The 557,584-nt window shown below is 41.2% G+C and overlaps 3 protein-coding genes across 3 annotated transcripts; all 3 read left to right on the forward strand.

Moving 5' to 3' along the window:
* Positions 1 to 79,870: 79,870 nt before the first annotated feature.
* Positions 79,871 to 340,136, forward strand: THSD7B (thrombospondin type 1 domain containing 7B; the record flags this gene model as incomplete). Its single annotated transcript, XM_080346865.1, has 27 exons — positions 79,871 to 80,009; positions 133,275 to 134,070; positions 143,015 to 143,266; positions 150,373 to 150,542; positions 162,727 to 162,882; positions 164,476 to 164,673; positions 192,847 to 193,038; positions 196,487 to 196,721; positions 199,025 to 199,140; positions 205,912 to 206,044; positions 207,680 to 207,783; positions 240,703 to 240,897; positions 245,054 to 245,317; positions 261,751 to 261,929; positions 307,357 to 307,490; positions 308,227 to 308,380; positions 317,199 to 317,340; positions 318,694 to 318,809; positions 319,636 to 319,753; positions 325,755 to 325,900; positions 330,965 to 331,124; positions 331,465 to 331,638; positions 331,728 to 331,823; positions 332,865 to 332,947; positions 334,505 to 334,697; positions 338,245 to 338,332; positions 340,055 to 340,136. The coding sequence occupies 27 exons, from the start codon at positions 79,871 to 79,873 to the stop codon at positions 340,134 to 340,136; spliced, it is 4,815 nt and encodes a 1,604-aa protein (XP_080202991.1).
* A 21,139-nt stretch (positions 340,137 to 361,275) lies between these two features.
* LOC308042013 (carnosine N-methyltransferase 2) lies at positions 361,276 to 372,429 on the forward strand (the record flags this gene model as incomplete). The annotated part of the gene is made up of 8 exons (XM_080347028.1): positions 361,276 to 361,301; positions 363,626 to 363,687; positions 365,126 to 365,264; positions 366,911 to 366,963; positions 369,835 to 369,942; positions 370,059 to 370,189; positions 371,018 to 371,111; positions 372,074 to 372,429. 8 exons carry the CDS (start codon positions 361,276 to 361,278, stop codon positions 372,427 to 372,429), a joined length of 969 nt encoding a protein of 322 aa, XP_080203154.1.
* Positions 372,430 to 403,649: 31,220 nt separating this feature from the next.
* LOC308042014 (histamine N-methyltransferase-like) lies at positions 403,650 to 415,583 on the forward strand (the record flags this gene model as incomplete). Its single annotated transcript, XM_080347029.1, has 6 exons — positions 403,650 to 403,820; positions 404,727 to 404,779; positions 407,613 to 407,720; positions 411,332 to 411,462; positions 412,023 to 412,116; positions 415,228 to 415,583. Exons 1-6 carry the CDS (start codon positions 403,684 to 403,686, stop codon positions 415,581 to 415,583), a joined length of 879 nt encoding a protein of 292 aa, XP_080203155.1. The 5' UTR covers positions 403,650 to 403,683.
* Between the last annotated feature and the right edge of the window lie 142,001 nt (positions 415,584 to 557,584).

Here is a 557,584-nt window from a genome sequence, read left to right on the forward strand (position 1 = left end):
CAACAAGGTATAGCAGAGTATATCAGCTCAAATACAGAGCTAAATCTTTAGATTTTCTCTCTCTAACCTGTTTTAATAGCCTGAGTGCTGGATCCTTAGTATTTGCCCTCTTTTCCTTGGACTCCAAAGATGGCAAATGTTCTTATAAACCTTCTATTTTTTCAACAAGGCAAAAAGTAGTGTAGTTTCACTCAGTATCCCTTTAGTGGCAGTGATGAATCCTCTGGCACTCTTAACTAAGCGTTTAATGTCAAGTTTACCTTTCACCCTTAACTCATCTAGACATTAACTGATCTATAAAACTCACTTGAGGATTCATTACCAATTATAAAACTCTTGTTCTGACTTGTGAATTTTTTTATATTAAAACATTTTTATCAGTAAAAGATCTTCACATCAAACGTATGCTAGATTAATGATTGACTGCTGATTTGTCCGGTTCATTCACTTCTGCATTTTATTACTTTGTGGAATAGGAAGATAATAGCCAAATTATTCTGTTGATGACACCAGTGAAAACCCTCACTAATTGTTGTGGTGAATGGTGCTGATCCTGTATTTTCACACATCATTGAACAAACCACGGTCCGGAGTGCGGAGAGCACGGCAGCGTGCAGGGGAGGCTGTGAAGGATGGAGCTGTCATAAAATTCAGAGCAACTGGGCTTAGTTAGCCCAGTTAGACCTTGGAGTCTTGCCTTGCTACACGCAGGACTAAAAGATGATCTCTACTCCATGGCAACACCATGTGTCTGGATCCTTTGCTGGATCTGATGCTATGGGGAGGAGGGAGCCACTACAGAGACAATTCTGATGCCACTGCTGGCGTCTTCATCGCGCTTGTGGGTATCTGGTTGATAAAGCTTTAACTTCACATGTAGCAGGAGCCAAAACTCGAGAGTCACAGCTTCAGCTTTGGGCCCTTCTGTGTGGCTTAGTCTGCTCATCACTACAGGAGCCAGCATTGCTGTCCAGGGACTTTCACCAGACCTCCTGGGAAGAAAGCCTTCAGCTTCAGGAGTCAGAGCAGAATCCCACTTATTCCCCTTATAGTTGTCCTGTTCCTCCACCAATACTCAAGAGTGCCATTTTCCCCTTCCCTTCTATCCTCATCTGAGCTGTCAAGTCACATCATTTCTCCTCCTCTCCCGCTGCAGCCTGAAGATTTGGATCTTGTCCCCACATCCTCTACAAAATTGACGCTCCCTGCTCCCATCCTTGATTCTTAAAAATCTTCTCCCTCTCAAAACCATTCCTCAGGGTAATGTTTTGGCAGAAGAGTGTCTGAAGATGGGGAGAGGGTTCCTGTTGTGCCGGCTCTGCCTGTGGGGAGCAGGTGCTGGGGCTGAACCGCAGGATGGAGGATCGTGTCTCTGGCCCTTCAGCGTTGCTGCCGTTGAGACATCTCTGGGAGATGCAGGACTGTCTGATTGCCACAGGATCCTTGTGTCTTCCTTGTGGCTACTTGCCCTCTTCACTCCTGTTTTTGTTTTCGCTTCTCTCATGAGTATTTGATTTTTCACCAAGTCTTCACAATATCTTTTTCACCAAGTCTAAACACCCTGTTGTCCCTCCCACCCGTTGGTGGGAAACATTGGATTTTTTTAGGGACAGACTAATGCCCAGTGCTTAAGGGGCAGTTCAGTGGAAGTGGGCTGGTACTGATGCTCTGGGAGAAAGCAGACTTACAAAGTTATCATGGAAGAGGAAGAAAATCAAATCCCCACCTCCAGCTAGAACGAGAGGAAAATATGGACGATTTTTGCTCTGCTTGCAGTGAAAAGCTCGCCGGATCTCTTCTGCACTCGGAGGCAGTCGTCACAGCAAGATTTAAAGATAAAAAAAGCGAATTGCCCAGATGTCTGGAGTCAGAGGAAAGCTGCTATTTGGGGACCCTCACTAGGACAGGAAGGTTTAATGAACCGCTGCCTGAGTGACAGTGAAGTCCCAGTATCTGTTCCTGCCCGACCTCCGGCGCAGTCAGGTGTTCGCTCATTACATTAGCTTTCATATGCATAACCATCCCCATCCTTGGAGCTCTAATATTATTTGGAAGGAACTGAAGTGAAAATACTGTCAAGACCCCTCTTTACCTTGAGGAAAGAGTAGGAAGAAATGATGTGAGAAGCTGTATCTGCAATGAATCACTCCCAGAAAACAGCTTATTGCAGAGAGAGATCTGTGAAAGCGAACCCAGGATGAAGAGCACACGTGTGAGATCCCCAGATCTATTAACTGAGGTTGTCGAGGAACCGAGGCACCAGTAAGAATCAGCAAGAGAAGATTTTGCACTTATTGCTGGAAAAAATGTCACTGTCCCCTGGGAAATTCTAACTGCCCTTTGCTAATAATTGCTAAAAGGCAGCGTTCTCAGGATTTGCAGGTGCTGTGCCAATCTAACTCATGTATTTTACTTACCTGTGATGTACATTTCAGTCCATCTTTTTTCCTCAAGTTTCCGTAAATGTGCTGCTAGAAAAAGACCCCACATTTAACCAGCAGACATCACTTACGTAGTTTTTCAATGTATCATTCATACAGAGTATTAAACATAAAACAGGTTTACTCCTGATCTGAAATGTTCTGATTAATACATTTTTAAATGCTTTTGTATTTTCTGGAAAATGAGGCCACAAAGGTAATTTAGATGTTTCTTTATGATGGTTTATCTCAGTATTTTGAAGGGTATTTTGAAGAGGGATATCGCTGTGTGAAGGCTTTAAAAAAACCAAAAAGAGATGAAAAGAAAAAAAGGAGAGTAAAGTATTGTAGCCTCTATTTGTAGTGGTTGGGGATGGTGACTTGGAAATGTTAAACAAGAAAAATAAAAGGGCTGCAGTGTTCTGTGATAGCTCTGTGTATTTTATGGACAAATGCTTTGATATTGAAAACTCCCATTGTGATATTTTTTCAGAATGGGGCACTTTATTTTTTTATTATCCAAACTGCTTTGAAAATATTTCATTGTTTCCATTTTTACAGTTTATGTAGTATAATAACAATGCTTAGGGAAGAAAAAGGTACACGCTTCTTGTAGGGGTTGGAGACATTTTTGAGTGAGGATGATTGCATTATTAACATTGCATTTTTCTTTGAAATGGGGAAGAAGAAACAGTCATTTTTGGGTGACTAAAATAGTGGTTGTACACTCGTGTATCAGTGAGATCGATTGGATAGCAGCTTTCCAGCTGTTGCACGCTCAGGCTATGCTAATACCACCCATTTCGGGAGCTGCAATGCTACACTTACACTGCTTCTTGATATTGCTAGGCTTAACATCACTGTGGGTACGTCCTCCGTGCTCGGAGTTGGCTTTGTTGGCTTTTTGGCTCCAGCTGGGAGTGTCTAAATGTTTCTAGAGGGAAACAGCAGCTTTGCTAGATGCTCCTCTTAGACCATCTTGGAGTTCCCCAAAGTCAGAAGGGATGTTCTTGCTTTATATTACTGTTCTTGTTCTGTTGTACTTAAGCTCTGTGTAGGTTTTGAGTGGCTGTAGATATAGAAGAAGGTTTTACCCCCCAAGATGTTTCTTTTCTTTGTCTGTAGAAGTCTCTCTCTTTCATAGAATATGAGTACACTAAATAACATGTCTTTGAGATTGGCTGAGAGTATACTGTGAGGCATGCACTGAAGACACTATAAATAGTGAATTATCTGTCGTGGACAAACCACCTTCTATAATAGAATCAGTTGGATAGGTACCATTTATCCTTATCATTTTTCTACATTAGGGGAAAAAGACATAAAGAAACGTTTTCTAGCTGCTTGCCCGTCATCCTTGAGCCAAGGTTTATACAGGGACTGATCTTTATATCTTTAACATTTATTGGCATTAACAATGTAGAAGTGTAACAAATAGTCAGACTCACTATTTTTTGCAAGATATCAAAGAATTCAGGAATATTTTTTTTCTTCTTGGAAGTCACAAGATGATCTAGGAAATAATATTTAGGAGAAATACTGCTGCCTTTCCTATTGAGCTATTTAGCACTCTTTACTAATGAGCTACAGTGAAAGAAGCCAGGCGAATGAGAACACAATTATTTACACTAGATTTGCAACACTAGATGTGTAAGAGCTCCACCAGCTTGAGCAGCACCCAGCTGCCTCCCCTCCTCTCGCTCGGTGAATTCCCGCCTGTGCTGTGGTTCGTTGTGCAATTGTTTGAGCTGGCAGCATAAATTAGAGCAATAAAATTACCTGGGTGAAGTAGGTTTTAGCCTGGATAATTTTATTGATCTGCACTGTGGCACCACAGGGGTGGCATCCCTGGGAAGTGGAAAATTGAGATAGAGATGGGAATGAACAGTTGAGAGCAGGGTGGAAGAGTAAGATTTTCATAGATTAATTTTGGCGTAGTCTTGGTATATCCAAGCCTGGCATAATAATAATTAATAATAATAATTAGTAGCACATGAACTAACTATGTAACTCATCTTTCATTGCCTCACCTAGTTTCCCATTTTATTGGTCCATGTATATCAGAGTGAAAAAAAAATAGCAGTTTGTCTCTAAATGGCATAATTGTTCACCACAGCGTTGCTCATGTATTAAACAGCTTTAACAGCCTGATGGAGAAGTGGTAGGAAAACCTGGGTGGGAGAGATACAAACCCAGCAACACCAACAGGAGAGAAGGGACTACCTAGAAAAAGAAGGTGCTGTAGAAAGCTAAATCTCAAAAGGAATCGAGACTGATTGTCTGGCAAGAAAAGGATGAGAAAAAAACAAAATGTGAGATGCAATAAAAACCCAGTGATCGTAAAAGTAAAACAAAATGGTTTTCTGACTTAAGATCAGTCATTTTATTGATTTTTAAAATAAAAGCTCTATTTTATTATGTGTGCCTGAATATACCAACCAAAACCTAAAGCCGCAAATGCTCATAACGCCTCAGGCAGCCCCCAGCCCCCCGGCCAATAACTCTTGCCTGGCTCATGCTGCAAGTGCAAGTGTGTGTGTACTCTCTTTGTGAGGTCGTTTATTAACAAAATCCCAGAGAAGTGCATGGAAAGGGTCAAGAATAAGCTCTTTTGGCTCTATTCTAGGCAAATTCGAGATTTTTTGATAAAAATCAAAACAATTGCAAAAAAAATCAGGGCAAAAGTTAAAAAAGATCCAGTCCAAAGATCACTCTGTGTCTAGAAACTGCTGCTTAAATTTAGTTCTGCAGCAGTTAAACACTAACCTACCTCTGCTGCTCAGATTTGTCTGATAGAGGAGATCCAGGGATAAAATCTTGTTTCAAACAAATCCTTGCCAAAGACCATGAGACAGATGGCTTCTCATTGGGGGTGCCTGGGAAAAAAAGATGAATCCCTTAATATGGTAGTTTCTTTATTTCTCTGAAACCAGAGATGTGATTCACTATCCCAGTGTGGCTGCGGTATCTGTAAACTGGTGTGAGCATGACCACGATTTGGCCTGTAACCAGTTATTGATTGAGAAAGGTGGAGTTATGGGACATCATGCTCATATGGAGCAACTTCTTACCAGTAACACGGTGGGTTGGGGTTGGGAAAGAATTTGGCCTGTAGCCACTTGATTGAGAGACATGGAGTTAATCCCACTAATTGTTCTAGTGCCCCAGGAGTGGCTCCTGTTTGCCGGCCATCATTTTCCTAGCAGTAGTCCTCTGTGGGAGCTCCAGGAATACCTACAAATCGCTTTGAGACAGTGAAACAACCCCCTTTCTGCATTTTGGAGGAAAAGAAATTCAATCCAATCCAGCCCTCTGCAGTTATTTTGTTGCCCACTGCGGCTCTGTAGGTTATAAATTGAAAACTTCTGCATTTGGTCACACGCTGTAGTCTTTTAGTTGTCTTTTCAATTTGTTTCTGGGGTTCATATTCCTTGTGCTTGTACATGAGTCTTATGTTAGTGCTGGACTGCGTACAGTATTAGAAGAGAATGACAGAAAAATCTGAGCACCTTAATATTTCGCTTCAGACTGAAATTTGTCTACATTCCATAAACAAATCCATTTGAAAGTTCAGCCTTATGCTGAATGAAAACTGGATGTGTTCTAAGAGAATGATCTAATGATTGGGTTTATCAGAAATTTACATATAATTAGTGCAAAAATAGGTATTTATTGGTTGTTTAGCTTATATAAAAAACCAAACCAAAACAAAAATCAACCACCACCAAGGCCAAAGAAGAAAATAAATAGGATTTTCAGAGATTGGAGATTTTTTCTTAATTTTAGGTGGTCCTCATACTAAGAACTTACTGGAATGTTCCTCAAATGTATAAAAATGATCAAAATAAAGCTAAATCTTGACTAGACTTAAGACATGACTGGATGACTGAGATTATTACTTGAAACCAGCTTTTTTCCCTGCTAAATAGTGAGGGTGATGTATGATGGCCCCAGTGAGAGCTCGTTGTGTTCAGTCTTCTTCCTGTCGCTGCCCATCTGTGCATTGAGTTGCAAAAAGGTCCGGAGATACAGTAATAAGTCATGATAGAAAATCCTACGTGAAATCCTTATAGAAAAAGAGATTGCATGCTTAAAAACCAAGCGTCTTACTCAACTCAGATCAAAGCTTTGACTTCACATGGAAACAGAGTAGAAATCTTTCCACGGGTTTCTGTTAGAACCGACACTTGACCAGAAGGGTCTGTACATAACTAAAAGTATCCAGGCATTGCTTTCTGGCTGGTGGCAAAGGGAACAAATAAGTAAAAAAGAGTCATGGATGAAAGAGGAAAAAAGCTTCTTTCCATTTCACAAGATAGTAGTATTTGTAGATGTAACTACAGGATCCTTGAGTAAGAAGAATGGAAATGTCTCCTAGATAGTGCCTTAGACCTAAATTAAACTATGCTTTACTCAGGGAACGAGTAAACAAACACTTCTTTCTTTACCATGGGCCATTTTGCTTGGCAGAGCTGCCTTGCTTTTTAAACAGCGAAACACGAGATAAAACTATTCTTTAGCCTGGTAGTGCTTCAATAAAATTAACCCATTATTCAGCCCAGCGCGGGCTGTCGGTCTCCTGTGCGGCGCTGTGGCTGGCGGCACCAGTTGACTGCACCAGGCTCAACGCTTCTTGTGCTCCTGCTCTTCCCTATTATGAGAGAAAGTTAGCGATTGCAATGTTATTTTTATGCGGCTGCAAAGGTAATATCTCACAAGGGATGCCTTTCCTGGTATTTATTTTGCTTATCTGAATCAAAATCTCCTACTGTGAAGCAGAGCAACCGCTAGCTGTGTTTCTGCAAACATGGGTGAATGTGTCAGTCAAGATAATGACTATTCCAACACAATCTGGTCTCTCCGTCTCGCTGTCCCCTTATTCCTTGACCTGCTGTCATACCCACACCTGGAAAATTTAGGTCAGCCGGGCTCCTTTCAGGCAAAACAAACGGAGCAGTGTGCTTCAGGAACAACCCCCACGCTGTTTGCAGGGAACGGGGCTCCGTTTCTCACCATGTCAGGAAGGTTCTCAAACTTTCCTGCCTTGTGAGTCATCCTGGAGAAGACCGGCGGGAAAGGTTGCACGGCTCCCACACCCCCGCACCTCCAGCCTCCCTTGCACGGACTCCCTGATCACGGAGAGACGGCATTAAAAGGACTAAACCTTCCCTCAGAGGATCAATTAGCAGCCTGAAAATAGAATAAAGGAAGACAGAAGCCCTTGCAGAGCCCTTCTGCTGGTCGTCCTCCTCAGAAGAAAACCCAGGAGTAAGCAAGTGCCTGACAGGTGACGGAGAGCTTTCCCTCCTCGTTCCCCTTTTAACACTTGCTGCACTGTAATTACGGGAGTATTACTGGTCACAGCAATCCGGTTAGAGTTGCAACAGTGCTTCTGTTAACAATTTCCATTTCCAGGGCTTTCAACTCAGCTGTAAATACTTGCTAACACACACAGTTTGGCTCACAAGGCCTTGCTCAAGGCATGGGGTTCAGAATGATTTTTATATGCAATTGTTCTAAATCCCCCGTGTTTCATGGGGGCACAACAGGTTTTGATGATCTGACACATCAGTTCCTACATCTACAACTTTGAGTGAAGAGTTCAGATATAAAATCCAGCCTAACCCTTGGGTCTGCCAGAAATACCTTATTATCCTTACCAATCAATTGGTGACATCTTGGGAAATGCTAGTGTTTTGATAATTAGAAGTTAACATGCAGCCATGAATGAATACTGAAACAATTTTGGTAAGTATAGCAAAGGCAGAAGGATTAAAGTACCCCTGAAAATGCTCAATGCAGAATTACTTTTTTAGGAATTCATCTGAATAGCTGAATCCGGGTCATCATTGGACAGCATTGCCCAAAATTTCCTGCTACATTATTTTTACCTTCTTATTCATATTATTGCCCTCCTTTGAGTGTTAACTTTCTCAAAAATGTTAAATGTATTTTTCAACACACTTTGCTATCTGTATTTTGACACAAAGGACACAATGCTAAGATGTCACGAAATACCTTTGACTTCATCGCATTTCATCATATAACATTTTGTGGAAGAGAAAAATGATAAAAGTGTCGCAGTCCAAAAAGTAGTTTGAATAAGTTGCAGGTTTGTGTATGTTAAGCTGCCCTTATACAGCTTTGATTTGTGTGACCAGCACTTACTCAGCAGTTCGGTATAACTCTTATTGACCTTGGCAGCTGTCACATCGCTTGCTGGATTTTATGTCGCTGGAGATGTCAATGTTCAGGGGGAAAGATGTGCAGAATATGCGTGGTTTTATTTGCAGGCGGGAATGAGGTAGAGCCAAAACTGCGTTTCCAACAGCATTATTTCACAGATGACAGTCACAGGAGACCTGTGACCAACTTTAACCTTTTAATAGTACGCATAAATTAAGGCTACAAGAGAATACTGAGCTGCCAATTATAGAAGCTGTAGTTCTAGGGTCTTTAATTAGCATATTTTTCCCTACCTGCCCCATGACAAAAATGAAAACCAAAGGCTTTATGAAGCATTTTCTGAGAGCAGAAATTCATAGACTGATTCTTTGTCTGCAGAATATTTTAACAATTGGGCAGATCTTATCGCCAAATACATATAATGTGCAAAGTAGATAACTAAAGCTTCCATTAGCTACTAAATGCCCAGAATGAGAAGGTGGAGCAGAACATAGACTAACATTCCAGTTTCCTTTCTTCCCTGAACAAATACCCGATAACTTTTTTTTGGCCTACAACCCCTTGTGCAGAACGCAAGGATCTGAGTCTGGGACTGACCTTCCCCAAGGCACTCAAGTTCAGCCTGAATCCTTATCTGCATAATGGTTCTGCAATAAACAGATGTGGCTTAACAGTACTTATAAAATATAATGCTTTCTGAAAGTCTTGGATGTCCTCTTGAGAACATCGCAGGGTGAGTTTGAGTTTCAGGTTCGAACGCTGTTGTACCTCAAGGCTTTCTTTGGGAACATACCTCTCGGTGGTAAGATACTCAGCGTCCACAGCCTGCTCTGAGTTTTGCGTGCTGACAAATCTTACTGCTCCCCAAACTGTGGTTTGTGTCCCCTTCTGATGCTGTGGGGGCTGCAGGGTGACATGAGCCAATGTCTTGACTCTGAACCCAGCCCTGGAAGAGCATGAGCAAGACCATTTATGCTCATAACAAGGCTTCATGGAACGAATATAAAAATGATGGTCCCCATGGCTTGGGGGGAAAAAAAATATCCACTGTGAACAGTTATACTAATCTCCATTTTTCTAGCAGTTTTATCTAGGAAGTGTATCGTGTGCTTCTTGTCTACTACAAGAGCACTTCATTTGTAGGTGAAGTTTTGTGTCAGAGTGTCTAGATTGTAAGTGAATGTTACCACATGAATAAACTACTTGAGAAGTGAGTCAGTACACAGCTGAAACCTCATCCTTATCCTGTCTCTGGTGTCAGTTATGGTGTCTGGAGTGAGGATGAGATGCTGGAGTAAATGAGCACAGAGTATCAAGGGGTTAAACTCCTTCACAAAACTCTCCGGCATTGCAGCCTCTGTTCCTTGCTCTGCTGATTTTTTTTCTCCTTTTTTTTTGAACATATTTTTCATTCTGTTGATCAATCTGACCTGCCAGTTCACGCAACCCACTACTGGGCATGAAATATGCCTGAGCAATGGCTTGTGGATGTTGCCTGCAGAACTTGCCCATGGAAAAGTCCTCAGTGTTAGTGGCTGGAGCATCGTGCCAGCTCCCGCAGTAACTCTTGGTGACAGATGTCACCTTTTTGGAATGGTCAGAGCCATCTGTGAGACTTTTGTTTTGACCTTGTATTGATTAGCCCTTTGTTTTTTTAAGGTTCTAGCAAATAACAATGCTAATCCAGATAAACCAAGTCACAAGCGAAGGTCAGCAATATCTAGATGCCGGCCTCCAGCCACGTCCCGAGGGGAGCTGAAATGGTACCTGAAAGATTGCTTATGATTTTAGCCTCCTTTTACAAGAGGCTTATTTATTGACATAATTAACTAAATGCTGATTTTGATCACTGCAGTTTAGTGTGCATGATTTCCCCAAAGACATAAAAATGCAACAATTCATTTAAATATGGATAAATTAAACAATGTAAAAGCTTCTAACTGATTTCAGTCTGTGTTACACCAAGCCATTTTTCTTGGATCTGGTGTTTAGGTAGTGCTTTTTAAGCATGTATAGAATAAAAAGCAAAATAGCCTAAAGTCACCAAATTGACAGCATAAGAAGCCATGTACAAGTAGGTGCATGTGAGCCACTGATTTCTACTAGATAGATAAAGCTTAATAGTTCCACCCTGCATTATACTGTTGGTATTTTTAATAGCAGATATTGACCTAGTTTTAGTGGCTGTGCTGTGAGAAGTGTCTAAACTCTGTCCCCGCAACCCTTAACGTTTCTGTCCATCATTTAAAGGTGAGAGAATTGGAGAGTGATAGGGGCTTTTTGAGCTGTTTCCTTGGAACTAAATTTTCATTGACCTTTGGCAGAAAAGTTTCTTTAACTACAGCCTGGTCTTTTGCTTCCTGGAGAGTGGGAAGTCAGAGTTAATGAGTGTATATGGAGGTGAGAAACCATGGTGCCCTTTTCCTGGAAACACGCCACCCTTTCTCCTTGCTGTTACAGGCTGGCTGTGAGGAGAAGCTCGCCCGCTACAGACACGAAGAGCAAAGCAATTGTTCTCTTCTGGGCAAGAAATTTTCAGTCTAATCCCAGTTTTAGGCTGAGGTTTTTTGCTTGATTTTGCTGTTTTTTTTCTTTTTTTAATTATGAAGAGAAGTTTTAGAGCACATTGCCTAAGACCAACAAAAACCAACTTATAAAAGGTGAATTCCTGGACTTCAGTTGCCTGGTTTTAATTACCACGTTTAAACATCATGTCTTGGGACATTTTTCTGCCCTTCTACTATACAAACTATGCCACTTCTACACTTTCTAAACTCTCATATGGATTCATTATATATTCAAGGCCATGAAATACTTTAAACCTTACAAGATTTGCCGTGTCTCATTCTAAGACAAGAGCTTTTCCATTTAATATCACCCATTGCTTTATGTTGAAGGTGTACACCGAACACTCCGTCAGCAACGTTCAACTACAGCTGCTGAGTCAACAAAGTAGAGAAGCAGAGGGCGGCCGTGTCATACTAAATAGTTTTCTTTGCAGATCCTTTCCTTCCCCAGTCTCTTTGTACCCCTGATCTTATCGATTTTATTGGCTCTGCTAATTTAGCAGTCCTTTGGGCTGATGATCATAATTATAACACAGAGCACAGCCTGAGTAAACAGGTCCATTGCGGACCTAACATTTTGGGCTGTTCAATGGTAAATAAACATACTTTTGGCAAGCTAAGCTGCTTAGATGCCTTTCACTGGTCACTGCAAATCCTGAAGAGCTATTGCAGGACTATGCAGAAAAAGAGAGTTATTCTGTATAAGTTCAGCTCCATGTATTTTTGCACGTAGCTCTAAAATTATTGCAAGATTGAGTTATTTGGAAGCAGACGGATGCTGACAGGATTCACGATAGTTTTTATTGTCCCTAGCTAACTACAATCTTTTTATTGTTACTAATGAGGTAAATATTTAGGCTTGAATTTTATTTGACAGCTGTCTTAGAGTAGCTAGAGTAGAGTTGGCAGAGTATATTTTAAATTAAGATGTGTGTTTTAAAGTTCAATGGTAAAATATAACTGCAGTGCAGAAAGTTGCATATATCATAGACAGTAATTGGAAATAATTATAAAATTCTGTGCTAGAAGATGGTGATGAAAGACCACTTAGATGAATGGCAAATGAGCTGCTCAAAGTTCAGGTGATGTCAAAAGTAAGGCAGTGTGGGCAAGGTTAATTCTCTTCCTTCGTGCACATGCACTGCAGGTATTCATGGTCACCTCTTGCACCTTGGAAGTTTTCCTGCTGCAATCAGCATGCAAACCCCATACTCATTATTACTTTATGTCTATCTATGAAGGAATAAACCCTGATATCATTAATTGCAGCTGGGGTTGCAGTGTGCCCTGCTGCAGGCACACAGACTCTTTTCACACCCCCGTACGGTGCCAGAAGCTGGACAACAACCACAAGCGCTTCTTTTCATCCTTAAATACTCTCGTCACAGTCGCTCTTTCCCCACATTAGCTGGAAGGTAGAATAAGCAATTCTGCTTTGCAGAATGAATGTTGTGCCTTCGGGGGATTTGTGTTTTCCCTCTCTGGCACGACCCTGCAGCCCCTTTTGCCGGCAAAGCTGCTGCCCTGGGGCAGCGGGTCCGTGACCGCCCGGGCCAGGGTGACGGTCACCAGCTGCTGATGAGTGATGGCAAAACCCACCCTGGGTCCAGGAATTCAAGCATTTAGCATTCCTGATGAAGCCCACAGGGACTTCACAGAACTAGACAAAATTCTTGCCTAAATTATCCTTTTATTTCATTTAAAAATAACATGCAGCTAGCTCTGAAGTAGGGAAGGTGCTTGAAGGCAAGTATTGAAGAGGAATTTAGTGGTCCGAGTTATGTCTTTAAGATGCAGTGAGGAGGAGTGATCACTGTTTGGAAACAACTGATGTGATCAGTTTTAGCAGCATATTTTTCTGTCAGTTTTATCCATGCAGCTCTTTGGATAAAATAGATTTAGTGGGAGTTCCGGGCATACCGTGATTCATCTGGCTAGAGCACTTAAACATGTCTCAACAATTTGTTTTTACTTTAAACAGTATTTAAGCTCAGTCTTTCAAGTAGGTGCAGACATTATTTATATGTCATTTAATCCTATGAAAAATTTTCTTTTGGTTTCTTTCTAGCTATGATACCAAAATCAGTTTGCTGCCAGAACATCAAGAACTGTTTGATCTAATACGTTTTTACGGGATGAAGACTATACTGCGTGGTAGGTCTGCTATGGTGGAAAGCCTTTCTTTCCTATAGACAAATATTTAGTGTCTGAACTCACTTGTAAAGCTCACTTTACAAGAGAGATGCTTCAGAGAAAAATGTTCTCATCCCCAGTGTGACTTCACATGCAAGTAAAGTGCTGAAGTGGAAACTCCCTTTAGGAAAGCATGAATAGAAGTAAATTATCATTATTTCTAATGTTTTCTGTTGGATGTGATCATAAGACAGGCTTCAAACTGGGATTTCTGGCCAGTGCTGCTTTTGTTTTATTAGGATGTGACTGCGGAGTTTTTGCCGCTGCAATCAGGTCAGAGTGATTTTCAGTCTCCTTGGCCTTCACTTGATTTGTGGACTGTCGTGGTACAGTCTGAAATGTAACAAACTGATTAACTATAAGGAATTTTTGGGCCACAGTATGCTCTGTATTTTCCAGTCAACCTTTTACTTAGTGTGAATGTACTTTTGGGATGATAGGCCTTGTTTAATTATTGGCTCTTGTTGGTCACTGTAGTTAGTTTTTTGCCGCCTAGCCTGTCTTTGTGAGGTAACACTTTGCAGCAGCGGAATCTGTGCAATCACAGGAGCAAAAAGAAGTCTCTCAAGAACATCCTGCTGTGGCATTATCTCCTCCTCCCTGTTCCACTGCGAAGGCAGCAGCTGAATTTGCACTCTGTCAGAGAGCTGAGAAGTCGAGCTCTTTCATATGACCCACAACCATTTCCAGAACTGTCTGAAGGGCAGGAGATGATTCTTTTTTCTCTCTTTATACCCGGAGTGCAGGGTGCAGGCAGCCTAGTGCAGATTTAGTCTTTTGTGGAGAGTTTCCCAGGCAGCAAGGTTTGCTGTGCATCTTTAGCCTTACCTTGTGTTTGCATCCCTACATATAACTATTGGACTCGATCTTAAAGGTCTTTTCCAACCAAAACAATTCTATGTTTCAAGTGAGCAATGCATGCCTAAGTTAGGAGTAGCAGAGAAGCCACCTGATCCAAAGGAAGTTTCCTCTCTCCTTTCTTTCCTGCCTGGAAAGATCTAAATGCAAAGGATCATCTTTGTTTTTATGGGACAAGATGTGCCTGGTTGTTCTGCAGGGTTATTTATGAAGTGAATGCCAAGAGGAGAGGTGGCTCTCTGAGGATCAGCGTACACATCTGAGCACCTTTGGCACAGTAATAATGTCACTGTCAAAACATGGAGATTTTTTTCCTTTCAACCTACACATTTCTAATAGCATATGTTTTCTATTAGTAACATTTTTGTACGCATATGACTCAGCCAGCACTATGCAATCTTCTGCTTTAGGTCCTTAAATGCTTGGCAGTCCAACTTTAAAATCTGGAGCAAGTGCATGCATCCAAACATTTTCACAGAGGGAAGGAAGGTTGCTGAATATAGCTGTGTTGAGCCTGTAGTAGCTATTACTTATTGTAGGGAAGTCCTCAGATGTTGAATACAATTCAAGGAAGAGTTCTCAGAATTACTACTATTCAGACCAATAAATGTCTGGCATTTACCATTTGAGAGGATGGTCACTCTTTACCTTCCATGTACATTACAACTAAAAGCCTTGGGCAACCACTGCTCACAGAGCAGATAACTGAGGCACCTTCACTTCCAAGGCATCACTCACACAGGGAAACGGGATTTACTGCAACGTTTATAAATATGCTATAATTAGACCATTAATCATCTCATCTTTTTTGGCACATTAGTTGAAATTGCCTGTTCCTATATGTATACATTATTTCACAGTTTCATGTTAACAATTGCTTTTGCCTCCAACTGAGGTCGTTTGACATATGCAGTGCTGATGAGCTAGAAATAAGGCCAGTCTAAGAAGACATGGATTGTGCATATTAGTTAATTGCCAGATGTCTCTTCCTTCTTTATTGCAAAGAAATATTTTTTACAAATATTAAAATAGTTTATTTCAACTGGCTAACAGATTTACTGGATGCCAAATGGATATTAGATCAATTTCCTATTAAATGAAGAAGAATGACTTTGAGCATACAATGAGACTAGTGAGCAGCAGTGCTTATTTTTAGATTATACTTTTACAGCTAAACACTATCTTTAAGTCCAAGAGGAATGTGCCGTTTCTTTCATTACATTTTTACACTTGATTTCTTTTGGCAGGTTAAGACAGCAACTTTACAGGAAATGGATGATTGGTTGGGAGATTGTGAATCCTGGTTTCCAGGTTATTTCGTTTCTAATAAATCATTTATAGAAAAAGTGGTCTTCTGAGGTTGTCTCATTAGTCTTCATTTTTTCCCTTCTTTTCTTGATTGGCTTTTAAAAAGACTCTGTGTTAAGTAACCATCATCCTATTCAAATTCATGGGTGCAACTAACCCCCCAAAATGAGCGAATGGCCACATTGCTATGGTTAAAAATTTAGCTTTCACTATGAATATCACTCTGAAATCCTTGTTTCTAAGTGGAGAGATCCATTCCTGCCCCATATTAAGGTTGCTTTCTCCCTCCCCAGGTACCCGTGGTGTTTGTTGCTGGGCGTGCAGAGGTGCCAGCAGCTGCAGGCTCCAGCGATCCCAGCCTGGGAAATGTTCTCTGGTGCTTGTCAGATGGGGAAATAATTGACTGTGCCCAGGTCGAATTGCCTTCTCGCCGCCACCGTGGTTGTGAGCGCAAATGAAACTTTAAAACTACTTCTGTTCTGCTTTGCTCAGCAAAGGCAGCGGACTTCCAGCTACCTCAGGACCTAACACAGTGGGCTTGCCATTTATATACCCATGTAGGGTTTTTTTTCTTTCCTTTTGCTTCTAGGAATCAAATATTTAATCATTTTTAAGGATTCTTTTCAGATTTCTAGATGGGTGAGAAGACATCAATCAAATTACGGGCACTTGCTGGCAGTCATATGGACTTGATCTGCCTGCCGAGAGGAGCATGAAAGAATTTAGATTAACATTCAATGACCCAGGAGAAAAATTCTCTTTTGGTGCTCTACAAATGAAACTCTTGCTAGTGTCTGGGGATTAAGTTAAACTGAATAGCTTGGGAGTTCCTCTTCCCATTCGCTTTCTCCTCATCGTGTTTTCTCTGGAGAATGACAGAATGAAATCTGCACGTGAGTCGCTAAGATTTCCTCTAAAACTTCAATCCATTCAAGCCAGGCTGTCTGTCCTTTTTAGGAGTCAGAGAAGCACTGAGTTTCCTCTGATTTATTTTCATTTTGGCTCATGTAATTCTAGATACAAAACCAACAAGAAGAAAGTTTTGAATTCATTAGATGCTCCTGTATTATATCCAGAAATAATGCAAAGTGGAAGAGAAGAGAAGTTGGTGGCTTGTTGTGATTCATTTGCCTGCTTCAAAGTACAATAATATAGTGTCTCGTTTGCTCTTGCTGTCAGACCCCCAGGATCCCACAGCTGGTTATGGGGCTTCAGAGATGATCAACAGGAGACACAGAAAGGGGGAGGCTGCCCTAGAACTTGTCTGGCAACTGGGAATGTTTGAAGGTACAAAACCAAGTTTGGAGCTTCCTGTGGCTGCCGGTAACCTGAAGTGTTGGATGGGAAATGTAGTTATCAAGGAACAAACACATTTTAAACTGAATCAATACCCCCAAACATACAAAGTTGGTTTTTGAAGGATTTCTGAAGGTCAGGCATAAGTCCAGGGGCATCATGGGGACATGAAGTCATCTACAGAAAATGCCTGACATGGTAAAGAAAGACATTGCTTCTCCCCAGCAGCTGGCAACAATCCACCGCATCATTTTTCCTTTGGTGACTTTTATGAGCAATTATTTTATCCCAGGTATGAAATTCCTCATCACTTGCTACTGAGATTTAATTCTATAGCAAAGTTTCTCTTGTTCATGTCTGAGTGAATGGTAGTATTGACCCCATTGTTCTCCCTCTATCCATAGATGAAACTTTTTACAGCTTTGGTGTGAGCATAGAAGGCAGGTTCTAGGTGCTCCTTCTTTAAAATGCTGGGAGAAACCCGAGTTGTAGGTAGGTTTATGTTATTTTTACTTGGCACAGGTTCAACTAGTGAATTACCATTAGTCGTCATTGCCTCACTGATGAATCCCTGTCCTTTTAAATTATTTTTGAATGTGTGCCTACAAGCTCTAACAGGCTCCTTGTAGTAATACAAATGAATAAATCAGCAGTAGGTATCCACGAAACTATTAAACCAGAGACTGTAAATGGTTTAGAAAGAAAGCACTTATTTAATATTAAATATTTGTCTTAAGCCTCTTACACCTTCTGTACATCTAACTCTTTAGCTGCTGTTAGAGACGCTTGTTTTTCTGTGTGGTAGACTAGGCACTAATATCTGTGTGAAAGCTGAGGGGTGTGTAGAGAAGAGCTTGTGAACTCTATGAGTTAAAAATAAAGTTTGGGGTAGGAAACAAATTGAGACATTTAATCATGGTTGCTGCTATGGTTTTTTGGCGGCCTTTTTTTAATACTGAGTGGCTGGGAGAAAAATGACATGATGACAGTTAATTATAACTAATCCTGCAGTGCTTCAACACAGACTAATATAAAGTTCAGAGAGTTCCACCAGCAGTCAGTTATGTCCTTAGGAAGCAATGTTACTTTGCCTAAAATAGTTGTATTGTTTCTTGGCATCTGAAAAAACCACCACATTGCTTAGAAAATACATCCGATACAGTGCTAAAACCAAGGCTATGGTGAAAGAAGGGGTATTTCAGTATATGTGCATATGTTCTAGGACTACAAAGCATCCTTTAAAAAATCTAGATATGTCACTCAAACATGAAACTTAGTAAGACCATGGTTCAAGTCAACTGTTTCAGCATGTTTTATATGCATCCAGAGTGGAAAATAAATCATTAAAGAGCAAAGAAATAACTAGATGAGGATTTCAGAGGGAGGAAAACATTTTTAAAGCCAGTAACCATTCCCTTAATCAGTCGGTAATATTAAGACACACTACAGCCCACAGTCGTTGCCTTTAGAAAGGTTTGGGTCTGTTGCTCCCCCATTACTCCTGGGTCTGCTGTGCGAGACGGTGTTGTGGATTATTAAAGGGGGAGGACCTGTCCATGACTTGCTTCATGAATTACTTAATTTGGGAAATGGCACCGACCTGGAGCCTTAACGAGGGAAACGTGGCAGAGAAGAGAGGAGCAGATACACCAAACTAATTCCTGCATGTTGTAAGGAGGCTGCAAATACAAGTGCATGGCTGGGATACATTTCTCTGGCAGGACAGATGTGACTTGAGGAGCCATGACCCTACACACCTGGCTTGGCTGGAACCTGAGACAGATTCACTATCACCCTTAAATACAACAGAAGAAAAACTAGGGGATGATTTTAAAATGCTGAAATCTTCTTTTAAAATGCAACAAAAACCATTTCAAACTTGTTTTGTTCCTGCTCTTGAATTTTAGTTTAGCTCTTTTCTACGTATATCCCATTTACATAGATAGGAATCATGTTTGAATTGAATCCTTACTATTGGAAATTGGTTAAATTTAGTATGTTATTTGATATTCAAAGATGCAGAAAAGTGCAATTTCAGGAAGTTATGAAAAGCTTGGTAAGGTGATGGAAAAATGTGTATAATGCGTTTATTTTGTTTGTGTGTATGGACAGACATACTCAGGAACTTGCAAAGGTACACAAGGTGCGTGCAAATTCTGAAGAGTGCTGTGATGTGTAGGCACTAAACAAGGAGCCCCTGGAGAAGGAGAGAGACCTGGTATGAAGGGAAGGCTCTTGGCTGGGTTGAACATCCCTCTCATCTTTGCTTCCTTAGGCAAAAAGTGATGACTGCTTTGTAGTGCAAGAGAAACCAGAGAAATATTCTGAAAAATGTGGCTGAATAATAAGCTGTTGACTGAATTTCTGCTCGTTCTTACATCCTGTTTCTGTTCTAGAACTGTACATTTTTTTGTCTTCAAAATTGCAGCCATCTATAGTGTGAACACTTTCCTGTTTCATGTTGACAGGGAATTTAATCACAGTTCATTTAAATAATAAATTGTAGCAAGGTATTCTGTAGTGTTATTAAGGTGGATTTTTTTCCTAGTGTTAGCAATGCTTAGTGGCTTTGTAAAATACTCACAGGATGAAAGTAAAGTGTGGTAGTAAGTGAAAGCTGTTCATTATGAGTGTGGCTGAGTCACGCCAGATTTCTGCAGAGTCTACATGCAAAAACTTCCTATCATCACTTATGTGTTTGGAGTTACCCTTTGTCTGTTGCTTGGATGCTCAGATGTATGTGAGAGGATTCAAGCTCCTTGAGGCAAAGCCCTTCTTGGGAATCTCCTGTGATGGTGCGTATCTGCAGAGCCCCAAGTTGTGACTGAGGATGATAGACAATAACTAAACAGCATGTTAAAAATAGCAAGTCAGTTTAACATCAGCATCAGAATGCTATTATTGATTGTGTTGAGCAAATCCCTTACATTGTATTCAACACTTAATTAAAGCAGTGGAAGAGAAGAACTAAAAAAGAGGGGGGAAAAAAAAAACCCAAAGCAAAACTGAAATTATAAGAAAATATATTGAATTTTAGTTTTCTGCCCCATAGTCATTGATAGATTTCAAATCTAGTAATCAGTCACTAGCACGAGCCTTCTTCATCTCTTATTATCACCTTTGTTACTAAACAAGTAGTGTCTCAGGGCGCAAAAACCTTAATACTTGACAGGTACCCCAGCTGCTAAATTATTGCAGTGACTATTTGCAGGAAAGCCCTTGTTCGAGCAGACACTTGCTGCTCTTTCTGTAAAGGAATCAGGGAAGGTTAAGAGCTTGTGAAGTGTCTCCACTGGAGCTTTCCTTGTCCCGTATGGCAGCTGGAATCCCTGCCCCGCTGTGGCTGGGGAATGGGTGGCAGATGTGCTGCTTCAGCCTGCACCCTACTCCTGGTTTTCTTTAACCAGCACTCCATTGTACTTACAAAAGGCTTTCTCTTACACGCTAATAAACATATCTTGTTTCCTTGAACATCAACAAGGGTATCACATTTTTAAACTCCAGGTGCTCAAGCCAATAAGATAATTGGCCTTTTGCAGTACGTCTGGTCTGTGCTATAGTTTGTAGTGGTTATGTATTTGGTAAATATTCCTCCATCTTCAAGCCATCATTCATCAGAAGCTCTGATCCTGCATTCTCAAAAATAACACTCAAGGTGATTTTGAGATTTGGACAGGGCAAATGATTCTGGGATTGGTGACAAGGGAAAAAGCCCTTATACAGATCAGGTCTGTATGAGAGTGGGTAGCGTTTTCTGATCTTCATGCACCAGTATGGATCTAGTTGTGTTAGCAGACATACAGACAGACGGTGCATCCCAAAAGGTTCTAGAGTACAAGTAGGTAATTCTCTCTTTTGGTGGAAGGAATGTGGGACATCGGATCTTAAGTCTAAATGACAATGTATTATAATTATTTTGTAACAACCAGTGATCTTCTACACAAACCCACTCTCTGGAATGTGAATAATGTAAATGTGCAGCTGTTTTTTGTAGAAGTTAACTCGCTCTCGGAAAGATTTTCCATGTGTAGAACGGTAAGGGACAGCTCTGGCCACATGGCTGTTGTTTGTCATAGAGCTTGCTGAGTACAGAAAGGGAACCTCAGTCCTCCTCAAACACTTGGGTTGCTGATGTGTCTGCAAAAGAAGCCGGACAAGACCATTCAGTCATGGCGGAAATGTTCTACTTTCGCTCCCATGATCAGAAAAGCTCTTTGATTGCTCTAGGTTAGTGCTTGGTTTACCGTTTTTTTCTTTCCCTGTGTAATATTCAACAGCCATAATCCCCTGTGGTACGGTGCACAGTGGGGAGTGAGAACAGGAGGGATGAGCAGGAGCGAGTCTCTGTGCAGTGAGTAGGGAGCCACTGGGTGATGCAATGGGGTTAAATCTCCACTGCTAATTAGCCCAGATGTGCAATTTACACCCTCTGCTACCTGTGCCTTGAACTGTGGTGTGTAATGAAGTCCTGGAGAGGAGTGGTTGTGCGTCCCTTAGGAAATGCTGCTGTTTGTGGGACACGAAGAGCAGAACTTGGGCGGAGAAGAAGAAGAAGGGACAGCTGGTGGGTGGAGAAGAGCGGGCTGCTGTGCTGATCTGCATGTCCAGCAAAGTCGGCACCACAGGGATTTCAAACCCTGGTTCAACAGCTGTGTCAGGTTCGGGCAGGGCTGCACGCTGGGATTTGGGGTATTGTATTCACTAATGGGTCATGGGCTTGGACTTAAAGCAACATTAAGACTGGCTGTAACTATTCTCAGATATATGCTCTAACCAGAATGTTAGTAAAGATAAATATCCTGCCTGTATGCATTTCTTCCATTATTAAAGAAGTCATCATCTAAGGATATGTTCACAACAGGACTGCCATCAATTACACTCGTGTCTTGATAACTCCATAATTAAAAATAAATTATGTTTGGTCCTTAATAGGACTAGTATTAAACTGAATGCCTGTTTAATCGCTGTTAAGTCTGCCACAAAGAAATGACACTGTGAGAAGTGTGAATGAATGATATTCTTTTCCCCCCCTCCCTGTTTCTAATTACACATGATGGCACTTGCAGCGTCCCTGGTGAATGCACAAAATTGGTGCAGCGGGGGAAATGCAAGCTTCCGTATGCTGCAGTCTGTTCATTAGCATCGATTGCTGAGGCGCTGCCCCTAAGGATGAGGGGATAATTTCTTTTTTCTCAGGTTCTTATAATCCCAGCTTTTAATAGACTATTAAAAATAACTCCTAAACCTTGGTGTAAATTCTGGAACAATGAGAGATTCAAGAAACTTGTAACCCACCTTTCCATGAAGCATTAAAGCCCAACTAACCACACACCTCCTCCTGCATGTACCACTTGTGTAGAGCCGTGTCTCTAGGCTGCAGATCTACTGGGCGGGCATTCATTAGCTGTTTGGCTTTCTGCTTCTTTTCTCTGGTGCCATTGGCTTCAACATGAAAGCTGATACTGCTACAGTAAAATGTCATACTTCATATATGGAAAAAGCTGTTATTTGTCTTGGTGAAGATGACATAGTTCACAAGTTTCTTTTCTCCTCTTCTTTTGTTCCTCTTGAGTTGTACCAGCTTTTGTGGTATGGTGTAAAAACATCACTATCACCACGCCTACAACGTCTTCATTGTAACAAAACCCGGAAACCTGATCAATTCACCTAATTGGCTTTGATCTGATTTGTAAAGTTTCTTTTATTAACTTTGGGCACAGGAATAAATGCTGATTGTTGGTGAAAAGCGTTCAGATTTCCCGAACATTCAAGATTAATTATTATTACAAAAATGGCACCTAAGTTATTTTCCTTGGTTTAGTTTCTTGGTATCTTCTTTTTAAAAAATGGCCACCTAAAGAAAGAATAAAATTTAAGCCCAACTATCTTAAGTAACAAATCATAGTATGTGCATATTAATGGTAGAGTGAGAAAAATCCCAGGTGAGCCCTAGTTTCAGCAGCTCTTCATCTGCATTATTCTATTAAATTCTTTTAGCCAACATAAAAGTTGATACAGAAGACTTCCTAACAAATGCGGAATATATCGATAGGGACATTTTGTAACACAGTTTGCTCACTTTCCATTAACGCAGTAGTGGGAGGCTTGTTATCTTGTACCATTCTGCTCTGAATTTTTGCTTCCTAAGAAACAGACAGTAAACTTGGTGATGTATTTTTATGTGAGCTTTCCTCTTTGTTTTGAAGCCTGGAATTCCGTGTTTTGAAACTGTTCTCTGTTCCTTTATAAGCTTTATTCCAGATGCCGTGCAGGCAGGTAGGTTCACATCCCCAAGGTACCGAGTACAGAAAAAGACAGCTTCTTTGCCCATCTTGCTGAAGATAGACCTGCCTGTAGTCGGTGGCTTTCTGCCCAGCTCTGCTGGAACTGGCTGTTGCATCGCAAAGCTTGCCAAAATTTTGCACAATAACAAGCTCCAATCTACATAACACCTGGCCTGTACAAACCAGGTCATTATGAACTTGATCCAAGCTGTCATTCAAGTGGCTTTGTTATTCCCTTCTTAGGCTGAGCTAGTCAACCATGAGCAAGAGCTGGATTAATGCTTCCAGTACTCACAGTACCTGGGTACCAGTTTTCTGTCTTTGAGCCCCACAAAGCAGGTGAGAGCCATGTAACAAGAGGATCACAAAGAGTAGAAACAAGGAGAAACAAGTGATCTGGGCTGAAAAACAGCCTAACAGGTTACATCGAGTTCCAAGCTTCTTCACGCTCGACATTTGCGCTTTTATTCCCCTGTTGCTGCTTCCTGGTCTCTTACTCCAGCTTTTCTACTCAAATTGAGAAAAGCAGTTTGTTTCATGTATTTCTTACATATTCACTCCATACTCATTTCTTACACATCTTTTAGGTCCTCCATCAAGATTTTGTGGAAAACAGAAGTCTCAAGGAAGAGAATTAAAGCCAAACTGCGCGCTGAATGGAGCCAGCGCTCAGCCGGCTGTAGGACAGCGAGCACTCTTCGTTGCTGCTCTTGGGGCTTCTGCAAACTCTACATTGGCAAATTAAGCCAAGAACTGCAGCGGTGCAGTTTCCCGGCTGCTTCAACTCCAGGTTAACCACGGGGTACAAAATGCAGCTATTCCAGCAGACAACGCGAGGGCTGTAGGAAGGGAGACAGAGTGTAACTGCCCATAGTCCAGGGCCAGTCAGGAAAAAGAGACGTGTCGCTTGCGAAAAACTCCTGACATTTCAAGAGGTGTTTTCTATTCTGTGACAGACAAAAATGAGACCTTTAAAAAGTTTCAATGGGAAAACGAAGCAGGGAGCAGAGAAGCGAAGCTGGGGCTGGTGCAGCCCTGGTGGGTGCCCTCTGCTCCTCATGTTGGGCATTTGCGGTGGGGCTCTCTGACCTGAGAAACACCCAAGAGAAAACCCTTTCAAAACATACTGTTTTGTGCAAATACAACTTTTCTCACACAACTTAGTTGGGAGCATTCCTCACTAGCTGGGATGCAATCTCTGGTGGACTTTCCTTCCCCAGTAAACTTCCAGGACAATGCCTAATAATTGATGAGAGAAACGGGCAGAACTGAACCTGGAGGCAGAAAACTTGTGTTTCAACTTCTGATCTGCTTTTTACAGCTTGTGATAAATATCACCACATCTCTGCCTTCATTTGAAGGTTGTTGAAGATGTCCCTGCTCACAGCAGGGGGGTTGGACTAGATGACCTTTGAAGGTCCCTTCCAACCTGAACTATTCTATGATTCTATAATTTTTTCTCTGCTGTTTCTTGCCTTTGTAAGATGTAAGCTCTCTGAGGCAGCAACACTTGTTTGTTATGCACAATGTAACACAACAAAGTTCTGTTTTCATTTGGAGCCTGTAGATGTTACAGTGATATGAACAATCCTTGCATGAGGATTTCCCAATATTAAATATTTCTGCAAAGAAAAATGAGAAACACTAGTGACACAACTATATCCATTAAAACATTATAGACATTGTTCTTGTTGAGTGGAAAACATCTGCTGAGCTAATTTTCGGAGCCTGAATAGGTTATCCCTGGGGTATAGTGTTAGCGCAAAGGTCATGTATTAAAGGGCCCTATTGTCACTCATTTATACCAGCTCATGTCAGTGGAGTTATTTTTCATTCTCAGTAGTCGTAATTAGTTTCACACACTGCACAGTGTGAGGATGAACCTGCTTTAACAATGCAGAAATAAGAACTGTGTGAAAGCTGGAGTAAATGTTGTAGTAATGTCATTGTCTGTACAGTCACCTAGTACTTGCAAAGCTGGGTATGTGCATTAATTTGTCCTGAATAACACCTAAACTTACTGACTGGTTGTATAAAAAGGTATTGGTTGCACTGAATAATGCCTAGTTGAATTTTTAAACAGCACAGATAAACTAAACTGAAATCATTCACTGCAGGTATTTAAAAAGTGATGGATTCAGTACCCACCCTGCCTCCTCTTCCTGCGATCGATAAATATTCCCTCCTTAATCAAGGGCTTCAGCCAGTTTGGTGATCTCTTACACTAATTAAATTCCTGAAAATATGACTTAGATGACTTTGAAAGTCAATGGGAGTAATGTTCCTCGGGCAAAGCTGGTAGAGAATGTATTAGTGATGATCTCAAGCTGCGCCAGGGAAGGTTTAGATTGGATATTAGGAAACATTTCTTCACAGAAAGGGTTGTGAAGCCTTAGAACAGGCTGCCCAAGGCAGTGGTGGAGTCACCGTCCCTGGAGAGATTTAAAAGGTGTTTAGATGAGGTTCTTAGGGACACGGTTTAATGCTAGAGTGGGGTTATGGCTGGACTCGATGATCCTGAGGGTGTCTTCCAACCGAAATGATTATATGAGTCTATGATTCTATCTCGTTATGGATCCGTGGAAGTATCCTCAACACTGCACAGCCAACGGGATGAGGGGGCTGAGTGAAAAACCCAATATTGGGAATTTAGGGTGGGTTAAACATAAAATTAAACCCCATATTGCCTAATTTTGTAGAGCTACTGTGTATTTAATAAGATAAGCGGAAAACTCCGTCTCTCTTTATCTAACAGCCGAAGAAACAACTTCCCGGGGTTGGTTAAAGCTCCACGAGGTTCGCAGCTGCAGATGGATGAGCTGCAGGCGCCAATGGTTCGCAGGTGCAGCCGGAGGGACCGTTACCGGGGCGGGGGCGGTGCCAGCACAGCGGCGGCAGTCGAGACCAGAGGAACACCCCGTGTTTCGGGGGAACTCCCTCCGCGTTCAGCCGCACCCCGAACCCGCACCCCGACTCTCCCGCCGGGCTCCCGGGGCGGGGCGGCCGGTCCCTCCGCCCCCTGGCGGCGCCGCCCGCTCAGCCCGGCAGAGGGCGCCAGGCGGCGCCGGTTCCGCCGCCGGAGCGGAGCCCTTGCGGAGCTGTCGGGAGCGCTGGCGGCCGTGCCGGGACGGGAGCGCGGCCGCCGCCGCCTCCTCATCTTCGCTCCGCCCGCGGCCCCGCCGCGCTGCGCGCTGAGCGAACCCCGCCCGCGGAGCCCCCGGCGCCGCCCCCGCCACCCGCCCGCCCGGGCTCGCCCGCGGCGCCGGCACCGCAGAGCTCCCGCCGCCGCTGCTGGATGTCGCGCCCCGGGCTGCGTGGAGGTGCGGCCGCCCCGGTGCCGGGGGAGCGGGTGGGTCAGGGGATCTGGGGGTGGGGGGACACACGGGTCCGGCGGGTCGCGACGCGCGGGTGAAGTTGCGGTGTGTTTTTGGGAGCGCTCCGGCTGGGATTCCTCGGCTCGCCCCGCAGCGGGGAGCCCCGGCCGCTCGCACCCGGCGCCTCCGGGACGCCCCGGATCCCGCGGAGGGTGCGGGCGGGTGGTCGTGCAGCGCCGTCCCCTCCGTGAAACAGGTGAAGTTTGAATAGATATTAACCGCTCCGGCTTGGTACGGAACTGCTGTGAACTCCCGGCTGCCCGAGAGCTTTGGAAAGTAGCGCAGCTTCTGCTGGCAGAGCTGCCTCTTCAGGGGTTTGTGCTTTTTTGTCATGCAGGATGGCTTATAGAATCATACTTTGTCACCCACCCACCCTCAGTCACAGTACCGAAATGTGGTCGAGTTGTCTTTTTCCCTCTATCGATTCTTCAATCAGCAATTTTAAGTAAGGCAACTCTAATACGCTTCTTCCTTAACCATTTGGTATTGTGAACGTTTCTGCTTAATTTGTAGTGCTTGGTGTTTTATTTATTTCGTGTGGTGTTATTCATTCAAGGTCAAAGCTTATGGAGTTTGCACTTTATTTTATGAAGGTATGAATGAGGACTGGCTGTGGACATGTTCCTTCCCTCCTCCCCACTCCCTCCCTCCCACTCATGTGCCTGTCTGAGTGTTTCTGGAGAAGCCTTTTAAAAGAATAGATGAGGGTCATAAAAAGTACTCGCTGACCGCTGCCTCCAGCTCTTTCCTATAATTGAAATACATTGTTTAATTCCTCTAATGAAAACAACAAAAAAAAATCAGCTTAAAGAATTGATTTCCTGAGAATGTAATTTCTGAAAGAAGCCGTGCGGGGGATGTCTGTTGTGTGAGTGGGATCACGTACCTGTTAGAACCAGGTGTCACTGAAAGTGCGTGAGAGGACGTGGTGACTGCAAGAGCTGCCGTTTCTTGTGCCTTGTGTCATGCAGGTGCCTTGTGTGGGTGTCAGCGTGCATCATAAGATCTTCAAACTTTCAGCGAACTGGTGAAAAAAGTGCTGAACTCTTTAGTTTCTGGAAAGATTTCAGTGGAGTTTAAGTAATGCCATGGTGAAGATGAGAGAGGTGGCATTGAAGTAACATGCTTGAGTACAGGGATGCTTCTCCAAGCAGGCAGGTGTGGATCCGTCGGGTGTGCAGTGCTGTGCCTTGGCAGGGCTGGTGTGTGGGGATGTGACCGGCTCACAATGCAAAATGTCACGTCGTTGAGGGAGTAGCTCCTGGTATCGAGGGCTATATTTTCCTAAGGATGGAAGCAGGGAGATTCTGTGCCTGCTGTACCTTCTGCATTTGTCGAGTCGGTTTTAGAGCATTGTGGAAGTTACTGCTTGAACTGATGTGAGCATCAACAAGAGGAGCATGATCCTGCTGTAAGTCATGGCAGTTTTGCTGCTTTCTTTGGAGGGACTGGGTAAAGTTTCATAGCTGATTATTACAAAAAGCAGGTAGACGCTGTTCTCAGCAAAGGCTTTTCTGCAAAATCAGGGCAGAGCAGGAGATTGTTCATTCTGCTTTTATATCTTGGTTCTGTGAGGGGAAGCTGCGTCTACTCATCTTCATGCATAAAAATAGAGATTTTTTTTCTCTGATTGCGGCATTTAAAGCCTTTTCTGAAGAATCAGAAATAAACACCACTCATTAGTAAGCTTCCCTTCTGCTTTGCCATGATGGTGTCTCAGAGATCCCATTTCACTCTGGTAATGGGAGAGCAGAAGAGCTGTTGAGCTCCATCTGTATGCATTAGGGTAGGTGGTTGATTTGTACCCTGGGGCCATATTATCTGCTATTTCATTACTTCTGGATCAGTAATGATATTCAGGAAAACTGTATTTATAGTGACTGCTTTCTAGGGACGTCTATTCACTCGAAAGCCTCACGGATAAGGATCGCACTGACGCGTGTTTGCTGACATGCTGCTCTGGTAGGAGACGCTCCTGCTGCTGCTTTTAGCTGCCTTTGATGGCAACAAAGTTCTGGGGATTGTGAGGAAGAAGTGGCGATTCCCACGGGTCTCCTTGCACTTCAACATATATATATTTTTTTTTCCCTAACCAGTATCTTGTTTTGCCCTCAGACAGGTGAGCAAAGTTCTTGTGCCTGTTTTAGTCACTTGCTCCTTTAGTATTTGGGCACAGCAGCAACTATCCCAGCGGCTGGTAACAGAGCAGAGCACGTGAGGAGCCCGAGCTGGAGCGGGTGAGACGTGCCAAGTGCTGCAGTACCCTGTGCCAAGCTCGCTGCTGAATAGCAGCACAAAGGTAGTGAAGCGCGAATGGTTTGGGGAAGCGGAAAAAACAGGTAGTGGTTGCGCTTTGGAAGGTTTTGATTCTCCGTTGCTGTTGGCAGGTGGGCAGGGGGGTCGTGGTGGAAGACGCGCTGTGATGTTCGTGGTCCTATCCAAGTGTCCAAGGCAACTAAGCTTGGGTGGCTGCACTGGTGAGCAAAGAATGGGATGAAAAAATGAAAAATAAAATCCCGAGTTGACAGTGCTGCACCGACAGCGTGAATACCTGTGTCTGTTCTGCTTCCCTGCCCTGCAATGCTGCTCGCGCCCCCGTACCTTAGCCCAAAGAGATTCTGAAAGCTGAGCAACGGGAGTGCTGTTGCAGATTGAAGAGGTGGTGGAAATGCCTCCAGGCTGCTGCTCGGGGAGGTGAGTTCTCCGTTCTCCCTTAGAGGTGTCCGCTGTGCTTTAATGGTGTGTGCTGCGCTGGGCTGGATGGGGGAAAGCAGAAACCCGTCTGCTGGAGCTGCCAGGTGTGAAGGTGGTTCTGGGGAACTTCTCGGGGCATTTTGTAGGTAAGGGGAAACCATCTTACGAGGCTGCCTCAAGGTGTAGTCAAAAGGACGTGTCCAGGTTGTCAACTGTTAGGAACTTTCTTGAATCTCAGGGGTTTATGTTTCAGTGTAGTGAGACAAAAGCATTGTTTTCACTAAACATAGCCGCTTTGTTTTTTATTAACACAATAGAAAATGAAACTTTGACTTGTCCTGACTGCACTTCACAGGATTGTTTGATGGTGAGAGCTCATGTGGTTTTCCTGCAAACCAGCGATGTTTAGGTGCTATGAATGGGCTGTTTTGCCTCATTATAACTGAGTTTTGTGATATGACAGAATCAGACTTCTGGCCAGAAAACTTTGTGCCACCATGGTGTGTTGCTCGGTGTGTTCTGGGTGCTCCTGTGCCATGAGGTTTTGCCCACGCTTCACTCCAGCTCCTTGCCTGAGCTTCGAAAAGCTTAGTTTATTACTGAGATAGCATTCCAGATGTTGGTAAAGGTGCCTTTTCTGTCTTTTTGCCCCAAGATCATGTAAAGTGAAGCAGGAGGGAGGGTGTGCTGTGCAATGGAGGTGTGACTGCCAGGTGAGACCGGGACGGTGCCAATGGATGCCGAACCCTGTGGTGCTACTGCTGCAAGCCGTGAATCCCACCACATCCCAAGCTGCTTCCAGAATGGGGATGAAGTGGGTACTTTGGTAGGGAAACCAGATGAAGCACCGCAGACGGTAAAAAAGTTGCGTGGGTCGTTTAAAACCAGGAACTCAGCAAGGAAGGCAGGCTTGTTTGTCTGCAGAGGTCCAGCCTCAGCCACTGATGAACCCTCCTGCCTCCCTTCTGTGTCTGAGCACGAGTGCTCTGTGGCTGCAGTCTTGTTTTGAACACAAGAACCAAGAAATACTGTGCTTTGGACCAGCAAGCTTACCATAAACGTGCTGGTAATGCTATTTCTGCTCCGAATACCTTCTTATTGACTCATCTTCAGGCATTCCTTTGTACTTCTGCTGCATTTAGATTGAACACTTGAGTATTAAGGACACACTGCATCATTTTTACTGGGAATGCTTTTAGTTGCGCTTCCTATTATAATTTTTATTTGTTAACTTTTATTCTGGCTGAAACAACATTTTCTGCTAATTTTTTTTTGGAAAAGCTTTTTGATTGCTTCTCTCTCTTTTCTGTTGAGTGCCATGTAGCTAATGCTTATAGTTTGGGTCTGACAATAATGTAGCTACTTTTAAAGGAGGTTGGTTTGCCCCCCTTTTTTTTTTACCTGCACTTACATAGCAAGCAGCTATTTTGAGAAAGTATATGAAATGGGTGAGGGAGGAGATTCAGGGACCACTGAGAAAGCAAACTAAAAACTGTATTAACTATGTAATACATTTTGCCTGCCTAACCTGTCTTCATCTTATCCGGTGGATTGTGCCTCCCTGTCCTTGCCTGGCTGTTCCAGCCCTGTCCCCTTTGCTTAGGGCTGGAAACCAGCTCTCTGTGGTGATGTGTTTGTGATGTATGGTATCCATACATGTGCTGGGATGATGCTGGCAGAGATGGAGAACAGGTGGGAGAATCTGCTGGTTCCTGCAGCGGCTCCGATGTCCCTGGGTGATGCAGGGCGCCCAGTGACAAAGGCGGTTCCAGTGCAGTAAAGTGTGAAAGGTGTTTTAGCTGAGGTGACGTGACCTGAAAGGGCAGAATGAATGAGGAGAGAAGGAAAACAAATGGTTTTATCAAAGAAACAAACATTTAAAACTACTTAAAAACTATTAGAAAACAGAGAAATAGTCACCCTCCTGCATCAGTTGCTGGAATAGAAAGCGTGAATGTTTTTACAGAAAAGGGATTTTCTGGTAATGGTTACTGGGTATTTTTGAAAGGTTGGTGATGGTGTAAAATTAATGTGGCCAGCTCCTGGTCTCAACCTTGCTTAGAGTGAGAGGGCACTCCTTGTCTGTCTTCAGGCTTTCCACAATGGACAGAACGGCGCTATGTGCCCCTTGGCTCCTTCACACTGGTTTAGCCTTCCAAAGGAGAGATCAGATTAAACCATCCCTTCAGCTGTTAGGTGTAATTATGGCCATTTCTGACCCATCTCCCACAATGGCTCGTAATTCATATTGGTGTGGTGAGAACAGCGTGGGTTTGTGTCTGCTGTGTTTCCAACAGGAGACTGCGGAGAGCAGAACTCGCCATAGTAGAGTTTGTAGGATATATAAATATATTAAAATAAATATATTGTATATTTTTTTTTACATACATAACAGTAAAGTGATATTCTGTCTCTAGATATAAGTTTTTTTCTTTGCTTAGGCACCTATTCTTACTGAGTTGCTGGGTTTTCGTTGCAGAATTGATGTCAGTAGGTAGTAGAGAGCAGAGCAGTGAGGCTGAGGCTGCTGCAGGACAGGGTAATGACTCCTGGGCGTTAACATTTGCCTTCCAAGATACTTAGAAAACTGTAGGCTGCAAATATTTTTAAGATTCTGTAATTAATGTCAACTATCTGTATTAAATATGCTATACAGCTTTAGTAGTGGTGAGAGCAGCGGACTCTGATTGCAACTATATCCAGTGATGATGTACAATTTACGTAGCATCAGTTTTTAGCGTGTGATATTCATTCATGAAAGAGAAAAGTTGAGTGGTGGGAGCCTTGACAATAGATGCTAACCTGTGTTTTGCAAAGCCATCCCAACAGAAACACAGTAGAATTTCTCGGTTTTTGCCTTGATTTGCTATTGAAAAATTCAGCTGTGCTCCATCTTGTGAAACGTTTTGAAACAGTCAGGAGAATAACCTGTCCTGTGTAGGGATGCATGTTCAATTATATTACAGTTGTTAATAAAAGAGAGGATACGCCCATAGCAAAAAATGTAATGGATGGAAGAGCGAGCTGAGGATGTATCCCAGTAAAGGTGAGCACAATTCAGCTGTTAATGAATGGGATTAAAACTCCTGTTTATGAGCAAGGGAGGCTTTCCGCTGGGATGGAGCCTGTTTTGTTGCCATCTTTTTGTCTCCGGTGGGTTGATCCAGAGCTTTTTTCCAGAGCCGTTCTGAAGCTCAGCACGGATGATTTGTATTCTCCTGGAGAGTAATTTGTCAGGAGATGAACCGCAATATGCTCCGCGTGTGCTGGAACAGCAAAGACAAGTCCAGTTAAAGACTTATTTTTTGGGGCAAAGTAATTTTTAAACTTCCCATCAAAAAAAAAAAGTCATAAATACCTGTGCTTGGCCTACATTTTTTCCACCTCAAGTACTTTAGTGGCAAGTTCAGGTGCTGCACAAAACAGAGCAGCTCAGGGCTTCTCTGTAGGGAGGACACATCTCGGTCCATGGGCAGTGTATTATTAGGGGAAGGTCACCCTTTTACAGGTCTAATGACTCGGGAACTTGCTAACTTTTGTCTAAACATTGCAGGATTTCATTATAATATTTTAAAGTAAAACTTCAAAATGGAAATTGGAAAAAAAAATAAGCAAATGGTTAAAATAATAATAGAACTTGGAGTGCAACTTGGCTGCCTCTCAGTGAAAGCTTTAGCATTGCTTTCTAGCAAGAGCAAGCAAGAAAATCACCATTCTGTTCTAGTTCAATTATTTTTTCTTTTGGGAAGGTGTTGTATATATTGTATGTATATTGTTGTATATATTGTATATATATTGTCATATATATGTATATATATTTTTCCATTGAACAGCAAAGTGTGTTAATCTCCAGGTCCAACTCTGAGTGCGTTGAGAATTCCCATCTTCTGGTTACTTTTGCTTTGCTGTTGAGCTGGGAATTATTCTTCTTCTCCAGTATCTAGGTTAGGAATTAGAAACACACATTTGAAAGAGTAGCTCTCAATTAAGTTATTTTCTGAGGCTTTTGTTAACACTTCTCAATTCTAGATGGTGCTCTGGTTTGTTTTTTGTATCTGTAGAACGTGAGGCTGGGGTTTGGTAGGGAGGGATTTATTTGCAGAGGTCGCTGCAGTATCTTATTAATTTGTCTTGTTTCGCTAAACGCAGTGGGATGTGAAATGAGTCTCGGGTGTTTAGTCCATGTACTGAAATCATCAAGAAAAATGCGATGGGGACAGTGCATGGCACTGTAGCTGACCTGGTGGAAGAGCTGGTAGATATAGAGAAGCTTAACAAGTTGTCAGGGAGCAGTGAGATAAATGTGTGGTTAGTGGGAAGGAAAACAGTAGAATGTATTTAAAATAATAGAAAATTGCTCATAGTAAGAAATTTGCAAAGATGGTGGAAGTGGGGTATTGGGACTGAGGAAAAGGAGATGGGTGAGTGACAGCCGGGAGCTGGTGGCACTTTGGAGGCACAATATGATGGGAAGGAGTTTCGGTGAGCGCAAGTGAGAAAGAGGCAAACAAGCGAGCTGGTGTCGAGAAACAGGTTCAGATGGCAAATGTGTTCAGAAAGCAAATAGATTGAAGCCTCTGAGTGACAAGGAGGGAAGAAAAGACATGAAAAAGAGACATGATGCAGCTTCGATTTTAGTGAGCTGCGACAAAAAGAGGATGTTTTGTGTCACTCTGACCGTGATGGAAATAGGAACTAGAAGGGACAGAAGAAACTTTAATGAACAAACAAGATGGAAACAGAAATGATGGAGACATGTCAAGATTTTTTTTTTGCCTTAAAAGATAAAACCCCCTATTTCTACCCTTCCAAAAGCCAAGCCTTCCCTCCCCCCCCCCCCCCCATTTTATATATTTAGGCACATCAGTGGTAATATATCATGTCAAATTTGTTTGAAATATCTGCTTATATCATGTCTAATTTTGGCAGGAAGTATAACACTAATTACATTTACTGTCAAATTGATTGCTTCTTCCCTGCGCAGCACTTAGCCGAGCCCCGCTCGCGCTCTCTTTAAATGGCTCTGACTTTTACCCTGACTGTTCGCAAGAGTTTTGGCACTGGAATACCCTTTCTCTGGGTCTAGAGGAATATTAGCTTGTCAGTCTTCCAGATGAGCTGTAATGACTTCCACATCAGGAAGGGTTTAACGCAGAAAGGTATTGATGGGCTAGAATGATCAGATTTGATTTTTTTTTTTGAGAGGCAGATTTGGAGGCATATGATGTATTTATATATATATATATTTTGTTTTTGGGGGTGTGCAAGGTATTTGGCACATTGTAAAAGATAGCATGCATTCATCATACTTTGAAAACAAAGTGCAAGATGCCCTTGTGTGTCAGTTCTGAAAATGCCCTGCTTTCTTGCCTTTCCAGAACTGTGTTTGGCAGTTCAAAAACATCAATTAGATGAAGAGAACAAATAATAAGTATATTGTTTTGATTCTGGGATGCTGCCTTAAGGAATATTCTGAAAGATGCAACAGAGGAGCTGAGTAAATAATTTTGTGGAGGAGGAAGAGGGGCAAGGAGGCTGAGCGGGGTTTGGTGTTAGAAGGAATAAAGAGAATGGAACTTATTGCTGAGGCTTCACTGAAAATAGTTATAGCAATAGTCACGGTCTTGCAGAGGAAGATGAGGGGGAATGCTGTATGGGATGCACAACTTTATGCAGCCATGAAGGCATTTTCAAAGTGATTTCCCAAAACACTTCTGGAGGGTAGAACATCTAAGCTGAAGTGATCTGGAAGGGCAGGCAGGATTTGGGAAGCATCTGATCCTGCAGAGAGCACATTTGGAGGTGAAAACGTTGGGAATGACTTTTCCAAAATTGACTCCAATTTGAGGTTAGGATTAATGCATGTCTGCCTTCGGGAAGGCACAAATAGTTGCTATTTTCTGCTAAGCTTGAAAGGAAAAATTTGAATAACACTACTGGGACTGAGAGGTAAAGGTCAGAAACTTTGAATAGCAGCATTAATTGCTCCCTTTAAAGGATATAAAGGATCAGAGTCTTTAAGGGCTCACCCAAGGATGAGAGCAATGTTAATGCTGGTAAGTGATGATACAGCAAGACTCAGAAAGGTGAGGGGCAGATACTGTTTTTCCCTTGTTACTCCAAAATCAGATCAACATACTAGTGACTTGGGTGTTAACTATCTGAAGAATGGTGGCATTACTTCTGTCGTGTGCTGTATTTAATACTTTCCATTGTGCAGGATCGAACTTCAAGATATATTAACAGCAGGATTAGATGTTGCGGGGTATACTGGGTTCCCTTGGACCATCCAGCATGGAGAAGATTTTTCTTTTAATTTTAAATCTTTAAAAAAGTCTCTGCTAGATCATTGTCACAGCCTTTCAGCAAATGATGCCACGCTTGATTTTCCATCTTTGTCATCTCCAGTTTGCATCTTTGTGTTTGCAAGTGATGCTCCGTTCTCTTGGGTGATGTTTTAATGTTACTGCCTCCTATTAAAAACATATGGTGGCTTAGAGTATGTGAATTATCTTATTCATTCTCCTCCTATGTTGTGAGCTCTTATCGTTAGTTCAGGCTATATTGGAAAAATGTAAATATTGAGGGAATCGGTGATATATGATAGAGCTCACTGTTGAAATGGATTATGGTTTTTCATTGTGGCAATAATTTTTAAGAAACTCTGATTTTCACAGCTGCTGGTAAGATTCTGTTTAATGATAATGAAGCTATTTCTACTTTCCTTCTCTCACTAGCGTATTCAGAAGATTACCTGCATGCTTATTCATGCACACAAGGCTTTTGGAAATCAGAAGTTTCCCAGTGTTGCAGAAACAAAAAGCTTTGTTGTGTGGTGGTTGCAAAAGAAGCCTCGCTGGGCCCTTTGGAAAAATTCCTCTTGTCTCTGGGGAATGAGGAGAGTTGTGGGGAAGTATCATAATTTGCAAACGAGAATGTTTTGTAAGTATTTTAATTGGTTTAACTTCATCGCCACAGGTTGCAGGTTTATTTTTCTTCTCTTTATTTCAGATGCACTCACTGATGATCTGTGGAGAATGATTTAGACTTGGCTTTTTCAGTTAAACAAAACAAGAAAGTACTTGCCTGCTGGCTGCTATTTAAGCTGGGTTCCTAGGAGCTTGCCTTCCCTGGGGTAGTTGTTTGTCAGCAAATCCTGTTGGACTATGTAGTGATGTATTTGCATTAAGTTTCCTCCCTATTGCAAATTCTACAGGAAAATGTGTTTTCTGTTAGTCTGGTAGATAGTTGTATAGCATAGATTGTGTTTGATTTTGAAGCAGTAGGCATCTCCTAAGCAATTCTCCGGAATTCCAGGTAATTTGAGGAAGGAAGGCAGGGAACACTCCTCCTCCCCTTGGGCTGGGCTCAGGTGAAATGTATGTGAAGCTGATAGATATAGGTAAGAACCTTTTGATGCTGATAATGGTGAGTAAAACATGAGGTTGCATACAAAAGAACGTTAAAAACCTGTTTCAAAAGAAAAATACTTGGAACTCTAGCAATACACTCTTAGACTACGTAAATAATCCTGATTTCTGCATTTTTATCTCTTAGTAGCTTCGTGAGTTCTGTAAGGACAGTGTGGGCTTGCCTATTGGACTGAGTAAGAATGAAGAAGGGAAACACTTAAGCTTGAACTCAACTTTAAACACTTGAGGTATTTCATGATAGCAACCATATTTTAAAAAGTTTAGCTGATGTTTGGCAGCATCAAGACTTACGTACTCAGGATGGACAGTGAAGACCCCATTAGGCAGGTGTTGAAGATTTGGTGTTCTCACTGTAACCTGCCTTTGGCATTAACAATATCCTCAGTTACACACTACAGAAAATATTTGCATTTTCTGTGGATTCAGATCCCCACAAATAAATCACTGCAGGTTGAAATAGTGGCAGACTGGTGGCGTATTGAAGTTTGCTCCATAAATTACTATTACATTTGTTTGTTATCTGGGGGTGCTGCTAGCAGAGCTGAAAAACCTCTGAGCTGATCGTCATCAAGCTTTTAAAAGGAGTAGCAAAGTACGAATGTCAAATTCTGCCTGAAATCTGAATATCTCTTGCGTGAGCTTACCTAGAACTTGTAAAAATAATACGACTAATGTAAAATACTTCACTACTTTTTCAGGTGTTAGTTTTGTCAAGATATTTTTTCAGTGTAATGCTCTCGGTGGCAGAGCTTTTTGTATTCTCCTCGACGGGTAAATGATTAATGGTCTCACCGCTGCCTTCTGGATCACCTTGTAAGAGGTCTCCTTCATCAGTCTGGCGAGGGGCTTGTATGGCAGTTTGCACCCTAATTACAGTCCCCAGCTGGGGATGTGCTGTGAACAGGTTACCGGGAGCTGGAGTACAGGCGGCGCAGATACAGCTGACCATGGAGTTGTTCGACACTCAAGTGCAACAATTGGATTTCCTCGCTGGAAAAAAAGAATCTGCTTCATATAACCAGTGCAACAGATAAAAATGTTTAGCTGGAATTAACTCTGTAACTTAAAGGTTTAATAATAACAGCGGTTCTGCGTTTCCCTGTTTTCATCTTTTCCCTTCTCTTGCAGTCTATAGACGACGGCGGTATTGCAAGCCAGAAATTTTATTACCAATAGAAACATTAAGGTATTCCACAGGGCAAAACAAAAGTGATTCAAAAGGTGCTTTTGCAGATAATAAGTTTTAGGATTGAACAGTTTACCCAGAAGACAACAGATTATTTCCAGCGGTCTGTCATTATTGTTGGCCTTTTTTCTGGCTCATTTGTGGTGTAATGCTGCTACTCAATTAAGATGTATTCCGGTAAAAACTATGAAAGACAACTGCGCTGCTTCCACCAAGTGTATTCCTAAGCATATACGTGTGTGCCTGTTGCTCAGTCTGTCAAATAGGAGCATGTTGCTGAGAAACAGCTTATTTAAGGACTTATTTAAAGCACGGCAGAAAACTTGCGTAGCATTCAGTCACACACAAAAGCAAAGTGCCCATTTTGGTGTTTGCCGATGACGATTTTGTGCTTTGGAAGGATGTAATTGCCAAATGGTTTTGCATATATGTATCAGTGTTGTAGCAGTCAATATTGCCAAATCAGATAACATTATTAATATATTGGCAATCTGGAAAAAATATAATTTAAAAAAATTATAATCAATTATTTTTCAGGACTTGGTTCTTTGTGGTGCTTTTTTCCTTAATTTTATTAAAAAGTTTGATGATCCTCAGGGTACTGATGTGATGTGTGCATGAAGGATAAAGGCAGTGAAAAGGGCTACTGGTAGACTGAGGCTGGAGGTAGAAAAATTGCACTATTTGTGCTTATATCCTGAAGAACTAGATTTGAATGATTGAGGGAATTAATATTTTTTAGGATGGTAGAACCCTTTAGTTTTGCAGTGGCTGCTGTGAAGGCATCGATGTCTATGTTTGCCTTTGTCTAACTGGAAAGAGGGGTGGGAGGAGGGATTTTTTACTGTTCAGTGAAAAAGTAGTCGAATATAGCTGACCTGTGTTTGAATGCTTTGGGATGGCAGCAAGTCCTGGGAGGCTTCTCTCTTTATCTGGGAGCTTGAACTGATGGATGTGTGTAAAGCAGAAATTCATCACTGTCTTGTCCTTGGTTTGGAAGAAACACTCCTCCAGAGGCTTTATTCCCAGAGAAGGTCAGTTAGTGGTTGGTTATGGTGCATTTACTCTTCCTGGATTTCCTTCTCAGAATCACAGAATCGACTGGGTAGGAAGAGACCTCAGAGATCATCAAGTCCAGCCCTTGGTCCAACTCCAGTCCATTGACTAGATCATGGCACTGAGTGCCATGTCCAATCTCAGTTTAAAAACCTCCGGGGATGGCGAGTCCAGCACCTCCCTGGGCAGCCATTCCAATGCCTGACCACTCTCTCTGCACAGAATTGCTTTCTAACATCCAGCCTAAATTTCCCCTGGCAGAGTTGAAGCCCATGCCCCCTTGTCCTATTGCTGACTGCCTGGGAGAAGAGCCCAATCCCCACCTGGCTACAACTGCCCTTCAGGTAGTTCTAGAGAGTGCTGAGCTCACCTCTAAGCCTCCTCTTCTCCAGACTAAACAAGCCCAGCTCCCTCAGCCTCTCCCCATAGGTCTTGTGTTCTCCATGAGAAGTGGAGGAATTGACCCTGAAGATGTCATATTATCTGGAAATCGCATGTCCTGGCTGGTGGAAACACTTGGGAGAGATCATTTGCAAGGCTTTGGCTTCTTTGACCCAGGTTTACGACCAGTTGAAACTCATGACTCCCATCCAAAACGAGCGGTACCTTGGCCTCTCTGATGAAAAGAAAAGGCTCTTTATCTTCTCCTTATTGTCTTGTTAAAAAGCAGATGCACCATTTCCTTCACGTCTGTGTGTCAGATGTGGTAGCAGCCAGGTTCGGTGTTCTGGGAGCGTTCATCATTCTTGTGTTTGCAGACGCAATGGGAAGCAAATGACCCAGGTTGTTGTTTTTACTCATATTTTGTGTGAGTTTTTTTTTTCCAGTTCTGTGGCTTCAGCTCCTCATTTGAGCTGCGTTGACACATCATGAAACACCACATCTCGGTCTGTCATCGCCCATATTAATTACCAGGTGATGCTTTGTCTCTTGCGGGTTTTGGTTTTCCCTTGGCAGTTCTCTCAGGTTTTGTTCCAGGACAAATGCATTGTAGGTGCTTGAGAGGAAAACATTTTCTCCTAAATTATTATAGCAAATAGAACCCCTTTTTCACTCCGGCTGAAGACTTTGTCTTGGCTGCAAGCCTGCAAGGTTTTAACATTTGCTGTTCCTTTTATTGTTCAAACCTGTGCAGCATATTTTAAGTGAACGAGCAGTCTGTCAAGTTATTAGAAATCATTACTTTGCCACAGAGTTATTGAATGGATGTGAAAACAGGTGTTTGTCGGATTTTACCTTCTGGACTGCATATTTTTGATGTTTCGGGAACTTTTATCTGCAGTCAACCATTGTGCTTTGGTACAGGAGAAGGCTTGATTGGGATTATCTGAGCAATCAGGGAGCAGAGATGTGGTTCTGTGATTCATAATTGAAATTTAGCCTTTAGATTAACTTCATTAGTATGCTGTTGCACAAGAACAGGGTGTTAATAAATGAAAAAATCCTTCTGGGTTTAAGCACCAAGGGCCACAATAGGTCTTTGCACTTCATAATGAATTTCTTATTTTTGCTGGGACAGCACTATTATTATTTGACCATGCTCTTTTTGTCTTTATAGGAAAATTGTGCAAATATTTCTGTACAGAGAGAAATAGAGAAAGGTTTTATCTAATGTGAGGTTAAACCCGAATTTCTTCTAATAAAGCCATGTTTGTGAGCCACTCTGAGGTCAAGAAAAGGCACTCTAGAAAATAAACTTCAGTTTCCCTTCCAAGTCATAATTTATAGTGATGAGTGAAACCGTAGTAGATTTAGAAATGTTTATAAAATATGTACTTGCTTATTCCACGGGAATGAAAAATACTCATTTCTGGCTTCTATATTTTGATTACTTTGTAAATTCGTGATCTTGATTTTTCATTGTGTTGTGGGTTTTTTTGTTTGTTTTTAATCTGGATTTGCTTTACATGATAGTTCAGCAAAGCTCTTGCACTTGAGCACGTGTTTTGAAGTCACTTGGACTCCAGGTAGCTTATTAAAGTCAACCTCTGATCCCAGAGAGATGTGCTGCAGTAATGCATTATACCAGGTGTATCTCCCCGTAGATGCCATCGGTGTAGAAGGGGATTATTCAGACTTCTCCAGGTGGAATTTTCTTGCATGAAGTAAAGGTTGATGTGGTTGAACTAAGAACGACTGTGAGAAGATGTTACTGTTTTTATTTTTTTAGGCTTTTCTTTTTCATTTTTATAGAATAATTTGTATGGGTTTATGGAAGACTTCAATTCTCATTTGTTAGTCATAGAGCAGTACTAAGAAAATACGTTTAAGACGCTGGAAAGTTTGGAAAAGAAAAATGAAGAGAAAAGCAGAAAGTGTTTGTAACATGGATGTTGTGTTAAAGAAATTAAGCAACAATAAAAAAGCTTGAGTAGAGTCTGCTCCCAGCTTTTAATATTATTATTTGCTATTCTGCGTTTGGATATTATTTTTTTCTTCAATAATTCATAGCATCACAGCCTCAGCTTTTTAAAGATCTGCTCGCTTGGTGGAAGTATCGGGTAGGCTGTTCCTGTTGAAACAGGGCTTAATCTTTGGCTTGGCTGATCCTCTCTCTTAGTCAGAGCTGTCACTTACTTCAGGTCAGTTCAGGCACACTATAAATCTGAACCTTCTTACTAGTCAATCAGTGATCGATTCAATTTTGCAGCACTTCAAGGCAGCCTTTTCTAGTTGTAAACTGAGTTAATGTGGCCTAAAAAGGTTGAGCACAGGAGCTCGCGAGTCCAGGAGCCAAGACTGGTATTATTGGTTTGCAGCATGGGCTTGGGCAAATAATTTTACATTTACAATGTAGAAATATTTGTTGTGCTGGAGTCTTTCTCCTCCGTCCCTCCCCTCCAACTCATTTTCTTCCTGTGGTAAACCTGAGTTCTTTAATGCCCTGGTATCCAACACCACGTTCGGAGTTGTTCAGCTTCCCTAGTATCTGGAAGTACTGAGAGATGGAAAATCGCGCACCCTGATGTCTCTTGGATGGAGATAAACGTGTTAATGGAGGTTTAAAAAAAATTGGTGTGTTTGCAAAGGCCTTTGACACCCCTGCAGAATAATTGAAAATAAGACCAAATGGACCTTTAAGATCTCTTCAGAAGTTTAATAGAAAATTGATTTTCTTTTGAAGGTATGGAAAGCCTTCATCCCATGCCATGTCCTGTCTACCCCACAGATTGGAAACACTCAAATTCTTTGCGGTACTGAATGGCGAATAACAAGTGCATCGTGATGGGAATGAACTCTGTGTGTTAGTATTAAAAAGCACTTGGGAGTGACTGAGTCCTCTGATGTGCGGTACTTATTTTTGTGCCTCATACTCCAGCAGATCTGCTTTCTCCTGTAATGGTGTTCCTGTGAACAGAAGACCTCTGTATGTATACCCTCCCTGCGTTTAAAATTAGCTCATATATATGTTATGTAACTGTTCAATAGTCTCAGTGAATAAGAAAGCACTGCTAGTTTGAAGGTGCAAAACATTACAGCTTATTAGTAAAAAACGAAAAAATCCCTTAAACATCCACTTTTAAAATGGGACAAAGTTCAGACTTTTATAATTGTTTCAAACTTAAGTATGCTTTATAAGTAATATCACATTAAATCTGTTTTCCTGAGGCAGATGAAACTACAAGGATCACTGGTAGCAAATCAAAAGAAAATAGGAATGGGCTTTTATGCTCTTTTTTTCCCCCCCTCTTGCTGTCTGTGGGTCTTCAACTGTGGTATTCTCCTGCTTACTTTGAAATTGCCCCAGTTAGGCTGGTCTGAAGTTTATTGTTGCTATGAGGGAAATGTTTGTACATTAGAAAGGTGTTTCATCTGGGTAGCCTTGAAAGGGTTTTTTCAGTAGTAGTTCCATTTTCAAAAATACAGCCAGCTTCACAGAGTGGGCAAGCAAGGAAATCAAAGAAATACATTTTCTGACAGTATGCTGTATTTTTTTGCTTATCAGAATGACTCTGAAATTCTGTTCTCTGGAAACAACAAGAAGGACATATTTCTGTTTTTCTGATTAGGGAAAAAAAAAGCGCAATATTCTGTCTGATGTGTGGAATACACTTGGAGCAATTCCAGCGCGGCGAGGGATGCTCTGGGTAGCCAACAGATCAGGATCCTGCAAGGCAGGCTGCCCTCGGTACGTGGTGTTCAACAGAGCGTCTCTCGCTTCCTTAGCTCTTTTGTGTCTCAATAGTCTGTATTTGCTGAAAGGTAATTATTAGTGTTCTGCGTTGGGTTTGCTGCCGGTGTGACAAGTGTCTGATGTGATGCATCGGTGCTCCCTGGAGGAGCTTTGCCCTTTGAACTGACCTGGCACAGGCAGCCACGGCCTCGGCTCTCGTAGATGAGCATAAGTGGCAACTGTGGCAAGCTGAAGATTAGCCCAAAAAGGTTGTTTCTATGCATCTTTAACATCTCAAAATACATGCCTGTATATATATATATATATATGACAAAAATTCTGACTAATTATTCCATTAAAACTTGAATATTTGAAGAAACTAAAGCAAATGAGCTGTGATAACATTATATACGACTGAATTTGCATATTGTGCTTAACAGATACAAATTGTTACCGTGTTTAGTTTAATTTGTCATCATTTGCCCTGTGTGACTGTTGTTTCGGATGCAAAAATTGGGGTCTGGTCTTGTAGATTCTTGTTCTTCTACAAAGACTTACTGCCCTCTGGGAGGAGTTGGCTGGCTGACTCAAGCACGTGTCTACTGAGGCTCCCACTCTGTCTCCTCCTTTCTGGTTGCTCCTTGGTACAGTTTAGAGCTTGACCACAGAAATGCTGGAACAGCAGCAGCTGGAAAGATGAGAATGAACTGAAGCCAGTGCTTGTAAAGCAGCGAGTTAATAATATATTTATAAGGATACTATATATAGGTACTTTGATATCAATATATACTATTAAATAATGTATAGCGTATTTACAGGAAAGAAATTTCAGCTCCACAGAAGCATTTACACGTACAAGTACTTGGCAACAAGAGTTGCAGGGTATGTTGTAGGAACAGATAATGTTAGTCTGTTTAAAGCTAAGTGGAAAATTGCTGTAAATGTCCAGAATGGGCTAAATGCCATCTGGATCCTTAACAGATTTTGAAGCTGGTTATGAAATTGTTTAGAGGAACCCTTTGAGGTAGTAAACAGCATTTAAAAATCCGTGTGACTTTGAACTTGAGAATTGGAGTATCTTCTGTAAGAGATTTATTGGTGTGGGCGACGCAGTGTTTTAGTGAGCTACCCCTCGAAGAGTTCCCTTGGGGAGCTCAGGATTATTGGAAACCTCTCCACCAAGTATTGGGAATATTTGTTCGGCCTTGCTTTCTTTAATAAGAAGCAACAATGGTTGTATGATAGGACTTTGGAGATTAAGTGATGTTCTTTGATTATATAGAAGAAAATGAGAGCTACTCAGCCGTGTAGAAGATTGGTCTTCAAATCCAGCAAGGCAGGTGGTCATAGGCAGAAGCCAGAAATCCCTGTGTAAATGTTAACACTTATTAAAGTCAATGTTTTTCTTGCTGTAGTTTCAGCATGTTAAGAGGGGAAAGGGGAAAAAAAGGTTAATCAAATACCAGTATAAACAATATATTGGCTTATAAGGCAATCATTTCTTATTTCTGTACAGTCATTAAGCTGTAATTATAAGCAAGTTTTCTAGTTTGTATGTGTAAACAAAACCAAATCAAACAACCCAACCAGCCAACCAAAAGCAAACCCCAAACCAAGCCCCCAAACAGAAAAATAACCCACCCAACCTGAAAACAAACGAACCAAACCCTACTTTGCTTATGAAGCAGTAACTAAGGACAGGTGAACCCACAGCTCTGACTTAGGAACTCTTGTCTCGTGTCCCATCACCCCGTGCCAACTGAGGGTAATACGGTCGACGTGTTTAGCACAGATCGTGTCGCTTGATCAGATTTAAGCTGTTTGCTTTTATTGACAATTATTTCAAGGTTGTTCTTGTTTGAAATAATGTAGTAAATAGTAGAAACAAAAACAGAAGTAGCATAGCCAAGAAGATCAGTTGAGCACAAGGAGTTGGGGCTCAATACTGGCGGTGGTGTCTTGGGTGACCACCATGCTGGACACCTGCAGGAGCACATATGGGAGCACATCCTTCTCCTGGGGCTTTGGAGGGGAGCTGCTGCCGCTGTGGTTTCTTCTGTCCGTGTCTGGCTGCTGTCACAACTGCTTTTCTTGCTCCTCAGGTGTTCATAAAATCATAAAAGGTCCTGAATTGGACCCACAAGGATCATTAAGTCCACCTCCAGTCCCTGCACGGGACAACCCCACAGTTCACACCATGTGTCTGAGGGTGTTGTCCAGTTTCTTCTTGAATACAGAGTTCATGCTGGGGAGAAGCAACCACAAAGAGCTGCTGGAGAGGACCTAGGGCTACCTTCAAGTGTTCCTTATTTAAATCCCTGATTAGTCTGTCACAGCTCCATCTCAGTAACCTCCAACAGGGTTCCTTACCTCAAAACAACCTGACATTGAGTGAGGGTAATACATTGCTTGATGATGATGGATTCACTAATGCTATTTGACGTTTCTTTCATGTTAAAATTAATGACGTCTTTGATGTTGTGAAGGTTGAATTCAGAGAAGATTCTTGAGCTGAAAAGATGTCTTCGAAGTTCTCGGCAGTGATTTGGTAGTTTGGGCTGTTATTGTGTCCTGGGTTCTGTTCTAGAGGCAGATCAGACCCTCAGCATGGTGGCTAAAGTACCAAAGTGGGAAATGTCACCTGAACAGGTGTAAACAGCAAAAACTGAGAGATTTGAGAGTTTTATCCTTTAAACGAAAAGGTCAAGGATTCCTTAAAGTTGCAAGTGTGTTTGTATCATCTTTGTTCATTTAGGCCTATGTCAATTATTAAAATATACGTGGGAAAAATAAATAATGTTGTTTTTTCTAATGTGCAGGATTATTGTTTTAGAATTTAAAAGTGTTGCTTCCAGGATTTATTCTTAAAATTTATTTTACAGAAGCCAGTGAAGGTTCAGGTGCTCATCCTCAGAAACGTGTTTCAGGGTGGTGGAGCAACCCCGAAATGGCTCCTCCGTCCTCTGATTCTGGGTACAAATATCATGGATTCTTGACTGCTTGTGTTAGTTGCATAAGCAACATTTTTGAAGTTAGTTTGCCCCTTGGCAAAGAATTCTGTCACTAACAGCTTCCATCTGTGACATTAAAGCTTACGTGGTGGAGATTACCTTGGTTATGGTGGAATTTGTCATCTGGTACAGTACTGGACACATAGGAATGCAGTTAGAAAGTCACTGATGAAATTCAGTGATATGTTGATTACTCTGGCAACTGCAAATTCAGTAGAAAAGGACTCTGGAAACTAAAATGGGATAACTCTTGAGAGTCCAGACGTGATGAAGAACTCTGAGCCAAGGTCCAGGCTCTAGACCGTCGCTTTTAGTTTTCTGCATCTGAAAGGAAAGTTGAACTTGATCAGAAATTGCTTGGTCTGTGTAGGCTCAGTGATGTATTAGGAGCATGATGAACAAATTGTGCTTCTGTGTTTCTCCAGGCTTTTTTGTTGTTGTTTTCTCTCTCCTCTGGAAGGTCTTTAATCTGAATATTTGACTATCCTCACCTTAGCTTGTAGAATGGTAGAGTCCAGTTTTCTAGAATACTGTCAGCAGTGGACGCTCATCAAAATCAGTAGGAATCTCAAAACAGTAATTACTAACCATGACATCACCAAATTTATATGAAAGTTTGATTATTAAATAAGTATTTAAAGTATTTTAGATGTTACGTTTGACTATAAATGTGCTATGATGATGAAGTTACTCCTTCCACATTTTGTTTCAAAGTTCTTCAAGATTTTCCTGAATAGTCAAGCGTATTTTCCTTATTACTTGATTAAGGCCAGCAGCATGATTATTTTAATCCATTTCTTGGATAGAGCAATAAGACTAATGCGCAGCAGTCACTGACAAGACATTAAATCATTGTGATATTGTTATTAATGAGCTCCAAATAACTTTAAATACATCTTTGTCATGTTAAATGTTAATGTATAGGTACGATGGGAAAGGTTCTTTTCAAATTCAAGGAAGGTGCCAAAGAATGCTATTTGTCCCTGAGTAAATATTGAGGGCTTTTGTATTAAATATTTAGTTGTCCAGCTGTACTGCAATCGAGTAGTGGAGAAGTGATGAAGCATTTGCACTTAAAGAGCATTTCTGGGGCAGCTGAGTGACCTGTTGGTGAAGGATTTGGAAGGAAGTGGCTTAAATAAACCTCTGGTGTGTTGCCAGCACCACTGATCCTGACGGGTGGCACAAATTGAAATGGTTCAGGTTAGGTACAATTTTTGTCAATTTTACAGAGTACTTTGGAGCAGATATTTACTCAGGTTTGTCACTGGATGTTTGAAGTTGGTGGCAGAATGGAGGTTTGATAGACTTGCAGATTAGAGTTCAGCTCCACCTTTCAGTGGCTGTGGGGGCTGAGCGGAGTGAGGCAGGGAGTTCTTCCCCTCCTATGTTCCTTGAATGTATTGGCGGAGCTGCTATTTATTACTTCTGTAGTCATTTTTGTGGCTGGATTAATGAAATGTAAAAAGAATTCCTGATTTCATTGGGATGTAACAAAGCTGCACCTTTTAAAAGGTGTGAATTAGTGTAAAAAGCAGCAAGGCTTACAAAAAATGGACATTACGCTGTGCAAGTATGCTAGTGTACTATAAATTAAGCCACTGCACCACATCCTGACATTTAATAGTTTTATTGTTCTGTTTGCTGGTGATTTCAGAGCAAAGAGTGTCAATGAGAGCTACATAAAATGCGGTGTCTTAAAGACAATGAGTTTCAGTGCACTTCATGTACTGGATTTGTACACTTTTTTTTTTTCCACCAGGCATCAAGTATTTTCTTTTCATGAACATTATCAGTGTGTGCATGTCATAATTGTTTTTATGTTTGACATTATATCCGTACATATAATGAACAAGCTGTATGGGGCCCATAGCATGGACTCAAAAGTAGTCAGTGAAGACTGTCATAGCCAGGATAGAAAGGGAAATACTTAAGACATTGAACTGAAACTCATTATGCTCAGTTGTCATATGGGAAACTGAAGTCCGCCAAGTGGGAAAGGTCACCCAAGACTTGTATTTATTTTCATAATACTGTGTTGAGAGATCTGTTGCTTTGTGAAGATAATTTGTATTGCAGAGTGAGCTGCATTTCTTGCTCTGAATTTACAACAGATGGCCCTTGTATCTTTCCTACAGGTTTCTGGATTGCATATAAACATCCATAGGGACAGATTCTATCGTTTGAATGTCTAAAACTTTTTCCAACGTGCTTACACAAAATACTTTTTACCAGAAAACTCCGATTGCACCAGAGACAGCTTAATGAAATATTCTGGGCTTGACTGAAGTTCTTAAAAGAGTTTTTTCATGTTCACAGTGGAATTTCTGGTAATTCACTAGAGTCCGTATCCAGTAGAATGGGGGCGGAGATTTGTGTAGGATGAGGGATGCCTGCGTTCAGATCAACTCCTCTTGCCTTCATTCAGATCTAGGACTTGGATTAATGTTCTGACATTCAGTGGAGTATTTTGAATACGGAACTGCAGTGACGTGTATCTCTCTTGATGTAAAATATATGTGAGAAAGATAAGCTTCGTAATTAGGCAGAATATTAAAAAGCTACAGGATGAAGTAAACCACTCCGGTTCGGTTTTAATGACAGTCATGGATCAACTTGCAACTCCCAAGAGCCTAAGACAAGACTATTCATAACTGGGAAAGCTGCTTTAATTTGGCTTGAAATGTGGTCTGTCAGGAAGCCTCATAAGCAACTGTATTATGCAATGGAAGGAGGCTATTACTTATCTAAATGGTTAGATTTTCATTAACAATGCTAAATTCCCTGCTTTTTTGTTCCTCCGGGTGATTAACCAAAGATTTTTCTCAGCAATCTTGCCTCTGTTTTGAGAGAGGTTCAATGAGCAGTCCAGCCGATCTTTCTCTTTGAAGTCATTAACCTTTAACGCAAAGCTACCATGACTGTTAATATCTTATGGAGTAGCCATGCTGAGCGAATGCTGAACTGTTGGGGAGAAGGTTAATGACTGGTCCTTGGGAGAGGGAAGAAATTGAAGTTCCACAATTTAAATATAGATCTGAGCATGAGACTGAGACTGTTGGAATTTCATTGCTTTTAACTTTCGCTCTGAAACTACAGTGAAACTTGTGTGACACAACCTGCTCTGGAATCATTAAAGTTGGATAAACAGGCAACTCAGGGTTACAGAGCTGTAATTTTAACAAGACAGGAGGGTAATACCATACACTGTGAGAGCAAAGCTTGAGTAGTTGGTGTAGTTAATGAAAGCTGGAAGGGGTGTTCTAACCTCATCATTTCAAATATGCTGGCTGTTCCTTAGACTTGACACAAAACAGTGTCCCTGGATGTGCACGGCTGCAATGGGTTTTGTGGGATCCTCTCCAGGAATTACCTTCCTCTCTCCAGATTAGTGCCCTTATCTTCACAAAGCCCGAAAACTGCTAATTGCTAAAGCTAACAGCTTACGTTTGTGTGTAGCTATCAAAGAAATGCTGTGTATAAACCCTGTGTGATATGGTGTGGCCTTAATTGGCTTTTATTGGTTTATCTTAAATGATGGCCCGTGTTTAATGTAATAGCAGGGATCCTTTTATCTGAGGAGCAGCAAGGCTGGGATCCAGGAGCAGGGTAAATATACTGTCACTTCTCTTCAAAACTATCACATAAAAGACAACATTTTCAAAAGTACTTTTTTTTAGAATATATTTTTTGTAGAGTTGTTTCTATGTTAGTTTTTGATTTCTTTGCAAATGACGTGGTAAAAATCGTATGGGTGAATGTTTCCTTAAGCTGAAGATGCTTAACAGGTAAATTGTGGCTGACATTAGAACAAAGCAATCAAACCCCACACTTTTTAATTAAATTATTAATAATTAAACATTAATTTAATTTGTGTGGTTGTATAGTCAATGCAGCTAATTTTAGAAATAATATTTTATTGAAAGCACTACTTTTTTTCCTATATTTTTCAATGCATGATCATTCAATGCACTGTTTTATTCCATAGCCACCTGTTCCTTGCTGCTTTGTGCAGTCAGCCTTGAATTAAAGGGGCAGCGAATTAGGTGGGATGCTCCGCTATTGTGGTATCTTGCTAAATATATTGTTAAATCCAGAAAGTTACACTTACCATGGTTGTGAGAATTGAAATAGCGTGTGGGTTCCCAAGTGAGCTACAGCTGGTTTTAACTTCTGTGATTGTGCTGCTTGTCTGTAAAAGAGAGAAAAACTTTACAGCAGGTCTGTGGGGAACAAAATTACCCATTTGGAAGATTAAAAAACAAACAAAACAACAAAAAAAGGTAAAAATTGGAGCTTAAACAGGATTGTTGCAGGCCATCCTAACGAGGATTCATTAATTGATGTACTTGCCCTGGTGTTTTTCTGGTGCGGGCACAGGGGTGATGGTTGGATTCCTCAGGAGAAGGTTTTGTGTCATTGTTCTTCTCTGCTGGCAGCACCTCCAGCCCAGTTTGCAGCTGAATAACCTTCTTTTCCAAGCAGGGAAACCACGGCTCTTGTCCCTGCTGCACAAACATCCCCGTGTCTTTAGAAAGCCACATGTAAGTAAGATGCTGTCTGGGTTTCTTTCTCAAATAACTTGAATACTCTGGGAAGCTCAGTGGAGAATTAGGTGTTTATGCATGGATGAGGAGAAGTTTAATGAAGAGGAAAACGACAGTCTTTACTCATTTTATCCCCTCTACTGTTTTTCAAATAAATCCACAGAGAAGTCGCAATATTAACAGCGTGCGCCTATTCTTATTGTGCCTCTCGGCAATTTAGTGTAGAAATTAAGAGACAAATAACCCCCCAAAACCAAACCCGGAGGCAAGCTTTGAAAAATGATAACGGGAAAAAAAAACCTCGGAGAGCTGTGTATTTCAGGCTTTACACAGCAAACTTGTCGAAAAATGGGGGGCTCCGGGGCTGTAAAGTGATCCACTGCTTTCATTTTAATTGTCCAGGTGTTGAGAAATGAGGACAAATTTGAGTGGAAAGCAGGGATTTTTCTGGATGCATTTAAAAGCAATGCATATATATGTATATACACACTCACACTGAATGCTAACTTCTGAAGGCAAGACTTAAACGGGATAAAACCAAACAGCATTTTATCCTGTTTGCTTCCCTGACCGCGTGTTAGGAGGGGCAATGTGAAGTAACCTATTTGGCAGCATTTCTATTCATAATTTATGCCTGCACTCCTGAAATAATCTCATTTGTCTTTGGCTATTACTGGAACAGCTTTTGCTAGCATTGAAGGCTGCTGGAAGCAGTGAGGAATTCTGTTGTTTCAGCTTTTCATTTGTCTTCTGCAAAGACTGGTTTTGAATAAAAAGATAAATCGGGGAGTGTTGTGTAATGCAATTGCCGGTACGTATCCAACCTGATTTCGAGGAGGCTCACAGGACTCCGGCTTGTCTGTTCAATAGATAACCAGGTTTATTGGGCAGGTAATACATTTCTCTTGGGCGCAGGAAAAGAATATGTCAAACAACCTCTCTTGTTTTTGCAGGCGATAGATGGAGTCGTGGGCAGTGGGACTGGAGGGGATCCTGCTTTGCTCAGGTGTTATGTGGAGGAGCCTCAAGGATGAAGGGAGGTGGTGGCTCCCCATGTGTTCCCTGTAGCAGCGTTTATCCATCCCAAGCAAAACACAGAAAGAGAGAAACGGGAGCCCTGATCTCCCTTGCAGCTGGGAATGGTTCCTAAGTGAGCTCAGATCAGGCAAGAACTGATTCATTGGATGCAGCCACAGCAGAGGATGCTCCTGCTCTGCACACTAGGAGGGGAGGCCAGGGACCAGCCTTGGTTTGCTGCACTCAAACAACTGCACAAACTTTAAACTAAGCCAAGTTTAAACCGTTAGCAGTACGGCACTCAGCATGGGTTAATTTTTCCCTCTTTTTGGGAGTTCTGTGATTGCAGAGCAGCAGCGCCTTGTACCTGCAGTTTTTCTAGGTTAAAGCAGCAGTTTGGAGACTGCACCACAAAGTGCCGAATCAGGAGTCTGTAGAGAAAAGTGATTTAAAACTTCTCTTTTGAAAGAAATTGGTGGAAGATTTTGGCAACTACATACAAGGGAAACAAAAATGTTTGTGTTAGGCATTTTGTGCAGCTTCTCACCTTGTTTACACTGGAGTAAATCTGAGCGAGTGCTGGTGGTTTAGGATTTATTTGGTGTAAATTAGACAAAAAGTCACCCTTGGGGCCTAATTAAGCAGTGATATAAATAGTGGAGCAAGTTAAACACCAGCAGTAGATTTTGCAGCTAACAGGTTATGAATGGATGCAAATATGCTTAAATCTTCATTGATGTAGGAATTTTAATTGCATTTGTTGCTTGTGACCTGGGTGACAGCCTGGAGCGCAGGACCCACAGCCTATTCCGTGTCTGCGTTCCCTCGGTGTCGTGCAGCATCTCCTGCGCGCTCGGGGCCGTCCTGCCTTCCACAGCTGTGCTTCGTGTCTGTTCTATTTGTGACTTCTCTGTCTTTGAGCCAAAAGTATGGATAAATGCGCACTTTTGGTTACACTAAGCAAGAGGGTACAACTTATGGAAATTTTCTTAAAGATTCTTCCTTGCTAGTTGGCAAAACATTGTACAGACAGGTCTGCCCATCACAAGGGAAGCGCTTTCTGAATGATTAAATAAGCGACCTGCAGAATAGTTCGTTAAGTTTGCAAACTCCGATGTACCGTCTCCTGTCTTGTTCCTGGTAGCTAAAGGTGGCTGTGGAAAGTTTTAAGACATTGTCCCTTCTGTTTCCCCGATAGATGTTTCTGCAAAAATGGGTGAGGTGACGAGATCGGCATCAACCACGTTTTGTATGCAGGAGCAGCGCTGCAGACACAGGCTGAGCCTTGGCAAAGCATCTCATTAACTTGCCACATACTTAGTGGCAAATATGTCATTACTGCGCTTAATGAAGGAAACTACCACTTGCTAAAGCACTGGCAAGGTGTGTGTATAGCTAGCTTAGCTAGTTTTATATTCTGTTAAATATTAAAGATAGCTTCTTTTAACTAAAGGGTCCATGGAAGTAATGAGGAACTTGCATTTTATTTTCTGTTTGAATCCTGAATTCAGTGCTTAAAGCAAGAGATAAGTTCATATTAAAAACTCCAGCTCTTTCCATCAAGGAAATTTGATAACTAAAACCCAAATATTTTCTTCTCTTAATATCTATCTGATTGACTTTTAATGTTAAAAAAATAATCAAAGTGTTTTTGAAGACTGGTGTAAAAAGAAAATTGTGAACTTTCAAAAGTATTTGTCTTGACTTTGACAATTTGATTACTGAGAAGTGCTTCGTGGAACTTCAATTAGGGGATGTCACCTTGTGGTTACCAATGTACCGGGGAGTTAACAACTGGTGGGATTGATCCTGCTGTTGTTGAAGACATCAGCAAAGCCTTTCCAGAATGCAGCAGGTTTTGTAGTTGGGGCAGGTGACACTTGCTTTGATTGCTGGTGTATTGAAACGGAGGTCTCCCTTCCCAAAAGCAGGGGAAAGCATTGTGAGAGGTGCTTTGGTCTATTGGAGACCAGAACTAGAGCAAGTCAGGCTTCTGCTTCTTACATTTTCATTGTAAAATGAAAATAACCGCAAAACTAACTTTCTCAAATCAGAGCACAGCCTTAAGTTTAACTTCTGCAGGTCTACTTGATTTTAAGGCACTCGCTCTGATTACCTGTTTTGGAGATCTTTATGACTTATCCATTCTCTTTATTGGGATTAAGAAAATAATTGAAGCAAATCCTTGCCATATAACCTATGGAAGTTCAAATGTAGGTCATATTTAAAAGGGTTTATAATGAACTTTGTTAAAAATGGCTCCTGATTGCCTCTGGTGTATTCAAGTGCCTATTTTAAAAGCTGCTGATTTAAAGCCCAACTTGTATAAGCTTATATATTGAGAACTTAAAAAGGTGTTGTTTTTTTTAATATGAATTTGGGCCAGGTCTAAAAGTGAGATTATGCTGTGGGTCTTAAGGAGGTAGAGATATGAAAAATGTGCCCACCTATGTCCTCTTGTCCTTGCAGATGTCATTGTAGGCAAGAAGTCCTGTGCCTTAAACAACCCCGAAGAAGCACATTGGTGTGATGTTACTACGTGGTGTAGACCCTTTGTCCATCCCAAGATATTAGGAGTTTTCACATAAAGTTTCCTTGGATGCTCGTTACTCAGAGAAACTCAACACTGTCTCCACTTTGAATGTGTTTTAAAATGTGGTTTAACTCAAAGGGGATGGGTAGATTCTGTTAGCTGGGCTTTATGGCTACTTTTGCATTCCTGCTCGGTGTAGCTGTTAGGAGCACAGACCTTGCTGACCAGTTGTGAGGCACTTGTCAGCAGTGACAGAGCAGAGCATCACCACAAACTCACCTCATGTCTCACTGTGCACATCTGAGGCTGCCCCTGTTCTGAAATAGTCATGTCTGCATTCAAGATTAAGAAATACCATACTGCGCTATGAGAAGTCTGTTGAAATAGAATCATGGACTGTTTGGGGGTTGAAGGGACCTCTGGAGATCATCCAGTCCAACCCACCTGCTAAAGGAGGGTCACCAGAGCAGATCACACAGGAAGGTGTCCAGGCAGGTTTGAATGTCTCCAGAGAAGGAGACTCCACAGTGTCTCTGGGCAGCCTGGTCCAGGGCTCTGCCACCCTATGTAGAGAAACTAAACCCCAAACAGACAACTTAAGAAGCTTGGAAGAGTTCATTGTGTAAAACTGTATGTGTTTAGGTTTTCTCTCCCCGTGAAGGTGTGTGGGGACTGTCAATGCCTTACGTGACGGTGTTGGCAGCTGTGAGCCCCGGTCCCCATGGGACGTCAGCGCAACGACAGGCAATTCATTGTGCTGTATTGCACAGCGTCTTGGGGCAATTTAGATTTGTCGAGGGAAAAGCTTTAAGGCCAATGGCTTTGGAGGATTGCGCTAACTGTACACTTATCCCATTTCCTTTTCATCTCGGTGATTTTTCATATTTTTTAGAATAAGCCTAATACTCGTGTACTTACTGAAAAATGGTTCACGATTATTTTACGGGTATCAAATGCTGCAGAAGGAATATGGTGGTTAGTATTGAAATACTGAAACAATTGGGTGCCTTGTACCTCATCTAGAAATAATTGACTCATTAATCTTAACCACATCAACCAATCACGTGAGGGTCAAACATAGTTTAATTCTAATAGGTGGGAACGTGTCAGTTTACAGTCCAGTTCTTACAGTCATTCCTCTTCCCAGAAAATTTGCCAATATTTTTACAAAGAAATTAAGAAAGAAGAGAGTAGAAGATACCAAAAAAGCTGTAATAGATATACTGAGATTAATAAAAAGAAGCTGTGCAGCAGAATTTAAGCCTTTATGAATGGGATTTTGAGGAACAGTAAATGACAGCCATCAAACAAGAATAAAAAAGGAAAAGGATGTGTCTTTTTCCTTATGTTTAGCTTATGCTTCTGGTTGTATGCTGGTCAGTTTATTCTCCTGTTGGAAGTGGTTGTTCACCTGCATTCTGAGCAGTGGCTACTACTTAAGTCAGGTGTTTGATGCTGTCTTAGTGCAAAATAGTTTCTAAGCTTGATTTGGTCCTACCAAATCTGCACATTACAAAATGCCACTTTGCAATGTTGCTGTGATGATGCTGTATTGTAATTTAAATAATGGGGTTCCTCTGTTCTAACCATCGGCAAGTCCTGTTTGGGATTTGGTAAATAATGGTTTAGAAAGTTTGGAGAAAGCATCTATGAGCCGTGCCAGGGAAACGAATGGTGACTGGTACAGATGTAGGTCGGAAGGAGATTCTGCCAAAAATAGGAGAACATAGGGGTACCAAGTTCTTGTTATCAGTGTACATATAATATGTGGCAGGATCATCAGTAAAGGGCCCAGAATGGCAAAAGGAAAATTTGTAAGTGTTTTATACTGCCTCAGATGCTCAGTGACACCGCAGAGCCTGTCAGTGCTTTTGCAGATGTGAGAAATACAGGTTGAGTAAGGGCAAGAGCGCTATTAATGATACTGGAGATGCTGGTCCCCTTAAGCAAACTAGTCATGAAAAGGCTGGGAAAGCTTTGTACTCAGTTCGTACTGTTCCGTTCCTTTCCCTGAGACAGCTTTGTTTGGTTCTACTGTAGCTGAACGGCGGATTGTCTGGGAAAAAAGGCATCTGATCTTTAGGTTGTGTTGCCAGCACAGTAACACCTCGAGGTAAGCCTCAGTTTTAGAGATGAGCTTAAGGACTTTGCAGAGAAGTGTAACTTTGGACATGTCATTGGTAGCCACCATTATTTTTAATCCAATAAACTGACGAAAAAGGTGGCAAAATGAAAAAGTGCCAGCTGAGAAAGCTTCAGAATCAGATCCTGCTTAGTAACATGAAATTGCAGAGAGATGCCAGCGTAGCAGGGGTTGTCAGCTGCTGGCGATTTCCCCCCGAGAAATCTGAAAGACAAATGCTTATGCTGTCTGATACTGCTGTTGGAGTCATTGGGGATCACATACATGGAAAGAGACAGACAGGGCAAAACAATAAGAAATCAATATGATTTGGGGTTCCAGAGTTCCTGCCACTTTGTCAAAGTGATGCTGTATGTCTCTCAGGAGAAGGAGGTAACTTCAAGGTCACAGGAGATTGCTGCTCCATGCTGGGGTGATATCACAGAAATGATAAGACATGTGGATTCTAGTAGTGCAGGTGGTGGCTCTTGATGTTTCATAAGCTCTCTGTGACTCCTGATAGCTTGAAAATGAGGGATGTTAAGGCTTCAGGACACAGCACAACCTAGACGAATTAATTTGTTTCCTGTGATGCTGATATTCGTACTGGACTTGCGTCCATCTCAGGAGCAGCCTGAGTCACTTCAAGGACTAACTGATTATTGGTGGCAAATTTAGTTTGGCTGTGTCTATTTGGGTGGTCTATATTGTTTAGTTACTGAAAAGAAGACAAGGTAAAGACTCTCAAGGACACTCTGCCCATCAGGGCTTCCTCAGACACAACATCTGAGATGTGTCACAGAGATTGGACACGGAATAAATCAGGACTTCTGCAAGAATATGAAGCACTGAGTAATCACTGAGAGCTTCTGAATCTTCCTTCAGATCTGTCTTGTGGTTCCTTGCTCTCAGTGCAGAAAATACATTGCCAGAAACGCTGATATCAAGTGAATCATTTGTATTGTTATATAGCAAATAATGGTTTTGAGTAGCTAAAACAAGCTGTATGCCGTGAGTCTAGTAAAACATATGTATGTTGAAGATGATACATGATTGCTGTTAAACTTTATAAATCTTTCATAGTGTGGTAAGTGGGCTCAAACCAGCTAGGCTGGAAGGAATATGCAAATTAAAAATAAAATGGAAATCGAGAAGGCTATAAGGGAAAGGAGAGATACCTGTATTTGCGAGAGTACATGAGAAGGGGATGTTCCTTGTATTACATTTACATTCTTGTAATCCAGCTCTGAGAACTGGGGAGAGGAGGAATTACTGATGAGGGCAGCGGGCTCAGGTGAGGAGGAGGAGGAGGAGGAGGAGAGAGGCAGCGGAGGTAACAGACACAACTGTTCTCAGCGGCTCTGTCTCTGTGAGAGACATTAGCTGTCCAGCCTCTGACACTGCCCGGCGTCCTGGTCTCCAGTTCAGACTTGGTGTGTGACAGGACGGTGATGGGAAGGGGTCGGTTTGGTAACAGCGCAGGGCAGAAGCGCCACTGAATTCATCTTCATGGCTGGTAGCTCAGAGATGCTCTGAAGGGAATCAGCAGCTAAAGACAGACTAATATTTCAGGTACGCTTTCATATTTTTCCTTTGTGATGTGTTTCCAATTTGGCTGTTAAACAGGTAACCTTTGCTGGTATCAGCCTGATGCTTCTGTCCCTGCTGGATGCTGCACATGGAGCGGCCATGGGCTGAGCTAGCGCCAAGGGACGTCTCATCGCTCAGGGAGCTGGGTGGCTGTCTCCTCACAGAGAATCCCACCTCACACCGTGGCTGTGGGCTCTCCTAAGTGGGAACACCTTTTCTACCAGCTTGGGGGGATAGATGAGACTGGAGGATGCCTGTTCTGCTGTGAGCCACTGCCCTTCCAACAGCTGGTTGGGGTGGCTGGTGGGACGGTGGCCAATGACTCAACCACCCGTGTCAAGAGTTACCACGGAAAGACATCTGAATTTTCTCTCTGCACGTTGTTTGCAAGTCGAACAAATCAAAGTGCTCAGTCTTTGAGGGGTGTGGAGATGCCCGTCAGCTGCTGGAGGCGCTCGGGAGGTTCATCGTAGCTCTCAGCCGATGTAGTTGAATTGTGAGATTTTGCATCCCCAGAGGAGCAGGATCTGCAGTGAGGGAAGGCAGATAAAGTGCAGTGAGCTCTGGCATGTTGCCTGCAAGCATGTGGCTGGTGGTTGTTCATAAGATGGGAACTCATCTAGGACTGTCAGTACTGGCATTTAACTGGGCAGGAACCCTAATCCAACATAAATTGTTATGAGGCTTTCAGTTCCCACAAATTAAGGCTTCAGCAGTAAGTTTCCTTCAAAAGACAGGAAGATTTCCTAGCAGCACAATCTGTGATGTATTATTTGTCTACCCTTATGATTCAATTTTCTGTGAGCTGCTTAACTGCTGTGAGGAGAAAGAAAAAGTGATTTTGCGAGGCCGCCCAGGAGAGCTGCTGCAGAGCGGGTCGTATGCTGGGCTGCTCCAGGAGTGCCGAGCTGGGCACGGCAGTGAGAAAACTGGGGCTTCACTCACACGTGGAGCAGCTTGGTGACAGCTAAGGGACATCTGTGCTCTGACAAGGACGGGGCGCTTGCTGCTGCCTCCCTGCACTGCCTGGTTTGTTTGACTGCTTCTCTGTTGCACTTCACCTGGAGCAAGAGGTAAAGAAGTGGACGTCACCTCAAACCATCGTGCTTGGACGGCTCTGTGGGGCTTGACCCTTGTTGAGGGACCCTCAGGTGCGGGGGTTCCCATTGCGAGAGTCACTTTGGTACTGACTATTTTTAATGTAAAAATGGCCAGTGGTTGCCCCCCAAGGATATTACTTACTTAAAGCAGTAAGATGTGTTAAGGTGCTTACAATTTTCTGTTGGGTTTCTGAGCATCCCTTAGGATGAATTCAAGATGATGTTTGCAGATTTTATGTTGTAACCATGAAAGACGGAAAACTTCCTCTTCTGAGATAAAGGAGGTTCTCATATGATATCATGATGTATAGATCTGGTCCTTAAGGAGAAGAAACAAAGTACTAGTGGACTGTGCGAGGAGTATTTGAGGCATTTTTTTCCCTGTTGTAGCAAGGGTGCCTGTTTTTAGTTGCAGATCTCGTACCATGCCAGTTACAGACAATCAATTTCATATCGAATAGTATAGAATGTGTGGTCATATTATGTATGCTAATTGATTATGAGCTCGTGTATAATGTATTATTAAATTTAATTTTTAGCCTGGATTGCGACTGCTCCTGTTAAGTCTGCTGCACAGTCTAAACCGAATTTCTTAGAGGGGTAGATGTCAATCATATTTCTGTATATGTAATGCCGAAATGTGTGTTCCTAGAGCAGGGAAGGCAGCAGCACATGTGGGGAGCATCCTGTCTGTTGGCGATACCCACGTGTGTGATTTGGAACGGGGTGCAGAAGATGTTGCCTCTCGCTTGGCTGGTTGAAGCTGCAGGTGCTGCAGGACCTACAGAAGGACGAGGAGAGCTGGGGGTATGAGATGGGACTGGGGACAACGGTGGGATGATGAGACAGCTGAGGTTGTGTAGGAAACTGGAGGGGAAACTGGGCTTCTAGGGGGCATCTGTACAAATCCAAGCATGGAACACCTTCTTAATTAGGTAAAACAGTAAAAGAAATAAGCAATTTCTTTTTATCCTGACTGAATTTTATTTGAATTAATTGCTTTAAAAATGAGGCCGTAACTTCTAGCAAGAAGAACGAGTGACCACTGTTTAGGTTACGTTGTGTTTTACGTTAGAAACCCAACTTCAGACATGTAAAAGGCCACTCTTGTGTTCAAGGCACTGAAACGATGAGGAGTCGTGCTGAGCAACCGAGTGGCTTGATTTGAGAAAAGGGCGTATGCGAGGACAAGGAGTTGCCATTTTCTGGTGTGGATGGGGCTTAATTTGTGTCTGATCCTGGGAATCTGCTGTGATTTGGAGCAGAGTCTAAAAAGGTAAACGCATCTTTATGGTCCGGGTTATACTTGTTCCTGAGAGGTGACTGCAGTTCCAGGATAGCCCCACATTTATTCCCTCTGTTGGTTTGTGCTGTCTGCACGTTGGTCTTTGCAGCTGCGGTTCTTGGAAAAAAGCTTTGATATCCCTAAGATTCTTAGATTATTTCAGAACTTGGAAAAAAAATGCACTTTTAAAAATCTATTCACTTTGGTTGAAGATACATGTGTTTTCTCTGCCATGGTGTTTTTAAGAGGCTACAGTAGATGGAATGCTATTAGTGAACACATTTAATAATTACATTAATTAGTGTATTTTATGTGTAGGGCTGCTCATCTGCATAAATTACATGTTCCAGGCCTTCATCCAGAAATGCAATTTTCTTTCTGGAAATAAAGTAAAAAGAATTTTAACCAAGGAGTTTGTTTTTGAAGTGGATTAAATTGCTGACAACTTCCATTTGAGTTCAGTCACAACCGAATCAGGTCCAGTATTGTAACGCTTCCATCAAATGGGGTAACTTCTTTTTATACGCGGTTTATCTAGCGCTCCTTGTAGTCTTTCAAATAAAGATTTAAGGAGAGCTTTTAATTCACACTGATCTTTCTTTTTGAAAGAAATTGAAATTTTCATCATGAAAAATTCATATATACTGCACCAATGAAGAAGCTGATGTGTTAGATTTATCTAGACATAATTTTTGTATGGTTTTTCTTTTGTTAATATTGCCTCCTCTTTTTCCTCTAGTACAATCTTTTCGAACTGGGTTCTTTCAGAATGGAGTCACTTCTTTACAGCAGCTTATGCCCTTGCACAAGCTGGGGTTTTAAAACATTCTTAATCTGTCTTAATATTTTTCATATCCTATAGCAATACATAATAGCTTTTATTAAGAGACTTACAATGTCTTTTTAAATCCTCAACTAACACTTGACACGTCAGGATTATATATAAGCACAACCTTTTTTTAAAGTGTGCCTGGAAATCACAACGAGCCTGATGGACACTTATTTTTCACAGGCTGCTGTTTTAACCCCCCTAAGGCAATCAGAAGGGAACTTGCAGTAGCGTATGTAATGTGAATAATTTTGGATACATTTCTGTTTCATTCCTCTGAGATGCCTGTAAAAGAGGCTGCTTTCTGGGGATTCTCATCACCCGCTTCCTGCAATCCCAGCCCATTTACTGTGTCCTGTAAGGGGCACCTGAAATCACTGCTCGCATTTGAGGGTATTATTTGAGAGGTTACAGTGATTTATTTTATTTTATTTTTTATTTTTAACAGTGATTTTTTTTCAGCAGTCAGACTTGTACGGTTGTATTGGAATGGAAAGGTAGAGAAGGGACAGCTTAGTACTTCAAGATTCAAATTTATAGCTTTAAATGGTGGTTAACTACAAGAACCTATATAAATATAAAACATTTTTTTTCAACTCTTGACACTTTGAAACAAAGGTCATACCCATATTTAAAGTACGTTATCATAGCTTAAGTAGAAGTTACAGCCTGGCTACAGGAGTTGTCTTTGGCCTGTGTAATGCAGGAAATTAGACAGGCTGTGACCGACTTCAATGATGTCAGTCTTTATTAAAGAAAATAAAATTGTGAAAGTTTGCAGGAAAACAGGTATCTGTTAATTTGTTCAGAAATCAATAAAACAGTAGTGAGCAATTTTGAACGGATAGTGAATTTGCAGACAATTTTCTGTGTTGAAACAGCTTCTGATGGGTTGGTCTGAAGACAAGTTAAGGTGCAGACTTGGATGAGGGTATAGGTGTATAGGTACAAAAGCAGAAAGAATGATACCGCTGTACTGTAACCTCATTCCTAATGAGCCTGTGGTCATAGAATACTATATTTATTTTTAGCTCTGCGAGCACCTCCTGGTTCTTCTCTGATGAGAAATGGTGTGTGAAAGCAAAAAGCTGGCAGTTCACGGGAGGAGAGAAAACAGCAAGTCAGTACTTTGGACTTATTTCCTTCTGCAGGTCATTTTGCATTAATATCAATGATATTAATACAACAAATATGTGAAGTGTGGAAAATGAACGGTGTTCTTCCTGTGTTCTAGTATGTCACTTTGAGCACGTACAGTATCTGCTCAAATATCACTCAAAGGGAAGCCTTTGTTCCTGATGAAGTCACTGATAAGGTTCACTAGTTTGTGGTGAAGTGTCTGTGGTATGTCTAGCATGTGCTGGAGTGCTAAGAAATTAAAAAATGATGCAGGTAAGTGTTGAATGGATTTACTGGAGCTGCTATATAGCTGTTTATCTGGCACTGAGAGGCCTCATGAGGTTTTGGGACTTCCTTAGTGGCTATTATAGGGTTTTACTGGAAAAAGTTTGTGGTTGGTTGGTTGGTTTTTTTTTCAGCCTGAGGTACCACTTCAACAATTTCTAATTACTCTTTCCTTTCTTATTTAACCAGATTCTTCTCTGTGCCTAATTGGGTGTGATTCCATATTACATAGGCTCTCCTCAGTGAGCTTCATGGGTACTTGTAGGCGCTTTCCTGAAATAATTGACTGTGTCTCCTTGTGGCAGGTCCCTGCTCGTATTTCATCTCGTATTCACCTTCTTTGTGACTACGCAGTAATTTGGGTCTCAGCCGCGGTTTGCGGGGGGAATTGTTTGGAAAAGTTGCTGCCTGAATGCAGTGCTGCTTTGATTACCTGGAAGACAAACTGGCAGTGGAATGAGATGATTTTGCTCCACCTGGTTCTGATGCCGGTACAAGTTTTGTTAGAGATGCAATCATTTCTGAGCATCATCATTCAAATACCTGATAGTAATTTGCCTAACCCAGAAATGGAGGAGGAGAAAAACTCCTTTCTCCTTTCTTTTCTTGGTCTAAAATAGTCAATCAGTGTCTGCATACCATTCCCTCATAGTTTTAAAGCTTTTTTTTTCCAGTTGATACCATAGGTAGCAAGCGAAAGACGCACTTCTGAGTTGGCCATCAGCTCCTTCCCTTCCGAGGTATTTGCTGTCATCTCTTCACTCTTGGGAGATGTCACATCTGTCACTTATTCCCATGGGGTCCAGGGACTATCAAGTGTTGAAGCTGTGGCAGCCTCTTCAGTGAGCACTGATGACATTGAGCTCAGTTTGGAGGGTCCTCGTGCCTTGGGCAAGATGACCTTCTCCCAAGGTGGTCTTGGCAAAGGATAGTATAGTTACAAACCTGCCTTTTTGACTCATTCTTCATCTCAAGGTAGGTTATGCATCGATATTTCAAAGCTGCTTTTCACCTGCTGAAGGTGTTTGCACATCACAGTGGTCTGGGGGATAAACTTTTGCCTGTAGAGGTGCCCATGGAGGCATCAGGACCAGCCAGATCAGCCGTATGCGTTCTGGACCCACTGTTAAAATAAAGCAATATTCTCAAAGCAGTTTTTCAAGCTCTTCTCAAATAAATTCCATAAGATTAAAAATATGCAGCTTAAAATAATATCTCTATATATTTTGTACGAGGCGATGCATGGCTGTATCTTCCTGCTAAGTGCTGCACATTGTCTAACTGTGCCTTGTGCTTTTTCTTATTGATTATTCTAAAATACAAATTTACAATTGATTCTCAACTCTTGGATGCCGCTGAAAATCTCTGCTAGGTATAGATTTATATAGATGATATTCACTGCTCCTTCCAGCGTATGGAAATATACTGAAACACTATTTTTAGATGTTTTATGTGGCAGTCAAGCTTTTTGCTCACCCTCTTGCCACTAGTTTTATTTCTTGCAATTTGGAGAGTTTTGGATTAAAATAGAGGGGAAAAGTAAGAACAACAATCAATTTACCCTTAGCATTCATGGTGTCTTATTAAAATTGCTAATTTATCAGTGGGTAGTTTTATCAGTGGGTAGGTGCCTTTCTTTTGTAATGGATATGGAGGATCATTTAAAAGGCAACTTTCAAGCTTAGCGAATTTGCATAGTACTTTGGGAGGTACAAAGAACTGTGTGTATTTGAAGGGTGTTCCTGTAGCCTCTTTATGTGGTTTTTTTCGCATGTTTGTCACAATAATAATTGAGTTCTTTAGCAAGGTGTTTACCCCTAAGTATTGCAGTTAGAAACAGGCAAACTTCTCAAAATTACTTGCAGCTCTTAGGCTAGAAATAAGCCTGGAGAGTCGAGCAATCTTTCTCAATTCAGAATTCATATTGTGGTTGTCGGAGTGTCTTGGGGTCCAGGAAAAACGGGGTTTTATGTTCTGCTGTAGGCTGTTTCCGTGCTTCTGGCTATTGTGTTCTTTGGTTTTGGGTTTTTTTTCCCCCTCATTAAATGATCCTCAATGAAACAGAAGCTGCATTTTCCTGTCTGTTGTCCTTCCCTTCTACCTCTGTGTTTTTACTGTGTTTAAAAAAGATTATATATATATATATTTTCTTTTAGACATTAACATCACTATTATCAGAACAGAAAACGTGAGAGGTACTAAACAGGATTACATTAAAATGATGATTTAATTGAGCTCCTACACATGATATGAAGATTGTCTTATTTTGCTGAATGGCAGTTTATGGGGGTCCTTGGCAAGAGAAGGCCAAGTTACTTTTAACGTTCATTAGCACTGACTCCAAATCACTGCTAATTTGGTCTAACAGGAAAAGTAACCAATAGAGAAAAGCAGAGCCTGTGATTTTAAGCGTATTCATATTTGCAAATGTACATTTTCCTGTAAGACAGGGGAGATTCTTCCCACAGGACAAGGAATTCTTTGGTTTTTTCCTTTATCTTAGAGATGGAATGATCCTACGAAACAATTGCTGGCGTGACAAAATCCCAATCGCAAAAGTAGGACAGGAGATATTTTCCACTTTGTACAGATCAATCTTTTTGTATAACTCAAAGCAATTGCCGTCCTTTAAAAAAAGACTCATGTACTGAAGAAAAATTACATAGTAAACGGAGTTCTAACTCTAGTAGTAACCCAATTCCCCACCAGTTTCACCACATAAGGGAAAAGAAATAATAAACGCGAAATTATGACCCAGGTCTCGTGCTGCCTCTGCCAAATATTGTCTGGTAGATCAATTTTTAAAGAAATGCCCAGGGCTTGCAATGTATTTACTTCTGCCATTTAAAATATAATTTTATTTTAGATTTGTTTGTGTAATCAGATATATCGTATTACTGCGACTATCAAATCCTATGTTTAATTCAGATTCTCATCTTTCTGAAGGAAGAAAACGCTGGAGGTGGGTAAAATAGTTCAAATAACGAGGAATACAAGCCTGGGAATGGATGCAGATTTTCATAATGAAATTGTTTATAGTAGCAGTCCCAAATACTTTCAGCAAGCGAGAAGGTATCAGATTCAGGTATCAGCAGAGATTTTATGTAGTTTAAAGTACAGCTGGTTTACTGCAGAAGCTGCTAATCTCTCGAAGTGTAAATCCACACAAAGAACTTCTGCCAGCACAGATTTTCCCCAAAGGTTGACTCAGTTTTTATTTAAATTCTGAAACACACAGAATCAGGCTAAAGTCTGGGAAACATCCATCTGTGTATGCTTTTACAAAAGCCTTTTTGCATTGGTTGACTTATTAATTCACTGAACTCGGAGAAGTGAAGCATGTGTGGGGGGGGAAATAGGCAGTAAAATATATCAACCTGCAAAAGTCTATTCAGTTTACCTTGACTAGTGTGAAAAGTGTGTTTTTCTGTGTCTTTTTTAAAAAATAAAGTTTTAGCATACTGTAATCATCACAAACTCCGGTGGACACAATGCAGGTCCATTATGGGCAATTGGAAATGGGAGCTGGGCAGCCTCCTGTTGACTTTCATGTTCTTAAAATCCTCCTGTTAACTCACAAAGTTCCAAGATGTGGCTGTTCTTGGTCCTTCCCCTGAAAAAAGTGCTTTATATTCCTTGCTTGCAGCTTACTGTTGTGCCCAGCATGATTAAATACATATATTTTACTTTACTATTAATAGTGAGACACAGCTTGAAAACCAAAGTAGCCGGTGAACATCACTAACTGATTTGGTAGCGTTTGTTGCATAGAGTCTATTCTTTAACCAAATGGAAACTAGTCCATAGTGTTTTTATAAAATTTTAAGTTATTTAACCGAATGAAGTTAAAGAATTTTTAATGATACATATAACTCTTAAGAGCGAAGTAAATAACGTTTTCTGCAATTGCAGTTGTTGGATATTTAGTGGCACTTTCTCCTTGTTGCGGAGAGGAGAATGAGTAAGGCTTGGAGAGGGTTGAAAGCAAGTGTGATGAATAGATAAAATCAAAAGAAGTCAAAGATAGATTTAAATTGCTTTTTTAATATAGACTTTAGTAATATGGTAAAAATAGATGTAATCATGAAACCTGACTACATTAATACATTCCTGCAAGGCAACCTTAATACTACCATTTCTTAAATGCTGAGTATTTGCACCTTTAAAATTAGTGTCCTGTTTTGGATATAATGTAGCATGTCTGTAGTGTTTCCTCCCTGTGGCAGGATGCAAACCCCCCGCCACGGCTGTGAGGAAAATTAACCCGCGCAGGATTGCGAGTGTATTTACTTTCTGTGCACATTTGCATGTGTAACTTTCCATGCTCAATATAAGCATGTGTAAAATTAATCCTCGCATAATCGCGGGTGTATTTTCCTCCCGTGCTTCCACATAAGAACACGTAACTTTCCGTGCACATTTGCACGCGTACTTTCTGTGCTTAATGCAAGCATGTGTACTTTCCATGCACATTTGCACATGTAACTTTCCGTGCTCAATATGAGCGCCTGTATAAATTATTTCCTTGCACAATCACGAGTGTATTTTCCTCCCGTGCTTCCACATAAGCACGTGTAATATTCTGTGCACATTTGCACGTGTAAGTAAATTAACCCTCGCAGGATTGCGAGTGTATTATAAATTTACCCTCGCAGAATCGCGAGTGTACACTTTCCGTGCTCACTACGAGTACGTGTATCTCTTTAAAATAACCCCACACCGTGTTCAGGCAAGTGTGTACTCTTCCCGGACACAGAGATGGCTCCAGCATTGTTTTGCTGAAGCCATGTGCATGCACTCTGTAGAACTCCTGTTGTATTAGTTGCTGCCCCTTAATAATTTACTCAACTGATACCCGAACCTGTATTTAAGTCACTTTTGGAGTGCTAAACCCCTGTTTCTCACCAGTTTAATAGAGGTTGTTTTGGACCCTGTTGTCCCTCAAACTAACCTCGGGATGCCTCCGTGACACTCCCTAAGTATTTTCGGGGCGGGGGGGAAAGGGGGTGGAATAAAAAGGGAGAAAACAATAGAGGAGAAAATGTGGGAGGCACGAAAGTGGCCTCAGGGAATGAGAAAATAGGAGTGGAGAGATGCAAGTGAACAAAGGGCCAGTTAGGAAAAGGAACAAAATATTGTAGGGTGAGAAAAGGGATAAGAAACCAAGCTGAGTAAAGGTGGTGAATGTAATAAGATTATATCTGTTATATTTTGAGAGAAATTGGCTAGTTTACTGTGGGAAAGACTTAGAGGCAGAGGATGGAAAGGGTTTGAGGATTGAGGAAAAGGTGACCGGGAGCAGATGTTCAGCACGTGATTAAACTGAAGAGCAGAAAGAGGTGGCAGAACTGAATAAAGAAATGAGAATTAAATTGAAATGGGGGAAAGCTCCCTGGCTGTAGGAGTTGCAGGAGGTGAACCACAATTTGCGACCTGATGTCAGGCGGTATGAGCTTGGTAGACTAAGCTTTCGGGTGGCAAGTAGAAGCAAAATAAAAACATGTTGGGGACTGCATCAAAAGGAGCGTGGCCAGCAGGTCAAGGGAGGTGATTCTGCCCCTCTGCTCCATTCTGGTGAGACTCCCCTGCAGTGCTGCATCCAGCTCTGAAACCCTCAGCACAGGACACACATGGACCTGGTGGAGAGGGGCCAGAGGAGGCCACCAAGATGCTCAGAGGAGTGGAATAACTCTCCTGTGAGGACAGGCTGAGAGAGAATTATGAGGTTGGACGTATTATTCAGAGAAGTGGTTGAAAAAGTCACTCCTGATTCCTTGGCTTTTCCTATGGTGATCACGGGCATGATTTCTGCAGGGTGTCAGTGACCCTCCTCTGCTCTGGTGAGACCCCACCTGGAGTCCTGCGTCCAGCTCTGGGGTCACCAGCACAGGACACACGTGGAACTGCTGGAGAGGGGCCAGAGGAGCCACAGAAATGATCCGAGGCTGGAACAGCTCTGCTGGGAGGACAGGCTGAGAGAGCTGGGGTGTTCAGCTGGAGAAGAGAAGCTCTGGGGAGACCTTATTGCGGCCTTTCTGTGCTTAAAAGAACGATGGGGACAGACTTGTTAGGAGGGCCTGTTGTGACAGGATCAGGGGTGATGGTTTTAAATGAAAAGAGGGGAGATTCAGGCTGGACATGAAGACGACATTTTTTACACTGAGGGTGGTGAGAGCCTGGCCCAGGTTGGCCAGAGAGGTGGTGGCTGAACCATCCCTGGAGACATCCCAGGCCAGGCTGGACGGGGCTCTGAGCAACCTGAGCTGGTGAAGATGTCCCTGCTCATGGCAGGGGGTGCACTGGGGGAGCTGGGAAGGGCCCTTCCAACACAAACAGTTCTATGATTATACGAGGCTATGATTCTATGATAATGTAGAATATCTTGTGAGATTCATAACTGTCCCATCCTACTTTGAGCAAAAGGTTGGACTAGAGACCTTCTGAGTGGACCGGCCAACCTGGATTATCCTATGAAGGGGGAATGAGCAGACCTGGTGATTGTACTCGCAGAAAAGAACCATCAGAGCAGGTAGGCAGTCCTCAGTGCAACGCAAATAATTGTGTGATGGGAAAGGAAGCGTCTCAAGCAAAGCTCATCTTGAGAGAAAATAAGCTGTGAATGTGGAGATATGGGACTGTAAATTCTCTGTGTTTCACTGACCATGTTACAGAAGCAGAGCTTAGGGAGCAAGTGTATCTTCTTTATTTTCTTTTCTCATGCCCGTCCTATTCTTTAGTAAATCTGCACTTTAATGATATTAAGAAGAATTGAAAATACCTGTTTCAGTGGATAAGATTATTGAAATAGGAATGCAAGTGGGCTGCAAAACTGGTGAGGACACTACAATCACAAAGTAAAATACATCCTACCCTGGTAGCTGTGGTTGGTGGGAATTAATGTGGGGCTTAGGAGGAGTCAGCCAAAGGAAACTGGGTGGCAGAGGAGTTGGTCAAAGTTTGAACATCCCGAGAAGCTGTGTAGAAAGCACAATGTAGTTGTCTTCAGTATTCGGAAGAGGAGATGTCGAAAATAGTGGAAGGAATTGGAAATCTTGAGAGCGGTGGCAGAGAAGTTCAGCATTTCCAGCGCTGTTTGATCCATAGCAGGGAGAGAAAGAGAGAGCTCTGCAGGAGACAGTGCAGAGCCACGTCTGTCAAACACTGTGACAGCCAGCAGTGGAGCAGGAGCTGAAGGGACCGGAGGTGGCTCCGGGCTTGTGGCAATGGAGTGGGTGTTCTAAAGCAACAGCAGAGCTAGAGAGGGAGGGTGGGAGTTACAGGGCGCTCTGCAGGAAATGTGCCAAAGGAAAGACCAGGGATTTGGGCACCAGTGAGGAGGAGAGCTGGTCGCTTCACTTTACATAGATAATTTTGATAACACAGATAACTCTGTTCTGTGGGGCAGGAAGAGAAAACTATCTGCAGCGTTGGAGGACCTAGGAGATTTTGGGTTTATGAAAGTGTTTCACCCAGGTGTGATGTGAGTGTGAATTTCATTCTGTCTGAGTTGCTTTGGTAGTAGTTTTGGCCTGTTTTCTGTGCTCAGGTGTTTAGTTTTGTAATTCAGACATACTACTGCTGAATGCCCGAGTAGAAACTGTTCCGTTGGTAGAACTGGCAAAGACAAAATGCTTTCAGGGCGATGGATCCTTTCAGGCTGGGAAGGGTAGTTAATCAGGGACCCACCAGGAAAAACGATTCTGGATCCTTGTGGGCGGCACCATCAGAGAAATGAGGGAACACTTTAAGTTACCAGTAGCGTGTTGAAGCTCTGAAATAGGAAATTAACTGATAATTTTTGTAGGTCACACTTTTTCCCATAAACCAAACTCACCTGCTCCCCCTGGGGGGAGACAGAACAACTGGGCTGACTTCTCATTATCTCTTCCTACGGCGTATCCTTATTGAATTACTGCCTGGTAGAGGCAGCAGATGCTCATCAAGCCACTGCGGGGCTCCTCTGTTAATTGAACTGTAATGGGGATGACAGCGGGGAAGGTCAGGATGATGGGAGCAGTGATGTAACGTGAACCCTGGTAAGAACCACCTGCACGGGCGATTGACCTTGCTTAAACAATATTATACTGAGGGCTTTTATCAGTTGATATCGTTACGATTATTTTTTCGTATCAATACTGCAATAGTGTCAGGGGCCCCTGTGTGAATCATATTACATTGTGTTCAGGGCAAATATATTTCTCACCTTAAAGAGATTAGACTTTCTAATGTGAAAAGATACAGTGAGTGACTGTAACCAGCTACAGGGGAAAAGAAATGGGAATGAAAAAGGTAACAATGACAAAATTTAAAAATAGATATATGGCTCTACTCAACTGGTTGTTCCAACTGCTTTGAGAGTGGTATCATTCTTTCTAACTGCCCTTACGGCAATTTGGTATTTTTGTTTTTGTCATGCATAGTTAATCTTGGAATGAAAGCAAGTCCATTTTTAACTAAATGTGCAGATGTTATTAATGGGTTTTGATATGAAAAACATTCCTACACCTGGTTCTGTGCCTCTTGCAAAGTGCCTGGGAATGCCTGAGTGTCAGATGCTGGGCTCTGAGCTGGAGCATGTGCCTGGTGTTTTTCCCACTCCGAAGGAAGCGATGTGATGCGCAGTGATGATGGGAGGTCTTGGCTGCAGAGTGCGTGCTGTGCAGACAGGTTTTCCTGGAGCCGCTGCTGCTGGGGGGCAAGGTCTGAACATTCCCTCAGGCCCATCCGGTGGCCTGGGGAAGTTTGGTGTAAGCAATAGCTTGCGCGTTTCTGAAAAGAAATTCAGTTTAAAAACCAAATGCTACTTTTTATAGTGTGAGCCGTGTGTCATTACACGGTGTTGCTCGTGGTATGTTGGAGTGCGTCTGCACGGCAATTAGTAAAAACTGGAGTCAGAGCACAGCGTGTGCACGTTGGCATCTCTCTGTGTGTGTGTGTGTGTGTGTGTGTGTGTTCAGGAACAGCTTTTAGAAGTTCTTTATCCCAGTGTCACTCCTGTTTTTTAGATGTGTGTTCAGCCTTTACTGTGTCTTTTCTTTTTTTTGAGTAATATCATATTTTCTTAACCCTTTCCTACACTGTCTGCCTGGGCCAATTGGCATCAATGACAGGGGCATCCATTCCAAAGTGAATGGAAGGAAGATGAATGAATCAACAGTAAGGCATCTCAAAATATATTTGATCAATTTATTTTGACAACTCCAGCTATAATAAAGCACATACTTTTGCACAGGACCTGACTTATACAGGGTTTTATTCTGTAGAAATAATGAAGCCGTGGTTGTAGGAGACTTCATCACAAGAATTCACTGGTGATGCTTGGTGGGAAATGAAGAACTACAGTGTCAGTGCTTGATGAACTGGGCTCCTCTGTAGAGCCTGTGTGTGTTTGGGGTGGTGGAGTGTTTGCATTGCATTGTGTTCCATATTTTCTCCTTTCCTATGAGTTTGTACTTTGGTGCACTGAAATAAACAGCTGATGACAGGGGATGCATTGGAATAAATGTTTATTTCAGCACTTCGGAAATGAGTTTTTTGAAATGGAATTTGTCTTGTAGATGTGTGTGTCTCTCTTTGTATTAGCTCATTTGGGTATAGACTAGAGCTGGGTGGTGCAAATGGCAAAATGGTAATGCCTACGTACAAACAGAGGCACGAATATTGTGGAAAAGAAATTATTCTTAATGTAAGTTTTACAACAGAAGGAAAAGTTCATACATTCAAGACACATTGAAGTTGGCCTCTGCATACTTGTGTGTGCAAGAGTGGGATTATTTTAGCCATAGTTGCCAATATTTAGAGGTTGAAAACCAAACCCCACATACAGTCCCCAGAACTGAACAACAAGTTAAAACTGTCACATTTTCCTGCCTGTTGTTAATTTATTCGGTCAGATGCTCGGTGCGTGCAGGCGCTTGGTTGCTCTGGTTATTCTAAAGAAGTGTAGAATATAACAATTTACATTGGAGATGAACTTCAGATATGGCAATCCTGTGGCAAGGAGGCAGACGGTCCTTCCCCTGCTAAGCAGAACCTGAGTCTTTGCTGAGCTTATATGCCTGGTGATACTTGATCATATTATTTTGACCTTGTGTTTAAGATTGATAAACTCTGCGTGGTGGCCACGTTCCAGCGAGGAGAAAAAACCCATGACCTCCAGCCTACAATGCTATATTAATGTCAAATAATATAAAGTAATATCGGAATGCAGAATAAAATCGCTACGGTAAAGCAATTTAATTTCTGTGAACTGAAAGCACTTTAATGGGCGTGCGAGGAAAATCTGCCGTTGTTCCTGCAGCAGAGGTTATGAGGTGGGTTTTTCTTGTCTCGAAACTCTGCTGCCTTGTAATTGGTGACTTTGAAGCTTTCTGTTGTTTTCAGTGGGAACGGTCATGCTGCTCAAGTAAGGAGTTTGCTTTCCACTGACTCTGGTTTCCAGGTTTGCCTCTTAAAGGGAAATAATTTCAAATACTAGTTTTTAAATGATACTATACTGCTGAATGTGCATTGTATGCAATGTTTTGCCAGTGAAGTGAGAGTAATCCTCTTTGAACAACAACTTGCAATAGCATTTACTGAAATGGCATTGGAAGCAGTGCCAGCTCCCATTCCCTTTGTCTGCTTAATTGCAATTTAACAGTAATCCAACGTCTATGCAACTGTGACAGCAATTCTTGGATGTAGCTGGGTTTGAAGGACCTTTGGTTCATCCAGTGCTAATGATAAAAGCTGCAGCAGAACAGTATATTGATAACAGATTCAAACTTTTCTGTATCCATTGAAAAATAAACAAAAAGCAACTTTTTTCCCCTCAAAGCTTTAAAGTTTTGTTCTTACAGAAAGGATGTGCTGTAGCGGGAAGGCGTCACTGAGTGTTTTCTGGGCTGTGTTCTACTGTGTTGGCTGACACGGAGGAGGCATCCAGGCGTAGGTGTAGATAGGTTATATGCATAACCTATATAAAAATACCTCCAAACTTATATAGGTTCAGAATGTGCCTCTGTAAGTTTATAAGAGGTCTGTCAGACACGAAGGTCTTCTGACTCAGGAGGTGTGGGAGCCGCATTTTGTTGGAGGCTGGAAAGTATAACAAGAAATGTTATTTATGAGCGCTTCGTTCTTATTCTGCACCCTGGGCATTTGGCATCAGTCTCCTGTCGGAGGCAGGATCCGGGACATTGCAGCTGTTTGGGGTGAATTGCTACAGCTCTTCTTGTATTTAATTAAATATTTGAAAGTGCACAAGCGGTGTGAAAAGGTGACTTAAAAGTTATTGGACACTTTCTATGTTCTGCTGCTCAGAAAAAAAAATCAATGCCTGAGTTCACAAGAGAAACCTATTGACAGTCTTGAGCATTTTGATCTTAATTGCTCTGTACTTGTTCCTGCTGCGAGGAGTATGATAATAGCTTGAAGAACATTTGTGAAGGTAAATTAGCCTACTTCAGGTGCTAAGATACAACAAGGAGGGCACCCAAAAGGTCCATGGCTGTTAAATACCGTCGAGAAGTCCACAGCTGGGATAACACTTGGGTACTTGCATACTGAGCCATACTGCATGATTTTTGTAGAAGGAAATGTTGGGGTGCTTTGTTCATCAGGGTGGTGCTTTTCATAGACTCCTGAATCCTTGACTTTGAGATCTCCCTGCTCTTCTGGCAGAGTGTGAACCGTACGTGTTTGGGTACAAATGAAGCAAGTGATCTTCTGTACTGGCTTCCTTGGAAAAGTCTGAAATCACATATACTTTTTATTATTGAAAGTCAAGTGTGTTCCCATGGAGTCCATTGAAGTACTCAGAGTGAAGCATCGTAACAGTAACAGCAGCATCGTTTTGCAGAACAGTTCTGTTCTATCACTGCTTTAATTAAAGTCGTTCCACTGATGGAAAGTCTATTCTCTGGTGTTTTCTTTAATGTAGTCATAATGCATCAGTCTGAGCTCCCATGCTGGAACATCTTTCATTATAATCCACTTAGCTAAATTTATAATTAAACTTCTAAATTCAAACTTGGTTTTGTTACGTTTTTCGGATGTATAAAAACTGAAGCAGGAAAACTTAGGATTCATTATTTTTACCCCAAACCAATCCATGTAAGTTAAGAAGCAATTCGTTGGCAGTACACTAAATTCACATTCTTGCTTTTAATCTGCAAGATCTTTCATAGCTTTGGGACAAGAAACAGATATGATGGAATAGAAGAAAAAAGATTAAATAATTAATAGGTTTTTAGTATTTGACTATAGACATCACCAAAATACCTGAACTTTCAAATAGAACTGGTAGAGGTCGCAATACCTCCTGAGCTTTCCAGTGACTGAGTAGTGAGGAAGGTTGTTTAAGGTTTATAAATGAAAATGGATCAGGAGGTGGTGCAGGCTCCCTCCCAGCCCAAAGCAGGCGGGTTTAGATCCTTGGCTAGTTGTTCGGATTTATCTTCCCCATGCAGATGTGCTAAACCAGGTGCTCTTTCAGGCATTATTTACTCTTATTGTAGCAAATTACCCAAGAATTCTGGAGCTTAATATTTTGATGCCTGGTGAGTGACCACTTAGGACAAAAATACTGTCAGGCAGTTGTCAACCTGATGTATAAATTTAGCTCATTGGTGCTATATGTATTTATCCACTATTTTTTTAAAACGCACGTGGAAGAAGAGTGAATATTCTTAACTGAGGTTTGGTGATGGAGAAGCAGAGGTACCGAAAATCAAGCTGCTGTTCTCGTATGTGCAAAGTCGCTCCAGTGAAATCAAGGGGAGCGCTTGCAGAATCCAGTATCAGTGTCAGAGCACGACCTCAAGTGACTTTTTGCACAGGAATTTTCTAAGTTGAAAGTGGAAAGACTTTAGGGTGCTCCTGCTTTACCCAGAAGACTGTCTCTCTCCAAATGTGTAAGTGGAAGAATGTATAGTGTTTGTTTTCCATATGGAAGTAAAGGCAATTTAGTGTAACTGTGTTAATTAAATACGAAATTGGGCAGTATGCACATACAGCTGTGTTGTGGGCACACATGCACTTAAGTCGTAAGGTCAGTTCCTAGTTCAACGTATGTGACTGTGCAAAAACTTTTATTTATAGAATTAGTTTTTTGGATAACAGCTTTGTGAGAAGGCAAGGCAGATTTTACTGGTGTCTGAGGATTAAGAGTGTGCTATAAACATCTAGATTATCTTGGAATATCACAGGCAATGGGTTTGTGTTGTGTGTAGTAGGCAAACAGTTGCATTATTACTGATTACGTTTGCATTAAGAAAATTTATTCATGATTAATGATGCTTATCTTTGTACTAGACACCTGCCAAACGATTTATAGCCACGCATATGATCTGCAATTGCCTATTTTTGGTTGCTATTTAAAGTGTTTGGGATTATTCTAATTGCATCACGTATTTTAAATGGAGAGTGCTACCCAGGTGTCCTTGTCAGCATTCCCTTCTCATACCAAAAAAAGTAGGTCACATTTCCCCATGATGAGGAAGGTCACAGCTCCCGGTGAACTCAGGGGGAATTTAATTCATGTATGACAAGGCTGAAATCATGTCTCAGGTTTAGATCCGTTTAAGCTGATCTTTTTCTGAGTTCATTAATAAATACTGTATAAATCCCTGTTTGAGCAGGGTCAGATGGAGCTTTACTAAGCCACAGAAATGGTGCAGAACGACTAAAGAAAACTCTTGTCCCGTGGAAACATGCAGAAGGAGCAACTGGTCCTTTCTCCACCAGTGTAGAGTGGAGAGTCAAAACTGGACCATCAGTCTTTTGTCTTTCAGCGTTGGATACTTTTAAGGGCTCTGATGTGTCTTGGACACAGTGCCTGTCACTTGGGAACATCTGCCTCTGGGTGCACATCTGTATCTCGTGGGTGTCCAAGCAGCAGCTGGAAAGTGGGAAAAGCTTCCCAGAGCCTTTTTCCCTTCCCTAGCCCAGCAGGGATTAAACCTGCATTTGGCTGCTGGATATTTCATTGACACTGAAAATGAAAATAAGTTTGGAACACTTCAGAAATAAGACATTTATTTGTCAGCTGGATGCATATTTATTTATTTACAACATTTTGACACTATTCTTGAATGCTGTGTTTTCAGCAGAAATAAGGGTTTCTAAATTAAGTCCGTTATTCCAGACTAGTTTTATTCAATCCTGTCATTAAGAGAATTAGCAGTGGATTAGATAATGTAAATGCATTGTTATGATCATTAGAAAACTTGCATGTGACTTTTTCAAGGCTGCCTGTGTATTCCCAGCCTTTACAGCTAGTGTATGATATCTTTGTTTTTCTGAACAAGATTCGATACGAAACAAACAAAACTAAAAGGATGCTTGTGCCTAATCCTTCAAATACACGAAACCAACACCTCGTTATTTAATTTCATGAGAATCTATTAGTGCAGACTATTAATTGGCCAGGCCAGTATTATGAAGAGTGTTGAATAAATCCAGATAATCTGTTTTGGGACAGTGAGATATTTTTCAGAGTAAAACACATCTCTTGAACGTATTTAAGCAATTGCACGAATTTAATGATAACTAGTCTTAGTGAAGTCAATTATTAAAATGTAATTATTTTTTCTTCATTTTTCTTCTCTATTTGCCAGTTTATAGCTAACCACGCTGACACATTTGGGAGCTGAGATATACTGTAGCTAAATTTGATGTGAAGTGTTGGTGGCCTTCATAATGTAATTTATTCATGTTTCTGTAGATAGCATATGTTGCCTGTGCAATAATTTTTTATCATATCAGGACAGAACAGCTACTGTTCTGAATTGCGTTACACAAATCTAGATATACAGACAAATTTGTATTGTGCTTTGGTGTGGTGTAAATCAGTGGACTCTACTGAGCTCGGCTGGGGTGGGTGAGATTAGAATCAGTCTCATGGTGTCTAATTTATTTCTGTTTTTTCTGATTTAATGTAATCTCTGTTCTTGCTCCGTGGGGAGCAACAGCCAGTTACCTTTGTAGTCCTGCCCAAGGAATGAATGTATGCGAAACCCCTTGTTTTGGGCAGGAGGTGGCTTCTCCCAAGGATTTATTGCTATTTACTGACCCTGTGAATGCTGAGATGAGGGCGATGTGTTGAGAAAGCAGCTGATGATCAGGGCTACTGTACTTCATTCAAAATCTCGGCATCTTTATCAGCTGTTTTCTGGGGTTTCCTTGGGTTTGCCCGTTCAAGACGTGTTGTTTTTAGGGCATTCTTCTGGGCTTGGATGAGCACTGTGTGTGGGGCTGGGCGTGCTGGCTCTAGTCCTTCAGTCTGAGCACCTGAGTGATTTCTTTCCTTGTTCTGCATTTTTGGGTGAGAACAGTGTTGGAGCCCATGTCACTAATACCTTCTGTTTCCCTTGACAGAAAGTTTTCTGACCGCGGTCAATGGTAACTGCAATGCTGGAGACACTGGGCAAGTCGCTCCTCCTCAGCTCTTCTGTGTGAGGTGAGCAACCATCTAGATAGGCAAAAATAATCAATTGCAGGAGACCTGAGGGACCCCCTTTTCTCCCCGAGAACTGTATTTGCATTGAGTTCCTCTCCATCTCATTTCCAAAGGATGCTCAAGGTTGCTGAGCTTCGCTTGGGATTTTCATCTAAGGCCGCTTGTGGTCTGTGTTACACTGGCCAGGTGTTGGGACTCAGCGGGTTGCATTCTGAATTAAATGTGAATTCTGAATTAAATTAACCCAGAAGACATGAGCAAAGCGATAAATCTGGTCCTTTGCCTGCATTACTGCATTTGGTCAGCTTGATGATTCTTTTCAGGTCTTACCTGAAATGTTTTTCATCTGAAACGCAAGAATGAACTAAACCAGAGAACAGATATTACATTGTATCTTCCACCCTAGTTAGTCAATATCTGATTAAATATAATTGCATGAATTTATCATGATAGAAACTGTTTCAAAGTAATTTAAATACAGCCTGAAATTAAAAGTTTTACTGTATATTCAATATGTACTATTTTCAGGTTTATCTTCAGTTTCTTATCAAGACCGATGCTGTGTATTATCTATTATGACAATGTTGCTTCTTGTAAGGTTGAGAATGTAATGGAATTTTCTGGACCAAACTGCTAATAACTGATAATTTTAATGAAAATCACCAAGATTATACCAATGAAAACAAATCCTGAAGACAGGTGTTATCACTCTCTTTGTTAATACAGATGTGACAGTTTTTACCTGTGAAAGTAGGATGAGTCACTAATAAGTATAAATATGTTGAGAATTTAAACATGGTATAAATACAAAAGCTATTACATAAGAAAAAATATAGCATGTACACTAATATGAGAAACCAGCTCTTTTCTGATGTGGCCCATACCATTAACACTTTTTGAGACTTCAGAACTCTTCCCACTTGAATGTGACCGAATCTAAAATGTCTTGAAACTCATGTAAAATCTGTGTAAATAAGTGGCTGCTTGGTCGTTTTTTGAGACAAGAGAAGAGAAATTTGAATTACTGGGCTGAATCATAAATGTTCAGATTTTGGGGTTTTTTCTATGTCTTAATCTCTCTTGTTCTGGAGCTTTTCCATGGTGTGTAACCAGTGTGGATGTTTGCTGCAGCAGGCATTTAGAAATTGGGCTCCTGCTTTGTATGGGAGACAGAGACGGACATTTCTCACTTCCAGCGCTGCACAGTGATAATTTTAATGAGTTGTATGGTGTAAAACTGCTCCGGTGACAGGTCCGTTCCTGTCTCGATGCCAATGTGGCTCTGGTATTCATCTGAAGTGTTGGAGAGCTTCATTAAAATCCCTTTGTCAGAGAGACCTCTCCGGAGCAACCAGAGAGCTCAAAGATCAGGGACTTTAACGAGAGTCCTGAATTCCAGAGAAACACCCGAGTAATGCCTGATTGTCCACTCTAAGCTGGTTCATCATGTACTGATAAGCAACCCCTGCTTCTCCTGTGGTATTTCTGATGTTCCTTTTGTGTATCCCATGTTTACACACGGTACAGAGCTGAAACAATTCCAGATCTGGTACTTCAGTTGTAAGGGGTCTTAAATGTAGGATGTGGGGTCTGTCTTCGGAACTGGATTTTCCACCTGTAATCTAGTCTCAGCTTAAGTTTAGCCTGCCTATAGCATGATGATATTCATGCTAAAGGTAAATTAGAGAAGAGACACATCATAGACTGTTATCAGATCTCTTGCCATTTATTTGCACTGGCAATTTTCTTAAGAATTTGCTAAAATCATTTACAATGTGTTTGTAAGATGGGGCTGCAGGTCCCCCGGGAGCTGGTTCTCTCCTCTTTTTGGCCTGTCCAATAAACCTCTACAACAGGTTTGCCCTCAATAAATCTGGCATGCAGGGACTATGAAATGCAATGACCACCAAGTTACCCTTAGGCTGAGCCTGCTCCCTTGGTGGTTCAAGTCTTTTAGCAAGCATTTTCTTGTTTTATTAATTCTAGGATCAAAGAAAACAAGACACCGAATTATCTGAATTATGCTTCTACAACAGAGCTGGGTTTTTCCTCATTGGGCATGGCAGAGCCTGGGGAAGTCCTTCCTTTTGTTTGGTTTCTTAATGCTACAAGCAGCTGACCTGGAAGCCAGGAGAGGTCACCAGTTTGTCTGGAAAACAGGTAGGAAAAAGATACGTTGGCTTTTCTAATAGGTAATTCCTGCATTCGAGGATGGAGGGATTGCCCTTTCTCCATTCTCTTTTAGCTCAATAATAAATTTAAAAAATCTGATAATGTCTTCTTTTTTTTCTTTTTTTTTTTTTTTTTTTTTTTTTTTTGTGAAATAGGGGTATTTAACCTCTATTTTAAATTAGTAATCTTCATGTCTGTTGCAGTTGTGCACCAGAGTGACTCTAGAGTTTCATTCTGGACTCTTCAGTACTTTTAATCCAACAGCAAAAATTTCCTGGATCCTGATATCATCATCCTCGTATTGATTCATTTGAAATATTTAATCGCTTTCTTTTCGTGTTTGAAGGCAAAGGGCACACCAGCATCTTTCAGGATGAACTGAGCCAGAAGTCCATGCTCTTGGTTGTTCTATTTATAATTAAGATTTCATTGGTACTTTTTGTGAAATATTTCTGTCAGTCGGCTTGGATACATGCGGTGTTTGAATGTTCAAAATCGGGCACACACCAGGTTTGGAAACTGTTGTGAATACACATTGATAGCAGAGTGATTCTTAGTGACAGGGAGGAGGTGGACGGGAGATGGTGTGATACAGACGCATCAAACTAAGCATGACACGTTGGATGTTTATTTTGTAGCACAACACAACAACAAAGCCTGCTCAATGAAGTGGAAAGATTGGCAAATTTGGGAGATGTTTACTCAAAGTACTTTATCAAAAATATGCAACTGAACCAGAGGTTTCATTGCCCACGATCCCTTTGAGGTTTCTTCTTTTATGACTGAGCAACAGAGCGTTTAAATTTGATGGAAAAATAATTCCCGCCCCCTCTCTTTTTGAAGAGGTTCTTTGCTGGTTTGGTTATTTGTTTATTAATTGTAGTTCTGTAGAGGGTAAGAGACTGAATTAGATGAATAGTGAAGCAATTATTCTGGGAGGACTCTTGTCCTTGTGGTGGAGCCAATGCAAGCTTCTCACCACACCCGCTGGGATGGGAGTGCTGGTTAAATACAATCTGATATTTCTAAAGAACTGCATTTTACAATGTCTTGCATGTAAAATGAAGAGGAAGTAAACAACAGCATAAACTGTTTTTCTCGAATTCGCTGTTATTTACATGATTCTTGAATAAGCTTTGGAAGGTAGTGTTTTTTTAAGACAAATTAGACCCCCTCAGTGCTGTCGTTCTCTTCAGTCCTACAGTGTGTTGTACCATCGATCTTTAGAGGTGTGCATTGGAAATCATAAAAATGTAATTTCACTTCATTATTCCAGCTGACAATAAAGAGATCCTGATGCTTCAAAGGCATCTGAGGTAGATGTATTTAGAAGAGAAACAAGGTGGTGCAGAGGTGTGCGTGGACGAGGGGTACCTGGTTCTGAAAGCCTCCTGATGAGCTCGTTGCAAAGGTCTGTCTTCCAGATGCAGAAAATTGTCAGTTTTTGTGACTCATACACTGAATTAGAAATATCTGAGCTCTCGAATCGTTCTAAAAGCCTTAAATCCCAGGAGGATTTTGATGCACTTTCTCTGTTTATGTAGTGATGAGAGGTAGAAAACAACTTTGAGTGAAATGTTTTCCAAATGAAAAGAACTGGTGAGCTTGAGCCAAATTCATTGTCCGTTTGACAAAAACAAAGATTTATTTTTTTCTCTCCAGTTAAATATTTTTTATATTTGTAGACAAAATTTTAATTTTTTCCTTAGAGTATTCTGTTGAAAATTAGGAAAAAGTTATATCAAAACCCAAACCGTTCAGTTTTAAGTGGAAATTAATATTAATGTTCACCCCAAACACCTTGTATTGCTAAGAAACAAAGTATAGTTTGTGAAGCCTCTCGTTTCTCTGCCGTGGTAGTGAAGCAGCAGCATTTCTAGATCCTGAATCTTGGTCTTTTGCAGTTGACCTAAGGAATGACAACAATGGGCTGAGCTTTTTCTCTTGAAGTGGTTTTCGGTACAATTAATCACAGAGGTGTATCTGTCTTTCAGAAGGCTACAGGAAATGTTTTGGGAAGAGGGGGTTGGTAACTTGAACAGAGCAAGTGGATCCAGACAGGTAGAGGGGTTAACATAACCTGTGGCAGCAGGATATTAATAGGAAGACAACTTTTCGGATGTAGATCATGAAGATCTTGACCTAATGGTTTGAATAATAATGATAATGATAATAATAATAATCAGAGTCACAGAATGTCAGGGATTGGAAGGGACCTGGAAAGCTCATCCAGTCCAATCCCCCACTGGAGCGGGAACACCCAGATGAGGTTACACAGGAAGGTGTCCAGGCGGGTTGGAATGTCTGCAGAGAAGGAGACTCCACAACCCCCCTGGGCAGCCTGTTCCAGGCTCTGCCACCCTCACTGAGAAGAAGTTTCTTCTCAAATTTAAGTGGAACCTCTGGCGTTCCAGTTTATACCCATTACTCCGATCCTATCATTGGTTGTCACCGAGAAGAGCCTGGCTCCATCCTCCTGACACTCACCCTTTATATATCTGTAAACATGAATGAGGTCACCCCTCAGTCTCCTCTTGTCCAGCTCCAGAGCCCCAGCTCCCTCAGCCTTTCCTCACACGGGAGATGCTCCACTCCCTTCAACATCTTTGTTGCCCTGCGCTGGACTCTCTCCAGCAGTTTCCTGTCATAATGATGATAATAATAAGAATAATGATGATGGTGATAATGATAATATCACGCCATAGTTTGACACTTCTGTGCCCAATACAAAAAGATAACAGAAATTAAATAAAAGCACTACACAGTGAACCTAAAATGAATTAGCTCTTAATGTCAGAACTGAGCAGATCCGTTCTGATAGAAAGAAAACCTGCAGCTGTTGTCTGTTTTGTAAGGAAACAGTCTAGTGAGAAATGAGCAATCCCTAACAGGAAAAGAGATGATGCGTTTTGTTTGTGAATTTTGAATTGTTTGTTGCAAGCATGTCAGGTTACTTACCTGCTGTAGAGAAATTCAACTTCTTATTGAAATGCCATGCTTTGTAATTAAATGAGATTATACTACGGAAAGCTCTGACTTTAAGAAAATGAATTTCTAAGTAGTAAAGTAAATTTTCCTGCACGTAGAAGTCCAGAGATGCATCCTTAATATGGATGGGGAAAAATAAGCGTATAAGCACTGAAGTTTCTAAAGTAGGCTTTTTCCCAGCTAAATCCTTGGCTTTATCTAATGCAGACTCGTACATTTGCATGCTGAGCTTGGTGGTCTTGGTACAGGTGAAAGCATATGTGTTAAAATCACTGCATCTCCGAAAAACCCAGGCTCTGTATTTCAAACACTTGAGAACTTGGCGGTGTGAGGTAGGTTATACGTACTCTTCCCTCAGCTATTCAAAAGCTGGCACTTGCATTTTGCTTATTTGTGGCCTGTTTAAAACCCATTTATTTTAGCTTTTGGTTTCTAGAGATGATATATTAATATCTAAGTATCTGTACACTTTATCTTCTGGCTTCAAGACATTTCTTGTCAGATACTTATTTCGTGGCCACCAGCCTAAACATGAAAGCCATAATTATACCAATTAAATTACTCAGCAACTTCAAATAGCTGAATAATTTTCTGACACTTGCTAAATAACAAAGCCGTTTTAGCGACACAGTCTTGAGAAAATTTAATTGGATCTAAATCCTTGTAAATGAATGGTGTTTAATGCAATAGCCAATTAGCAATTTGCATTGATTTTCTTCAACTCTTGAATGGTCCTGAAAGTGCCTGGAATTTCTGTAGTGCAAATGTGTTTTAATGATAGCCATCCAAGCTTTTAAAACTGTAAATAGGGTATGGATACACACGTGAATCCACAGCATGATGCTAGTTGGCCTATTTTTTGGCAAAACTCTAAAATTTAGTTCTGAAGTCTAAATTGAGTCTAAAATATGTGCCACACAGGAAATATCTCAGGTGATTTACAGGAGAGGGGCTGATAATTAGGATGACAAAGTGCTGAAAATCAGCCCTTCCCAGAGACACCCACAATCACCATATGGGCAGGTTGGAGTTTCAGCATCACTGCTGGTGCCTTCAGCTCCTCCATCCAGCACACCTCAATAACTGGGCACATGCTCTTCCCCCAAAATAAGGTATAAGAGCCATACCCTATAAAACCTGACTCTCAGAGCTAAAGCAGTGTTGTAGCTTTTTCTTAATAACCAGATTATCTTAATTTTTTTTTTTTTTTCAATGAAAATGTTCTGTTTTTAGGAAAATTGTTCTCTAATTTTGGTAGAACGCTATTTGACATGGAAATAATCTTCAGTGTACTACAGGAGGGAGGAGGAGGACTGTAAGAAACCCCGACGTGGTGTCCCAGTGAGTTCTCCATCTGTAATTCTCTCTAGAAAATGAACCAGGATGGGGATTTAGCCCAGCAGGGGTGAATGGAAGAGCACTAAAAGTGAGGTATCAGACCAGGAAATGGATTTGTAATACAGCTGATCACAGTCGAGAGATTTTTACCTGAGGAGGAAACCATTAATCTTCTGGTGTTTGTGGGCTCCTGGGAGCTTGGTGTGGTGAGCCAGAAGTTTTCTTGCCCCAGGTGAACACTAGAGAACTTTAATTCAGAGTTATTACCCATATTTGAAAGTCATTCTTAAAATAGGGTTAGCAAATGGATTTTGATCATTAGCCTTTCTTCAGAAACAGTCCGTAATGGAAAAGGGTACGAAATGAACTTTGCAGAGAACAGCTTCTAAGGTGGAGGAACCTTTGAACTACTCGTGAAGGTGGGTGAGCCAGTTACGGGTAAGATGAAAAAGATCTTTTGTTCTCTGTTCTCAGATAATACTGCCAGAAATGCCCTTTCTCAAGATCTTAATTTCAAGAAGGCCAAGTGCTGGTTTGGAAGTGCCTTTGACCTTACGTCTTAAAAGACAAACTTTTACCTACGTACACCAAATGTTAAAAGGCGTCCGGGTCTTCAAAGGACAGCAGAGCTCAAACCTACTGGCAATGAGGTTAAAAGAGAACTCTGCAGCAAGTGATGTTTCCCCTAAAGCTCTACACGATGAGGAATGATAATCTATCCTAGATTAAGTTTTTGTTCCATTAGATAGGAAATCAGTTCATGAATGAAGGGCAAGTGTCTCTTCAGTGATGTTTCTGTGGCATGTGGAAGATTTACAATATTTCTTGGACTGTCTGATGCTTCCAAACTTCTTACTTTGTTGCAAATATTCTAATGGTAGGTTATTCTTATGCTATCTTGGAGGGTAGAATTTTAAATATTTGAACACTAAACTAGAAGTTTATCCTTGATTTAATCAAATTTTAAACGACTCTAAGGTTCTTCACCGTACTGAGAGTTCAGGACTGCAGCGATTAGCTTGGGTTATAGGTCACAATCTTGTGATACTGACAGCAGCAACTATTAGTAAATAATTTTTAAAAGACCTATTAAGTTCCATTTTAAAACTACTCACATGGTTGCCATAAACTTGATGATTGAAAAGTTGTTCTAGAATGATAAACCTTCTTAGTAGCACCTTTCACTTTATTCATGATCAGCTTATATCATTGTATTTGAGCCAGATTATTTAATTTAAATAACTCTTTTGGTAGTTACTTCTGATGTGTTTGTGAATTAAGGATACCGAGCTATTCGCAATTCCTAGTAGTAGTAAACATATCCTCTTTGAACTGGTTTGTCAAACTAAATCTTTTCTAAACATTGCTCCTGGGAATTATATTAAATGCCAGATAAGATTTCACCCATTGATATTTTACAATTTTAATTTGAAGTGCCTGGATTAAAATATCTCAGACTAACATATGTGGTGCTCTTTTTCAATATTTTGTAATAAACAATTTGAAGTAGTTAAGTTTTTTTTTTAATTTGGTAGTATAGTTTCATTAAGTAGCCATTAAAAGTTATTATAAAAATAGTACTTTAAAATGAATTCTAAATTTGTCTAAAATAATTCTCTACAAAGATTATTTTATGGGACAATATAAATTATAATTTTACTTCTGCAAATATTAAAAAAACCCAATAACACTTGAAACTTTGTAAAGAAAGTTGTTTGGTGAAATTTTCTTAGCAGCAAAACTTAATGTGCTGGCTGATATCGGTCACTGATATTTTAGAAGAGCTTTGTGGCCACTCTTAAATTATCTTGTATTTCCGTAGACAGGAGTGCAGTTGTTTCACATTGCTAAATATTTATTTTTCTTTCCTCATTATTCCTTACCTTTCCTATCCACATTTTCACCTCTGTGCTCCGTACACCTTTAGATTTTATTACATGTGGTTCTGCTCTTTCACCCTCATCATCCCAGTTCTGATCAAGTCTCCTCATCTGGTATTGTTTCCTCAACAGTTGAATCCCAGCTTGTCTTGAAGTTGTGGAGATGCATCTGTTGCCTTAGTCCAGTGGTGGTTCAGATCATATGTAGGTGGGTGAGACATTCTGAAGTTGCTAGAGACCCTGTGTCCTCAGGCAGTAAATGCTGGTGAGTTTGTCTGAGAGCTGGACAAATGTATGTGAGAGGAGCTCCGTCCCTCTCCTGGAGAACCTTTCTTATGCTGGAAGCTCATCGTCTGGCCTGGCCTGGCCTCCAGGTGCTGGAGCTCTGCTGCTGTGTTGGATCGATGTGCCATCGTAGCCCATTGCAGACCCACCTGGGTTCTGTCCACCAGAGCTTCTGGATTTAATCTTAATCCACAGGGCGGAAAGCTCAGCCTATGGGTCATGGCTGAAGAACTTGCCCTGTTGGCCCAGGGAACATCAGTGCCGGAGACATCAGGATTGTTTCTGCAGGAGTTCTGGTTTGGAAGGCAAGCTCAGAGATGCAGAAATGCTTGAACTGGTGCCCTTTTTCCTTGTATGTAAAACCGGGGATGTTCTTATTAGGACAGGATGGGAGGAAATGGCCTCAATTTGCACCAGGGAGGCTTAGATTGGATATTAGGAAATATTTATTCACAGAGAGCAATGTGAAGCATTGGAACAGGCTGCCCACGACAGTGGTGGAGTCACCATCCCCGGAGGGGTTTAAAAGACATAAAGATGAGGTTCCTAGGAACATGATTTAGTGCTGGAGTTAATGGTTGGACTCAATCTTGAGCGTTTCTTCCAACCCAAATGATCCTGTGATGAGCTCTGCTTTCCTGTAGGGACTTAAAGACACCAGTGGAAGGTTCTTGGTGGCACCGCTTAAAGAAAGAATCGTTGGCTTCTGTAGTTTTTCCTAAAAAAGCGCACTGCGGCGAGCAACATGGGAACAACAGAGTATCAATCAAATTAAGAAGGCAAAGAAAGTGGGAACTGAATTGACACTGAAACATATATTAAAATTAACGCTTTGTGTGCTTGTAGATGACAGGGAGGTGCTGGTTCCTCAGCGCGGGCCGCGCACCGACAGCTCTGCTGGGTCCGGGTCGAAGCTGTTACAGCGTGTGCCTGGTAATTTTGTTATTGTTGGGCTTGCAAAACTATTTCAGTAGTTCTTTCACACAAAGACTACACGCTTTAACAAATATCTTTTTCTAACCGACATCAAATGTTCAGTAGGTGGTGGTTTAAACTAGATTACACAGGAGATTCACACTAATCTTTTAATGTCCCTCTTCCCTTCCTGAGAATAATAGTTTTTGAGAATAAGGTGCTTTTTTCTGGTTTTTGTTGGTATTGGGAAAAGTATAAGTTAGGCGTCTTATCCTTTTCTTTCCTCAATAGTTACTATGGGAACAGAGCTGTGGGTCACGGGGGAAAATCTGCAAAAGTGGTTCCTTTTAAATTGTTCATTTAGAAAAAAAAAATAAAGATAGCTTATTATTGGGATTGTGGTACTTTTCATTCAACTTTGTTGGATTGTATTGTTGTACATATTTCACTCACAAAAGCAGCACAGTGAGTGGCAAGAAAAACAGATGGGGATGTTTTTGTACTTTTTCCTTGGGGTTAATATTTTTTTAATTGAATGCAGCTGTTGGAAAGATTTGTGTTGTTACGTATAGGCGGAGCATTAAAAATGGATGATCACATTTTCAGCCTGTTTCAGTGGAGTAGTAGATTTAATTATTCTGCTGCCCTTGTTCAGAACCCCGCAGTGTTTTTTTTTATTATTATTATTATTATTATTAATTATATCGTAAGTTAGTTACAGAATCACAGAATGTTAGGGATTGGAAGGGACCTCGAAAGATCATCCAGTCCAATCCCCCTGGAGTAAGAGTTTCACTTTGCCACTTAATGGAACGATTTCAATATATAAGGGTAATCATTTCCTCATTCAGCTCCTGTGTAGAGAGGAATAACTGTGGGTGAAAATGCAGAAATTTGTATTAAAATCCCTAAGATGCATATTGTGGTTCTCAGTATGCAGAAAATGCAGCTGACTCTTTCTAGGGATGTGAGTTTTGGGTAGTGTGACCACTGATACCTGCATTTCCCTAGATATCTTTTTCTCCTGGTATGTTTGTGAATAGTTCTGCTGTAATCCACTTAATATTTTAATTTTTTTTAAAAAAAAGAACAGCAAAAACCAGGAACACAAGTTGGAAGGGTTGGGGGATATTTAGTGGTAATGCACATTATTGACATAATGTTATGGTTTATTTTGATCACCCTCAGCTGGGCATTTCATTCTGTCTAGTAGTTCTGAATAGATGAGCTGCAGTTTACATAGAGAATTCCTGCTAAGATCAGTAGGAGTCTGGAGTGTGAATCCAGAGACAGAATCTGGTCCTTACTATTGTCTGGTGTCTACCGCCTTGTAGACCTCTGCACTTCCATCTTCTAGAGACCTTTATGGTTAAATGTATCTCTGTGCCATATTGTGTGTAACAGTGATTTAGGATTATAGAGCTAAATTTGGAAAAGTATGTTAAAACCTCATTATAGCGGTTCTAAAAATATTGGTTCTGTATACAGGAGGATGAGTTGTAGGCAGCTGCTGAAGTACATCCAGCCTTTGTGTGGCATGTCCTGGAAGGCTGGCTGTGAAAAATCACTTTTCCAATGAAATCTTAATAAAAACTTTCCTGCTCCGACCGCTAAGCTCCGCTCCCTGTGCGGTTAGTGGTTTCATTTCTTTCTCAGCAGTTGGGTAATGATTATGGCTCCAGATGCTGCAGGAGTGATAAAGAGAGTGATTAATTCCAGTTGAAAGGACACATGTTCAAAGAGGAGCCAGCCCAACGCCTCGGCCGTGCAGCCCGCGTCGCGAGCTGGTACCCAGCTGTTCCCGGGGAAAACACCAGTAAACCACCATTATTTCTCTTAAGCTGATGTATTTGCTGCTTCGTTTTGCCCCCTCGTTGATGTACCATTTTTTTCCCTTCACTGTATTCCATGGGATCAGGTTTTAAAAGGTTTTTATGTCTCTTTATAAAGCGGTGCTGTCAGACTTTCAGAAGACATTGAGAAGGGGCTATTGCCACCAGTTCAGAGTGATGTTTATACCTCATACAGAACGAATTGATAATTAAGGGATTCATATTCTCCAGCATAGTTAACAGCAACTTTAATAGTGTTCCTACGCTTTATTTGCAATAATAGTTCCCACCGAACAACTTACTGAAAAATCCTGACATTTAAAGTATTAAATTTTCAATATGCTTAAAAAATTAAATGTGTAAGGTAGGTACTTTAATAAGCCTTTATTAGGACTTTATTGACCTATTGAATAGGTCAACAGAAGTATGAAACGTGGCTGGTGGTGCCAGCCACGTGATTTAATACAGGGCGAGGGGATATCTGGTGTTTATTGTGGTATCACCTGAACTTTTTCACTGATCGGTGTCCTCTGGGTTTTATTCCATCACCCCCGAGATCCAAAGACCTTCAAATATCAATAGTTTAAAAATACCCACCTATGTATGAGGCATGTTTTACTTCTCTGCAGCATGACATTTATAACCATAAATTTCACAAGTTTGAAGCTGCTGAAGACTAAAATAAATTCAGTGCTCATGACATCTTTAAGATCTTTTGACCCATTAGTTAAATTAATTTATATCACCCAGTTGCTTCTTAAGCAAAATAAGCACTGTCCTCATAGCTTTTGAAAATCTTCATAGTGGAGACACTGGATATAGAACAAATGTTTCTGTACATTTAAACAATTCTGATGTGTATTATGTGTGTAGTTTTGAAGCAGCTTCCTGGATGGAGTACGGAATTGGAGTTTTTACAAACAAGGATTAAGCGGAAACTGTGATGATAAAACCCTAGTAACTTTTCAGAAGTTCTTTCATTAAATGTGGTGCACGTAAGGGAGCACTTGTGTGGAAGCAAAATATGAACTTCAATAAGTTGTTGGCAGTTCTGTGTGTTAAACGCATACCCTAGATTACTAGCATAAGACAACTTATCTAAGCTTTCAATATTTCCAGTTAAACTAATTCAGGACCTCTGTTTTTCAACTGGCATTAAAGATTTCGTTACCCAAGTATAGTTGTATCTTGATTTCAGCCATTGCTCATGTGGAAATTCGTGACTCTGCAGATGTGTGTTGCCCAATTTAGCTTTATTTGCTGTCAGCGGTGAGCTCGTAACGTGTGAAGTTCTGTCTGTGCTTACCAGGCAGCTGACATGTATTTGTTTTGAAGTTGTAGAAATCCGATAATGAGGGTTTATCCAAACTTTTAACTGTTATTGATCATACTTTTCTCTTAAGGAAATATCAATCCTTTATGTTCTGCATTCCTCTGCAAAGTGCTAAGAAAACTGTACTTCTAGAATTGGCTCTAAACATGAAAAAGTGTGCAAAAAAAAGAGCCAAGTATATCCTTGTACGTGTAGCACTGAGATCAAAGTTATATGGTGAGTCTGCGTGTTCCAAATGTCACTTATATTTTAGTACCTGTATGTTTATACCTTGCTTTTTGTGTGTATTTATATGTCGACTGTGTATACTTGTGTTGCCATCTACCCAAGGACACTGGTGTAGCGGCAGAAATAGAAATGTAACTCAGTGTTTTGAAGATGTGGCGAAGGATCGAATGAGAGACAGGGAAGCTGGAGTAAATGATGACAGTAATGTTATTGTGCCCTCAGGGTCTTGCAAAGTACAGTACTTAAAACCCAATTTTTGCTTTGTAGATAAGTGAGCGTGTCTCAGTTAAGTCAATATACGTGTGCAGTAGATGATAAAGCTTGGTATTACACACCTGCTTTGATATTTTTCATACTTGCTTCTTTAAGGCTAACGTTATATTTATGTTTGGAACACTCTAAAGTACCTTATGCTTTTTGTTATGAACTTTCAAACATGTTTAGTAATGGGAGCTCAGGCAACCCAAAATGTTCACCCTCATGTTATGTAATTATTGATGGCTAATTGACCAGCGACCTGTGCTAGGACTCCATCCAAAAAAATAGGGAGTGACACGAGGGAATGGAAAATCAAATAAATAGAAAAGCAAGTGTGAAAGTGTAATTTTGTGCAGTTGCATTTAAGTATTGAAGGCTGTTTTTTTGAATGAAAACAAAGGTGATAAACCAATAAAATCCCTGCTTTGCCTACAGATATTTCAAAATTTTAATATACTTTGATATATTAAAAAGTTTTACTTATTCATATTCTTCACTATGATTTACTTGTCCTTGATTGATTTTTTTTTTTTTTTTTTTTAAATGGATGAGTCAGCTTTCAAGGTCCTCAAAATGATTTAATTATTACAGCACACAGGGCCCCAAATCACATTTAAGGTATTTTGATAGAGTTTATGGAATAAACTGGTGAACAGATGCAGAGAGTTGCTGGAACTTGCATCTACTTGATGACTGTGCAGGCAGAAGGTTCCCCATAGACCTTATTGAAAAGTCAGGAGCCAACCTTAGTATGTGCTGTTTAATACAATGTCATTGGGTTAAATATATTGTAACGATATGTCTGTGTGTCTTAGTGTGTCGGGCTACAGAAATGGTAAACTCAGTGTTCTGAATATATTACCAAATAAAACTATGCTGCAGTCAATAAAGCAATTACATAAAAAGCATTACAGTCAACTTCAATTCCAATATTAGCAGTAATAATCAATCATTTTCAATCCAAGGCATGGTCTAATCGCTTTTTGTTGCTGCTTTGAAAGGTTACATTACTCACTTATCTTGCAACTGAGCAACCTTTTCGTGTTTGCTTCATGTAGGATTTTATAAATGTTCTTTCTTTTAATCTCAGTATTTTGGTATTGGTGATTTTGTGGTGATTTTTTTTCTCATCCCAATATGATTTCTTACAGTTCTTATGCTTTTTTGGAGTAGAAGACCTGTCATTTTTGCTCCTTGTGCTGCCACTTCTTTGTGGTGGCACAAGCATCCTACATTAGTATTGTCATTCAGCTTCGTGCAGCGCTTGTTCTTGTGCAGGTCAGGACTGTCCTTGCTTTGACACACTCAGATGTGAGTCTGACCTGCTTGCACAGCCCGTTCTTCAGTCCCATCTCTGTGACCCACAGCGGTTTCCCTCCCCGCCTTTGTTTAATTCCTTCTTTAATCAGGTAGTTCGGCAAATGGTTGAGGGCAATTGTATGGTCACCATTAGGGTAGTACTAATAAGTTGATAGTTTAACAAGAAGACAGACAAATGGGAAAAAGATGATTTCCATCCAGCTTTCTTCCTGCTTCACCTCTCAAGGACAATAGGTAAATGAGTGGTTGACTGATAAAGCGACAGATTGCATTCAACGTCTCCTGTTTTTGTTTTCCTCTCCTCCTCCCCAGAAGCCGATTCTTTGTGAAACATCCTTGTTTTCAGCTTTTCTGACACAGAATCTTAGCCAATCCTTTGTACTTGTGTGCAGTGCCATTTAGACAATATTCATCACAATCCAAAATATTGACTTTTAAGCAAAAGAATGTCTCCTTTTTTTAGGTATGAACCTGGCTAACAGGTAGTGGAATTACTGTATCCTGGATGATGGCCAGTAAACTTCCTTCCTCCATTGGCTGGTAAAATCAGCATATTTTAATCAGCATATTTTGCATGAATGAGAGCTAAAAGGCTTTTTAAATTTTTTCCTACATAAATGGCATTTGAAGCAGCTGGGGAATTTTAGCTTAAGAATAAATTATCAGAGTTTTGTTTCTTTTTATGTCTTTGACAGTATTGGCAAAGCTCTATGTTAATGTAGTTCTGATTAATTTTTTTCTCATACCTCACCTGAATATGCATTTTGATGCCAGTACCTGCCCTGGTATCCTATGGACAAACACACACAGGTTCTGCTCTGCCTGTCTTTAGGTTGCTTTTAGCATGTGGAAGACACATACACCTGAAAGAATTTGTGTTGTGATGTTTTTATTTTCACTCTTTATCCACACAAATCTATTCAGTCTGATGTCTGTTGTCTTTATGCACTGACAGCTGCTCGGAGGATGTTACATTAAACTGGTGATTGTTAATGTCATGAATTATTCTAGGCTGACTTTTTTAAAGTAGGTTGGTAGATGCCATATGTAAAATTTCATAACTTTCTCATAAACCCCTTTTAGTATCTCTCTGGAGACTCTATTGATAAACTTTCCCTTAAGCATACATACAAATTAAATGTGAGAACCTGCGGCTGAAAGGAATTGCTCCAAGGCAACGATTCACAAGGATGAAAAATCAATGAGAGTTTCATTAAGGAAGGAAAGTTTAGACAGGCTCTTGGCTTTTCCTATGGAAAGTAGAGGGAGAAACCATTGATCATTTTATTCAGCCTTATTCTTAGAAATAGGAGTGATAATCTTGATGCGGGTGTTTTGAAGCGTGAATGCAGCTGGGTGAAAGAGCCTGGCGTCTGCGCTCTCTTTGGCTGCATCCCCAGTGTGTATTTCCAAATTCTCCTCTTCCTTTTCATTTGTATGAGCATCACCTGCTGTAAGTGGAATTATCCTCCGGAGAAGCTGCCTGGGCTGATAACTCGGGGCTCGTTTAAGCAGGTGTGTTTATGCAGGAGGTTACAACGTGGACTTGCAGAGCTGCCACCCAAGGCAGTTGTGTCCTCTCCTGGGCAGAGGTTTCAACCCACAACCCCACTGCTCAGTGGGTCAGGGTGGGTGACCCTGCCACGTGACTCGATTCCCTTGTCACATCAAGCTATACTTTTTTTTTTCCTTGACATTTTTAAGGGTTTTCTGTTGAATGAGCTGCCTGAGACGTGTCCCCTCCTGCAGGGGGTGCGCTGAGGATGCTGAGGGTGAGCGGTGGGAGGGCAGGGGGGCGGCTGCGTGGGGAGCGCGGACCCACACGCTGACACGGGCACCCGCTCGCTCTGTGCGTGGGAGCCGCTCGCTCCTCATAGCTCTCATTTTTTTTTAGTTTTGCTATTAAAACTTGGTGATGACACATGTTGACAGGCTTACGGTGACATTTGGTAGTTAGACATCTGCTTGTTTTCATTAAATACTGTTTTTTTGAAAAGTTTTCACGGCGATCCGATTAAAATGCACTTAGGATGGAAAACCTGGCAGAGATTCTCTCAGCCAAAAGCAAATTGATTTCTCCAAGCATGTTTCAAAAAATAAACCAAACAAAAAAAACCCAGGAGTGCTGCCAGGGTTGAATAGTAAATCTGAGCTGTACATCTTGAGCAGGGGGCTTTTTTTGGATGCCTTGCATGAACCGAACAAGTGAGGAAGTGGAAGGCACGTGGCTGAGGGCTCTGACAGAATCGTGGTGATGGATTAAAATCAGATGAGCGAAGCTGCTGCCACCCCTGACCATCTGCCCCGCTCTTTGTTGTGCATCCCAGAGCAGCAATATTTGGTCTGTTCGTGAATCAGCTTTTATAAAACAGTGTTTACCCTGGAATATTAAAGGAAGTTGAACTGGGACTGCTTTACTGTAATATGCCCCTCCTGAGTGGCAGCACAAATGCTGCTCTAAGCCCAAAGTTTCTTGTCAGTGTTTTAAAATTTGGGGTCTTATTTGTCACTCCAGTCCTGCAGAAGTGCTGTTACTGATTTGCAAATATTTGATCTTATTTTGAAGAGCAAGCTACTATTTGTTACTGAGATATTTGTATGGTAATGGGCATAGCGATTACCTGTATTTTATCCATCTGCAGATGATCTCCACTGCAATTTGGGGTGGTATTTTTCTTGGTTTTAGAGCAAAATTGGGTTAAAGTTGGTTAGCTGAAGGTACAGCACAAACCTACACTAAATTGTAGTAAATGTAATGAACAGTAATAAATGTTTGGGGCTGGAAGTCCCGTGCCTTTAAGGGTCGTGAGCTGCTGCATGACCTGTTCACCTTTCCCAATTTTTGAGCAGTGGCGAGTGAACAGATTGGATCAGATCTTTTTTCAGCATCATCTGTTCCTGCAGCTGAAGCTCCCATATGATCAGATGGTATGAATTATTTAAGATGCAGAAGCTGTGTAACCGGAGTCTCCAGTAAAGGTCAAGGCTCCATCTGTTCTGCCAACCTCGAGGACTGCGCATTTCGTGGCGTTGTCCCTCTTGCTGGGTGACATCATGAGAGTCAGAAACGTTCAAATGTGCCCCAAAATGTTGCTTCACGTTTTCTTCACAGCAGTGAAGACCTCACGGCGTCAGCACCATGTGCCTGGGATGCTCTTGGCCCAACGTTGTTCACAGTTGGTCTGTGCTGCTCAGTTGCACCTTCAGCACCAGCTTTACATCCTCTGACAAAAGCTGGACTGGACACGGCACTGAGAGGAAACGTCCATGATCTGAGACATTCTTGTGGAATAGACAAGACATAGATGTTAAATAGGAAAATATAAAAGAAATCTAGTCTCTTGAGTTCTCGTTGTACATACTCTGTCTTGTTTAAATCATGGTTTCAATGTAAAACATTAGGGCTAATCGTTATTTTAGTGATTCTGTTCAGAAATGAGGGTAGCAGCATTTTTTGTACAACAAAACCAAATGAAATTGTTCCGTGTTCAGGCGGTGAAGTGCAGAACAATGGAGTTTTGGAAGTTCAAACTCCTTTTCCAAGTTTTGATGCTACTGACTTCCCCCTCTCAAAGAGCAGGAGTCGAGTTTCTGAAATGCTCTCTGAGAGAGAACTTCACTTTGTGACAGTTAAATTAAACATTGACACTGTCTACTGATTTCTCCTCAAACCTAAGTAAAATATATATTCTCTATGTGCTTATATTCTACATATATAATAGAAACAGAGAAACCTGTTTTCTTAGAATGTGCATGGCTTCAGGTGTGTGTTTAAGTTGTTCCAAATATCACAGCTGCTTAGAATAAAATCATGGCAGTAAGGAAGGATGAAGTTTAGTCTTGTAGATTGAGGCGCGGAAAGACCTTACAACCCTTGAAGTTATAAGGAAGGAATGCATTTATTTACGATGCCGGATACACGGGGAATCATTTCACCTAATGCATGTGTAAAATTACAGTAGCTGTGAGTTTGGTTAAATGCAGTAAAGTGTTACATATTAATGAACGTTTTAGGAACGCCTATACATATTCATAACCTGTCCCCGAGAAGGCGGTTCGTATTACAATGAGTTCTGGGAGACCACTTTCATCGTCTCCACCTCTGGCTCCTCCTGGTTGTCCCTGCGCAGTGATTGTGACCCCGGGTCCTCTTTCTCTGTACACGGTCACCTTTGGGCCAGTGTGATGAGTTGGTTGGGTCTCAGACTGCTGAGTTGGTTAAAACTGGCGTATCTCCTGTCCTGTGCCCAAGTTTCTGTAATCTAGTTCACCCAAGGATGCACCCAAGCATTATTATTTTTGCAAGGTGTCAGTGAAGTCCTGTTTTTTTACAATAAGTTACACAGAGCTAAGCAAGGCTGGGCAATGGTGGGTTAAAGGGTTATCTCTCTAAGTGTCTTTAGTGATGTGGCGTAGGGTTAGTTCTTTAAGTGTTAGTTATTAAGTGTTAATAAATTAGTTGTCAATTCCCTATATCGAGATGAAACTTATAGATTTCTAAAGCTTAATTTTCAGAGCTTCATTTTGTCCTGTTCAGTTTATTGTAACCCTTCTGGAGCCTTTTCTTGAAGCTGATTTCCCTCAGTTAGGAACCAGGCGGGATGATAGAGAAAACATCTACTGTGAAACTCGTGTATCATTTTTCTAAATGCAGTAATTATGTTCTAGCCTCGCATTCTTCCCATACAAAAACAAAAACCCAGGTACTGTGTCCCTGCTTTTTTCCAAGAACAATATATAAAGCCTGAATAGGCGCAGTGGTGACAGCTGGCTGGTACCGCTGGTGTTACAGGTTGTTAGAGATTGCGTTAATGGGCTCCATTCTGGAGAGATTTATAGCTCGCAGCTTTTGGAGAGAAAGGGAACAACCAAAGCTAAATAAAGTAGAGGGTTTTTTGTAATTTGAGAAGATTTTTTTAGGCAGAGATTTTGTTTGGCAGACCTACCTGACCTCATCAAAAACTTTTTTTGTATGTGTGTGATAGCTTGAAAATGGAATAATTTTGTCGACCGTACTGTCATATATTAGGGCTCAGCATTTTGCAGCTATTGAGGACGGATCAAATGGAGCTGATGTGGTTTTGGTACCAATCTCACGTTGGCATTTGTGGATGGCAGAAGCTCCAGAGAAACCCTCTTTCTGTGGGGTGGGCAGGAAACAGACTCCGTTCCTATTTCTGAGCTCTGGATTTCCCTGCTCCCACCCAAGAAGAGTTGAGCCGTACAGCCCGAGCCAAGGATTTATCCCAAAGAGAAGAAAGAATGTAAGAGGAGACAGTTAAATCTCTTTTTACGCTTTTTGACTTTGTGGGATTTTTTTTTTTTGTTCTGTGCTATGACTGTGGTTTTCTGAGTTGAAAGCTGAAAATATAACAGAACATAAAAGCTCATAAATTTAATGCAAGGCAGAAAGGGTATACAATGAATAAATACATTTACCTTCCAGGGAATCTTTTGCCAGTCAACTTTCCTCCATTCAGGTCGGGTTCCACCATCTCAAGCGTACAAACTGCTCCGTGAATGTTGTTGCTAGAAACAAACGATTCCCAAATGGCTTTAGTGGCTCCTTCAAAGGATACCACTCACTATTAAGGGCTGGTGGCCATCCTAATTTTTCCTAATTTTAAAGAAACCACCTCATCTTGTGATACTTTTAAAGTATCCTTAGATTTCTCCCCCACTACCTTTTCTCTAAGTTCACAGCTTTGGTAACAAACGCTGTTCTGAGGAGTGGTCAGCAGAGAGTTAAACTCTGGTGCATGGTATATAGTTCACCTGAGCTTAATGCAATTGCAGAAAAGCAGAATTTGCAGCAGAAAAATAATAATAAAATCCAGTATAAGAAATGTGAGACACTGACTGCTCCATGGCCTGCTGGTTGTTTTGTGAGCTGTTGTAAGCGACTGTCTGCTTTGGGGGAAAAATAGCTGAGTGAACAGACCGAGACAGCAGAGAATGTCTGTGGTTTAATAGTTTTGTCAGGCCTCTCTTTATTCTAATGTAAGGTTTTTAACTGAAGAACTAATAAACTTTTTATTAAAACTCATTAGCTACCCAAAGCCATAATGGCCTCTTATGCATTTTTAGAGTGGCCAGGCTTGCTTAAAGTCAAAATGACTTTTTTTTCAAGCAAAGGTGTTTTACTCCCTCTAAAATCACGGGAGATCCTTTTCTCGCTGATCAGTTCTTGAAGCCGTCAGTAATTTCCTTCAAGTGGCTGAATTAGTGATAAAATATTTGAGATTAACATTTTATGGACTGTATGAAGTTTCTCAGTGTTTCAGCAAGGCGGGCGGGCAAAGCGATGACACCTGCTTGCTGCAGGGAGAACCTGCTCACGTCATCCCATATAAATCAAACCAGGATCGAAGCGCTTCATTGATTTAATAATAGGACATAATAAACCAGCAATCAGTGAACTATACATTCAAGACCAGTATCAGCAATGCACCCGATGAGCTACAGTACGAGATGCTTAGTATAAATTTATAAACAGCTTTCCGTAATTAATCACCCATCTGCCCTGTGAGATCTACCTCCCGGGGGTGAGATCCACGCTGCTGCTTGATTCCCGCTCCTGTAAGAAAAAAATCATGCTTTTCCTGCTTTTCAAGCTGATTTCTTTCTGTTTCCAAAGTCTCTGTGCTGGTTGCTGTTGAGTCTTGCTGGTGGGTTGTGCTCATCCTCTGTAGCATGGAGCACCATTGGGCCGGCACCACTGGGGCAGTTCTGGGTGTCCTCACTACCCTACAAAGCTCTGATAAACTACACCTAGGAGTGGTTCATGGAACTGCTGGAGATGCTCTTTAAATCCCAGCCGTGGGATTACATTGGGGTGACAGACTCTGTTTTTGCCCTCCCAAGCAGTGTGGTACAGCCATGGCTGTGCATGTCCCCACTTATCTCCATCCCCTTTGCAGCTGCTATTTCTGCTATGTGCTAAGTGGCCTTTCCATTTGAAAAGAGATGCAGGGATAGATGAGAAGACACTTGCAGTTTTTGCTTTATTACACCTCGCCTTAAGAGAGGATATGCTATTTTCATTTTAACAAAGAAGAAATATTAATTTGTGTTCATAGCTGGTTTCCTCTGGGCAAATAGTTATGTGCAGTAATTTTGGAGCGATATATCACACAGATAAATTTTTGGCATTTTGCAGCTGGTGTAATCTGACAGGCCCCATTCCAAATCTCTCAGTTTCAAGCCAAAATATTATTCTGGATATCAGTTTATATTTCTGACAAATTGAAGATATTTTCTTTGCAGGTAATGGATCTGTTGCCAATTTACATGTTTTTCTTCCTTTTATCCTCCACATTCAAGACGCAGGATGCTTCTGATGGGAAGGCAGCACTGCTACCTAAATTCTCAGAGTATGTTACCAATGCTGCACATTGATGAGACGGTGTGAAACGTGACCACAGAAATGAGGGTAGGGAAAAACATGCTGTAAGAAAGTATTTGGTGTGTAGGGCTGCCTGGGGTTTCCCAGCGAGAAATGTGTCTGGAACGTGGGCAGAAACCAGTGACCTGTGAGAAATGCTGATTTCTCCGTGGGTGCTGGTCCCACGGGTGTCCATTGGATGCTCGGTAAAACTAAAGTGTTAACTCAGGTCAAGGAATGGGTCATTCAGCCTCCAGGAGGGCTGGGATGAGGTTATCTAATGAGGACTTCAGTAGAACCCATGGGGCAGTTAATAATCTTTTTGGCGTGACTCCTTTTGCTTCTAATATTCTTGAAACCTCATATTATTCTTAGTGTTCATGCTAACTAGCTTTCATATCTTTTTTCTTTACATTTTAAATTGAATTCTAGAGGCAGATCTGTATTCAATCTGTATTCATTTTTATTACTTTGTATCATTTTATAAATTGCATTTTTGGGTTTATGTGATTGTTTTTGACAAGCTTGTACTTCTTTCTGGCTTTTTCTTTATGTACTTTGCAGCAATCATTTACGTCTCTTGTACCAATTTTCTTCAATTTGATTTGGGGTCAAAATTGTTTCAAGAGCATAGACATCACCCTTTTAACAGAAATATATTTGGAATTGGTAGGTACTTCAGTCCTTTTAATTATAATCTTGCAATTAAGTCAGAACTACTCTTAAAGCATAGGCTACTACTATGTTTTAGTTTTCGTTTATTCTTTCTGATGTGAATACCAGTAGCTGATACTCTTCCAGTAAATGTCCAACCCCAAGACATATGGAAGAGATATCTGAAATATTGACTCCAATTATTGAGTTTTTAAAGAAATATTTTACAGACAATTAAGTATGACTACCAGTAATTTTTTGAAGTGTTATGTTGTTTTGACTGCATACCTAATGATGTTTTAGTAGATGTCAACTCTTATGGAAATAGAAGAATGAAGAGACGAGGGTGGATTTTTCAACAGCACAAAGGATAATTGGGTGTCTGACTCATCTAAAAAGTTAATGCAAGTTGAGTGCCAGGCCCTGCTTGTACCTTCACGTATCTTGTTCAGAAGGATAATTAGTTACTGCTCCCACCATAAGACCCAGTAAAGTTATGTGTACATTTAATATTATTATTATTTAATTTTTTTTAGCATTTTTTCGCAGTTAAATGTACGTGAGTTGGCTGAAGTAAGTGACACTTTTGTGTGTGTGGAGTAAGATGTGTCTCTCGTGGGTGTTGGCTGGGGGTGTCAGGTACCATAAGTACCGCCTGGGTGCTTTAAAAATCATGATTGGGGATGTCAACTTGAAGAGATACTCATGGTAGGCTCCTCTCTCTAACTACAGGCTTTTCATAGAAGGCTGAACATCTTGATAGCCAGGTGTGTCAAAACCGATCAACTGCATAATTAGTATTTGCATATTTTTTTAAAATACTGTTATCTAACCTTTATTTTTTAAAAAATAGTGGTATAATTATTTAGCTGAAGGAATCCTCTGCTGACAATAAAAGGAAAAGCCAGACATCAAGCCTTAGCCATCAATCTATTATAGATGACATTGCCTGTTATGCTACAGGCTATTTTTTGAACGTTGTGATTTTCTTCCTGATACCTGTCAGGGTTTACTGTGTTGTTCTTCATTCTTCTTCAGTAATCAAGATGAGCACCTAAGCTGGAATCTCATTTTACCAAGCAGTTAAATAATTTTTCATCTCTTAAGCTGTATAACCACTTATTTTTGTGGAAGCTCTGGCTCCGATCCAGTGTTTGAGTCAGCAGGAATTTCCACCGACTTTGTGTGAGGTCTGCAGAAAAAAAATGATGAACACCACAGATCCAGACACAGCTTCTGACGAATGGTGTCCCAGCGGACGGGTTGATCGCTGGAAAACATTAATCAGATAAATGCTTCTTAGTTGTTTCTTCTTTGATGTGAGGCCAGAAGATGACGTGTGTGAGAATAAATGTATGTTTCTCAGTGACCTTCTGCAAACCTTGATTTCCACTTGCTTCAAATAAGACGATTAGAGCAGGTACAGTGAGCAACCCCAGGCCTTGCTGGGGAAATTGTGAAAGAAAAGGGCAAATATAGAGAGTTTCTTGCATCCCCTTCCACTTGTGGCAGCCTGGAGCTGGAGATGGTGCCTGCACCTTAGGGATAATAACCTTAATAGCCCCAAAACCCACCTTGACATGTTCCTGTGTGATCTCACCTAGGCATTCCTGCTCCAGCAGGGGGATTGGACTAGATGATCTTCTGAGTTCCCTTCCAATCCCAAACATACTGTGATACTGTGTGATACTGTGATGGATGTATCTCCAAGCATCTATCTGAATTACTTTTTGAAACAATTTGTACTTCTGGCATCCAAGCATCCTAGAGCAACAAGGTCCAAAATGTAGTTCTTCACAGACCTGCAATGGTGTAGGCTGAAAACGTGTTCACTTTTGTTAACTGCCTCCTTTGGTCTGATAAATTACATTCCTTTTCCTCAAAGTTCTTGTCTTCTAACTGAATTATGCCTTATATTTTTGTAAGGGTTTAAGATTGCTGCCCATCAACTAAAGGTATAAGGAATGGTGAATATTCTTATCCTTTTTTAATTTTGTCTTACTGATTTCCATATTGCATCCATTTCACATATAAATGTTAGTGTTGTTTTTCTTTCTTTTCAGTTTGATGAGTCAGGCTATATAATCCCCTTTTGAAAGAAAACCTTCACAATCTTTGTTACCCTTCTCTGGACTTTCCCTAATTTTACTATCCTGTTCTGCAATGAGGACTAACACTATGTGCAGTTTCCCAAATGGGACTGCACTGTCCCTTGTGCCATGTCCTGCCCAGGGATGCTTGGGGCTCCAGTGTTCCTTGATATTCTGGTGTCTCATTGGAACTGAACATTCTGTATTTTCTTAGCACTCTTCAAATGACTCCACAATCTTTTTCTGAAATGTTACTAGTTATGGAGCCCGTTACCAGTTATATATAATTTTATGTATAATTGAGGTGGTGTCTTCTCTGGTTAAAGGAATGAGACTGCTGCTGGAATTTGGTAACATCCTGCTTCATGTAGTCAATAGCTACATTTTTACCTATGGACTTTCTGGTTCCTCCAAAGAGCTCTATATTTGAAATGTGGATTTTTTTTTTTCATAAAATCTGTATTGACTCATTCCCATTGTAGTTATGTGTTTCTATCTATTCAATTGATCTTATAACTTCTACCAGTGTAAATATTTAAGTTATGGTCCTCTTGGCTTTGCAATGAACTGAAGATGCAAGTGGAAGGTTGTACATTGGTTAGATCATGGATTCACAGAATCACAGAATGTAAAGGATTGAAAGGGACCTCGAAAGCTCATCCAGTCCAATCCCCTGCCGGAGCAGGAACACCCAGATGAGGTTACACAGGAAGGTGTCCAGGTGGGTTTGAATGTCTGCAGAGAAGGAGACTCCACAACCCCCCTGGGCAGCCTGTTCCAGGCTCTGTCACCCTCACTAAGAAGAAGTTTCTTCTCAAATTTAAGTGGAACCTCCTGTGTTCCAGTTTGAACCCACTGCCCCTTATCCTGTCATTGTTTGTCACCGAGAAGAGCCTGGCTCCATCCTCCTGACACTCACCCTTTATATATCTGTAAACATGAACGAGGTCACCCCTCAGTGTCCTCTTGTCCAGCTCCAGAGCCCCAGCTCCCTCAGCCTTTCCTCACACGGGAGATGCTCCACTCCCTTCAGCATCTTTGTTGCCCTGTGCTGGACCCTCTCCAGCAGTTCCCTGTCCTGCTGGAACTGAGGGGCCACAACTGGACACAATATTCCAGATGTGGTCTCACCAGGGCAGAGTAACCACACCCCAGGATGCCATTGGCCTTCCTGGCCACAAGGGCACAGTGCTGGCTCATGGTCATCCTGTTGTCCACCAGGACCCCCAGGTCCCTTTCTCCCTCACTGCTGATTCCTCAAATCAAGGGACAGGGAGAGGAGCAGGTAGGCGAGTGTGTGTCTGTCTGCTTTTGGGCAGCACAAGCCTCTAATGCTCTTTATTCCCATACAGTGCACCCGGATAAAGCTTCTACAGGGAGCTGGCATTGCACGTCCATTCACTTTTGCTATGCCCACTGCTATCAAATATCTTTCTTTGTGATTTTGAAAGAAAACAACAGTTTTTGCAGACAGTTCTGCTTACTGTTTAATAAAAATAAGTAAGGTTTTTCCTGTACTTTTGTTAATGCCTGCTGGAGTTAACCTTGTTTTGCTGTTTCTATAGGGAGTAGTTCAAATGTTTCTTCCTGAAAACCTGAAGCATTCAGTGGCACTGAATGTGTCACCCAGAGAGGTTTATTTTTTTCCCTTTTTATTAGCTGGCATTGCAAACAAAAGCAGCAAAACCAGCTCTGAAGCTTCGTTTAATAAGTCTTCACCAGTGTTGCTCCAAATGCTCTGCCATTTTCGAAGCCAACCAGGCAGCCCTGGCATGGGAGAAACTCTGCTGCAAGACTGGGAGCTGGAAAATGAAGAGAGGAATTGTCTCCCCAGGGAAACAATGAACACGCTGGGAATGCTGCGTAAAGAGCTGGGAAAATGATGGTAAATAAGCTCCTTAATGTCTTGGTCACAGGCTGGGGGACCTGATGTGTCTCTTCAAATTTCTGATATCTACAGGGCTGTCTTCTCTTGATTAGAATTAGAATTTTAGGGAGTTTATGGCTATGAAAAGAAGAAACTGCTAGAAAAACAGGCAACCCTGTATCAAACTGGTTTTTGTGTTTCTCGAGGTGCCATAAGCTTTGCAAAGCGTTGACGACCTCGCTAGGAGCACACATGGGCAGCTGTGTACTCCAGGTAAATTACACCTGTTTCTGTAGTAGTAGTAAGAGGTGAAAGAGTAGCCGACGTTGTTGTTTCCACTTTTCTAGGAAGTTTACTCAAGAGCTATGAGGTTTTTTTCCCCCCTTCTGCTTTTGGCCATGTAAAGCTTGCTCTAATTAACTTTGGAATTGTACGCAAACTGAGTATGGACTGGTTTTGTTGTTATGTGCCACTAAAAAAAATGTTTGAAATAATCTCCACCAGTAAAAACTTAAGCCAAAATGTTGACCTGAAATAAAAGGCTCGTTTGGATGCTGCAAACTAAAGCTAGAGCCCTCCAAGACTGTTTAGGTAGTCTGAAGGCACAGCTTTGCTCTCCAATATTAATTAAAACAACTTGTAACTTGCAGCATCACAGTTTTCATCTCACCATTCTCTTATTTGGGGAATCTGCTGTTTTTTGTCCTACATCTCGCTCTGATTCTCTCTCTTAGATATGTACTTGGCTATTTACTGCCAAATTACGTTTAAGAGGTGAAAAGAAAACTCTTAATATCAGCTCCCTCATGGACCTTTTCCCAGCCTTGCTGTGTAATTCCCATCTGTTGACCAGCCTGATGGAGTGAAGGGTGAGAGATGTCCTGTAAGATGTGTAAAGCTATAGAAAAATAGTTTCTTCCTCTTTCTCTTTATCGTAATCATAAAAAATAGATCATTAGAACTGTTTTATAAACGTGAATGAGCTGGAAAATATTATGACAACGAAAGTTACTAAAGATACAGAAATGAAATTTTAAGATGAGATTTATCTTCTTACTCTAATTTGTACTCCTGCTGTACTGTAAATGTAATAACCATCAAAATGAAAAATGCAACAGATTGATAATACCATTGAGTTTTAATTAAACCACTGAATTGAAAAGGGCCCAGATGGATAACTGGAAAATGTAGTTATAAGCCTGGTATGAAAAATGCTGGATTGCTAGTGATATGTCTTATAAATAAATGCTATGCCAAAAATAACCTCATTTGTAGAACATCTTCCTAAAATTAATCATTTAAGTTTCTAAAACAGATGGTTTCTAGATTTTACTTAATTTGGCTGCCGAACACTTATTACCCAGGATCCGGGATTGGGTTTTTAACAAATCCCGGTCCGAGCGTCTCGTCCGCTCCTGCGGTGTCCCAGGAACAGCGTGATCTTGCCAAGGCGTGTGCAAGCTCCAATGTGGAAAATCACCGCTCAGCCTATTCAAATCTGGAAATTGCAATAATTTAGCACAAAATGCTTAATACACAAAATGATACTGAGATAATATTAAACATGACCGAAGCAAAATTGCGTCTTCTACTGTTGAGTTTTTTTGAATTACTCTTTAAGTGGAGACTCCTAATTGAAAGGTAGCTGCACACTGAGACCTTTCTTGCTTCTTTTCTTGTCTGATTATTCTAGGTAATATTTTGTCACTAAACAAGCTGGTGTGTGTGTATTCATGCATAAGTGTATGTGCACAAGTGAATACAAAACCACATAAGTTTTCCCAGTCTTATTTTCTGATGAAGTCTCCTGAACTTATTGTCTAAGGGAATCTTCAAGTTATTTTGTAGGTATCTAAAAGTATAAAAAGCACTAGTCAAATTAAATTAGCTCTGATCAGATCTTAAAATTAGCCTAGAAAGTTGCACAAATCAATATCTCGTTACCTTCAAAGCTTGTTATCTGTATCTTCTCATGAATTAATTCTAGAAACTTTATGCTAAATGATGTAAAAATTGATCTAAAGCATGAAAAAAATTGGTGATCAATAATTTTCTTCTAGTCAGAGAGATATTCATTAAATTCTATAGGTATTACATTGCCAAATATTCTTACCGAGCTCTGTTCTAATCACTATATTATTCTTGACTGAGAACACATTAGCTGTAAAAATTCATGAAATGAGAAACAGAACCTTATAAAGATTTTCTCATGGTATTGTCAGTAATGAGTTGTGCAGAAAAGTGGAACACACTCTCATTGCCGATGAAGATCTGTTTATGCCCGTGATTGCTTCAGACTTAAGCATGGATAACCATGGGGTTTTTTTATCACTATGTAAAAAAAATATTTCCTGATAAATTTTGAGAAACAGATATTTTTATTCTCTCTCCCAGAAGGATTTAACTTGTCTATGTGAAAATATATTTCTTATAAGAAGAAATTCAGGCAAGAATGATGAGGTTGAGCATATTATTCAGAGAAGTGGTTGAAAAAGTCACTCCTGATTCCTTGGCTTTTCCTATGGTGATCACTGGCGTGATTTCCGCAGGGTGTCAGTGACCCTCCTCTGCTCTGGTGAGACCCCACCTGGAGTCCTGCGTCCAGCTCTGGGGTCACCAGCACAGGACACACGTGGACCTGCTGGAGAGGGGCCAGAGGAGCCACAGAAATGATCCGAGGCTGGAACAGCTCTGCTGGGAGGACAGGCTGAGAGAGCTGGGCTGTTCAGCTGGAGAAGAGAAGCTCCGGGGAGACCTTATTGCGGCCTTTCTGTGCTTAAAAGGGGCCTACGGGGACAGACTTGTTAGGAGGGCCTGTTGCGACAGGACAAGGAGTGATGGTTCAGGCTAGACGTGAAGACGACATTTTTTACAGTGAGGGTGGTGAGAGCCTGGCCCAGGTTGGCCAGAGAGGTGGTGGCTGAACCATCCCTGGAGACATCCCAGACCAGGCTGGACGGGGCTCTGAGCAACCTGAGCTGGTGAAGATGTCCCTGCTCATGGCAGGGGGGGCACTGGGGCAGCTGGGAAGGGCCCTTCAACCCAATCCATTCTATGATGATTGAAGGGACTCCTCTTTGGGCTGAGTCATCTGTTTCAGCTACTGCACACCCAGCGCTTTGGCAAGCTGGTGTTTAAGCTTTTCTGGTACTGTGGCTACAACCATCTGTTCTTCATTACAGCTATTTAGACCTGGGATATCATTCCTTTGCTGATCAGCAGAGGTGCACTGTGGTCCAAATTGTCTTTACGAAACCCTCTGTCCGTGTACCCATGTGTTTGCTCCATGGGAAACCCCCCTTGTATTAGTTACTGTTTTCTTGTTGTGTTTTGCTGATGGCCGGATGTTTCTCCTATCACACTGGCTGCCCTTTTGCCTCTCTTTCCCTATCCTTTTTCATATTATTTTCCAACTCTTTGGGCATGCCTTGGCTTCATATGGATGTCACCCAGAGTGAAAAATAGGAGTCGTTGATATTCATGTAAGTCACTTCTCTACTACTTCAGCTTATTTTGATGACTCAGGAGAGCCTACACATTATGTAAATTGAATAGCAAATATGACTTCCTATTGACAATGCAGGAAAAATATGATCTCGGAAAAAAAATGAAAAGCATCTGAATAATAAATAATTGAAACTGACTGACTGAATTGTCAGAAAATACTAGTTAATAAATTTTGACTGATGTATAGCACTACTGTAATGAAGAAAATATTTTTGTTGTGTATTTATGTCACAGATTACACAGAAATGTCAAGTTACCATTTAAAGCATGTATATTTAAGAAACCAATATGATACTGTGCTCACACGTGTGTGCTGGTTAACTAAGCATGTTATACCCTTAGAGCAGTTCATATCCTCTTAAAGGAGAACAATATACAGTGATGTAATATAAACTTCCTGTTTTCCTGAATCTCCTAAGTTTTTATTTAAATGAGAGCACCAATGTAAGCTGAAGTATTGCTAATTCTTTGAGCAAATCTGATTGAGGTTAGAAGAAGCCCAGATAACACGTTATCTCTGTGTCAAATTTTGAGCAGTCACACTTAAATTGTTACAAGAAGTGTGCTGCTTTTTTCTGTTGGGTTTTCTAATGGATTTGCATCAACAGGAGTGAAGAGGCACAATTTGCATTCTTTATTACTGGGATCAATCTTCTAAAGTAAAGCATTGCCATCTGTTAGCAGTTTTATCCTCCAAACTTCCCTGGTCAGGCAGAGTGAGGTGCCCAGTGTGTTCTTAGCGTGTTGTTTTGGGGAAGCCTTCACTAGCATTTCCCAAAACTGCCTTTTATGACCCAAAGCGTTTCACTACCTAGAAGCTGAGAGCTGTGCAGTTATGCATTTCAGAATTTCTGTGCTACCTTTATTCCATAAAACAAATAAAAGTTATGCTTACAGCGCAGGGACTTTAAGAATTTTTTGTTAGAGTCCTAGTTTTGTAATAGTCCAGGCTCACAACTGTATTTTTAAGGGAGGCTCTCAGTTGTTTCATGCAGCTGTGTGAGTAGACTGCAGGCTCTAAAATCCAATCCGTGTTTCACCCCAGCAGACCTCAATAGCCCTCTCTGCAAAAGAAATGCTTTCTAAGGGTAGCCCCGAGGCGCCAGCCATAGTCTGCCTCGTATCATTCATTTTCAAACTTCAAATTAATCATATTTTCGTGGTTGAAGTGCTAAAATATTTATATATATGTGTGCAGTATACAAAAATTACAAATCAATTATAAGGCTGAAACTTTACAGGCTCCTCCTCATTTTAAACTACAGTCTATAGTGAATGTATTATTTTTACCAAGGTCACTTCTGTGTGTTAACCTGAACCTAAAGTTTGACAAAGTGTATTAAAAAACCACCCACAATCCTAATTACCCTGTAATTCAAACAGTGTTATGGAAAGTATTTTCTATTTTAAGCTCTTACCATGTTTACTCATCCCGGTGCAGGTTCACTGATGCATCATCGTGCCCTTGCCCTTGTTAATTTGCTCAAATGTGGCTTTGAAGTACATTTCTAGGGGATGAAAGGTGTTAGAGCTTGGCAATTTAAATAATGTTTTCTGATTTACTGCCGTTAGTGTTATATGTTCATATATTACAGTGAAAAAGTAGTTTCTGGCAGAGCGGTTGGGTGGGAATGCCCATCTCTTATGTGCCTTTGTGAGAGAGGAGCCTCTGGTCCTGGAGGAGCTCAATAAAATCCCCGTCTCACTGTATTCTCATACTTGCCCTGTGAAGCAGTCAGTGCAACTTGGCTGCTCCCTCCCGAGTGATGCTGATGTGGAAATAACTGCTCACTTTTTCACATCTTCAATGCTTCTGCTGAATCTCTGAATCTGCTCAGGCTGCGCTCTTTCAGTTGGCGGAATAATTTGGAGTTAATGGATAGTAAAATGTGGCCTTGAGTTTTTGACTTTTGAGAGAGTAATATGTGCTTTTGTGTAGTGGTGAGATGTTTTAATACAGATATTATTGCGTGACAAGCTCTTGTAAAACTGTTTTATCATGAGCGCGAGGAAGTGATGGAAATGGCTACAGCAGGATGCTGCCCGCTGGAGTGCAGTTTCTTTTGATATAACCTGCAGTTTAGAAATTTTGCAAGAATTTTGTAATGAAAGCACACACCATCATTTCTGTCTCTGTTCTCATGACATCTAAACCCAGGAAGTAAAGGCAAGCATTTAGTCCTCCATACTTCAAAGATGTATGAACAGTCTGTTGAACCGCTGCCTGAAGAGTATGAGTTGCCTTTAGGAGGAGTAAAATAACTGTGGACCTCTGAGTCTCATATTTTACTGTTTTACCTGTGATCTTCCAAAGCTATTGCTATTTGTTAATTCATTTATAAAGCAGGTGCCCCATCTGAAATTTCTTGACAGCCTATCTAGTCAAAGATAAAATCAAATACGAGATAAGTGTACAGTGAAGTACAGGAAACTTTTAAATACAGCAAAATTTACTGATAAAAGCGGTGATAGGCTTAATAGAAAGCACTTGATGAAAACCACCATGTAGTCTGTGATATACATGAGATTAAAAAAATAATAGCTTGTGAAATAGCCTAAAGAGGGTTTTTTCTACATTGTGAGGAACAAGTGGGCTTTGCACACTTCAGGCTTCCTAATTACCTTTCTCAGAGCTGAAGATGAAGGGAATAGTTTTTGGAGAACTCCAGCTCCATCACACAGATGTTCCCCCTTCTGAGATGCACTTACCCCACCAGGAGGACCTTGGTTCAGCCATGGGACTGGTGGTGAACCCTTCACAGATGTCACCAGCTCTCCACACCGCTACCACCGCCTGTGGAATACTGGTTGTAGGACCAGGAGAGTCCTCCAACAGGAGGAGATTAGTAGTGTTTATGCTCTAACAGCTGATTTAAGCCACCACAATCTATTGCTTTATGGGAGGGCTTGTGCTCCTACAGGTCAGGTATGTGATGTTATCCATCTGGACACAACAGGCAGAGTATGGAATGGAAGTTTCTGGAGGTTCTTCCCGTCATGGAAAGGGAACCTTTGAACAGAGGTGTGTATTTTTAGTATACGCAGGGCATTCCTTTAGGGAATTAAACTTCTCTGACACTGCAAAATGATTACAAAAATGTCTTTTTTAAAGAATGGAGCAATATAGCAATACAAAATTATTTGTATTTTATGCAGAGTTTTGATCGAAGTGTGATGTGGCAGAGAATTTGTACTAATTTTCCATCTGTAGCAAACTTTTATGAGCAGTGACCCATCTGTTTCAAATTGCTGCTTTGCTTGCACATTTATAAATCCAGTGTTTTGCATAATGCAGTTTGTTAAAGAAATGCACCTGACTCTTTGTTGTTGTTGTGTTCTCTGCACTGTAACGTTTCGTGGAGTGTGTTAATAAATGGCATTTGATTACTTTTTGCTGAACGTTCAGTTTTTGGGAACGAAAGCAACCACGTCTAAAAAGGAGCTGATTGTGCTTCAGCTTGAAGTCAGTGACAGAAGTGCCGAACTGCTTAAAGGGAAGCAATGTTGTGCCATGGGATTAGTGTGAAAAAGCCATAATTACATTTGTTGAATTTGGAGTTTGAAGCTGTTAACTCAAAATACACTTTTTTTTTCATCTAATTTACTAAAACTGTATGGAGAATCCTCCTTCCGCCCTCTTTTTGGTTCCCTCCCTTCAGCGTTATCACAGTTTTGCTCCATTTAGTTCCTGAGTTATTCTGGTCTCTGATGCTTTCCCGTATCTACGGTTAAGACATATAAAAGTTCTTTAGTACTGTTTTTATGGGCCCTATTTTTGCACTGTTGCAGTTTGGTTTTCAAAATATTCAAGAAATTGTGTCCACACCAGGCAACCTCTTACTCATTTTTATTTTGTCTTCCAGTCACTACAATAATGAGAGCTTTAGAAAGTGCCTCACCAGCAAGATAAGCCATCGAGTCCAAAGATGTGAACAGATTACAGTTTTACTTACTGTCAGCTTTGCCCACTCTACCACCGTGGTATTTTACACCAGACTTTGGAAATCATTTAGTTGATTGATACAGCAATAAAAGGACTTTTAATAGCAAGCAAGATAAAAAGCTTTGCCTAACGCTCTTCGTCATGTAATAATGATCCTCACGACATTCCAGACCTTCTTAAATGTTGAAAGTATAATATGTAATAATGCTGTTTGAGAAAACTCTCTGCAGTTTGAAAATTGCTTCTAGCATGAGAGGACCAATTAAAAAAAGAAAAGTTCTTATTTTCTGTTGTGACACCTGTCGTTGCAAGAGAATTTGGAATCAAGTGAAATCACAGGAAAGTGTACTTTAAAAAAGTGTTATTAACCTCCTTTGGGGATGGAGTTATTTCCTGCTGTGTACTTTTTTGGCTAAAAGGGGCTTTGGTCATCTCTTGCATTCAGAAAAGGCTGAGCAGCAATCTAAAGAATGTAGTCACTAAATATTGTGTGATCTCTTAGTATATTATAAATTTAGTTGAGCAATGCAACCATTACTTCACCATAAATATTTTCAAGGCATTTCTGTCTTGCGTTAGGTGACTGGCGTATGTTATGCATTCAGTCTGGGTTTGTTCTTTTAGGAATTACACCCCCATAACCTACAGCAAATTTTTTGTCCCTTAGGAATTCTTTTTCCCTTGGTAGGGAAAGGAGAGCCCCTCATACCTCTGTTCTTCACCTCGGTGGGAGAGACGACCTGTGCTCGTACCACCTTCCACCAAAGCCAGTGAGAAACTCAACGCAGTGTTATTGAGTTTACAGCAACCATTTACTCAGAGGAAACCAAGAGCATGCATGGTGTTGGCAGCGAGCAGGGGCTGGAAAGAATGTTATGTACTTTTATTTCAGCTAAGGGAAGTGGGTGTAGAAAAAGACGGGGAAGAGCAAGGAATGGACTAGGAGTTGCTGTGTATGTCGTATGAACACTTTACAGGGTGTGCAAAAATATTGAAAGTAGGGCTTAAGAGATTATATGTACAAAGGGGAAAAGAGTCAATTTAAGCCAGCGAGACAAGGATTTTGTTGTTCTGGTGCACCCAGTTGATTTCTCTTGTTATAATATTTCTTGCAAGATTGGAACAGTAATATTTAGAAACACTCGAATTTTAGTGTGCTTTTTGTGAGGGGCAAAGAGAGGCTGAGAATGGCACTGCCAAGGCGGGACTATGGATGAAATCTATGGTGGTCAATTAGAAACTTAATATTTGGTGTGGATGAATAGTGGAGAGATTGCAGAGGTGAAAATCGCATTTAAAACCTGGATTCAAGGTGATCTGGTAGTTGGATTTCTGCTGGGAAAAGTGTTCACAGTGGAAGGTATGTGCGTGCTTTTCCTTTTCCTTTACAACCTGATTTACTGTTTGTACTGAATTAAGTCTTTTCCCGTCTATCCCCATGAACCTTCCCGGTATTCAGCATTCTGTGGCTCAACAGAGCATTTCAACATTTGCCTCTCAGGGATGGCTAGAGTCTTAAAAAAGATAATTAATGGAATATACCTTCTTAAAAGCAAGGATTTATATGCTTAATGCCTACAGTGTTATTTTCTTAAAATTCTCGCCTAAATTATGACTAACTTAAATGTACAAATACTGGAACAGCTGGAAAATTCATGTGTATTCAGGAAGACTTGCTTTAACCTTGCCTGTGTCTGCATGGGTGAAAGGAGCTTCTCTGGGGAGAAGGTCCATGTGTGACCATGCCCTGGGTGCTCCCACTTTGCTGCTGGAGGAACCTTTTGCTCTTCGTTAATGGGAGGGGACTCGTCCCTTTAGGGCCCTGCATGGCTGGTCGGTGTATGTGAGTACTCGCCATGTCCTCTAGCAGCAGCGTTTTTGCTCTTGCAGACATATCACAAGTGTGTATTATAGATTTGTCTTTAGGTCCTGACATCCAGCCAATAAAAATTAGTTACGCGTGATTCTTCCTCCATATGTATCTGGGCTCTCCCATAAGCCAGTTCACAGAAAATATGTGAAATAAGTACTGTGAAATTGCAGGGTAATAGTAGGATGCAAATTCTTGAATATCTCTGTAGGACATTTAAATGTAATATTTTGCCTTTTGGAAGCACTAGTTAATTTTGGTTTCTGCACTAGCCATTAATACAAGGTGATCAAGTGATTTCCATTTCATAGGAAACACGTTGTATGCCCAAATGTGGGCTTGAAAAAACTCTTCCCTTTGAACTTACATTTGTGGAGCTGAGCATCAAACCAGAAGGAAAATGCCTGAGGTGTTAATGTTTAATTGACATTGAGTCATACTGCTGGCATAGAAGTTTCTTTTTTTTATCCTAAAAATACAGAACAAATAGATTTAAGCGTTCCAGTGACTTTCTCAGGCATTGACTCAGGCTGCATAGCGTTCCATTTGGGGATGAAATAGTATTCTGGTTTGGAAATGGCCCAAGTCATTAAAAAAACCCCAAAAACCTGCCATTGAAAAGTCTGTCATACAGAATTACTAGATGCATGAAGTTGGAAGCAAGTGTTTATCCTGTTCCTAGATCTCTTCATACATATATTTTGCTAATTTATTAGTGCTGAAATATTTTAATCGTTAAATAGCATTATAATTTGCTGCGGTTCATAATTGGCAAGTGTTGTAATTAACAGCACAACAGCGGTTGTTCCAGATGCCGTTGCGGATGCACAGGCTTGGTGGGCTGACTGGCTGTCACAAATAAATTGGCAGGCAATGCTGATTTATTAGTGGAAGTATTTTGTTTTTTGACAAACAGAAGTATTTGAATTTAATAGCTATTCTGTATATAGTAAACTGCTATTCTGTAAAATTAAGGTGCACAGTCTTGGGCGTCCAGCGGGGCTGGAGAGATTAAGCGTTACTGACTTGATCTAAGATGACTCTAATATTCTTTTCAAATAAGATAAATAACAGTCAGCAAATATACAATTTAAAGCGAAGTGGTTCCCCATCCTCTGTGCTGCCCCTCCAAGAGCCACCGGCCTCAACAGTTCCAACTCGTATTCCAGGAGGATCCTGAGCGCTGCTGAACAGGTAGAACAGCAGGGAGAAAAACTTGGCAATTTGTGAATTAGCACTGGAAACGGGAAATTATTGCCATTTCAGTTCTTAAGTTGTCACTGGAAAACAGGATTAGAGGAGGAAGGATTTCTCTAAGCCCCAGGAGAAAAGCTGTCGCAGTGGAATATTGACACAAGAAGAAATGAGTATATTCTGTGCTATTAAGTGTACTTAGGAAAATAGTTCACTGCCAGTCACGCTTTACTGTTATGATATTTCTCTCATGTAATTCATAGGAACAATCAGGGGAAGCAGATTTATCTCAAAGTCAACCTTTTTCCACGCTGCCTCTCCAATTATTCTCTTGCTCGGGTCCCTGGACCGATCTGAGCGGTTTGCTGCTTTCCCTGCTTGGTGGAGATGGCTGGAGATAAAGACATAGTGTTGGTTGGTGTTCTCCTCATCTACCTTTTCTTCCTGTGCAGACAATTTTCTTAAGTCTGTGTGTGTTAAGGAAATAGAAGATATCTTCATATCTTTAGAGCTGTTGGGTTTATGTTGGTTTTTTTTTGAGTTAGTTTCTCTCCAGGTATTGTCTGGCGTATCAGATCCTGGGTCTTAGTCCGTGGAGCTACAAAATGCTTGAATAGATGAGAAAATGGTGTAAGCAATAGTAGAACTTTGTGTGTGTTGTTCGGAAACAGCCGTCCGATGGAGATTGACTCGCCGAAGATTTATTTCTCAAAATTCAGTGTTTTCAGAACACGATAATATTATCTTGGTTAAATGCAAGATGTTGAATCAAGAGGGGGACTCTTAAGGGGGAGCAAATGGGACTAAAACAGTGGCAGTGATGAGATGTTCTCGCAGTGATTACTTGGGTTCTCAGGGGAAACTGTAGGGAAACTCTGAAATGGGAAATAAATCACATTCTGGCACCCATCTGCGTGCTATGTATTACTTTTCTTAAGCAGGTCTTGGGGTAAAGAGCACACTGAAACCTGAAAAGCTCTTGTCTGGCTAGAGAAAGAAAAGGAACAACTTTAGGATGACAATAGAGAGAGAGTGACAGAATGGGAAAGAGAATAATTTGTTTTACCAGCTCTGAGGTGGAGGTATTCTAAAAATGTATAAAAATCCAGCATAAGATATATGTACATCGAATCCTTTCCTAGAGACTTCTTATTGTTTTTACCCTCCAATCTTCATGTTAATACCGTTGGGTAAAAGAACAAATAATTATTTGTGTTGTAAAGAAATGGCTTTTAGACTCATTTTAATAGGAAGTGTCATAGTGTTGTGAAAGAGAAAGAATTAGAGGTGTTGTGTTAACAGGGTTGGGAAGCAGAGGCAACAGCCCGGAGAGCTGTTTTGGGAGTGGGTAATTTCATCCAGGAGGAGAAAAAGGCTGCAGAATCCCATTCCCCAAGGAGATGAATGCTGGAGGAGCTGGAAGGAGTCTAAAGATCAGCTCATGCTACAACTTCTGACACCTACTGATTGTTTTAACTCAGGTATTAATGAAAGTTTATTGAAAAATTCATGCAGTTTGTTTTAATTTTATATTTTGGAATAATTGCGGTAGATGAGTAGGCTCCCTTTCAGTTATAAGCTCTCATCATTTTAACCAGTAAAAATTACTTCATACTATTCCCTTGGGATTTTAATTTCATTAAGAAATGATTGGCCCTAATAAACTTCTACAGTCTGTGATAATTATAATCAAATAAGATATCCATATAAAAGCATAAAATTATGCTGAAGCAAATGCATTCTTGATCATTAATTAGTGAACTATCAAAGGCATTGCAGATGGTAGTCGTTTTGTGCTTTTTAGAATAAAGTCTGACCATCTCAGTCTTGACTATATGTAGTAAATTCATTTCTCTGTTATTCTTGGATCAGTAAATACCTCTGAACGTGTGTTTATATGCATATCCTATCTGCTACATACATATTTTCCATTGCTTTTCATATGTGGCAATATTAGTAAAGATATTTCATTGTTTTAATATGACACTAACACTGCACATTACTTTAGAAACCAGATAAATGGGTATGGCTGCAGTTCTTGAAAGGTAAAATACCAAGCGGGAGTTCACATAGAGTTGTGTGTAAGGGCAGTGGAAGAAGCTTGGCATAAACAGCACCTGTAGAAACCATTGACTTCTTGGAGAAGTTCTGTCAAGAGAAGTTGATGTTTAGTAGCAGGTTGTCCCATATTTGAGTGGCAACATAGAGAAATGTGTCTGTGAGGAAAGAAAAATTAGCTGGACTCTGTATTTGCGGACAGTAGGGAAATCAAAATGATTCTGTGACTCCGTGTTGGGCCCCTGTGTGTGATGCTATAGCTCGGGTTGCCTCCTCATGGACGAGGTGGAAGAATTGATGCTTTGCAGCTGTGGACACCTTGGTACCATCCCAAGTTGTGCCATGTGTGGGTTTTAGAAATGAAGTGCGAATTTAAAGGTGCATTATGCTCCCTGTTTCTGGAATCCTTAGAGAAACAGCGGACCCTACAAAAAGCAAATCCGGAGTGTTAACAAGGACAGGTGGGCTCACCTGTCAGAGTCTTGTGAGATGCTGCTGTCAAATCTGTCGCAAGCACAGCTTTATTTACAAAGAATGCCAACCAGAACTAAAGATCAGGAGCATTGTTACTACCATAGTTTGATCTAATGATAGATGAGACTCTTGTATGTGGTATCAAGACAGAATGTGACATTTTTGTCTTATGATAAGTTCCCCTCTAGTTAAATGGGCGTCACAGCTGTCTTTGAGTTGCAGGAAGACTTTGATTCCTAAATCCTATAAAGTGAATTTAGGTCCCAGTTTCCCTTATATTGATTAAAAAGTTAAAATTAATTGCTTACGCAGTGTCTCTTTCTATTTTACACATTTTATCAGTGAAATACAGGCCCGCATCTTTGACTTCAAACAGTTACATTTACATAATCAGCACATTCACCATTCTCCCTCACAGTTTACTCACTGGTTGAGCTCGCCCGCCTGCCATGGGATCCGACCACAACGGCTAGCCACTCCTGAGTGCTAATTTACATTATTATTGTAATATGGATTAAACATCAGTTGGAAGTGAGTCCGAGTCGATACTGGCTTCTTTCCTGTGACATCTTAAAAGAAATTATTTAACGGTCTGATATCCATTTGGAAATTCAAAGACATTGCTTAAAATGTTTCTTAACAAACGGAGGTTCATCAATGAAATTTAACAATTAGCCGGACACCCAGAATGTAGGACAGAGATAGATGGGGAACAAAGTAGGAATATGGACTCGGTCTGCTCACCTGGAATTGATGCTGGCGTGATGGATACTGGAGTTTGGCCCTCTGTCTGTCTGCTCCTTTGGACGGTGATGCTGTGTCCTCGCACTCGTAACCCCTGAGCAGAGAACATGGATGTACTAGGGGAAGGTGTTTGGTCTTCTTGTAAAAGCATTTTTCTCCTTGAGCTAGCAAACGCATACGTAATACTATAGATTAGAAAAAACTAATGAATTCTCCTGCCTGTCCAACCAATTCATTTATCTGGGGCTTGAATTCCCTAGGGAGAGGAAATAAGAAGGATTTTATGGGAAGTAGCAGCTGTTCTTCATCCCTGGGGCAAAGGATGTGCATCGTGATCAGTAAATTCCTTCGTCCTTTATCAATGTGATTGGCACACAGTGACTTGTTCTAATGGTCCAGCTGTTGAACCCTGAAATCCTTGTGGGTCAGATGACATTTGCTGTTGTTACTGCTCTGCACCATTTATGGATATACTTGATGCTGAATTAATATTTTAACGTAGCTTATATAAGCAGTTTCATTGTAATTGCATTACTTAGGAGTCTAAGGTGGCCATTAAAAGGTATTTCCGAGCCTTGCTGAAGTTTCAATGGGGAAAATCTGTTTGGCCATGAATTATGAATGTAAGAAACCCTACAGACTTGTTATGAATGGGTTTATTCACAGAGGAAACTTGAGAAGAGCTTTAGTACAGCCTTAATCTGAGAAGAGTTTATAAAATGCTTTGGATAGTTGATATTGAGAAAAATTAAAAGCAGCTCTTATCATAAGTGTCTTTGTCATGCATAATGTTCTTCAGTTATTACATTTGAAATGAAATTAATTATTTGAAAAAATTAAGGTCTGTTACAGTACCTGAGATTCGGAACTTTGCACTTAGAGAGCTGTAATGAATTTGTTTTTCTAAAACTTTGCAGCACCTAATAAGGGGGAAGGGTCTTTCTAAGAGGGCTCAAGCAAAGCTGTGGAGCTGGTCCATGGGGTGCTGGAGTTTCAGATGCTATGGGAAGAGAAGGTGGCACATAGTGGATTAAAGGTCCTTCCTTAATGTCTGGAGCATGGATTTTTAGCTTGTTTAGGAAACTAGGATCTTGTGGGCAGCTGTCCTGATACAAGATGTGATCCAGAAAAAAAGTCCCCTAGACCCATGCTGTTGGAGAAATGTACGTTATTGAAGTCCCTCACTTTGCTGCAGAGGTTGGTAAGAGGCCATCTGGACACATGGTGGGAAGGTTCTGCTTTCTTAGTCTGGTGGAAACCGATTGCATCTGGAAATAAATAAGGCTGTTGCGTGGATATGGTGTGTGATCGCACATCTGTCATTATCAGGGGGAAATTCTTTGGGCAGTGACTATTGTAACCAGACAACTTAGATGAATGGAAATGTTGGCTGAGTAATCATTATTAATGTGTATTTGCATGTGTAAAAATTAACGTAGGAAAGTATTTAGCTGCTTGGTTTACCTGCCAAGATTATTTTCTTGGTTTAAGTTAGGATACTTGGGAGAATGGGAAGGTGGTGCAGGGAAATGGTTAGAGTGACGGGACAATAAACCCAACTGGTGTAACTGATGGAGCTGCTTGGGACCTTTAAGCAGAAGAATCTATGACAAACCTGCCTGCATTACCTTCTTAGTGACTAAACTCAGCAGTAATGGAGATGTTTTAATCCCCTTTTTTCCTTAAGGGAGTAAAGTAGAAACAGTTCAAATTTAGCATACCCATTCTAGTGTAAGAAAGAATTTATCTATTTATTTTTTTTTAAACCCACATCCTGAGAACAGTAAATAGTCTTTAAATAAATTTTTGTTTGTTTGTTTTAAAAGCACCTGAAGATTATGCACATTATTAGCCATATACATATTGCTCATACTTTTTGGAACCCACTTTCTGTATTTGCAGTAATATCAAGATTTGATGTAAACTAAAAGTCTTTCTTTGTAACCTGAGGAAGAATTTGAGTCATTTAAGGTCAATTTGCAAAGACTATCGTGAATTTCTAAACCTCAAATAGGACAGACTGTAAATGTTTTTAACATTTAATTGTTATAGATTACATTTTCCTAGCTCCCTTTTCTTCATTGATTTTTGCCATTTGACCAGTCGTTTCTATTTGTATATATAAAATATATGGTTTACTGTTAAAAGGATCTCAAATCAAATTGGCTTTATTTACTTCAGAAAATTCTGAGTAATGTCTGTTATGGGAATCATAAGAAAGGAATAGACATTTCCAATAGAAAACTATTTCCGAGTGGCTTGATTGAATTAAAGAATGCCCACTGGAATGAAAACTCAATCAAGAGCAGTTGTTTCCGTATCCTTAGTGGATGAACTGATTCTTCTTATTTCATAGGAACTACCAGGCTGATTTATCTACAACTCAGTGTTGTCCATCAGTTGAGGATGTAGACAGACTTTTAATGCTGTAGTTCATGGATGGATACGCCAGCTTTGCTGTGAACTTTGTAATTCTTTAAACCTGCTTGGGGAGAAGAGTGAGAGGTGGATCTCCTGCTGGAAGAGGCCGGGTAGCCCACCCCGTTTCTCCAGAAAGCTCCTTTTGTAGCACTTCATTGTTTTGTTATGGTGATACTGAATCTTTATGTACCAGTTAATGATCCAGCTGGTTCATATGGAAAGAGTTTACTCATATCAAAGCAGCAAAACTAAAAGCCCTAATCCCTCCTCATTCTTTCTGTCCAGCTCACTGTCTGGAGATTTGGAGTAACTAGATGAGAAGATTTCAGTGTTTTGTCCATTGCATGTCATCTTCAAAATGATCCACAGCCTCCATCGTGACCTCCAAGGCACTGCAGGTGTCTCCTCAGAGAGGGATTGGGAGCTGGCTCCAGTATTTCAGAAGCCAAGACAGGGAAATCGCAACACTTTATAAATATATATATATACATATACTTCTGTTGCGTTGGGTACAGACTGAATTAAAAAAAAGTGAGTGAAACGGGATATTATAATTTGGATATAAACATCTCACAGCATGTATATATGTTTATCTATATGACAGCAAATTATGCACATTAACACAGATATTCTTTTCCTTTTATTAAATAGCGTATTTTTTTTAATTAATTGGTTGTACCTGAAAATACAGAGCAAAAAGAGGTATTTGGCCTATCTTTTGTCCCATGCAGACATTCCTGAGCATGAGCAGGCAGGTGTGCAAAGGTGACTTGGGTAACGTCTCCTTTCAATAACTCCTCAGCAGGACTTGGGACTCATCTGCTCCTTTGATGAAACACTTGGGGCAGCAGCATCTTCTGTCAATATTTAGTAAGTTGTGGGATTTCAGGCGCTATCATGATGCACCTCTATGTGACCTAAATTGAACTGAAAGCAGCTTGAGGCAGGAATGCCTTTGTGTCCTCTTGAATTGTGTTTGAAGTTGTGATTGTTCTTTGAAGCATATTTAAATTAATAAGTACTGCATTTTCTTGACAATACCGGTGAAGATAATGTGGGATTTCCATTATTCTAGGCTGTTGTTATAATTTCCTGGTTACAATGAGGATGAAGAATGAACATTGCCAAGAAATGGTATTTTAAAACATTAGGTGAGCTGTAGTGGTGACACAGTGGAGCACAGATGGTTACCAGTGCTGATGTTTGATTTAAAACTGTCTAAAAATGTGCATTTGACCCCTTTATATCAAGTTGAACTCAAGGCATCCTTTGTTTGTGCAGGTTTCACTGACAGTCACGACAATAGTGTAAGTGTTAATTCATTTTTCAGGCTAAATGATCATTTTATATATTCACTAGAACCACTCAGGGCTACAAAAGAGAACTGTTTCCAGTTGAATTTTTATGCAAATATCTTTATTTGTAGTTATACCATTAGAACAGCTAGGTACACTTGTGTAAATTAGTAGCTCTGTTTATAAATATCTCAGCAATTGAAAGCAGTAGAAGTACCAGATGTGTAATTACATTAGCACAGATATTCTACAGAAAGCTCCTTCTGTGAAACCGAAACAAGCTTAATGTGAAAATCTTTACTTTTGAGAGCAAGCACGCTACGCACATCATTAACCTGTTAATTAAATCTGTTAAGGGCTACGTTTTCTGAGGCCTTGTTAAACGATTACTTATGTGTAAGAATGCTTTTTTTCCGAAAGTCTTCAGTTGCAAAACATTGTAAAAGATGATGTGTAAGTTTGGATGTAAAATAAGTGTGCAATAGTTGTGCATCTATAATTAATATTTTTTCCAAGTTACCATTCTTTTACTTTAGAAAAACATAATAGCATGGTAACTTTGATGGCAACAATGGCCAGGTTTCCAAGTTAAAAATTGTTCATCCCTCCTCAGCAAACAGCCCCAAAAGGATACCTGGATGGTCCCTGCACTCTGCCACATCTCTTAGTGGTTTTCTAAAGAAATGTGGGTCTTTGCTAGCGAAGGCATCCTCAGGACATGTATTCTCAGCCCTTTAAATATCTTGAAGGACGTGGTTTTATCCCTTATGCTGAAGCTTGTGAAAATGTATGTAAAGGTGCCCGTCTGTTAGGATTTCAGTGACAGCTGAAGACTATTCAGAAAATCATAACCACTGGGAATTCAGAATAATACGTGAGCAAAACATCTGCTGAAAAGAGAGTGAAAATCCACCAGTATTGTATGGCTGACCTCTAAATAATTTTAGGGCACAGTTTGACGTTTGGATACTTCTAACTTTAAATTATTGGGACGAAAGTTCTATTTTCAGTTTTCTTCACTGCAGCAATGTAGGTATTGAAAAGAATAAGACAAAAACAACCCAAACAAACCCTGTCCCTTCCCTTACACCGCTTGTTCCCCCCAGGCCCATGGGCTGGCACTCTGCCCGCTGCAGGACTCGCAGCTCTTGGTCTCGTCTTAATGGACTGACACAGATTGATGGCCAAGGCTCCGGTACTCTCTTCTCTGTTTATCCTTAGAGCGTTACTGGCTTTTTGCTCCAAGGAATCTAACTCAGCTGGAAAAAGGAAAAACTAAATCAAAAAATAAAATGAGTAGAAATATGTTCTTTATGTTATATGGCTTTCTTGCCCTGGTTCTAGGTTTGTTTGCTGCCATTGGGGAGGTGGGTTTGCAGAGGGGCTGTTTCTCTAGGTGGGGTGTAAGTTGAGTGCCTCGTCCTGCTCTCCAGCAACTAAATGTGTCTAATATGCTAGTTTTAATACAACCTCTTCATCAGATCCCTGGGTCTCTGTCTGGCCTGATGCACATACCTTAATCTGACAATATTTTGATTTCACTCACTTGCACATATAGTAATTTGGAGCCATGCCTGGCAAAAGCTGCCTGCAGATAGGCTGGAGATACTTCTTGCTTCACATACCTGTCTAGATATGCTATGCTTACTTATATTTTATAATTCTTCTCACAAGATTCCCAACATTTTTCAAATCTTAACACCTGCAAGTCTGAATGAGGAAACACGAACATGTTCTCTGAGTGCAAACTCAACTATTTTACTTATTCCGTTCTTTTGGACTTTGCGATCAAGAAGCTGAATTTATGATGCGATGGGAGATTATTTCAATTTGGAAATTAATGTATTTGTCATTGCCTTCCTTTTTATATTAATTCAATCTACTTCATTGAATTATTGTGGATTTGATTTAGAGTTCGGTGGTTTGGTTTGGAATTTTATTTTTGGTTGTTGTAGTTAGTTTTAAATTATTTTTTTTGTTATTTGCTGTACGCCTGTCACTCTTCCTTGAAGTAAAAACCACTTACATCTTAAAGCCCTTCATCCTGATTTACACTGTCTGAAAACGTAAGCTCTTTGGCCCTCTTAGATCGATTAGCCACTGCTCAATGCTCAGCCGTCCCTCCTGTCAGCAGCCTGTGCTCACAGCATCCACTAGACGAGCAGATTGATTTACTGCTGGAGAACACTTATCATTCCAAACTTTGGCATAGCTGCTCGTCTTGTTTATTTCTGCACAGCTATTTCCAAGTATTGAAGGGAATTGTGCTTTTCCAAAATATTTTTCCTCTTGAATTTGGAGCGTTTAAGGAGTGTCTAGAGTAAATGGAAATTTAATTATAAATAATTAAAAGGGGATATTTAAATATGGACTGTAAATTAAAAAGAAAAAAGAAGAGAAAATGCCCAGTAAAAGCAGTTTGTATAGTTGTACAATAACCTCTGCCCAGTTTTTATGAAATTGATTGTGCACATATTTAGAAATAGCACTTTTCACATGAATTAATGATGCAGTCTGTTGCCAGGGAATAGTTATCATCGGTGTTCTCCATCTATACAGAAATACTCATCAGCAGTAGTTTGGACACTGTTGGAAATCCTCCCCATCCTATAGCTCATCTGTAATGCTTATGAAGAATAATGACTGCCCGGCCTATAGGACTGAGAAGGTTCTGTATCTGTACATGGTGTCTCTATTTTCCCATCTGCCTTTTCTGTTCCGAGAACTTGGGGCATCCCCAGTTCTGCTCTGGGGGGTACCCAGGGGCAGAGAATGTCCCCCCGGAATGAGACATCAGCTCTGCAGGGCACTGAGGAGTTCCTGCAGTTCAGCATTTACCCCCAGCCAATCTTGGGAACACCTCGATATTCCATTCTGGACTGCGATTCCTTTACCATGACTTATTGATGGCTGTAGTATCTGAAAATGTATGCTGGCTTCTGGGCTGTTGTGGGTTATAATGTATGTTAGCTGGGAATGGCATGAAGCTGAGCAGAAAAAATGTAGCTCTCTCTTAAAATGACGTCTGGAGAGGGATGCAGACATCTCTGTGATTGTGTGCATGTGAAGTAAATTCTGATACCTCAGAAAGGTTTTGCAGGTGTGCAGATTGCTGTACTATTACCCAACTTTCCCTGTGAAACAATCTTCTTTGTGGAAAAAAAGCATTATTTAAATTTTTCAAGTTTTGAAGAACGGAACATTGCTATTATTTCAATGAAGAAATATAATTTAAGCTTCATGAAAGAGTAAGAAAATTAGAAACCGCAGGTGTCACAATTTGGAAGAAGCGATGGCAGTATCTTTGGTGTTTGCCAGGTAACGAATTACTGCAGAACTCCAAAGAATTCTCTTTGTGCCTTGGAGCCTGAATACCAAGCAGATGTTGAACCGCTGCCAGTGCTTCCCCCCAGCTGTCCCACCAAGGTCCCGTCTCAGAGCAGCGAAGCTTTGACAGCACATTACCCGATGCGGTTCCTTCAGGAGTTCGTTAGTGCCGATCTTGACGTTGTTTGGTGAGGTTCATTGTGGATATAAGGACGAGGAGGTCTCTTCCATCATCTCTGCAGGGATCCTGCCCAGTGCTGGGCAGTTAGCAGGAACCTGGAGTGAAACCTGGGCTGGAAAAATGACTTGGAGTGATTTCTGATGTGAAGGGCGGTGAGGGGAACCAATGTATGGAAAAGCACAAAAAAGCCTTGTGCAAAGCTTGCTGGTGTTCAACTAGCAATGTAAGGACCTGTCTAAAACTGGAGTGGGCATTCTGAATCACCCCATACCTACAAATACAAAATAATCCCCTTCATAAGTATATCAAGGTCCCTTCTCCTTCTCTGCAAATAGCAGAATAGACCTCCTTGACCTCCTGATTTTTTGTACTTAAAGGGATCTGAGCTTTCTTATGGCTGGAGAGAAGATTTTTCAATATAAATAGGAGGTGGGGGATTGGGAGAAGGTATCGTGGAGGCGGCTGTTGAGGTATCGTGGAGGCGGCTGTTGAGGTATCGTGGAGGTGGCTGTTGAGGTATCGTGGAGGTGGCTGTTGAGGTATCGTGGAGGTGGCTGTTGAGGTATCATGGAGGTGGCTGTTGAGGTATCGTGGAGATGGTGTCCAGCAACGCCCATGTGTTTTCTCTGGTTCCCCACCCATCATCTGGGCAGTTTGTGTTGCAGGAGATGCTGCATAACTAATGTTGTATTGATTCTGGGTGTTTTTCATGGGGAAATGATGATTCCCGTTGCGGAATGTAAGCCCCAAGATCAAGGTGCAGTGACTGAGGAGACATTTTTCAGCTGCATTTTCTATTAAGGTTACATTTACAAACACCTTATAAAGGCTGTTATGTTTTAAAAGGAATCTGTTTTCATAGATGTTTGGAATTTTAAAAAGGTCAGGGTTTGATTATAACTATCTATAATCCAGTACTGATATGTTTTTAATCTCATATGCAGTAAACTACTTGTAGTTGTAATCTGCTGATAGCATCTATTTATACTTCTTGTTTTTATAGTATAAATAAATTTATATACATCATGACCTTCTCTCCTAATGGCTTCTATCAAGGTAAGAAACTCTCATGAAACCTCAATATATGGCAGATGAGTAATACAGAGATGTTTTGGAATTTGTGGGTTGGTTTTTTATTAATTTGATTTCTTTTTTTACCGAGAGTTGGCAGAATATTTGTTCCCTGGGCTGTCTCTGAGGTGTGGACACATGATTGAGTAGCTCAGCTAATGCAGTTTACATTAGTGCTTAATATTGACAAGTCCTGCCTTCAGGTGTCAAGGGGTTAGTAAATCACTGAATTTTCATAAATGGCAGTGTTGGTTACATTTTGCTGCAGAATGTCTTTCTTGCTGGAGTGTGTCTTGAGTGTTACCATGTGTGGATAATAAGGCGAAAACCTGAAATGTAGAATTGGAACAAACTGCTGCATGGCTGTAAGTCACTAAACTTCACTTTTATTCAGATCTAAAACAGGATGAATAACTAAGTTGCCAAATTGCTTGTTTGTGTAGGTCATGAAAGTTTAAAAATGTGCTGCAGGTATTTAAAATTAATCCCAGGAATCAGAGGAATTTCACAAGCCCTGTGTGTGACACGTTGCAAATAGCACAATAGTCTTTTATTTTGTATGGCATCTTTCATACAAATTATACTGGAAAGTGGTTTACTGAATTGCTGTTAATAATAAATAGCAAAATAATTGAGATGGCTAAGTACAGGCAAGGAAGAAAAGCTGTATTTTGGCTGAGAAGTGGCAGTAGGTGCAGTGAAAGTGCACAGGAGGGATCTTCCAGAAAGGAGAGGAGCAGACAGTTACACTAACAGCAGCTAAACTAATACTACATTGTGATATAAATAACTAAACGTATCAGCTCTGACATCCTAGACTCTGTACGGAGCTGGTCCTGAAGATTTTAGTCTGTTTAATCTGCAAGAAAAGATGTAACTGAGTACATTGACATGGAGAGAGCATGATACTCAATACGACTTTCATCAGCATAGTAAGATATTTGCCTGAATGATTAGAAATATTTATCTTGGCATTATATTGAATGTCCTTGCATCGTGCTGAAAAAGAGATTTAGTGGTGAGAAAATATGTGGTAGTGCAAATGATCTTCATCAATTTCGTTCATAATAAATATACATCCAAATCTCATAAAAAATTACATCATTCTCATAAAATTACATAAGAATTACATAAATCTCATAAAAATGTCTCATGATAGGTAGTGTTGCTGATAACTAATTCTGAGAATGCCTTTTCAGTGGAATTTTATTTTTTACCAGCATTATAGTTAAAATTAATTTGTTGTAATGCCATTAGGGATTAAGCTCCTGTGTTGTTTGAATCAGTTGTTATCTCAGAAGTCATGCAGTGGGTTGCAGCTTTCCATTTCATACCAGCTCGGTCTGGGGGAAGGATGCTGGAGTGACATCCAACGTGGTTATGTGACATTTTGAGCAGAAGGATTCAATGAAGTGGACGCTGCCGTGATCTGGTGTTATGGTCATGTCTTCTGGAGTTATTGCTCAGCCAGGCGCTAATGAAGTCATACGTCTCTGTTATATTTTGGGATCTTTGCCTAAAAATAAGTACATTCTGTTTAAAAACAAATTGTTAAAGTCTAGAACAATTGCCTCTAAATTTGGTACTTAAACTGAAAGAAGAAGTGGAGGGCCATTCCAGCAATTGTCCATTCATCTATTCAGTGTTCTTTCACTATTTTATAGATCAGATTTGCTTTGGACAGTATCTATTGCCTGTTTGGAGTAAATTGCAAACACAATGCTCTATTTAACTGATTGCTAATCTTGTCCTAAGTTTGCAAATTAATACATAGTTACAGGGACAGAATAATTGTGGAAGATGCTTATTGTTGAATGAATTTTCAGCTGGTGAAATGGTTGCAATTAAGCTAAATGTCACATTAACAGAGCATTATTATTGTAGCAATCCTTATTAAGCAATAACATACTTATTAAGCTGCCCTTACTGGGATTCCTATTTTAGGTTTGTTGTTTAGTGGTGTTTCGTTTTATCTGTAATATGTAATTATTATCTGAATAGCCTGGTTACCTTATGCTTGTGTGACCTCTGTGTCAAGGAGCAGATGTCACCGTATCCTCTCAGACATATAATAATTATTGCATAATTGTAAGTAGGTCTTACAGGCAGGAAAAGTAAATCAGTGCACACTACATCAAACTACAATTGCAGTGTTATTGCATGCTTTTTATGGGATTGGAGCAGCTGTATGGGATGGTAGCACGGTACTCTTTCTGTCTGATTGAAAACAGCAAATGAAACAATGTGTAGTTTTTCTTTATTAGATTGGCTTGATTTATTAATTACTTTAATGCCATTATTATCTGCAGTGTTATAGATGTCTTGTAAGAGACTGTAAGATGTCTTTATTTACAGTTTTCCATAAACAAAGACGTCCCACCATCTCACAATTTTAGCACAAGTCAAGCGAGTTTTACTCTACTCCTTATTTTGGAAATAGTGATTGGATTTAATTTCTCTTTGCTTGACTAATGGCTTTATTTGTGCTACTGCAGGTTCCTTAGTACTTTGCAGATCTCGGTGGTGGTGTTTCATGGCATGGTCATAAGTCCCAGTGGCCAAGGCCTTGCTTTCATTTAAATGCTCCTTTGGGTCGGAAGGGACCACGGGAGGTCATCTGGTTGACCCTCCTGCTCATAGCAGGGTCAGTGCTGCATTCACACCAGGGAACCCAAAGCTTTGTTCAGTCACATCTTAAAAAAACTTCCAAGGATGAAATTCTGCTGTCCCAAGGATTATCCTCACAGTGACAATGTTTTTCCTAACATCCAGCTGGGAACTCCCAGCTGTTTCAACGTATAATTTCTATAGACAGACCATCATGAAATACATTTCATTTTGTTTAGTCTTTTGCTTTAATTACCAATGGCTTCCCATTGCAGATTGGGAGTTGTAAAGCATCTTTCTGAAGTTCTGCTTTTGATGCCTGAATTCCAGTGGGTTTTTAATAAAATGCAGTTAATATTATTATTCACATTGTGCTGAGATGTTGCTTTTAATTGACTCAGATTTATTTCAAGGAAAGTGTAAATTTAACATGATTCTTCTAAAAATAATTAAATTCTAATTACAAAGCAGCCTATTGACTAGGAAGTATTTACATCCCTCTCCTCATTTAAGCTACTAAACGGAATATTTAACTAGGCAGTGAAACATTGTGGATAAGTTTACTGCCGCGTCCTGAAGAGAGCATCAGGAAGTGAAAAAAAAATCTATAGTAATGGGATTTGCATCTGATTTTTAACCTTGTTTTTCATGCTTCTTTTCTTGGTATGCCAAGAGCAGGCTACATTTTTAGCATGTGTGCCAGAGAATAATTGCAAATTGTGATGTGTCTAATGATAGTGTAATTACTTCTGAGTCCTTGCTTACTCTTTTTTGGCTAATTTTTCATTCTAAATCCACATCAGACATTAAATAATGGCCACTTCTTGCTAAGGTTTCTGCTGTATCTCTCTATTCTGTTAATGTAGAGATTAGTAAATCTGCAGCTATTATTTGGAGTAGTTCATGAGCACCACCTGGAAATGTATAAAAAGTACTACCAAGGCAAGTTCTGTGCAGCAGTGCGAGAGCAGTGGGAGGTTTGGTGAGTGGAATTTGGCCATTCCTCTGCTACAAGTGCTTTGGGTTTTTTTTTTTAATGGCATTCTTAATACTATTTACTATCCTAAGAAATAGATAGTAAATCCTTAATTGGTGTAATGTGTTTCAAACTCCCATTGATGAGTAAAATACTGTTATGCTATATGCTGAAGTGAAGGGAAAGTGGTAGAGTTTTGCATCTGGGTAGGAACAACCCCAGGTTCCAGTATAAGTTGGGGAATGACCTATTAGAGAGCAGCGTAGGGGAAAAGGGACCTGGGGGTGCTGGGGACGGCAGGATGACCATGAGCCAGCACTGGGCCCTTGTGGCCAGGAAGCCAATGGTACCTGGGGTGGGTTAGAAGGGGGGTGGTCAGTAGGTCAGAGAGGTTCTCCTGCCCCTCTACTCTGCCCCGGTGAGACCACACCTGGAATATTGTGTCCAGTTGTGGCCCCTGAGTTCCAGCAGGACAGGGAACTGCTGGAGAGATTCCAGCACAGGGCAACAAAGATGCTGCACGGAGTGGAGCATCTCCCGGGTGAGGAAAGGCTGAGGGAGCTGGGGCTCTGGAGCTGGAGAAGAGGAGACTGAGGGGTGACCTCATTCATGTTTACAGATATCTAAAGGGTGAGTGTCAGGAGGATGGAGCCAGGCTCTTCTCGGTGACAACCAATGACAGGACAAGGGGCAATGGGTACAAACTGGAACACAAGAGTTTCCACTTAAATTTGAGAAGAAACTTCTTCTTAGTGTGGGTGACAGAGCCTGGAACAGGCTGCCCAGGGGGGTTGTGGAGTCTCTTTCTCTGCAGACATTCCAACCTGCCTGGACACCTTCCTGTGTAACCTCATCTGGGTGTTCCTGCTCCAGTGGGGGATCGGACTGGATGAGTTTTTGAGGTCCCTTCCAGTCCCTGACATTCTGGGATTCTGTGAAAAATATTACTATTGAATTTTTGCTTTAAAAACAAACTAGTGAAAACCAAACTTCTGCTGTACTGAAACTTCCACATCTCAACAAACTGAACTTCCTTTGCTGAACCGTGTCAGAGGAATAAGTACTGAAATAAGCTCATGATACAGTTGTGTTGTGGTGCTTAGTCTTTGTGCTACTTACTGTCCTGTGTCAATAAAAAGCCACCTAGTACTCGAGGTTTGAATTTTGACTGTTAGTTTTAGTAAGATGACAGCATATTTGTAATCCTGTGTCTGGTTTTGAATCTTGCTGGCATTTGTATTCAGGTATTCTTTTGAGTGAAGGTGAAGTATCGAGGATGAACATTGAAATTGTCAATGAACTCTTCATGTAATCGACGTTTAAAAGCATACTTAAAGATTAATTTTTTTAATATTCAGTTTTTAAGCAGCCTGAATTCTGTTGAGAGCCTATAGTTAGTGCAGTGCAGCTTATAGAGCACAGTACAGTTTGTTGCTGCGTTTCCCCATCCATGTCTCACCGCTGAGTCCTTACTTGGTGCTGGTATCTTTTGGTTTGAAACGGAGGCAAAAAAGGGACAAAGATTTTTCACACAGCCTGAAAGGCTGGACAGAAGCTGGAACTGTGTCACCCTTGGCGGCGCTGGAAACCCTGGACCATGGGCAGGATCGCAGCCCTGGCCTGGAGGATGTGGGAGGAGAAGTGCCCGCCGAAGGGACATGGCAAGAGCGCAGGATGTGGTGGAGGAGATGCTCAGCTATATGCAATTCCTATTTACTTCTCCTCTTTTATTATCAATTAAAAAAGAACAGGCATTTTTATTTATTTATTTTTTATTATGCAATGTCAAGCCCTGGCTGCGGAGGATTAACTCCTCTATGCATGAAGGAAGACCAATGGGATTACCAACAAAACCCCCATCAGCTGGATGAAATACCTGGCATTATAATTGCAGCCATTATGGGGCTGTTTTTCGTTTTTATGTATGTGTTTGGCTTTGTAGTGTAAGCATGTAAGTGATTCCAGTAGGTTTAAAATCAATTTTAAAAACTTCACAGGAGTAGCATTTCTTAATATAAATCGACCTATTTATTATAAGTTCATTCTCTGCCTTGGAAAAATACAAAAGATTGGGTATTTGCAGTATATTTTCAGGTGAGAATTATATATGCAATGTTCTTATCGAATGAAATGGCTCTGTTATGAGGTAATCGAACGTTTTTAAACTTAGAAACTACATGAGACACTCTTGAGACATGATCATCAAAATCCTTTTAATATGTTAAGATTCGGCTCCAGTGTTTTTCTCTACCTTTCCGTTTCAGTTTGTAAGCAATTTTGTACTTTATAGCCCTCGGATTATTTTGTTTTGTCTTGGTGGGCTTTTCTGGACTAATCCTGTCACAGAAAAATCTTTCTATTTTGCCTTGACTGATTATCACAGCATGGCTGGGGTTGGAAGGGACCTCTGGAGATTGACTAGTCCATTTTCATACAATATCATATATATGTTTATGTGCTCCAGAACTCAAAATGTCACAACTGGATTTAATTTTGGTTGAACTCCCCTTCCCGCGTGACTGGCTCTACCACCTTGTGTAGCGACTTGCTGGAGGGACACCCCAGGGTAATTCAGAACCCGGTGCACGGGCGGTTCCTTCTCCGTGGTCGAGCTCTGCTCTCAGACCTGCGGCACCTCTCCTGCTGTAAATGCACCATCAGAGCCAGTCGGTTCCTCCATTTTGAACCTATTAAGAATATGTTCTTATTTTCATAGTATTTATCCTCACCATTTTATCACCGTGGATGATGATTCAGCTGCTTCCCAGTGCAGTTTATTCCATGGACTAATTACTCTATTAAGACTGTTTTCCTCTTATCTAACTTGACTTTCTTTTCCTACCAGATTATTGTTCCTTTATGATCATTTTTATATTCATTTGTACAAGCTAAATTAAGTATTCGTATTTCCTCAGGCTTTGGGATGCATTTTACTGCTACAGAAATGTGCCTGACCTGCCTTTAATTTGAGAATTTGTGGGGTGTTGGAAAGTACTGTTTTTTACCCCCAAGTTTCTCCAAGTGGTGATGGGAATACACTGGGAGGAGCAATGACCTGCAGCCTTTAGGAAGCTTTTAATCAATTTTACGGACCAGCTGGTAGTTATTTAACTTCTAACACATGGCGGGATATGGTTTGGATGCTACTGGGCATCAGGACAGATCGGTGGCAGGGGTATTATGTGATGTTTCTCAACACCCTCTCTTTTGCAGGTCACTGGGGCCGGTGCGTAGGTGACTGTGGCTCAGGGGGTGTTCGGAGTCGGGCCGTCTGGTGCACCCACGCTGAGGGCTGGACAACGTACCACGCCAACTGCGACCACAAGGACAAACCTGAGAGCCAGAGGAGGTGCTTTAAAGTCTGTGACTGGCACCTGGAGCTGTTTGAGTGGGAGGTTTCGGGATGGGACAGGTGTGGGCTCGTCCCCTCTGCTGGCGCTGAGGTGGCAGCCGGGGACTGTGTCACCGCGCAGCACGGGCTGCAGCGCCGGAGTGTCCGCTGCCTCCAGAAGCTGAACAGAACCATCGTCGCCAACGAAATATGTGAGTATTTCACGCCGCAGCCGCCTACTGAGCAAGCCTGCCTGGTGCCCTGCCCGCGGGACTGCGTCGTGTCCGAGTTCTCCAGCTGGTCCCAGTGCGGCGCGGGCTGCACCAAGAGCTTGCAGCACCGTACGCGGGCGGTCATCGCTCCTCCTCTCTACGGGGGTGCCCCGTGCCCGAATCTGACCGAATCCAGAGCCTGTGGCGCTGCCCTGTGTCCTCTCGGGGAGGAGGAGCACACCTACAGCCTCCGAGTCGGCGCTTGGGGCGAATGCCGGCTGCCCCATCCTAAAGACGTCGACCTGGCGGGGAGGACTATGCCGGATTTGGGTTCGGATTCTGGAGAGCGAAGCACATCTGGGCTTCAAGGCCAGAAACCCCACCAGCGTCCCGGGGAGGTGGAGATCGGGTACCAAACCAGGCAGGTCAGGTGTGTGAGGAGCGATGGAAAACACGCAGCGCTGAGGTAAGGGTGCTTCGACTTTTATTTCGTCTCCAGTGGGTTTGTTCGATGGAGCACTCGCTCTGTGTGGCAGCGCCACGGCAAATGCGCTCCCATTCTTGAGTTTTAAATGCAAATTTTTATATGTTTTCTTTATGGTCTTTTTTGTTTGTTTATTTGTTTTTTTGATTTAATTCCCTTTCTGTACAGCTAGCATATGCTGAATGTTTTGCATACTTCTACGATTTGTGACTGTTTAATTCATTTTATGTTTTTAATAATTCTCTTCTATTTTTTGTTGTTGTTGTTTTGGGGAAACATCGAGGGAATAGAATTCTATATCACTTTGCACTGGTGCTGGGCCCTGGCTGTGGGAGAGGGAGGTTTCATTCTCAGTCATGTACTGCATATATTTGTCAGAAGAGGCTAAAATTGCACCAGCTTAAACTCCTTCATTCTTACAAATCAACACTGAATAAAATAAGCCTGAAAAGCTGGGCTTTGTGAATTTACTAGGAGGTATTTATTGGAATGATAGATCAGTGATTGTCCTCTTGCTTATTGAGGAGCCTTCCCATCTGCGTGTAACTCTTGGATGCTGATACTAGATATGTGACTTGCTTTTCTTTCTTGTCCTCATGGGTTTTATGTAACAATTTCTCTTACTCTGTATAGATCATTTTGCTGTAATTCAAATGTGAAGGTTACGGTAATGTGCAGCAAATAGTGGAAAGATACGTTATCTCAGTTTCTTGCATTTAAATTTAAGCTATCTAGGCTGTGCCATTTGACTTCAAGTTGGATTTGGGCAGGTGCCAGGAGCTGTAGAAGACTGAGAAACTGATTGAGCTCTGAGAAAGTCAAGATTTCTGGAGAACTTCTTGTGTTCTGTTTTTCAAGGATATTAGAAGTTCTTGAAAAATCCTGCTCCTGAATTCTGCAGAAATCAATTTGTTTCTTGGTAATCTATAGCTCCTGGCACCTGCACAAACTCAAATGGCAGAGGGAAGGGGTTATTTTATGTCCAATTCTCTATCCCTGGTTATATCTGCAGTGGTTTTGCACACACACTGAGGTGAAAATATACATTCTGGCCTTTTTCTTACCCCCTCCTATTACACCTTTAACAATGTATGGGTTTTTTTAGTGGTTGGAAAGAAGTCAAGCTTTGTGAACTGTTGCAGCAGTTTCTAACATCTTGACTTTATTAGCTGTCTCTAAATATATGCTGATTCTAAATATACAGATTTTATGCTCATGTAGCTGCTCGACTTTAATGGAGTCACTTGTGATTTATGCTGCTGTGTGACCAGCAGCAGGTTTATGTCTGCTAACACTTGTTAGCTGTTCTGCCTCTTGTATCTCATTCCTTATCAGAGGCTCTGCGACGGGGATCCTGACTTTGTTAAAATTTCTCTCATTCGCTGCTATATTCGCTGTAAGAATGGGGAATGGAAGCCATCGTTTTTATAAATATTTTCTCTTGGTTGTGCTACTGTGTGAGTTATACATTGAAATTTTTGATGACAATGCAGAGGGTCCCAGGAGCTTTAGTTTTAGTAACTCTACCCCTGATCGAGCTGTCCTTTTCCTTGCTCTTTTCTGTGGTTTTGGTGCCCTTTTTTTTTTCCCCTGATCTAGCCCTATTTTTCAGACTGTACGACTCCATTAGCCACCTCCTGGCAGACTTTTTCTGCTGAGACTGTGTCTCAGATTTACTGCAAAGACCCGAGGCTGACCCATCCCTTCCTTTAACTCCAAATGCAAGAGGAAAGCCCATTGATTGCATAGAGGACAAAAGGTCATGTCATTTTACAGTGTCCCAATAGCCACATGCTGTTACTTTCTCCATTATTGTAAACCTTGTTATTAATTATAACAATTCAGCTTGAATTGGGAAACCCAAAATCCAAACCTAAAAACCCAGCCTAAAATCCAGCCCGTGTTTAATTCCAGGGCTGCAGCATCACTGGTACCAAACACCCCTGACAACAACTCCCTTTAAGCATCCCCTGGTCATGTCCTTCTCATTCTGTTGTGCAGCATATTTGCTGCCACTCTTTCAGAGAATTGACCTGATCTTGCAGATGTCACTTTACAAGACTGAAGATATTTTGGCTACTGATAAAGAAGAGTAAATGCATTTGCATAACCCTGTAGCTGACTTTGGCAGGCAGCCAGGCCTCTGCTGTAAAACTGGGAAGTAGCGCCCTATTTCTGATTTTTTCATTTTCCTGGCTGACGTTTCTTATTTTGGAGTAAATACCAATGTAAGATACAAATTAAATTTCTGGAAAAATGAGGCAAGAGAGAGGAATATCCCCAGATGGGCTTCAATGGCGGGGCCTTGCTGCCACGCTTCTCCCGCCACCGCCGCTCGAAGGCCACGTGAGAAGAGGAACCATGTGCTCATCTCGCCTCCTTGTTTATAATGTGATGGCAAGGACGCCTAATTCATTACCAGAGTTGTTTAATTTACTGGTGTCTAATCTCAGGGCTGTGGAGCAGCTGGTGAGCAGCAGGCATTGCTTGCGCTGATGGGAGGGGATGTTGGGCACCATCTTTTGCCAAAAATTGGATTTTGGTGCGCTTGGGTGCAGTCTGTTTTGTGAAGACTAAAAGATTGAATGCATTCACTTCTTACAGATGCTGGATTACTGGCAGGATGTTCATTTTGGCCTCTACGCTAACGAGTTTGCGATTGATGGGAATGGCAGGTGGGGCGTCCTTTCTCTTGTGAAATGGGGAGAAGCGGCGGGAAATGTGCCTGATATTTGTTTCCAGTTTTTCACTGGTGCTTGAGTTCTGCTGTGGAACTCTGACAAAAGGATCCTCTGGTTTTACAGTGACCCTGCAGAATTGTTTGCATTATAAGGGAAATATTTTTTCATGTAAATAATTGGTCCTATGAGGAACTGTGTGACTGTACCAGCCTTAAATGTGCAAGCGAAAATCCCAGCGATATTTGAAGGTGAAAATAGTAAATAGAAATTACTCGGAGAGGAGTTCAAGCATGTGGAAGATTGGATGTGTTCTCTCAGGGAGATTGAGCTGGGGAATCTTTTTGATGAAATATTTTTCGATTTGGAGGTTCTACATTTGTCAAAATGAAAGGAAAAGGGAGAAAGGAAGAGGAAAGGGAGGGACGGGCCTTTCTGAAAACACTTGAAGACAATTGTACAGCAGAACATCAATAGACCTTGAGACGGCTTCCTTTCTGCTCAGAAACAATTTTGGTGTAGAAACTTCATCATATTTGTGATAATAGAAGGAATAGCATCAATATAGAATGATTTTATGGATCTGATTTGAAGCTTTTAAAGACTTTTAAAAAGCTGGATTTTTTTTGTCATTCTGTTTCAGGTAATACTCAGATTTCACTCTATTTCATGAAAAGGTTTTGATTTTGCTTAAAATCCATATCCAGTAAGAAACCCAAACATAAGCATTTCTATACATTAAAAAGAAAGACAAACCTCTGAAGAAGTTGCCAGATCTCTGTCTGCTAGAACTTCTCCTTTTGTTTTTCTATCTTGTTATAGTTATTAAAAATCTATTGAATAGTGAGACAAAGGCACTCGTATTTCTTTTTTTTTTTAAACAAAAATTATTTAGGTTAGACATTAAATTGTAGTTTAGTGGCATGAGTGCCCATAGCTATGGATTGAAATCCTAAATAAATTTAACCTGATTTTCTAACCTGATGAGCGTGCTCACTAAGTATACTGAGAATTCAAAGTCAGGAGCAAACACTTTTAGGTTTTGGTTTTTTTAATTACTATTATTATTTGGATTAGGAGTCTTTTTAGGTACATAATTCTTAAACTCTTCATTCTACGTGTAAGATGACGACAGTGATCTGATAGAGTTGGATTTGGGTTTCTGTTTACTTTCCCTTTGTAAGTGAACATTCAGGTCAAGCTCAGTCAAGGGATAACCCATCCATCAAGGCTGAGGTAGAGCAGCATTCAGCTCTTTTGTTTGCCTCCGTAATTTGAATTTCCATTATCCATTTCCTAGTGGATTGCACTTGGCCACTGTGCTGGTGTATGTTGTATGAAAAATTATTTGCAGTTTCTAGTGTTGACATTCTCCGGTTTTCTGGATGAATATAAAAGTTTGCAGTAATGCTATGCTGTAATATGCTATTTGATGGCTATAACTGTGATCTGGAAGAGGAGATGTGTGTTCAGCAAATGTAGGAATCAAGCCTTGGTGCTCAGGCTTGAAAACGAATCCCTCAGCTGTTGGATAAGAAGGAGATTTTATTTTTGTGTGTGGGTTTTTTTAGTTTTGTCTCATTTCTTTTACTTTTATAGAAAATACAGATGAACAGTGATCACTTTTTGTTTTCCGTTTTCCATAAGAGTAACACTTTTAGAAAGAGAAGATCTGGTGCATTAAGTTTTGGAGACACCAAAATGTAGACATCTTTGGCATTAAATCCCTGTATTTAGTTTGCTCATAGGACTCCCAGCTCCCTTTCCCTTTGGTTGGCTGTATGGGAGGCAAATGTTCCTCATCTTCCTCTCCATCCTGGTGCAGAAGGGGCTGGTGTTCCTGCTGCCCAAGAAGCCTCCGCTGCAGAGGTTGAATATACGGTATTGCCAGTATCCAAAATAGCCCTGGCAGCCCTTGAGGGCTGTAAAATCCCTTATGAATCCTTGAAAATATGCCTGTTAGCACCGATTGCCAGTTTCCTAAGGGGAAAAAGTGTTTGGATGCTGTTAGAAACATGGCAAGACTGTATCCATCATTAGACTTTAATATTACTAGGTAGTGTTGATTCCAGCAGCCTGTAAGGTTGGGTCATTGATTACAGTGTAGGAGACGAATTTAGAAAAGGGGAAAAAGTGAAAATGTGTTGTTGCTGGTGTAGCTTAGCTCGCTTCAGGATTTTCTTGCATTGTACAGCGTGGATTCGAGCGTGTGTTCCCTGGGCAGCCTTGGCACTTCTCGGGCTGCTGGAGCGGTGCCGTGTCCTCCTGGTGATGCCGTTCGTACCAGCAGCCTACGCTTGGTCAGATCCTCGTCATGTGTCTGAAATTCTTTCGGAGATTCTTTCAGCGTAAGAGATTCAGCAATAACCACCTGTCCTCTAAGAAGAAAATGCATCCACCTTTTATTTTAAACCCTGAGAACTGGAAAAGGAAATCAGGGATCTTTTCTGTGCTGTGCCCAACCCACTCACAATGCACTGCTCCCGGATGGTATTGCTCCTTTTTCTTACCGATTAGACGTATTTCCACTCATTTCCTGGCAGTGGATGTGATGGCTATGTGACTGTACAGCATGTAGCACGGATGTAACTGAGCTGTTGGAAAATCTACTACTTTTTGGGTGAGTCCCTTTTTATCCAGAACAGAAAGGTGATGTGGTTCAGCTTGGAGCTCCACTATTCCTGTATCTCATCGGGGAGAGTGTGGCTGGCGATGGAGAAGAGCAGCTCTGCTCCGTTGGCAGCAGCCTGAAGTTGCCCTGTCACAGTAGGAGCTGTACGTGGGGCAGCTTTTCCTCCACTTCTTGTTTTTCTGCTTGTAGCTCTAGGACTATGTAAGTAAAAGAGGCATGAGTAGGTTTCTTTTGGTTTAGTGTGGGTTGTTGGGATTTTTTTGAGTCTGCTAGCTAACGGGCTGGTCCATCTTACACCGCAGGCAACGTAATATAGGTTGTGAAACAATTCCTGTAGTTTTACACTGTCAATCCAAGCATGTAACATAGGAAAAAAGCATCAATCACATAAATACCCTGCTAAGTCAAAGTGATGTGATTGACTCCTAAGAGGAGTATTTAAACTGATGCAAGAATATGTGGAAAGTCAGTTTAAAACCAGGGTTTCTGTAGTATCTCCCATCCCCAGACCTCTTTCCTCTCCCTGCTAGTTCACTTGCAGCCGCAGCAGCACAAACGCACGCCTGGTTTGCAGCCTCAGATCAGTGTGTGTCTCGCATGTCTGGCCTTTATCTGTATTAGATTGCCCTAAATACATCTGCAACATGAAAGACTGTGTCTGGATTTCATGCAAAAGCGTGTTTTTACATTTGTCTTTGTGTTGCTCGGTGTCACAATTAATTCGACTCTGATGCTCTGAATGAGTTAGGTACAAGTTAATTAGATTTGCTTTCTGTTAGGCAACTGCATGTAATTCTCCCTCAAAAACATCTATGCGAACAGAAGGGTGGAAATTGCCAGCTCTGCTTCTCATTCACCTTAAGGTCAACAAAGTTATCTCTTTTGCCTTATGCAGTAGGAACAGTGGAGGAATTTTCAGGGAAAGAAACAGCTATTCCGTCCTTGCATACTCGAAAGGCTTCTGCAAATAGCAAGGGAGATGGGTGGGCAGCGATGTCTGTTGTGGCCGGAGTGTCGGCATAGGTTTGAATCCATTAGGAGAGCTATGGTAGGTGTTGTCTCACTGGAACTGGGTCTAGCAATATTAATTTTAAAGATGACCGTAAACCAGATTTTTAAAGGCTTTGTTTTGTTTGGTATTTCGGTAAAGATCAGGCCAGACTTAAGCCTCCTTTCAGTGGTGCAAACCCAAAAATGGATTTGGGTTTTTGTACTGGGTATCTGAAGTTTTGCTCACTCTTCATCATGTGAGATTGGTTACTCTCTGTGCTGCATTCTTAGGCAAACTCTAGTTTTCTTGCAGAATCAGTTAGGATGGTGATTTGTATGTGCTGCTATTTTATCTACTAAAAATCAGCAATTCTTGTTAATATTGTGGCAAGGGCGGCTCATCTGATAACTGTTGAACAAGTATTAAAAGGGAAATAAAGTCACCATTCATGTGACCTAACCAAATGTTCCAAACAAGACTCAAAATACCGGGGTTAGTAAGTACAGATATGATGATTATTACTTTAGTTCAGTATTATTGATACATTGTACCAGACACAGCTTTGCAATCAGTTGCATTTGACATATAATAGAGAATGAGAAATCTTTTTGAGTTTTAAGCAAGAATAATTTTATTTCGAGGGCGCTATATCACAAGCTGTTTCTACTTTATAAAGCTGTTAAATTCAGTAAATTCATAGTCACGGCACCTGTGAGATTGAGTTTTATTCTAGGTGAAGAAGCTAAGGCAAAAAGTTGTTACACTTCTTTTAGTTTGAAGTATAAAATTAAGCCACTAAATGCTGTATTTTGCTGGTACTTGAGGGTCTAGTCAAACTTGATCAGGTGTCTGGGAATATTCCTATTGACCTTTGTGAAAACAGGACCAATTTCTAGACTGGAGGAGAAGTGAGTAAGTGTTCTTTATCTTCTCTGCTCCCCCTATGAGACTGTCCTGCAATCCTGAAATGATTGCCCCGATCTATTTTCTTTAGAGAAAGTCAGGTTAGTCAAACTGCGCTGTAAGTAACACCAGGTGAGGTAATGGCTGGTTCCCTGGCAGCAGCTCTGGATTTCACACCTTTTAAGTGTTACATGCATTTGCTCCTTACAGTTGGCAAAAGCCTGACCATGAGCAACTGGAGGCTGGAGAAGACAAATTTAGGGAGGGTTCACACTGAGTTCATGTATGGTCTTAATTTCAGAGGCCAATTTGCACAATCAGTATGACACCAGATGGAAATTCTTCATTCCTTTTCTCCTGGTGACCCCTTTTTTTTTTTCTGGGCTTCATCCTTTTTTTGTTTGCCCCGTCCCATCCTTTATGGTGCTCCAGTGATGTCTCTGCTCATATGTGCCTCAGTACCTTAGGGTATATCCTTTCCTGCGCTGCTACCTCAGCTCTCCAAGATTTTTGAGAGATGAGAAAGGTTTCTTCTCAGCATTCCACAGTCTCTGATGGTTTGTCAGGTTTGGAAACCCTCTGAATCTTGCTTGACAGCATTTGTTTATGACTGTGAGACTAGTTATTTTTTCAAAGAGCAGAGTTGCTCTGCAGGACATGCTGACACCTGGATGGATGGTGGGCAGCAAGTCCTGTGCACGGGGTAATGGGAATGGTTCCCGGTGGCAGCATTTCTCCTGGGTTTGACTTTTATTTTCCATCCTGGATAAACTGTAAAATTCTAACTTCACAGGGGCCTTTTGCATCTGCTTTAACTTGAAATAAATGACGTATATTATTTGCAAACTGCTTGGCATGGAAGATTGCACCCAAAATTCCCTGGAAATGCATTACGTGCGCTGCATTACAGCTCCTCTTCCTTTCATTGTGCTGGTGTTGATGCAGATCTGATTTACCCCAAGTGACTGTGGATTTCTTCTAGTCTGAGGCTAGACCCTGACTTAGGGTGACCATGAGCCAGCACTGTGCCCTTGTGGCCAGGAAGGCCAATGGTACCTGGGGTGGGTTAGAAGGGGGTGGTCAGTAGGTCAGAGTGGTTCTCCTGCCCCTCTACTCTGCCCTGGTGAGACCACACCTGGAATATTGTGCCCAGTTCTGGGCCCCTCAGTTCCAGCAGGACAGGGAACTGCTGGAGAGGGTCCAGCGTAGGGCAACAAAGATGATTAAGGGAGTGGAGCATCTCCCGTGTGAGGAAAGGCTGAGGGAGCTGGGGCTCTGGAGCTGGAGAAGAGGAGACTGAGGGGTGACCTCATTCATGTTTACAGATATCTAAAGGGTGAGTGTCACGAGGATGGAGCCAGGCTCTTCTCGGTGACAACCAATGGTAGGACAAGGGGTAATGGGTACAAACTGGAACACAAAAAGTTCCACTTAAATCTGAGAAGAAACTTCTTCATGGTGAGGGTGGCAGAGCCTGGAACAGGCTGCCCAGGAAGGTTGTGGAGTCTCCTTCTGTGCAGACGTTCAAACCCGCCTGGACACCTTCCTGTGTAACCTCATCTGGGTGTTCCTGCTCCATGGGGGGATTGCACTGGATGAGCTTTCGAGGTCCCTTCCAATCCCTGACATCCTGTGATTCTGTGATTTTGGGCCTTTGGTTTGAAAACAAAGAAGTTTCTTAAGCAAGACCTCCTCAGCTGTTTTCCTGTGTTCTTATCGCAGCCTCTGCGTGCAAGACCCCGTGCCGTTGACCTTCAGGTCCTGTGTCATCGCTGAAGACTGCAAGACGACGGAGTGGTCCTCATGGAGCCCCTGCTCGCGGACCTGCGGCTGGGGACACCTCTCCCCGGGGTTTCGGAGCCGGCGCCGTGGCGTGCGGAGCGTGGCCGTGGGGGCCGGGAAGCCGTGCCCGGAGCTGGAGGAGAGGGAAGCGTGCAGTGCCGGAGGGAAGGAGCTGCTGCAGCCTTGTCCCAGGTACAGCCGGTGCTTTTAGCCTGCTTTTGCCATGTGAAGAAGCCCCGGTTTGATGCCTGATGTGCAGAGTGAAGCTTCTCCTCACAGTGCCTGTGTGTGGACCGGGTCGCATGTTATACTTTCTCTCTGTGTCTAAAAGATCATTGATTTGATCATTATTAACTATGATTAGTGGTATTATTTATTGTTAGTAATACTCTTGTAATTGCTATTATTGTTATTGCTATTACAATAATTACACTGAAATAATTTTAAATTACACCCGTTACAGTTTATATTTTAAAAATCAAGAGCAGATATTCTTTTCCTCTGAGTGGGCTTTTGTACTGATTGCTGTTTTGGAGAATTTCCTCAGCTGCACAGAGACTGGGCAGGTCTCCATGCTTGTGCTTTTATTGGCTTAGAAACTGTAATTTTTACATAAGATTTACCAATTCCACTTCATCTCCCCATAAAAAAATTCCAGTTCTCCTTGAGGAAGATGGGAACTGATCAGAGGTGATTGCTTGGACTCAGCTTCCCTACAGGTATTTCCTGAGGTGGGAAACATTACAGTCCCTGAGTGCTCACTTGGTTTATGGGAAACTCTGTTCTGACGGAAGGTCAGGATCTTGCCTTTCTGGTCTGCAAATCCGTGCCGTTCTGCTTGGCCAGGCTGGCGCAGGGGGTTGCTAGTTTGCTTGGCAAAGAAAAAGAAAATACTGCTTAATTTTTCATGTGACATGTTCTGAGATTGACTGCAAAATGCTTCAAGATTGATAAAATTTTATATGCGTGCAGACAAATCTCCCCGTCTGTGAATACGTTTGTTAAATAGGAGGTCTGCTCAGTGCTCAAGTCATGAGTTTCTGGGGCTTTGCCAGATACTGCCAAAACCTTTGATAAAGTCTTTGCAAGATACATTTCTTAGGAAGGCGTAACCTGTAAAAGTGTCTCTATATCTCTGAGTTCATTCAAAATCAAATGCTGATCATTTTTATGCACCCTGCTAGCAGAAGAGAGAAAGGATATAAAAAAAATTCTATTGCTTGATTACATCCTACAAAAATGCTCTTACGGAGTGATTTTTTGCTCCTGCCCAAATGCACATCAATTTTAAAGACAATAGATTAACACATTGTCTCGCTGATTTTGTACGGGAGCGTGGGTGCAGGTGACGCCTGACGGGGGTTAGACCGGCTGGTGGTTAATCAGAGAGAGAACAGGCATGTGTCTGTCCCTAGTTTCTCACTTCTACTTTTTGACATTGCGCTGTATTAAAGTGCAAAGGATTGTAGGGGCTTGATGTAGAGCCAGGAGAGCCTGGAACGTGAGAACCTGCGTAATACTGATAATTTTCTGGAGGTGTCACTCTTGCAATAGAAGGAAACTTGTTGTCCTTTTGGTGTGTCACTGCTATACCCAGGTTTCATGAGCCTGTGAAATCTTAACCTTCCCCATTCTGCCATACCTGCACTCCTCCAGTGTGAGCTGGGATAAACTACCTAATAGACTGAGACAGAAAAATAACATTAGATTTACAGACTAACAGAGCCACTGAAAATACTGGGAAAAAATATGCAAACAAACACACCAGACCAAAACAAACCAACCAACAAAAAAAACCCAACACCAAAACTCTAGTACTTAGTTATTTTAGGGATGTAATAACTCAAAATGCAGGAGGTGGGCTATGACCTACTCACACTATGCAGTGTTGAGGAGAATTTTACAGTAGCACCTGGTTAATAGGTTTTGATTTGACCATTTAGTACTGCAGAAGTGAGCAGGAGCGAAAAGCTGTAGCGTTGCATTATGTGCTGTGGGTCTGCTGGGTGTAAGGCTGTGCGGACCAGAATTTTGTATTAATGTACAGAAGTCAGATATTGTTAAGTATATTATTTAAGCGTCAGCAGCTAGTAAAGGGTGTTATCAGTCCATGTTATCATTTACAGGATGGTGGTTTGGTGGTGGTGTTTGGGAATTGATGACCAAGATACTGGATGTACCTCAGACTGGAAAGCAGTAGCTCTTGACCGTAGAGGAATGTAGTGTTAATCTTTATGAAGCAATGTAAGAAGTCTTTGATGCTCCTCTTCTCCTTATTTGAGTTTGTTCTCTCTACAGTGTAATACCTAGAAAGATTATGTCTTTTTCCCGTTATATATGTGCTGCCTCATCTGTGGCTTTTCTGAGGCTTACCATACAGTTATCTTTTCTTTCTTCCCCTTACAAGAAGATGATGAATTTAATGAGATTTCACTATCAGCAGTAATCGTCTCTCTCCTTCATTTGTCAGGTCTCAACACAAACTGTTGGTTTGTTCTGACTTGTGTTTGCCTAATCAGATTAGTCTTAGCATATTTTAAGATGAGAGTCCTCTTTACTTTCCCAGTTCCTGGAAATATGCTCTTTGCTGTTTTTTTTGTTAATTTAAGACAAGTAGCCTTTCTTTTAGCTTTGTTCTTCAGGCAAGAATTTTCCAAAGCATGTTCCAGGTAGGGCAAAGAAAACGGGTGAGGACACAGACCAGAAAGAGAGCAAGTCTCTGAGCAGAGGAAGGAAGAGGGTTCCGTAGAGGTTGTTTTTTAATGCAGGGACAGCGAGCACCCCATAACTGAATGAAGGCACATCCACCGACACACAAAAGCAGTAGCTCAAGAGGCAGCACTTGCAGAGCTCTATGCAGCATGGCAAGATGGGTGAAGTTATATTCCAGCCTCCTAAAAGGATCCAGAGTGGGGAAAAAAATAGCATCAGCCTCAAAACGGCTCTGTTAAATATTACCTCTGTGTCCACGGTGAGGCTACAAGTTGGAGGTCCCATCATGCGTACATGGCATTTAGTGCAAATTTTCTGTTAAATGGGAAGTCTTTTTAATTTTATGGCTGAAGTTTACAATAACTTCTTTGATCAATATTTTAAATGCAAGAAAATAGAACAGTTTAACTGCATGTAGGACTCCAGAGCTTTGTGCTTTGTTTTACTTTTGGTTGGTTGTTCTGAAGGGATTAGATTAAGCTCTTAAAAAGCTTAAATACATAGGAGGTGATTCTACTTTATTGTGATATAAATTTGGTTTAGTTCAGTTAAAGTCAATGGGTATATACAGGTATAAAACTCGTGTAAGCACTAAGAGCCTAAGTCCTATAGACTAAAGAGACCAAGGGGTTACTATAAATTGGAAAGATATTGAGTGCTTATTTGCTGCATAGCTGTCACTGAGTCATCAGTTTTAAAACAATGTATTATATCATTTTTATCCTTGATGTGTAGCTTTCATGTTCACTGGGAATAGATAGATTTTCCAGAATTATGATTATGTCTTTAAATCTTTCATTTTGATTGTGGTTGCTATGTTACAAGACAGGGATTTAGAAGAAAAAACCCCTCTTTGCTTTGTTGGAAATTCAAAGCTTTTCAGAAGTTAAATGATGGAAAATGGGAAAGTTTTAAGACCTGATTTTTTCAAAAGGTTTGAGGTTACTGCTGAGATACGGGTGTGATGGTATCACTTTGTAAATGAGGCCCATTATGTGTCCCAATTAAAGATCAAGCATTAGCGCAAAGTAGAAGAGACTTGAAAGGAAATTCAGTGAGCCGTGCTGGTAGGTGGCTGGAGTGACGCTTTGGGAGTTGTAGCAACTCTACTCTTCAGCCCTTTGACCTTCACTGATCTTGAGCACACAACGATGGCCTTGGAACCGCTGGGCAGCTTTGTTGCCTCCCCTCAGCTCCATCCATGGCGAAGCTTTGGTTCTGCAGCTCCATGGTGGACACTTCTCCTGTGACTGCACTTGGGATACACCAAGCGCTTACTTTAATGTTTCTAACGTAGTAGTTTTTGCTTGCCCGTTTCCTTAAGCAGACTGATTTAACTCTCTGAATTCTGGAGGTCCCCATTTGGGACATTACCTAGCTAGCCCTCTAGCCATTGGCAATGGGTTCTGTCAACCTTTGGAAGTAACTAGACCTCCTCTTACACAAACATTATTATCAAAAAGGGTCACAAACCTATTGGGAAGCCAAAGGGAAAGGCTGAGATTTTTTTTAGCTATAGAAATATGTCAGTAGATAAGTATGGGTCACAGCTAGGACTGTAATTATGTTGAATTTGTGTCAATCTAACTAGATATTTGTAGGAGTTAAAATGAGATGCTAAATCTATTGGTGTTTGAAATTGTTGTCAGCAGCAGGTTTTGGCATAGGTATCTTAAGAGTACACTGGAGCTGACAAACTTTGATCCAAATGTATAATGTTCCTTTCAACTCCTGAATTATCGCACTCTCTACCTTTTGGGAACAGAGAACAAGGTGGCTGGGTGGCATGGACCCCTTTAACGCTGGTACGGTGAATCTCTGGTATGGTCTGCTCTAGCAACAGAATGTCCAAAGTGGCTTTGGTCATCTTTATTCAGCTGGAGAAATCACAATTGTGTGGTACAACCACTGTGGATATTGTTAATAATGCAAATATTGGCTTGAGGCTGCCAAAGCAACAAAAAACCCCTCAGGTGTTTGCCAGCCAGTTGTCTCTCTATGGCTATTAACAAGCTTCTGATTAAATTTAAGTAGAGATTATACAGTTAGTTTCTCTTCTTTAAGTAATGCTAATTCCCCTTGTCTTTAGTGTAGTCCATAGACAGGCAAACTAATACCCAGTATCGGCCACGCTGCTTAAAACCCCGCAGAGAGTCTGGCACGAAGCTGCCGGCGGTCACGGCGTCCGCTGGAAAGGTCTCGCGTGAGGTTTCCCGCTCGGTGGGACAGCAATCCCTTGGATACGCTCCTGCTGCAGCGGGCTTGTTAATGGCTGTGAAAATGCGCACCTTCAAACAACGAATGCTCAGGGGTCAGGGTTTGTTACCAGAAAACTCTGGACAGCTGAGAGCATGTCCAGCTGGGAAAGAGCAAAATGGGCTGATGGCTTTAAGCTGCTCACAGACGCTGGCCGGAGCCCCCGAGAGCTGCTCGTTAAAGACTGATCTGCCACATAGCACAGTATCCACTTTACATATCTAAAGTGATTTTTTTTTTTTTTCTTAAAGATTCAGGGACTGATGAAATTTAATTATCTCTGAGCTCAGATTTAGTTATTTTGCATAATTTTAATCACCGCTAGCCCAGTTTTCATAGGTGTTAACTCCCACAGCTCACGCTGAATAGGAGAGGCAGGTGCTCTCACACCTCTGCAAATGACTCTTTAGGATCCAGAGGTCACAGCTGACTACTTAAGCCAGATACTAACAATCACTTTTTCTTTAGCCAGTTATTCTTTTAAGAAACACTTCCCTAAACTGACTATTTCTGTGGCTGCGGAAAGGTGCGTGTGTTCTATATTTAAGCTTCTAGTTTTGAAAGTGTAGACCTGAAGAGCACAATGTCCTGAAGTGGTGAGGAGGAGGAATCCTCTTCACCTGATGTTTGATGAAGAGCAATTTTCATTGCCTTTATTATAAGAGCAAGGCTTCATTTAACACTGCAGGGCCAAGAAATGCAATTAGGAATTGCCAGAATTAACTACTAGAAGAAAAAATTCATGGCTGTGCTTTATATGTTGTGTGAGTACAGGTATTTCATGCTTGTAATGTGAAAAGTGTGTTCTTTATTGTTTTCTCTGTTGGTAATAAACCCTGTGAGTGAATCCGCATTTGCACATGATACTGTATATTATTTAAGCGAGCACGACAGCTCACCTGAAAAGTACCTGTAAATTAAAGGTAATTGGCAGTACTCACAAACGTTTCCCACGAGCACGTTACAAAATTCATAAGTGCTTTGTGGCTAGAAATCATTCTTATGCACATATTTGCAAGGTAAGAAGTTAAGAGGACATTGATGTGTGCTCAGGCCAGGTAACGTATTTATTTGCCATATAATTTTGAGATGCATATTTCTATGCCACAGCTGTAGTCAGGCGCAGGTACTTGCTATGGAGAATACGCAGGATTACAACATGAAAGGTTTTTTCTGCTGAGGTGCCCCATTGCTTTTGAGCAGACAGTGATCAGTTGGCAGGTTAACAAACATATGTAGCTTTAACAACCGTGGATCTGCCCTAAGAGGAGAGAGCATTTATCTTGAGGGTAAAAGAAGGAAATTACTTTACATCGTTTACATTACACAAAACCAACAAAAAATGTATGGAGAAAGTAAACTATGAAATTGAGAGGAGCAAAGGAATAAAGCAGCAGAAGTTCGAACAGATTGGTTATAAAAGCAGTGTTGCCTAAGGTTTGTGTTCGGGATGCTGGAGAAAGACTTTGGTTTCTTATTTACTCCACTGATACTATGACCTGTGAATCAAAATGAATCATGCCTGTGAAAACTGTTGAATTAGAAACATGCTCTGCGTTTTCAGACATTATGGCAAGTAATGCTTGCTTTGCGCTGATACACAATACCATTTTCCCTATAGTTTTAAGAACTTCCTGGCATTTAAGCTGGTTCATACCAATGACTATTGTCTGTGCAGCATTCCCATATCTGTGTTATCCTTCCCCGAAAACCATTAATGCTCCATAGGTGTGAATATACAATGAAAGTATTTGTATCTATAGCTTGCTGTGTATCACAGCTTCTGGAAACCAAAACGAGAGAACTCGGTTACTTCAGCCAGTCCCTTGTAGGAGTCGGTAGCACCCTGGGCGTTTATAAAGCTGTCACCTGGAGAAGAGCTGCCCAGTGCTTGGAGCTCTGGTGATGTATGTGGGGCTTTAGCTATTAAGTGCATTTCAGAGTGAGGTGTTCAGCTCTTGGCAGAGAGAAGCGGTTTAGTGGTTTGAGCCACATGTTTGAAAACTAGTTTTTGCACTTAATCGAACCTCTTAATCTTCATTCCCTCTTTGCACCCGGTACAAAGGGTTTGTCAGGATGATTTAGTGTTTCGGAATGCTTCGGAGATTAGTGCTGGGTGAAAAATTTTACACAAGTACTCCAGACAAATAACAAATACTTAACCTTTGTAAATTTAACATTCAAAACATTTCAGAACGTTCCCTGTTTTGAACTGGGAAGCGATGCTATAAAGATGAAACCAATTTTATTTTGTCATCTAATCAAGTACCACTCCCTCACTCATAGTCTTTTCAAAAACTTGTTTTACCTGGTCTCTTTTGTTTCCAAAGGTTTGCCTGGAGAACTTCTGAATGGAAAGCTTGCCAGGTGTCTCTCCTCCTTGACCAGCAGGACCCTCGCCATCACGCGCATGTTGGCCTTTGTGGAGGTGGCGTTCAAACCCGGGAGGTCTACTGCGCCCAAATCGCCGTAGAATTCGGGATGCACCGGCTGAAGGAAGGTTTGTGTAGGGTCTTTCTGAATTGCTTGGCCAAAGGAGATCTGCGTAAAAGAAGTGTAGGAGTCGTCAGTAGGCTTTGCTAGCAATGCCCTCAGGGTATCTGTGCTTACACAAGGAGGTGTTAGCATGGCAGGGGCAGGAGATCATGGTCCTCAGGGCCATGAGGACCTGCCAGGAGCCACAAGCTTGTGCAGTGAACTGCTGTCAGTTCTGTAGGTGTGTTTGTATGGGAGGATTTCAATGGATAAAGGAGATAAATTTTGCTTGGAGTTGAGTTTTCTTCTTTCATATGTAAGGTAGTCCAGCCCCTTGGTAGCTGAATCCATTTATCTGTGGTTTTGGTCCTGGTTTAGAGTATAAAAAAGATGTCACACTCCATTCCTGATATGGCTCTAGCCTCTGCTGCAGATTGATACACAATCTTTCTTGTGATTTGAAGGGGAAAGCAAAAATAATATTGTCACAACTTCTGAGCAGACAGACGGTTTTTGGACTCTGGAAGTGAGTTATTTTTCTTTTATAGGAATAATGAGTAGATACAGATATATGATGAATAATTCATCTTAGGCTGTTTTATTTACTCTGTGTAGTGCTCTTGCAGAATATGTTTTTGAGCAGAGATGTAAGATAATAAGAACACGATATCATATCTTAGATTTATTTACTTACAGAGGCAAAGCAAATGTTTCCTGGACACCCGGTGTGTCCTGGCATCCCACACAGACTGTGAGATTACAGAAAACTAGGCCCTTTTTAATTTTTACTGAGTCCATGCATAGTTTCTGCTTCACCTCTCCCAAACATCTGGCACTACCTTGCTCTCCCGACACAACCCCCATTCTGTTGTTCTGCACAAATATGTGATGCACATGACTTTCGAAGTAAGAAAAGTGCTGTTGAAGGGAGGTGTTTAGTATTTCTGGACAGTCTTAATCCTTCTGACTGCTTCTGTGGTCCATGCAGCCATTGTACAGCAAGTTGGGGAGCAGCAAGCTGTAGCTGACTTCATTCACACTTCTTTATTCTTTTTCAGTGTTGCGAATTACTCAAGAAGGTTAGAGGGGTGCATCCGAAACCCTTACGCTAGCAGAATTTGTAACAGAATTGGTGCTATACATTCACTGTGTGATCACTTGCAGGTTTTCCGTTGTTCAAAATTCTTAAAAATTACAAGCCCTTCCTCCCTCAACAAAAAGAAAACACTGGGATACCTCTTCCTTGTTTTCATGCTTCTAACTCTGCAATTTTTAAAACGAGGGGATTTTCATATAGGCAACTAAAACCCCAAATGTTCAGAGCAGTTGTGCAAGGTATAAATTATTAGTGCTGTTCCAAGGCAGTAATGCAGATTTGCAGTTGTACTTAGAAAGTGAGAACTCCGTCTACAGATGTCCATGTAGTCACATGCAGATATAAAGAGGGAAAGACTTCCCTGTTATCCCTCCTTATCCAGTAACATTCAGTGTGTCTCATTTACTAGCTCATCAATTTTTGTTCTTTGAATAAATAAGGAATGACATCTTTTCTGGCCTCACTTCTGGTGATCTGAACTGATAAAATACTTTTATTCATCACTAGGGCATCTGTTATTTTTTTCGACGATGGGGAGAAGGTAGGGAAGTTAATCCTTCTATGTATAAGCAAACATAGATCCTAATTGCTGCCATCAAAAGTACAGTAGTTTTTCTGTCTTCACCTCTCGAATGTCTTTAAAGGGATCATTCAGGAATGAAATAAGCGAGTCTAATAGGATATGACCATCCATCACAGTTGTTAGTCTTCTGGTTACTTCCAACGAGAATTTGGACCTAGGCCCAATGACATACGTGGAAGAAGATTTTGTCCTGTGGTCCCTCCAGCAGCATTCTTAGATGAAATATGTTGAATCCTAGTTGGAGACAGGTACCATCTGTGATGTATTTACACATATTGCTCAAATCTATTTTATCCCCCAAGGATATCTCTCCCATTTTTTATTTGCTCAGTCTTCCCATCTATTTCTTCTTTTATTAAAATGTGTATATTTAGAAAGGGAGCCCCTGTTTTCCTGAGTCCCTATATATCAGTTATTCAGAAGGTTAAGTCTGCTGAAATCTTTCTATATTTTGATTATAAAGTTCCAGCTTGAAGAAACAGAAAACTTTCACTCAGGTATTACTTTCCAAAACACATAGGTAAGATTTCATATCTTTCTCCCATAAGAGGTGACTTAGCTAAGAATCCCTGTCTTGATCCAAGTTGTATATATATTTTTTTAGACCTTAAGGAGGAAGTTCATACCTTTAACATGGGTGATGAGTATTTGGAAGCAGGTGGTATTCCGATCTCTGAAGTCCTTTGTAACGTTCTTGCATTCTGAGGCTCTTACATCTAGATGAAGCTGTCAGGGAACATTTGGTAAATGTGTAAAGTGTTGTGTCATTCAGGTATCTGTATTTCTATATATGTAGCCAAACCACTGTATAGACACCCAAGTTTAGAGACTGTGCTATTTTTAACATAAGCTATTCTGTCCTAGGAATCTACATCTCTACTCAATGGTGAGGCTTTTACTAATTTAGACTGAACTTTAACATAATTAGCATTAAATAGATCCTTGTGTTTTTCCTTTAAGTGTCTCATTGAATTTTAATACATTCAAATTTATAACGCTTAATTTTCACAGAGAGGTGGTCATCTAATACTTCAAGTTTGTCATTATTCTTTTGATATCCAGAGATGGAAGCAGCAAATCTACATGTTTGAAATTATGTGGCTTTTAAGGAGGAGACAAATTTTGCACAAGAAATAGCATAGAATGTGCAAGTGAGCTATTAATGCCCATCTGCCCTTTCTGCCCTTCATCTCTGAATGCTCCTTGATCCCTGTTCTGGACATCCCATGTCTGGAACAAACTGTAGACATGGTGGTGGTTACCTGTCTTCATACCTCTTTTTGTTGTAAATCTGTTCACTTATTTAGAAACTCTCTTAAATAAAGCAGAAATGCAGATCCTCAATTTATTTTCAAAGCCAGACACTGCTAACATGGGACACATATATTTTCCTCTCTTTTGGAAGTGGGTTTTTCTGGATTGAGAGAAGATTTTTGTGACTGTTGATTTTATAAAATGTTATTTGAAATGTGTTTTCCCACAATAAATTTTAATTAATCTGAGCAAACATCGCTCACTAACAACCCCCAGTGTACCAACAAAAAAGACATTTGGTAAAAGTATGGAAGAACATTGTGTGATGATCGGTTTATGAAATCTCTCTTCTTGTTTGGCAGTACAAGTGTCCTCTCAGTCACAATTAATAAGTCCAATAATATGGGAATTAAATTCCTTGTAGAGTCTAGGATTGGTATCTGTGTTTATGTTCAAACAATTAATAAATGATGTTTCTACATTTAATCTTCTTCCTTTTTACCTTCTCTCCTAAAGGCCAGTGAGTGTCCTTTTGTTTTCTAATTAACTTTTGCCTTTCGGATTTGTCTAGAGACTGTAACTCTTTATGTGTATTATGGGGATGGCATCCTTTATACAATTCTCCAGAAGCTTCTGCTCTCTTCTCTGAACCAGTTCCCTACTGTCCCCAGTGACTGGGAATTGCTGTTCTCTCCCTATTTTCTGTAGCTTTCTAACTAGGGATCTGCCTGCCCTGTCATTCTTCCGGAAAGTTTGTGCCTTATATATCTTGACGTTTGTTCTTTCTTACTCGTTTGAATGAGATCCAATTTACCTCTCGCTTTCAGAGTTTTCTTATAATGTTTTTTGGAGCCTGTCTGCTTAAGTTTTAATTATAGGACTGAAAAGACCTTTGTGAAATGCTGTTCTTCCTTGACTCTTTATTGTTTATCTGGCATAGTTAAACTTAGCTAATAAAATCTATCTCTTATTACCATCTCACCAGCAAGTCATTGCAGTTTCCTATCTTCTTAATCTTGGTTATTTTCCCTCTGAAAATCCATTAAATTCTCATACCTGCACAAGGTTCTAAAGTTTTGTTTACTTTTTTTCCTTAGCGAACGTCTCCATCATATTTGTCTCTATATGTTTATTTTTATTTGATCCTGTATTTCAGTAGCAGGTATGTGAAGCAGTTGTACCTTTGATATTCTTAGAGACCTTTTAGTGTTACCCTGCAAGACTATTTCTTACAGAAGTCTTCATTACTTTTAAACCCCTCTTTCCTTGGAGAGATATTCAACACTCACCTATTAGTAAACGTACTTTTTGTCTTACTTAATCCACTGTAGTTCACCAATCAATACCCATTTTTCTTTATTTTCAGGATGCAATTCCACCTGATTCACCTGACATCAGACTTCTTATAAACTTGTGTATCACCAGCTGTAGCAGCAAAAACTCTGTTAATCTGTTTACAATTCAAGACTCAGTAAATACTCAAGTATCTTTTCAGGTCTAATGGTTCTTTTCTGATCCATCCCTCTGTGTATTCCCCTATGTATTTTTGTTTCACAAGCCACTTTACTGACAGAATCCCCAAATGGTCTGAAGTGAGAGTTTTCCCCTACGCTTTCATCTATGTCCTATTTATACGGGTCTCAAAATGATATTTTTGTGGTCATTATCCTTTCTTGTTTTCCACAAAGTATTGAGCTGTCTCCTTACTTCTGATAGACAAAAATGTCTAATCCTTTCTTATCTGATGAGTGAACTTTTCAGACTGTTCTTAATTCCCATATGGGAGACGTTTTGGCACTGTATTTTATTTTCCAGAAATTAATGCCTCTTTGGAGTTTCATCGAGATGAATTTGAGGACTCCTTTAATTCATATCTTGTATTCTTCTCTATTTTTTCTCATCCCTTTCTTTCTGCCCTTTTGTCTTTTTTAGCTCTAAAATATGCAGGTTTGCTTTCTTTGCTCTGTACGCTCTGCTTCCTAATGAGGGTACCACATCTTTTCCCCTGCAAATTCTTTGTTCTGGTCTGAATCATGATCTTCCAGCGCGTGTCTTCTGGGGGATTAATGTTTCAAATTGGTACATGTGGCAGCTGTTCAATAAACTATGGAAGTATTTGCAGGAAGAGAAAAGCACCAACGAAGAGTCCTGTTGGAAGGTGTCACCGTCTCCTTGGTCTTGTGAGCCACTCGCTCTTTAGCAACAGTAAGTTGGTTGTGCAGGTTGTTGTTGTTTGTGGCTGTTCCCATCCTGCGTATTTATTGGGAAGAGACTGTGCTGATGGAGATAAGCTGCCTGTAGGAGTTAGTGTGGGATATGCACTGTTGGAATGGATATGAACCCAGTGTGGAGTACAAGCCCAATATTAAATGCGTGCTGTTTTTTTTCTTTTCAAATTTATGCCGGTGAAGCTGCAGAAATGAGAAGATTGATTTATTCTACGGAAATTAGAATTTAGGGACTTTGATGTTTAAATCCTGTTGTCCTGTTCTGGTTTATGAAATCAAAAAGGAATAGGGTAGAATATATTAGTAATGAGAAAACTCGACTAGGACCATAGAGGGGAGAGAACTGATGGTCAGCAGAGGTGTGAAAAAAGCTTTGTTCGACTGGCTTGTGGTGCAGCAACACGAGCATCCAGCCCGGGGCTCAGCTGACCGGAATCACAGAAACCATGTTCTCACATGGAAGAAATCCCCTCTAAGGATCCCTGTCATCCCAAACTAGTTATTTATCATTGGGATGACCCAACTGGCTCGAAAAGATGAGAAATACACCTCTGAAGTGTAAAATATATTCAGGCGAGTCTGCGTCAGATTTATATTGCTTGGATGCTGAGTTATTGATCTGTAAGCTCACCAAATGCTGGCCAGAATTTACGAGATACAACTCACATAATGGAAAAATAAATATGTAACAGCTGGCTTCTTTGGGGGGAAACCCTTTAGATGCAAGAGAGGAAATGATTTTGTTCAGATTGTTGCGGTGCTTGACAGTAGTGTTTAAATGTCTGCTTCAAAAATTCTAGTTTGAATCCATTAGAGAAAAAAAACATTTACCCTTATGTCTTCTAGAGGTGTAATATTAAGTTCTCTCATGTCTAGAAACTAATTAAAGTTAAATGAAGAGAATAATATATAAAAAGACTTTGACAGTGAAGGAAGCGTGCCTTCTGAAAGGTGCCTTATAAAGAATATGCCCTTTTTGTCAACAAGCTATCTGATATGACCATGAAATATTTATCGCTTTATAAATAATTTTGTTTATATATCTGGCTTTGGTATGCAGTAAATAATATGCTGCCCAGTCAGTTCACATGAGATGCTAGGATTTAGTTCAAGGTTTTATCTTTGAAAGTTAAGATTTTAATTGCATTTGTGTTTTTGTCATTATTTCCTGCCAGTGGAACTAAATTAATTTTATTCAAAACAGTGACGGTTTGCTCTGAGTAATTTTGTCCTGTTGTCCTGTTGTTATGGGACTGGGGAGCTGCATTGTGTTCAAACAATTATGTTGAGTCAGATGAAAACTAAAAGGATTTGTGTGTATGAGGCTACACCACAAACTGGGACACTGGGGAGAGATAACGAAGCCAGTGGTGGCTGGGCTGGTCCTGGAACAGGAGGCATTTGGGATAAGTTGAGCTTGTTAACTTGGGCCAGCTCTGCAAGGAGCAGCCCTGCTGCTTTCAGGATCTGAACTGGTGTCACCAAGCCATGAGGGGATGAGTTTAGCGTGTCACTGGCTTCACTTGGGGCCACCTGTGCCACGTCCCAGTATCACAGACACATCCATCGTGGTGCTTTTCTCTTGGTACCAGGATTCCTGCAGTGGTGTGGCATTCATTTCTGCTCCTTGGTGCACCTTCTGTTGAGTGAATGCTAAACTTAGCGACAGGCAAAGTTCAACCTCTTATGAGACATCCGTGAAGTATATCACAGAATCACAGACTGGTTGGGGTTGAAGGGACCTCTGGAGATCATCCAGTCCAACCCACCTGCTCAAGCAGGTTCACCAGAGCAGATCACACAGGAAGTTGTCCAGGCAGGTTTGAATGTCTCCAGAGAGGGAGACTCCACAGCCTCTCTGGGCAGCCTGGTCCAGGCTCTGGCACCTCACAGTAAAGAAGTTTCTGCTCATATTCAGATGGAACCTCCTGTGCTTTAGTCTGTGCCTGTTGCCCCTCATCCTGTCATTGGGCACCACTGACAGGAGTCTGGTCCATCCTCTTGACACCCACCCTCGAGATATTTATAAACATTGATGAGATCCCCTCTCAGCGTCTCTTCTCCAGGCTGGACAGACCCAGTGCTCTCAGTCTCTCCTAATAAGAAAGGTGCTCCAGGCCCCTCATCATCTTCGTATCTCACCGCTGGACTGCCTCCAGTAATCCCTTGTCCTTCTTAAACTGGGGAACCCAGAACTGGACACAGAACTCCAGATGTGGCCACCTATGGGGTTTCTTCCCTGTTTTCCTTGTGGCTTTTCTCAGCCTCTCTGGTGGTGTGTCCCAGTGATGTCCAATATCTGCTGACCTTTTCTGGACAACAGCCAGCAAAGTTCAAACATGCTGGAGAATCCTCTCTTTTTTTTCCCCCCATCATTGCGTTTGCTGGTGTCCCAACATCCCTGTTGCCTCTGTGTTTTTTTTCTGGATGCTCTTTATGACTTGTCACCTCTGGTCTGCTCAGTCGTGTGCCAGTGGGACACCCGTGCTCACTCTGTTTGTCAGATCATAGAATATCTCGATTTGAAGGGTCATCAAGTCCAACTCAATCTGCAGTTTCTATCGATAATCGTTACCAATTCTGCTGTGGTGTAACAACACAACATCCCAGTTGGGATCAGGATCCAGTTCCCCAGCACAGGATATGGACACAGGAAAACTTCCTATTCCATCAAGTGCTAATAGCCTGTGCCACTTTAATAAAATTGTGAGGTTCTTTATTGTCCTGGAATACATTAAACCATTGTTGCTCTTGGCAATCCGCTATTAACCCTCTTTCATGCTGTGATTAGCCTTCTATTCATACTTTGTTTCTTGTCTATTAAATAGATTTTAATTGAAAATAGGACTCCAACTTTGTGCCTTGTGGCTTCAAAGCTAATTGATTCTTCTTAGAAGCATAAAGACACCTTTTCCACCAGACATGGGGCGCTTGAAGCTTTTTAATGGAGAGAGGGACTGGACTATGGTCGGTGCTGTTTCCGGGCTGGTAAAATTACATTCATGACTTCTCCTTTGTCTAATCTTTTGTTTTTGCTACAAAAACAAGCCCTTCAGGTTAGAGAAATTACTTACAAATGTTGTGTTGGTTTATCCGTATTATGTTTTACACATGTAGGTGTTTTTAGATCACAACTCATTCCTTTGTGATTTTCTCAGGTAATTTCCCTTAGTATTGATCCAAGTGTCTTTGGTTTTTAAGTCCTGGCAAAGGCAAAAGTAACAACTTTTACAAAGATATACCATCCCTTTCTTTTACCTTGGCAATTATTAATTTGGCTTAGTTTTGCCAAAATGTATGGTAAACAACTGTATTTATCGCCCTGAGAATTAAATATTAGCTAAAATGTGGCTGCACCAGTATATAAGAGGCAGTCCTGATATTCTTTGTGTCTATTCCAGATTTGTTAGTGATATTTAGAAATGTCTTATTCAGGTATTAACATCAAAAATGTTCATTGTCAAAGGGAAGTGAAGTTAAGGTCCAGGAAAAAAAGTGTTATTTACCTCCCGAGGAGTGGAAAACTAAATTTGAAAGGAATTGCTGCAACCAAAATACCATCCTATACGTTTCTCCCTCTGTCTGGTCATCATTGCTTTTTAACATAGGGTTGGTATGTATGCCTGCAAGTATGTGTCTGTATGACTGCAGTCATAGACAATTTATTTATTGGCTTAAAATTGCCTTATGGAAATAATCATATGAGAGCCGATTTCCTCTTCCACTCTTCCGCCAAATCACTACCTCAGTCAAAATATATAAGGAAACAAGATACTTTAGAACCCAATTTATTATCTCCTGCTGGTAGCAATAATCTGAAAATAACAGCAAATAGTAAAATTCAAACTTGCGGCAGACACTGGTGCTGGGAACAGCTGTAGTCACATTTATAAAGGATAGATCCAATATAACAGCTATAGAAATGTGCAATGTTTCAGAGGCTCTCAGATTAGTACTTGATTGCTTTTTCTCATTTGTTCTATAGATTGGGAAGAACACAGGATTTTAAAAGGTATGAACAAGTGTAATAAATAAGCTGCTACTTGAATCAGAGATATTGCCTCCCCCCTCACTCTTCTCCGATGTCTGCCTTTCCCTTTCCCCCCAAAAAGTAGATAACATTTTTTTCCAAGGGAAATAATTACACAAAAAGCACTTTTTCTATATGAGTGTATGCAAATGCTATTACAAAGGCAATTATTGAGCAAAATGGGAAGGCTGTCCAGTACGTAAAGACGGTCCTAGCAGCTGTGTTTGTTTATCACACGCATAATGTGAGGATTTTTTCCTGAACAAGACGTCCCCAGCCAAGCTTTCTGCACCTTTTTGAATGCTGAAGTGTGTGAGAATTTTGACATTTAAAAGATTCACAGGAAAAACCCACCTTATTGTTCATGAAAACAACAAAAAAAAAGAGAGGTATTTATTAGAGTATGAAAGAATAGCAGTAGAAAATCACATCAAGCCTTCTAAATAAAACTGATGGAAATCAGAGCTGTCAATCAAATGTCTGAAGAAGGGATGAAACTCTTTTATAGAGGAACCTGCTGGTCCACCCAGTCCCTCTGGCGATTGTGCTGGGAGTTGTAACCCTTTATACCTGCCTGGGTTTGGAAAGGGATGCTATTACATTTTTATGTTCTTGTCTTATTCCTGAAGACTTTCACTGGCGGATCGTAGTCAATATAGAGAGAGTATAAAGTGACACAGACCTAGAATGTATTTTTCAGAGTATATAGAATTACTTAAGAAAGTGAGTAACCAAGCAGTCTTGTTCCAGAGACAAGTAGGAACTTGGTCCTGGGGAAAAAAGCTCCTAATGCTGGAATTAATTGGGGCATCAGCCCAAGGGAGGAAGAGGAGCAGGAAGGTGGTTGGCAGGGAGAGGAAGGCAGGGGTTCCCTCCAGAGTAGGAAGGAATCTTCTATGAGTCTGGGATGGCTGGTAAGCTCAGCCTACCAACAAAATCCTCCTCCTTTAATGCTTTGTAACACATTTTTCTTGTTTTTCTTTTATCCAAACTGAGCTTAAAGTACACTTGGCACCGCTGCTCATAGCTGGTTTGTTTCCAAGGCAGGAGAACCAACCTGCTTTATTGAGATTTATCCAGATTTAAATGGGTCAGTTGCAATATCAAAACAATCTACAAATCAGTGAGGAAGAAAGAGCCATTGCTAATGATGATGCCTTGAGTTAGAGCGGAGTAGGACTGGACTTTATTCCCTGAGTTGACCATATGGACCCAAGTTTATTCCCTTTCATTCCTTCAAGTGAAATCTCCAGAAATGATACAGTTCTGCAAAGCTTGATGCTGAAGGGCAGGGTAAGCCGTGCATGAGCCTTCTGGCTAAAATACATACTCTTATGCTTATAACTCAAATATTTATCTCGTTCTGTCATTTCACTTGCAAGGTCTCTAGAAAAGGTCTGTTTATTTTACCGTTCAGGTGAACTGGATTTATTCCACCCTGCTGTAATCTCTAAGTGAACATGTCGGAGGCCTTATGGTGCCTCAGAGTGGTCTTTGTTACTAACATATGATCTTTCAGGCTAGGATTAAATCACAGCTGTTGTTTAATCCTGTTATTCCAATGAGCTGGAACCATAAGCACTGATATTGGTCTCGAGTCTCAGTTTCAGGATGTGCAAATCAAAATTTACTGAGATTTTGAGCACTGAAGTCTTCTGCTTAAAAAGAAAAAGTGCTTTTCTTCAAATGATTCATTTTAAAGAAAACGGTGAAGTATCAGAAAAAGAAAAGATTACTCATATATTGGACATATTTTTATAAATTCTTTTCAAGTTGATTCCATGCATGGAAGCAAAGGAAAATAGACATTAAAAATAAAAATGAGCATAAAGCAAACTCAGTAGCTATGAAAATTAATGAATTCTTGGTAATACCATGGCAGAGTAAACTCAAACAGGCCTTTGCCTTTTGAAAGACTGCTTTGATATTGATTTATCTAAAGAGACAGCCAAATTCAGCCCATAGTGTAATTAAAATGCAATATCATATAATGACTCAGAAGACAGATTTAAGAGTCTTTCCCCTTCTTTTCCTTTCTCCCTCTGCCCCGAATAAAAAGGCGAGAGAAATTAATTGAAAGTAGAAATCTGTTATGATAAATGAAAATACAAAGGGAATCAGCTTTCTGAATTTATTGTCGGTATCAATTAAACTGGTACTTGGCAGGGTTTGAGCTCAGCTGGTCTTTTGGAAGAAGTTTGGAGATCCATGCCTGCCTCGGGTACAGCAAACTCAAGTACCTGTCTCGCCTCCCAGGCAGGAAAGGTGCTTTCTGCATGTGTCTCTGGAGAAAAAAACGAGAGCTCTGCTCAATTTTAGTGAAAGTAGAGGAAGAAATTTAAAAGGTCTGGACTCTGCATCTGTCATCTAGAGGTGGCAGCAGGTGTGGAACAGGAACCCTGGCCCAGGTTGGCCAGAGAGGTGGTGGATGAACCATCCCTGGAGACATCCCAGGCCAGGCTGGATGGGGCTCTGAGCACCCTGAGCTGGTGAAGATGTCCCTGCTCATGGCAGGGGGGGAACTGGGGGAGCTTGGAGGGGCCCTTCAACCCAAACCATTCTATGGGGCAATTGTCCTGTGCTCAGGCTTCTGTGACATCCCCTTCCTGGCTCCAAATTGCAGTGTGAGTCTTTTGGATATCCTTCTTATACATCTTCCTCTTCAGTACGGCATAAAGAGGTCTTCTTGGCCATAAATGCAGGGGATTAGATTCCAGTTTGTGGCTCCAGCATTGTAGAAAATCAGCACTGAATTTATTATTAAAGCACCCATTTACCATTAAGCATGCTCTTAATTGGCCCGCTGAATATGAATCATTTAGATAATACTTTACGTGGCTTGCTGAACAGAGGATTAACTTTTTGCTCGGGGAGATAAGACCCTAAAAAAGCGCTGGATTTTGGTGCATTCGGGAAATCTGAAGCCAGCAGTAAACTCCTGAGCTCTGTGCATCGCTCAGGGCAAAGTTACAGCCTTGCTTTTGTTTCCCCCCCACCACCTTTTCTTTTTCCTCTCAGTTCCTAGACCAGTTGATGGGAAGCTTTGCCTGGGTCCTGCTCCCTCCACCTCCCAGCTGTGTAACGTGCCGTGCCCGTCGCAGTGCGTGGTGTCTGCCTGGGCGGTGTGGGGTCCCTGCCTCCCCGAGAACTGCCAGGACCCCCACGGAAGAAGAGGTAATGGCTACTTGTATATAGCGCTTTTGCAGCATCAGGGGATCTCGAGCAGGTAATGGAGTATTATGAAAAGATTGCAAAAGTGGTGGTGTCAAATTCGACGTTGGGAGCTTAATGTATTTTTTTAAAAATTAATCTAACATAGGATGAGGCTCTTAGATGTGCGTACAGGAGTGGAATATGACCTTTAAAGGCTTTTCAGATCTTATCCTACACGGATCTTGTCAAAAAGGAAAAAGCCTGATCCCCTTGGCAGTCCCGCTGCACACCTGGATTTGGGACAAATCGTGGGTGAGGTTGGAGGGTGTCAGGACTGAGCTGTATCCCTCCTGCCTTCTTGGCGTTTAGATTCACCCGAGAGATTGTCTTCTTTGTTCTGGGTTTGGTTTAAATTCCTGGAAGAAGTGTGTGCAAATATATTTTAACCCCCTGGATCTGAATTGACTATTGTACATGTTTGTTGCTGTAACACTTGGAGATCCATTGCAGAGCCTTTCCTAAGGCTCAAAGTTGAAAAGGCGATTGCTGGAGTTTGTGTCGGGGAATTAATATTATCACTGGGATGTTGCTCTTTTCTGAAAACAACACAAGTTTTCAAAGTGATTGGAGCCAGTCGGAATTTTTCAAATTAAAAAGAAATAATAAAAATATATGGTTAAGTATAAAGATTTGCAGAACTGCTTCATTTTTAAATTGTGTTGAATCATTTCTTTTTGCTATTTTGAGAATGGTGGAGGTTTGGTGTGATACATTCCCTAAAATGTGTTGTTTTTCATTCTGTGTTTCATGGCCAAGGCATTTCTGTGTGGCCTCCACTAATGCTCTATATTTGCCCCTTGTCTGAGACTGTTGTGGGAAAGACCAACATGTATTTTACTTTTCCCTGGCTTTCTTCGAATTCTGTGTCATTTACATAACAAAACACGATGAAAGATACGTGCGTATTAGTTCTGCATTTTATACAGCAACATGACTTTTGGTTTTATTCAGAAGGAGGTAGATTATGTAATCAATTCTTTCATTATTTCTGTAACCTTTTTCTTCCACTTTACATTTGAATCTTCCAATTTAATAGGATGTCATTTCAAAGAGGTCTGATATGCATTATGTATCAGGGATCCTTACACCTTCATAAGGCAGAATACTAATTTCTTAGTAAACTGCTCTGCTGTATCTCAAAACAAGTCTTTTTATTAGTGGATTCCCAGACAGAATATAGATGTCCTTTGTATCTTCAGTTCCTTAACTCTTTCTCTCTTTTTATCTTAATCTTGTTGTTGCATTAATAAATGCATCAATGGCAAATTTCTATATTTGGACGTGTATATTTCTATCTAATTTTGATGAAAGGGAAAAACAAATGGGAAAAATATGGTTTGTTGGAATTCTTTACACACTATTAGATTTTGCTTACCCGGAATGTGGACACATCCAGCTGAGTGCCATCCCAATCAATTCAGTTTGTAAGTGTTGTACTCATGTTTGTCTTCATATCTCCCCATTCCAGATGCCCTATATAGTTCTCTTGCTATTAGATTATTTGTACAAATGTTTTTTGCTGTTGTCCAGTTAATTCAGTTTCTCTTTTTCCAGGCTTTAGAATGAGACACAGGCAAGTGATCGTAGATCCTGTAGGCACCCTGACAGGTTGTCCTCATTTAACTGAATCTATTCCTTGTGAAGACCCACTGTGTTACGAGTGGATCCTTTCAGAAGGAATATGTGTGACTCACCACGGAAAATGCGGACCTGGAAACCGCATCGTGAAAGCCATATGCAAGAACAAGAAAGGTACGTAACAGTATAGTCTTAAAAGACCCATGACATTCTTTTAAATGACATTCTGCTGCAAAGAAACCGTGATTAATTATGATTGTTTCTTTCTGACTTTTTGTGGAGCTTTCAGATTTTTGAGTTGCCCGTGGTGCTCACAAAAGCCTGGTGCTGATATGGCTTGGGATTTTGCTTGGAGCCTTCTGTTCTGTTTTATCCTCAGAGAGACCTCTCACCGGTCCAGGTCATGTGTTGTCACTGCTGGCCTTATCACTACCAAAGTGGGATACTAATGGCCTGGTTCTCTCTAAAATCCGTTTTTTGCACAACTTGTACTGAAATAGGGCTGTCACCAAGGCCAGCAGCACTACGGACATTCACAAAATTAATCCGGCCCCTAGCATGTCTTCTCTCCTCAGTTTTCATTGTGCGGTCCAAATGTTTATCTCGTTACAATAACCATCATGAGAAGGAATGCTCGGTTGTGCTGCCAAAATTAATACAAGAACTAGATGTAAATGAAATGATCATACTAAGTAATACTTTATTAGGCAGCAGTTTGAGACCTGCAGTGTGTTCAGTTTACAAGTTGTTAATAATGAATAAGTACATTTTTATATGACGTTTACAAACAACCAGCAAGAGCTTATTGCTTGTGCATGGTTTGAACCTCAGCCAAAAGTTTCATTTCTTGATAAGGTCACTGTTGTCAGGTCTTTAGATTCAATTACATGGAGCATGGTTTTGCAGTCCTTAGTCACAGTGAGACTGTGCTATCATCGCAAAAGTGGCAAAATTGTGGAACTCTAGAGCCTGAAATATATCTGAAACGGAGAATTCTTCTTTTCCATGGTGCTGAAACAACTGTTTTACCTGGAATAGTTGGTAGTGAGAAGCCAGCAGGGAGTCGTGTGAAACTGTGAGATGTATCAATTACGGGTAAAATAGCTTAAGGCATATGCTAATGCTTCACATTACATAGAAGTTGAAAATCCCGTGCAAGTAGCTATCCTGCTGAAAGCATTTAGGGTAGTTGCATTATGTGCTGTTTTTCTCATTTACTTAAGCATCTCTTGCAGAATTCAGCTCCATATACTAAGATCCACTCTTTCGTCCAGTTATTCTATCATCCATGCCTGGTGTTGTTGCTCACTATTACCACTGAGCACTTAAAGGGTTAAAAAAACAATTCTTATGGACAAAAATCCAATGTATCATCATCTGAACAGTTCATTTGGGCATGGAGTATGTTGATTGTGTATAATCCTTAATTACGCTGACTGCAGAGGAAGGGAACTGGCCATGTTTCTCAGTCTTCCATAGCAGAGAGGACTTCTTTCTCCAACTGAAACCTCACCTTTGGAGCCCCTTGTAATGCCCTTTCTTTGTGATTTAGAAAGCCATCCTTTCTGTTGAGAAGGTTTAGTGGTACTGACCCAGGTAACAAACTGCTACTGGCCTGAGCTAGAGCTTGAACAACTTGGGAGTAACTGGAATCTGTAGTTTGTGATTTGCTGCAGTTGGTGTAGATGAGGAGCAATGAGAAAACCACAATCATCTCATTACTTCGTCATTGTTAGCTGTTTGCTCCCACATAGCGGCATCTCTAATCTCTGTTAATAAGTTATTGAACATGCATATGATACTTCCGAGAAACTCTCGGTGTCTGGTCCATATCCTTTCAGTGTACCTCATTTGTAGCATCAGAGGACAGAAGTGTAATAAATCAATTGAAATTAGTGTGTAAAGATGCAATGAAGTAATCCATAGAATGGGAAAAGGCCTATCTTGCATCCTTCTTCCAAACAAGATTTTTCAGCAAAGTGTTTTTTATTTAGCTAGTGAAGGACAGCAGATATTTTTGGGGCTTTCTGTGAGGCCAGAAGAACAGTACAGGAAAATGGATGACGATGCTGAAAATTGGATTACATAACTGTATCATTATGTACATGGATCTATAATTCAGATCAAATAATTTATTTGAAATGTATATATAGGTATATAGATTTTTTTTAATATCCACAGACAGCCTAAGAATTGTGATTTTTCTCAGAGTCGTTGCTTTAGGTTGTTCAAGAAGGAATTGAATTACCTCCTGTTTGTAATCTGTCCTTGATCAGATAGTTGCAAGTAGTTGACATTTGAATTTGGGCAGTCTTGATTAGAACTGACAAACATTACTGTGCATTGACCAGATGAAAGTAATTCGCCAGTTCACTTGCTCTCCTTAAATGTTGCTGCTCAGCAGATACAAAACCGTGGACATGGTCAAAACTTGCTCATCTTTAATATGCAATTGGACACTAACCAAAATGTATTGCATTTCATTTTTTGAGTACGAGGACCTAAATCATCTTTTGTGTGCTCTGCCTCTTATGCCTTTGTGCAGACACTTCAGGTGTGGTTACACAAAGGGAAGTGAACGTTGTAGTAGCTACAGAAAACTGCTGATCCCCTCAGAGAGCAGCGCTTGGCTCGGGGTCCGTGCGTGAATTTCTGTCCAAACAGGAGCTCATGTGTCTTCATAGGTAGTTTCACAGTCTTTTGGTTTAGATGCTAAGACAGACAGCTGGAATTAACATATAAATGTTGTTACGTTCAGTCTGATGGAGGAATTTGGGAGCCCTTTTAAAAATCATTTTCCATCTCTCTTTTGGGCTGTATAAATAATAGGAAAATAGATTGAAACAAGACAAATGTTGAACCGAACTGTGGCTTTTAGAAATTACATACATTATAGCTTGTGAATGGAGCAGCGGTTATGATGGGGAGTGCAACTGGTTGCACTGAGAACATGTGTAAAAGGAACTACAACAACAAATTCATGAATTCACAAGGATGACTCATAGAAGTAGCAATTCATTTTTCAGGCCTTTTGTAAATGTTTCTGACAATACTGTAAAAACTAAATCTCACCTCTTAGCAATGCTCTTGAATAGACTGTAAAATGTTATTATTCAGAATCACACCCTCAAGTCCATCAGTCTATTTTGTTGTAATTCCCATGTCATCATTTATTAATTTGCTTCTGCTTGTTCTGATTCCTACCGGAAGAACTATTAGTAACAAAGATGATTTCTCTGTGATAGTGAACATCAGTGTCTAAATAATCAAAAGTATGAAATAATTGATACCTAAGGGCTTCATTGTTTTAATCAGAAATTATTAGACTGGCAACAAGGTTTAACGCAAAGGTAATGGGATTTTGCTGGAGTCAGTTGGTTTTACTAAGAAATGCGGGTAAAAAAATCCATTGTCATCATTTCTGCAGTGTTACACCAGATAATTAAACCTATGCTTTTCCTTTTCCCTTTTAGTTCCTGGTACTAACGTTAAAAAAGCCCACATGTTCCACCCCCCCAGACAAACAGACAACAACAGAAAAATAAACCCCAAACCCCACAGAAACAAAACCCACAAACCATCAAACAAATAGGGTGTAATTGCAGGGGGTGGTGACTAGAAGAAATCAACAAAATAAGGGTGTTCACCAAACTTTTAGGCCCATTGCTTCTTTTGCTTTTTAGCAGAACACCTTTATACTGTCCCTGCAGTTCTGTCAGGACTGGTAAGAGTCATTTCAGCACAACAGATTTGTTCTGTTTTCTGTGTCATCTCTGGTTCTGGACAGTCAGTATCTACAATGTGATGCTTGCCAAGAAGGATTTTGGTTTTAAGCGTTAATAAGTGTGGGGTGAAATACATCTATTTCCAAATTTCTGTTCCAATTGACGGTTTTATTTGTGAAACCAGAGTATGATACTTCAGACAATCAAAATGTTTTCTCTCAGCCTTTTTTTTTTGAGTTTAAATGTTTAATGTTTGCTTTTTTTGGTAAATGAACGAGATTAAGCCTAAAATGAAGTCTCTTTAGAGTAAACATTTTGGCTTATCCTGAAATTACTTTCTTCTTAAATCCTCTCCCAATCTCTCCTCATTCTACTTGAAACAGTTAGAGATTTTTTACCTTCCTTTTCTTTTTTGGTTCGGCGCCCAAACAGAAATCCATTATTCACACAGCTCTATTGACAGAGCAGACATTGCAATCCTGTTGGAATTCAAGTGAAGAGTAAAGGGAAGTAAGGTAATCAAAGCAGTGTTATTTTAAGATCCAATATTATGTTCTGCCAGCGCTTGACAGTGACGCTCTGCACTTACGGAAGCTGAAGACTCTTTGGGGGTAGAATATTAATAAGGGTGTGCTCCGTTACCTGACGGTGCTCCAGGTCCATCACGCCGCGTCCTGTGGTTGCCTGCAGGTGCAGCTGGTGGCAGGAGCGTCCCCAGCAGCTCTGGAAGGAAGGGGCTGCGAGGAGAGGGGATGTCTGCATCTATTCCTGCTCGAGGCCATGGAGCGAGCAGCTTTCTGACAAGTTCCTTTCTAACAGAAATCTCAGCAAAGTCTTTACCGGGGGATGATTTTTGATTTTTCATCTTGTAATGGATTAATGATACAGAATGAATTTGCAGGGGCTGTTTAATTTCTCGGAGAGAAGTTTTACTGCGTTCAATTTATTGAAAGTAAGTTTTAACTAAGTTATTTTTGACACATCAGAATAAGCTCTTAAATCTCCATCGATGCGTTGTGTCCGGTGACACAACACCATGTTGTGCTGGTTTGACTGACAATGGGTTAAACCACAACACACGTCTGATGGTACTTCTAGATTTTGTTTCTCCCATGAGAACAGCGTAAGCTTTGATGATGGTAATTCTTTGCAACTTTTAGAAACAGAAGCAGTTTTGTTTGTAAAATTAAAATGCTTGTTTTCAAGTTAGCATGAACATGCACCTATCTTTAATCTGACCTTAATGCAAGGAGTAATGAAAATCAGGTTTTCTCAGTGATGCTTTTTCCTGTGCACAGAGCATACCTGTGAGGGCTTGGGCTTGCTGAGAGGGGCAAGTGGAGCGTGTGCTTCTATGTATACAAAGTAAATGAGAGAATGAGGTATAGCTAGAAGTTGATAGCTCAGTCAGTGGATGAGGAACTGTTTTGTCTCAGCTTCTGTGAAATCATGGATGTTCAAAAAGACAGACCTGTACACTGCTGTGGTCACATTTGTGTGCTGTCAGCATCAGCAGGACAGAACTCACAACGGGAGTTTTGCCTTACGAGGCTGTGATTAATACATATACATTATGCACTGTTCATGTAAATGCAAACAGGAAGTGAGACAACTTTACAGCTGCAAGATTTGGAATTATTTTGTAGGGAACAGTAAAATTATCCAGTTGTTAGACACACTTGCAGATACAATCAATTAAATGAAACAGGTTCCAGCTCTTCTAAGCCTGCAGGTTCGATTACTGTCGTGGGGCTCAGGCTTCTGTACCACATTCCTCATTCTTCCTCTTAGTGCATGAGCGTACCCCACCGTACCCTGTCGTTGGAGCGGCTGATCCCAAACCAGTATGTTTTCCTCACTATTAGAACACAAATCCTAAAATGCAGCTTGCAGAACCTTCTAGCAGTGAGATAGGATCCATACATCTCACTTGGCGGAAGCATGTTGCACTGTAGTAGCAAGGCTGATGAGTATTATGAGTGTTTCAGGAATACTGAAGCATCGTGTATGGTTCATTCAATAGATTTGAGACCCTTTTTTTTGTAGTCATAAAGATAGGTGTGCTCTTTGAGCAGACTGGCTGCTTACAAGCCAGGTGGAGTGGATGTAGTTACCTCCATCAAACCTCTCCTCACAGCAGCTGGGACCATGCCAAATATTTGATGTCGCCTGCTGCAAACATTTAGAAAGACAAAATGCAGATTGTGAGCTGCTCTGGGAGTGGTGCAGTGACAGTGCAGTGACAGTCTGAGGACAGACACCATCATGAATTCAAGAGAATTTATTGTCATTGCATCCTCAACTGAAATTGAAGAAATAGAAAATCAGCTTTAGGTTAATGTTAGGGTTAGTGGCTGAAAAGTATGAGCTTTCTTTGCTTAGTCACGCTTTAACAGTTTTAATTCATTCAAGATCATAGCAAACATATGGCCCACAAGCCAAGGAGAATAGAAACTCAAAAGTCTATAAGCAACTCTTGTAGTAGCTACATTTGCATAAATATCTGTGTCTTAGAGTCAGGCATATTGTGCTAAAGTACAGGCTGAAATATCCAATGCTGGAAAGTTGTGGGTTTGAATCCAGAGGACAAACTCAAACGTCCTTTGATTCATTTTCTATATCTTTCAATGCAGATACGTTGCGTGATTTCCATCTCAAGTGTGGCTGTGCTTTTGCGAGAGCTGCTGACGTGATTTGTGCGCGTCATCCAGAAGGCAGCTCTAATCAGTATCCAGTGGAGCTGTTGGCTCTGTGTGGTTGGCACACAGGGATACCAGTGGAGCTGATGAGGGATGTAGCCAGCTTTCATCCTCCCTATGCTTGTCAATATAAGGTATTACAGCTACCTGTGAAAATAGTTTTCTGTGCCAGCTGAGCTAAGTGTGAGATTGTGGTTGATGCAGAATGCCCTCACGTAAGTTTCTATGCAAAACCATGATTATTTTCAGTATCTAGTGTTCCTTTTTGGTACCTAATGTCTCTGAAAGATGTTTTTCTAGACTTCAGAGCAGTGTTAAAACGCCGAGGGCAAAGGCCATTTCTTCCCTATGGCTCTTTGAGCAGAGAGGTGGATTTTCAAAGATCCAGTGCCCACTTGCACTAACGAGATGGAGCAGCAGGTGCTGATTTTGTTTTTAATGAACCTGAGCTTGAAACACCTGTAGATTTGGAATGAAGGTTCAAGGTAGCCCTTTCAGAAATGGGTATTATAACATTAAGAAAACTATAAACAACACTTATTACGGCAAGATCTGTATTGCCCTTTTATGTTTTGAGTGTTATAGAGTAAGTCTGACATAAGTTGATCTGAGTTCGTGGTAAAGGTTACCTAAAGAGCATGGTATGTGTGTGTGACCTGTAGCCTGTTACATTGGTGCAAGAGTTTTGAAGAAACTGTACAGAAGGATTAATACTTGTATAGTGGCTAGTGCAAGTGTATGCTTTTAAGCTATTTATAAACTAGTTTTTAATGTCTAGGGACTCTTTATTGAGTTTGATGCTTTTTAATGTTTCAGTAATGAGACTGAAATAAGGTTCCTGTGTTGTATTTTATAACTGCGAACGTATTTTTAGTCAATTTTTTAAGTCTGGAAAAGAAATCTTAAAATAGATTTATTTGGTTTTGCCCCTTACAGTATATTATAGACAAAAGTCCCAGACTGTTTCAGTAAGAAACAAGAAGAATACCTAGAAGTGCCAATGGCAATTCCTGTTTTCTCAGTGAAATGGAGCATGCAGCATAAAATACCTGTTTGGCTGTTTTCTTTAAGCATAACTTCACATACATGTGACTTCATACTCTTTTTAGAGAGTTATTTTATTTCTTAGGGAGCACTGATTCAACAAAGGGGAGAAGTGAGCAAAATAGGATCCTTCTTGAAGTGTGTTTGAAAGGTAAGTAGATGAAAAGTTCTAGAATTACTTTATGTGGATCGAAGAGGATGGAGGCCAAAAGGTTCGATTTGAAAATGACAGGATTCTGGATCTGTGACCCAAAGGTGACTGAAGTTACCAGGAGGAGCAGATGGAAGATGTTGTAGTGAGGGTTAATCTTGTTCATAAGGATTCTGCTTTTTGGGATTAAACGGGTTCCAAGAGCAGTTAACGATTTCACTGCTTTTCTATTAGCAAAGGAATCGTTTAACATACCTAGATATTTTCCTCACTCCTTGTACATGATTTGGTAACGTTTGTGTTAAGTCTCTCAAACACAGCACCGGGCACACAGTCTTGAGGAATAAAAGAAATGGGGATGCTCTGTGACATCTTTTTATCTTCCTCATCCCAAGCAGAGTCTCTAAGGCATTTTATGCTTTAGTGCCACCCTTGCTGGTTTTGATGTGTTCAGAGGGGCTCTCTGAAGGTAACCAGTGGCTACTCATACCATGCACATCAGTCATGTTTTGACATGATGTTTTTAGAGCCTTTTTACACAGTTGCGACCTCAAAACTTCCTTGGACTTCAGTTTCCTACTCATAATATCCCCTTGAAATACATGAATTCAAACCTTTTTGTATTAATACCATCCTTAAGTAATTTGTATTCAACCAGATATTCCAGCATGTGTATATGACACCATTCACACAACTTTTCGGAAGGATCCTGTAGCTAAACTGAAAGAAAGCTCAGCACGGATTGTGCAAGCATGAGCCCTTCATTTAAGCAGCCCTTATGAACTTGTCATATTGCAGAGACGGCTGATGGTTTGCAGAGATGTTCACAAAATACTTAATTAAGAAAAAAAAATTGAGTGAATGGGAAAAGATTCGTGTTGTACATACTTGAAGCATTTTTTGCCCCCTTCTGGGCATTGGTGTTTGACCAGCCCGTGTCCAGAGGGACAACTTCCCCTTGGTGGTGACAATGGTTTCTGACTTTCTCCAACACTCGGCTGGTTGTTCAAGTAGGCATTTAAATCTTTAAGGGACCAGCCCCTCTGTCAAATTTCATTTTCATTAATAAATTTTCTGGTGTTCAGCAGATGGATAAACAGCATAATGGCATCTCCTGATTTCCTTAGGATGGCAGGCTAAAACAAGCCAGAAGACAGTTTTTAATGCATTTGGTATTTTTCAGGTTCTTAATAGACAGAAAATTGCCCAATTCTCCATTCAAAATTGTTTTAGCCAAGACTTTTCTTCCAAGAGAAATAGACAAAACATTATAAAGGCTTCAAATTAAACAGAAGATCATTAGGGTAAGGAAATGACTGGCTGTATTTTATTGCACTCTGTGAGGTTTAGTGGGCTGGAATCCAACTCAGACGATATAACTCGTAGAAGAAAAAACTGTTTCAAAATAAGCCAATTAAGTTCTGTATCAGGTAGTACCTAGAAATTAATTTTCATCAGATGGTATGAAAAGAAATAAACTAAACCCGATCCTGCAGACAGGAGGCTGAGACCTGGCAGTGAGTATCTAACAACCCGCAGCGTGTGGGGCTGGGGGCTTCCCTGCCTTGGTCTGCAGAGGATTTGGGGTGCGGGGAGAGGAGAGATGGGGAGCAAAGGCTGGGAGCAGGCAGGAGCTCTCCTGTGCTCCCTGCTCCGCACACCGGGGGAAGGAGCTGCCCCAGGATCTGGGACAGCAGGTAGTTCCTCCCCAGGTTTATATAAGGGAATAATTTGAGTCTAACTTCAATAGGCAGCTTCTCACATTGATCTCTGACCACAGCCTTTTAGCGGAGGAAAAAAGAGGAGTGTTTTTTGTGTAATTTAATCCTTTCCTGCTGGGTGGCCCTGCAGGAGGCTTTTTCTGTAGCTAGAATTCCTTTGGTGCTGCATGTTATGTGTTGGACTGGAATGGTTGTGAGACCCACCTACATACAGTAGTTCTGAATGGTGTTGAGTGGAAATTAAAGATGTGTGTTGCACTTTCTTTGAATTTATTTTTATTAAGCTGTTATGAAGTAGAGCTGATTAAAAACAAATTTAGTCACTTGTTTTGAGGTTCGTGAATGCCGGAAGGGAAGGCTTCCCCCCTTAAAATAAGAAGTTTTGAGCAAACTTTTAATTAAGAATTCAGGACTTGGAAACTTGGGGCTAGTGCTGCACTACTGAGATTTGCTCTGAAGGACATTGGTTTGTCATTTTTAAAAGTAAATCTTCCTCTTAATTCTAATTGAGTATTGTAATGCCAGGACTCTTCATTAGGCAGCAATTTGTGATTAGTCAGGTGGTTGTAATGGAAAGAGAAGAACATGAGATGAAACGGTAGAGAAATTGCAGAGCGGGGAAAACGGCCATGGGATGCGGCTGCTAAATGCTCTTTAATGTCCTGCTGATGCTGGCAGATTCCCCAGGGAATCCAGCGCTCTCTGTGGGATGGGATTCCATCCTCATGCAGATCCTGGCATGTTTCAGTGGACCTCGCTTATGGGACTTGAGCTCTGAAGCTGTGACAAGAAATAATGGGCTAAGAGCAGCCACAAAAAGGGAGAACTCCTAATTCCCCCAAAACTTTGAAGCAAAGCTATTATTTTGAGTGTAGATTACATTATCGCATTTGTTTATCTGTGAATTGAATCTCTTATTTAATAAAAGGTCGCTTTTGTGAAGCGCCAGAGTAAATGTAAATTAGTGAATCGAGAAAAATCAGCTCTTCCAGGAGACTGAGAACAATTTAAAATTCCATTGTTCGGTGTTTTTCTTTCTGTCTGTGTGAAGCACATCTGTAATTGTCTCAAATTAGATACTGTCTTTGTTTAGAAGAGTTAAACAAATAACAGGACAAGATATTTCATAGTTCCTTTTCAAATAAACAGCCTGTTCTGTTTTTATCTCTAGGCAGTTTGCAAATGTCAGAGCAAAGCTATTGAAGAGAACGTGTAGATGAGATGGAGTTTTTTTAGAGACTGAGTCATCCAGTATTGTTGGGATGCATTTTCCAATTTTGAAGCGCAGTCCTTCCATACTGTATTATTTTAACATATCCTTTTGTCATGGTTCTTAAAACAAATGCATTATTTAAAAATTCCTGTTGGACTGTGCGAATTAGACTGTAAGCCTGAATTTGTTCGGTGCCTTTCTGGGACCTGTGGTCTATATTTTGCCATCAGTTGCATGATGGTGTTGCTACCAATGATCCCTGCCATTGGCCCGGTAATTACCAAGCCCAGAAAGAGAAAAAAGGAGAAACAAGGTGAATGAGTCAACACATCCATCTGCCCCCAGCAAGCAAATGGGGAGTTTGCTGGGACTGGATGAACCCAGGGTGCTTTGCTGGAGGGACAAAGTCACCTCTAGGCAGTGTGAGCTCCATTTCTGCTCCCTTTCCACATCTCCTGTGGCATTGCACCCGAGTCTGCCCCGACCTGGGGGTTGTTTCCATTTGTTACTGGCCAATGTGCGTGAGATATAAAATACCAAGCAGGACTGGGAAGTCCTCATGAACTTAGTGATCGACTGTTGGGCCGTTCTGTAGAAATGGCTCCATCAGTGCTTGAAGCAGGTGGGAGGTGGGTCTTGGCTGCTTGTGAGACATTGTAGAAACCAAGATGATTCCATAAGTTGAAGTTCATTTTTTTGTTGCCAGATGCAAAGTTTCCATTAAATAAAGCAATAATGGTGTCCCCCCCACGCCCCATTTCGCCATGTTTCCCAAGTTTCATACAAAGTCAGTGCTTTGTTCTGTGCTTGGTGCTGTGGCAAAGGAGACTGGAGCCAAGAGGGTGTTCTGTTGTTCTTTGTGGTGTTGACAAATAAAGCCAACTCATTTGATAACTCTCTTGGAAAGTGTCTGAGACTGTAAATTTAGCAAATTTCTCCCTGCAGAGATCTAGAGACAGCAGTTTCTTGCCTGTCAGTAAGACCTTTACTTTTAATGCTATATATGACTTGAATCCCAGGAAAATAGTTCCACTACTGCTGTTCATTTATATCATAAGAGTCTGCATTAATTCAGAGTAGGCTAGGTGTTCTAATACATTATTTATTTAGTTCTTCAAAATGTCTGTGGTGCTGCTTGTGGTTGACAGAGCTTGTTCGTGTTTCTTAATATTATATGGCAGCCTGTTTTCCCAAGGTGCTCAAATAAATGAATGCCTTCAAATACAGCTGTTATTTTAAAAGTCACTTTTCCCGCCCCCCCCCCACTTAATTTTTCCCTGGTGTAACTATAGCATCCCATAATCTTAGTTCTGATTTCTCTACAATCATCTATTTTAAATAGTGCTAGAAGGATTATTATTTTTTTCTTGTGTGAGATAAACACCTGTTTAGGTCTTGAATCGGAATATTTAGCCCAGCTAAAGGGCTGAAGGGTGACAGAATATCCTTAAATTCAATAACAAAGTCCCTTAATGTGAAAGGTGAAGCACTGATCTCATACTTTCTGACAGTCCACAAAGCTTACAAATCAAAATACACGAGAGCACTATGTGAGTGTGGGTGAAACAAATGGCGTACAGTCCTTGGAAATGAATGAGTCATGGGAATGAACATTGGCATGTACATCCCCAGCCCCATATTAAGATTAAAGTGAGTTGTCTGCTCCACAATTGCATAATTGCTTCTGTGACTGATTTGGTGCTGCTCTCTAATAAGTTGTGACTACTGTACGCTGACCTGGTTAATGGGATGTTTACTAAATGAATATATTTGTATAGTTTAATAGGAAGATGTTTGGAAAAATTAGCAGGATGAGAACGAATGGCTCGAGAGAGTAATTTTTCAGCAAGTGCTGGGGTTGCGAAGGGGAAGGCAGCAGCCTTGCTGTTGGCGTTAGAGGGCTTGGGGGGGTGAGGTTGCACAGAGCCGGGTCCCCTTCCCTCCCCACCACAAGGGTGTCTGTGCGCTGGGTACCCGCATCACTATGGAGCATCCTGGTCCTGACCCCTGGGCCAGCAGGACATGTGGGTGGCTGCTCTGGGTTTGGGGTACCCAGACCCTGCACCCCAGGGAAGATGGTGCCAATGTGGGGGGAGCAGCCTCCGTCCTGCAGCTGTACCAGCTTCATTTTTTTAAAAGATTTCTTTTCTTGAATGTAGCTATTTTAAGTAATATAGGCTAAGATAATTATTTCATGAAGTAATATTATCTGCAAATTAACCTTGGATCTTTGCGTAGGTTCAGAAAGAGAGAGATAAGGAATTTTATCGCAAATTGCAGACTTACTGGGTTTAACGTAAAGGCCGTGGCAAGTAATACATTTAAACTGCATTTAAGTAGTAAAGACCAGAATATCAAAGTCTAGAAGCAATAAACATTAATTTATTCAGAAAGTTTTTATATTTTCTTTCTAGTTTGTATGTTCTTTTCACACACTGTCATTTAATGAGGTTATATTCTGATTAAAGTAGAAAAATAAAAAAGTAAAATGTTTTATTTCAGTAGATAAAAATGTGGCTTTAATAGTATATCAGCTTGCCCTGCATCGTCTGAGCTAACGGCACAGTTTTCCCTTTGTTCAGCATGGCTACTAGACTAATGGATTTTGGGGGGAAAACACCCCCTTATATGGACTTTCAATTGAAATCCATATTTTCATTTTCAGTGACAACTAATACATTTCCCGTAATCCTTTTCAAATATTCACAGGCAGTGTTCCCAGACATACATTTTGAAGGTTAAATGGTTGAGGATTTATGTACTATACTATGTAGGTGGGTCTGAATAATCTAATAAGTCCATACGGCCCCTTCATTACCAGAGACCGGATTGTGGCTCAGAAACTAAAGCTGCGGTAGCACGAAGGTTTGGCTGGTTAATGAACTGTGGTTCTAACGAGCCCAGCGTGAGGTGCTGGGCTGGAAAACGGCTTTTCTGGTTGCAGAGCTCACTTGGGTATCGTCGTGTAGAGCTGCTTCATGTCATGGAGATACACCTTCCTGGCAGCTGGAGGCTTTGACTCTGTCCAGACACATACGTTTTTTTTAATATAGACTGCAATTGGCAAGAGTAAAGAGCAGTAATTAAAATAATATTCCATGAGGTCTGCATTTTAGTATGGCTGTTTGATTAAAATTGGATCTGCCTTCTCCTCTCCCTGGAGGACCATTGCTCACTTTGTGGCTAATGAAGTGGAACGAGCACCGTGATCAATATTTATGGTGTCACTCTGGGCACCTGCAGTTCTTTCAACCCGTCCTGTACGGTGGAACTGGAATGGAGCTTTTTAACTCTAAGCTAATTAATGGCAAACTATGCAACTTGATACGAAGTCTGGAAAGACCGTTCTTAGTACTGTTTCTTCTCAGGAGTACAGGCAACTTGCACAGATTAGCTGGTTCTCAGGCAAAAAATAAGAAGTCAGTTTTCTTCAGGGATGTACGTTTGGATCCCTCAGTCATCTTTGGTATTAATTTGGGCTCTCCCTGTACTTGGCACAACCACCATTGAACACACACAAAAAACCAAGGCGCTTTTCTTTCAGCTCAGTGTATAGACTTCTGCCCTACAGCTTGTCTTGTGTTTATACTCTAGTCTCTACTACAGGTTCCAGTAGCTGCAGGAGATACCATGTGTTTAAGTCCAATGTGAATACCATGGAGTTAATTCTATTCTGTGCTTTTGTGTTTCATCAGGTTGGGGGCTGTTCCCAGCTGTGCCAGGATATTTTTATACAGCTGCTCATGAAGTCCACAGACTATGGCAGTATTTTCTGTCCAAATCAGCCTCGCAGTACTCTGTTCCACAGTTCTGTTCTCTCTTGAGTCCTTCAAGGCTTTCTCAAAATAATCATACAATCTTTGAACCCTTGGTGGGTCAGTCCCTTGCAAACTTTGCCTGTTCTCTGTCAGTGACAGCAGCTGGAGGCAGTCTAATGTAATTAGTGAGTATTTTGGAGACTCTACTTTGGCAGCCTTGTTAAAGATGTGCACTGAAAGCAGGATTACTATGGGACCTCTTTTTTTTCCTCAATAGGTCATCTCTATGATCTGTAAGTTTACTTAATTGGAAATTAGCCATTCTTATTAACACAGGAGATAACCTTTGGTCCAAATTCTGACATGGGATAAATGTATATAGTTCCCACTAAAGAGAAAGAAAATGCATCCACATACTCCAGGGTGGAAATTTGCCCTTTTGTGTCCACTGCAGTTCTCCTGGAGGAGAATTTCATTTTCTAGTAAAGGCAATAAATTTTCGCTGCTCAGATAAGTGACTACAGAGGTTCATCATCAGGATTTGAAGAAATAAGCCTCCTGAGAAGATGGATGATGACAAGGGGAGTAAGAGTTGTTATCCAATCATTTGTCATGGTCCAGAACATTAAGATATATGGATAAGACCCCAAAGGTGTGTAAAAGTTCCTTTTTCCAGCAGTTTGGTACGTAATAACTTACCCGCTGCAGTCAGCCGGTATTACACGCTCTCTGAAATCTCATTTTGTTTGCATCTCTTTGTATACACAGCACATAAGCAGTAACATGTTAAATATTGCTGGGAAGTGTTTTACACATCATAGACACATAGCCTCGCGATTACAGAATCTAGAAGCAGACTTCCCCGGTGCTCACGTTAGCTCCCTTCTCTCCCCGCTCCATCCCAGTCCAGATGTTACGTTACCAGCCTCGCCTCTTGTGCTGAGCGTGTTCAGCTCCTGGCTTTCTCCAGAGACTTTTCCCTCTCGCTGCTTTCCTGTGGCTCCCTGTTCTACAGCTGTTTCCCTCTAGTTCTTCACCTGTCTCAAGGCTTCAGAACCACGTAGCAGCCATGGGGCTCAGTGTCGGCTAGTGAAAAACCAGATTAAACATTCATGGTTGTAGGAGTGCTCGTTAGCATATATGTTTTAATTCAACACTTCCTGCTGGTTTTCAATATGTTGGGAGGTTATGTTGCCAGTGAGGTGACTTTAAGGTCTGTAGCAGAATACATTTCAACTAACTGCTTGAGAGCCGGTAACAATCTTGCTCTCCTTACCAAGTTTCAAAGAAAAACGTTTCCTCTTGCTTTTTAACACCGGAGTATTCCTCTGCATACCAAATGTGGTTGAGACGAGATTTCAGAAGGAGTTGTGTTAAATTCTGGTTCTGCAGCTGGGATAGCTGATCTCTGAAGATCACCTTAATGTAGGAGACAACGTCATAGTTTGCTACAGGGAACTGCTCCCTGCCTTGCTGCTCGTGACTGGGAAGTCATGCTATTTGCCTTGTCCCATCTGCCCTGGCACAGAATAGCTGAGTAGCCTGAATATGATCAACTGAGCCTGTGAGAGCTTGGGATTGTCCTATTAAACTCTGGGAAATCCTCTAGTGTGGCAACTTCATTATGCCTGCGTGCTGGAGTTAAAATATAGCCCTTGTGTGTTCTGCAGCCTGGTGTGGTGACTTGTGGTCAAAAAACTTAATTGGCTCAATGTATTTATTCCTTTGCATTTCTCTCTTGCAGCTGGCTCAGGAGGCTGAACCTGACCACTGCTGACTCGCAGGCAGACGATTTTTACTGTAGTTTATTTGACAAGGTTTTAGATATGAAAGTGTCAGGCTTGATCCTCAGTGGTGTCCTGTGTAGGGACATGGATTTGGTGGGAACAGAGTAATGCTCTGCAAGAATGGCGATGTTGGTGAACCTCAGAGGTTGGTGAGTAGAGAAGCCCAAGTCAGGGGCTGACAATGGTCCTGGCTCTTGAGTTTTCAAAACTCCCCTGGTGTGATGGTATCGATGCCGGTGGAAGTCAAGCTGGCACAGTCTGCCTTCAGGAGGACGGGGTGACAGACCCTGTTTGGACCACGTCTGGCAGCATGTCTTAAAATGTTGAGGTGTTTGGTCCTGCGAGTGTTCTGCAAACTGGCTGTGATGGGGAGTTCTCTTTGTACGGCTTTAGGAGCCATCAAACATCACGTGGCCGTGTTTCCAGGGAAGCCAAATGCAATTCTTCAGAGTCCCAGCCATGTAATTACAGGAGTAATAATAGCTATCATTTTTAAAGCCTCAGTGCCAAATGTAAAGGTTGTTAGAGTGTTTTTGTTACATTTGCAGAGTAGTCTGTTCTGCTGCTTTTTCCCTTTTTGTGCCTTATCTACGACTGAACAATTACCAGGAGTGTGATGAGGACGTCGTACCCAGAAAGTCATCCCCTTGTCTCTTTTGCCGATGACTCTGAGGTGCGTGTAAGTGAGTGGCCCTTATCTCGGCTGCTGATCAATGAAGCTGGAGCTAATGTGCGAAGTGACCTTTGTGAAGAGAGGGGAGGTTGTGCCAATATTATACTTGCAGTTTGAGTCAACTTTTGCACTTTGTCATGTATTTCATTGCATTAGCTGCTCCCTTACTTACATTGCTGTATCATTTAGTATTATATCGGCCGAGATAAGAGATGCCCAAAATTTGTCTGGTTTTTCAGTCGTGATTGACCAGGTATTATAGAATCATAGAATCATTTTGCTTGGAAGAGACCCTCAGGATCATCGAGTCCAACCATAACCTAACTCTAGCACTAAACCACGTCCCTAAGAACCTCGTCTATCATTAGTGTTATGTGATGGCCCCCGATCTTCATGATCTAAATTCCTTCTGTGCTCTCACCTGTTTGTGCTTCATTTAGTTTGATGCTGTTCCTGCAGAGCTGTACACTTCCCTGTGAAGTCAATGGGATTTTTACCACCTGGAATCAGTTTAGCCTGTGGGTAAGCAAAGGTTATTCTGCAGCGCTTCCCTTCTCTATGATTTTACAGTGCTTAGGAATCTGAGGGATGGAGCATCAATTATTTAGCATCTATCAAGCTCTTGCTTACGACACCTAAACAAACACTACTATTACCCACTTTTTTCTGAATATATAAAATATAATTTAGCTACATTAATCCAAAAACTTAAAATAAGCATGTGCTATTGCTTAACCAGCCCTTGTAATGAAATGGGTTTTGAATCGAAATTTTAAGTATGCATGAAGACAGTAAGACACCACTTGCAGTGTTAGGTTTTCAATAATGTATGGAATTAGCAGAGCTTTATTGTATTTCTGTGCCTGCATGCCCTCCGTAGAGTAAAAGTTGCAATAAATACAAGTTCAAAGGTAAAATTTTATTGCTGCACATGAGAGGAGAAAAAATAAATTAAAGTAATGTAATCACACTCATATATGTTATGAATTTTGAACAGTGTCTATTAGAAAGTTTGTCAAAATGTGCTTAGCTTTGAAAATACAGATTAACGCTGAAGGTTTTAATATTGTTCTTCCTTATGTGCATATTCCTTGAGAATATAAGTGTAAAGTATCTCCTGCCGAAAGCAATTGTCATAAAATGACACTTTCCCATTTTAATAGCTGAATAATCAGAACAGAAATATTTTCTAAGTTGCGGAGAGGTTATTGCTTTTTTCACACAAAGAAATTTAGTGGTAGAAAACGAAGTTTTATCCAGATACTCTCCAGTTTTTCTGTTTCAGTTCTTATATTTGAAAAGCGTGTCTAAATGCCTCCTGACAGCCTTGACACTTCAGGATGTTTAAAAAGGGGGCGGGAGGAGGCGGGGAGGGGAACACATTCATTCGATTTCATTTTCTGATTCTGTGTTTTCCTTTAATCTACTTGCCAAGTTAAAATAGTAGCAAAGTTAAAACAGTAGTTGTCCAACAGGAGCTGAAAAACTTGGTAGGGAATGACCGGTTGGTGTCTATCTGGGCCCTTTACGATTCATACATCATGTTCTTTTCTGCTTTGGAGAGAAGCAGGAGGAGATAGGGGGCGGGCAGCTGCTGCTGCCTCTGAACCTGCAAACAACATTTGTCTGAACTGCAGGCTTAGCACATGATCTTCAGCATCTCCGAGAAAGCCCCGGCTTGATGAAATTTCGGTATCGAAGATAATCCCTTCTCCTGTGTTTTCTCCACTTACTTTGTCCTCTGTCATCTTCCTCTCTTGTGTTTTTGTTTCACGGCGTACCCAGAGGACGTTACCAGAGCATGGGCGATAAACTTTCTTAGTCTTTTTAATACAGTCTTCACGTTTTAGCTTCACCACTCCATTTGGAAAAAGACACGTGGAAGCTGTAGGTGTGTATGCACCTTATTTTCAGAGTCGTGTTTAATGACAACGATCCAGCTCAGCTTGTGCCAGAATTTGGATTCTGAACAACAGGGGTTTTTTTAACTCAAAGACCAACCGTCAGCTTTAAATCTGTGTAAACTTTCTGGATATGGAAAATAGCAGGAAACTTTTCTAAATAAACCTTCTACATTTTAGGTCATAATGGGCAATTTCTGCCTTTAAATTCTTGTGTTGATGCCATTGCAACTGAGTTGTGAGCAGGCTGAGGCTGCTGTTACAATATAATCAGTGAACCAGTTCCAGAGGGTGGAGCAGTTTAGAGACCAAATGCACTTTAAATGGCACTAGAGGAATGATGCACTAGCAGCTGAAAATGTAGGCATCGTTATTAATGATGTAATTAAACTTCTACCTCCTGGGCGAAGTGGAAACACACGGAAAATATTATTAATATTGTGTTTCCTACATTTGATTTATCCCCATTTTAAGTACTAAATGATCTATGCAAAATACAGTGGAAATTAAACACCCTTTCTAAAATTCACAACTTTATTATGCAAAAATGGTTCAAGCATAGGTCAAGGTACATTAGCCAGAAGTAACTTAACCCATCTGAAAAATGTCTTCTGCAGTTTCAATGCGTAGTTGTTATTTGGCCAAATCGATGTGCACACTAAGAGGTTTTACTCAATAACTGAAGATCGTGGCTTGCGATTCGTATTGCTTTTGTGAAGAACGGATTCCAGCCATTCATTTAGACCCTCGGCTGATGATCATGTGTGGTACTGGGAGATTTTTCATCTTTATTGCAATCTTTTAAAAGCTATTGAATAGGACATCTTAGTACCACTCTCTTCTGAGTTTTGTGGATCAATTAGAGACAAAATTGGAGAAGAAACTACTACTGTTAGTAGGAGTAATAAAAATAAAGATAGCCTAGTATTCAGTCCTGCAAATTCTGAACATTTCTTGATAGACTGTGGAAAGTCTCAGAGTTGCTTTATGGGATTAGGCCAGACTCTGCATCTGAACTAGAACGCATTTTTGTGTTAACTGCTTCTAAATGAGCACTTAGTTTTAAGTAGTTGGCATAAATCTAATTTTAATTTACTGTTTTCATTTTCTTTTGCATTGATCCTCTTTTTGTAGAGATTCAATTGCAGTCTTGGAGAAAGTTATTTTTCAAAGACTCCAGATGGTATTTGCAATTATTTATTATCATTAGCATTCACTGTATCTGAAAACAAGCCTTTTGCCAACTTAGATAAACCTCATCTGCTGTGCTATTGTTTACAGTTTTTCAGTGTCTTATGTTAATACAAACTCACTCTTGGAGTGATTTCTGGGGCTAGAAGAGAAAAAGAGGCTGTTATTCCCAATATATGGCAAATCACTAACTTATTTCGTGAGTATCGCTTGGCTAACAGTCATTCATAGCCTTTTGATGGCCATGAGCAAGCCAGCCAGGTACGGCATTCTTAAGAGTAGCGAAGTCAGAACAAAAGTCATAATAATCAAACCAGTAGGTGTAAAAGCATCACACTTTTCCATGCATGCACGCACAGCTTTTCCTTTTGGGGTCACTTAATGTGTGAGAACATGATTAATGTAGTTCTGCCCCATTACACAGATGTATGACTTGAAATGGCCTCTATACACTATTAGAATAAACAGGTTACTCATTATTTTTTTCTCTTAAAGTTTTGGAAAGATATGTATATTTTATGATATTTTAATACATTTGACTTAGTTGTATAATTGGTTTCTACAATATTTTGTGTTGATTAGCATTTGGAACAAAGCAGTACAGAGAAGAAAATAGAGGGACACCTGTTTCAATTATACTACAGCACCAATTTCAACAATAAATCTTAATTGCAATCAGTCTTGATCAACCCACCTGTGTAGATCCCCTCATTTACAATGAGGAGGGATAATGGGGAAAAAATAAAATAGTGCAAAGAGAGAGGGAAAAAACCCCGGAACACTAATATGGATTATGTTTAGTTCTTAGACTTTATGTTTTCAGATTGCTGTGCTATGTTAATTATTAGGAACAGCAGCCTGAGTTTCTGTGCTCTTCTCCAGGCATACAGTGAACCCATGTTTACTTTCAGCTGCCATGTGAGCAATTTCTCTTAATTCAGGAGGGATTGTGCAAAAAGCCACAAAGTAGAATTAATTGTGCTTTTATGCCCAAGCCCAGCAGGTGAATGTGCAGCAAATTCCTTTAAATGACTCCTTGTCTTTCTGCATGGGATAGGAAATACATCGGAGCTAATCTCTTAGGTAGGGAAACTCATGCATCTGTATTATTTGTATTAACCTTAGACTGGTAGCTGCTGTGTAATGCTCTGTTGTGGTATCCTGGGCTGCGCACTGACGTGCTGACCTGTGCTCACCTTCTTGGAGCTTCCGTAATGTGCATCTATATAAAAAGACATGGAAAAACAGTCATGGGTAAACAGTCCAAAGTCCACTAGAGGATGTATAGGCAAGAAGAACAAATATCACTTTTTCCATACTTGTCGTCATCTTTTTCTAATAACCTCTGTCATGTTCTCTTGGACAAAGGTAAGGGACAGGAAAATGGCCAGTGATGCAGGGATTTGGGTAAGACTGCTGATTTTATGGTGATTTGAGAACATGCTGGATTTTTTTCACATGTATGCTCATTCCCTCTGTTTTTCATGCTTTTTCATCTCACATTTTTTGTGGTTCTCCTGAGTTATTCTCTTTGTGCTTCATTGCGCATTATGTGATTGAAAATGTTTTTTCCTTCATCCAATGCATTGTTTTTCATAGTTGCATTTTAATGATATCTTCTGACTGAAACCCTTGATGATTATATCTTTTTTTTTTTTTTTGTTTGGTGCAAAAGATCCTGGTTGTATTTGTGTTTATTTCCTGTTTTCCACTGTGAACAGTTTGTTCTTCTTTGCCGCTTCATCTTTTGTACGTGATAGATCTTCACCTCCATTCATCTTCATTGCTACCACATTCCTCCTCTCTGCTGTGGGGCTCTGATAATAGTGATGGACCACTGCAATTAAATTTATTCCATACGCCACTGCTTTCCTTGACAAACTGACACCGCTCTTCTCCGATGTTCTTACCTGTTGACTGGCATTAAGCAAAGTCAACCAGGAGCTTTTGGTGAAGCGTGACATTGGTCTCTTGGTGACGATGAGCATGGCGAGCCCTGGATGCTTTAAGGTATCGCTAAAGCTGGTCGTGCATTATGGAAAAACAAACCACCCATGATGTTGTGATGGGATGAACACGTTTGAAATGATTATAAAAAATTTCTCCTATCGTTGTAGTTTGATTGTTATTGCTTTTAAATGTAACGTTGTCACTGGTTGATGGGATGCCTAGGCCGAGATATTGTCAGCAGACAGCTTTCTCTGAGCGTATTTGCCTTTAGCAAACTGGCATACAGTCAATACGGATTCTTCTGAATTTACTGCTGTCTGTTGACATCTTATTCTGTTACAGGCAAGTATTTAATCAAAGTTTATTGTCATTCTTTTTCTGAGATTTAAGTGGGACATAAAATTTTACGATACGTATAGTATTTTAGATGACAGCTTCATTATTCCCACTGAATAATTGGAGATGCTACAAGGAGAAATATTGATGTCAAACTGGTAATTGTCATTAAATATGCAGCATTTTTGCAGCAGTCACTTGTGCAAAAAAAATACCTTTTATGAACTTGTAGGCAGCAATGCGGCACCATGTGAAATGCAATTCCTTCATCTCGAGCCTTTCCCCACCATGCAGGTTGGTCAAGGCTCCACATGTGTAAACCTGAATTCTTCACATTAAACTGAAGATGGTATGGTGATGAATGGCAAAAGGAGGATACTCAGTTTCTTACTGGGTTGATCTTTTGATTCCTGCTGATGAGATTTGTATTTTTACTGCTTTAGTTGTATCCTGTCCAGGGGATGTTCCCTTTTTCGTGAGCTGGGGGGACGTCTGTGGCAGGAGTCATTAAACTGTGTCACTGGAGAGAATGACACTAATGCACCAGAGCTGCAAGGTCTTATTTAAAATAGATGCAGTTTCATATTGAACTGATTCAGAATGAAATGTTCTTGTTGATTCAGTCACTCACCATGTTATTCAGGACTGTGGGACTGGCATCTCCTAGGGTGAAAAAGACAAGGAAAATATTAAATTGCTGAAAAAACAAGCTCTTTAGTTCAAGTAGGGTCCTATGTCATCCTTTGTTTTGTTTCCCTTCTTGGGAAGAACTTAATTTGCTTTTAAGCTGAATCAAAAATTCCACTCAGAATTGTACAACCCATGTAGCTTCTTTGCTACCTGGTTAAAGAATTCAAATTAGGGACTGGTACATTAGATAAGGATCAACTTTATTAGCAAATACATTTACAAAAATGCCATGTTCATCTTCCCTTCTGTAATTGTTACCCCCTGACTTTGGGAGAAAGTGGATTCAATCTTTCCTATATTGAAAATATTATCTGTTGAGTATATTTTGTGTATTTATCTTCAATCACTATACTGTACGAGTACAGGGCAATCAGCTAAAAAAAGACATTGGAGGTGATCAGGATATTAGCAATGAAATGTTTAGAAAACTAACAGTTTTCTTACTGGAAACTTTTGGTTTTTGGTTAGGAAAGCACACATTCAGTAAGGCTGGGTACAAAAACTCTGCTTAAAACATGAAACAAAGAGCATGTGAGAAGGAACACTGTGCCTCTTGGGGTGCTGGAGATGTTGCTTTGATTCTTATACCTGTTGTAGATCAGAGCTTGAACCTTGTGTGTTGCGCCTCACAGGTGATGGCTTAAAACCAACCATACCTAGTTATGCTCTTGCTCTATTTTGCCTCCTCTCCTTTTAAATATGGTTTTTAAACATTTGGATATTGCCCTAATACAGAGTCTAAAATTTTGAAAGCTTTGAAACCTTTAACATTTGATAAAATGTTTAATAGGTGTAACTCTTTGTAAAATATAGGTGTAATTTCTGCTTTACAGCTAGTGCTTTCCATATGCAATTGTATTAGCAGTAGTTGTTTATGGTTCCCCTAAGGATACAAAGCATTTCCCAAGGTTCAACCCAATCTGAGCCCTGCTTAGTTTTCACCATGTGTCCTCAACATTAGGATGAAACTGTTCAATTGCTCAATCACCGTCCTTACCAGGTGTCCACCTACATCTCAGTAACAACTTGAGACTAATTCTGGGCAAGTGGACAGTGTCAAGGAAGAGAAAAAGAGATGAAGTGATCAAGTCACGTCTGAAGAGAGCCACAACACAGCGGTGGTAACCTCTGGGGTAGGTTGGATTGGATGGGCTGGATCTGGTCCAAACTAACTAGAGGATTCCACAAAACCTAAGACATTTTTTTGCTTTTCTTCTTTCTTTGAAAATGTCTTCTGTCCTTTTGCCTTGGATGGCTCAGTTTACTGATGAACGATGCTCTCAGTTTATTCCAGCGTCACAGCAAGTTGCAAATAGGACCCAGTTTCCCATCAAGAGAGAGCTGCTCTGGGCTCTGGCCAGGAGAGACTGGGTACCTGCTCTGCCATCTGGGTTTCATTCCTGGTTACCACAAGAATGACCTTCAGAGCAATTTCACAGTTTCTCATCAAGAAAGTTCAAATGGGGACCACAGTTGTAGCTGTCGTGGTCAGTGTTGTCCTTTTCCCTGTTTCTCCTGAAGGAAAAGTGACTTTCACCAAGGCTGGCATCCTTCTGTTGTGTTTCACCACCCTGCTGCTCTCCAGGGCTGATTTCAGATGTTGAGTCTTGACTTCTATACACATACTTGGAGAGAAATTCGTATTGCATTCAGATGCGTAATTTAGGTGCTTAAAGGCTTTAGTCTTATTTAGAGAGGGAGAAAACTTCATCTAGAAAGATTGTTCAGAACATCTGAGATGAGAATTACACCTTCAAGGTACTGGGTGGACAATTTGGAAGCTCTGGAGAATTTAATATTCCCTGTAAATCTGTGACAATGCATAAAGCACACTTTAGATGTATCTTGTACTAGTATTTTTCGTGGAAAATGAAAGATTATTACCTCCCTTTGTAATATATGGTAGTTTTCTGAGAATTCTCTGCCAGGCAGCTGGTACAGAAGAACGTTTCCCTTCTGCACTAGTACAAGCCAGTAATTAAACCTGAACACAGCGACTAGAGCTATAAAGTAAATCAAAGAAAGTGTTGAATTGTACCTTCATGCACCAGGTGGTAAACTCTTTATAACAAAACTCAGAGCTTCCTTTCTTTGCTGAGGAGCCATGAATTGCAGTATTACTGTTGCTGTAACCTGCTGTAAATCCAGTGTGAAAAGAAATAATGGAGGGAAGAAGTGGAAGAACATTTTGCTCCTTTACCTCCCTTCCACACAGGGTGGTCACTTGAAAATCTGTGGCACCTGGCTTGTGGGTGGAGGGAATAGAGTGTACTATCAGCAAGTTTGCTGCTGACACCAAGCTGGGAGGAGTGGCTGACACACCAGAGGCTGTGCTGCCATCCAGAGACCTGGACAGGCTGGAGAATTGGGCGGGGAAAAATTTAATGAAATATAACAAGGGCAAGTGTAGAGTTTTGCATCTGGGTAGGAACAACCCCAGGTTCCAGTGTAAGTTGGGGAATGACCTATTAGAGAGCAGCGTAGGGGAAAGGGACCTGGGGGTCCTGGGGACAGCAGGATGACCATGAGCCAGCACTGGGCCCTTGTGGCCAGGAAGGCCGATGGCATCCTGGGGTGTATCAGAAGGGGGGTGGTTAGTAGGTCCAGAGAGAGGTTCTCCTGCCCCTCTACTCTGCCCTGGGGAGACCACACCTGGAATATTGTGTCCAGTTGTGGCCCCTCAGTTCAAGAAGGACAGGGAACTGCTGGAGAGAGTCCAGTGCAGGGCAAGAAAGATGCTGAAGGGAGTGGAGCATCTCCCGTGTGAGGAAAGGCTGAGGGAGCTGGGGCTCTGGAGCCGGACAAGAGGACACTGAGGGGTGACCTCATTCATGTTTACAGATATATAAAGGGTGAGTGTCAGGAGGATGGAGCCAGGCTCTTCTCGGTGACAACCAATGGTAGGACAAGGGGCAGTGGGTACCAACTGGAACACAAGAGGTTCCACTTAAATTTGAGAAGAAACTTCTTCTCAGTGAGGGTGCCAGAGCCTGGCCCAGGCTGCCCAGGGGGGTTGTGGAGTCTCCTTCTCTGCAGACATTCCAACCCGCCTGGATACCTTCCTGTGTAACCTCATCTGGGTGTTCCTGCTCCAGTGGGGGATTGGACCGGATGAGCTTTCAAGGTCCCTTCCAATCCCTGACACTCTGTGATTCTGTGAAAAGGAGACCTGTCTTCTGGGTGGAGTGACTTGGACTTTGTAAAGTCAGATTAAATTAGTGGAAAGGCTCTCCTGTCTTTCAACAGTAGAGTTTTCTCTGATGCTTACACCTCTAGCACAATTTGATTGATGGAAAAATTGGGCTGAATCCCCAAATTCAGTGAACTTCATGGTGCTCTCATGCTTTAAATTCCATATATAATGAAGATAACCCCTAGCACGGATGGGAGGACAGGGGACATGCTTGGAGGGCCAGCGTCCCAACTCATCCCTTCTCGTTCAGAAGCCTGTTACTGACTGTTTGTGTGCTTCCCTGTGTCAGTGATGGAAGAGGAGGAGAGATGTTTTACCCTCCTTCACCAAAGCGTATAATCTCTTGATGCTACCATACCATTGACTCCTACAATCACGCCTGCCCAGGATGCCCTCACGTTATGTGCTGCAGCACAGACAAGCTGTCAAAATGTTAGCAGGGATTTTGACGCTAAAATGACTTGGGAAGACAGCTGGAGTAAGGCTTACAGATTTGTTTGGTGGGTTTACATTGTTTGTTATTTTTTTTTTTTTCTTAAATATAGTTCTCAGAATTACATGAGCATTCAAAGCAGCAATGGTCATAATGGGCTGTTTGAAGCGAATGATGGATGAGGGTTGGTTCGCAGGGGTGCCAAACATAGTACTGAAGGATGAGGGCTGTCTGTAGGGAGGGTGGTGATCTCTCTTTTCTTACCGAGTAGACTCCAAGTAGTAGCGCAAAAATTGTGCACATGGAGCCTTCCTCAATGATCCTAGGCACGTGCAAGGGAAAGGGAATATGAAAACAGAGTATTTTTAAACATACTTGCAGTCTGATTGCCTGCTAGATTCTCCGTTACTTCTCATAATATGCTTGGAAAGTTTTATTTGTGCCTGGAGGGCGACGAGCCTGTCTTCATTTAGGGATGCGGCTGCAGATGATACCACCGCGCTGTTGACAGCTTTATGTGCTCTCCCCGGCAGCCTCTCTTATTTACTCACTCATACATATGTTGCCTTGCGAAAGCCGTGCAGTTTTCTATCCTCCTCGTTATAATTGCAGCCTGGGCCTCCTTCTCATGGAGCCTGTTCCTGTAGCATGAGGTGAAAGAGCCAGTTGTTGCCGTTATAATTGTTTTTTCCTAGGTATAATTGAGCCTGGATAGTCATTATGTTTTTTTGCTAGGTTCATAATTAAAGAAACCTCAACAGTGAGCTTTGTAGCTTACTGTAAGGGGAAAAGAGGAGGTAACGTTCAGTGTGAGCTTTGTTGATTATGAACGGGTAGATTTGAGCTTCCAGAAATTTTGGATATGTGGCTGAAAATTCATGAGGGTCCAGAAACACTAAACAGTAGAACAGCGTAACAAAGTCACTCATGCTGTTCATTGCTTAGCTTATATTTGTAAGACATTAGGTTTAATTTGGTACTAAAAGACTTAAGTTTTATGAATTTTTATCGTGTCCTCATAAATTCTACGTAATTACTAAAATGACTGGACATTTCCTTTTTTATTTTAAAAATAAAATTATGTTTTATTTTGCTTTATAAAAACAATAGTTCCATGTGTTGGACTCCACATGACACCCTTCACGTGCTTTGTTTTGCTGCTCCTTCTGCCAGCAGTTCTATTGCTTGGTAGGTTTTTCCCCACCAGTCTGCAATGACCTTCTTGTTGAAAGAGGTTTTGGAAGATGCTTCTTATCAGGAGATACGTTTTGGTCCAGGTCTCTTGATTCATCTCCCACAGAAAGTATTTCTCCCTTGGATGGGGGTGGTCCAACAGTTTTGGATCTCCTGGTTTCTAGATGAGAATCAGAGTCAGATATAATAGCGGTTCATTCTGGTGAGGCTGCAGGAGAAGGGCCAAAACATCTGTTGGGCACTTCTCTAGCTTACAGGCAAAAGCAAACTGCCTTCTGTGGGGACCTGCACAATTTTTGTTGTGGAAAATAGCTTCTGTACGTTGAGATTGCTGGAAAATATGTGGCAATTATCGTCAATTCTGTTGATAATTGATCTTACAGCTTTCTGTTTACCGAATTATCTCATTACTCATGCTTGCCTGCTTTATAAAGTGGACTGACGCCAAGGTGTCACACACAAAAACTTCAAACACATAGTTTTCTTTTTTGCTGTTCTGAAGAAACATTTGGGTTACCTGTTCAAGTGTTACACTTTCAAGCCCGAAGCTGAACTGTGTGCTCTTTTGGAATATGTTCCTCCACAAGCCGGTGGACATTGGACATATGGTGAGCCTGTTTGACGCAGACTGTGGATGCTGAACTAAGCTGAGCCTTCCTCCCCATCTGTCTTGTTTTGTTTGCTCCAGGTGAGGAGGTAGCACATCACCTCTGCTCTGAGCTTCCCCGTCCTGAAGTTGTGGCTTGTGAAATCCCTTGTGCGACGGACTGTGTCATCAGCGACTGGTCCCCGTGGTCCCCGTGTTCCCATTCGTGCTCCAGTAAAAATGCTGAGGGCAGTCAAAGCAGGAGGAGATCCATCTTGGCCCTTCCAGCCGAGGGTGAGTGGTAAACATTTTGGATTAATCACTGGTTCTTTGTTTAATGAGTTGACTTGCATTCCTCAGCCAAACTGTGTTTAGATCAGAGCTAATATTAGTACTATAACAATAAGGACTAATATTTAATATTTGTCTGTACTTCATGCCTAGTGACTAAAAGATCTTTATGGGCTTGAGTTAATGCATGTGGCAGAGAAATTCTGTCACAGTTCCAAATTATGTACTACAGTCTATGAATTACTGTCTATTGAGGGCCAGTCTGTGTGTGAATTTACTTGAAGAGAGCTACATCCTAATGAAATTGCTGCATGACACAAACTCATCATGTGAGTGTCGTTATATAGGAACATATTAGTACCAATTTAGAAAAGAACAGTGAGCTGTGAAAAATGAGGAAATAGAAAAGGACCTGTTTATTTTATTAATGACCTAGAGTGTATTGACCTTCTTGTTTTTCTGTTGTCACAAGTAACTAGCTCTTGATGAATATACGTAATTTCCTCTGGATCTTCATGGACACATAATGTATCTGTATTTGTACATATCAACATCAGTGGTGCGATTATTTATACAAACTATTTCGTATTAGGAGTGCAGTCTTATAACTAGAGTTACAAATATGATAATTCATTTATGTGTTGGTTTATCACACAGGATTTGAGAGGTATCACAAGTGCATAAAAATTCATAAGATGTGAACAGGTCTAATAGACTGAAGCCTTGTTGACACAACAAAACCATCCACTATTGTCAGTGCTATGTGCAGCTAATGCAGCAGCAAAGCACTTTTAGATGCAAATCTAGTCTAGGACAAGCTCTGTTAAGTGCTATTTTGTAAATTATCATTAAAGCCACCCACTGTTTCTGGGGCAATGTAAGGACTTGATCTTGCAAACTCTTACTCATGTGAGTGGTCTGTATTCAAATAAACATCCTTATAAGCACTTGCAAAGAAAATTGGGATCCTGCAGGAGGAAAACTGCTATATAATTGTTGATTGAATGACAATAACTACTACTAAAAAAGTCTATGAGGTAGAGAAGAATTAAAATGAAAAATACAGTTGGTTTAATATTTTCCATGGAAGTAGCAAAATGCAAACAACAGATAAATGTGGAATTATGACAGTGAAATGTTGAAGAAGTGAATGCTGGAAGTACATAAGCTCAGTCATCTCAGCTTGAAACACACTAAACTAAAAATGCTGTGTTTTGAACTGAATACTTTAAGTTTCTCAGGAAGAAATAATTAACCATTAAAATCAAGTGCCTCAACTTTTTCTGTGCATCTTTAGTGATGAGTATAATGGTTTGCTTTGCAGAGTCGCACATCTGCATACAGATAAATAGTGATTGATTTGAATTTCTGGAGATTAGAAGTGGATTTAATACCATTATCACTACGATACTAAGGCAATGTTATATTACCTGCTTTCTCTGGCTTTTCCATGCTCACAGCCGAGCCACCAACTTCTGCAGAGCTCTGGTACCTTGGCAAGTGACATTTCATCTGTCCCCCATCAGCTGAGGCAACCCCAGCTGTGGCTCTGCTGTCTGAGGGCTTGTGGATGCCATCCCGCGGGCTGACTTCGCTTCAAACCCTTGGCTCCTTTTCTCCAAGCTGTTCACCAGATCCCAGAATATAATAACCTGATAAAACTAAAAGGGCTTGGTTTAAATCAGGCTTGAAAAGAGATTTCTTTACACAGCAAACTTCTGAAGCTTGGTCCAAGAGGAGATTGTGGAGGCAGGGAGTCTTGATTTAACACAGATTAGAGGAACTGATAAGCAACAGGTCTATGAAAGTCATAAATGCTGACTAAAAAGACTAGGCAGTGGTGTGTTGTCCTGCTTTCCTTGGACAAAAGTTGTCAGCGAACTTCAGAAAGTGGCCAGGCTCTTGTGCTTCTGCTAAACTGCATCTCCTGCTTTCAGTTCTGCAGATAGGATGGACCACATGGCATTTCTTATGTTCTTAAGTTAAAACTGCTTCATTATTACTCTCCTTTGTTTAGGAGAACTTCCTTACCATGGGTATTCTTGAAAAAAAGCCTTATTTTTTCACTGGGAAAGTTAGATATTTTTATATTTTTGTGATGGATGAGGCATTTTGCCTTTTGCTTGCTATGTTGTTTTTTTCACGTGTGCTCAAACACACAAGAGCAATAACTGGTCTGCATTTTTCCTACCAAGTAGAAATACTCAGGAAAGTATTATAAGTTACCTGGGATATTTTCTACTCCATCATCATACTAAACATGTCTGAGATGGGACACTACATGCAACAGTCCATTTTCATGAAAAGATAAACGGTAATGTGACATGATTATCCAAATCAGTGGGGTAAGAAATTTCTATCCCTCTCTCTCTTTTCTCAACGTTGTTGCTTGTGGCTGTTTGGGGTCCTACCTCATCTGGGAGGGCTCAGACCTGTGAGGCGGTAGCTGTCCCTTTAAGCTGCAATTTGCCTTTATCCTCTGGGGATTTTTAGTAGGGCGTAAAGATGCTCTGAACCTTGTGGTATCTGTCCCCAGCACTTCAGTTCTTTCAAAACCTGTAGCACTTTTGCCACATCACATGTTGCTAGATTCTCCCTCCTGGAAGAGATAGGCTTTGATTTTAGTCATTTTTACTTTTTTCTTCCTAAAATGGCAGTGCTTACCGTTACAATTTCACCGCATTACTCCTGAGCTTTTGAGCTGCAAACATCTGCTGCTTTTATGGGATAAATTCAGGCTTCTGGCTGGAGTGTTAAAGCTTCTGGGAGGCTGTTCAAAGTCCTCTCCTTTGTGGATTTATTGCAAGTTGTTGACAAAGTGCAGTAGCTTAGCAGAATCTTTGGACACCAATTTGAAGGATGCTGCTTCAGAAAAGTAAAGGCTTCGTATTCAAATCCTGACTTTCCAGTTTTCCCCCCTTGATTTGCAGGTATGGGTATGATTTGATACATCAGGACTGTTCAGCACCCTCTACAGGTCAACTCTTTAAGGCAACATGTGAATACAGTCCAGATATTAGAAAGAGATGTTCCTCCTTGTGAAATTAGCAAGGAGAATGAACATAAAAATAATGCTTAATTTGTCTTTAAACCTAATTGCATGTTTGCTGAGCGATACGGGCATTTAAATGGAATCAACTTGGCTGGGTGTAGGAGTATCAATAAGGTAACTCAGAAATATACTTTGCCTATTTCTATTTCCATTATGAGTTGGAATACAATTTTATGCAAGGCTAGTTTAATGGGGAAACAATATTTTAGAAGGTTGTTATTGCAGCCGTAAAGGTCAGCAGCTTTATTCGAGCTTAAGCTATTTATTTATTTATTTATTTAAAACTAGGAAAGAGACCCCAGACATTAAGCACACGTAACGATTTTATTTATATTTCTACGTCTTCCTTTTTGTCATGTGCTGTAAGATAAAATACAGTGTTGTCTTGACTCTTCCCAGGTGGAAAAGCGTGTCCTCCTGACCGAGCCCTGCAGGAGCACCGTGCTTGTAATGACCACCCGTGCGTGCATTTCTTCTGGGAAGCTTCTCCCTGGGGTTCCTGCTCTGGAGACGCGATGGGAACGGGGCTCAACGCGACCGTGAGCTGGAGCGGAGAAGCCACATGTGGAGTTGGTGTCCAGACAAGGAAGGTCTTGTGCATGAAGAGCAGTTCTGGGCAGGTCACACCTAAAAGGTATTAAATAAAGGTCATTGGTGATGATTTGTAGTTACAATATATGACATATGAAGGCGTTTTCAGCTGGTGTATGGAATCTGCAATGCTGAAAATAATTTCAGGACTAATTCCTCAGCTACTACTCTATCACTACTATGAAAGGGGTTCTAGTATGTAAGAAAAATAAATAGCCAGCTTGTTTTTAATTTTCTTTGTAAGTCCAAGGGAAATGCATGTTTTTAGTGGTGTAGATTTTTTTGCTGTATTTCTAATTTACAGTTTTCTGCAGATATTTTTCCTGAAGGATAGATGTGAGGAAAATATAAAGTACATCTGAATGTAACGTTCATCAGTACATTATTAATAATGCTCTAATAAAATAGAAAAAGTAAATAGAGTTTGCATTATATTTACACAGAACCATACATGTGATCTATAGCATTCACTTGATTTATATAGCTTCTGTAATGTCACACCAAAATGACTGAATTACGTATTCTGCAGCACAAATATTCTGAGTTTTGCTTTGCTTTCCTAAATGAGGAGAATATGTAGCACAGATGTTTTCCCTAATATCAAAAAATCAAGACATTGTTAATTATTTTTGCAGTGTTAATGAGTCTAGAGACTTGCAACTGAGTTTCATTTCTTATTGTAGCTCTCCAAACAATCCTGTTCATATAAGCAGACTATGTTGATTTCAGTAAAGTTAATTAAAATTCTTGAGGTTAATGAGATAAATTAAATAAAAGGAAAGAAATCTAGCATTCATTTATATCTAGAATCCATTGATATGCTGCAACTTTACCTAATTAACCATATTGTTATAGAGCTATATAATGTCTGAAACAGTTGTTTGCCCTCTCCAACTTTGAGATGGTGTAAAGGGAAATGGAGCTGAAGGAGGTAAATAAATATTTAAGTGAAGTATGTGAAGGGAAAACAGAGTTTCAGTGATGGAAAAATGCTGCCAAAAGAAGAGATTTATGTACTGAGGACTTCAGAATGTGTCTCTCCTTGACTTTGATGTGGTCGTTTCAGTGCCATGGTGATCTTCGTGTCATGGCTGGATCAAAAAGTCTGAGTCCATAAAAGAGCTTCTCAATGAAATGGTTTCTTTTGTTGCTTCACTGCATGTTGTTCTTATGGTGATAATCACACTAAAAATAAACAACTTAGACCTCTTAGAAGTCTTTAGGAAGGCAGTTCTAAGTGAAGGAATCAAACCTTTGTGTTTCAGAATTAAATATTATTAATACCTTGGTACTGCCCAGGAGCATCTGGACCAGTCTGGTGCTGGAGGGGAGGGAAGCCCTTCTGCCAAAGGCACCAACTGTGGCTATTTTACATTTTATACTTCATATATTACATATTATATATATGTTGAAGGTGATGAAAACTGACCCAAATTCCTGTTGGGTTTAGAACTGCTGTGGTGAAAGGCTACCATTAATATGGCTTCAGAAATGAGAGGTGTTATGTAAATAAATAACATTTGTGAGTTGGCATACCGTATTTTTTTGTATTCTGCATTTTTCCTCATTTCATGTAGGAAAATTACACCCTACCTGAGGAAGGTACAAGGCACGGATACTCAAATTTTTGCAGAAAAATATTTCAATGTTTTCTGTTAGACAACAGAAATCTGCCCTCTAAGATAAATCATACTTAATGAAAAGACAGGTCTCTTTAGTTTCTTTTAAATTATACCTCTAAGTGTCTTATTTCTATCTCGGTAACAGAATAATGACGTTAAGATTTATTTTTCTTTACTAGTAGGGTTTAGTGGCATGTTCCTCTTTCAAATGGAATCACTTTGTGTTGTGTATATTACTCAGTATTTTTGACTGATCTTTCTACTATAAATTAATAAAAATTAAAAAAGAGTAATTCCCTTTGTGGTCTCCCAATTGAAATGCAACAAGTGCTTGGTCCCAGAAAATCGTCCCTTTTCCACCCTTTAGGTTTTCATATATTTACTGTCAATGTCTGAAACTTTTATTAGAATATTTTTTCATTTAGGAGTTGAAAGTAAATTTTAAAAATTCACAGAGCTTTTTTTACTACAATAGGTTGTACAACTTCTCAGATAACAATTGAGGCCTCAGTCAAAGATTGGTGATCACATCGGTCCTTTCACACTGCCCCAAGTGTACTAAATTCAGTTGGGTTACATGAGTGCAAAGGAGAAGAAAAATAAAGCTTACTGAGAGCAACAGTCTTATCTTTGAGTCTTAGGAGTAAAATATTTCCCTGCAGTTTGAATTTCTGGTTATGCTTTTACATTTTGTTGTATTTTATCTTTGTGTTTGGATTGATAGATGTCCAGAGTCCATCAGACCTGAGACGGCGAGGCCGTGTCTCCTGCCCTGCAAGAAGGATTGCATCGTTACGCCCTTCAGCGAGTGGACTCACTGCCCAACAACGTGTCAGCCTGGTGAGCCTTCACGAGGAGGACGAAATTTGGGGCAAAAGTAGAGAACTGGCCTAGAAACACGTGGAAGTTGTAGTTCGTGTCAGTATAATAATTTTTAAGGCACTCATCTGAGTGAGTTTTGGATTTGGGAGTTTGTTGAAACTGATGTTTTTAAGGGGGATGGGACCCTCGTGAGCAGATTTGGAGATGTGAGGTCTGTTCACCTGGAATAAATTCCTTCTGGGCTTCTACATTCAAAGTCAAAAGTCCAAGGCCCCAGTGTTATATGGTTGGATGTGGAATTGCTCCATTATATGACATTTATTTATTTTGACCAACCTAGATGTATGTGAGGGTTGTGCAAATAACTCCTGTGCTTTGTGGTTTTTCAAGGACCATAATTTCTTTGATCTAGTTGGGTAGCTTTTGCACACTAGGTGTTTAGCAAAGTTTCTTTCTAATGATCTAGTGTTGGTTTTTGTGACAATTTGTGTGTCTCATAATTGTTCAGATGAAAGCCTTCTCAGTTATCAGAATATTTCATTTTTGTTGGTGGCTTCCTTGCCCTTCAAAGATTCTCAGTGGATGCTCTGGCATAGTCCTTGTTAGATTTTACAAGAAAATGAGTTGCTTTCTAAAACAGTGAATCCTGTTTTAATTAGTAATTTATTTTTAGACTTTAAATGAGCTGCCTATGAAGAAGTAGAATAAATTACCTGGTAAATTACTTTGTTTATTAAATAATAGTCTACAATTAAAATGAGAAGAAATTAATTATTTAAATTCCTTGGCAGCGTTATCATTTTAATATAATTCTAAATTAAAACTTCTTAGATGAGGGAGTTTGCTTTTTGCTAGATCTGTTATTGATATGGCTGCATTGCAAGGTTTTCTTTTTAATTTACATTGCACAATTAAAACCTCAGCGTGATAATGAAATTTCAAAACCGCTGTACATATGTGAGTAGTTTGGGGGTTTGGGTTTTTTTGTAGAAAAGTTGTATTTAATGAAAACAATATACAGATGGTGCATTACTAAGCAGATCAAGCAGGAACAGGTATTGCCTGGCAGATTTAAAATTAAATGTGTACTGGCATAAGATCAGAGCTTATGCAAACATTCAGTCACTAAATCAGGTTTACACAGAACTTTACCAGTTAAGCTTTTTGTAGTTTATCTGAGAAAACGCACCCAACTTTACCATCTAACAATAAAAAAGATGACATTTTCCCTACATTTAAATGTCATCAGACAACAGGCTGTCTTCTGGTGAAGGATTATCTCATACCTCAGAAGTGTAGACAGCGGTGAACTCAGGGCAAGAACAGATGGACAGACAACATAATTCACTAAAGAAGTGCAACTGAACCCAAACACCTGTTGGTGAGGCAGGAACAGGGAGGTTTTTGCACGTTATTGATTCTCTGCCATTTTAGATACTGAAAGGTGACAACTGTCTACTGCAGTCTCCTATAATATATCTGTTTTAATGGGTCTTTGAGGATGAAGACAAACAAGAATCAAAGAATCAATATGGAGGTTTCAGGGTATGAAATGGTTTGGATGAGCAGCATTTAGATTTTCGTCTGTCACCTCCATACCTGGTATTGAAGGTGTCCTGGGGAGGTACCTATTTTCAGCATGGCCGATGTGCTCCCTGCTCTGTCAGCATAGATTTAAAATGATGAGAGTAAAAAAAAACAAAACCAAACACCTGACAATAAAGAACATTTTTCATCTCTCTCCTGAAAGTGGATGGTACCTCTAAGTACCTCTTCACTTCTGGGCATTGGTTGTCTGGTGAGAAGGTTAGAAATTTCATTGTTGCTTACTTCTCTAGACAAGTTTACATGAAACATTAGGTAGTAACTGTCGTATTTATTTCCCCATGCCTTAAATCAGATTTGAAACGAGATGCAGTAAGTGGCTGATGAAATTCATGGCATGTCATGATAAGAAATTCTAGTGAACTCCACCTTGTGTCAGGCAGTTTCTGTCAAGGATCTGCCACTTTCATCTCTCATAAACGAACACCCAAGCAGAGCTGGTCAAAGCTGAAGACCTATCCCTTCAAAAGCTCTTATTTGTACAAAGATACTGAAGACAGCTCTGATTTTGGCAACAAACATTTTGGAGAGACCGTGCTTGTTATTTGTGTGCTCAGAGCCAGCATTGATCAGGCTCTGCCGTTCCTTCTGGTCATGAGTAAAGAGGATGAAGCCAAATGTCTCCTGTAAAAGCTGGACCAGATATTCCACACCTTACAGCAGTGAATGAGGATATCATCCCTCACCTGAGGATGGTGATGCACCTTTCCAAGCCCTGAGCAGGGTGTCAAGGAACCCATGGATGTCAAATGCAGTGGAAGGAAAGATACAAAAGCAAGAGAGGAATAAGAAGAGTGGATTGATAGGAGTCCAATGACTCTGTGCAAATGGAGAGGACATTGGAGGCTGGTGGGGCAACTGGAAGTTGAGATAAAGCACCCCTGAAAGTCTCAAACATTGTTTAAGTTCCAAAGACAAGGACATAGAATTTAAGATGGTCTTGAGATCCTGAGGCTTGATCTTTTCAGGACGGGGCAAGAATAGTCATGCTTGAAATCAGCCAAAGTTTGGCTTTAAAAAGAAAGTCCTACATAATGCTAATACTCTGGAAAATCAGGCTGTAGCAATTTAAAACTTATGTTCATTAACATTTGTAAGGAATACTGTAGAAAAGCCAATGTAGAAATTCAATTTTGAAAATGGGGTTTGAGTAATGTGCAATAAATGTTGAGGATAATTTAGTTTCTTGAGGTGGAGAAAATTACTGTGGGAAGCTCATTTAGATTTGGTACTGATGAATAGGAAGGAAATGGCTAAGATTCTAATGGTGGTAGATAATTTGAATGAAAATCATCACAAAGTGATAGAGTTCACGATTCTTAGGAGAAGTGAAGGATGGTGATATCAGCAAGACATTTAAAAAAAAGGCAGACTTCAACAAACTGGGAGAATTGGTAGCTACACCTCCTGGGAACGTGTTCTATGCAGACAGAAGACCTGGAAGCTACCAAGACTGCACGAAGGGCTGAAGCCCTGCTGAACTTTTTATCCTGAAACTATTCTAATAGCAATCTGGTAGCACAGGGGAGCACGGCATATGTGGGTCTGTATGTGATTACACGTTCAAGCTTCAGGCCATGAAGAGAAAATACCAAACAGAGCTAGAGAAGCCTTTTTTTGGTCTTTTCTCATCATCAGAGTTGTTCAGAATCTTGCTTCTTTTTGATTGCCAAATTGTTTCACAAAAATTAGAAGCGAGAAACTGAGAGTGCAAATTAAGCTATAGGAGGATATTAGGTAAGAAGAACTACATAAATGGATTAAAAGGAGATACTGAGTGAAATGTTATGTTCATTACTTACTGAGAAATGAGGGAAACACAACATGGGGACTGCCCAATTGCTGCCGTTGTTTCCTGTCTTCAGCCAGGAGAGGAATAGACATTTCCATAAATGAGATATTCCCATGTCAGTGAGGGGTGTGGATAGAGAAGGAAGTAATAAAGTAATGCCAGATCATCTAATAACTGCCTTCTGGAGTGAGGAATTGCTAAATCCTGAGGAACTAACTAAAACTCGCTAATACCAAAACAAACAAACCAACCAACACCCGGCCCCTCACCCCATCCCTCCCCCCCAAGAATGGTCAAGGAAATTGTACATTTCTTATCCTATCTTTGTTATGTAGAAAAGCACAAGAACAAGTTATTACTCAAGATATAAACTTTTCAAGAATCAGATTCTAATACATTGGCCAGTATGGATTTATTGCAAACAAATCACGCCCAATAAATTTAATATCTTTTTTCTGACAGCATAGCTGCTCTAATTAAGGGAAGTGGTAGATTTTTGACACATTAAACTTTTATCAGGAAGCTGAGGAACAGTGACTTGAATTAAATCGCTGTTAAATGAGTACTCAACTGCTTGAAAAATCACACAGTGGCTATCACTGTGAAAACAGTGCATCTCCTTTACTACCTACCATCAGGTATTGATGCACATTGATAAGATGCCATGAGCCTTCTCCTCTCCTGACTGAAGAGTTGCAGCTTTCCTGGTGTGTCAGATGTTAGAGCCACAAAGATGATTAAGGGTGTGGAGCATCTCCCTTATGAGGAAAGGCTGAGGGAGCTGGGGCTCTTGAGCTTGGAGAAGAGGAGACTGAGAGGTGACCTCATTAATGTTTATAAGTGTCAGGAGGATGGAGCCAGGCTCTTCTCGGTGACAACCAGTGATAGGACAAGGGGTAATGGGTTCAAACCAGAACACAAGAGGTTCCTCTTAAATTTGAGAAGAAACTTCTTCTCAGTGAGGGTGACAGAGCCTGGAACAGGCTGCCCAGGAAGGTTGTGGAGTCTCCTTCTCTGCAGACATTCCAACCCGCCTGGACACCTTCCTGTGTAACCTCATCTGGGTGTTCCTGCTCCAGTGGGGGATTGCACTGGATGAGCTTTCCAGGTCCCTTCCAGTCCCTGACATTCTGTGATTCTGTGATTCTCCAGTCCCTGAATAGTCTTTGTTCACTGTTCACTGGACTGACTCCAGTGTGCCTATGTCCTTCTTCTCCTGGGAAGTCCAGAACTGGACATGACATCCAGTTGTCTCACCAGTGCTGAGCAGAGGAAAGGATCATCTCCCTGGACCTGCTGGTGAGGCTCTTCCTAATGCAGCCCAGGATGCTGTGGCCCTTCTTTGCTGCAGGAGCACATTGATGCCTTGTGGTCAGCTTGTCCATCAGGACACCCATATCCTTCTCTGCAATGCTGCTCCCAGTCAGTTGGGTGACACATGTCCGTTATTCACAATCAAACAGGGACGTGAGACAAAGGGAGCCCTACAGAAAACTCCTTGCCGCAGTTCTGTGTGCTATTTGTCTGAACAGCTTGCGTGCTTGAATAATAACATTAGTGGGTGGTGCAGAGCGGAAAGAGGCAGCGAACACAATGGGCAATATATTAAATGATATTGAAATAATTGAAAAAATACTCCAAATGTGACTCAGGAAGAAAGAATCAATTGCATGAAGACAGAATGGGATATAAAGAACTCAGTACTGTCACAGGCACCTCTGAAGATACAATGGACTACAAACAGAATGGAAGTCAGCAGTTTGAAATGCCAAAATTCATATTGGGCTTGTCAAACTCACGGGCACGTTGTGTGTAAAAGACCAAAGGTGTTACCGTCCTGTGCAGGTTGGGATTCCTTGGGCAGAGCATTGTAAGAAAATGGGCAGCAAGAGGCAATGGAGCAGGACCTATGAAGAACTGCATTTGCTTAGTTTAGAGAGGGGAAGGCTTAGAATGGATACAAGCACTTGAAATTTCATAAAGGTTATGCACCAGGTGATAGGGATTTTTTTTAAATATCTAGTGGACGAAGATTAAAAAAGGTTTAGTTTAATTTACAGCAGCAATGACGTGGGCTAGATTGTAAGAAAGGGCTCTCTGTGAGGCTTTACAGGGGCTGGATCAGGTGTTTGAAAGGAGACAATGGGAAGCTGTGGAGCTGCCTCAGGTGGGAGCAGAAGTGGGATCGCCCTGGACACCCCTGTCCTGCCTCGGGGTCACACGTGGGGTGAGCAGCCTCCCTTTGCGGGGATCTCAGTGGTAGCACATGTACAACTGAAGGCTTATAGAAGTTGATATTTTTAGAACCAACCATTTTTACTGGATCTGTACTTGTACTTTGTGTTAACAGTGTGACTTGTCCTGATTTTTTCCTTCTACTCTAATGCACTGTAATCTTGATACTGCAGCTTTATCTTGAGCTGGAAAAATAATACTCGTAAGTGGGCAAATTTACACACCGCTTTTCTCTCTTGGACAGATTTGCTGAAGCCCACTGTTATAAGATGTTTGCCTGGTCTGGAATCATTTATGGAGTTCTCCCTTTTCCATTTTCTGTCATGTCTTTCTGAAGTGTGAATACAGTACTTGGAGAAGTACTAATGCCATACACAGCAGTTAAACCAGCTCTCAGTTTGTACTTACCACTTACCCAGCCAAGAATTGTGTTTGCTTTGGCTATAGAGATATATAGATAAATCTTACCCTTGTCTTTCATGCTGCATTCTGTACTGTAGATTTCGTGACCCGTGTTTCTAGATGGATTGATCTTGCATTGACTCGGGTTAAGTAGAGAGCTAGCCTCTCTTGTTGCAGTGGTTTTGCTGTCAGCAGGTTATCATCTGTAATTTCTAGACCCATAAGGTGGGTTACTGGTAGCAGCCTGAGACCATCAAAATGTGTCTTCAGAAACAAAACTTTCCATTATGGCAGTTTGGTGGGGGCTTTTTTGGTTTGGTTGGTTTGGTTGGGTTTTTTGTGTGTTGTTGTTGTTGTTGTTGTTGATGTTTTTGTTTTTTTTTTTGGTTTTGTTTGTTTGTTTTTCCTTCATTTTTTGTCCTCCTGTTCAGGTGTTTGAGTATTTGCTTATAGATATTTTCTTGTCAGATTTGATGTTCTATTAAATAGACATTTTTGGATGCATCTCTTAGGCTTTGATTTATCAACCTTCCAGGTGCTGTTCTGCTGAACTACTGGTCATTTTAAAGCAAGTAATGGTAGCTTTCGATCCAACATACCATTCCTTCCCTTCTTTGTGTAGTGCCAGAGTGCTCATAATTTCAAAATATAAATGAAAGACAAAGCATGTTTTTAACCAAGACAGCTAGGTCACGTAACTCAGGGTATGGAATGTGTATGTGTATGGAATGCAGATATTCTTCTTTATTTTACAGGCAATGCTACTGCAGTTAAGCAGTCCCGCTACAGGATTATCGTTCAGGATGCTGCCAATGGGGGACAGGCATGCCCAGACACCTTATATGAGGAAAGAGAATGTGAAGATATTCCCATCTGTCCAGTTTATAGGTAAAAAGTGTTAGCCTGGACTTAGTCTTTTGCTAGTGGGTATCCACTTGGCCAGAAATGGCTCTTGTGTGATTATCCTGCACAGTTTTCACCAGAAAACAACATAATATTGGAAAATGCAGTGTTATAAAGAAATAATGTACCTTGCAAAATGTGTAAAAGTAGAGTTCAGATTGGAAATTTCAGTAGATCTGGCATTATCCTAAAAAACACCAGTAGACACAGCTCCTAGAAATAGTAACCTCAGGGTTCGGTGTGTTTAAGGAAGCTATTACTGGGAACTCCCCCCTCACTGTCTCTCAAAATCAATGTAAGCTATTTTGGGACCACAAGCACTCAACTGCCTTCATCATAATTGTATGCTTATTGCAGAAACTCTTGTCTTTTCCCCTGATGCTCTCACTCCAGTGAATAATATGCACTTAAAAAAATTCTGATTAGACAAATAGTACAGCAGGGTGATTACTCACTGCTCTTCATTAAAATTCTGTGACCCATCTGTTATACAATATTAGTAAACAGAAAAGCATTATATCTTTGCATATAAATCTCCAGCCTGTGCATTCTGTAGGATGCGGTAATGCCAAAGCAGGAGTCGCACCGCTCGGCTCTGCCAGGCTCCGTCCCACATGGTGCCATGGAAAGCTGCGTTCTCCTGTTCAAAGCCCACTGAAGATGTTTCTTGTGTATTTTCGGTGACTTTGAGCCATGCCCTACAAAAATGAGAAAGGGAGACTTCATTGGAGGGTGGTGTGGCTTTCTAGAAGGTGAACCTTGCATCTGCATTTCAGTTCACAATGGTTAGTTCAGGAATAATTAAAACCTTTTCCCTCTATTTCTCCTTAAGTCTCCACATTATATAAAGCAGAGTAGAGCAGAGTAGAGTAGAGTAGAATAGAATAGAATAGAATAGAATCGAATCATTTCAGTTGGAAGAGACCCTCAGGATTGTCAAGTCCAATCATAACCTAACTCTAGCACTAAACTATGTCCCTAAGAACCTCGCCTAAACGCCTTTTAAACCCCTCCAGGGATGGTGACTCCATCACTGCCCTGGGCAGCCTGTTCCAAAACCTGACGACCCTTTCTGTGAAGAATTTTTCCTAATATCCAATCTAAAACTCCCCTGACACAACTTGAGGCCATTTCTTCTTGTCCTATCACTTGTTACTTGGGAGAAGAGACCAACACCTCCCATGGTCCAGCCTCCTTTCAGGTAGTTGTAGACAATGATCAAGTCTGCCCTCAGCTCCTGTTCTCCAGGCTGAACAGCCCCAGTTCCCTCAACCGCTCCTCATCACACTTGTGCTCCAGGCCCCTCACCAGCTTTGTTGCCTCCTCTGCACTCTCTCTAGTATTTCAATGTCCTCCTTAGATGTGGGGCCCAAAACTGAACACAAGATTCAAGGAGGGGCCTCACCAGTGCCGAGTACACTGGCACAATCACTTCTCTACTCATGCTGGCCACACTATTCCTGATACAAGCCAGGATGCTGGTGACCTTTTTGGCCACCTAGGTACACTGCTGGCTCATGTTCAACCAGCTGTCAAATCATAATTTGTAACTAAAGGTTTTGCCTCTGTTGACTGTTTTCCAGTTTTAACCACTGAATTGTTAACCTTTTCCTCTGGCAGGTGGAGGACCCACCGCTGGGGTCACTGTGTGCTGGTGCCGGATTCGGTGAGACAGGGTGTGCCGGGACAGAATGAGGCGTGTGGACACGGGCTGCAGTCGAGGGGTAAGCCTTCTCCATACATCCCCCGAATATTTAAGATGTTGGAATGTGGCATTTAAGTAGGATCTTCACTCTTTTACAGTAGCTAGTTTGGAAATCAAGTGACTGAAGCACTTAAAGTGTTTGGGAAGTGGACCCACTGTACAGTTTTGCGCCTGTGCTGGAGGTTAAACTACTAGTAGCATGATAGTATGCTCAGAGTATAGGAGAGGATTTATGCTTGGTATTCAAGTGTCTTTACAATAACCTGCTGTTCTGCCTAAAGATGAAGCACGTGGGCTTTAAAAGTATCTATCTATAGGCCTCTGTGAAGGAACCCTTTCTTGCTGCTAAAAATGGAATTTTAAATTTTAGTAATAATTTGCCTGAAGCCAAATTTTCACTAAGACTATTGGCGAAATTCAGTGTGGGTAAAGGCTTTGGGCTCCTGCGCTTGGAAATTACAGCGAATGTCACTGTTTAGAGTATGTGATCAGCGTCTGTAGTGGCTCCTGTAGATGGCTGGAGATTTGGCTGTTATCAGTCTCCTGGGAAATCTAATGAAACCTTATTGAAAAAAGAATTACTATACAGGTATGTTAACCGAAGGAACTTGACATAATAATTTATTCCTTCACAAAGGTAGAAACTATTCTTTAAAGATGAAGTGCATTTCTTATATAACCTGGAAACAAAGGAAAAGAAAGAAGAATCCTGACAGTATGTGGGCTGTATCTGAAAGAAGAAATGTTTTTTAAACTAAAGCTCAAAGGAATAAATATCTTTAACTAGGTTTTGACCACAAGCCTTTCCATGAGGTTTTCAAAGAGAATTCTGTAAATTGAGATGTCCTAAAATGTATTCCTCAGTCTCTGTGTGGAAGGATGGTAATCTTTATGCTCCAGTAGGTGCATGAACTTTCTATTAATCTTACTCTGACAGAATTCAAAGTATAATAGAAGAGTACCACGCTTATTTTTACTCTGTGGAGAGTCCTCCAACAATTACATAGGGTATGTGCTGTTCTGGAGTAATCATGGAAAAGGAATCTGTTAGTCTGATGTGTTCAAGCAAAATCTATTTCAGTGCCATGTTCACTTTTTGTAATTAGCTGCGGGTTTTGTAACAGCTTTGGTTTTCTTAATTACATATAGTTGATAGAAGCAGTCTGCTACCTATTATTGGGGATGAGAGGGGTTTCAGGAAAATGAGTTCTTAGATGAAACCCACAGAAGATGATTTTCAAGGTATTTCCAATGAACAAGTTGGAGTGACCTGCACGGAAAGGGCAGCTGAAACTGAGCTGCTACCTGACCGCTGCTGGATTTTCAGTGAGTCTGTGTCTTACCTATAGAAGTGTTTAGTAAGGGAAGCTTTCAAAAAGCTGCTGTTGATACCTCACCTTGCTCTACTTGAGCTCTTCAAGAGCAGCAGCAGCAAGTGTGAAAAGGTGCTGGGTATTGTCAGGGACCAGCCGTTCAGCCAAGGGTGGTGTTTGCTCAAAGACCTTGCAGGGTCTCTTCACCTTGTAAACCTCGACAACTCCTCTTGTTCTTCACCATGGAGGGGGTCTTGGGAGATATTTTTGAGATAATAGGTAAGGTGGGGCTGGGAATTTGGGCTTCTTCAGCCTAGAGAAGCGTCTAATGGGAGTGGGGTTCACAGAAAAGATGAGCCACACTCTTCTCAGAGGTGCACAGTGAAATAACAGAAGATAACAGTCATAGGCTGTGGTGAGGGAAGTTCCCAGATCACCCAGACAGACTGTAGATTCCTTGGAGATACTGAAAACTCAATGGAATAAGGTCTTGAGCAGTTTCTAACTTGTGGTCAATCCCACTTAGAGCAGGCATTGGAACTTCGGAGATCCCTTCTGTTCTAAGTTGTATTGTACGACTCTGTGAGTCCGTGCATCTTTTCAGGGGAATCCGTGCCATCAGTGGAAGAGCACCAGATGTTATAGATGGATGTTTTCCTACGATGTTCAGGCATCTTACAAATGGGTTTGCATTCGAGGTATCACCACCCTCCACGCAGTGATTGGCTTGCGTAATGTGTGAGTGTCTTTAGCCAGTAAGTGTTTATTTTCCAAAGAGTATTTATATGTATTTGCCTGATTTCTATTTTACTGTGTAACAGCAATTACCCTTTTACCGCTGAAGATAATCAGTCTTGTCTTCCTTAGAACATCTGGGTTTAGTGTTTTTTGTCTTTTGCTCTCCATATCCTGACAGTCATGTAAATAAGAGAACTTCAGTTTTCAGTGACTGGCGTATCTAGCCAATTATATAAGAACACTGAATTCATATAAATTATTTCTAAAGAAAGCAAGCACATGTTTGTGTGTACCTATAAGAATGATGACTGTGTTGAGGGAGGAAAATTGGGTCTGAAATTACTTTCAAGCTTTATTCTTTCTCTAGATTTGATTCTGAGACACTTACAGATCTTGTTCCATGAGCGTTTTCACTGAAGTTGCACGTAAACGTACTATGTGATGTGCAGTAGATATCAGAATTTGCATGTGAATAACAAGCAGAATAGCCAAAGATATGACAGCTGCCCGAAACTTCAGTTTTCATGGCTTTATCCTGGAATGATATTACACTAATTACAGTAGCCTTTCATTTTGGATATCAGCTTTAGTGGGCTGACTTAGAAAACAGTCAGTAAGAGAAAAGTAGCATTTAGACCTAAGAAATATGGTTGTTACTCAAACTTCATTAAGATGTGATTTGCAAAAAGCTCTGAGATAGGACACTCAAGTAAAACAGGATGGGGATGTTACTGTTGCTTGACAGTGACACAGACAACATTTCTAACAGTAAATGAAGAGCTTTACAAGCTTTTCTATTGCTATATAGCTGTCATTTTCCTCGACAAGTGACTAATTTACTAGAAGGTGTCAAGACTGTGAGAAAATTGCTTCTGCTTTGGATGCCCTTCAGTGGCTTTACTGTTCTCTGATGTTTGTGATGGAGCATCCTTCAGAAATGACCTCTCCCTTCAGTGCTGACATGAGCAGCCACCTTAGACATTTACATTTTGGGGGAAAAAATGTGTTGCTCATTACAAGGGATTATTAAGGTTTAATTAGTGGATGGAAAGCCTGTTTTAAGCAAGTGTCTTTGAAGGCTGCTTCAAAAGCCACTGATAAAGTAAATAGATGTGTATTAAAGACCAGGGTGATGTAATGACAGTCCGCTTTAAAAACTAGTCTTGGAAATACACTGACAACATAGTTATGAAAAAAGTAGTTACTTTCCAAAAGCAAGGAGAAGCTGCAGCAATGGAACGTGTCATGTCTTATTTTTCCTGCTCCTGACACTTCGTAACTGTGATTTGACCCTATCTCCCCCCAGCAAGTCCATCTCAGAGCTGTAGCTCCCCATTGCAAGCATACAGAAATGCTGTGACACAGATCATCAAATATTCTTAGAGAATAATTTATTGGTTTATGTACAGGAAAACAACAAACCCACCAATGTAGTAATGAGAAACCACTGCTCTGCTTTGAAGAAGTGCATCCTCCCTGGCACACCTGCGGTCATGGGGTGGATCGATACTCGATATCCTCATTGAGCATCTCAGTAGGATATTTCTTTTGGTATGCTCTACTATCAGACCACATATGATGTATTCCTTTCCTTCTGCAACTGTGTTGTAAATTCACACCACGAGGGCTTTGCGAAGATGGTTGGTGTTAAATATAATCCGTTTCAGTTGAAAAGTTGATGTATGAATTGACATTGAAAAAGTAGAAGGCAGGCAGCACCAGACTCGAGCAGTTTAAGATTCCTGTCTCCTCCGTTGCAGGTTTCTGGCTTTTGCTGTGGAGCTTCTGTGAAAGCTATAGGAGTATTGCAGACAAGATTGGTTTTAGACTGAGATGCAGATGAAAAACTTATCGTTATGGGAACAAAAATTGTAATGATCTGCTACCTAGGCTTTCTGAGTGTGTCTAAATGCAGTGATAGTTCCAGTAAAGTCTCTTCTAAAATATAGGCAGAACTATGATTACTAACAATTTGCAATAAGTTAATGACTAAGTTAACATTTTACATATGAAGATGAAAGGATGAATTTTGGTATTATCTGTTAACATTGCATCTACACAAATTTTTCAAACAGGCATCCTTTAGCTGTGTTATCTAGTGTATTATCAATCTATAACACAGCAATGACAATATAACAATATACATTACTGTTGTTTCTGCTGGAATTATTTTATGGTAACCTTTTTATGATGAGCCTTGCCATCAAAAAAGCATCAGCGTTACCTTTTTTTTTTTGCTCATAACATAGTCACGCAACAGTTCTTATCCTCTGTTTTGTAAGTAGTTAATATAACTGCTGATTAGCTAAATTAACAGATGCATTTGTCGTAATTTGAGTTGCAGAATGCTTTTGCCCTGAAGTACCAATTTCAGGATGTACGTATTAGGATCTTGTTATAATTTACAGGCTAGAGGCAATGTGCTAGCCTAAAGTTTACAATGAATACATTTATGAGAGTAAACATGGTGAAGGCACGGACTGCTTCAGTTCGATGTTGATGTTTTATGAGCATTGCTCTGCAGCACAGTCCAGTGTATAAATCTGTGCAGCTGATAGCAGCTTACCTGTCATCAGGAGCTCCCTCCAAGATTAACTTTGCCTGGTAGGACACTGGCACCCTTGAGCCGTATTCTGAGTGATGCTGGGGCTCCATTAGGTTTGTCAGTGTTTTTTTCTGATTATATTCATCTAGGGAAATGGGTTGTTGCAGGGACACAAATGGGAGCACAGGGAGCTGAACTTGAGTGGTCCCAGCCGGCATCGTGGTCTGGAAGACACTTACCTGGCAGCTGGTGGCATTGATAGCAAATAAATGAGGGAAAAATAATTACCAGAGTGAGGACAGGAGCTGAGTCTTGTTTGTGATACCTTTGAAAGGAAAGTTTGCGAAGCAAATTCTGTCTAGAATGAGAATTGAGGTGCTGGGGTTTGGCTTTCCAGGATGGAGAGCTTGAGTCTGTTATCAGCCATGTCTGCCTGGGGCTTCGCCAACACTTTACGCGTGTAACCATTCTGCATCCTATTGCAAATTCATAAAGTACCTGTTATTTGTGTTGTTATTTTCTTGTCACTGATAATGTGAATTTTAGCTCATAAACACATGGAGAGTAATATGGTGATAAGAAACAACCGAACCAGAATTGATTTACTATTATTTGTTCTTGGTAATCTGATTTCTTTGCTTGACGAGGCAGTGGGCGGGAGGTTAGGCAATAAGGTGAGCAGAAAGCAGCACAGATAATATTCCCTTGACTTTAGGAGGACATCGAGTCCAGTCCAACGTGACATTCTCCCATGTGCAATAAGGAAGTGTGACCCAGAGAAATGCAGAATGAGGTGATTGTGTAACTTGTTGAAAAAACCTCAAAGCTCTCCTCTTGGTTGTTTGCTGTCAAGGAAGGCTGTTTCAGATTGCTGCCCGTGGGGCACACGTACTCTTAACTGTCTTCTGTATTTTCACGGACAGTGGGTATAATGAACTGGAGAGTACATCTGTAACACCTCTAGGTAATTGCGAGTACTTTGAAGAGTGGGCCAAAACCACAATACGGATAGATTCAAGCATTCTCTGAAATCAGAAACGTGAAATTTTTGTTAAAGACAAAAATGTGCAGCACTCACATATGTGGAAAGATGGGCAGCGGTATTGAAGAGGTAACTCTGGGGTGAAGAGTTACGGACTACACGTTTAGCAGCATTACACTGTTGTAAAAAAACATGCATTGTAAAATAATATATTTTACGTATTTCTTCTGATCTCTGAGTTCCTGATATTTGCTTCCTCAAATATATTTTTAACAGGTAATCCTCCCTTTTTTTTTGTTCCATAATACTCTCTGCCACTGTAAATTATTATAGACAATTAAGGTCAAACAAAAATGTCAAAACTTTCTTGTAATTCCAATTCCTGGTTTGCCTACAAATTCAGAATTGATTAGGAATCTTGTCTCAAAATACCCAGATTTATTAACAGAAACAAATTAAGTATTTAGGAATATAAGCTCCTAAATGAAAATTTCTTTAACTTCATGGAAATTTACCTCTGATTTTACATATGAAACTTATCTTCAGTCTTGGTGAGCTATGTATATCTGCACATGGGAGTTTTTGATTTGAGAGATTTATTGTCACAGTATGGATGTTTTATTACCCGAGTCTCTATTGTTTGTATCTGATTTCCAGCAGTTTACCTATAGGCTTTGATCTTTAAATTAGTTCCCAAAGCCTGGGTTTAATTGTGGATTGGATTTGCTAGTAGATTAGCTTCATGCAAAAATGTGTCACAATATTTCACAAAGGGGAAAACAAAGAAAAATTAAGGAGGAGGAGACAATAATACAAAACTCATCTCCTTTTGAGAAAGCTGCGTTCTTACCCTTTCCTGCTTTAGTGGCATGAGGAAGATATCTTCTCCCAGAAAGACTTTCCATGGGATTTATTTCAGTTTTGGAACATTACAATTGACTGGGAGCAGGAGGAGAAGGGAAAGGATAGATGGAGGCTATGTGAGAAGTGATGGATCAATCTTTCTGAGCATTTCATGTGTGCCTGAGAGATTTCTGCAGTTTAATTTATGAGAAATAAAATCACCAGCTCGCATAGAAATAATCCTGGGCCAATTTCTTAAAACCTGAGTTGTCTATGTAAATATGTGCGTGGCTGTACTGGAGTCTGCTGCTGGGTGCTGTTTCGGGGAATGGAAATTCGTCCTCATATTGTATTACATCCCGCTGATCTCCAGGTAATGTGTTCCTATAGACCCATTTTTCTTTCCTTGGGTCTTAGTTGATAGGACAAGGGGAAGAAAGATTGATACCGATTTTGCTGTGACAGGTTGTTCGGAAAAGAGTGATGTTGGGCTGCCCTCCTTTTTTCACAGGAGATGTCAGCAGGCATCACAAGATGCTTCGAACAGTGCTACCATATTTCAGACCGGGTCTGGCCCGGCTTCCACCTCAGGTATAGCTGCTGTAAGAGTATTTCACAGGTGATAGGAGAATTGGCGTGACGTTACTTTATAGACACTAACTAATGGCAAGAGAGACTCCAACTCATTTCTGTCACTGTAGCCTTATGCCAGCAACATAAAAATTGAAGGGACTCTTAGAGAATTTGTCCTGACAGCAATCTACAGCACAACATTTTGTCCAAAGGCAACTCAGTAATCTGTAGACTTCTCGTAAAATAAAGATGATGAAGACTGCATCAGATAAATTCCATATATTTGATTTCCTTCAAAAACACGACAGTATATTCCACCCTGTATAAGGAAATAAACAGTTTTTCTAGCTTAACTAAATACTGTTCCTATCTGATAAATAAAACAAATATCAGCATCATAGTACTACACACAGCATTTGTTTTGTGGGAAAAATAAAGCCTTGATCAAGTAGAAAAGTCTTTTGAAGCCAGAAGGCATAAACACTGAAAATGTATACTACAAGCATGTACCAATAGAGGGATTGTTAAAAGATCAAAATAATGAAAAGTAAAGCAGAGGAACATCAAAGCTTTCCAGGCTATGTATTTCTGCCTTGATTAGAAGGAAGGAGGGAAGAAGTGGGGAAAGGAGGTTTTAGATCAATAGGAAATGGCCTGATCACCTCAAAGTCAAAGACAGCACCATCCAAATGTGTACAATTTACAGGAGTTGCTAGAGCATCTCAATCATAAAAGTCCCAAGTGATCTGACGGTACTCACACTATATTTAACAGGTACAGAGGGAGAGTCGAGATCATCTTATCTGAAGGAAATTCCTTTTTAAATGTAAGGGTAGATAGATTTTCATTTTGTCTTTCATCCCTCTGATTAAGTTCGGCTCTCTTTGGTCCTCCTAAGATTTCTTTCATCTAGTGTGTAGTCTGTATGATCTAAGCAACTCTCGTTGGTGAAAGTCGTTTTTGGGGTCTTTTTTTTTAAATGATGGATTGTCATTAAACAGAGTATAGTAGATGAAAGAAGTCCAAGAAGAACCAAACTGTGCTGAGACTTACTCAAGAGGATGAAAGACATAATGAGGGACATAATGAAGAGCAATCTCTCCCTCAAACTGGAGACAGGCCCTTCCAATTATGACTTGTTTTTAGCACCAGCTTCCTGTGATTTAAAATCCTAGTTATGAACAGTTGATTCAGGCTTTTTGTACAAATCTTGGGAAATGTTTATTATGTGAACAGCAGGCCTGGGTGGTCATGCTTCATGGTTTGTGCAGAGGATGTTATAAACTATAACAAGAAATCTCTTCTGTGGCCACGGATGGGTTGTAAGCAGAACTGATCACACGGCCTCTTGTGCTCCTTATCAGAAATAGAGGAGCCATTTAATCCTAAAACTCTGTGTTTCGTTGACTTAGAACCTTGAAACATGAGGGTTTATAATCCTTAATATTTTATATGAGCTCATGTAACTGTCACTGTAACTAGCTATAAAAATATCTGATTTTTTCATGTTCCTTCCAATCTTTTGGTCTCTGTCTGTGTCTACCATACCTTTAGTTTGATGGGTTAACCCTGCAGTGAGCAAACTATTTTAGTTTCTCGATGATTTTCAATTTAATTGAATCATCCTTTGTTCTCGAGACATTTGAGGCCCGTTTGCTCTCCTTTTTTGTTTGCCACTTTATATAACGCTTTCATGTCCCATGTTGCAGGCAGTCCCATTCAGTACTGATTTAGATCTACTTTTGCTTTCATAAAATTTTAATTTCCTCCTTGCCACGGTTGTGCTGTTTACAAATCCAAAGACAATTCATGCCAAAGCTGCTGTGCTTCACAGGGAAATCGTTAAAAATTCATCTGTGCTGAGCAGGATAAGATCCAGGTTCTCTGGAAAATGGCCTTAAGGAGAACTTCGCTTCAAATAGACACTGCAAAAAGGAAACCTTGAAGCAGGACTAAAAATAAGTATATTAAAAAGCTTTTATACTATTAGTTATCAGGAAAACACGGGAGACGTTTTTCTTTACCAGAATAACCTCTGCCTTGGTCATAATGATCGGAGTTAAGCAGAATACCACATTATGAGAAATTCCAGAGTCATTAACTGAAAGTTGTTTGTTCTTACAGTACAGTAGTACCAAAGGGTCTTAGCTTGGTATTTATTTTACCTACCTGAAGAAATGGACAGTTCCGTGTTGAAATGCCGATCCTGCTTAAATCAATGAAATATTAAAGGACTTCATCAGTTTTTTGGACCACAGCTCCCAGCCCTCACCCAGCAAAGGTAAAAGGGAGATGTTGAAAGGAATGTGAGTCTGATTTATAGTAGGTATTGTTCATGGTCAGACTGCCGAGGTTTGGATTGCCTGGGGAATTTCCACCGGAAGAGCTTGGTAAATGTTGCAGTTTGAATTTTCCCTTATTTTGCGCTAGTTAGAAAGCACTTCTTGCTGGAAATTATGAACCAGGTTTCTTTGAATAATTAAGTGCTAATACTCAACATGAATATTTGCATCCTAAATGGCAGAGCTCATCAGGGTGGCTTACCAGAAATCTTCAGGCACAAGATTTGTTAAATGTGACAAACCACAAAGGTGCAGAAGGAATCCTGATGTCATGTTCATTGAATCTGAATTTGTATATTTATGTTACTCAAATAGCTTTATGTTTGCAGTAGAGGTTTTAGACATGAGTTTTCAATTTCAGAATAAATGAATAACCTTGACTCACACCACCTTTCAAAATTCCCAGCATCTTTCTTTCAAATGGGTGCAGTAAAATGACAGTAAAGTAACTGGAAGTGACGGGGATACTTATGAAGTGCTTGCACTTGAGAGAATACATCAGGTAACTGTGAAATGGTCAATATTACATTTGCTTTACTGTCCAGTGCTGCTCTTTTCTGTTGGCACCGTTTCTAAATATGTTCAGAAGTACTGAGCAGTGTGTTTGGAGCTTTCTAAACCGGTCTGATGATTGCAGCAGTAATACTTCCGAGCATTTTTCCTGTTGGAAACACCCCTTCTCCCCTTTCATTAGCAATATTGTCATTGATTTGCTTCTCAAAAGACTCAGGAGAAGATTCTGTCTTCTTTATATTATAATAAATCAAGAGAAACTTCATCCAAAAAATTGGAATTCCACTGGAATAAAATTACTACACAAGAAAAAGCCATCTCTGTGCTTTGATGGCAATAGATAGAAATGAAAAAAATGTCACCTTCTAACAAAGATTTTTCTAAAGTCAATTTTTTTCCTGACAGCCGCTGGTTTTGCCTGGTGCATGCATCATTTATTAAAGGATTGCTGATATTGGCTTTGTGAAATAAGGAGAGTTTCGAATAATATATTCTGATATTTGACAGAGTTTTCCCGAAGTAGGATATTTTGTAATGTCAAATTTGGATCTTGGATGTGAAGCCTTGTGGGTAATGTTACTTTTTACCACTTTTTTCTGGTCAGTACTATTGTTCCTACTTGTCAGTTCACTGTAGTTTCAGTTCTGCAATCGTTTATGTTTTATTTGGTATGTGCCTCAGGGTAAGTGAAATTTTTTCAAGTTATCTCTTTTCTACTGTCTTTTGGATATTATCTTGTTTTTATCGTGGTCTTTGTGTGGGCAAGGGAAACACCTGACCTAGAGGTACGCAGTATGAGGGGATCTAACCGACCTATTTAAATGTAATAGGCTCATCGAGGGCCATTGACTTCAGCATTTGTTTAATTCAAGCTGAAGTAGATCAGCAGGTCCTCAGGGGATGTGTGGTGGGAGAGGGCAGGACTCCCCACCACTGCTGTGTGGTAGGAATCCATGGGCTTCCACAGCCTCTGCCCTTGCTGCCCACCAGCCTTCACTGCTGCCTTATTGCATCCCTTGTGCTCTGGGAGGGCATCTTAATAAGCACAGTATCACAGTATGTTTGGGAATGAAAGGGACCTCAGAAGATCATCTAGTCCAATTCCCCTGCTGGAGCAGGAACGCCCAGGTGAGGTCGCATAGGAACATGTCCAGGTGGGTCTTGAATGTCTCCAGAGAAGGAGACTCCACAGCCCCCTGGGCAGCCTGTTCCAGTGTCTGTCACCCTTACTGAGAAGAAGTTTCTTCTCAAATTTAAGTGGAACCTCTTGTGTTCCACCTTGGTCCCATTACCCCTTGTCCTATCATTGTTTGCCACCGAGAAGAGTCTGGCTCCATCCTCATGGCACTCATATTTTATATATTTATAGACATTAATAAGGTCCCCCCTTAGCCTCCTCTTCTCCAAGCTAAAAAGCCCCAGCTCCCTCAGCCTTTCCTCACACAGGAGATGCTCCACTCCCTTCAGCATCTTTGTTGCCCTGCACTGGAATCTCTCAGCAGTTCCCTGTCCTGCTGGAACTGAGGGGCCACAACTGAACACAATATTCCAGGTGTGGTCTCACCAGGGTGGAGTAGAGGGGCAGGAGAACCTCTCTGACCTACTGACCACCCCCCTTCTGATACACCCCAGGTACCATTGGCTTCCTGGCCACAAGGGCACAGTGCTGGCTCATGGTCATCCTGCTGTACCCCAGGGCCCCCAAGTCCCTTTCCCCTACACTGCTTTCTAATAGGTCATTAATGGTATTGGAGAAAATCAAGTGGAAATTGGTCTGTTAGAACTGAGCTACATGCAGGTGTGAAGTCTTGAGGAAAGACTCAGAGAGCTTAAGGCTGGGTGTCGAGAGGATGGACCAGACTCCTGTCAGTGGTGCCCAATGACAAGATGAGGGGCAACAGGCACAGACTGAAGCTCAGGAGGTTCCATCTGAATATAAGGAGAAACTTCTTTACTGTGAGGTGCCAGAGCCCGGAACAGGCTGCCCAGAGAGGCTGTGAAGTCTCCTTCTCTGCAGCGATGAGGAACGACACATACAGATGCAGGCAGATACACAGACATGAAGTTCTTGTTAGCGGCGAGAGCAGAGCCAGGCAGACCTGAGCTGACTTTTATTCACAGTTCTCAATTTATAGGTTTCCAGATGCAGGCCTGGGCCAAGAGGTTAGACAGGATGTTTTTTGAATAATTGTTATTCCAAACACACCACACTCGTGTCTATTTTCAGTCGTGTTCCCATGCATATCTTGTGGGCTGTGTTCTTACCCACTCATTCACATGCCCAGGCCCAACATTCACACATCATACATGTGACAGTGATTTTCTAGCCCAAGATATCATTCTCACCGGCCTGTGCTATCACTCCTTACACTCACAAAAAACATACTTCTGTGTAACCCGTCCAAGGCCGTGTAGCTGGAACCACACATCCTGCCATTCCCACACATCTCTGGAGACATTCAAACCCGCCTTGACGCCTTCCTGTGTGATCTGCTCTGGTGAACCTGCTTTAGCAGGTGGGTTGGACGGGATGATCTCCAGAGGTCCCTTCAACCCCAACCATCCTGTGATTCTGATTTAGTTGCTCTGTTTTATTCTAACCCCCAGAGCATGTGATCTGGCCATGGCAGATGTTGTGTGCAGCACATGGGGGAATTTGTAGGGCAAATCAGACACAGTGTTTGTGACAAGTTACTTTGACCAGCATGTGCTTTTTCAGGACCACTATAAAATGACTTGTTAGTAGAACCCATAAAAATCCCTGCCTGCGAGATGGACGGGTTTTGCGCGGGTGACATTGCTGGTGAAGTTGCATGTGAGCAAATCTCCAGACAAACAGGGAATACATTTGTGCTTTGAAATAAATAAGTATCTTCAGTGCCTAGTTTCATGGAGTATAAATTTTCATGTAATCTAAGCACATCTGCTCATAATAATTAACTTCTGTGGTGTATGAAAGGAAGAGCTACATCAGCTCTATGGTATGATAAGATGGATTGCTTTCTATCTGTTCATCATAATGATTAATTGTAGTATTTGTAGGAAAATGGCTGCTTTTTATTCATTTTTGTTTTTAGATCATGTATCTTGCCTTTTTTTAAGCTTATTTAAATGTAAATACTCTGCAAATCCCCTATGAAAGCATAAACTTTCCAATTTTAAGTGCTTTGATGAAGAACAGGGCAAAATATGTCTCTGCTTAAACTGTCTTATCTCCAGACTTTGAAAGATGCCTGTCTTTCTTTCCTAGTGAGATGAATTTCACAGGTAAATGTAAATATTGCAAGTAGCCATGAAAGAACTTTAGAAGGATTATGAAATTTCATTTGACCCTGAGGGCCGGTGTTTCCAAGGGGCAAACTTAATAATAATGAAACATGTTATCAATTTGCACTTGGTTTTGCAAGTATTAAATATTTACTATGAGTGAAATAATCATCCGATGTGTTTCCAGAAGTTAAATACGCATAGTTCTCAGGCTTTAGTCCTGTAAAATTTGAGTACGTGCTTTGTGGAATGTGAGCTTTCAGGTTTGCAGTAGAAGTGATGGATATACAAATACAGCTGTCAGTTAGCACTAACCTGTCAAGTAGGTTGATCAGAGGAGCCTAATGATCCAGTTGTATTTTCTCCCAGTGCAGTAATTATCTTCTTGCATTACTTGAAAACAAGTTAATATTCATTGTATAGGTGAAGGTCAGCCACAGGTTTTTATTGGTGTTGAGTTCGCACACTAAGAATGGTGGAAGCAAAAGAAACGATGCGTGGAGGGCGTTTATTGAGCAAAAGTCTGAAACTCGGCTAAAGTTGCAGGAAGTGTGTACAGAATTTAGCCTAGTATTTAAAAATCTTTTCTGGGTTGCTCAAATCATATTGATTAAATGCTAAACAAAGTACTTTTCTTGAAATCTCACAGTGACTGGCATGAACTCCCTGATTGAATTATACTGCAAACAGGGCACTGTAAGGGAAAATGTCTTTACCAGTTACAGTTATATATTTTTTTAAGTGTTTCTTATTAAAAAATCCATCCCAGGATTTTCTCAGAAGATAAACTAGACTCAACAAAGAAGTTAATGCAAAAATAAGCTATTGCAGTGGCATCAATGAACAGATAAAATAAGCAAATAAGCAATTTGCAGATAGAGAGTCAACATCCCATGAAATGTTTATAAAGGTAATATTTAAGAGCTCATAAAATCAAATTGTATTCAGATACAATAACAGAAGTCAGTAATAAAACAGTGGTGAATCAGGTCCAGAGAGAATCATAAAGCAAAAGGCTCTATTCCATTTCAGAGGTTCTCTTCAGTGCTAAGCATACTATATGTTTTATGGCAGCTCCAGCTAATCTTTGCTTACCCAGTTACTCATAGTTAGAGTGTGCACATACGAATCAAACTGCTAAAGGCATGTGCTTTTTGATGCAATATAATTTAATTATTAAGAAAGTCATTTGAATGTCATTTTGGATGCACGGTGCTGAGCATTTTTAGGATTTCTGTCCTCAAGGAAACAAGTTATTCTAAAATGAAGCTACTGTTCTTTGTTTTCTTGCCCAGAGTCCATCAATCTATTACACAAAGAAAGATCATGCATTTCAAGTTTTTATTTTGTTATCTGTGGCAGTTGTTATCTGCTGGATAATTATTTGTTCCAATATTTTTATGCAAATCAAAAATAAGCTGATGGGCCTACGTTTCCATAAGCACCATCTTAAATAAATAATAACAATAAATAGAGCCGTTATGAGGATAGGCAGAGTGTTTGCTGGTAAGTTGCATCTCCTCCATGAAGTCTCAAAAATGCTCATTCTAGGCACATCAAGATCAGTTTCTGTAAGTTTGCTGGAGACAGAATTCATTAGGACAGACAATTAATTTCAAAATAGCTGCCTTATCTGTGGCAACAGTTTCTCCAAAGAGGACCGTGAGGCCTGAGATTCTTGCCTTTTTCTTTAACTGCTAATTGTCACCCTCCTGGGACTGCAGCTGATCCGCTCAGGGACCCAGTGCTGCAAACTTGGGCCAGTTTTCAGTGCACTGGGGTGAGAGTGTCTGGTTTTTATCACATTCGCAGAAGGATCTTTTTGTTACCTTTAATGCCCGTTGCTAATTCTGATTTTTCCATGCTTGTGCTGCAATCTTCTGCTAATCCTCAGGAACCTGACCTAGTTCACACTTTTGTTTGTTTGAGGGCAGTGAATAGCTTCTGACCGAGCTCAGCTGATCCCTGCCATGGCTGTGCCTGTTCCCTCGCAGCGGAGCTTTCACATTGGCCGTTGTCTTTTTCTGACCAGCAACTTCATTTTTCTTTACCAGACCAGCTTTCCAGGACACCTCACTTTAACGCATTTATATGAATGTATAAGTCCACTTGCTCATTCCAGCTGTGTAATGTAATCACAGAATCATTTCAGTTGAAAGAAACCCTCAGGATCATCAAGTCCAACCATAGCATAACTCTGGCACTAAACCATGTCCCTAAGAACCTCGTCTAAATGCCTTTTAAAATGGTCATTCTCTTTCAGTGTGCCCTCCACCCTGACGTTCTCCATTGGTTCCTCCTCATGGCTTAGGGTCTAGCTGAGTAGAGTTTACTGTGTCCCCACCCCGACACACCAAATTTTACCCAGTTCACCAAAACAGCCTATGAACTGGCTGTATTTCCTGAGCTGTTCTGCATTCCTGTAGCACCAGGTGAAGTGGTGTGGATGATGTCCTCAGACTTTTTCCACAAGTTCACCTCATTTGAGGTCCTTTTTCCAGCTTAGCACATTTCCTTTCCCTTTTAAGCATCAGCTGGGCATACAGTAGGTCAGTGTTCTCTACAGACTAACCCAGAGAGTGAAAAGGTCTGTAATTTGTAGATGAAATAAAACTTATCACCTTTATTCGCATGTCCTTCCAGAAGAACCGTACCCCTTTATGTTACTGTTCCAATCACGTGAATTCACCTCTTAAATACAGGCTACAACAGGATTTTATTCAAAAATAGATATAACTATGTAAAGTCTGGCTTTTAATGCTTTGTTGACTAAATATAGCTTCATTGTGCAACCTAAGTTGTCTTAGCTGAAGGATAATGTAGAGATGATGGAGCAGCAGTCACAGCTGGGGAGAGAGATGTGGGTGCATCCCTGGGCATCGCCTCCGGCAGCGCTGGGACAAGGGACATTGGGAAGCCATCCTGGTTCTTTATTTCCTTATGTAAGTTACTCTGAAAAGAACAGAATATTGGTAAGAGGTGACTACTGTTTGCTATTTATTCAGTGTTTTTGTAGATGTAGCAGATTTCTTGTTGATAAAGGATAATTTGATTTTTGGAAGGTGATTATGTATAACACGTTTGTTTGGGATTGTTACTGAAGAGTCCCCCTGTAATCATAATGGAAAGTATATTAAATGTAGTTTTAAACATATATGATAGAAAGGTAGATAATAATTTGAAACTTTAAAGAGTTAAGCATTTTTTCACTTCTTCACAATCTCTGTTCATTCTTTGGAGAGAGGACTGGCAATCTTGTGTCTTTTAACTTAAAAGCGACCTGTGTCCCTACCTCCAGCATACACTTCTTTTTTCTAGAATAATCTTATGTAGCAGCATGAAATGGGGTCCTGATATATTGGACAATGTAGAATACAAGAATCTATGGAAAACATCGTATGAATCTCAGCTTGTTTTTGCATATTTACTGTACTGGAAAACCTTGTAGTCCCATCAAGACTTCTCATTTATTGATAGCAGACACATCAGGTTGGCAGCTCATCTTTTCTTCTTCTTCTTAGAAAAATCTTGCTGCATTTACTGAGTAGAGAAAAAAATATATGTGTTTATAGTTTGGATGGTTACACAATTCTCGTCACAACCAGGAGATAATCTTGTAATTTGGGGTGTTTTTTTAAAGCTTTCACTGTATTTTTACAGTTGTATGAGTAATTAAGATAGTGAGTTAATAGTTCAAATCACCATTTGGTACATTCCTTTATTATTTTCAACAAGTGGAGAACAACTTTTTTTTCTTAAATCTTGGTGTAATCAGTAATGTTACCAATATTATTTTTCAATACTTATTTCTTTACCTTTTGACAAATTCCAATTGTGTGTACATTGTTAATCATACACCTTCAATATGTGGCATTTAATGTAGTATTATTCAAAGTGTTACTTTTGATCCCTGCGTGGAAGGCTGTGGGGATGTCTTTGGTTCGTGCACCTAATGCTTTATGAGATAAACAAATAAGCAATTCAAGCTTTGTAGTCAGTGTGCTACATAATGACCTAGTCATAATTCTTGAATCGGCTGTCAACACGTATTAAATCAGAGCGTCTATTTGAAACAGTAGTATTTCATGAGATGCATTTGACAGTTCATTATCTTATCTGTGAGAACTCCTTTCTTCCTTCATCTTGCCTCCAAACCAATATCCCTGCTGTTGAACTTTTGGTAGAAGTCAAGGTCACAGCTTTGGAATCAAGTTATATATGGGAATTGCCTGTCTTCGCTTTGAAAATGTGAGTAAATCAAACGTACTGATATGGTAATCTAAATCTACAGTGTGTTCTCTTGCATTTTATTGAAACTAAAAGATTAGAAGTTTTATTGACTTTTAAAAACTGTTCATAGTGAAACTTCTTTGGCAAAGTTTCTTAATAAACCGATACAGATTTAACCCTGCACTTAAAAAATCCCAAATAACCAAACAAAAAATCCCCAAACAAACAAACACCACACAGGAATGGCAGTAAATTATAACAGATATATATATATGCATATAAACCTACAAGGAATGGATTGTGTTTTGTATATTTAGGTAGAAGTGTGATGTCTATGTAAAATAACCAAGTAAATTATCTTCAAGTTTTCTGAAAGCCGGCACAAATACCTTTTGTTTGTTGCATGGTCTGTTCCTTGGAGAGGTCTGGGGAAGAAGGGCTTAGTTCAGTCAGAAAACCACCTTTTTTTCTCCTCCAGATTTATAGTTTTATTGTAGAACAAATGCTGGGAAGGGGACTGTCTTAATGTGGAAGACTGATGCCATTTGGTTTCATTCAATTAAAGGGGGCTGGAATACATCTTTGCTTTTGATTATACAAACTGCAGCTAATGTATAATGTAATGAGAGAAATTTCCCAGAAATCCGTTTCAATTTGTGAACTAATTTTGGTTTGATATTCTTGTGTATCATATTACTAGTATATAAAAAAAAATCTTTAGAATATATGAGGTTTTAATTGTTTTATTGAGTGTTGCCAAAATTTACAGTCTTTGTAACCTCTTAATATTTCCAGTAACTTCAGGTTCTGCTTGTAATTTTCCATGATGCAGTTGAAGAATATAGTTATTTTTTTCATGCTTCTGAAGAGAAGTCTTTATTTGACTTTTGACCTGCTGTGAGAAAACATTCAGTGCTTCCTAAAGTTTATATTTCAGACTTTGAAGTTTATTTTCCTGACCTTGCCTCACAGACAAGCTCAGGAGATGCGGGCTGGATAAATGCACAGTGAGATGGGTCATGAACTGGCTGGATGGCCGAGCTCAGAGGGTTGTGATCAATGGTGCCGAATCTGGCTGCACGCCTGTGGTTAGTGGGGTTCCCCAGCGGTCAGTGTTAGGTCTAGTCCTGTTCAACCGGTTCATCAGTGACCTGGATGAAGAGGCTGAGTGCACCCTCAGCGAGTTTGCTGATGATCCCAAACTGGGAGGAAGGGCTGACACACCAGAAGGCTGCGCTGCCATTCAGTGAGACCTGGAAAGGCTGGAGGACTGGGCAGGGAAGAACCTGATTAAGTTTAACAAGGGCAAGTGTAGTGTCCTGCACTTGGAGAGGAACAACCCCAGGCACCAGTACAGGTCAGGGTTGGACCTGCTGGAAAGCAGCTCTGCAAAGAAGGACTTGGGAGTTCTGGTTGACAAGAGGTTGACCATGAGCCAGCAATGTGCCCTTGTGACCAAGAAATCCAACAGTACCTGGAGTGCATTAGGAGGAGTGTGACGAGCAGGTTGAGGGAGGTTGTTCCTCTGCCTCTACTGTGCCCTGGTGAGGCCACATCTGGAGTTGCGTGTCCATTTCTGGGCTTTCCAGTTTAAGAAGGACAAGGAATTACTGGAGAGAGTCCAACAGTGAGCTGTGAAGATGATCACGGGCCTGGAGCACCTTTCTTATGAAGAGAGACTTGAGAGCGCTGGGTCTGTTCAGCCTGGAGAAGAGACGCTGAGAGGGGATCTCATCGGTGTTTATAAATATCTCAAGGGTGAGTGTCAAGAGGATGGACCAGACTCCTTTCAGTGGTGCCCAATGACAGGATGAGGGGCAATGGGCACAGACTGAAGCACAGGAGGTTCCATCTGAATATGAGGAGAAACTTCTTTACTGTGAGGTGCCAGAGCCTGGAATAGGCTGCCCAGAGAGGCTGTGGAGTCTCCTTCTCTGGAGACATTCAAACCCACCTGGACACCTTCCTGTGTGATCTGCTCTGGTGAACCTGCTTTAGCAGGTGGGTTGGACTGGATGATCTCCAGAGGTCCCTTCAACCCCAACCAGTCGGTGACTCTGTGATTTTTAGTGCAGATTATTAAGGCTTTCTTAGTATTTCTGTGTTGCCAAGAGAATCACAGACCATTTGTTCCTGGAGGAGATTAATTTTTTAGAAAATTTGTACATGGGTGGTTAAGAATGGGGCTTTGCGTGTATTTTTTTTTATAGAACATCTGCCTGTGAAAATGAGCATTGTTTTTTAACACTGTATTGAATAGTTGTGTGACACGCAGAGTGGTGCAGAGAATAACTTTGGCTTGGTGGTGCACCTGATGGACTCAAAAAGATTCAACCCTCACTCCCCCCAAAACCTAACAAGCAAATGCTTCTCATGCCTAGCAATAAATAATCTGCCCTGTTCGCTATTGGGTATAAAAAAATGTGAATATAGCAGGATTATAATGATATTTAGACCATTGTTTGAAGAAGAGCCAGCACTGAGCCCTTTTTCTATGAACTGAAGGTGACCTGGCCTCAGTAGAAATAGGTGAGACTGTGGGCTGTGTCGTGGAGCTGGAGAAAAAGTCCCAAATGGGGTTGGCATTCCCTTCAGGGGAATTTCCTTAAGTTTACATCCTCCTTTACATCCTTTGGCGCTGTGCACACATCTTGAGGGGACCTGGGAGGGACCTTCACAGGCCGTGGGGACAGGGAGCTGTTCACAACGTCATCTGCAGGAGCTGTGGTTGTGGTACGAGTTTTCTGTCTTAATTCCTGACATGGCTTAAAGTTCTGCTTCCTTGTCATCTGATAAGATTGGTACACTCAGCAACCGAAATCCTTTGTGGAGTGTTTCAGCTACAGGACACATTACTTTTTATTGAACTTTTTAATAGGGATGACTGGTGTTGCACTTGGCTGCTGGGTATAGATTTTTCTCTGTCTGTTACTAAAAACACTGCTATCCTATTTTTCAGAGATAAATACAAACTAAAATTCATACTTGACCTTGGTTCCTTTAGTGCAGTTCCTTTCAAGGACTGCTTGTGGCTTTTCCGAAATGACAGGATGTTGAATGAAGAACCAGAAAAATAAAACCCAAAGTTGCTTCTGAGGATCCTCCTTGTCTGTTGATGCGAATTCTCCAGCTTAATTGGTGGCTTAATTTGTTCCTCCTTGTCTGTGACCTTACAGACCCTGAATGAAAGTGATGGTTTTTGTTGCTTCTAGTATGTTGTTGTTAAATTGTTCATTAATGTACAGCAAAGGACTGATATATTGCATACACATACGCCATATGTCCACGTTAGTGTTACCTTGATCTACTGAAGAGGAGTGTTACTTTCAAGGGTTTTTTTTTTGGGGGGGTGTGGTGAAATAACTTAATATTTTTAATTAATTTTTTTTTCCAAAATGAGTTTTGCATTAGTCTGAGTAAGTGAAAACCGTGGATGAAATCTTAGTGTTTAAAACTGTAATGCCAGAACCTCATGGCATAAAGTTTAGTAGCTAGACCAGTCTTTAAATTGTTGAGCAACATTATTGCTCTACTAAACCTCCCTGCAAGACCTACTTTTGCCTCAGGCTTCGAATGGAAGATGAGATTTTATTATAGGTCTCCTGGATTAGGTACACAGGAACCACATTGGTTGACATTGGCTTTGATATATATGAGCAAAAGTTTATGTAGTCATTTTTGCTATATTTCCATTCTAAAAGTTAATTAACTGATAAGATATAACCCTGGAGCGTGAGTCTTCAAATAGGACAAGACAAAGGTTTAAAGAGAAATTGAGAAAAAGGTCTGACACGATGAATGATTTATAAAAGGCAAAATACCAATGTGATATTTTAGAGAATCTCTCAGTTCTGTGTAGCCGTACAATCTTAATTTATTTGGCCGTGCCATGTCAAACTTGCTCACAGAAACAAATTACTACGAATTCGTGGTGTGCTGTATTTATACTTTCATTGTAGCAACAACAAGAGTTAGTTTCTCAAATACAGCACATTTGTATGGAAAGTTTCTTTTCCTTTGGGTTTCTGATGAATTAAAAAGCTGCTATTTACCGTTTCTTTGAAATACACACTTAAAATTCCAAATATCGGTTCTCCCTTCTGAAAAGGATGTGATGTGAATCTTGATGGGTTTTCAAAGTATTGAGTTGGTTTTGCATTGAATTTTATTTCCTAAAGAACTTATTCGAAAATGGAAGAAGTAATTACCACTTTGGGAAATTTTGGAAGTCCCTCTGATTATGTTTATGTGGTTTTAAGGGAATTGGTACTGCTGGGCATAATTGGCCGTAGTCTTTGTTCCCTCTCCAGGGGATAAAGGTTCAGATGTTCCTCTGAGTCTCATGTCCCTGAGGCAGCCTGAGGTCTGAGTCCTTGATGTGCTCCTTGCTGCTGCCCTCCATGGCTGGCATGGACCTGCCTCTCCAGATGTGACCATAGGTCCTCATGCTCTGCCAGGACACCAAGAACTTCTCAAGGGTGTGGAGGACATTTCTGCTCTTAGAGGAGTAGGAAGCTGACAATAGGTACTTGTGACTCAACCACTTGGAAATGAGGGGCCTTTCTTATTAGGAGCTCTTTCTAATTAGGAGAGACTGAGAGAACTGGGTCTCTTCAGCCTGGAGAAGCTGAGAGGGGGATCTCATCCATGTTTATAAATATCTCAAGGGTGGGTGTCAAGAGGATGGACCAGACTCCTGTCAGTGGTGCCCAATGACAGGATGAGGGGCAACGGGCACAGACTGAAGCACAGGAGGTTCCGTCTGAATATGAGGAGAAGCATCTTTACTGTGAGGTGCCAGAGCCTGGCCCAGGCTGCCCAGAGAGGCTGTGGAGTCTCCTTCTCTGGAGACATTCAAACCCACCTGGACACCTTCCTGTGTGATCTGCTCTGGTGAACCTGCTTGAGCAGGTGGGTTGGACTGGATGATCTCCAGGGGTCTCTTCCAACCCCAACCAGTCTGTGAGTCTGTGGTTGTTGTTCGTTTGTAAAGAACGTTTTTTAAGAAGTCAGAAAAAATAAACATAAACCATTTCTGTAAAATTGTATTGCAAGTTACTTTCCAAAGGTGACCCTGCCCCGCTTTAAGTGCTCTTACTTTTAGCATGATGTTGTCTGATCTTGTGATGGCAGTTGGCAGGAACCTTCTGTATCAAGAAAGATTCGCACACAGAGCAATTTTGTGGGAGAAACTGCTCGGAGCTCCAGCAAAGATGAACAAAACTTCACAGGTGAAAAGAGGGAATAAGATGAGAATCAACCCTGGGATTTATTATAACCAAGATTAAAATAGTTTGTACTGGAAAGACTGTAATATAAGAAAATGTAGCATAGTGTCCCAGTCAGCTCTACCCCGGGGTTATAGAATGAAGCATGTGAAGAATAGCTAAAAGTACTAATAATCTTCCAGCAGGGTGGAAAATATTTCCAGTTCTGACGCAATTTACTTTCTCTTGTATTAATTTGTTTTTATTGCATTTGATTGTGGTTTTTTTTTTTTGTTAAACAAACTATAATTTATATTATCTGAACCGATGGTAAAGAAATCACAACAGGGAACTTTTTGTGTCCAAATATTGTATCTGTTATACATGAACGATCTTATAGTGATCAATCAGTGTTTGGATTGTGTAATTGCTTTTGAAACAAATGCTTGCAAACAAATGCTTCATTCATAGATATTAAAAAGAAAGTGTAATAGGTTCTATTCTTTTCCTGTTGAAATAAATGTGAGTTTTCCCATTGATGTGGCAGGAATACAATCTGCTCTATAATCCCCACTCAATTATAACAATTTAGTGCAAATTTAACAAGAGGAGCAGCAGCTAAATAAGAAATGTTGTTTCTTCTTTTTTTCTGCCTTCAAGAAAGAAAGAGAAGATCATCATTTGAAAAATATAACATACTGTAAGATATCCCCGTTTACATCCTCTCTGATCTTTTACCTTGTTTTTAAGAGACTAGAAGAGGAAAACAAATAGTCCCTTTAGATCTGTTAGCTTCAAAAAAAGAGTAAAAAGGCATGTACTAGCAGTGAGAATGGTCTGAACAACAAACAAAAGCGAAGATGAGTGTAATTATTTTTATTATTCTTAAGAGGCAAACCTGTTGGGATGCCTTCCCTCACACAAAATGTTCATTTAACATGACCCAGGGGGAATACCAGTTCTTATGGGAATCAGGGTCTTTTATATACACTATATAGAAATATATCCTTCAGTATCTTGAACTGTTAGTCTCTTCTGGAGAGGTTTTTTCCCTGCTCTAAGAAAGGATGCCCTGAGGTAGCATTTCTGTAAAACATTTCTTCCCCACACACTAGCAATGTTTAGGAAGAAGTATAAAAAGCCTTTCTGTGTGTATAATTTATACATTATGTATATATGTATGGAACTCCCACACATCAGAGTGTGACTTTGCTCTTACTGGGATTCCAATCTGCGTACTTAGGTTTCCCACTGGGCAAATCTCCTGAAAGGCCCCAAACATTTGATTTCTCAAGCTCATGCATGGGAAATTTATCACAATCTCTTTCTGTCTCTCTCACCTTCAGTCTAAGTCCAGGGTCTGTACTGTAGATGGACTGTGCTGACCCTTCAATATCAAGGAAAGGATCTTTATTTCGTCTCCTGAGGTAGACAATATTGGATGATGGCTGGAAGACAGTTAATTTAGACCAGATTAATTATTTGAGTTTACATTTTTATTAGCTTCGGTCAGAGCAGACTTAGTTGTTTCACCAGTTTCAGGCTGGAGATGAGTGGCCAGACTTCAGACCTCAAAGCATTTCGTATTCTTATAATTTCTTTACTGTTGAAAAGTGATAGTTGGAGTGGAAAGTTTTATGCAGGGCCATATCTGCAAAAGCCATTGGTGCTTTAGAAAAATTTAACAGCAGTTTCTATGCGTAGAGTATTAAAAGTGATGAGGAGGTTTCCAAATTTCCCTGTTAGTACTTTCAGACCTGCGGTTTTGAACTTTGCTAAAGATGACAAGTCTGTGTCCTGTGAAACACCAGGATTGTCTGAATTCTGGAAAAGCGTGGTTAATTAAAAATAAATAGAGGAGGCCCTGTTCTGATCTTATTTTACATCAGTCCAAATCCATGTGTCTTCACTTGTGTTCAGTGGTATAAACAGCACTATACAGGCAGTACTGTCAGGGAGGAACTGGTAATTTCAGATAGTCATTAAGCATTAGCTCTGTGGCCAGGCAGTGACAAAATAGGATGGATCCACTCCAATGGACAACCGGCTGCCACACAACCCCTTTTGTAATGAGGAGATCTATGCAACAGCAGGGTAATTTGTGCTGTCATACTTGGGGCTTGGAGCATCCCTCAGAGGGTGGGACGTGGACACTGACAACAGAATTAACTTGAGAGGGGGGAGATTGGGCAGATGGGAGCGGGAGGCATCAGGATGAGTTGAAAAGTTGTTGAAGGGCCCATATGTGTCCACAGGGGTTTAGTTGCTGATCCCTGAGCGGCCAAGAGCAGCAAGGAGATTTGAATGCTAAAACAAGAAGAGCCAATGCTGGAGTGGAGCTGGGGAGTGGGGAGCTGAGGGGGAAGGATAGATTAAAATCTTCAGGTTTTACCTTGGACCATAGTATTTTAAATATAATGCTGGGAGAGCTGTAAAGTATGTCACTGTGTTACTGTTGTGTTCTGGATTTTAGTGTCTGCTCTTCACCATAAGGGGAGAGATGAAGTGGAAATGGCAGAGTACCTGCCTTCCAGAGCAAGAGTTTCAGATGCATTTTCCTAAACCAACATAATGCAATGTTTTCTTATGTCCAGTTATCTGAAAGAGGATAAAAGTGGATAATTTTATCCAACCCAACACCAAAAACATCCAGCCTGAAATGGGCATGTGGCTGGGCAGGTTTACAGGGCTGTCTTCTGGGCCGTTCCTAAGGCTGGGTTTGCCATGTGGGTTGGCTTAGCGTTGAGCTCTCTCCTGCTGTTGTGAAAGATGACCACGGGATGCTACCAAAAGTTGGACCTGGCTGGAATAGAACAGGTGGCATTAGATTTTAAGTTCACCCAGCTATCACTAACACTGGCCAGCGAATATATAACTGAGGCAGAGCTTTCAAAAGAAAGTCAATGCTTTCCTAGTCAGCTAGATGATTTTTCAACTTGAGTTACTAGAAATAATGTAAATGTTGTGCTTGTTTTCCATTTTCTCTCTCTCGTGTTATTTGGCATGTTTGATTCGCTTTATTTACTGTGGTCTCAATGTGTGTATATATAACAGGATGTCTTAGTTTTATTTTCAAGTTGTGCAATAAACAATTCATCTTAAATATAACTTGATGATGGGTGCTACAAATGGATTGAACTCAAGTAATTTTAGTAATTGTGGGCCACAGAAAGAGGAAATAAAGGAAGCATATTTTTGTATTTTGTTATGTTCTCTGAAAGCAGCAGAAGCAAAATTTCTATCATTAATCATCTAATGCACTTCCATTGATTTTCTTTTTAATAGAAAATGAAAGTAAAAGCAATTCAAAACCTATAATAAAGTTAGAAAAAAAAGGGAAAAATTGTGAAAGGTTCCTTAGACTGATTGCATAATGTAGAAGCACTCAGATTGCTGTTGTTCTCTGGCCAAAGTAAATTTGGAACATTAAAAAATCATATTATTTTGTTTTTCTAGCTAGGCAGAGTGTGAACCACTTGCAATAAGAAACACTTGTATTAAAATGAAAATGGTGCTGGATAGCAATGTATCATTCCCATGTTCTGGATTCAGTGTGTGAGTGGGAGGAGGAATGGGCTTTATAGCAATATTATTTCTCTCCCACTTCTCTTTAAACACTGGGCAGTCTTGGTTCACAGCTGAGGAAGAATTAAACCACGAAGTCACACAGTTTGGGAAAATTGACATGTACAGCTCAATTCTTTCAATGATCTGAGCCGTATATTCCCAACCAAATTATCGATCCATAACTATCCAAGAAAAATTGTACTCTTACTTTAAGATGGGACAGAGGGGAGTCCAGTTTAAGGCATTAAATGCAGAGAAGCCAGCTGCATTTCTTTTTCTCCTTTTAATATGCAGCCCTGGACATATTTAATCCCTTTCAGAGAGACTGATGAGACTGATCTGTTCTCATGCTTGCACTGTGGTGTTGGCTGAGAGACTCTGAGCCATGAGGAGTGAGTGATGTGGGAGACACATGGACCTCTGGGACACAGACCTCGTGTACCGACCCCTTGATCCCTTCCCGTCTGGTGGATACCAATGATGTGTAGCCACAGGGGAGCTCTGCGGTTGGGTCAGACACGAGCACATGGGGATGGCTGTCCCGGTGGGGACACGGCTGTGGCTGTGCTGAAGGTGACTTCCCACCACGCTGGCCCCCAGGAGCTGCAGCTGAGACTCCTCCTGAGGCTCCTGTACCTGGATTAACCTGTCATTTTCCCCACACACATCCCATTGTGGGAGGGCTGCAGAGAGAAACTAACCCACAGAGCAGGTGAAACCTGGACCTTTAAGTTTGAGGAGAATCTTCAGAGTTCTGTATGTTTTCTTTTTCCCCTTCTAAGTTCTATCCCAAAGTTCTCCCTTTGCCTCCTGTTACAATCTCTCCTCCATGCTAATGCTCCGAATGCAGCTTTTCTATCCAATTTTTCCCTGACCCCTTTTCATGCAAATAATTTCAGTTGCTTTCCTTTATCTTTTCAGTTGATATTTACCATCTTTATTGCTTCCCAGCCCAATCTCAGCCTCCACTTGTTTGTTTACAGCCCACATTTGTTGGGGTCTGTGTTTATTCAGCACTCGGTTTCCTGGTGGCATTTGTTAGCCCTTTAGCTCTACTGTCAATATCATTCATAATTACAAAAAGGGAAACCGACAATCTCAGGACTAGTTGTTCCAGCTCTTCCTTGGTTATATTTCCTAGATTTGTGTCTGCGATGTCCCTCCTGGAGTCATTTGTTCTTTTCCTCAGACGTATTTTTAATTATTATCTTATGGTTTGTTTCTGTAAGTCCATAGCAGGGAGTGCTGCTGCACCCAAGGGAGAGGTCACAGTGGTGAACTTAAGCGCATACATTTGTCCTTGTAGAAACAGAGCCTTAGAATTAAACCTGAGTCTCAGTGAAGACTTATGTCTTCTCTTATGTCTGCTTCTGATCTGCTATAATTAGGGGTTACGTTAATGTACCAAGAATAACATAAATGTTCCACCTGGGATTTTGGAGAAACTTGTTCTAAGTATGACGGAGCATCAATATAGAAAATATATGAGGTCATCGTGAGTTATGAGATGGTGCTTATGAGCAGCAAGTCTGAATCCTTAAAATTATTTTCTTATTTTTTTCTAATGTGTTATCCCTAAACTCCTTTTTCATTTATCATCAGTGATACATGTAAGAAATGATTTGTTATCTTGTTACATTGAAGGGTTGTGAGAATAATTATGTAACACCAAATGAGAATTTTTCTGAAGAGTGAGAAGGTAAACAGATACATTGAAATAATTCCATTGACTTTACATGCTGGCTTGGATTTTTCACACATTCTTAGAATTTGAAGCCAGAGGAGATTATTACATTATCGTATCTACATCTTTTCTAGCCTCATAGGTCATCCCGTTGTTCATGTACGAACTCCAGCCATTTAATTTACATTACTGTATAGCTTTAGTTTTAATGTTCGGCTTGTATGTACCCTCCTAGAATTATCAGTCATTGTTTTCAGATGTTGTAATGACATTTAATTCCAGAGTTTTGAAGCCACTAATTTAGGTTTCCCAAATTGAAGTGCCATGGTACAATATAATTTTACTGTTGGTAGTTGATATTCTCACCCTTCAGCTTTTTACCCTTTGGAAACTATTGAAATGAATTTTTAAAGGAGAATTGATTATAACTTCGGTAAATGAAGAGACTGTCTATAATTGGATTTTTACTTAAGTGGAACTGTAGTTCTGTTATCTTTCCTTATTGGATGCAATGCTATGCCTATGATATTTCTTTCTCGATACAGTCCCTTTGTTGGGACCATCCGTAGTGCTCTAAAGTCAGGCACGTTCCTACCGAGAGCACCTGAGTTCGCACAGTTTGATGCTGACGTGCCACTTTGGTGGCGATGTAAAGTCATCTGAGGACGCAATTTGACAGCAAACAGACATTTAATTTGACTATGTAAAAGTTTATAGAAGTGTCTGCTATTTACTTTTAATTTAAGATAAACGTAGTTAAAGAATATATCTTCCATCTGTTTCTGTGTGCCATATGCTGAGAGGATGGCATATGAACCTGTTCTTATGGGTGCAAATATAAACCCAGAAGACAGAGACAGTCCTATGGAGTATCCCGTTAGCAGTCCTTGTGCAGTATCCCGGCAGGACCCCATACCAGCAAAAAGGGAGATTTCCTACCCAAGCCGTACATTTAACACTGGACTCGTGCCTTGAAGCAAAGTGGTTGCATCTGCGGCTATTTTAATTGCTCGTATTAATCCCTAACTTTTGTGGACACTTTAATGGGTGTATCCACACTGTTAAACAACTCCAGCCCTGCACTGAAAAAAAGATACTTTCCTTTAGGATTTTAAAGCTTTCAGTTTATTTCATGATCTTGTTTTTATCATTACAATAGAAGGTGTACCTTTTTTTTGTTCTTTTGTGCTAGCCATTTTTTTGTATCAACAAAACTGCATTAAATTGTCATCCTGCAGCTTGGCTCCAAGTATTTAATTCCAGTTTGGTGGTAATAAGAAAGAATAGCAGGAGTTCAAAAGGAAATCCTGCATTTCCCCTCTTTGTGGGAATCAATATTATAATTTTAAGCCCTTTATCTGGCAGTGTCCTGTTATTAGCTGTTTCTATTCGTGTTTGTGGACGTTTTAAATGCTGCAGAGATGATAGAAATCACACATTATGTCTGGGAGGGATTTATCATTACTATGTGATTTTATATTTTTCGCAGTGCATATGGCTATAAATGGACTGCATTTCTGCATTTCCCTCTGGTGGTATCCCACTTAAAAAACAAAAAGAGAAGAGATGTTGACATAGCAGAAATGGCTTTGTGGTCTGAGTTTATTTAAAGCCGTTGTGACAGAACTAAGGATTACAGGGAAATAATTTTTATGCAACATAAACCACACATGAGCCAAACCAATCAGTAGTTTGAAACCACTGAGGATAAATAATTTCACTAAATTTCCTGAAGGTCCACTGGAAACAAATTTGTCTCATTCTGTTTGCAGAAGTGCCTGTATCTGAAAATGTTTTTCTCTTCTGAGTTAAAGCTAACTTAACGGGGAAATCAGTTTGCAGCAGGCAGGAATGGGGTGACTAGTTCCTGGCCAAACCACAGAAGTGGATCTGGCAGCTTTGATGCTTCCTTTCTGGCCCTTTTCAATCCATTAATATGCCCTAATGGACAATCAGTTTACTATTTAATTTATTTTAGCATTCCCCTCAAGCATGTAGCAGAAATCTGCCATTTCTTATGACTGACGTGCTGTGAAGATCAGGCCCATTAAGCTCAGGATCTTGAAGATAATTCAGCTCAAACTGAAGAAGTCAGGCATTGACATCGTCTTGGAAGATGCTTGTGGACTCTTCAATGGAAATGAGTTGTCTCCTAACGTGACTGAAGTTCATAATCCTGCTCAGGGCCGTCCGAGGAGGTGTGGGGTTTTGGTGCGTGCGGGTACCAGGTGTTCGGGGCCGGCATTTTATTTTGTGTGTGTACAGCGAGACGTGCCCGCTCTCCCAGCAAAGTGACGCAGCTCACAGTTGAGTCACCATGGAGATGCTCATCTGGGCCCACCAGCTTAGTAATGACACTGTTGGCCTTGGTAAGTGCAAAAGTCTGGGAGAGTGGGAAGCAAGCAGGATGTTTGCTCTTTAGGTAGCATTTTAGGCATCAGAAAAAGCTTTTTGGATTCCTTGCTCTTGGCTGCTGTCTTCTCTCCTTGCTGACACTGAGGTTTGTTATTCTGTCAGGAATGACCTGATGGAATTACCAGGATCTGCACTTAAAAAATTCCTGAAGTAGAAAAGAGAAGCAATTCTATATCTTCAACTACCTGCCTGTCCCTGAACACCTCAGAGGAGATCATCTTCCTCTCCTTCTTTAGGTCTTGTATCTCTTACTAGACTATCCACTGTATTTTCTTCTTTTCAGCTCTGTGTCTCTGTGCTTATATACAAGCATAATCCCCTATATTATTTGTTGGTTTAATTTAACTTTCCTCTACCCATGTTTACTATTCTACTAATTTCTTTAAGCTCCATGATCTCTGTCAAATATTTGCTCTGATCTCTGTCTCCTTATATATCCATTACTTTTAGCATCTAAATAGCCTCAGTGAACTTGGTGAATCATTCGTGTGCTTAAAATTAAGGACATTTGTGCAGGAGATCGGACCGTTAGATAATAACTCATTGCAGTATGGAGCGTCTGGTTTAACATCTTTGTTTAGAAGTTCCATGACCTGCTTTACTATTAATAAACGTCAGGAATGAACTGTGGTCTTCTCTCAGGTAGCAGTAAACATTGCGGCATGCTGGTTTATTATGCGATCGCAAATATTGCTTCGTGGGTCTGGCAGCGTAGGATGTTGTTCTCTTCCCTGCAGACACCAGCGGTTGTAGCGATGCTGAGAAGATGGTTTGCACACACTTGGCCGTACTTCGTGTGGCCACGTTGGCATTGCCAAATCTTTGGTGACCTTACTGAAGGTGATGAGGCTACAGAGCCCTCAGGCAGCAGAGTCTGTTACTCGTTTAACCTTCCTGAAGAGGGCAATTACCCCGTGTTCCCGTACAGAGAGGTGACCTCGGTCCTTGTGCCCTCGTAATTGAGGAGGGGAATGTCTCCCAGTCTCTGATTGCCAGAGCTGAGAGATAGGAAAGGTCACAGGGATTGAAAGTGAAAGGCAAGGATCAGCAATTTAGAGATAGCTATTAATATGCTGATTTACTGTCACTTGGGTCTAAAGAGACTTCTAACAATTGCTCACCTTTTGCACACTCTTTAAAATGCTGATTTTTTTTTTCCTTAGAAATCTAATTACATTTTCATAAGATTTCTTTTTCTGTTTCCAGGTGGTTGCCAACCCATCCCTTGCTCTTATACAGTACTGTAGTTAAAACCCAAAAATCATGTGTATTCATTGCAAAGTTACACCCCAATCAATCCTTTAACTGTAAGAAAACAGAGAATTATTTTTCCTTTTCTCTTCATGCACTCCTGGTTAAATTAAGTGCTGGTAATAAGGAAAAATATATGCTGCCTCAAAAACCTGAATTATTTACGAATCTCCATAAAATAATATCACAGGTCGTTAAATAACAAAATCTCGATTAAATCATTTCATCTTGTTCAGCTTTATGATACAATGTGTGGACTTGCCTGAAATCAGAGAGCCTGGCATGACTAAACTCCTGGGGCCAAATTCAATTCCTAACTCTGCCCCTGACTTTATTACTTTAATCGAGTCATGACCTATCTTTGCTTTGGTTGACCTACAATGTAGGTTATAAATAGCCTATAATCTTGGAGATTTTGTGAGAATTAATTGTTATTAATGAATTGAAAGTCTCCATGATATGCAGGCTATTTTTATTTGTGATAATTACTCATTATTAATTCACTGAAACTTTAGCAAGTTTTATTATAGGCTTCTGGTGACTCAGATATATACATTATTACTTTTGTCCTCCATCATGCCATACAGTGCTATTATCCACCCTGAAAAATTAAACATTACAGCCCCAAAAATGATAGAGGTGTTGAAGGAAAAGAGCATTGACCTAAAATAAAACTGAGGGTGAAATCAGTGCATCTGAATCCTGGGCTGTGCTCTTGTAAGCTCCGTTTGACTCTTGCCTGGCCATGAAGGCATCTGCCTCCAAATTGAGAGACCTCAGCCCCAGCCAGGCCCTGTTCCTGCTGGTTCCTATTGCCATGGCCTGGTCTTAGAGACCCGGTCATGCTTTGGGAACCAGAGAAATGCATAACGTCTGAATTTGGGCTACTGCCTGTGAAGGTGAAGCTCAGTATGTGCCGGGGCTTTGCTACGCTGCATGGGAAAGCTGCTCAGACAGTCGTTTCCTTCATCTGAAATACGGAAAATATGACCGTTTCAGAGAAGGAAGCTTTCTTTTATATTTTTTAGTTATTTTTTTTCCGCTTTGGAGCAGTTTAAGTCCCATGGGTAGTGCGTGCATCGCAGCTTGGGAATCCTAGCCTTGATCAAATATGTTTTATGGCACATAGCCACAGTATATTATATATTTTCTTGTTTGGTCATACAGGGTATCATTGGTTAAACTGTTGCCCCAAACCCTTACAATGGCTGCCTCCTTGAGAATATTGAATTATATCACCATTTAGATATGTCCTTATGGTTTTGTGTCTTTATAATTTTGTGTCTTTATGATTTTGTGAAGCTTCTAGCACATCTTTGAGTGATGCATGAATAATGACTTAAAACTAAATCAGCTCTATCCCATTAACCCAGAAGAGCGAATCTCGCACAGAACACAAGTCCTGACTGCACAGAGTATAATACAATATACATAAGAAGATAAAGATTTCTGTGCCTTTCCTTTCCAGCTGTTACGTGCGTGTCAGAGCAGGAGGAGGCTGCCGATGCGGGTGAATGCATGCGGTGGGCAGGAACCATGCCGTCCCTCATACAGGAGTGCCACGTTCCCTGCAAAGACGACTGCACGTTTACCCCCTGGTCTAAATTTACAGCCTGCTCCTTCGACTGTGAATCAACTAGAAGCAGGAGACGGTCCCTCACAGGTATAATCTTTTATATTATTTATCCAATGGTGACACTTGTGAATAATGCCTCTCAGATGGTGGACTGATGTTCAGGGTTTGGGAAGATCCGGATAGAATAGTGATTGTCCTTAATTGATTTTTGATCTGATACTGCTTATTGCCCGCTTAACGCTCGGTTTGAGAATAGTGTAGAAAAACTCGGTGGTGGAAAGCCACTTTTAGTCATAAACGAAATAAAACAGGGACTATGCATTGTGCAAGTTTATGTGACCCATTAATCTGGGAAGCGTGCAGCAAATGTATATACCAGAGTAAAAGTCAGTGCGTTTTTCTATTCAAGGCTGTTGAAATCCAGATGAAGTTTAAAGCTGGGAGTTTTGTGCTCACCAGTATCCAGTAGTTCAACAGTGCAAATTAATACCATGAATAAAGAAAAATCAGTATCATTAAAACAGTTTTGTTTGGTCTTTTATATATGTTCATTAAACAATCTAGTTCAAACTATTTCATGGAGCAGTTTCCCATACTTGCTGTTGCGGTTTGTTATTATGTTATTTGAATGCTGACCGAAAAAGCTTTAAAACTCTATAACATGAATAGTTTGGAGCCGCTTTTTTTGTTGGAAGTTGTCTTCCCCCACTCCCCACACACACGGCTAAATTAAATCAAAAAGAATTATACTGTTTTCAGAAGGTTTACAAGAAATTTACTGTTATTGTTATCCTGAACACTCACATCTTTTCATATTGTTGTGTTTGAGAGCTATGCTCTAGCTGGCTTGAGTTTGCTCCGTTAATAGAGGTGAAAACTCAAAGACTTCTATTATGGAGTAAAATACTAACATTGCTGTGAAAATATCTGCTGTGATAATGGCTGGGAACTGCATGGCAGCAAAATGTGGCGGCGACCACTGCTCCTTTCTTCTAGACTCCCTTGTACCTGGCTGCAGGGCTGTCTCGTTATTCAGTTTGTTACTGCTGGAGCGATCCGAGTTTTTAGTAACTACCAATTACAATATAGAGACATAATGGCTTCAAGCTGCCATTTATGAGTACGGCTCATTAAAGGATAAAGATTTCTCTTTTACGTACAAATCATTATTATACAGTGCTCTGTTGTTTCTGCCAAAAAGAGTATTCTAAAATGTTCTCTCTATCAATGCCTGTATGTTTATAATAGTAGAAATCCTCTAAAGCCTATCAGATTAATAGGTACCTGATCTTACAGAAAATATGTAAGAATTAAGTGAATACTTATTTCTAGGTCGCTTTAAATCTGGATTTTCTTTATGAACATCAGTGCAAGTTACAAAACAGTATGGTCTAGTATGGTCTTCTCTATCCCCTTTCTTACTCTCTTACTTTCTTACTTTCTTACTTATTCTACATCTGACATAGATCTGTCCAAGTAAGTGGCCCAAAATGGTTTCTGATGTTCAGGTTTTGATGGCCCAGCTCCTCCCCCACACTGCATTTGTGACCAAACGTCACCAGGCTCTCTCATGAGACCTTCCTGGGTTCCCTTCCTCCCGCTGGGAAGGAGCTCGTGGTCTCAGCCTGTTCCCAGTGAAGGCATCCTGAAAAGCAATTGTTGAACATGTCGGGGTGTCCCAGGTGGTGCTGGGCGGGAAGGGCCAAATGAGACATTGGGTTTGGTTTGACCACAGTTCAAAAGGAGAATTCGATGAGATTGGTGTTGCCTTGTCTTTGCATAAAACTTCATCAAAATTGGAGCTTGACGAAGGTCTTGAAGAAACCTCATCCGTGTGAACTCAGTCCAAAGATGTCAGGAAAGTGCTGTTTTGGAAGTCCTTCATGCTGTTAAAACTTTATCCGTTTCTATTTCACCTTTCTGTAAGCGTGCGTGAATTGTACCGCCTTGTTCATCACCGTGTGTGTCTGTGCTCCAGTGAATGCTTCAGCTTCATTATAAGAGTTCATTAACAATGTCATTTAGTGGGAATCTGCTAATTGTTTGCTAAGTTTGCTTGCCTCCCACTCAGTTTCTAATAGTATTATTCATTTCACTTTGTAAGTAATCATAGGCTCTGCGTATAAAATTAGTCATTACTTAAGAAGTGAAAGACTTATTGCAGAACATACCAAAATTCAAAGTCATTATAATGAAAACACAGTTTTTAGGTGAGTCTTCAGTTAATTAACACAGTCAGTTAATTCACAGTACTATGGATACAAAGCATTTTCTATAGGAAGGTGTATTTTCAATGTTTCATTTAATTTTTATGTACAGTATATACTACCTGATAATATTTATTGTATATAGTATTTGTTAGTGTTAAGAAATCTAATTTAAAAAGAAGAAAATACTACTTAATTGAAGCATTTATGTCCTTGAAAAGTCTGGCAGTGGTGTTTTTAATAGTAATTTCTGAAGCAGTCTGTGAAGATGATAAAAATATCACCATCACTAATTCTAAAACTATGTCTTTGTGAAGAGTATGGGAAGAATGTCACTTTTACCCTCAAATTAGGACTTTCATAGCAACTTCATTAGGGGGAAGATTCCTACAAAACAGATGGTAAGGCAAGGTGGAAAAAGGTGGTGTAAAAGTCTGAGACTATTAGCATCCTTACCTGTGTCTGATGTGCTTCATGTAATAATGGCAAAACACGGGCAAGTCCCAAATTCCCATGTTTACTAATACACTGCAGAGCATACAGCTGTACGTATACACTGAGTTTGTGCCTTCTGTCAGCTCGTCAAACATAAAATGCTGGAAATGCCACTAGAGAGCTCCCCATCTATTTAAAGCCTTTTAAAATACTTCCCTTGAAGTGTGCGGAGTTGTACCTCTTATACCTTGCTTGAATTTGCTTATAAATATATAAATATACAGATGCCAGCAGTGTTTGATTTCTTTGTGTTTGTTTTATCTTTGTGCTGGCAAACTTTGCATTCTCCAGAACTCTGGAAATACAATTTCGACAGAGCTGGGGCTTGAGGGACAGTGATATTAAGGGTCTGCAATCAGTGCCCTTGTCTTTGGAAGTGCACATTTCTATGCAAACAGGTATTGATGACAGCCAGCTTGTGACTCTTGGTTCCAGAAAAAGGGTCGTGGGGTTATATATAACTTATTTTATGTTTTTAGTATCTTATTTGTGTGCGATACCAAAGCGAGAACATTTCTCTTGGGATCAAAGCTTTCAAAACTTTTTGCAGAAGTATTTTTAGTGCGGCCAAGATCCCTAAGAAACATTTCTGAGGACGGGATGCAGATGTGGTTTGCTAGTGAAGATGAATTCTCCCCTTCTGTGCAGATACCAAATGCAAAGACATTCCTGAGCTCAGCCTGCATAAAGATTGCTCCGCGTCACGTTGGCTAACCCATGCCAAGAAAAGAATTGATTTTATCTTTAGAGGCTGTTTACCTTTGTTCCCTTTGTAAACCTTTGTTCCCCGGAGCAGCCGCAGGGATGCAGGGAGCATGAATTCTTTTCTTTACATTATCCTTGTACCGGGAACCTCTTCTTTTGCCTAGAAGTTGCAGAGAGCTGTGCTACGGCTTTATTTGAGTGCCTCTGCTTCCTGAAGCTGCTGAGAGATGCGTGAAGAGCCTTCTTTTAAAACCTGTTGAAGGAATAGAGCAAAAGAAAACATTAAACCAAATGTAACTATTGAAGTACTTTCCTGCCCTGATAATTTAGTGAGAATCATCTTTTCTGTTTCCTTCAAAGTACGGTTTGTGTGCAGAGTGCATCTTTAACTAATTTATAAAGTAGCCTCAAAGAAGTTGTGGCTAATTTATAGTCCTCTGGAAGTTGTCCTGGCAACCATTGATTGCGAGCACATAGAGACAAAACAATCAATTTATTTTCATCAGATAATTAGAGAAAGATGATATTATATAAAATTACAAAGCATTTTCTGGGCAGATCGTTACTAGACGAAGAGTTTGCATTTAGCTCCTTGCCCTACCCATCAAAACAAGTATTTCCAAGTTCTCCGGTTGCCCCTGGAGATAAATACCTTGTCCTTGCACTCCAGAGCACTGGCAGCAGCTAATAGATGCTTCGGAAACGTCCCTGGATATTAACATTCAGATTGTCTTGGTTCTAATGTGTTGAGTTCATGCAAGTATAAATAATATGACGTGTTGTTATCAAAAGTAGCAGATGTTAAGCTAACAAACAGATTTCTGTGGTTGGAACAGGGCGAAGCAGAAAGCGAGACAAATGCCAGAACACAGAAGTTTATCCTCAAGTTGAAACAGAGCCGTGCCCCTGCGAGGTGTTCACCTCCCAGCCCCATGGAAACTGGTCCGACTGCATTATCGGAGGGGGTACATCCGAGGGGCAGCTGGGAACGCGATCCCACAGGGATGCCAAGGAGTGTGGCGAGGGCGTGCGGCTGCGGGCTATTGCCTGTTATGACAAGACCGGCAGACTCGTGGAACCATCTCGCTGCAGCAGTTCGGGTAAGGAGATTTTTAAAAGTGTATGATGCGTGTAAATAGTCCAGGTCCTGAGCACAGTCATCCACTGAACTGTTCATTTTGGAGCCTGTCATGGGTGTGAAACTGTTTAATTGCTGCAGCAGCTTTCACAAGGTTGCCATGAGTGTTGAACACTCTACTTCTAATATCTTCTTATTGCTCTTAATGCTAAGGTTTTCCTCAGTATGAGGGTCTACTGGCATTTCTACAATGGAAATGAAGAAGAGTGCTAAAGTTTGCTATGGCATCACAATACCGGAGGCATTTATTTGTCTTAAAGTCTTAGAAGCTTAGAAGAAAAGCTTACAAGAAAAAACTTAGAAGAAGGAGGAGCTGCATTTCAATTAGCATTTTATTTGAAGATATTTCCTACTTGTTTATAATTTTTTTTCACTGAATTTGCAAGTTCATATGGTTGTTTTCAGTGAAGAAGTCAGGAATTTTCTTGAGATAATCATACCTAATTACAAAAACCCTGTGATGTCACCTGCCGTCACTCATGCCAAGTTCATGACTTCAGCAGCTAGTGATCCTCTCCTTGCGATTTTGTGCCAGTCTAAAGCTCAAATTGATATACAGCATACATTGCAATGTCACTGTTTGCTGGGGCTCTGGTCTGTGGTTCTGTCCTAGCAGCAGTTTGACTTCACACAACCTAAAGTAGCCTGTATCAAACAGAAACAGGGCAGAAGTAGAAATAGAACAAGCAGGAAATGTCATTCCCTATGGATATCTTCTCCCAGTTCCCACAATTTGGATTTCATTGCAATTGTTGCCCTAAACAGATTTATAGAAAAAAAGCTCTTATCTTAGGGGCAAATTCTGTACCCATGTTGCCTCCAAACCACTGATGCTTTCTGACTTACACTCAAAAAGCTTAGGACACCAAACAATGTGATGTAGTATGTTTGAAGACGGCTGGTGAGCTGTGTGATGAGAGAGGGAGAAATGATGTCTCAGGAGGAGATTGAGTAATACAGTGGGAACCATTAATGTTCCAGGGTGTATAAGGGAGCAGAGAAAGAAGCGGGGCTGCTCTGTTGAGGGTCTTCTGGACAAGGATCAGCAGTCGGAGCCACATGTCATAAAAGGAAAAAAAAATCCCACCTTAATGAAGTGATTCAGTCCTGGAGTGAATTCCTCTCGCAGCTGTTGATGGCTGTTCCAGCTGGCTGCACGGATTCATAAAGCAGCTTGCCGTGGTTTGTGTTTCAACAATGTGCTGTTGTACCAATTGATTATGCCTCTGTGGCCCATGAAGGAGGAACGTTATACCTTTCCCTCACAATATTACCTTTTTCTTCTGCAAAAAGGGAGCTGTTGGGTTTTGAAAGGTGGGTTCGCCTGTGCCATGACTTGCTCTTTTGGAAAACTCAGGGGTTTTATCACTTATTAAAAAGAGGAGGTTATCTGTGCGTGGGGCTTTTCTGAATCACCTTGAAGCCTGTTTTCTGTCAGTGATATTTATGTGGCATTTTTAATGCTCCAGCTTCTTTTAGGGAGGTAGCAGGGAGTGGTAGCTCAAGGGGATTAATGTTGGCTTTCTTGTCTTCTACTTTTTATCAGAGCAGAAATGATTGCAATACAGCCTGGCACCAGACCCATGTCACAGGCTGGAGGCACAGTCAGTGCTGAATGGAGAGCCCTGATGTCTGCCTTTCCTCCTAAACTCTGTTTACAGAGTGCTCAGAAGACCCTTAGGAGTGGAAGTGGGAGTGAAAGTGGGGTGAGATGTAACCACCTTCTGCGTACCCCGTGAGAGTTCCCCTATGGGTGAATTATTAATCTCCAACCAGAAATTGGTGGTTTGGGGTGCAGAGTGCGCAAAAGTGGGCAGAAAGCTCCATAGGCTCCACTTCTATCACTTGGGACCTGCCTTCCAACCAGAGCAGCTAAGTGAAGATAAGCCTGATATTTATGGTCTCTAGAGCTGGGAGCTTTCAAAATGCACTTCTGAACACATTATTGAATTAGTGATAGAAACAAATCATTATCCAATTAATAATTAGCAGAATGTTATTCAACCATAACAGAGAAGAGCAAATTACAGAAGCATGCAGAATTGCTAAACCCCGAGAGATTATTCATGACAGATATTTTTTAAGCAGATCAGTTTGTCTTTTTCACAGTCAGTATCAAGTGACCTTTTAACATTTGCTAGCTGACCATATTTATGGCTAATTAAGCCATTGCCTTACATATTGAAAGCCAATCACTGTGATGTCTGGCCATTGTTCTTGCTTTATGAGCTGCGGAGGGTAAGCATGTTCCTCTTCTCTATCTTTTAGGTCTTCTGGCTTCTCTTTGTTCCCTGCTCTTTCCCCATTGCAGGACAGTGCTTCTCTTTTCCCTTGAACCAGGTTGAAATTCAGAAGTTGTAAGATTCAGACCTTGTTGTTTTGCTGTGTCCTTTTTAAGAGCTTTTACGAAGTATAGAAAGACAGATGTAAGGATGCAAACTTGCCTTGGAGTAGGTTTCAGTTTCTCCCAGACTTGATAATACCTTGAGTAGAAGGTATAAGACATTAAAAATTGTATATAATAGGTCAGTTGGTAGCTTTTCTAGGGAGCAAACTTTGGGTTCTTGCCTCTTTGCAGTGATTTTCACCTTCCCTGACTGAAACCTGGCTGTTGAACTCACCACTTCAGTGGGATTTAGTTCACCTGTGTCAATGGGACTTGTTATGTGAATGTATCTTAGTTGTCAAGTGAATGTACTGTGAGCTCGAGCCTAATGTAGAAATTAATCACTGCTCAGAGGAGTTCAGGATCTGAGACTCTGATTTTACACTGAATTTCGTGAGAAATTCTGCATTAGCAACTTGGGCAGGGAGAAACCAAACAAAAAAAAACATTGAAGTCTGTTCATCTGTGTTTGTCAGCAGTCTAGACTCCAACTCTCCTAAGCCTGCAAATATAATAATCCTTTTAGTGTACCTTCTCAACAGGAAATGGTTTTTCTCACCATTGCTGTAGTTATCATGTACAGAGTATCCCAAGGTTGAAAACCAGTAAAGACAAAAGTATTCCAGCTTCTTCTGTCAGGAGCCGAGTGCTGGGCTGGAGGAACCTCCGCCCGAGCTTGTGCGAACACTTCAGGTCAGCTGTGGTGGCCACACATGTCACACCTTGACTAATTTACCCATCCTCGCTGCAGTTTAATTGTGCGTTGCTCATGATCGTTGGATATGACAGACTCAGTAAGGGTGACAGAGCCTGGAACAGGCTGTCCAGGGGAGTTGTGGAGTCTCCTACTCTGGAGACATTCAAACCCGCCTGGACACCTTCCTGTGTAACCTCATCTGGGTGTTCCTGCTCCAGTGGGGGATTGGACTGGATGAGCTTTCGAGGTCCCTTCCAACGCCTGACATTCTGTGATTCTGCGATTCTGTGACTCAAAAGTACAAATCTTGGACTTTTCAGAATTGTATCCATTGCTGAACCAAACCATTTCTATGATGTCCAAAAAAACCACACCGTAGCTTTTTTTTTTTTATATGACTAGCTTTTGTGAATAGTGTACTGCTTTGTTTTAGTGATACCGTCATTTTGATGGCCCGTTCAATAAGCATAAGAAATTAGTGACCTGCAGTTCCCAGATTGAGCTAATTATTTTTTCCCCAAGTTGGTTCATTCTTCCTTTCCTTACCTTAATTTGGAAAAGCAATTATGAAGTTATGGATAGAGGTGACTAACTACATTACAAAAATATAATTGATAATTTGCCTCAATTTGTCTTCCCATCAGAAGACTGACTTATATTGCAGTCAGCTCACTGCTAGTCCAGAGGGTCTCCGTTCTGTGGCTGATGTTTGGAGCGTCCTCTTTGGACATGGAATTATCCTCTTAGTTATAGTTCATCCATTTCTCAATCTATCATCGGAGTTGCTCGTGCTGTTTTTGAATTTCCACCTCCTTTGTTTTGTATTATTTCATGTAGCTTCTTCGCCTCTTTTTTTTGTGTGTGTGTGCTGTGCCAACAGGGTTTTGGTTTTTTCTTAATCTTAGAAGAACATAGGGTGCCTCATCTGGTCCAAATCAAAGGCTGGAGATTTCTGTGCTATTGCACAGGGTTTCTGCTTTTGATCCGGCAGGCAATTTATGGAAAGCAAGAATTTATGAAGAGTGCTTATACTATTCAAATTGTGCTGTGCTCGCAACAACAGGAACCTGGAAGAAAGACACAACAGACAAATAGATCCTGGCTTTAAATCACAGAGTGGGTAGTTTCAACCTACAGTCACCTTAAAAAGCTTTGATTATCTCTAAATTTATGAAGGGCATGGTAGGGATGCTCATAAACCTCCTTGTTCTCAACAGCGCAGTATTTTGTTGTATGTGGTTTAGTTGTGGGTGGACAAATCAAAGAGAAGTGGGGTTGCTCAGAGGGCTCCCCAGTCGCTCTGTTCCTCCCAGTCAGACCAGTATAACACTGCTGGTGGGATTGCTGCTGGCAAGGTCACTCCTTGAGAATGTCAGCTTTAGTCCCAAATGGGTGGGATCAGCAAAGAGATGCACCAGGAGGAGTTAAAAAAACTTGGTGATGTGACAACTCATAGCGTTTGTGGTTCCCTGCTCCGAGGCACATCAGGGCAGCGTGTGGCAGCAGTGACAGTCATGGATCAGGAATTTCAACTCCTCCTGCTGAAAACCACGTAGTATCAAGCCTCACGAAATCTGATTTTCTAAAAGGTCAGCCCAGAGCAGTGCTGTATCTGTACCTGGGGCAGGCGTCTGGGGTCTGCGGGCCCTTAGGTGAAAATCCCAGCCACCAGCTTGATAGACACTGCGTGACCTACCTGTGAGTTAACACAGGGACCTGCTCTGAACCTCTGCAGTGTGTGAAACCCCTCACTGTCATTTTGGGAGAAAATGAACTATTTTCAGGTAGCTTTCAGTCACTAAATTTTAATAATTGTTCCCCCAAATGGTATTTGTGTGGCTGAAAAAACTATAAACAGAGCTCAATAGGTTAAAGAAATGTGACCCAAGTCTATCCTGGACTGATAGCAAAACTACCTTTCCTACAAGGTAGCAATTTTGGGGAAAAAAAAAAGTTGGAAAAGCTATATTGAATAAATGCCTGTTCATTTGTGCAAGTGCATCTATTCTGACATTTACTGCGGTATACATTTTTCCATATCTGGAAGAATGAAATTGTTGCAGAAATCCCTGGTTCTGTTTTTAAAGTCTTCAGAAATTGAAACTTTTCTGAACAGAAGTTTCACCTCTGGTTTTGAAACTATTCCTAACCATTTAATTTCATTCTTAGTCTAAATGAAATTGTATAATGAAATTTCATTTTTTAGCACAAACCATTCATTCCAGAATCCAACAACTTTTTGTTTTAATTGGTGTCTGTGCTTCCATAGACAGTGTCCTACAAACATCTTATGGGTGGGACCTCATATCTGGAGGCCTCATTCTTCACAGCCCCATGTCTTTCTCAAGGGAGACGGGAACCCTGCTGAGGTTGTGGTCATCCCAGCTCCAGACCCCGCATATGACAACCTTGGGGTGCCTCCTCCTCCCTAAAAGTGTGGGAGTAGTAGGTGGTCGTGGCACCCCACGTTCAGGCCATCCTACCCTTCTTTTGACATTTGGGTATAATTAGATATTACAATACTCCCGTTTCTGTGGTTTCCCCTGTGTGTCTCTGCGGTATATCTCTCTGTGGCCTTTGTATTACAGAAAAATGACTGTTTAACTTGCCAGGACAAAGCTTTTCAAAGACTGCCAGAGGAAAAGGTTTCGGCTAAAAGTTCACCTTCCACCCATTCCATCCCCTGGCACGGGAATTAATGCTGGGTTTGATCACAGGTGGCCAAAAGGTGTTGCCGGCTGCAGATGGGGCTGTTCAACCCGCGTATTCCCTCTTCAGGACTCTTCAAAGCCACTGTTACCCTTGGCTGTTTTTCTGCTATCTCAAGGCTAAATAGCTCCTAAATTCAACCCTGCGATCCCGGCTGTGTTCTCCTCTGGACCCCTCTCCAACATTTCCACAAATCTCCTCGGAGATGTGCGCAGTGACACTTAATTACAGCGGTGGCTGCCAGGGGAGCTGTAAGCGCAGGAACAGAGCCCATCAAGGAGCTGCCCTCCATTTCTTGTTTGACTACAGGATTTTTACATATTGCTCTCGTAACAGTTCTCAAAGAACGTTGATTTATTCCCTATCTTTTCCTTTCCTTTTTTTCCTAAATCTGTTCACTGTAAGAAAATTTGGCCACAGTTCTTCCTTCCTGGATGTTAAAAGAATTATCAAATGAAGACAACTGTTCAGACATTGCTGTTCTCTGTGTTGTTTTCTGGCAACAAAATCAAAGGTAAAAACCAATCAAAAAATGTTATTTCTGAATGGGTCAAACTGGCTATCTAAGAAGCTTATTTAAAGTAAGGTAAGACTTCCCCTGAGGCATTAGTATGTAGAAATACACATTCTTCGAGATCTTTATCTTCTTACAGAATGCAAGCCTTCATCTTACGAGGAAATATTTGGAGGATTAGCTATTTGAGCAGCATCCTCTGTAGATGCGGCATTCAGTCAGCGATGTCTGTTGTTACTTCTCGGCTCTAAATATAAATCTCTGTAGCGTGTCTTTTTGCCCAGATATTTTTTTTTCTGCTTTTTGCTACATTCTGTAAAATGACCCTTGTGAAGAGGCAGCAATACCACACTATGTGAAGGAACGGTTTTTTTGCTAACCTCAAGCAGACTTTCTTGTGTTTGATGATCACTGTCATTCTCCACTTGCCCAACCACCTCTGCCCACCCTGGCTTCTGTCCGTTTCTTCGCTTCTATTATTAGGCTCAGTGAATTTTTCTCTGTTTTTGACAGGTTGATTAAAGCTCTTCCATGGGAGTTGGGAATATTTTTAGTGCAGAAGTAGTAACTCGGTGTGGAAATAGTCTATTGGAGGTTTAGGAGAGCTTTGATAGCAAGTTAATGCGCCGGGCGATCTACTGCCCTGATTTCTGCAGAGGGCCACAGTGAGAGCATCTCTTTGAAATGTGGCCCATCTCTTTGGCCTTAATAATGCATTTGTCACAAATACACCCTGTTATGAAGCCAAGGCTCTAATAAAATGGTACTGTACAAAGATAGCTTTAGAATTAACATTTGCTCTCCCAGCGTGTCATTCCATTTACTATGTTATATGGGGATTATGAAGAAATACCATTGTAGCCTATCCCTTTTCATGAGTTATGTACTCTGGTGTTAAGACATCAACACTTTTCTGCTCATGGGGAGCTTCATGATCCCATTGAGACACATGTACCTGTACAGGGAAGCGACATGCACTGGTGGGAGTGCACAGGATTCCTCTCATATCTTACATGGAGTTTTTTCAATGTTTTTTAACCTGATTGCCTTTTATACAACTCCGATGAGCAGGCAAATAAATAGATGACAAATCATTTTTAAGTGGAAAGTGACAATTTCATATCTTTACTGCTGGTGGGGAGCCCTGTGGCGACTGGACATAGTAGGTGTTTTAGTGGATTTTAGTGAGTGTTAAGGTATTTCATGTCTGACATATTCCGAAGGTCTTCAGATGCAACATCATGTATTTCTGCTTGTATGGAGCAGGAGTCCTAGAAAAAGAAGAATTGCACTTTTTGCACATAGGCCAATGTCTGAATAAAAGGAGGTGACTGCCAGAGCAGCAGTGAGTCTGCTGGGGCACCGCACACAGCAACAAAGTTAGCGTGGTAAGCGGAGATGGGTACATAGTGGGTTTCTTTTAAGGTGCCTGGTGTAATCTGCTTGATCAAAGAGTTTGGGAGACCAACATAAAAACGTTGCAACAGCTGAATTTGGGAAATGATTTGAGGAAATGAGCCTGAATTAGGAAATGCGGGTGTAAAATTAAACTTCAGCTCAGTCTGCTCTGAGGATTATCATAATGATATTATGAGTAAATGAGAATTTATCCTACCTTAGTCTGTTCCTGGGTCTGAGATATACTTTGAAATCTCTCTGTCCTCCAAAGTTTGCAAATGAGGATGGTGTAAATTAAATCACTGAGAGCTTGGTTTGCAAAACCTCTAATATCCCTCACGACAGACAGAGGCTCCCTCTGTGAAATCTTGGATCTCATTTGTATTTGGTAACATGGAGGAGTGACCATTAAAAATCGTATTATTCAACAAGATTGCATCGCTTTCTGCTTCTGTCTGAATTCATTGAAGTCCTCCAGCGGAGGAGATTGAACTACACAACCGGAGTGCTCAAAGTCACGCTGCAAAATTGAAACAAAAGTCTATCAGGAATTCAGTACATCAGTCCTCTGTGCTGGGGCCTGCTGACGTCACCAAAATGTCTTATTTCCATCTCAAGGTTTTCCATCATCTAAATGAGTTGTACTGTTCTCCCCGTGCTTGGGCTGTGGAAAATCAGGACCGTTCCCTTTCTTAAAATCCCGTTGCCGTCAGATGTTTTTATAATAAAGCTTTATTTAAGGAGGTCACATGCCTTTGTATCCCTGCTTCTGTAGCAAGGTGACCTCTAATAGCGGGAGTGAAACTCCTCATCTGAGCAGGCTGGACCTCACAGCAGCTCCCTGGTGTTTGGAAAAGCGCCCGCGGATCTTCCGAATGCTGGTAATGGTTAGTGGCATCTTTAAAGCAGCACCGGTATAATTAAAGCCTGTAGTTAGGTTTCTCATTTAGTGCCGATGAGATGAGGAGGAATTAAGGCAGTGTATTGATGTGAACGTATTGATCTGAGGGGTCACCGTGTCACTCGCCTCCCGTGATGGCTGTGGAGGTCTCTGCGGGCTCAGAAGCTTCTCCCTGGCTTTTCAGTACCTGTGTGACCTGCTCGTGAACAGAGGCACTGGCACTCTTTCATACCTCTTGAGGTTCTAAATTAAAGTACTACGAATGTTCATTTAAAGAAAAAAATAAAATAAAATAAAATAGAAAGTAAAGTTTTTTTCATGTTCTTGTGAACCTTCTTGATAATATTAATTGCACGTGAATCTAATTGCTTTATGTTCCTTTCTTCTGCAGAGTCATCTGGTGGTTTATTTTGTCTGAAATAAGAGCAGTATTATAATCATGGAATCATAGAACGGTTTGGGTTGGAAGGGCCCTTCCCAGCCCCCCCATGCCATGAGCAGGGACATCTTCACCAGCTCAGGTTGCTCAGAGCCCCGTCCAGCCTGGCCTGGGATGTCTCCAGGGATGGTTCATCCACCACCTCTCTGGCCAACCTGGGCCAGGCTCTCACCACCCTCAGGGGCACAAATTTATTCCCTACCTCTAGACTTAGTCTCCCCTATTTTAGTTATGCACGGTGCTTGCTAATTACCAGGAGTCAAGGGACTGCATTAGCGTTTCCCCTTCTGTAAAATGGAAACCATCATGTTGCTGTCTGAGGGAAGTTGTCTAAATGAGGCTTGTCTGTGTCTTGGGGTGGCAGCTTGGCAGCCGAAATGAGGTGACATATTGTGTTGACAGTGCCTGATGTCATGGTTGGAAACTGGCAGGAAGATGCTCTCCGCAGAGGGCCCCGCACTCTGAAATTGAGTTTCTTAGTGTGCTCCAGCAGAGCCCGAAGCCATTGACCTTCAGGCTATATATGATTTACTAATGGGGGCAGATATTTTTGATGACATTTTCCGGCAACATTTCTCCCAGTGATGGACCCTTGGCTCTGGAAGACGCTTCCCGCCTGGTCCAAATAGCCCAAGTCTGTATTGATCTTCAGAGCACTCTGCAATATACATCTATTTTCAGAGATACTGTGCAATTGGGCCTCTGAGAGGAGTCAGATGTTGGAGAAATAGGGGAATTTGACGGTCTGTGGACAATTTAATTTTGTCTTCATGATGTATTGCAGAAATGTGATCACTCTTTAAAAAAAACCCTTGCTTTATTATATAAATCTCATAATAATAATGAAAAATAAACACGATCTCAGGTTTATTTTAAAAATCTGCTTTTACTGTGAGCTGAGTAGCCTGAAGTGCATGTATATGCTAAACAATTCAAAAACGTACAGTGGGATGAGTTTCTTTCCTTATATATGGAAGATGACGACACTGATAGAGGAAGAAAATAACTACTCAGGTTTGTTTGGACAAAGCAGATGATTTTCCCAGTGGCAGGGTGACGGGCAAAGTATATAGAAAACCATAGCTGAGCTACTACTCTAACTGCTCTCCATCCCAGTGGATGAGTGTTTATTTGAGTAAGGACTTTCATAAGACGTCAGCACTCCCAAGCAGCCGGCAGTAGCCCCAGGAGGATGGGGAATCGTTTCCACAGCTGGTTTTGGAGCCCAGACAGATTTGTGCAGTGGATTTCTGCCTGTCTGCATCGAAAGTTCCCTGCAAGATGAATGTGCACTGTGAGGTCCTATTTATTTGCACTATTTATTTGCACTCAGAAGGCAGCAGACGAGTCTCTCTTCTCCGGAAGAGTTCTCAGCTTGTTCTGCAATCTGTTAAAAGGAATGTGCTAATTAATGGAGATTGCCTTATTTAGTTAAAAGATTAAATACATCAACTATTGCGGTTTGTATGTAACTCGAAGTGTAAGCTTGCAAGTTCTTTAAGGAAGAAAACTAATGCAAAATCAAAGGAAATTAGGAATCACGATGCAAAGTCAGCATCAACCCAACTGCCTCATGAGGATTTATAGAGACTGTGAAATTGAGCAATAAAACCAACCTTTGAATGAATTTCAATAACAATAATGTTGAGCTAAACTTACCAGAGTTTTTTACAAGTCCTCTCTGGTCTATTTAGAATCTATAATCAGTCTGATACGAAATAACGAGAGCATGTGCCTCTTTGTTGAGAAGAGCAAGTGGGAATAAATTAGCTAAGGGTCCATTATCTGAGCTTTGCAAAATATTTGATGTGAAAGTTATTTTTGCTGAGTTTTTTTGGTTGTGCATTTACTGAATACATTCATTAGATTATCTCTTAAATTTCCCAGCTAGCAAACTAATAATGCATAAAATATCTCAAATCCTTGCGTATTAAAAAAGAAAAAATGTTAAACATTTGTTCCATGGCAATATTACATTCTTTTCAGATGCAACTAAAGTTATTAGCAAGTTTAAGACTCCCAAACTTATTCTGCTTTGTTTCCTTCAGTTAATAATATTCTCTGTTGAAGCAGGATTTAAGTGTTTGGACCTGGATTGCTTAGGACGATGTGCTCCCCTTGTAGCTCACAAGCCTTATCCGCCACATGCTGGGAAAGCCGAACCATGGAGCTGTGATCAGCTGGTGGAGCTGGTCTCTCCACTACAGTCTGTGCTCAATGCTGGGCTTTAACCCGAGTTAAAACATGAGGTTTGTTTTGTGGGAGATCCCAAAGCTTTCAGCTGAGCAGAATCTGTCCCACCGAGTGCCATGATCCACCAGGTTTCCTTTACAAAGCCTTTCGCTATTAGACTTTTCGCACCACATGGATTTACTGGTTTATTCTCCATATTTCACAGTCTGTAACCAAATGAATGTAAATATTAATTGCAAAATGAATCAGTTTTTTCCCCCTACCTTTGGTCTGTGTAATTAGAAACATTTCTTCTGTGTTGCTGTCCACTCTACTGCTGCCTTGTTTGTTAAAGGGCTTTTATCCTATGGACTCCAAGGGAAATTAGTGGTCTTATTACCAGTGGCAGTTGTGGTGATGCACAGAATTGTCCCTGTCATAGGAACGACCTTGAGTTTTATGAAGCACCTCAAGGTTTACTAACAAGGGTAGAATGGCTAGAAGTTTGTTAATTGAAATGATGAAATATGTTAGAGAGGATACAAATGAGTTCAAAGCCAATTCAATTAGAAGTGCATCTGTTTCCAGAGCTGCTGGAGAAATGTTTATTTTCAAATCGCTTTTAAGTCAGCCTTTTGGAATTCTCTTGGCACTTTTGTTTAACGCTGTGTACAGACCTTACACCTGCAGCAAATTTATCATTTGGAAGTGCAACAATCAGGTGGATGCCATTGTCTTATGTTAGCTTGTAAACCTCCTAATCGCTTGCTTCTCCCTCCACAATCATTTTGTGAATATAAAGAGGGACACAGAAGGACGCTCCGGCCCCTCACTGGCTGTCCCTGGTGTGGTACGTATAGAATATTGTGTGGGTGGGAAAGAAATTGGGCTACTGCAAAACTCCCCGTGACACTGCGGTACCATCCACAGCCTCTTGGTGCTTCCGTGCTGCTGACACCACCAGCCCGTCATCCTGCTGCCTCCTACTGCCTTGGCTCTTTCAAGTCGCATAGCAAAAATGAGACAAGAATAACAGTTTTCACACTATGTATTCAAGCCCTCACCTCCAACACTCATCAAACCATCCTACTCACTTTATTCATCTACCTGCTATTGCTTCGTCTCTTGGGCTTCCCAGTGCATCCCATGTAATCATAGATCATTTAGGTTGGGAAAGACCTTTAGGATCGTTGAGTCCAACCATAAAATTGTGGGTGCTTTGTTTATTATAGACACTTTAGAGAAGAGACTCCATTTGTGGCTTGTAGAGCAACAAGCACATTGTTCTTAATGAATAAATAATAGTAAAATGAGCTGTGCAGCCTAGGTAAATGCATTTGTTCATCCCATTACGTTGGCAGTGTCTCAGTAGTAAAACAACAGCAATTTAACATAGGAAAGGCTTATTTGATCATCCAGCTGAATTTTTCCTGCCAATTCAGAACTATTCCCAGCAGTATGTTTCAAAGTGCCTATTTAAATATCCCATGCACCAGTGTTTCAGTCGCTACCTCCTGCGAAATCTGTGGCACACAGGAGCCTGCTCTTGGTTCAGGTAGGACAGAGGCTCTCATCTGTTGTTTCTAAATTAAATCTGCTTTAGTTTAGTGGTTTGAGGATTTTTGAGGAATTTAAAAAAAAAATAAAAAGAGGTTAAAGAAGCTTCAAGAATTATTATAAGAACATGTGGAAAGCAGACCGAGCAGGGCTGAGGAGAAGGAAACTCAGCATTGAGGAACCTCCATGAATTTTTGGTACTAGGTTCTGCAGATGAAAGGAAAAATGGGGAATGTGATGGCTGAGTGATACGTTTAAGGATGACACTGATAAAACCAGCTGTGTAAACTCAAACTTGAGTTAGTGTCCCTAAGCTGAGTGACAATAACTCGGAAATGTGGTTATGTCATTTCCTTTATTCATTTTTTTTTAATGGTAAGATGTATTTCTCTGGATAATAGACTGAGTGTAGAATTCTTTATTACTAGCTGATTTTAATAGCATATCTCCCTCTTTTTTTTGTTTGTTTGGTATTATGCACTATGCCAATGCTATCAATTTCATAGGAATGCCAATACTTAGCATTATTGTGGATGTCCAAACTGAAGTATTTTCAACCCCCTGACAGTGGCAAGATGGAAAAACAAATACCCTATTCTCATAGGCAATGGATGAGCTGAGCACAACATTATTTACTACTTTCTCATAAAAAGATAGCCATAAAAGCATTCTCCGAGCAAAGGGGATACATCACATTAAGATTTTTGGAGGAAATCTTTTGTTGAATGAAATCTGTGATCCACGGGTATCTTGGCACAGAATTAACCTCCAGTGATTGATAGAAGAAATAATGGCAGGCTGTGAGGAGAGCTTGAGAGAAAGTTATGTTCCCATTTTGCTTCTGTAGCGTTGTTCAGTATGGAGAATTGGCTTCCTCTGGGCAGTATGGTAATTTAATGCTCTATTAGCTCGCCATTATTTGTTTCTACTTAATGTGGTTTAGAAACCTGAGTGAAGAAACTCAGAAGGTCATGAGCTCACCTCTTGGCACCAGGATGCCTTTAGAAATCCTGTGGTTCACTGAGGATCCCCACAGCACTTCCTGAGGATTGAATATAATAGATTTATTTAGTTTTGTTTGTTATAACTTTTCCCTCCTCTTCCTTATATTTCTTTTATTTTTTTTTGCCTTATATTTCTTTTTTTGTCTTATATTTCTTATAGAGGTAGTTCTTGAACTGCCAAAAGGCTTAGCCCGTTTTGCCTTCACTGATACATTGATAACCCCTCTGTCTAATCCTACTTTGAAACACAGCACATTCTTTGTTTCTATTGAGAGTTAATTACCTAGGCTGTCACACAGCCCAAGGAAAAATGATATTTCATACAGTGGTGGAACAGAACTCTTTGGAGAACTGCCTGAGAAATGCTTCTCATAAATCTATCCCGAGAAAATTTCTTCTACTTATCATAATGTGTTATGAATTGCTTGAGTGGCAACCTAAGCAGGTGGAATAGAATATTAGTGGGATGCTTGAGAGTTTCATTTGTGGGGGGGGAAAGCAAGGCTATTTTGAAAATATTTGTATTAGCGTGTGCATAGGTGTAATCTCAAATGAGAATTCAAAACATGCAAAGTTGAAGTATCTCAAACATGTGGACACCGCTGTAATGGATTGGGTAGGAAATAATTAAGATACATAATTCCAGTGGCCCTGGAACTGCAAATAAAAAGGCAACGCAATGTAAGATAAGAGACGAGAGGTAGCAGAGTGAGGAGAGCACAATGTATAGGGACAGGTTGCGGCTGTAGGGAAGAGTTACAGCAGGAGGTGCTGGGGAGAAATGATCACAGCTGTCAGGCTTCGGGGTGGCCGCTGTGAGGACGAGGGAACAGCAGCATCACGAAGGAAGAAGAAGAAATAGATGATCACTGAGATGAAGAAGAGAACTGCTGGCTTTTCTAGCATTTTTTTAAGGCACTGTTTACAACAACATCATCGGTATTTCTTGTACTTCTAGAAGGTGGATATTTTCCAGTAGGGGATTCCTAAATAATTCTGACACTTGTCTTGATATTGACTTCAGCATGAAGACCAGGAGGGAGGCAGCGTATTGCTGCTGTGGGTCAATGCTCAGGATGTAACACGGTCCTGGTTTGGAGTCAGCAGCAGGTTCAGGCACCACCGAGCCAGTAAATCCAGCCCCAGAGCAGAATATTCTCTGTGCCTCAGCCTCGCTGTTTCCTGGTTGTTGGGGGCCATTGTCTGGGGGTTTTGCAGGGAAGCTGCTTCTAGGTTTTTGGAGGTCTGTTTCCCCTCTGCTGCAGTGACTGTCGCCTTTCTATAAAGTGGGGAAGCCCTTCTTAAAAGTGCAATCAAATGAGCTAATTTGGTATTCTGTACATAAGAAATACAGAGGGAATTGTAGTGCAATGAAAACCAAACAGAAGGAAAGGGCATAAAAATGCGAAACATCAGAAATACGGTAGGGATGAAATTCAGTTATTTCCGTGACCATCATTACCAGCGCTGTCAGAGGGCCAAAGCTGCCCGGAATAAAGGCTGATCTTAGCAGCCACTGACTTTCATGGTCTAATACGAAATCTCTTTTTTGTTTAAATTAAAATAGGACATACAAACATGACAAGCAGGTAGTAGGAACTGGAGGAGAATGAATGCAGCAGGGTAAGCAGGAAGGTGCAGGAGCTATTCCACACTGCCAGCCCGAGACCGGTGCCAGTAATGCCCTGGAGACCCCGAGGTTTTTGCCACTCTCCACTGCCTTTCTGCACCCCAGGAGCCCCATAGCCAGTGCTGGGCTCTGCAAAGTCTCTCTTCCCACATGCCAGTTCCGAAACTGGCTGTGAGGTTGTGCCTGTATGTAGAAATGTTGGTTTTACCCTGAGAAAACCCTCTTGGCTTTTAATTCAGCAATACGTTGATCCTGTAATTGTCTGGTATTTTGATGTTAAGAGGTGATGATCTTGGGAGGACTTTTATGTCAAGCCAAGTTAAAGTGAAAGCAAAGCTTCAAAATACTCTTTACGAAACCCAGAATAGGCAAAATATTTGGAACGATGTATAAAGAGAACAACCAAACAGAAGGGGGAAGCAGGTTTTACCTGATTCTCCCAAAAGCAAGTCCCACACTGCTCCAGCTGGTAAATCCCACCCTGGCTGCCCACAGGTCCCTTGTGTGAGCTCTGGTGCCTCCACCATCCTTGGGTTCTGGCTGCTGGGAAGGGAACCCACAGCTCCCTGCCCATGCCAGCTCTGGGGATGGCTGGCATAATGCTAAAGAAGTGCAAAATTGAGCTTTACATTTAGTTCTCCAGAAAATATCATGGCCAGATTCTCATAGAGAAGATAGTCACCACCTCTTGGTGACCAGCAGCTTCACTACAAATAGTTTTGTCTATGTGTGTCCTTTACGTCAGTCAGATTAGTCACAGCCTTCCAAGTGGTCATTGGACTAAACCAAGTAGAAATTATCTTTACTCAGGCCTGTTCTTTACAAATAGTATCATAATCTCACGTTGGGAGAGCATTGTCAGTCTGCCAAATATCTTCTCTTTAAGAAGTTCTCATTTTGTGTTGATTACACAGATTGCAGTGAGACGTCAGAGGATCAGAACTGATTAGGCGCGGCGATTAAAACCTTTCTTAAATTTTTGGTTTAGGTTACATTGAAGAATCTTGCACGGTCCCTTGCCCGTTTGATTGCGAATTAAGCGATTGGTCCAGTTGGTCCCCTTGCAGCTCTTCTTGTGGACCGGGGGTGAAAGTCCGATCCAAGTGGCTTAAGGAGAAGCCTTACAATGGAGGTCGTCCCTGCCCCAAGCTGGATCTCAGGAACCAGGTGAGCAGCGTTAAATAGCCAACAGAAATTTCTCTGTGCTTACTGTATTTTTGATTGTGACGAAAAGCTAATGTTCTGGTGAAGAAATTAAAAATAGAAGTTATCTCTGGGCCCATGCTTCGTGTCAGATTTTGTAGGCAATCCTTGAATTCCTTGAGGATAGAGAGGGGGAGATGCTCATGTAACAGCGACCTGAAACACCATATTTCTGATATAAAGAAATGTTTATCTCCCAGAGCACAGGGAGCCTTAGATAAATAATCCCACCTGGATAGTGTATAAGCATGAGTGAGCTCAGATGTCATGGATGTTTTAAAAGTCTTTAATTCTCTCTGAGACTATGGTTGCTGCAAAAACATTCGTTAAATATATATTGCTATTTTTAGCAATATTTCCCTTGAACACAACACAAGTTCCCTTGAATATTACTCTCTGTATATTCAATATTGAAGTATCCCATCAGAGGAAAGTAATCTCTATATTGCTACTCTCTAAAAAAGATCAGCATGTATATAAATGCTCTTTACTGCTGTATGCATTTCTGCAAAACTAATAGTGATTTCCTACATTTGCTGATTAATTCTCAGCACTAATTAACGCTGATGAAGTACTATTAGGTTTTGCCTGTCCTTTATTTCAGATTCAATTATGAAAATTAATAGGAAAGAAGCAGTCATGCTGAAGGGCTTAATATATATCTATCTTATGAATATATATATAAAAATATGTTGCATAGTATGCGTAGCAGGTCTTTAATAGTATTCATACAAATATTTGCTTGTGTAGTGGCTTGTGGGTGCTAGAGCTGGTGCATCCCGTTGTTTTTCTGTGCAACCATTGGTTCAGCAGTCGTGTCCTGGGATGCAGCATCGTTCTAACACCTGATTATGACATTGCTTCATTTTCTTCACAGGTTTTTTTTGGTTTTGTGTTGTTGGCTGTTTTTTTTTTTTACTGTGGGAAACTTGGTAAATACTTTGGTGTTTTTCCTTTTACTTTTTCCTTATTACTATTTTAAATTCATAGGCAGTATCCTAACAGAAGCAGCAGGGCCTATGGAAGTATAAAACTGCAATAAAGTGCATGTTGTCCATACCTCAGTGCTTTTCTTAATAGATCAGACAGATCACCGAGGAGGCAAAATGTAATCCCATCGTAAGTCGTATGGTTACAATAAGTTCCTTTGTAATGAAAAGATACTGTGGCTTGTTACCCATAGACACAGCAGACTACTTCCATTAAAAGTAAAGTTATTGCTATAAAGTGTTGCCTATTCCCACCCACATTAGCTTTGCTAATTTCAAAAGCCTTTCAGAAGATATTAAAGGAAAGAAGTTGTTTAAACTTGGAAATCACGTCTTTGTACCGTTTTTCGGTGCTTGCAAAGTGCCATGGCTGGGATTAATAGAAATGCGGTTGGTGCTTTTTACGTCTTCACCGGGAACCACACATCTTGATCTAAAACCCATTGAATTCATCAGAGGGCTTTCTATTGTGGGCTCTAGTAGTGACACCTCAGAATGGGATTAAGGTCTGTTCCTTTAGGTTTGTGACTTTTTGGTTTTTAGGGTTTGGGGTTTTTTTTGTCTGGTTGGTTTTTGTTTATTTTTGTTTCTTTGCCTGTTTTAGGGTTTTTTTAAGATAGAAACAGAATCTATTTATAGCTGTTTTGGCACACAAATAAATTGCTTTTTTCCAGTTTAGATTTATAAGATTGGATCAGATCCTATATATTTCAGACCTTTTAGGATAAAAAGAAATTGTCGTGCTAATAAGTAAAATATATATATATGTATATATATGTACAGTTAGATATGCACTCATATACACATATTGTGCTTGTGTGTACTTATTGCCTCCCCAAGCACTTCTCAGCCTTTTGCACAGTTTGGAAAGGGTTTTGCTTTACACCCACTGGACTTGGGCTTCCAGCACAGATTTACACCCACCGAGGTCCTTTGGCACCTTCCAGCCTGCACAAGTCACCCACCCAGATGGTAAACTCAATTAGCTGCTCATGCTGTGGTTTAGCTCTAAGCTGGACACATACCATGAATCCACCGCAAGGCAAATCGTCTTCTATTTCCTCTGGTCTGCACAGTGTTTAAATCCTAGAGAAAAGCCCTATAGATTCTTTGTATGTAAATATTTGACATGCTAATTATTTTTGTATAATTTAGGTTAAATACCTGAAGTAAAATAGTTGCTTTTCTTTGGTATCAGACATGAGGAAGCCAAATCACCTCGGTGCTGAGATTTGCTCTATCTTTCACTGACTACTATGTTATATTGTGTTTTATGCAGTTGATAAAGACATTAGATAACGCAGAAGCAATAATAAAACTCCTCTAGGTGCCAGTGGATTTCCTTTATTATATCCTCCAGTATTTTCTTTTATTATTCTTTAATTATTGCTTCTGAGCTTGTGTCTTGTTATTGCTTAATCAATTACTATGGAGAACCCTCCATTTTCCAGTGTCTTATAATTAAAGCCCTCAGTCAGTCTGGGTCTTTTTCTCGTTAAGTCAAATAATCTTTTCAACCTCATCTTGTGAAGGGTGTTTTCTAGGCTTTTTGGCAGACCCCCCGTGTCTTTTTTTTCCAATACCTTTCAGTTATTTGACATAAATTTAGCTACAGAGAATGTTATTTGCAACACTATTTCAGCAATTCTCTCTTACCATTCCCACCATGTGCGGGGCCCTGCCAATACAGGTACTTTAGCAAAGCTACTGCCTTGGAGAGAGGGGCAATTTTAATGATCAGAACAATTTATTTGATGAATATGAGTAATTATTTGAGTCACATAAACTGTTTCATAAAAGACTTTCGTCCTAGAGTCAGTTCAATCAGCACAGTGCAGCTTGCTTCTCTATTTAGGACAGAACCTTTTAGCAGAAGTTTGATTTTATACAGAGATAATGACACATCCTGTTACTCCATGATAGTCTCTGGGTTTTATGCTCTTAATTCCACAGAGGATTTGGCTCTTCTGGAGTATCTCAAAGCCATTCTTTTGGATGTCTTCATCCCCCCAGGCCTGCAGAGCTTCTCAAGGAGTCCACTCCTTTTGCAGTAGACATGAGAAGTACACTCAGGAGAATTAAATCAACTTTTATGTATTTCTTCTTCTCATTGTAGTCGAAGGACTAGGTTGGACCCTTCCAGATTTTATTCCAGGTTGTTATTTTCTAATAGAAGTGAAAAACAGTTTACATGTGCTGTAAGCACTTGGTATTTTGATATAATCACTTGATTTGATACAGTCTTAAATTTCCTCTGCGTTATTGCCCTGTGAAATTAAAAGATTAATTACAGTATTTGGGGGAAGAGATGACAGTATTTTAATGCAGATCCGTGTAATGTGGTTGAATTACATTCTTCTTGTACCTCTAAGTGTTTGGAAATTGTTGAAGAGTTGGCTAACTACATTTTGCTCCATCTTTTAAAGAAATTGGGCATTGCATGGAGAAGCTGTGCAGCTCTTATCTAAGGATATGATTGCTTCTGAGCAGCAGATTGGATTATGGGGTCAGCTGGCAGATGTTCTTGGCAGTGCAATGCATGTTAAAAGAGGTGTAGCATTTACATTTTTCTATTTCTGCTCTTATTTGAATGCACTTACACAGCATGCCGTTGCTAAGCTATTTAATATGTAGTTCTACATGATGAAAGGTTAAATATGAGTTATGGGGTGTTTATTGCTTGAATATTCTTTTATAGGTTTTTCAGGATCACTACAAGAAAATGCATCTTATTTTAAAGACTCACGAATTCCAAGGATTATCTTTTTATTGATTGCTCTAATATATATTCTTGTCAAGATTTTCCCTCCTTCTCTTTCCTCCCCCTCTCTCTCTCTTACTCGGTCCTGCTAAAGGACAAATATCATAGCAAGTAGTTTATTCCCTTTATATATACTGTATGCATTTCAGCAAACATTTCTAAAGGGTTGGGAGCATTTGTAAAAGCAGGCATAGCAGAAAAAACATGTAATATATTTGGAATTTAAACTTACTGCTCTCTTTAAAATGAATATTTTATTCTTAATGACGTTTTCCAATGTTCACTCTAGAATATGAGAAATGTGGACACCTTGCACATTACAATTACTTTTCCTGAAATTGCATACGAAAATGTAACGAGAGGGAAACAGAGGACAGTGGAACATTTACAGATCCCATTTCTGAGAAGCGGGTGTGAAGATGTATGAATTTCTGGTAACCTTTCCATAGAAGGTGACTGGTTTAGTCCTACTTGTGCTTGAGCCACAACAAATTTTTTTGGTCAGCTAAAAATGCATTAAATTTCTTTTCGAAAGTGAAAATCTTAGAAAATTATAGGCTTTAAAAACTCACTATTAGAATGTAGAAGACTGGATGGTCTCAGAGACTACTGTTAATTGTAGAAGCCACAGTCTCTTTGCAAGGCAAAGCTGGGCTTGGGCTACAGGATGGCGTGTGTGTATGTATGTGTGATATCTTTCCTAATTTGTAATGTTAGGAAAGGTCTGTTCTGGAAAAGCTTTTTGGTGAGATGTTTCCAGGGCTTTTCACACTTTAAATTCCCCCCCAAACAATGAAAGGAAAACCAACACAGGTTTGCAGAATAAAGTTGGACTTGCCCACATTCAGTAGCCATTTCTGAAGGCAATTTTTGGTTCACATTTACTAAGCTAAAATTTCCACGATCCAAAAATTCCTTTAGATTGTATCAGAGAAACTCTGCCTAAGGAAGTGCAAGGGAGCATGGCTTATCACAGGACTCTCTAGTGAAACAAAGTCAATTCTTATTTAGGTAGGTGACTGCTCTCAGAGCAATCATTTTGCGTACAATAAAGTTTCTGAATAAGCGATGTATAACGCTACAGTATTTCTCCTGTTTTCCTTCGAGTTATATTCCTGTCCTTACCTGCTGACACAAAATATTTGCAACCTCTTTCATTTCTCATTGTTCCCTCTCTGACTGTGAGTTGTTAAAATAGTATTTATTCTCTTGAGTGTGTCTGGTTAGAAAAGATTTTATTTTCATGCTTCGTTTCGGTGCAATACTCAATTGTTCTCTTCTTTTGCATAAATACGTCTTTTACACATACATAGCTTGGACAAGAGGAGACTGAGGGGTGACCTCATTCATGTTTACAGATATATAAAGGGTGAGTGTCAGGAGGATGGAGCCAGGCTCTTCTCGGTGACAACCAATGGTAGGACAAGGGGTAATGGGTTCAACCTGGAACACAAGAGGTTCCACTTAAATTTGAGAAGAATCTTCTTCTCAGTGAGGGTGGCAGAGCCTGGCCCAGGCTGCCCAGGGAGGTTGTGGAGTCTCCTTCTCTGCAGACATTCCAACCCGCCTGGACACCTTCCTGTGTAACCTCATCTGGGTGTTCCTGCTCCATGGGGGGATTGGACTGGATGAGCTTTCGAGGTCCCTTCCAATCCCTGACATTCTGTGATTCTGTGTGTGAGTGTATGTGCATGGGTATGAAGCATTTTCAAAAGTGTTTGGCTCCTACGTTAGAAGCTGAGCTTGAACCCAACATTGTTCATTGCTATCGCTGAATTAGCTCACATCCAATTCCTGGGTGGTGAATTGCATGTGTAACCCGCACCTTTCAGTATCAGAAATTGGTCTTCAAGAATATCAGTAATTATGTATTAGCTATAAATAGCTCCTGTTTAAATCACTTCTTTTACAATATAGATTTCTAGTTGTCAGGAAAGTCGCTGAAGTTTTTCGAGGCACTCATAAAATCTCTTCCTCTCGCACATTTGAGCTGCCAGGAGTTCATTCCTGAGCCCAGCCCTGTGCTGCTGTCCCCGCAGCATCGGCTGTGGAAGATCCGATTCTTTGGCATGCCAGGAGACGGCTGACCTATATTTTCCTCTGGCTCTGTCTATCAACGCTCATTTGCTTCATGTGCAACTTAACTTCTAGAAACAAAAATCCTATCCTTAATCTCGGTTTTACCTTCAGAAGGTCTGATTTGCTCCTACTCAGCCTTAAAGTAAGGAATTACAGCGAGGAAAGCATTTGTCCTCTGATTCTAGTGCGGTTTTACAGTATCATAAAAAATGACAAGTTTTTATGCCTGCTACACTAATGCGGGAGAATTTTCAGTGTCAGAAATAGCAAAACCCACCTGGTTTCCTTGCACTTTTCTTGCTGTGACTGGTGGTTTTGATATGAAACAGTAATTTAGTTCAGTAAATGAGCTGGATCTGTGTACCCTGAGCCCTATCTCATCTTCCCAAAGCGAGTGTCTGGAGAGTCTGTCCCGTATGTGGGTCTGGCTTTGCTTCCTAAGGAAAACACAAACATTTCCCATCTTGTCCTTCAGGATAATAACCCGGTAGCACCTACTGTGGTTCCCAGCATATTTTATATTTGTGTGCAGCTTCAGCTTCAATCCACAATTGATTTTCATTTCTCCTGCAGGTTTTCTGTTGAATAAAGAGTCATATAAACGTATTTCCACAATTGCCACCCATGAAAATCTTTAGCCTTGCAAAAATGGAAGAGTTTTAACAACTTCCTCCAAAAGTATTTTTTCACTTGGCTTTTTTTCCTATATAGCTCCTTTAAACGTCTCTTTAATTATAATACATGTTGATATATGGTGTAATGCTATTTTCTGTAATTGTGAGAGTACATTTGCACTTTGTGAAATTAAATATTGTACAATGCCAGTCTCCCTATGACTCTGAATCCACAGAAATTAGCAGCCTCGTGCTAATTGATTAAACTGCATCTTTCCGCCTAATGCAGTCCCTACTCAGTTCTTCATAAAATATGTATCAAAGGAGGACTTTTTACACTAAAAGCAAGTGAAACATTTGCGTCTCTTGAACTGAAAATTTATCCGTAATTTCATCTGATCTAAATACAGAGCTCCTGTGTTTGTTGCTGAAGAAAGTATTTATTGTTTGATATGATAGCACACTGCAAAGTATAGTGAATAACAGGAGTTATACCAAAAGTGCTTTGTCCTGTTTATTTCTCTGCAGAGGAGATAGAATTAAATGGAAAAACCAGCCGTAGAAGGCTGGGTGGCCCAGTGGAGAAAGTATTAGTATTTCACCTAAGGAACTGAGGTTAAATTGATTTGGGCAATATATTTTAAGGAAAGAAGTTTGGTTTGTGCTGAATCTCTCGTGGACAATATGTCATGTTGAAGGACCAGCACACGCTACGTGTCATAAATCAGTGTGACAGCGTCTAACACCGAGACTGAACTTACTCTTGCTTGTCTCTGTCTTAGGAGCAGCAGAACACAAAGAATTGATGCCTTGGCTATTCCTTGGCAGCAGATTTAATCTTGGGCGTTGTTTTTCCCCCTCCTCCCTCTTTTTAGAAAGTTTTCTGTTTCTGCATCGTTTTACACCATAATTGGTTCTAAATTTTGGGTTCGCAGTCTTTAAGGAAGGGGAAATCCTGCATAACCCTTAAAATAGGGACCTAGCTTCTGTTCTAATTGGAACAAACCCAGGAATATTCAGAATAAAAAATGTTGGTACGTCTTCACCTTTTCATGTGGTAGAAGATGTGAAAAAGAGCTATTTGGCATGATGCATTTTGTCACATGTGACTTAATCTTCAGAAAGAGTGAATTACACAGAAGTATCTCTTTTCTTGCTTTTGGCAAGTTAAAAGCAGATTTTGACATGTTTTCTTTCTCTTTACACCCTCTTGTAATTCCCTTCTGTACAAAATTCGTTTCCAAAATATTATCTTGTTGATTACAATGTGGAAATTTCTTTTGAAACAGATTCTAAGTCAAGTAATGAAGTCAATGACAGTAATTTATAGTTCTACAGAGCCTGCCACGTAATAACTCCAAAACCTTTTTGAAGTGTGAATGCAAGTAGATATTGGTAAGATGTTGAACGGGGGTGCACTGAACAGATCTCTCCAATCTGGGATGTTTGTGTGTGCAACGCGAATCACAGTGCAGAGCATCCAACCTGAGCAAAGGTTGGGTTGGACTGAGTTGGGTTGGGTTGAGTTGGTAAATAAGGTCGCGGCATTGGCCTGATTTAGCATCGACTACTGTCAGAAACCAGGGTGAGGCTATTCTGGCAACAAGCTTTAAGAAAGGACATCATGGCAGTCTGCCTGATGTTGAGCAACTGCAGTAAAGAAATGAGTTTACAGGGCAGAATATCTCATACATCCTTTGGCCATCCAAATATCTCTGTCTCTTATCCAGACCTTTACACTGAGCTCTTCTGCATTGGCTCTGTTAGGATGTAGCTCCAGATGGGTTATAAAGTTTTGGTCACTTTTTAAATTTTGCGAGTGGACAGCAGTGTCTTTTAGAAGGACTGAATTTTCTCCTAAATATATATCATATTCCGTGTGTCCGCAGTTTAAAGTTGACCACATTCATGTGGTGCCTTTATGGTTAGAGGAGCAGAGTTTGCTGAAGGTGGGCTGACTCACCTGCATGCTGTGGACGTATCCTGAGCATTCGTAGTGGAAAATTCCTACTTTCTGACTTTCCTTTTTGAATAAGAGAGAATAATTGGAAATGAAGCTGCTGTTCAAACAGGAGAATGGACACAGAGACATATGTATGCTATGTGAATTCATCCGTCAGAGCTACTGAGAAGCCCAGGGACACTCAGGCACCTCTTGTGTGATGGTCCTTGAAATAACCCTGGTCTTGCCTTTTTTAAGTATTTAATATCACTGTGTTGTTCCATCTACAGCAGTTAGTATTGATTAATACTTAACAAGTATTAATATTTTTTCTGCTGCAGACGTTTCTTGTTCAGTTCGCTTTATTTTATGCGCCGTACGTGATTGATGGAATCAGGAATGGATTTTATTTTCTTTTTATGTTGTATAATTGGTTTCCTCCTCCAAAACAGCAGAAAAAAAAGCGCACATGACCTTCTGTATTCCTCTTGATCTCTCCTCTGGAACCCTTTCCTCTGGATGGATTACACCAGGCTTCCCATCAGCTAAATGTGTGCATTTGAACTGCAAGTTGAATACATGAATGTTGCATCTTTTTTAGGTGACAGCGTCAGGATAGTCAGCATTACCAGATTTCTAGCTGGAATATAAACCACTTGGAGATTTTTGGCTTCAAGGCCCAATTACAGCTCCAAAGACAACTCCTGTGTCAGGGAGGTCTGTCATTTGCAAGGGCTGTTTTCCAGAGGTTGAAATTCATTCTAGTCACATGCAAATGGGTTTGGGGAAAGAAAGGAGAAATCACAGCTGTCCCCACTGTAGAGCTGTCTGGGGCCCTCCCTGCCATCCCTGTTTTAGCTTGGACACTAAGAAAAGAGTTGCAAATACAAGTTTGCATGAATTCATCTAATCCTACCTTGGTGCCTATAGATCATGACACATCTTTGTGTTATAAATGTGTTACAGACTATAGCCACCAGTAGAAAAAACTAAAGGCAAGTGGATTTTTGTGTATGAATGAAATGCCAAAGGGTAGATTCTTCTTCTTCAATAAGATGTGTATTATGTCCTGTCTAGTTTTATTTACCGCTTCTCACTTGAGAAGTGCATAAATCAGCACTCCTATGTAGTCTGTTGTGATTTATTGCCTAATTAAAAGTTATGAGGGCTTTTAATCTGTCTATAATTTGTATTATTTTTGAGTCAACTGTTTCCCATATTGTAACTTAAGTAGGGAACATGCATTATTTTATGAAGGGAGCGTTTTGTGAGCCCTCATATGCACTGACAGATGCCACACACAACGGTGTCTCAGGTGTTCCAGATCGACTTTGGAGTTCAAACTCAGAACCAAAGGTAATTACATATTAGTGCACTCAATAAAGTTTATCCTGCATTGATTATAGTTTGATGGCAAATATAGTTTATGTGTTTGTTAGAGTTACAGATTAATTTTAAGAGGGATGAGGCTCATTTGTGGTTTGACAATAAACAGATGTTAGCTACACTTTAATAATTTAAAAAACAGGCTTAAAATGGTTATTTACATTTTAATGGAGAATTAATTTCACTCTAGTACTCAACCACATGCTGTTATAAAAACAACAGAACAACCAGTTTTAATGTTTTGGTTTCGTTTGGTTGTTGTGTGATTGTTTTTTTTGGTTAGTAGGCTACTGTTGTGGTTTTTCCTTGATTGACGCTCTAACCAGCATGAATTGTAAAACCGGATGTTTCTCCACATGACTTTCTGTTGAAGAATAAGTATAGTGTGCAAACTTCAGCTTTTGTCTTGGAATAGCAGAGATGGCTTGAGAATTTCTGCAAAATTCGAAAAATGTTAACTGAGCAGTTTTGAGTTGCATGTTTCAGAGCATTTGTCCAACTTGAACTTTGGGTTTATCTCCTTGCTCAAAATTATCTTTATTATTTGAAAACATGAGTTAGTTCCACTAGCAAAGCTTTGTTCAATCCTGGCATTAGAGATTCCAGATAAAAAGATGTGATGTCAGTTTGCAAGTCATTGGTGGCGAGGGCTCTTTGCCGTGGCTTTTGGCCGGAATAAGAATTTTGTATAGCTGAGAGTCAGCTGCCCTCTGTTGGTTAGTTCGGCTGTGCTGTGATTTCATTTGTGTTTCATGTGACTTGTGGTGGGATGGATGGGAAGAGCCTTCAATGAATGAGTCTGGTCATGTGTTTGAAATCAGAGGGGTCCTTCTACTATTCCACCCCTGCTCGATGCAGGTGTAACCGTGCGAAATGCTCAGCTTCTCTTAACTTGTTAGGTTTTGGATTTCTTACAGAACTTTGTATGTAATTGTCACCGTCTTAAGTGTTTCTGAAGCAAAAATTGGTTCCTGGATTTTTTTTATACCCTTTTCTTTAAAATATTATTCCAGAGTCATTAGTAGAAATAATGAAATTCATTTTTACTTTATTAAAATTGTTTGCTATAAAATCATATAGAAAATGTTCCATGCCACGTTGGATAAAACCTGTAGCTGTCTTTTCGATATTAAGAAAGACTTTTATTCTGCAGGAGTTTGAGACTTGGACAATTATTATTAATTAGTATGAACTTTGGCAATTAGAAATGTTAAACCAAGGAATATCTATCAGCTCTGCTGGTGGGTCTACATTAAACTATTTATTCCAACATCTGTTATGTTTAAGTGTCCTTTATGCTCTTATAATTCAGTCTTAAATTATGACTTTCAGCTTCAAATTATGAATTTACTAAAAAAAAAAGATAATTTTTCCTTTTTTGAGTAACTGACATTATGTGGTTCATGAACTTTCTAATTAACTACCAAGCATAAGGACATTTTCCAGCTTGTTCTGAAGAGTCTGAGTAAAAAGAGTCGTGTTGAAAAATAGTAAAATTCAGCAGTCTCTTCTAAGCAAGACTTTGAAAAGTAATGAAGTCGTAGGCCACTTTTATAATGTCTTATTATATATGTATTTCACTGGTGAAAATAATGAATATGCATTTGTTAATGCTGTTACACAGTGCTCTATTTAATACATGGAGGTTGGGTTTTCGCTCAGTTCTCAGTGGATGAGATGTGTGCTCCTCGGTCTGTGCTTTCAGGTAACACAGCTGCAGTGGCTGGACTTTCCTGGGGCACCTCGGCTGGTTTGGGGTTTGGTGGCAATGCTTAGTGGTCACTGAGTCCCACAATCTGGCCCTTTATGAGTGTGCAAGTTTTCAACATTTCTTAAACCCAATCTGTTGCCTTCATTTAAATTCAGCGTACTCTCAAGTGACCATCTGGAACATATATTTGTATATGTAAATCTTTCTTTTGACAGCTAAGTGGTACTATCTTTGCTGCTGTTAATCCCGTTATTAAGGAATTATTCCTCTGTAACTAGGAGCCAGACCTGGGTCAAAAGGTGCATTCTTCATCGTGAGGGTGCTGAGGCCCTGGCACAGGCTGCCCAGAGCAGCTGTGGACGCCCCATCCCTGGAAGTGTCCAAGGCCGGTTGGACGGGGCTTTGGGTGACCTGGGCTAGTGGAAGGTGTCCCTGCCCTTGGCAGGGCATGTAACTCGATCTTTAAGGTCCCTTCAATCCCAAACCATTCTACGATTCTATTCTATGATTGTTTGCATGCTAAATTTTTACCCGCTTTCAATTCTTCTTTGGTTCAGCACGCAGTTTAGTTAGATTTTGATTTACAGAATATAACCACGTTGCTTTTTAATAAGGCTCAGATCTTACTAATGCTACAGGATGGAGGATTTCGCTCTTCGGGGTGGTCACAGCGAGGGCTGCAAGCGGCGCACCCGGTTTGGAGCCTAAAGTTTCTAAATGCGTGGGCATTGATGTTTTTCTTTCACATTGCTTTTCCCCAGCTAGTAGCTGGTTCTAAAGTTGGATGGTAAATAAACAGATTTATATTTGTTGGAACACAAACATCAGTGAGTACTTCAGCAACTAGAGTAGCAATAGATATTCATTAGAAAATCCGTCGGAGAAATCAATTATACTTTGAGTTTGTCTTGTTGAGAGAATGAAAGTACTCGGCCCATGTAAACCAGATATTACTCGAGTGATCAGCAGGTGGGCAGACAAAATAGGCTTTATGGATAGTCTCACAGGTGAGTAAAATAATAAGAAGAGATTAATTTTCTATTCTGTGCGTTCCCAGAGCAGCCATTGACAAAACAACTGGGTTTTTTTGAGAATGAGACACGGAAGATTGTATCTTACACTGCACAGTATGTACACAACTCATCAGTCCTGACAAAGAGAAGTGATGATTAAACTCAATCAGATTAAACATTTGCATATAAAAGAGGGTTTTCTTAATATTCATTTCAGGTCAGTGTTTGATAAATGACTCGCAGATTTTCATCAGCATTCTCATGTCTTCATTTTTGCATAATAAGTGTCCTCTCAGGAGCTGTATGCGAACAGCAGCATCTTAACCATAGTTACTTACCACATAGGAGATTCAAAGTACAAGTTGTATTTGGGTCATATCTGCACGCTAACCTCAGGAATTAACCCCAGCCAGAGGAAGAATACATATTTTTAAAAATTCATGTCCGTGTTTTCACCCTGTGATAGTAATGTGTAGCGTACCCGGGTACCCGAGAGCTTAGCAAGGGGAAGCAACACAAATGGTTTCTTAAGTCTTTCAGATAACACGAAAATGTTTGCTTTATTTGAAGTAAAATGTTCATTTTAAACAGATTTCTTTTTGTCTCTATACTATAGCTTAGAAAAAAAACAAACCTTTCTATCAGGCCACACCACCTGTTAGACCGTGCAGAGCTCTCCCAGCGCTAATTCCGTACACCTGATTTCTATACAAAGGGATGAAAATTCATTTGCAATCAGAGCTAGAGAATAATCAGGGCCTGACAGGTGTTGATTTTTGTGATGTCCCTGTGTTTAACACCAAGGATGGGACTCTCCTCTTTCAGTTCCTAATGATGCTCAGGGAGTTACTTCATCTTAATGTCCGGCTGCTGTGCCAAACAACATCAGACAGTCACTCTTCTCACAACACCCCCTATCAAAAGCCTGCACTTAATTGTGAGGAATCTGAGTACATATCCAGGCTCTACATGGCTTATTTCTTCTTTCCCCTCTGTAATTCACAGCAAATAGGCTGTGCCCGAGCTAGTGATGGGCACTTTGTGAGGGCCAGAACATGCACTGCCTGACCAGGAGGGGTTTGTGGCAGCTTTTTGCTTCTGGAACATGCCCATAAATCCAAGGCATATTATGTGACAGCAGATGCAAACACCGATTTTATGTCCTGTCTTCCAGCTAGCGTTTTTCTAACTACTGTGTTATTCTAAACAAATGTTATCTCTGTAGTCTCTGGCTTAACTCTCATCATTTAATTAAATAAAGGCAAATTCCAGTGAACTTTTAAGAGACATAGTACTGGATCTGCTTTTTTAGAGTAGTATTAATTTACACAACATTTCTTTTCTGTCTGTTCGGTGAAGGTGAGAACTTTGATCCAAGTCATACATAAAGCCCTACAAAGTGGTCTCCCTGTAGAATCGTCAATTGTTTCGTATACCAGAAGTTTGTGTATTTATGCTGGATTCTAATCTCATTTGCAGACTGGGTAACAGATGAAGTTTGACTCTAAAAGCAAAAAGATAATTTGTTGGCTTGAACCAATGTTTATCAATGGAGTTAATAATGAAAGGAACAGTCAGTCTCCTCCACATGCTTCCCTGAAATGTGTCCAATAGCATTTGCCACGCTATTGGAGCATCTTTTAAATGGTAAAATAGGGAACATTTGTTACTTAAAAAAGGTTTTGTGTACTGCGAAGGGAAAAATACAGAAGTTTGGAGTATGTCTCAAAGTCACACGAATGTAAAGTGCTCTCTGGATTGTATTGCAAGCATCCAAGGGAAAGGAATATGCGTCCCAGTAAGGAATTACAGCAGAACCAGGTAAGGTCAGAATAACCTGAGATAATGTAATTTTATTTAAAGTAAAATGAAAGTATTGTCAGACATCTGTACTTCATGTTCCATCAGTTTAAGTTGTAGCTTCATTTATGGTACTGCCCCACCATTAAGTTCTGTGAGAGGGGGAAAAAATGTTTAAGTATGGTGTATAACTTGCAGTGTATAAATAGGTGTTTGTTAGGGAAGACCTCCACTTTTGAGTTTTACCGTGTTAAATTGTTGCTGGCTTTTGTTGTTGTATTTGATGAGTATAAGGGTAACTAAATTATTAAAAGTAATCTGTCTTTCCTCTTTTGGTAGCTGGTCATTTTAATAGTTTTTAAATCCTTGTAAGGAAACTGAACGGAGAGTCTTCAGTTAAATAATAAGCTTCTTCCTATTTCCATTAAATTCAATTGGTTAAAACTCCTGTGGAAATCAAAATGGGACACTTTTTGATGCTTCCACACCAGCCTTGCCTGCTTCCTAAACCAAAGCTGTTGGCACTCAGTGTTGCAAACAGCACTGACTGGAATAAAAGAAGCATTTGACATCTAGAGGTAGTTACTAAGAACAAGGTTGTTGTGGTTGGTTTACTTATTTATTTATAATTACATTTTGTAACAATCTGTAAAAACCAATATTTTATCTTAATGGCATTAAATTAGTCGTTGCTTGAGTCAATTTCTCTTTTCTTTGATATCTCAGAACTACCTAAACCCTGTTAATAAATGCTAAAGATAAAATCCAATTCATTACCTCCTTCAAGTCAAAGATCACTTTTTCAGTGGTCTTGAATTTAATTTGCCTTTAATTCCTGGTTTCATCAAGATAAGTCTCTGTTTGGTTCCCTCCTCCAGTTGAAGGTTTGCAAGAAAAGGAATGTGTGATCAGCCAGGAGGAGGTACAGCAGGTATTACGCCACCTTCTTCCAGTTTCACCCGTGAAACACTTGTGGTATTCTTAGAGAACATAGGATTAATTTCTCCAACATAGTCACCGAAATTGCAGGTAACTGTATTGGCCAGTTGAAAACAATATTAAACTCTGCCTTGGCACCAGGCAGGTGATTGGCATTACTCCGGTGGAAAGGCTGGTCCATGCTCTCCTGTTTACAAACCTCGTCATTCCCAGACTGAGTGGATGGGTGTTTTCTTCTTTGTCATGTCTTTGCTGAAGTTTCCATTAGTACTAAAAACTCTGCTCCCTGGTATTTTCTTGCATTGCAGACTTTATAGGGAGAAAACATCTATAATGATAAGAGAGCCATCCCTCGCAGCTCTCTGTTTCCAGACATATCAAGCCCTTTTAGCCTCTCCTCGCGAAACAGGAGCTTCAGTCTCACAACCACCCTGATGTTTTTCTGCTGCATTTGTTGCTGTTTGAGTTTGCGAACTAAGCGCCCACATTTTTACACACTACACCAAAGAGGGTCTTAGCGAGGCTTTGTGAAACGCTGCTAATTGCATCCTATCTTGTAGGGAAATTCTAACATAATACCATCCTGGACCGTATTTTCCTCTGTTTTATTTCACAGCCGCATCACATAGTGTTTCATCTTGCGATTCCCCCCTGTAGTTTCCCAAGGCTGTTTTTTTCTTTTTAGTCTCCAAATCTGTGATCTGCTCTCTGTACTGCTGAACTACCGCCTCTTTCTGGTGCTTTGGTCCACATGCCACGTGGTTCTTGCTCCACACCGTTCCACTTCTCTCTGTATAAAGACGTAATTTGGCTTCTGGTCTTCAGCAGAATTTTTAACCGGACTGTAGCTATTTGTGTGCCAGTGTAATTGGTGAAATATTAAAGACGACTGGCTCTAAGTCCAGTGACACTAATAACTTCCCCCCAGCGTGACGTTCCCCATTTAACATTGCTGTTACTGTCCTACCTCTAGCAGTTTCAGGCCAATTCAAAACTTCTGTACTAATCCCCCATCTTCTTCAATTTAACTAATAACTTCTCAGGTGACATGGCATTAGAGCTTTACCAAAATCAGAGAGCTGAGGTCAGTTTAATTTCCTTTCTCCAGAAAGTGTGTTGTCTGCTCTAAAGAAGATGTCAGATTAGTTTTCTGTGCCTTACCCGTGCTAAACCCATGTGGTATTTCCCCAAATTATCTTAGCTTCCCTAGCTTTGATTGTTCTTTCCTTAAAAATTGTTCTCAAGTTCTGCTGCTGCTGAGCTTAGAGGAAAGGGCTTTTAGTTGCTGTGCTAATTATTTTTCCTCTTTAAATATAGATATGACATTTATTATTATAAATCAAGGTGTTGTTCTAGTCTTGCTTGATTTATGTAAGCTTGCTACCCCATGTGGAATTTCCTATGCCTGTTCTTTCACTAGTCTGGGTGGAAATTACTTAATTCCTCATTTTCACACATTTGGTTTCTTGAGATACACGTTCATCCCAGCCGTTACCATCATTGACTTCAATGACATTTGAAGCACTTATCTATGTAATTTGGAGTTACCTCCTGTCTTTAATCTGTACTCCAGCCTCACTGTGCAGTAGCTGCAGTTTGCAGGTTATCTCTTTATGTAGCCAACAAATCTTTCGTTGCTTGTTTTAGTATCTTCCGAAGCAGCTCCCTGGGCTGGGCTTTGGTACCTGTGTCCTCCACTCTGCTCCTTGGCCATTCCTGAGCTCCAAGGTGGAGCTTTGCTTTGGTCCTTCCTTAGCTCCAGGTGAACTCAGTTATCCCCAGGGGACATGCTCTATCTATTGGTCTATTTGACGAGGGAGGACTTGGCACACTGCCTTCGAGTTTTTTTCTTCTTGGGAAATGGATCCCTGTGAGTGGTGGCATCTGACTTGGAAACACTCCGGTCTCCATCACCAAGCAGATCTTTCAACCTCATGATCAGTGACTTTCCTGCCTGGTTCCCTTGCTGTGCAGAAGTTGCCCTTTTGATGCCAAGAACTGTGACTGAAAATGCCAGCTTGCCTTTTCTAAGGGTTCTGCTAATGTCAGTTAATACTTCAATTTAGAATTGGCATATAATTGGATACTCCCAATTTATTTTTATAACCAGTTCTTTTATTCCTTTTACATATCAAAAAGAAATCTAGAATAGTATCGCATTCTTGTTTCAATGGCTGAATTAACCTGTCACCGTCTGCTTTTGGGAATATCTGGTTCTAGTATTATTATTAGCAGCATTTGTTCTCCCATAAATGAGAAGTCTTATTAAAAAATAGCTCTCTAATAATGCTGCTTTTATATTGAAATCCAGCTCTGAAGTTCTGTAGTGTGTTGCCCTCCAGCATCGTCACAATGGAACCGTCACAGTGTTCCTGTCTGCTCCCCAGATAATTCAGCCTGGTTTTGATAAACTTCTTCAATAATTTAATTCACCTCACTGAGTCTCATTTACCTCTCACTCTGGTGAATCTCCATGACTTGAGGTAAGTCCCTCCTGATTTATGTGTCTGTAAGAAGAAACTTAAGCTAGCTAAGTGTCATCTTTATTTAAAGCCTTGCAGAGCTGTGCTCTGCTCCTTTTCAGCAGGTAATGCAAATGTTTGTATTTCTTTCCCGATGCATGAATTGTAATTTGCTGAGGGAGTTTAGACTTTTCAGTAATACAACTAAAGCGATATTTCAATACAAGTTTTGACTTAATATGTGTGTGGGTATTAGGGTGAACATGGATATGCACAGAAAAAAAAATCAGAGAAAAAAATGAAGGCATAAGCTATGTTGAAAGTACACTGTATGCTTACTTATTTTGACTGTTCTAAATACCCTCATTAAAAAAAAAAAAACATAAATAAATTCAGAAAGAACTCCTGATAATCAGTTCAAAGGAAACCCACACATGAGATACTGAGATGACTTAAATCCTGTTCAAATGTGTAGAAACCAGTTGAGCAGTTCAGTTTGATTTCAGCTTTGTGGAAGCTGAAGGTCCTTTCCTCCTCTGGCTGTTTGGTGTTACCCTTTGGCTGAGGATTTGGTCATTCACTCACTGACACACAGTGTTCAACCTTGCCACTCTTTAGCCTTAAATTAATCATAAATTTAAGAATTCAGGTGCACTTATCATCCTGGGAAATGCAGGATGTTAGTTAATGATGTTAGTAATTGGTGTTTGATGAGGAATGTTTTTCACCTTGTGATGAAATAAAATCTGTGAATGTTTGTTCACATGAAAAATAAATAAGAATGTGGGATGCTGGCCAGGAGGTCAGAGAGAAGATTAATTAAGAGAAAAATTTTCTAAGAGGTTCTATGGAAAAATGAACTGTACAAGTTCATGGCCTCGGTGCTATTACTGTATATGTTTTATAGCTTGCAAATTAAAAATATACAGATTTGTAACAGCATAGAAAAGTTTAAGAAGAACTTTCAGCCTTTAGTTTGTCCTGTTTGTTCTCTGAAAATGTTCACTTTGCAGATGCTAGCTGTGAGTTTGAAAATAATTAAGACAAAGACCCACACAAACAGTTTTCAAAAAGTTCATCATTTATAAATGGTGCAAAGCTAGGAAGAAGCTCTCTTTTTTTCTGTTGTAAAATATCTTCGCCCTTTTTTCCCATTTATCCTCCAATTTGGTTTGAGAGTATGTGGCCACAGAGTAGTACAAAAATGGACAACGTCAGTGGAAGTGTCTCGGTTCTGTCTCACCCGTCTGTCTCCAATATACTAAAATGGCAAATTATCCACAGCTGGAGTGGTGTCCTGTCTGCATATTCATTTCACCTCTGGTTTTCTACCCCAGCTTCTGGTTAGACAGCCCCCCAGCCATTTGGTGTGGGATAGGTTTCAGTGGGGACACCCGGAGCTACAACCAGACAGGGCTGCCCTGCTCAAGAGCCATGACGTGCCAGGAGTGAGTGCTCCAGATCGGGTAACAAGTTTGAAATAGGAGAGACCATGGTTGTGAAGGCACTTTCTAAACTATAGATGTTCTACCTAACAGTTACGCTGCTTTTATTCCTCATCTTCAAGGTGTTTCATAGGACTTATTTCTCCTTTAAGTGTCAGTAACCAGGTAAAAGCCAATTTTGGACAAATAGGCGCATTATTTACCAGAGAGGTTCTATGTATTGTAATGCTGCATATACTAAGTATGACAGAGACATTAAACTATTTTGCAAAGCTAACAGATATACCCTGATGAAAGGCATTCAGATCCTTACCTAAACAAGAGATGAGAAAATCTGATCAGATCCGACTCTTTAGATAAAAAACTAATGAGCGTGAAGACTAAGTAATGACTGCCAGATTGGGTTCATTGTTTGTATGGTGCTTTGGGCTGAAAAGTGGCCATTTATATGATATGTGATGATGACAGCTTTATTAAAAGAAGCATTGTTTTGGTCCCAGTACAGATATCACAAGTATCCAAATCCCCTGAACAACTGCATTCTCTTTTTCATTTAATTTGCAATTCCTTTTATTCTTTGTGACTCTTCTAAATTAGTGAAGCATTCTTCTGTTTGTCACATAAAATGCATTTTTTTTTCTGTGCATCAACTATTAGCAATAGCCCAGACCCATCACTGTAACACAGAAGGGGATAATAGGCTCAATTATCCTTAAGCAGTTGCACTTGTAACTATTTCATGTCTTATTGTGGTATGTAAATTTGATTCTTTGCTGAGTCCCATGGACACATCTTCATTTTGACTACTGGAAGGCACAGTAGGATAAATGGATTAAAGAAGGGGAACTAGCTCGTAGCACTATTTCTTATCAGTTTTATGGTAATGCCTTCACTGATGTTGTTGCTGTATATACACAGAAGACAGGTTTCTTCAGAAGTGGTTGCCTATCAGTATTGAACCAAATGCAGAAAATAATAAATCGCAAAACAATGGGGAAGGATCAAAGAGCAGTGAAAAGAGTGGTAGTGCTGAGATTATTTGGTCATGCTGGTTGACAGTAGACGTAATGGGATGGTGATGCTATTTTTGCAATGTTATTTTTTGAAAGAACAAGTACAATAAATAGCATCCAGTATTACAGAGAGCCATTCAACATAGATGTCCCGTCTGGCTGATTTTAGGAAGAAGTGCGGCTTACAGCAGGAGCGGATCTTCAGAACGTACTGAAAGCTGGGGAAGGGGATGATATTTCATATTAATTCCAGTTAAGTATTCCAGAGGGCTGCATAAAGAGAGGTATAACACAAGTTCAGATGTGAGCGCTCCTCGCTGGTGTCATTGACAGAGCGAGATGGGGACAACTGGAGTGAGATGGGCTAAAATAATGTGTTGGCTGGAGAGGAGCACTTCAGATATGACAGTGTAAGTGCTAGTTGAAAATGGAACTTGAAGCCATGGGGGAGATAAAATTAGCCACGGACAAGATAGGAAGAAAGAAAAGCAGGCGAGCTGAGGGATAGCTCTCCTGTGCCCCGTAAAAAGGAGGATAAGTGGAGAGAGCAAACTTATGAAAGGCATAGCAAAGAGACAGCTAACTCCTCTTCTCCATATAATTATTCCTTGATGCAGCAGATATATATAAAATAGTATGTATTATTCCTTGATGCAGCAGATATACAGAAAATAGTATGTAACAACTTTGGATTAGAGACCAGCTTTTTTGTTCTTGTCTGAACCTCAGGCTTTTAACAAACACACACCAGCAGCGATGCGCTCTGGCAGGAGCACTGCACCGAGATGCTATGGAGTACACGTGCTCTTGCCTGTCTGGCCAGCCTGGGACAGCAATTTGGGATGGCAGCTTGTGCCTGCTGCTGATGTCCCCGTGTGCCACAGCAGGCAGGGACACACGGCTTCTGCCTCTGCAGATGGAGGTACCTCTGCAGGGAACATTTCCAGCTGGGAGGAGGAGGAGACGGTGAAGTTCATCATCACCAGCAGGTGGGAAAATTTGCTACCGGCACTTAGTTCATAACTTGAGAGGGTCTGACCCCACCTGGCACAGCCGTATGCTCTCCCTCGTAGCGTTGCACCCTCTGAGTCTCAATGAAGCTTTTCTTATTAGAATGGTTAGATTACTAATTTTTTATTAAGTGTTTTCTTGCCAGGTTATTCATTGGTATGGAGGGAAGTGAAAACATGAGGCTGATGGGCAAAGCTGCAGCTGTAGGAGGTGCATGGAGGAATGCATAACTCCCTCTAGCTGCCCAAAATTGGTAGCCTCTCAAATACAGTCGTTCTCCTCCTTCCACCTTTGCCTCCTGAAACTCCCACTGGCTGCTGTCGGTCCCCTGGGTCCTCTCTTGGATCCAGCTCTGCCACTGCCACCAAATTCAATTTGCAGCCTGTAGAATTAGGACAAAATAACTCATCCAATTTTGCCTACGTTACTAGAGCAGCCTTGGGCTGACTTGGAAGGCAGATGGGTATTTAATTTGACATTTGTGCCTCTGTAAGCTGGAGGAGAAGTTCTGCAGTGTTGCGGGGGCCAGCTAATGCAGGTGAACAATTGCCAATGGTGAACTAATCTCTTGAAGAACAGTAATATGTCAGGTTATACTCCAGACTTCTCTCTGTGGGATGATACTGCTCAAAGAAATTAAGCCTAAGAGATAATTTGGCAACAGTCTTATTTTAAATACTGATTAATGACTATTGCTTTAGTACTCTGCTCATGTGATGTTTTAATATGGCAAAGGAATTATGATTAGTGCTTTTAGGTTTTTAATGTTCAGATAGTTAAAATGCCCTGTAATAATTGCTCCCTTTAATATTCAGTATAGCTATTACAGAGATACAATTGTGCTTTGGTGTTGAAAAGAAGAAACCAGGATCCCAACATGATCGTGAATGCCTTTTCTGGTAGCTTAAATCAAATCCTTAAATTTCAAAGTCCTTGGCAGCAAGTTTTAAGAACTTTAATTAAAAAATAAGTCTTCCATATAAATAAATCAAAGCTGAAAGACTAAAAATTGTTAAAGGAAGTTACTGCAATAATTGCAGTGAAAAGTACAGCGGAATATGTACCAGAAAGCACAAGTAAAAGCATCAAAATCAGAAAACAAATTCAGATTCAGGAAGCCTGTAATCCAGGAGGTACCTGTGCAGCATACAAAGTACCTCCACGATTTGTAATCGTTATTCTCATGACATTAACATATTTTAGATCTGATTCTGAAATATCTCACACTATTGGAAGTCGGGAGTGATTTTCTAATAGAATTACAAAAAAACCCAACCAAACAAAAAAAAATCCCACACAATAACACCAAAAAAGCCACCAATAAAAATGAGAGCAGGCTCCAGCACTAGAAATTTGGCTGATCCTTGGCAGAAGCAAGAAATGTTTGCATATATTTCCCCTCTCCTGCCTCAGAGGTGGTATCTTGCATGCAGTAGTTAGCTTTTATCTTGCCCAGCTTGTAATTCTCTTGCTTTCTGTTCTCCATATCAGGGAAAAAATACTCCATTGAGGTTTTGTAAACCCTGTCAGGAGTCAAAGGATTGTGAACTCAAACCTTGCCTTGAAAAGCAGGATCCCCCCAGCTCCCGTGCGGGACCACCGTAAGGTGCAGAATGGCCTCTCTGCCTTCGGAATCACAGAAAGTGCTGTGAGGGTTTGGCAATTTGTCTAAGAGAATTTTTTATGTACTATGGCCTCTCACACGAATTACAGCTCTCCCTCGCAGCCTCACAAGTTCGGCTACACCAGCTCCTTGAACTTGTTCTTGTCTCCACCTCCTTCCCATGGGAAGCCCGGTTGTCGCTCTGGATGTGCCCTGGGGCTGTGCAATCTCTTCCCCCTGCGTCTCGTCCAGTGTCCCAGCCTGCCTCCATGCATGGACAAAACTTCCCTTCTAGTTCCCTAAAGCATTCCCTTAACTTCTCTTAAATACTATTTAAGATGATATTTCTGCTGATGTTATGCTGACAAATCACGAGTCATTGTTTTGGTCAGCTCCTTTCATTACATTCTCTTCTATATGTTCCTTGCTTGCCTCTGCCTGTGTTCTGCTTGGCAAAGGCTGTTGTGATCTTGTGATTCTTCCAATTCTGCAAAAGTGTTAACAATTCCTTATTTCGTTGTTGTTTTTTTCTGATGGTTTAGCTGATCTTGTCCATGCGTTGCCGTACCACAAGTAATATAGGTCCTTCCCCTGAATATATAGGTGGTTCTTCAGCTACCAGCCCCTCTTTCTGCTCCCTTTTCTCTTTCATTTACTGTAAAGCTAAATACGAATGATCGATGACCCTCATCAGCTTCCTCGTGTGGCATTTCCCGCTTTTTCAGGATGAATCCGGGGATGCCGTGTCTAGTTAAACAAGAGTTAAACAAAAACTAAGCATCCAATTTACCACTGGCATACGGCTGGCTGCGTGTTCCTGTAGGAGACACCAAGGAGAGGATGGAAAGGGCAGGCAGCAATATTGTTTATTCAAGTGGGTAATTACCTGTGGTGAAGCTGTGTAGCAGCTTCTGACTTTCCCTGATGTGTTGCTCAGGTAAGAATGAGATGGAGAAAAGTGAGATAGCTGAATAGTTTGTTTCCCGTGTGATTTTCTTTGTGCATCTTCCAATGTTGATAGAAGTAACCTCACTGAACTCATCGCTGACAGCAGTAATGTACAGAACTAGCTAAAGTATGGGGCTGGAGTGCTGAGCATGACAAAGGAAGAAGAAATAGGAATGGCTTAGCTTCTAGGGTAGGGTAAGTTGGAGGTTAAAGGGAATTTGGGGGGAAAAAAAAGACACTGTTGAGATACTCCCATTAATCTTTGAAGCTGGGAGGCCAACATCCTTCCATAGTCAATGGAAGGAGGTGAATGCCTGTAGCACGCCTTAACTAGAAACCTAAATTAGAGGGGTTTAATACCACCTGTTTTATTGTTATGATCCATGATTTTATTAATGTACTTTAAAATGAAAGAAGGTGTCAAGAAGAATAAAGGGTAGGTGAAGAGCTTGAACATCTGGTAAATGTTCTTTTCTGTTCACTTCAATAATAATTTTGGGTGGGTTTTCCCTTTCTGATTCATTATTTTTAGGTAAATGAGATTGCAGCTTAGCGTTAAACTGATTTTGGAAAGAAATTTGACTGCATGTTCCTTCTCTTGCAGAGGTGGTTTTGTCTCTGTAATGCAATTTCTTGCATTAATGTATGAACCTTTTTATGCGTATTTAGTACTTGTTTGCAGTGCAGTGAGCTCTTCCATGAAGATGTGTCCTCAAGTGTGGATTACTATATTAAAGTGTTTGGTCATGTTTGTGGCCAAAACCCCCTTTTTCTTCTTTTTTTTTCTTGTATTTTTGACAGGGAGATATTCATGACAGAAAAATTTGCACACCCAAACACAGCTCTTAGTTATTGGCAACTTACAAAACTTTGCAACGGTAGTAAGTGTTTGAATATGTCTGAATTAGTTTTTCATAGAAAGTCTGTAGGAAACAGAAAAATCCTCATAGAGGTATCCAAATATAGCTCGGCCATTTTCTTCTGTGTTAAAATATGTCAGACCAATGTCTAGGAAATCAGTGTCTTCCATTAGTGCAATGCTACACCTCAGACAGGTGCCTTGCCAGTGGCTGACCCCAATCTAATTATACTGGATCTGCAGCCATCACGTCCCTTAACTTTTACAGTAAAATCCTGTCAAACTCATAAATGCTTTTCCCGTTTCCTTTTTGGTCTCTGAGGACTAAACTTCTAGCTGACATTCTGATAGATTTTTTAAGAAAGTGCCTACCAAGCACCTTTTTGACAGCAATTCTTGCACCTGACCAATTAGCAGAGCTTACGGTGGGTGTCTCTTGGAGGGCTGCACACACTGAAGTCCGCTCAAGGTGACAAGTTAGCAGTTGCAAAACAAATGATGTCTTATACGAGTTGGTAATTACCGGCTATTCCATAATAAGTGTTCCCACAGTGAAAATTGAGATGAAAATGCTTTTTAGCCCCTGCGCCAGTTTTGAAATCGCTCCCTTTTCTTCTGCCTCTGAAGCTACAGCACTCAGAACATAATAATTACGTGCTGTATGTGACTATCTAGAGAGGGTTTATGGACCCACCACCCTTCAGCTTTTAGCTCTGTTCTCCTGGGGATGCATTGTGGGTGGTATGTCCACCTCTGGTTGCAGTGTGGAATAAGAAAGGGTTTTCATAAAGTGTCTGTAGCACCATGGCTTGGAGCAAAGTATTGCCTCCAAGAGAGCAGCATCCAGTAGCTTACTGATGGCCGGTTCTTCACCTGTTCCATCAGGAACTCAGGTAATCGTGGGTGGCCACTCAAATTCAAAGCTGCATATATTGTAACTTGGGGTTGAAAATTTTTGTCCTCAAAGGATATCTTCAAACTCATTATGCATGAACGCTGAGGTGTGAGTTGGAGCGATTCTTTCAACCTCTGTAATTCTTGTCGTTTCTGGAAATTGTACTGACACTTGAAACATCAGATTAACCAGGAGGTTTTTCAACTCTGATTTCAGAGGTGGTTTAGGCTGAATATTAAGGAGAAAAGAGCTACGCAGAACGGAATGATATCCCAGGTAACCTGATGAAAGCCCTATAAATAACTGTACGAAAATGAGACTTTATTATATTGAAACTAATACTGTATTGAGCTAGTTGGAAAGTTATATCGATGTTATTCAGGAATGTTTTATCTCTAGTATTTGTGATTATAAGTTGTGAATTTAATAGATGTTGCTATTGGGAAAATGGACACTCATATATTCTTCTAAGAAAGGTCAGCCATCCAGGATTCAGCATATGGCTGAACAAAAAAGAAGAGAGAAAGTTAAGTTTCACTGGGCAAGAGGGTCAAAAGATGAAGAAAAGAAACAATTATATGTTCTGGGAGGTAGCTGAGTGGAATCAGATAATCTAAAACCAAAAGATCACTTGTTGAACCAAATAAATAATTCAGGGAAACCCTTGGTCACCAGGGATCCTGGGCTGAATTGGCCACAGCGCCAGCCGTTGCCTGCTGATGTGGATTGACACCTGCCAGCTCTGCTGCCGCCGTGCTGGATCCCCCTGGCTGGTCTTGGCACCTCCATCGCTGGCTCTCGGTGTCCTGGGACAGCTGTAATGTCCCTGCCTGGCATCGTGGTGTCTGCTCTCAGCAGTCACCTCCTGCTGAACTGAAGGCCAGCTCATTGCCCTGCTTCTCCTGCAGGAGTAAACATTTATCACAAATAACATGCCCAGGAGCCAGCCGACCTTCCTGATGTGGACAAGAAAGCGAGAGCCAAGGCAGGGTGACAGTGTTTTGGGCACAAAGATGTCCTCAAGGTGAAGTCTCATTAACACTTACATTTCTGCTGCTTGGTTGCATCTGAAAGTGTGATTAAAGTTTCCGAGGTGCCTTGGGGCACTTGCATTTTAGCCTCACATTTTTCTTAATGTACATATTAAATAATCATAACCTCTACAGAGAAACGTTCTGCAGCCTAAGGAGAGCTAGCTCAGGCAGTACAGTCTAGTTCTTGTATTTCTTCTGACTTCCAGGAAACACTGGCCGTTTCTTTGCCTCCAGGTTTCTGAAATCCAGTGCTGCGATGCATCTCGACCGTTACAGACCAAGCAATTCTGGAAAAGCAGTCATATATATCAAACGTCAACGGCAATAGATGTTTTCGGATTATTGTCCCAAACGGTGTATTGAAGAAGGAATGGGTAAAGTAAAGAATGAGAAAATGAGTGAGTTTTTAGAAAGAGGAAAACACAGAGGGAGACCCTGGTGATTTTTCAGGCCCTATCGTATAATCAGAACCATTCAAAACTGGTACATGTTGGAGGGAGATAGGGGACGCGTATACAGGCGTGGTGACATTGTGGGTGATAATCTGCAGGAACCTGAGAGAAAATGACCAATCTAATCTTTTTAGGGCTATCTCGGAGAATGGTAAAAACAGTTATGCAATATAGAGATACATTATTCCAGTTTGTGGGAAACTGTAGATAAAAGCAACATGGAGCATCCTATAGGAGCCAGTGCAGTGCAATTAAGGGAAATATTGAATTTAATCCTATAAGACTCAGCTCAGTGGTTCTTTGCTAAGGCAGCGGAGTTCAGTGTAAACAAATTAAATATGCTGATATAAAACTGAATGGTGTAATAAACATAGATAGAGAGCTTGCCTGCCCCTTTAATGTGTGAGAAGAGCACAGTCAATGGTCAGAGGAGCCAGGGGAGAGAAAGTAATGTGATCTTTGAATGGTATGTTCCCATTTTCTGTCAAAGGCTGGATAAACCTGAATGTCCTTTACATTAGGGGCTTCAAGGGTGTGTGTGGGGGGTGTTGCCCAGGCTGTTTCTGAATGGGAATTTGTGCTGTATTTAACACCAGCCATATCATCTGGCTGCCGGGGCAGTGGGAGGAGTGAAGTACTGGTGTGAAAAGGCTTCTGGAGCTGAGCGGTGTCTATTGGGGTTCATAACAGTTCCTGAACACATAAAGGGCATAAATATAAAAGAAAGACGGCAGTTATACAGGATGGGGCCCAGGGGTGTAACTAGGGTAATGGGGTGGAATTAAGAGTGAAGATAGAGGAGGACTATAAGGAAAAATCTTCCTAGCTAATCAACCTACACAACAATGCCCTTTTCAGACAGAAAGAGCAATTGAAATGGGAGCAAGCTAATTCTTCTTTCAAGAGTTTCTCAAGTTCGTTAGGTGCTATCAGAGGCCCGGGTTTGGATTACTACTGTGTGTAATTCTGCTGATGGAGCAGGGCTATGGAGAAGAACCATGTGCATGATGTAAAGTGTGTGTGAGAATAGCCCCGTTATCTCTGCCATGTCAGACAAGCGCTCGCCTCTCCATTGCCGTGCCAGACGGATGGAGAATGCAGCCTCGCTGGAGACGTTCTTATTCCTGTCTGCTGTTGCTCTGTCTGCACTTTGCAGCATGATGTCCTGCAGAGTTGCATGAACACGTTGACACATTTGGGCTGCAATGCAACAGCGTCTGTAGACATAAAATAGGGTTGCATGGATGAAGCCCTCTGCCTCTTGGCAGCAGCGGCTGCATTCAGTGCCATGCCACGTGGGTACTGCTATGCTGTGGTCGCTTGCCTGCACCGTATCCCGGGGTACATTTGTTCCTGCTGGACCCAGAGCAAATGTAAATAGAATTTCGCAAAGAAAACAATCCAAAAGAGACAACGTGGCAAAGTGTGAATGCTTAGTATCACATTGCTTTAGGAAAAACAAGAAAGGTAGACTTCTATAGGTATTCAGTCCAAGGGGGCTGATTCCCAGCAAAAATAAGCATTCTTATCATTAGAATTATTCAAAATGTCAGTTGTTATAAACAGATATCGTGTAAAGAAATCTGACTGCATGTATTACTGCACCCAGCTAAGATAAGCTTATCTTACTGTATCCTGGTTTGTTCTCTGTGTTCTGGAGCTGCCATTACACCTGTGCTGGAGACCACTGGAGTCTCCCTTCAGTACTTAACCTAATTTTCTTTAAGCCTTCCATAATTTTTCCCCAAGGAAAGGGGTATTTTAGCTGCTGTGGCACCTAACCTCATCCCCAGAAGCTCTTAAAAGCACAGCCATTAAAACAGTGTCAGTTATCAGTGTTTTCTCTGCCTCAGTGTCAGTTATCAGTATTTTCCCTGCCTTGGTCCTCCCCACTGGTGATGTGTTGTGTTGATGCCAGGAGCACAAAAAACTCAAAGACCGTAATTTTTGGAAAGCATTAAAGCATCTTTTCCAGTGGGCACGAAGGAGAATCGAGGCCCCTTTGTCTCAGGATGACCATGTGAACACCGTGATTCCTCACGCTCTTTTGTACGTGCCAACAGCTTCCAATTGCTGCTGCTTTTGTGCCTGGTCCAGCGGGCTGCAGTGACAGTAACAGGGGACTCTGATGGCTTTCCATGAGGGACAGATGACATTTCTGAGTACACGTTCCCATTTTTGGGTGGAAATCTGAAGTGCCAGCAGTGGGGCCATGTCTGACGTCTTTTGTGTTTTGTGTAAAACCGTGCAGCTCCTGCCGAGTTTGCAATAAGGCTTTTTCCTTAGTTGCTTTGTTTTCACGCTGCAGCGTTCAGGTGCAGCCGCAATTGTTTTCTTTGGATGAGTGAGGAAGGGAGGGAAATCCCTTTTCCCTTTGTATGGGAAGCCTTGCCTTGGAGATGCTCGTGGAGACCCAGCTGCCCACTCATGTTCATTGTGTTTAACAACCATCCCGTTCCAGAGCCATCCATCCAACACATGGGGAAGCCAGGCAGGAACAGAGAGGCATAAATTTTGTGGTTTGTTTTTGTTTTATTTTCAATATCCTGAGTTTTGCTGGTCAGCATCAAGCATTGGAACAGGCTGCCCAGGGAAGTGGTTGGGCCACCGTCCCTGGAGGTGTTTAAAAGCTGTGTAGATGAGGTTCTTAGGGACATGGTTTAGCGGTGGACTTGGCAGTGTTAGGATTAATGGTTGGACTTGATGATCTTAAATGTCTTTTCCAGCCAAAATGATTCTATGACTCTATGCTGGTGATGAATCTGGTTTGGTTTCATTTGTGTCCAGCATTTGCCTGAGTTAGAAAGTCAGGCGTTGTCCTTGAGAAGCATCATGCACCGTAATTAAAAGGGAAACACGTTACCTCAGGCTTCTGTTTTCCTCCAAATTGTAATGTCTGTTGTTTTTATTAAGAAAAATGTTTCCATGTCTAAATATACACAAGTACAAATACCAGTGTTACTCAGTTGATTGGGTTTTTTTTTCATCTCCATGGTGCACAAAAGGGAATTTGTTTAGCACTTTTTCTCTGATAATTTCGGTTGATATAATAGAAGGTAACAGAAGGCAGCTGGAAAACAAAACAAAACACAACAACCCTAACTATTATTTATACCAAATGCAGTGGATTTTTCAGTGATCTCTACCCAGGGTGTATTTCTCTATACTCATCTGAAACAATGTTCTGCATGTGAGTCCTTCACAGTCTAGCCCTGTCAACATTTGGCAATTAAAAATGTTAGTTGCAAACTGTCTGATATCTATATGATAAACACCGAGAGGAATTTAATGCCGTGCTTAAGTATTTTTAAATGCAGCTTTGACTGAGCAATTACTTTCTTTGCTGTCTAGTGTTCGTCTCTAAGTTATTCATCATTCTAAATGAAAAGGCAAAGAAATGTGGATTGTTTCTCAGTTCAGCATAGACAGGCAAGGAGGATTCGCTGTGTACAAAAGCCACCACAGAAATGTGTGTCCCTGGACCTACATGCTGGTGTGCGGCTGCATGGTGGGAGAGGCTTTGATACAAAGCAGACAGAGCTTGACTCTTAATGCCTGCAAAGGAAAGATTTCCAAAAGTGATGGTGTAAAATAAGCTGAAAATAACAGGACCGTTGACAGTTGTTCGTATGTAGCGCAAGTGATGGCACTAATGTCAATACTAAACTGTCAGTTGATAGGTATAAAAGCATTAGCCTTTTAAACGTTGCTTCTTTTCCAAGTATTCATGCAAACAGAAGCTGTTGCAGGACTCGGCAAACCACAAAGGGGTTGAGATGGGGCAGAGCTCAGCTGGCCTCCGTGTATTTCCCATTGCAAAGTAACTTTGGCGTTGCCTCTGTCCTGCCTCAGCCACCCTTTGCTATGTGTTGCACTTTGTCAAGTGTTTGTAAAACACATTGAGCCTCTTCCTCCAGTATTTTCCTTTGTCTTTTCCTTGCCTTTACCCCTTTCTGTGTCACTGCCAGTGTTCCTTGTTACCAGATTTCTCCTCTTTTTCTTGTTTTCACTGAAATGCATTTCTGTACGGTGAATATTTGCCCTTCTTTGCACACATACAGTTAGAGTTGTTCCCTCTATTTTCTCCTTTTCACTTCCCTGTCATTCCACCCATATTTATTCTTACGGATGTCCATGCGTATATGCATATATTTGTCTGTGTGCCAGGTACCACATGCTGATCCACAGGAGGGACACCGAGGCATTGCTAGACAAGGGGTCTTAGTAATAAAAACCAGCAGGAGGAGTTGGCTGAGAAGCAAACTAAAGACCTGGAAGCCTCTATCCAGAGGCAGGAGAATCCAACTTGCATTTCCAAGTATGCTGTCTATTTTACCCACGCCAGAGTTACAGCTGAGAAATGGCAGAAGTCATTGATGAACAGATGCAGCCAAGAGAGTGTTTGCTTTATTTAAATAATTGCTTATTTTGTTTTCCTCCTCCATCCTGCATGCTACTGGCAACGTCATGACCCAGCTAAAAAGGTTATTCTCTACTCAATTCCAGCCCCTCTCTTGGTTGCAGCTTAGTAGCTAGAGCTAATACAGTAAAGAAAATACTGTCTTCTGTGTGAGATTATTGTTTATGGGATGATACATGGTCTGGCTGAACTCCAGGGAGTTTCTGATCTGTAATGTAGACTTGGGGTTTTTTTAACAACTTCTCAAAATGCATGTAAAATCCATGCAGGCACACTGCCTCCCTTCATCTTCAACATACAGTTTATATTTTAAGTATGTAGTGTGAGTTGATAAATGCGGTACTCACTTCATGATTACTCCGTGATGTAGAAGTCTGTCGTGCTGTTCCTCATTCAGAGCTCCCAAAGCCAGACACAGACCATGATGATGATGATGATGATGATGATGATGATGGTCTGTTTTGACCTCTTGTATGGCATAAGTACTGGACTTTGCAGGCAAATCCCTGCCTACCTGTGGAGTCGGAGCCAGTTTGTAGAATGGCACCCCGCCTTGGCACGCACTTCATCTGAAGGATTTACCCTGGATAAACTGATACAATAATTAATTTCCTTCATGCTTAGAAAGTTCTCTTTTTTCGTAACTTGAATATGAATTTGTCTAACTGCAACTCTCAGCCTTGGGAATGTATGTCTTTATCTGCTAGCTTAAAAATAGCTTTTCTAAAATAAATCCTCTATCTACATTCCCAAACTGATTGAGCCTCTTTTTCCCACCTCTCAGCAGAAACTAAGAGGTAAGTTCCTTCCATTTGTTACTGTAAGACAAGTTTTTCAGACCTCTAATGCTATTTCTGGGTTTCCTTTAACCACTCTGTCATTAACCGTGTTACTTTTACAATGAGGAACTAGGACTGTAGGCAGTGTTTTAACAGTGCAGTTAATATTTAATATGATAGTATTTCCACTGCCCTATTTCTGAATGAGGTAGAAGAGAGTCCTTGGTTTCCAAAATGCAGTCTGTGATTTATTCAAGATAACAGAGCTCAGTGATGCTACAGATAGGTAGTTTCAAGCTGCTGGAGGATCTCTTTAAAGCTCTCTCAGGTGTCTTTCTGCTGCTCTGCATTTGGTATGATACAGTAGAGTTATTTCTTTTTATGACTCAGTATTGCTATTTTATCTGACAATGATACCATGGTCCATTGACAGACCTGCCATCGTATAGATTGTCACTAATTATACTGGTGTTTTAAATATTTACCTGTAATGCAGCAGTGGAAATGGCACCACTCACCTTGACAATTTGATTCTAGTTTTATTAATCCTATTGTCATCTGTTGGCTTGCAGTTGGTTCAAATCCTTCAACTTTCCCCTAAAGTCGAGTGCACACGTCTGGACGTGGTTCCCTGAGCCAAAGCTGTGTCATAGCTGAAGTGGTGCTTCGGTGTTTTACAGACTCTACATTTGTCTTTTCTTTTAACGACATCATAGAATCACATTCTCTTTATAGTTGTGTACGATTTCAGGGCAGTGGTACCACTAAGGGGCTGGTTGTCTCCCGTCTTGTGTTGGCACTGTTGACTGGTTGGTCTCTCATCGCTGTAGTTCTGTATTTCTCTTTCAGCCTATTTTGTCAGTCCATTTTTCCAATTCATAAAGCCCATTTTGAATTCTTTTCCTGTCCTCCCGTTGCCTCACCATCCCTCTCACCTTGACAGCATCCGCAGAATCGATAAGAATCACTGTCAGTCAGTCAGCCCCAAATCAACGAAAACTAGGAATACGACTGGATACAGGACATAAAGCTCTGCAGAGCCGTGAGTGAGATTTCTGGCCCGTTTTACACTGTTAACTATTCAGGGTATGATGTTTCAACATTGTACTCACAGAGTATTAGGTTCATCCAGACCATATTTCCATAGCTAGTGTGAAAGGCTTACCAAAGTCAACATAATACCTGCCTTTTCATCTCTATCCACAGCATCTGTTATCCTGTTACCGAAGAACATCAGTATAATTTCACACAGTTTGTTCTTGACAAACCCATGCTGCCTGCTGCTCATCTCCTGGTTATTTTCTGCTGCTTATACATGACATCTGTAGAAAATATTTTTCCAGGACTAAAGATTTATCTGGCTGTTATGTGGTTCTCTGTTTCCCCTCGCCCCCCTTTTCCTTGTCCAGCTCTCTCATATTGCATCTTCTGAAGGATGCTGTGCAGTCTTCTCCATTATTCCTAACTAATCCAGCTGACCCAGGAGTTATTTCAGGCGTCTCTTCCAGTTTTCCGTCCTTGTTGGCCAGACATTCTGAGCCAGTGCCCATCATAAAAGGTTTGTCTTACCTTTATTTCCCTTCACCCTGATGGGGATCTTTCATTTCCTACCATTCCCCCGATTGTAAATGGACTATTTTTAGTGTTGGGCTTTCTCTGCATGGTTCCTGCAGTGAGTAGCAGTGTTTCCCTTCTTTTATTTCTTTGACTCTGCAGTTCCTCTCGGATCTACCATCCAGCTTCAGTTTCTTCTCCCTGCCTTTTAGTTTTCCCCTCCTCTTGGCTATGGGCTGTCTGAGTGAACACTTTCAGACCATTTGCGTGAGCTTTAAGTCCTCTAATTTGTACCACATGCTATTTGCTCTGTTGCATTATTTAATTCTCTAAAAGGTTTCAGGTGGAGTGGTTTGTGTGTAGGACACCCTGCAAAGCGCAGCTGCATTGTGTAGCCTCCATATGCACTTACCTTCCACTTTTTGCTTTTGCTTGCTGGTTTGAGAAGCAGCCTTTTTCACTCCATTATTTCCAGAACCGTGGAGGCGTGAAGGCGGGTGCTCCGGGGAATGGCAGAGGTGTGAGAACTGCTGAATCACCCGTGCCCTGACATCCCCTTCCTGAACACCACAGCATTTCAGAGCAGGACTTGGCGCTCTGGTGCTGGCAATTATGGAGTATGTGAACCAAGAGGGAGTTCAGTTTTTTGGTGGGGTCCCAGTAGTCAGACACTCGCAAACTCCTTAAAAGAAGGGCATGTAGAAGACAGAAATATGTGCTAAATGCATATTTTGTGGAACATGGGCAAATGTGTGTGTAGAGTGATGTGGTCATTTCGTGTCAGATTTATTCCACAAATATCTATTTGTGTTTATTAACCAGCAGTATATATATATATGTATATATATAGTCACTGTTGATGTACATTTTAAATAAATAGGCACTTCAGCAAAAATTCACCATGATCAATACTTCTTTTTTTCCTAAATTTTACTGATATGCCTATAAATGTTCAGGCATTCCTTGCTTGCTACAGCGTGACCAAACAGTGCAAATCAGGAGAAGGCTTCCCATTGATTCACATGGATTTGTACAGCTCCATGTAAAGCATTTAACCTCAAAATAGGGGCCAGTGGTAGAAATGCAGGAATCTGAAAAATATATATATTCCCTGCTCTGATAGAAAGGAATGGAAATGCAGAAGGTACCCAGAACTACTGAGGCAGCAGCCACCCCGCAGGGCAGTGGCTCACAAGCGCTTCTCTCTTATCTTTTGGCTCAGGGACAGTTCATGTGCACTCTGATGTTTGAAGTAGGTTGGGCAGAATTTAGCTTTTGGCTCAAGGGAGCTTTTAGTTGATTAAATATGGATGTTCTTGCTGGGGAGCAGTTGCAGGTAGAAGCACGGCTTCTCTCTGCAGCGCAACGTTTTCTTGAACAGATGCATTTGGGGAAGAAAACTTGTCTGTTCTGTGCCTAAGTCTTTTCTGCCTGGTTCCGCCTATAAGAAATACCAACAAAAACTGTCATTTCATAACAATTTCAGGATTGTGGCTGCCTTCAAATCTGTGAATTCAGCTGGCTTGTCACAAGGCTGGCCTCTCAGCAGCACTTCTCGGAGGTCTGCGTTACCTGTAATTATACGGAGAAAATTGCTCAAGTTAATGCCACGTCTAAACGCAGTACTAACATCTGCCTGTCTTGGCAGTAAGACAGCTACCATAAATACGCGATGCAACAGGCTGTCAAATATCCGGGCTTCTGCAGTAACTTGCTCTTCTAAGGAGCTTTTCCCCAGCTCTAGTTACTAATCAGGCTATGGGTGATCTTTCTGAGCTCCGAAGCTCTGGGATCTGTCATGCGTCCATCAGCGTCCGTCCTGCTCTCCCTACGAGCATCCTGGTCTGCCCAGATGCTGCTGAGGAGGAATCAGACCTGCTGCTGAGCGGACTGCGGGGAGACTGACAGTCTTATCCTAATGAAACAATCAGTTTACGAGCTGTTTGCATTTTTATTCCTGCTTTTGCAGGAAGCTAAAACCCGGCTGTTTATTGCTGTAACTGCGGGAAGCCCCAGGAGCAGTTTGCAGTTCTCTCTGCTTCAAGCCTTTGGTGTAGGCTCATCGAAGTGTCTTTCAGAAAACATAACTTCCAACAGCCTGGCACTTCCCAATCTCTTCTGTTTCTTGTCTATCATGCCATCAGTCAGATTGTTCTTGTTGGTTTTAACTGGTTTTAAATCTCGCTTGGAAAAATCGCGAAGCCAAGATCATAGTCTGTAAGGGCAAACGTGTGACTGCTCTGCCACGCTAATTCATTCTTGCTCAAGTCATGAAAATAAACTGATAGAATATCAGTTTGAGATTTTCAGACCTCAAAATGATTTAAAATCTCTTAAAAGAAGGACTAGGGCTGAAACTTTGTCTCTGAGGCGTCATTTTTAACTTATCAGTAAGCTGTGATGGTCTTTTCTTTAAATTGCCTTTTGTACAGATGCCTACAAAGAAAGTGCTTCTTTGGGACTGTCTGTGTTTAGTACTGGCATTTATTTCATTTCGTGAGACAGATGGTTTGGCTTCTGGATCTAGTAATCACTGGCTAATATCCCACCGGGGCAGGTATTTGACCTCCCGAAACGCTGTGATTTGGTGTGGGGCAGAGGATGATGTGAGATGGACCCAGCCAGTGCAGCTCCTGCCTTGGCACCAGAACCCTGGAGATCTGGGTGTCAGCCACCCCCGCATGGCCTTCCCTATAGGATGTACAAGTGCTGTATGCCCATGCCATTGAATTTTTATCCTTTTTTTTTTTTTAATAATGAAATCTACTTTGAGTTACCGATGGTGATCATGGAGTTTGGGTCCCACCTGATAAAGGCCAGCTGGCTGCATGCCGCCTGGCATGTCACCCACATGTCATCTGCAGGCACCGCCACCCAATTAAGATTTAAGTGTCTCAAAGCCTTTCATATCCTTTGTGATTGATATTCCATAATTGTGGGGTTTCTTACCAGATTTCAGGTTAAGCTTCATAGATTTTTTTATTTTTATTTTATTATTCTATTAAGGCTTTAATCGTGAGACACACTGATGAGATCCAGAGGGTTGCTGGATGAAGCTGAATGAACTCTGCTTTATTCTTCAGCATAGTCGTGCTTTTCATTCACTCACAAATAAATGCCTGATTTCTGCTTGAGGGATTTTGATTTTTTTCTAAAAGATGGGGAAATTGAAGAATTGAATACAATTTTATTTTAAGCAGATTTTCTGCCTTTTTTTTTTCTTTGCAATATTATCATACAGCAGCTAAACTAATGAATATATAATTTTCTTTCCTTTCTGCTTGTCATGCCCTGCTAACATGGACATCTACAAAGGCTCAGGTTGGTGTTGCAATCTGTCTTCATCTTATCTTATTGTTCTCATTTAGTAAAAAGGGGCTTCGATGTTGTTCTTCATCAATCAGCTTTTTTTCCCTTCCTCTCTCTAAAACAGAATCCAACATTATTACTGCATAACAGATTCATCCAGAGAGGTGCCACATTTGTTTGTTACCCCTGAAACTATCCTTCAGCTGCAGCAAAATGTGCTGTTTCAAAGACACGGGACATTGATTTATTTAGATCTCCTTAAACTTGCTATGCTTGCCTGGCTTTGTGACAGGGAGACAGCAGAAGCTACAGCACCTACACCTTCTGGAATCAGCAAAAATACACTCAAATTCTCACTAACGAGTTTCTGCCTTGTTTTAGACCCCCCCATATTTGACAACATAATAAAATGGCGTTTCGTAATATCTCATCTAGATTCATTATTTTCTTGATAGTGAAGAAACATAATTAAAAAATAAAAAGCAGAGCCACAGGAACATTCCCCATTCACACTTTAACATCTCAAATTTTTGTGTAAGTCTGACACTAAATTGTCTTGCCTGAGTATTTCAGGTAGAAATAAATACCCCTATCTGTGTGATGACTGCAGGTTTGTACTCCGAACTGTGTTCTGTTCCTCAAAGGCTGTAGTGACAGTAAAACCAGGGAGGCAGGTTCAGGGCTGTAGGACCTGCACATTCTCCCTTATTTTTTCATGCCAACTTTGTATTTTGATCTCCAGGAAGGGGCACTCATGCTTTACCATATTACAGCTTCGTGTTTTTAATGCCCGCACCAATCTTACAGAAAATAAAACCACTTACTACTAGTAAATATGAATTAATAAACCTTGCTAAGCAACATGTTAGTTCTAGAAATGTGAGCTGTAATGACGAGTTCAGCAGAGTTTGCTTCAATTAACTTTTTAAACAAGTCATTTTCTATTCATTGCACTTAAGAATTTGAAATACAGCGCTGTCTTTGCATATGTAATCATCCATTAGAATAAAATAAGGGATTTATTGCGAGTGTTTTTTAAAGTCCAGTGAAAGGGTAGATACAGTAAAGCATCTAAAGGCCATGGGGAGGGCATGTGAAGCATCCAGGTGTCTCTAGGGCAGCATATTCTGCTACTTTCTGAATTTTTCCTCTTTTCCTTTTCGTCACTTTACAGAATTTTACATGGCTGCTTTGTTTTGATGGATTCATCCTGAAAGGTCTCTATCTGAATTTTTCAGTATCTGATTTTAAGCTGAGATATCATCCAGTTAGTGCAAGAAATAGGACATTTCCAGATTCGTCCCCTGCTCCCTGAGGGCTCCCTCTCCAGCCTCTAATAAATCACTTAATTCTCCATCCTCAGTTTTCTCATGTGTAAATTAGGATTAAAGTTGAGCGCTCGGGCTATAAATAGATAATCAAGAGCTGGGGAAACTTCAGAGGATTGGTAATTGTTTCCTGCTCGGTGAGAATCATTTTTCAGCAGTGTTTCACAAGGCTGTCACCATGGCCAGTCCCTTAGGGTGCTGGTGAAGGGTCTGTTTCTGTAGGAGCTTCCACACTGTCCGCAGGGCAGGGGATGGAAATCGGGACGTCTTTCTGTCTGTGTTACAGTAATCATTGCCCTGACTCTCAATGCATATTTTGTACTTAGGATAAAATTGATCCCCATCCTTTTGCCAGCTGGGAAGTTTTAGGCAGGTCTAGGTTCGCTAGAAACTTGGTTCAATGCCAGTGAAGGCTTTTCATAACTTTATAGAAGTTCTAATTGATTTCCTTTTTTCCACACCACAAAGGAAGTAAAAAATACTAACGCCTTTGATTTGGATATAAATGAAAACTAAAAGTGCTGAATTTGCTTCGTGAAGATTTGTGCAGGTATCTGCTAGAAGCATAAAGAATTCAGGAAATTCAGTAAATTCAGAAGTCTTACCGCATGCTGATCTATTCAAACTTTTGTGCTGTATGTTATTCTTGAACACTGTTTTTTAATTTTGGTGGCATCCACATACCTAAAGACAAGTATTCATCGCTGGAACAGCTGCTTTGCCAAATCCAAAATGCTTAAAAATTAATTGTACAATCAGTTTTAATACTAGGAGCGGTTAGCATATTTCTGGCGATCGGGATCAATACATAAACTAGCATGAAATAAAATCAATTTTATTTTAAAGAGAAATATTTAATGCTGAAATTTTAATGAGGTCATTTCTGTGATGTAGTGCTTATTAATGTGTGAGTACTCGTCCTTCAGATATACAGTTAATTTGGTAAAGCTTTTAAATGCGTGCTTAGATCTGCCAAATCAAACATGCACTTAAGTAATTAACAAAGTAAGCACTCCATTTTGAGTTCAGTTTCAAAGAATTAAATAGAAGAAACTCATTATTAGAAATTATCTGGTTTGGATTAAATGGAACGTGAAGGCAGTGTTAGAGCATTGCAAAAATTATTCAGTTAACGTATGGACACCTTACGGCCAGCAAAGAGATTTGGATGGACTAGGTGGAGTCAACGTAGCAGTCGGATTTGCAGGTGATGGCAATGGGTGAATGTCTGTGCAGCTCTCTGGATCTGTGTGTTGCAAGAGAAGCGCTGGCTGTGGTCCCACTGCTGCCTCTTGCAGCCTAGGTGTGCCGGGAACAGAAACGTGCATACGCAAGAAGTATTAAAAGTGAGCAAATTGCTGGGCAGTCTCATTGGGAGTGGTTTTAATATCTATGCTTGAATTTCCTTACCAGCAAGTGTCTTTGCAAACTGGAGCAAATCAGCTCTATTTCCTACGTAAGGTCATTTCTAGCTTTAATGTTATTCACGGTGCTCTTAGTAGTTTAAAAGTAGGTTGTTATTTCTTCAGTTCTGGCTCTTTCAATGTATTAGGTCTAATGTAACCTTGGTATAAGGGTAGTGATGTGAAATGAACTTACATTAGCAATGAATTTAGCCCATTTTTATTAGAAATGAATAGCACAGAGGTTGTCCTCGGGGTCTCAGGCAACTGCTACAGTGATCAGTTTGGTTGTTCTAACATAATAAGCAGATATTGACTTTAGTTGAGGTGAACACCAAGATTTACTGTCATGAAAGCTAAAATATTGACTGAGGCAAGACCAGAGTCAATATTTACCTTGAGGGACAATAAATCTTGATGTTTACTGAAATATGAAGTCACTATGATTTTCAGAAGCGTTGAACCTTGTTCCAGTTTACTCTGCAGGTGCTCATCAGAAGAGCTACCTGAAATATAGGTATGAATTTCTGTTAATGAATCACATCAGTTGAGCAAGCGCAGTCATCCCTGTATGTCCTTTCCAAGGTCAGTATTATTCCTGACCTACATGTAAGTAAATAAGTTACAGAACATTATAAATCACACTAAAGCTCTCTGATGGTTAGATATTTGGACTTCTCATTAAAATGCAAGTTTCAGCTTTTGAAAGACAAAATAAATGTATTAACATTTATTTATCTTGTTGAAGTAACAATTGACTTCAAAATACTTTATCAAGGACTCAGGGTTTGCACTGGAGTGAGTCGGAGCTGGCTTATTTTATTAGGGCAAAGCTATAGCAGTTTATCTCTCAAAAAGTAGCTTTTGTCCTTCTTCCCTTTAATTTATTTGGGATTGTGCCTATCACCTTGATTTAGGATTGAGGTGACCATGTATTCCAGATTAATCATTGCTACAAAGAGTAATACTTAATACTTAATACTTAATACTTAATACTTAATAATTACAAAGAGTAATAATGAAAGTCAGCAGCAAAACTCCTATTTGAGGTATCATTTCACCTCTTGGCTCATTTGAGCCCTAAACCCAGCATGTGAATATGAATAAAAACTGAGGAAAGCAGTTAATTTCCTAAAATGCCAAATGTATTTTGTGTTTATTTCTTGGAAGGGTTAAAGGCAAGGTGCTAAGGGATGGAGCCAGGCTGGTCCCTTGGGCGCTGAGCTCTGCGTGGGTCAGGTATCTGCAGCTTCCAGCAGAACAGCAGGTCCTGGTGCCCATTGCATGGACTTCAGTTAGTTTCTGTCCTTCAGGAGATGGATTGTGGTAGTACATACCTATACAGGCATTGGGTGGCTCAGTCAGAAGTTTTCTGTAAATGCATTGTCATAGTGGGTTTGCGTAAGTTTGGGGAAGAGTCAGCATTAAGCAGATTATTTTCAAAGGAACTGTTTTCTTTGGGAAGAGAAGTGGTGTAGCTGGACAAGAGACTTCTGTATCTGCAGCAGAAGTAGCAGATGTGACGTGGGCCAGAATACTGAGACTGTGTCTAATTTGAAGCTTGGACTACTCTGTGTTGCAACCAGGAATCCATGGGGGCACATCCCAACCTTCTCCCTTCACTTTGGGTCCCTGGGTTGGGTGAAGAGTGAAGACACCGCATCCCATCCCAGCGTCAGTTCAGGGTGCTCCCATGGAGCCAGGAGGTCAGAAGTGCTCCCAGGTCCCCTGGTTATTGGAATCAAAGAACAGCTAAGGCTTAGCCAAAATCCTTTGAAAATGCAAAATCAAGAGCATCATCTGTTTGACCTTGTTAAGTACCACAGCTGTTAGCAAAAGATAGGAGCAAAAGGCTTTAAAACTTTTTCTTTTTTAGTACAAAAAACGAGGAATTGGTAGTGATTGAAAGCCAATGATGGCAAGCCAGGGGGGAGAAACAGGACGAAAACATAGTACTCTGGAGGAAAGGCACACATGCCACATCATCGAGGTTTTTTAAATGCAGAGGGTCACAAATTATCTTCACAGCTTCTGAAATGCCAGCCCCCAGAGCTTCACCCGTGGAAATCTTGCATCTCATTGAGACTCCTATTTAAAAGCATAACAGAGTCTACCCGATACATGTTGTGACTTGCTCAGAAGACATCTGTCCCTCCCAATGGTTATTTACACCTTCCCGGTGTCTCAGAGGTGCTACTGGAGACGGAATTGCTCGGCACGGATGCAGGGCAGAGCAGAGAGGTTGTTCACAGAGGGGACATGCACTGGTGCCAGCACAATAACTGAAAAAAATGGGTTATTTGTAACAATGATATTTTTGAGTTTCGGTGACAGGTGTCACCTGGAATCCTGACTGAATGGGAAGTACCAAATGGGTCAGCAGCAGATTGCCCAGGTATTAGGGTATGGCCAATGTTGTGTGCCTTCCCTCCTCCAGCACAGAGGGGATGTCTGTCTGTCTGTCTGTCTGTTCATCCGTCTGTCAGAAAGCTGATGGGGCTTCACGTGTTTTCGTACTGGCCTGACACGACTAGGCAGCGTATACAAATGTTCTGTTAATGGCTTCATTATTGCAATCGTGCCTGCTCTTGAAAGAGCACATTTGAAGTATCACTTCACATCACACGTGTTTGTGTCACTGTGTCTGGAGTCTCTGTTTTGTCCTCACACGTTTCCTTGGGTAATTTTAGTTCACGTGGCATCCCAGCCCTGCCCAAATCCCGATGGTTTTCTTAAACACAAATCACACCAGGTAAACGCCGCGGAAGGTTTTGACCACCAAAACACAATTTTAAGTTCCTGATGTTAGGCCTCTACTGCTAGAGGCTTTGCGGATTCAGAGAGGTCTGAGGTTTAACAGAGTTTAATGTGGAGTGATGAGGGTCACTGAGACACCGGCCCAGGATGCCCAAGCTCATGGTGTCACCCAGATGAGGAGCAGGGCCTGCTGGCATGAGATGAGCGCTGAAAGGCTGGCAGCGCTCACGTCGTGACCTGGGGGATACACAGACGTACCCTCTAACCCTGAGGAATTGCTATTAATTAGAGCAAGGAAACAAATCTTAAACCCCTAAAGCCACAGCTTGTGCTGGGGCCCTGTGCTTGTGGAGGGGCACAGGCAGCACCCGCTCTGTCACCTCCTGGGCTCTCCCAGCCTCATCTTCCCCTCCAAAAGTCCGAAGAGCAGGAACAGGCACCCACCCAGCTCTTAATAAACTTATTAGTAAGTTCTACCTCCCTTAACACTGCCTATTGATACATCTCCCAGGCTGCAGGTTCCCTGCACACTGGCAGCCGGTTCTTGGAAAGTTTGCGCTTTGCCTTCTCTTGGTTTTGCCTCCCATGTGCAACAAGAGAAACTCTGATCATGCCTAAAGCACACATTTCCCTCTTCAGCCGATCGTCTCCTGCAGACAGCAGTATGTTTTGTCAGACAACATAGGCAGGGTGTAGTTCTTCCTTCCCCCCATGGAGCAAGGAAGCTAATAAATACTCTCTGTCTCAACATCCATCTCCTGCCTGTGTTTGGGGAATTTGAAGGCTTCACAGTGCCGAAAGAAGGATTGTTATTCTCCCTGGTAAACGGCTGCAGGAGCCAGTAGCTCTCTCTGGGTGACAGGCTGGCCAGGGCACAACAGTGACTTCACACTGGGTCTGTTCATGCCGTGTCCCCCTCACCATCAGGTTCCCTCCGTGTTGGTGCTGAGCACAGGTCCTGCTCAGCGGGGACTTTCTCTCTTAGCTCTTGTGCACACCAGTTTATGTTAGTGAGCACGGCTGCGCAGCTAATTAGGACCACTTTTAACAATTCTAATGGTTGCACTTGATGATCTTGAGGGTCTCTTCCAAACCAAATCATTCTATGGTGGCACTTGCTCAACCTAGGAAACCTACCCTCTATATGCACTTTATACGATACGTAGATACCCATGTATCATATAGTTAGGGCAAATACCACCACATGCAGAAATCAGTAGCCCGTATCAAGTGACTGCAGTGCACTGCGATCTTTTACAGACCTTCGCGCAGGCCCAGCAAAAGCTGGAAATGTCTCACACCTCCTGCACCCCACTCGCTTGTGCAAGGAGGTTGTTGTACCAAACGTTACCGCTCTGTGTGTTTGAGCCCTGCCGTAGTAGTCCTAATAAATTTTGCACATTCTTTCATGTTATTTGTACACAGACTGCAAAAAATGATTTGTGCTTAATAATACGTGGGAAAAATCATACTAATCTTTGCCCCCTTTGTCCTCCTCCTTTCCCCTTCACCTGCATGAAACGTGATGCTCTTACCAGTTCATGCTGTTTGCCCCCACCAGTCCCAGCTTATATGGTCCTCTCTTCCTTCTTCTTCATCTATTTTGCACTTTTTAGCCTATCTTACTCTCTCCTCTCTGCTAAACCTATGTACTGCTTTTCTAAAGACCCACAGTTAAAATTAGTGTCTGACATTTGCTGTTCCTGGGGGGGTTTCTTTGGCAAGTTATCTTCCTTTCGTTCGGTGTGAAGGTAATTTTCTGATGGGGCACCAGTTTTGTTTTGCCAGGTTCCCTGGCCCCCACCTCAAAAATGTTGCAAATAAGTTTTCTTTATTGTTGTGGCCACAACTTGCACAGTCATAATGTTCTATTTTAAAATGAAGCTATAAATAATTAAACCTGTGGCTGAATTACTTGTTTTTGTTGTGGGTTTTTTTGGGAGTGGGGGAGAGATGGATGAAGGCTGTTGGTTTACAGTTATTTTAATAGTGAGAACTGGATGGCTCCACAGCAGCAAGGCGAAGAAGATTTTGGTGTGTGGAAGAAGACATTTTAGGTACACTGTGTTTTTCCAGGGCAGCGCATTGTGTTTCATACAAAACAACAGAGAACACTGTATCCTCAAATCGGCTTTTGCAGACAAACAGAATTCAAAATAAATATCTTTTATTTATTACTGTAATAGAACTGTTGATGCATTAATTTGTTTAAAATTAAAACTCTGCTGAAGTGTACTATATCTCAATGTGCTACTTCTAACAACCTGAATATCCAGCATCTTTTAAAAATGTTTATCAAGCTTTTGGCTATATTTTTTCTCTCTACAGAGATGTCATAGTACAGGTGAATACACAGTCGTGTTTGATTAGGAGATGTGTTAGATATAAGTCACTTGCAGGGGAAAAAAAGCATTTATAGCTTTTGTGTATAAAATAATATTTATAGAACACATGAAATTTCATTCTTTTATGGTAAATTACTTACAAAGATATGTTAGAAGCAGAAGTAAATGAGTGCTGGTTTTAAGTTTGTATCTTCTGAAACGCGAAAGGATTCAGTACATACGGTCCTGATAAATGATGTGTGATAGATTATAGGGAGAGCAATCTGAGCAAATGAAATGTTTACAGAGTTCCTCTTCTGGCTGCAGAAAATAGCTGTTATTTATCCTGTTTTCTAAGATGCTTCATGCATACTACTCTTTATTATATACTTAAAAATCCCTTGGCAAGTCAATAATGAATAAATGAACTTAAAGCTATTACAACCCCGTTAGCAGAAGGAGAGTAAGCCAGGATAATTTTCAGTGTGCTCTTTCCTGGCTTTGGCAGAGACGCTAACCTGGGTGGTTCAAGTGAACAGTTGTGATTCTTTCTCCTGGCAGGTGCACGAGGCAGTCCCATGCTACAGCGAGTGCCATCAGTATTCTTGGGTAGTAGAACCGTGGTCTCCGTGCAAAATCAACAGCGCACAAAACTCCCTCCACTGTGGAGAAGGAATACAAACGAGGAAAGTCAGGTGCGTGAAGACAAAAGCACAGGTACTCCACATTAAAAAGAGCTGATACGTACTTGCATAAATCTACACTATCTGGCCATCTGACAGTGAGTACATTGCTGAGTCCAGTGTATTTCAGTTGAAAAGAAACATGCATTTATGTGCAGTGGTTTACAGGAAAATTATCCCGGAGATGCAGCCTTGTGTTATGATCAAGATGTCTTTCAGGAAGAAGGCATGATGTTTAAATTAGAATTCTTCAACCTAAATGCCAGGTATGCATAAAGCCCCCTGAGGTGCAAAGCCTCCATATTCTGATTTTCTAACATATTCCCCAAGTAATGGCACTGCACACGCCAGAGTGATGTTCATTATTAGCAAGTATTCATTCCCCTGGCATGTGGAGATGCTGAGTTATTTCCAAATGTTTGGATGTTACTAGCAGGAGCACAAAGGTTTGTTCTTGCTGGTTGTTATTCTCTCTTGGCTCATCTGTCAGCCGATCAAAGTTAAAATCCCTCTGTATGAAGTTTGAAATGTTTATTTAAAGTACTTATTGAAATCTGTGACTAACAAAAGCACGTCGTGCGTGTAGCTGGTTTTGATTTGTATTAACCCTGTTAATTCCCCATTTTGACCAGCATATAGCTATTGTGTTACATGTAGTGTCCTATTTAGGTCGAGCAGACCTGTTGATATCCGTCGCTTGTGTGCTGTTCTGATGACCCTTTGATGAAGATTTCTGTTTTCTGTGTAGGTGTGTGAGTGCTGCTGAGGAGCACGGAGGGGATACGGTGCCCAACGCTCTGTGTAGCCAGGCTGAAATCCCGGATGCGATGCAGAAGTGTAGCCTGTACTGTCCCAGTGAGTGCGCAGTGTCTGACTGGGGACAGTGGAGCAAGTGTCCGCAGGTAGGCTCTGCTGCTTGTGTTCCCGCGGCACCGTTCCTCACACATCCATCTTCTCTGTCCTTCAAACATTTCATGAGGTCGTTGCTTTCTAGCGACGTAAATTATTTTCTGAGGGAAATGAGGCTTAATGGGTCCTGCCAGAATGGTTGAATCTGGAGATATTTATATTTCTATAAAGACTGAGCTATAGAAACTTAGTAAAACGCATAGATATTACTGTGAAAGTTGCTTCAACCCATCTTTCCACTTGGTCTGTGGGAGAGGACCCACACTAATACAGCAGGTGAAGGGACCAGAATTCTAGCTGCAGAAAGGAATTGCTGTCCAAGGAAGTATTTGCAGGGTAGGGCCCTGTGAGCGATGCACAACTGCCCTAATAACCTGCTGGTAAACCGGGGTGGTGGCACCTCCTCTGGACAGGCCTTAGATGTGAGGGAATGGCAGCTCTCCCTTCTCAACAGACACTATTTCTGTCCTCCTCAAAACCTCAAGGGAAGATTTCAGGCAACAGCTACAGAAGGCATAGCAGCAAGATGCCTGAATAATTTGGCATGTCACAAAATACTCAAAACTTTGTGAATTATGCCAGGATTCAAGCCTCTGTGTTTTCATAAGTGTGCAAGATGGAAAGAAGCTGCAAATTCTGTCTTGCAAAAACTCTCTGGTCTCAAAACATGTCATTTCAAACCCATTGTGTCCCCCTGATCAGTGTAGAAGTAGGTGCCAGGTTTAATCTTGGGGGTTTTGTAATAGACTTGCATGATGTATTTAAGTGACAAACATATATTCATTGCCCCTGTGTTAACAGGGCCATTATCAAAACTCTGAGTGGTTATTGGACAGGCATTTATACTACTGCTGACACAGGTAATTTCCTTCCATAATATTTTGTGTAGCATATCAATATACTCGGTAAGAACATGTCAAATAAAATCTTGTGTTTCATTTCCTGCATTCACCTCCTCCTGAGCAGCACAGCTTTGATGAAGTATAACACTCTTGCAACCAATACACATGCTTGGATACAGTTCAAAGTCCCACTGTGGTTGGGCTGTTTCTTTGCCATTGACATTTTTGTTTCAGAGAGCGCTTTTCTTCATTTTAGCATGCAGTAATCTATTTTTCAGGTGCCTTGGTGGCACATACCTGGTCACCAAGGACTGCTTGAAGCTTTAAGCACCCTCATATCCTTAAGACACTTTGGGTTTTTTGCCTTTTTGGCAATGGTGAAGCCTCTGTAGCCCATGGAAGCAGGAACGGGATGCCCGGAGCTTGTGGGCTCTGCTCCATCAGGCAGCGGAGCTCTTGGCAGTCGCAGGGCCGAGTGCCACAGTCCCTGTGCCTCCTTGTACACCCTTTTGCCATGGTGGATGTTAATTCATAAATGTGAGGGCATCTGTATGCCAATGCAATTAACCGAACAATATGTTTCCACAAGCTGTTCTGCAACGCTTTGTTGTGAAACTGAGATGGCTGTGTGTGGATGGAGCATGTGTTTAAATAGTTCTGTCCAGATACGAGGCAATAAACAGCTTGAGGTTTTATGGACAGATAAAACCCTCCCTTTGACGAATTTACAGCAGCGCTGTCTCACTTTTATAGCTACTCTGGTTATTTGTGTTTGGTTTTGAGAGAGGACCACACAGCACAGTCCCTCCCAGTCTGCACATGCTTAGCACCTCCAAGACGAGCTCTGGGCTTGCTATAGGTGCAGAACGGCTGTACGTCATGGTGGTACATCTTTAGTATGTGTAGGGGTACCAGTGTGATGGGGCAGGGATTAAGGGAAACGTGGTGGCCAGGAGTGAGGCATTGCCAGCAGCAGGGTGATTAATGCAACCCTCTATCTCCTGAGTCACCACTAGGAAAGGTGGTCGCTGAGGGTGGCCACAAGGTGGTGGACATGGTCAGTGAAGTTACAATGGAGTCTACAGAGGATCCTGTTTCATCTGTAAGGGAAGAGCTTCCTGTGGTCAGTTGAATAGCTCCACTGGGTGCAAATGAATGCTTGGGTCTGGACCCATGGAGACCCCACATATAGACACCCAGATATATGAGTCTGCTTCTGGAGCTGAATCTCACATTTCGTCTTTTGGTCAGACCCGTTGTACCTCCAGCCTGCATCAAATGTCTTCCCACACAGCCCAAAAAACACATCAGTAAGTTGGCCTCTGTAGAACCTCTTGCTCTGTTTAATTGTGTTTGAGGGAATTTTGCTCAGTAGCTGGTGTAGTCGTGCTTCATTTCTGATTCATGTCAAACTGGAAGTAAATGCCTGTGTTCCGAGGGTATATTCAGTGCTTTTTGAATATTCACCGAAAATGTGTTTTTTAAGCATGGCTCCTTTCTCTTCCCTAAGGAATCAAAAAGATTTGAAGGATTACATCATACTGAAATGAAAAAGCAAAACTGTACATCCTGGCTGCTCTTTTCCAAGCACATTTATGTTTCATATAAAAATACTTGGCACTCTTTTAGTCTTTAACACCCTTGTGATGCAGCTGCCAAAGAGCATTCTGGGAAATCTTCCTGCAACTCTGGTCATATTTGGCTTGCTGGAGATAAAGAGGATTTATGAAACTTCACAAATTCTGGCTCATAGGAAATGAACAACCACAATTTCAGCCTCATCTTTTCCTAAGTAGCTCTTTGATTTGAGATATTTAGCTAAGATTTTGGTCAGGTGAGAATTCTTTTACAGTCGCTTTGGTGTTCTGCTCATGTTTTATAGTGTTGATAATAAATTCATCCTGATAGCAGAATAACTAACTCTTATCAGGTGAATATAAAAAGGCCTTTTAGATTATCCAGTTTACCTTTTGTCAATATGCCATTGTACTCTAGATACTTTCTGGGGTATTACTTGGTTTTATCTTGTAGCAATACTCTTCCCATGTGAATTTACCACTTTCAGGTTAGCAAATCATCTTGAATCATGTTGAAATCAATGACTCGTAAAGGTGGCAACTGCTTTGCCAATAGGACGTATTTTCTTCAATACTTCTTTCTGCTAAAAAGTTGAGTTTGTTCTACTTTTTTGGCTGCATTTCCCTTTTGCTTTTAAATAGTTGTGCTTCTAGGGTGGTCTTTTGTAATTCCAAATGCCCCTACAATTCTTTTAGATGCATTTTCCAGCTGAATTGCATTTTCTGCATCTCAATTATAGTGCTGCTTAACACCACTGCACAAAGCTAAATTTTAATATTTCTTTTAATGGCACTTTGCATGACCCAGAAATGCAACTGTCTGAGATTTAATACTTGGAGGTTACTTCGTCAAGTATCTCCAACTTGGCTTTTTACTGGATTGGAGAAACTCATAATTACTAATTTAAAGCTTCCCTATTATTCTCACATTCTCTATTGTGAGAAGTAAATTCAAAGTGGTTTTCCCTCTGACTGAAGACTGTTTTTTGGCTTATAAAGTTTTGTCTTTGTCGCTAAGTAACATCCATGTAACTCAAATATCGAGGCTTTAAAGCCATTTAAAAGAGCAGTTTGAAGCTTGCTAGTCAGGAAAAAAATCGTGAGCAAATTAGATTGACTTGCATTTTGCTTCAGAGATTTCGTATTCGTTCCAGCTACAATAGCATGTTCAGTCAGACATCATCACTTGATTGCTCAAAGAACCAGTTTAACAATCTGGAAACTGAAATCCTATCATCTCTGTTACATATTCAGCGGTCGAATAACACGCGCTACCTGCAGTGTCTCAACTTTGTATTCATCTGACTTGGAAATGTAATTAATTGACTTCAGTTGAATTCATCAAAGTGTTCTTGAAAAGAGTTAATATGCGAGTTGTGCTACCAGTCCCTGAAATAATTACCTCAAATTAATTTGGTTAGCTCTCGGCTGCTGTGTGATAGCTGTCGCAGCCCCCATAACCCATCCAAGTGGCCTCCTTGTTTGCCTCAGCTGTTGGCGTTTCTAGCAGCTAATTCTGAGAGGCCTGAAGTTGGTTAATTATAGGAGGTTACATGTCTGGCGAGTGAGAACAGCTGTCTCTGTTCCAGCGAGCATTTTCCGCATGGATCAATAGCGATGCGCAGCGCTCAGGACTTGTGACAATTGAGTCATTATTCTCTTGAGTCTGCAGGGGGGAGTGTCATTTTGCAATATTAAAAGTGTCACCAAAGTGTCACCAGGCCATAGAGCCGACTCTCAGGTTTCGTAGTGGCTTTCATCATGGGTGCGAGTCAGAGTCATTAGGGTTTGGAAACGCCAAGTGGAAAGAGAAATTGTGGACTCGTGTCTTCATCACAACCGGTACTTTCAGACCCAGGTTTGGCAGAGGACCTGCAGGATGGAGGCTGAGCTGCAGCATGAAGCTCTCACAGAGTTGTATTTCTAGCCCAAGAGATAATTTATTGAGGTCAAGCAGGAGAATTACACTGGTCCAAGGCTTTTTGGAAGAACACATACTGCTCCTTACGCATAGCCGGGACTTGATTTATTTTATATGGCTTTATCAAAAAGTTAGTAACCGCTCTATTTTTTAGAATCATCGTTTTATTTTTATTCGTCTTTATTAACAATCATTTTTACAAAAGTAGTGGTTATATATGGATGCAGATAAGGTTTCAGAAAGTAGATGCATCTCAGGAAAATGCATGCAAATGCATTTTCATTTCAAAAAACTGCTCACGTTATTGTAAATGGCGTACTAAATTATTACAAAACATCCACATCCGCATTAACAATATAACAGTTTCTTGCACTGTTAAAAATAGTCAAACCCTGTTGCTGCCGAGGCATTTACCTCACTTTGAGATTGTACATTTCCTTGTGAATAGCCAGTTAAATATAACGTGGCTGGCTATTTATAGTGCAATATGCGTTATACAAGCTGTTTGATAAATTAAACAGCTTAAAGGGCTCTCTAATGGGTTACAACCTTTGTGCTGTACAATTATGAGGCATGTGGATGCCTAGATCAATGGATGGCTTTTAAAATCCATCACAAAGAAGGTCTAATAGTGTATATTAATGTGTGATATGTTAACAGCTCTTACTCTGCAACTTGGCATTCATAACCTCTCAGGTTTTTTTATGTAACATCCTTCTCGTCCAGAACAAACTTTCTGTGCTTTCTCTGTTCAGTTATTGTCTGGAGCAAAGGCTGGGTACATCCTTTGTGGATGTTTGTGTCCCTCACTTTTTACATTAGCTTAGAATAGCGACAAGTGGTCACGGTTGAAAATGTGGTTGGCTGAAAGAAATATTAAAAAGTGCAGTAGGCAATAGTGCCAAGAATTCCTCCATAGAATCAAGATGATAGCTTTTATAATTTCTAAATGGTCCTTTGGGAAAATCTCCGATTCATTCCTACCTTAACATTTTATGTAGCTCTTGTTGCTTCAGAGTGTTTTGTTTTTTCTAGTCGTTTATCCAATCTAGCCTATAGATCCTTGGCTTTAGCTCAACTTTTTCACACTTCATAGAAAAGGATAATGGAAATGGTGAGATTTAATACAATGAAGTAGACTGGGACAGTATATAGTTACGTAAAGAAACTTACTGTGTCTGTGTATGAGGTCCTGTTGCTGTAGGCTGTCAATGTGTGACCTCACTTAGGTACCTATTAGTATTTCCATCCAGAAATTAATTCTGCTCCTGTCACTGATAGCGGAGGAAGCACATGCCTGAATTACACATGCTGTCACTTACAGTCAGCAAGGAGGAATCTGGGCTAAATCCAACAAACGATGTAGTCTGTAAAACTTCAGAGCCAAGTTGAGTTGGCACCTAACCTGGAAGGTACATAGAGCGCCTTCTGGTTTCTGCTGTTTCTCTCCTACCTCCTAAAAATGTAGTTTGCCATGGATGGTGATTGGTTTTCTTTCAGTATTTTTTAAGATCCAAATTCAGTACTAGATAACATACCATCGGTGGTGGCAGTGGTGACAATGGTGACGTAATATCTTCCTTCTGCTGTGCAGCTGACACGCTTGTCTTTGTTATTGCCTGTTAATACCCTCAACATCTCCCCACTGGAAACAACCCTTCTGCTTTAACTGTCACGGTTCACATCCCCTAATGACTTTGAGTCTGCCAAGCCTCAACCTTTACCACTTAAATATCTACTTTTTCCAGCCTGGGATTTTGAAGCGGTCCTGCTGGAGTTGTGCACCCAAGCCCATTGAGATTCCAGGGTAGCTGGATACTCAGCTCCATCTCGCTCCTTTGAAAGTCCCAGCTTTCATCTTTTTCTTTGCAAGTCATTCCCTCCTGCCGCTTATTCAGTTCCATATGTATTTGACTCAATTTTTTACATAGTTAACTTGAAAGAGTGAGGCCAGAAAATCAATTATAAAACTAAATTGACTTCTCAATTGACGTAAAGAGAAATCCAACAAATAACATTACAGGATATTAGTTACAGTTTGCCGACTTTGAATTTTTGCATGTTTCCTGTGTACTCGGCTTGATTAAATGAACACTTTTCCTACAGAGATTCTTTATTATTCAAAACTAGTGGAAGTGGGGAGCTTATCACATCAGCCCTGGCTCCTGAACAACACGGCTCATCAGCGCAGTGAGAACACCGGCCTCAGAGCTGTGCTAAACCCCTTGTTCATTTGGGTCCTGCCAAACACAAGATAGACTTTGACCTGTTTGAGTTATGGCCATTCAACTGCTCTATTAAACTGTTTTACTGCTGTTATTTTTAAAAAGTCACTTATCTAAAATGATGCGTATTTTCTGGCTGCAGGTTCTTATTTTGAAGGGAGCAAAAGCAGGTATTTCTGAGACAGCGCAGGCTTAACTTCTTTCACAGCATTCATTGATTTGTTTTCCCTTTGGTAACGTAATGCAGAGAAACATTAATTAGGAGTAGCTGCTGAGATACCTTCTTTGATCTTTTCAATTTGTTTTGTTTTATTGGCACATCATTTAAGTTATTGTTGTTAGTTGCGAGGATGAACAATTGGATTAGTTGTGGAAAAGGCAGTAAAGTATTGGTAAACACTTAGCATAGGTTTAATTTTCAGATAATTAAGAACAATTGGTTATTTTAGATGACCATGGATATTCGAGTAAGATTACCATTTAAACTGATTTGATGAGGTGTGTGTCAGCAATAAGAAAATAATAGAATTTACTTCACATAGTGTAAGCGTAAGGAAAATAGGCCCTGACATAGTATTTTAAGACTGGGCCAGACTGGTTTTTTTATTTCCCCTGATATTTATTCTGTTTAGTTATGCTGTCATCTGTGCAACTAATCCAGTTTACAGCAGCCTGAGATCTAGATTTATGCTGCAGTGCCATGACATTGCTCTTTAATATTCACAATACAGAAATTATCCATACTTTCACCCGTGCAGGGTTCAGTGTTTGCAGGCAGTTTGTTGCATTATAATAAGCTGGTGGTTTAAAACTGTTGGTGTGGGGTTTTTTTTTTTAATTAAAGTGCTCTATAGAAAAATAACGTTTTAAATGCCCAAGCGTTTATAAAAATGTATTTCTACATGCATTACTCTTTTTTGTTTTCTTTGCTGTTCCTGAGCAATCTTTGGTCCTAATGAGAGATTGTTAGGAATTAAATAGGTCATCTTGTTCAGTAAATGTCTCTAAATATCTTTAATAAGGATTTATTTCCATTAGGCTTGCTGAGACCACTTGAACTCGCCTGTTCCTGCTGTACTGGATTGCGGTAAAACTCTGCTGAGTCTCAGCGGATCAGCGCCCCGACCCTTGGGGCTGCTTTTCTATCCCAGCCTTGCAGCCAAAGTGGCTATTACATATTCCCGTAATCACCCTGGCTTCAGAATAAGCTTATTTAGACATTTTTGTGATTTTGTTTAATGAGACAAAGCAGCAATCCTTAGTGCTCTCCAGCACCGATCAGCCTTTCCCGGTGTCACAGGCGCGTAATCTTTGGTGCTGCGACTCCTTCCTCGCCCTTTGGCACGAGAGGTGGATGTGACAGCCGGGGTTGGGGCACCGTCTACCCATGACCCAGCCCCAAATTGGGTAAACCAAGGGAAAAAACTTAAGAAATGCGTAGGCAGAGCCAGGTGGCACCTCCTTGTGACATCTCAAGTGGAGGGGTACACAAGAGGCTGCAGGAGAGGGTTCATGGGGGCGACCAAACACTTTGCGTAAAGGGGACGTTTCTTGCAAGGCTGAAAGTGTTCGGTCATTATTGCAACAGGAAGGAAAACAGGCCCATGGCACAGTGCTAAGTGAGAATGGGAGGGCTGCTAAAAGCAAACTATTTTTGTGCAAACACAAATGAAAACTGACCTACTCATGTGAAAATGTAAACAAGCAGATCCTGGTTTATAGGCAATCGAACATCAGTATTTGTATCACATACTTTCACTCCATCTTGTTGTCAGTATCATAACTGATATGCAATTACAAGCGTCCTTCTCAGAAATGAAGGCTTTGCTGTAGCATCAGTTTTTACTTCAAAACGCATTAATTGTGCCAGAAATCCTGTCCCGTTATTTAGTACAATGGCGTTTTACTAGGCATTTTGGAATGAGGTGGAAAGCAGAGCGCAGTAAAATGGCACAGTTTTTATTCCTGTGTCCTCAAGGATCCTTCAAAAAAGTTATGGAAATAAGTAGTATAGGAATTCCTAAAACAGCCATATCAGGGTGGACAAAATATGACTTTTAGTCATATTGGATTCTTACCTTTGAATCACGTTTATCTTCCTTCATACACTTTTAAGTATCTTTAGAACAGAAGTGTGGTTATTTCTTACCTTGGTACGGCCGTGGATGTGCATGAAACAACCCAGGCAGTTGATGCGTGTACGATTTATCAGGGTCTCCTGTGCTGTCCATCACTTTTGTATGTAGGTGTGCGATCCGAATATTATGCAAACCCGAACTCGCCAAGTGCTAAGGTCTTCTATCAGTACAAAGCCCTGCCCTGAAGAGTCACAAATGAAGCCATGTATTCTTAACCAAAATTGCTTCCAATACCAGTACAATCTAACAGGTAAGTGGAGCTTTCCAATATACTCTTAGGAGGAGGCTAATATATCTATTATGTATTCTCTATTCTCTATTATCTATTATATAATAGATATAATATATATAAAAATATAATTATATATATATAATATATATAATAGATAATAGATAATTATATATAATTAAAATATATAAAAATATAATTATATATATTATATATAATAGATAATAGTATATATAATAGATAATAGACAATAGATGATAGATAATTAATATATATAATTAATATATAATATAGAGGATATGATACATAATTTGGTGTTGTGCTTTTCCAAATACCCTTGCATTTAAAGATTCAGCTCCTTAAAGGCTTTATCCAGTTGTGGTTTTAGTTACATTTGCTTGTAGTGTTGGTTGAAGCCTTGATATTAAAAGAGTTATGTGTAGACAGCACTGGTTTCAACAGAAGTTAATTACAGGCCGGCATTTATTTTGTCCGCAGGTTAGTGGACAAATGCACAATTTTTACTTTGTCATTGCAGGTACTTTGGAAATAAAACATGTTAAATGGGTCTCTTTTTTTCCCTGGGTTATCCACACAATTAATTACAAAATTCCAGTTAGAAGAGTATCTATCATCTTTGTGACTCCAGTGAAGCCAGTAATACCAAAAGAAGTGTGGTTTGAAGACAAATACGGGTTATATGGCTGGGCATAGGATATTGAGAACAAAATGCATTATTTAGGACCTTAGAACCAATTAGATCCATTGCAAACAAACAAACAAAAAAGGAAAAATTACTTTTGTTTTAACTAGCCTGGATAAATGAGAAAGGCAGAGAGATTTTAAATGGTATTTTAAGGTTTATTTTAATTTAGTTGTATACTGACCATCATAAATTCAGACAAGTAATAAGATATTAATTTTCTTCTACTAGAAATACTGTTTTTATTTCACAAGCATTAGAGCTTAGTTTTAAATAATGGAAAGCTTTGCCTTGAGACGAGAAATAAGTTAAACGAGAGTTACCCTTCAGGAACTTCCCCAGCTACTTTATCAAAGTGAAATTTTACTTCAGACAATTCACTCTTGTAAATGCGCCAACTGGGTTTAACTGATACACTTTATCAGTGTTTAATAGTTTTCTGTGCACCCTGAGGTACTGGTTTCGTTCAGGGGATGTCTGAGTGCAATGTCGGGAGTTTGTCCTCCCAGACTTGCTTGTTTTTAAGAGCATATTTATTATATAAGGCTTGTTGTTGTGTTTGGGATGTGCTGCGTTAGGGGGAGGGGAACCCACACGTTGGGTTAAAAATATGTGAGAGCAGAGTGACAGCCATGACCCGCAGCCCTGCGTCCTTCGCTTTGTGTCCGCAGGCTGGAGCGGGTGCCAGCTGGGTGCCAATGCCACCTGCGGGCACGGAGAGCGGCGACGGCTCCTCAGCTGCCGGCGCAGCGACGGGGCCACCGTGAGCACACAGCTCTGCCAGCGGGTGAGGATGGACACGCGTGGGCACGGCCGGGGAAACTGCCGGGGCTTCATTTTGTATCTAGAAAGCCAATACTTTCTGAACCACACCAAGACATCAGCAATAAATGGTGGAGAAGTTTGGTGCTGGGAGCGCAGCAATTGGGCGCTTTGGGGAATAAAAGGATCCCCGGGGTGTTAGTGGGTGCTATCACTCCTTAACTCATATGGGAGGTTTGGGGGTTGGAGAAGCACGCATGGGGCACAGCTGTAGACCCTGCACCATGGCTTCAACAAAGCTGGCCACAGGGAGATGATACACTGCTAGAAGTTTGGGACTGTCCTCTCCAAATTGGACCCAAACACTGAAGGCCTCTTAGACATTAAATGCTTCAACACCAGACTCTTTTCAGTGGTGCCCAATGACAGGGTGAGGGACAACGGGTGCAGACTGAAGCACAGGAGGTTCTGTCTGAATATGAGGAGAAACTTCTTTACTTTGAGGTGCCAGAGCCTGGCCCAGGCTGCCCAGAGAGGCTCTGGAGTCTCCTTCTCTGGAGACATTCAAACCCGCCTGGACACCTTCCTGTGTGATCTGCTCTGGTGAACCTGCTTTAGCAGGTGGGTTGGACTGGATGATCTCCAGAGGTCCCTTCAACCCCAACCAGCCTGTGATTGCTGAAGTTGCTTTCACCAATTGCACATTCGGGAAAACTCCCTGTAAGCACCAACGTTGCCATCCCACTGGAGTCGCTGCCAGTTTTTGGTTTCGTGCCTCGATGCCCGGCCGCGGCAGGAGGTGGCGGGGGCCCTGGGGACGCTGACGCTTGTGTTTCCTTGTCACCTTGCAGCTTCGCCTGGAGCAGCCCCTGGAGACGAGCAGCCAGTGCGTGGTGGGGTGCGCGGTGGACTGCCGGCTCTCGCCGTGGTCGGCCTGGTCGCAGTGCTCCCAGACGTGTGGTGCCGGCGGTGAGTCCCCTCCTGCCCCCCAAACCTCAGCAGTGCAGCACAGATGGGACCCAGGACGGGACCCCCAGCCCCACGAGGGTTCACACAGCTTCACTTCACACACACTTCAGAGGTGGTTTTTTAGGGCACTCTCAAGGTCATGAAGTGCTGGGGGTTTTTGAACGAAGCAGGTGGTTTTCAAACTACTCCAAAGTGAAAAATGAAACTTAGGAAGCAAATAGACAGATGGCTGGAGGATTATTTTAGTAATTAATTCAAATTCAGTCAGAGGAAACATTAACCCCTGAGACAGGGGGAGTACATAGAGCTAGCAAAGAGCTGGGGAGAGTTACAGGATTCTTAAGAAAGAGTTAAGTAACTAAATACAAATCTTCTTGTAAAGTTACTTGTAGCAACATAATTACATCCCATTGAAGAAAAAAAAGACTATTCTTCATCATATAGTATATGCCTCTGTCTTCATCTTGTATCCACGAATCCCTTAATAATTGTATGATTCCAATAACTTCAACAAGGTTTTGTATAGCCACTAATGCTCACCAGCATGCAAAAAGTGAAAGGATTAGGACATTTTTTTAACTTTATGTGATTTAAAAAACCCTTAAGAGTGTTAAGATGAGGAAATGCATTGAAGCTTTTATTCAAAATAAGTTCATGACATTATTTCCCAGGCTTCTGATGTGCATTAGATGTACAGCTAATGGTCTTTAAGACTTGAGAGCCATAATGTATATTTGAATCAAATTCACTTAAGGTCAAAAAGAAAAAAGCCCCTAACTTCCATGAAGTGATTCCTTCAGATGGATTTCAGAGATCAAAGCATGTTACAGAAAAAGCTTAATATTTGGATTAGTGGTGTTCTTTCTTTGCTGAGCTTTTAGCCCTTTTGTGAAGTAATGCTTTCTTAACAGAAATGAATAATTCATGGACAGTGTTTTAACAACAACACACTAGGAATGCTATTAATTCCAAATTTTATTTTTTCTTCAAAACCCATTTTGGAGTGTTAATGCTCATGTTGCTGAATGGACTTAATATTTTTTTTGAGTGTTCAGTCACTTACTAAAATAAACAAAGCTCTGTGTGCCAAAGCAGGATGTAACACCTTTATGAAGCTTTTAGCATGCTAAAGGAGCTGCTCACCCTATATAATGCGTGAAGGTTTTTTCCTCCTGAGCTCTTATATCGCATAGTTTGCAAGATGTACTGGAGTAAAGGTACATCTCATATTCTGCTCCTGATCCTGAAGTGCTCATGCAAATCCTAAAGAGCTGATGGTTTCCAGAGCATGCAAGGAGCAACTTCATGTCCTAAATCAGAGCTGGGCTCTTGCAGAGGAAAACTGGAAACACCCATGCCCCGCTGAAGCAGAGCTCAGCTCTTCTAGGAGCGTCCTGCATGTAGATGCCGAACCTCACTAGGGGTCCTTGAACCGCAAAGTCAAGCCCAAGCTCAGCTCAGTCTACGGGTCACTTTCTGGTCCTTGAAGGTCATAATTCCATTATACTCCTAACTAGGGAGCTGGCTTCTACAGCTCAGGACATAGGCACTGGAGATACTGTGTTGTGAACCTGTGGCAGCTAAGTAGCTGGGAAAGCTCTCCTAAAAGTCGTATCATGAGGAAGCCAAGTTTTGCTCAGTCCTTCTCAGTCATTGGAACAGCTTTCCAGGGACCCAAGATCCTTCTGAATCCCACCCCAAAGCAGGAGCATCAATGAAGCAAGTACTTTGCCTCCAAGTTATTCCCAGCGCATGGTTTATTTTACTGCAGCCCCAGTCCTGATCCGAGTTCTGCTGCAGCAGCCGTCAAGCGTGGAGCTACACTGATAACAAACGTCTGTGATGGAGGGACCTCAGCACCAGTCCTGCGGCCACAGCCTTTGTGTGGTCCCAACAGCAGAAACACCATCATGTCAGCTTCTTCACTGAGTTCCACTTGGTTATAAATACTACTTGATGATAGTATTAACAGAGAAGATATTAATTATGTTCTCAGCTCCAGGTGGTGCTTCACAGATTAATATAGTGAGGGTTTCCTACCCAGAGGTTCATAGGCTGCAATACCTTTGAAATCATCACGAGTTTCTTACAGATATTTGTGAAAATAAGGTGAAGCCTCAAATTAGACATCGAAAAGTGAAGGATGACAATAAACGAGCTGTAGGAATCACCTGTAGTAAACACTGATTCAGCTTCCCTTTGCCAAATAAGTAATTGCCTGCTATTTGATAAAGCTAAGTAAGTAGTAATAAGTGAGTAATAACTCACAGAAAATGAGTTGTGCACACTGTTACTGGCTCTGCTCACAATAATTTTCTGGCTTTTCTTGGAGAGTGTGTTAAGGCCCTGCTGAAGTACCATAAACGACTTCAAAGAGAAACATAATATAAATATAATTCAGATCAAAATTTAGTGTTGCTGGATTTACGTTTTCATGTGTTTCTTAACGCAAGCATTGTTGCTAACATTTTTATTCTGTCCATCTCTTCCAGTAACTTGATTTGCTATGATACATTTTAATAGATAGTACCTTTCTCTTGCTCAGGTTTTATTTTATGGAACAATGCATTTAAACATGAAGTGCTGCTGCTGTGTATGTGGCACTGACAGCTAATATGGTTCTGGTACACAGCAGCCAGAGGCAGATATATTGATTTTTATAAATGATGATGAGTGAAGTAGATCTCTCTTTCCAGCCTACGGAGATGTGTAACTGATATTTGCCTGTTGCAGCCGTAGTTCTGGGCAGCAGCTGTTCAGCCTTTAGGCTGATGTTGGTTATATATTAGGGCTCCTCATATCATTTGCTGTACTGCTATGAAAAGATGTATAGGACTGCATTAATGGATGATGCTCCCACAGCCTGAATCAAAGTTACTGGAAAGTTGTTCGGTACAGATAATCCCCAGCTAATTGTGTTTCCTTTGTTAAGGCAAATGAATACGCGAGGAAGCTGATTTGTTCTATGTAAACATCTTCTAATCCCGTATGATTTCTCCCAAGTTGTCTAACAGGAGTGATAAATAGTATAAAAACACCTAAACCCAAGCTTTGTCACTTTTAAAGCTGACTTTATCCGATAAATTAGGGGACTTTACCTGAGCTCCCCAGTGTCCTCGGAGCCCAGTAGCAGGTTGCAGAGAAGTGCAGCCCACACCAGCCTGACCCGTGGGACGGGGATGTGCAGACACCTGGAAAACTTGGCAGTTACTTTTTTACTGATTCTTCACCAATTTGGGAAGGCATTTTTGCTTTTGCCTCCTGAAGAACAATCTTTTGTGACTTTTTTGCGCTTGCTCGTCCAAGTGGAAGAAGAGCCACCAGAACCTCTCCCGCAGCCATGGACGCCCCAGTGCCCGCTGGTGGGACTGGCACTGCAAAGCAGATTAAAAGCCCCATTTATCACCAGTCCCGTTTGCATGTGACTTGATCCAGCCTGACCTGTGTTTAAGGAACTTCATCCCCGCTCTAGTCTTGCGGTTGTTTGACAGGGCTTTGTTTTATATGCTCTGCTCACTCTCATCAAACAGATTGCAACGTGTCCGTAATTTTGACTGGGCTGAACTCTAGCAGGAATTTTAATCATTTTGGTCTCAGCCATGACACATCACTGTGCGAGCATTAAATGCAAGGAACGGCGAGATTTTTTTAGGGGTAAAATAATCTTATTCTTCTGATTTGAAAATATGATCCTGTATTTCTGAGATGAAATTTTCGCTGCTGGTGCAGAACAGGATTTTAAGTGACCAGCATTAACAAGACTGGTCTCTTTTTTTCTCCCTTTCAAAACTAGCGACAGATTTGAGGATATGAACAAATACTCATTTTATATTTTCAGCACACTTTCTGCCTTAATTTTTATAACATTCAACACTGCAGAACAGAGGAAGCAGATGTGGCAAATTGATTGGGAAATTAAAGAAACAATTAGGATTGCTTTGACTTTTCCAGGGTTTGTATTGGAAGAAAATTAATTTCAGATGCAGTGAGATTCTATTCTCCGTAGGCAGCAAAAGATAAGGTATTTAAAAAGTAAAGACAGGGAGGTCTTCTGCTGCTTGAGTGGTAACCAAGCACCTACATAATGTTTATGGGGAAAGAAAAAAATCAGAGCTTTAAGAAACTCACTGCAGTGATTGTGCAAAGACAGATTTCAACAACATTTATTTCTTCAATGATTTATTCACAGAATAAAAAGAAAGTGATAGACTAAATGAGGCAAGCACCAGCTGACCATTGTGAATGTAGTGAGTTTAAATGGTTTGGGTAAGCAACTGTAGGAAAATAAAATGTAAATAAATTCAGAATTCCTCTTAAAAGGCAAATCGCGTTTTCTGTTCAGTGATCTTCCCATTTACATTTTGCTAGAAAAATGTTAAACAGGGTGTATGAAAGGAAATTATTTCTTTAATTAAAATAGTGTGATGAATGCTTCAGACTTTCAAGCCCCTTCTAATGAAATCAGATCTTTTCAGCTTAGGAGATCTCCTTTTCCGTAGCTGGAATTAAGAAGAATCTGGGAGATTTGGTCCACTGCCAAAGAGGAAGAAAGAGGGATTGTGGGGTTTGCGGTGGGCTTTGCTGGCGGTGGGCTGGGGGTTCTCCTCCCTTTCTCTGACTCCTGGTGAACCGCAGGAGTTTCTCGCCTTTCCTTTCCTCTCAGCCGGTAGGATTTCTTTTCCGCCTCCTAATGAATCTGATTCCGTGATGGCTGAATGCACAGTCATGTGGATAAGAGCTTTTATCATCACTTCTGTTACAAACTCCCCAGGTCCAGGGGATTAGAATTGGAAAAGGAAGAAGTTTTAAAATTGGTTGAAATGGGTTTATAAATGGAGTTCAATGGGTCAGAGCAATGGAATAGCATTGTAAAGGTAATAGAGCTTGCCAAGGTATCTCTCAGTAGCTTTTCCAGGTGTGTCTGCTTTTATTTTTCACTTGCTAAAATGTTTTTGGAACCCCTGCTCTGTAGACAGCCAGGGTGGCAGTTATTAAAATGTACCTTAAACCCAGCTGCAGTACCGTTAATTAAAAAGTGGGTGTAGAAATAGCTGGGAGACAGATCTGGCTGGATATCCTGGGCTCCCCACCTTGTGTTCGATCCTCCCAACTCCCCTCTGCTCACCATTGCAGCTGAACAACCGTGATACAAACGGGAGATCCCACCGCAACTCGTTATTGCTTTCCAGTGACTTTGCAATTACCTCTTGCATCTCTCCTGTTACATGTGTGCGCCCTCATTACCCACACCTTTTGTTTTGCTTTTTACTGCCTCTCAAATCCACACCTATCGGAAGTCAAGGCAGAAGTTTTGTCCCCAGCACAATCTTCTGCATCCCGTTGCATAAGGGCTTTATTTTTCTTCCACTTTTCTTTTTAATTGGAGCCAGGACTCTAATTGAAACATTTTGAGTGAAAACATTCCTGGACGTAAACGGGCAGCAAAGGAGACAGAAATGGAATTGCTGTAACTTTAATGAATATATTCAGTTTTATTATTTCAAAAGTAGAAACATAATTGCTTTTTCCATTCTGAAGAAGTTTTCACCAATAATAAATAGGATTTTAATGGAAATGGCAGAAGCGGTTATAGACAGTAATAGCCACTAGAATGTTTGCGGTTTTCAAATTAGATGCACATAATTGGTAATAAAAAGAAAGTTTCATTTGTTAAAAATCTCTGGAAGCATATTGAATGTGTAACATTAGAAACAATGCTGCCATAGGAATGATTTTCTTGTCATATTTAATAATCAGGGTTTAGTCAAGTTTTTAAATGTGCTGCATAAACAAATAGTCTATTTGGGAAACTGTGTTTAAAAACAGCGTGTAAAACTATCAGAGTATCCCTTAGAATTAATAATTGCATCTGTATTATACGAATAGTCTTCCCAATGAATTGTTTGGTTTGGGTTTTTTTTTTAACCCAGTTTTAGTGGTGGAAAGTGAACTAGGAATAAGGATAAATCAGGAACTTTGCTTTTCTCTCTTCCTTGCCTAGGCCAGATGGTGCGTGTGCGCTCGGTGGTCCTGCAGGCAGCGGGCGAGGGCAGAGCCTGCCCGCAGCAGCTCAGCCAGCACCGCAGCTGCCCGGTGAAGCCCTGCTACAGCTGGCTGCTGGGCCCATGGAGCCCCTGCACCGTCCAGGTACGGCTCCTGCGCTCCCCGGGGGTCCCTGCCGCCGGGTCATCAACAAAACAAATCAGTATTTTATGGCAGGATCGATTGTTCGCGGCTCACAGGTGTCTCTGTGGCAGGTGCTGGTACGATCTGTAGAACGCAGGGCGGGTTCGGGAGTGGTAAACCTCTGCACCTCCTCTGCCAGGCATGGGCAGTGATTTATAACGATACAGGTGCAAGTACCATGAGCTTATAGAGGTGTTAAAGGAGATTTACAGAATAAATGTTCTTGAGTGGGCATAGTCATTGTGACCTATAATTTAATTATATAAAATAACAGGAAAACAGACATACTAGATTTCAAGAATGCTTAATCTTTTTTATCTTTTTTTTTTCTTTTCCTTTTTTTTTTAAATTTAAAGTACTGTATAACAGGTCTTTCCCCACAAAGTCTCCGGTACAATAGTGTGAGTTATTGTGTGAAGTGCTGGTTTCTACTTTCTCCTTAGCCCAGTTATCTTTCTAATGATCTAAGAATGGCTGGATTCAGTTGTGTTGTGCTGTGCCCACTCTCAGCACCTCCGCCTTGCTGCCACCGGAGCCGTCATTTTCTCCCTGCCAGTGACTTGCAGGCTTCAATTGATTGTTTTTTCTCCCCTCCTATACTTCTTCTTTTCTTATCTGTTAGATCCTATTTCCAATATTAAAACGTATTAGTCGGTAACCCAGCTTAAGCAGAGATGACTCTCACACTGAGCTTTCTCAGGCGGAGTGGAGGCCACTCGTGCTGCTCAAGGCCGGATTTGCAGAGATAGAGGTGGGAGAAGTGTGGCTGGGTGGAAACGTGCCCTGTGTGCTCCCAGGGCACAGGACCTGTGCTCAATCTGTGGCTGCTTCTCCACATTGTACCATCTAGGAAACTGAAGCCAATGATGTGCGTGAAGGCACATCCCTTGTGTTTTCTGCTCTGCCCTCTACTGCGCTGCAAATGCCTTGAATACCTACTCGGTTTCTAGCTGAGGTAGATGGATGTGTAGTGAATGCTGCACGTGGCAGGATAAATACCCAGAATTTCCCCAGGTTTTCACAAAGGAAATCTGGAATGTGATAGTCTTTGGACAGTCCAAGATCAGAGAAACATAAAAAAATATTATATAATGAACAATGACTCTTAGCAATGAGGAATATAGTCCTTGTATGTACTGTGCTCAGTATTTATATACATGTAAGATAAACGTAACAAAACAATAACATCAGCTGGTATTTTGTGGAGCTAACATAAGCAGGTTCTGTTTAACATTAGGGAAGAGACCTTCAACAGTAGGAGCTAACAGAGCTGATAAAAGAATTAGTAGGGAAGCTGAATTAATGCCCTGGCAAACTCCAGATAAATAACACATCGTGCAGATTAAAAGTGTGTGCATCCAGCAACCAGCTAAATTTCAGCTCAGAGCAAGTAATCATGCCTTCCCTAGCCCAGATATCATCCGGTGCTTCAGTGAGATAGAGCCCGCTTCTCTCTGTAAATTACTGTGATGTAGTTTCTCTACCCTTTGCTTTGTTTTGGAGAGGAGCCATTTTATTTGTGGTTGCTTCTCTTTAATGAGGTGCTTAGGAATTAAATGTAGTTCATAAATACAGGGTGATTTATTCCTGTGCTTTACTGGAAAAGAAGGTTAAGCTTACTTTCTAAAGAAAGCTTGGAGAAGTCCTGTTTTACAGGATGCTTTGTGAAATAAGGTAAATGCATGCTATGGTGTGACCAAAATGCATTTTGTGGAAGTGTCTTCCTGTATTAATATAAACAGGACAATTAATTATAAGGCTGAAATATTTTGCCTTGTATTATGAGATAACTGAGGCTGAATTTTTTAATTGTAGAAGGACTATGTTATGCTAAATTGACTTCATGTGAATAATTAGAAGTGTCTGCATGTTTAGGAATAAAGCCCACTACGTGTTCTGTGCTGCTGATTTTCACGGTACAGAAATCTGTGCGTTGCTCTCCAGGTAATTACACATGTCACAGGCACACCTCCGGCAGACGTGGGGATGCAGAACTTGGAAAATGGTCAATACACCTCATCTTAAAGGGTTTCATTACATTAATCATTTTCCTACTGGAGTTGAAGTGTTTTACCCTGATTAGAAAAAAAAAAATATAATAAAAATTAACAGTGGCTGACACTGTTCATAATTTTTCCATTAAAGGAATATAAGTGAAGAAGCTAGCTATTATCAGGTGCTAGCTGCCTAATGTTCTTAAGAAGACTAAGGACCCATCCTTAGTAAAGTGTTTTAAAATACCTCCCTTAAATGTGATCACACAACACTTCCTCATTAAAGAAAACTTTACCTGATTAAGTGCTCATCAGCTCCTGAAAGCTTTGCCCAATCAACTCTTCACCTAAAATCGTTGTGAACACACATGAACCCCAGTAAAAGCTGAAAGGGGAAGACTTTTGAAAGCACGTCTGGGCAAAGCATCTCATTAGGACTGTTTTCTTTTGTATCGTTAGTGTGTTATACGTGGAAAATATCAGAGGGTGACGTGAGAGAAGGTTTGTGCAGGTACTGTTGGCATGTTGGTCAATTCAAAGCATTCCTGGCTGGCAAAACAAAGTCCTGGTGTAAACCTGCTGCTTATTTTACAAGTGGTGGGTTGGGGTGAGAGGCTCTTTGCTGGTGCTCCTGGAGGGGCCTGGACCTCCAGGCTCTGTTTAGGGAACCCATGGTGGGTTCTGAATCCTCTAGAGGGTCCGAGTAGAGATTTTTGCAGCCAAATGGAGGGAATCCCCTCTGGAAGTCAAATCCCTGCATTATTTCTGCCGGGAGCTCGTGACTCGAGAGGCAAATCCTGGTTCTGGGCAAACCTCAGATGATCACATCTTCCAGGGAAGAGCATTTACAATACAGATTTGATCCCCTGAGCTCTGAATATGTGATCATCTCCTTGGCAGTTCTCTGATTAGCAGCTATTCCCTGCATCCTCAGTGTGCCATTCCTGCAGCGAACTTCCACTGATTCCGCACCTATTAATTACATCTTCAAATGTATAATTTTGGGGATATGAATAATTTTTAAGATGATAAGGAAGTTAATGCGGTGCTCCTGCATTGCTTATGACCTTGCCAAATATACCAAAAACTATTGCACTCCGTAAATGACAGGATGACATTTTATGTATGAAATGTGTTCAATTGGTTGTAAAAAAGCACTGCTGGTCTTGAAAGAAAACATGCGAAGGGAAGGCACTGTTAAAAAGTGAACCTTTATCTTTGGAATTGTTTGAAAGTCCACAGTTTCTGTCTATTTTTTATTCTAAACATTGAAAAATATTAATGTATTTCCAGTATTACATGAGAGAAGAATTAAGAAATTGCTTTGAAGTGTGTGGACCTTTATAGTGGCGACTGCTGTACCAAAAAATGTTTTCACCTGTGATTTATATCTCTGTATTCATATAAATATTTCTCTAGTGATATGCGTATAAATACTAACATTTATGCAAGAATAAGTATCTTTTTAAAAACTTCTTTTTGTCCTTTCAGTATTCTTTAGTGGTTCCTTGAGCCGCTTTGAGCTGGAAATACACCGCAGTTTGATTAGTGGCCATTTCCCCCGAGAATTTTCTCCACATCGTCTTCTGTTTCCACCAGCCATCTCTAAGAGCTCTAACCCAGTTGACAGCCACATGAGTTATTCACACACCATTAATCTCACACCACAATAGAGGTTTCAGCGGTGAAACAGTAATTTAGAACAGTAAGTTACATACTGGCTAAAGCGAAACACCCTGTTAAAAATTTGAAATCTGGCTGCATATATTAAATCTGCACTAATACTTCTCTCAGACACTTTCGATTAGCAGCTGGTGTAAATCCAGCTAGTTATGCTTTTAATTCCATTTCATTGTGCATCTGCAACAGAAGGGATGGAGGGAATGAAAAAGCTCCCGGGTGTGTGCAGGAGCTGTTCCTGCAGCAAACACACCGCAGAATGGATGCACCCGGTAGGGGCTGTTCTGTTCTGTGGATGAAGTCCATTATTTTAAGAGAATCCACTGCCAAGTGATCCGAAGGGGCACTTCCCTTGGTTATATGAAAGCAATGTTTCAGCCTTCTTCTTGAGTTTTATTTCCTGAATTTTTGTAAAGTGCCATTTCCACCAGGCTTCGAGCGCGCATTCGTAAAGCATCACGCAGGTTCCAGGTGTGCACCTCAGACATCGTTGCAGCTCTGTTTGGCAGATGAGAATGAAACAATTCCAGCCTCCAAGAAACAATAGCCTCAATAGCCTCAGTGTTTCAACTCTTAGAGCATTCTGAGCCCTCGATTGTTGCTTTAGCCAAACAATATTGATTTTTCGGTAAAGGAAGTCTTCTTCAGCAAGTAGTTTGGTGTATGGCTGTTTCAGAACTGGGCTGACAAGCATGGAGTGGCTCAGGTGATGCCTCTTGTTGTTTATTCACATGGGATTCAGTGCTAATAGGCTGTGCCTGACTTGGGATGACGTTTCGGTAGAGTATGTGACACAAGTTGGTGACCTCTGTCCACTGCAGAACCAATAGTTCCCTTTAAGAAACTGCACAAACACCCTTGTGCACAATAACTCTTGCAGCCCAATTGAGTGTGCTGGAGGATTTTTGCTGTTGCAGGGTTTAACCCATGGAAGTGGTCCTGTTGGGCTGTGTCCTCAAAGGAGGTGAGTGGAAGTGTCTGTTCCGTAGGGGCAGGCTCTGCCCTTGGCTTCTTTAGAGAAACCAAACATTTCTGTATTCATGTAACTGGGAACTAATGAGGAATCAGTAAATTCACTGGCTCTAGTAAAAGACATGAAGGACTGACCCAAATGGTACCCAACTCTTCCACAGATTTGGATACAGTATGCTTTTCTGTGTGGCTCTGCCTCTGCCTGTGAGCTTGTGAGATGTTTACAGAGAAGATCTCCTGTGTTCCCATAACTGTGGATAGTATTGCAGTCCAAAGGATGAATTTGTATCTTTCAAGTCTTTTTAGGTGGAATTGACTGTGTTCTGTCATCTGCTAACACCAGCAATGTGTGTCTCTCTTCCTTTCTATCATTTTGTAGGGTGGACAGTGTGGAGAAGGATTGCAAGTCCGCAGCCTCACGTGTGTAGTACATGATGCATCTGTTTCTGCTACATCCAAACCAGTAGAAAATGCGTTATGTGGTGAGCTGCCATTGAAAGAGAGTGTGCTGCAGTTACCATGCTCTGTGCCTTGCCCAGGTAATGTCTTTGGAAAGTCACGGTGCGTTTCTGCTTGTGATAGGTGTCTGGGATGGAGATGCATCTGTAGCTCTGAGCACTGTCAGCCGTTGTAGTAAGAATTTGTACTTCAGCAGATCAGGAAAAAGCTCAGTCTGCTGTTTGTACATCACCTGAAAAAGACTTTGTCTGCTTTTTGAGAAAACAAGATTCCCCATGAAGCAGAAAGTCTGAATGTTACATACCACTGGGTGGTAAACTGAGGATATTGCACTATTAAAGCTGCTGTATGCTTAGATTGTCCTTATCCTTTAGGGCTGATTCCTTTCAAAAACCTGTGATTTGTTCTTTCAACGTGCAGGTGACTGCCACCTGACAGAGTGGTCAGAGTGGAGCTCCTGCGAGCTCACCTGCATCAATGGCAGGAGCTTCGAGACAACGGGGCGTCAGTCCCGATCCAGGGCCTTTATCGTTCAGTCTCCCGAGAACCAGGAGAGCTGCTCTGGACAAGCGATGCAAACACGGCCTTGCTCAGGTAGTGTGGCCAGAGCGCCGCTTCCTCCCATTCAAGAGTTTATTCTGGTTTTGTTGCAAGGTGAAGACTAATGAGTATTGATATTGCAGGAGGGAAGTGTTATGACTACCTGTGGAAAACAAGCCTTTGGCGAGACAACATACGCACCGTGTGGTGTCAGCGCTCGGATGGAATAAATGTCACAGGTATGTCCACAAATTGCCATGCATGATTATGAATGAAAAGTCTCATCTGGGTTTTTCTTCTTCTGCATCAGTTGCTCAGGGGGAAGGTGGAAATCCTTCCTAGCTCCTCCAGGATTTCAGTTCAGATGGGAGCTCCCCAGCCTTGCTGTCAGCTCAGCATCACACATGTATTATGTGAGACTATTGGGGCGAGTTACCCCTACTGTTGGGTTGGTCATGGGAAGAAATGAGTGTACATGCACTAAAAAGGCCTCCTGGGCTGGCTTGCACAGCTGTTAGTGCAGCCTTCCTGTGACCGTGGAGAACAGAAGAGAACATCACACACGTGGTAGAGAGCCCAGCTTCTGTACCTTTTCTTCTGTTCGACACACAGGAGTCTCAAATCGCTCCAACTGTGAGGTTCCTGCTGCTGCCGTGACCTACAAATTCTGCCTGCACAGGATGAAAAGGGAAATTCATGGTCAGCACTTTGAAGCAAAGGCTTACGCATTCATAGGATCTCTCTCCATAGGCACAGGGCGAATGAGGAGAGAGTAGAAATGAAAATGCAGATGTCCTTATCTAGTTCTATTTATAATGACTAGATAAGATAATAACAAAAGTTGTATGTGCAAAGGTTACTGAGTAGTTAAGAACTCGTTAACATGTTTTTATTCCTATAGAAGCACAGACTTCCCCAAGTGAGAATGGGCAAAGGCGTTATGTGGATTATGTCTTCTTATGTAGATAAGACATTAATGAGGACACAGAAGATCTGCATCTAATTCCCGATTCTGTCCCCAACTTTCTATGTGGCCTGTGGCAAATTGCTTAAATCTGTATATCTCTGTTCTCCATTAACAAGATGGCTATCATAATAATTCCCTGCCTTGTTAAGTTAAATTAATTAATGCAATGCCTACAGATATTATGCTAATGTACTCAATAGACTAGTATTTAACTATATAAAATAAGCAAGCAAACATTTCTTACACTATGGTGATGCAAGTAAAAAATATTTGAAAACATGCCCTTGAAGGCAGCAAGTATTTTCTCTTACAGGAGGGTGCGCTCTTCGGACGAAACCCGCACAAGTTCGGCACTGCAGCCCGCCGTGCAGCAAACCGTTCTCCTACTGCACACAGGTAGCTGGTCGCTGCAGAATATGGTTGAGAGATTAACACTGCAAAATCTGTTCAATTAGCTTCTGTGACTTAAACGAATTCCAGGACCCAGAAAACAGTTTAATGTGTCCATGGTACCACCTTGAGGACGTTGTGGGAATTTCGCTCTGAAAGGAAACCATAAACCTGCATGAACGAGTGGTGGAGTGTTTATGTGGTGTTACAGGTTTGGGTTTGTTCTGTGGAGGGGTTTTGGAACCTCTTGGGTTACTTTTCATTGAGTGCTATTGTGCTGTCCTTACAAAATGGACTGTTTAAAACTTCCGTAAAAGCGGAGATAAAAGAGTATGTCTTCTCCTCCATGGGCACAGGAAGCCCCTGTGAGCATGGGGAAGCTGTAGCACATGATCCCACCATCCCCATACTGCCGTCTGAAGCAAAACCTGGAACTGAGCTGTTTTGCTGACATGTTAAGCATCTGCAACACGTGCTGAATCCTGGAGCCACTGCCACTTCTTTGCCTCTGAGAAGACATGAGCCCAGAGGTTACAAATGTCCCTTCCTGCAGTACCCAACTCCAGAGCTAGAGCTTCCCAAAATGCCTTATCCATGTCAGTACTGTGATGGACTATGAAACCCAGAACCCTTAAAGCAGCCAGGAGCAGGTGGGGTTTAGATATTTATACTTCGAAAATAGCCTCTACAGCTCTCAGCTTCAGCTGAGGAATTACCATTGTAAATTAGCTCATGGGCAGCTGAGTGTGGATGAAAGGACAGTTGTGAGAGTGCTCAGAGCCTACAGGAACATAAAAATGATTGGTAATCATGAATTTATTAGCTATAAAATCTCTCAAGACTTCACCTTTTGTCAAAAAAAGCTCAGGATCACGTCTGTCAACAAGTGGGGGATGTCGTAGCAACAAAATCAATGTCAAAAGTCAAATTCTTATCGCAGAGATTGTAAATCAGTTGCCTGTTTGGATGGTAACTGAGGGTATCAGACCCTCAGACAGGCATTGTAATTATAATTAGCAACGAAAAGCAATCTAAAAAAGCTGTTTTAAAGTAGAAATCCAGAAAATGAAGTATCTGTTTAGCAAACCACAGGCTTCTAAGAAACCTGAAGAAACTGCTTAAACTGATCCAGGACAGTGGATGTTTGGTTGTGAGAGAGAAAGCTTCATTTCAGAGAGCCCTGTGCAATACCGGAGTAGAAACAGGAGGGGAGGGTTTGGGTCTGAAGTGAGATTGTTTCGTGTTCCTCTCTTCCAATGGCCTACAGGGTCAGCGGGAAAACTGTTATTGACAAGAGGAGTTTGGATCAAGCCACAGATGCCTGTTAGGATTAAAATGTTGCCATGTTGGGCTTCTCTGTCATTACTGACTCTTTTTTTCAACCAATTCCCCAAATATATGTTGGCTTTTTGAGCTGAAATGGGTTTGCAGGCACCAGTCCCTAGTTTGTTTGGTTTGGTGGTGAACTTACATGTGCAGTTTTTTCATGGTTTGCCTACATTTTGCACTGTTCTACGAGAGCATACTGTTTGATTTAATACCGAATTCCCTTTTATCACCTAGAGAGGAGTCTGCGGTTGTGAGCGAGGATATACAGAAATAATGAGATCAAATGGTTTCCTGGATTACTGCATGAAGGTACCAGGTTTAGAAGATAAGAAAGCTGATGTTAAGACCATTGCTGGAAAAAATAAACCTGTCAACTCAAAAATGCATGACATTTTCAAAGGATGGTCTATTCAACCTTTTAATCCAGGTGAAAAACTTAAATATGAATGGAATAAATTGTCTTTACAACGTTTCTGTAGAAGAAAGGTACAAGCTTTGTAGATCATAACATCAGAGATTGTGTCTGGGAGCTGCAGAGCAGCCTTCCAGTTTCTAACTCATGTGCCGTCCTTCATTCCATTGTGCCTGTGCAGACTAATCACAAGCTCTCATGTTGAGAGATAGCAAAGGCGGAACAAAGCAATATTATTTTGCAAAAGTATACTCATGTGTGATTTGGGGGGGAGGCGGTGCTCAGAACTATTATCTGATGATGTTTCTAGAAGTAATATATTTGGGCCGGGAAAGATATTGATCACTAGCGCTTCAGAAGATTCGGAGCAGAAAGTACTTAAGATTTCATTACAGAAAACGTTGGTTGTTTCTGGCCAGATTTCAAAAGTATATGAAAAAAAAAACCCCAACAGGGTAGAAAGTGTAGAGTTTAAACTGTTGAAGTTAAGACATTTAAAAAAAAACCCAGAACACAAAAAGCAGGCGAGCTGCTGTGCCCATGCAGAGCATCGTAAGTGGATCTTTGACTTCCACACCATAAGTGCTTCCCAGTTGGAACTGCATAGTGGATGAGTCCAGACTGGTCCACAGGACTGGTGCTGTAGCTGTGGTAGCTGATTACTGTTTTGACTGTTACTTTGCAAGATTAATTTATTCCAAATAAATTTCTGAAGTGCAAATAGGACTTTAAAATGGAAGGCAAAGGTGTCAGGCACATCAAGTTTTACTGAAATGCAGTAGTTCTCCCCGTATTTTAAAATCATGGCGGTGCAGTCTTCCCCCTCTTCTCTTACCTAAATGTTGCATTTGTTTTCCATTAGTTTGTAATGAACACGAGACTTTAGAAAACATATAACAAAAGGTTCTGTTACGGGATTCAGGGAGCCATAATTCTGTCTGATATATGTGATCACACTTTGAATGTTACATTTCCATATTTGATTTGCATACAGTAGTTAACCTTTGCGTTGACAGTCTCCAAGCTAATAGAGCTTGGCCTGAAGCCTTTGAAATTTGGCTGGTTTTTGATCAAACCCATCATCCAGAAGCCCACGCAGTTCACCAGCAGTTTGAGCCACAGGTTTGGGGTTAATTGCGTTTTTGTTAGCATCCATGGCCCTCTGTAGACTGTCTTACTTAGGTGTCATCTCTTCAGCTGGCACCTTTACAGGGTTAGAAAAAGGGAGAGAGGTGTAGGTGGATGCTGCAATCCTCTCTTTTTAAATCAGTTTTCGAGGCTGCAGCCCTGCAAGATTCTGGTGGGCTTGACCTCAGTGCAGCATCTGTGAGCCAGTTCTCCCCCAGGGACTCCGAGACAGAAATAGGGACTAAGGAGCTTTTACAGAACATAACGTTATTTAATTTTAGGGCAGGAATGTTATGGAAACAATATATGGGAAAGGAATAAACGTGTTCCCGTGTGTGCTAAGTGTGTCACCAACCCCATGGCATCCTGCAGGTAACTCTTCAGTCTGAACGTGCCCTTCAGGCCCCAGCTCGAGCTGGTGCTCTTCAAATCACTCCCCTTTGTCTGACTTCTTGACAAAATATGTAATTACTCCCCTAGAACAGGCTCCCAGGCTTACTAGTCTGGGGGTTTGCAATAATTACTGCTTGCTGAGCCAGAAAACCGCAGTTACCTACTAGTTATACTCTTGATAGCAGGTCTGTGGTGAACGCTGCATGTATGGACGGCATTTACCACCCTTCAATACCACAGTCCTTGACATTTGTGTATGTCTAAGGACTTACATATGTCAGTAAAAGTATATGTGCCTTTCTCCAGTTAATTTGTGGTTTCCCTTCCCGGTTACAGTTTAGAACACAAATTTTATTACAGTTTAATGAGGCTGATGGGTTTTGTTCTTTCAAATGCTCTGCAGGAGTGAACAGAACTGATTTTGAATCAGGCTGTGTTTCTCCTTTCTTTACCACACTTTGGGAGGCCAGAGTTCACATACAGAAACTTTTTTCAAGTTGAGAGGCAATTTAAATAGTGTTCTTTAAATTGCAGGATGACATGGTCCAATGCCTTTATGTTGGGGATGGAAAGCTTAGCTGCCTTCATAGCAGACAAGGCGAGATGCCTTTTTGTGGCTATGACAGTCCCTTTGCAGGACTGCTAAATGTTTCGTAGCCATCTCCAGTTGAGAGGGCAACAAATTTCATACCCAGACTTCAGTAAAAAACACAACAAAACAGTCACAAATCTGACAAACGGAGCTGTTCTCACATGAGAGATAGAAAGAATGGGATCTGATTAAATGTCTCCCTTTGAAAAGAAATCGTCATTCAAACATGAAATGTAAAATAGGCTCAGTGATTGTCCCGTGAAGTAACTCCCCACTCGCATGACTGAGTTTGAAATGGCTTCTGTCAAACCGTGTCTGTGGGCACGGCGTGGGTTTGTGTGCCTGCCTCCAGCAGGTGTTAACAGCTCTGGTGGTGTGAATCAGCTCAGACCACTGCTACATGGAAAATATACTATTGCTGCTCTTCACGAGGAAAGCTGTACCGCCAGAACAGAGCAAGAAATGGAAATATTGATATTTTTAAACTTACTATTTTTAATGCAAAACTTAAAGACATCTGAATTCCATGTTTCGTCGCTTTCTGTCAGATGGAAATGTTTCAACACCCCCAAGCTCACGTGTGCACAGAGGGGTTCCTGCGAGGGTGACAGGGTGAGCCCCTGGCCTTGCCACCCAAACAGCCCTGTCTAGAGCTTTGCTGTGACCTAAACTCTCCTGCTCCCGGGGCACAACTCAAAAGCTCTTGCACAACTTTATCCCTCTTACTGTTACAAGGCACATTCTTGGTTTTATTCTAAGCCGAATTTATTCCCATTTGTTGCACAAGCATTTTTCAGCTCTAAGTAGCTTGTTTGCTCCTGCTCGCCGGTGGTTACCTCAATAGACCCCAAGTATTTACGGAGAACAATCCCATCCCTCCTCAGTCCTCTTTTCTCTGGGCTAAACACATCAGGTGTTACATGTCTTTCTGGCCGGCTCCGCATTGAGCTGCCTTTGCCAGAGCAGGCACGGGGGCTCCTGAGCAACTGTGCTGCAATTATCTCCTGCCCCTGCTCCTTTCCCCAGGCCCTTTCCCCAGCCCGGGTTGTTGTTTCTTGTGCTGCACCAAAATCCTGAGCTGCCCGTAATGAACTGTGGGAGCTGAGCCGGGGGGAGGTTATGAATTAGCGGTGCTTTGGAAAACCAAAGCAAAGAGTTCATTTTCAGTTTTCATTGAGGAAAATCTACACTCTTACCAAAGTTAAGATTTTGTCTTTAAAGTGATTGATTTTACAGAAATCTTTTGTTTTCTTTTGCTGTCAAAAATGTGGGGTATAAGGTTTATTCCCAGCCAGTCTTTGCTTTGTTTCCCATCAGTGATGCTACTGTTAATAATTTTGCTTGTGTTTTTTCTCCTTACTTAATCTCTTAAGTATTTGTGTATTTTAAAATAAAGGTTTTTATTCTTTCCTTTTCTAACTCTGCCGTTTTTTCTTTGTCTTCCAACAGATGGTAAACTGAAGGTGTGGGTATATGGAGTATCGGCTGGCGGGTTCCTCATCATAGTTTGCCTGATTTTTACATCCTACCTGATGTGGTGAGTATAGCAAGTACTTTGTCCTTAAATAAAAGCTACTTTGCTTTTATTTAAACAATGCGAAATATATCACAGCACTGTGTTTCAGAGATTTAATCCTCAGGGCTTTAGGAAAGGATGGAGCTTGGTTTACTTAGCTGCCTTCATTTGGCCACAACCTCAGAGTAGTTTAAAACTCTCCAGATTGTAAATGCTATCCGGCGTAATCATGAAGAAGTATGGTGGCCATGCAGGGAAAGAATTATTCTTTATTATCAATAGGCCCTTATATTTATTCAGACTGCTGAGATTAGAAAGGGCTTTTTATTGTATTCTTTAAAAAAAGAACAAGCTGAAAAAAGGCAAGGAGGATGATTGGATCGAAGAACTGGCTTCTGCTCAAGGAGGGAATAAATAGAATAGGGGCGTTCAGTTGGAAAATTGTGTTTCACATGGGAATAAAATAGATATCTGTGAAATCATGAATGGAGTAGAAAAGGGCACTAGGGAATTTTTATTTCCCACAATATAAGTGGTAGGAGGCATCTGATGAAATGATCACTTAAAATAAACAAAAGATTTTATTTTTCACACAGTGCATTATTACCTTGTGAGGTTTCCACTGGCGAGAACTGTGCATGCCAGGAAGATAAATGGATTCAGAGATGGTGTAACAGTTCATGGGAGATTGGGTCTCTTGGTGTTAATTGTGGTTTTCTGGATATGTGCTCCAGCTCAGGAAATCCCTAAATAGGTTTTTGCAGTTGATACATCGAGTGAAAACACATCCTGTGTCTAAAGCTGCTGTTACCACTGTGAAAAACAGGGTGCTGGGTGTACCGGAGCCCTGGTCTACACCAGTGTCACTGGTGGGGAGATGTCCGCTCTCCTCCGGAGCCGATGGGGTGGTGGAGCTGGTGTGACAGAGCTCGTGTCGCGCTCTCTGGTTTGATTACCTGGAAAAGCGCTGCCATTGATGCATCTGGGAGGATCCGAAGGGAGCAGTGACCAGTGTCCGTGTGTCCTGCAACGCCCAGGCTGTCCCTGGGGACCACAGAGCTGGCCTGGCCTTCCCACCACTGGCGCTGCAGCTGCCTGAGCCCTGTTGGGTCAGACAGCCACAGCCATGGCCTGGCAACATCTTCACCCTCTTTCATCCAAAGTCACTTTATTCTCTCTCAGTCCCCCAATTAAAAGCTTAAACAACAGCGTTTGGACACTGCTTAGGAGTTTAGCTTCCTTATTTTCCACACCATGTAGTGACCATTTCTCTGTGGCTTCACAGGGGAGCATACGGAGGATTTTGTAAACAACATCATGTAGTTCTCCATCACTCAAAGGCTGCTGAGGAAGCGTATTTCTCAATAATAATTATTGTTGCTTCGATACCATGCCAAAGAAAAAATGAGAATATCCCACTCCTAGACAGTTCATATTTCATTTTTTCTGTGAGGAATTCCTTGTTTTGTCAGCTGTGAGAAGACATGGGAGACAAATGCGCTTTATTTCCTCTCCAGATGAAGAGCACAGTTGGCCGCCTGTTGGGCAGGCTGTGTGTCCCTACCACACACGCCATAGCGCTCGGGCAGGTCCAGCTGGTTTCTCTTGGAATCAGTCGCCGTACCGCAGTGTCACCTGGTTGCAAAATGATTTTTTGGTTGATGTTGGGTTTTTTTGATGATGTTTCTGAGCTTATTACAGCTTAGAATTCTGTCCCCTGAAATATCTTTATTTTTCTTGCAGCAAAAAAACAAAGCAGCATCAAAGCACTCCTCCACAGCAGAAGCCTCTAACCTTAGCCTACGATGGAGACATTGATATGTAACATAAAAAAGAAATCCAAATGTAGACATCGACTGCCTTAACTGCTTTATTTTTTGGAACTCTCAGACTTCTCAGTTTTTTGAGGAATCTCCTGATGTGTTATATACCAGGCAGAAGTATTGCAAGCTTAACATTTTGCCACCTCTTTATTAAACAAAAAAAAAAAAGGGATTAAAGACTTGGATCTTATGAAATTTTCCTGAAGAGACCAGGAGGTTCATCTCTTCCTGTTGAGCAATGGGAATTAAAAAAAAAACAACAAAAGAATCTTCAAACGTCAAAAGGAATTAGAGGAAAAAAAGGCATGACAATCCCGAGGAAAATGTGACATTTATTGTAAATGACAAATTTGACACAGCATCATTATGCACTATATTAGTGCAGCGTTCTTTATTCTTCACATATTTCAGCAATGAGTTTTCTAGTGTTTACATTTCGTTCAAAGACTTTAAAACTGGATCATGTATTTTGAGAAATGCAAGGAAGAATGAGTTAAGTGTCTGAAGTTACCAGGTTTTTTAAAGTTTCTTCCTTCTTATCCTGTTTTCTAGTCTGGAATATGATTTTCCTTCATTTCCACCTACAGGACAGGAGGATTGTTTTGAAAAAGCATAGGTGGTTTCTTAACTGAGAATATTTTTTAAAGAGTTGAGTCGATAGGTGTTTTGATGAATGGCTGGAGGATTTGATTGTTTTAAAAGTATTTTAAATTAAATTAAACCATGTAGATACATTATGACCAGTTTAAATTGTTATTCAGTTTAATTAATACAAACTCTGCTTTTGTATTTCAATTTTCTTATCTGAAATATTTATAAATTCTTTTTTTGAATTTAATTACCTGACCTCATTTAATATACATCCAACACAAATGCAGTTTGTAGAAGGTCTTGCTTTTTTAAATGTTTCAGAACCACTGAAAAGTTACATGTCGTAAACATCTGGGAACATTGGAAGAGGGTGTTTATAATAGTGTGTGTCGCAAGTAAGAAAGTGCCATCTTGTGGTATTGACTTGTATTTATAAGCAAAATGCTAAAGAGAGAGAAAAATTGCTTCTGGTGTGTTGAATTAAATGTGTGTAAACAACATTCGTTATTAGTCTTTTCTGTGTCTGAGATCGGGCTCAGATTTCAAACAATTCTGGCATGTTTTGCGCAGCAGTGATTAGCGAAAGAAATGTTGTAGACAAGTACAAGTCACGAGAATAATTGCAGACCTGGAGAACGCTTAGTTTTATGTTTAGCTCAGTGGTGCTGCTTATTCCAATTATTAGAAAGAAGAGGAAAAAAAGGAATTGTTACCAGTCCAGCGCCCGTGCAGTCCTTCTCGATCCACGTTTGCTTCGGTGCAGATCATCACAAGAGGAGGGTGGAACGAGGGCAGGAGGCAGCGCTCGTCTTGCTGGGTTGCTATTCACAGCTTCATGAAGTGATTTGAATGTTACGGTTTCATTACAAAGACAATGGTGTTGCAGGTAGATTTCCTTCCCCAGGTCAGGATCCCACCCGTGCAGCGTTTCTCCCACAGCATCAAATTGAGATGATTTCGTGTCATCAAAGCAAGGTTGGAAATGCACTTTCATCTTCCCACATTTAAAAAAAAGGCTGGTGGATTTGCCAGGGGAAATTGTCTCACTTATTTGCTGGCCCTGAAGATGTTCGGCTGGTCCCACTTTCTGCCTTAGAGCCATACCTGTTTATGGTATAAAAAGCAGTAACATTGCGGGCTTAAATCTTGTTTTAACTGAACCTTTGAGTAACACGTATAGAATAAGGGTTACACATGTATAGAGCAAAGGTTACATGGGGAAAAATTATCAGAAATAAAACTACCGGGTCTTAATATATTTTGTCTGTAAGATACAATAAGAGGAGAATGGTACACTCTGAATAAGGAAAGAATAAACTCAAGCACGCTGTTCAAAAAAGGCATTGGAGTGGGAAAGTTGGTGGAATAATAACAAATGCGGTTATTGCCTTCAACATCAGGGGAAATTACAGTCCAAACTGTGATGTCCAGCACGGGAGATGCGGGACATCATTCCAGGGGGTGAGGAGCTTCAGGATCTGGGGTTGTGCTCCTGTTTGGTGGCCTTCATGCAGCCCGTGTCCCCACTCACGCTATAGCAACTTGTAAAATAAAACAGAGGGGAAGGCTCATGGGCTGCTGTGGGAGACAGCGCCGCCCGCCACGTGCCATGGCCGCTGGCACGCACGTGAAACCCGTGTCCACCTGTGGTCCAGCTCGGACAGTGCGGTGATTCAGATGTTACGATGTAATTGCATGTATTTGATAATTTCGGATCGAATTAAGCTGTGAAATTGACTGGGAGGCATGACACAGAGGAGGGATTACTCCCAGTTCTTGCCTATTTGAGGTTTCTAAACTGAATGGTGAAGTAGCTGGCGCTGACCCCTGCCAAAGACAGGCAAGAGGTCTCGGTCCAGGTCAGGAAGGTGATTCCCATGCCCTCAGCTAGGGCATCCCATTGAGACACGTATGTGATTGTGAGGAAAAGCATCTGGGGGTGGAGAGTTCGCCAAATGCCCTGGTAATCTGTCCTGGTAGTTATTATAGAAACCAGATGATGAGTCTGTGTTCTGTCATCTTTTGTTTCAACGCTATTGATTCGAGTGTCCGCTGCCAGGTGTTTCCTACTTTGGTATTACAGATGTAAAACGTGCAAATTGGGTTTTTTTCTGAGATCTGTCTTCTGTGGTATTTTCTCTCCTCCATTCAAACACTCTCTAACGCAAAACAGTCAAACAAAATAGCAGCAACTGCAGGGAGACTCCACAAAAACCTGTTACTGAGAAATCCATCATTCCTACAGTCATTCTCTTTGTGCTCAGAAATGGGATGTCTTCATTCACCGGTACCACATCTGTGGATATATAACTTTGAACATGTGGGCTTTTGCATGTAAAATGAAACTACATTTTTCCTGCAGAAATATCCTCAAGTCTTGTGGAGCTTCCACGCTGGTGGGGCTGGATCCCAGCTGAACTCCCCCCAGGTAGCGCTGAACACTCAAACTTTGGGTGCTGCAGTCAAGAGCAAATACTCGTTTTCCTGGCTCTTGAAGCAGAGTAGTGTAAAAATTCCTACAAGACTACATAGCTGAAGACTTGTAAATTAGCTTGTGCTTGTATTCATATGTGTTGAAGAAGAGCCTAATTGCGTAGTTTTCTTTGCTTAAGTGCACTTACATTCATGGCCAGTTTCATCAGGAAATGAAGAAAATATCTTGGGAAGAAATCAGTTGAGCATTTCCAGTTTGGATTAGTCCTGATAAGTATGAAGTTATCATTAGAGATAGGTCATTTGCTGCTAACGTGGCATAGCTGGTTTCTTGAAAGACTTATTTTTTCTAAATATGCAACTTAATTTGCACTTATGAATGGAAGGAGAGATGTAGTTTAAATATCATTTCAAGATTTGTTTTCAATTGGGCGGTAGTAATGTGGAAAAAAAATTATCCAACTCAGGACCTTTTGAAAGATGGATCAGGATACTTGATGTATTAATGTGCCTCGGGACAGATTACAGTTCTGTCTGGTTCAAAACGTAATTTAAATGAATTAACTTCCACATCTTACAGCTGTGACATGCGCCTGTCCTGGACAGGAGCTTGATTTATATTATCTTTATGAAGATGTATCTATGCGCAGACTATTACTTGCCATCAATATGCATGTGTTACTCGATTCCCGGAGCCACGACCCGACAGGTGACTCTGTTCCTGTCAATTAACTACTGACATGACTTGTGCCGCTGGCCATGCCGTTAAGCCGCTGTGATGTGACATGACCCGACTCGTAAGGCTTATGATGGGTCGTGCCTCCTGCTCCTGTCAGACATGGAAGATGAAGTAAGTCGCCTGTAATTCCACCTGGTCCGAGTGTTTCTACAGGGAAGGGCATCTCCCCCCTACCTCCCACAGCTGCGCGGATGGGGAGGTGATGTGTGAAGGGCTTCTGACCAGTCAAGAGATCTATACAGTTGCCTTAAAGATGTTGGTCTGACCCCTCGGGATAGAAACACAAGTGTGGAAAACAAGGAATTCACCTGAACTGCCATTCAGTGAATGGAATTGTGCGCAGTCGTTTCTTGTTCCTACCTAGCAGAGAGAAATAAGGAGATTCTCGCAATGAAGTCTGATAGCACGGGACCCCGCTGCCCCTTGAAATGAGTTATTATTTGTGGTTTGGTTACATTTACATTTGGGGAGAAAAGACCAGATTTGAGTGAATAGTTGTAATCATGGCTACAGGAGGCTTTCTGCATGAATTTTAATGCATATCCTTTTATCTTCCAATCTAGTACAGCTTTTTCTTATTTTTCTGTGTAAACATATGGTAAAATGGTCACATATGAAATGTCTGAGAAAAAGAATCCAGAAACCCCATATTTGCACTCGTCGGTAATTATGCTCATTTACTTTGATTACATGTTTTTTTACAATACCGTAGAGAATGGGCTCTAGATGGATACATGGGTTAAAGCAATTTATGGGATTTATCCTGTCTGTGAAGAGATGTTTTGATGGAATGAAAAACCAGATTCCATTTCCTCTGATAGGGAAGAACGTTAATTTTCTCCCGTGCTTTATGAAAGTTCACCTGAGTGTTATGAATATTGTGGTTGTTACATGCCAATATGACACTTGGAAAAAAAAACCTCTTCAAACATAATAACAGTGAAGCATCTTTCAATGGTGTGCAGATGAAGTGGAGCACCAGGCATTAATTTTGCAGATAAGGAAGATGGCAGTTGTAATTCTTCTTTTTGGAGGGGGTGCAAGCTGGCTCCTACCCCTGTGTGAGTGAGCTTCGAGTAGCTTTGCTGCAGAAGTGTCTGAGCAGATGGATGAAGCCCAGAAATGGTGTTTCCAGGCTGCTGCCGGTGCCTGGTAATCACAGCACTGCACAGCAGCAGGATCGGGCCAAGGGACAATGTGATGTTTCCTCTCCGTTGCAACTGGCCTTTGGTAGCTGCCTTCTGAAACTCATGTTTGGTAGGAATTAACGTGTGGGTCGTGGCAGTCCTCGGACACTGTGGTGGCACCAGACAAAACCGCGTTTGGAGAGATGGATCTGATCCAGGGTCAGTAAGTATTGCCTGTTGACTTCACTTAGAGATTATCAGACCATTTTTAGGTTATTATCTGTTGCTTCCTTAGATTTTTCCACCTTCAGCGCCCTTCACAAATACAAATTTGTCGATCCTGAAACACCTCATGTGGCAAATTAAGTGATTTAATTGCACAATTTGGTTTTGTCTTCTACATTGTTAGTCACTTAGGTCAGTGGCTGGATCAGAGAAGAGCATCCCATGAGCTGATGGGTCAGAGCAGTGAAATATCCAAGTGTACCATGAGAAACATGCTCTGGGGCTGCTTTTCTGCAGCAGAAGAGTTGAGTTTCTTGGCTTGTGTGCATTGGGTAGACCCGGTGTGTCCATATTTATTTAAGTGGAGGAGCTGGGGTAGACCTGAGGATGGACTTACAGGATGATTTCAATGACAGAATGCAACAGAGATTTAATGTATTATCTCCCATGCTTTGAGAAAAAAACATACAAAAAGGCTACAGTGGCAGTCAGCATCAGTGTTTTAGCTATTTGTAGTGAATTTTTTAAGTCTTCTCTGATGAAATAAAAGCCTTGTCCTCAGATAAGCAATGGGAAGCTGGACTTTTGAGAAGAGATCTCTCTATGGCAGAGAGGTTTTTTTCTTCCAACATAACACTACGTGGACCTTGTGGAGGTTGTAGCCCCGCTGAAGCGCCAGTGACTGTGTTGCAGCTGCTATGGGTGAACTGGTTGTCTCGAGAGGTGTAAGAACCATATTCTCTGAACCCCAGAGAGCGTGTCTGAGCCACCTCTCCAGTGACAGACGGGCTGAGGGACAGCCAGGAAACGTCACAGCAGAGACAGGTCATGCCAGAGCAATTTACAGCGATCTCTTGTTTTATATAGCAGCCCCAAAACGCTTTTTAAACTGGGCAAAACACTTAATCTTCCAGTGTCTGACAGTTCTGATGCAGAGAAAATGGGGTTTTTTATCTCAGCCCTAGTCCTAGCTCTGGTTTCTATTGCGATGGCATCTGTCTGATGGGTAGAGGAGCATCAGAGACAAACATCTGTACCAGCTGTGCCCAGTGACCAACTGCTGCACTCTGTGGTGGCAGCAATGACATTCAGGCAGGTTTCTTGTTGATGGGAACCACCTTGAGATTGCTGCTTCTCCAGTACAGACTGGTGGAAAATATCCCTTCATATATTTAATGCAATCAGCTGATGCAGCCTGTTAGGGGCTAAATTGAGATGAAAAGCTGTAATATAGATGTGTCACATGGCGGTTGCATTGCCACTCTATTCCTTTGGATGATATGGCTGATCCACAGCAATGATTTTGAAATGCAGTCTCTATTACTGCAAACCGGTAACTTGAAATATTTACTATTTTATTTGCTTCATGCCAGGTGAGATGTCACTCAATTTGTCAATAAAGCCACTGTCCTCTTCTGAGGAAAGAGCATATTTACATAAACTGCTCTCAGTAATTCTGTGTTTTCTATTAATAGAGGAGCGGGGGCTGGCATAATTTCCCAATCTCATCAAGCTTTTTCCACAAATATCTGTACTGATGAGCCCATGGGACCAAATGCAGATGTAAGGGAAAGGAGCGCGAATCTGCGTCTCACTCAGCGGGCTGTAGAAAGGCCGAAGGGATCCAACTCGCGTTCCTTTGTCACTCCTGTACATGCCACATGGATCATCTTTGACCAGGAAAAAAACCTATAGAACTAACAACAGCTCCTCCCCAGGTCTTGCCATGGGATACGAGACTTGCTGGAAACTTGTTTGCCCTGTTGTCTTACAGAGAAAAACATGTTTATTTACCAAGGCTGTAGGAATGCAGAATATAGAGGTGCACACACACGCATTGAGGCACCCACCCCCATTTAGTCACTAGTCCTCCCTTAGATTTCTGCACGAGCCTCTTTTTAACCTGGGAAATAGTCTGGCTTTGTTTTGCGAGCATGACAGGTCCATGGGCGCAACTGTTGAGGAACTGCCGCCAGGACTGTGTTAAACCCTAATTCAAACAGCAAAGACAAATCTGTTGTGTGTTTGGAGAGTGGCCCCGCTGCCGATGAGGGGCCGGTGGCCGCGGGCCAGGGCCAGTGCTGGGAGCTTTGGGAATGAAATCTCCCTCTTAAGATGCTGTTGGTGCCTGGAGCTGCTGCTTGGTGCACTCAAGCATGTTCTGCATTTTGTTTAATATTAGACACTTTGTCTGGGCTCTTCTGCTGCTTGCTTTGTTTCTATTAATTATCTTTGATTTTCTTTTGCTTCCTTATTAGCTTGGCTTACTTTGTTTTTCGGTAAAACTTCAGATTAGCTTTCTGAAGAAAAAAAAATAAGCTTTTTTTTTTCCCCCTTGGTGACACTGAAACAATGAATATGGATCAGAATTTTCATTTCCTTTTTTTTACCACATCCATTTGCTTGATAGAACAAGCTTGCCAGCCTAGCTTTACTTTGATAAACCTAATAAAGAAAAAGCACTTTCCAGCTGCATGTTATTTTATGCCTTGTTTGTGACTTCAGCATTCTTATACAGGTTTAAAGACAATTTATTCTTTATTGCCCTTGAGTCATTTCGGGAGAGCACTTGTGTTTTTCCTGACATAAAAACGTCCCCCTATAGCATAATGAATATTAAATAGGTGCTTGAATGAAAATGAAACGGTGCACTCTGACCTGACAGCTCCATTTATTGCAGCGCAGCCGGGAGAGAACCGAAATGTCAGCGTTGTCCGGCCGTGGGTGCGGGGCCCCGCTCCCAAATTACTTCATCAAACGACCAATTTCTGTGAATGGACCTGGACACTGGTGTGAAATCTCTTCTGCGGAGAGAGCACATCCTGCTTTCCTAAGGAGTTCATTTGCTTCCCACCTGAAACCTGATCTTAGCTGTGAAATTTCAGCTCCTCTGCCACCCCATGAACAGCGCGGTGCTGGCACAGGGCGGCCCTTCCAGCAGGCGTAAGGTGAAAAAATGTGGGTTAATTTATAAGGGTGATGTGCTGCTTTTACTGCGACTGGCAGTTTTGCTGTTTTGATCTCGGCGGGGAACAAGGATCAGAGCCTTGCTGTGCCAGCAGCTCCCCAAAGCACACAGCCTGCGCTGGGCATGACGAAGACATTTTTTACACTGAGGGTGGTGAGAGCCTGGCCCAGGTTGGCCAGAGAGGTGGTGGATGAACCATCCCTGGAGACATCCCAGGCCAGGCTGGACGGGGCTCTGAGCAACCTCAGCTGGTGAAGATGTCCCTGCTCATGGCAGGGGGGGCACTGGATTAGCTGGGAAGGGCCCTTCCAACCCAAACTGTTCTGTGATTCTATGATAAGGTCTGAGCATCAGTAAAGAGAGCTGCCCTGGAGCATGAAATACCCCGGAGAGATCCAGAGGCCGATGCACAGTGATGCCGGTGCCCACCAGCCCTTTCTGGGGAAGGAGAAAGCTGCAGATGAGCTGAGGAGGAACCGGCGGGTTCTTTGCAGGGCTGTGCTGGAAACTTCAGCCCTTTCTGTGGGGATCCGAGCAGGGCGGGCTGTGGGTGCTGGAGGGAGCTGGGCGGTGAGGTGGCTGCAGCAGAGCTGGAGACTGTCACCTGCGCTGTCCCCCCGCTGCAGGAGAGCTCAGCTGTCCTGCTGCCCGCGGCCCCCCATCCATTAGCACTTACAGAAAGCAAAGGGCTGGCTGGGATTGTTTCTTCTGCTACCAAGATGACAAACAGGCACCTTCTTACAATAAAGGAGCATTAGGGCAAGGTAAAATCAATTCCTTTCTCATTCCTGTGTTTGGAGGACAGTCCTGGAAGTGTTGCCTTCCCTAACCCGTAATGTGTTCAATCACTCTTCCCACCCAGAGCTGCCACTGAGACAAAGGACTTTCCCATTCCTCGTGGATGTGTTCGGCTCCTCACCATGCCGGGAGTGAAGGACAGGAACCCGTCGTGCTCATGAGGCAGCACATCACATTAGTGCTGGCTGGAGTGCTGGTGTTCACATTCACAAGGTCTACCAACAACTTACTTCTTTTTTTTAACATTTTTAACACAACAGTTTTGTCTTCAAGGTTACACTGGAGCAAAATAAATTCATCTGGAGGCTCAGCAGCACGGCATGGGCTGAAAACCAGGCGCTAATCCATGCCTGCAGTGCAGAACTGGTGTCGGTTCAGCACGGGTATTGGCATCACTTATTGATGCCCATTTCATGTCTGGCCGCGTCTCCGCAGTCTCTGCAGGGTCTGCTGTGCACGGGCTGAGATCGTATATGGGTGGGTCTTCACTGGCAAGTTTCTCTAACTCTTTCGTCCTCCAACACTTTGCTAGTCAATAATTAGTGTAGAGATTTTGCATGTGTAACTGTGAACATTTTTGAAGCGTTTGCAGGCTCGGAAGGGAAATGCAACTCGTTTTTCAGCTCTTTGCTTCCTCATTTAGCTCACGGATAGATTTTTCTGCTCGCCTCCCAGACGTACCAACTCCCTCCAGTTGCTTTTCCTTCCCTGGGTTACGCTTTTTCCAAAGACAAATGCAGGTCCAGTCCAAGCGGTGGTACAATTATCAAATGACTGAAGATGATGGTGTCATTTCAAGGGAGTGGCAGGTGTCTATAGTGGCCTTTCTGTGCTGCAGCTGGTAATGAAGGCGATGGGGTTACTTGAGCGGTGTGGTGCAGACTGGATTTATTATTCTTTTCTCTCTGGGTATTTCTACAACCAGTGTATTGCATGAATTCATACTGCATTGGCTTCTGTTCCATTTGGGAACTGATGGAAAGATGGCTGGGCTAATAGGTTGCAATCCAAGTACCCTTACTGAGTCAAGCACGCTTAAATTATGGTAACTGCTTTTCCACATGGGAAGTATTTATTTGTAGGGAATAGAAAAACGACTATATTTGCACTATCTATAAATATAAGGGGGACAACCAGATTAACTATCACTTGCTTTAGCAAAAATGGCTGTGTAATGGCACAGAACAAATAGCATAAATCTACCTGAGATTATTTTAACTAACACATTCTTTCAATTGAAACAAAAAACCATGCCGTGCCTATATCAGGCAGGAAAGCTCCCCAGCCACCACCATAGCAGTTCTGCATGTCGTTTCATGGGAAAGAGAGAATTGGCAGTAGTCTTACTATTCCGCATTAGTGAACACCTGAACTCTGTAAAAGTATTAAGCAATAATATATCAGATTGAACTAATATGAGTATTGTGATCTATATGAACATTAGCCAAAATAGTGTATATTTGATATTTTAAAAATTTGTGTATATTTGGTATTAAAAAATGCCAGCTGCTTCTGGTAGGTGCTGGTTGCCTTATCCTGGCGCTGTTGAAAAGATGGCATCTGCCCTCTCAACTCGAGATGTGTTTCACCTCTAAACTCTGGCTTTGGGCTACATGGAAAAGTCCAAAAAGCAGCATTAATTTTGTTTGCATCTGTACAGCTTATCACAAAACTTAAGGACAGTAGTTAAACAGCTCCCTCCTCTTATTTTCCCACCCATAAGCACTCGAAGAGGTGTTTTGCAACCTTGCTGTGATGGCAATAAGCCCTTATCTGAGCAAATTGATCCTGAGATACTGGAGTTTGTACCTTGTTTGCTGCCACCTTGCCTGCTGTTTCTATCCTGGCTCCGAGCAGGTACAAATAATGAATTAACTGCTGGATAAGCCCCGTGCTCCCCTGAGCAATTATTCTGGCTTCTGCCATAGCAGACTCAATTTGTCCTGCAATAAGTACAATTTTCTGAGAAGTTAGTTCTGGTTCAGGCACTAATCATCCGCATCTGCGTGTCATGGGTATTTTTTGTGGGGGGAGCCAGTTGTGAGTCAAGCTGTCGTATTGGCACGTGAAAAAGCACATCTTCAGAGTGCCACGGTCCTTTCGGGGATGCAAATACTCTCCCAGCTGTGTGTGGCATTAAGTTAATTAGCAGAGAGAGGAACAGTATAAAATACGCAACGATCTTGTGCACTTGGGTACTGTGTTAGCAACCTTTGCTTCCTCGTCTCTGGAAGATCAGCACTAATGATTTAACACGAATTGAAATCTGAAAACACGTAAAATTTGTTTGCAAAAGGTGCTGCAAGCTAGAAATGGAGGTGCTGGTTAGAAAGGTTATTTCGTACATCTGCTAATTCATTCTGGGCAAGAAGTGTCATGAGCTAGTCTAAAAGAAAATGGTGCCAAATGGTTGTGTTTGAGCAGCGGCCGGCACAGGCATCTGTGAGCCTTACACACCTACCCACCAGCTGGAAGACCAAATCACAGTGGTGACTGGGAGAGCCCAGTCTGGAGATGCTCACCCGCTCAAGGCTCTTCTTGCAATGTGCTCAAACGCTGTGAAGCAGGGCAGGGTCACATACAAGTTCTTTATTTTGCTGTTCATGTTTATGGGACCAGGTTTCTATAGGTTACTGAGGGGGCTTTGCCTGTTTTCCCTGTTGCAAAGAAATGAGTGGGATGAAATTTCCAGGTTCTAATAGCTGGAAGCAGCGAGGCCGGGGTGGCAGGAGAGGGGTCTGCAGAGCAACTGGGAAGGGCTTTAGGGCTTGGGGGATCTTCCAGATAATTCAAAGTAACCTTCCAAGACAGAAAGTAATGAGATATGCCAAAGGAGTTTAAGATCGTGTATAAAGAAAATAGTGACCCTCACCCCAGTGTCCTGGTGAGCTGCTGCTGGCTGGTTTTGCTCCTGGGTGATACCTGGAAGAGTGGCAGGGCCTGCTGTGTGTGCATCTTGCGGTCCTGTTTGCTCGCCCACATCATCGCATCAATTAACTGTTTGACTTGCATGACGTTGGTGGGACCTGTGTGTGCAGCCCAGGGATGCCCATGGTCCTCTTGGGCAGGTGCATCAGCCAGAGCTGTGGGCCTGGCTGGGGTGAAGGGCAGGTGGGGATGGGTGTGAAGTGACATTTGGCCATCAGTCTGTCCATCAGACATCACCTGTGGGTCAGAGACAAAGTACCTCCTGGCTGGTAACAGCCTTCTAGGGGAAGAAAGGAGACAATAGCTTTTGTGTATCTGCCCTCAGATATGCAGGGTTATTGAGTGCACACTCCTCCAGTGATGGGGATCAGCAGCAGGTATGATAATCACATCCTGCAGGTAATATAATCCTACCCTTTTCCTGCCCTGGATTTGGCAAGAAACTTGGCAAATTGCCTCTTTGCTGCCTCTGGTGAGGTTTGTTAGCGTTTCTGCACCAGCTCCATCATTGTAACCAGGGTTTCCGTCTTTGCATGAGGTTTTGCTGAGCTGCAATCGCCTGGTGTGTGAAAACAAACGTTCTCTTATAAACAAAGTTAAATAGCTGCATAATTGGTGTTAATCACCTGAGAAACCTCTGTGCATCTCTGGAATACTACCCATGTTTTGTTTGGAGGTACCTTGTATATAAATAACTTTCCCAGTGTCATGCCATTTGCTGAAATACAGAGTCCACCACTGGGAGGCTTTGGCACTGAGATTTTGTGGTCTTGTGCCCAGTCTTCGAATAGATGCAGAGGCACAGACACTGTTACACCCTGTTTACTCATTTTGAACATATTATTAAGTGTTTATTGGTACCAAAAGAGCATAGTTAAATAGCATGCCAACTGCAAATGAACACTATCTTGATGATGGCTGGTGGCACAGGAGATGAGGGAATTTTATTAACATTGTCATTTCCAGTCCCCAGCATCATAAAGGACTTGGACGTGTTCTATTACAGTTGCAGATCTACCTTAACATCACTAAAGCAATCATAGTGTGGGAAATTAGATATAAACCGAAAAATAATTAAAGGCCTTGTGACAACTTGATAACACTGAATAATTAAAGTGTTGGTAACAAATCCTGAATTTCAATTTTCTCCCTCCAGCTGATACTAGTAATTGGGATCAAAACTTCGCTGCTTTAGAAAAGCTCACTCACATATATATTATTTAAGCAGAGGAAGGAAAAAAAGCTGAAGACCATGGCTCTGGGTTAGGTGTGCTAACAGCTCGGGAATTACATTAAATTTGCAGATGGGAATGTGCCAGAGCTGACGGAACCGCTTCCCTCCAGTGCTCTTCGAAAAGCATTAAACTGCAGGAGGTACCTTCAGCAGACCCTGCAATGTTATTTATTTTTAGAATACACTCCTTAGGCAATACATGAGTAAAAGTGATCAAGGGCTTTCATTTTAAAACACCAGGCCACTATACCTGGGAACACAGGAGATCTGCAGCGTGGACATGGGCTATACAAAGACAAGCCCAATGGCACCATCTCCAGACCAAGAAGTGTCCAAGTTATGCTGGAGCTGCTTCGTTTGCTTTTCCTCCCTGGGATCTTTGAAGCAGTTATGGTCTTGCTGCATTGAGTTTACCGAGATGTTTGGTGCTGGTCTTTTGGTGACTCCTCACATCTACCTGGAGCTGTGGGTCACCTCCCAGCTCAGCAATCGGACCCTTTCTGAGGTAAGTAGTTAAATCTGATGGGAGGGGAAGGAAATGAGATTTTTGTGGCCACATGGGAGAGCAAGGACAGAAGGAGGGAGCCAGGGCCATCAGGGCCTGTCATCACCTTGGCGGCCAGGTAGGACTTACCTACAACAATAGTTAGAGCTGCTGTAAGGATGTCTTAAATAGCATCATTGTCTGGAAAGATATAAGTACGTAGTGTTGCTCCGAGTTCATGCTGCACATTTTTACCTATGCAGGCACCTCAGGCTGCCTCCAGGGGGTGCTGGGCTGGATCCTGCACCCCTCTCTTGGCCAGGGTCACTCCACAAGGGCGGCACGGGGTTTGCAGGGGTGGCTCTGCTCTGTGCTGCATTATGGGGTGTCGATCCCAGCTGGATCTGGCTGGGGTACAGGACTCGGTGAGGAGCCCAGCAGAAATTGTTCAGAGCTGGCAATGGCAATGGCAGGGAACAGCAGGGGTGCAAAGAGCTCCTAGAACATCCTTTTGGTTTTGTATATATTCAGGTAAAAATAAACTACTGAGGTGTTACAATGGCATACAGCTTACAAACTGGAAAACTTCCAGCATTTTGCAAGGCAATAGAAGATTGTCTGTGCTTGATGTTTGCAGTAAAATATTTTTTTCCTTGAATATCCTGTATATCTATCCACATGCACATATAAAATTTTAACATTAACTCTCTTTGCTCCCTGTGCTGAAACTAGTCATTCTTTATGTTTGGGTTTTTTTTTTTTTGTCTAATTAAATCATATGATAATATTTTGACATAATTTCAAAGCCATGTTGAAATAATGCTGTTGGAGGCTATAAGATGTATCATGACTCCAAAGAGCTGAGAAGCCGAGCATCTCCATCACTGTCCTTTTGCCACTGGCGGTGCGTGACTTGAAGGCAGCACAAAGGGACTTGTGCGAGCGATGCCTTTCCATGGCAGCGCTTCTTCCCCTGTGTGCGTATCATGTCACTGCATTCATCTGTGGATGTTTATTGATCAGCTTTATTGAACTGGATTTGACAGCAAGCACTCTCATACAAGAGTGGGCACAGCTTAATGTGTGGCAAAGAGTATTTTGGCGCTGGTTGTGTGTTTAGGACTGGAAGCAAGTGTCTTATCTCTTCCATTATCTCATCTGTTGCTGATGCCTTGTTGATTATTTTAATATCCTTCATATCCTGACCTCTCACTTGGAAACTCTTTGAATCAGGTATTGGCTTTGCTATTCAGTCCTCATTTGGGATTCCAGCAAAAATCAAGCTGTAAATAATAAACGGAAGCAGGAGGTGTTTCTGTAGAGCTGGGACACTAGAGGATGCTTGGGGAGAGACTACACGCTCGACACCCGGTTGCCTTCCCAAGGACTAGGAGGTCTTGGGATGAAATAAAGCACAGGCACTGCTCCAAGAGACTGTCTGTGAGCAAAAGCAAGAGATGTTGGGAGGCAGAGAAGAACAAAAGACTCTGCTGAGGTCCTGCGGTAGACCAGCAGCTCCTCTGCTGCGTGACATCCCATCTTCTCCAGCAAACTCATGTCCACATTTAATGAGCTTGTTCGAATTTCCTGTAATTTAAGCATTCTTTCTTAAGGACTGCTGCTGGAGGAGGGGGGATGGGGAACGTATGGCCGCAGCGAGGGTGCAGGAGGCACCCGAGGCCATGGCCGCGTCGGGGCGAGGATGTTCCAGCCCTGAGGGTGTCACCACCAGTGTCACAGCCCCATGGGAAGGCAGGGCCCTGCAGACACTCCCTGATATGTTTTGGGGATTCCTGCAGATACCAGGGCGAGCTTGGTCCCTGGAGGAACAGACGGAGGGGCATGTCCTGCACATCATCTGCTTTGGGCAAAGGCAAGGGCAGGATGAAGGGGTATTTTCCAGGCAAGAGTTTTCACTGGGTTTGACTCTGCTGCCTCTGTAAGAGCCGAGCAGCACAACAGCAGATTGTAAAGGGACTCAGGGCCCTGTAACTCTTATCAGTTTTGATCAATTTTTCAGTCGAGTTAGTAATACACCGGAGAGCGTGTCAACGTGCTTTATGGAGGTCTGCGAGTGCCTACCGTGGCTAATCCATAAAGCTCAAATGGTTTCCTGGAAAACAGACATTTCGTTGTCACCATGAGGAGACTACTAAGCAGTGGGGGGAAAATAATACAAAGGAAAAACAGAAGGAGTCTGCAGGACGTGCTTGAGCTGCTGGAAACACCTCGGCAGGAGCCAGGGCAGCAGCTGAAGGCCCAAAGCAGTGGCCGGTGGTGTCCACAGCCTGACCGAGTGGGGCAACAGCCACCAAAGCTGTCCCAATGCCCCTCCAGCCCTGCAACCCTTCTGCCCTCTGGCCCAGGAAAAGCAATGGCCCTTCTGTTTATTTTAAACGAAACATAACAATTTATATTTAGCAATTCATAGAGGTGTAACTTAAGACACAAAACCAGCCCCCTGGCCTTTGTCCCTCAATCCTGAAAACATGGTTTGCTGTGATCTGATAGCATTAGCTCCATATGTTAACCGTGATGAAAGGCATTTTGGCACTGAAATATCTGAATGGTTCTCCCAGTTTTCTGAATTTGTCGCTACAATATAAGATTATTTTGCTTTCAGAGTATTTACCAAAATCTTTTCTCCCAGACACCCTGACTCCCTCACCCCCCTCCCCACGAACCGCTGAAAGCTTTCATGAAATTGCTTTTCACTGAACCCATTTTTGGACCTTTTTCAAAGCATCTTCTGTGTTTTGAACACTGGAGTGCACCTCAGGTGCCCCATCATACCCCAGAAGCTGGAATTTTACTGTTGGAAGTTTGCTAGGAACTTTTTTTTTCACATTCACCTGACTCCAGGAGCTGAGAATTAATAAAAGCAACAAATATCCTGACATTTAAGATAGTGAGAGTGGGTGCTCAATGCAGAAGCCCAAGGTGAATGCAGGTCAGAGCTGAAAAATCACTGTACAGCTGGAGCCCTCCTCACCCCATACCCCGCACAGCATCGCTTATGCATTGCATGGGTTCCTGCAGCCCATATGTGCTCATGATACACATCTATGGAGTGGTTCTGCCCTAGAGAGCAGGGTTGATCCTGCCTACAGCTTTTCCGAACTAACCTTTCTGATTTTACCTCTCTTATATGGATTTCAATGGAGAAGAAAAAAAAATTGCCCAGAGATTTGACTACTGAGCCTGAGGAGAATCTCCTGGCGTTTTTCCCACAGTAACCATTCCAAAATATGGCCATTTTCAGAGATTACCAGTTTGCTGAATGCATTTTTTTCCCCACTGTGTTCAATGTAAAGTACTTTTCCCTTCCACAGCCTATGAAAGAAGACTAATCTGCAAACTGAAAGCCAAGTCCTTCACTCTTCCCTGTGCTGAGTCTTGATGCAGAGAATAATATTCGGCAAGCAGTAACCACATCGTAACCGCCGCCTAAGGCCTGATTCGTACGGGATGGAAAGTCAGCGAGTGATAAGTGTTCAAATGACCTCTGTCAGCTCCTAAAAAGAAAAAGCAAAGACAACAGCCCATGTTAGCAGGAAAGGCCAGATCAAGCGCGCTAAGTGGGGATCCAAGTGTAAGAGAAAGAGCAGAAAAGTGTCCTTGCATCCCCACCTAGTGGCTTTTCGTAAAATAAATCTGTAGTTTGGACATTTTCTCCTCTACCTGTTAGTGCAATCTACCGAATGATTGAGAAGAACACTGCTAAACTTGCATCAGAAATGCTGGGCTGAGTCAAACCTGCTGATTGGATGTATTTATTCAGATTCAATTATTTAGGAATTTTTAAGAAATATTCCTTAATGATTTTACAGGCTTTCAAAGTGGTTTTCTTCCTCTGCTCTCTTTGGAGCTGAAGTCCCTGCAGCACACAGTGCCACTCTCCAGGGGTCCAATGGGCATGTTTGCTGCCTGGGACTAATACCAGGTTTAAGAGATGGCAGAACTTACCACAAATGGGAAAGAAATATTAACCCAACTTTCATAGCAATTCTTTTTAAGAGCATGACAAACCAGAAGGATTCACAGAATATCAGCCAAAGCTTCTGTGAAAGGTGAGCATCCTCCTTTGGACTTGTACCCGCTTTCCCACTCTTTGCTCACTCTGTTTATCCAGAAAAGGGCAATTTGTCATCTTATTTCCATCAATGGAATAAAAATAAATATTCCAGGTTTTTCTAACAGATTTTTGTCTGGCAGAGTGGCTTCTCTTGGGGTACTTTGGGTGCTTGGGGTGTTCAGGTGTCTTCCCTCCAGAGGTGGTGCAGTTCCACAGGTGCCGTGACAGCTGAGCTCAGCCTTGCTTTAAGAGGAGGAAAGCAAACAGATTTTCAATCTTATCCTTTGTTCCAGGTGCAATTGAAATGTAATACTTTAATATTAATAATTCAATGCTACTTTCGTGTTACCTGCTCTCTGAGCTCTTTATGGCCCCTATGGCAGCTCAGCACCCATGGGTGTCAGGGTCTGGCAGCAGTTTGCATCCCTTTGCAATGTGGTTAATCCAAACCATGCAGCTTCAGCTCCAGCTCTAAGGAAAAGGCAGGAAGGGCTGTGTTAAAAAAAAAATTACATATATATATATATATATATATATATATTGATCTCCAGACTCAGATGCTTCATTTTTTTGAGAGGTTGAATCAAAACATTGCCAGAGCGGCCGGGCCCAGCAGCAGCGAGTGCTGTTGCCTCCAGGGAGGGATGAAGGGATGGGTTCTGCTTCTCCAATGTTCTCTTTTTCAGTACTTATCAGAAGTCATAATCTTTTTTTCCTAAAGCAAAAAAAAATCTGTACACACACATAAAACCAAATACTGTTGCTTAAACCCCAAGATCTACTGCTGCCCAGGAGCTGTTAAATATTTAATAGGATTAATGCAAACCAAAATTGCTTTCTTTAATGAGAAATCTTGTCTTTAACTATATGGAAAATGGGTCATACAAAATTGCTGGTTATTTTCCTGTCTACCAGAACCTGCCCAATGCAGAAAAACATGGTTGCACCAAGTATTTCACTTTGGAGAGTATTGAAACTGTTGGTTATACCTTAGAAGATTTATCCAAGAAACTGAAAAACCTGATGAGAACACTTTCATTAAGAAGGAAACACTGCTGCAGAAGAGCTCTGCTCACAATAAAATCACAGTTATGTTACATGGACCTTAATCAGTTGTTCTAAGGAAACTGGGAGGGTCTCAAAAATGAACTAGTAATGCCATGAAATAATATAGAAATCTATATAGAATAATAATATGGAAATAATATAGAATAATAATATAGAAATAATATAGAAATCTATAAAAGTGCCAAGGGCCTTCTTGACATTAATCTGTCTAAAAGCTGACCACTATTTAGAAGAAAAAGTCATTGAAATTTGATTTCCAAGTAGCCAGACTATCCAAGGCTTGCCTTGGTGGGCTGATGAAGATGGAGCATGGAGGGGTTCGGTGCCATGGGTGATACCAGCTCTGACAGACTCACCCTGGGGAAAGCAAATGACCTATTTCTGCAGGATCAGCCCCAAACTGACCACCACAGCACGTGGGTAAAACACTGTCGCTTTGTTTTTCTCGCACTGCTGCCAAGCTGTAGCTTTAGCCAGCATCTCACCTCGGAGATCAAAACACCCCAGTTTGCACAAAAAAACCCCACAGTTTAGAGTGGATTGAATCACGAGCTTGCCCGGACGCCCAAGAGCACGGCGTGCAGGGGGTACATCCGCCAAAGCCGCCATGCCGCCAAGTCCTGTGGGCACAGGCAGCTGCCCACAATGTGCTGTTGTGTCCCGCACCGGGGGAACAAAGGCTGTTGTTGTAGGCTAATGCCAGGGCTCAGCTGTGGCATGTGCCTACGTGGGCTGTGGGAGCCAGGGGGAGGACACGGGGGGGGCCGGGGAGGGCTGTCAGTCCCCAGTGCATGTACAAGGTCTCCAAGGGCTGTGCAGCTCCTGGATGCTGGAGGTTTCTCTACAGCTCACGTTGGTCCGGGGAGGTACGATTTTCTGCTGGGATTCACGGGGTGTCCATCCCTGATAGTGGCAGGCAGGGGGTGGAGGGTGCCTGGGGCAGAGCGGGCGGTGTGGCTTAGCTGGGACAAGGTGGAGGTGGCTGGGGGACACAAGAGAGATGTGGCTGCAGCGTGTGGGGCTTGGCTGAGGAGCGCCAGCTGCCGTCCACCCCTGCACGGACGGTGTCTGGGGGCTGGCACCTCTGATGGAAATACATAGGGATTGAAATGGCTGGTGTAAAAATCACTGCCTGGGTAGTCAAGCAGCATTGGGAGCCAAATCTGCCTTTTAGAGCTGGCAAAGAGATTCTGGTCTTTCCTCACCTTTGATTTGAATATTTTGGTGAAGAGCAGTGATGTGACCATTTCTAGCTTAACATGCTGCTGCAGACCTGCCTTGGGGTGGGGACAACTTAAATCCATTTGGAACCACATCTGGTATAAACAAAGACAGGGCACTTGATGGTGAAGCATCCCCACCTGGGAGTGTGATCCCTGGCCTTGAGAGCCACATGAGAGCCATGTTTTGGGGGGGTGATCTCAGCAAGGGAGGAGGTTTTATTTGTCATCTGCTAAATCTGTTCTGCTCATTGCCTTCAGTGAAAGGGAGTGGAGAGGATTCTAATGCTGTACTTCCCACCACCAGACCTCACTTGGAAATACATAGTCTCTAAAAACCTTTCCTTTTTACCATTATGATATTAGATTTTAGTCAAAAGGAGCACGGTCTTGTGGGTGTTAGCAGGAGAAAAGGCTGAATCCAGGTGCAGGGAGCACCCAGGATTTTCTGTATTTGTAATGGTGATCACTGCACCTCCAGCCTTGCCATCCCATCCTGGGTGATTTCCAGCCACCTCCAGCTTGGACAATTGTCTCCCAAAAATGTTTCTTTGCTGTGGTTTGGCAAGCAGAGCAAGAGCAGGCTGGGCTCGCTGCTCTCCACTCCAGCTGCCCGAGCCCCTCTCACCTTTATGGGGCAGGGACGTGTCAGGCTGCCCGCAGGTCTGCAGTGCCCGCTAGCATGTACTGCTCTTATGCCACGTTTCCCCCTGAATCAGAGATGCAAAAATCACTTTTATGGGTCTCTGGGCAGCCAGCGAGTCCCTCCTCTCTGGAGAAAGCAAGGATGATGGCAAGGATGTGGGAAAGCATCTCCTACCACCCAAGGCAGCAAACACATATGAGAGGCAGCATTCAAAGCAAATTAAAAAGCAGATGGAAATGGCCCCAGGTCTGCCGGGTGCTGGCTGACACCCCCCTGCCACTTCCACTTAGGTTTTAAAGATTTTTGAAGTCTCAATCTGTCCCTTTTTCTCTTTTGTCCCCCTGCAAACAGCGCAGCTCCGGTGCGATGAGGACAGCCCCGCAGACGTCAGGCCTCGCACCCCTCGCTCCTTCCCCGCGGGGCTCGGGTTTCCCCTCCTCGCCCCAGTGACGCTGCCTGTCCCGACAGGTGCCGCAGAGCTGCAGAGCCGCACGCCGGGTCACCGCCAGCGCCGCGGTGGACATGCTAACATAGGGGCCAGGAGCCCGGTGAACCCCCAATCCCTTGCCCAGCCACCGTGCCCCTACACGGCACCCACCCTGACCATGGACCCGGCCCCGGAGATGAAGAGGTATGTGGATTTTTGGAAGGGAGTGAGGGTGTGTGTTTCCCCACCGACTGGCTGGGTGGCAGAGCCAGCCCCTGCTGTCCCTTTGTCACAGGTGGACGTGTGTAAGGTGGGCAAAAGAGCAGATGTGCCCATGTCCTGGGAGGGATGGGGGCTAAGCCAGCCTTTGTGAGGAGACCTTTAGCCCCTCAGCAGCCTAAGTTGAGATGTAATGAAATTATGAGGTACAAAGCTGTTCTGCAATTTATGCTGCTAGAAACATCTTGAATTCAGTGACTTTCTCACTTAAAGATGCTGCATCACTTAGAGTGATGCTGTGAATTCTCTCCGTGCTCTGAGCCTTCAGTCTGTAATGCAACCTGCTCAGCTCATGGAGGGGAAAGGTTTAACCTTGCTAAGGGCAAGCTCCGGCTTAACCAGGAGCCGCAGCAGAATGAGCTGTGCCCATGAGCATCCTACTCCCTGCATCCCACTGCTTCAGTCCTCCTGTTGGGCATCGGGTCTTGGGATGGGCAGCATCAGCCCAAAGTACTGCACTCAATTTTTAGATGTAGGCTAGATTTTAGGTGAGATTTTAGAGGCAGTCCGTTCGGTCCCACAGATAAGTAAGCCCGTTTCACCGTCCCAGCAACAGCATTAATCAATATTAGAAACCCTGCCTGGGGAGAAATGGCAAGCGTCTTGGTGGAAAAGTTAACTTGGCGTCGTCCATCCTGGTGAATACTTGTGCTGCAGTCTGTCCAGGTCACCTGGCAAGTCTCCAGGGATGGCTAGAAACGTTTGACCGGTCAGAAATGGAGTTCATGTCCCTGGACCCTGAGAGATGTTCCTCTCTGTGCAGGGAAAGCCATGCTACCCCTTGGAATTTTGGTGGGAGATTTATCCTGAAAACTATCTAGCTCAGTTCAGCCAGCTGAGAGGACAAAATAGTCTTCTGGTTTGACAGGCAGAGATGGGAGAGGTCAAAGGGTTGAGTGGAAATTGGAGGGACTGGCCTGTAGCCAAGCTGGAGCTTGTGGAGGTGGGCTGAGTTCAAGCTGGATTTCTTTTCTGGTAGGGGGCTGAAGTTAAGGCGGTGGAACCAAGACGTTTGATGTACCTTGTGGGAGCCAGGTACATGACTTTGGCTGTGAACTCAGGTGGAATCAACTGGTCTTGCAGGACTCTGGCAGTGCCCCAGCATCTCTGAGACTTCTGGCTCACCTTAGTCTTGTCGTGCCTTCATCAACCAAAGCTGTGGGCTATTTGCACTTGTAGCCACTTCCTTGCTACCTGTCAGCACAGTCATCACCTGTTTGTATCTCAAAGTGCTACTACAAGACTCCCATTTTTCTTTTATACCTTCTGGCTCATTTCTTATTTGTGCAGGAGATTTCTCCCTGGCAGAGGGGGCTCGGGCACTGCTTACTGCTATTGCAGGCTGCTTGTCATGAAGCATTTTCTAATGGCAAAGCTTTGAGAGCAGTAACATGTCTAAGCCCAGATTATAGAGGAATAGCACCCCCAATCTTGCTGAGCATCTCAATATTGAAACGTGGTTACCCAGAAGATGACTATTCCCCTTGCATAGATAGCCTTATCCCAACACTTTGCAGAAGTGAGGTCCTTGCTCCAGCTTAATTTCACACCTTCCTTTTGCTAGTGGAACCTCACTCCTATTTTATAGATGAGACACATTGTCAAAAGAAAATGAAGATGTGACTTCATTGCTGGAATTCTTCACAAAACCCCCTAAACTAAGAATTAAAACTTAGGACTGAATGAAAACATTTATGGTCAAATGACCTCTTTGACTTTTGCTCTTTGAGTCCTGTGCCTTCTACAAGTTACCCTATGTTATATTTGCAGCTGGGAAGAACTGAAGTTAAAAATAAAAGGAAGGCAAAAAGGTCCCGGAAACATTAGGCCAAGTAGATCTAAGAGATCACTTCAGATGCTGAAGCTCACCATAGACTTTTCCTAATTTCACTGCTATTTCTTCTACTCCATTAATGATGAAAGCTTTCACAAAGTGTGTAATATCAGTTAGTCTAATAGCTTCTGCTGTATTGACTGGTTAACGATTCTTCAGAGGGAGGAAAAGCTTCTACAATGCACCTCAGACAAGCAGGGGTGCAGGCGCTCAGTCCCTTGCTGATGCTTATGGGTGATCAGCTAACCAAGAAGTTTTGACTTTCTTTATTCTAGTAAAGAGAACAGACAGTATTGCTTACCAGGTGAGGAAAATTTGTCCTGGAGCATCTTCCTCTTGTTCTGCATTTTCAATGCAGCTTCAAAAAAAGCATACAGGTTCTTCAAATAACTGAAGTGCTATACTTTCCTTACAGGAATAGGTTCCCCAGCATGAACTTTGAAGCAGAGATTCTGACAGCTCCACACGATAATTCAGGTATTTGGGAGAACATTTTTTTTAAAAAAAAGGCAATTAAAATCAAATGCCCACTCAGTTTGCTACCATTGCAAACATGGTTTAATTATTTTGAAGTTAGGGATTATTTAAAAATAAAGAAAAGAAAGAAAGACGATGCTAAACTGACTGCAATTTAGGTGATTTCAGGTTTATGTTAGGGTCTAGTTCAAAGTGTTGAGGACAGATGTTGATAACTTTACCTCCAACAGGCTGGACATAGGGTCTCCGTACATACGTAATAGAAACACAGCTGCTGATGACATGTGGTTTTGGAAACAGTACAGACATCCAGTTTAAGATTGCACAGTCCTGTGTGAGACATACACATTTTCTTATTAGTGGGAACTACAAACAGATGATAAATAAGCAGCTCCTCAAAAGGCAAAAATGAGGATAAAGGTGTTCTGCTGAGTTCTGTCCTTCACCCTCATTTCTTTAAGGAGGAAAAGGCAATTTTTTTGTATGGAATACCCCCTTTCCAATGCTGATCTCATACGCTGAGGCTGGCACTGCAGCTCTCTGCCTGAGATAGACCAACAGAGCCAGTACTCGGCTGAATGGCATCTTCTCATGAGCCTCAAGTCTTACTCTTAAGCTGCTCCTCAGACCTGGGCAGCTGACCCGAGCTTATGCCCTGGCCAGAGCACTGTCATTAGACAGCAGGAGAGTGAGTTTTTGCAATAATTGTTTCCAGCCCCTTGAGTAGCCCAGGCCATTGGTTCAGAGCAAGAAATCCTGGTCTCAGCCACCCACATTCGAGCACGAGCCCATTCAGATGAGATTCTTTTGTTAACAGTTGCCATCCTGGCCACAAGCTGCAGTTTCTGGTGGGGAATTCACCTCCTCAACAGAACACCATCGTCCCACGCCGGCGAGAGTTGGGAATGAGGTGCACAAGGTTGACTATTTTTGCTTCAGGTGCAGGTAGCAGTTTTTGTGTTGCGTCAGCCCCAATAGCAAGTGTGCCAAGAGCTGGGGATTGCAGTTACACTATCCAACGTGTGCGAGAGCGATGACCCCTCCAGCTTTGGACCTGCTGTGGGAAACCCTTCTCCTTCTTGCCTTGAGTCTTCCAGAAAAACGCTTCACTTACCTCCCTTTCTGCAAACTGAGTACCCTGTATGTGGCTAAGCATTTTGGAGACATTTTCCTCAGGATGACCTGCAGTAACAAGGCATTTAACAAATACGCTGGTGTCAAAGATCACCTAAGAATAATTTTCAAACGCTGAGTGTGAACTGGTTGGAAAGTGTTCACATGAGATCACTTCCATGGATGGCTCCTGGGCCATGCATCCTCTGTACCATCTTCCTGAATCTCTGGCTTCTGTCGGGTTGGGTTTCTTCCACGAGGTAGGTGTTTTGATCCTTCATTTGCCTTGAGTCTGCTAACACACAGCTTGTATTTGTTTCTCAAGAGCTATATGTGATCCCTTCCATGAGAAGTCTCACAGCTGAGGAGTATGTAGAGGCCTTCAAGTCATTTTTGGATCATTCAACAGAGCACCAGTGCATGGACGAGTTCAACAAGGAAGAAATGCCCAAAATCATGGCTAGGTAAGGACCACTGCCACCAAGGTGGGAAACCCATCTGTTATCTTGGGAGGGCGACCTGTGCATGAGGGTCAGCAAACACGTTTAAGGATATTCTGGGGCATGAATGAACTTTTAATGCTTTTCTATTTTAAGTCCCTTAATGGTGGTCTTTAGGATATTCTGTTCAATGACTCCAGAATACATACTATTTCGATTAATGCACTGTGCTGCCTCGCAGCTTATGTTAAGGAAAGAATCAAGACCTGATTTTCACTTCCATCTCTTTTCATTAGCTGATTTTCTGAGGATTAATGTATTTCTTGTTGTTTGGTTGGTTTTGTTTCAAATGCTTTCTCGTGCTCTCTCCCTGCTATTGGAACTTCATGACGCATCAGCCCAAACAGAAACACATCTCTAATTCTCTCCTAGTGACTAATTCTTGGTTTTCTCAATCCCCTAAGACCTCCTTATTTCTATCCTAAGTCGATTTGCATTGCTTAAGTACCAAATGATAATCAGTTTTGTGAAGTATTGATGTAATATATTAAGCCTGGGTGACTGTAGAGAAGTTTTAGAGCAACCTAGATCCAAACCACAAGATCTTTCAAGTTTGGGCAATTTTTGAATGTTACAGAAACTGTATTCTCCACTGAGAAAAAAATTTAGGCAGGCAACTTCAGACCATATATTTATATATAAGCAATAGAAATAATAATTAAAAGTAATTTGTATTGGGACATTCTAAATAAAAAATTTACTTACGTGGATTTTAAACAGTGTGAAATATTGGTTGGTTGTGGGTCTGTCTAAGGGTCTTGACCCTCATTAGGACTAGGGCTCCTTGACTAGCTCACGCTGTCCAGGATTTACTACTCGCTCCCCTCTTGTTGAATCATTGCTGCAGTGTCTCCTGAGGTTTTGCATGGGAAACTCAATCCCTCTGCACAGTCCATGCCCCACAGCAAAATAAGGCCATAAAGCACATCAGAGCAGCGAGGTGCCTCGAGCCCGGGCTCCTCATCCTTGAGCTAGGCTGTTATTAAATATTCTGCTAGGAACCGCAAGGTTGGGCTGGGGTTTTTCTAATCTTTTCAGAAGTAATTTTTCTAAGGTAAAAATTATTGAAGGTTTTGACCTTTCCTTCCAATTTCAAACCCAGATGAATATTGGAGAGGATTTCCAGTCATCTGGTTAGCCTGAGGTTTTAATTTTGCTGGGCACTTATACCCAATATTGGAAACCCAGACTTGTTCCTGAGGGTGCAGAGTTTTCTCCCTGCTCACCTTGTCCCTGCATACGCGGCTGGGGAGCGGTTCCCATCCCATACAGGCACAGCCCTGCGACCCCCAAAGGGAATCCTTCACCCTGGGCTTCCCCAAGCTCTTTTTGCACGGTGCCAGCTACAGCTTGAAGAAAACTCTCTGGCAAAGGATGAGAAACACTATACCCTGATGCCTACTGTACTTTGAAATATGAGCTTGCTAATATGGGGCTGGCTACCACCATGCAGCTGGTTTTAGCTGGGCTCCAAAGGGATGCTCGAATTTCTATCCCAATTCATGTGTCCAAACTCAGTTAAATTTCCAGGCCAATGTGGCATCTAAGATATTAGAATTAAAACATGAAGTTGTGTAGTGTGGTTAAGTGACGTGTACTTATCTTTTCAGTCTCGGCAATGGAAAATCAACCATAAATGTTCTGGGAGTTGGAAGCGGCACAGGTGAGGGTGCTGGGGGTTGGGGGTCCCTATGGGGAACAGAAAGCTGAAATTTTGGGCAATGGGGATAACTACTCAGCCGTCTGCCTATTGATGACTCCCAACTGACTTTAGATGTCTCAAAGCAAGGTGTCCTGCTCCAAGTTAGATACGAGAGCATCTCCAAGCCTCATTGGATAGAATGAGAGACATCCAAGAGGTTGGTTCGACCCAAAGTTTTGTCTTACAATATCCCATCTGAAGAGATTTCTCTTTTTGCTTTGCTTTTTGGGATCTCAGAGGCCAAAGCCGGGCAATGCTTTGCTTGAGGTGATGCAAAACCAGATGGGCACAATGAGGCCTTCTCAGCTTTTTTGAGACGTGTTTCTTTGTTACCACTGTGTTTTTACCCAGAGATAAGTAAGGTACAAATGCAAACGTTATTTCCCCCAAAGAGAGAAACAATCTTTCAGAAATAATAACTTTAAATGTGTTCTAAATGCATTTGTGTTAAAAGAAAAGAAAAAAAGTGGTGAAGCATCCAACTTTGCTCCTAGGGAAGCTGGGAGAAAATAAAAGGTAAAGAAGTGGCAGTTTGATTTGTCAGAGTTTGCTTTTGCTTTTAAAGTATTTTCAGCTGAATTTTAAGTGTTAATACTTTCAAATTAAAGTTGTCTTTTTTTTCCCTTGTTTTCCTGAGTAAGAGAAAAATAGTGTTGTATTACTTTCCCCAACTGGGAATATGTTGGAGCACATGAGAAAGCAAGGAGGAAGAAATGATTCAGTTCTCAATTACATTCCCTTTTCATTAAGTAGTATAAAACCAAAATTCTGTCTCCAGGAAAACACAAGGGAAAAATGAACTTTTTGCACTGTTCTCATTTTTCCTCATTTCTTCTTCAGAAGATACTTTAATGGAAAAATAAAAACCTTCAAATTTCCTGGGTTTCCTGGGTATCTGCCCCTCGCAGGCTCGCACCCCCCCAGCTTGCCCAGGGCTGTAAGAGCTGTGTCCGGGCAGGGAGTGAGCTGGGATGGCACTGAGCAAAAGGTTATATCTGATCCCTGACCTTTGCAGGCTTGGACTCTGATTTCACAGAGCCCCCAGAATTAGTTTAGTTGGCGAAAATATTAATGGGGATTAGTGACCTACTCCACATCCTAAAAGACTGCTGGCCGGTCCAGATCACATTTTCTCATTCACCCCCGTCCCGTGTAAACATCCTGTGGCTGGTTTAACTATCTCGGCTGTAACCTCCCAGTTAGTGCCACAGGGGATGCTATTTGCAGGGGTTTCAAGGTGGAGCAGAGAAGTTCCTGTGTTTTTCTGGGCTTTTGCAGACACCCTGGTTGAGGACATTTTTACCCATTCTTGCAGAGACTGCACTACAGCATTTTACAGTGGTGGAATTAAAAACCAAACAGATAAACCCAAAGCAACAACAAAAATCCAAACCAAATGAACCAACCAACCAAAATAAACTCCAAACAAAAACAAACCAAAAACCCACAAACAAATGAATTTAAAAAAATAAAAAACCCACACCTTTTAAAATTCCCATTTGCCGTTGATTTACCCATTTGCCGCTGCCAGTGGCTCCAGGCATGGGGCAGTGATGCTCTGCCCACCTCAGCAGGTCATTGCTGGTGATCCTCACCCCAGGCAAATACGAACTGGCATCCAGGCTGCCTAAAGAGATTCAGCTTCTTCCTATAGGGATCTTCCTTGAAATGCCAGTGTCAACAACACTGACCCATGCACCCGCCTTTCAACAGATGAAGCTGCAGCCTCTTTCCTTCCGCCTCCGGCCAACCCTGCGCTGCTGCCGCTGCATTCCTCAGGGGTCTTGGGTATTTTTCTCCAATTTCAAAAGATCCGTCCTTCCTCGGATGTCCCTGTAGTGCTGGCATGGCTGATATTTCCCTCCTTGAATTCTATTTACTGCAGCACCTGCCAAAGATGACGACTTTCCTCACAGCTGGTACATCAGCTGAAAGGCTGGGGATGATGCAGTATCTCGTATCTAGCCCTCCGTGTGTGACATTTGTGAGGACAAGACTATTTTTAGGTCACACCGTGAGCTACAGACAGGATTCTCGCAAAGGTCCACGCGAGGTGGACACCTCTGCTGTTTATTTCCATAGTCCCAGATGAACCAGATGGACTTTGTACACTTGGTGTATTGTGGACTTTCTGAGAGAAAACAAGGGGGGCCTACACCACCTTGAAAGAGGCTAGGAATTTTCTCGGACAGAAGGACAGACTGCCACTTGCTTCTCCAGAGCTCAGACAACAACAGAGGAACACAAATAGCTAAGTCTGCAGGGCACCTGCACACCAATATGAGTGTCTATTTGCAACTCCAAGATAACAACTAGTTAGTAGATACCCAGAGCTGAGACCATGTGGCCGGTCCCCAAAGAGCAGAGACCCAAGGTACCACACATCAATGGGTCTTTCCTCTTGCCATGCAGCTCCTGGGGTGTCTGAGCTGTGTCCCACCAGCAGCAGAGCAGCCACCACCTCCCCAGGGCAGTGCCAGGATCACCCTGTGCCACGCTGAAGTTGCACAACTCTGCTGGCTCCTTCCATCTCCCCATGGAAACTTCGCCTTTTTGTTAAAAACTAATGCTTCCTGTTTTTTTTTTTCAAATATTGAACTTTGATTATTGTGACCTAGAGTATCGCCATCAGCGGGTTTCTGTGCCACTGCTTATCTCTTCCATGTTCTTACTCTTATCTGTAAATATATCTTAGCTTGAGCAGCAAGATATGGTGGTAAGACTGTCACCGGATTAGGTGCCACAAGGCAGAAAGTGCCTCACTGCTACTTGGGGGATTTTAATCCCATTTTACACACTTTTTAAGGTAATGAATTTGTGTTTATTGAACAGGTGAACAGGATTTGAAAATGATCAGGATACTGCAGGCTGCACACCCGGGGGTCCTTATTGACAATGAAATCGTAGAGCCCAACCCACAGCACGTGGCAGCTTACAAAGGTGAGGTGCCCAGGCCATGTCCGCCTGCCTGGGGCGGACTGAGTACTCACAATTTGAGTGATGAGTTTGTCTGTTGGTCTGTGAAATTAATGTTTTAATTCCACTGTCTAAAACAGAGTTGGTGAACCAAGCTCCAGACCTGCAGAATGTCTCCTTTATTTGGCACCAGCTCACTTCCTCCGAGTATGAACAACAGGTTAAAGAGAAAGGCACACACAAGAAATTCGACTTCATCCATATGATCCAGGTAATGAAGTATGGTTTTAATATGGGAGTATTAGCTACTCCCTTCAGTTCTGCTGTATGTGTGAAGTCAGGGGGACCAGAGCTGAGCACAGTTCTCCCATGAGCAATAACTTCCGCGGTAGGTCCACAAACACCAAACCTCATTCCCTATCCACCCTGGTTTTGGTCTCTGTTTTTCACTAGTTTTACTATGTATGGTGGGTAATAAAACAGGATGAATCTCAGATCATCACACATCATTCAGAGACTGACAATTTTGCTTTGCTTCAGCAAAAAAACCCACACTTTAATTTTTTGGCTTAATCAGAGTAGTTTAAATGACACTGAAGGGAAAAGTTAGTGAATGAGCACTTATGTCAGGTTTTGGGTCAGAAATTATGCTGCTGTGTCTCTGATCCTGGTGACACTGATGTTGTATGTGCCAATTATATTTTGTAAAAATATGTATTATTCTCTTGCTTTGATGGCTTTTATTTATTTTTTCTTTTATTTCATTTTGCTTTCATTTCCTAAGAGCTGATTTCACAACTGAAAAGTGTTCCAGGGGTTTGGTGGCCGGGTCAAGCACTAAGTTATGAGTTTCAAGGGCAGCCTTTTAAAGGAGCCCTGCTTTGTCCTAGTGACCCCAGGCTGTTGGTGCTGGGGGAGAGCTGGTGATGCTTGGTCCTGTGGGGCATCCCAAAAATGTATGTGATGAGCCAGGACAGGCTGGGAAACACCTAGGAAGTTATTTAAAACAACAACTCCATAGAGAAAGGCTTTAAGCCTTTGATGGGCCATTGCACTGCGGAGGAGGAATAACGACTGTGTTTAACTCTGTCACTTCTAGATGCTATACCGTGTGGAAGATATTCACAATACTATCAAGTTTTTCCACAGCTGCCTCAACCATCATGGTAAACTCCTGATAATAATTTTATCAGGTAAGAGGGATCTTTTAGTTTTTTTGCTTCATTGCTGGTGTTTTGAAGAGCTTTGAAGCATGCAAGCCACAAATATTAATCTCAGTATTACAGCAGCATTTATTCTATAGGGATTAAATCAAACAAAAACTGCATCTCATAGGGAGCATGAAGTCTTGGACTTGGCCTCTTGGACCACCGTGTCTGATGGGACCATTCAGCTGTAGCCTTCATGCTTTTGCTTCCCTGTTTATGAAGTAGATTAATTGCTTCATACCTCAAAGAAACCTCCTGATGTGAAATTACTGCCTAGAGAGAAGTGTGGCTGCACATGAATGAGGGTCAGTCCGTCATGGTGAAATCAGCACTGTACACCCTCATCTCTGGGAGGACTCATCTTCGGGGCTGTTCCCCATTCATCAGTCTCTAGCTCGTGGTGCATTGGGTAAAGTGCACTTCCCCATATTCACCATGTGAACTTCTCTAGCTTGTGGTGCACTGGGTAAAGTGCACTTCATCATATTCAGCATTGCTGGTAGGCTGTTACCCTCCTTTGCTGGGACTGGATTTTACAGGGATATATTGTATGTTGTGTGCTTGAAATTGAGGTTCAATGTATAAAAACATCTGCACTTATTCTGTCAAATGGATGGTTGACAGGTAGCATGCATGTGCAGGCTCAGGGCACTGATAAGTCTGTGTGTGCTCTTCATTCTGAGCAAATCCAGTGCCAGACACCATCTCCTCAGAGTGTTCTTTAAACAGCAGAGTTTTGTAAGGAGACCTGAGGAACATGACAGTTTTACCCCTCTCCAGGCACAGACATTTGTAAGTGGTCTCAAGTAAGGGGAAAGCTTTGCTATCGCTCCTGGCAAAGTCTGGGCCAGCAGTAAAGAAGCATTTCACAGCCATTTATAAGTCACATTACCTGGTGTTTGGCTGCCTTGGCTTTGCAAAAATAACCTTCCCTCCTGCTCTGGCAGACAGCAGCGGATGGGCCAGCTTATGGAAGAAGTACAGACACTGCTTGCCTCCCACCGACAGCGGCCACTACGTCACCTCCAACGGCATCACGGATGTTCTGAAGAGACTGGGTGTTGTGTACCGCGTCCATGAGTTCCCGTCGGGCTGGGACATCACCGAGTGCTTTATCGAGGGTGACCCGGTTGGAGCCCTCATGATGGATTTCCTGACGGGGACAAAAGACTTTCTGGGCACGGCCCCCCCGGCTCTGCGGCGGCGGCTGCACGAGGCTCTGTGCCAGCCCGAGTGCAGCAGCAGAAAGGATGGGAGGATCATCTTCAGCAACAACTTGAGTATGATTGTGGTTGAATCCTAGAGCCCAGACCAACTGTAGAAGTTGAGTTAGGGGCGATGTGGTCGCAGAAGGGTGTAGTGTAGAAAGAGGCAATTTGCAGGTATGAAAGCAAGAAAGTGGGGTTCGGCTGCAGCCTCCCATTCCCAGCCAGGGGTGGTGGAGCTGCCTGAGGCACCTGGGATGAGCTCTTTGTCTCACTGAGGTCATCAGGGCCAAGATTTCACCTTGGCTGTTTAGTCCAACCCTAGGAGAACGTTTTCCAGAAATTAAAGAGCTCCATCTCACTAAAAGCCTAAATGGACTTGCTTTTTTAACATCCTGTCTGTGCTTTTGACGCTAGGATTCCCACTTTTCTATAGAACCAGCATGTTTACATACTGAATCACAGAGTGGTTGGGGTTGGAAGGGACCTCTGAAGACCATCCAGTCCAACCCACCTGCTAAAGCAGGTTCACCAGAGCAGATCACACAGGAAGGTGTCCAGGTGGGTTTGAATGTCTCCAGAGAAGGAGACTCCACAGCCTCTCTGGGCAGCCTGTTCCAGGCTCTGGCACCTCACAGTAAAGAAGTTTCTCCTCATGTTTAGATGTGTCTATATGACCAGAAGCTGCTTTAGAGCCAGGAGGAGGCTGCAGCCCCCCTGCTGGCTGCGTACAGACCCTACACTTCCAGCTGCACCAGGACAAAACCAGCAAGGTGTCCCTACTGCTTTGCACCCAAGTAATGGGCTCACTGCACCCAGACCTGAGCAAGTGGCTCTGTGCTTGGCTATTTCAGGTGGTTTTGTCAGTGTAGGTATTTACTGCCCCAAGTGTCTCAGCATCTCACAATATAGACATCTTAAAAGTCAGTCAGCCTTTTCGTTTGGAGGATTTTTTGGATCCCAGAATGATACTTGCCCTATGCTCTTTCAGCCAGATATTAATTTTGTTACTTTCTTACTACTGTTTTTTCTCCATATAAAATAAAAGCAACTTTAAACCAAAAAAAGTCACATCTTGTTCTGTATGTGTGGGCTTACAGAAAATGAAGAACAAAGAGTTTTTTCTCTGTTTCATGGAAGCATTAAAGGTTTCTTGTAAGTGAGAAAGATGAACCTGAGGCTGTGGCAGAGCTTGCAGTGAGCTGCAGCTCGTCCTTGTGCTGCAGCATCACCACAGCACCTATGCTGCTTAAATATATTGTGTGTGGTTAAGATGTTGTTAATATAGGTAAGTTAAGACTATTTCTACAGGATCCTGAGTCATTCAGAGGGCTGTTGCCCTCCAAAGGCAGATCCTGGATGGAGACCGGTGGGATTTTGTGCTGCACTGAGGACCATGGTGCTGTGCAGACCTTAGGCTGGGCACATGGGGGCAGAGGGCTCTGCAGTCCCAGCAGCCTCATTGCAAACAGCTCTCAGGGCAGGAAGCACTGGCTCAGATGGAAAATACCTGCAGAGGCAGAGCCTAGCTCTACAAGCTGATTTTTCCATGCTTAAGCTGGAAAGCATGTGCCCCCATGCACGTGAAGGGGCTGCAGATGCCACTGCCTTTGATGGCTTGATGAAAAGGCTTGTTGCAGCATCATGAACACACAGGTTGGCACACTGGCTTGCGAAATATTAGATGCCATTGTCACCCAGAGTCCTGCTGATCCCACCAAACCTACCCCACCTCAAACACCATCTATTTTCTGCCCGAATGTGGCTAATGCGCTCCCGTCTGAAAGGGGAATGTCAACTCAGGGAGCCTTGGCAGCTCCACTTTGTTCTTTGTTGCTGTGGGTTTGTTTGTTTGTTTGGGTTTTCTTTTTTGTTTGTTTGTTTGGAATTTTTGTGTACTAGTCTTTTATTATTATTATTTACTTTGGTTTGGGTTTTTTAAACAACTTTTTGAAATACAGACATTTCTCCTGCAGATGATTCCTCTGAAATGACTGTAATGGAAAAAAGAGGAAAGCAATGGGAAAACGATAGCGTAACATCATCCCTCTGGCAGGATGCTGGCACTCTGGCCTGTAAGCACTATCGCTGTCAGTCTCAGAAACACCAATCAAAACTGGACAGCCTCCTGCAGAGCACTCCATACCTGTGCACAAGCTTTTCTCTTTGATCCATTTTCTGTTTTTATTCTGCAGGTGGTTCCTTAGTGGTTGCTGACAGCACATGGGTTCCACCAGATCTTCCTCAACACAAGCAGCACTTCGGCTTCCACCCCTCCTTGGAGTTCCTGAGCAGACAGGCAAGTTTCCAGTAAGCAGATACTCAGCAAACCTGTGAGCACAAAATTTACCCACATCATTGTAAATCAATGTGCAAATGCTCAAAAGAAAGGAGCACTTCAAAGCAGACGGTTTAGTGACAGCCAAGGGAGATGAAACACAGCACCCCATTAAAAACGTGACAGCTTAATGCTTTAGCTGTAATTTTTCTTTTGATTCTTGAAAAGCAAGTCATTTAACAACGACTCTGCTTGCACACCTGGAACAAATACTATCCTAAGTGTCTGTTCTGTATATTTATATCTTTATTCTTGGATGAATATGCTATTTAATAACTATTTGTTGTGCTTTTCAAAATACACTCTCCTCCCACGCAGAATCTGTGTCTGTGTGGCCACGAGAGGGCTGCAGCAGCCAGCGGATCAAATCTGCCTCCCAAAACACTTGAGATGCTGAGCTGCGGAAACAGAGGCAAGCAGCAGAGCAGGAGAATGATGCACCAGCTCTGCTCCACTTGTTTTTGCCAATATCTGCTCTTGGGGATCATGTTTTTCCCTACCCCAGAGTCATGTTCCTGGTGCCGGGATTGCACAGCATGGGCGACAACAAGGGCTGCAGAAGATCTGCTCTTTTTTTTCCCCTCACTCACTGGCTGAAGTGCTGCAGCTTAGTTATCTCCCAAGCACAGGTCTACAGACAATTAACCAGCCACAGCCGCCGTCTCGGGGAGAAAAACATAAGGACGGGGATGTCAGGAGCATCAGGTTGCTTCTGCTTTAGCTTTCAGCTGAATTAACCTCGTTGATCTCAGTCCAGGATGAGCCCTGCTCAGCAAAGAGCTCCGTGGCAGATCCCCGGCTCCCGAGGGATCTGTGTGCTCCGGCACGGCCACAGCTTGTTCCAGCCCAAAGCGAACACTTTGGAGACATGGATAACCACGTAGGAAGCTGCTGTGTGTATTCTGGAGCAGAAGTAATGCCTAGAAACCCCAAACTGCATTATTTTTAAATGGAGCGGCTGCAGGTTTTATCCTGATTTCAAGTTAGCAATATGTCCATTTCCATGGTGTGGCGTTGCTCTGATCGTGTATCACAGCCTCCTCAAAAGGAGTTACAGAAAGCAGGTCTGTATGATATCCAGGAAGGATAATTTGCTTTTTACTGGGCCTATTTTCAGGGGCTGAATGGTTTGCCTTCGTAAAGAATGTCAAGGCTTCTCTATCCATGAACATTACCAGGAGAAAGAAGGTAGCCTAGGAACTGGAAAATCTAATAGCTTATTTCTGAATAATCCCATTAAAAGACAAGCTCACTAAAATACTGGAGTGTATATTGAGAAGATTAAAACTAACCTCAACCAGGGAGCAAAACATAAGACAGATGCTGAATTTATTTTTTCTCCCTTTCAATATTTTCCCCTAGAAATCCATTGAGGCTTATATCAGGGATGTAGAAAATCTTTGGGTACCCCATGCATTCTTCATAAGTAAATACATCCAATAAATGTGTGGTGAGATCTTTGACGGTCACGAGCAGAGCAGTTCCCACAAGGCTGTACTTTGGAAATCCCAGGAAAACCCAGGGCATGGTTCTGCCCACCAAACAGACCTCCAGCTGCCCTGAAACCAAGCATGGTTTAGAGTTACTTCCTCGGAAATATCGTCAGGGTCCTTGCTAGGCACATAATTCAAGTTTCTTGAGGGAATGACCTTTCTAAATGCCTTTACGATGGGAAGGACAGGAGTAGCTGTGAGTTCAACATGCAGAGCCTTTTCATGGAGTAAGTCCTGCTGACCCAAAACATGAACCATCTCTGTATCCAGCAGAGAAGGCAGCAAAGGCCAGGCAAATCTCCCTCCAGCTGCTGGTTGTATCACTGTGTACTTGTGGTGGGATCACCTTAACCTTCCTGGAGCTTAAAAAGACCTACATGGGGTTATTAACCTTCTGGCTCAGGTCATAACTCTAATATGGTGGTTTTCACCCTGTCTTTGAAAGTATGATATATTTCTGAAGGTCAGATCCTCCAGAATGAGAACAAAAATCTAAAAAAAAGTCTAAAATATCTTAATTATTAACTATCGTTCCTAGGATTTGCTCAACTCCGGTGCTTAAGTATCAACAGAAACTTAAATCTTACTAGATGGTGAGAGTTGTGGTTGGGTTTCCAAAGGCATCGATGGCCCAGTGCATGGTCACTCTGCCATGTGCCAAGCTTCGGTGACACCAGACAGCAAGAACCTGGAAATATCCTTATTTTGGTATGGACACAGCGGGGTTGTACCAGTAAACACGCTGGCAGGGCCATGAATGCCCTTGTCCTGTCCCAGCAGAGTAGCTCCAGGCTGGCTGGGGACAGACAGCCACCTTGGGGCCTTTGGGCTTCTTCTCACCCAGGGACAGTCACCCGAACTTCAGGCTGGGGGATAAGTGCCTTGGGGTCCAGAAAGACACCCCTAATAACACAGATCCCCCCACCTCTGCTCCCTTGGTCAGCCAGCCCAGCTCTGCTGGGAAATGCTGAAATATAGATGCACAGCCCTTCAGAAATCACAAAGCAAATAAAGAACTCTTTCTGCCACCAGTTTGCTGTCTCTAAGAGCAGCCTTATCGATGCAAATGTTCCTTGCAATCAGTTCTAAACCAGGAAAGTAAATAAACTGACCTGACAGCTTATACCTCTAATACAAATATATTCATGTGATCAGCCGGGCATGGGAGCTGGGGCTACAAAATGCAGGAAATGTGTTGTCCATCCTCCATTCTCCTTCAATTTCTTGTTAAGAAATAAATCTCTCCAAGATAAATGTTTGAAGGGTACAAGCTGCAGCTGGAAAGATCTCGGGTCTGAAGAGGGTCCTTTGTAGAACACGTGAGGTGGCTGGACCCCAGCCGGGCTTTTCTTCTCATTGCTGAGAAGGAGCAGGGAAGAGCAGAACAGGAGCTTCATTTCCACCAGTCCCTCCCCGATAGTCTGAAGGCACTGTCGATTAGACCTGCCAGCAAGTTTCTAGAGAAAACATACGTTTTGTCGTACGCTGTAATGATGGTACCTCTGGTGAATTTAGAAACGTGATAAAGAAATTTTCAGAACAGTTTCCAAGTCCCCATTGCATTGTTAACATTTTTTAGCGTCCTATTAATCACTCTGTATGTATCTGTCAACAGCTGATATTATGGATTAAGGAAGATTACAGCTCATTGCTTCAGTGGCTGTTTTCTTTAGGTTTTAACCCTGTGGGCACTTTGCCATTGACAAGACCAAGCCCCTTGCTTTTGTGAAGGCTTTACAATGCTTTCCTGACTCAGAGCGGTTTTACTTTATAAGGTACATACACAATTATTCAGAGGGTAAATGTTTTGATTTTATTATCTCTGTAAGAAGGGCTAATATACTTCCAGCGTTGAACAAACAGCCCAAGAGATCTTGATTTGTAGATGTTTTCACATAGATAAATGTTGACTTTGATTTGTCGTGCTTGTGCAGATCGTGTTACTTGTTATTTAGGAAAACAGGATGGTATTTGAGGAAATAAAGATAAAAGTTCTACAGATTTAATACATTTAACTTATAGACCTTCTCCATTATTTACTATCAACTACAGGTTATTCTTCAGTTTCAGATATTTTTTATCCATTTTGGGATGCAAAGAAATCCCTGTGACTCAAAGCAGAAGTAATTAACACTGGAGAATCAAACAATCCAACTGTGAATAACCTTCAGTCTAAAAATTATTCACCCAAACTTATCCACTCATGCTGGGACTTGTTTTTCTATGAACTTCAAAATAACAATGATAGGAAATACAAATTTCAGCCTAGATGGCCTTCCTGTGCCTGTTTAAATTTACATCTTGCCTGCAAGGTCTCACCCTTCCCAGCTCCCTTCCCCACAGAGCATCCCCCCCATCACCTTATCTCAAAGCAGCCAAATTAAGGAAAATCTGGGGGACGTGGAGTCATGACCAACCTCAATTGTGACTCACTCGCAATTCCTGCCAAACATTAATGCAGATTTTTTGCTTCAGAGCCTAAGGTGACACGAAACAAATGACCTGCACTCGTCTGGGTGTTTTACTAGGAGAGTCTCACCCGATTACAAATGCCATAAAACAACCAGCGCTGCCAGAGCATTCTTCCATTGTACTTCGTATAAATTATTCCTGAGCCACCGCTTAATGTTTATTAATATTTCTGATGCTTTTTAGATTTTAAACTAATGACATTAATAAAACCTATAATACAAAGCCAGGTAAAGGTATAAATGGGAGGGTAAACTTCTTGCTTTCTCCTCTATATGGGTGAACTCTATTTAGGGCCCCTGTATGTGTAGAGGAGCAGCACTCCCAGCAACTATGGTCCCCAAATTCATTCTGGTTCTGGTGGGAATTTAAATAAATTTTCCAATTCTATCACTCAGCAACAAATTGCTTTTGAACGTAATTAGCATTTATACTGGTACTGGAGTCTTGTTTATTTATGTGTCACAACAGTCCCTGGAAAATGTGAGAATATATGAAATTTCACTCCGGCTCAGACAAAAACTCCACTTTGACGAGATTCATGACCTGCCTAGGGAGGGAAGGAAAGAAGTAGGGAATAGAGAAAATAGACTTTCTTCTATGACACTTCAGTTCTCCTTCCCTCATCTTCTCCTGCCTTTTGGTCACCTGTTGGTCAGGGGCCTCCTGCACCAAAGGCTGCATCCAGCTAATCATATCTCCTCCTTGCCTTTCCTCATTCATTTGCTTAATTTCTTTCCTGACATTTTGCAAATAATGGCAACAAATAAATCCATTTCAAGTGCCTCTTCAAAGTTGCTTTTTAATCTTGGTTGTAAGACACCTCTTTTTAAATTTTTTTTATTTATTTATTCATTTAATTTCCTCTAACATGAGGACCATCTGGCCCCTGCAAATATGACAGCTCAGCTTTTCATTTCAGGGTTGCTATGCACTGGATGGCACTGGCTTCTCCAGAGTCACCACCTCCTTGGTGTCATGAGGTGGTAAGTGCAGGGAAAGGAACCAGCAAGGAGGAGAACTGGCCCTTACCAGCCCCAGCGTTGACAGCCCAGGGGACGAGAGCCTGGCACTAGGAGATGCTCCTTAACGTTGCAAGGGGAAGAGATGGAGGAAAAACTTTTCCATCCCACGTTTCAGTCCTCTGGGGAGAAAAACATGAGCTCATCATGGTGACACGGAGTGTGTTTCCAGCTGACAGGTAACAGTTGGCAAAGCAGAACCTGGGGGTTGTCCATCAGCTGTCAGTGGCTGCTAATGATGGTTTTCCAGCAGGTATCGTAATTTTATGATTAGACGGAAGTTGCTCTGCAGGCAGAGTGCCAGCATTGTGGTGCAGGATGCTGCTTTTTGGTGGGCTGGGTTTGGGTAGGACTTTGATCTCTGCCTCCAAAACCCCTCCCTGTGGGTTTGTCAGGGCTGCTGTGCCTCCTGCCGTGCCACTCTGCTCCTGGACCTGCCTTTAACATTAGTGTGCACCCTGACTGCAAAACTGTCTGTCATCTTCTGCTTCCAAAATCAGTCTGGAAATCATATCAGAGAGTACCTGCTGTTAAAAACTTCTCACTTGGATATTCAACAGAGGAACATTTAAGTCCAAACATGCAAAGGGAAGTTCATTTTTGTAATTAAGGGCCGTCCCTGTTCCTAGGAGAGCTGAGGCTTGCACAGGGCTCTGCCACAGGCCTCCCCAGTGTGACCATAATCACTTCATCTTGCTGCACCCTGATTTTCCATCTTTAAAATCTTCCTTTCCTTGAAGGCAGGTCATTGAGGCTAGATCCATTACAGTAAGTGAGACACTTTATTATTGAGGTGATAAGTGTCATGACAATACAAAAGTAATAATAAATAGCTTCTCTAAAAGTGTAAAAGGGTCTGACATTATTAATTGCATTTCAAGCACTCGCAGTGTATGTGGACTGATATTGAATACAGAACAGACTGAAGGTTTTCCTTTTGCTCACATTCATGCACTTCAGAAAGGAACCGCCTTTCTTCAGCTGAAATGTCCTCAGTGCATCGACCCAATGAGAAACCTCTCACCTGTGCAAGTCCCCAGCACTCCCATCGGGGCTCACATGACCCTACTGGGGTGCAAAGGTGGAGGAGAACCTCTCCAAGAGGCAGGACAAGTCTTGCTTTGTCCCAAAAGCTTTTGTATGTGTTTGTTTTCAGCATGGCTTCCTATTTTTCAACAACATTTCTTTCAGCCCCCTTTGGCTGTGGGTCAGTGAAGTGAAAGGCTTCCCCAGAGCCAAGGGGATGTGGACATAGGGGGCTTTCTGCATCAATACCCCCAGGCGCCCTTCTGAAACACCTGCCCATAACAGCACCCTGGGACTTCAGCACTGAAGCCCTGAGGTTGTCCCAAAGCACCTTTGATTTGCCCTCACCTGCTCACCTGCTGCATCATCCCTCTGACCATGAGGTTCCTGTGTCTCTTTCAGCCCTGTCTGCTGATGGAAATGTGCCCTCTAGCTAACATGTACCTGAAAAGAAACACTTTAAATATTGAAATGCTGTATAGAAAGAAGATACAATATTAGAAGAAGAAGATTGGATATTAAGAAAAAATTCTTCCTGGAAAGGGTTGTCAGATATCAGAACAGGCTGCCCAGGAAAGCAGTGGAGTCACCATCCCTGGAAGAATTTAAAAGGTGTTTAGACAAGGTTCTTAGGGACACAGTTTAGTGCCAGAGTTAGGTTATGTTTGGACTCAATGATCCTGAGCATCTCTTCCAACTGAAATGATTCTATGATTCTAAAATCTCCAAAAGCAAACCCTGCAGGACCAGGGCACACATTCTCTTATTTTGTACAAGGGACACAACTTGTCCTCAAATGCCCCATGGACCAGCTTACCGTTATCTCTTCTCCTAAGGGCTCCTGCACCATCACTCCTCTTCAGCTGGGCCCTCAGGCTTCTTCTTCTTCCACACATGGTGATCTCCTGGTGGCACCTTGCAAAGGGAATGTCTTCCCCAACTGGGGTGAAAATACTACCACTTCCCCCAACCAGTTTGTCTTTGCTTCATCTGCAAGGGTTCCTATAACCGCACCACTTAACATCAGTCTCCTGCAGAACAAGCATTGCAGTTGCACTTCCCCTATCCCTCTTCCCCCCTAAAAAGGCACTAGCTGATGGACCACTATGGTTATGTACCTGCCCCTTGGTTGACAGACAGGGCTCTTGACCAATGAAAAGCCTTAATTGAGAGAAGTTTCTGGACCACCCCCATTAATGGCCACAGCTCAGATTCAGTGAAGGTATAAATGGAGATGCTGGAGGCTCCTTTGAGCTGGTCTATGTGGTGCAGGGGGTGTGCAATGTGGTATCCTTCCTGCCTAGACTGGAATGTTGCTCAAGGACTGAAACTCTTCACCCAGCTGGTAAGCCATCTAGGCTCCCTTGGGAGTCTTCACTTGTTAGGAGTGGGAAGATTCACATTTTGAATCACGACTCTAGAGTGTTGGGATCCCTTGAGTCTGGATCTGCTGTGTAGTAATTAGCTCCTAAGCGCTACCCAAACCTGTGTTGTATAATGTTGTTGGAGTGCCGAATAATTCTGAATAAACCCCATTTCTAGTTGGTTTTCCACTAAACAGTTCTGGTCAGAATAAAGTCTGTTTGGAGATTATGGCTTGCCCAAATTGATTTTTTGGGGTGCCTCTGACAACAAGGAAAAGCTCTTTTCCTCAGTGACAACCATTACTTCTTGTGCTTTTTTTGCCATGTGATTAAAAATTCTGGGAGTGTTTGTGTGGGGTCTTTTTTCTCGTAAAAGATTAAGTGTAAAGACATTCTTATGCTTTTTGTTTCCATGCATTCTAGAGACTTTTCTGTCAGAATGAAACCAAGCTTGAGAAATGAGAATTTGGGGAAAGCTCTTAAACACAGAAAGCCAAGATTTAGAATAGGAACAGCCAGAAGACCTTGAAAGGGATGTGTTTCTGTTGTTGTAATCATGTAACTTAAAAGACTTACAAAATGCAGCCTGCTAAATAGCAATAGGAATTCTGGAGTTCGTTAAAACTATGATCTGTTCTTCCCGCAATATTTTGTGTGTCAGTTAAATCTTACTTGAAAGAGAAGGACATTGCAATATCTACAAAGCGTAAGCTGATGCTGCCATTGTGGACAGGATAACCATTGTGCTTGAAGTGCTTAGACAAATACAAAACAAGCCCTTTGCAAGGTCTTTCCTCTTAAAAATTGTAAGACCCAACCCTCAGCATGTTCTGATTTTATAGGACTGGTTGTACAACAAGCAGGAACACAGCACCAGCCTCCAACCCTTCCTTTTCTAAAGAGTTGGAAACTGTATTTTCTTTTGTTCCTTTAACAACAAATGCAAGTGCTCTAAATCTTCTCAGTCCTAAGTGGAGATGGTACCAGATGACTTCAACAGGAGGCAATGCTTTTAGATGCTCATTAAAAAAGTGGTTTAATGCATCTCTCCTGCAGGCTATTATTCAGTGACGAATGTGCGGAGGGCCTTCACAATGCCCAAAAAAGTGAATAAAGCTCTTTGTTAAAGGCAGAAGTTGGTCTCAGCTGCTGCGGAGCTCCATCACAAAGCATTGCACAAGGCTGGAGCCTACCCTCCATGTCTGAGTCGAGATGCTCTTAGATAAGTTCACTGAGCAAAAGCAGGTCACATCAGCAGATATAATGTGTCCTTTGAACCTCCGGTACCTTATTTTCTGCCCTCTACTGTGGCATCTATCTTCTTTTGATCGTTGAGTAAAGGGCATTTGTTTCATTACAATGGAAATAAAAATACTTGACATGAGACAGTAGTGTTGTGCCTATTCAGAATGACAGTGGAAAGTTGCACTCCTGAGTTAGCTTGAATAGAGTGAACATTATTAAGTGCTAACATGAAAAAGATCTCTCAAAGGAGATAATCCCTTCACCCAATTAATCCTTCCTAATGAACTTACCCTTTGGAGGTGGGTAGAGCACTTTCAGAGTGAAGTTTGCTTCCTGTGATCATTTGTGCCAATAAAAGTCATGCGAGAAAGCTGATGAAAACTGACGTGAATGTGCCTGAAGTGAATTTATTTTGATATTTGACTTTTCAGGAATTAAAAAAAAAATGATTTGTACTTTTCAACCTGATCTGCTAGTGTGCTCTCTCTTGATGTTTCCTGTTCTTTAATAACTCCTCGAAACATAATAAGGCTCCCAGGCATCAGCTTCCCTTTGAATTTGCAGCTGAGAAAATTCCATGTTTGAAATACTTGGAAACAGAGTTTTATTTGATAACCTGTATTTTTGAGGTGGATAACTACTTTCCTGAACACCTTGATGGTTATTTCAGTAACAGTAGTCTCAAAATCCTCTTCTGGCCCTGAGAAACGTTGGCTGAGGAAAGAGGCCTTTTTCCACCCAAGTGATGTTATAATGATACTTCGCACTTAGGCGGATTCCTTTATCAAAGCATGTTTTATTCATCAATTCATCAGGCCCTCAACTGGTTTTGTCTAATTGTGACTTTCTTTAAACAACACAAGCTTGGAAATCCAACCGCAACAGGTTTTTAATGCTTTTTGCTGTGCTTTGGAGATCACAAGAAAGAAAGGGTCAGAGGAAAAAAGTTGTCCGAAATACTCAAACAAAGCAGAAGTTGTCAGACTGAAACAAACCCGGGGGACAAGAAAGGTCAAAAGGACTGATGAGAAGCATTTTTTGTTTTAATCCTATATTCATATTGTGTTAGTTCTTTATATGAAACTGGGAGCTGCTGTTGAACTTTAGTTAGAACTGGTTCTAGGCCACCAAAAGTGTGAGACTGTCTCCCAATGAGAGTACTCAAAATCAACTTCCTAATTCCTATCTCTATTTTAGGAACTCATACTAGTGATACGGTTTTCACAGATGCTGGTGAGCGTTTTTACAACCTTGGAAAAAGAAAACATGCCTAAAAAATTAGGACTTAAGTTGATAAACTGAAATACCCGAATTTTAAATGTTGTCCACTGCAACTTGTCCACTGCTATAAAGTGGTTCAGTAATATGATCATGAATAGGTATTCTCCATCTCTGGTCTAACTAGAAGAAGAAAAGATATTTAATGAGGACAATGGAGCTAATAGCTGGGGAGAAATTACTTTCCAACTGCTACACATTTTTGGGGTCATGATAAAATGAGCCACTTTGAATTTGTGCAGCCTGGTTTCATACCTTAAACGAAGAACTGGGATCATTTTTGAGCGCTGCAAGCAGCTAATACTTCTCAGCCCCTGAAGGAACAGTTTTTAAATTGTACTTCGTTAAATACGGTTGCAGAAGAGCCAGTATATCCAGGTGATGGGCACTGAACTGATACTTCTTTCCATGTTCTGGAAGAGTCTTTCAATCAAAGTGAGACCTTATGACCTGTTTTTAATTTCACAGTTATAAAGATGAATGTGCAACTCTTTCAAATAAATAATTTGGTATCTACAGAATGAGACACTTCCCTACCAAACAATAACACAGTTATTATAATAAGCGGCAAACTATACTAGCTATGACAGATCTTAGTGTCTGTAATTTATTTCTAGATTAATTGGTATTTTATAGTCCATCCTACTTAATGTATGATTATGCTTTTTTGATCAGCATTTCTGCTCTGTCCTGTGTAGGTTAGCAACTATTACATACGTTCTTTTCAATGAACATTTTAATATAGTTTCCTTCTAATAAAAATACTTTTCCTTGCTCATTTTTGCCCGACATTGTATGTCTGCACCTGTTCTATATGCTGGGGTAGAACAGCACACCTGCATTGATTTTCCTGACAGCCCCATTGATGAGCTTGGGTGAGAGTGGGTGCTCCATTGCTGCTGCTGCAATGAATTGTTGGTGGATCCCGTTACCAAAGTCTTCAAAATCAGCTGTTTGGGTTTTTCTTTTTTTACGGCATTCCTATTGATGTTGGTACCAGTATAGCTGGAGCTTTTTCTCATTAAAAAATGTCACGTTTCTGTTGTATTTGCTAAGACTTATAATGGAATTACTATCTGTGTTTAGTCCATGGACGTTCTGCAGTAGGTCTTCTCTTGTCTCACAGTTACCTTTTTAAAACACCACGCAGTGTTGTGTTTTTAGCCATTTCCTCACCCACTCTGTCATCTCCAGATGGCTCTCCTGTTGACATAACTATGCCTCATGTGGCACCTTATTTAAAGACAGGAGGGATTGGAACAGTGGCATTTTTTTTCAGCCTAAGTAGGTAAATATGTAAATAATCTTCCCAAAGAAGAGCTCATCTGACATGACCTGTGCTGTGCCTGAGGACCCCGTGGTGTATCACACCCTGTTTTCCATTTCTGCCTCTTCAATGACTTGACAGGTTCATTACAGATCCTTCCTCTTAGACCTGTGATGTCACATTCTTGCATCTAAAAAGTAAATATAATAATGTATAATTGCTTTAAAACTCTGTAATTAGGGCAGACTATGGCTCTGAGCTGGCTGTGCAAGTTGTGTAGTGCCTGTAAAACCTGAAACTAAGGAATCATGAGGTTTGAGAGAGCAGAGGACATTTCTGCTGCCCTGGTCTTCAAGCTTCTCTGTGGTTGATACGATCTTCCCTCAGGAGCGCTTCGAGCTTGTGCCCGGGAGCAGGAGGAGGGTGCTGCTGTTGTCCTGCAGAGCATGAGCAGGTCAGAGAAGACATGTTTCCCAAGCTTGGTTTTAAAAGCTTAGACATGCTTTTTGGCTTTCGCTGAGTTGATGCCTGAGTAATTCCACTGATCATAAAAGACACTGATGCATCAGCATCAGCCAACACCAAAGCCATCTATTTACCCAGGGAAGTGCTGCAATAGATCAATGTTAAATGCTTATTTGCGCTTCACTGCTCCAAGGCACAGAAACTAATTACCAGAGATAAATTAGCAGTTGTGACAGTGACTAAGAAATACACGTCCCAGGATAGACCACCTTGACCACAAACAGACATAATTCTCCCTCTGATTAGGAGCAGCAGAAGGTTGTGTGGTGGATCCTCCAGCCAGAACTCGCTCGGGGTGCAGTGCTGTTGGGTTTGCTCATGTGCCGAGGGGTTGGCAAACACTTGCTGACCCTGACTCTTTCTTTTCCCTCTGAGTCCATCACTTGACTCCTCTGTGTCTCTGTTTGCCCACCTGCAGATTAGCAGCAGTAATAAAGCACCTTATGCAGATACCAAGAGACACAGCTGGTGGCAAAAACCTCCACAAGGGTGTTGTGTGTGCACTTCAGCTTTCCCTTTACATGCTGCCTGCTCAGGAACAATGTGTGCTGTGCTCCTCTTCTGTATCACCTGCACACCAGCAGGTAGCAATGTGAAAGTTTTCTGTGTGAATGCAAAGAGTTTTTCTAGCAAAAAGCCCTCAGTGGTTCTCATTGCAGCTGTGATCAGAGTGTGGTGGTCACAGAAGAGCTCGGCAGGATCGCAGTTGGTTTGTAATGCAGTTGCTCCAGTTTTACCACCCCTGAACCATTTTGCTTCTCTCCTCCTCCAAGATAAGGACTGAAAACTTGAAGTTGGTGGAAGCGGCTGAGCTGTGTGCCCGCTGGCTGGGGCTCTCGTAGAACCCACCTTGCTGGATGGGGTGGGCATGTTGGCAGCAGCTGCCAGGCATGGGGACACCAGCCCCGGCCCTTCCTGCCATGGGAGGCAGCCAAGCTCCCAGCATCGCTATTGGGAAAGGGTTTGGCCCTGACTTGTAACCTGGTTGGCTTCTGTAACATCTCCTCAGGATCTGGCTTGCCACTCTACAAACCTGTGCGCACCTGGGTGAGGTGATATGGAAGTGATGTTACATCTGGGTGGTGTTACAGCTGCTCTGTCAAGAGCTGGTGCTGTTGCAGGTGGTTTTCCATAATTTTGGTTTCAGGCAGCAGAGGTCAGCATTGCCCTGCTGATGGGCAACCACACGTCCCACCTGCAGAGACCAGCAAAACATCGCAGAGATGCTTTTTGTTAGACGTTGTTCTTTTATTGTGATGAAACGTGAATCATGCCTTCGAGGTACAGCAGCTCCTCGAGGGGCAAGTGACCAAGCCACCAGCTGCACTTGCAATGGAGGTGGCAAGGGAGGCTGCGAGGTGGCCTTGCACATGTCATAGGTTGTTCAAGTTGCCCAGGGGAAAGCTGAGAGGTCCTCAGTGTGCTGCCATGAGATACATGGAACACCTGTGTCCATCTAGAGTAGCAGCAGCAGAGAGGCTGATACCCAGGCACTGCTAACATCCCCAGACAAGGGCAGGTGATGGGGGCTGGAGGTCTTGGCCACACTGGGGCCCAGTCCTGTTTGTATCAGTGTTTTTTGCTTGACAGGTTTACATCTTGTTAAATGGCTAAGAGATATTATAAGCATGTGACTGACCCATGTCATTGCAGATGGACACTTCTAAGCAACCCATTTGACAGTCTAGTTAGTCCATGAAATAATTGTTTGTTCTTTATAGAGGTACTTTTGACATATGGCGGGACTACAAGAAGAAACAGAGATAAGAGCAGACCCTCAGTGGAACTTTTTAAGGCCTTGAAACTCTCCACAGGATGGGTCACCTGTGGGGAAGGGCATTACCTGCACGGGGAGTCAGGCATGGAGGGACAGTCTCTGGTCTTGCCTGGGGAGAAGGGCACGAGTCCTGCTTGGGGCTGAGCTGTTGGGTGGACAAGCCCTGGTCTGCACTGTGGGGGAGAGGTGGCAGTAAATCTGCGTGTCCCTAAATATGTCCCTTGGTGCACTCCTGCACCACACGGTTTGTTCACATTTCCAGTCCTAAAAAATAGCTTTGTGCATTGAATTAAAATTTGGTAGGTAAGCAATGGAGCCTTTTGCTGTTTGGATGTGTTCTTTCTATAAGAGCTTTGAAATATGAGTAATTTGGGGGTTTTAACACAGAAATTTTGTGTTTCTCCTTGCTGGTCATCGAAGTTTTGTTTGGTCAAGAATGCACAAAGATCCATAACATTTGCAAAAACCTACGTGAGACGACAGATGAGATACCAGTGGGACAAAGATTAACATAGCGACCTGGGCTCAAGAGATTTGGAGGTGAAGAACCCAATCCTGGCACCTCAATACTGTGTCTGGAGCAGCCTGGACCTGGGTGCTCATGGTCCACCCACCGCTCCACCCTGCAGTTTGAGAGATGTTTTCTATTGAGTTGATAAAAGAAACACATCACAGAATCCCCTGGCTGTGGAATAGATTCAATCAGTCTCAGTCCATTAGTTTAAATAATCAATAGCTGTAAGTGCCATAATGCTGTCTCCTACCTCATCACGAAAGCTGAGAAGTTACAGAAGGCCACGTGTAATTACAGGCACTCTCTCTATTAAGTTTAGGAAAATTAAACGGTCACCATTCGGCCATCTTGACAGGTTACTGCTCTCAGTAAACCTGGTGCATCCAGCTTAAATAGAGCTGATCAAAGGAAGAATAAGGCATATTTTTATCAAGGCTTTTTGTGGCATTAGCATGTTACTAGAGCACCCAGGAGCTTAGTGTGTGCTTTGGATGGCACAGCCGCATCTCCCTGGCTGCTGCAGGGTCCTCTTTGTGGTACTGACGTGAGCTGCACAGGCCTGAGACAGAGATATCTGCCTGGTTTTGAGGATTGCCGAAGATCACCCTCCCTTGCTTGCCCTGGATTGAGAAAATCCATGAGGCAAAGTGCACTAAATTACACCAGGGTCAAAGAATGAAAAAAAAATCTTATTCCCAACTTTTCTGTCTTGTTCCCGTGCAATGCAATCTCTCTCTGGAAACAGGTGACTGCAAAGCTTTATATCAAACTACTTGTAAAGCTGCTGTGTAGGGTAGATAAAACTTTTAAGAGTGCTGGGGAAGTTCTAGATGTCTGAGTTTTGGAGGGTCCCAACTAAGGGCAAGTTGGCTCTTCACACTGTGCTGAGTCTCTCCCAAATCCTGACCAGGATGTCAGAAGCAAGAGTGGGGACTGCAGTGCAACAATTCATTAAACACCTGTGATACCCGCAGCTGAAACCCTCTCCTTGCCTTACCAGTGCAGCCACAGTCCCCTTGTCTTGCTTAAATCATGACTAGGCCTGGCTCTTCCCCAGCTCAGCCCAGGTGTCCCAGCACTAGCAAAGCCATCCCCTGTTCTGTCCAAACCACGGGGTGCCTCCATCACCAGCGTGGGACAACCCGGTATCAACGCACTAGACCAGGACCACAGACCCCCTGGGTGTGATGGAAGGTTATAAACCACCTCCATCTGTAGGAGGATGAGCACAAAACCAAGAGCAAAGCACTGGCTACCTAAAACACTGTTTACACGGTAACTGTGATGACTCACAAAATCATTTATAAATATTTCAAGCATGAAAATTTGCATTGCATCTCCACATTCTGTAAATGTTCTAGGGTTTTTGAGCGAATTATTTTTCAACCTTAATTATAGCATCATTTATTTCTTTTCAGCGGCTACAAGCATCCTCCAAATTAACGGTACGTTCCTATTAATGTTCCATTTCTGATGTGACAAAATGGTACATTCATCCCAAAATACAACTAGGCCAATGAACCAAAAAATAGGTGATTAACAGAAGCCCAATTCCTGGAATAAATCAAAGATTTGATGTAGAGGTTCTCGTCTCCCCAGTGAGTGTCTTAATCCCTGGTTTATACGCTTATCTGCAGTGCATTGCTTTCTGCCGAATGCTTTCATTTTTGCACAAAAGGAAAACAAAAGTCAATTATGTCCATGTGGAACAAACCCAGATGTTTTTCAAAATGAAGTTCTTGTTTTCTGGCCTTAAGGTCGGTTACCTTGTGAGGAGGCTGCCGTACTTTGGTCTGCGGTGAGACTGCACCCCAGGTGCTGCTGCACCACTGAGAGAAGGATGCTTGGTGGTCTCTGACTATCCCCATCCCCAAAAATCTGTCTTTTCTAAGCCACCAACAAAAACAGGGTGAAAGGATAACAATGATGGGACCATGTTACTGGCTCAGGCACCAAGTCAAAACTGGTGCTTTCATCTCATGGGTGACCAAACCCAGCAATTCCACCTTGTCTCTTGTTGCATGACTGGATGGATTCCTTCCATCAGGAGACATAAATACAAAATTTTCCTTAATTTTTTCCTTTATGCTGCAGCTGTGCACCATGCAGCACAGCCTGTGGGTGATGCAAAGCCACGGTGCAAACACCACAGGGCTTCATCCCCTGCCTAAACACCCCCAGCCTTTTCTCCTAATTACTAAGAAACAGCAATGAGAAGCCTGTGAGAAGCTCCTGCTAGCTGAAGTGTGTGAAAACAGGGCCAGTGCTCGGGGTTTATTTCCTATATCCACCCAGCTATTGGTCATTTAGGTGTTTCTCCAAGCCCCAGCTTGCACTGACAGGCATCAGTGGATTTCCAGCCCTCATGGACCTTGACCTACGGACTTACCTACTCACTTAGCACCGTGTCTATGCCAACAGCTCTGCCCTTACACTTTTCTCCTATTTTATTCTTCTTGAATCACTGTTCTCAGACTGCTTTTTTCAGTTCCCTCCATAGTACAAGCACAACTCATTTTGCCTGGAGATGGCCATGGTAACTGGGACGGTCAGTTAGAGACAATAAGAGTATTTTACACATATATGCTGAAGACAGAAGCTGAAGAAATATCACCTCTAGGAGTTTTAAGCTCTACAGATAGTCCAGTCTTAATCTGGAGCCCCGCAAACCTGTGCAACAAGGTGGAGGGACTGAAGGAAGGTTGTCCCCACTGTACAGAAACACAGACAAAGTGGTGGCCGTGTACAATGCTGAGGTGAGGCTGGATGTACTTTGGGTTTGCCTTAGTCTTTATCTGCTGTTACCCTTTCTGTGGTGTGTGCTTTCATTTTCACTTCTTCCCGGGAATTTTGAGTTTTGACTCATTGTTAGCCAGATTTGGTTGGGTTTTTTTTCCTCAGGGGGATTTGATTTGGTTTGGTTTGGTTTTTTGTTATCGTGTCACAGCTGGGAGGGGACAGTGGTGGCTGTTCTCATGACTTTTACAAAACATATCTCTGACTTGTCCCTGCTTCCCATCTACTACACCAGACGTGGCCACACTCTATCCTGCAGTGCTCAGTCTGCTGTGTGCATTCTTCAGGAAAAATTAGGTAAGGGAGGCATCAACTCTTGTACTCAGCTGGATCAGAGGGTTCCTGTGAAATCTGCTGCCCTACATCTAGGCAGAAGTGAAGAGACCCACAACAACTGCTCCTGCCCCATTTTCCTGAGGGTGGGTCATGCCTTGGGGAAAAACCTGTAGAGTGTTGGGGAAAAAAGCTGCGTTTTCTGTGCGTGCTGGGATGAGTCTGATGGACACGTCACGGTCTGCTTGAATTTTTAATTGGCAGATGGTGTTGGACTAGCAGGCACCCCCAAAATAGCAGTGCCCTTTGCGGAGGTCGTGCCCAGGTGCTCGTGAAGCTCTAGTCAGGGTGAGACATTGTGCGTAACAGAAGGTGGCTGGAACAGGGCATAAGATCAGGGTGTGTTGTTTGTAGGCTGAAATAGTGGGGAAAAAGCGTAAAAAAACCCCATCCCCAGCTGCCCTGATGATTTTGGCGTGTTTCCATGTTTTATTCGCTATGGCTGTGCAGATGTTTGCCTCTGGAAAGCCAGAGCTGGACCACTTTTGCCTTTTCCTGCCTGGAGGTGGGACGCTGCAGCTTTAACCTCGTGTTACCAGGAACCGTCCCACAGCCTGAGGATACAACCACAGGTTTCCCTCCTCTGCACTCCGAAGGGCACAGTGAGTAAAGTCCATCCACTACAGCAAGATGGTGCATTTTTTTCAACTCTATCTTTGACATAACTGCTACGATTTGATGAATTTCAGTTTGCTTTGCATTTTTGTGTACCCTCCCCATCCTTGCATATCCTAACCCAAAAGAAATTCCCCACTGCCCTCCCCTTCCCGGTTCCCCCAGAATCTGGATGTGGCTGCAACAGGGAAACAAGCATCTGTACCAGGAGGTGAACTCCTGTCACTGAAATCAGGGCCAAATCCTGAAGTCCTTTACTTACTTGCCCTTTTGTCACCATTAACTTCACCAGGGGTTTGACAAAGCAGAGATAAATTGAAACCCAAGTAAAACACTGACTATAAGCCACAGAGCAGCCTCATTTCAGGACAGAGATTGCAAAGAGGATTCCTGCTCAATAAAAACATGAATACACACATATATATAAGGAAACTCAGAGGCTTTTGTCTGTGAGAAGATGAGAGGTGAATAGGGATCAAAATAACAAGATGGCAATGTAGCTTTCTAATAAAACCCTGATACCTTTTAGAGTAACTGGTCCTGGGCTTATTTATTCAGGAAAATAGCTGGGAGTTTAAATAACTTGCAATATAAAGCCTGCACAAAGGAGAGAGTGGGCAGGCTGAGTCGGATGTTGTTGGTATCTTGCAGGAGGATATGATGCTTGAAAGAAGCGGTGACACATGGAAACTGCCTACAATGGCACCGGCTGGATTGATACGAGAGATAGAAATGGTATTAAAATAAAACTTATTACAAGCAACAGTTGTAGGGCTGCAGGGCAGAAAGGGAAGGGAGAGCATTGCCATAGATAAGAGGGGTGAGTGAAAAGGCAAGGGCACCGCTCTGGGAATGGCAATTACTTGGGCTGCGACAGGAGAAGGAGCTCAAAGGATGCGATCGGGAATCACGGGTGGCTGTGGCAGCACCAAGCCACCTCCTTCCACGTCCAGTCCATACCAGCTGCCTGCAGGCACCCCTCGCAGCCCCTTCTCCTACTCCTCACATTCCAGAAACTTCTTTTTTAGACTGAATTCTTCACGTCTGGCTTCAGTGCAAATGAAGACATCTTCACTTTAAAGGTTGAGGAAACCACAAGCATTTCTTTGGGAATGACTTTTCGCTTTTAAGGAGGTTTCAGGATGGGCTTTTTGGCATCCCTTGCTAAAACATGAGTGCACTCTGCAGGGAGGAGCTTACCAGTCAAGGCTCCCCTTGGCTCCAAATTAAGTTGTAATTAAAAAAAATATGACAGCACTATCCATTAAAATCTCTTGTAGATTTTCACTTGAGCGATATAGTCTATGTCGTGGGCTTTCGCACGATCCATGTACCTAGTGCTAGCAAGGAAGCAGTGGTTTTGTACTGATATTTCACCGTGAAATTCCACATTTGCAACTCTTTTTTGGCAGCAGGTGGTAAGCTCAGCTCTGAAACTAATATACTAGTTCAAACTGCAGTACAGAATGTAGTACAAATTAAAGCACGGCTGTGCTCAAAGCCAAGCTACAGCGTGGCCATACGAGGCCCTGGCGGGTCACAGACCATCTCGCTTTTGAGCCTGAGTAGCAGCGTCCAAGGGTCCAGTTGCATGTGACAGTAGTTGGCCATAACATCTGGAATTAAAAAAAATACTGAGATCAGTTTTGCAAAAGTTTCAGCCTGTTTCTGTGGTCCTTGATGCAGTTTGTGTTGTGGTTATGAGTTACACGGTACCATTAAAACTTACCCTGCTGTGTGTGCTTGCCGAAAGTCGAGGGCTCATGCAGCAAGCCGCCCTCCATGTCCATCCATCCAGCTTGCAGGAGTATTTGATCTTTATTTTCCTTATTCTTCCACCTTTGACCCATTGTTAGGCCTGGGAGAGCGCAACTGAAATAGAAACGATGTGGCCAAGCATCTCCTCCCATGTGTGTCCAAAGCTGGGGCAAGTCTGGGGCCGCGCGGTTTCCCTGAGAAAGTGGATTTTGCTGAGCTGGGTTCCCACGCGGGCGGTCTGGATGTTCGCTGGCCCTCTGTTACCAATGAATGTATTTTCTCACCTGTGAGAACATAACATCATCGTAATGAAGTTGAAAGGACAAAGACTCGGGTGTTGGAAGAAAAAAAAGGCAAAGAAAAAAAGACAAAGGCAGTTGGCTGGTATGGAGGGGTTGAGTGCAAATCCTCATGTTCAGGACACCCTTCTCTGTCCCAGGAAGCAGAAGCTCTCCAGAAAGACTTATGGATCATTTTAGATGCTCAGTATAGATAGGTTACTACAGTGATTCAGTGCCCACAATGGTGCGTAGGCTCAGGGCTGTACAGACACCAGGTACTGACAGCTGCCATCAGGCCCAGGATCCCAGAGACTTAAAGATAACAAAACGGATTTTGTCAAAAGGATATTCTTGGCAGGTCAGAATAATTTAAGAGCTGGGGTTTGGTGTGAATGCCGGCTTACAAATATCTGAAGTGTTCCTAATACATGGTTCTACAGTGATCTTAACGTGAGCATTTTGACTATGCGAGCCGTCCACGGCTGCTGCCATCAGAGGGGAGCAAGTGTATCTAAGCCGTTTCCAGAGCTTATCATAAGTTCCCACAGGAAGAGATATGAATGGCACGAAAATATTACACTTGAAGCAGAGAGATTTAGGAGGCAGACGAAGCACGCCGAGGAGCTGCGGGCGGAATATGCAGTTGTCAGAGGACGCTGCGGCGCTGCCGTCAAAGCAAGGCGGCTGCCGCGCTCCCGCGTTGACGTGTCGAGCCCGAGTGACAGGCACATCAGTGCCATGTGCTCGGGGGGGTGACGGCTTCCCGAAGAAGAAAGCCCTTCTAATTTCAGTTGATTGCTTTTCAAACGCGGCTCGTTCAGATCCTCTTTGTCGCAGAAGCTCATTAGGGAACAGCTAGAGGGGGAGGTGAGGGGAAATTAATAACACGGAAGGTGCCGGTTGCAAGTGGATGTTCTGCAGATATCAGAAAGACAGTGATCTTCTGAGCCAGGAGTATTTGTTTCGGAATAAATAACAGACTGTTGCTGTTACAAGTGGAAATGATTTAAAACACGAGCAGGCGCTAAGAGCTGCATGTCTTCTGTATCGCTTCGTGCCTTTATTATCAAGCTGCAGCCTAATAAGGTGGGTTTGAAGCTCCACCGAGTACCAGGGGTGGCCCCATGTGGCACACGCTGAAAAAAAAAATGTTCAAAATGGTATTTTTCATTTATAGGTAGTTGGGTATTTTGTCAGTTCTGTCCTTGTATGACTGCAACTTGAAAAGAGAAAATACTTATTTCTATAAATGGGTAAAATGCCCTAAAATTGGGGTATTTTTAATAATGAGTGAATGGTTGTTGCTTGTTACAACCCATACCTGCCTAGAAAACTTATCAGCAGCAACAGTGGCAAAGAAGTGGCAGCTTCTCTTCCCTGGCATAATTCTGCTTTCCCCTGACATCAATAACCTGAGCCAGGTCTTTGCCGAGCCCTTCACGCTTCTCCAGCACAGGAACTAGTTTCTTGGCAGAGATTGAAGTCCCAAGGGAAAAATGAGCTGGATGCTGCTCAGGGGCTCTCGTGTCTGCTCCGTCGCTGCCTCGTGGCTTTGCAGGACGAGAGCTGTTCACTCCGGGTCATTTCTGGCAGCATCACGTTCTACCAGCCCTTTCTGGTAAGGGGTGCAAGTTGGTGAAGTTGTTCACCATCCTTTACCATCTCCAAACCCAATAATGAAACCTCAAACACAATAATGAAATCCCTTGCCAACATTTTTAAAATTTCTTTCTGAGATAAATGGCATTAAGAATTTCAGTTTCAGATTACTTACTGAAATACTCTAAAAATTATTCTTTTTTTCAGTCTGGGAATAGAGCACTGATTTGTGTCACTAATTACAACCCAGAAGTTTGCAGTGGTGCATAATGAGATATTTCAAAAACAATCTTTGATTCAATTAACTTCAGGAGGAGGGAAAAAGCAAAATTATTTTAACAAATGCAAATATTTGTAAAAATTATAGTCTGGTCCTCAGAAGTACTTGGGAAGATAAAGCAACATGCTTGTTGAATGAGTCCTCAGCAGCAGGTTCGGGTTCAGCCTGTTGTAGTCGTCAGTGTATTACAATGACAAAAACGAAAGTACAGTCAGGTGTTAGTTAATTTTTGCTGGTTTAAAGGAGGGAAGTGCCTGCGGGGATGAACCAGTTGTGGTGTTTTGAGGGTGGCCATGGAGAGGGGCTGGGGAGCTGCACCCCTGTTGCGAAGAGCTGTGGCAGCCTGGAATGTGAAAGGCTCAATGTTAAGGTGATGATGCTTATGCTGGGTCTGAGAAGGAAGAGCAAAACCTCACCCGAATCGGATGGGGAGTTCTTGGGGTGCAGCCCTGGGGAGCGCATCCCACCCGAGGCTGCTGAACCTGCCAACCCCCCAAAAGCTGTGTAGAGGATGGGGGCTGTGCAGACATGGACCCCTCCAGGTGAGGCAGAGACACGCTGTGCTGCAGCCCCCAGACACCCCGCTTTGAGCTGCAGGAGGGAGGCGGCAGCCGTGGCCTTGTGTCCGTCCCCTCTCCCCCTCCAAGGGACGTCTGCACCCGGCGCTGTGTGTGTGTGCATGCAAAGCTTTGGAAATTTCCATTTTAATAAAAGCAACCTTGGAGGAGCATGAGCAATAACCTGTCTGCTCTTTGGCACTGACGGTTCGGTTGTCCTGTAAAATGAGATTTTGCTACCCCAGCGCAGCGATCTTGTTATCAACTCCAGCTTACGTTGGCGTGCTTTATTAGAAGACAGGAGAAATAATTCTTTAGACATTAAGCGACGTCTAGCTTCTGCTTTTATCGGGCTGGCTGAGTGTGATTAAATCAGATCCAGAGGTGAGCCAAGTAAACTCCTGGGTCTCTGGACTCAGATATTGGGTCCATCTACACATGCTTTGAATTCTGGTGACAGGATAGAGATTGGGTCTTTCCTCGCCAGCCTTTCCAAATCCTGCTGCCTCTTGAAAATCCAGTTTACTATATCTGACCTATGTATTTTTGGCTCTCGGGTTTTGTTAAGGCAGGGGGGACATTACACACGGATCCATGCTCTGTCTGTTCCCAAGCTCAGTTTGCTCAGCTGTGACTCCAGGCTTTGGTCCCTGCTCCAGAAGTGACAGATCTTCACCCAAGCGACAGGCGCTGCAGCCACGCACAAAACCGATGGGCTATTTCGCCGCTCCTGTCCCTTCCAAGGTAAAATCAGCATAACACAGCTTCATGCCTTGTAATCATCTGTCTTCACGTGTAACCACCACTGGTCTGTGCCCATCTGTTTGGTTAATTTAGGTAGCACTTTTCATCTCTGGAGGTATCAATTGATGAAGCAGTTATCACAGCTCCTCTAAACCTTCAGTGGATATTTGTGCTGCTGTTCCATTCCCACTTCTGCTGTGGGACAAATGAGGCTGTTAGAACTTGTGGATCAGCACCACATATGGGAAATAGAATCATAGAATCATTTTGGTTGGAAGAGACCCTGAAGATCTTTGAGTCCAACCATAACCTAACTCTGGCACTAAACTGTGTCCCTACTAAGAGCCTCATCTATGTGTCTTTTAAACCCCTCCAGGGATGGTGACTCCACCACTGCCCTGGGCAGCCTGTTCCAGTGTTTTCACAACCCTGTCTGTGAAAATCCTGCTGCTTGGCCACCCCAGGAGCATGTGGCAGGACATGTCCCCTGCACCTCCTCCTTCAGCGAGGGCTGGCTCCCAGCATCGCTCCCAGCACTGCTGGGAGAAGAAATTATAATGATTCCTTTGGACTTGGACTGTAACTTCTAACTTCTTTCTCCTCCCTCCCAGAGTACGAATTTTCAGCCCAAACCCACAGAGATGTATTCCAGAGAAGGAAATAATCTGCAGACGCGGACTGTTCCCAGCTCGTGCCTTGCTTAAGGGTCCAGTCACAACTAGTCAGATCTTTGCAAGGTTTCTGTGTGGACTTGTTTTACTCACAATTTGTATTTTAATATTATACCACATCACTGTTGACCAAGTAGCTACAGAATTGTGAATTGTCCCCTGAGTTGTCATGACAGGCATATAGATGAGGTTCTTCAGGACATGGTTTAGTGCCAGAGTTAGGTTACGGTTTGACTTGATGATCTTAGCAGTCTCTTCCAACCAAAATGATTCTACGATTCTATGGCAGAGATGTTCAGTGCACAATAGCTATTATTTCCCAAATATTGATGCTGTCAAGGCTCGTGGGATTTCCTTTCAACAGCTCAGCCTCTTGCCATCCCGGACAGTCATGTACATAGGAGGACACGTGGCAAAATGGCACAGCGAGGTGATTTTTCTTTTCTTAATATTGATGTTAAGCAGCGTAAAACCACAGTAATGAACAAAACCATAGGTCTGCCGGAGGGCTCCATGACCAGCTTCCCTGCAGGATTTCATGTTGCAGAGTGATGCCAGCCCCGTCCTGACTCCTGCCCTTCTCTGCTGGGCTCAGCACAGCCCTGCCCTGGGCACGGGGCTGCAGCACATCATGCAGACACCCTTGGGAAGGGAGGGTGCTGGGGCAAGGAAAGGAAGGTCTAGGCAATGGTGCAGCACCCTTCCTCCCAAATTACCCCGTGCCACATCAAACTGAAATGGCTGAAATTTGGCGTAAAGCTCACAGAATGTGTCACTGGGGGAAATTAAAGAAGGAAATTAACAGCAACATCTTTTATTTTCATAAAGCACTTAAAAGCACCAGATGCATGTAATTTTTATTTTTGGCTCTCTAAACTTAGACTTCCCTATTAAATGGCAACTGGCACTTGGAAAACTCATTTTTAGTGGATTGCGGAGGGAGAAAACCACGGGCCAGATGCGCCGAGTTTATTTTCTTTCAACCAACTTGCATAGCTCTAGTGCTGCCAATTAATGCAGATTTCCAGGACTGCAAAGGAGACCAGGAAAACTCCACTGACCTTGCCGTTCAGCTGTGTTTGAACAGTGCTGCTTGTCACCGGTATGGAGCCAGCGCAGGGCTTTGCACGGCTGCTGCTGCAGCAGGGTTTGCACCCACAGCCAGTGCTGCCAAATGAGCATTAGCTGGGACTCTGCAAGCGGAGAGAATGTGGCTCGGTTTGTGGCTGGCTGACAGAGTAGCTGCCGTTTCATTTTCCTTAAAATGCCACTTGCAAATAAAGTCATGATCGCCGATTTGAAACGGCAAAACACTTGTGGGGCTGCTGGTCCCTCCTGCGTGGCTTTGGCACCTCTCTTTGCCGAGGGACCAGCAGAAGGTACTGAAACACTGTGGCCCCACAGCTCTTGGCTCAGTCCTTCACTCCGAGAGGTTTGGAAATGGTGCTGTGTTTGGAGAGAAAAAAATGCAGTGGGTGTTTCCTTCCCACGCAGTCATCGTTCTAGCTGAACTGTTTTAACTGTTGATAGGAAATCTTTATGTCAGTGAACTTTCAGCTACATGTTGAACTACAGTTGTTCTTCCTGTAACCGTGCCTCTGAAAGCATGATTATTAATATTACTAGTGTTATTTTATATGAATTTTGCAATGTGAACTGTTAATTTCTCCATTAATTGTTCGTTTGTCCAACTAAGTCCAGAAGGAAAACTTCTCATTTAAATTCAAAATATTCCTTCTCACTTAACATAATGGAACAATAACTAATTTAAGGCACACAGAGGGCAAATATTTTACTAGTGCTCTGAACACCAGAACTCAGCGTGATAGCAGACATGGGTCAGTGCTTGCGTTCCCTGGGATAAAACTGCTTCTAGCAGGGCTGTGAAGGGTGCATACAACTTGGAAAATGCTTCCGATTGCTTAAGCCCTGGAAAGTAAGGGATAAGCAAAATCTCAGCTGCTGGTGAGAAAACAAAGTAAAAAGCAAAGTAATCTATACCACTATAGGGAAACTAAATGATACTGTACATCGCCATATGCCACACACTGAGATAATTATTTCCAATTTGTCAAGAGCTGCATTTATTACATACCAGTGGCAGGGCTTTGTTTTTCACCCAGGCTCTAATTAACACCTGAGCAGAGCTCTGTGTCTAAACGCTCCCAGGGGGTTGGTGACCGTGCCAGGTGTGTCCTTGGGGACAGCAGGTAGGACCACACAGAGGCTGGACATGGTGGGCAGGGTGTAAGCTGTCCCCTCAGCCTCTGCAGGCAGCTGCTTGTGATCTCTCCTGCTCCGTTCCCAGGCAGCAAAACCTCCTTGGTGCTGCCACGTCGCAGCCCCGGGGGTGGGACGGCAGCAGAAGGTGTCTGGCCGGGATCGCATCCCGAGCATCGTCAGCCGTGGGAGCCCGGGAGGCACAGAGTGCTCGCACGTAAGTACGGCCGCCTGCGAGAGAAGCGGGGTGACAAACTGCATTGAACTCCTCCAGGAGGGATCCCGGCTTTGCTGGCGTTCAGCGACAAGACGTAATCCTGTGCTAACAAGCTCCTGCCTCAAACAGCTTACAGCTGGGGGCACGCTCACTTTGTTTTCTGGCTTCACGGGGAAGGTTTAAAGGGTTTTATGGGGAGTTTAAAGCAGGTTTAAGTCTGCTGGCGCAGGCGCAAACCAGGGGTGGATCAAGCAACTGCAGAGTAAACACAGAGTACGTTTTCAAGACTCCTCAATCTTTTTAGAGAGCTATGTATGAATTTGGATCATCACTGAAGGAAACATGCCCAAGTGAACATTATTATCCAAAAGTTTCTATCAATCAGCCTGAATCAGAAAAAAATCCTTCTCTTTACTCTTTTTTTAAAATTAACTGGCCGCAATTCAAGCTGCAAAACACATAATGGAATAAATGGGGCAAATTCAAACAGCCAAAAGCGTAATGAAATAAATGAGACAAATTCCTTGAACTGCACCTAACACAAAGATGAATCTGAGCTGCTCATTAGAGACTGACGAGCAGAGGATGTCAGCAAATTAAATCACGGGAAGTAGAGGGAGGCATAGAAAAAAGGTCAATTATTTGAATCTCCTCTTATTAACTGCAAAATAGTTTTTTCAAGATTGAAGGTAGCAAACTATGTTAGTGGGAAATGGCTCTTTATGCACTTGAAGTAAAAAGGGAGGAGTAGGGTAGAGCACAGGAATGGGTAAACAAGGAATGTATCACTTTATTTTTGGGGCAGGTTAGCAGTAATTCTCACCTGATGCACATCCAGGTGTTTGCTTTCTTACATTCTCTGCAAAAATTTATACTTGTTTTCCCCAGGTTAATACTTATTTTTCTGGGGATGTGAGTGTCCCCATGCCACTCTGACCAGCTCTCATGGGCATCAAAGAACCCAGCAAAGTTTTTAAAGCTCTCCCATATACTTGTTACCAGGCCCTTTTCATCATCATTGTCGTTTAACATACTTGGTTTAGGTCATTTTTCCCCGAAAGCGTCCTTTCTGTCTGTGGCGCTAAGGCACAAACAGTGTTCTGAAAGCCAGGTCTGCCTGACAGTGGTGTGGGTGGAAAATCACACCTTGGGTCCTGCTCCGGAGGTTGCTGCTGGACTTTGGGACTGCCTCAAGGACAGCAATTAACAGGTGTTGCTAATTGGCCCAACAACTCCGGTATCAGCACATGCTGGAAGAGGTGCATCACCACCAACCTTCACCATCCATTCTTCTGTGGGAACCTTTGGGATGTGTGGAGGTGTGGCCCAGGGGATGCAAAACCAAAACATGTCACAACCTGGATGCTTTCTTTGGCATGAACAGCAAAGGAAGGTGGGCAAAGCCAAGTAGCTCACGTTATCATTGCAAAAAGGAGCAGGAGAAGAAGGAGGAGCTGGGGAACTGCAGCTGCTCAGCATGATGCTGTCCCTAGAAATCATCCTTTGAAAAAGAGTGCGCACCAGAAAGAGAATTAGGGGATGGCAACGTGGAGATGTCAGGGAGAAATCGTACCAAGCCCATCTTTGTGCTGGTGCTGCAACTGTTCCAGTGTACAGGGGAGAAGGAGGCTTCAGGGTTGGCACCATCTTGTGTGACATAAGCAAGCGAGGAAGATGTGGCCTTGATGAGACAGCTGTTGGGTGGCTGGAAAACTGCATAGTTAGTCAGAAAAGTTATCAGCAGTTCACTGCCAGAAAGGGAGGTCATGACAAGCAAGAACCTGAGGCTAATACTCTTTCAGGCTTCCGTTCATGATTTGAGGAAGGGACGAGACTGTTGTTATTCCACGTGCAGCTGGGAGGGACTGGGAGCACTGCAGAGGACAGAATGAGAATTTAAAGGGACAAGAGAAGTGTGGAAAAGCCCATGGTTTGTATTTCAGTGGTCACACTGGTGAGTGAAGGGAAAGTACGTGAGGCCTCAGTGGGGTGAGGGAAGCCGTCCCAGATGTGCTGGCAGCTGGGGGACAGCAGTGGGTGGGAAGTTTCATCCTCAGCTGCTGCACTTCAACAAAAGGTCTTGGCTGGAGACAGTCCAAAGGGAGCAATAAAAATAACGAGAGGTGGCTGGGACATAACGCCTGAGAGAAAGACTGAATGTAAGAAATGTCCCTTGAGCCCAGGGACCCACGAGAAGGAAGGGGAGCTCTTTCGCCTTGTTAGAACAAGACAAGACAGACTTAAACTGCAGTTTAGGAGGGGATGAAAGCATCTTTGTGCACTTCTCAAGGTACAGCACAACATTTCCCAGCAGCACGCTTTGCCACCCCACTCCCAACTGTGTAAGCTGAGTTTAGCACAACATCCATTCCAGTAACTCATGTGGCTTTTGCAAATTAACTACTTAGCCCATGGGAATCATACCATTATCTTCAGAGGAACTAGAAAAATAAAGAGTGCGTTTATACGGTTTTTATTGTTTTCACCCCACCATCAGCATTCTCTTAAAGAACATCAAAAGCTTAAGAAAACAGAGACATCTGCCAGCATCTCTGGAGATGTGTGTTGTACTTTTTTCTAATCCAGACCAAGTCTTCAGAGCCTCTCCACGCCATCAAGAAATAGGAAATTTTTCTTCTATTTAAGAACCATCTAAAGACCCTTTTACTGGGTTTTAACAGAGCCCTGTGTCAGCAGAGTTAAGAAACGCTCGCATTTTCTCTGCGCAAATTAAGGATGATATGTTACCCTTCACTGCTCAAACCTGATTTGCAGCTTCTATCGCCAAATTGCATAATACTTTTTAAAGTGCTCTAAGGTGCAGTAGCAGGGTCAAGGGCAAGGAGCAAAGTCCATGTACATGCTTGCTTTTCCCTCTCTGCTGTTTGTTACTCATTCTCTAGGTCTGAAATAAGAGCCTCGGGGAGCAACCTGTCCCTTCCTGCAGCCTTCTGACCACCAGCATGGCCTCACCCATGAGGAGCTTGCTCACCAACCCCACCAGATACCTCCAGGCTTTCCGCCTCTTCCTTGCAAATTCGACGGAGCACCAGTGCATGCGGGAGTTCATGGAGCGGCAGCTGCCGGCGGTGATCGCCAGGTGACGGGGAGGTGGCCACATGGAGCTGAAGGACAGCCTGGTGGCACCATCCTGCGGTGGGGATGGGCTCAGGGGGCTGCCTGCCAGAGGAAGGTTGCCGTTCCCTGCCGGCAGCCCCGTCTGTAGGTGTCCGATAGGGCTTGGCTGCAGATTTCATTTATATACGCCGCTGAACGGCCTTGGGACAGAGCCTGCCTCGCAAGGACCAGATAAGGCTGAGTTGTTTCCTGGCGTGCTCACCCCACATCAGCTCTAAAATGCAGTAACAGATAGTACGTTTCAACATGCAGGTTGATTGAAAGCATCTTTTTAAATGCAATCTGTTCAGGTAATATTGAGGCTGTCTCTAGTTTGTGTAAATAATGCTCCTGTTTTGCCTGCCGGTGCATGTTTTGTGCTGGCCTCTTGGCTTCGCAGGCTGGCTCGGGCAGCTGGGGACAAATGCTGGTTCTAGGGAAACCCTTCTCCCAGCCCAGGGCTTTATGACTGTGCCAAAGCCTCACTAAGGGGTTTTAATCACATGACAGTCTCTCTTCTTCCTCCCCATTTTGCAAAATGTAAAACTTCTGCAAATAATATTTAAGCTGCTGGTCTAGACTCAGGAAAGTCTCTAGTCCTTGAAGCACAGACGTGGAGAAGGCGTGTACTTGCTGCTGCTTGTATGCACTTGTAATAAAAACAGAAGTCCTCTCCAAATTGCCAGAATGCCTGGAATAGGAATCCCCAACAAGCAGAGTTCTCAATCTGATCCCTCCTGCCAGTTGCAGGCGTGCCTGTACACGTACACATTGCATTTGATTTCGTCCTACAGATTTTAGTCCTCATGGGGTCTCAGGTGCTTAGCAAAGTGGATGTAACCCTCTCTACTAGGCAGCTTTCCCAAAATGTATCAATAATGTTTTTCAGTATTGGAAACGAGAAGCCTACAATCAATATTCTAAGTGTTGGTGGTGGAGCAGGTATGCTATAGACTTCAGTACTGCTTTTACCTTTCTTTTTGATGAATAGATTACATTTACAAAAGGGAGCAGAGCAGGAAATAAGACTTTTCTTGAAAGCTCAGCTCCAGGGCCAGATGGCATTAGCTGGTGTGTGGCCACACACCTAAAAACAACTCGTGCCTCCCCACCCCGATTCTTGCATGTCCTCCTTGAAAAACCTCCTTGTGCAACCTTGCTCCTTGAGGCCAGAGAAAGGCTTGAACTGCTCCATAGTGTTTCTATGCAAAAAAGAAGTGTCACGATGCCTGTATTCCTCAGATTATTTGATTTTTGCTTGCATTGCAATTATTTTACTCTGTAGCTATTTACTGATGTGGTAACTTCCTGTTAGTGCTGCCTCCTGCCTGGCGGCCTCGGCTGATCTCTGTCCTGTCTGTATGTCCTCGCTGACCATCCTCAGTGCACAAGCGCCTCCTGGAGCTCCTGCCCCCCGAAACATTGGAGCTGAACAGAAAGTCCAGAGAAATCACAAGAAATAAGTCTCTTATCTGAAGTTCACTGGGTAGAAAAACAAGACCAGTAACAAGTGGCACCTCATTAAATCCTTGCTTAAGTTCTTGCTTAATTAAAGCCTACGTTTTCTAATTCTGCTCTGCCCATTAAGTCATCAAACTTGAATTTCATAAGAATGGTTAATTTAGTGCAAATGCTTTAGTCATACCATCTCCAAAGACTAATCTCAGCTTTGTCAGTCTCTCCTAATAAGTAAAAATAATTGTATGTAAATGATGGGTGTTAGTTATGAAACAGTATGACAGAGTAGGAACATTGCCCTCCAAACAAGGGAAACCAGTCTTCTACCCCAAAAAATGTTTTTAACAGGAAGACTCTGCTTAGTGAGGTGCTTAGCTCCCTAACCAGGGACTTAGCATGATGGATATTCAGTTTCATGATGTAAAAAAACCCCTACGTCACCAAAACCCTGCGCCTCGTGGGCCCTTAGGAGGTCCCCGCATCCCACAGCTGACCCTGCTGATGTGGGAGGGCAGGGATGGAGCTGCTGCCCCAGCCCTCTCAGGGAAGGAAAACATTCCATTTCCACTTTTCCACCTCGAGAGACAAGCAAACCATTTAACGTAGCATCATTTCCCATTACACCCACCCATCGACAGCGCCTGCCTTCGCCCGCAGCCTCTGCCTTATTAAGTTCACACTCCAGCGCGCAGCACTCTGTACCTTTAAAAACCATAAAAGCCATCAATGCTGCTATAAAGTAGCAACTGTGCTATAAACTATCCCGTTACGTAAAATGTTTAATTAGAAACTTAATGGCGAACATAGTGGTAGCCTTTAAAAGGTAATTGTGTTGGAGAGTTTAAATAATTTGGATAGCCTAATTGCCAAATTGTTGATAATGCAAGCTGCCACAGATCTGACTGTAAAATGCCTCAGGACACTTGTTTGCATATAAAAGAGCTAAACGAAGTCAATTAAGGCTGTGGATTAAATTATGAATCAAAAGGGTGGTTTTTTTAATGGTTAAAAACAATACAAGGGTGGTTTGGCCGTAGTAGGGTGGAAGGGAATATATTAACTTATCTGCATATGGAAACACAAAATCCAAGGTGTTTTTTAATCAGGACACGCACAGCCTTTTCAAAGGGCCAATCCGTTTTACAGAAAGTTGGTAACACAACCAAAAATCAAAAATATTGCAGTAGTTCATTCAAAATTCTGTGTTCACAGATTTTGCCACATCAGTCTACAGATGACTGACTTTGCTCTGATTTTTCACTGAAATACAGCGTTTGCAGTGATAGCAAAGATACAGCTATTTCTGCTCCTTCAGAAATTCAGTTTTCCTCCCTCTAAGAATATGCTTGCACAGATGCCATGTAAATGTTGGTGTTATTAGTTGTTTTAAGAAAGACACGTAAGTCTGAAAATGTTGTACTCTGCCTCACTTAATTTACTCTTCTATTATTTTTTCTACCTAAAATTCATTCAAGCACAACAAGCAGAAGTGAGCCCTAAGAAACCTAAGCAAAGCAGAGTGATGTTGTCCTTGTCCTCATGCCTCTGTCAGGAGCATCTTCTCCCTGAGCTTTCTATACTGTGGATGAGGAAAAGTGGCCAAGAGCAATGGCAGCTCTTTCTAAATTTTGAAATGTTGGATCTATTGGTACTACCATTGATAGAATAATTGCATCTAGCCTGAACAATATCCAGAGAGAGCTGTTTCTCACAAAGTACAGTCAGCTCTGGAGTGTTCTGTAAACAGATGAACATTGGTGGTATGTGCATTACTCATCCCGCTTGTGGAAAAAGTCACAGTAAAGACAAACAGACAGGAATGCTGTTTCTGATTCCAGCATAAACACACATTCTCTTCTCCCTCACCCGCGTGACCTGGTGACGAGTGAGACACTTGGCTGAAAATGCTCTTACTGACTCCAAAGAAATTCTGCCGAGTCGGCTGGTGGCTTGAGACCATCAGACCTGATACCATTGGGTTCATTTAGGGTCTTCCCTGGGAGATTTGATCATGTTCAGAAAATACGAGGTCAAGCCACAGGCGTGACTGTGTCTGGTTTTCCCTTGGCACTGGTGGTGGCAGAGAGGAGCAATGAAGATAGCTGGGACTGATATTTAATGTTTTCTCAAATCCTAGAGCTAAACCCTCAGTGGCAATCTGCTGAGAATACAAAGAAGCGACGTGTACCTGTGTGGTACATTTTCTATATGTGAATGGCAGGCATCAGTCTTCAAAACTGGGGATATGATGGTGGTGGAGATAAGTTTTACCTGAGCTTTGTTTTCATCTTGAGTTTTATGTTGTCTGCTTCCCTAGGTGAGATTGACCTGCTGATCCTCTCAAAAGTACAAGCCAGTTATCCAGGTGTCACCATCAACAATGATGTGATAGAGCCAAGTGCTGACCAAATCTCCAAGTACAAAGGTATTTTTACATTAAATAAATTAAATTTACATTAAGTACGCTAAATGCATGAAAGAGTTGAATGCTGGACGACACCATATTCAAATGCTTTCTTGTCAAAATTGGTTCTTTAAAAAAGTCATGATTTTATGCTTTTTTCCCATCATTGCTTTTCAACAATGTTCCATCTTTCATTGAAATCTTGGTCTCTCACACTGCAAAGAACTCTGTGTGGCAAACACCTTGGACTAGATGGACTTTAAAACGTGAGAACTAGAGGGTGATTGTATGGGAATAGAGTAAAAGCTCCACATTTGAGAAAGCTTTTCTCCCTCGGCTTGCACTGAATCAGGATCCTTCCTCAACATCAAAGGGAAAATTTCAGTGTCTCATGGTAATTTTCACATCTCTTAAAAATCGTTTCCAAATAACAAATGGCTAAACCTCACAGTATTGCTCTAAATTAGTTACCATACTTTGAATTGGAAAACATGTAAAGGAAAACAAGATGGATAGGAAAGATTTTTGCTGCGTGCTTCACAGCTTAGAGCTTTGTTTCCTTCCACCAGCCCAAAGATCTGAGCGATATTCATGAAAGCAAGCCAAGTATTGAGTGTTAGCAGGGGTGCTTTGGTCAAACTGCTCTATAAAGGGAGTATTAAATATCAATCCACAGTTTTATTATCACTGGATTAACACCTACCAGGCTTTACCTTAGCAGGTAATTATGGTCTCGTATGGAGGTGCCACCAGCTCCACCATTCGGGCTGTGAGCTGAGCGGAGGTGGCAGTAATGAATGAACCTCGTCAGCAGTCTGCCTTGTTGGAAATGCTCCAAACCATAGTAAATACCAGCCTGCAAAACCACACTGTAAATCTCCAGCTTCTACTCTTGCTTAAGTCCTTAAAAATGGAGCATTCCCAGTATGAAGCAACTTGTGGAAGTCGAAGGGAAAAAAGAAATAGTAACAATCCCTCTCTCCCTGCAGTGAGGGAGTTCAGAGTCACTGAGAACACCAAAGTCTCCCAGGAAAGACATTTTTTTTGATATCTATCTCTGTATTACATGGACTTGATCTTTGAAAAGATGGTTAGTGCAGAATCGCAGAAGCTTTTACATTGTTCAAGGCTAAGTTGGTGAAGGATGGGCAAAAGAGCATCTGCTTTGTTTATAGCTGCTTTGTTTACAAGACAGTTTAGGCACTTGTACATTGCATTTCTGTCCTGTCTGGGCCATGGATCATGGGCTATGTGGGACTGGATTTTCTCTGGATCCTCCTAGTGGTCTCACAACCTACCACCAATTAACTGGCAGCTCTATCCTACTACTGTGAGTTTCTTTCCAAGAAAAGTTAAGGAAAATATAAGACATTGTCCTTATTTTCAGTTTTATGCTAAACTATAAATGAAATATTCATCTGAATTTCTTTCTTTAAACTTTCTTGTTTAGTAATTAATCATGTCCCCAGTAGGTATCATTAATTAGGTTTCTGAGCCTTAAGATTTTCCAAGGAGAATTGGGAACATTATCTGCGCCTCTGAGGATTCAGTCGTTATGTTTTCTGCTTAACCAGATACTTTCTCCTTGGGAAGGAGAAGCCAAGAGAAACTTCATCCTGGGAAGTGCAGTGATGACAAACTGAGGTTTCTCTTAGGCCACGTTGTACGACGGAGGCTCATCTCAAAGCCCCATGGCCAGGCTGGGGCTTTCCTTCATTCCTGGTCCATGTCCAGGTGGTGTCTCTTGGTGACCACGTTTGGAGTGTTAGTGGCCCCATATCTGAGCTGTGTTGCCGTTGCCTGCACGGCACGACTCCAGCTTTGGTGGCATGCACCAAGGGCACACGACTAGCTTCTGACCCAGACAACCATCTGGGTTGAAATCAGGAGAAAATGGAGGAAGACTTTTCAAGGTGGTTAAGGTGATGCATTTTGACTTCAGATGAATCTTTGGGCAGAAACTTCCCATAATCAGAATGAGTTTGCCCTGTCTGAAATTTTGACTTTAAAAGCCTACCCTGGCAAGCAATTCAGTTTTCTTCCCAACACCAGCTCACAGCTTGTCTAGCAATTGAATTGAACCAGATTGCACAAGATTATTAGTGATGGTGGTATGAACTGCTGCTGAATAAAGCCGGAGTTTAAAACAGCAAATTAAATCTGAACTGTAAGTGCTGGGGCCAGTGGTTGATAAATGGAAGCAAACAGAGCAGCATCCAGAAGGGGTGGAACCATTTCCAGTCATAAAAGAGAGCAGATAAGCATTGATGGAGCATTTCTCATTTGTCTGAGAGGGACATGTCCTGATCAGAGCCCAAAAGGAGTAACATTGTGATGAGTGGTGTAAAGGCACTGGTCCTAGCAATTCATGTTGTTTTGAACATGTGTTCTGTAGCTAAGGCTCAGCCTGCCTTTGGGCCATTTAAGTTTTAAATTTATGTTAACTCCAGTGAAGCACAGGAATGGCATCGGGGTAGCTTTGCCCTGGAGCCATCCCAAGCACCAGGCAGGAGCACAGTGAGAAGAGCTCCATATGCCAGCAGATGGACATTAGTATTCCGGCGTCCCCTAAATGATGAAATTGTCTCTCAGTTTTGCTCCCATAAAAAAGCAGAGAAATGCAGTGGTGAGCCAGGCCCTTGGTATTACTTATTCCTTGAATCCACTTCTTCAGCTTTCTGCTTTCTTCAGTTGCTGAACATGCATTGTATCAAGGTCTGAATACATGCCACGTGTCACTCTTTGTACTAGTCTTTGCTTTAAAACACTATTATCCCTTTTACCTGAAGCAGTGGGCCGAAACTGTGGGCTCTTGAAAAAATCATTTGAACGTAACAGAAGACAAATGTCAAGAGATGTGTCCTTGCTCACGGAGCAAAGCTCCTTCCCTCTCCCACCATCCCATGACACAGTCCCAGAGTGAGCCATTTGCTTTCTCTGCCCTTGAGCTTTTAATTATGCTTCTCTCCAAAATAAAACCCACTTTGATCCATCCTTGAGTTCCTGTGTGTATTTGTTCACTCTCTGTAAAACCCTTTGCCATGGCCTGGCTTTGGCTCAGCCACATGGGTGTTGTGTGGAATCTGAGTGAAGGGACCATCAGCTCTTCTCCCATTCAGCATGAACGTGCTGCTCATAGCCTCGAGACTCTGTATCCCAGCCAACACAATCACAGAATAGTTTGGGTTGGAAGGGACCTTCAGAGGTCATCTAGTTCATCCCCCCTGCAATGAGCAGGGACATCTTCACCCAGATCAGGTTGCTCGTGTTTTAGTTCAGCTTAAGCCAGTCATGGGGAAGAGTTCCTTTTTTGTTGTTGTTTTGTTGGGTTTTTTGTTTGTTTGTTTGTTTTTGTTGTTGTTGTTTGTCTTAATCAGGTAAAGATTAGAGGAGCACAAATGAGGGTGCAAAGAGAAAAGCATCAGAACAGCTTAAGACTTCATCCTGCAAAGACCTTTACAGTCCCCTTCCCACATACAGGCTTGAGGTATTAAATATTCCACTGCTGTGTTAGACTGGTACCAAAACCTCTAGACCTAAACACGACTTTTGGATGTATTAAAGCTCTGAATGGAAATCAGTCCTATATTTGTGATTGAGATAACTCTGTCCTACCTTCTTCTGTATTCCAGAGCATGTGGCAGAGACATCAGGCCTCGAGAACGTAAAGTTTACCTGGCATGAGGAGACATCTTATGAATATGAAAGTCGAATGAATGCAGAAAAGAAGTCTAAAAAATGGGACTTCATTCACATGATCCAGGTAAAAGTCTCTGCAAAGTAAGTGTTGTCAAAGACTTGGCTGTTAAAAGTATGCATGAAGTATGTGACCTCATTATCCACTCTAAGGGGAAGAAAGGCGAGTTTATTTCCCTGTAATTTAAAGTACTTAAGCATAAGTGAACTGCAAAAAAAAGAAAGATGAGTTACAGCAAAGCAGCTTTGAGCACAGTAGTCCTATTAACCAGGCTGTGGGTGGCAGTCAACTAAAAATACATTTTAACTCGAGTTTTCAAAGCTGCTTGTCCTCTCTGTGAAATTGCCTTTGTATTTCCAAGTTTACTGAAGCCATTACAAGCCATCTTCACTGCTAAGAAAGGCAAATCTCTTCATCTCAGGTTAATGAATGAACATGAGCTTGGTCCTGGGAGAGCTGGAGAGCAGACGAGGCAGCGACAGCCCTGAGCTTGCCCAGCATTGCACTAACGTGTCTTGTCATCCTCTTGCTCTTCTCTCAAGCTTGGTTTCTTTTACCTAGTGGTAACAGTTATAATATGCACCAGGAGTGCACAGTATCTCTGTAAGCATCTCTGCTCTCTCCAGATGCTGTATTATGTGAAAGACGTCCCAGCGACTATCCGGTATTTCCACAGCCTCCTGGAAGCACAGGGGAAGCTCCTCATCATCCTGGTGTCAGGTGAGAGCTGCTCCTCCAGCACTGCTCGGTTGGGCAAGAGCCTTGAGCATTCAGATTGGATATTAGGAAACATTTCTCCATGGAGAGGGTTGTGAAGCATTGGAACAGGCTGCCCAGGGAGGTGGTGGAGTCACCATCCCTGGAAGTGTTTAAAAGACATAGAGATGAGGTTCTTAAGGACATGGTTTAGTGCCAGGCTTAGGTTATGGTTTGACTCGAAGATCTTAAGGGTCTCTTCCAACCAAAATGATGTTATGATTGTATGACCTTTTGGGTTCCCGTGAGCTCAACACAAGCCAGCTAAAAACCAGTGTATATCTTTGTTTGCAACATCCTATATCATCAATAGAGGCAAACTGGAGGACTAATAAATGGTGTCCACTCATCCATGTCCATTGAAATCTGCACGTTATCTACATCTGTGGAGATCTGTGCTGCAGGCTGTAAAACTGAAGGCTTTGTGAGCCAGCGAACCCATGCCATGGGCATAAAACATCCTTCTCTCACCCTCTGCCCTTGCCCATCCTTACAGCCCGGCCAGTGATGGCCCAAAGCGGCCAAAAGGGTCTGGCCGATGGCTCTCACTCGCAAAAGCTCCTTCAGCCTCTGCTATTTTGTGTAAAAGGCTTTTCAGGCTGGGCACTGCATTGTCTCCCTCCTGGAGACCTGCGGCATTAAGCAAACAGCTACGACAGGGCCCGGCTGTGCTGTACAGCAGGTGTTAGAGCACATATGGTTTATTTTCTTCTCAAACTGCCCATTTCCTTAGTATCATCATTTTGGGTGGAAAATAGCATTCTTCAGGCTGCTTCAGATCTCCAAGAGATTCTCTGTGGTCAATCCAGCAGGAAAATGAGGGAGCAGAGTAAATGACAACCTTCTCATACTATGAGCAAGGTATTCTAGAGATACTGCAATCCTGGGGTCTAATTTGATTCTAAAAGCCTGTAATTTGCCTCACAAGCTATGGAAACATCTCATAGTTTTGCCAGGGTTTTTAGATTTTTAGGTGTTCAGAAGTTTCAGCTTAATTTTATTGATTTTGGCCATGTCTGTGAACTGTATTGTGTTTGATGTGTTTGTGTTCATGAAATGTCTGCAACAAAGTAGCACTGCTCTGACCCAAATTTATTCAAACTATTTTTATCCAAAGTGTTTTTAGTTTAGAGTGTTTCAGTTCACTACAAGAAAACAGTATTTATAATAACCTGACTTCCGTTCTTCTTCGACTGAACAAGAACAGATGATAATATCAAACTATTTATGAATACCTGCACATAGTTAACTGGAACTCTTCTCAGATTTTGCTTAATATGCCCCTTTTGATAGTCAAGAAAAATGAATACAGGGAGCAATGTGTGTCTATTCAGAATTAGTTTGGTTGAAAATCTGAATTCATGAGATGGCCTTTCTGGGCCAGGCTACTGTGTATTTTCTGCTGGAGCAGAATAGAGAAGAAATTGCTGGGGCCAGCAAGAAAATGGGAGAGAGGAATAGGGCTCAGATAAATGGGAAGGGAAAACCTTGGGGGAAAGAAGATATAGAGAGGGGAAGGAAGAAGTGCAATGAAAATGAACACTGAAGCAAAAAGAGGCACTGGAAGAGAAGCAGAACAAAGCTCATTTCAGAAAATGGAGGTAAAGTCATCTCCAACACAAACACATTAGGATGTGTTTATTAAAAACCAGTGTGGGAATAGGATTGATAGGAGAGGGCTTGGTCAGTTGGTGAAGGTTGCAATCCCTCCTGCTCCATCCCTGCCGGGAGAGCAGGCGAGTTGCAAGAGCTATGCGCTGTTATTTTTAACACATTTTTAAAAAATCTGTTTACATCGCCTTGAAAACAAAAGTAGTGCCATATGCTGAGCCTATTGAGAGCTATTATAATAATGCTGCGTTCAGGTAGTGTATAATTGCTCAGCTCAGAGATGGCACTGAGTCACACAACACTGACACCAGCAAATTTTCTGCAATTAGTGCTCCGCATTCAATTTCCACCAGGTGAAAGAAAATATTGTAGCCTCTCTTCTAAACACCAAACTGTTTGACTATAAATAACTGTTTGCAGATAAAGCATTTGCAAAACCACCAAGCAACTGGTTTTAGTAGTTATGGAGATTTATAGTTGTAACTCTCAAGAGCTGCTCATTAGGCTCCAAGTTATTTTCTTCCCGTCCAGTCATTCTGGGTAATCCTTTTATACATGATTTATAGAAGAAATGTGAAATCACAGATCCAGGGTGAGGAAAAATAAAGATGTGAAGACATATCTGGGGAGTTTTCAGCTTACCCAGCTGATTTTCTTTGTAAAACATCCCTTGATAAGAGCTGCGTGCACAAGCCTGGGCTTGGCATGGACTCAGTTCTGGAGGTGATTGCAGTGCTACAGGAGCCTGTGCCTTCCTCATCCTTCATCTTTACACACCCAAAACACCCTTCTGGGTACCACTGGGGAAGTCTGCTTGGGGCAAGGGACAGCCCTCTTGTCACCCATGCCCAACAGCACATGAGCACAGTGGCAGCAAAGGCTGGAGTCCAGGAGGGTGGTGCAGCTACATCCTGGGCTCTCTCCATCCCACCCTCTTCTCCACCACACATCCAGCTACACAACAACATGACTGTGGTTTTGCACCCCACATATATCACACAGCAGAGAGATAGTTTCCTGGTAATAAGTGTTTCAATGAAACTTATATGTAGCTTGACCATGAAATAGAATAATTAGGTGAAGCAATACAAGGGGATTTGATCTTCCCTGAAAGATATTGCCTATGTACAGAAAGGAGAGGGGTGCCACATGTTGGGAGTAGAAGGGAGGAGGACTGAGTGCCCTGAGCTGTTCTGACCTCAGCTAGGGGCTCAGTGGGAGCTGCTGGAGCTCCAGTTTAGGTAACACATCCATCCCCTCCCGCAGCCCCCAGCCCTGAGGCACAGAAGCAGGGATGCAGCTGTCTACACCATAGCCCAGGACATACATCCCAGCTCTGGATAAACCCCACTCACAACAAGGACAACTGCTAAACTCCCTCCTCCCCCACCCAGAGGATCAATAATTTCTTCAAATAGTATTTTACCTTATTTCCAAGCATTTTTCTGGTGGTTTATCTCACAGAAACAAGTGCCTGGGACTCACTGTGGAAGAAGTATGGGAGTTCCCTCCCTTTAAATGATCTCTGCTCTTATGTTTCCTCTGCTGACATCAAAAGGATACTGGATTCAGCTGGGCTGAAGTACCAGGTGTATGAGCTCCCATCCCACATGGACATAACAAGCTGCTTTATTGAAGGGAACGAGGATGGGGAGCTGTTGCTGGATTTCCTGACAGAAACTTCTGAGTTTTCTAAAACTGCTCCTCCTGAATTAAAGCATCAAGTAATGGAGGAGTTAAAGAAGCCTGGATGCAGTGAAAAAAGAGATGGGAAGGTGCTTTTTAATAACAATCTGAGTGTAATAGTGATTGAGCCATGAGTTAACTGCTTCTTGATCCAAAGCAAATAGTCAGATACAAGTTAACAGCTGAAACATGTTTTTATACTTTATAAATGGCTTCGTTTACTTCTGTATTGATATATAATTTTTGGAGCCTGCTAAGAAATCAATATTAGTATCTTTTTATAAGTGAGCCTTAATACCCAATTAATTCTGCATTAATCTATGAATGTGTAACTCATTAAGCAGTTAACTGTGCTTTATCATATGGATGTTGTATAATCAGATGTAACTTGGACTGTCAATGCAAACACTGCAAAAACCTGACCATTTCCTAAGAAATAATCAAGAACTATATGTGGTTTCATCGTCTTCGTTTAAAAACTCTCTACAGACCAAATAAGCAAATCACAGCTTCTCAGTGCAGCTGGCAAGAGCGGAGGCTCAGAGTGACTGAGTGGCTGCTCAGTGGGATTTCCTGAGCTTGCTGTGACTTCAAGATTCCATATTTCCAGTTATTGTGAGAGTGGCCTCACACCTCCTGCATGTGCAATGGTCCTGCCTCTGCAGTCATCTCCATTTAACCGCACTGCTCCCCTTTTCGTGTGTTTTTACTTGATTTTTATGATATCGCATCTGCAGAGCGATTTGTGGAGCAGGTCCATACTAGCATTGCAAGAGCAAAGTGATTGAAGATGGTTGGGGCACAGCAGTGGTAACAACCACCCTGCAGAGGTGGAATTCCCTAGTGAGCCCTGGTGCAAAGCCTGTGTGAGGAACCAGCTCCTGCTTTCTGATGTTGTTAGTTAACTTTTTGATGTTGTTATGATTAGGTAACTGCAGAAACCTCCTGGCTGCACCATTTCACTAGCCTGGCAGTAAGTGCTATGCATGGCTTGTGAGCTTTGTAATGGCAAAGATGGAAAAATAAACTCTGATGCCAAACTGACAGGTTTCAGTGAGATTTGTTTCATTTTCAATGGAGTCATGTCCGGTAAATCTGTCCAAAATACAGTATAGGATGTTCAGCAAGAAGGTGTGGGGCTGTCTCCACTCCGGTAGCTGATACATTTGTTTTGCTAAATGATTTTATGGGTTTAAGAAGTGCTATTCTCTCTACAAGTCACAATGCATGGTGGAATACAATGTAGTCACTTGAATGAATTTAATAGTCTGGATACCCAGTTTACCCAGTGAGACAGGTGTGATTTCTGCCATTGAAATAATTTGATTCACTGTTGAAATCGTTTGCTTTAGGTAATGCTTTGGCTGCAAGAAATTATGTTCTATTTTTGCATATACATTTCTGATACAATATAGATTATTAATGATTTGAAATGATTTACAGAAGACCATATTGGGCATTAATAGCTATTTATATTAATTTTAGGGTGAATTATTTGAAACATACATTTCTCCTAATGTTCAAATATTAATTCCAGTGTATTTTAGAATATTTCCATGATATTTCTCAGTTGTTGAACAGACCAAAATCTATTACCGCTGTCACGCAGTGCTACATGCAGATTCCTGCATTAGAAGATCTCAGTATATCTGTGAGCTGCTATGGTGACATGCCAAAGGAAAAGAAAATCTCTCATTAGGACAGACTGCTGCATGCATTTCTAATGGGAAATGAATTAAACTTACAATTATTTTTGTACCTCTTTTGTGCTGTCATTGACCTCTTCTAAATGGTGCATGTGAAGGAGGTGACCACTGAATATTGTCACATGAACCCTGTCAGAATTAACCGGTCTTCTGGAGCAACAGAAATGCCAGAACAAAAAACAAAACAAAACAACACCCCAAATCCAACAAAACCCAGCAGCAAGGTGCACATGCATCTCCTGTTATTTTCTGGTTTAGCAGACGTAAGAAATAGAAGGAGAAAAAGCCTGTTAGAGTTTTGGAAGGAGGTTTGTTCTGAAAATTGGGGAGAGAGCAGGAAAGATGAAGAACAGCAGAGATGGTCTGGGGAGATGAAGGGGGGATCTGCACACACACACCAAGGGGATTCAGGGTGAACGCAGAAAGGGAGAGGCTGGGCAGAGGCAGCGCTTGCTGGGTGTGTGGAGTTGCACAGGGGCCTGTTTAAAAGCAGAATTCACCAGTGGAAAAGGCACTTTCACCCCAGGCTGGAGAAGAAAACTCTAAAAGAAGGCCCACCAGGGCAGTCCTCCGGCATTGCTTTTGCTTCTGAGGAGAGTTTCATTAAAAACTGGTGGAAAAAAAATGCAGTAAACTCCATTCTGTATATACAGCTGCTTCCATGAAGAAGCTTGAGGGAAACTGAGTCAAGAGAGCATCCTCAAGGGGTAAAGTATTTTTGATTTTGAATTTGTGACGCGCATTTCTAAGAAGAACGGTAAGTATTATTTAGTAGGAAATGAGTGTGGGGAAGCACAATTTTATACTCATTTGACCATAAAAACGGAAGGAGTTATTGTAAATCTCTCAAACAACTTCCTAATAGCCTGAAAAGTCACATTTTCATGTGAGAATTGTCCTTAATTGTATAGTGAGATACTGCTATACCACAGAGTGTTTGGGGAGTGCAGCCTGTCCACGGACTGTTATTTATATGGCAACTTTGAGCCTACGTGTCTTCTTTCCACACTGAATTAATTGTTCTCCTCTCATAAAGTCTGCCTTATCTCAACCAGCAGAGTTTTAGCCCAAAAGCAGGTGTCCAGACCAGCCTTGCTATTTGCAAACCCCCAGGTTGATGTGTGAGCCAAGAGGACGGGTCCCCCTGACTTGCACCCCTAGAAAGTGAGTTTATAGGCTTTATACAGAGATCTGCTGAGGGCAATGGTCTTAAACCAGTATAACTTCGATTGATTGAAACAAGATGGATGTCAGGCTACCTGTATTAAAAATACACCAGAAACAATTCTGCAGGCTCTTCATGCATGGATGCCCCTTTCTGGCTAACTATGTTACTGATACGTAGTGTAAGCATTTTACAGAAATGTGAGTGGGTAAATGCAATCCTTAATATTGCATCTATATGTTCATCAGAGATGGTTCTGAACAATATTTTATTTTAAATTGGGAAGTGTCCTTTTTTTTCATTTTGTTGGCACATAAAGCCAGAATATACAGATTATATTACAGGTAGAGGAGAAAAAAGCTGGAGGGAGGCAGGGAGGAGGAAGAGCAACTCTCCTTTGAAACAGCAGGCAAACACCCGGGCCTGTGTCCCTCTGATAAGTACGAATGAGCTCGTGGTTCTGATGCTGCATCTAGTGATTATTTCCCTAAGTAATTCCCACGGGAAGTTTGCAGTGCAGGGAAGGGAACAGTCTATGGATCAGGCATGGCTTGGGAGCAATGCCACACGGGAAGGCTGGGGGACAGCAAAGATGGGGGAGGAAAAGGCTGACCCCCTCCAAATAAGCTTCATCTTCACGTATATACCCCCCCATGCATCAAATATATCTGCCTGAGCAGCTTCAGAGCTGTTACTTTAAATCATACGTATAAAAATATTCTCACTGCTCAGTTAATTACAACAGCAAATTGAACAAATGCACTTACGGCTCGGTTGCTGTCGCCATTTCTACGTCGGTGTAATTCATGCTTGCAGCCCATGATAGGATTTTTTAATGTCATTACACAGTAGGGCAAAGTCTTCGTTTTTAATAAAAATACAAATGTTAAAATGAAATGGATTAATATCTAATTTTACATCTTCATTTACATGATGTGCAAAATTATCTTAAATATTTGTTATGGATGGAGTGGCTTTCCACCAATTTAGGTTTTTTTTCATACTGGAGAATGTTAGCATAAATTGTAGCATAAATCATTGCCTTGTAGAGTACCAGAAGGCGCATATAAAAACCCATATCTTTACTGCACATATTTCCCATTAACCATAATCTATTAGTAATTGAAGTTCATTACAAATTCTTGTAGACTTTATTGCTATCATGCTGCATGACATAGTGAACCTGGCTTGCATAACAAGAAGTCCTTGCTGGGAAATATCCTATTAACAATGACAGTGCATTTGTCATTGTGATAATAAATCCAAAGCTGCCTGTAGATTATAAATTATTGCGGAGCCATTTCCACTGTTGTAGTTTAAAAGTTTTGTCAGCACTTCCATTTTAAACCCCTGCTTTACAGGCAGTTATAACTTGACCATAAAAATCTGCAGGGATCTGAATCTCGGCTGACAAGGTCTCAGTCCGAGAGCGCGTTTCTTGCCCCAGTAAGATTCGTATCTCATCCATATGAAAATCTTACAAGAAAAAGGTGTGTTTATGGCAGATTTTTTTTCTTCTGCATTTGCATAGATTCTAATTGGAAAAATCAAGCCATTTGACAAGCAATTTGTCCATAATCTTTCTAAATATTATGGTAAAATTTAGAAGTATATCAAGACTAAAAGATTGAAGCCAGGCTGAGCTGTGTTCACTGGTTTAGCAGCTGAAAAAGCCTCAGTCCTTATCTCCCGGTGCCATGGACTTTGGGGAGGCATTGGTCAAATCCTGCTTCTCTTCAAAGGAGAAACTAAAGAGAGATGCTGCTACCCACATGCCTTGCAAGGGTGTTTTGAGGCTTAATGACTAATGCTGAAATTCTGGCATCCACTCAAGTCATCCTTCATCGTGTCTATGCAATTCTTTGAGCTCGATATAGGTTTTAAGTGTTATTAAAAGAAATTGCCATAGAGTTGAACTTTAAGTGTTAATTATGACTTGAGATATAAATGACATCAGGTCAAATCTTTCTCAATTTAACTCCGTAATTGACTTCAGCTCATTACACCAAGGGATATCTATCTAGCTGAATGCATCTGTCTATCATATTTCTCCAGTGCCTATAGCAATCCATCCAATTAGCTGCACGGAACCATTACGCCTCAACTGCTCCTAAATAGTGTAGGATGAAACCTTCACCCCCCTGAAATCACCAGCAAAACTTTCCCTCCCACCAGCAAGGTCAAGTTTTCACAGCATCCTGCAGTACATGCTCTGTCTTGAAGTTCTGCTTATGTTTTCATGGGGTGGATTATGGATTTTGCAGTAAATATAATAACCATCTTTACACATCAGTAGTGTCTTCCATCTCAAAATGTCCCAAATCACTTTAAAATCTTGATATGCAAAACGACTTCACTTACTGCTGAGGTGTAGCGATCTCCAGGGTGAAATTCAGCAGCTGCTGGATGGTTCACAGCACCATTTCATGGTGATTTACGGCAGGACAAGGAGGAGGAGGCGGCTGTCGTCAGTGTAAGTGGCAACGCTGAGAAGCAGAAAGCAATTACCCAGGCTGGCATTGAGCCCGGGGCATGGACGCCAAAATGGCCACCAGCTCACTGCCTCCCCTCTCCCTCGGCAGCAGAGTGGTGGGACGTTGGGCTGGGACGTGGCGCTGGCTCAGGATGGAGCTCAGTGCCCACCACCACCCTGGCACATCCAGCAGCTCATGCTGGTGCTGATACAAAGGGTGTTAACTATCAATCCAACACCAGCTTTTGTGTCGCGGTGTTCCAGTGCTCCTTCCTGCTAGTGGCAATGGGGAGCGCTCCTACAACTCACAAACTCAGCCTTCTTAGCTCGTACCTCCCAACCCCTTGCATTCACATCTTCCCAATTTGCACAAAGAGGCACTTCACTACCAGCCTTTGCTACCCAGCAGAGTTCATGGGGAAGGCAGAGATGGATCCAGTGTGTGTAAAGGGAAAGAAGATACCTTCCCTCTTTGCTGTAAAGGGGTATTTCTCTTTCCATTCGCAGGTGGATATGAATGGTACCTAAAAGAGACGCATGAAGGTGTGGGTCCAAGGCGGTACTGGTGTGATTCAGGATGGTGCTTTTATTCAAGAGTGGTGATCTGTTCTAAATAAGCACTGGGAAAAGATACTACGGCATATTGCTGGTTTCTTACTCAGTTTTGTGTACACTATCTATATTATGAAGTCTCTAGCCAAAAAAACCAACACAAAAATAACCAAAGTAATGACTCTCTGAAATCCCTAAACCTAAGCCATATCATCCTTTCCCACTTTGACATCCCTAAACATAAACCATGTGATAGTTTCCCACTCAACAGACTAGAAGGACCTAATATCTTTGAGACTCTTCATGCTGTAAATACATTTTGATATTTTTATACCAGTGATTTTGCAGAGGTGTCGATGAGGTATTTATTTTGATGAAGGTAAACAGGATATTTGCCAGCAGATAAAATTTCTTTGTTTTCTTAAAGAAAATGAAATGACATTATTTGGATGCTGTTTCAAGGATCTGGTGTGTTACAATGGTTCCTGGCGGAGATGAATTGGTGGCCAGAGTATAGGTCATCTTGCCAAAAATGGATAGCAACGCAATTTATCATGCGCTTCTGTAATTTATCTCATGACCATGTATTAGATTAGATAAAGACAGAAAGACATGTGAATTGGATGGACTGGACTAATTCTGAAAACTTACACCTGCTTTTATTGAGGCTGACAGGAGGATTTCTGTTGCCTGCATTGCAATCAGAATTTGGCTTCACATTTTTAATTTGCTTTGAAGTATGATCTTGTCCAGCAATGAGAAAAAAGCTAACTCAACATTAAAGAGTTTGTTGATCCTGTCTGCTATTTGGTATTCAATACAAATTTGTTCCAGCATATTTTTCATATTAAACCATTTAAAATTTTTAAGTGTAAAAAACACGTAGAAGCTTTAAAATAACGGTAATAAGCAGCTGTGAAACCACTGCAAACAGTCATTATGTGCTACACTGTTTTCAAAGCAACAATCCAATAGTTTATTTTTTCCCCTTTCAACAAAATCCATACTTCAAACCCCACTTTTCATACCAAATCGGTCTGTCTGTAAGACAAACAGTCTGCAGCTCAGAGCGTTTACCTACACACGGCAAAAAGATGTGCTACACTGCCTTCCAATTCGGGAATATCACCAGCTACCTTCTTTAGGCTTGTTGCGAACCAGTGATTGATATCTGCTCTTCTGCGTTGCTTTCCTCTCATATCTCTTTGTCCTGCTGCTATAATCGATCACAGATTTTTCCATCAGGCTTCATGTCAGATTAGGATAGTGAATATGACTTGCTTAGAACAAACTGCTTCAGAGCTCACTGAGTCAAGTTCAGGAGTCAAACCACTCTAAAAATGAGTGTTTTGAGCATGTCCATGAATGCGACACAATAGCAGGGATTCAGAAGATGCTTTTATGGTAAGGATCTGGGATTGCTCCTCTCTATGAAGCCTGTCGCAATCAAATCTGCATCTGCAGGGCTGATATTTTAAGTGAGGAGCAAAGCCCAAGTTGTCATTTTGCTGATTCAGGAAGAAATTTCTGCTCAGATGTCAATGGATGTGTCTGGTAGGATTTGCACACACATTCTGTCTGGGATTCAAGTTGCAGTCACACTTGGCTTTTGCGTTTGGTGCTTTATGTGTGCTATCAGGAATGGGAAGGAATGAAAGCCCAGCCACCTTCTCTGCTCTGCATAGAAATACATTTTAAAGCTTCACAGTGACTAGTCTTCCTAGGAGAAATACTAGGAGAAATAAACTATCAATTTCTTACTTTAAAAGCTCTTTTGGGGATTACTGCTTGTTTTTATAGTGGCTGGCACAATGGAGTCTTCATCTTGGTTGGTGGTTTTTAGGTGCATCTGTTGTATGAATAACAAATTATTTTTCTTGTTTCTTTTATTTTTCATGTGAGGGAAGGAGCATTATTTATGGCACAGGACTGCAAGGATTTGATCAAAATTCAGATCAGTGATTGCAGATGAGTTTGCTGACAGCAGTTGCCTCCCCCATGGCTGCTGTTGCTCAGGTCTGTAAAGCCCAAAGAGGGAGGTGGCTCTTCCCATGGCAGCTGAGTGACCTCTGGGACCCCTACTCAGCTTTTTCATGCGTTCAAGACAAGACAACAACGTCGTGGACAAGAAGAGTTTTGAGGGGGAACATCCAGTGTCCAGTGCAGGAGGTCCCTGAGCTGAAATAGGTTGAAAAATATTGAGGAAAACTATCATGTGTTTGCCTTCTATATGTAAGATGTATAGGATACTCTTCCCTAGGTCTCCACCTGCAACCACAGCCAGAAAAACACAAATAAACAATCATGCTAGTCCAACCATTTAGAGCTTGTTATAGCCCAAGATGGAAGGATCATCACTGCAGATACTATACAAGAAATCATGGCACAGAAGTATTCGTACCCATTTTACACATTAAATCTATTTTCCTGAATTTATTACTTTTTTTTTAATAATGACTGACATTGAAGCCCAGGGCAGGCATCAGGTTGTTGAAAGCCGTGCTTGCACAGCCCACGGGAGCATGAACCCTGACATTCTGCATTTAATCCCAGGGAAGACACAGGCGGTGGTGTGTTACTGTAATATTTCCAAGCAAATTCTGAGTAAAAGGCTTTTTACGATACATGTACATAAAACAGGTTCTCTCAGGTTTTGCAGTGTGAGCGTAGATGCTAAAGCTTACTGAAATTACAGCTTTCTGGAAAACAAAACCCAAGAAAACTTGAGAGTCAGCAGTGACAGAATATTTCCATCAGAGGCTATTACTGGGAGTGGGATCTTATTTTGAGATAAGTGAGTTGAACTGCTGCTCAGCTGGACATACTGCAAGGGCAGAAGGCACATTATGAAACAAATAGTCAAGTACCTATGGGCTGCTGTAACACTGCACGCTCGGCAGCAGATAATAGAATGGGGGATAAAAAAATACATTTGGAAAAAAACAAAACAAAACAAAAAAATCGCAAAAGCTTTTACTGTGCTGAGGGCAGGGGCTCTGCAGCACGAACTTCGCAGTATTTCTGGTTCCTCAGATCTGGTCCTGTCTACTCCCCCTCTTGCTTTGCAGAGGCTTTGAGGCTGTGCCCTAAGGCAGAAACCAGGGTCTGCTGGAAGGCAAAGGACCACAGCACAGAAATTTGGGGTTTCTTACCTTACAGGTGAACCTCAGGCCACCCAGCTGAACAGTTGATTTAAACCCACACGGCAGGAAATGTTAACCCAGATCACTAAGGGAAACCTCATTCTGGCATGATTTATAGAGAGGGTACAACTGCCCTGTAACCAAGCAAGGGACACAGATGCCGTGGTTTACTGTTCAAATGGCTTATCGATGTGTAAGGTCATTCATCACACATTGCTTTAGACTCCCAGGCCAATACGTATAAAAGCCTGTCGCACAAGCGCAGCCTTTTCGGCTCCCATCTGCCCACAGCAGCCCTTCCAATGTTGCTAATTATGTCCCTGCACATTACTGTATTGGCTACAACTTGCCTCCAAACTACAGCTGTACTGATGTGCCCTGAGGGTGGATTGTGTTAACGAACAAAAAAGACACAAGGTCTCTGTTTAAGAGCCTGTTTCAAAGCCCAGAAGTTATAAGCTCGACCTCTGGACAACCACACTTCCATTTTGAAGGCAGAGCTGCTCCAAGACTGGAGCACTTTGTTTGTTATAATTCAGTTTCTCATGTCTTACATGGCAGCACGCTCGCATTAGCAATGCATGGAAGGGCTCAATTTCTTTTACAATCGAAAAAGAAAGATAAAAAGTAGACACACTGAGAAGACGAGATAAGCTACAGAGGGACCCCAAGAGAAGCAGAGCTGCTCTGTGCAGGAGAGGCTGAGATCTCCCGCTCTTCCCAGAAAAGGTGTGAGCGGGGAAGTGGCACTTCCTGGAAAAGCTTCCTCTCAAATGTTATGAAAAGCATGGAAATCAATTAAAACAACTTTAAAATAGGAAGGTCTTTTCCTTCTTTTTTATTTTTTTTTGTTCTTCCCAGAGCACACTTGTGCACTCCCAAGGCTCTCACTGACCTACATAGAAGAACATGTCTGGCCTAATGTGCAGACAAAAGCTATTCTGTTTATTAATCAAGGACATGTGCTATGGCAGCACTCGGCAGCCCAAGCCCTTGGAGGAGCCCAGGGGCTCAGGCTGTAGCTCCTGGCACTAAGGTGCCCCGGGGCCATGCCAGGAGTCCTGAGGGCAGCAGGCAGAGCCGCCGGCACCTATTCGGGGCAAGGCTGAGCAGAAGAGTTAAGCCCCACCATTTTTAAGACTTAGACTTTTCTTCCAGTCGTTAGGCATCTTCATACCTAGGAGTCAAACTGGAGGGAGATGATGCAGCCTCACCTTGAGTGTATCTACTTCACAGAGGAGAAACCCCTTCCTTGTGTTCTCCACGTGATGTCCTCCCCACTGACATGGATTATTTACATGCAATGCAGTGGTGCTCAGGGAATGCATACTGGGGATACACAGCACTGGTCCCACCAGCATCTACCATGCCAAACAGCCTGATTTTAAGATACTTTATTAGAAGAAACAGATCACTCCAGTTTAGATACAAGATCTCAATCACCTAATGCTTTTCAGTCATGAACCTCATGCTGTGAGCTGCTGCTCTGAGGCTCTAGCAGTGCATGTTCACTTGCACGCAGAGAAAACAGATGCGGTGTCCTTGTGAGGATTTGAAGCTTGAGCTGGACCTTGTCACTGTTTTAACCTTCTAACAGGTAAATCAACAGGCAAGGAGGGTGTATAGATAGGAAGCGGGGAGAGAGAGGGCTGTGACACTCAGCCAGTGCCAGGTAGTGATGCACACCCAACCCCTTATCCCTCTTCCAAACAATGGGCAAGACTACCAAAAGCAATCCTAACCTCAGGGCAGTCGGTAGCTACAGGAGTACAATGAGATGGCTGTAATCCATGTAAAAAGAAGCAGTTTTTGCCCTCTGAGTGCCACACCACTGCTGAAGGTGTTGTAGGCTCACAGCCATGGTGAATTTTAAAGATGGGGTTGGAGAAGGACGCAGGTGCGGCAGACCTTCAGAAAACAGCTTAAGATGCCTGGAAAGGAAATTTGGTAAGTGCTCTTCTTAAAAAATCCAATTGTACTGAGACTGTTAACAGAAATGGAGTAGGGAATAGGATATTGTGTAATGGAGTTTTTAATTACAATTCCTTTTGCTTTTGTAAAAAACATTAAAAAGTCATGATGTGACCAACGACTCAAGACTACAAAGCACTTCCAATATTATTTTTATGCTCACTTTTGCTCTTTGTTAATTTATAGCTAGTGAAAAAAAATAAACAAAGCCCATCTTTTCCTTTACATCTGACCCTATAAAAGCAGTAATTTTTGAAAGGTTACCTAGAGTCAGAGCCAGGCTTTGATTTCTGTCATTAGCATATTTAAGTCTAGCTTAGGAAAGGTTTCTTCCCTGAAACATACATTTTGTTAAAAGCTGTTTAGTGCCCATAACCATTCTGCTGATCTTCTCAAAATATGTTCTCCTCGCAGGCCAGAGCTTACCTGCGCATATGAAATGAGCTCAGCTTAATGTTGTGTTAAAAGAGTTTGGTCTCTGGAGCAGTCACTCTTCTCAATAACATGTAATCATATGCCATTTATTTAGTTTTCCTTTAACTTGCCCCATACAAGCAATGAATCCAGTTTAATTAAATGCTCTTTTAAACAGCGAAATGATGCTGGTTTGTATTTTAAAAAGTCTATATGCCACAGGGCACCCTCAAGACACAGAATCCTAATAAAGAGGATGTAAGATGTACAGCTAATAATACAGAGCAAGTTTGACATTTGCAGGGTAATTTAGTAAACCAAGTGCTTCTTTGCAGGCTTCACGTGGGAGCGCAGTGGCTGCAGTACCATTTAATAGGAGATGAAGAGCCATGTTTGCAATAACGCTAATAAACAGCTAAGCTGAAAATTAGACTAGCATGTGGCAAAGGGATGATGTGCCTGTACAACAAACGCTGCTCAGCGGCGGGATGAAGGTTGTCAGCTGGTGCTGGAAGCTGGCACAGCCTGGGGTGGCCAGGCAGGGCTTGGTCCCCTGTACCCCATGAGTAGTGCAGGGCGAGGGGTGGAAAAACCCACATTAACGCTAAGGGATGGTAACGGGGTTTAGGAAATGGGCACTGCAGGTACCCCTGACAGAGCTTACAATAGCCCCAAGGTCCTGGTGACCGGGGGAATGGCTTTAAGTTCCACAAGTGCTTACTTGACATCCCCATAAGGGGTGAGAACAGACATTGGCCAAGCATCCCTTTTTAGTTTTACTTTTGTCTGATAATCCAAATCTGGGCTAACCCTGGCCAGTAAGTAATTTAACTCTTCTATTTTCAAGGGCTTCATAAGGCAGGAGAGGAAAATGAGGCAGAAATCAGCAGCAAATGTGCATTTTTCTCCTTTAGAAGAATCAAGACCTTTAATAAAGTAAGTATTAGGGCAATGAAGAAATAAACACCGAAAGTGTCTCACATTACTAAAATAAAAGTGCTTGCTAATATATGCAGTGCACCTGGAAATGCCCATTCAAGTAATTACAAAAGGGAAAAACACCAGCGAAACAGGCAAGCATGAAGACAATAGCTATTAGAAACAATATTAAATTAAGCACACCTTTTAAGATGTACAAATTCACTGATTAAATTGTGCATTACAAACCCTGCCTTGACTTCACTTAGCTGGAGCCCTGGAGCGAACCTGCAAAGTTTGAAAACAGCTTCTTGATTTGTATTGAGCTGCAGCCAGGGCTGTTCCTAACATTGCTCAGTCGTGGGATTTTTAAAAGATGCAAAAAATAACCTCTTTTTCTTTTTTATTCAGATTCCAGCTGGCAGAAGGCATCACACTCCCCCAGTCTGAGCAAGACAAGGGCAGAAAAAGGGCACTGCATGCAGCATTAAGCTTGGCAAATGACAATAAAGCCCATCAAACCAGCAGGCACCTTCTCATTGACCAAACAGTTCTTCAGTGTGGCCACCCACTAGCTTTTGGGTGAATTTGGCCACGCTACCCTCTCTTTGCACCCAGGACGAGGAGTCCTGTGCTCCCCTGGGGTGCTCCTTCCCACATAGCTATAGGGCAGGATGGTTTCTTACTCTATATTTTGGTTAAGGTGCCTTTTGCCATGGGGCAGAGCCCATAGGGATGAGCCCCCTGTGATTCCTGCCCCTCGGGTTCTCCCAGCCCAGGGGCAGCTTATGGTTCAGAGCTCGCTCTGTTAAGGTGCTCAAAACCATGTGGATGTTTGTGTGTCTCTAAAGAACGGGTGGATTTGAGACCAAGATACGACCTTACTGATGACAAATCTGTATCTTCTTACAGAGACATGAGAAATGAGCGAGGACAGGGTTACTAATACATTTATTGGAGTGCACGGTTGTTTATAACGATTTTCCAACCATTGATGAGATTTCCAGGGCTAATGGAAACTCTCCCACTTGCTCCTGTTCTCCGAGTGATGTCCTAAATTGAGTGTGGAAGCCAGCACCCACTTCCAATTGATTTTGTGTCCTTAAACATTAAAAACTGTGTGCAGCTTCCATAGAGTTCTTTCTACTGGGAAGTGGGCTATTGCCCACCAGAGATCCTGGGTTGCTGCTAAAACTGTGGATTGGCTGGAAGAGGGGTAAAATTGTTAGAAAACTGTTTTCTAGCTAAGACTTCCTCATAACAACACATGCACATACCTGTGTTCCTTCCTCTTCCAAAGCTTAGGAGATAGGCAGCTTTGTTTATTTTTTCAGCTTTCAGCTTTATTTAGCGGGAAGAGCTGAATGGAGATCACTCATTTCTGCTTCTATCCACTTGCTTCTCCCTGGGCAATGAGGTGCTTCTGCTTTATTTGCTTTTAGGGAATCTCCTAATATCCTTCCTTCCATCGTTCCCTCAAGGATTTCAAGTGAGCCAGAAGAAAATAGGACCTTTGAGAAGTCTTTGCTCCCAGGAAAGCAGAAGGTGAGGGCTCCTTCCCTGTTTCTCAGTTCATTCCCTCCACACGAACAATCTGGATGCAATCTGCATGGTGCAGATGGAAATTCTCGTTCTGGCTGTTGAAGGGCAGTGGGGAGGCAGCAGGCTCCTATGCAGTTGCAGACTGAAGGGCTCATACCTGATGCTGATCACAGTGTGGGCTCTCCGGAGACATCTTTTGGGACTATGTATATGTAAATGAGGCTTTCCCAAACACCAAGGGAGGTCTGTGACAAGTGAACTCCTGATGGCTCCATCCCTGTCATACCTAATTAGCAGGTCTCTGTGGCCTGAAGCTGTCAGGAGACCAGGAGACAACTGGTGTCACACAGATCCTTTCCCCTCCATAAGCCCATTGAGGCCCCCTAGACCTCTCACACGCCTTTGAGAGTCACATTTCCATTAGCTGTACCAAAAAATGAGAGCACTGATGGGCTGCTGAGTAGATAACAGCTAGACAACAAATGGTGGGACCAACCACCTTGAATGGTGAAGAGTGTCAGCTGCTTTGCTCAAATGTCCTGGATACAAACAGAAAAACTGTCGGATTGAGGGACAAAGCCTCCTGTTCCTGCAGAGAGCACATTCAAGAGGACAGCTTTTGTGCAACAATTCAGACTTTGTAATTAAGGCTGGAATAACCCATAAAGAGACACATAACATATTAAACACCTTCTGCATATCAGGAAGCACAAACTAGGTGTTGCAAATGGAGTCTCATGCCTCAGACCATGTGGTCACTCTGCTCCTCGCTGTGCCACCGTGCATTTGATGTGGTCACTCTGCTCCTTGCTGAGCCACCGTACATTCGATGTGGTCACTCTGCTCCTCGCTGTGTCACCATGCATTCGGGAATGCAGCAGGACAGCGGTCGGGATGCTGGCGTGGGCAGGGAACAGCAGCACATGTGAGGGTGAAAATGATGCTGGTCAGAGAGAGCCCTGCTCAACATGCTTTCTCAGTCAGCATTTGTGAACTTGGTTGAGCTACTCAATTTGTGAGACACAGAGCAGCCAAAATAACCCTGTGAAAAATAAACAGCTGAGAACAGATGAAAATAGAGCTAATAATACAGTCATTAGGAAGAAAGCCAAAGCACAAATTGCAGTGTCTAGTATGAAAGGAGAAGCCAGAGAAGGGAAATGTCTGTACGTACCCTACGCTGCACAGGGGCACAAATCTGGCCCCAAATAGCAGCTGTCTGTAGCAAAGGGACAGTTTGTCACTGGATGTCACCAGGGCAGGATGGTGCTTGAGTGCTGGGCAGATTGTTCATGGCCCTGCTGGGTGGGTAACAGCTCGGCAAGGTACAGTGGCAGGCAGAGCAGGACCATGTCACACCATAGATTTGTGTCACATGGGAAGAAGGGAGCACCACCTTGCTTTTACAGATGTGCAAGACACATCTGCATGGAGGTAATTTGCTGGCACCAAGGTGGGTCATGATTAAGATAGCCACAACCCAACATTTCAAACCAACAAACTGATAGTCCAGGATGGTCCAGCAATGGAAAACCATTTCCAGTCCTTGGATGGGCATCAATAACTGCAGCACAGGGTGTGTGGCTGCCTTGTCCTGTCCTGTGAAGGCCGCGCTCCCGCAAGCGGAGATTAACCTTGGTGCGTCTTGTGAGGCAGGCAGGATACCAGAAGTGGTTAACATCAGCAGAGTAGTTTGGGATATTTTACTGCCATTTGCTTGATAGCCAGTGTTTCTGATCCATCTAAGGTCAGACAGTGTTATTTCATTTTACCCTCAGGTGGAAGCTAATGAAAATGCAGCTTCTCGACTTGCCATTCACAGCACCTCTCAGAAGTTGCTCGAAGAGGCAGTGCAACTCTATGTCCTTAGACAGAGAACTTCAAGGGCCTTTTTGTGCTGAGTGCTCTTGAGTTTAGACCCACCTCCACTTAGAAACGGGAGGAAAGTCCTTCCAGAGAGCAAAAAGATGGCAATTAAATATATACTTGTTTATATGATAGCCTTCTGCACAAGATGATCCAGGCTATTCTTCTTCATATGAGTATTTTTGCTATGATAAAAATGCTGTAGAGCAAACGATGCAAGCCCACGCTTCAGAAGTATTGGCTGGGATGATTTCTCCCCACTCTTCTCGCCATCAGCTTTCTCAGGTGGTTCCTGTCCAGCCTGTTACATTCTTAAAATGAGAAAAAAAGAGCATATCCTGATTTCTTCATCACATGTTACGTAATGGTTGTTATTTCCATCAATATCTCTCTGTGTCTCTAGGGAAATATAGTCTAGGCCAATTTTTGGCATCTCTCTTTCCTCATCCCCCATGTACACCAAGGCAAAGGGTTTATTTAGTGGTGTGGGAATGTCCACTTCTTCAGTGGTTTCAGCCTGCTTTGTTCTCCTGTTGCTGGAGGAAGAACGTTAAAGAATTTTTTGGTTTCTTTTTTCTTTTTTTTTTTTTTTTTTTAAGGAACATCATGAACCTCAAAAATTAAACTTTTCGCTGAATAATTTTTATTCCCAACTAACACCTAAAATTGCACAGGAAGAAACATAAGATATATTCACACCCACTTATTTTCTTTGTTCCCTTAACGTTGTCAGAATTTCAACATATATAATGAATTTTCCTCTTTAGCTGAGGCATTTATATGGCCTCTGCCAGAAATTTCTTAGTTTCTCACAAAAGTTCAGGCTAGAGAAATAATTTTCGCTGAGTAATATAGGTGGGAGATCAAGATGCAGAGACTTGAACCAGACTTTAAAATTCATTGTGGTGTCTAAAGCTGAGGGTTAAAACTAAACGGCGGGTTCAGCAGCTCTCATTTTGTGAAAACAAGAGGAGTCAGTAACTATTTTGGCATCTTTCGGTGCCTGAATGTCTTCAAACTCTGTCCCTCACTGGTGTGCCCACGTTCACCCATGAAGTCTGTGCAGTTTGAGCCTGCACTCCCAGCTCTGGCCCAAAGTGCAACCCCTGCCCACATCCAATGGTGATGCAAACTTCACTAAGCATCGAGAAATATGTCCAGAAAAGCACAAAAGAGTGATGAGGGTAATTAAATAGATGTTGTGAGGATGGTGTCATGTCACGGTGTTGCCCATGCAGGCATGGTCCATCTTTCCCAAGGTGGTAGAAGTGGCTCTTCCAAACAGATGCTCCAGATGAGGTGAATCAAGGAAGAAAGATTTCCCTCTTTCCTCTTCATTTCTTGCACAATGCAGAGCAGAAGATAACTATGCTAAACCATTTTTCTTGCAGCTTTATTGCCAGCCTTCGGGGTGCCTCATTCTGGACCTGCTGCAATCCAATCTGCTCTTGCTAATACTTCTAATATAATATTTATAACCGCCCAGGTTGAACCAAAGGCTACTTGCACTGACAGATGCCAGAAGCTATATCTCTTCTTTCCATTTTATTGTTTGGTAGCTTCTGGCAAAGAGGGAGAGGATCTGGTAATGAGATGTTCCTTCTCTGCTTTACACGCATAGGAACACTTTGCTGTGATGCCTATTTTTCATGTGGGAGTAATCAAGTTGTGGCCAGTTGGTTATCAGTGGGTTATGGAAGGATATGTGATTGTGGTGGATATGTTTCTGATTTAATTACTGAGCTGCAAATGTATATCAGCTTCCACACTTGTAGTTTTGGGGATTTGCACATGACCAAACTCAGCTGCAACTCTGCGGACAGAGGGATCTTATTCTGTAACCAGGGTGTAAAGTCATGTCTCTGTAACTAAAGATAATGGTTCTGCAAGACTATAAAAAGGTGTGGAGCTATTCTGCAGATAAAGTATCTCTTTGCTACAGCAGAGGACTGGGGAAGATTCTGCAGGGAACAATCTTCTCCTGGCAGATGGTTGGACAAGGAGACCTGCTCAGCATTTGCCATGTCTAGTTTTTATGATTTATACAGCATCACCCCTTGGAAAAGCAATTCTGAGAGACATTATAATTTTATGATAATCCACTGTGCTTGAAAAAGAAAATATATATATATATATATATATATATGTATGCTTATCACCTATGGTTGGAGATAATCAACTTCAACTCTAGTTTTGTTTCAGCTTTTCAACTTTCTTGGCTAGAACAACATGGAGGTTTTGGTTCGATGGCTGATTAAGCAAATTTCCGTGGGAGTAACAGTGATTTTGGAGGAGAGGTGAGAATGGTTGGAGGGAAGAAAGGAGGGGAGATGAAGACGATCAGGCAGACGGGGCCATGCACTGCACAAGAGCTAAGCTCAGTCTCTGGTGAGGACCAGACTGAAATGTGAATATGTGTTGACCAAAGAGCCCATGATGGAGACAGATAACTTTGAAATTAGCAATTAGTTTTAAATCAAACTAGCAATTCATTTAAAACCACAGTCTAAACAGAAGAAAGCAATTAAGTCAGTAAAGGCAAAAAAGCTGTGGAAAAAAATAATATACCAACTTCATTTATGTTTACAGCTGCACTCCGTCCCCTACCCTTGATCTCTCTGTATAAACAGAGTGTGGAAAAAAGGCTCAGAGATTTCCAAGTGCTGTGTAGAAGCAGAGTGTAGAAACCTTTTTGTTGTTTTTAGTCTCTCTTGATAAATGTCCATGGCTGTGATATAGTGTACACTGATAACTCCTACTTCATACTATTGCTCTTTCCTGGAAAGGAGCTGTGCTCCTCTAAACACACAATTTTATTTAAGGCAAATAACATCCAGAGAGCTGGATGCCTGCATCTTGTGCAGATTTAATCTAAAACCACAGGGGAAAAAAAAAAAAGTATTCTGAATGCAAAGCAAACAGCAATTACCCTGACACTTCCTTCTCTCAGCAATGAACTGCAGCTGTATTTGCTCTTGGGCAGGGGAACTGTTTTCCCTTAAGCCATTGGGAGAGGAGGCTTCAAATCCCAGAATTTCATTGCCTGGAGGAATCCCCATAGCACATAAATCTGGGTGTAAATTGCTCGAGTCCTCTGCTGGAAAAAAGCACTCAACTTATTCTTGCTGGTCTTGGCCACAGCTGTCCAGGATAATTTACATTGCCTGGAAAACACAAAAAAAGAGCTTATGTCCAACTGATTTTGCTCAACGGTTATTTCCAAAGGCCCCAGCCTCAGCAGTCCTCCAGAGGTCTCTCCCACTCTAATTTCTTAATACATGTAAAACAAAACAGAAGAAAAACAGGGCAGAAGGTTCATGCAGTTAAGCTCTAGATTGACTTCATCCATCTTAACGCTTTTTAATCACTCCTTGAACAAAAGATTTAGTCTTCATAATCCTCCTTTTGCTCAATTTGCTGTTCCTTGCTTTATGAAATCTACTATTTATTTGGTTTCCCTGATTCCCACCCCCTGGATGAGTTTGCAGGAGAAAATGGTTACTATCACAGGGAAAATTACTTTCAAGAATGAAATAAACTACAAATTACAATGCCAGCTTTTCTTTTAAGGCTCTTCATTGGAAAGATGCAACCAAAACCACATGGAGCCCTTTCCACTGCGTAATCATCTGGGCTACTAACGTACCAATCTGAGCTGCTCACAAAAACTTCCCACCCATCTCCAGGAGCAAGAACGCTGATTTCAAGGCTAATGGAAATCCTGGAAGACTGAGATTTGTCTTCAGTGATCAAGATACTTGCAAATAAATTCCTATCAGAGACTCTGCTTCTAGCAACACTGCCATCCCTCCCTTTTTCCAAACATTTGTACCTATTTTTGTCTACATATACTTTAACTTGATGGAAACTGCGGAATGCAGTGGGTGCAGCGGGCTGGGCTGTCCCAGCGGCCGTGCCTCTCCAGGGCACCGAGATCTGCTGCAGGAGCCCCTGGCTGCTGGGGGCAATGGGTTTTCAGCGTCTCCTCCTCACAGCTCCATCAGACAGGGGAGAATTACTCTGCCCTGACAAACAAGCTTTTCTTTCCTTTCCAAACATTTATCTCTGATTCATTGGGCCTTCAGGTCTGTTTAGGAGGAAGTAATTCAACCTCAGTATCTCAGCGGCAAAGAAATACACTGATGTGGGCAGCAGTGCGTTAGGCGGGAAAGCCAGACCCGCAAATCAGTTTCCCATCACCCAAATCGTGCTCGACCCTGGATTTCAACTGGTCTGTTTTGAACAAAACCCTCCAGACCTTTTTGCAAAGCCCAGAGGTATCTGCGCTCACACCTTTCCTCATTTCCACAATATCTATCATCTCAGATGTGCTGTAGAACTTGTTATGGCAGAACATTTGCAAAATAAAAGATTAAATGAACTTTATCCTTCTTACAGTCTGTAAAGCTAAAAATGTATCTCATCTTCCATTAGCTCCTCTTTAAAAATAAGTCAAATCAATTAAATATCACTTTTAAGACATTACAAACTATTATATACTTGAAAACATATTTATTCTCCAAGTTGATCATAAATAAATGTAAGTGCAAATTAATCTAAAGTACTCTGTGCAATTTTATCTTTGAATTAAATAAATTCTGTGAAGCTCCTTAAGAAAACTTATTGCTGCGTTTCCTACTGTTCCATAAGGTCAGACAGATGTGATCAAACATACATAATGTGTCAGATATATGCAAAATTCTCTTGCCATTGTTTTTCTTTATGAGAAACAAAGAATATGCCTTAAACCATGTGAAGGAGAAGAGACCATACACCCAGATTCAAACTGTATCTGTATTATTTTGGAAAACTGGAACATGATTTCCTCTGAATAACAGACACAGAGCCCCAGGCACTTTATATGTTCAAAAATTAAACTTACAACTGGCATACATCTGGCAGTGATCCTGTACACTAAATCCATTTGGTTGGCCAGATGGCCTGAGACTTGCAGCTTTTTAATCTCACACACAAAGCACTTTAGGCTGGAAAAAACAATAAATACAACATAATACAGCATCATGACAAAAAGCCTCATCTTTTGGTTTTGGAGCTATAGGTGTGGAAAAATATGGCTAAAGAAGTATTGTTTTCACGATTTACTTCCTAAAATGTGTCATATTCTGTGACTGCATCCTCTTTTCCTCCATGTTTTATACCTAACTGATCCTCAGCGAAGGGTGAGTGATTCCTTGGGTACAAGGTTGGATGCTGGAGGCAGAGGATGGCACGATCTGCCACAACTCCTGTCTGATGAGGAAGAGCAGGACTGCAAGATCTTAATATCTCTTTTATTCCTGCCCTCTTTGGGACAATCATCTCACGTGGTCTTTATGCATTAAGAGCAGAGGCAGTTTTAAAAAGTGAATTTTTCTACTGTCAGTATCTTCAAACAGCCAAGTCTTAGAACAAACGCTTCGTTTGCTTTGCTCTGAATGCGCGTTTCTTTTTCTCAAATACTTTTCTGTATGTTATTAGTGAAATCTCTCGCTCCCATTGACTTCAGCAGGAGCTGCAGTCTTTTTCGTCTATGCTAGAGGTCAGTTCCTGTGCAAATTCTTGTGAGCCTCACTCCATTAACACCAATATAAAAACTCCCATGTGGCTACGTGAATAGTCGTCTACTAAGTCACCACAATATCACTGTAAGTTTCACCTGCCCTGCACCATCGTTCCATGAGTGCCTTCAGTCCTTTGGTGTTTTCTGCAGCGAAAGCAGAAATATTAAAGCGGAAGCATTGCACAGCTGTGTGAATGAAGCAGAAATTCACCCTTCCAGCTTTAAGTCCCTGTTCTTGCACTAACAGAGGCTGCATGTTACTGTCAGCTCATCGCTTGCCACAGATATCTCTTTCTTAGCCTCTCTTTGAAAAAGCTAATGGAGCATCTTTGGCTTAGACTTCTGTTACTCACTGTGCAACTAATTCACTCAGAATAGTGGGGTTTAGGACAAACAGATGACTTCACTCACTAGCTCGTTTCATCTTTACAGTGATGCCTCTTTTGCTGGCAGCTTCAAAGGCATCTTAGTGGATAAACTGTCTGACCTACTAAAAGAAGTACAAAGAGAATCCCCTTCTCAATTAATTCTTGTGCTCCAAATTCATACTCAGATTTGTTTCTGAGCAGCTTTCATTTCTGTTAATCAGCTACGACAGTTTTAGCTCCCTTGAGTTGCTGCTTGGCTGCAGATCTCCTGTACAGTACTTTTCCCAGTCATTTTAGCAAACGTTGCTACTGAAAAGGCAGAGGCCCAGACCTCTGCTGAACTGAATCAATACCACTACCAAAGGAAGGTTTTGAAAATTCACTAAAGAAACCAGATTTATGTTGCCCAAGGATTCTGTCCCTAAATGTTACAGAGATAGCACGCATGTATCTGATTGCCTAAAGACCCAATCCAAATGCTGTTTCACACTCTTAATTTCCATAAGTACAACTAGCTTGGGGGAAGAATATTGTTCTATATTTCCATTCCAGAGATCATACAGGAAATTTGTGCTGTAGGGAAAGTATCTGAATATAATGAGAGATGTTCACAGCATACATGGAAAATAAGCATTATCATTGCTGTCTTATGGACAAGTAAGCAGAGGATGGGAGAAGTCTCACTCAAGGCCATGAGGGGAGTTGGAAGGGTGTTTTCGAAAGATGAAAAGAAAGACATGTTATTCATAGTCAAGATCTGTGAACTTGTTTTAAAAAAATAATAAACGCACAAAACTATAGTGGTTACGTTACTACCTAGGGTTGTTACATACAGCATCTGAGGCTTCTAGATGAAGACTTGAGCTGAGAAGCAAATCCATTAAAAGAATTCTTCCCCTCATCCCCAGTATCCCCAGTGCCCCCATGTGTCGCTTGCTGCAATCTCTTCAGCTGGACCAACAGACACACAGCACATCTGGAAGCAGAAGACTTTAATTTGGGTGCCCAACTACTAATTTATGAGCCCAAATTTAGCCAAGCAACTTTGACAGCCCTGGCCTCTGTCTTTAATGCTATTAGTATTCTGGAGGGTCTATTGATGATTTCATGCCAAATCAATTTTGGCACATTAAAGTGATTTGTCTGAAATCCAGCAAAAGAGCTTTCCTAATAATTCAGCTCTCAGAGTCTGCAATGCTGGCGGGAAGGTAATATGTGCCTGTATAGGTGTCCTCAGTTTGCTATAAAAATTTCAGAAAGTTTCAACTGGAATTTAAAGCCTTTTAACACATATACTTTATTTTAAACCTTTGCCATTCCTCTTAATACTGAATAATTTGTAGTTCACTTCAAGGTAATTTTAAAACAAAAAAATATCAAAATTGTCTTTAAGGAAAAGGTGTTTCATCTTGAACTTAAACTCCTCCAGGTATGTATTTTAGATATATGTATATTTGCACCTACAAAAATGCACATTAGCCAGTCAAAATATATACTAGCGAAGTAGCCTTGAACTACTTTATGTTAATCAGGCAATGCATTTGTCTTTCTGTCAGTGCAATGATAGTGCACAAGTAAGCAAAAGTCAATGTAAAACTTATCAGTGTCCTTTGTGGAGTATGTATCAGGGCCTTCCAAAGTATTCTAAATTTTCAGCCTATATGTGGATTCATATAAATATGAGAACCCATCATTTTTACATTTGTAAATTATATGTGTCTAAGGTTAAGGATCATGTTAGCTGACTTTATGGCAAAAGTTACTTACACCATACTCAAAGCTGTGAAAAGAAGAAATATGAAATAAAACATTCCTTCTGACTTTGTGCACTTGGTGAGGCAGGTTCAGAGGTGTAGTAAATATTGACAATTGGGAATGTTAATGAACATAAAAGTTTACTTGCTGTCTGGGTTTGATTTGTATATTTTTAGCAGTCACTGTTTTTTTGTTGAAGGATATGATATATTTCAGTTAGCAAAGAAACAGCCAACGATGCTAAATAGCTTGAAACGGGAATCAGCCATCACCTGAGCTGCGAGCTCATTTAAATGAGTGTTTGAGTGAATAGATTGAAACACAGAGACAGAGTTGCCCAGGGTCCATCCAAAATAGTGCCACCCAAATCCATAATGGCAAACCGTAAAGGAAAATAAACATTTTTGCCTCTTTGCATTTTCCCTCCCTATTATGGAGTTTACTCTCTATTCCCTATTATGGAGTTTACTCTCTATTCCTCTTTATAGGTCTTGGATAGTGCCCTGGCAGCAGCTGATGGCTTTAGGTCCATGAGTGTGACAGGCAGCTGCCCACCATGGCCGGGGTTTGGCTCTGGCATCCCAGCCTGGTGCAGGAGGCACCACCTGGCACCGCTGCCTGGCTGGGTATGGGCCCTGCAGAACTCACCAGAAACCCTGCGCTGTGCTCTGGGCTGCCAGCACCTCCTCCCCCAGAGAACTGCCTACCACAAACTGCCTTTGGGGTGGCTAAAACCTCATTAAGGAACATAAAAATGAACCCTCAGAGACTCTAATATGGTGCAAGAGTCTTCTGGTAACAGATCTTGAATGCAAATATGTATTATAGAAATATATGTCATATATGGGAAAACAAGAAGTATCTTTTTCCTGACTTTATGCTATTCAGGATGGTCAAGGAGACCTTTGCAAGGGGACTAAAGATAATGTCCCAGAAATAAAAAGCACATTTTTCTTGCTCTAGGTAAATATACTGATATGCATGGATGACTTTTCCAGTTCTGGCACATTGCTTCAATCTTTTCTTTCCCACCATGTGAACAAATGTTTGTTTGCTTCAAGTTCAGGACAGGCTTTCCAAAGCAAAATCCATCCAGATGGTCACCAGACAAAGGGAGGAGTCTCAGATTTCTCTAAACAGTTTTTTAAACCAGAGAAATTGTTTTCTGCAGTGTTCTTCACTGATGATGCCTTTTCTGCTATTGCTCATGACATTGATGAAATAAGCTGCTTTTGTTGATTAAAGCTCTTGAATCCCATAGGCAGTTTAAATCCTATCAAAAGGTTCATCTTCTCAGATGTTCTTTTTAAGTTCTTTAACTACGGTTTCTGAGTTCTCCCTCCTATTCCAATCCCCATAGCTAAGCCCTTCATGCTGCCTTCATGTGCTTCCTGGAAATCACACAAGCCCTGTATTCAGAACACATTTAATTCAAATTAATATCTATGTTGTTGTTATACACGTATCACACACAATGACCCAAAATTGCATGCTTCATGTACTGCACATGTAGCAAATGTGTAGACACATTTGATGAATGTTCACATATTATTCCTGGCTTTATTTCTTCAAAAACAAAACAATCACCCAAACCTTTAACCTCAAAATCTCATTTTATATCCTGTGTTGTTTAAAATACCACATCTCTTTTCAGACCCAATATTCTTGCCTCCTGTTTCACAAGAATCACTTTTGTGGACGCTGGTGACACCCTATTTGTTGCAAGCTCGCTTGTCACAAAAACTATTACACTGCTTTCATCCAGAACAAAATATAACAGGTGAGATCTACCACTTAGTGCACGAATGAAGTACTGATTTCTCCCTCTAGCAGAGTAAAACCTTTGGCTGTGATTGGCCCAAACCTGTTTTTTAAAGCAGGAGGGTCTTCCTCACAATGAAGGCCTCCGTATCCCAAATTGTTGTGCACAATCCCCTGTACAAGGGAACTTTATAACAACACCAGGGTGTTGCAGAGCACTGTGTCAGCTGGCGATGCTGGAGTTTCGTGGCTGCTCGATGCTACAGGGATGCGGCGGCGCATGTGCCCAGGAGGGCAAGCCACAAGCACGGTGACCCACCAGTGTAGAACATCATGGATGGGACTGGTGGGATGAAGGCATCAGGACGTCAAGGCATAAGTGTGCCAAAAGATGCTGAATGGGAAACTCTGCCCCTGGAAATGTCCCGTGAGAAAGCAGGAGGGAGGTACAACTGCAATGTGGCAGGTGGATCAAGGGAGATAACACATGTGGTAGGATCAGGTGCCCAGGGCAGTGAAACGTGGGCAAGAAACAGTGAGATGTTCTGACTGGTTTTGCTCCTGATTATCAGAAAGGTCATGTTATTTATGCTTAGCAGGACTCCTTTGTCAGTGATTTTCTGTTCACACCCTGTTCAGTTAATAACATGCATATCATCTGAGAGGGACAAGACCATTTTAGCAAACAGTAGAAAAATGACATGGATTTTGGTATGATTCATAATGCCTTTATAATTTCTTGAGATTCACTTCACTAGAACTAGCTTTTGATGTGCTTCGGCATGTGAGATGGTTAAACAGCTGTTATAGTCCACTTGGTCATCACACTTGGTACTGTAGTCCACATATGGCTTTAAGTGCTTGGGATTAAAGATGACAAATGCCTGTCAGGCTGAGCTGGACCCAGAACCCACCCTGAACACAGGCCACGCGGGATCTGGTTACATCGAAACATCCAGCTTCAAATTCCTGCTCCATCAGTGTCTATGACATTGGGAAGCACAAGTCTTTCTCTGCCTCAATGAAATGAGGAAAAATATGCTCCTCCACCTCAAGTAGTCCTGAGAATAAATTTCGCAAAGCTGCTGAGGTGCTCAGATCCTACAGTAATGAAGGCAATATAAGTACAATAGATTGATAGTCTTTGCATTAACTTTGGATGAGACCTTATAGTCATTGTGCATTTCCTGCAATGTTCAAAGTAAGCAATTATTATTATTTCCATCTGTTCTTTCTCTGTCTGTGTCCTTTAAAAGTTATAGCAAAGGCTGATGAAGTAGAAAGACTGTATGCCTCAGAAATTAGTAAAGGGAAACAAAGTCCCTCACCAAAGTGTATCTGGAAAAACATAACACATTATCAGAACTGTGTTACCCATTGAGCCAAAAAAAATATACACAGTATTAAGTCTAAATTTTCGCAAATTATTTGTGAACCATCATGAAGAATGTTTTTGGGGTTTGCGTGAATGGTAGCTCCCCACCAGCATGTGCAGGCCAATGACACAGCTGGGTTTTAAAGTGACTAATTTCTGAGTATTGGCATGTTTTAGTTTTCAAAACACTAATTTTACAATCTTTGTAAAACTGGCTCAGAAATGGAAAGTGTCATTGATTTCTTCAAGACAAATAAGACCAAAAACTTGCTACAGGTAAAGAAAGTCAATCCCACAGAGTGATCACTTCTTCTTAACAAAGTAATGCTCACCCACAGCAATTGCATCTTTTGCCAGATGTGTTAAAAGACCTATAAAGTCCCATGAAAGTGGACAACTAACTATTGGCTTCATCTAAACCTAGCTGAGGCAAAAACTGGAGTAGGCTCTCTCTGAGAAGAGGAAAGGCAGATTTGTGGTGAGGTACCGGCATGACATTTGAGGAGATAAAAGAGAATTGCTGTCTTCTTAAAACTCATATATACATTGGCCCTCTCTTAAATTCCGTTTAGCTGGTGCCAAGTATCCTGCTAAACCTTCTTCCTGAATTTGAATTCCCAGCTCCTGAGGAAAATACAGGTTGTTACCTCTATTACAGTTTCTCAGTTCCTCTGCCTGTATGAAGGTTTATGAACTCATGTTGCAGCTCCTTTTAAACACTGCTCTATTGATATCACCATAGTCAGAGACTGAAAAATATGATCAATGCTTAGGAATAAATTCACATTTATTGCATTGGAGCCTAGATGATGTGTTAGATTATTTTTTATATTGCCTTCTCAGCAAGCTTTAGCATCTTTGATGTATCAGAGAAACACACCAGCTCCAGCAAGTGCTCTGGCAAAGCCCTTCAGAGCAGCGCTCACCTCAGCCCACCCGCAGCAAGTTCAAAGGATGTGGTGAAAAGATGACCAGGGAGTTGCTTGTTCTTTCTTGCAGGTGCCATGGCTCTTTTGGGAAGCAGAGAACTGCTTTTCCAGCTCTGTGTAGCAGAAAATCAGTGTTGGCATAAAGCCAGACAGGAGCAAGGGGACTCGGGAAAGCTTTGAGAAATTTCTGGAAGCAACACTGGCTGGGCACTTGAGTAATTTTAAAACTGAACAAAGTAGGTGAGAGAAGGGGGAATAGTTCATTCTGCTTCCAGGATGATTTTCATGTGAATTCAGCAGGATTATGAGATGGTCCTTTCTGTTTCTAAGTGGGATGGTGTGAGAGGCAAAGCTCAGACACTGAACATTTCCAAAGGACCAGGTTCCAGCATGATTTGGCTGTCAAAACATTTTTTCAGTTGCTCAGACCCTGCTTAGATAAGGACAGCATCACCGACTTCCTTAATAAACATCAAAGAGGAATAAACAGAAATTGGCAGCTGACACTGTAAGGTTGCCCTTAAGTTCACACTGCTCTCCTTATTCAATCAGCCTCTGCAAAACACGTGGGTGCTCATGAAGTGTGGACTTCTGCCAAAGGCTCTTGTGGGCAACTTCTGCTTCTGTTAGAGAGGTTCAGCTTTGGTTTCCTAAATGAAACAGTTGGCAACCAAAGTGTTAAATTTCTGTATTCATTGCTAGAAAACACGGGTAGAAGTTAAATGCCCATTTGAAAATGTATTTCCATCTATGTGTGGATAGGTCTGTGTGTCTATGTTATCAAGGTTAATTAGAAAAATTATCTCATCAGAACAAAAAACAATCAGGTGAGTGGAATCTCTCTGCCTGAAATGCGATAATCTTTCCTAGCTCCGTTTCAAGTGCAACTGTGATCCATCAAAGTCATTCCCCCGTGCAGTCCCCCGAGGACATCAAAAAGTTTAGACGAGTGTGGCAATGCTTGCACCGCACCTGCAGTATTAATGACAACGGGAGTTGCAGCTGTTTCCTCCAGCAGTGGGAAATAAAAATGTTTAAAACAAGCAAGGCTGACATATCCATGCCATTAAATACTGTTGTCCCTTTCTGAAAAGATATTTCCATGTTATTTCCCTTTCTGGTTTACAAACACCTTTCCTGAGTTACAAAGAAGCCATGACCATTCTCTGTCTCTTTTGTCATTTGATTGTTCTCATTTAATAATTACTTATATGCATTTAAAAGATTATTTTTTCTCCTAAAAAAATAAGATGCATGGCTTGGCAGTAGAACCAAGAAGAGGGGCATTTCTGTAAGAGTGGCTTTCAAAAGAAAAGCAAACAATAGAATGGATTCTGTACTTACTAGAGTTGCCCTCACTAGGATTTTTTGCTTTTTGGTTGTGTGGTCATCACCACTGATGCCTTGTTCAGGCCATTGATTTTGAAACATTCATTATCTCCTTCGGTAATGCTTTTTTGGATCAAAAACTCTCACACAGCATGATCTACTGCTCACCCGTCATACAAATAGGGTACTGTTTGGAAAAGACTGTAACAGAAGCCACATGTTTCTGTTTTCAGCTATAATGATATTTCTCATATCCTCCTTTGGGAGGATTTTGCTGTGTCTCTAGTTCCCAGTCTTCTCTCTCATCATTCACAAGACTCATCCCTTTGACTTCAGTTTCAGGAGAGCAAGATTCAGCCCGAGGTGTCTCCTCCAAGAAAAACAAACTGTGAATTGTTTCCTGTTTTGTTTTCACCTTTGATTTCTTGAGAGTCGCCTCATTCATCGGGTTCAAGTCTTCGCCCGATCCCTTTGCGCGGGCACTGCCCCTCACAGGTGGTGGAGGTGGGAGCTCCAAAGTGCCAGCCTGAGATCAAGAAGCAACGAAACTGTCAGCACTGAGATCTATTTTTACATTTTGATACACAGTGTCACCATAAATAAAATGGAAAATCACTGCCGCAGCATTCTTGCTTTCTCCCTTTATCAGTTGTTGTCCTTTCTGCTGCTGCAATAAAAAACAAGCCAGAGAGAAAAAAAAATTAAATTGCTCTCTGGTGCATGGAAAAAAAATGCCATTTAGCCCAGAATTCCCACTGGAACTGCCAGGCTGCAACAGGGAGATAAATCTCATAACAGCACTGCTGTGATGTGCAAGAGCATTAAGTAGTTGTTAACTCCTGGCCAAGCACCATGCACAGGAAGGTACGACCCTTGCCCGCTCCTCCTGGCATCACTCCCTGTGCAAAGGGCGCAGGGAGCCACGGGACTGTGGTCGAAACTCCCTGAGGAGTCAGGAACGTCCCACAGTTCAGAAGAACAGCAGCCATTGACTCCTTCATCACAGTTGTCCTCACAACACCACCCCTGCAAGTTCAGAGCATTGCGAGGGGCTGATGCTAACACCTTTGATGTTCTCACTCTGATCACAAAGGGGATATAATTTTAGTCCTATTGTATGGAAAGAAGTTGGTAGCTGCATCCCTTCCTTACTTATTATTATTTACTATTAGTCTATTATATTACATAGCACCCAGGAGCCGCAGTAGTGTAACGAAGAGAAGTAATCTTGGTCTGTTGCCAGTTCCTTCCATCTGAGCATCTCAAACTGGTTTGCATGTACCCACTGGTTTCTAAATCTCCAATATCAATGTAATGGCTTGTGTGGTGAATGGTCCAGCAAAAGCACTTGCTCGGGCACTGTCCCCAGGACACATGTGGTCCTATTGAAGTGATGGACATCTGCCTGCAGACATGGAGGCAAGAGACCAGGGAACCTTCCAGAAGGGGTTTAAGCATTACATTTCTGCATGCTGGACCACTGCTGGTTTCTGCCCTCAGCACTACTACCTCTACAGTGCACTGTAAAGCAGGTACTCTATAAATTAGATATTCCTGCTCTATATGCAGCATTTATATTTACAGACAACAACTCTGGCAGCAGAGCCTTCGTCACCAGGACAGCATATTTCTTGATTGGAATTCTTAGTCACATGTAAACTTGAGCATTCAGACATGTATAAGTTAACCAAGAAATACATTCCACTGGACTACTCTGTCAATAAGTTTGAATACCTTTTTAAGAAATGTTTTTTTGTGATTCCATCTTGCTATTCAGATCAGTGGCTGGAGACACTACACAGTCTGGAATTCACCAAAGTCAGAGCAGCATCACGAGTCCATCGCAGGCTGCCACATGCGCTCTCCACCAGCCATTTAGAATGTCTTTAATCTCCAGTTTACCTTGCTTGTAACACAGGCTGACTCCTTACATGTATTTTTAAACCCTCTTTTTTTTTTCCCATTATAATTCAGAATTAGATACTCTCTTCTCTGTTGCACAGTGTGTATTTTGTTCCATGCTGATTTGTAGTGTCCCTCATGAGCAGTTAACAAGATGCCAATTAATCATGCAAATGAGAAGAAATAGATATTCAGATGATTGCACTACATAGAGCTAAGATTTAGGACTTCATATAGTTAACTGTCTCTTATTTGATTCCTTTATTTTTTTGTTAATGATTTCCATGAATTTCTGATTATGCTGTTAAAGATAAACAGATGCTCAAGACCTCAATTTCATCATAGTCTTACTGGTACTGTAAAGACACATATCTGGCAGGACATACTTCACATTAGATGCAAAGAAATATGCCTGTGTGTAACTGCCTCTTGCCTCGGCGCACATCGGCAAATCCAGCTTTCCTCTGAAACATGGTGCTTTTTGGAAAGACACAAAGTAACTTTGCAGTTCTAAAGGGATAAACATCATTTTGTGGCCACTCCGGACATTGCGCCAACAGATAACGTGGTATTTGCACCCTCAGTCAGGCTCCTCCTTAGTCATGGATGAAGTTTGGGAACACATTTAAGATTTCAGAACAAAACTCCCAAATTCTCGATACACACGTTGGCAACGTTGCTTGGCAGAAAATGAGGCTTGGCTCAGAAAAGCTTACACACACACACACAGCATTAGGACTTCAACTCAGGTCATCATCAGAAAAACCACAAAGAATGTCAAGCCTGTTAAACCCCAGTATTTTTTTCATCATCAGGCAAAGAGACTCAGGGCTTCCATATTAAAGTCTCCTAGAGAACTGATCAAGGACAACCCCATAATTTCCCTTGCACGATTGTTTAGAAGGATAAATCTGAGTAATCGCATAGATTTAGGACTGGGAGAGCGAAGAGTATTGCTTATGATGACCGAAACATGAACTCACAAGCAGAGAGCCAGACAAGGGGCGGCAGTGCTGTCACATCTCTGCTGAGGACATTTCCTTGGCTGCCAGGCTGTCTGGATCAGCCGGTTTGGGCTCTGTGGGTGCGGCTATTTCAGGATGCTCTGGCTACCCAGCTGTCTTTTGAGATGAGGGGACCAGATCGAAGGGGTGTAAGCCTGGGGAGAGGCTGCAGGCACCAGCACGCTCTTGGAGGATCTTCCTCGAGGAGATACCTCCAGTCCCCCAAATCACCCACTGAAGGTGAATCTCCTCCATCCTGGACACAATTACAGAAATCCCACAGCAAGTACGAGGAGGTCCCTGGGAGGGTACAACATGGCAGCAGCAGGGCTCGGGGACAGGACTGGTGGCCACATGGCTCCTCCTGCAAAGCCGCATCCTGTGGCACTGCCCCGGGGGACTGTGCAGTCCTCGCATGTCCTTCCCTCTCACATCCATTGGGAATTTCCCCTCATTAATTTGATTCTGCAGTTCTGTGTTTTCCTGAGCATACCCATTGATTTTGCTTTCTTCTTTCTTTTTTTTTTCCCTCTCTCTCTTTTTTTTTTTTTTTCCTGGCAAAACTTATCCAGTGATTATTTGAAACACTGCAGAGGCATCTGGGGAGTTTCTCTTGCACTGTTATGATTTAGGCTTGGAATTGCTTAATTGCTGTTTCCTGTACTTCTCATTTTCAGTTCCCTAATGACTGTATCAATTTGTTGCCTGTTATTCCCAATGACAGGGCAGTGTTTTGTGTGCATGTTTCAACAAGACATTTTTAAATCTCTTTTCTGCAGGCCTTTCGTCCTGGTTTGCTCCTTGTTCCTGTTGGCCATGAGCAATTCTCACGTACAACAGCGATGGATGCAGGCAAGATTACATTTGGCCAATATCCAAATACCACTAAGCATGCTCAAAGTTTTGCTAGGTTTTCCTATCACATTTTGCTTTTAATTTAAGTGATGAATTACTGATGGAATTCTATAGGCTTTTTTTTTTGTTGGTGAGGAATTTCAGTAATTATAATGTTATAAAGATTTTGAGTTAAAACATACATAGATAGCAAAACAGGAAGGACCACAGGAAGGCAGAATATCAGTGATGTGAACAAGTGAGAGAAGAGAAGAGAAGAGAAGAGAAGAGAAGAGAAGAGAAGAGAAGAGAAGAGAAGAGAAGAGAAGAGAAGAGAAGAGAAGAGAAGAGAAGAGAAGAGAGAGAAGAGAAGAGAAGAGAAAAACAAAACAGGCATAAATTAACTCACACTTTTACTAGGTTAAATGAGACATGAGTCCCCAAAACTCAATGCTACAACATTGGTGAGATGAACGATCAAATCCAGGATGTGTATTTACTATTTAAGTAGTTCTTAACCTTAGGACAAATACCCTGCAGTATTGATTTGATGCAGTTCCCCAGGATAAAGCACAGACTTCCTTCAAGTTAAATTTGTGCTACAGTTTTGCGACTATTTATTAGTGCAATACGAAGGTAACTCATCGTTCACTTTACATATCACTAAGTAATTTTCCTACTGGAAACAAACTCACTTGTTTTCTCTGTTCATTTTCTGTTGTCCTTTGCTTTCAATACCCAGTTCTGCATTTTAGCACTGAAAGGTGAGGAATAAAGACCTGTTTCAGACCACCCTTTGCCATCGTGTGTTCCTAGATGTGAATGTGCTACATATAAGCCGATTTTGGTTTAGGAGGGATTGAGAGTTGTCTCTGCTGTCAGTACAACCTGAGGAGTTGGTTGAAAAATCCTCATTTTTATTTGCTCTTTTATGTTGATGGGCACTTTAACGTAACATCAGTCAAACACAAGCTAAACTTTACCGCTAAAGTCTGTTAGGTGAATGTATTTTCAAATAGGAATAGTGCTAATAACTTATTTTAAAATTGATTTATCATACTGATTATTGAGAGTAGTAACATTTAAAAATGGGTTATGACTAGAAGAAATCAAGCGTATGAATTGAATGATGTCCGACGTAGCGTTAGCTATCTGAAACCATATGGCAGGTTTTTTAGAAGATGACAGGCAGTAACCAGTGTTGAGAAGGAGACTCCTCTTGGCTCTGAGTGCTAATGGAGGACTCTCAGCATATGTTCCTCCAAGAAATTTGCATGGAGTTGGAAAAGGCAATGCTAATGACGCCTTCATAAATTCTCTTCTTTCCTGGCTCTAATGGAGTCATTTCAGGCTTCTGACACCTTGGATTATTACTTGATCACAGTATCGAACAGAAGCTGCTGATACTAATGGTCACTGATATATCTTAACCTTACAAAGCAGGATTTGATACGTGCAGTGTGCTACAAGCACAGCTTCAGCAGGGATGTAAGGCTTCCTCCAGAAGTGTGACCTCTTGTTGATTTTCAATAGACAGCAAACATTCTGTTTTCATTACATAATTTACTACCTTTATCAATTTTGCTTTATTTCATTTAAACTCACTTTCAACAATCATCTGCATTATTATATTTTTCAGGAAATAATGTCTGGGTCCACTGGTCAAAGTCCCAAGCGAGTTAGACCCAGAGGGCTCTGAGCTCCTCAATTTTACATGCATCATCTCAAAGGTGTCGTCCCATACATGAAATTTTGATAACCTGCAGGTTATTTGAAAAGGTCAAGTCACAGTTCCAGGACTCAGACCCGAGAGCAGACTGTCCATTGTATATTTTATCTCTTAGCACAGCTATCACTTGAGCACCTGAATAACTTACAGGTTGCACTGTAATTTGATATATATTCACATAAAGGGAAAGCTTAAAACTCAAATAATTGCCAGTCAGAAAAATAGCTGGACAAATACCAATTTTTGCCTAATTTTATTCAAAGCATTTACAGCTTACTTGGTTACTTTGATGTACTGCATTGGGTCAAAATACCCACCAAGCACTTTTTGTTGTGTTTGAGGCATGTATTTAAAATTAGCTTAGACAAGGTGCATTACCCTTGAATTATCTGTGTGAGCTAAAGCAAAGCAGATGCAGAAAGAATGTGATTATCTTGGTAATGTTTGTGAAACAGATGCGAGCACTAGCAGTAGAATAAAGCACCCTTCTATGTTATTAATGTTGTTGCCACCAGGTTAATAATACACTGCACATCCACCAGATCCTTACTCAGTCTGCTGGGTAGATATGTGAAAAAATATTGCTAGGAGAAGGTCATATCAGAAATATCTTTCTAAAATAAAGTTTACCCATTGAAACACTGAATAGACTTTGGCTTCTGACTCCTACAGCATCACAACCCACAGGTCAGAAAAAATCAAGAATCACATTTCTATTCACTTGCTTTTTCAATCTGTTTTCCCTCAATACAACGCATTCTAAAAGGACAAAACCCAAGCACAAAGTACATGATGAGACCAGACATGATCCAGGCTCCCCTCTCTGTGAGAATTTAGCCATTTGTCTCAAGTTTACCATAGGTTTGGCAATTGTTGAGGCCACATGAAGGGAGAGAAGGTGCACAGATACACATCCCCCTGGCAGCAGCCCTGTGCCCAGCTTGCGCCAGTTGTGTGGGTGCCAGAGAGAGGTGGGAGCAGCCAAATCATCTCTAGGGTTGGCAGCCAAGGTCCTTGTGGGGCAATTTGTCCTGCCTAAGGGTGGTGAGGTGACAGACAGTTGATTACATTTTTTTGCAAAGTGCCTGGAAGCGGCCGGTGGATGCTCTAGTCTGGTTAATTAGCACATTCATCTTGCCTTCCCCATCAAGCATCACTTTGTCCAGCTCAGGAGCCATGTCCTGAACTGTGTAGCCCACTTCAGAAAATCCCCAGACATCCTGGTTCGGTACAGTCCTACCTGCTTCAGGGTCTGATTTCACTCCTGTGCAAACTGAGTTGGAGCTGTGGCCTCCCTTAGCAGCCCTTCTTTCCACCCTGCCCGAAGGTGCTGTACTACAGAGCACCTGCCAGCTTGCTTGGTCCTTCATAGGTAACGCAAATGATAAAGGTTCTTCATCCTTCTCTGTCACTGGCAATAAAAAACCCACATGTGAATCTAGTGCTGTGCAAGGCACCAAGTCATTCCTGATGCAGAGCTATGATATGAGATGAACAGAGAATGTAAGGATTTGTGTACCTTAACACTTAGCTCACAGTAGGCTGGCATCTGTGGGCATTTTTCTAGGCATGTTTCATTTCCTTCACTGATTTCAATCCCTGGTTAAAAAAAAAAATAAATAAATCTGTAAAGACATCACGCATTTGCCTACTAAAGAAAATTGCAAAGGAAAGATAAAAAACATATATATTTCTGTCACCAGGCTTCTAGGGAATAAGTACAGAGCTCTATCTTACTCTTCAACACTGCATAAGAAACAGAATGCAAAATTTCCTCCTTGAAATACTTTGGCACAAACAACTATTCTGCACTATTTGTTTAGAAATCCAGTGGGGCTTCACTGAATAAAAGCCAGTATCTTCATACTGGTAGTTGAAATAAGAACTAATTTCATGCACAATTGGCAGCACAGAAGGAACTTCCTTGATATCCAAAGAGCAAAAGATTTTATGAGGCTGCATATGTATTTATGATTATTTAAGGTTCTTGTTATAATGAGTATCCTTTAAGGAGAGGAAATTTGTATTTTAATTTGCATAAAGACAATAAAAACTCTTTGAGAAGCAATTTCTCTCTATATAAAAAGTGAGAACATAGCACCTTAGTGGCACAGACATCTGTTACTTAAGCAGATGCCACCATGTAAACTCCATCAAGCAACACTATCCACCAATCAGAAACTACCCAAACTACCTCCGCAGCCAATATCCAGTGGGTGGCTGGGAGCCTCCAAAACAGGTTGAGAAATGATGGGCTTTTCTTCAATATCCTCATTAAGCATGCAGTCGTTTATTTGTTCATCGTTAATGAACGCTACTGTATCATATGGCTCCGCAGCAGCACTTTGGTATAAAGTTAATCCCCATGATCTACAATCTGCAATTCTTGCTCCTGAGATTCATATCAAAGGAGCGCCAGCCCTTCAATACATGAGATAAATAACCACTGCTTTGTTTCTCATTATGACTGTGGTGTAACGTCCTCATTCGGGAGCTGATGTATCAATATCTCCGAAAGAGATTAAATATTGCCTGTTTAAGAGCTACACGCAGTGATACAAACTCAGGGGACTGTATTCAACAGCTGAGCAGCACCAGTGAAGTTGGGGGCTGATAAGCCCTTTCTGAAGTTAGCTTACACTTTAAATCAGGAGTTTATGAAAGGCATTAAGAAAAACTATTATATTACTAGAATGGATGGCAGTACAGTTTATGTTACACCTTGAAGTAAGCAGTAGGATTTTCAATCACTCGATAACCTTGAAACTGCTAAGGTATCAAATTGCTATCATGAATATTGTGTAGGAACAGAAATAACTCAGAAAGCTGCCTTTGTGAATAATAATGTGGGAGAGAGCAATGTTCTTCTGGGCTGGACTCACAATAGCACCAACAAGCAAATATACATGAAGGCAAAGTATGTACTTAAACAAGTGTATTTGCATTTGACTATATATCAATCAGTTATCAGCACAGCTGCATCTTACCTGACCCACAGAGAAAATAAAAAGCTGGCTAGATAACTTTGCCATACAGAAAAACGAAACTGCAACTGAACTGAAAAACGTGCAAGTGAAACTATTAGGATAAAATCCCCTACACTTTGATAGGCATTGCATCTTGAACAGGGTATTTTTAAAAATATGCACAGTACAAATCCTACCATGCACGAATTTGATTTAGAAATCCAACCAACGTATCTTCCTGGTTTGCATGCAAGACATTTTAATAAATCCTGTTCTGATTTAATTCACACTGGATAAAAATGCAGAGATTTCCTGGGTAACAGAAACCTGAGGCAGCCTTCCAGACTCCCATGTTTATGTCCTGAATCAGTGGAGTTTATACCAAACTCCTTTTTGTGTTCTGAAGTACAACATGGTTTTAGTCTTGTGGCATTTCAGGTGACACAGCCTACTGAGATCATCTGACAGCCATGTGAAAACTCAATGTCTGGAGTGATTCATCATTGTGTCAGATTGTCCTGCACTTTGTCACAATGACTGACAATAGGGGAAACTTGGAAATAATACAAAGATTCAACGCTCGCTGATAATGCCTGCATTGTGATTAGAGCAGGCGGCGAGTGTGTGAGGAGAATGTTAATTCTGTCCCCCACCCCCATTTCATACTGCTTTTGCTTTCAACAGCTGGGCGTCTGTGCTTGCTTTCTTAATCTTCGCTCCTTTGGCACTTTTAAGCGGAGAACCTTTTTTCCAGTGTGTGAAAGAGCCTTTTATGACATATGCAAAAAGAGGCAATATCGTGCCGAAGGGTTAATTCTGCCAGCAATGGTAGGCACTGCTCGCTCAGAAGCATCTCTGGGTGGATGTGCCCTTCCCTCCTGAATCATAACCTTATCAGGGTTTCTTACCAGCACCTGAAATAACATTTTGAGCAGTAATTCCAGGAATGCTATAAAACCCAGCAAGCACACGTGAATTTGCATGTGGAGCATGATCTTCCAGAAACGTCTTATAAAAATGATTATGGAGACATTTTTCCTTTCTTTTTTGCATTGACTTGCAATAAAGGTTTAAGGTAATTGCTGACTCGACAGGGTATTGACACACAAACAGCCAAGAAAAACTGGTTGCCGCAACTTTCACGCTTTAAAGCTCCTCAACTTTTATCAGTGTTCACAGCAACAACATCAAAGACCATGGACTCAGCTGCGTAATTAATTGGGAGGAAAAGAGAGGCCCTTTCCGAGCGCTCCAGCTGTCCAAGTTATTTTGCTGGGTAAAGAATCGAGGGGGGGAAGGAAACAAAAAAAAACCCCAAAACAAACAAACAAAAGCAACAGCAGGAAGATCCAACAAGTCAAACATTGCTGCCTCTACCAAAGTAACAAAAGCAGCAAAATTTCTCAGATTTCTGAATATATAAGAGGGGCAAGTGGCTCTGGTTTGTGGCCCCTGCCCAGTGGCAACCAACCACTCGGTCTCTCCTTCAGCTCTGCCTTTGCTGCTGCTTCTGCCAGGAAGAGGCTCAGGAGGAAGGCTGGTCCAGCAACTGAGCAAAAAGCACATTTAGAAAAGACAAGACAGCAGTAGCACTGAGCTTGGCAGATAATGGAAATTCTATTTTGTCCCCATTTTAAAAATGGAGGAGTGCAAATTTCTCTGAACAATATTACTCGCTTACAAGCTCAGAGGGTATTTATAATTTCAGAACTGAATCTCACAAACAACTCACTTAATTCAATGTGCACCAAGATGCTTTAGAAGCTGGGCCCCTCAGAAATGAAAATAAAAGAAAAATGAATTTCTGATGGAAGAAAAAAAATGATCCAGTTATCTAATTGGCACTAGCAATGGATTTTTCTTTAAGCAAGTACCAAGCTTAAATATATTCAGAAAAAATACGGGCAAACCTCCTGCAGCCTGATTCTCTGCTGTAAGCCACTGGGTCTTTGTATGAAGAGCTGAACGATGCCAAAACTGGTCCAATGCATTGGAGAAAAACCAGGATTTCATTCTGGTCTTGCTTATGCTGATATAAAACTGAAAAATGACACAGACCAAGGTGGAGTCACTGTCAACTTGCACTGGTGCACCTGAAAGAAAATGAGACCAGATCAGAAAACAAATGATGGAAAGTTACATCATTTCCAGTGAGCACAGCTCAGTGTGGGTCAGGTTTGTGTGAGCTGAAAGCTGAGGTGACTTAGGTTGCTTATATTAGAACATAAAAGCTTTTTTTATTGCAATCCACTAGCATTTTGTCCCTAACAAATACGGGCATACAGCTTAAAAATGTTTAATAAATTGGTACATTAATTTAAGCTCAATAACACATTTCCATCTCTAACTGTAATACTGCTCAGTGAACACAAGTATGTGGTTTATTTGCTGAATATGGTTAATTTCAGGATGGTGAGTGAGGATGCAAGAACAGGGTAGATGTTAAAATAGGTCCACACAATAAATGATCCATAGATTAGAAAGATGTCAGAAGTTATCCATTAAATAAAGCTCCACAAACATGGCAAGTCAAGGGAAAGAATGACTTTATTGACGCTGAAAAATCTCATTGCTCACTTCATTTTCTTTGAAAAGAAGGGTAAGAAAAACAGATACATTTTTTTTTCACTCTGTTGCTTTAGCAAGATGAGTTTGAACCATCAGCTTAAGGTCTCTGGACCTTTAACTTGTGACAACGGTGATGGAAGATGCAAGTTTCCTAAAACGTCTTAACAACCACAGCAGCATCTGTCCATGTAGATATTAAAGATATAGCCAGTGAAAGCAATACAAATCCACAATGAGATTACATTTTAAACAGGTCAGAAACAACTGCTGGGTTCAGTCATTCAGGTGAAAACATTGCTGACCTTTGAACCACCCATTCCATTTTTTTCCCCAGTTGTTTCTTTCTTATAATTAACATGTAGTACCAAGACTTTTTTATTTATTTATTTATTTTTACGAAAAGCACTCTACCTTGCAGATTGCAATTATCTCTGAAATATTTTAATATTAGGAAAACAGCAAAAAATAAAGAGCAGTTTCATTTTTAATGTTCCAGTTTAATTAAGAAAGTGTTCAAGTAATTTAAAAATGTAGGCATTAAAATACCAATTAAGCTTTAGGCAAGTTTTCCTATTAATTTTGATGACATCAATACAGGGGTGTCACATAGAGGTGACCCCTTAGAAATAGGTTATTTTGAGCATTACATTTGACTATACTAGTGTTGAGAGAAAATGAATTAATTTATGAAGAAACTACACCTATTTGCTAATCCCAACAAGCCGAGCCTTGAGAACCATGCTGCAGTTCTCACAACAAGTAACTTAGCAAATGTGACCTCCTTTGGAGGTTTTAATTACCATTTTCATTTCTCAGATGTCCACTTTGAGTGGCCATCTTGTTGAAAAGTGAAAATATTTAAACAGAGTTTTAACTGTGCGTGATGAACGCAACCAAAATCTATTCTAAAGTGTAGTAACTATCCTAAATCATTTATTGTTCTAATTCTTTGTTGACAGCTAAATAATAAATGTATCATTTTAACACATTAAAATTCATTTATGGCTCGAAACTCTAATGCAGGAACACTCAGGTTTTCATGGGTGGCAGTAACATTAAGAAAGCAGAACTCCGTGCATCTGAGTATTTACAATTAAAATTTTGTGGGTAGCCGGGCCCATTAAAAGGCTCAGAATAGATTACATTGCAGGAACAGTTACTGGAAGTATCCTTATGGACCCAGAGAAATTAAGACTTAAAGTCAGCCTGGTTATGATGGATTTAAGTTTAAATTCATCTCATTTCATTTTAGATCTTAAATTGGTTAATGAGGCTGAAATATGCTTTATTTCAGGGAAGTTGTACTGATCTGGCTGAGGAACAGAATTTATGCTGACTTTCGAGTCAAGTGCAAATACCACCATCACTTCTTCATTACCACGTTAACTGGTGTGATCTGTTCTGGTCAGCAGAACTTGAACAAAATGTCAGGTTCCTAAATGAAGCAGCTCCTGGCTCTCTGCGAGAAATGGGCTGATTGGTTAAAAGTACTTCAACCTTTATTTAATTCATGCCTTATAAGTGCTCTTTGGCAGGAGCTCTTGGGATCTGATCTTATGTCACACTTACTGAAACTCATTTAATTATTTGCAGCTGAGGAGGGCAGGGAGATGGTTATCACACAGGGAGAATCTAATCCTCTTCTTTATCAGCTTAAACCCCAAACCAGGGAAGCTGGTTAGGATTCCTCTACTTACCTCAGTCCCATCGCCTGGTAACTTCTATGTCAGTACATGACCCTTTCCTTTTGGTGGATGCTTTGTAGGGGGGTGATTTTTTCCAGAGATTAAGAAGGGTTTTGCAAGCACATGGCCACAGTCTCCCTGAACGCAGTCCCTGTCCTGGAAATCTCTAAGCTGCTGCTCCTTCCCATGCTTCAGTCGGCAACAAAGTCCTTAACGTTGGGATAGCAAATATCCCCAGTGGTGGTTTAAGCTGCTGGATGAAATGAGTAGAGCAATTTGGATACCTTGCAAACTCAAGCAGCCATTGCCAAAGCAGGGACCTTGTGTTCTTGCTGCCACGACGATGCAAGGGGCTGTGGCCTCAGTGCCTCTGGAGCACAGATTAATATCAAGTTTTAATAAAGACCAAAGTCCCGTCAGAGATTTCTAAGTGTTTTTCACAGATCCTTGGTGGGAAAAAAAGAAATTGTGTGCTTTGTACTGAAGAGTGGGAAAAGGCAAACCCACACATATTCTGCCATTATGAGCAGAAGATAAAATGCGTTTGATGGAAAGCACACGCAGAATATGGGATTCAGCCTGAGGCTAAAGACAGAATCAGTGACTTTTATAGCTTTAAAAATTGGCTTTATGACTATCATTAAATTAAAGCATCTCTCCTCATGGGGGACTTCTGTTTCATCAGGGGTTGCATATCTCTTAGCACAATTAGTCACCTCCAAAGTGCTGTCATCATAAAACCTATTCTTTTAAATTGTAACTTAAAAATATCAGAGAGAAAAAAAAATGCAACACATTTTGAAAGATGTTCAGTAGCACTGAGTCTTAGACCAGGATGGTTAGATTTATGATAAATTCTTATCTGTGTGATTCTCTTTTTATAAATTCCACCCTGAACAACATATAATATACATGGAATAAATGTTTCCTTTGAAAACTTTTGTACGCTTCATGATTACATAGCTTAAGAAATTTAGAAGCCTTGGGCAAGCAAGCTAACGCATAAGAGGAACGCTTAGGAATTGTTTGTATGCTTGGTTTGTTTTACAGTGCATTTGGTCTTTAGTTTTGATTGGATTGTCTTACTGAAACATGAAGGGCATTTAGAAAGTATGGAAGTGAATAGGATACATTTGCAACTATATGCCCAAAAGCAAGATCTTAATGTCAGAAGTAAATTATAACAACTTACATTGCTGATGACATACATTATAATTCAAAGCTTGGCAAACCACATCAAGGTTGTTCTTACCATGATCTGACAAAAATGTCTTTAAAGCCTTGTGTTTTTCAGGTTTACAGTAACCACACTTTATTTATGCCAGGAATTTCATAAATTAAAAGCAAGCATTAGCAAAGATAAACCTATTTTTATAAATGTTGGTGAACCTCTGCAAAAATTAAAACATTTATGCCAGTAATCCTAAGAGTAGGATGGTCCCAGTTGTAAGAGAGTTTTCCTCCATTACCTTTTACTATGGCATCTTTGGGTAATCTTGAAGTGTTTTCTAGAGATGGACCTATGGATTTAGGGAGTCTAGTCTAAACTTGTTGCCTATAGCTGAAGGTATGTCAGGTCTGGAAGCAATTCTGCTAGTGACACGGGATGTGCAAATGTGTGAAGTTCTGCTTGTGAACAGCAAAGCAGCACATGGGAGTTCACACTCCCCCAGCACACAGCAGCTCTCTCCTGTGTGCATCCCAAAGGACCTTCTGGCTCAGCACCACCCCACAGGGACACAGTCTTGCAGAAGGACTTGGCTTAAGCTCAGGATTCATGGTGGAATGGGCAGGAGATGAACCCTTCCCGATCCTTTATCCATGCCAAACCAGCCGTAGTGCTCAGGCAAAGGGTGTGTTACATAGAGCTCACTGCTCTGTCCCTGGCAGTAGCCCTGGGAATTGGCAGAGCCAGAGCAGTTCTTGCTGTGTGGCTCGTCAAGCTGACAAGAGTATCCATATGCACCCCTTGAATGTGACTGCAGCCTCCAACAACCTGCAGTTTCCGGACTTTCTTTGCAAAGGGTGATTTCTCCATATTCCTTAATCCTTAGAAGATTTGTCTTCCATGGATTTGTCTGGCCTTCCCCAAACCCACCTAAACCTTCAGCATCCACAGCCTTTTCTGGCAAGGAGCTCCAAAGTTAAATCACAGGTTTGGTGGGGAAAAAAAGAAACAAAACAAACACCCTCCACCCCCCCCCCCACCTAACAAAACCCCACAACTTTTGTTTGTTTTAAGCCTGCTCTTGTTTTGGTAGAGGGACTGGAAAGCCCCTGCTCACCCTCTCCCTGCCATTTTCCATTTTATACATTTTTGTCATATATCCCCATCATGCTTTTTCTGAGCTGAAGTGTTCCAGCTTGCCTCCTTTGCAAAGAAAAGCCTTTCCAGCAGCATAACTCATTCATCTCACAGATATCTGATTCAATGCCTGATGTCTCCAGTGGGATTAAACCCCAAATCTCCCATTATGGTGATTTGACACCAAGTTTCTCTCCTGAGTAAAGTGAAACTCTCCCCCTGCTTCAGTTTTTATATAAACAGGAGAGAGAAGGCAAAATGTGACAGCAGCCACTTCCTGCAGGCTCCTGTTGGGGCACTTAGAGGAATAATGGACTTGTGTTTCAGTCCCTGCTCTGCTAAATACTCCAGTGTCACACTGATTATTCAAGGCTCAGGGACCTTTCACTCCGATGAATGAGAGTCTGGTTTAACCGCCGGGTGAATGACGATGAGGAGCAAGGTGATTGCTCCCAATTTACTCTGGTGGAAATGGCTACCACTTTAGAATCAGGCCCACCAAAAAACCAAACATAAAAATATTCACAACCCTTAAACATAATAAGCCTGATTTGTCTTCATTTCAGCTGCAATCAGCGAGAAACAGCCGTGCTGAAGTAAGCCTGAATGAAACATGAGATGGCATATTTAGGTTAACAATGGCTGAATTACTCTAGGTTTAGATTCTAGCGCAGGATTTTAGTAAAAAAGGATCCATGCCGTCACTGCGTCCAGATGCTGGAACTGCAAGCTCCTGGCACGAGTGCCACAACATTGTCACACCAGCCCCCAGCAGCCAGAGTTTGGGCTGGGGGAGGCTGGAGGACAGTCCCTCGGGCGGGCTGGGGACGCCCTGCTTTGAGCACCAGTGCTCAGAGCTGCAGCTGGTTTGAATCTCCTTCCCCTGAGCATCTCCAACTCCTGAGCTTCCCATCAAGCCCAAATTTATACCTAGTCTATCACTAAACTCCATGGGGGTTTTATTTATTCTGGAAGTGTACACATACCAAACTAGGTCTATTCTCTCAGCAGAGCACAAGAGATTTTTGTTTTAAAATGCACACAATATTATCATTAGTTTTCTAGAAATCCTAAATATCCCTGAGGAAAGTCTACTATAAGTAAAGAAAGTTTAGCAAACTAAAATCCCTTAAAAACCACACTATCTACCTTTAAAAAGAATAGTATTTTTTATATACCATTGTTTGCCAACAATGTTGACTGTGAAGTAGCATTCTGCTTTCATTCTGGTTCGTAGACAGAATTTCGTGTGTGTGTGTGTAGCTTGTTGACAGCACACGCACAGCAACTCTGCTCTGGGCTCTGCTGGGCCAAACAAGAAATTAAAAGGGAGTTGTGATATGGAAAATTAAAAAGTGTCAACAGTTACAAAAAATCTATTCAATTCATGGTGCTGGTACCTCCCTGCAAATAAACTAATAAAAATGCCTCTGAAATCTCATGACAACTCTGAACACTCATCAGTGCTATCATGATTTGCTGTACTATTTAAATGTGCTTAAACTGGAAGCAGAGCCCAGGCACAATATTTCAAGGCAGTGAGCTCTTAGTGACCAATGCAAAGCACTGTTATCACTCACTAAGCACTTCTTTCTCTGGGTTGGGGGCCCAGGGAGGCTTTGGTTTGGTTGGTTTTTTGTTAGTTTGTTTTTGTTGGGGTGTTTTGGGGGTTTGGGGTTTGTTGTTGGGGGGGTTGTTGGTTTTGGGGACTTTGTTTTGTTTTGCGTTGTGGTTTTTTTGTTGTTTGGGGTTTGTTTGTTAGTTGTTAATTGCTTCCTTTACTAAGATAGTGGCAACCCATCAGTCCTGTGCTCCATGGACCAGGATCTACTAATCTTATTTAAATCTGGACCCTCGGGATGCAGTCTTGAATCTGAGGATACCAAAATGAAGCTTTGTATCACTAGAACTGTGTCTGTCTCCTAGATCCACTAAGGCATCCACAAAGTAATGGGAAGGGCTGCAAGTGTGTAATTTGAAATTCCTGTCTGAGTTCTCCTTTTTCATGCTTACATCTGGCTATACTAAATGCATGTTTCTTAATTCAGACATTGTTCTCACATGTCCTGTGAGTCTGTGCTTGACCTTTTACCAGCAAAAAGTCTTAACTTAATGGAAAAGCCACACTTGTTTCAGGAAAATATATTTAAAATCAACTTGCACTTTCCAAGAAACAGACTATCATCCTAGTTTTACACCCTAACATCACATTTACTCTAACAATCAAATCATTCCTCTGTACATGAGAGAATTTTTTCCTCTTGAGTCAGTCTCAGAGAAACGGTCACTGGGTTCAAGCTCTGGGCAGAGGAGACATCTCCCGGTTCTGCAAACACCATGAAATGGCACTGTGGAGTGGAAGAGCGCACACCCAACGTCAATACTATCACCTGCTGTCCTAGAAGGTGGGAATAAGGTGATTTGGCTTCAGCTTGTCTTGCTCAAGACTTAGGGCAGCAGTTGCTAATAGGAAGGAAATAATGTCTGGTGATTTACGACTATATGACAGTTTAGGTAAGTACATATTAGTTAGACATTGACATTAATGCCATTGATTACCATCACCATAATTAGACCAAGAATCAAGATTTTCTGGTAGAATTTTCTCAGCTAATCTCTAGTCTGGCAGGTAAATACAAACAGACAAGTATTTCTTCAATATGGTATTTAAGCACCTAAAAAAACTCCCAAGCCACAGTTATCCCAATGACATGACAAGCATCAACTATCCTCTCAAGCAGGCTCCCATAAATCTAAGAATTAACCTGTGTGGCACGTGACAAGGTTGTGATTAGAAGAAAATTAACATATTCAAACTCTGTTATACAGACATGATCTGGATCCAAAATGTTTAGTCCTTCCTTTTTAATAATGAGGCGAATTTGGATACGAGTGCTTCCTTAGCTTAAGGAGTCCCAAATTCAGACAAATTTATACCAATGACAGAGGCTGAAAACTACCAACCTTGAGAGCTGAAGCCCAGCAGTTCTGCACACTAAGGCTTTTACCTCTGGAGACTCTGGTTCTCAATCCATATGTAAGTCCATTTGGAAATCAGTCTTGCCACTTGTGAATGTTCACCCAAATTCCCCATTAGCTTGCAACTCATGAAGCAGGCAGCCCCTCCAGGAGATGCCCAGAAACACAGCAAGAGCAGGACATCTGCAGGTCAAGGACAGCTGTGCAGGCAGCTTAGATCCCACCCACTAGCACTTTGCCTGCCGGCTGGTTGGTCACTTTTATCTTGGGGAAAAAAGCACCAAATTCCTACAATAACAAATTTAAAGAGGACTAAGCAGGCTTGGAAGTAGATTTGCAACAAACCAAGGACTTGTATGCAGACAGGATGTTGCAAAGAGCATGTCACAGTTTTTACTCCTCAATGGTAATAGTAAAGAGTGAATATATTTAATGATCCTTCATCCCTTTGTGTCCTAGGCTGGGGGGTTTGGGTGACTGGCACCCATAGCTGGTATTCATTCAGTCAGTCTGGAAGGACCACCTCAGTAGGAACAATCAATAGGTTTTTCCCTTTCACCACTTCTCATTTCTTCAAAGGCAAATGCTGATTTTAAGAGACTAGGTTAGCAGCACGCAGTACCTGCAAATAACAGGAACCTACCTTGATTGCAATTTAGAGAAAAAAGCATCCAGCCCATGGAGATCACATTTACTTTACTATAGTAGGAAGGAGTCCAACAATAAACATAAGCATCTGCACAGACCTACTAACGACAAGAAGGTCCATTTATAAGAGACAATGCCTATGTCCATTCTGTTCAATACCAGCATTTTCCTCAGAATTCTGAACATTTCTGCCACCATCACATGAGGGAGCAACTTGCAAAACATTCCGTTCCATATTGCCTTACACAAACATTTAATTCTCAGGATGAAAATGTCTAAGCAATGCCAAATTAAAATGGAGAAACCACAGAAGCCAATGGGTTTGAAAGCGAATGAAACTAGTATGAGATCAGAGCTTGGCCAATGGGGATCTGTCACCATTTATGTGATAACACCTGACTGTTCAAGAGACAATTGTAGTTCAGCCTGGACTGGAGACTGAGAACCTAGCGGAGCCTTGTCACTTAGATTTCTGTAAAAGTTTTCCATCAATACATCACTAGTACAGATATGTTTAACAGCATTTATGATCATCACCTAATTGGGAAAAAGTAAAAAGCAGTTTTGTGGCTCCTCTAAAGCGCCAGTGTTTTTCTTTGATTTTTTTTTAAAAAGAAATGAAACCTATTTCCCCATTACATTAAATCTAAAGTAAATTTCTACTTGTTCTGTGCAAATTGAAAGCCAAATGAAAGAGAACTAATCTGGGTGTCTTACTGTGGGAGAACCTGCAGTGTGAACTTAACCAAGCTATTAGACACCAGAGAAACCGCATGGGAGGGAGCTGCAGGAAACGAAGCTTCATAAGTTCCACTGGTCACAGAATGACTCTTTTCTTTCTTTGGTAGGATTAGCCCTTATAGGAGCAAATGGAAAAGCTGTGAGAAACTCCAGCAGGTAACTAATTACACGATGCAAAATTAAACACAGCCCATCAGATATGTTCTTTACCCCTATTTGGGTATGAAATTGTACTCTAGCACCAAAAAAACGGGACAAAAAAAAAATTCAAGGGATGTCCATGTTTCCGTTTATTTGCTGAAATTATTCTATTTAAAATAACATGGCAAGAACTGACATTTTTGTGAATATATTAATTTCTGTTACTGAACTGCAAACTCGGCTTGCACAGGGAGGAAAGGAAGCATGAGCCAGATGTAGAAAATTGCTCCATTTGCTTGTAGTGTAGCTATTTATATGTTGACAAACAGTTGTGCCAAGAGCAGATGGATATTTTCTAGTATTGAAGAACTGCTAATTGTTTGCTGCTGTTCCTTTCAAGTTCATGGGGGAAAGCCGCTGGTGTTCTGCAGAGCAAGGCATGAAGAAACCAGTTCCAGCCATGCGTTTGGCAAAGTGGCCTGACACCTCCTACCATGGTGGGGAGGATGCCCCGGAGCAAGAAGATGCTCAGCCAGATGTCAGCTTAACAACTCTCAGTAAAGCATGACCAGGAGGAGCAGCGCTCTCCAAATCTTTTGTAAGTCCTTCACTAAGCCATACAATTAATGCAGAAGTATTCAGCACAGAGTCTGATAAACATCATAAGCCTGTGAAGATTTTACAAAGCCTTTTTGGCTTTGTCTCACCCACATTTTAATTATGTGGAAATAGAAATGTACTTATCCTAAATTGTTGGGATCATATCTATTTAATCTGACATGGAAAAGGCATTTTTTCTGAAAATCTATATATAAATAACCTCACCTCTGCTTGTTTATATATGAGACTGAGGCATGCACTGTCCACTTACTGAAATATCGAATCACATTAGAGTGAAGTGTAAAACAGTGAAAACAGATAAAGAATGGGAAATGTTTTGGGGTTTTTGGTTGTTTGTGTGTTGTTTTGTGGTTTGTTTGTGTTTCTTTGTTTGGTTTAAACCAAAGTGCTCTTACCTCACTTAAAAAAAAATCAGTATCATATGTCTTGATATTCTTATATATATCAAGACTAAAGTACAATCTAGTTAGCTTAAAAACGTCTCAAATCTGATTTATCTAGGAGACACACTTCACAACACAAACCAATTTTGCTGTAGTAATACCATGTCAATATTTTGTGACAGAAGACAAATGTTGTTATTATTTTGCCATTTCTTACCTTTGTAAAAGTTTAGAATTTTACAAAATGACTCTTCTTTACATGTCAAAATGGTAAGTTGTTGGAAAGAAAAAAAATTGAAGCCATTTTTATATCTATTGACAGTGATGGATTCTATAGTCAGGTTAAAAATGGTTCTGGCACAATATCGATGTTTAAAAAAAATAAAAAGTAAACCATATTTTTGTAATGGATATGTACATTTTTCCTATATAAACTGAGGAAGATAAAGCAGGAAAACAACTACCAGAACTATTTTTTTGTGTGTCTTGTGGTATTAAAAATTATTTCTCTGTATGTTGTTTGCTGGAGCTACTTGTGCAAATCTGTGCAGATACATATTTATCTCCACAGTGGTGATCTTCAGAAAAAGTAGCCTTTCTTACTCGTATATTCATTCTCTCTTTGTCTCTCTACTACACTATGAGGGACAAATAGAAAATATAATCTCTGCATTACATTTAATTTAAGAGATGAGTCTTAAAACTGGCAGAACTCTTGAAAGTAAATTCTTTCAGGACTTTCACTGTCATATTTTTTAAACTTCTATGATGTTTAATAAATATCATTTAGAGGAAGCATATCTTGCACTTTCATATGGATCTCCCTCTTGTGCTAACGTATTCCTGTTTCTGTCTATGGCCACATCTTGTGCTAACATTAAAGCACAAAAAAGACATGAAACAACCTCTTACCTCTGCTTTAAGCTGAGAAAGAGAAAGAGGTCATCTCCGCTATTCGGGTATGGAATTACCTGGGTGTAGTTTGCACAGAAGGGAGCAGAGTGTCCCAGCTGATGTCCAGATGTGCACGATGAACGGCACCTCACCCCACAAAGAGCGGGGGAGCTCGTACAGCAGGGGAAATGCTTGTTTTGATGTAAACTGGTGTTAGGGCCCTGAAGTTGGCCCAGTGAGCCAGACCATATAGATGAGGGGCTCTGATTCTGTTCTGCAGTACCTTTGCATGCTACTGCTCACCATAAAATGTCATAAGAAACACCATTTACTGTTTCATCCAGAGGCAAGCCAGGATTAAAGGCCGGGGTAAAGTAACTTCATAGTAGTTGTAGAATACTTGCAGAGAGAAAACCAAATGACTTCATTCACCAAGTTAGCCACTAGTCAATCGGTGTGTTACTCTGTAATACAATGTGGTCAATTTTGACCTTTGCAGAACAGGTATGAATCAATCCAAACAGTTGTTAATCTAGCCAGCTTTCAAAAATATTCCTCCCAATATCAAGAATGAGCAAGTGGCAGTTTATAGATTACTTACAAAAAAAACCTACACTGGGGTTTGATATTTAAGCATCTAGAGTGCTAAGCCAAGTTATTAGTGAGCTGAATGCAAAGCTATGACTTCAGCTATGGATACTGAATACCAAATATAAATATGCAGCTATATGATATCTACATTTGACTGAATTATGCAGGCCAGCTTCAAAAGGCTTTGAGTTTGTGGAACAGAAAGTCCTCAAAGGCCATTATGATCAAATTTAAGCAAAGTTATGGTACTTATATAAATATTCACACACTTCTTTCTTTAGGATTGTATTGATTCGGTTTTAATTATAAAAAATCAAAGACGAGAAAAATATTGTATATTTTCTTTCAAACTAAAGACCACAGAATTTAAGTCTAAACCTTTTCACTTCTCTAAGGACCAGCTGCACTGAAATCAGTGAAATTATTTTTGTGTTTTTATTTATACTGCAACAGCTGTACTGGCCTAAAACTGACACAAAGGAAGAATTAGGCCATATATGTAAGTTCAACACATTCCATGATTCACTTTCACGCTGATTATTTTGCTATGTTTCCCAGCTCCATGCTGTGTAAGTAATTGTAGATTATTATTATACATTGCAGCAGCTATATGAATAGTCTATCAATTCTTGTACAGAAGTAATATAACCTGTATTCTGAACTCTAAGAACAGTCTTCATTTTACCTTAATCCTATGCATCAAATAAGCAGAACACAAAAATATTACCTTAAAAATCAATTACCTGAAGCTTAATCTGAAAATTGTACAGTAACAAAATTACAGTAATTCAAGAAATTTAGGATTATTATTTTTTTGTTTCACATCTTTTTTTTTCCTTCCTAGCACTGGTAGAATGTTCCTCAGAGTACTCTGCACACATTCCCAAGTATGCGCTGGGGATACAGCAGGGTCAGGGGGAAGAAGGGCATATTTCAGTGCATCTTCCTGTAAAATTACCATGCTTCTTTCTTTCTTTATCTTCCACCAGAGACACTAAGCAGATGATTTTGCAAAGACTTATGGATCCATTTAGTTTGAACCAAGCCACATGTTCCTCCAGCTTCAACAGAATTGCTTGCATACTGAATTAAAGCACAGACATAACTGTTTTCTGTATTAACTCAATGAATTCTGTACTGAATTCATTGGCAATTTTCCCTACGTTCATGTAGGTTTTTAAAACAACCAGAGAATCGAAACACTAATTTTTCAAGAAAATAAAATAAAATACTAAAATCTGTCAAGGTGGCTCATGTGCTGCGGTAATACACAATATATTTAGTTTGATTAGACTTGGGGGGAGGCCATGGCATCAGCACATATTGAACCCCAAGCTTTCTCTGTATCTTTACAACTATTTTCCCATAGTATTTTGAAGCACACAGAGACGGGCTAGAAGAGAGTTTTCTCAGTATCTTGAGACTTTTAAAGAATGCCTACTGTTTATTTTCCAAAAACTTTTTATGCATCTAAATATGAAAATGATGCATTTTCTGTGCACACAGCATGTTACCTGGGTTCAATGCTATGTGTCTGATTCCCTTCTTAGACCTGTAAAAATTGTATAGGGAAATTAATTTGTACTGCAACCTGTTTGACTGAAAGTAAAGATTTGTACACAGCAAACTGTATAGAAATTAACCACATGCATTTATCTGATCACTCATGATTTCAGGTCATTTTCGAGCTAAGCGTACGCCATGTGTGATCATTTCCTACTCTTATCATTCCTACCAATTCCTCATTAAATATAACTGTGATTTTATATTATCCTCTCCTATTTATTTGCAAAATGTGTTTTGAAAAGCGAAGGGAAAAAAAAAGGTAATTAAATTTGCATCTTCAGAGCAGAAATATGGTTGTGCACCCCATTTGTTTTCCTACCAATCTCAAATCCACAGAATCAAATAATTAGAAATTTTCTGGAATTGTATCTCTACATATGCAAAATATTTCTCTCCTCACCATAAAAATTACGTACAATACAAACCTTCTTATAAACTTCTAATTTTAGTAAATGGATGTGTATTTCTCAAGCCCCCAAGTTATTGCTCTTCACCCCCACCAAGCTTAGCCTATTGCTATATAGAAACCAGTTCTGCCTGACACAGAGAGCAATTAATTCACACTGCCAAACACAAGAGGAATGTAATGCTTTTTCAAATATCAAATCAGTCCAATTTCATTTAGACTTAAATGATTTTTCTGGTCCCTCTTCATGTAGATACCTCTGCAGTCAATTAGCATTGTCACTTTTAATCTGTAATAGTCAGATACTGGTCATTTCCCATTAGAGTCTTATTAAACAGATTCTTATGGTCAGATAGAACCCTCTGCAATGTAATATCTGAGGAGAGAAAACTGACAGTCATTATGCAGCTGGCATTTACTAAAAGGTTAGATATTGCAGATAACCTTAATCACAAATTACACCACGTGTCAGTGAATTAGCGCACAACTTTACAATTCCGCCTAAACAGCCAAGTTTCCCACCCAAACACTCTTAGACTATTACTCAGTTAAACTTAACCATCGATACGTTTCCTAATTAAAATGTTTTTAAGCTTTAGAGCATCAGATTTTACATCAGATTTTCACGTTAGACGGAGAAGCCTGTTTCAAGAGCTTTGGATTCTGCCCCCTGTAAAACCATATTCCCTTTGAGCTGTGGACACGTGTCCAGTGCTGGATCCAACCGTGCTGCCCCAACTGCTTGATTAGGACCTGTCATTATTGAAGCTGCCCACGCTAAAGGGTTCATTTGGAGAAATCCCACAAGCAGCTCAGCCAGCAGGCTGAAGGGGAGGTAACTTCTGGCAACAAGCAGCTGGACAGTGACTTCTCCAGATGTGCCACTCTTCCGTTGTACAAAGCTCAAAAGCAATCACTGTTTCTCAGAGTGATCTTTGCTGTACGCAATGATGACAGGGCATGGGAGTCCAGATTCACAGGGGTTTGCCAGAAAGGAATCCTCGCTGTGTTGTTCAAAAGACACTCAATATACTCTAAACCAAGTAGGGGAAAAGGATAATTTTTTAATGGAATTTTGATATTGGGTGAGATTTTTTTGTGACAGATCAGTTTAAGAAGAGGATTCTGTAAAGCACCTGAGAACTCCTTTGAGAGGAAATGATGTGTTGGGTAGGATGTAGGTAAATGCAGAAATCAATATATCCATCACTTGGCCTTAAATAGTGACAGTAAAACGACGATACGGCAAAACTGGGAGATAAAACACCTGATTTGATTATTCGGTGCCCTTCAAACTCAATAGAAACCCATTGACTTAATGAAAAACAGGGCAGGTTTGCATGACCAAAGTGCTTGAATCACTACTGGCTTAATGGTATGAGATCATCACAAAGATTATTAAACAGCAATCCAGATATCACTGGGAATACTGGAACCCTTTCCTAGGGGTATGAGTAAGGATCTACTAACTGTTTTGTGGTGGTGCTCACAAGTATGATGGCAAGTATAGGTAGGATGGCTTAGCGGCAGGGGAAGTGAGGATATAGTTGGGTTTGTGATGTGTCTTCCTTTAAGACTGCTTACTACCTGGACACCATTTTCCCCTGAAAATTTTATATGCTATATAATCAGTTAATGAGTGTCACATAACGGCAATGACCTATCTGCTGACTCTTGCTTACATGTGCACCTGGCTGCACCCGCAGATGTCCAGCATGAAGAGCACGGCCAGCACCACAGCTGCCTGCCCTGTGTTTCTCACAGAAGTACATAACTCACTCCCTGCCTTTTCCCTTTGAGAAGAAGGGCCACCCTTGCCCCAGGCAGGTGTGCCTTGCACTGTTGTGTTTGTTTCTATGATGAAGGAGTGGAGCTGCTACACAGAGGAGAAACTAAATGACTCAAGGCTAAATCCATGGCAAAATGGGGGAACTGACCACAGATCTCCCTGTTCTGATCCCTGAGTCTTCCTCCCATTGCAAGTCTAGAAAAATAATCATTTATGCAAAACCTAACTCTCCATTAATTAATCACTGCCACTGTATTCACATATCACATATTTTCATTATGCAACTTTATCAAAATATCTATTTCATCCTGAGCAGTGTATGTGCAAAATTTTTTTCTACTCAGATTTGTTTAACTGATTGCCTGCCTGAGCAGTCCTACTGATTGTTTATCTCTGGTGGCATAACAGCATGCACGGAGCTATACTGCAAACTGACAGGCATCTCACTGTATGGAATAATTCAATGCCTCATTAAAAAAGAGAATTAGACATGGCTTTAGAGATTAGTGCCAAGAGAGGTTTGCCGTTTTACATTCTTGTTGATGCAAACTGTAGAGACATGTAGCATTGATCAGCAGGATATGATTCAAAAGACAGTGCAGAGGTCGACGTAAGCCAGCCTGAGTTGATTTTCTCAGGGGTAACAGACACGTGGGGGTTTGTTTATGGCTGAAATCCCTTCCAAAATATGCCTGTTTACATAGTATTAATGCAACCCAGGAGAGGAAAAATGAGATAAAAGTTGAAAGCTCAGCATTAATGACGCTCCTTATGCTTACACATCAGAATAATTTCTGTCAAACTTTAAGACATTATATCATCTCTAACACAATGCAGTTTGGTATAGCCTTACTTCTGTATGCTCTGCAGTGAAGTGTAATATACTTGAAATCTGGTTTGATTTTACATTCCAGTGGGATCTACAAAATAAATCAAGGGGAAAAACATTAAATAACCTCCAGTTACCTTCTCTGTCATGTGGTTTCCCTATAGCTTCCTAGCAGGCATGAATAAGAGTTAGTTCATTTGCGCACTGCAAAGTCATTGTATTAGCACGTTCACATTTGGAGGCTATCAGGGCAAGTGTTATAATAAAATATTTCCCCTGCACCCTTTTAAAGTCTCTGCTTGGACCTGGAATGGAAAGCTGGCAAACTGCCTTATATCCTGCCAGCTTTCCTTTCTGAACACACTTGGGGTCTGGGAAGGGATATACTAAGGCAGCCTAACTTTTCTAGCTGTGGAGACTGACTCAGGTCTCCACAGGGACCTCCTATTAGCCTGTCTACAAATGCAGGACTTGAGGAGGGGAATGCACTAGCAGCTCCAGCTACATCCTTGTAGATCTTGTGGACAGCAGCCAGTCACACAGTGTACAGCCCCACTCATTAGTAAAGCTCATCCTGGCGGAGAAAGGCCACTCGCATTTCCCCATACAACAAACCAGGCATTCTGCCCTATTTTTGTACAGAAGAAAGAGAACCTCTGCCTGACTCCCTCCAGCCCACATGCTCATGACAACCAGAAGGTATCTCTTTGTGTACAAGTAATAAAAATATTACTCTGCTCACTACAGGGAATGAGAATAAGAGGCTAAGCTGTAATACCCATTAACAAATAACCACTGTTTCATTATGTTGTGCAGGAAGGACTCTGCAGAACAGAAAACCACAGTGATTTAATATAGATTTCTAGTTGGAATGTTACGATACCTGTAGAATACTTTGGTAAATTACTGATGTCAGTTGTATTTCTCTTTGAGACTAGGGAAACAGGTTATTGGCACAATAAAACATCTAGAGGCATTTAAAATGTCAGTCTAATAGCAAGAACCAGTAAGGCTTTTAATTACCTTCTGTGCAATTTTTTTAATTGCTTCAGTGGCTGCAGTGCTTAGTGAATTCCTGACAGAGCAGCTGCAACTGACTTCATTTAAAATGTTTTTGAAGATCTTAGAGGAAGTATTAAGAAATACAACAGAAATCCAGGGAACTATGTGGGATATTTTGTGTGGTGTGTGAGGAAATCTCGGGCTCGGTTTGCAACATGTTTTGAACAGCTTGAATGGAGCATTCCTCTGGTCTGGGTAGAAGATAGTATTGGCTTCCTTTTGTGGGAGTCATGTGACAAGACTTCACATTAAAGAAAGCAAAACCTATCCCTCATGGCATTGGCAGCTGCGGGGAAATAGTTCAAGGAAAAGACTGACAGCCAGAAACTGCCCCAGGACCCTGGCATATCAAACAGAATTTACCTTTGTCTTGCAGATGCACTTGCAGCTCTTGAGATCAAACTCTTTTTTTTCTTCAAGAGAGAAAGCTATTCTATGAACAGGGAAGAAAGTGCATGAAAATTTTCCCCCAATAAAATTTAATTTGCAAATAACTGGCACACTCCAGCCGAGGGTGGTCACAAAGGCGGACTTGAAGAAGACCATGTAGCCAAGTGACCTGTTTTTTTTTTCCAGCAGAAATGGCCACTCAAGCTGGAAATGCTGCCTAAAGCCCAGCCACCTTAGCTGCGGCTGTATGCTGCCCATGGCGTGGAAGTGGCACAAGGGAAGCATCTTTTCTCTTTGCCCACAGACATGTAAGGCTATGCCAGGCCAACCCTTTGGCAGCAGATGCAGGATGAGATTGTCCTTGCTGGGAAGCTCAGTGAAGCAGCAGCACGGCACGGTGCCCATGCACAGCCTGGGGTGGGCTCTTGCCATGCAGACCATACACAGAATTGCAGAATCATTTTGGTTGGAAAAGACCTTTAAGACCATCAAGTCCAACCATTAGCTTAACACTGCCAAGTCCACCTCTAAAACCATGTCCCTAAGAACCTCATCTACACAGCTTTTTAACACCCCTCGGGATGGTGACTCCACCACTTCCCCGGGCAGCCTGTTCCAATACCTGACAACCCTTTCTATGAATACATTTTTCCTAACATTCAATCTAAACCTTCTCCGGTGCAACTTGAGGCCATCTCCTCTCGTCCTATAGTTTGTCACTTAGGAGAAGAGACCAACACCCTCCATGCTACAACCTCCTTTCAGGTAGTACCACTTTGTATCCTGCTCTCTCAACAGCATAAGCTGGGGCACATTCCCCTGCCAGTCTGCAAAGACTCAGTCCCACCCAAAGCCATGTGCCACCTCCAGTGAAGCACTCCCACCCTCACCCTCTCCAGCCTTGGATTATCGAATTGGAACAGTCACTATGATACCACTGCCCGTCCAACTCGGTGACACCGCTGTGGCCTCAAAACATAAGCAGTGAGGTCCAGCTGTTGGCCCAGTGCTGGTGAAGCTTCCTGGCAAATGGAGGCTGGGACTGGGAAAATCACAGCAGAACTTCAACCCATGGCTCTCTGGTAGGGCAAACCCATATGCTCTCAGGTTTATTTCATACTACACTGCACTCTGTTAATAAAATGGACTTTTAAACCATTTGAAAAACCACATGGGGCACAGATCCATCTCAGAAACCTCTCTCTCCCTCCTGGGGTTTATCTTGATTAGGCTGTAAAAATGCATCATTGAAAAGGACTAGCTAACACGTTCTAGTATTTTTTCAAAGGGTGTTTCTACCCTACAAAAGCACAGTAGTATCACATCCTTCTAGAATAGGATTAAAGGAAATTTATTTCATAATAAAATTGCAGAGAAGATATTCTACTCTAGCACACACAAGAAGGTGTGGACCTCAATCACACAATTAATACACAAACTGACAGTATCTAATATACTTCAATAAATGTAGTCAGGACAAATTCTCAGAGATATGATGATTACAAGGACACATCATGGAAACAGGAAAGAATTAAATAGTGCCTAAGCCAGTACATTGATTCTGCTGGACCTTTAGAGTCTTAAGACCATTCCTCAAAAATTATTGGATTGCTTACTGTCAGTTCTAAGTGGAAAAGATATGTATTTTCTAGCTATTAATTTTTGTCTTCCATTGAAACTGGGAGGAAAACATAGACACTAAGTAGAAATGTACTGAAACCCTTTCTGAACTGAAATTTTAGTTAAATATACAGAGCAGTCCTTAGAGTGAATATTTAATAGCAATTGTGAAGGTCAGCTATAGTCAGTAAACAGTTCTATAAACTATGTTGAAAAATTCTTTTGATGAGTCCTTGCAATAAATCCTTTTTGTGTAAACTACAACATATTCTACTGGGTCCTCTCTGATTTCATTCATACTCACATAAATCAACAGAAACCCCATGGAAGTCAGTGGAGTTCCACTGAAAACAGAAACTTTCCGTTTGATTTTTCTAGGAAGCGCAAATTCATTGCATCAGCTTTTCAGGATTAGCACAGTTTTAGGTGAACATCTGTGGGTGACAAAATCAACCAAAAGATCTAACACTCCCGTAATCTAAAAACTCATCTTTACCAAATACTTGTCATAATTTAAAATAATCTGTTTGAAGGGGAGGGGGTGTCAGAGGTTATAGAGGAAAAGGATCAGTGTCTCTAGTTTAAAGTGAACACGATTTGATTTAAAAAAAGGCTTTTTTGTTATTTTAACTCAGAACATGGAAAACAAATTTTAGTATATGATTCCATCTCATGGGACAGATTTTATCCTGCCTAGCACACCACAGTGTCTTTTCTGTTTGTTTGAATATAAATATTGCATATTGTTAGATGTGCATAGAGATAATTGCAATGAAAAAGCCAATATAATACTTTATGTACACAAAATGCATTGTCACCATCAGATCTAAGAAAGCCTGGCCATGTGTGCATTTTTATTTGGGATTTTCTCAGAAACTCTTTTGTAAAGGGACAGCTATATGATGCTGTGTAAGCATTTCAGTGCCCTATAGCCAAATGCCTTCCAGAATTCTTTGGTTTCTCTTCTTTATCTAACTGCCTATTTTCACAAAACATCTAGAAAACATCTGATTTCTTGGTCAGCATCTGTTGGACACATTCAGAACTTGTTTGCAGGTGTGCACTGAAACTGCATCAGCTTGTTTGTTTGTTTTCAGAGGATCCGACTAAAATACTATTGTTTAATAGCAAACAAGTGGACACATGGCAAACTGCCCAGGTACTCGTCTAAGGAAACACACACTTCTAGCACAGGAGCATCTGAGCCTGGTGCACAGCTGGACAGCATGCAGTTAGCATTGATATTTTTCTAAAAAATAAATGCAAATCAGATCCTAGCTTTATTTGGTTTAAATTGGAAATGTCCTGGTTTCTTGTTGCGATTCCATTTTCAGTAAGACTGGAAGCAGTTAAGGCAAACAAGACACCTTGGCAAATCACCCCTCAACATTAAAAACTCCTGTTAACAACTTCTGAGTTTAAGTGGAATGAAAATACATAAGGAGAACAGGCATAAAAATCAAGTGAGCAATGGGCATGAGATGAAGCAGAACAGGACAGTATCACCTCTACAATGAGAAATAACATTTAATATGATAATCTAGGTTATGTTGTGCTGCAAAAGATCCCTAAAATCTTTAACAAAGGTGGGGAAAAATTCACATACTTCTGCCAGAGGTATGGTGTGTTGTTTCAATTAGGGGTTCCCCTCATGTCAGGAAAAAAATATAGAATCCTTCAATATTTAAGTAATATGCTATAAATTTATATGGTAAGAGCTCAGAGGACCCTTAAAATAGGATATGTTAGAATAATTTTTCATACTTAAATTCTGAAACTCCTTCGAACACCCTAAGCAGTGTATTGGAAGGCAACTTTTTTTATCTGAAATCACTGTTCTCATTCATCTATCTTTTTTTTTTCATTACTAGATTCATATTATAAAATTTTATTGGATCATTGAATAATGTTTTCTATTTTCCTCCTTCTGATTAATGTGTTTATTGATGCAAAACCAACAGATACTAGTTTGGGGAATAGAAAGGAATACATTGAATTGAGCTTTAATGGTGGTTTCTTTACCAAAGTGTCTAAAAATAAGGAATTAAAATCTGTTTCCATTTATCATTTCACCTACACAAAGTTCCATTATCCTATTATATGCAAGAGGTTTTGCACTTGAGACAAAGGTTTAATTATCAAGTTGCTGCTAGAATTGTGATAAATTCTCAGGTAGCTCTATTACCTGTAATCTCCTAGCAGCATTTCAATGTTTTAATTTTAATCAATGAGATACTTCATTTTACATCTCTAGAACATTGTTAAATACACTGAACAACAACAACAAATTTTTTAATCTATCTTAATGAAGGCATTCAACGTTAACTTGGTTTCACTCTGACATCCATTTGAACTCCCTTTATTCTTTGCAGTCCTTAGTTTGGCATAGGACAATACAATTCATTGTGGTGGTAATATGTTTAATTATGCTCAGTGGAAACACATTTAAATTCATTCTAGTTCTAACAGACATATATAAGCCAAATGCTTCTATTAAAAAGAAAACTCAGCAACTGGAGACGCCACAAATTCCAATTCTTTCCATGTAGTGGAAAGGGAGAGTAATCTCTTTCCCATCTGCGTATTTTGATGAGCTATTTTAGTCCACAAGTTCCTAAATCTGAGGTTATAACTTCAAAAAGGCAAAGTCAGCAGCCCTGAGGCAAGTTACAATCAACAAACTATATCAGTTAGGCCTCCCTTGGGCACAAAGCTAAACCAGAAGAAATCAAAACAGTGGATGCCCGAAGACTTTTTTAAGGAAGAGGCCACCTGCCATTTTAAAAGGAGAAAGGTCAATGGTCCTTGAAGTATTTTGCACTGGTTCCGAGGCAGCCAGGGGCCCCAGCGTGAAGACAACGCTGTGGTTGTGAGGCAAGCTTACCAAAGCACACTGTGCAACAACACAGCACAAGACCCCTTCAATCCATCTGTTGCCTTCCCCTCATTCCTGCCCACCTTCACCTGCTCTGCGCGAGCACCTGTCTCTCAGGACCGCTGTGGGATAACAAGGCTTCATGGTGGTACTGGTGGGGTCTCTGTGTACCTAATGAACCTTAACAAAGAGCACCAGCTCTTTTTAAGGCACTCTTCTGTTCACATTCTAAGATCTCTAACCGGTTTGACAGCAGCAATTAACCTCTCCATCGGCTACCTAGGTTAGTCCCCACCAGATGATATTTTAGGAGGGTGACTTACTTCACCCTTAACCCTTTCTGTGTTGGCCTTTTCAGCTATTTACTGAGTTATCTTCTTCTTTATTAGCAGCCCAGTGACATTCTGAATTATAATCAAGGAAAGTCACAGCAGGGAGCAGATCCAGCTCAATACCCATCGCTATTCTTGGTAGAACCAAGTTCAACCACCTCTAGTTTCTAGGACTGTGCAAACATATGGTCTAAAGTTGGGTCATGCTATGAAGAAATCTAAGAGGCACAAGCAGAATTTTATATTAAAGACATAAACATCATTCACTTCACAAATTGCCCTGTCCTAATTCCACCCATGAATTCTTAACTCCTGCAGTATCACTGTTGGTGTTTGAGATCTGAAGAGTAACAGTGACACTCCAGTTGGAGCCAACACTACGCTAACAAACTGCTGCCTGGCATCCCACTCACAACCTCATCCAGCAAGTATCCCCATCTTTGATACATTTGGGGCATGCATGTGAACTCCAGGTAATACCACTTGCATTAGCTTACCACAAACTGGAATAACAAATATCATTAAATGTGTTCTTTGTTTGAATGTGGAATTTTGCCAAAACATCCTCCTCACTTCCCATTTCCCTCATCTATTTTCAGTCTCAAATTTCCTTCACTAACCAGAAGATCTTAGAATTAATTTAGTTCTTCTTTGCTGTTTTCTCTTTTGCTGTTGTTAACTTGAATGTTCATTCTATTTTTTCTCTGTTAATAATTTGATTAACACTTTTCCTGTTCTGGTATGTTTTGTGATCCACCTTCTCTAGCAATTATAACTTTCCTGCTTTGATGTGAGTAGTATTATTAACAGTACTCTAGACAATGGCTAAATCTACCATATGGAGCAATAAAAATGCTTGGATCTCCTTTTGATTTATACTATGTAGGTCTAGTAATTCAATTCACTCCCCTACTTGATAAGTTTTTCATTGCCAGTACACATTGGGGTGAATACTTCAGGGATTTTTTTAATGCAGAAATACCCAGATTGCTTTATTTGTCTAGATATCAGCACATTTTCCAATTTATGAATAGCTTTTGTTTTTATTGTTTATTCATTTGCCTGGACTGAATTTCATTTGTCGTTGGTACATCCCATAATCTAGATGTCTTCCCAAATGAGCTACACTGTACACATGGGATGTTTCTTTTCTTTATGCACTCAGTTGATGTCAGCATCACTATCTGGAGATTCAGTGTATAATTACGGGGCATATTTTGCTGACGCCAACTGTGGCCTTCCTCTGCACAGGTCTGTTATTTCAATCTGTCACAATCTGACACTAATGTAATATGAGTGTTTCAGCATAAGCCTCGCCACAACATTCCTTATGAAGTCTCAGTTTGTGACACACAAGCACTAGAACTACTTCAGCTAACTTTGGTTTTCACCTTTGACTTCAAAATCCCATTGAACTATTATGAAGTCTTCTAAGAATCTAAATACAACTACCTGTATGTCTTCCTTAATGACCAGGAAAGCAACAGTTTATTTTTCTTATGGAACTGCTAGACCTGCAGCTAGTCATCCACAGGTACTTTTCCACAAGACACTCATGGGTATTTCACAGACTTGTGCATCTTTAAAATCACATCTAACTATACTTTGGTTCTTGGCAGGGCACTACAGCAAAAACAAGTCTATAACATTCATTCAAACGTTTGCAGAATGGCACATTTAAAATGGAATATTTTTTATAATACTTTTTCCTACCAAAACTCAGTATCTATAATACAGTAAGCCTTGAACAATTAACAAATTTATTTAGCATGATCTAGAATGCTTATCACTCATGCAGGAAGTGTGGATTTCTCAGACAAAAGATACCGTCTTTCCAGCTTACCACCCTTTTATTTTAGCTCTGTCTTGAATCACTGGAATGAGAACTTTCCCTGATGGAGGTGCATCATGGCTTAAGTCACTCTTGTCTTCCAAAAGGGCTTAAGAGAAGAGTCATGCCATCAAATCAAGCCCAGCAAATCTATAATATAATTCCATATTCTAAATCTATACTTTAAATCTATAATATAAATCTATAATTCTGTACCCATCTAAACTGAGACTAAAATAAAACAAGGAAATTACTAAAAACAAGTAAAAAGGCTAGAGTATAAAAAGAGGGAAAAGAAATAATGTCACGTGAATATTAAAATCTAGTAACACATTATTCAAAGTTGGGAATTCCCTTCAGCAGAAGCAATTGGCTGCTCTGTTCTTACTATAAACATTTCCATTTGCCTTCATACTCTACAGAAGATAAATTCAGGTACAAGCCAGTTTTTAACAGGCTACTGAACAAACTCTTTAAGAAATCATTTTGTTCAACAAAGGTTTCGTACTTCTTCCTCAATTCTATGCTGAGCATTTAAACATTAATTAATTGTAAGGAAGTACAGGAGCAAATAAGCTCAAAATTTCAGGGGTGATGCTTTACTATTCATGCATTTCTCTACTGTTGGAAGGCGACAATAGCTTTCACTGCTTGGGTTGTGTCCTTTAATGGCTTTGTCTGGGAATGGCTACTATGTGAATCGTTTCACACATGAGGTAGTTATATTCATTTAGCAATGCATCTGGTAGTGTTGTGAGCAGCAATATTTGCTAAGGCAACTGCGTCCACACAGGAAAAAAAAGTGATTTCCACATCCCTTGAAATGTTAGAGTGAGTAAATGATACTTTTCTGATGGACTAATGCTATGCAGGATAGGATTCTTGAAGGAGAATATATGGCTGTATTAAATTCAAATATTAAATGATAAATTGAAGCCAATTCATGCAGGTAATTCCATAGATCTGAAGCAAGACATGTCTACTTAAATCAGACTTAACTTTCAGTTTCACAAGCTTCATAACACAAGGAGAATCAAAGCACAAGATACAAGAAAGAAGAGGTTTTGCCACCAGTTTCTGAACAGAAGATGCATCATGAAAATGGCTGGGATCTAATTTCCAAATTATCCAATGAAACACAGATGGAAAATAGGAAACAGATTAAAATAAACTGTGTTGATTTGGGGGGATTTTTTTTTTTAAGTAGTCACTCTCCCTTACCTATTCTCTACCTTCTGTGCCTTTTTTATACTTATTATTCTTATTTCCAGCATGACTTGCAGCTTCCAGGAGCTGAGCTTGGAATAGTCACTGAGGCTTTTTTGCTGCAAAACAAACTACACCAAGAATCAGCACTGTATTATCTCTACAAACATGTACTCTTCCTTACTCCTTTTCCAGTTCTCAATCTAGTAGATGTCAGAGTATTTAATATGGCCCATTCTTCATGGAGAATAGTCATCCCATTTGCTGCTGTGAGATTGATAGTGCTGCGTGCTATCAATCCCAAAAGCTCTGATGCAGGCCATGGACCTCAACCAAAAGATTCCTTTCTGTGCTATCAATCTCACAGCTCCGTACTCTCTCCAAGTCTTAAATCAGCCTGGTTGATATCTTTCCAGTTTCTGTATTCCTGCATCAGCAGTCTGGCTAAACACGATCATCACTCACTACTTCTGTTTCAGCAGTGGTTACAAACACAATATCACTTTCTGCAACGTTACTCTATTATTATTGTCATTACTATTTATTTATATTACAATAGCACCCACGATGTGATCAGTGCTTTCCAACCCTAGAGCAAGCCAGACATTCCATTCCCCAACATGGAAGAGCCATACAGGAATTTTTTGCCATAGTAGGACTTCCAATCTTAGCACAGATGATAAACACAAACCACAAGAGTTTTGTGTTGAATAACATGCAGCTGCAACGTTTGCTCCTTCATGGACAGTGCCATCTTCAATATGATGAGCTCCAAGGCACCACAAAGATTTGCTGCATGTTGGAGTGGTGTCATGGAATCAAAACCACCACAGCCGCTTGCTCACTTCCCTTTTGCCCCCCAGGAGTGAATCAAAGGGGAAGGGAGAAACTCATGGACTGAGATAAAAACAGTTTCATGAAATAACAAAATTATACTGAAGATAATAACCATCTATATAAAATAAAAATATAAAATAAGTGATACTCAGTGCAATTCCTCGTGAACTCCATCCATCTTGGGAAGAGAGCACCCTGGTCCCGAACAGCTGATCCCAGGAAAAGAGCAAAAAGGCCAAAGAGGCAGATAAGAAGAGTTTCTAAGTGCATGAGGGAAATGAACTTAACTTCAGTCAAAGCAACACGAGCAGAAAGGCACAAGCTCCCCTGTTCTGACAGGAGCTCTACTGGTTACTTTGCCTAATGACCGTTACGTGGCTGCCTTCAGTATTCTGAAAAGGTTTTGCATGCAATGTACTCCTGGAAAATATTTTGTGTAAATGCAAACATTAAATAAATAAATAAATCGAGTTTCTCATCTTCTTTTTTTACATGGCTTGGTTCTGATTTTTTTAGGCAAAGTGCATCCGTAAGGTATAATTTTTACAAACAGGCACCCAATAAAAATACCTTTAGAATTTGGGTCTTGGGAGTTAAGAAAAATCTTCAGCTCAAAGGCCTATGGCTCACACAGAGAAGAGTTGAAATGTCCCTCATATTCAAGTCTTAATATAAGCCGATAATTAAACTCTCCACCATTATTGTTGAATGTGGATTTTAAATCCTTAAAATATGGGAATGTCAAGTCACCTTTCCCACTGAGACAATTTAACAATTGAAATTTATGAACCGTACCCTTCATTATGACTTCCATTATGTAAAGGGGTCTTAATTTTAAGCCCATTCCATTTTTCAGTAGAAGCCTGATGAAATAGTATGAACCATAGCTTTTACAGACCTTCTTCTGTACAAAAATGATTAGATAATATCCTGCATGAGTATCTGGGTCTACACAGTGTTGCTTCTGTGAACCAATGCGTTAAATCAAAACTAGGTACCTACTAACTCACTACTTACTCTGTTCTCCACCTTGGTAACACAGGAAATAAAAGAGTTTAGAGGTCAGAATACAGAAATGAGGGAGCTGTCAGTTTATCCAGCTGAACCAAGCCAGATAAAAGGTAAGATAAAAAGAAGTACTAAAGTGATGGATCTTTTATTTTTCACTTTTCATCCTTCTCTAATTAATATGCACAATAAATATTTCTGGACAAGCACCCTGCTTGGAGTGCCAAGAAGAGAATCTGTAATGAGAATCAATAATTTAGTGGAGACTCTATTTGCTATTCTATTTTTGCTGCCCATATAGGCTGTCACAAAGACTGAGGCACCACCGTGCTACACGCTGGGCAAAACAACTCCATCTGAAACGTACAGTGTCTGCCAACACAGCAGACCGCGAACAGACAAGGAAAGGGAAAATAATGCAGATGACCAACTCAGCGAAGAATTGGAAATTATGCTCATGACTCCTAATAGGTGACCCGTTGCTCTGATTGGGACACACGCTCTGCAATCTTATGCTTACAGTTATGTATGATTTTACTCTACAGACTCTATAGCAGGCAGAGCAAAGCAGCAGTCTGATAACATATAATAAAAGCAGAAAGGATGTGAGGTAGACAAAACTGGTACCTGCTGGAGGGTACTGGACTAGCAGCCTCAACTCCACAGCTGGGTAGGGTGAACCGTAAAGAAAGATGAAATTAAGGATAGAAAACGCCTGCAAAATGCAAGGCTCAAATAGAAAATTTAGGTAAACAGAATGCTCCACCAGAAAAAATGTTTATCAGTGAAAACCAAGAAAAATCTTCTTGTTATGTCAGTAAGTTTTGAAAAGATTTCATCAAAACTGATAATTTCGAGTAAAAACACACAGATGAAATTAATATGCAATATTTCAGTTGGCCCAAGGAGGTGGGTCAAGTGGACAAAGAGGTGTTTTTAATTACCAACAAAAAGTCCTTTATTAGTCCGTGACCTATATATTTATTTTCTCTTATTAATGTCTATACGCGAGGGCCATAGACTGCTTCTAATGCAAATTTCTGTAGGCATTATTTGCTGTAAATAATTTTTCTCTCATCTTTCAAGAACAGATTTCTTTATTTTAAACTAAATTTCTATTCATTCTAGACAAGATCTCATCTAGTCACAACTTCAGTCTGCAATGAATGTATTTAGTGAACTAATTTATGCCTTTTTCAGAATTATAATTACTCATATTTTACAGAAACTATGTCTCATGCAAGAACTGATTTAACTTCACTGCTTATAGTGTGAGACTATAAAGATGCTTGTATGAATCTTACAGTAATATCTTTACAGAAGACAGAAATGAGGATATAAAAACCCGAAATACAGTTCACTTAGACTGCAGTTTAGTAGAAGTGCATGACACTTTATCAGTTGTATAAGTCCTTCTAACTAAATTATGTTACAATGATTATGCTATTAATCATGCCTACAGTATTCTCCCCATCATAAGAGATATCTCAAATATACTCAGGCTCTACTAAAGAAAAATACCACATGCTCATTTATCCTCTATTAAAGAATAATAATGGAAGCAAGGTAATTACTAGCAACAGTGATGTAAAAGCTGAAACACGAACATATGCCAAAAACAATTGGGAAAAAATGAACAGTAAATTCTATCAGTAAATCTGTTCTGGTTTTCTGCAATGAAGCAAATTGCAAAGTGGCTCCATAAAGCTGTTAATGTCATGTAATTCAAGGCCTTCACAACCAAGGTCATGCAAAAAACTGAACTTTCTTAAGCCAGGAAAGTAAAATGAGGAAAAAAAATCATGCTATAGGATATATACTGTCCTTTCTATTAAACAATGGTGGCCAAGATGAAGTAAGAAAGGATATGAAGCAGCATATTGAACACGAATGGGACAGAGCATTCATCAATATTAAAAAGCAAAAAAAAAAAAAGCAAAAAAAAAAAGCCTGTTTAAGGGAAGGATAATTTAAAGGTTATTTCAACAAAAGCAAATTAACTACCCAGACTTCAATATCAGCTCTTCAGCATTACAATTCACCCTAAATATTCATTCAGAGAGCCAATGGCTAGTATTTCTTCCCCCTCTGCAGCATATGATGCTGGATCACAGAAAGTTTAGAAGAATAATTTAAAATGAGTTACTAAGATCACACTGAAAGAAAAAATATTCATTGTTGCTTATTGGCTTTCTTTTGGAGCAAAGATAGTTCTGCTGCATTGCAAAGAGCAATCTTTAATGTGAATTTTGCATTTGAGTCCCTATAGCTATCAATAAACTTTCATTTACCATAAAACTCTGACTTTGACTGCAGCGATTCAAACGCCTCTACACAAAAATGGAAATTGCTGCAGCAGTGCTCCTGGAAGGCAGGACACATGCTCTGGATAGATGGGTATGCACAGCACTGGGGGTCCGAGGGAACACCGTCAGCCCCTACACAGTATGGGCATCCGTGCAAAATGCCAGTGTCCTACATGGGCTGCACAAGGACCAGGGGGATGCACCAGCTCTGGTGGCCAGGGATTGAACGTGGAGGTGTCGAAGTGATCCCCCCATACACTGGGAGGGTTGAGGTCGCTCGTGTGGATCCATACCCACACGTGAGCTGTGGGGACAGCTGTCTCCACAATGCAGCAATAGCTCCCAAGACCTTCCTGTGGCCCTTATTCTGCCTTGTGAGCCAGAGGCTCCACGTCTGACCCACTGTCGGTGCGAGCCGGGGTGGGAAGCTGTGTGACTGCTTCCCCAGCTTTGCTGTGTGCTCCCTACCCATCTGGCACCACTCCTTATGCTGCTTCACACTGTTAGAGCCCGAAAGAGCCATCTCAGAGAGTCTCTTACTAACTTATGCCACTGCAGAACTTGTTCATATTTGACATATTTATTATACCTTGACATAATATGTGGCCAACATACTTACAGAAGCTGGCACTGTTGTAACAGGGAGGTAAGTAGAAGCCAAATGAATGCATATGCCACACCAGTTTATAACCAATTTACGTTCCTTCAGCATTTTCTTAAAATCACCTTTGAATTGAACCCCTTTTTCATTGATTTAAACTGTTCAAGCGGAAGTGTTCATCATGTTTCTTCTATAGTTTCTGTCAATGCACAGCAGTGTTTTTATACGTTGCTCCACAGAGCAGCTAAAATTATTTCAGTAAACAAAATTATTTAATTTTCCCATATATCATCATTATATTAGGCTGAAAGCTCAACATGTTTTTCAAAGCAAAAGAAATGCCAAAAATGACACACAGAGGCTTCATCTTCCAAACCTGCAATTGTCAAAGGAAACATAATTTTTTGGCTCTCACACAATTTATCCTGCTGCACACACTTAAACTTCAAAGCCTGATAACTGCTTCTGTGTATGTGCTGAAATATTTACATGCAGAAGCTAAATATGTGCAGGAAGAAATGCATCATTAGCTTCTGCATTGATGTGACTGAAAATTGGAAGAAAACACCCCAAGGAAAGGCTCTCGTGAATTCACAGTTTAAACGGTCAAAGACCAATGGCTAAAGAGCACTATTCAGCCATTCAACAATATATTGTGCTTGTTGTTTGCTTTAGGCTTTTTATATGGACTCCGACATATGTTTGGGTGTATGCATCTTCTGGGCAGAATGTGAATTAGATCACATAAAATACATATCAGGTCAACGGGGTGCCCCAAAACACTCACCAACCAACCCATCCACTCCTGCATTTGCCATCTTAAGCAAATTCAATTTCTTTCTTTGTGATAAAATAAGCCAGTTCAAAGTAGATAACATCTCACAATAATGAGTCCCAAAGCTGTAATTTAACACAAACCTAGCAATTCTATTATACAACACATCCAGTTCATTAAAAACAACAAGCCAGCTTGTATATGATCTCTATCACCACAAATCAAATATCAGCAAACTAAGCTGCTGGGAAATGTCCGGTCCAGTTGAAAGCAAAAAAATATTAAGCAATGTAATCACCTCCAAAGACAGCTAATTTAGATCACACGTTCAGATGAAATTATGTTGAAGAGCCATTAATACTGAGATAAAAGTAGTTCTCATCCAGTAAACTCAAAAAGATCTTAACTGTAACCTATATAAATTATACCATATTCATAGTAAATATACTGATATTTATTGTATAATTCAATATATCTTTGAGTTTATTCAGCGAAGTGGCTCATAGTATCAGAGGTCTGGTTAACAAGTATTAGTTTATTTACTGGATATCTGTGTAAAAAACAACAGAAATTCATTTACAAGATATAACTGAAATAATTTGGACTCAGTCCTTCATTTCATGAGCTGCTGGACACCTGGCAGCTCTCATTATCTTTAATGAGAAGCTTCAAAACCTTTTCAAAATACGAATACTGGGCACAATGGGACCCCAGCTGAAGCACCTTGTGCACTTTAGCATTCACACCACTACAGTGCTACTGGCTGTGTTGCATTATACTTGCTTCACTTTGTTTAATAGAAAGAATCTATCAGGTTAAATGCTAATGAAATATTTTCTAAATTCCTCTAGGCTCAATAAAAGGCAAGAGATGTGGCCAATACATACTGTTCAAGTGGTCAATTCCAGCTTTAAAGCAACAATGTGTAACTCTCTCAGGTTTACCATTTTAATTGCTCTCTCTAATCTAATTTTACATCTAATAGACCATTCAGAATGCCTTGGAAATAGTATGCATATTACACAGTAATTTGGTTACTGCCTTACCATCCATATACTGAAGTACTCGCAATGTGTTTGCTGCCACAGCATCTGACCAACTCATAGGACAAGACCTGGGGAACAGGGTGGTGGTGTGTGGTCAGGAGCTGAGTTGAGATCCCATTTGGGGATTCACATAAACCACACTGACCACAGTAGAAACACACCTGGAATGGCAAAACGAGGCTGGGAATGCTCCTTCACTCTCAGCCAGGCTCTGTGCTTCTGCAATGACCATGTACAAAAAGGAGACTTCTGGCTAAGATGTGAGTTTATATGGCTATTGCCCCACCTCCTGCAAAGGAAAAGCAGTAGCTGGGTTATTTTGTTTTTCATATGTAGGAAACACAGGTTCCAGTTTGGTTCTCTAAATGCCACAGGCTGTATCTTTTCATTGGACCAGGACTTCCCAAAGAGTAGAAAGCATGACTTGTACAAAACACAGTCACTGACAGAAAAGGGCAAACCTACCTAGCAATGAATCTTGGTCTTAATTGCATCACCAAGCAAAAGGACATTTTGTGCAATAATCAAGGTTACATCACACCAGCTCAACAGAGATGTGAAGGGGGCAATATTATAATAACCACAACAAACTGCGGACACATCAAATGGAGCAAAGCTGTGCTTAACACAAGTTTAGTTCATCCCTACAAGAAAATCTACTTTAAAATGCCATATCATGCTTCTGTAATGCCTGAAGAGGGAACCAGTGCTCCCACTGGGCAGACATGGGTATCAGGATGTCTTTAGCAATCCGGCTGCACAGGGTGACTTCTGTGGTTCTGTCTCTCTCAGTGTTTTGAGATCAAACCTCCTGGGAGATTGAGTCAAATTACTTCCAAGTAGCTAAAGATTATCCACCCTGCCACAGGGTGCCATCTGACAATTTCTACAGTGAGATCCATGGTATTCCTGAAAGTGAGATAATTATGCAGAGGTGACTTGAAAGATTTGTTGTCTTTTCATGAAAAATCCTGAAGATTAGTTTCAAACACATCTGCATACAATAACTGACCCAGAAGAGTGGTAGCATTAAGAGAAAAATTGTTTGATGAAGGTGAGACTTAAGACACACTTTTTTAAGATAATCTCTCTCAGTTTTGGGGAGCCTTAATACGCTGACAGGTTATTGTCCTGTTTCAGAAGTGACTAGTTCAAAGAAAGGCAGATTTCTTTTTATATGTACAACTCCTCATTTCTTGGCGTGAACAACTGCTCCTAGGTGTTAAAGGCATAATGACAGAATTTTATCTTGTCTAGATAAGACACATAGAGGAAAAATTATGGTATAATCTAAAGATGGCTAGAAAATGGAAATGTTGAATATTTCTTCCTATGTAATTTTGGAAAAAAATATGCAAGAAATAAAAATTCCAAAATTTCATTTTGCAGCCATCAAAACCTCACTCGATTTCATTGTTTCTAAATGTTTTCAAGAGCCTTCAAATTCTTGGAATCCCCACCAGTGAACCAGAAACACGAAGCTTCCCAAAACACTCCAGGGTCAGGGAACATGTTCGTCCTGGGTCAGTCCCCAGTGCCCCAGTAACAGAAATTTGTCTGACAGGCTCCAGCAATGTCAAGAATTCAAGAAGCCTGTGTGTGCTGGCAGAGGATGGACTGTGAGCAATCTCTGTTACATTTTCAGCTGGGATGTTCTAATTTTATGGCAAGTGAATTTTCTCCTAGCAAATGACTGTGATGGCAAGTTCCCAGACCTCAGCTCTGCTCTTATCTAAAATGCTTCCTTGAACAGGATGGACAGTGAGCAAAATCCTGGAGGCTTGGATCACTAAGGCTGACAAGGACGCATTCTGCAGCAAGGGATGTTTTCCATGGACTGGGAAACATCACAAAATACACTGCAACACTTCAGCTACTAGGCACCAAAGAAACATGGACACCTTCCCCTTTAGGGGTGTGTGGGGTGCCAGCATAGCTACTAAATCAGGTTTCAAAGATGTGAACAGTGTTTAACAGCCACCACCTGCTGCCTTGTGTATTGTATGCATAAGGTTTCACATAACATCACACCTTGCAGCACTGCTGACTGGATTCTGAGATGATCGGTTTGCAGCAAGGGAGCTTGTGGATAAATATGTTATTCTCATGTCCATTGTTGTGTCCAAAGAAGAGCGATGAAACTGGTGAAGGGTCTAGAGAACAAGTCTTATGAGAAGCAGCTGAGGGACCTGAAGGGGTTCAGCCTGGAGAAAAAGAGGCTGAGGGGGGACCTTATCGCTCTCTACAACTGCCTGAAAGGAGGTTGTTAGCAAGGTGGGAGTCTGTCTGAGGAAATGGCCTCAAGTTGCATCAGGGAAGGTTTAGATTGGATATTAGGAAAAACTTCTTCATGGGAAGGGCTGTCAGGCATTGGAACAGGCTGCCCAGGGCAGTTGTTGAGTCACCATCCCTGGAGGTTTTTAAAAATGTGTAGATATGGTACTTATGGACATGGCTTAGTGGTGGACTTGGCAGTATCAGGTTTACGCTTGGACTCAATGATCTTAAAGGTCTTTTACAACCTAAATTATTCTATGATTCTATCACAAATACATACATAATTCAGCAGTTTCCTTGGTTTTGACCAGGGACCCAAGCCTGGCACATTACACAAAACCGGCTTAGGCCAAAACAATTACGAATTTCCAAGTAAGCTTCCAGTTGCTGGAGGGGAGGAGAGAAGGGCAACGAAAACCTGTTCCAGATAAAATGGACTTACATTGCTAATGGATATGGCTTGTCTCTAAACAGTGGCTAAGAGGAAATAAACAGAGGTGCTGCTCAACACTTCATGCACAGAATACATGCAAACACTTTTCCATATATTGTTTAATTAGAAAAACTTTGCTGAGTGTCATTTCTGATTCACAAAGGACTTCTGTTTAGCAGATCTTCAGGTCAGCAAGTGGTAAGTGTGCAAGAGTTCAGCATCACTGCATCTATCAGCTGTTGTAAAAAACCTGGAGCAATAGGAACTCAGTTAATCTCTTTAACCACTTATTTCACAAGTTTAACTGCAAGTTTTACTCTTTCTCTTTAATTGTAAAGATTTTACTATCAACTATGAAGCATTGCAGCTTAACACAGTCCATATTTTGAATGACAGCACTTTACTTTACTTTGACATAGACATGTATTATATAGCATCAATACCATGTATCATACCAGTTACTATTATCTACAGCAATCAGTAGTTTTAACTTTGCTGCCAAAGGAACAGAGTGAGAAAACTTCGTGCAGACATTTTTTTTAGGTGTTATGTTTCACTGACTTACAAAAACTATAACTGTGGATTTGCACAGGTACCGGTTATGCTGCTCTGTGCTTACATTTTTTTTCTGGAAAACCGTAAGTCATTGCTCCTTTGGCAAAGCTACAAAATGAGGTGACCAAGAACTACATAGTTGTTTTGGAAATGTAATATGTTTTTGCCTTACCTGAGAGAGGACAAAAAAGCAAGGCAAGCCCTTAGATACAAAACATACCACATACCACTTTCAACAGAAGTCAACAGCACTATTCCTTCAGCATGGTAAATTATGCTGGAAATGAAATGAGAAATTGCTAGTTTGCCAGATTCTATACATTGAGAAGTGATATACAGTATGAAATATTGCTTCTCAGGTAAAGCAGCAGCCCTCACCTCCAACTCTATACTGCAACAGTCACCAATGAAATATAATTGCTGGCAAGAGGGAAGTAAAAAATAGAGCAGTGGATTAAGCATGAAACTGCCAGTAGGCAGGCAGGGAAGCAAAGGGAAGCAGTCTTCACATGGATTAGCTCCTTTCTCTCTGCTGACTTACCATAATTAACACCATATACATCAACAACTTGAAATCTAAAATAAAGAGAAGGCAAATCATTTCAGTAGGCTACTAACTTTAATGGGAGCAAGGTATATAATATTGATATGAGGGTCAGTAATTGGAGTAAATGTTAAGTTCCTCATATTCATTATGCTTTTAATCAATTTTTTCATAACTTCTATTTCTGAATGAAGTTGCAGTATTAGAACACAACACTCAGTTATTTTACAGCATCACTGCGAATTCCCAGTGCATGTTTAGTTATGTTTCCTGAGGAACTTCTTTGTGTTTTCTCATTTGTAAGACACCAACAATTTAGAAATCCTGGCAGGTCTCTATAGGTGAAGGCAGGGGATGTTGCTGTGACCCAGTCTGGAGAGAAAGGTGTGCAAGGTGCCAGCTTTTACCCTTCTCACTCAGGCAGGGCAATTCCCACTTGCAGTATGCATCGCATGAGGCTGATAGGACAATTCCAGGAGCGGTTTAATAAGGTATAAAGCAAATGATACACCTCTCCGTACATCCTTCCTCCACCAATGGACTCACTGAATCTTGGATGTTTAAATTCTGATCTCAACTGTACCACTGAGGATTTCCCATACTGTACGCCACATCTCCTCAGCTACAAAATGCTCTCGGAGTATCTGGAAAAGCACTTTTCACATACAGAAGCACTTTATTTTTTCTTTTCATTGTATCTGCATGTTTTGCTTTCAGAGCTGGCTCTCCAGCTTCTACTTGGTCTTTGCTTCTACTGGATTCACTACCGTACCGGCTACAGCTACATTTGTGTCTGGGCTTGCCCCTAGATTCTAGCTTTTGTGAGTCTCTAGAACCCCAGGCAAGAACTGACATTGCTCAGACCAAACCTATAGATTCTGAACTCACAGAGATTAAAAATCCTGCTCTTGAAAGCAATCTTTAGATCCCATCTCTGAAAGCTAAACACCAGCCGAAAGCACAGTCAGGATACAAAGACTAGACAGCACTGTCCATGTCAGGCCACTTCTGTCAGTCTCAGACTGCTCTGTACAATTAGCAAGTCAGTTAATCTGCACCTTGTAGATGGTCTGTGTATGGCTTGGGATAGGCCTGACTGGAAGACAGTGATTTGCAAGTAATTTTTTTTTTATTCAGCATTATATTTAGCCCATCTTTACCTGAAAGTTTACACATTAAACCCAATTAAAGATGCGCATTGTCCTTTAAAAATGAAACTCAATTATCAGTCACTCTCCCTTTTTATCTCTTCAGTGCAGTGGTACTGCTAGAGAGAGAAGTAATTAATGAAGAAAATCAAAAAGTTTCCACAGTATTTTCTCTTCGCAATATAATCATGATTATATTAATGCAGAGCTTTTATTAAATAAATGAAAATCAAGGCAACCTAGGCCTGTAAACATTACTTCACAGGCAAAGAAACACTTATTAGCATTCCCTAGCTGCTGCTGCAATTCTTTTGGAGAAGTTTTATTGCTGCAATATATATTCTCTGCCTGCTACTAGATTTCTGGCTTGTTTATGGAATTTAAATGGTGTATTAGACTAAATTCTTCACTCTGCCTCTTTCTGGAAACAGAGATCCTAGACAGATGAGTTGATGAAAAGAAAACCAAATAGAAATAAAAACCCTAACACATTTAAATTGGAATTCGGTAAGCAGCCACGTTCATATTGGATACCAAATTCTCTGCTGACCTCTGCTGAAGCTGTCGTGGGAGGAAGCGCAAGGAAAATGTGTTCAGGCAGCTGCAAGAGCCACGTGTTACCCTGAGTCCCAAACCCAGAGACTTTATGCCGTGAGGACGAAATACAAGAAAAGGAGCTCTGCAAACTTCAGAGTATCTTCACTCTTCCTCAACCCTCCAGAAGGATGATCCCTGAATCTCAGTTATACCCAGGGATGATGGCTGTGGCGAGCATCCCCCCAGCAACTGGTCCCTGGTGCTGGGACACCCAGGGATGATGGCTGCATTGTGCGTCCCCCCAAGTGACTGGACCCTGGTGCTGGGGAAAAGGCACAACTACCGCCTGCTGCGAGGAGAAGGAAGGGGCAAGGTGGTTGAACTTGCTTCCTCGGGAGATGGAGGCAGAGAGAGGGTGACGGCTCTTCCAGCACCTGCTTGTTATCTGCAGCGTTGTGCAGGGTCCTTGCTGAAGTCACCATCTGGAGGGTAGGAAATCCCTGCCCTTCACATCACTTTATCCCAAGGAGGCAATAAGGACTCTCAAGAGGCAATGCTATGATATTGGCCTCATTCTCAAGAAGGCAAGATCCAGTTTTGCTTCCACAGCCGAGTAGCCTTGAGTCCACACAGCCTTTTATAGTCACTGGTGCAAACTTTGGCTTTTCCTCCCAGCAAACCTCCCTGATTTCTGCAGCAGCGACTGAGCCCTCTCAGCAGAGCGCATTCACTTTCCACCTTCTTTGTAGTTTCAGGAATCCTTTAACAGGTGTGTTATGGCAACAAGAGACAGCACAAACATATCAGGTCTTCAAGCTGACAAATGCAACAGGTTCAAACCGCCTCTCCATAGCAGGATCACTGATTACCTGTCCTTAGTGTTCTCCAAAGGCAGTATAACCTCATACAAACTACAAGACCACATATGAAACAGGAGGAATAATATTTAGAAGATGAGCAAAAATCAGCTCTGGCACACACAGTAAGACTACATCTATATGAATAAAAATCAGCACTGTAAGGAGCATGTTAACTCCACACCAACTTCTAAACCTGACAATATCCAACAGGTGATAACCCCTCCTCTTCCCTTGGCTGCTGACTCCCAGAGCAGGGACTGGTGCACCCCCAGTGAACCTCTACCTTTCCAGGTACCAGCTCTTGTACTCTGCACCCTGAAGAAGCTGAGATCTCAAATGGCTTCAATGTACGGAGTAGCTAAAGGGCAGGACCTAACTGTGCTGCTCCTTTCACAATCAGAAGTCCTTCTCCTGAAAAAGGGACCTCAGCACAGACCCAGCAGTGTATGGATTCTGAGTAAAATCCATGTCAAGGGAACTCAGTCTGTCTGGTCCAAAATGTCGTTCCCCTCTCAAACCATTTATTTGCACTAAGTAAACAATTCTGAAATGTATACAGTGACTCCCAGGGTGCCACAGGAAGAAATCAGGTAGATGCTTCTATCAAATGGAGCCTTCTCCCAAATCCTGCATTTCAGGAGGGGTGGGGGCAGGGAGTGCCTTTCTTTCCCCAGGGTTTCTCTCCATCTGGTAGACAGTTTATGTAAATAGAGTCATGCTGTGGCCTTCCCCTTGCTCAAATGGGAGCAGACAGCTTATTTCCCCGCAGTGTTTTGGGCCCCAGGGCTTACATTTAAAGCCAGAATAACTCTATTGAGTTCAGTGGAGTTACACTAACATCAAAATGGAGGAGTCAGAATCTTTGAATCCCTAGCACTCCAGCCTTGCTAGTGTTATTTTATTTATTCAGCTCATCTTTCCAGAAAACATCCAATTTAGATATTAGCTAGTGGGAGAAGCAATCCTCTTAGGGATCAGCAGTGGTTGTTATATGATTTCTTAACAACTATTTTCTCAGCAGCAAACAAGTCTGCTACTGAAATAGTACTTTTGTAGCATGTGAGAGTACAGCTTCCAGAACTACTTAGGTCTATTAAAGCTGAGAAAAAAAAAATCATAAAGCAAGATTAAATCATTCGTACCAAATATGTAGTCTATTTGGCCTCTTTTTTCTCTTGGTTAGATGGTGTTTTTTTGAGCACAAAAGGCAGGAGACATAGTGCATCGACCTATCCCCCAGTCCAAAAGAGGAGCTAAGAGAAGCTTTTCTTGTGATACTTTACTGCTGGTTATGTCAGACTGCTTGGCGTGATGAGGCTGTTTGTGGGTAACACGGCTGTTGGCATTGTCCTAGCAATCCTTACCCTTCTGCCCACCCATGGCACTGCCTTGCCTGACACAACTCACTGTTTGGATGCCAACATACAATTTTACAATTAGAACAATTTTACAATTTCTTCTTTCTCTGAGATTTGTTTCGACTGTATTATTTTCATGGAAAACCTCAATTAACATAACATCACTACATTCCTCAAAATACCTAGAGAAGGAACACAGATTTTCAAATTAAAACCAAAAGAAATATTTCAATGTTATTTTCCAGGACTTATTTTTAAATGTAGAAAGCATCTCTAGGTCCTTATATAACAGCTGAATACATACATAAACATCCTTGAATTTCAAGCAAATTTGTCTTGCAATTCAAATAGTGAGGATAAAAGTCCAAATATTTTAGGGCCACTGGAAAGTGCTAAAAAATCAATCAATGCAATTAAATCTGATTGGATTCTTCAGCCTGCTGATGTTACATGTCTACCCATGGATGAGAAAGTCAGGAAGTTAGAGTGGGATCTTCTGGTTTTCATCACTTAGGGGTGACAAACTGCCCTGTCTATAGCACTACTGTGGTGGCGGTTGCATGGCATGATTGAGGGTTATATATCTACACACACAGTTAATGATTCAGTAGGTGGTTTTCTATTAAGAGTTCCCCTGATGATACACAAAAAGCCGAGCGAATTTAACCAGTCTTCTTTAATTATAGGAATTTTCCAATAAAAATCAGAAAAGGAATCAAACTAATCTCTCCGAACAACATTTATTAGAAACTCTGGCACTTCTCATTAGCTACTTTGTCATTAATACACTTCTCTATTTTGGTGGGCCTAAATTAATGCTTACTTTTTGACAGCAAGCAGGAAAGCTTAGAAATGTGCAAGGAACACGCTTGTAGACCAAGCTATCCAGCCATGAGAGGTCAGTTTGCAGGGTCTGCCTGGGTTGGCTCCTTGTATAGATCCAACACTTCTCCCGAATTTCCTCTGAAGATCCATTCTGGCTGCTGCCCACACTTCAGGCCACAATAGAAACATCTCAGACAAAGAAATTATGCTTCCTGGTTTTGACTCAGCACTTCAACAAGAACCTTCAGTTTGGAGGCTTCCAAGTGCAGTTAATAAATCTGTTTGCCCCATTTGTTAGTTCTGTTTGTTGTAGACAGTATTGATACCCTTACTTTTTTAGAATTCTGTTTTAAATCCCTGTCAAATACTTCTTAAGAGTCTTCATTGTATTTTAGCTTCTGACGCAGCTATACCTGCACTACTATAACTTAGTTCCTGCAGATTTTCCTGATGTGCACTGTTAAATAGTGGCTGTAACTCCTAAATCAACTCTGTCACCTCCCACCCTGCAGCAGGGTTCATACAGCTGCCAGTTTGTGCCAGACTTAATCCAGTATCAAACAGGCTAAGGTAAGAATGGGTATACACCAGTGGCTTGGGCTTTCGTCTGGGGCTTCAGACCCCTCAAGCCTCGAATGATTTTAGTTTACCCATCTGTAAAATGGAAATAATAGCACCTTCCTGATTCATTTACATGCTACTGAGACATTGCGGAAATAGGAGACCATCAACTACTCTTGTAATAGGAAGGAAACATAACTATCTTGGCCAAGAAGAAGGTATTTTACTCCCAGGATATTTATGCCTACTTAAGTACAAGCCACAAACTGGAAGAAATGCTCTGAGTTTGCAAAATGTTAATTAGATAGGAGAAGGGTGAAAAACACCACCACTGTAAGTACCCTACTCCTGCAATTAACTCCTCTCTTCAAAAGGCAGGAAAGCATGGGCAGTGCTCAGCAGTAATCCAGATTTACAGCTCATAGACACTAAGTTTCTAAAAAGCTCTAAAAGAAAATCCTGAGCAGACTGGTCTGACCCCAGAGCTGATCCCACCTTGAGCAGCAGTTTGGACTGGAGAGCTCCTGAGACCCCTTCCAATCTGAGTTACTCTGAATTAGCTCTATGAAACACTCAAACAAAGAAAATCTAGCCAGCAAGTTGATATCTGTTTAGACTCCCTGGCCTGGCACAACACCATCCTACCAAGAAACACTGGAAGATAGTATCTTGGGGAATGCTACAGAGCCTGCTGACAATTCAAACTGTCACATTAACTATACACTTAGGGTATCTTATACCTTCAAGTACACATTAACGCATGCATATCACATCCACATCTACAGTATCATGATAGTAATGATGATTTTACAAAGACCATTGGACTCACAGGGATACTATTAACAATCTTATCAAAATCCTTGGCACTAATGCAGCCCAACCTTACATCTTCCCTTGCCTCCTAGTACCAAAAGCTCCTAGAGTTTGCATTAGTCTTTGTGCCGCCTTTGAAAAACTTTAAAAAAGACCTACAAGAAATTTGTGCAGATTGGGAAGTTTTCAAATTACTGAAACCATAGCAGCAGAGAGCTGGTTTTGAGCAATCGCAAATGCAGGGGGTCATACTTATTCTCAGGGACTTTGGGATAAAACTGACTTCGGGAAACAATTGATAATTTCTATTGACTAGTTCCACTGTCTTGCATTTCTGGGGCTTGTACAGCCTCATAGGAAATTTATACAGACATAGAGCAAAAACGTCTGTGCTGCTATTCTGTCTGCAGAGGAAGTAGTTATTGGTTTAGTACTTTTCGTAGTGGGAAAGGTTGAGCTAATTTAAAGAAAGGGCAGGTTTGTTGTTATTCAACAATCTTTTTTTCCCTTGAATTTGTGCAATACTTGTTACAATCACACTTTCAATAGGAAAGGCCTATACCATCACAGGAGTCACATTAAACACTGAGCAACTAAACCTTCTTCAATTGTAGCATCCGATACACACAAGTATCAAATGCTATTTGCATGATATCCTTCATTAGCAAAGGTTAGTTACACCTCTTGCACTTCTAAGGTTCTTGGCTCTTATCTCTAATTATGTGCTAGCTTGCCCAGCTGCATAGGGAAATTGCACTGATAAAATCTTCAGAACTCACTTAGACCTTCGAGAGCAAGTTTGATTTAAATTACACAGATACCACTGACTCTACATTAGGAATGCTGAGATCAGAATTTGCTGTCTATTATTAATAATAAAATGATTTGTCGTGGAATGTGAAGCAGGGCAAACTATGCCTCTTGGGATGTGATCTCTGAATAACAGATTTGCTCCAACATATTATCTGAATAAAGGCCTCATGTGGAACCCACTGAAGTCAATGAAAGGATGCTCAGGGGACCAGACTGGCAGATCCAGAATAAGAGCACTACATACTGTATGAGCTCTACAGCTGCACCTTTCCTGGAGCACAGCTACCAATCAAGAGGCTCTCAGAGCTTAGGCAAATGGCTGGGTTGAGGGAGATCCTGAGGCTTTGAGGCTGGACTGGAGAAATGGAAGAAGCCCCAGGAGTAGAGGGACTGATTTCTCACTCATCAGCCTGAGGGCTCCTATAGTAGGCAGCCATGAAGCTCATGGTCATAGCCAGTGATCTGTACAACAACTACTAGTAGCTCCTAGTACATAAAGCCAGTCATAGCTAGTTGTAGCAATGAAGCTGATGGGCTGAGTGAGTTGAATGTTGTTGCAGTTGGAGCAGGCAGGAGCCAGGTGAGTCATCATGATCAGGACATCACTTGCTTCCCATGAGGGAGCATCCCCCTGGAGCTGGGATTGCTTGGAGGGCAGGGATCAAACTCTCCTTCACCTTTACTGGACAAGGCTCTGGTGAAGGAACTAGGGCACCTGGGAAGAATATAGAAACACTTCTCCAACTTCTCTGACCACCACCTGCCATGCCATCTGCTGCTGCTGCCAGTGCCACCTGGGCAAATCACCGCTTGGATGGAGCACCAGGGACAATGACCATAGGAAGGACAGAGGTGACATCTCATCAGCCTGAAGACACAGTGGCCTCTCAAAAGAGCAGACAGAATTGTTCCTGCTCTGACCAGGTGTACTGTGGCCATCAAACATTGCAGTCACCAGATATGAGTGACATTTGACAGCCCCAACATAGGTAATATCTCTGTGCATAACTGTATTTTTCATATGCCAGGTGAGATGGCATGAGTTCACATATTGACTTTGATTCTCTGGCTATTAAAAAAAAAAATACATTTTCATGTATTTTATATAACTGTCTGCATTTTGAGACTACTTTTAATTCAACAAGAAATACTACAGATGAAAGTTCTCCGAACTGGTTTGCTTATCTACATTCCTTGTTCACTTACATCAAAGATTTCACCAATCTCAATACTAACTCTATGATAAAGATATATTTTAACCACAAAAAACTGTAAAACACCTGCACTTTCAAATAAACTTAATTACACTTCAAAATTACTATAATCAATATGCTGGAAAATATAAGCTGCTGCAAAATATAAAATACAAATGGTCTAGATATTGTAAGCAGTGCTGGAGAAAGGTCAGATTTTTGGATTCATTAAAATTTTGGACACTAACCTCAGTAAGCGTCAGAGTCCTCTTGATAATATCAAAATATTATTGATAAAAAGGAGATACTTACAGTTACACAAGAGTTGCTGTGGCTCTTTGAACAGAACTGTGTTATAATCCCTCCCTGAAAAACAGCCAGAGCCAGTTTCCTACAGGCCCAACACTTGTCGACTTGCCAGGTTACCACATGGAAACCAGTTCATGAAACCTAAAACTGAAAAGGAACCAAGCCAAATGCCATATGGACAAACTTCCAGTTCAAATGCTTTTACAAGTCTTGATGTCCCTTTGGAAGTCTGGATTGAGTGAATTCTTCCTCTTGATCAAATACTGTGTCAGACATCTACAAGGTCAAGCCTTGAGAGCACTGCTCAAGTTAGAGAGGATGTCTTTGACCTAGATTCATTCATTTTTTAGCACAACAAGTTCAGTGATTACCAGAATTACATCAGACGTACTCAGTTACTAAATGTTTGTAATACAGTAGCCTCAAGGGAAGCTAGGAAAAGGTAAATAACACAAATACGTGATGCAATGAAACGCAGTTGTCTACAGAGCAGAAGCATGGCGACTCACACAGCTTGATACCAAGAGGTGCTTCCGGGCACTCTTCCAAAAGACAATATTAATTAGCAAGCATATCTAGGCCCCAATTTCACAGTCCTCCAGTAATCTTCAGACTCACAAGAGATGGCAGCAACCTTGGCAGCTATTACCTAAGTTTCACATTTCACAAAGCATGCTGTCCGTCACACTTCCCAGCTGTAAGGAAAAGCAAACTACAAGAACTTTCTTTTCCTGTCTCATTTCATTAGTTTTGACTTCCAGTGATCACCCCCATAAGACAGCAACATGCACCGAACAATGGCTGCATGGACTCCCCAATCAGTTCTGAGTGATACATATCTGGCAGAGAGATTAGAAGGCATCACATGTATCAAGGCTTCTTTATTAATAGTAATTCAATAATAAGCTATTAGTAATTTAATCTAATTGCCCATTTTCTCTCTTTTTTGTCTTAATAAACAGATCAAGTAATGTATATATTGAAAATGCTCTGTTCCATTATGGTTTCTTTATAAATATGTTTCTATTTCAGTGGAGGTTACAGAGCACATAAAATTTTCATATAACTGAAATGAGCTGTGTAGGGTAAAAGTAAATGCCAGCAGGCATCTAAATATTGTAGCATCTGTTACATTTTACACTCTGTGATCACAAATCTTATAAAGCTCCACTGCATTTTAGTGGTATTCTTCACAAACTATTGAAGATTGATGGCTAGTGTAATTGCCATAGCTGATATGCTATCATTTTTAATATACTGAACTGCTGCAAATGCCCCTTTCTTTGTACTATCAGCCTATGTCTATTTTATGTTTCCATAAAGCATACTGTACCATTAGCCAGTTATATTACTACCAACTAATATTTTCACACATTGTAGTGCTATCTTAATTTTCACTGCAATACATTGTTATATATAAGTACAGACAATACATGATAGTATGTAGCAAGATAAAACATGACCTTTCCTATTATTAAAAGCTAATTCTACATATTTCAAAGGCATTGTATTTTTTTTCTCTTTCTTGTTGGTTATTACCTGTACTTTTAAGATAAGACCGGGTCAAAATGCATAAGGCTAATGAAAGTGGACTTCTGAATTTCATACACATTTGCACATTAGATTATCCAGAAAGAACAGCAGTACCTATGCATTGGCAAATTCCTAACCAAAGTGGAAATTGCTAAAGTAAAAAAACACAGGAGGAGATCAAGAATCCTAACAAAATACAGTTCCATGCATAATGAATATCTATTTAGAAGCACAAACAACTACCTCACCACCTTTCCATCCATCCTGTTGACTAATGATGTGCACGATTTGAAGAAGAAATTAGTCTTAAGGAGTAGTACCAGCACCTTGTTGATCAATTCAAGAGAAAGCTCACCAAAGAGAAGCAGACAAAGTACGTTTCTCCAGCTAATCAATTAGAGCTCTCATTTTTCATCTCCAGCCAGGCTCATTACTCCATACTGCATTTGAAGTATGTACAACTGTCTTTGCTTTAATTTCTAAATAAATACAGCATTTCTGCTAGTGATGAGAGCACAGTGTTAGTCAGAACTACCTCTTGACTTCGCCCTAAGAGAAAGCTTTTCATTTACACCAGCGGCCAGTCTGCCACTCAGGAGTTATGACTCGAAGATATCAGAGGTTTAAACCAAGAAACATAACCTGCCCTTTCATTAGTTGTCTGCAGTAAAGGGTATTTAAGGAAATTTAAGCCAAAAGCTGGCAGTGGGAACTCGCATATTAATCCTTCTTCACACAAAAAGCGCAGCTGGCTACGGCTGAATTCCCTGTGGGAATAACGATTTCTTGGTTTGCAAGAAAATGCTCACAGGGCTCTCTGGAGAGCAAAAATTTCTATAGATCATTTAAACTCACTCATCTTACTCTTAGAGGGCTTGTAAATGTGCATTAGCACTTATGGGCATAATAAATTCAGAGGAAAGGTGTCAGTCTTTGAGTAACAAGCCTACTACCTCTTTTGCATCTTTAATAAATGACTCCGTGAACAGTATACAAAGTCACACATTTCTCATTAGCTGAAAAAATGAGAATGTTTCAGAACAGCTGAAGAAATATTAAAACACTGAACATCTGCAGAGATATGGTTTAATGAACAAAGACTATTGAAGGCACTCACTGTCCTAATTTCCACTAAGTTGACAGACAGTGCCCCAAAACTGCCTTTCAGATCCAACATTAACTAATAAGCTAATCAGAGCAGAACAAGCCATTTGTGTATGACTTTAAAATAAAGAATGGTAAGTGTAGTTCTGCAACATATGTAGTGTTTCGGGTTTGTTTTTAAACAAGAGAATGATTTGTTTTGCTAAAAATGCACAGGCTTATGCTGAATAGTCTGTTCGGTATAAAAATGCCCAGATTTGTCTAAAAGTACTGTACATTTTGTATGAGTTGCAATAAACTCTGCAGTTGTAAACTCTGGCCAAAATTCCTTTCAAAGCTCATAAAATGTAGCTTGCCAGAACTCTACCATTTGGCCACTGAATCTATTTTTTATGGTGAAGCTCAGTGTATCCATCAGTCTAGCATCAATGCAAAAATGTCCATTTAAAATGCTCCACAGCACCATTCAGTACATTTTCTGCAGTGGCTAAGCTTTGCACAATAGAAAAATTCTGTATCTGGTTAAAATGCCTATTGCATGACTCAGTAGAAATATTTTATTAGAAATAGATGACCATAATAGAGGTGTAAAAGAAAGGACGTTTACTTTGAACTTATTTTTACCCAGAACTGAATTTGCAGCCATGCCATTTCATGCCCTCTATGGCTTATAACTTGGAAAGTAATCAGAAAATATGTTTGAGGAGTTATTTTGAAGTCTACTTTGTGTGATCATTCACTTGAATCCTCTACCTTTCCCATCTCTTTTAAAATGACAGTTCCTTGGTGTAAAGGCTGCTGCCTTCTCAGTGCTGCATGGATCCCTAGACCAGTGCTGGAACTAGACATAGTGTGATTTGGGACTTCAGTGATAGATCATTTAGTTACGCATCAACAATTTAAACAGAAACAATTTTATATTATAATGATTATTGTAGTATTTTTTTTTAATAGGAGCCATCCATGAAAATATATGCACAAGCATGCATTTAACATTTAGTAGATTCACCACTATTTTACCTAGGCAATGAAATTATAGAAGACTAAAGATAATGAACTCAAAATTAGATTGATGGCCACTGAAACATATTCAAATACACTAAGATAGACCCTGTTAAAAAAAATAAATAGGAAAAAAAAAAAATGATGGCACTGGTTTTTTTTAACCAGAGAGCTCAGTCGTGTACTTCGATTTGTTTGTGAACTATTCCAAGGTAAGCTGTCTATAGGACTTTTAAACCAAAGACACCACATACCCACTATCCTCAATGATCCTGGCTGCCCAGACAGATAACATTCTGAGAACATGAACCACAATCATTTACCTCACACAAAAACTATTTTTTATCATAAGAAACACAGTTCAAGCAGAGAGATCTACTCACAGAGGATAAAAACACCATTAACAACTGAATTAAATTACAATGGATCTCTGCAAAGTGGCTGAGAATATGAATTAGATGTGCAGAAATCTTGGTGTGCTTTTTTTGTTTATGTTTTATTTTGGTTCTTTGGGGTTTTGGTTTGGTTGTTGGTTGCTTTGGTTTGGTTTTTGGTTTGGTTTTGATTGTTGTTTATTTCTTTTTTAATAACTGTTCCTCAATCCAGTTCACTGTGGAGCTGCAAAAACAGCCACACTGAACCAGGGGCTGTATTTTTTGGCAGCAGTATTGGCTTATGACAGATTAAGGTCCTTTGTGAGGCGACTGCTCTGGACTAAAATGCCAAGTTTGCACCAGAAGGAAAGACACTGAAGTGAACAACTTCACCTCTGAAATGAATTTAAACAGGTGTGCCCACCTGCTAACAGGTGGTTGAGAGGCCCAGAGGCACAAACACCATGGCTTATCTTATCAAACTGAGGTATTTATGGAGAAATTGAATATTCATATTTGCATTGCTGACTCAGTTACAAGATATTGAGAAATGCTGCTCTTTGGTACTGTTTGTTTTATGCAGAGGGTATAGAAACACACTAGTTTCAATGAAAAATGAAACAACTGTGCAGATAAAAATTTTATACTGTACAACTTACAACCTGACATTTGTTGTTTGAACGGGCCAAACTATGTCTGCTGATCATTGAGAAGAGAGATGAAAAATCTCCCTCTGGCCACTGAAGGATAAGTCCTCATCCTGGAGGAAGGGAAAACTAGAAACTGAACATTAACCTTGTGTTCCTGAGCTGTTCCCGAGTCAATATGAGTACAAATACCACTAAAACATGAGGGTATCCTCTCAGTATGCCAGAGGACTGAGCCTGAGACAAGCACCTAGGAAAACTTATGGTCTCAAGTCGAAGATTTAAAATCTCTTTGGTCTCTTTCCCCCTGCATCATGAAATGCAGAAATTTATTAAGCTCCTTCAGAGAGGAATGCTGAGAACCAACAGAACTATTGTTTGCACTGTGTTTGAACAACAGGAAGCAATGTGGGCGTGCTAAGCGCTCTTGCAGTTATTGATAAGCCTCAAAATCTGCACAGATCGTGCACTTTTGTCTCAAGAGCTAGGACTGTTTTTAAAAAGACATAGATCTTGTTAGAAAATATTGCGGAGAAAAAGCACAGTGTGTAAAAGTCTTATCCGTGCTGCCATGTCAAGAAGACACTATTTACACAATTCCATCATTCTGCTAACAGTTTCAGCAGCTGCAGTATCTAATGCAAGACTAATATGATTCTTCATTTATCCATCAGCAATGATACTTCATGACCTTGGTGGAAAACGAAGTATGAAGAGCACTGAGAAATCATGGTAACAGATGAAAAAACATAGAGAGAAAAACTAGAGGGGGAGGTTCTTCTTACAGGACACCAGGAGCAGCACTATAATAGTCCCATTGGGAACAGAGTGTGTCTGACCACTTGATGTCAGACTTGACCCACATTTCAGTCAGCTTCCAGGGCAACAAAAGCTTCAGAAGAATTTGATATAAACGTTACTACACTTGAAAGATGTATTTTGAAAGGCATTTATTTGGAACACAAGTTGTGGAAGGTCAAATATATGAGATAACATGAAAAGTTGTATTTAAATCTTGACCTAATCAAAGCTGAATAAACCTCCTCAACAGACAGAAACTCATGTGGTACTCAAATCTTAATTATATTGAAATTGCTAAATCCAAACATGTCTTCAGCTTGCAAGTAAGCTTGCAAAGGCCATATCTTGGGCCTGCACATAGCACAGCCCCACAGAAATCAACCAGTCAGAAATCTGGCAACGAGCAGGACCTCAGCCTCCTGAAGATATAAAATACAGGTACACCCTCAGCTCCAAAAACATCAACTGTCTTGACTAGTCAATATTAAAGTATTTGATTACTCTTTGCAAGGTAGAACGCTCTGAAGACATGAGCTTGCATTGCCTTCCACATGCAGCTGTGCAGGCTGTACTGATCTCGGCCTCACCACCACTGCTCACCATCACAATCACCTTCTGAGCTTCTTGCTTGAACATGCACTATGTGTTCAAGTGATGAGCATTCTTTCTGTTGCAGAAATACAATTTAACAAAATGGAAGAAAACTACTCATCAGCTTCTAATTTGGGCAAGAAAAACCAATTTCTAATTACAAATAGGTATGTTTAAACACTTTTCAAAGCTGTACTGCCTTAATTTCAATCCTATGATTCTATGAGTTAGCCAGCATTTAAACTGATTAACAAAGTCAAGTGCCTTGGACTTCAACTAGATGAAGAAAATGCACAGGAACCGGCTGTGTGGTGATGAGCAGCAGCAGAGGCAGTGGTTTGGCACCAGAAATGAGGAACAACAAAAGTTTGTCCCAGAAGACATGTACCCACGACCTAAATTCCCAGCTCAAGAAAACGTTAACCAATACTGCTTAATTGTGTGCTTTAACTGAGTCTGACGAGATGGAAGCATTTGTTAAAAATTACACTGAGGCTTAAATGACTGTTGAAAGCAAGAACTTTAAAATGTGCTGAAATACCTCCCTGAAGGATGTCCAGGTCTTCACAGAGGCTTGGATACCAAGAAAATTAGAGTGGGTTGTAGGAAGAACTAAAATAATAGCACAGAAACTGCAAGGCAGCAAGAAGAAACGGGACAATTGAGTGTAAATTTAAGCATCTCCAACTGGCTTCAAAAATCTTTTATTCACAAAGCCACCAGTCCAAGAGAACATTTTTGCACTCGGGTTATGCATGAGCTTAGATTCCAGTGGCTTTCATGGGGTTTAATCACTTAATCTTGCTGGTGTCATGGCTTAGGTGATCTAAACCAATATGGCCCTTAAGATCAGGATTCTCCTCACTTTTCTCAAACAAACAAACAAACAAGAAGAGGAAAACAGTGGCTGCTTCCGTCCTGCCACTACATGGTAACACATGATGATTTGTGTTTCCTGCAGCAGTGCTGTAGTATTTATCAGAGCATAAAAAGCACCAATATTCATTACCGTAACATAAGTGACTGAAATTACTGTTTTGAAATATGCAGTGCCATTTTCTGCTCTGTATACCGATGTTCGGCAATCACAAAAGATAGACCTTTCTAGGATCCAATGAAGCAACACAATAATCTATATTTCCTGTGCAGAAGTAGAAAAAAACCACAATTGAAGCAATATAGTATCAGCAGAGCATAACACGACAAGTATTAAAAATAAAATAGGGTGTAAATGATTGTTAGATAACCAATAATAATCATGGGATTACTACCATCTAAACAATTAGATTTCAAACTAAAATGTATTAAAAACAGCCATAGGAACAGGTGGCTGAGCAGTTAAAAATCAAAGTGATGTGATTCTTTTTTTGTTATTAATTGCTACCTGTAATTTATTTGTTTTCTCTTCTTTTTCAAAGTAATCTTTTCTCTTACTAGAAATAACATGAGAAGGTAAATATATAGTTTATCAGTTTCCTCACGAAATTGAGAAAGGCACAAAGCAAAATTATTTCATATTTCCTAAAAAGGAGCCAACACATCTCTTTGTATTTAGATGACCACAGCAGAGAAATGTCCCATGCTACAGGAACAGAGCTTTTATTCCTGTATCTCTCAGTCCTGCTTCTGACTAGAATTCTTCTACATTTTACAGGGAGCTGTAAAACTATCATATACCTTTAATGTCTTATTAAAACAATGAGTAGAAGCAAAAGAAGGGGTTTTTTTCCTACTCTGATGATCCAGGTTTTACTCTGAAGCTTGAAGATGAAAAGGATCCTCACTAGAATTGCATTCCTCCTGAGGTGCTTAGCCTGGTAAGTACCAGCCTTTGGAAATTTTTGATAGAAACCAACTGGTGGCAACATGACACATGCAAATTTTTCTCATTCACAAGCTGTGTAGTTTATCTGTTGCTGTATTAAAGTTCAGTACAACTACTGATTCCAGCAGATTTCTTAAAAATCAGCACTATATATATGTATTTTTAAATAATTTTGTATTTATATATTTCAAATTCAGCACACCTGTAGTTGTCTAACAAGAACTGTCACATATGCATAGGCCTTTGTAAGGGAACAAACTCACCATGCCATTGAAAAACTACAAGTTTCGTTCATGATAGACTCTCAGGAAAGTGTCATAAAACCTAACAAAACAAAAGCACAACTCTACCTTATATCCAGTCACCTAAAAATTGGGAAATTTGCTCAGATTTTTCATGGACTGGACAGAGGTAGATCTCTTTAAAAACTTCACCCTCTGAAATGCTGGTGTTCCAGTGCTCTGGGGCCAGGGCTTTTGATCTCTTAAGTTCCACCTGAGGTTAGAGCTAAAGTTTTCATCACAAATTTATATCTTCCCTTACTCTGCTGTGGTAAAACACAGAAAAGATCCCATAAGTAGATAAGACTTGTCTCTACTTCTAAACTAAAAGAGAAAGCATGAAAGAGAGTCCACTGTACGTGATGTGACTGCTCCTCGCTGGTGCAAGGCTTCTCTAAAAGCTGTTGGACAGCAGGTTGACCTGGTTTGACTGCAGATGTTTGACTGCAGGTATAGATGATTTAATGTCTGCTGCTCTTGCATGATTCAGAGCGATCATGTAGCTATCAGTACAGTACAAGAACTAATTAGCGATGGTTGGTTAGTTTTGGAGAGAGAGATTTGCTGTTGGAAAGCTGAAGGTATTTCCCTCCACTGTGTGGGATGCTATTATTTTTTATCACAACTGATACCTCATGTCAGTATTTTCATGCTGGATAGTACAAGCTTCTCTTGAATGCCCAATGTGTAGATGTCAGATGGTACATTTTAGCTATGAAAAGAAAAATTATGCTTGATCTGAGCTGCTGCCAGCCAAGCTTGGAAGAATTTTCCATAATAGAGAGTGGAAAACCTCACAGTGTCTAAAGCCAACGAGCCAAAGTGCATGTAGCATCTGGATAAGTGCATTTATTTCCTTATCAAGGCTGAAGTATTTTCCTCCTTTGATCAGTTTATGATTTTTGGTGCATTTCATGATTCCCTCTTGTTTTCAAATTCATGCTTGTGCCCAAGTGGAAGAAGTACTGAAGAGACCAGTGAGAGAGCAGCTCATAACTTGTTTTGTTTCGATTTGTTTCTCAGAATTTCTGACAATAAATGAAGTGCAGGCTTGCATGAAGGTGGCCTGGGGTCAGTGGGATGGGAAGGGAGGAGATTCTTTCAAGAATACTAATAAATGTTACTGACTGGGACAATGAATCATTTGAAGGTCGTGTGAGCTATATGAGGTTGAATTCGTAGCTCTCTTATTCAGGTGGCAGAATAGATTAGAAGCAAGCTAACTCACACCTTGAAAAGGTCAGAATGATCACAAAACTCAACTCCTTCACAGCAAAACATAAAAACACTTTTCCAGCCAAGTCTTGCCATACTAAAATGAGGGAAAGTAGTTATATACAGAGGATTGATTCAATTTTGAGAATTCTCAAATTTGGGGGAGTTCCTAACATTTTTAGAGTTTTGCATATGCCTAATTTTTTTTTTTTTTTTTTTTAATTAAAATCGAAATCTGACGCGCCTTTGCAGTCAGTATCGTTAAGCAGCATAAATCCAGTGTGCAAGAAAAGACTCAGACCTACTAGGTTCTGCTCCAGAAGAGTGATGAGACAAATGGAGCAGTTTGTGGTGAGAAGAGAATGGTTGTCCTCTAGTGTGAGATCTAGGGAACAAGAGATGAAAGCAGCAGGTGTCAGTATAAAGTAACAAAAGATACTACCTACCACAATAAAATAAAGCTGTGGAACTCCATATTAAAAAAATGGATTAGATAGATTCCTGGAGTGGGAGAAATGGACAAAATTAGCAGAGGAAGTTATCACTGATCACAAACCTACAGAATGTGGTGTCACCTTACTCTCACCTAGTTGCTATATTCTTTCATTAGCATCACCTACCAGTGACAGCTAACAAGGCACAGTGCTGGCTGAACCCTTCCTGCTGTTACAGATTGCTGGTCTCATAGTCATACATGGTTCAGTTATGAGTGACCTGCTTCTTGCTACAACTGTCCTACAGGGACAGAGACCTACAGGGTCTGACCATGGTGTCAGAGCCAGGAACTGGTAATAGGGTCTATCAAAAACCCCAGACAAGGCAAGTGATGAACCAGGTCCAGGGTCCACCCAGGGAGCCCAATCAGGGGTGAAAGGAGATAGGGACAGGACTGGAAACAAGGCTACAGCTTGGCTCCAAAGTCCAAAGGGCCAAAGATAAAACAAGTTATCATATCCATCTGAGGCATCCATCCATGAGACAAGCTGACTACAATGTGGGCCCAAGGCCCATCCAGAAGGCAGGACTGAAAACGGACACACTTGAACCATAGCTCAGGCAACGGCTGAGCTTAAATGGAGCCACTGGGTCCAGGGCCAGGGCCAGGGCTGAGACCTCAGGAAAAACAGATCGGGAAGGCCAACGAGTGCCCTCAGGGCCTTGAACCGCCCACACACAATGAGTGTCTGTTGAAGGTTCCTTTCATATTGCTGTGCTCTTTGAGGAGTCCTGGCCAGCTGAGAACAGCAAGCCAGCGCAAGCTGCCCGATGTATGACTGTTGGAAACTACTTACACTTCACATGTGCTTTCCACATAGGCCACCAGCCAGAGGAGTGAAGCACTCTCACACAGTTCTATTTACACAGCTTATTCCAAACCATATGAATGCATTGCCGTAAGAAAATACACAAAACCAAGAAGAAATAGCACCACTGATTATTTTCCTTAAATATATCTGTTGTTTTTACGAGCACATCAAAGAGTTTGCAGGAATAATTGTTGGACCATGGCTCATTTGCTAGTCACCAGAGTCACTTTCGCATTGGTGTCAATTTATTTGTCTAACTGATTTCTTTTGTTGGGAAAATAATTGACAAAGTGCAAGCAGATAGAAGACTTTGAATACATACTTTTTGAAGCACAAGGGTCAGTGCTGAAAATCAGAGATCTTGAAAATGAAGTAACAACTATTGAGTCTAGAAAGAAACTGTTCTAATATTCTCCTGCACGATGTTCATGGGTAACAATTAACAGTGTATATAAAAGGCGTACAAACCGGTTCTTCTTCCCAAATAAAGTAAGTGAAAACAACTGTATTTTAGTAAGCAAAATCTTTTCTGTAAAAGATCATTTAGATCTAGAACACAAGTGGAATATTAGCTATTTTAGTGGCATTAAATTTTTACGACCTTTGACTCAGAACATCCTACTAAAAGCCTCCTTTCAAATGCATGAAATGCCTGAAGATCTGTCTATATTATTGAAACCAGCAATTAGTACCAGATGTTACTCCACTTTATATTTAGACACCAAATTTCAATATCTTAAAGAGAAAGAACACTCTCAAAGGACAGGAGGAATAATTTCCAAATGTAATTACAGCATATTGTTTTGATTCTCTCTCATTAATTTACCTGATTGTAAAGTAAAATTAAATGAAGTTATATTTAAATTTAAAATTGGACCTGTGAGTAATGTAACATCTTATTATCTTACTGCATGGGAAAAAATAGTTCTAGTGTACATTTCACATTTCATTAAGCAGCCCATATCCTACATAAAGCTGCTAAAGGACATGGAGAATATAAAAATGTCATAATGTTAAGAGTGCACAGCATATCATGGTTAGTTTGTAACAAAACCTCACAAAACATCAAAGATTTTTATTTTATAAATCTGTGAACAAAAAAAATGTTCTTAAGAAAAAGCATGTGATGTAAGTAGTTGTCACTAAATGTGTTTGATTGATAGTCGCTTGACTTGCCCAGTGTCACAAAGACTTAGTACCAGTTCTGAGAACTGAGAGTCCATGTCAAGATCCCAAACCCAAGGTGAAAGCAAAGACCAGCAGCCAAGTCAGTGTGAGCCTCAAGCAGAACAGGCAGCGCATGATTCACTGGGGGGTCTCGGGGATCACACACCGGGAGAAGGTGTGACTTGCTGGTTGGGGCGAGCTCCAGACAAAACACCTGCCAAGGAGCTAAGGGAGCTTCACAAAGTGGCAGGAGCAGAACTTCTCTTCCTGTTCACAGCGCTTGGCTGGGAAATACAACCACTTCAAGTAAACAAAAGCATCAGCATAAATGGTCCAATTCTTGGCAGTAGAGGAGATAGCAAGGCAGCCCTTCAGGGCTGAGTGGAAGCCAAGTGCTGAAATACTGCATTTCACCTGCAAGTAGGCATCTGTAAAAGAGGTTTTTCCCCATAGCTACCAACCGTAGTAAAGGGGGATTATGGTTTTTACAAAACTAAATATTTATGGTGCTGCTTCCATGCACTAGAATAAATAATACAAAAATGTTTAGACATCTTTGTTTCATTTAAAGTTACACCTTTGTGGATATAGATTGGAGAATTCCTGATAGTCATCTATCTGTTCCTGTTCTGCAGACATTACTGTCCAAATCCAGACAATCAGACAACAAAAAAATAGACATAAAGCTGCAAACACCTATCCAACATTCTTCTTCCATAAAAAAATAATCCACTTTTTCATCTTTAACAACCGCCCCTGTTTTTTTAAAAAAATGTCTACTTCTTTACCAATAAAATAAATGGCAACAGGTTCCAACATTATGAGACTGCTGTGAAGACTCCTATGCAAGCATTCCAAGCGCTTCCATGCAAATTCACCATCACCACAACTATCTGTGCAAATTGGTGAGTGCATACAGCACAGTCCAGGGTGTTAATGTCCAGGGGCTGAATAGTAACTCTGCATTTCACCATAATTCTAAGTGCCAAAGTCTGTTTCTTTAGCTGCATCTAAACTCAAGCTAAAAAATGCAGTCAGTAATGCAAACAAAACTTACACCAGCTTGAAAGCATTTACGGATATCTGTTGGGCTAATTCCTGCAGATGTTTATTCATGAGGCTTATCTGTCCCATTGAAGTGCATGAGATATATCGCATCAGCAAGAGTTAAAAGAAATAGTGTGGGCTCCTCTCAGTGAATTCACTACAGAGTGAATACTTTTGATTTTCTTACTTTCACCCTAAATTTACTTGAATGGATGCAAACCAACAGTGCGCAGACCTTTGATACCGGCTTGTTAAATTAAGATCTAGAATATCTGCCCAAAACTGTCCCTTAAAAAATAATGAATGCTTGTTACACATGTTACTCAGAACGTTCTTCTACTATTTTTCTTAACATTTATTAATACTACTGGCTTTTCTGTCATTACTCATGGTGGGATCTATATGTCACCAGTGTGTTACTGTATTTATCTAGCAGTATTGGACCAGAAAGAAAGAGATTCAACCATCCCATTTGCTGAAGGAATATAGGGAAGTCGGACTGTGCTGGTTCCATCAAAAACCCTGAGGGTGTACACATCACTTACTTCTACCACTCTCCTACATCTTTGCAGACCACCTTTGTCTGCCCACCACCAATTTCACTAAATTAAGTGAAATTATAAATTAGAATTAGAAAAAAAAATAGATTTTTTTTTCTAAATTAGAAAAACTAGTTAGAAAAAGAGCTCAAAGCTGGACCAGGGGAAGAGGTAGAGCAGCAGTATGGGTGGAGCTGCATCTTTCTTCTCTGTGGAAAAGGTGTCCATGCACACAGGCTCCCTCCCCTTCTTGTTGTGGGAGGATGGTCAGGCTCACTGTAAATTGATAGAGAAGGTAATCTGAGCAAAGTGTAGGCTTGGGAACAAACAAAATCTAATACCTCTAGTTAGCTGAAAGTATTCGTACAAACCTACCAGTGCAGCATCACCTGAGGGACTAAACTGAAGAAATTACATCTAGGTGGTCAGAAATGCCATGCCTATTTAAATTTATTCTGGTCTTCAGGTTCAGTATGCTGGACAATTTTACCTATTAGATATCAAAAGAAAAGCTCTAACCTGATTTATTTTTAAAAGAGGAATTCGTACAGGGAAATCCAGGTGCCTATACTGTCAACACTTACAGCTGTAATGAATTTAGAACCTGACATTTTGTTGTTGAGAGATAGGCCAAGTTTTGTTTCTCAGGTAACTACGAGCACAACTCTGCCTCTGTGAAACTGCAGTCTTAAGTGTTCAGCTGACAAAGATCTGTTTGTATCTGTCTGTTGTATGGGGGTTTCTTCATCAGTATGTTGCCAATTTAAAAACTAATACTTGATTCATAATTTATTCTTTTAAAAGCTAAGATGAAGAATTTTAATAATCCCTTCACACAGATAGAATCAGTTCCTCAAATATTCCTCAGGTGAGCTGATACACCATTACTTCCATTTCCATCATCTGCATAAAGCTCTGTTTCCTCCAGTTTGAAAATCTGCTTTTATTTTCTTTCCTAACATTAATCCAAGATCTCTTTTTTTAAAATTTGTGTATGACCATAACAACTGTATTTTAGCACTGAACTATTCCCATGTGTTCAGGATGCTGCATACTTGCATAAGAATCTTCCCTTAATTTCCCCTTCCTTAGCTATAGAGAAGAAATATGTCCAGACGTTCTTCATAAATCATGTCTTGCTTACTAAATCATCTCGGATTGCCTCCTGCCGCACCTTTTCAGTGTCTTCCTGTAACGAAGTGGCTAAAACCGTGCACTCTTTTCTAACGAGACTAGTAGCATGCCAGAAGAATTTCTGCAACTTGATACACCACATTGCCAGAGCTATATTTTAGAAACTTGTTTGCTCTTTTTCATTTTTGTTATTGTTACCAGGAAATAGTGCTAATGGTTTACTCTATTATCTGCAGTCCCTTCTAGGTTCTTTTCCTAATACGAATTCCATGTTGTGTTCCTATTTAGACTGCAATCTCCATGCTTATTCTTTTAGTAATTGGCTACATTACTTCACATTATGCTGCACTGAATTTTCTGAAGCACTTATCCACCCAAAGGCCAATATGCTCGTGTTATAAATATTACATTTCTGTTCATTCCAAGCAACACTGCTATCACCTGTGTTTAAATCCTTAATCTATTCTGCTCTCAAAACACCTCTGAGAAGGGTGAGCAGCTGCAGCTAAATGGACTAACTGCTATGCAGTCTCTCATTAAATAAAAAAGAAAAATACCATGGATAAAATAATAATAATAATAATAATAATAATAATAATAATAATAATAATGAACCCCTCCAAAACAACCAACCAACCAACCAAAAAAAACCCCACACACCACCACCAAAAACACCACTTCATCTGTGTAAGGCCAGCTTCTCCCATTGGAGTCATTTAATCATCAAGGGAGTTTCCTGACTTCTTAGCCAAATACCATGTAAGTTACCATATTTCATGAGATCTTGCCCTCCACCAACATCTATCACCACCTTCTGTTCACACAGCGTGTCCTTTAAAGGGTCATTCTTGGGACTCCAGCTTCTTCAAAGGGTTTGCCCAACACCCAGCCTTGGTCCCTTTTTCCTTCTCTCTGGGTAATTAGATCTGTGAGCAAAATTTGAATGATCTCTTTATACGGACTGCCACCTGCACAGCACAGGCATCCACCTCTCCAGTTTGTACCATAACGGTACCTTGGTATTCCTCCCTGACGTCTCCTTACAAATGTTTAGCTTACACTAAGGGTGACTAAAATGTTGTTGTTGTTCTCCTTACACCACTAGATGTGACCCTGCTACTCCTTTTCTTGACCCTTGTGATGTTTTTGGCCTGTCACTCAAACATTGAAAAGGGGATTTTAAAATGTGTCAAAGCCTTGCTGATCCTTTCTAGACAAGAACTGTGAGGCTTTTTTTCTACTAACACACTAAAAATCAGGCAGACTTGCAGCTTTCAGAAAGAATTTCAACTATTTTTTTTATATTCTTGCTAGTGTAATTCTTACCTCGTTTGTATCTACACAAAAAGTCTTCATGCTTCTTGCTCTGACCCTGCTACCTCTCTCATTTTCATGCCTTCATAGATCCCACTTCTTGCTCACCTTAAAAGTAAGTAACTTGTCCCCATTTTCATGCCCTGCACAACCTACCTCTCACTGGAATTGACAACCCCAGCTTCCACTATTTGTTAGCAGGGTTTCCAGATAAACTATTCCTTGCTGCCATCCCCAGTTGGGATGCTTTTACCCCAACCATCCACAGAGCTATCCCATTATCCTTTAAAACCATTCCTACACCATTCCTTGGCTTGACATCTCTAACGGACAAATGTTAGGCAGCTGGTATGCTGATATCATTTGCCTTCATGCTTATCAACTCTTTAGTAGTTTCTTCGCACTTCACCATCTGTCCATCTCCATCTGTTGTCTCCTGTCTTATACTTTGGATGTAAGCCCTGGTAGTGGTGACCATCTTCTAAATTGTTTTTCTTTTGTTAACAGAGCAGCTAGCACAGGGGGTCCTGGTCCATGACCGCCATTTGCTAGCTACTGTGTAAAACAAATTATTCAGTCAGCATGCCAGTGGACTATTTTCTCTGCACGGAGCAAGGATGCAACTGAGGGTGCTCAAGGACATCATATCCTTTTCAATCTGCAACTAGCACTCATTCCCTTCTCCTGTTGCTTCCTGTTTATCTGTTAATGTGCAAGAACATGAAGGGGAGAGAGGCAAACAAGGTCATCCAATATTTATCAGTTACCTAAATCCTTTTCTTCCTCTACTTTTCTCAAGAATCTCCAGGAAAACAAGCTCAGAAATTATTTCTTCAGTTCCTCATGAAAGAAATGGAGGAGATTAATTGAAACAGAGTGAGAGCAATGACCTGAAAAATCAAGCCTGAGAAAATGTTCCTGTTTTTGATGAAGGCTGAGGGAGTTTTGGAAGAAGTTAAATGATGAATACCAGCACAATGGTCAGAGCATCATGACAAGAGACATCCAGAGATGAAAGGACAGGGAGAAGAGCAGTGAAGAAGTGTGGCGTTCAGGATGCACGGCCCTGAGAACAGTGATCTGCACAGCACAGAACACAGTGCCTCAGGTACGCAGGTGTGAAAAGACGCAAAAGACCACACCAAAGGAATAAGTAGACCAGGAATATGGAGGGAAAACTATGACTTATGACAGCATGGAAAGAAAAACATCTTCCTTCCTAGATCTCTGAAACTCCTCCAGAACATCATTACTGTTTTAACAGTAAAAATCTACCACATTTTCCTAACCTCTAACTCAGATCACTAATTTTAAAAAATGATTTATGATTGTGAAGACAACTTTTGTTCTGCTCATACACTGTAGAGATCCTGAGAAACACCAGCAGGAAATCTCTAATGCCTCTGAAAGGGATCAAACATTTACTTAGCACCTCTGAAAAAGTGTTCAGTTCTCTGCAGGATGGGCTCTTTGTTCCTTTCTTTTAAGCCCAGAGGCAGAAAAAAAATCCTAAATACAACAGAAGGTGTAATTCTAACAACTTATTTTTTACCCTCAAATAACTTTAGACCCTTCAGATGAAGTGGTTTGGGTGTGTGTTTGTTTGTTTGGTTTGGTTTGTTTGTTTGGGGTTTTAAAAATTATTTAAAGACACAGATTCTATATGAGCAACACCATACCTTTTAAATGAAGTATTTATCTACGTTTGCCTTTTCAAAGACTTTATTTTCCTACAGCTAATGAGCTTGTATGAAAAGTTAAAGATTCAAGATGAATATATTTTAAGCCAATAAGGGAAATTCAGCTGAGTGGTGTTTAGGCAAGATTTATGATATATCTCATACATTGATCTGCACTGATAATTTAAATGCAATCTATCTGGTGGCTCAATATTTCAAAAGACAGATCAAACCAAACCATTCAAAACAGCTGCTGCTGGAAGTCTTGGGGACAGTCCTCGGCCTGTATAAATCAGCACAGTTCTGGCAATTTCAACAGATCTACCCTGATTTACACAGCAGAGAATTTAGTGTTCTGCTTTTGCAAAAGCTATTAAAATGCATGCAGTAGATTGACCGTGGCTTAATACTGCTAATCCAGCTGCCCTTGGTCTCTATTTTCTCTGCTTAGACTTCGGAGACACTCGCTGTGTAGGTAAGCAGCATTAAACTAAGAGTTCTTTAAAGAACTGGACAGTATCGATTGGCAGATGTTTTAAAGCCATTCCTGTAAGTACTGTGCTCTGTTAGCAATAGTTCCAGCCTAATGCACACTAGTCCAAACTCAGCGTAGCTCTCCTGACATTGGTGCAGTTGTGAGGCTGTTCAGCAGCAGGTTACCTTCCTGTGAGGGTAGGGTCTACTTTTCAGGAATTAGGGCCCAGCTTTTATTTTAGTTTGTTTCTCATGAGATACTTTACTAGAGGCAGTGTAGCAAATATAAACTTCAAGAACTGCTTTGTGTTGTAAGATTCATTGTGAAAGTAGTGTCAGATCTTTTTCATAACTTAGTACCAAAACTCTTATCTTCATACAACAAAGAACTGTCAGTTCCACATTATATTAAAAGCAGAACCCAGTGGTCTGCATACCACTTTTCTCCTCCAATATTTTCCCTTTGTTACCTTTTTATATGAAAAGAAAACGTACACAGTTTTACACAGGAGGCTCTCTGGGGCAGGGACTGCCACATTATGTGCTATCACATAGCACAATGGGATTGTCTCCAAGCACTGCAATGGTTCCCAAGGAATTTTATTATATTATGTCTCAAGTCAGAGATCTTAGTGGAGGGCATTCACAAGGATGTTGTGCATATGATAACTTTATATCTGAGACCAAAGCTCCGGAGACACCAGGAGTACCAAAAGAATGTAGATTTGTGTACACACACTACAAACTTTTTCTGCTTGTCTGCAGGGACCTTTCTCACCCCTGCTAATATCTACTGAGCAGTGAGTAGCGACAGAGACCTGAAGGGTGGGAGAAAGGACATATTGTCTCATTTTATTAAGAATGTCCTGAGAAGGTCTCTTTTCACCATGTAATACAGAAGGTTTCCTGAGAAACAACATCTAAGTGTAAAAAAAGTGTACTGTGCGACGTGGGGGAATGGTCTCAGCTTCCCACTGCTGACTTATCTCCAAGCTCTGCAAAACTTCTAGTGTTCTTCTAGAGAAAAACGACCTATTGCACTAAGAATATTAGAGCTTGCTACTTGTCTCAACTCTTGATTAGGAAATTAGTGCTGCCCCCTCCCTTCTTCTTTCTAAATTACAGCAATTGTACCTGTGAACAGGTGCTATAAGAAACCAGCATCCATTAGTGTATTTTCTCGTTTCATGATTAGCTGATACAAAACTGAAATGTAATCAAGTAAGGATTCATTCGTTTGATTAGCCATTGAAATTATTCTGTGCCTAATCAGATGCCTGGCTAGTTTGTCAGCCTCCTTTATGGAGTCTTTATCTCTAATGGATGGTCCAAATGCATTCACAACAGTGGATCTGATTTAAGTATATGTGTGGGTGTCCTCTGACTCATCTTTGAGAGTCAAAATAGACAGATGAAAGTACAGCTTTGACGTGAGCTTATTTCGTTCCTCACCTACAAAAATCCACAATTTTGAATTGCAAAGACTCGTACAACAGAGCAAGACTAGAGACATTAACAGATCTATTGGAACAAGTTCTGTGTGGAAGCTTAGCTATGAAAATGGAGATCTGCAACAAAACAGATTTAAACAGGTTTAAAATCCCTGTCCTGAGTCATTGTGGATAGGCTTCTCACTCATTGATACCAAGCCTTTTGTATTCTCAAATCTTACCTTTGGTAAGTTTTCTGTATAGTATCAAGGAAGGATTTCCTTAAGACTGAACAATTGTAAAGAATGGGCATTTCTTTCAGGTCCTTACTAGAACCCATTATTTGACTATAAAAAGAGAGAGACAAGGCAAGAGGTAGCATGTGTAAGCATTTTTTTCTCTGGAATACTTGTAAGAGCAGAAGCAAATGAGTGAATATTCCTGCTCCAGGGCTCCTTGCCTCCCCAGCCTCCCTCCAGGAGAGAAGACTGCTGCAGGGGGATGCACATCTTGGCCATGGCAGCACAGGGACTCCCTGATCTTGGGACCCATAAGGTCATCTTTTTTTAGTATCCAGAGCTAGTCAGGGAGGAGTGTGTCCAGAGGGCCTCTCCTTCTACCACTGTTGAGGCAAATCAAGTCAGGCCTACAGCAAAATCCATTTTCCCAGCTTAGAACTGAGATTTTCTGCCCCAGGCAGCTGCCTACTTTAAGCATATCCAAAGTGGGACCTGCTCAAATCAATAGTAAATTTTCTATCTAGCTAATTATTCAGGTTATTCTATGACTACTCCATGAAATAAATGTCCTGCTCGTCTTGCTCCCTGCTCATCTGCTCTGGAGTTTAAAAGAAAACTGTTTCAGATGCAAGGTTACAGAAAAGATTCACATCTGATTAAAACACTGAAGTAAAAAATTTGCCAAGCAGGAACATGAAATTGGCTGTATTTTTAACATTACTGCAAGACTATGAATTCTTTTAAATGCCAAACATCCTGAAGCAGTTTTACCTCTCTTCCACATAAATAATTTGAGCACAGAGGTAATCCTGTTTGCTTCAATATATTTTTCCAAATATTCATTAAAAACTATCACTGGGTAAAATTACCATATCTCTTAGTTTATCTTCTTATTTCTTTTAAAACAACCTCCATCAATCACAAGTCATAGTGGAGGTACATCATAAGCCACAGACATCACCTTAAATTGAAACACTGCTGATAGGTGACAAAAGCATCTTTGCTCTTCTGATTTTCAATATTTTCTCACCAATAGCTGCTATTTAAAGCTAAGAAAAAGGCAAAACAGTATTTCAAATATTTTCTGAATTTACAAGGAATAGAACTATTTCAGCTTTCAAGTTGAGAAATAGGTAAATATTATAAATATAGCAAATATGCTGTTTAGATATCAGAAAACGGTTTACTGGAAAAGTTTGAATGTAATAATTCAATTGGGATTTTCAGCCTTTTAAACACAAACTCAATTTAAAACCAAAGACTGAATTTTGTTTACAATATAGTCCAAGACCTGACTGCATCAAACACCAGAATGAACTTCAGAGTCAAAGTCTGCTGTCATTGACTACCACACACATTCACGTTCAGATGCTAGAGGAAAAAAGAACCTATCAACTATTTCAGCAGTCACTCTGTTTATAAAGAGAAGTGGTTTTCCAGCCTCTGGTAATTAACAACTGAGTTCTATACCAGGTGTAGAGCTGTTATTATGATTTCAGGGTGGAAGGAAAGAAGGCAAGTGTACTCTCAGCCTAAGGAAGCAGTCTACTGGAAATTGGTAACTAGAGTTGACTTTGAAGTGGGAACTATTCAGCTCCATTTGCTTCACTCAAACAGCAGTTTGCACTAAGAATGTGTCTTCATATGAGGTAACTCCCTCTCCCCCCGCCTCCCCAACAAAATCTGTCTGTCTTGAGTGGTATTTTAGAAAGGATTAATATGCCTCACATTTAAATTAAGCAGGATTCAATGTTAAGATATTTCTCAAAAAAGATCCAATATCCAGGACGGAAAGGATAAAAGTCAGCGTTAGAACAGGCCCATGCAAATGGCAGGAGACAGGACCTTCTAAAACGGATCTGAAAGAACAGAAACCTGCAAATCAGCTCTCAGAGTTGCCCACCTTTATCACTTACTCCTTTTCCCTTCCTCTCCCAGTGTGTCAAAACATACGGCCATCTCTAATTGAGAAGAATTTGGATGGGAATCAAGAATGATTCAATTTTTCCCTGTTATAAATTACTAACACAAGATAAAACAAAGGATCCTAATTAGAATCTCAATTAACACTCTGTAGTTACGTGTTTGAAGGCTGATTTAGCTTTTCCACCTCTGCAAGCTAAATACCAGCTAAATTGATTTAGTACTTCTGAAATGATTGAATGATCTCCTATTGACATCTGTAGTCTCATTCATGACTTTAGAAACTGATTAAATAAGTGACTGGTTTAGCAATAACCATCCTCAGACGCTACTTAAAGAGTTCTGGGATTGTGTCTGACATCCAGTGTAGGTGCAGGACTACTGAAGAAGAAGGCGGCAGCTGCCTGTGTTTCTCTAAAGGGAGCTGGGACTCCCTCTGCTGCTCTCTGCTATTGTACTTACAGGTTGCCTCTGATCTATTGCTGTCCCAGTGAAGCACAGGATGAAGATTTTGGGTATAAATATGAACATAATGTGATGAAAAGAATTATACAATCCCTGAATTGGGGTAGAATAAGCTAATGGGTTAACAAAAGTCATATCTGGCCCAGAGGAACAGCCTCTGGAAATCAAATGGATATCTCAACCTGAGAAGACCATAGAGGACAAAGAGCACTTGCAAGACCATGATATGCATTGGAACAGAAAGGTGAGAAAGCTGAATGCAGTATCTGCTTTGGGAACTATTGGGCGTGACTCAACTAAACTGGGCTGCAGAAATACCAGAGACTTATTGCTGATGGTTCTCATTAGGGAACCCTCTGTCCTCCTAAAGGCGTGTCAGTTCTCCTGGATTGGAAGGCCCATGTGCCATCAGACAGAGCAGAGTCTTCCTCACCTCAAGGTCTTAGAACTCTCATCTGGGTTCTGAGGACTATGAGGACTATCTGACTGCCCACCTTCTACTGGATGATTGCCATGGGGGTCCTGTCACACCCTGAAGGAGTGCAGAGACTTCACCCTGCTCCTTTATGCAGACTCTGACCCGGTGTCCATCAAGCCAGTGGGAGTCGAAGCAATGATCAGATGTAACAATTTTATGAGTTACTCATAAACCACTGATCACATGCAAACTCATCCAAGCCCCTTCAGTCATTAATTTCAACAGCCTGCCTTCTAATATCACATTACAGGATTTCTTTGTCTGGAAGGAGTGAGAAGAGTATAGCCCGTCTGGAAGAAGTGAGAAGAGTATAGCCCTTCAATTGCTATGTGGAAAATTATAAGCTATACTGAAATATTAAATGAATGAAGAGACACTAAGAGAAAAGTAGCTGTCAAGATACTAGGAAAAACAAAAACAAAACCACAAAACTGAAATTAAGTCAGTGACATTTAAAAGAAAACTAGAGATTCTACTCAGCCTGGCTTTGCAGTCCAGCAGCTTGGAAATGACAGCTCATGAGACGTTCTGTAACACAAACAAATGTACCCTCCGGGCACAATATGTATTATTGATCCTCAAATAAAACAAGAGGAGATTGAAAAACAGAGATCAGAAAAAATCCTCTAAGTAAACCTCAATTTCAAGTTTTATTTCAAGTTTTAAAATAAATGCAATTGCAGATATATCCTTGGGAAAAGTGCTTCGTGTTTTCTGACACAGCACCTTCATAACCGCTGCAGTTCAACATGACATTGTAATTCACAGGGAATTCTCATAGGCTTCCGCTGATGTGGACACTAATTGGAAAATTCAGTGAACAATGAAAAATATAAAAAAGTTACATTTGAACACAAAAAATAGTGTACTCAGAAAAAGATGAAAAGAAAGATAAGAGAGTCCTATAGAACAATAGTATGATGTAAGCTCTTTGAAAAGCTCTGTATCCTGCAAGGAAACTCAGGGGAATTCATGTACAATGTTAAGGAGACATTAACAGTCTGAGCTCTGAAACAAAATGAATCAAACAGAATTGTCACCAACCCTCCTGGTGGCCCCTCAGTAATAAGAGTTAGAGTCAAAAGACAGCAAAAGTTTATGGAAACAAATTCTCAAGTTATTATTACTAGATTTGGCCCATATAATTGTAGCTGCTGGTGGGGTAGTGTGAAAATATGTTTATGTGTACCTTGTTGTTTTTAAAAAAACAAAAGCAAGACTTCACAAATGAACTTACACCTTAGGATCATTTGGTTCTATAACAGCTTAGTACCGCCCTCAGAAAATGCACTTCTTAAATGTTGGGTGAGAAAAGCTGAAAAAGTTTAGTGCAGGCATGTAAACTTCTGTTTTACTCAATACTGCATTGTTTAACTCTCCTGTCAACTGCATCCTATGTAACTGAGAAAATGTAGATACTAAAAAGCAGAATTTGCTTTATTTTTATCAGGTGATGAAAGTTTTCTATTAAATTCTTGTCTTAACTGGATACACATTGTCGCTTTAAAAATGTCTCTGCCTGTAGAAATATGCACCACGGATCTAAGACTCATACTCAGGAACTTCTTTTTAAATGCAAGTCTTCTGTGATAGTGGGGAACGGAAACTAAAAATAGTCTCCTACTCAACATTAATAGCATTCATGACTCTTCACTGCCTTTCCATTAATGATTTCGGAGGTACTCCAACTGGAGTTACATTTAAATTTTAATAAATGTATTTATTACACATTATGTAAATTTTTTATGATTGCTTAGGTACAGAATTGTTTATTTGAGAACTTTTTAAACAATATTGTTAAAATAGGCTATCAAATTGCAAATGCTAAAGCTACAATAATTATTGTCAAACTGCACAGTGAATTACCAGTCTTACACCACAGAGATATTGTGCAGTTTATATTTGGCTCTGGAAACACTGCCAGAATTGATGCTAGCCAGAAAATGGATAGATTTCAGACAACAGAGTAATATAAAAGATAAAAAACCAGACATTTTAAGTAATTGTATGGATAAAGTCCCACTTTTCAAACACAAATATGTTTAAAAGTAGCATTTTATGTTTACATTTTGGAACCTAATTAGAAATCAGCTGACCTGAATAGGTATGAAAAATGTACTGGTCTAGTGGGAGCCGATTTTCTGCTATCATCAAAACCCCAGTCTGCTCTATTTAGGATCTTACTGTTAGCATTTTACATCGGCAAAATCTGAAAACCTGTCTATATGTTCTTATTCAGCACCTCTTGCTCAACTTCACTGCCTTTTTATGGGACCTGATCATGTTTGCTTTTTTGTTTTTCAAAGCTTCTTTCCTTTATGGATTCTCAGATTGAAGGCATTTCCTGCTGCAAGAAATTTTCTTTCTGTATTTTCTACACTGAGAGCACACTGTTAAGGCTTCCGAAATCAGCTGTGTTATTAAATGATTATTTGTGTATGAGGTCTTCATAATTACCATTCCTAATGCCTTGCATAGCCTAATACCTTCAGGCTGGTAATCTTTAGCATGTCTTCTTCCAGCAAGTGTTAAGAAGCTTATGCTTGAGAACTTCAAACAACTTGGAGAAAAAGACGCAATCCTGTTGCATTTCCAGCCTCACTTTTAACTGGCGTGCCTTTTCAACTTCAGTCCTCACATGCGTTATCATTCTTTCATATATACCCAGTCTTTATAGTAAGTCCGCAGGGTTCCATCAATTCTCAGACAGTCTTTCCATATGGAGTAATACACTTGTTTAAATTCCAAAAAGATGCTACCAACCTATCATTTCCATACTCCCAGCCCTATTTGTTTATTCGTCTCAGTGAGATCATCTGAAAAGCACAAGCATCCTCTTCTGAAGCCAGATACACTTTCCTGCAGCTTGTAGGGGCTGTAAGTGTACCCAAGAGGCTTACTAAATGGATTAATACTCTTTGAATCTCATTTTTGAGCAACAAGAGAATTACTGCTACTTCATGCATCTTTCCTCATTATATGTACATTTGATTTGTCTACACTAACTTATTGGCATTATGTTAAGTAATGCTATTTCATATACGTCCATACATACAATTTCAACTCACATTTATCATATTTACCACTTGTTCTCTTTTCTTTAATTCCACATCTTTTTACTGGTCTCTTACTGTCCTAGAATAGTTCCTTTTAGCTTATTATAAATACCTACTGGTTCTAGTCTACCTGCTTCAGCCCAAAACCAAACCTGGACCCTTCTGCAGGTTTCCAAGTCATCTCAGTAACTGGCCATTCCAAACCAGGTATTTTCAGCATCCACTAACGCTTCTAAACTCTGAAAATCACACCAAGAGATGCAAGCAGGTCACTCAGAGAGGCATTGCTCCTAGTCCAACATCAAAGAAAAAGAGAGCAAGGTTCAAGGAAACCTTTTCACTCTGAAATTCTATCAAGTTGGAAGGCACCTAAGCATCAAGGTAGGGATATAAATATCAGGAAGCTTTGTACATGCTTCCTGCCAATGTTAAAGAACAAATATGAACCCTCCAACACACTCTCCCCTCCGCAACATGGCTCTGTGGGCAGTGTGAATACAGGAAAGTTGAGAGCAGGCATCTAAAATCAGTTTGAGCCATTCAGACAGCACTTTTAAAGCAGAGAGGTTGTAGCCCTCAATTGCAAACTCTGTTTTTGCAGCGATTGTCTAGCCATGACCTTGTGCTGCATTTGCACCTGACTACAGCAGCCAGTTTTGCCTCCAAATAAAGCATTTTCCCTAAGTAGGTGTTTAAAACCCTTTTAAAATGCAAGGAAATAATTTTGCTAATAAATACAAGACTTTGATAATTACATGACTCACCTCTAATACTAATTTCCAACCTAAACTTGTAAAAATTAGCATGACTGTGAAATATCTTCACTGCTCAAAATTCATGTTCAGTAAGTGTTGTGCTCAAGTATTTTCTTTATTGTCCTGATGACTAGTTTTCCTATTAGCACCTCCTATACTGCTCAACATCTCACATTCTCCCTCAGTAGAAAGACTGGCCTCATCCAACTATCTTTTCAATCATTGTTAGCATTTTATTCTTACTTTGGATTTCTCTAGAAGCCTGATTCTACTCCCATTAAATCTCAGTATTAAAAACTCATTTATTTCAGTGGGATTAAGCACAACTGTAATCCTTTTATATTTGCAGCATCGTAAGAAAAGAAGGATGTGTGATCAAACGTATCTAGACACCTTCCAAATCAAAGCAACTTGTATCCCAGCACTTCAGAGGGCTTGCAGAGCTCATCTGTGTCTAGCTGCTCTTGACCACAGCATCCTCAGGCACACATCCAGTGTGTGAAAGCACAGACTAACAGCCCCAGCCCCCAAAGCATACTGTTTGCTCTGTACTGGTTTTTTTCCCCACAGAAGTAGAATTCTTTTGATTCATTTTGCCCTGCTCAAAACATGGGGTATACTCCTAGGAGGTCCAATGTCTTCTTCCCAAGGTAATGAGAACAGTAAGAGTTTCTCTCCTCAAAGTCCAAAGTGCCAGTGCAAACTGATCACTTAACAGATACAATAATCAGCTGTCAGAAAAGCTTAAGATGGCTCTGAGAACTCCGGACAATTCCTCTCTCTAGATCTGGGTTACAATCTACTTGCTGGAGGTGACAGTGGGGTCCTGTTGCAGAACCAGTAGTCTGAATAGGCTAGTTCGACAACTCACCCACAGTAGGGTGGTATCCTCCCCTCCTTCCTCCTTCTTCCTCTGCACTGTGCTCTCCAGGCACCGAACCCAGGATGCTTTGGCAAAAACACTGGTAATTTTTTTATGGTTAATATTAGAGTTGTTCCTAAAGGCTGGCAGAAGGAAAAGGATGAAACGTAGAGGCAGGGACAGTAGCAGGGCTTCCTCTTTGAGATCAGCAAGCTCTCAGAACTATGGTTATCATTCAATGGATCATGTTCATGCTCCTGAGCTGCTTCAGTGCCAAGTCTAGATAAAAATTAAAACTCTCAGCAAAAACCAACTCAGAAAAAAATGTTTTACCCTCTGGGCACTGAGGCTGATTCTTCTGTTGCCAGCAAGAAACGTAGTATCCAGCAGATGGGCAGAATGAACAACTGGAGGAAAATGTGGCAACATATTTTGAAATATCATGAGTAGATGAGTTAGAGCTCAACTTATAATGCTGGCATGGCACTTGGAGCATTCTTCTGTTCTTACTTCATGAAGAGCTGAATAAATAGCACAACCAAATCTGTCAGCTGAAACCAACCACATCAATGAAGACTGCACAAAACCACCCAAGAAATCAAAACAACACATTTCTATAGAGACAGCACCCAAAGGTTCAGTCAGTCTCATTTCACTATGTCAGCACTGAACCACGCTGACTGCACTATGAACACACAGGGCTCTGGGTGCACGAGCAGGAAGGGCTGATCTCATGATTGCCGGCCCCAGTAGATAACAGCGCTCTATTCTGAAAGGTTTCTGTCCCCACTGCAGATGGGTGTGCAGTTTACAGCCTCTTCACTTATGGTAGCCCAGAATTGGTGGCAAGTTTATTTTAAAACATGAGGCTAAAGACCACTTAAGCTGCAACCTCCTCATGAGGTGTCCCTGCCAAGATCCAACTGCATGAGGCAGGAACTCAGTTGTCCCAATGTGATGCTGTAATTCCATGTATAATATAGGGCAGTATAGGCTGATATTGTCTCCATATCCTCCACATTTTCAGCCTCTCTTTCCTGGTTTGTACATCTCTCTTGTATGGCACAAGCACTTGTCACAAAGTGAAGCAGATGAGGGATTAAAACAAACCTTTTAAGTTTTGCTCCACCAAAACTGTTCTCTTTTTTTGACACACATCTGCACAAATGCTTGTGCTGTCACGTGGTCTTTTCTGGAAGCAGCTCCTCAGTAAATATCCCTGGTGTATTCACAGCCTGCATGTTACCTGCACCCTGGGATTTAGTTCCTGTGTTATATAGTTCATATCTGAGAAGTTTTACTTGGTTGCTTCAGAAATTTATCTATGAATTTAAAAACAAGGAGCTTAGTTTAAGTTTGAAAGAAATTAGGCAAATCTTATCTGGCGTGGCAATCCTTTTTGAAGGTTTCCCCATGTCTCTCCAGCTCTGAAAAGTAGCTCAAAATTGAAAATAAGGAAAGATGCGAAGATCTCCAGTTCAGAGTCATATTCTAAGTTATTTTTAGACTAAACATTCACACTTCTAAATAGTGAGATGACAAACTCTTTCAACATTCAAATGGCTAAATATTAATTCATATCAAATAAAAGGGCATCATAGGTATTTCTAATCCCTATAGGTATTTATAATCCTTGCCATTAACATGTAACCCTACACAATATGTAATTTTGTAATTCTGTGACTATACTTTCATATTTATGCAAATGAGCTCTTCAATGTACTGCAGCTGTTTCCTCAACCACATAAAGTGTTTGCTTGTTGCAGGAAAACATACGTAATTACATTAGGTTGGCTGCCAAGAAATAATAGTCCTAGAAGTAAAACCTATTGATCAGACAACTGGTACATCAGTCTGTATGTCGCAGCACAGCTGCTGTTGCTAGAAGCTGTGGGATCATTCCTTTGTAAACTTTCCAGCTTTTCACAGATTGATGCCATGTTTCTTTCACTCCATACAGCAAAATAGCTTAATGTTGTAAAATCAGCACCCTGCATTTCTCCTGCTAATGGCAAGTGCTTTAAAAAAGGCAAATCTTATAAGTATCTCTCTTATAGACGTGTCTTTCAGGTGTATAGCACAGGTGCACATGCACACACACTTTGCAGTATCTACTGGATCTTCAGTGGAGGCAGTCGTGCAGTGGAGACTCCGAGTGTTCAATTTTGGATTCTGGAAATCACTATAGAAATTTATTGGTGGAGATGGAGAGGTTTTGGACATAAAAAGTTTGGCTGCTCCTCTGGGCACAGAAGCTGTTCCATCTTCTCTGGGTCTATCTGCCTCCAAAAATTTCAGAGACCAGCTGCCCAATAGAATATGCAGCCGTGCTAATGGTTCTACTTACTTGTTGCTGAAAACCATGTAACATGGCAATATCTTCTTAATAACTTAAATGTGATTTATTAAACTATGAGTGGTGGTCTGCTGGAAACGGCACTGGATTATTTGATTCTCCTCTAATGTCAACAGGCTAAAACAAAGCACACCCAGATGACAACTTGCACTGACCACCTTTCCTCACTGCAACTGTTCTGGGGTGGAGTAATAAACAAAACATTACTAACTTTGCAAGCAAACTGAGACTGTGAGGTTGACGTTTTTAGCAGGGACAGGCAGAGGCTGCAAGTCAAAGACAAGGGAGAGGAGACGACAACAACCTACAGCGCTAGGTGATCTTGAAAGCTCTGAAACATGCTTCTAGCAGATCCACATCCCACAAGGTATCTAGGCAAGCTTGTTAGGGACACCAGAATCAGAGAGAAAAAACTGATTACTGCCACCACCAACCATGCCTTTTATGTACATGTTTCAGACCCACATCACAACCTTTAACTTAATATTTTATACACATCAAAGGTTTTATCTGCTGTACCATTTTATAATCTCTGAATTAAGGAAAATAAAATGTTCACTGCAACAAACAACTCTCAGCTCTAAACTACTTGTGTTCACTTGCAACACCGTAAGCTCTCTAACCTCCTGCTGGTTTCTGAAGGTGTAAACCCCTTTACCCAGTATCCCAAAACAAATGTCAACCTTAACAAAATGCTTTTAAGAGTCAATACATAAAGACTTAGATGTTTCTCTGACTAATTATGGAACACCTAACTGCCACCATGAGATTTAAACTTTAACAATTACTTTAGAAAAATGCTTGATTTTCTTATCATCCCGTCAATTTTCAAGATAAAAGAAAAATTATCATACGTATTTTTTAAAAACACTAACTCTTGACTTTGTGGAAATGTTTGGTGAAGTTTTAGCAGTTGCTCTCATGCTGAATTTGGTTTGTTACAGGTTGAAATTTGTTTACTTTTATCAGATGAAGTACTTGGCACTGGTGAGGCCACACCTTGAATGTTGTGTTCAGTTCTGGGTCCCTCACTACAGGAGAGACATTGAGGTGCTGGAGAGAGTTCGGAGAAGGGCAACGGAGCTGGTGAGGGGCCTGGAGCACAAGTATGATGAGGAGCAGATGAGGGAACTGGGGCTGTTCAGCCTGGAGAAAAGGAGGCTGAGGGGAGACCTGATCACTGTCTACAAGCACCTGAAAGGAGGTTGGAGCATGGAGGGTGCTGCTCTCTTCTCCCAAGTAACAAGTGATAGGACAAGAGGAAATGGCCTCAAGTTGCACCAGAGGAGGTTTAGATTGGATGTTAGAAAATATTTTTTCACAGAAAGGGTTGTGAAGCATTGGAACAGGCTGCCCAGGGAAGTGGTGGAATCACCATCCCTGGAGGTGTTTAAAAGATGTATAGATGAGGTTCTTAGGGACATCAGTTAATGCTAGACTTAGGTTAATGTTTGGACTCAAAGATCTTGAGAGTTTCTTCCAAGAAAAATGATTCTATGAAATAAAAAGCTTTCTCACCAACACCATATATTTAGTAAAAATAAAACCTCTGCCTAAGCCCCTTTGCAAATCCAATCTCCCAATTTCCTCTCAAATGAAAGCTCACAAATGAAAAGCAGTGAAGAGCAACATTTTGTCACAGGAAAGTATGTTTTTCCTTCTATTTTCTATTACCACATCTCGAAATCTGTCCTACGTGCTCCTCTTCAAAGATGAAGATTCCTCCTTTTTTTCTCCCAGCATTGGACTTCCCCTTTCCTCATAACCCACAAAACTCTCACACTGAATCATCACTCCAGTCATGGGAAGTTGGATGTACCTCACAATGGAGAGAAGCTGAGACCCAGTGAACTGAGGCACATTTGCACCAGCTGAGTATCTTGCTTTATCAGCACTCATAGCACCTGCCAGCTTGAAAATGAAGGACTGAACTTGAATTAGTGATTCATTTTAGCACAGCTGAGCCACCAGTTCTGTTCCCACATTCTATTAGTATTTTCTCTTTGGCCTATGTTGACAAAGCTTTGCCACCCACTCATAAGAATGGGCGGCTGGTGTCTGGCTCAAATGTGTACAGCAGCGTGCAACCCACAGAACAAATGCAGCCAGCTCAGATCTGTGAGTAGTCTGTGCTGCTTGACAACGGAGGGATAACTCCAACAATTCACAAGTCTAAACCTGCAAACCTCTGCTGAGATACTCACAGGAACACCAAGATGAAATGCATCAAGCTGAGACCTGCCATTGGTGCCATGATCTGGTCAAAAAGGGTGCTCTGACCTGCAGTCCAGCCTGTTTCAGACCAATCAGGTATGGAGCTGTGGCAACGTGTCTGCAGCCAGTGGTGCTGGACAAAGCCTGCATGTCGCATTACCAGAACACGCTCACCTTTAATTAAATTCAATTGTCTGCTTCTAGAGCTAAGTAGGTAGAAACACACAAACTGCCATTTCTGTTCAAAAAAATAAGTCAGAAATCACAAGGAAGCATATTTTGGAGTACTAGGGGAAAAAAAGGCAAGTGCACAGGCACCACTTTCTTCTTTTAAAGAGAAGTCAATACACAAGTTTAAAACAATCTCCAAGTTTGTGAAACCAAGTTTGATGGGGTTCAGAGGACCAAGTGAATTGGTGCTAAGGATTTTGCAATCCCAGAGAGGTATCCCACAGTTAGCTGTAAATGAACTCCCACTCAGTCATTGTAGAGAAGACAACGAAACACTCATTTACAACACTGCCTAACATCTGCAGGTAAAACCAGTCTGTGTGAGGACTCTCTGAACCCAGAGCAGATGAGTTACAGAAGCTATTGCAGAAGAGTGAGAGTGTTACCAGTTGAAGCCATGCAGTGCAGGTGAGGCCTAGGGCAACGGCAGTAACATAGGAAACACTGGTAATACAAACCAGTTCATGAGAAACTGGTCATTATCGGTAGTTAGTGTCTATTTCAGAGTAAACAGACTGAGGAGAAATCGATAATTAACATTCTCAAACTAACTATGACAAATCATGACTACAGTAATTGCTGCCATATGACTAAAGCTATAGATCTACCAATTTGCCACTTAAACAACAATTCATTCCCTTGTTAAAGCCTGGACTGGATGTGTACCATCAGGTTTAGTAAAACGTTGCATCACTGCTGGAAACTGGAGATCCATTTTCTTTAGAGTAATCAAAATAAGAAAACAGTTACTGTATGTGAGAACTGATTTCTCACATGTGTGCAATGGGAAACAAGGAGCTTTCAGCTGCTTCTAAAATTAGGGTTAAAATAGAGGAAAGCACAGAATCTACACCTGAAGCAAAAGGTCAAACAGGGCAAAAGAACTAGAGCAAAAGGAAGTATGTCATAATCATCAGCTTTACCCCAGAGACCCTCTTTTCTTTAGGCCTATTCCAGTTCCTAATGTGGGAATTTCATTGACTTCACTTGGGCCTTGTGTCAATTTTCACTTTTACTGCATGACCCACATTTGAGATACCATGCTCTTAAATCTATTGCAAATTAAAGTTAAGCACATGACAAATTATTTCCTCGTGGGTATTCTGTCACAAAATCAGACCCAAAACAGCTTATCAATTTGCACTGTTACTCCACTTGAAAGCTTTCAATTTTTCACTTCAGACACCTTTTGCTAATAATAAAGTTGTCCCTTCAAAAAATAAATATACTTATTTAACTGGAAGAGAGAAGATCACTAATAGAGAAAGAAGTTTTAATCCTACATATGTCCACATAACTAAGAAAGAGGAAGTAAGAGCCCAGATATATCAATTTTACTTTGAAGGACTTACTAAAAACGATAGACTAAAGAAGCTTATTTTCTTGGAAATGATTTCTTGGTCCAACAATATCTGACATCAATGTAAGGGCAGCAAAACTTGCTTAGCATGCAATAAAGTGCCTAGAGTACTGTACTAATTACACAACTGTCAGGATGTAAACTCCTCTGCATTTGTGAACAGCCTGTTAGTCAGTGTGCAAAATGTAAGGAGCATAGATAAACAAGCAAGCTCAAATACCACATGAAAAAAAAAGGAACCTATATGACAGTAGCATCAGTGGCCGAGTGATCTGATCCCTCTGCATGTGGTAGAATAAAATCTGCAGAAGCCAAATCCCTTCCCTTAACTCTCATTTTTCTTAAGCCATGAATATTAACCAATGCTAATGTAAATGTTGTCAGGCACTCAACTATTATTTAAAAAAGAAACATTTCTCTAAGAAGTACCTTCTCCAGGTCTCCCAGCACAGTTTGCACTGTCTGTCTGTTGTTAGACTGCACGCTCCTTAGGCCAGGAGGAGTCATTTTTACTGCCTCTTACAGCACTAAGCACATTATCAAAGCTTAGAATCCATAACTATGAAAAGCAAAGCAAAGCAAAATCCTACAAGTTAACTTTGATATGGGTTGCAGATCCCAGTCCTGTTCTGACGTCAGGAAACTCATGGACTCATCAGGACTCATGCAGGATTTGTGAAGGCTGTTAGAAAAAATAGTAAAGATACTTAGGGCTCACCTACATATGTACAAATGGGATAGTTAATGTGATTTATTCTGGTTTATTTAACTGCATGAAACCTCTCTGTGGACACTTATAATTATAGTGGCTTTAATTTGGATAGGGTCTCTCTCTAAATAGGGAAGTTAGCATACAGTAAGCTGGGCTACAAATTTCTGGATCTCTGGCTGCTCTACACTCACCGTGCAGTGATGACAGTTGACCCCACTTATATATATATATATACAAATCACGCTTACACAGGGAGTTAAGCATGAGGAGGAGTAAACAGCATGTCATCGATTTACACTCTGCTGAACAGCCCTCTGAAGTGTCAGATGACAGTGATACAAGTTAGACCTCCAGGGTATGTGTACCTTTGTCATCAAACTTTAATCCAGGCATTCTCTCTTGGTTCTGCACCCTCAGTTACTTTCCATAGCTTTTCCTCCATGTAGCATGGGGAATGTGCAGGCTGGCATAGACTTTTTAATCTCTAGTTTCTTCAGGGTGACAGTACTGTACCATCTAAGAACAGAATTAAAATGCCATCATGCTGGGTGCATATATAATGGCATAGTGAGACAGTCTGTCTTATCTCCTGCTGTTGAATATTTATACTGAAGTAGTGACCAGATTCCTCAATGAAGTTTGGGGTTCCATTGTGTTTGTAATTTTGTGCATGTCTGGAACGAGGCCTAGAATATTCATCTCATCTGGAGATGACAAAACCCCAGGGAACATCTACTTCTCATTATCCAAAACTCACATGACAGCAGACTTTAAAAAGACTGGATACTTCTCTTAAAAATAGGTTTTAAGAGAAGCTAAGGAATTTAATCTCAACTCTTCATAGAATACCTATATCACACTCCTTCCTGTCTGTGCCCATTTTCAGTGCAGCTGCAAATGTTTTTACTATTGTAAAAGCTAGGACTTGAAAGACAGCGAAACATCATCTAGAAGATATTGATACCAATGTCTAAGTGGTCACATGGACTCTGGCACTGATCAGGACTTAATCTTGGCCTTCTTGAATCAGATATGATAAACTAGGTCCACCCAGATTTTGTCAGCGTTATTTTAAAACATGAACCACAAAACCACCCACAATCTAATGCATGCTTAGATACTTCATATCTTTGACAACAGGAAATACGAATGTTCATTTCCTTGGGAGCTATGTTCACAGTAGTCCTATTAAAAAGCAGAAAGACCAGACACTTTTATCACATTACATATTCAACTATTCTATTAGAAGGAGACTGATTGGATGTACTCTGCCAATTCAATCCAATTCTCAAGCAATACTCTCCTTCCTTTCTATTAAGCATCTCAGCCTTCCAGTCTATAATAACTGGAATTGGAATCCTCTGTCTTTTACCACAGCATTTCCCATTGATTTAATCATTCTATTCATATTTCTTGCTGACCTGATTTTTCTCCCTTTTCACTTTAAAATCCCCTATTGACTTGAACTAATCTTGCAGAGGGCTTGTACAACTGGGAACTCACTGAGTTTTGAAAGCAAGCACTGCTAGCTCATGAAAGGCCTTCTCACACATCTATTTTCAAAAAAAAAGGTTAAATGCCTAGTGACAGAGGGAGCCAAGTGTCACTGAAAAAAACTGCAGCCCACCACATACACAAGAAGAGAATGAAAGTGATGGTTAAAGCAAATCTGTACCTGCGAAGCTGTTTCAATTCAAGTTAAAACTCATTAGGGGGAAACTGTACAATTTTGCATAGGAAAAGTAATGACATAATTGCTACTAAAATAAAGGGCCAGCCAATTTCATGTGTACAATACTTAGGTCCTACAATAAGCTCTCTTACTTCATGCTGCATCGTAGGCAAAATACAAATCATGCACTGCATCCATCAAAAACTGTGACCAGCTACAGTCCTCATGCCTTAAATAACTACATGAAGCCACTTAACAGGATTTGATCCTGGGTTTATACTTTTCTCCCTGTCTTAAAAACTGAAGAATATTTACACAACAGCTACCTCTACCAACAAGGAGTCTTCAGTATGATATAGACACGCTGTGCACTTAATACAACCTCACTGAATGAAAACTTATTTCAGTTACGAGATTGTGAACAGAAGGCATTTCAGGCTGATGCAGTTTCTTGAGAAATACACATTTATTTTCTCAGCTTAATTCCCCCTTCTTAGCTGCACTAAGGTGAAGAGAGAAAGAAGCTGTGATTTCATAACATATATTGAACCTTGGTTATATAATAATTAACATGCTAGGAATATTTAAAAAAAAAAAGTTATAATCAGATACAAACAGATACAAACATCCACTGGTGCCTAGAAAAAATATGAAATAGCTCTTTACTTTTTTTCTCAGTGTAACAGTCATACTGTGGAGTAAAATACTTCTTCCAAGTACAGTGGTTGTACTTATAATTTCTACTACTATTTTAAAGAGATAAGAAAATTCTCTTAAATTGGGATCAAGAAACAGCATAATACCACAGTACTGAACAACACAATACAGCTGTAATAGAAATCCTTACTAAGGTTTGCATCTCATATATTTTTATGGTTTCAGGTGATGGTTCACAAGGTATGATCTATGGATCACTGTTAGTCAGCTAAGTCATATCAAGGGATCTATAGAGCTACTGAACATAATATTTTCAGTAAATAATTTGATAGAAGTGAATATGTTCCTGAGAAATTTAGAAGTCTGATATTGATCCATAAGTACACTCAACAACCAACCCCTCCTCTCAGTTACAGGGGAATATTAACAGAAAGTAGCATTCTCCATGTGAAGAACAAGGATTCAGGTTTCAGTTGAAAATAGAAAGGTTATAAATGGCCACAAGCTAAACTTTCAACAAGGAGAAGATACTCTTATCCAATTACAAGAAAACTTTTTGTCCCTTCCTGTGATTAAAGCATTTGGCTGCACTATTAATACCAGCGCAGCAGTATTTTCTATCTAAAGAGGCAAAAGCCAGCACTTGGAAACAGAGGAGTCATTTGGCAAGTGAAACAGTGGGAGTCTAAAGGCATAGAGGGCGTCACTTCATAGCAGAAATATTATTAACAGGTCTTTGTCCCATGTTCTTTGCTAAACTTTCCTTTGTACCATGTTCCTGTTTTTTTAATTTAATAAATTACTAAGAGCTTCGGGAGTTTCTGGAATGAAAAATATTGTGTAAATATTTTCCTAAGACAGAAACAAATGAAAACACATTTGTCCTTAGGTGCTTAGACATATGGGATAAAGGAGAAAACCATTTCAGCTGGAGTGACTATTTCATTGAACAAATGTGCATGTAAAAATATTTATGAAGATAAATTTGAGATTACAATAAAAGGTACAGAATCTTTTTGCCTATTTTGACAATTCTCATTACAAAATCAGAGCTGCTGCTAGCAGTCTTATGAAAGCAGGTATTACAGAAACCAACTACATTACATCTAATTTTCCTTCTTTATTCTAGTACTTTGACCTTTGAAAATTAGTGTAGATTCCTGAAGTGATTCTATAGCTGTCTGTAAGCTTATGCACAGTATCCACTGAAAATATTTGCAAATTTAAAATAAATCATTTTAACTTTTAATTGCAGTAGCAATTACTGTTCTTACCATGAAACTGCCAAGCTTTTGTGGGCAAATTATCCCACTTGCTGCCAGATAAAAAACTGAACATGAAGCTGCTGAAATAATCTTGCAGTATGGGCATTTAAAAAAGGAGTAAAAATGTTATTCACGGGTTCAGAGGAGGAGCAATAATGAACACTTATTTGTTTTAAAGGTATTCGGTGATTTAACACATGCAATTTCTTTTCGAAAACTATCTCATAGTTTTAAATGGCCTCAAGAGTTCCATGCCATTAGCTGGGAATCTGAGAAAATAAAATGCTGTTTTCTATCAATGTGTACATTAAATCCATAACAGATTTTCCTTTAAGAATTTTATGTCAGTCAATATGGGTTCTGTATGTCACCCACTGTTTTCCATATTGTACCAAATTAAAATGAAACATCTCACAACAAGAACAAGATGTGTATGTATTGTTTTCAAGGACTTGATAAAGAACCATTAGCTGCATATTGTCACTGTGTCTTCACAAACGCAGGGATAAGGGAGTAAGTGGAAAAAGAAGCAGGGGACAACAGAAATAATGAGGAAAAACACATGTTAAAGAAGGATTCACCGAGGCATAAGAGCTCAAAGACACCAATGACATAGCTTCCAAATCACTGGCAAACTATCCCTCAGAAGTATGCATAGGTACTCTAGAGGAGGCTGGGAATTTATTCTCTTGATAACTGCTACTGTTGGTCAGGCAGCTTGATATCAATCTTACTTGAGAGATGGCCTTCACAAAGATCATAACCTTTCTCTGAGAACAATCCACAATTTAAATAAGCATTCTCAATGTCCAAGGGTTGCTGACCTGGTGCGTGAAGAGGCCAAACTATTTCCATGAGTCTGAGCAAGCCACAGGTCCTCTGAAAATGCTCCTTGCCAGGAGGATCTCTGTGTGGCCATCACTTCCTTAAGTTTTATAGTATTGCACTTACTGCTGATTGTCCAACATGACAGTTCCAGTTTCTGGTATAGCCACAGTTGACTCACCTGGCTTCCATGGTATGCCTTGCCCTTGAGACAGAGGAAAACAGGAAGGTCAGGACCATTAGTTACCCTGTTGACCAGAGGAAAAGTCTGGCTGAATGAACACAGTGTTAGGACCTAGTCCTATGAGAAAATGGAGTATAGAGTAATTTCTAGTCAAGTAGATTTGCCACATGGCATGTATATGATTAGTTGCAATTTAGCCTGATCAAATCCGAACAATAGTGACAGGTAGAAAAAGCTTGAAGAGTGATCTTTCCACTGTATTAAAGTGATTAATTTAATATTTGCACTGAATTACAGCAATTACAGTTAACTGAAGGGCAGCATTCTCAGTTTCCTTCATTCTCCCATGCATTCATTATCAGCCAAGAACTCTCGGATCAATAAAAGAAGTACAACTCCTCTAATTCCTGTTTTCGTTTGAAATGTCTAATCTATTTGGTCCATGGTCCATGACACACCCAGTCAAAAAAGATTAAAAATAATTAGAGATAATAAACTTAAGCTAAGTCCTCAGATGTTACAATTCTTCTTAATCAGCTTGGCCTGCATGAAAAAGGACTGTATTAAGCCTGAGACTGTGAAGATCTCAGGTCTCTCTGATTTTTAATAACAATCACAATTAAATGCAGTTTACAGACATGACACCAGGAAAAATAAAATAGTCTACTTAAAAGTAATACAGAAAAATATACTCAAGGACATAGTTTAAGTATTACATCTGACATAGTATAGCTAAACTATAACTTATTTGCAATTCCAAACCATTAAAATCACTTAGGAGCAGTTTCGTACAATATTCTCAGTCCTTACAAGAGTCCTGATCACTGCAGTGATGATACAAGAAAGGAATACTTGCTGTTGTAATAATCATCTCTGGAGGACATGCCTTTCTAAAACGTACAGATCACATCATGAGAATTTTGCCACTTGTGTTTCAAAGTGAAAACTGAGCTACTGGAACACTGAAAAAAGTCAGAAAAGAACCTTGGTTCTTTTTCAGTTTTAGATCCCCATAAGCATTCAGATATAATTCACTTTCATATGTTAAATTGGAAAGGAGAAGATTTGAAGTTTCAAAGCCCTATTTATCTTCCTCCTAATCTAGCATGCTTGTTCCCTTTGCAATGAAACTTTTACTGTTATCTGCTCCTGTCTATTATCACATCATCCAACTTCTCTTGAATGTTTCTGACCTTCAACTGCACTTGCTGCTTCTCTCATTCCAAGCTCCTCCAGGGGATGCCAGCTCTGGACTGAAACATATAGCGATTTTTTTGCTAAGTCTTTTTTAAAAATCCACATCTACTGTGACACACGCAAGCTATGAGGTGATTAACAGCAAGTCTACCAAAGGGAATCTGGGAAATATTTGATAATAAAAATAGCAATAGCAAAATTTATTCTTCTTTTCTAGTCTTCATTGATGAGTTTCTTAGGGCATGTCTGCGCTGTGCAATGCTACAGGACACAGAGATACCAGAGATGCTACTGAACAAGGCAGCTCTGCAGGACAGAGCTAATTAGCCAAGCACAGTGCCACGCCAGCAGCGTTACATTGCTTTAAAGAAGGAAGTTAGTATGTCTTCACAATACCGCACTCTGCCCTAGCTTGCTCAGTGGGAGCCTGCTGATTTCTGGATCCATCAGAGTGTAGAACTTAATTCATAATTGTGCAAACTAAAGTTAGCAAAACTCATGTGATTACTTATTTGTAGGTAGGATTTTTCTTAATGTCTTAGGTGGTTGCAAACAAAGACTTTTTCTAGTAAAAACCCACCAATTTTAAACTTCTGTCCATCAAACACATATACAGATATAAAAAATAAATGGTTTGTGTGTGAAGAAAAAACATATTGAATGCTGAAGGAAATAAAGGGCATTGATCAGCCAGAAATGGGTGACTTCAAGTGGAAAACAATTTCTTAACATTTCTTGAAACAACTTCTACAATGCAGAAACTGTTCCCTTTTTATGCTATTTCAACATTACAGAAATTTGAATAAATAGAAATTGAATTGCCATCTACATTTAAAAAATAGTAAAAAAGTATTTGTATACCTTGCAAGATTACACTGCCCTGTGACAATTTTGCTATATGCTAATAAGTCCAACAAACAGACAGAGCCAAGGAAACTGTTGCAGAAGCACAGGCCTCAGTCAGTAAGTCTTACTAACCATGATCTATAACTAAGATGATGATCCTCAAAAAAGCCATGTTAGAAACTAGCAAAATAGGAGGAATATACTTAGAAGATGAAGGTAGCCATTAAAAGTTTCCAAAAGGCAAAAGTATTTGAATTAAAGTGTTTAGAGCCAGCTTAGAGACTGCTTAAGCATACTATAATTGACTAATTAGAAGTACCTGTAATCCAAGATGGAAACAAATGGACTAGACTAAAACAGTATGACTGACCAGTAAGATCTGTATAAAAAGTTATCCTAGAATATGAGTTATTTAAAACATAGAAATCTCCATCATGATCAAGTCATGCATACAGGATAAACTACAGACAGTGTAATGTAAAGTGGGAGCACAGAAACATAAAAATCTGAAGTTAAAATGGCAAGATTTGTAACCTAATAGATTTCGAAAGTAAATCTTTCCTTCTTTCAAATAAAGAAATGAAAACATGCTGATCTAACAGTGTAGCTAACAAAGGTATAGTCATTGGAGGTAATAAGGAATTGTTCATATATCAAATATATTTGTGATTAGGACACTTTATCATACAACTGCACTCTCTCACAGCAAAACCTCTGACTTCACCCATAGCCTGAAGAGTGGATCTAGGCACTGAAATCAAGGCAGTGAGGGCTGGGCTGATCTGACACAGGCTGCGACCCCTCATCCCTGTCAGGGTGGCCAGCCAGCTCTTGCAGAGCACATGGCAGCCAGGATATGCCCTTGTGTCCCTTATTGAACAAGGGCACCCTGCTAGGTAGTGAGGAGTGTTCTTATTGATAATCTGCAATTGGCTGGGTCACATAGAGATAGCTGGACCCATTATCTGATGTAACAATAATCAGTGGGAGAGATTTCTGTTTTCCACCCATGGGTATCCCATGGTAGTGCAGCTGGGGGTCTTTTCCAGCCATTCAGGCAGAGGTTTCCCATCAGCAGAACAGAATCAACCAGAATCACAGACTGGTTGGGGTTGGAAGGAACCTCTGGGGATCATCCTGTCCAACCCACCTGCTAAAGCAGGTTCACTAGAGCAGATCACACAGGAATGTGTCCAGGTGGGTTTTGAACGTCTTCAGAGAAGGAGACTCCACAACCCCTCTGGGCAGCCTGTTCCAGGCTCTGGCACCTCAAAGTAAAGAAGTTTCTCCTCATATTCACATGGAAACTCCCAGAAAACCTCCCCAGCTCAGCTACTACGTTTGCTCAGGGTTAATCCACCAAGCTTTGAAACACCACTTCACACCTTGTGAGGCAGAACAGAGATCTCACTGAGCACTTCAAGGCACTAACTTGCTCCATGGGAAACTGCTGGTGCTTGTGAGCAGGCACAGCACCAACCTGCTGCTTTAGGAATAATCATTTGACTGCAACTGACTTCCAGCCCTGCTCCACGGTCACTGTCACAGGCTCCTTTCTATGTCCAGCTCTGCAGTATCACTAGTTTTGAAAATGTAAACCTCCTGAAGTAATGCATTTATCTGTAACGCAGTGTAGTGAAAAGCAAAAGATTAATTTTGACTAACTGTGTTGAATTTTCTCAGGCTAGCCAATTTCAGAAACTTCTATGGTGTGTTCATCTTTGACATTTTGGCTTCTGTTTTTCCCAGGTGGGATGCTTAATGACCAATTTCCAACATGCTCCAAAGTGACTCAGGCATCATTTCTGCACTTGTCTGATCACCCTGTCACAAGTTCTTGCTCACACAGATCTCTACACCCACCTTCCAGATCAGACTGGGGGCCATATCTTACTACTTGAACAGCAAGAAAGCATTAACAGTAATTAGAGAAATGTTTTTCCTCTACTCTAATTACAGTGACATCAGCATTCTATTAACCTTTAAATTACTGGTATGTTTCCAGGAGAGAACTGTAGTGAATAGCAGTTAAAAAAAAAAAAAGCTCTATGATTTCAATGCAGAGAAAATGAGCAAGAAACAAAGCAGAGGGAGCATATTCAGGGCCAGTTTAAATTCCTCCCAGTGGTGCACTTGGACTATGGACACCACTGCGTCCGACAGGTCAGATCATCAGCTTGTATACAGTGGAATAGCTTCACTGAGTCTGATAGCTCGGTAGCTATAAAGCACAGTTTTTATTTTCAGTCTTTGGATATCTAGAGAAAAACCACCCAGAACTCAAATGTGGTGTGGTAGGCACCCAGTAGCTGGAAATACTGAGAAATTACTGTCTTGCATGTGCTCCTTGACAGATAGAACTAAGCATTATTCTGGATTCACCTTAATAACAATATACAATGAAACACTGACAAACACGAAACAGAAATTATTTTATTCCTTTTGCAATAGTCTAATTTTCTCTGTTATTAAGCTGACTTTTTTAATATTCCATTGTTGGGATTCCTTAATTTTTTTGCAACTGGCCTCAGACTAGAAATACTTTTTTCAAAAAGCAAAGGAAATAACAGGTTGGCAGAAAAACAATGCTTTACAGAAGAAGTCAACTAAAGTAGGTGATATTGTTTTTTGTATTCTGAAAATGATGGGATGCTTAGGGATGCTTAGTCAGAGGAAATGGTTTTTGTCCCTCTAGGCTTTCCAAGCACTTCATTCCTTTAAAGGAAGTCTGTGGAAATTCTTCCCACAAGAACATGAATATTCAGGAAAAATAGGGAACCATTTATGCTGACTAATATTTTTCATTCTGTTGTTTCTGGCAAGGGTGCCTGTTCCTCAAGTACACCTAAGCAGACATACAATGGCAAGCACTTCTACAGTGATGTAACAAAAATTTCTGTTTACAATAGCATATGCAGAGGCTTGGCATAGTAAGAACACAGGAGGACCAGTAATGGAATAAAACAACCTTATTATCTCATGCACAACTAGAAAGAACCCAATGCAGATAATTCTTCATGGAAACAAAATTGTTCTTTTCTTCCAATGACAAGAATACTTTCATAGACACAATTCTTGGCGCAGTTTAGAATTCTGTTGTGTGTCCTTTGTTATTCTGTCCAAGACTATCACATTAGGTTAAATCTTCTCTAATTTTTGCCTGGAATTCTGGCTAACATATTAATGCGTATCAACACTGAGTATTGTGACCATCACTCCATCTTTTCCTGCAGAATGAGGTCTAGGTAGAATATTTCCCACTCAAAGAATTTTTTAAAATGAAAAGTCATTCCTTATTTCCTTTTTTTCTCAGTATCTTTTCTAGGAGCTGTTCTAGTTCACAGAAATAAAAATAATGGACCAGGTGAAGTGAATGCTATAGCAAAAGAGTCTCAACTGAAACTCAAATCTTTGATCTAAACTAGGCAGAGAAGGGACGTAAGCTCAGTTTCTTCTCTTGCTGTGTGACAGAGCCACCATGCCATGGGTAATACTGAATTGATTCTCTCTCTCTTTAAAATTTTGGACAGGATTTCAGGGAAACCTTTGTTGAACAAGAACAACCAAAACTGCCCTTCTCAAAGGAGAAGTTTCAGCACTTCCTCAAAACCGTTTTGCCAACTGAACAAAATATCACGACCATCTGACTTGCATCATTTTCTAAAACAGCCAAGAAGCTTCAAGACCATGAGATTCATCTTCAAAAGTTTATATCCTTAGAAGCCTTAATCTCACTTCATTTCCTTGAGGGTGAGAACAGTCAGCATGGATTTATCACAGGCTGGATGAAGATTATAGAAACCCCAAGGCATAGCGGAGCATGTAACAGCAGTATAACCCTGGTGGCATTAGGAACACAGTGCTTGCTGAGCCTTGGCAAAGGTGACTGACTCCAATACAGCAGCTCTTAAATCAGCACACACCTTTATTGAAAATGCACCTACAAATAATTCAGTTCTAATGAAGCAAGTAAAAGCAACTGAAATTGCTTAGTATATACCTTTAGAAAATCTTATTCATGTTAACATACTGGCACTGCTACAATTAATAGGCTGTTCAAATTTCCCTTACAGTTTCTATTACAGGAGGTTTATAATTCAGGCATAAAAATCTTACTCTGGGCTGAAGCTTGCTATTTAATGTCTTAGCTCATTTCATGCAGCTTTTCTGCACAACGCAGCTCACCTCCCACCCCCAACCAGTAACAGAAGGTTCTACATGGGGTTCCTCAAGCTAACATACTGGTAAGGGGTCAGCAAGCTCTGCTTGCTATCTGATGTAAAGTCTGCAAAAGTATATTTTCAAAAGAACGTTTAGGTATGTCCAAGAGCAGATGAGGTATTAATAAGAGCTTGGGAAGTAGCTCTTCCAACACTTCAAACACAATCAGAAATGTCCATAGCAATTTACTGACTTCTTATTTGCTTGTCACAAATATAAGGAATTTGGATCTTCCTGTCACCTCGAATATGGATCATATTGGCATATGGCTTTTGAGAGGGAATTGACTCATATTTGAGACCAAGATAACAAGCACAGAATGTCCATTGAGAATGAGACTGAAAACACAGGAGCAAAACCAGACCAATAACTGGGAACAGACAGGGTGTCAGCCACCTAGATGTCCTAAAAGATAACCAAGGGCCATATTAAAAACTATCCAAGAACAGGTCAAATAAATGAGCCAGAAAGGGAATGGAAGCAGAACTGAGTCTGGATGAGACTTCTACTATGCTAAAAGAGGTGACAACATTGGGATTCTTTCCAGATTGGCCATAACTGTTAGTTCTGACTCAAGCCATAACTCCACAACCACTAACACTAGATCTGTACAGTATCAAATCACTTTGCCATGTAAATTTCATCCACATAAACTACGGATGCGAACTGCATTTCTGTTGAAATATCCACACCAATTATAATGTTAAGGATGGTTTTCTACCATGACGTGAAGACAGACAGCATCTTAACTAGCAAATCACATTTATGTAAGATGATGGTTGCAGATGGAACACAAGAGGCTTTTTTCTGACCTGGCATTAGGAGTTCAAAATCCTAATTTACTACACCATCAAGTCATCATCCCAAAGGAAAGGTGTTGTATTACATATCATCACAACAACTCCACTACAAATTTCCTTTCCCTTAAGGCATTACAGGTTTTTACCCTCTCACTTTAGTAGCAATTTATTTGAAATTTTTTGATAATTTGCTTAATTCTGTATGTGTCCATTTCTTGAAGGCTCTTCAAATTTGGGAAAATTCAAAAGAAACAGAATTAACACATATTTTTTTAAACACTGCCAAAGCATCACCTTCTAATATTTTGCATTAAAATTGCATGAAACTGCTAACTGTGACTTAATGCATCACTTATCATATTATTTGCGCAAAACTACAAGGGCAGTGACTTTAAAAATAAAAGTAAGCCACTGAAAAATAAGGAATAGTAAGCAACAGTTATGATGGGACCCTGCACCAGCCAATGCTTTTAAACAAATCTATTTAGATGTTCTTCTTAGAGCTGGTCTGAATGGGCTGTAGTCCTCTGGGATAGGATAGGCTTGTGCAGCTGAACGGGAATAAGGCAATGATATAGTACATGGTATCTGTGGAAAAGAAGATGCTCAGTATTGACTGAAGTAGGGGGAAAAATGGTAGGAAAGATACAGACTAGAACAGGTGCCCATAGACTGGATTTGGAAGTTATATAAGAGTCCTTAGTTTGTCATTTCGTATCTTGTGAATGCTTGATTTTGCTCTGCTGAAGTAGTTTTTACGTAGCTCTGTGTGGGGACATGGGGATGTCATCCGTGGAACAGCGGTCTTCACCGATTAGTGTGGAACCGGCAGTAAAGACATGTGGTTTCTATTCCCAGCCTTGCCACTGACAGTACCACTCACTATGAAAGTCACTTCTCTGTTCTTCAGCTTCCCCATTTATAAAACATGAATATCGCTATTTACTTACTTCACAGAAAGTCTTAGTGATTCAGTTAATCAAAATGCTTAGCTGAAAAATAATATACATGAACCTTCCTCAAGGAAAAGAAAATAAAACCTGCAGTTAGCACAGTTCCTGACAAAAGGAATCATAACAAGAAGAAAATGAGTCATAAAATGGTCATTTTTGAGAACTTTACCAAACTGCAAAGACTATCACCCATGACAGCATGTTAGAACAGAGTTCATGTGAAAGTACAACCCCACAGATGATCACAGACGGGTATGGAACAGGCAGCCGCCAAGGAAGTTGTGTTTGTACTGAATCATTCAACCAGAAGACGCTGTGTTCTTCTTCAGTTTTATGCACGTCATGTCAGAGCATGATAAGATTCTATCAGTTCTTGTGCGCTGATGTAGGTTTCTCATAAACAAGGAAAACTTTCAAGTTAAATCAACATATTTTAAGTCAGAGGTTGGTAGAGTTTTTCATTAGCATTAAAACTAACTTGTTGTGTACGGTCTTATGCATATTCTCCTTGCAAGAGAGACAATAACCTCTCAGCTATACTGTATTTTGTTTCTAATGAGATCCAGTGGGCCTGGATTCCACCATCATACAGTATGGGCTATCATCTGCAGCCTGGAGTTCCCATTAAAGCATGGATGCTTCCTCACTTCACTCTACATGACATTTTAATTTTGAAAAGAGAAATAGTATAAAATACAAAATTGAACTAACGAGGTATTCCAACGCTTGGTTTGGATGTATATGGTTGTTTTTTGGTAGTATGTAGAGGACTAGAGTTGGATGACTTATTTCTGATATTTGAAGAGAGAGGAAAAAACCAACTGAACTAAAAAGGTTTATAAATTCTTAGATAAAATGATATATGATTCATTTGAAGGCATTTCTCTACAGTTCAGAAGCTGTCCTATACTGTGACAGATTGAAAAACTCCAGTACAATTTGTCTTTTCAAGCTGTCCCTGAAAGAACATTCTGGGGGAAGTTTTTCAAGTGCAGAAACATGTGCTGCCTTCTTAGTTTTTAGTTTATATCCAAGCTACTGAACTGAGAACATTTTCTATCCTGTCAGTTCTAATGTTTGTCAGTCTACTTCTATAATTGTGTCACTTGTGAGATTCTTTTAGAACACAGACTGGTGTTTGTAAAGCTGTGAGGTGTGAAAGTACCACAGTAATTCACAGAGAGCTTTGTTTTCATAAACATTTAAAAACAGAGGACTTGCAAACTCTGGTTCTCCTACACAGCTTTGTAAACTCAGGCTTTGTCCTGTCTCTCATGTGGAAAGCAGAATCAGTTCTTTATTCCACAGCAGTGAATTCTGCCCACCACTCACTTTCAAGGCACATTTTTTCATTATTGTGGTACATGTTCCTTGATTCACTTGGCCAAACACTTACCTATTTGACAAAATACTGAACGGAACTGAAGTTATTTGTGATTTCAAGTCAAATTTTGTTTGGGTATGTCTAAATAAAATGGCAGATAATGAGAGAAGTCAACATGGTTTGGAACAGTAGAAACATTCTGTGTCTACGATACACAATTGCTTAGTTTTGGCTTTTCATTAGGAAAAATTTTTAGAAATCATTTTAAAATAAAATTAAAAGTAGGAGGAAAAAGATTAAAATATGTAACTTGATTTTAGGAAAAAAAGTGAAACATTTCTATGGTGGGAGATCTACTCAGCCATTTTGGGAGGCAGTTTTCTTGGAAGGCAGGACATTTCTGTGCCAGTTGTTAGAAAAACTCAGGCAATATAACATCTTGTAAGGAATTTTTTTGATAGCCAGTCCATGGGTCTTGCAATGCTCAAGTTCTCTTCTCATGTTGCTTATTCGTGTTACTGGAATAAGATTGCAGCTCTGCCCAACAGCCAGAAACCAAGCTTTTACTGGTCTTATAGAAGAGTGGCAAAAATAGCAGCCAGCTTTTTCTGGATAATAAGTGTGCATATGGAGAATCTTGGAGACAATCTTGTCACACAACCTGTGTTTTTTCTTGGTAGTCTCTATATGTGTTCGCATGTGCTTCAGCTGTCATTTCCTTTGGGGAACAAACACTGAGATACTTCCTTTGCCCACACCACTCTCGATAATCTTTTGAGGCAAAGCATTTTACTTCCTGCCTTTTGTCTGTTTTCTCTACACTGAACCACAGTGTCTGCTTTCTCAGATATTGTCTGCCTATTCTGCTTCCCAGGCCCTTTACCTTGAACTTTGTATTTTTTTCTGCACCAATGGCTATTAACGTTTTGAACCTTTACACTCTACAGCCTCATTTTGTCTCAGGTCACAGTTCTCATCGGACACTTATTACTCATTCCAGTATTTCCGGAGTTATTCCTATGAGGAACACTGATTTTTCTCTTTCAGCATTGTCCCTAACTGCTCCCATTCTGGCAGTTCTGTACTCTGAAGTCCTGAGGTCAAGTGCTCGGAGGCATCACTTATCTGTACAAATGTGTTTGCACAAACCTCCACTCTTCTTTTATTTTTTTTTTTACTTTTTCTGAAAGTCCTGTTGTATATCTGTCCTCTATTATTCTGTGTACAGAGAGAAGAACAAGTAATATTGATAATTCAATAACTGAAATACCTGATAAAGAGGTTAATGGAATGTAAAAATGCTTTCTATCTATTTCAAAGAAAACTATTGATAGACTGACCTTTTTAAATAAGCCAACAGAAACATGATGTTACCATCTACATTTTTCATAAGTAAATATATTTGCCACTGATGAGGAACTCTCATGAACTATTTTTTTTTCTTTAAGATCCTTCTGTGTTTGTTTATTGAGGTAGAAAGAAACAAATTTCCAAGACCTTGTAAAAGCATTTGAGACAAGGTACACATGGTTGTGAGTTAAGACCTATCCACCTCTACGCACACAGGTAGTCAAGGAACTAGAAGCAAGTAAAAGGCAATATTAACCGACATAAACAGTTGGCAAGTACAGGGGAATTCTTTCTCTTCACTGGAAAAATAGATCATATTGTTAATAGCTGGGACTCACTAATGAAAACAAATCTTAGAAATTATTTATCTTCATTATATCTTGGCTGACTGTTTAAAGTCTGCCTAGAATGAGCTTTCATGTTATACATTTTAAAAGTCAATCTACCTGTCGAAACCATCTTCTTTAGGTTTTCTTTAGGCTTTCTGCTTTCTCAGACACTTCTATGGAAGTTATTTCTACAGACAAAGATTAATTTTCCCTCACTTTCTATGCTGCTGTTCTGACAAAGGTATCATACCAACACAGTTTCCCCCACTGTTCTAGGCTTTGGGTTAGCCTGTAACTCCAAGGTACCAATGTAAGTGAAACATCTTGTGCTTGCATAAAATCTTTGAAATAAAACCTGATTTATTTATCAGCAATACATTATTTTGGTCAAGTGTTACTATGCTTGACATGAGAATTATCAAATGAAATTCTGTGGCCTGCATTTTGCAGGTTAATCCAATTTATTTCCTCCTAACTTGGAAAGACAAGTTCTTTTCTCAGGACCAGGAATAACACTTTGGAAAGCATCTGCTTTTATAAGTTTCTTCATATTAATCAAAATATGACACCATAAACTGTTTTTGGCATAGGTGATAGACATTTAAATTGTAGATGGGAGTTTTTTCTCCAGTGTGTTTTGAGCTTTTTGTTTCATTTTGTTTTGTTTTCCCTGTTGAAGCAAACTAACCACTTGCATACAGTTGCTCAAAGAGGCTTCAGAGAAACTACCCTGATGATAGTATGTAGAAAAATATAATCTATGTAAAGGTTGATGAAGCTTTGTCAGCAAAGACTGATCAAAGCACTAAAACTAACTCGTTCTCTATCCACCCATTATGGAAAACCAACTTGTTCTCTATCCAGACGTTATGGAATTCATAGACTTCTTCACTGAGTACTGGATGAAAAATTAGAACCGTCTTCTAGAACAACAGAAAACCAAAGCTACAAATGTAAAGTATTCCAAAAGACACTTTGGTTAACTGGAGCTATGTGTTGTGCCAATTGATCTCTGTTTCTTTCTTGCCAGGTATTGTTTCTTGCCTCTGAAAATAAATGGATCATATTCAGCAGTGACCTTAAAATTACCATTAGGAAGATATGAGTCAGAGAACCTTGGACTGCCTCAAGCTATTCTATGTTTATGAGATCACGGCTTCCTTTGAACTGCTTCATTTTGAGGAGATGCTGCTGTTGTCTTCTGTTATCTTAAAACTTGCAGGACCAAACAGACATTTTAGATGACAAATTTGATCTTTGACTGTGTTCTTAGAAGACATTTTTTAGAGTTTCAGCCATGATTGCCCATGACTTTGAGATAACACACTTCAAGTTTTTATTGGCACTTGAATGCAATTCAAGGCAGGTATCCAGGATGAATATATTTAACTTTTTTTCTTTTTAATTAACTACCTTACAAACTTGTAAAAAGACCTTGAAATACTAAAATTCACAGGACATATAACATTGCAGTTCTCAATTATGCAACAACTGAAGTACAAGATACATGTCTGGTCTGGTAGCTATCTGGTCTTTATTACAAGGACTCACTAGGGAACTATAATTTACTTTTCTGAATTTAAATACAATATGTTGTAATTGTTTCACAGTGAATGTCTGCTTTTTGCACAAGACCACTACTGAACCAGCTTCTGTACCACTATGGATTATTCTGCTGGAATCAATAGAAATACTGAGGCACAAAACAGCCACATGAAAAGATCAGACTCTAAATTAAAATATTCAATGTAGTCAAAGTATAAACCAAGAAAGAGTCAAGATAAATTAAGCAAGAAAATTGGGCTTTTAACATATGTATGGGAAAACTATGGAAAATTCTTTTTTAATTAATAGATACAAAAAGAAACCCACATGCAAATATCATGGTGTGTAATTACTGAAAATCTCACATCTTTCCAAATCAATAATGTCAATAGGCTGTTTTTTTAAAAAAGAAGCAACTTTCACCTTTTGATAGAAGTGAGATTTTGAGCTTGTCTGAGCATAACGTGCAGGAGAGTTTACTATATAATTTTCTTCACCAATTAGCATTTGTGTTATGTAAATTTGTAAAGCAGTTGAAAGCTAACATCTCAAATGAAGTTTGCATCCAATTACAGTATTGTAAAATGCTTCTATCACTGTTTTATATATTTCTTATGCCAGAGAAAATCTGACTCAGAAGACCAGTACTTGCCTAATCTACCTTCTCCTATCTACACAGACAGAATATCTCCATCCTGGAGTGGTACACTCCAGTCATATTACATTATTCATCTGAGCTTTTGCTCTAGGAATAGGATACATCCACGCTGGTCTCTTGAATCCCAGAGCAAAAGGAAGCTACTCAGTGTATGAATCATAATATGTCTTGAGAAACGAAATGCTTGCCAGAAAGGAGAAACAAACTAAATTAAAGCATCAACAGTGCACAATCTGTGCTAACGAGAACTACAGTATTTAAAGCACACACTGATATGTAAAAAGGTGTTACATCTAAATACATGCCAAAATAAATAAAAACAGGTCAGTATTGTCCTAAAATGGAAAAGTTGGTTATGTCAAAATTTCAAATACTCTATCAGAAATCATCATAGGGCTGTTCTGTGGTCTCAGTTTGGTATTTAGCATTTGTATTGGTATCCTTACAATAATCCTGAAATGTGTTTATTTTTTTCTTGCTTCTGGTATTCAGGATACACTACATATCCTTACTTTTATTCATAACAGTGAATCACTTATTATGCAAATCTCCAATATTTCTTGGAGATGAAATTCAGTGAGCCCATAACATTTCAGCAACTCAGGAACCAAGAGAATTTGGGGAGTATCCATGTTGAAAACTACTCTTGTGAATAGTATAATTAGGATTTTGTTTATCAGCTAGAAAGCAGGAGGCCATTTCAAGAGGCAACACCACAGAAATCTCAAAACCAAAAAGGGTAATATAGTTCAAAACAACTTGTCCTCCTTACAGTCTGAATTGAGGTGTGGTTTTTTTTCCTCTAGATGTGCCTTAGTAAGATGATCTTCATTCATTGAAGAATCTGTGATTGTTCCGTGAATCTGTTTGTATTCTCTCTGAGCCAACTGAATTATGTTCAGATGCTGGTTTTATCTGAATTTGTAAATGATGATGTTTAGAGCCCACATAATATTCAGAACTTCATGCTTGTTCTTCCCTCTATGAAAGTGACTTTTAAAGGCATTTTAAAAGTTACTTGTATTGAAATGAGAAAAAAGACTGTGTATTTGGTTTCATTATCAAATTTATGCGTATAAGCTGCAAAGTAAAATTTACTTTTTTATTTTTGCTTTCTGGTATAAAAAGAAACTTGCACACTCTCTGAAACAAAAAGTCTGCAGGAGGCTATGACCCTTTGTGTTTCATTGCTTTTTGGAGAGCAGAAGGGAGCAGAGGAGGAAAGATTCAGTATTCCATTTAAAAATACAGGATTTGATTTTACTTTGGGAGAGGAGAGGAATGCTGATTTGTAAAGAACTTAAAAGAAGCCTTCTCATACTTTAGGAAACAATCTGCTAAATTCACACACACACACACAAAATCAGCTTTCCCACTAGAGACTATTCTAAAAATTTTACCACATCCAGGACTATATTTGGTTTCCAAGTTACAGCCTGGGAAACCATATTTCTAAAGAAATCTGAAAAAAGCACAATGGCTGTTGTAGTTCTTCTTTTAAATTGTATACAGAGCCAACAGTACTGACTTGTCTATTTAGACTGCCTATCACTTCTCATTATGAAAAAAAATCTCATTGTACATATGAGTCAGAGGGAAAGGGTTGTTTAATTTTAAAGACCTATAAACATGTCATGATGTCAGCAGGGAACATGAAGTTGGAAACAGTAGTAGCTGTCAGGTATGTGTCTTATTAAGGATATCAAATAATACCACTGGTTTGCCATCTTATTTGTGATCCTCAATGACACTGCAATGGTGGTGAAGAGAAAGTAAAGCAGGAAGAACCTGCAACACAGCACACAGTTACACAGTCATAGCCCTGGAGTTCTAGTAAATACGAATTCAACAACTTATATGTGCATGAAAGAAAAATAAGGAAAAAAGTGGAAGATTTGTAGAGGTGGATGACTGGAAGAAATCTGGGAATTATTTTTTGCAAGAAACTGGTAATAAAGTATTGGAGAACACTGACACTGAACTAACCAAAGATGGTCAGCAATTTGCAGCAGGCTATTCTGCAGAAAAAATTAATGTCATGGAGTGCTGCAACCAGTCTCCAGTGAGCTTTCTGCCATTATGCATTAACAAAATATCCATAGGAAGATATGATAACTTGCTTTGAAGTCCTTACGATCTATTTTAAGATGTAACAGTGCATAGACCAAACACAGGAAGAGAAACTGAGGGAAAGGTACATGACAATACAAAGCCAACTCTATTTAATAATTCTTTTTTTAATCTTATTAACATATACGCTTCCCTTGAACTAAAATGTGTTGCAAAGCTGATTAAAACTGTGTGGGAAATGTTTGCTTGTCTTGTGAAAGTTAGAAAATAGCTATGTTTCCACATTTCACCTTTTGCATGAAAATCTTTTAAGTGTTTGTTTATTTGTTTTTAAAGAAAGAAGAAAAGGAAGCTCACAGAGAATAGGTGCTGAGCTCAGGCAAAGACTGGAAGTCCCAAGTTCAAGTCTCTGTTAAAATTAATGTTTGTTTATACAAAGTATAAACAGGAAAGAAGAGGGAATATTCCTATAGCATAGCACTCAGTGGCTTGCTGGCTAAGGTTTTATCGGTGATATGAAAGACAGGAGATCAAAATCCTCACTGAATCAGGAAAAACAGACTTGAATCTGACTCACCGAGCACTGGCAGGCTCTTTGCTGTAGCCACTGAAACACTGTTTATTCAGACAATCTCACCTCTTCCCTCAGAAAAAAACTGTATTTTTGTTAAAACCTTTCTGACAAAACTAGTATATATTTTACAGTGAAGAGTGCTGGTTTCAAAACATTAACGTTTTCAAGTGAAGACTCATTCTGTTGACATATTACTGAGTAATTTTAGAGCTGTATCACTAACCTGTAAGAAATGAGCTGTTTGTTGCAGCTTCATGGGTTTTGTTATTTTCCTTTTCAGGAGGAAAACCTAGAAGGAAAATATAAAAAGAGTTCAGGTGGGAAAATCAGTCTACATAGTGTAATGCCTTAACACCATGGAATTTCAAATTCCAAAAAGCAGTTCAAACTCTGAAGCCACTATATTATAAAAAGACTAAAACCTTCCCTGTTGAAATTCTATACACTTTAAAACTGTCCATAAATGAACTGTGACTCAAATCAGCTAGATCAGGATTTGCATTTATTTAATGAAAAATCACCCATGTATCGTGGCAGTACATTTGCAATGCTGTCTGTTTGCTCTTTTAAAAGTAAGTAGGGTAGGATAAAATATTATATTAGGGTTTTATCATGATTCCTCCAGAAAGTGCCCTTACTTGGACAACAAACAGCAAAGGAAATGAGAAAGCATGTGAGATGAACAGTATCTTGGGTAGTTTGCCATTGATTTTTCTAGCATAAGGTAATAAAAATAGTAACCTGATCTAAAAAAATAGATGAAATTAACATTCTTGTCTTTCAGTTCTTTCAAAAAGTTTATTTTTGTGATGTAATCCTGTTGTGAATCTTTAAAAAATGTTGTAGCAATGTGCTTACACTTGTGTGTGTGTGTGTATAATGCTTTCTTTCACCAAAAATGTCTCAAAAAGGTTTATAATGAATCTGTAATTAGGATACATAACTTCACTATTGAAATGTGGCTACCTATTGGGTAGAGAATAACTTCCACCTTTAATTTCATTTTGCAAATCATTTAAATAGATGTTTACATATACAACTACTTCCCTTAAATCCGTGGGACTGCTCATATGCCTAATACAGAAAACATTCTATTTTACATGCTCTGAGAGTTAACATCATCATGTACAGCAGCTGAATTCAGACAGTTCGCCTCATATCACAAAATAGGGGTGAGGAAATCTGGTCAAGAACCTAGAATAAATTATCTCTTTCAAACAGAAGCACAGGAAATCTGATATTTAATATATAGCAGACAGAATTTTTATTTTGAAGGGTTTATCTAAGGTGAAAGTCTCAACTGTCTCAAACTTGATCACCCTGGAAGGAGGAAAGACTGTTGCCTGCCCAGACTACAGAACTTAAAATTTCCAAATATGAATCCTTTTGTAACTGTATGTTAATATGCTTCTTTATTCTTTCCAGGAGCATTCTTAAGTAAAATTATTTTATGAAGAAACCCCTAATAATCATTAGACATGGTGTTTGAAAAAGACAGCCCTCACGAAGGGGTCCAGATTGACTGTAGTAGAGGAATAGAATCAGTTGTACTAGATGATTGTGCCAAGTTCCTTCTAACTGAAATATTCTATTATTCTATTCTATGCCATTCCATTCTTACATGAGGACTTCCCAGTGAAGGGTGGCAACGTTGCTCTGTCCCAGTGGAAGCAGGGCAGAAAGAACATCTACAATGGTGCTTTTCTTCTTTTTCCTTTAATCTCTTTTTTAAATGATAAAGTAACATAGCACCTTCTCCTGAAAAACCTTGAAAGGCATAAATACCCCCAAATTTCTGCCAGAAAGTAGCATATATTGTAAGTGTGTATTTCTGTGTGGCCTCCTGCCTGGTTTGAGAAAGCAAAATCTAGAGCATTCACTCTGGATGAAGGAAAGTTTGGTTCCCCCTCTGGTCTCTGCCAGAATCTTTGTTCTGTAAGTGTGCTTAATCATTTAACCCTGTCTTGTTTTTCTCTACCATTTTCTGTCTGGTCTAATTAGATTATAAACTCTGTGTTTGTCTCATATGTTTTGTAAAATGTTTGGCATAAAGGGCCACTTATCTCAATTGACCCACTAAGTGCTGCCATAATGCAAATTATACGGGTGCATCCTGATGTGACAGTATTTCACCTTAATGTGACATGGGAGGCTGGTTCTATATGGTGCACTTTAATTTAGCACTGAGAGGAGAAACAAACTGCTAGTATGAAAATGGGAATGTAAGAGGGAATAGTAGGGAATGGGATTGAGCAGTGGATGAAAAGTACAGGAAAATAAATTAAACTTTTGTTAAAACCAACCAGAGACTCCAGATCTGGAAAGTGCTAGTCACTTAACCTGGCAACCATTTGCATGTCCTACTGTAGCATTTGCCCACACGCACAGAATATTATAGATCTGAGGGCGAGCAAAAGAACTTTTTAGCCCAAGGGATGCATGAGCTGTAATCTCCCCTTTTGTCTGCTGACAAATATGCATGTGTTTTTCACAGCTTCTGCTAATGAACCATCTTTGCAGACCTTCTCTAGAGCGGGATTTAAGGGAGATGGCAGTTAGTTACGATATATGAAAATTCACTTGGCTCATTGATTTCCCTACGTGCTAAGTTACTCTCTGTGAATCATTAAGATTCCCGTTACAGACTTTTCAATAACAACTAGGAATGCACCCCTCACTTCCAGTAGAGACTGAATTCTGTCTTGTGAAAGAATGGACATTTTTCACTTCCCATTTGCAACAGCATCTCCAAGCACTGAACTACTCAGCTTGCAATACCAAGAATTCTGACAGTCTGTGTTCTACTTGGGTCTCATAAAACCACAAAGTTGTACTGCGTTTTCTTCTAAGTGGTGGGCCATATAGAGCGTAACAGCCTGGTCCTACTCCAAGAATGTTGTTCAGCTAAATGAGGTAAGTCCTGGCTGTGGCTGTAACGCTATTTCCTACAAGCAATTGGTATGAAAAAGACTCCCACCAAACAAAAAATGCTGAGCCATCTGAAAATACAGCACAATGTTGGACTGGTTCCTGAAACAGTTCTGAGTGAACCAGTAATACCATAAGCAGCATGGCCCCGTCAGCGCAGTTTTTCCCTGCAGGATGAATTACCCAGTGCACTGGGCCTCACTAATGCAGTTGTATTGATTTTGAGACCTTGCTAGCTTGGGTATCGTTACCGAGCACAATGCTCTGTGTGTATGTTCTTAGCGCCCATTCTCAAGGCAGGCAATTAATGTGTCCCTGAGTCTTAGTTGTCTCCAAAGATGATTATTTTCCTTAAAGCTCTGCCTTTAGAAAACAAAAACAAACAAAAAAACCCAACAAACCACAAACCCAAAACATACTGCTTAAGTTTTATTTCCAACCCTCCACAAAGAAGTTTGCAGTACTGTATGTGGAATTTACAATTATAACATAATTTATTGTTAGAAGCTACTAGGAAGATAAGTCAACGATTTAGAGAAATTCATTCTACCTGGGCTAAGGGAAACAGATCTGAACAACAGCTCTCCAAACTGTTGGGTGGTGAACACATGTGAGAGGGAAAGGAAATGCCCCAGTCGGGGAGTTCCTCAGGGAAGGACTCAGCCCACATCTGGGCCAGCGAGGAGCATGGAGCAGATCTGTGCATCAGGTGAAGGGCTGAAAACCCAACATCAGCACTGGATGTGGGGGAGCAGTTACAGAAGGGCTGTTCTTTTCAGGTCCTAACACCTGGAACAGATCACAGAATCACAGACTGGCTGGGGTTGAAGGGACCTCTGGAGATCATCCAGTCCAACCCACCTGCTAAAGCAGGTTCACCAGAGCAGATCACACAGGAAGGTGTCCAGGCGGGTCTGAATGTCTCCAGAGAAGGAGACTCCACAGCCTCTCTGGGCAGTCTGGTCTAAGCTCTGGCATCTCACAGTAAAGAAGTTTCTCCTCATATTCAGATGGAACCTCCTGTGCTTCAGTCTGTGCCTGTTGCCCCTCATCCTGTCATCGGGCACCACTGACAGGAGTCTGGTCCATCCTCTTGACA

Source organism: Nesoenas mayeri (assembly GCF_963082525.1).
Source record: "Nesoenas mayeri genome assembly, chromosome: 6".
In the NCBI taxonomy this organism is placed as follows: domain Eukaryota; kingdom Metazoa; phylum Chordata; class Aves; order Columbiformes; family Columbidae; genus Nesoenas; species Nesoenas mayeri.